The 466,561-nt window shown below is 39.2% G+C and overlaps 5 protein-coding genes, 2 long non-coding RNA genes, 2 other non-coding genes and 3 pseudogenes across 19 annotated transcripts; 5 read left to right on the top strand and 7 right to left on the bottom strand.

The window, feature by feature from the left end:
- Positions 1-426: 426 nt before the first annotated feature.
- On the bottom strand, positions 427-70,321 carry PGM1 (phosphoglucomutase 1). 3 transcript variants are annotated; one of them, XM_044944898.1, is made up of 12 exons: positions 38,411-38,797; positions 32,837-32,999; positions 32,345-32,491; positions 30,755-30,880; positions 27,688-27,878; positions 26,081-26,235; positions 22,619-22,734; positions 10,820-10,955; positions 7,826-8,009; positions 4,819-4,953; positions 2,224-2,331; positions 427-590 (listed from the first exon to the last, which is right to left on the bottom strand). In XM_044944898.1, exons 1-11 carry the CDS (start codon positions 38,708-38,710, stop codon positions 2,242-2,244), a joined length of 1,743 nt encoding a protein of 580 aa, XP_044800833.1. In that variant the 5' UTR covers positions 38,711-38,797; the 3' UTR covers positions 427-590; positions 2,224-2,241. The 3 variants fall into 3 exon arrangements, with proteins under 3 accessions (XP_044800833.1, XP_025144341.2, XP_044800832.1); XM_025288556.2 differs by lacking the exons at positions 427-590; positions 38,411-38,797 and adding an exon at positions 69,872-70,321 and having other exon boundaries at positions 1,665-2,331; XM_044944897.1 differs by lacking the exon at positions 427-590 and having other exon boundaries at positions 1,665-2,331; positions 38,411-38,796.
- LOC112585907 lies at positions 47,040-47,146 on the top strand. Its single transcript, XR_003110474.1, has one exon. It is a non-coding gene; the product is annotated as a U6 spliceosomal RNA (small nuclear RNA).
- On the top strand, positions 56,212-56,868 carry LOC123334100 (annotated as a pseudogene).
- A 12,285-nt stretch (positions 70,322-82,606) lies between the features above and the next one.
- On the bottom strand, positions 82,607-88,851 carry LOC102415853 (annotated as a pseudogene).
- Positions 88,806-145,201, bottom strand: EFCAB7 (EF-hand calcium binding domain 7). 2 transcript variants are annotated; one of them, XM_006048964.4, is made up of 14 exons: positions 144,960-145,201; positions 142,794-142,981; positions 128,313-128,524; positions 127,609-127,695; positions 126,867-127,062; positions 126,282-126,403; positions 118,465-118,606; positions 114,226-114,335; positions 107,985-108,142; positions 107,017-107,150; positions 103,205-103,353; positions 93,157-93,366; positions 90,155-90,262; positions 88,806-89,073 (listed from the first exon to the last, which is right to left on the bottom strand). In XM_006048964.4, exons 2-14 carry the CDS (start codon positions 142,978-142,980, stop codon positions 88,999-89,001), a joined length of 1,890 nt encoding a protein of 629 aa, XP_006049026.3. In that variant the 5' UTR covers position 142,981; positions 144,960-145,201; the 3' UTR covers positions 88,806-88,998. The 2 variants fall into 2 exon arrangements, with proteins under 2 accessions (XP_006049026.3, XP_006049027.3); XM_006048965.4 differs by lacking the exons at positions 114,226-114,335; positions 118,465-118,606.
- Positions 145,202-145,325: 124 nt separating this feature from the next.
- On the top strand, positions 145,326-236,933 carry LOC102416174 (integrin subunit beta 3 binding protein). 4 transcript variants are annotated; one of them, XM_044944901.2, is made up of 9 exons: positions 145,326-145,468; positions 166,072-166,114; positions 184,542-184,677; positions 196,463-196,529; positions 212,652-212,715; positions 213,126-213,219; positions 213,557-213,616; positions 225,059-225,098; positions 225,815-226,595. In XM_044944901.2, exons 1-9 carry the CDS (start codon positions 145,464-145,466, stop codon positions 225,840-225,842), a joined length of 537 nt encoding a protein of 178 aa, XP_044800836.2. In that variant the 5' UTR covers positions 145,326-145,463; the 3' UTR covers positions 225,843-226,595. The 4 variants fall into 4 exon arrangements, with proteins under 4 accessions (XP_044800836.2, XP_025144347.3, XP_025144349.1 ...); XM_025288562.3 differs by having other exon boundaries at positions 145,334-145,468; positions 212,652-212,730; XM_025288564.2 differs by lacking the exons at positions 225,059-225,098; positions 225,815-226,595 and adding an exon at positions 236,743-236,933 and having other exon boundaries at positions 145,334-145,468; positions 212,652-212,730.
- ALG6 (ALG6 alpha-1,3-glucosyltransferase) lies at positions 209,678-283,181 on the bottom strand. 4 transcript variants are annotated; one of them, XM_025288559.3, is made up of 16 exons: positions 283,040-283,178; positions 280,211-280,479; positions 270,391-270,426; positions 266,048-266,132; positions 258,328-258,417; positions 257,105-257,193; positions 255,054-255,136; positions 254,348-254,412; positions 250,304-250,489; positions 249,448-249,583; positions 247,570-247,655; positions 245,315-245,399; positions 241,873-241,943; positions 235,657-235,725; positions 235,338-235,536; positions 228,891-229,708 (listed from the first exon to the last, which is right to left on the bottom strand). In XM_025288559.3, the coding sequence occupies exons 4-16, from the start codon at positions 266,113-266,115 to the stop codon at positions 229,511-229,513; spliced, it is 1,425 nt and encodes a 474-aa protein (XP_025144344.1). In that variant the 5' UTR covers positions 266,116-266,132; positions 270,391-270,426; positions 280,211-280,479; positions 283,040-283,178; the 3' UTR covers positions 228,891-229,510. The 4 variants fall into 4 exon arrangements, with proteins under 4 accessions (XP_044800834.1, XP_025144344.1, XP_025144343.1 ...); XM_044944899.2 differs by lacking the exons at positions 228,891-229,708; positions 270,391-270,426 and adding an exon at positions 209,678-209,713 and having other exon boundaries at positions 283,040-283,181; XM_025288558.3 differs by lacking the exon at positions 270,391-270,426.
- Positions 246,655-262,815, top strand: LOC123334101. Of its 2 annotated transcripts, XR_006551872.1 has the most exons (4): positions 246,655-246,703; positions 250,191-250,244; positions 261,559-261,635; positions 262,673-262,796. It is a non-coding gene; the product is annotated as an uncharacterized LOC123334101 (long non-coding RNA). The 2 variants fall into 2 exon arrangements; XR_006551873.2 differs by lacking the exons at positions 246,655-246,703; positions 250,191-250,244 and adding an exon at positions 256,052-256,188 and having other exon boundaries at positions 262,439-262,815.
- A 34,948-nt stretch (positions 283,182-318,129) lies between the features above and the next one.
- Positions 318,130-321,270, bottom strand: FOXD3 (forkhead box D3). The gene has a single exon (XM_025288565.3). The coding sequence runs from the start codon at positions 320,192-320,194 to the stop codon at positions 318,749-318,751; it is 1,446 nt and encodes a 481-aa protein (XP_025144350.1). The 5' UTR covers positions 320,195-321,270; the 3' UTR covers positions 318,130-318,748.
- A 2,911-nt stretch (positions 321,271-324,181) lies between these two features.
- Positions 324,182-325,216, top strand: LOC123334262. Its single transcript, XR_006552092.2, has 2 exons — positions 324,182-324,520; positions 324,978-325,216. It is a non-coding gene; the product is annotated as an uncharacterized LOC123334262 (long non-coding RNA).
- Positions 325,217-394,425: 69,209 nt separating this feature from the next.
- On the bottom strand, positions 394,426-395,296 carry LOC102389060 (annotated as a pseudogene).
- Positions 395,297-453,090: 57,794 nt separating this feature from the next.
- On the bottom strand, positions 453,091-453,197 carry LOC112585910. Its single transcript, XR_003110477.3, has one exon. It is a non-coding gene; the product is annotated as a U6 spliceosomal RNA (small nuclear RNA).
- Positions 453,198-466,561: the final 13,364 nt, after the last annotated feature.

Genomic DNA, 466,561 nt, shown 5'->3' on the forward strand with positions numbered 1-466,561 from the left:
ACCTGGGGCAGATTACTTAAGCTTCCGTTGAGCTACAGTTGCCTCAGCTCTAAAGGGGGCACAAGCATGTCTCACTTGGAGGGTTACTAGAAAGCATCTAGCCCAGTGTCTAGGCACTTGGAAACTTTGGTTCCAAACCAGCACTTGGAAACTTTGGTTCTAACAGCCTGTGTTGCCTACACAATCCCTAAGGCACTTATCCTACACAGCCTTCTCTGTGTGGGACTTCATTCCCCCAGCCTGTCTCCAAGGCAGCTGGAGGGCAGTAACTATGTGTCACACATCCTTTCCTTGGGAAGGAAAGGATCTCACACTCAGTGGGGCAGTGTGTGTTTCCTGGCTGACTGATACACTCACGTATCAAGATCGGGGGGCAGGGGTGCTAGGCAACACCACCAAAACGAACAGTCTCTGGCACCCAAGGCACACAGTGAAACCTTTTAATAAGTAAAACATGGGGGCATTTGCATGCTTTTCTTCCACCTGTTAGAAGTAGTTCAGAAGTAGCCAGTCAGTACCAGAGGCTTCCCTGCCTGGGACCATGCCATGCTTCTCCAGTGGTGTGAGCTTGGACAACAGCTGAACCTCACCTGTAAAGTGGGAAAATTCAAAGCACTTACATCGTAGGGTTATTGGCAGCACTTAGAGAGTATATGGAAAGCACTGAGTACAGTGCCTGGAGTAGGATTAATTGATGTTCAATAAGTACTCCTCTCCATCTCATCGTTATCAAAGCTCAGTTCTGTTTGCTGGGCTGGACACCCTTGTTAAATGGTAACACTGGAAATCTCACCCCAGGTAAAGGCCCTGCCGCCTGGGATGGGGATTCCACTCTGGGTGGGGGAGAGGTGCAGAGCTGGGCTGTCTCTCTTGCTCTCCATACAGCAAGGTGGCTTTGCGAGAAGTGCCTTCCAGACCACAAAATGCATTTCAAATATTTCGATTATAGTTTATGTTTTCCCTATACTTTAAAGTCTAGAAAGAATATTGTAGGCACAATGCTAGTTCCCACTTGTTAGACAACCTACTGTGAATGAGACACGCTGCCCCAGCTTTTCACAGATCCACTGTTTATGTTCTCAGTGGCCTGCAAAGTTAGAATTAGGTTTCAAGCCCATTTTAAAGATAAGGAGAATGATACTCAAAGGTCATTCAAGGTTTCAAGTGAGATTCAAACTCAGGTCTGTTGGCTCCCAAAACTATGCTTTTAACTACTGAGTTGCACTCAGGGGCTGAATGTAGATGTTCTAAGAGGAATAAGATGCCAATGAGCTCAAGATTTCCAGCCAAATGCTGGTAATCCTGCTCTGAGATTCCGAGAGTTCTGCCTGTCCCCTCAACAGGCAGCGTGGCATCTCTGCACCCAGGGCACAAGGCAGTCTTTGCTATTTAAGATCTCCTGAACCCTCTCTTCCTTCCCCTTGTTCCAAGTTAACCATGTTGAGCTTAATTTATCCACCACGGAAGGATTCAGGGTTTGGTTGACCCTGCTAAGATTTGAAATTACAGTTCTTGAGTCTAATTTTAGACCTAGCGCAGAGAACATTTTTTTCCTAGCTAGGACATCCAAACAAAATACAATACCACCCTCCCCCTCTTAAAAAAAAATCTGGTTTCTTTCTGAAATCAAAAGAGCATTTTGTAAGAAAAAAGAGACACCAAGACATGGTACCTTATTTTGCTTTAATATCCCAAAATACTTGTGTGAATGGGACTATGCTGCAAAATGAGAGAAATCTGTAGACAAGTACGTCTCACTCTGAAGAAAGAACTGATTGGAGAGAAGGCACCAGAAACTGCGTTTTGCTAGATGACATGTAAACATTAAATAAGGGAAAGGCTCACCAAGGAGAAAGGAATTCTCACTGTCATATCATGGGCAGATCCTAAGGATGGACATTGGCCTCATAAACTGATGCTCAACCTCCATCTTCCAGTGTAGTGTGAACAGGACCCGGTGCTAAGGAGACAAACACCCACACAGCAGCAGCGCACAAGGGCACGAAAAAGGACTGATAGTAGCATAAGCGCCTGGGTTCTTTCCTTTCTCTTCCCCACATGGCTTCTGCAGGCATATCAATTGGCAGAGCCTTGGAATAGTACCATTTGTCAACAACTGGTTAGTGGAAAAACCAAATCCTAAAAAGCCTGGGTGAATACACTTTGTTTCTGTCTGTGCTCTTCAATCAGATGACTCGGAGGGCCTGGGGTGGAGGGACGTACCACGTCTGGCCTGTCTTCTTAGGTGATGACAGTGGGTGCGGTGCGTCCCGTCTTTTCCTGGAGCTGGGACACCTTCAGGGCAATGGAAATCAGGGGGGCCAACATGACCTGGGGGAGACACAAAGAGAACAGTCTTTGCCACCACTTTCTCTAGAGACAGATCCAGAGCTCCAGCCCTGACTTGGCCTCTGAGCTCCAAACCCTTATCTGTGTACTCTGATATCCCCAAGGCTCCTCAAACTCTCTAAGTCTAAAAATAACCTAGTTCCAGCACTCCCTGTTTCAACAATGTGACACCACAGTCTATCATATTTAGCAAATAAACTTTTAAGAGTTGATCTTGACACCTCTTTCTCTCATATTCCCATTGTTCAACCCCCAGCATCCTAAGTGACCAACCTTCTAGGTCACCCAGTTCTCCCAATCCCAGTGCCAGAGCTCTCGCTAAACCAAGCCCTCCCTTTTACCTGGAACAACGGTGCTTCCACATCAGCTTCTGCATCCTCCAATTTGTTTCCCACACTCTACCCAAAAATATCGTTTCAAAACACAACAACATCACCACCCCCTACCTACTTCTCACTTGAAAAAAAAAAGTGAAAGTTAGTCGCTTGGTCATGTCCAACTCTTTGCGACCCTGAGGACTGTAGCCCGCCAGGCTTCTCTGTCCATGGAATTCTCCAGGCAAGAGTACTGGAGTGGGTTGCCATTTCCTTCTCCAACTTCTCACTTAAGTAAAAAAAAAAATGAATTCTGCTGTTGCTTAGATAAATAAATATTTTTAATATGAGAAAAGAAAACTATGTATCTAGTTGAACTGCCCATTTTATAGATGAGGAAACTGATACCCAAAGAAGTGAAGTGAGTTGACCTGGTGATTCAAGGGCAGAGCCAAGAGTAGTTCATGTTCTATTGCCCACTTTTGCTTTCCCTCACCTAAATCTCCACCAACTCATTATACCTGCAAGAAAGTTGGAGAACCACTGCACAGGCTAACACACCACTTGCCACTCCCCTGGGGGCTCTAACAGCCCCAGTGAAGTGCTGAGGCTGAGTACCAGCAGCTCCAGAGCAGGAGAAGGCAAGTCCCCACCTGGAAAGAAGGTACCCCTGGGCATGTGGGCACCCTACATCCTTCAATGCCCTCCCATCTCCTAAGGACTACAGTTTAGATGAAACATCTTTCATTCATTCTTTGTATCTGCCATGTGTCAGGTATTAAGACAGAGAAGCACAACTTCCTTTCTTGCTCTTGCTGTATTATTCTGTGGGTCTACAAGATAGATACCATTGTTTTTGATTTTAGTTTTAGGGATGTCTCAATACCACAGGGATGTGGCAATAACCGAAACTGGTGCCTGGCCACTGGAAAATCTGAGAAAGTGAAGGATCCTTCCATTTCTCTCTTTTTGTAGTAAAAACAACTGTAAGAGCCACTTTTTCTCAAAAGCTAATCCCATATGTCAGCCACAATATTCTGAACTTTGCATTCATTGTCTCCTTAAATTCCTGTAACATTGAGGTAAGTTGCATTCTGCCATTTTACAGACAAAGAAACCAAAGCTCAGAACATTAAAAAGACTTACCCAAGGACACACAGGTATTAAGGGGCAGGAACTGAATTTAAAACAAGATCTAATTACAAAATGGATGCTCAAAAGCACTATGCCAGGGGTTTTCAAATGAGTTTCACAGGATTCTAATCAGGTGTTAGACGGAAAAAGCTTTGTGGGAAAACAGGCGTGGCAAACACTATTTAAACAGGCATCTGTACTACAAGTCCACTCAGAGCTTTAAGGCACAGTGTGTGTTGTGAGCTGCCAAGGGGCTAACCCACCTCTATACTTCCTAAACTGGTTTTGGCTTTGGAACTCTGGTTGGGGAGCAGCTCCTAAGACAAGGAACAAGGATGATGACTGTCCTCCAAGTCATTATCCCTGGCTCCCAGGGTCCCTCCTCACTCTGACATACTCCTGGAGACACTCTGGGTGGGGCTGGGAACCCAAAACACAAGTTGCAAGTCCACTCTCCCATAAAGACCTTTCTTTCTGGGTCATAAAACAGTCTCTCCCTCCCTAATCCCTACTCCAGCCTTCCCTACCCCCTAACCCAGCCCTCCCTACCCTGTACCAATTCTGGAATCAATGTGTGTTCTTCCAGGGAAGGTGACGAGACCTAGCAAAGTGGTAAATAATCACTGACAGATCAGAGCACCAGACTGGGGCTGATTGAAAGATTAGTTCACTTGAATCTGCCACTTACCAGGCGTGTGAACCAATTAACTATTGCTTAACCTTTCTGAGCCTCTGTTGCCTTATCTGTAGTAGGGATATTAATAGATAAGAGATTTGAGAATGAAATGAATATACCAATTTGGATAATGGCTTTTGAACAAAGCTTGACAAATATAAAATGCTCAGATAATTGTTAGCTATTTTTGTTTTCTGACCTATTGAAGGAGACATGAAGCAGAGCCCCCCGGCCCCGCCCCGTTGGATCATTTGAAAGATGAGCTGTGAAGATGCAGGTGAAATGGAACCATTATCCCCCCCTCCAACGGAAAGAACCAGCCAGGGCTCAGGGCTCGGGCATTACCTGGGGGTCCTGGTAAATCTTGGCGAGATCCTTCTCATAGCTGTCGATGTACAGTCGGATAGTGGCGCCTGCGCTCCCAGTGCCGCTCAGTCGAAAGATGATGCGAGAACCATCTGCAAAAAGGAGCCGCAAGCCCTGGGAAAGATAACAGCGTTAGAAGGGAGAGTGAAGGCTGGAAGATTTTGAGGGCTCCACTTGGAGATCTAACATCATCCAAACTTGATCAACCGTAGGATCTTGAGAAACAGCCTCAGTTGAGCCCCATGAGCCTGCCTTTGGTCAGCCTGTCACTGCATCCAGCCAATGGGGGCTGGCTTATGGAGGAGAAGCATCTCCAGGGTCAGGTGGGAGACCAGATCCTGGGGAGGCTGGCGGACACAATACCAGCCTTCTCATCCCACTGCCCTGTGATTTATGGGCTAGCCATTCCAGTTTGAAGCTTAATAAATAAGTAAATAAATAAATAAGCTGTGGTAGATGGAGAGGGTGGGACGAATTGAAAGAGTAGCATGGAAACATATACATTACCATATGTAAAATTAGATAGCCAGTGGGAATTTGCTGTATGGTGCAGGGAGCTCAAACCTGCTGCTCTGTGACAAACTAAAGGAGTGGTATGGAGTGGGAGATGAGAGGGAGGCTTAAGAGGGAGTGGACATGTGTATACCTATGGATGATTCATATTAATGTATGGCAGAAACCAACACAACATTGTAAAGCAATTATCTTCCAACTGAAAAATAAATAAATTTATAAAAAGAAAAAAGAAAACAAACAAGCTGCTAGATACAGAGAGTCAATGTCCAGATCAGGAGGGAAACATGATCAGAATGGGCTGAAACCAGAGCAGATGAAGTTTCAAGTGGACCAGAGGATGGGCTCTTTGCAAAATCCTCATAGAGAGCCTCAAAAAGAGGTCAGGGAGCCAGGTGCCCCAAATAGTAGAGGCCAGCTATTCCAACCTATTGAGCAGGATCCAGTGGTCAGTCTCCACCAACACCTGGTGATTCAAAGCAGGGTTCACGTGGGTGCAATGCCAAGCCCAGTCTCTCTCTCCCCAGACCTCTCTCTTCCCTCTCTGGCCACATCTCTTGTCCTCAACAATCTTGATTCAGGGGAAAAAGGATGGGGACTCTTGAGGTAAGAAGGCTGGGTGAGACAGTTACTTGAAGACCCTTCAGTCTCGCTAAGTATGTCAGTTCTTCCACAGAAAGAAGTTTGTATGAAGCTGATGATCAACCAAAAGGAAAGATACTACCTCTCATCTCCTATTTGTCACCCAATCCCATCCAGTGTTTCATTGTGCCACTCAGCAGTGGAGATGGCAGGTGAAAACCCCAGAGGACATTCCCAGTTAGTCAATGTGGGAAGGACACAGTTAATATCCATTTACCATTTCTTGCTTTCTAGGCATATACCAGAGTTGGTCTCCTTCCCCACAGCCTCAACCTGAAGCTTCTATGTTCTTTCCACTTGATTGTAGATGCTGTATCTACTTCAGAAGATTTTCCCTCCTCCCTGGTTTTTCTGCTTATAGATCGTGGAGCTGCTGACTTCCTTAGAGCGCAGAGAGCAGGGACTGTGCCCACGCGATGGCCCTCCCACGCACACCTCACTCCTGGCAGATGTGGGATGCAGTGCAGAGTTGGGGGTTACTTCTCCTAAAGGTCTGTTCTCTCTTTGAAGGCTTCACCACAAAAACTGCTCTGCTCTGCCGTGCCCTGGGCTCCACCCTCCCCTTTCCTACACCCCCATCCCAGGCCTCTCTTTTTCTAATTAGCTCAGACATCATTTACAATCATCCAGACTGGACCCAAAGTTCTCCCAGATGGTGAAAAGGCATAAGGAAAAAGAGCCACGGGGCCAACATTTTGAGAAAGGGATACTCCAGGCACCAAGGGTCACTGTGGCCAGGCTTCATCCACCCATCCACTACCTGCTCTCCAAAGAGAGACTTCAAATAAACCCTGCAGCCCAACTCCTTCAAAGCGTGCTGGATGCCTTGAGAAGGACCAGGCCAAAAATCTGGATCAGAAAAAAAAGCTAATTGGAAAGCTATAGCAGAGTCTTATCTCCCTCTTCATCATCTCTGTTTCTATCTTTTTTTTGAATTTTTTTTTAATGTGGACCATTTTTAAAGTCTTTATTGAATTTGTTACAATATTGTTCCTGTTTTATGTTTTTTGGCCACAAGGCATGTGGGATCTTATTGAATCCGCATCCCTTGCATTGGAAGGTTAAGTCTTAACCACTGGACCACCAGGGAAGTCCCTCTGTTTCTAAATTCTGAGTCCATTCTGTGACAACAGCAACAGAACCAAAGAGAGAGGAACCTGGGCCCGGGTGTTTGTGAGAAGCCTGGAGAAGAGCTGACAAGGCCGCACCCTGGGTGCCCAGCACCCAGTGAGGGAAGCCCTAACAACTCTGTCTCCATCCGGATATTTTCGGGGTCTCCACTGTGATGCACACTGCTATGTTAGGGTCAGCTTCAAGTCATGTGCTACAGGTGATAACAGTGAATGTTTCTAAGTTCACAAATGGTTTGTCTGGGTTTTTTCTTCTTTTTTAGAAATTAGAATAGATCACAGAAATGTCTATAAAGAGATCACCCTCATGCCATGCTGGCATTCTGCTACAGTCTCTTGAGAGAGAGGGAGGAGGTTGAGATCGAAGGCAGCAGCTCTGCATCTTTTTAAGATTCTAGGGCTCTTTTCTGTGCACACATTCGACGTGACCTCTTACATAGAATTCTGGAGAATGTAAAAGTCCTTCTGGAGTCTAGAGTAAGCATCCTAGAATGAGGGCATAGGGGTGAGCGTAGAATTAGGGCAGAAACCATTTTACCTACAAGTACCCGTGCAAATCATCTGTGACTCAGCAGAAAGTCACTTGAGAAAACAGGGCAGCAAAAGACAAATGACCAAGAAAACTTTTTCTTTTTTCTCTTGAGATTTCAGAGACCAAGCTCCAAGGACTCTCTCCTACGTACACATACATCTGTTCCTACCTGATTTCTTGAAATGCTTCCATCCACCGGATCGCTGTACTCAAAGTTATCAATTTTCTCCACAGTGTAAACTTTGTCACCCACTGGAAACTGTTTCCCCACGAAGGAGCGATCAGAAATCAGGGCCTCCAACTCCTTCATCATTTTGTTTGCGCCCTCGGCTTCCACCTCCTCATAATCATACCTGGGAGAAATCACAAAGTTGAGGCTGACTTCAAATCACACCAACGGATATCAGCACTTTTTGCATCATTTGTTTGGCCCTCCCCCCAAACATCTAACTTCAGAAGAAGCTGGCAAAAATATGAGCGTGTCATTCTCTGGGGATGGAGCAGGCCAGGGATGAAAGGAAGCGTTTGGAAGGTTTCAGGAAAGGGTTAGGGGCTTCTGAATGAGCAGAAAACTCCCATTTGGGCTTTTCTACAGAATAAAGCTCTTAGCAGCTTCAAAGGCTTTTGAGAGATGCAATCTAACATTTAATCACCACCTCCGGAGGCCGTAGAAACAAAAGCAGTGTTATCTCTAAAGAAGGCTGCATGAAGGCACACATGACCCAGGCACTGCTCTTCCAAACAGCTGGAGCTTCTTTGGGATCCATGCTGGAAGGCTCCCAGTCTGGGACCTGCCTGAGGCTGCTGAGATGTTGGCTAAAGAGAGTTCCAGTCTCCACAGGAGCTTCCACGAGTAAGGCCAAGTTTTCACTGACCAAATGAAGGAGCCAAGCCCTAACTCATTCTTTTTTAAAGCCCTAACTCTTTACACCTGGAACGCCTCCCTCCTCTCAGTGAGAGTGGATTCTGATCCACAGTGTTCACCCTGACACAGCAGCCTGGTGTGGATACAAATGGGCCAAGAGAAAAATAAAAGCATATTACAAATGAAATGCTATGACCGTTATTTTTCCTCTGAGAATTGTTCTTGACTTCTTTCTTGTGAGGTTAAAGATTCTTACAGGTGTCTTTCCTTGTCCTGGTGGCACACACCCTCTTGAGAGAGTTATTTTTTAGAGGCTCAAGATAGCACAGTCTATATTTATTTGCAATAGAGAAACAAATATATATGTGCAAGATGACACCTCTGAGACATGAGAAATACCAGGGAATTAAGGCCAACTATTCTGGCTCCAGGATTCTATGAATCAAGGACAGCAGTCCCCTTAATCCTGAAGTCAGCTCTTTGCCCCAGTTAAAATGATAAACAGCACAAAATTACAACCAGGTGTTTGTGCTTTACATCTGTGACCTTTGGGTGTTTGAGGGAAATGTTCTATAAATCCTAGGCACAGAGGGGTATTATAATGGAAAGAATCTGGGCTCTGGAATCAGACAGAAGGAGCTATGAATTCAGCCTTTATTGGTTACTAACTGTCCAACTATGGGCAAGTTGCCTCATTTCTCAGAATCTCAGTTGCCTAATTGATAACTGTTTTGAGGCTGATGTGAAACAAGGCATGCAAAGAACACTTTTGTTAAATGAATGGAGGGTAGAATGGAGTCTTAACTAACCAGAGATTCAGGTTCTAAGGACTTTGTAATACTTGGTTAGCAGTTATTTAAGATTAATAAAAATACGTTGATAGTTTTTAGATGGAGGCTTCTAACTGATTCAAGAGTGACCCTCTCTTTGAACTAACTGTTCTAATCTTAGTCCATTCTATCTACTGTTCACTTGTTAACTCATTTATCTATTCAAAGCATATTTATACCATGTCACTATGAATTAGGTGTTTGGTGATACCATGGAGCACAAAAACAGACATGATCCTGCCTTCGTGATCCTCTGGGCTCTAGAGAGTTCATGCCTGCTATTCTGAATTACCAGATTTTTCTGGTTCTTAGAAAGTAGAGATTCTTGCTGTATTTGCCAGGGCTACTGTGTGGCAGATATTACTTATACCTTCCACCAAAGAATAACCTGAGGGAGGAAGATAGCAACGAACTTGTCCAAAGTTGAAAAAAGTTTTCTGATTAAGAAGACCAAGTTGCTTAAGGGTGAATTCTTTCTCGACTATCCAAAGATCATGGACCATTGAATCTGTGATAGAGTTTTTAAATTCTGTAGTCTCAACTCACCTATTTTTATAGAGACAGGAACTGAAGTTCAGAGAAATTATATCTTTACATTTATTATAGATAAGTAATTTATCTAATATCCTTGCTCTCATTTTTCTTTTCCATAATTAGAATAGTGAGATCCAGGGGAAAAAATCTGTTATTTTTATACTTACTAGGGGAAAGGCAAATTGAAATTAGTGAAAAGCACACTGGAAAAAATGTTAATGCATCTTAAAAATAGAAATATGTATGGTAAAGAAGACTTACTAACTATTCTAAGTATTTTGTCCACTGAGAAGCCCCAGTGCCTGGCAGAAAGTAGGTACACAGTATTTATTGAATCAATGAATGAGGCATTGACAACTACACAGCCTTTGGGGACCTATTTTAATGAGTCAGAAAAGTTGATTTACTAAGCATAATTGTTTCCATAATTTCAGAAAAAGTTTCCATATTTTCAGTGTCTCAGAGTTTATAAAACACTTTCAGACTCATATTTCATTTAATCCATTCAATAGCTAGACTGCTATTTCCATTTCTACGAATGAGAAAACTGAGTACAGAAAGAGGTTAAATGACTTCCCAATCTACTAGGGGGCAGAAATAAAATTCTAATCCATTTTTCTGAATCCAAATCCAATGCTATTATCATGCCCATCTGATAGGTACATTTAAAAGGCTGACAAAACATTCATTCTTTTGAATAAGTTAACTAAAAATTTTAAGCCTTGTTCTTTATAGCTAACATAAAAGTTGACTTCATCTCAACCCCAACTGAATTGTTTTAAAAATCCCCAATAGATTTAAAGATCCCCAATAGATAGAAGTGAATGAACTGAGGTTTTATTAACACTTAAGACAGGAAAGAATTTGTATGCGTGAGATTTCTCTCTGCTCACTTCCCCGCACCACCTCTGTTCCTGGCCAGGCTGTGGCTTACCTGGTGAAGAAATTCCGCCCATACTTTTGCCAGTGATCTTTAAGAATGTCCTCCACACTCTGTTTGCGGGTGGCTAGGATGGAGAGCCAAGCGAGGACAGCCCAGAGACCATCTTTCTCACGGATGTGGTCAGAACCTGGTGGGGGACAGCAAGCAGCTGTGAGAAGTGTGACTTCTCTAAAATACTTGAGAATAAACTCAATGGTAAACATGATCCAACCAAAAGTCATAAAATTTTACTGAGAAACCTGAATACACAGAAGGAACCACTTACTGAATAAAGCCACAAACTACTGAAAAAAAGTTCATGCTTTCCTAAGTAATTTAGAAGTTTAAGGCAAATGCCAATAAAAATGTCAGTGGAATAACTTGGTAGAATGTGATATATCAATTATGAAGTATGAATTTGAGGGGGAAAAAAGCAAAAGAACATGACCATTGTGAATTTTTAATAATTAAAATAATTAATTATTGTTCATGCAACAAAAGAGAGTACCCGGAAAGAGACCAAACACATATGAGACCTGAATAAATGATAAAGGTGTCACTTCAATGCTGTAAGAAAGAATGGATTACTTTTTAAGTAGTTTTTGTATAACTAGTTAAACAGTTGGGAAAAAATCAGTTTTTTCCCTATAAAATACCATGCCAAAAAGAATTCCAGATGAGTTATACATTAAACACCATGCCCGAAAGAATTCCAGATGAATTATACATTCAAATATAAAAACTGAAAACCTTTGAATACTAGGATATATACATATATCCTATACACACACACATATACAACTGTTTCTAATCTTAGAGATGGCAAACACATATAAATTCAAAATTCATAAAGTAAAAAGTCTCTCTAGTTGTCTACTTAAAAATTAGCATTTCTATCAGCAAAACTATTATGGATAAAATTAAAAGGCCACTGACCAACTAAAAAAAAAATTTAAACATTTGCAAATAAAGTAGATGTTTAAAACAATATAGAAAAAGCTCTTCTATATTAATAAGGAAAAAGCAAAGCCTCAACAGAAATATAGGCCACAAGAATATAAATAGGCAATTCATCAAAAAAATGAATACAGGTACCTGATTAATATAATATTTATATATATAATAATATAATATTATTTTTAAGAAGACAAATTTAAGTTAAAACCATGATAAGAAACTGCTACTTGTTTGACAAATGGCCACAGATTTAAAAATGAGAACACCTAATATTAGGGAAGGTATGAGGAAAATGGGATTCCAACATGCTGTTTCCACGAGGGTTACAGTCCTTTTAGAGAGCAATTTGGCAAATATGAAAGCCTTAAAAATTGACCTGCTTGTGGATCCAGGAACTCCAGTTCTAGGACATCTTTCTTTAACCAAAAAGGATTTAGTTAAACAAACCATGGCACATCTGTCTCTTGCTGAGGTCCTTGCTAAAATCTTGACTGAAAAAAACAAAATAGCGCATTTGGATGTACTTATATGCATGGAGGGGTCTTGCCAGGTGGCACAGTGGTAAAGAATCCGCCTGCCAATGCAGGAAAAACAAGAGACGTGGGTTCAATTCCTGGGTCAAGAAGATCCCCTGGAGGAGGAAATGGCAACCTGCTCCAGTATTCTTGACTGGTGAATCCTATGGACAAAGGAGCCTGGTGGGCTACAGCCATGGGGTCGTAAGAGTCTGACATGACTGAGCAACTGAGCACATACACACACACACACACACACACACTTATGCATGGAACCCTTTTCCAATAACCTGATCTGGAACAGAACTCTCATTTTTTCCCTTTAACGTCCTTATTCTAAAAAAAAAAAAAGCAAATGATATTGAGCTCCACTTTCTGATTTCTGAATAGGATTCAATACAATCCCTCTAATAATGTTTTGCATATGATCATGCCTTGAATTCTTCATGGGTCTCTCTGTCCTTCTTGACTTCTCACTGGGTCTTATTTTCCTTAGAATTGTGAGAGTAGCACAATGCTGGCAATGAGGCATGAAGTAAGTTTGTTTCCTTCCTCTCTTCATCCTTTTAGACCCAGCTCAAAGATCTTCTCCAATCTAGCTCCCAGCTTCCCTAGGCGGTTATGAGCTACTTGCTACCTACTCCAGTACTCTTGCCTGGCAAATCCCATGGACGGAGGAGCCTGGTAGGCTGCAGTCCATGGGGTCGCAAAGAGCGAGTGGGACACGACTGAGCAACTTCACTTTCACTTTTCACTTTCATGCATTGGAGAAGGAAATGGCAACCCACTCCAGTGTTCTTGCCTGGAGAATCCCAGGCACGGGGGAGCCTGGTGGGCTGCCGTCTATGGGGTCGCACAGGGTCGGACACGACTAAAGCGACTTAGCAGCAGCAGCAGCAGCTCTTCTTATATAGCAAGATTGCTTAAACCTGTGGTGCAGCACCATGCTTGCTCCTTAAGCCTCAGTAATTCATTTATGAGCATTTCACACCTCAACCATGTATTTCTCGGAGGCATCTCTTATTTACCCTTACATGGAATATATTAAATAACAGATTGTGAAGGAGCACAAGAATGAATTAATCAATTAATTAATCTACTGCAACATCTTCTCTCTTTTTTGGTTCATAAAAATACACAATTTTTTCCTCCCCAAAAGAGTCTTTCTAAGACACCACTTTTAGAGACAGTGGTTCTCAAAACCTGTATGCTGGCAAAACTACAGATATTAAGTAATACTTTTAGCACATTAAACAAGAAAGTTACAAGTGTTTACCTAATTTTATTAGCTATGGACTTTTATTTGCCTTTACTGCTCTTTCAAGCAACAGAGTTGGCTCTCTGGCTTCTACGGCTTTTGCAGATGATGATATGCTTTGGCAACGGTTTACCCTCAGCAGTAAGACCCTGGCAGCTACTTCTGTATATGAGAATTCATGACAGAAGTGTATAGCTTGGAATTATTTGTCTGTGAACCCCTAAGTTCGTTTTTCTTTATTCTGTCCTTCCTTCCTTTTTGTTTTCTTTTTTCTATTTTGGGGAGAGGGGGAGACTAGCTGAAAGCATAGTGGGCAGTATTCCTTTGTGCTTTTCCTGTTCTAAGAATTAGCTTTTTATGTAGACATGAAAATAAAATCTAAAAATCTTACCCAACTTTAACCTAGTTACTCGGAGATAACTAAATCACACACCTAATATTTTTAAACAAAATATCTGCCTTGTATAACATAAATAAATATTATCTTCCATTTACACAATCTCCAGTCTCTTTTGAAAATTCTCATTAATCTCACTAATCACCTTGGATATATAAAAATGCTGGGTAACTCTGACTAATACTTAAGAAGTCTGGGTAAATTTCATTTTCTTTAGAGTTCTAATGAATGATGACAAGTTACTAGTGAAAAAAAGGCAATGGTGTGTAGATGTGTTTCTCAAGCTACTATTGTTTTTGCAGGTGTGGCAGTTTTGGGTCAGTGAAAAATGCTTTATATTTAAGAATCAGAAAACCTGAATCTGAAACTTACTTATAAGCTGCTTGAATTTGGACAAATCACCTAACTTTTCTGAGCCTCATACAGTTCCTTCAACTGTAAAATGGGGGTAATGCCACCTTTCTCACACAATTTTAAGACTCTTCTGTGAGAGAGGATGAAAATCTTTTATAAACTGTTAAGTACCATGCAAAGTAGGCAAATTCTTTACTGTCTGTGCCACCAGGGAAGCCCGAGTACCATATACCAGTTGAAACCAATATAAGGTACCATTATGAATAAGGGAAAAATAAACTTTTAGGGAAAATTAATACTCTCCACTATCTCATTAAGCTTTCAAAAATAATGTCCCTTAACTATACATACTGGGGAAGAAAATGGAATATAACCTAATATGCTCTTTTTTTCTGTGCAATGGGATTACAGTGTTTTTCTCTTCTTCCCCAATTTTTATATTATATGAATTACTGGTATCATTTTTTAATTTAAAAAAAAGAAGACGCCAAGTCCACTTAAGTATAAGGAAGGGGAGACACTATCGGCAAGCACCGCTAGTCCTAACTGCAAGCTTTGCTTCACGTCTCTTCAAACTTGGTCCAGTTCAGGGACCAGCCCATGGGGATTCTGCCCTTTCAGCATCTTCAAACACCTGTCACTCGACTTTGGCCTAATCAGCACCTTGTGATATGTATAAACTCTGCTCAGTCAGAGCACACTCTGGGTCCTAGCCAAGAAAAATGTCAACCTTTGCTGAGGGAGCCAAGAGCCAACAGTTCAGGGCTTAGGTTTCATTTACCGATACGAACACCTCAGGAGAGCCCAGGCTCCTGCTGTTGCCAGGCCACGGTCTGTGGATGGGCCATGACAGCTGAAAAAGAGCTCCACAGAGTTCTCTGGAAACCTGAGCATCTGCCTGTCTCTTTCTCTGACCATCTCTATTTCTCCTTCCATCCCCTAAACATGCTGTTTTCTCTGCCTGGAAATTTCTGCCCCACATATAACTATTAGCCTGGCTAACATCTGTAACTACTTGCAACTTCCATCTTATCCAGGATGCCTTCCTTGTTATCCTCCGTGTTTACCTCTGTTCTATCGCACCCTGTCTGTTCTTACCCCACCCTACACTATGAGTTGAACCTGGTTCATGCTTGGTGTGCAGTCAGCTCTCAGGAAGGGTTTGCCCAAAGAACGACCAGACCCCAGCTGACTGACCGGTGGTCCAGCAGACCTGCTCTGTCCTCTTTGGCTTCTACTGCACAGATGACTTCCCTCTGAAAGGGCAGGAAAGAGCCTCAGAAAGCCTTTTCCACACCACTCCCGCCTTCAAGGGGAAGCTCCCCCTCGGCAACCTTCAAACTTTCCACTTAGCTATTTATCCTGCACTGCCTCATAACTGCCCCTAGAATTTCTGTTTCCTTTGGAGGAAATTGGTAAGTACTTGACAGGCAGAAAATGTGTCTTAACCCAAACTCCATTTTACACTCAATAAGTATGAGTCAGTGTCTACCATGTTCTAAGGTAACCCAAACTCCATTTTACACTCAACAAGTATGAGTCAGTGTCTACCATGTTCTAAGGATATGAGAAAACACTGGGATGAGTGAGACACGTTCCTTGCCCTCACAGATGGGCAAGACAGAGAGCTAGACATGCAGGTAACAGTTTAACGGAGTTAGTTATAATTAGGGCATCAGCCCAGTGCTGTTGGGAATAGTCTGTCTAGGAAATTTCCCAGAGACAGGATGTTCTAACCTTCCTGTGGGGAGATTTACCTACAGGAAAATGTACTCGAAGGTATGCAAATTAGAACAGGCAGAGAACTAGATAGAAAAAACTAATCCCCTCACCACAAAACCAGGTTAGGTGCCCTGAGTATACAGTTCCTGGCACATTCTGTACTTCAGATTCTATTGCTTTGCACACTTGAGATAACCTGGCCAGGGTCTGACTTCCTTCCTCAAATGTGGCCTCCATGGAGCCCCCCACAGGAAAGCTGTGCTTACCACTGTGTTCCCAGAACCTAATTCAGTATCTGGGACAGAGCCAAAGCTCAACACACATTTGAGGAATGAGCTGATGAAGTATTAATATGAAGGGTTTTTCATAAGAAATTAAAATTAAAGGAAATTTGCAAAGCATGAATGCTGTACTTCTTTAAGAGACCACTCCCATATAATATATATCATCTCTAGAACCTTTCCAAGATGAGACGGGAGAAAAATATTGCTAACCTCTAGACTGGGCCAGATCAGAATTTACTGGCCTATTTCCATATGATACCAAGTTACTCCTCAACCTGGTTTCCTGTCCCTCTATTCCATGCCCCCTCCCTCCTTTTCCCAAGGAAGAATTTCAAAAGCAGTGACATTCTAGTTTATTCAGTGACTTCACGTTTCTTCCCGTTTTCCCAAGAATTCAAGATTTCCCTCTACCATTGCGTATAAACACGTGCATCATCACCCACAATTCGGGAGGAAAGTAACCGCACCATGAGGTCAACCAAAAGTAGGAAGTTCACCCTGTCCCGTTCTGGTATCATAACAAAAACACCTTCCTCCCTGGCATTTGTGCCACTGACGTCTGAGGAGTGTCGTAGCCTTGGTGGCCACAATAATCACTTGACAGTCGCTGTTTTTCCACCATGAACAGACTACCATGTACTTGGTAAGAGTAATCTTACAGCTTGTGCATTTAAATGCTAGTGATGTATTTTATTCGATGAGCCAGTTCTGGTGAAGTCTGACTCTTTTGCACCTCTTTGCAAGTAAATTTCTCCTTTTCTTTTATAAAAGGTCATCTTGTCTTGCAAAGACCGTGGGTCCTCAGCTCTGTACTATGGAGTAGAGTGGTGCTGAGTCCCAGCAAGAGTCCCAGATTCTGCCAGAGGTGAGTGTTTAAGCCGAAGAGCACCGACTAGACACTCATGACTCCATCAAAACACAGGAAACTACACTGGATAATGTTTGAAGTCCTTTCCTTTCCTACACCAGGGCTCTGGTTTGTCTGAATGGGGGGTGCCAAGTGAATAGCGTGTTCTCTCATTCATTCAACAAGTGTTTGCTGAACACCTATTATATTCTGGGATTTATACCAGGCTCTGAGGATATGGTGGAGAACAAGACAAATATGACTCCTGTCCTCATGGAGCTTACAGTATAGTGGAACCAACAGACATTAATCAAATAATTATAAATACTTGTAAAATTACAGCTGTACTATGTTCAAGGAAGGAGAGGTGTGTGGTGCTGTGAGATCTAATAATAAGGGGATTTGACCCACTCTGGAAAGTTAGGGAGGCTTTCCTGAGAAACTGCCTCTACTCTAACTTAGAAAAGCACATAAATAAATGACCTGGCACTCAATTAAGCTATAGAATTCAAATACTTCAAAGCTTGTAGGATCACTAATGTCCATCCTGAGATGCTCGGTAAAGGAACTGTTGAAAACATTTGCCAACAAGGGACATAGCAGGTGGAATCTAACTCCTCTCTAAACAAGTAGATCAGAAGTTCAGTTAAGTAAGTTCAGCTGCGCTCGCTCACTCAGCAGTGGTGCTCCATGGCTATGAGCCTGGCTTTGTAAATGTTTTTCTCATAAATATTATGGAACAATTGTCTTTTTTTCAAAGAGAGAGAGAACAAGTTTGTGGATTTTTCTCAGGATGAATCCTTTCTTTTGATATAAAAGATATCAAAGGGAAGATAAAACCATGGTTGGCACTTAGTATTTGATGATGGGTTAGTAAATAAATAAACAAGAACAAGCCTTAACAAGGAATAATTAAAGTCTAATGCCTGGGTTCAAAGAAATCAGTTCCACAAATGTAATCTGGGGACTTTTCTTGGCAAATGCTACTGAGTAAAAGCTTAAAGGGGTATAATTATCTACAACATTAAATGAGCTAAACAGTATTATGAAATGTCCAAAAAGCTAACATAAATGAAAGTCATATCAAGAAATGTACAGGGTCCAGTTCTCTAGAAATAGTCATCCATCTACTCTCTACTTGTCAAGTCAACCCTGGAGGATTTGGGCTCAGTTCTAGACATGATCTTCTATGAGGGGCACTGGTGAACGGGGAAACATTTAGAAACCAGTGCTAGGTATATAAACAATATGAAGTGAGGGATGACTGGAGGACTAGGCATGGGTGATCAGGAGAAGAGAGGACCTGAGAACTGCCCTCCGGTATCTGAAGGCCTGTCACGCGAGGCAGGAGCAGCCTGTGCACCCTGTCTTCAATCCTGTTCCCAGCCAGTCAACACCTAGAAGGTTACTTGGCCCTAGGACCCTGATTCGCCTTGCCCAATGCTATCCACATGGGTCTGAGGGGCAATGTGTTACTAAACATACCACAAAAAGATATATTACAGTTAACAATGTTTACATAAAACCGTGCAAACTGGATTCCTTATGGCAGAATGTTTTGGAATCTTCAAATGATAATACCATCATGAATGTCCAAGACAGAGAGGGGTATTCCAAGTTTTCTGATCTTCATGGAACTAGTATCTTTCCACACATCCAAACACCCAGGAAGACCTTGTTCTAGACTTTTCTCTTTTCATTAGGCTCAGCACTGGAATAGGTACACGAAGTCAGGAAACCAAAGGTTTAGACACGGTACCTGCCTTCAGTGACAGCTTCACCCATAGGGAAGAACGACTGATCCCAAGCCTGCACTGGATAACACTGGGGGGATTTCATGGGCAGAGACCACCTCACAGGTCCAGTGGGTAGTCATCTGGCATCCCGTGGAGTAATATGGCACCATCCACATTTTATGAGGTAGGACAGAACTAAGCAGTAGCCTTGATATCTCTGACCAAAGACCTAGACCTTGGGAAATCATGTAGCCTCTTTTGTAGACATTGTTCAACCTCCAAACTCATTCCAAACTCATTCTTGCTGCTGCTGCAGTCGTGTCCGACTCTGTGCGACCACATAGATGGCAACCCACCAGGCTCCCCTGTCCCTGGGATTCTCCAGGCAAGAACACTGGAGTGGGTTGCCAATTCCTTCTCCAATGCATGAAAGTGAAAAGTGAAAGTGAAGTCACTCAGCCTTGTGCGACTCTCAGCTACCCCATGGACTGCAGCCTACCAGGCTCCTCCATCCTGGGATTTTCCAGGCAAGAGTACTGGAGTGGGGTGCCATTGCCTTCTCTGAAACTCATTCTTGCTGCTGCTGCTGCTAAGTCGCTTCAGTCGTGTCTGACTCTGTGCGACCCCATAGACGGCAGCCCACTAGGCTCCCCCGTCCCTGGGATTCTCCAGGCAAGAACACTGGAGTGGGTTGCCATTTCCTTCTCCAATGCATGAAAGTGAAAAGTGAAAGTGAAGTCGCTCAGTGAAGTCATGTTCGACCCTTAGTGACCCCATGGATTGCTTGCTTGGCCTTAGGACCATGGGATTTTCCAGGCAAGAGTACTGGAGTGGGATGCCAGTGCCTTCTCCAAAACTCATTCTTAATACCCTACAATTCCATAAGCCAATTCATTACCAAGAAGTAACATCACTTCCTCAAGGGTATTAAATTGCTTAGAACTTTGTCACTGGGCATCTCAAATTTCATTCTACCCACTCCTTTTATACAGTTCATGAGGTTCTCATGGCAAGTATACTGGGGTGGTTTGCCATTTCTTCCTCCAGCAGATGCTGAAGAGATCAAGAAGAGATGGAAAGAATACCTAGAAGAACTGTATAAAAAAGATTTTAATGAACCAGATTACTATGATGGTGTGGTTAGTCACCCAGAGCCAGACATTCTGAAGTGTGAAGTCAAGTGGGCCTTAAGAAGCACTGCTGTTAATAAAGCTAGTGGATGTGATGAAATGCCAACAGAACTATTCAAATCCCTAAAAGAGGATGCCATCAAGGTTTTGCATTCATTATGTCAGCAAATCAGGAAGATCCAGCAGGATACAGGACTGAAAAAGGTCAATTTTCATCCCAGTTCCCAAGAAAGGTAGTACCAAAGAGTGTGCTAACCATTGGACAATTGCACTCATCTCCCATGCCAGTAAGGTCATGCTTAAAATCTTGTATGCTAGGCTTCAGCATTATGTGAACAAAGAACTTCCAGATGTCCAAGCTGGGTTTAGAAAAGAAAGAGGAACTAGAGATCAAATTGTTAACATTTGAGGGATTATATAGAAAAAGCAAGGGAATTTCAGAAAAACATCTATCTCTGTTTCATTGACTACGCTAAAGCTTTTGACTCTGTACATCATGACAGACTGTGGAAAGCTCTTTTAGAGATGATAATATCAGACCATCTTACCTGTCTCCTGAGAAACCTGTATGTGGGTCAAGAAGCAACAGTTAGAACCCTGTATGGAACAAATGATTGGTTCAAGATCGAGAAAGGAGTACGACAGGGCTGTCTGCTGTCACCTGTTTGTTTAACCTATACACTGAGCACATCATGAGAAACGCCAGGCTGGATGAGTTCCAGGCTCGAATCAAGACAGGTGGGAGAAACATCAACAACCTCAGATATGTGGATGATACCACTCTAAAGGCAGAAAGCAAAGAGGAAACTAAAGAGCCTCTTGATGAGGGTGAAGGAGAAGAGTCAAAGAGCCAGCTTAAGACTAAATATTAAAAAATCTAAAACCATGGCATCCAGGCCCATTACTGCATGGCAAATAGAAGGGGCGAAGGTGGAAGTAGTGACAGATTTCCTCTTCTTGGGCTCCAAAATCACTGCTGACAGTGACTGCAACCATGAAATCAGAAGCTGTTTGTTTCTTGGCAGGAAAGCAATGACAAACCTAGACAGTGTGTTGAAAAGCAGAGACATTACTCTGCCAGCAAAGGTCTGTATAGTCAAGGCTATGGTCTTCCCAGTAGTCACGTATGGTTGTGAGAGCTGAATAAAGCAGAATGCCAAAGAATTGATGCCTTCAACTATGGTGCTGGAGAAGAAAGTCCCTTGGACAGCAAGGAGATCAAACCAATCTTAAGAGAGATCAACCCTGAATATTCACTGGAAGGACTGATGATGAAGCTGAAGCTCTAGTATTTTGGTCATCTGATGCAAACAGACAACTTGTTGGAAAAGTCCCTGATGTTGGGAAAGATCAAGGGCAGAAGGAGAAGAGGGTGTCAGAGAATGAGATGGCTGGATGGTATCACTGATGCAATGAACATGAACTTGGGCAAACTCTGGGAGATGGTGAGGGACAGGGAAGCCTGACATCCTACAGTCCACGGGGTCACAAAGAGTTGGACACGACCGGGCGACTGAACAACAACAACATCCACCCCACCCTAGGATTTATAGAAAAAGAAATCAGCCTTTTATTTTGTTTAACCAGCATGAATTGCAACTCAATGGCAAGGCTGATAGATTTTGATTTTTTCTTTGACAAAGGATGGAAGAATAGTACTGAGGATCAAGAAGATTGGTTCTTTTACTTCAAAATATTGGGTAGAGGCAATAGGAAGAGAGAAAATATGGCCACTGAAGTACTTTGCAACCTGGCTGCTGGAGACAACCCTGGGGAAAGGGCCACAAGCCTGAATGAATGTTTAGAAAAGAGAGAGACTGATGTAGGATGGGGTCATTGGGAAGGTCATGGAAGTGGGACTTCAAGTCCGTACTGGAAAGGCATAGAAAAGGAGGGAAAGCATGTGTTGTATGGCAGAAACCAATACAACATTGAAAGCAATTACCCTCTAATTAAAAATAAATTAAACTTTTAAAAACTTACAAAAAAGAAGGGAGAACATGGAAAGTGGGGTCTAAGGATTGTGGGACATCCCCTAAGCATACCATGTTCTACTCTTTCATTGCACCACAATTTACATATAGAGCTTCATGGTCAATTTCTTGATTACCTAGCAATGCAGTTCCACCCTAATGGTCTCCCTCTACATAACCTTAATAAATTACAACCAGTTGCTACAGAAAACATACGCCTATTAAAGAAGAAGATTTAACACTGTGGTGAAAACTTCTCTTAAATAAAAACGAAAAACTGACTCACTCCACCATATTTCTTCCTAGAAATAAAAACATTTATAAAGGTTTCCTTGACCACTGAGGGGAGAAAAATGTGTTTATCATTCTGTTTAATCCCCACAGACTCAATGGCCACGCTGCCCAAACTTCCTGCCTTGGTAGATGTGATCCTCTGAAAGTAAAATTAACCCTCCCCGGTGGAACGTGCTCGCTGCTTTTTCAAATGTGTACACTCCATCAGGGTTGTTATAAATAAGCTGTATCTTGATTTAGGACATATCAGCTACCGTTGCTATTTCAGTGCTGCTTTAGCAGTCTAAGCTTTCACTGCAAGTAGCATTTACAGGGAAAAAAACCGCTCAGGGCTGCATACTTACCAGTCCCGAAGCTCTCCTCCCCACAAAGGGACAGTTTGCTTGCGTCCATCAGATTCCCAAAAAACTTCCAGCCAGTTGGGGTCTCATACAAAGCGATCTTTGTAGCATTAGCCACCCTTCAAAGGCATGAAATCAAAGTTACATCACAGCAGGACTGCTAGGGTAGCCATGTGAGGGATGGAAAATAGCAACCGTTATTGTAATCAAGGGTTCCACTTAGCATTGCTCAGAGGTACACATAATTCTAAGACTGGTGGAAAATCGTATGAGAAAACTTTGCACAATGGGCTATTATATGTGGAGTCAGAGGAGGGGGAGCAGAGTACGAAGAAAGAATTAATTCAGGTCACTGAATTTAATATTTTAGAAGAAGTAACAGTGGCAAAATGGACAAAACTGTTTGGGGGCCTATTTAAACCCATGTGTTTTGGATACAGACAGCATTTATAACCATTCCATAATGAACAAAAGAATCATGTTTTGATGCACCTACAATTATAGAGCCAGAAGATATTGGGTCTGGGAGGTCAGTATTTCACAGAGAAAGAAACAGGACCCAGAATGTTACATGTCTCAGTCCAAGGTCACACAGCCAGGATGACCACTGCCTGCGATCCGGTCAGTGCTCCTTTCATTCCCTGGAAGGTCCCTCAAGGACAAGTCCCGGGGGGACTCCCGTCAGCTCTAGCTGCATCCACACCAATCCATGGTCCCCTGTCCCCTGCAACACATCTTTTACTTCTCCCTATATTATCCTTAGTCTATTTGAAACTTTTGATTCCTTTCCCTTTGAACAGGAAAAGTTACCTACACTTCATTCACCCTCTTAGTCAGATTTGCTTCCCAAAATGCTTATCACTAGCAAAACAGTATCATATTTCAATTCTAATATTTGAGGAAAATTAAATTATGATTTTTAAAACTGTGAAAATAAAATAAAGTTTCTTTCTGGGTAATGAAGTATTTTCCATTGTGATTCTATATGTGGATTATCACATATAATCCACATAAATTGGAATTAGACTATTTTGGATTACACAGAAGCTATTTCAGGACCTGATCAGTCTAATGGACAATAGTGTGGCCACAAACCAGCTCACAGCTTTGGAGGGAGGATGTGGAGGCAGAAGGACCAGGGTCTAATTCTAGCTCTGATGTAGCTGTGGAGTCCTGGGAATGACTGCTAACTACTCTTCTGGCTGACAGATGAATGGATAAAGAAGATGTGGTACAAATACCATATAAATGGAATATTCCTCAGCCATAAAAAAGAACAAAATAATGCCATTTGCAGTAATATGGATGGACCTAGAGATAGCCATAATGAGCGAAGTAAGTCAGCCAGAGAAATACAAATATCATATGATATCACTTACATGTGGAAACTTAAAAAAAAAATGGTACAAATGAACTTATTTACAAAATAGAAATAGAGTCACAGATGGGAAAACAAACTTATGGTTACCAAGGGGCAAAAGAGTTGGGGAGGGATAAATTGAGAGATTGGAACTGACATATACACACTGCTGCTGCTGCTAAGTCACTTCAGTCGTGTCCGACTCTGTGTGACCCCGTAGACGGAGCCCACCAGGCTCCATCCCTGGGATTCTCCAGGCAAGAACACTGGAGTGGGTTGCCATTTCCTTCTCCAATGCATGAAAGTGAAAAGTGAAAGTGAAGTCGCTCAGTCGTGTCCAACTCTTAGTGACCCCATGGACTGCAGCCTACCAGGCTCCTCCGTCCATGGGATTTTCCAGGCAAGAGTACTGGAGCGGGGTGCCATTGCCTTCTCCGATATACACACTACTATATATAAAATAGATAACTCATAAGGACTTACTCTATAGTACAGAGAATTCTCCTCAATACTCTGTGATGACCTTTACAGGAAAAGAATCTAAAAAAGACTGGCTGTATCTAATTATAGCTGATTCACTTTGCTGTAAAGCAGAAACTAACACAACATTGTAAATCAACTATACTCCAAAACAAGTAAAAAAATAAAATAAGGACTGCTATGAGGATCAATTGAGACAGTGAATGTAAAAAAGACCAGTGTCAACTACAAATTACTATATGATATTAGTCATTACTTTGTTAGCTGAAGTGAAGTCAGCACTAGTTCACACACACACACACACACACACCCCCACACACACACCAGAAAACTACTGCACTGCACATCCCAGTGTTTGGGAGCAAAGGTTCTGGGTTCAAATCCTGCTCTGTCATTTACTAGCTGGGTGACCTTGGGCAAATTAGTTAACTTCTTTTTCCTTTTGTTTTCCCATCTGTAAAGAGGAGTTAAATACAGTATTTACTTCATGGGGCCAATCTGAGAATTAAATGACTTAAAATATATGCTTAGTGTCTAGCATAAGGTAATGTTTAATGAGTAATAGTTATGATTGTAAGAACCAAGTATATACACTCTTCTTCCTCCCTAGCCTCAGCCTTTCATTCATTCACTTGTTCTTTACCCATTCATCCAGGAACTATTTATTGGACACCTAACATGATGTAGAAGGCAATGGCAACCCACTCCAGTACTCTTGCCTGGAAAATCCCATGGACAGAGGAGCCTGGTAGGCTGCAGTCCATGGGGTCGCTAAGAGTCGGACATGACTGAAGCGACTTAGCAGCAACATGATGTAGTCAATATCTCTGGTTTGTGCACATTTATGACTTCTATTTATCAGATGTTTTAAATGTGATCTCATAAGCTAACCTAAAGCCTTTTCAAATGAGATGATATACAATAAATAAACAAGCAAGTCAAAGATACCAACTGTTTACTGTCACTGTGTCCCTTGTTTCTCCAAAACTGAATGTATTTTTTAAACTATTTTAGCTTTATGTTTATTCAGATTTTGAATAAATGAACATTTACTATGCTTGTGTGTATGGGCATCTGATGGGGGCTGGATGGGGAACATTTTTTTGAAAGTTCTGTTGAAACACTGATCTTACATCAGTCTCTCACCCCCACTCTGTGCACACTGCCCAGAAAAAGTGAGTCTCTAGAATGATGTCTTGACTACAGCAGAAGTGCCATCCACTCATTTATTCATTAACATTCAATCATTCATTTTTTAAAATGAGGCGTGTGTGTGTGTGTGTGTGTGTGTGTGTGTGTACCAGGCACGCCATGATCAATCAGAGTTTGGTACAGTGACAACAACGTTCTTTTCTCTGTATTAGTTTCGAGTTCAACAGGGCAGATAGTCAAGTCCACAGAGTATCAGCACACAGTGTGAGAAGAGCCAGGATGGGAGAAACGCAGAGTGCTAAAGCAGCCCAGTGGGGCACATCCAATCCAGAAAGAAGGACACCATCCCTTCATAAAGAAAACCCTTAGGTAACACACTATGTATGCATCAGATGTCTGAGCTGAAAGGGGTGGAAGGGTGCTCCCAGCGCTGTGAGGGCCTGCTTGGGAAGCAAGGGAGGGGAGAGACCTACCGGTCCAGGGCACCACTGGTGGGCATGCTGCGTGCGAAGCCACGGACCCCGGTTTGCTGGAAGTATGGAATGCTGAAGATGTTGGCAGCAATGACAGCCACAGAGTCTGAAGGGTTCACGAAGAACCCGTGCTTGCCCAGAATCATGTTCCGATCCTTTGGGAGAAGGGGGATTCAAAGGGAGAACTTTTAATCAAAGTGCTGAAGAAACCAAACGATCTTACATGGAGGTTTTGTAAAATTTAAAGCTGATAGATTTATTCATACTGGGTTCTAGACACTGGACTTTATTCCTAATTGATCTGTACAGTACCACTGGGCCAATGGCACCTCCATGCCAAAGAGCTAAAACAGTTTTGAGTAAAAGTGCAAACTCCTTCCAGGCTGAATTCTCTGTTCTCCCTCCAGAGGCCAGCTGAATGTAACCTCTCTGACCTTCTCCAAACTCTGGAACCAAACACCTCTCTTCTCTCCCAGAAGAGAGCAGAGATCACAGTGAGAGTTAATGTGGGCTGTTTAAAGCTTGCTAGGTCTACCAGGCATTCTCCAAGGAAAAAGCAGATTTCCACAAGGAAAGGCTCCTAAATCTTGGCACCTCCATTTGGTGCAGGACCCAACAACATATGGTGTCACCTCACTGTTCTCCTGGTGCCTGATACACAGGAAGTACTCAAGTAACTGAGAGTAAAGAGGAAACCCAGGATGTACTGCAACAGAAAGACGCACTGAAAATAATGTCTGCTCGTTCATTTGTTTAGTGACTGAGTCGTGTCCGACTCTTTTGAGACCCCATGGACTGTAGCCCACCAGGCTCCTCTGTCCATGGGATTTTCGAGGCAAGAATATCGGAGTGGGTTGCCATTCCCTTCTCCAGGGAATCTTCCCTACTCAGGGATCGAACCTGCATCTCCTACACTGGCAGGTGGATTCTTTACCAACTGAGCCACCAGGGAATGTCCCAACCTCTGCTATTTCCCAAATATTAATATTCCCCAAATATTACTATTGGAAAGCCTATTTTATAGGAAACAATGAATTCTAGCTGATGTTAAAGAACAATAGCAACCACCAAAATATATTTTTAAGCAAGTAAATATGTGCAGTGTTCACTATCTCTAAGAAACTGTCCCTCCTTGTCTGTTAAATATTCACCAGTGCAAATAAAAGAGCATGTTTATTTCAAATATTAATGGTAGCTAAAGAATAAACTGTTAATTCTCTCGTTATAGTTTCATCTTTCAGCTAATGTGAATGAATAGATGGGTATATCATATGGCCAAAACCCTTTCCAGAGACTGAACAAGGATCCAGCTGCTGGCTAAGAGCAAAAATCTACCTAAGGATGGAGATAAAGAACCCAGTCAGCTCATGGAGCACCAGTCATGACATGATAACCAGGCCCCAAGCACCCTGCCCTTCTCAGCAAACACTAGACACATGGTTCCACTTCAAGTCATTCTGTCAAGAGGGTCTTCTAATAATTGAGCCCTGACTCCAGGTCCAATGAGGGAGCTTAACTGCGCTCCAGGCTGCAGGGCTTGCTTTTCCCCCATTTAGCACATTAGGGCTGGCCTGCATCAGAGTTCACTTAAATGCACTGGTACCCACCCCATCTCCATCAAAGGCAGCCCCAAAATCATGCTCTCCTGTCTTCATAGTCTCCACCAGGTCAGCTGCGTAGGTGAGGTTGGGGTCAGGGTGGTGGCCTCCAAAGTCCTCCAGGGGAACGCAGTTCACTGCCGAGTTCGCGGGGGCGCCGAGTTCTTCACAGAGGATTTTTTTCACATATGGTCCCACGACTACGCAGAGCATGATAGGAAGAACCAGAGATGAAACTGATTACAGAAGGTGAGGACTGGGGACTAGGTAGAGGCAATCTAGGGAGAATGGCACAAACGGCAGAGAGCGTGCAAACTGTATTCAAGGGCTTGTGGGCAGATGAGTCTGGAGTGGAAAGTTCTACAAGTAGGAATAATGAGGGATTAGGAAAGAGTGGGAGAAGGGAAGGAAGCGAACCTTTATGAAGATCCTGCTATACAGGTGCTTCTTAAACATTTTCTCAGTCCTTCAAAAAGGCCCATGAGGTGCTACAACTTAGTGCTTTAAGAACCTGGACTCTGGAATCAGAGTGTCTGGGTTCAGATCTCAGCTGTCAATTATTGGCTGTACCATTTTGGGGAAAGTTATTTAAGCTATTTAATCTCTCTGTTGGGCTTCCATCTATGCCCACTGCAAAATGAGGATAATAATAGTAAAGCTACCTTTACAGGGTAGATGTGAGAATTAAATGAGTTAATAGATATGAGGCACTGAGAACAAGCAACAGGCCATATTTTATAAAGGCTTGTATATTACGATTACCACCTCCAATTTATGATAAGAAAACTGAGGTTCTGAGAGGAGGCTATTTGCCCAAACTTACACAGATAGTAGGAGTGAGAGCTAGGATTCAGAGTCCTAATCTTTCCCCTCTATCAAGCTATCCAACAAGCTGATTAAAAGGATACAGACAAACAAAAACACAGTAACAACACACAACAGGGCAAACCCGTCACATACTTCACAGTGACACTTAGCGCTACGATCAAGAACGTTCATCTCTAAATGCTTTCAACCAAGGAAGGTTCTAACACCAATATATGCGGTAGAGGTCAGGACGGTATAGAGTACGTGTCTCCCATTGGGGGCGTGCTAAGGAGGCTACTGACACACCCCAGAATTTGGACAAGGCAGCCAGAGCTGTGAGGGGCATAGAAACTGAGACTCTTGAGGAACAACTGAAAGGCTTGCAGAAAGACGTCAGCCTGGAGACCAGCTTCTCCTAGGAAATACACTATCACAAGCCCCATACTTGAGCCAGCCAAGGCTTTTGTTCATTCCCCTAATGTGACATCTCCTTTTCATCTTTTATGCGTTGGCTGCAGCCACTGCCTCAGCTGGGTATAACCATCACTGGAGTTTCCACCACCTTACATCTTTCTTTCATAAAAGCTTGAGTTGGTTGCCACTTCTTCCAGAAAACCTCTCTTTATACCTTCAGTCAAACTGCGCCTTCCTCCACACCCCAAGGAGAATACTTGAAATTTTATATAACCCTCATTTTGTTGGCCTGGCAGTGGTTGGTTTCTTAATCACTTCATCTCCCCAAGCATCACAAGCTCTTTGAAGGAAGTGTCTGCTGCTGCCGCTGCTGCTAAGTTGCTTCAGTTGTGTCCAACTCTGTGCGACCCCATAGACAGAAGCCCACCAGGCTCCCCCGTCCCTGGGATTCTCCAGGCAAGAACACTGGAGTGGGTTGCCATTTCCTTCTCCAGTGCATGAAAGTGAAAAGTGAAAGTGAAGGCGCTCAGTCGTGTCCGACTCTTCGAGACCCCATAGACGGCAGTCCATCGGGCTCCTCTGTCCATGGGATTTTCCAGGCAAGAGTACTGGAGTGGGGTGCCATTGTCTACAGAATCCCTGACTACACCCACACCCACAAGCATACATGTAGTAGCTAATCAATGCATGGCTACTGAATGTTCTGAAAAGTCAGAATGGCCTTTGTCTGAATAAAGGAGGCCCATTCTGTGAGATTCCAGAGGCAAGTTAGGACCCAAGGAAGAAGTTCCAGAGATAGACCATTTCAGGCCACCAGGAGAAGTTTTCTAACAAATTTTGCAGTGTAACAGAAGGACCTGGACAGGATCATAGGAAGGGTTCAAGCACAGGCAGAAAGTCTTCCCCAACTAGGCAGGCAGATGGATTCCGGCACCAGGGGAAATCGTTGCCACTCAAAGATTCTAAAATTCTAGGGACATCCCTGGTGGTCCAGTGGTTAAGAATTCACCTTCCAATGCAGGGGACGTGGGTTTGGTCCCTGGTCGAGGAACCAGGATCCCATATGTGGCGGGGCAACTAAGCCCACATGCCATCACTACTGAGCCCGCACACCTCAACTAGAGCACCTCCCGCCATGACTAGAGAGAAACCTGTGTGCCACAAGGAAGGACCCGACGTGCTGCAACTAAGACCTGATTCAGTCAACAATAAGAAACAAATAAATATATCTTTAAGAAAAAGATCCTAAACTTCCAAATTATCACAAAACAAATAAACAAGCCAAGGGCTCAGGAATTCCCATATTCCTACATCAAGAGAACCTCACGGCTCTGATTCGGTGACGGCTGCCACCTCTACTGATCTGGCCACAAAACCCACAGAGGAAGAAGAGGGAGAGACATACATCCTGTTGCTCCTGACTTGAACCCTCGGCGTGCTCTGGTCAGCTTCTAAGAAAAGGCGCGTGTGGGAACAGGAAACTGGGGTGTGCGGCTCAGGAGCACATTTATCAGATCTAGCAAACCATGGCTCCCCTTGGGAATAGATGGGGGCGTTCAGGAAGAATCTAAGGCATCTTCTGAGGGGGAGGGAGAGTCCACAAAAATAGCTGCATGTTACTCAAAACCTGCTGCTTAATGTGGAAACACTGACCGTCACACTACCTTACCATGAGGAATTTTTGCTGCATACAGTTAAGATTTTATCTGTGAATATTACTCTGAAATGATTGGAAAGTAATGGTGTAAACGCTGCCAGAGACAGCCTTAAGAAAAGGCTTGTTAAGGCATCGTGATACACAAAGTTGAGAGCTGCTTCATAGCTTTGAGAGAAAAGAAGAGAAAGGGCTCCATACCTCCGTGCATGGCGTCTATACGGATCTTTAGTCGGTTTGGACCAGAAAGTAGTTGTTTCAGTGCGTTAAAATCAAAGATGTTTCTCAGCATCGTAGCATAAGCTTCCACCGAATCCACAATTTCCACTGTGAGAACAAGCAACATTAAAAGATGGAGGAACTAAACACTTTTTGAAATATTATCCTCTGAAATGATTATATGGCTGTAAACATACAATTGCTACCTTAAAAGGACATAAGGAGCAGCTCCAATGTGCCAGGGCTGTTACATGATCTCTTATTCAAAACTAACACAAATTTCCTGAGCGGTAAATGTTATCAGTTCTATTTTATAGACGAGCAAGTTCAACTTCTGAAAGTTTAAGTAACTAGCCCACACAGCTGGGACGCGGCACACTGAGGAATTTTGACAGAGGATTGCCTGATGGTAAACTGCTCTACTGCCATGTTGATTCATCTCCAGGAAGTGTATTTTAGTGTCAAAAAATAACAGAAAAGGTAACACCTACTTTACTTTTTCCAGGCCCATTGCCATGAAGACTTAATGGTAAAAAGCAGAGAAAAAATTTTTTTAATGAATCACTTTTTGCATGCACTGCTAAAAGAATAAAACATACATAAGAACTAAGTCTTCTTGAATTTTCAGGGGTCTGAACATTTTCAAAACATGAAATGTTTAAGAAATTCTCTACTGGTATTTTCTAAACCCTAATAATGTCTTCAAGATATACCAAAGCACCCCTTCCTCTTCCTTGGGATGCAATTGTCTGTCCTTCTGGGTAGGTTCAAACACAAAATGCATCCCACAAACTTGCAGTCCAGATGAAAGAATACATGTGAGAGCAAAGTCAAAACACAAGTCACGCTGTTAACCATCTCATCCTCGCATTAATATGAATAACTTTGTAAACATTTATTTCATACATTATCATTCAACAATAAAATGTTTACCACAGCTGCTATACAGGGAGTTTAAATTTAGCCCCCAAAATGGTCTAAGTTGATTTTACTGAAAATGAAGTCAAGGGCCAGGCTTTGGAATCTCTCACACCTGTATTTGAGCCCTGGTTTGCCACTCACTGGCTATGTGCATTCACACCTGCATTTGAACCCTGGTTTACCACTCACCGATGATGTGACCCTGAGTCTGTTCCTTAAGTTCTCTCTGTCTTTGTTTCCTCATCTGGAAAAAGCGAATAGTAACAGCGCTGCCCTCACAGGGCTAATGTAAGAATCCAATGAGATAATGCATCTCAAGAGCCTGGCACATAATAAAAGCTCAATAAAAGACAGCTATGAACATGATGTCACAGGTCTTCTCGTCAAGGCTGTACGTTTCATAGGTATGAAAACTGAAGCTGAGAGATTTAGAATTGACTCACCCAAGGTCCCTCAGCTGATCCCCAGCAGAGCCCAGACAGCCCAGGTCTCTAGACTCCCAAACCCAATTCCAGACCTGCTAATTTATGCATGCAACGCTTGGTGACCACAATCTTTCCAGAGATAAAGACCCACTTTATTAAAACCTTGAAAGGCAAATCCTTCAAGTTGGAGCTAGAAGTGGGCAAGAGAGGAGGAGAGTGAACATGCCTGTGAAGGGTTTGAACTTGTTTTCCAGGTCAAACTGCTGCTTTCCCAGAACCCCAAGGTCTACGTGCAGGTCAGGGCAAATTGCATATTCTTCGATTGTCTTGCTGATTTGGAAAATTTTATCAGTTATTGCTTCCGGGGCAGGACCTGGAAACCGAACAGCAAACAGTAGGTCATTTTGTATAGCTGACATGGAAATACAAAGAACACAAAGCTCATCGACTAATTCCTCTTCACTAGTGCATCTGCCATGCCATCATGCAAGCAGCAAAGTATCAGAATTTTCTAAAAGAAAATATGTTAATGATCATTCATGCAGAGCATCTCATATTCAGGTATGGCAAAATGAGAAGCATGTCATTTTCACCAAAAGGAAACAAAAAACTCTCTTGCTAAGGACGAGAACCAGAATCCTGACCTTCCAAGGCCTCGGTTATCGGTTTGTCCTAAAGAACATAACATTGGCTGTACTTAAAATGACAGCAAACTCACCTCCATTGGAAATATTGAACTTGATTCCAAAATCTCCATTGGGTCCTCCTGGGTTGTGGCTGGCTGTCAGAATGATCCCACCAATGGCTTTGATCTTTCTAATGATGCATGATACAGCAGGTGTGGAGAGGATTCCATTCTGTCCAATAACCAAGCGACCAATCTAGGAGAAGAAAGCCAGAATACACACTTTAACATCAATAAATCCAGAGCCACCACACAGTGACACCAGAACAGCTAGATGGACAAAGAAATATTCTACTGGACCCAAAATGATGCCCTTTAATGAACGTCTAACAGCTTGGGTTATTAGTATTATTATATTGAAGTATTTTATAGTCACTGTTGAGTAATACTATTACTGAAATAGAATCAGCATTGCTGAACAAAAGCCATTTCTTCAGATAGTTTTGGGGGACTTTATAGTGTATGATCTGGGAGTGCTATAAGGTTCTGGCAAGAAAAGAAAACAGGGCCTTTCCAAATTGGGTTCATAATTTGGATACCTTATAAATCTGTGGGAAAACCCACATTTTTATCCACTTCAATCATACTTTCAATCCAAATTGGAAAAGAGACTATAAATTTGACTAGTTAAAGGAATTCTAACCCAAAGAGGAGGCTTTTGTAAACTAAAATATCTAAAAAAGTAAAAGGGGCAAACTTTGTATGAAGAAATGTTATAAAATGTATCTCACAAATTTATTGCCATTCAAGCTTGGATTTTTCTTTAATCGGAGTATAATTGCTTCCCAGTGCTGTGTTAGTTTCTGCTGTACAATGAAGTGAATCAGCTCTATGCATACATATACCCCCTCTCTCTTGGAGCTCCCCCCACCATCCCACCCCTCTAGGTCATCACAGGGCACTGAGCTGAGCTCCCTGAGCAGCTTCCCACTAGCTATTTCACACATGGTTGTGTATACATGTCACACCTAATACAATGGGTTCCTCAAAGTAGAACACACCTATCCACACTAGGGTGTATCTGGGCTTCCTCCTGGGCCTGAGGCAGGGAATGCTGGGACTGTTACTGGGTAAACCAGCCAGGACCACCTACATGAAGGAGCTACAGGCTGGTTCTTAACTCACCTGCCCATATCTTTCACAGACGGTATCTATAAGCACAGCTCCTTACTGAAATGATTGTAATTTATATCTGTTTCAACATGATGCAAGTCGGAAAAGAAGGGAATTCCGTCAGTGCCTCTGACTAGAAATGTGACTGCTTCATGAAAAGATTTTAAAAAGGAGGAGTTTGTGCCCTTCCTCCACCCTCCCCTCTGAAGACACAGGGATGTATTTAAGTTTTCCAGTTGCTATTTCTTCTTGCCCCACCCAAGATAAATGCAGTTGAAGAAATGACTTGATGGTGGAAGATGCGTTTCTAATACTGAAGATGCCAATAAGATACCTGGATTCCCTGGGGAGGTTTTTCTGGGATTGTTAGCTTTGCCACCTTCCTGTAGGTCACTAACAGCTTGACTGGCTTATAATTAAATCTCTCCATTATCAACCACCTCCCAGGAAGCAGCCACTTCATTCCAGGCCCCTTTTGGCTCCTGTATGTCTATCCCTGAACAATTTCTGTTATTCTAATATATTTCTTATGTCCTGCCTCCCTCAGGAAGTGGTAACTCCCTGACTCAATACAGTGGAAATGGTAACATCTCACGCTTCCGGCAGTTTCTGGGTGCCGTTCTGATGAAAACTGCTCTGTGGTTGAGCGGTTCCATAATTTTGATGAGAGGAGCTTAGAGATGGCGATTTAAGCAGCCACAGTGACTGGTGGAGTAATATGAAAACTGTGTTTGTGCATCAAGCACACTGACTTCTACTTCGATCTCGTATGTGCTTAACATAGAAGCGGAAGCTGATAAATGAATATTAAGCCACGCCACACAGGTGACCCCATAATTCTACCATTCCTTATGGTGAAATCTGCAGTCAGTAATGGTCCAAGACTGAGAGAATTATACCAGGAAGTAAGAGTAGGAAAATCAGGAGAAGCAAGGGAAGCCCACGGTAGGTTCTTTCTCTTGAGCCCAAGAACAGGTATAGCTGACCTTCCAGAGCAGACTCTTTCCCATGAATTCTGCTCAAGAATATTCATCTTCAACTTGATATTTGGGAGATATTACTCTATTGTCCTCCTCCCCTTAAGGATGTCTGGAGCACTGTTAAGCTCCTGACTCAATCTCCCCTGCCTCTCTCCCACCTGCACCTCCTTTGCTCTATCTCACTGAATCTATCTGACCTACCAGGCCCACCTAGTTCAGCTTTCTAGACCATAGTTCTAACTGTGTTCCTCCCCTGTTCAAAAACCTTCCCTATACCACATGATCCAGAAGGTGCACATCTAGGTATAGACACAAAAAGAAAGCAATGACTCAAACAGGTATTTGCACCCCTATGTTCACAGAAGCATTATTCACAATAACCAGAAGTGGAAACAACCCAAACGTCCATTGAAAGATGAATGGATAAACAAAATGTGGTATATACATACAATGGAATATTACTTGGCCTTTAAAAGGAAGGAAATTCTGATACATGTTCCAACATGGGTGAACCTCGAGAAAATCACACTAAGTAATATAAGCCAGACAGAAAAGGACAAGTATTGGATGGTTCCATTTATATGAAGGACACAGAAGAGGCAAATTCATAGAAAGAAGAACCAAAGTTGGCAGGGGATGGGGGGAAGAAGAGAATGGGGACTAACTGTTTAGTGGGTACAGAGTTTTAGATGAGATGATGAGAAGGTTCTGGAAACAGTGGTGATGGTTGCAGAACATTATAAATGTAATGAATACCACTGAACTGCATACTTAAATATGGTTAAAACAGCAAATTTTGTGTTAGATATACCTTACAACGAGGTTCCCAGGTGACTCAGTGGTAAAGAATCGGCTTGCAATGCAAGAGACCCGGGTTCAATCCCTCGGTAGGGAAGATCCCCTGGAGGAAGAAATGGCAACCTACTCCAGTATGCTTGCCTGGGAAATCCCATGGCCAGAGGAGCTGGGCAGGCTACAGTCTATGGGGTCACAAAGAGTTGGATACGACTGAGTGACTAACACACAAATGCACTTTAACACAAAAAAGGGGAAAAAAAAAAAAACCTTCCCTGGGTCCCAAATGTCTACCAACTTAGAGACACCCCCTCAGCCCTCAGCCCTGCACTGAGAGTCCTTCACCAAAAAGTGTTTCCTGCCCTTACTCTTGCCCACCACTCCCTTCTGTGTAACTCAAGTCCTGCTGCTAAACTGGATACCTCCTTCTCCCTCAACATTTTATAGTTAACCATGACAGGGAGCAAACATTAAAATATTCCTTTCAATTGAAACTAGGGCTTGGTGTTTGCTTATGTTTCCCCAAAACACAAAACAAACAAACAAAAGGTTCCATTTTCTTTGCTCTGCCAGTCATACATACAGGTTCTATTCTCATTTCTAAAATTATCTCAAGGATAAATCTCTGGGGACTGAATGAGATACCAGTACCATAAATGAGACCCTACCAATGTTTTATTTTGTACATTAAAATCGCCTGTAACTGTAGACAGCTCTGTGCAAATAAAAGGAAAGGCAAAGTGTATTCTACTATCCATAAACGTACCAGATAAAAGTGTACTAAAGGGAAAAAATGAAATTATTTCCATGTAGCTCGCCAGGCTGAAAAGCTCTCTTAGAATCGGCTCATGGGTATAGTGGGTATTGACAAAACTGAGGAAAGAACCCTGACTTCTATTAATACCAAAATCTGTGGCAATAAATTATCTTTCCTTTAGATTGCCTCCCTAAATTCTGCCCACAATCAAAGGGATGTTAAAATAGAACTTAGGGTATGTTAGAAAAAGAAATCAAACTAAATAGGATTTGATAGGTTTCATCAGATGAAAGTGCTTTATCGGTCCACTAAACGTTTTACGTAATTCAGCTGCGTAGCACAAGTGCTTCAAATGCAACACTATTTTTAATAAGGAATGTCCTTGAAAAGACTTGAAAATATTGCTTGGGCTGCCACAGCTCTAACAAATAGGCAGTTACCATATTTAGTCAATTATTAGCACTTAAATGCATTATTTAGCAAACCTTCAGATCGTAAATCTGAGAAAGTCTGCAGGGTCTGCCTGAATTACACATTCCAACCACCCCTTCCACATCCTTCTGCTTTGCACAAAAATGAAATGGAGCCAAATATATCACAGCAAAGGGGACAGTGTACCAGATCCACTCAACAATCTAGATATACGCAGAGAAATAATGTTTCATTCATTCTCTCCCAAAAGATTAAAAGCATCTTAATACCATTGCCTTTGCAGCTCTCCTCAAAGATGAAATTTACAGCATGTCACACTTTATCTTAAAAATGTGTATGCATCATAATTTCATATTTGAGTGCTTTATCAGCAAATTTTACATGAGAAGCATTCAGATTCTGAAACTGGGTACAAAGGGAATCTCACATTAATAACAATAGGATGTACAAACTCTTCTAAATAGAATTTGGTAACTAACATATGCTTTTTATTTTTTTAAATTTGACTTTTGCAATTACACCTGCTTAGTGTATTGTTAAAATACACTGAAAATAAATGCCTAATGCACTTGGTTATAATGCTAAATTTTATGTTCTCAGAATCACTTCGAGAAAGGAAATAAAACAAAGTTTTAAAGTTTATAAGTACTGAAGGACTATGTGCTCCAAATTATTGCTAAGTGTAATCTAAAACACTAAAAATGTACTTTTGGTCCCACGGAGGAATTTGCAGAGCAAAAACAGCAATGTTCTGATGCCTGCCTTCCTGTAAATCAGTGAGACTGTGCAAATTGTTAGATTATCAAGATCAATGCTTCCTGGTGCAAGATTCCTTCCGATTTGGTTAATTCAGCCAACACAGTTTTTCACAATGCAGAGCTTTAGCAGAGCCTCCTTATATTATAGGCTCACAGAAGTTATTATCTCTACCCTGCTGCACAAATTCACCACACACAGGACTTCTTTGTATCCAAGGTCATTATAAGTGGGTTCCCCTCTAACAGGTCCTCTTGGAAGGCTCACACCTAACATTTTCCAGTTCTCTCCCAGCATTTCTGCACGACTACCAGGATCCACAAATAACAGCATGCCCTGGCTTTTGTTTTCCTGTTTGACAAGTGACTGAACTTCAACAAGGAAGCCATTGAAAGAAAACAAAATCTCCCTCTCTCCGTGGCTCCTAAGAGCCTCCTACGCAGGACAGAGTGCCCCTCAAAACTGGTTAGAATGTAGATAAGACAGCTTAAGGCTGGGGTGAGCTTTAAATGTCTAAAAGCAACAGGTACATTTTCAAGCAACAGGCACAGAGCATAAGAAACTGAGTTTACATTCCCAAATCCCAATGCGACAAGTGTAATTTCAGGGGTAATATCACAATATACAATCTCTGAAGTCACAATCAAACTTAATTGGATGTTAGTAGCATTGAGGTGTATACAACATACAAATCTTTGTACTTGGGTATATTTTTGCAGAATTAAGAGGTTATACGGAGAGCCAGAAACATAGCAATACTTATCGTATACCAACCCCATTGGCAGCTGCCATCTGCACTATTGTCTCTATTGCCGATTTATTAAAATACCGCCCATCTCCACCAACCACCAGTGAGGCTCCCTGGCGGTCTTTTAGGTCTATGGAAAAGAATATACTCTGGATGAAATTCTCCAGATAGCATGGTTTTTCCTCGAAATAGTAGGTTTTCTTCCGTAATCCACTAGTTCCTGGTTTCTGGTCATAGTAGGGAGCCGTAGTAAAAGTCAACAGAGGGAGAGGACCTTCTTCCATTTTTCTGTATTTCCCAGAAATCCATTCATCAAAATCACTCATCTTTCATTTCCACCACTTGGCTCAGCGAGGGTGTCCAGAAAGCAATCAAGGGTCCCCAAAATAGTCTGTCCAACCTGAAGCTGCTACAGTGTCACCCGAGTAACTAAAACAGAGATCTTGCCTGGATGATCCCTCTCAGTGAGGAAGCGGGGTTAATTCCTGTTGTCGTCGCCCCATGTGAAAAAGTGAATGACCAAACACCCACCCACACCCACACTCAAAGCAGATCTTCAGTGTTGTTTTGATGAGGACATTCTGCCCACAACCACGCCAAATACCCTTCAATTATTTTTGCCTCATTCCCCTGTTAGGGTGGAGATAGGTCCAGAGGGTGCTGTGTGCAGCAGACTTCAGTTACAAACACCAGGTGGCTTCCAGACTCCCCTCCCAGAGCCAGGCAAAGGCGGAGCAAGTGCAGTCCTGAGGAGCAGGTTCGTGAACAAGACGCCCTGGTGTGGCTCCCGCTGCCACTGACACCCTTAAACCAGAGCCTCGCTGGCAGTCATCTCTGATAAGGCCATCTGCAGCTAAAGTTGTTTCATGCCATCTCGCAAATTAAAGGTCAGTCTTAAAATGGAAATGACGGATCTCAGTTACCTCTGGTTTCCTTTCATCACCGTCATTTTGATACTCAAATATCTGATACTCAAGTGATTTTTTTTTTTTACTTTCCACATGCAATCCCAGTTAGAAGGGAGAAAAGGCATCAAACAGAATAGATTTATTCATTGGCCACCAAAGATTTAACTAAATAGTATTCAATTCGAGAAGAATAGAGACTCACAGACATGCCCTGAATGATCAACAACTGGTCATTCCTGTGAATTCATAGAAAAGTAGGGATGAACAGGGCTTCCCTGGTGGCTCACATGGTAAGGAATCCGCCTGCAATGCGGAAGACCTGGGTTCGATCCCTGGGTTGTGGAGATCCCCTGGAGGAGGGCATGGCAATCCACTCCAGTATTCTTGCCTGGAGAATCCCATGGACAGAGGAGCCTAGCAGACCATGGGGTCACAAAGAGTCGGACAGGACTGAGCAACTGAACAACACATTGTCAAGGTTTGGGTGAACCTGTTAAGGAGACTTGGAAAGTAAATGGAGACTAGTTATGCCACATGTCTGGGGAGTTTGATGTGCGCATAAAAGTCAGGTTTTCAAGGGAAAAGTAGTAATCCCTCGAAAAACAAAAATCTGGGTATTGTCCTACTAACTTGTCCAGCCAGGTCCAAAAGCAGACAGGCCCTGGGAGCAGCAGACAGCCTTCTATGAGGCAAGAATGTCTCTTTGTTCCAGGTGCTGTTCACACAGGACCAAGAACTAATAAGCCATAAGCAGAAAGCACCCCACTACCAAGGGAGCCTTGGTCTCCTTCATATGGCAAATGGAGCTGGCCCATCTGCAAGCAGGACCTCAAGACATAACATTAACACAATTCACAAGACACATCTATTAAGCTGAAAACCAGTCAGTCAAAAGACAATTATATTTTATAGCTTATTTTTGCCCCTTATTGCATTTTTAAAATTAAAACTCTTGTGAAGTAAGCTTGCTTTAGTAGTCTACACACCCAGTGTTTTTCAACTTACTACAAATGCACTTTTTAAATTCATATTTTTACAGTTCGGTGGCCAGTTTTCTCTTGTTTTTGATAGGTTCACAAATTACACCAGTATATATGTCTTGACATATTTAATAATAGAGCCATATTTCTGAAATATCAACTCAACAGTTTTTTCATTGAGAATAACACAGAGCAATCAACCAAGTAACTGGTAGTTTCCTTAACGAGGTCTTGAAACCCCAGCAAAGATTCAGGAACGCTTGGTTGTAAGGGGCTCCAACATCCCCACTAAAGCTTCTCTGCTCACACATTTCAGCATGTTCTCTGCTGGTGGTTGACCACTCTCTCTCGAAGCTCTTTCTGAATCCAGAGCTAGGGAGAGTACTGTTCTCTTATGGGCTTTTCCCATACATTTACTTATTTTATTTACAGTTTATGGTCAGTGCAAATAAATTCCATAAAACGAGAAATCATAAAGACTCAAGGCACAATTATGAAAATTCAAAATAGATGTTCAACACACACACCAAAAAAACCCCACAAGCATCAGAGTGAGTTTATTTGTAGCATAAGATCTGACGGGTGTTATTTCAAAGCATGGCAATGCTTGTTTTGTTTTTTGAAGACAGTGACCAATCAGATACTAGAACACCTCCGCTTATCGGTGTGTTTTTGTACCAACCAAAATTTGTTTCTAAAAATATTGCTTCACATCGAAACAGTTGTAAAAGCCATACTTCTCCAGAAATAAGCCTATTCTTAGGCCTTGTGCAGGTTTATCACCACCTAAAAACTGACTGATACAGAAAGTATTCCAGATGTAACTCCTCTGACTCTAAAATAGTTTAAAAGAATCACTGCAAACTTCATAATGCTGCTGCTCTTCCAGCCCTATCTCTCCAAACAGCTGATATGCCACTTCAGGGTTCATTATTTGATGGTCTCTCACTTTGAAGCCTTTTAAATATTCCTCTCCAGCAGAGCATCTTCATATTTAAAACATTATTTAACACTAATGGAAATAGACCGTAGCGTTTGAGCATTGAGAAGTCCTATGTATGAAACCTGGGGAATCGGGTCACTAGGCGAACCCAGACCCCCTCTAGGATGGAATGTCCTTATGGACACATACACTTTTCTTTACTTCACTGCATGTGAGCCAGCTTCACAGTGAGGCATGGACTGGAAAGACTCTCATCTCTCATGGCTCCTGCACGTGCCAATGAATACCTAGCAATTCAAGTGCACATCAAGCCTAAGGCTCCAAAGGAGAGAGTTTGGTACCTCAAAGCAAAGAGCAATGTTTTACCAACTACATGTGTTGGCATGGTGTTTGTCAGCATGCAAAACTAAACCAAAAAGATATAATACTTGCCCTAAAAAAGCTTCTATTCTAAAAATGGGCCTGAGTCATAATTTTATGGACACTATAGAACTCAACCCCATATAAAAATATTACCAGAAGCAGCAATGTTAGATGGACTGTGAAGTGTGGTAAAAAAGGAGAAGCATTAAAAACATTAAGCTTCCGAAGACGCTCAGACTAAGTGGGACAGCTATTAAGAAACTCATTTGTTTGAGCTCTCCAGCAAAGGTTGAACTTCATCTTCAGAAATGTTACTGTCGAGCATAGCGAACCCAATTTGGCCTAATGAATTCGCCTGCCTCGCCAGTACTCCTTCACAATGACACAAATTACATTTAAACCATATGGGGGATTTAAGGATTATTCCCTTCAGACAAGAAACTTTCATATTGGTCTTGGGTCCAATCAATTTCACAATGGCAGAGTTATGAACCCCTTTGCTCCCAGCCTCGCAAAGACTCCAGTTTCCACTCTGATCAGCAGTGATGCCTTCCTAGTAGAAAACAGCAGAAACAGAAGACTTGCCAATACTTTATTCATTCTATCCTTCTTTTTTTCCACTGACAAATGTTTACTGGATCGCTAACTGCCATGTCCCAGGGCTCATGGGAGAGTGGGACCCAAGGCCTGAAAAGATTCACCTCTTCACATCAAGAATTATTCTTTAGTAAATGCCACAGGAATGGGCACATTATTTAGAACTGGTAACCTGTCTTTCAGCAGAAGCACTAGAAAGTAAACTACTAACTGGGCTGAAAGCAGCAGGGATCATCAGACCCCCACCCCCAGGCCAAAACCCTATGCTTATGATGCTGCAGGTGCCTGCCCGAGTGTTGGGGTCAATTATCCTCCAATTAAAAAAATATATATTGGTTTCGAAAATGTATGAGAGGTATAATCCTGAGCAATTCTCTTAACTGACCCAAGTCTGTAAGTTAGGGATCACAGTGAAGGTTGTTCTGAGCGCTGAATTGGACAACATGTACGAAAACACTTATGATCTGTGATTCCAGGGACAGGAATCACAAGCTGGGAAAAGTCATTCATTTCTCCAACCAACAGTAAGTAAGCTTGCACTGAATGCCTGCCACAGAGGAGACACTGCAGGATAATGCAAAGACCACAGGTTCAGGAGCCAGACACAACCAGGGCTCAAATCTTGGACTCTAAACAGACCTGTGGACACAGTAGGGGAGGGAGAGGGCAACACTGAAACATATACATTACCATATGTAAAATAGCCAGCCAGTGGGAATTTGCTGCCTGACACAAGGAGCTCAAACCCAGTGCTCTGTGACAACCCAGAGGGGTGGGATGGACTGGGAGGTTGGAGGGAGGTTCAAGAGGGAGGGGACATATGTATACCTATGGCTGGTTCATGTTGATGTGGAGCAGAAATCAACACAACATTGTAAAGCAATTATCCTTCATTTAAAAAATATATATATTGGTTTCTAAAATATATGAGAGGTACAATATTGAGCAATTCACTTAACTGACCTGAATCTGTAAGCTAGGGATCACAATGAAGGTTGTTCTCAGTACTGAATCGGGCAACATGTATGAAAACACTTATGACCTGTGTCTGGCATCCAGTAGATTATCAGTAAATGTTAGCCCCTCACCCTTCCATCCTCAATGCCCTGAGGATGAAAACAGGATGATGATAACCTGCCTCACAACGACTGTCTATGTCCCAGCGGTGCCTGGACAGGACTGTGGCTCTCAAGAGGCTGCAGCGATGGGGTGAGGCTGGAGAAGTAGCTGGGACAAGGTTACACAGTCTCATGAACCACAGTGAGGTTTATTTTGTAGGCACCGGAAGCTATGGATATTTTTAAGCAGAAGGAATACAAACTGCTTTTTTTTTTTTCAAAGTTGACTGGCTGCCAGTAATGTATCAAATGGTTTAGAGAAGGAGAGACTGGAAAAAGATTAACCAAGGCTTGCAAAAAGGAGTCCCTCTGCAGCTGAGGTGGATCTGAGGATCCTGGCCTCTGCGACCCTGTCCAGAGCTGCTCCTCTTGCATAAGACTTCTTCAACTCTGAGTCCTTGGCCAGTTTGGGCTCTGTAGGTTACTCTCCTCCAACATGAAGACACTATCCAAACAACCTCTTTTTCCTCTGACCCCTTCTGCTCACTCTCTTCTCTAAGAACTGGCCCTGACCCCACCCCACAAAGGTGGACTCCTAGGGCCATGTTTCTACTGTGGGACTCAGGCCATGATCATCAAGGGCAGACAACTGACCAAAGCTGGATCACTCATATTTTCTCCTCTAGGAATATAGAATTAGGACTCAAAAGTGTACCAGTCAGATTTAGTTAGTCTTTGAACTGGGAAGACAGATAAACTCAGAAGCTGCGGGGCAGGGACCTCATGTCATGAGAATATCTATAGAACTGTAACTGGCAGACATGAGAATACATGGGAACACGAGAGAGCTATTATGCAGATCCGTCTCTGGATCACTGAGGCACATCTAAGAGCTGGGAATCTGATACACAGAATTGGAAAAGAATTCAGAGTAGTTTCAGGCAGAATATCAGTTAGATGGATCTTCTCAAGAGAGTAAGGACTGCAGACTCATGAGACATGAGAACTGGGGAAAGTGGTCTGTGAACACAAGCCACTTGAGACCCCGCTGTTGGCATGAGTTCTGGACTGGGGCAGTTCCACTGTTAGATTTCCAGTCAATGTCACTCCCAATTCCAGTGGAAGTGTGTGTTAGTCACTCAGTCGTGTCTGACTCTTTGCGACCCCATGGACTATATCCCGCCAGGCTCCTCTGTCCTTCAGGCAAGAATACTAGAGTGAGTAGCCATTTCCTTCTCCAAGGGATCTTCCTGACCCAGGGATCGAACCTGGGTCTTTTGCATGGCAGGCAGATTCTTTACCATCTGAACCACCAGGGAAGGCCAATTGCTTGGAATAAGAGAATGGTTTTTGAATTGGACACTTTTTAACTTAAAAAGATTTAGAATTAAGTATTGATGTGAGGCAAACTCATAGTAGAAAGATAATCAAATAAACCAAACATAGTACTACTGTTTTGTAATAAGTCTTGGAGAAAATCTATATTTTAAGTACATTAAGAGAATCTGGGATATTAGTTTACCTAACAGGTCATCAGCCCTGTGATACCAATTTACAATGTATAGTTGAGTAACGTATTTTGGCTTATGATTTTAAGATAATTTTATAAAAGTTATAAACATTACTGGAAAAGTCAAGAAAACTTTGAATATACCATATTTTTATATTTAAATCATCAGATGCAGACAGCTAACTGCAGTGTTTCAAGGAATGGATTTTAGGGCTAGATCGATGGAGCTGGAACCCAGTTCTGCCAGTCATTGGCTGTGTGACCTCAGACAAGTTACTTAACCTCTCTGGGCTTCCACTGCCCCATCTGAAAAACTGAGAACAACAGTCCCCCACCCCATGTGTTGCCACACTCACCACTGAATGAACTAATATACAGGAAATTCTAAAACCAATGCTGGTGTAGGGCACCCTGCACAAGCGTCTGCCATTATCATTATTAGATTACATGAGAACAATGGGAATATTTCCACACTTTTGCTTGTTAGACAAAGGCTTCAAAAAGTAAACAAACATATTTGATTTCTAAACTTGTAATATTCATAGGAGTTTGAGTAAATGAATTTATAACTAAGATATCATCCACACACATACAGACACAGATACTCACAAACCCCAACTTACACTGACGATTGAGTCAGCAGAGAGAGAGGAAAATGAAGCAAACTGCTAAGATAAACAGAGGAGCGTCCAAGGCTAACTGCCCGGGCTCCTCCTGCTTCAGATTCTTTTAAGGCGCATGTGCCCACCCTGCCCCTGGCTTTCAGGAGACCCTCTGGCCTTAAGATACAGTCCTCTTAGAGGCTCCCTCTAGCAGACTGGGTTTCTATTACTTGCTACACCTACTGCTCCTCACTGTGTTGAATGGGGCTCTGCAAAGCATGGCTCTACTCGCCAGGTATGAGGCAGGCTCCACCTGCTATCCCATCCTGGCAAGAAGGGGGAAAAAAAGACTGCCTTCACAGTCTCAGATCCTCAGCCAACCACAAGGAGCTCTTAAGCAAAGTACTTAACCTGTCAGTGCCCACATTTTCTCATCTTTGAAGTGGGGATTGAACATCACACCTCCTTAGACTTAACTGTGGTGATCATTTGACAACACTGCAATATTGAATCATTAGACTGTACACCTGAAACTAATACAATGTTATATGTCACTTACTCCTCAATTAGTCTTTAAAAATGCATCTTTTAAAGAGAGTTTTAAAAAAGCAAAGTAACAGTACCTACTGCACAGGTGTGTTGTATAAAGATACAATGAGTTAACAAATGAAAAAAGCTTAGCACTGGCTGGTTCTAGTGCCCTGTGAACCCTACATTAGAGTTAGCTTTTATGACTGCCTTCAGTCGATTTGAAAATATACAGCTGCATTTAATACCTATCTATGAGTATATCTGTTTTAATAGAGTTAGGAAATGTCTTTTAAAGAAAAGGAGAATCTACATTAAGCTCTAAAGGTACAATGCCAGAAGAATTATGAGGACCAGATGGTTTGCTTAGAGCTGTACAGAATCTCAGGTTCAAAAAATACTCCTGGGCTTCCTTGGTGGCTCAGTGGTAAAGAATCTGCCTGCCAAAGTGAGGGACATGAGTTTGATCCCTGATCTGGGAAGATCCCACATGCCTGGGAACAACTAAGCCCGTGCACCACAACTATTGAGGCTGTGCTCTAGAGCCTGAGAGCCCCAACTACTGAAGCCTGAGTGTACTAAAGCCCGTGCTCCAGAACAAGAGAAGCCCCCACAATGAGAAGCCCACACTGCAACTAGAGGGAAGCCCCCTGCTTGCCGTAACTAGAGAAAAGCCCATGTGCACTAACAAAGATCTAGTGCAGCCAAAAATAAACAAAATTATTTTTTAAAAACCACCCTCCTAAAGCATATTTTGATGTTAAAAACAAACAGAACTGCTGCCTGGAAGCGTGAACATCCTTTAGCATCCGTCACTCTGCTGTCCCCCTGCTGACCCACACGTGTCCAACGGTTACTATGTAAACTGACTTTCTCCAGTGATATCATCAGGCACGGTGGACCACCAGAAGATGACAGATTCAAGTTGTTGAACTTCTGGTCTAAACGGAGAGATAAATAGGTTAACAAGTCATTTCAAAAAGAAGTAAACTCTGAGAGCTTGTAAGTGTGCTCTGAGTGCTCAGAGGAAAGAGAAAATTTTTAGAAGGTGTTTTCCACTCCACAAGTGCCTTTCTTCATTTGCGTGGTTAAATCTAAAAACAGTCTCCCCACCGTGAAGATGCTCAAGGTTTAGGAATTAACTTTCATACAAAAAGTACATGTCAGTGCTCGCTTCGGCAGCACATATACTAAAATTGGAACGATACAGAGAAGATTAGCATGGCCCCTGCGCAAGGATGACACGCAAATTCATGAAGCATTCCATATTTTTTCAAAAGCAAGTAGAGCAGGCAGCAAGGAAGGTGCTGAACACCTTAATTTTATGGCAGGCTTTGGCCAGTGAACAAAACCTAACTCTGAAGCCAGACCCACTGCTTTGAAATGGGTTTTTTTTTAATCCCAATATCATGGAAAATGATTCACTTTTAACTTATTTCTGTTGTCTCTTATTTACCATTCATTTATCCTCTACAAACCCTTTATTTCTGGATTTTTGTATAACATAATGATGGACAATAAAATCTTCAAGGTGAAAAAAAACAAAACAGAACAAAACAAAAAGTACATGTCAAGAGGACTCCTGTCTAATAAGAAATCACCAATATTTAATCATTCTGACCTAATAGAACAGTCTTATGAACTCTGTGGGAGAGGGAGAGGGTGGGAAGATTTGGGAGAATGGCATTGAAACATGTAAAATATCATGTATGAAACGAGTTGCCAGTCCAGGTTCGATGCACGATACTGGATGCTTGGGGCTAGTGCACTGGGACGACCCAGAGGGATGGTATGGGGAGGGAGGAGGGAGGAGGGTTCAGGATGGGGAACACATGTATACCTGTGGCGGATTCATTTTGATATTTGGCAAAACTAATACAATTATGTAAAGTTCAAAAATAAAATTAAAAAAAAAACAATGTATATAGTTCATATAAAATTTTTATATGTATTTTTATCTTATTTGCTCTTGAAGCATCCTCAAATTTTTTTTCATTTAAATTCCTGAAGAATATTCATTTGGAGCTAATAGACTATTTTCCCATATTCTGTCTAATTACCAGGAATTATGTATCAAAATCCTTTGGTAAAAAGTGTGTGTTAGTCACTCAGTCGTGTCCAACTCTTTGTGACCCCATGGACTGTAGCCCACCAGGTTTCCCTGTCCATGGAATTTTCCGGGCAAGAATACTGGAGTGGATTGCCATTCCCTTCTCCAAAGGAACTTCCCAACCCAGGGATCAAACTCTGGTCTCCTGCATCGCAGGCAGATTTTTTACCATTTGAGCTAATGTCGCCTTGTCTAGGTGACCACGGCATGGCACCCAGTGCTCTCAGACACACTCCCGCAGCCTGCTTCCTCATGGGCAGTCCTCGTATGACCTAGGAATGTGTTTACAAGGCTCAGAAAGTGCAGGGAGATACAGTGCCCTCACTCTGGAAGTTAGGTCATCTGGGCACACCTGGAGGTCTCACGTCTTAGAAGCTACACAGTTCCTGACAGACAGAGGCCTGAAAACACACTCTCTGTTGATGCCTATGCGTCCTTGAAGGAACACAGCTTTCCAGCATTCTGTGTACTAAGAGTCACACACTGCTTGAAAACGCTTGCTTGGAAGTCATTTTTCAGTAGCAATTTCATCTGACGGTGTGACCGTAGGGAAGGCCCCCGGTCTCACAGGGAAAGGCAAACCAACATCCAAACGTCTCTTCCATCACATTTTCTCTGTAGCGGAGATCCAGAGGGCCTAGGTCTGTCTGGAAAATTCTTGGATACTGTGGGGACACACCCTGAGTGTGAACCTGGATACCAGACCTTGGTGGCAAAATTCACATTTTACTCTCAGTTGGCCCCACAACGGTGTGGCCTAACAACTGCTTGAAAATCCAGCCAATTGCTGTTTTCTTACTGTGACGGTAATAGCTTTGGTCCACCCACTGGGATTTCTGAACCAAGCGGGCGGCTCGCAACTCCTAGCCACAGGACCACTTCCAGTGGAATGTCACCTCGACTAGGTAACCACAGTATGGCACTCACCACTCTTAGTAAAAAGAGGGCTATCTAAAGAATGGCTTTATTTTCAAATCATTTATAGTTGTACGTTTCCCTCTTGTGGTAGAAAATGGAAACACAAGCAAGATCTCCTGTGTCCTTAGAGTTTTGTGGTAGTCAGTGATTGACCCTCTATCAAATAGTAAAAATGTGGTGGATTTATTGACTTTTAAGAAGAACAGAGTAACAGTGATGTTATGTTTTCTATCTCATTACTAAGCATGTTTCCAATTACATGGCTTAGCCAAACTAGGATGTGCAGCTGTAAAGAAACGGAAAGGAAGGACATCTTTTTCTATGGGATCTTTTTGAGCCGGAATGTCTGTAAAATGGGGATAGAAAAATTTCCTTTAAAGGTTCTGACATCAATGAAGAAAGGCATGTAAAGTCCTCATCACCATGCCTGGCTATAGACTAGCCACTCAGTAACTGTTACCTACACAACCAAAACAGAAATATTGGCAAGACTTATTCCATCTTTCTAACACATGCCTTGATCTCTAGAGCAGAAGGCCCAGGCAGGAGTGGATCAATGCTATGTGTCAGTCAAAGTAGACACCCACAATAGGGAAGGAAAAGGTAAAGGAAGGGGTCAGACAGTCTTGGGTCTGAATCCTGCCTTTGCCAGCTTCTGGCTGTGTATGGCCTTTCTGGTTTCAGTTTTCTTATTTGTAAAACAGGGAAAATGACACTGCTTTAAAGGCTGTGTACAGTAGGGGATCATTGCAATAGGTCTCAATGTGCTGGGCAGTATCCCAAGAGTTTTACAAGCATTAACTCAATCTTCACAACAACCCTACAAGATCAATACCATTATTCTCAGCCCCTACCTTAGGATACAGAGGTTATGTCGTCCGCCCAAGGTCAGGTAGCTGGGAAAGTGTGGAGACAGGTTTTGAACACAGGCAATCTGGCCCCAGAGCCTACACTCCTACTATAACAGGTGGCCACGTGAATGGCAAGTACTCAACAAGAAATAGCTTTTAAAACAGCGATCTAAAGAAATGTGATCATTTTTTCTACTCTACATCATTTATGGGAATTCCTGGGATGAACAGCAGCTCAAGTGGGCAGAGGTAGGCCCACTCTCACTGGGCCTTAAGATTTAAGTGAGAACAAGGCTTCAGGAAAATCAAATGTTATACCACAACACAAAAGATTTGGGAATAGAGTTCTAGATAACTCTATTACAATGAATTTCCTTGAAGAATTCAGCACAGTGAAATCTGGGTTTGAATCCCTACTCCTGGTAATTTGTAGTATCTTGGTGATCTTGAACAAATCAGCGATCCTCTATTTCTTCATCTGTGAAACAGAGATCTAAATACCAACTTCTTAAGAGTTGATAAGATTAAAGGAGATCATATAAAGGGCTTATCATAGGACTACATGCAGGTTCTCATGCAAGTAACATGCAAATAACAACACTGTGATACAGATATCTTCATCATCCCCATTTTACAGATGAGGAAACTGAGGCTTAGAGAATAAATGATATGCTCTGCTAAGTCGCTTCAGTCGTGTCCGACTCTGTGCGACCCCATAGACCGCAGCCCACCAGGCTCCGCTGTCCCTGGGATTCTCCAGGCAAGAACACTGGAGTGGGTTGTCATTTCCTTCTCCAATGCATGAAAGTGAAAAGTGAAAGTCAAGTCGCTCAGTCGTGTCCGACTCTTAGCGACCCCATGGACTGCAGCCTACCAGGCTCCTCCGTCCGTGGGATTTTCCAGGCAAGAGTACTGGAGTAGGGTGCTATTGCCTTCTCCAATGATATGCTCAGAGTCTCAAATAATATATTGGAAGGCAGGCTTTCGTGCCAGTTTTAATGCCAAAGCTCATGAATAGGCTGTATGGCTCCTTTGGATAATCAAGTGCATCTTAACTTGGAGAAAATTAAGAGGAAATAGATTCCAGGTGAACTCTCAAATCGATATTGTCCAAGTGGAAAGTATGAGTTTTGGTGCCTGTACAACCCACTGCACTTGGACTTGTCAGCCTCCAGAACTGTGAGAGGGTAAGTTTCTGTCGTTCTAAGCCACTCACTTTTTGGTACTGTGTGTTACAGCAGCCCCAGGAAACTAATACAATAAATGGTTAAAAAAAGAGAGAGAGAAAAAGCCCAACTCCAGTAACAGCTGATTCCTTCGCAGCTGGGTGGCTGGTGTGAGAGACCCATGGGTGGACCCCCCACACACACACCTCTTTCCTTTGCCCCAGAGTATTGGTTCTTATCACTAAATAACAGGGTGCATATACAAACAAGTGTCCTTCCTTGCTCAATGATGAGGAGAAAGACAGAACTTGTTCCTCTGTAACCTCAGTGCCTGGAATGAAGTATGGTGGATAGTTAACAAATGTCTGAGTGGCTAAGTTGTCAGTAGTGAGAGTTAAAGGACCTCAGTGAATAGGGTACCTGATGAACAAAGATGAGTTTTTCCAGGCAGTAGTCAAGGAAGCAGTCCTCATGCTAAGACCAACTTCAACTGTAAAATTCCTCCCACCATCATAGAGGGCTTTCCAAAGTACAACAGAGAACCTCTGCCTGAGATCTGACATTTCGGGTAGTTTCTATAGGACAAAGACTTGTGCAGTAACAAAAAGGAACAGAATTAGAAGTAACAATAGTGAAGGAGGTAGAGCTGGTTAGTCTGTGTGTTTGAGGCCAAAAGCTTGTGCTGCTTCCCAGAGAAGCACTGGGTAACTGCCGGTAGAGAAAGAGAGGTTTTCAAGGTGCTCATTCCAGAAGATGAGCTTCAGTGTGGGGTAGAAAAGTGACGAGACAAAGTTAGAGTGACAGACACTAAAGTAACAAGACAAAAAAAAGGTCATAGACGACCCCAACCCCTTCGCTGAGATCTAGGGGAAACAGCACAGCTGCGCTGTACCTCTCTCCCATCATAGTCAACAAGAGTTCAAAATGCAGTACTTGGATCCAACCTCAAAAATGATAGAATGATCTCTGTTCATTTCCAAGGCAAACCATTCAATATCACAGTAATCCAAGTTCATGCCCTGACCAGTAATGCTGAAGAAATTGAAGTTGAACGGTTCTATTAAGACCTATAAGGCCTTCTAGAACTAACACCCAAAAAAGGAGTCTTCTTCATTATAGAGGACTGAAATGCAAAAGTAGGAAGTCAAGAGCTACCTGGAGTAACAGACAAACTTGACCTTGGAGTATAAAACGAAGCAGGTCAAAGGCTAACAACTTTTGTCAATAGAATGCACGGGTCATAGCAAACACCCTCTTCCAACAACACAAGAGAAGACTCTACACATGGACATCACCACATGGTCAATTCGGAAATCAGATTGACTATATTCTTTGCAGCCAAAGATGGAGAAGCTCTACACAGTCAGCAAAAACAAGACTGGGAGCCGACTGTGGCTCAGATCATGAACTCATTACTGCCAAATTCAGACTTAAATTGAAGAAAGTAGGGAAAACCACTAGACCATTTAGGTATGACATAAATCTAATCCCTTACAATTATACAGTGGAAGTGACAAATAGATTCAAGGGATTAGATCTGATAGGGTGCCTGAAGAACTGTGGATGGAGGTTTGTGACATTGTACAGGAAGCAGTGATCAAGATCATCCCCAAGAAAAAGAAATGCAAAAAGGCAAAATGGTTGTCTAACAAGGCCTTACAAATAGCTTAGAAAAGAAGAGATGCTAAAGGCAAAGGAGAAAAGGAAAGCTATACTCATTTGAATGCAGAGTTCCAAAGAATAGCAAGGAGAGATAAGAAAGCCTTCCTCAGTGATCAGTGCAAGGAAATAGAGGAAAACAACAGAATGGGAAAGACTAGAGATCTCTTCCAGAAAATTAGAGATACCAAGGGGACATTTCATGCAAAGATGGGCTCAATAAAGAACAGAAATGATATGGACCTAACAGAAGCAGAAGATATTAAGAAGAAGTAGCAAGAATACACAGAAGAACTATACAAAAAAGATCTTCACGACCCAGATAACCACGATGGTGTGATTACTCACCTAGAGCCAGACATCCTGGAATGTGAAGTCAAGTGGGCCTTAGGAAGCCTCACTACGAACAAAGCTAGTGGAGGTGATGGAATTCCAGTTGAGCTACTTCAAATCCTAAAAGATGATGCTGTGAAAGTGCTACACTCAATATGCCAGCAAATGTGGAAAACTCAGCAGTGGCCACAGGACTGGAAAAGATCAGTTTTCATTCCAGTCCCAAAGAAAGGCAATGCGAAAGAATGCTCAAACTACCGCACAATTGCACTCATCTCACATGCTAGCCGGAGAAGGCAATGGCAACCCACTCCAGTACTCTTGCCTGGAAAATCCCATGGATGGAGGAGCCTGGTAGGCTGCACTTCATGGGGTCGCTACAAGTCAGACACGACTGAGCGACTTCACTTTCACTTTTCACTTTCATGCATTGGAGAAGGAAATGGCAACCCACTCCAGTGTTCTTGTCTGGAGAATCCCAGGGACGGGGGAGCCTGGTAGGCTGCCGTCTATGGGGTCGCACAGAGTCGGACATGACTGAAGCAACTTAGCAGCAGCAGCAGCACATGCTAGCAAAGTAATGCTCAAAATTCTCCAAGCCAGGCTTCAAGAGTACGCGAACCATGAACTTCCAGATGTTCAAGCTGGATTTAGAAAAGGCAGAGGAACTAGAGATCAAATTTCAACATCTGCTGGAGCACTGAAAAAGCAAGAGAGTTCCAGAAAAACATCTACTTCTGCTTTATTGACTATGCCAAAGCCTTTGACTGTGTGGATCACAACAAACTGGAAAATTCTGAAAGAGATGGAAATACCAGACCACCTGACCTGCCTCCTGAGAAATCTGTATGCAGGTCAAGAAGCAACAGTTAGAACTGGACATGGAACAACAGACTGGCTCCAAATCGGGAAAGGAGTACATTAAGGCTGTATATTGTCACTCTGCTTATTTAATGTATATGCAGAGTACATCATGAGAAACACTGGACTGGAGGAAGCACAAGCTGGAATCAAGATTGCCAGGAGAAATATCAATAACCTCAGATATGCAGATGACACCACCCTTATGGCAGAAAGCAAAGAACTAAAGAGCCTCTTGATGAAAGTGAAAGAGGAGAGTGAAAAAAGTTGGCTTAAAACTCAACATTCAGAAAACAAAGATCATGGCATCTGGTCCCATCACTTCGTGGCAAATGCATGGGGAAACAATGAAAACAGTGAGAGACTTTTATTTGGGGGGCTCCAAAATCACTGCAGATGGTGACTGCAGCCAAGAAATTAAAAGACGCTTGCTCCTTGGAAGAAAAGCTATGACTAACCTAGACAACATATTAAAAAGCAGAGATGTTACTTTGCCAACAAAGGTCCATCTAGTCAAAGCTATGGTTTTCCCAGTAGTCGTGTATGGATGTGAGAGTTGGACTATAAAGAAAACTGAGCGCAGAAGAATTGATGCTTTTGAACTGTGGTGTTGGAGAAGACTCTTGAGAGTACCTTGGATTGCAAGGAGATCCAACCAGTCAATCCTAAAGGAAATCAGTTCTGAATATTCATTTGAAAGACTGATGCTGAAGCTGAAACTCCAATACTTTGACCATCTGATGCAAAGGAATGACTCATTGGAAAAGACCCTGATGCTGGGAAACATTGAAGGCAGGAGGAGAAGGGGACGAGAGAGGATGAGATGGTTAGATGGCATCACCGATGCAATGGATATGAGTTTGAGTAGGCTCTGGGAGTTTGTGTTGGACAGGGAAGCCTGGCATGCTGCAGTCCATGGGGTCACAAAGATTCGGACACGACTTAGTGACTAAACTGAGGGGAAACAGTACAGCTGCAGTGTATGTTTCTCTCTTTTTGTTAAATAAACGTGTGATCTAGCTTAGTGAACTGTGCATCATTCATTCTACAATATGGATTCAGATCAACCAACCCAAGTTTTAAAACTCGCCCTGATGAAAACATCAGGTCATATACAGATGGTTACATGCCATATAATCTGCTGGTTAAAGCCAGACAGGCTTAGCAAATTGATAGAGCCTTCATGTGTTACTGGACAAATACTCTAGCCCCCTGTAAATAGCTTTCTACATTTGTTGACTTATGTCTCTAAGATTCCTGATTCCCACTGGGATCATAAGATAATCCTCAGACTTTGTCTCAGGCTGGCCTGTGTGTAACAGAAAGCCTTGACGTTAAGGACCTGTGTGGTGATAACTCATCTCAGGTTGCCCTGCCATTCTCCTCCCTCTCTGCTATGGAGTTCCATTTAAAGTTGAAGCCTATGGGCTTGCTTTCCACAATGGCCTCCTTGTTTTGCCACTGCCTCTACATGGAATGTCTCCACTTTTTCCAGGCTTCCTTTTCATCATCCTTTAGGACTTGTTTCAGACACATCTCCCCTGGAAGCTTCTGACTGCCTCTCCAATGCCCCCCTCCCTGGACTCCCAGTGACAATCTACGGAGGCACTGCTGCACTGTCCTGCGATGCCCACTGTATGACAAGCTCCACAGGGAGCCGGAGACCACTTATACATTTGTGTGTGCCCCAAACACACAGTCCAATACTGAGCAACAAGAAAATGCTCTGCATATATTGGCACATAAAATCACCCCTCAAATGTTGTTCAGGAGAAGTTGCTGGAGCAAGCAGACCCAACCAACTTATACTAGAACCACTACCCTAAAACCCTAATGAGTAGACCTGGTGTGCAAATACCAAACACTGTGATTAGTACTGAGCCGTTTGGGGACAATTTTGCTGATTTGGGGGCTTGGTGCTATATTCTTTTGAGATAACTTATGATCAGGCTGATCATATATTTCAGAAACCTAAAATTATGTAGAGCAGGTCCCTCACCCTACCCCAGGATTTGTGCATGAAACACTCTCTCTGTAAGAAAGACATTTCTGTTCTGAAATTTATAGGCTAATAGGTTTGGAGCATCTTGATAGGTTACTGGCCAACTGGAAGAAAAGAAGAGAAACTGAGAAGGTGGGAGCTGCCTGGAGGACTATAAGCAAAGTAAAGTTAAAAGTGTTGTATTTCTCATCAAAATCCCTACTACCCAGTGTAGCAACCTACTCATTATAACTACGTGTGAGGTGCTGTGCAAGGTAACTTCTTACACGTTATCTTCTTATTTTCTAAAGACATATTATTTTAATTTTACAAATGAGTAAAGAAAAAAAAGTTCAGACAGTTTGCTCAAGATTAAACAGGTAATAAATAGCATATCTAGGAATCAAACTTATGTCTGTCTGAAATCAAAAGTTACACTGAAGTTTCCCAGCTGTGGGCCCTCGGAGGAGGCCTTTCGGCCACAGCCATGGCGCCCAGCTGGAATGGCATGATCCTGAAGCCCCATTTCCACAAGGACTGGCAGCGGTGCGTGGCCACGTGGTTCAACCAGCCGGCTCGCAAGATCCTAGGCACAAGGCCCGGCAGGCCAAGGCGTGCCACATTGCCCCGCGCCCCGCATCCTATCCTCTCTGGCCGGTGGTGAGATGCCCGATGGTCAGGTACCACAGGAAGGTGCGTGCTGGCAGGGGCTTCAGCCTGGAGGAGCTTAGGGTGGCCGGCATTCACAAGAAGGTGGCCCAGACCATTGGGATCTCGGTGGACCCTAGGTGGCGGAGCAAGTGCACAGAATCCCTGCAGGCCAATGTGCAGCGGTTCAAGGAGTACCGCTCCAAGCTTATCCTGTTCCCCAGGAAGACCTCGGCCCCCAAGAAGGGAGACAGCGCTGCTGAAGAGCTCAAACTGGCCACTCAGCTGACCGGACCCATTATGCCCATACGGAATGTCTATAAGAAGGAGAAAGCCAGAGTCACCAAGGAGGAGAACTTTAAGGCATTTGCCAGTCTCCACATGGACCACGCCAACGCCCGGCTCTTTGGCATCTGGGCAAAAAGGGCCAAGGAAGCCGCAGAACAGGATGTTGAAAAGAAAAAATAAAGTGCTGTTGGCAACTTATGATAAACCTGCAATATCCATGTGACCTTCGTTGTGTAAGGAGCCAGGGCCTGGTGGGGGTCTCCTTGAGGGGGACCTGGGGTGTGTCTGACATTTGTCCCAACAGAGCTGTGAGGGAAGCAGCTTTGGTACCTGGGAGGCTTGTGCTTAGTGAGTGTTCTTGTCTAGACCCTCCAGCCCAGGAGGTGGTGTGTGTTCCTGTTACTGACTATTAAAATACTATTTTCACATCTTAAAAAAAAAAAAAAAAGTTATACTGAAACAAAATTCTAATGTAAAAGGGGTAATATGAATATACCAGTAAGATCCTCAAAATGGCATGATATATTTATTTACTTTTTGGTTATTCTTTAGCACATCTGAGTTTTGGACTTTGAAAGATGATAGATAAAATTGGATGTTGAGATTTGTTTTGGCAGGAAGTTTAAGTCAAAAGTCACCATGATTGAGATCCCTGAGTCAGACAGGCTGAAGGATGGGATAGGGAGGAAGATGGGAGGAAGGTTTGGGAGGAAGGGGACATGGGTATACCTATGGCTGATTCCTGTTGATGTATGACAGAAAACCACAAAATTCTGTAAAGCAATTATCCTTCTATTAAAAAATTTAAAAAAAAAAAAGTCACCATGGTGTGACTCTCCTAAAGCCACAGTGAAACTCTCATTTGAGTTGCACTTTCAGTTCAGTTCAGTTCAGTCGCTCAGTCATGTCCGACTCTTTGCGACCCTATGAATAGCAGCACGCTGGGCCTCCCTGTCCATCACCAATTCCTGGAGATCACGCAAACTCACGTCCATTGAGTCAGTGATGCCATCCAGCCATCTCATCCTCTGTCATCCCCTTCTCCTCCTGCCCCCAATCCCTCTCAGCATCAGAGTCTTTTCCAATGAGTCAACTCTTCACATAAGGTGGCCAAAGTATTGGAGTTTCAGCTTTAGCATCAGTCCTTCCAATGAACAATCAGGACTGATCTCCTTTAGAATGGACTGGTTGGATCTCCTTGCAGTCCAAGGGACTCTCAAGAGTCTTCTCCAACACCACAGTTCAAAAGCATCAATTCTTTGGCGCTCAGCTTTCTTCACAGTCCAACTTTCACATCCATACATGACCACTGGAAAAACCACACGGACTTTTGTTGGAAAAGTAAAGTCTCTGCTTTTGAATACGCTATCTAGGTTGGTAATAACTTTCCTTCCAAGGAGTAAGCATCTTTTAGTTTCATGGCTGCAGTCACCATCTGCAGTGATTTTGGAGCCCAAAAAAATAAAGTCTGACACTGTTTCCCCATCTATTTCCCATTAAGTGATGCATTTTACAGTTCCCCAAAATTTGGTGTGCTCATTATTTAAACTAATTATCATAAAACTCCCCAATAGAATAGATACTAGAACTGATTCCATTTTACAAGTGCAAAAACTGAGCTTTAGTTAAGCAGAATACATGATGAAAAATTTGAAAGTGTTAATCGTTCAGTCGGGTCCAACTCTTTGCGATCCCATGTTCTGCTAGGCTCTTCTGTCCATGGAATTCTCCAGGCAGGAATACTGGAATGAGTAGCGATTTTCTTCTCCAGGGGATCTTCCAACCCAGGGGTTGAAACCCTGTCTCCTGCAGCGCAGGCAGATTCTTTACCATCTGAGCACCAGGGAAGCCCAGAATACATGATATTGTACAATAAACTGTACAACTGAGATTTGAATCAAAATCTTCCATTCCAATCCATCACTGTGAACTAAAATTATTTGGTAAGGAGCCACCAAATGGCCTGTCTTCCATTTGACATTGTCAGGAGTCTACAGAAGCACTGTGGATAAGGAGCTCTGGAATCTTCTTGTCTGGAATCTTGTCAGTCATTACTGTTAGCATACTTTAAATAGGACAGCATTGGTATTAGGTATCAGGTATATACACGTTAAACCAGTGATTGTACCCTGCCTCCATCCTCACTTCACTTTCAGCTAAGTTCTCCCTGATTCCTCTTTATCATCTGTACTTGCTCAGAAATTACCTTGCCTGGGAAGAGAAGACATCCTCGGTCTTCCCTTCCCCTTCGAGGTGGGCTTGAGTGGCTCTGTGTTCCTTTGATTCCCTGAACTTCTCCCTTGGAAATTCAGCGAGAGTGTAACCCTACCAACACCTTGATTTCAGACTTCTGGTCTCCAGAACGGTGAGAAAATACATTTCTGTTTTAAGTTTTAAGCCACCCAGTTTCGAGTCATTTGTCATGGCAGCAACAGGAAGCTAATACACTAGTATTAGAACCATATTTTTATAACTGCTTATAAATTCTCCTCTACTGGCATGAATCCTGAGAACAAAGACTTTGTCTTATTCATTTTTATACCTACAACCATCTCACACTGCCTGGTACATAAAGAGTACTCCGTAATGCTTACTGAATGAGAAAATCCATGTAGTCCAGGAGGTTCACAGCAATGCCAGCATACATCTCTTGCAGCTTCTGGTCTACAGCATGACATTGGCATGGGTCAGCTAGCCATCCCTCAGATCCATCCTGAGATACCCATCTTCCAGTACCCATTGCTAGCTCACGGCTCCAATGAGGTGACGGCCTCAGATCAACGGGCTCGTGACTGACACAGCAACTGTGAAGATCAAATTCAAGGGATAATGTACGGACAGAGATGGAATGGGAGGTGCTGGCAGGCGCAGAAGACCATCCCCTCCCCCTCCCCTGGCTTCAGAGTTTGGAAGAACCATAAACATTATTAGAATCATTAGAATCTTTTATTTACTAAACACTTATGTCAGGCACTATGATAAATACTCCCCAAATTTTACTTCATCTCCTTATATGAATTTTTAAGGCAGGCATTATTTACTCTCATCATTACTTACAGGGTGACTGGCTATGCTGAACTGTGTGATGAGAGTATTTCTCATGGATTTGACCTCAGAGGGCTTGGCATCAACTGCATGGCCCAACACAGAGAGGCAGCTGGCTTCTGTGATGGGAGCCAACCTTATTCCTGATCCCCTCTGAGCTTTCTACATTTATTTCCCTTTTGCTTCATTTTTAAGTGGATTTCATTTTGCTCCACAAAATGTATTTTCCAAAGTCCTCATGGGAGCAGTGTAACATAATAGTTTTCTTACTAAAGCAAAAGGTCCTTCCCTATCCCCACCCACTTACAGCATCCCAGCTCCATTTTCTGGCCTCCTTGCAATCCGGGGATGATCTCTCAGAGCTAAGGTGGGTACAGGCTAAACATCTAGGTTTTTGTTTCTTGTGGCTTTGAGCTGATAGGATTCCTTTCCAGGCTCAGGGTCATTCTGTCTACTTGGGTTTTCACAAACCTTCCTACTGTGCACAATTTCTAAATGCACTGAAACATGTTGAGATGTTTATCGGGATGGAAGAGAACTGAATTCCCAGGCCTCTGTGGTAAACTGTAGAAGGTAAGCAGCATACCAGAATCTCCCTCATCATGACCTGTCTTCTAAATTCTTCTTTTCAATGTGCTTGAACAGTACAAAATGTAACTCATTTTCAACAGTTACGTGAGAGTATTTTCATTGAAATTAATATTTTCTCCTTCAAGACAAGCACCCTGGGAAGCAGCGCATGTATTCAATGTTGACTCTGCACTAACATTTCTGGAACTCTTTTTCAGCAACTGTCTTTACAGTCTGTGGCACTTTTCTTTGAAAGTCTTCAGTCATGACAAATTTCATCCTCTGAGAATAGATGTGAACTTTGGAAAGAGATGAAAATTGGTTGGAGCCACGTCTAATGAATAAAGTGGGTGATCAAATCTTGTTATATCGTTTTAGGTGAAAAATGAGGCATGACTATAAAATAATGTGACTGGTTTCCCTCGGTGACCCATAAACCGACTGGCTGAAAAATAACTCCCATAGAGGAGTTTCAAAATGCTTTCAGCACTAGACGCATCACTGGAATAAGTGTACGGTTCCCAGAGTGGTGATTTGGCAGGGAACAATACTAATTTGGATATATAAGTTCAAATATATCTGTTAAAAAAAAAAAGAAATCTGACTGCTTACACTTGAAAATGAAGAAGCTGTTCTCCTGGAGAAACTTCTTTTTTTTTGACAGCCTGGTTGGCTTTGGACAAAGAGTCTACTGAGAAAAGTAGGCTCATCTCCTGCAGAAAGCCTTCATTGAACACACTATCCCCTCCCACACTCATTCCCATCCCAAGCTGGGGCAGGCGTCCCTGCCCGGTGTCCACAGCAATCTCTTCAAGTATTAGCTCTTATAAAATTTAATGGTGATCGTCTGCTTTTGTGTCAGTCTCCTTCCTGCAACTGGAGGCCCCCTGAGAATGAGGACCTTTGTGTATCAATAACGCTAAGACAGTGTGCACAGAAGCACAGGACACTAACTCCTATTCTTGATGTGGACCCTTTGCCTTTGTTTCTCGCATTCCTAGGGCTTTACCTGCCAAATGTGTGGCAACCAAAACTGAATATTCAGTCTGTGTAAAATCCACCTATACAAATTTATAGAGGACTCAGGTACAGTACAGCCTTCCCTGGTGGCACAGTAGTAAAGAATCCACCTCCCAATGCAGTAGACGGAAGAGGTGCAGGTTCAATCCCTGGCTTGGAGTAGGAAATGACAACCTATTCCAGTATTCTTGCCTGGGAAACCCCAGGGACAGAGGAGCCTGGTGGGCTACGGTCCACAGGATTGCAGAGTCCAACATGACTGAGTGACCGAGCACACATCCAGAACAAGGTACAGTAGTGGTTGCTTATGATGAAGGGGTAGGGGAGCAAGAGGGATTGATTGCTAATGCACAGGGCTTCTATTAAGGTGATGGAAATATGTTAAAATTACATTGTGGTGATGGCTGTATAATGCTATAAATGCACTAAAAAAAACACTGAGTCATATACTTTAAATGGATAAATTGTGTGGTATGTGAATTATATCTCAATAAAGCTGTTTTATTTAAAAAGTCCTCCATAATGGGAATGATTGTGGCTAGGTTCCTTTCTAGGCCTGTAGTTGGAATAAGTGATAGTCAAGGTCTTTTCAAATAATCTAGTTATCAATATAAAATTAAGTTTCTGTGTTCTCTCTGTAACTCTATCACTTGAAAATGACTGAGTGGTTTTCACTAAATTTGGAAAGCATGTTTAGGATAATGAGGGCTGTGGGGTCTTCCGTGATATCAATTCTCCCTTTCATTTAGACTGACACCCCAGTATTTAGCCTAACACATAGCACTCAGCATAGCGTTGGTATAGGCATACGTCAGGGAGTGTGCAGGTTCCGTTCCAAACCACTGCAATAAAGTGAGTACTGCAGTAAAGCAAGTCACATAAATTTTTTGGTTTCTCAGTGTATAAAAATGATGTTTATATTATTCCATGGTCTATTTAGTGTTCATTAGCGTTATGTCTAAAAAAACATATATACTTTAATTTCAAAGTACTTTATTGGTTAAAAAAATGCTAATCATCATCTGAGCCTTCAACAAGTTATCATCTTTTTGCAAAGTAACTTCAAAAATCATTGATCATGTAACAAATACAATAATGATTTACAAAATCCTGAAATATTGCAAGAATTACCAAAATTTGACACAGAGACATAAAATGAGCAAATGTTATAGGAAAAAAGTCATCGCAGGATTGCCACAAATCTTCAATTTGCAAAAAATTTAGTATCTGAGAAGCACAATAAAGCAAAGTGCAACAGAATGAGGTATGCCTGTATTTCCCAGCATCCCTTGCAGCTAGAGGAGGCCTTAGCCTAAGTTTCAGCCAATGGGACAAGAATGAAATTGATTACATGCAGTATCTGAGAAAGGTGTGCCTTCCTTCCCTTTTCTCCCCTTCCTGTTAGTTAAAATGACCATAGGGTGGTGGGCAACCATGTTGGACCATGCAGATAAGGGCAACTCACTAGGGGAGGCCGATCAACAAGAGAGAAGAAAGATGCACCTTCTGACACAATGGGGCCACCACACCAGCCCGGACTCCCCACACCCAGTCTGTTACAAAGGGTTCTATTACTACAAACTTTTATTTTATTTAAGTAACTTATTTTAGAACTCTACTATAGCAGCCAAAACCTACGTTTTAACTAACATAAAATTTGGTGTTCTGTACCAAAACAGAATCTAAATATGCAGCATTAGCATAATTTTTATGGCCATGGCAAAAGTTTTACCACTGCTATCTTGGAAGACAGCCCATGGGCCAACCAAAGGTGTAGCTCTAGGCAGATGGTTAGGAGAGTTCAGAAGAGGAATGTTTGTTGGCTGCTTCTTGCCACAATGCAGAGAGAAGCTCAGACAAAGACTAGCCAGTCTGCAAGCAGAAATGGAGATTATGATTCTGCCAAGGGAAGTTTTCTTTGGTTGTGGCTTGTACACCATGTTGCCCAAGCCTAGTGATTTGTGCACTGCAGAGCTGAGATGAAGACCATTTGTGTACCCAAGCTAAAACAGCTATCCATGAAGCAGGAGATGAAGCAGAAAAGGCTGTGGCCTCAAGTCTTTCCTAGGATTCTCTGCCAGATGGTGGGAGCTAGCCTACCAGCAGATAACCCATTAAGGACATTGACTTCTTATCCAACCTAGCTTTTCCTGTCTTAAAGTGACCATCAGTGATGGAGAAATCAGGGGAGGGACAAAGCATAGAGACCAAAAGGGAAAAGCTAACATTTTCGGCTTCAAAATTCTATCTAGATGAGCACTTTCACTGTGGTTATCAGTGTTGGGAAAACAAATGACTTTTCAAAAAGATACCTGGGGCTTTAAAACAATGGGGAAGCAATATTATAATTTTGTGATAATGTCTGTTTAGGTGTGGTGCTGAGTCAATTTTCCCTGGTTTCCAGAAACCCTCTCCCAGGGAGGGGATTTATGACAGTTGAGAAGACTCTGCTTTTATGCAGACAAAGAAGTTCAGAAAAATGTCTATTTGCAAATGCCTTCAGTTCAAAATAGCTTTTATACCACAGTGACATATTTTGGACCCCTTCAGACTTTAGAAGAGCTTTTAGAAGAATGATCTGAGTGGGCTACACCTCTAAGAAAGTTAAGCAGGTAAGTTTCAATGGTCTATTCATTCTCCCTTAAATTTCCCTGAACTTGATGCAGACATACCTAGTCATTCTGCGGCCTTTGGAGCTGTGCTCAAAGTTGGAAATCACCTTTTAAAAATGGCTACTGAGTGTGCCAAGTAATTGAGGGCTTATTTTCACTTTTAGTTGGGAGAACTTTGAGAAGACTTTTCTTACCTGGTGTCCTCAAAGGGAATAGACCACTGAGGGCTAACCCTAGGGGCTTGTTTGGAAAGGGTGGAAAGGGGGTGCCTTTGCCTTGGGGATTTGTTGCTTTTATAACTTCAACTGTTGGAAATCCCCCTTCCCAGTGCTTCTCCCAATCACCACTCACATGAATCCCTGAGACACAAGGTAGAAAAGGTGAAAGAAGCCCTGAGTAAACACAGTGAGGACTGCCAATCAAATCCGGCCAATGAAGATTTAGCCATGAGTCTGAAACACTTTGAACATTATGTTTTCATATTGGGAACAATTTCTTTCTTCTTTCCTTTTTATGACTTTCTTCTTTCCTCTTTAAAACCCAAAGTGTTTCTGAAAAGAAGAAATGCAATAGGTAGGTGGTGGTACAGGAAGATTTGGTTGACTTGGCCAACCTGTTAGAAATGGTAGAGTTGGAACCTGGTCTCTGGTCTTCTGATATTTCATCCAGTTGATCTTTTCCATAAATAAATATATCCCAAAGCAAGTAGTTTCACGGATGGTTATAATATTCTGGTTAAAAGTTTGGGAAAACTGGATTGGGCAATGTTAAGTAGAATTTTCAGAGCTTTTAAAACACAAATGAGTCATGTGAGTTTGCAAGAAGACCTGAGAAGAATTTTGGGGAATACTAATTTCCACCACCCCAGGGCTGATAGACTTATCCATATGTTACAAGAATTTCCCCAGAATTAAATTTGGCTTTTTCCAAACTTAGATAATCTGAGAAAATGGCATGCAGGGAAGGTGAGATCCATTTTTCCTATAGATTCTACTACATGCCTTATTTTGGTAACTGATACATGAATTTGTTTTTGCCTGATGTTGAGTGTGATTGAGTCCACCCATGAAGTACTTTCCTCCCAGGTATGATTTGCAGGTAAGGATTTTAATTCTGAATAAATATTAGTCTCTTATTCTGAACTCTAATATGTCTAAAACATCTGTGTTGCTAAAAGGTAAGTTGAAATGGTCATTACATTGTGTGAGTCCAAGGGGCTTAATCACCACGGTAAGGAGACATTTGGGAGTCAAACCAACCAGTGTGAGGATCACAAACACTGGTGAGGAGCTCAAGATGAACTTGTGGTTAATCTGAAAGGTCTCCTGGGATAAAGCAGAAACCAAGACAAGCCCCGTCTTCATCTCTTGGGGCTTACAGTCAAAAAGGTTTGTGTTGGAAGCCAAGTGGGTTACAGACGAGCAAATCAACAACTGCTATAAGATGCACTCAGTGCTATTATGGGGGTGAGCAAAACAGGCTATGAGAGCAGAAAAGAGGTGCACCTGATTCAGGGATTAGGAGCAGGGAAGTGTCAACTAAACCCAGATCTAAGGTTGAAGAGGAGAGAAGAATGTTCCAGGCGGAACCAGACGTGAGAGAGTAAAGTGTGTTGAGGACGTAGGTTGGAGACAACCCCACCCTCCGACTCTGTTGTTTCACACTCTACAGGAAACAAACACACTAAAACACACCTCACGTTTTATACTTTACAAGATACTTCTGCATGTATTGCTTTATTTTTTCACTGCAGCAAACTTTTCAGATGTCCCTGGCCCATGCCACACAGTCAGGAAAAGAGACAAGGAACTGTCCCCTCTGTTCCTGGGATGCAAGAGATATTATAGTAGGAAACACGGATACTCCAGAACTGTCTTCCAAATGCTAGATTCCCACTGGGAATGGTTGAGGACACTGTCTATCTGGCTGAAGATTTAAGCAGGAAATGAGCATTTGGAAGGCACCCCAAATTCTCTCTTTTCTCGCTTGGGCTAAACTGCTGTCACTTGTACCCTATTGGGATCTAAGAAGGCATCCCTCTAGTTTGGTTGGGGTCATTAAGTGTAGAGGAAGGTAGGAGACAAAACTGAGATCTATGGCAGGGGCTGGGTGGGTGGGTGGAGGTTAATATCTGCACCAGGTTGGGTATGATTAACTCAGTGTCCCCATATTAGCAAAGCATTCATCACAGGAAGTGCTGCCCTCAAACTCATCTTGAGGTTTCCCTACAGGTGTCATTCAGTTTCCAGGTGAGAGAGGGCTACCAGGTACTTTTAAATATGTTGCTTCATTTAATCGTCACAAGAGCCTCTCTGGATATGTATTGTCATTTCCAGTTTTCACAAACAAGGAGGGGCAAAGGATCAGAAACTGAAAAATTTGCCCAAGGAAACTGTCCCCAACTCCTATGGTATTTATTCTGCCTAGAATTGCTCCCCTGACAAATGCACCTTAGAAACTTCAATTCATCCTTTAAGCCTCAAATCCACTACCACGCCTCAGTGAAGACTTTCTCACTGTACCTTCCACTCTCGAGTACAGCCTGCCATGCTCTTGCGCCTTCAGTACCTGGCACATTACTCCCTCACAACACCGAACACACTGTGGTAGTGTTTTAGTCTCTCGGTCGTGTCCGATTCCTGTGACCCCATGGACTGTAGCCCGCCAGGCTGCTCTGTCCATGGGATTTCGCAGGCAAGAATACTGGAGTGGGGTTCCCACATCCTTCTCCAGGGGATCTTCCTGACTCAGGGATCAAACCCTGGACTCCTGCATTGCAAGTGGATTCTTTACCTCTGAGCCACCGGGGAAGCCTAGTTTGTCTGCTTATTCCTGTCCACTTCCACTTCTAGACTATTTCCTGAGGTCAGGAATAAATTATGTCCCAAGTACTTATAGCACAAGGATTGATAAGAGAAGTGAGCACATAATAGATGTTTAATGATAATAAATGTATTGGCAATAAACTATGGCTTTAAGTTAAACGCTGGAATATACTTGAAGTATTTTCCATACACTTCACAATTCATAATTTCGGGCACTAGAACAAAGACTCATTGGAAGTTGCATTGTCCTAGTTACAAAGGAGTGTCACACGTAAACAGAAGTGTGAATAGAAGTAAATAGAAGAAGATACTTCTATTCTAGAAGTATCTATGGGGAAAGATCACTTAAGGGGGGAGAGTGGCAGAGAGAGGCTGCTGGGGAAAGTTTTCTGAAGACGCTATCTGAATTGCACCAGAGGGAAAATAGTAACATACTTAAATCCCTGGTGAGGAAAGATAGGAAGAAAAAAATCAGAGGGCAGTGAGTTGAGACCAGAAACTCAGAGAATAGGATAGGCTATAGGTAGGGTAAGCAGTCCATGTAGGAACTCTCAAAAAGTGTGAGTAGAATCAGGAGAGAGTGATCAAGACAAGGGAGTAAGAACTTTAAAAGAGTATGAAGTCAGCAATGCCAGATTAAACAGGAAGGTCACATAAGATAAGGCCTAAACAGTGTTGAATGGATTTAGTAACCAGAAAGTCTTCAGTAGGCTTGGCAAGAGCAATGTCAGTGAATTGGTGAAAGAAACAGAAGCCAGACTACAGTAAGATGGTGAGTGAATGGGAGGAGAGGAATCTGTGATGGTGAATGTAGACAACTTTTACAAAGATTGACTAAAAGGGGTGGGGGAAGCAATAGGGCAGTAGCAAAAGGGTGATGAGGTTTTTTATTCTTACTAAAATAAAAATCTTAACTTTTTAGTCTTAACTAATTCTTTCCCTTCCATCCCACACTACTCTCAAATGCACAGTTTTCAAATTGGACCCGTTAAATTCCCACTATGCTGTAAGTTTCTTAAGAAAAAGTCTGGTTGCTGAATCACCTTTTTATTCCACACATTTCTCTGTACATAATATAGATTCAGTATATTTCCTAAAGAAATGAATGAAATGCAAGTTCAACACAAGTGATGATGGAAATGAACACGAGCCGCACTAGGATACAGCTTTTGTTCATTCTTCGTTCTTCTTTCAAGGGAATTTGAGGTTGCCTGAAAACTCAGGACCATAAAGAAAATAGATCCAGACAGTCAGCTCTCTCAGATGCTGATAAATTATTTGACCCAGAGAGGCAAATGTACATTGTTCCCAGTTTAGATTTGAGAGACCACTGAAAAATAGATCCTCAGACTCCAGGGTCTCTCCATGCCCAGAAATTGTTCAAGTTCTTGGAATCAGCAGGTCTGTACTAGATTCTAAGTGCTGCCATTAGCTGCTAAACCTGCCTAAGCTTCAGTTTTCTCACTGGCATCTTCAAGATGCCCATAATAGCATCTACCTCACCGGGCTGTGTGTGTGTGTGTGTGTGTGTGTGTGTGTGTGTGTGTGTGTTAGTCGCTCAGTCCTGTCCAGCTCTTTGTGACTCCCAGGCTCCTCTGTCCATGGAATTCGCCAAGCAAGGGCATCTTCCCCACCCAGGGATGGAACCCTTGTCTCCTGCATTGGCAGGCGGATTCTTTCAGAGCCTCCAAGGAAGCCCACCTCCTAGGGCTAGAGGAGGATGGATGAGATACCGCAAGTGAAATGCTTTTCACAGGGCTTGGCAAAAAGGCCCATGGGCGGAGAAGCCTGGTGGGCTGCAGCCCATGGGGTCGCTAAGAGTCGGACACGACTGAGCGACTTCACTTTCACTTTTCACTTTCATGCATTGGAGAAGGAAATGGCAACCTACTCCAGTGTTCTTGCCTGGAGAATCCCAGGGATGGGGGAACCTGGTGGGCTGCCATCTATGGGGTCGCAGAGAGTCGGGCACGACTGAAGTGACTTAGCAGCAGCATATTAATAAGAGGAAAAAAAGTACTGCTAAAATGAATAAAAATATTACTAAAGGGAATGAGTTCCAGAAGGGGGGAGTATGGCCAAATCTTATGTTAATTATAGAAAGAAAACTTAAAAAAAAAAAACTCGTTAGAAAACTTTTTTATAAGAGTGAGGCAACAATCAGCCTCAGTTGTGGTTTATAAATCCACATTTTCGCAGAAGAACCCGGTTTACTGAAGAATCTAGTTCAAAATCTCACGTTAGTGGACCTGCCCATTCTTAGTCGGTTAACGTTCCTTGGCTTGGGGGTGGAACCAAGGTGTTGTGTTAACTTCCTGGCCTGCCACGACTGCTTACATATGAGCGAGCTTGAGTAGGTAGGTTCTGTTCTAATGAAAATTCAGTTCCAGCAATCTCGGTGGAACAGATCCAGAAGCAACACCGGGCAAAGACTAGCCGTTTCAAAAGCCTGAGCCCCAGCAACCAGGCGGCACCAGGGCAGAGGGCAGAGGCTCTGTCCCAGCAAACTAGGGGATGGGGAACGAGCCCTGGCGCACCGTACCACCAGAGGGGAGGGTGCCCAAAGCCTGGGGCTCGCAGCCAGCGGGCAGCGCCAGTCCCAGACGGGAATAGCAGGCAACCCAGCGGGATGCAAGGAGGGTTCTGAGCAAGGCGGCGGCCTTTAACCTTTCAGGGTTAAGGTGACTGCGCTCGGCTCGGTAACTGTATCTTCACAGGCAAAAAAAGTTAATGTAAATGTCAGAGGCCCGGACGACGGCAGGGGTAGGGGAAGAGCGGAGAGGAGGAGAGAGAAGGGTGGGGTAGGAGGCAGAGGGCCCGGCCTCCCAAGGTCAAGCCCTGCCCCCCGCCTCGCGCCTCCCAACCCAGCCAGGGCGGGGTGGGGGTTGGCGAGGGATGGCAGGAGCGGTCAGAAGAGCAGTTATGCTGCTCCCCTTGGCCACTCTCCCGCCCGGGGCTACCCACGCCCGGCCGCAGGCTAGGAAGAGAGAGCGCCGAGGAACTGGGGGTGGAGACTCGGCGGCCGCGCGCGCGGAAGTGGCCCCGCGGGAGCGCGCGCGGCAGGAGGAGAACTGGCAACTGGGGCGACCGTGGAGCGGGCACGTCCCTTACCCCGTTGGCGGCGGCGATGCGGACGATGAGCTGGATGGCCTCCTTCATGTAGAACCTGCCGTCCCCGCCCACGACCAGGGTGGCCTCCTGCCGCTGCGCCGGCTCCACGGTGGAGATGATACTCTGGATGAAATTCTCGGCATAGTTGGCGCTGCTCTGAAACACCTTCACCCGCTTCCGCAGCCCGCTGGTGCCCGGCTTCTGGTCTTGGTACGCCTTGGTCTTAACGGTCACGATCTTCACCATGGTGGCGACTTGCTTCCTGGGGCCCAGCGGACTCTGCCAAGCGAGGGGCGGCCGGAGCTGTGGCTGCAGCTGCTCTGGGATGAGGGCGCGGACGGGGTCGGGGCCACGCCGGTTGTGCTCGTCCCTCCTCCTTAAAGGGACAGGGGATGGGCCCTCCGCGGCCAGCCCACCTCCTTGCAGGTCCTAGAGGGAGGGGAATGGGGAGCGCCCACCCCCAGCCTCCTGAGAGATGGGTGGAGCCTCTCTGATTCACCCTCTCTTGTCGACCAATCCACAGTAAAATGAAATCCACAACTCCTCCCCTAAGTGGAAGAGCTGAGGTGGGGTAGGGACTGGGTCACAGGGCAAGGACTTAAGGCAAAGTGGGAAAAATACAGAGCAGGGACAGGCGGATTTTGAAGACTTGGGAAGGTTCCACTTAGGATTTTTCCACTTTTTGATGGTGTGAAAGCAATAAGTAGACTACTTATTGCTTCTAATGCCATACCTCTAATTTTGATCTTTTACCGGGCCAGCAATATGCAGTAGGTACTCTCTGCTCTGGTGATGTTGCGCTGTGCGAATCCAGCTGAGCGAACCCAGCTCCTGCTCCCAGTCAGCCACCTGATCAGGAGGGTGAACAAGCAATACACGTAGAACCTTTCTGTACCCATACAACCATTCTGTTTTTCATTTTCAGCACAGTATTAAATAACATGAGATATTCATGTAATGAACAGGCTTTCTGTTAGACGAATTTGTCCACCTTCAGACTAAAGTATTTTGAGCACGTTTAAGGTAAGCTAGGCTAAGCTACAGTATTTGATGGATTCGGTGTACTAAATGCATTTTTCCCCTCATGATCATATTTTCAACTTCCAGTGGGTTTATCAGGAGGTAGCCCCATTGTGAGTGGAGGAAGATCTCTACAACATTTCCTGTGGTTGAGCTGGAGTTTCATGCATAAATAACTTTCTGGAAGCACATTCTGAGCAAGGGAAGTGTCAGCCTTAACTAGATTTTGACTTCTTAATCTTTCTATTCTCTCTCTAAACATTAGGGTATTTGTGATATCCCCCTGGCAATGCAGGAGACGCAGGAGAGGAGGGTTTGATCCCTAGGTGGTGAAGATTCTCTGGAGGAGAAAATTGCAACCCGCTCCAGTATTCTTGCCTGGAGAATCCCATGGACAGAGGAACCTGGCGGGCTACAGTCCATGGGGTCACAAAGAGTTGGGCATGATTGAGTGACTGAACACCCCCCCATGTTAGAAAAAGGAGTCAACTCCAAAGGTCTAATTCAACTTACTGCCTTCCACCTATTTACTGGTTGGCCACACACTACTTCTACTGGTTAGGGTGGCTACAATAATAGGTAATATTTATTGAATATAATGTTTCTAAAGTATAGGTTTTATTATTTTCACAATTTTATACTCACAAAGCTGAGATTTAAAAAGTAAAATGACTAGTCAAGACCACAGAGATAAGTACATGCAGGAGGCCAACACAGGTGGGTGTGGCTCCCAAACCAGAGCTCTTACAGTGATTTGCTTGCATGTCACCAGGAAGAACTAGGAAATGTACAAGAAGGCTTGAGAAATGTATGTACAAACACAGAGTGATGTTGGTGTATTATTACCACCAAAATACATCAGTTATTCACATAGTAGAAAATTGGTGAAGAGATCAAGAACTGAGGTGGTCATAAAGGGTTGGAGGATACACAGTTGGTGAAAGTCTCGATTGTTAAGTAGGAATCATCAGTCTTTCTTTTAGGCTCAGCATCTCCCTTGATTTAGTGAGAGTGACTGTCTCCTCTGCTTGAGAAATGTGTCATTTACAAGATGTGTTAACTGGGGAAAGCTCAATATCTGTGGGCATCTGCTTCTTTACTATAAAATAGAGACAAACCCTATCTTAGAATTTCTACAAGAATTAATGTTGTTTTGTATGTCAGTAGTTCTCAATCATGGATCACAGTAGACTCACCTGAGACACTTTAGAAACTACCTATGTTCTGGTTCAACTCATAAATGGACCAGATTCAGTCATCATCAACTGGTGTAAGTAAATCAGGTGGCATGGTGCCTGAAACACAGAGGCCCAAACATAGAGGTCAAAAAATATTAACTTCCTTTCCACAATTCCAAAACCAAAGCTTATTGTTAACCTGTGAAATTGATTATACTCATGGCCATTTAATGGTTAATTGGTATAGCTTGATCCAGGAGGGAGGCTGAATGATGCAAATAGTTGCTGACTCTAAGCAATCAAGTGTTCATATACAGGTTGATATAGGTGTCATGTGGATATAGATATGGGTTTTAATGCAGCCACTACAGATAAATTTCAGGGATAAATAACATGTGAAAACTAAATTCTGGACAACTGATATTGATTTCTAATATTTACACAGAAGTTCACAAAGTTTACAGAGTTGTTGTTCAGTAGCTAAATCATGTCCGACTCTCTGCAACCCCGTAACTGCAGCACCCCAGGCTTCCCTGCCCTTCACAGTCTCCTGGAGTTTGCTCACACTCATGTCCATTGAGTTGGTGGTGTCATCCAACCATCTCGTCCTCTGTCTCCCCCATCCTCTCCCTCAACCTTTTCTAGCATTAGGGTGTTTTCCAATGAGCTGGCTTTTCGCATCAGGTGGCCAGATTATTGGAGCTTCAATTTCAGCATCAGTACATCATTCAGTGTAGTATCATCTTGTGAATTAAGTAGTATAATCAACCCCATTTTATAGGCTAGTGCATTGAGAATAGAATTGTTGGCTGTAATCAAGTTTACTTGATTCCACAAAATGAAAATATAACATAGAATCACTGAGTCTTAGAAATACCTATCTCTCAGAGTTGTATGGATTAACTGACATACTGAATATAGAGCTGTTTGCACAGTACTAATACCTGCTCAATAAGTGGTCACTCATTATTATAAAACAATGAACTCAACTTCACATCACATGCTCTTTCTCTATTCTTCCCTATCTTTGGAACTAGGATGGGGATTTTCATTTACAAGGAATTGTCCCATATTTCTCTCACCTCACAAGATGTAATAATTTAATAATTGGCTTTAGCTACATAACAAATCACTCTTGAATGTAGATGGTCACCATTTATTATTATTATTATTGCCTGTGGTTTTATGAGTTAACTGGCTGGTTCTGCTGACCTGGGCAAGACTCTGCTGTCCTTGACTGTGCTCCTGTGCCACAGTCTCCAATCTCTGTGCCTTCTGGTAACTTCACCTTGATGTAATCCCCTCATGTTACTTTTCTTACTGTGTAACACATCACCACAGAGGCAGTGACTTAAAACAATGCCCACTTATTATCACAGTTCTATAGGTCAGATGTCTGGGTGGGTTTTGCTGGACTGAATGTTCACAGGCCGTATAAAACAAGGCTGAAATCAGGATATTGGTAAGCCTGGGCTCTTATCTGGAGGTTCTGGGATGAATCTGCTTCCAAGTTCATTCATGTTGTTGGCAGGATCCATTTCCTTGCAGTTGTAACTCAGAGGTCCTTGTTTCTTTGCTGGCTATGAGCCAGGCTCCTCTCTCTATTCCTAGAGGCTGCCTACAGTGAGCGAGTCCTCCTCATGGCTGCATTCTCTGCCTGCTTCTTCCACCAAAAGCCAGAGAAAATACCTGTTTTGTAAAGGGCTTGTATAATTAGATCAGATATACCTGGATAATCTCCCTTTTGCCATGTAACAACAATTGTGGAAGTTATATCCCATCATATTCACATGTTCTGCACTCAGAAATTGACCTACAGACATTTCCAAGTTGTAGTATTGACAAAAGCAGTGGAATGATTCTTATTCCCTCCTGGGTGACAACTGAAGAAGGAAAGGAAGCCACTGGACCTGAACTACCCATATAAACAGAAATGAGAATTCTCGGCAGTGTGGACCAGAGGCCAAGAGTTAGACAGGATGATTGTGTGCCTCCAGAGACACTGGGTATCAGATGCCAGGTACTCTTCTTCCCCTACGTTTGGCACTATATAAGCTAACTGTACCTGGTGACAGTCCCAGATGGATTATTTCAGGCAAATGAAATAGAAATCAAGATGAATTCTAGAAAAAGAAATATTATTTCCTGAACACCTAACGTTGGACTGAGATTTGTGTCTGCTCAAAGAAATCTGATACATATACACAATGGACTATCACTCAGCCAGTAAAAGGCATGAAATAGTGCCATTTGCAGAGATATGGATGGGCCTAGAGATTGTCATACAGTGAAGTAAGAAAAAGAAAAGCAAATATCATATAATATTGCTTATGTGTGGAATCTAGAAAAATGATACAGATGAACTTATTTGCTTGCAAATCAGAAATAGAGTCACAGATGTACAGAACAAACATAATTATCAAGTCGGGGGGGGTGGGATGAGTTGAGAGATTGGGATTGACATATATGCACTATTATGTATGAAATAGATAGCTAATGAGAACCTACTGTATGGCATCGGGAACTCTATTCAATGTTCTATGGTTACCTAAATGGGAAGGAAATCTAAAAGAGTGGATATATGTTCCCTCATAGCTCAGTTGGTAAAGAATCCACCTGCAATGCAGGAGAGCCTGTTCAATTCCTGGGTTGGGAAGATCCCCTGGAGAAGGAAATGACAACCCACTCCAGTATTCTTGCCTGGAGAATCCCATGGACAGAGGAGCCTGGCAGGCTACAGTCCGTGGGGTCGCAAGAGTCGGACACGACTTAGTGACTAAAGAGAGAAAGATAATTGATTTACTCTGCTGTACAGCAGAAACTAACACAACAGTGTAAAGCAACTATACTCCAATAAAAATTAATTAGAAAATAAACTGATTAAATAAACTACAATTTATCCATTATTGTATATATAATATTATCCTACTTGAGCAATTTAATTTCTTTCTTTTAGAAACACATTCAAAGGACTAGAAGAAAATAGATCAACATATATAATTACTTTTGAGCTGTGGGATAGAATAATTCTTCTATTTTTCTCTGTGCTTTATCTGGATCTTCCATGCTTTGTATACAGAATTTATATTGTTTCTATAGTAATAAAAATACATTTTTTTCTTTTTATTACCTCTTTCAAGTGGTAATTCTCATGTTATTTCATTAATGAGTCATCCTTTAGATGGCATCCATTCATTGATTCACTCACTCCACAGATGAATCTTTGAGCTGGTACTAAGCACCAGCTCTAAGATGTGGAAGCACTGCAATTACTGAAACCTGTGCACCCTAGAGCCTGTGCTTTGCAACGAGAAGCCATCACTATGAGAAGCTTACACAAGTAGCCGCTGCTCATCACAACGAGAGAAAGCCCCCACCCAGCACAAAAGACCCAGTGCAACCAAAAATAAATAAATCTTGAAAAAAAGAAAAAAGGTGAACAGGTCAGAATAGTCCCTGGTCCCAGAGAGCTCGCAATATGTTAAAGGAGACAAATACTAAATAACAAATCAGAATTAGGATAAATGCTACAAATACCTAGAGGTGATTTAAAATGTAAACAGGAGGATCTATCATTGGAGGGAGTCAGGGAAAGTATCCTGGAGGAGGTGATGTATAAGCTGAGGACTGGAAGGATGAGCAGTAGTTGGTCAGGTGAAAAAGGAGGAAAGAACACTTCATTCCATGAAAGGGAATGTTAAGGGGGCAGGTTTGAAGTAAGAAGGAAATTCTGTCATCAGAGATTTAAACTGCAAATCAGTGTAGCTGTGTTTACACAGTAAGTGTGTAAAGTGCAATCAATGTAACTGTTTACACACTGTAAGTGTGTAAAGTGCAATTAGTGTAACTGTAACATAGAAACTGAGGGATAGAGGGCCTGATCATGTCTGGCCTTCTAGATGGTGTCAAACATTGGAATCTTTATCCTAATAACAACAAGCAACCAAAAAGGTTTGTTTTTTTTTTTTAATTGGAGGGTAATTGCTTTACAATGTTATGTTGGTTTCTGCCATATAACAATGTGAATCAGCCACAAGTATACAAATATCCCCTCCCTTAATATACATAATATAAAAATCATTACTTTAACCATTTTTAAGCACATTCAGTAGCACTGAGTACTTTAATTGCACAACCATTACCACGATCTCCAGAACCTTTTCATCATCCCAAACTGAAACATTTTACCCATTAAATAATAATATCTCATTCCTCCCTCCCAACCCTTGGGAACCATCATTCTACTTTGTGTCTATGAATTTGGTTATTCCATTCTCATATAAGGGAGATCATACCATACTTCTTCTTTTGTGTCTGGCTTATTTAACATAGCAAAATGCCTTCAAGTGTCATCCCTGTTGTAGCATGTCAAAAGTGTTTTAGGCAGAGAAATACTATGATCATAATAGCATTTTTAAGAGATCCCTCTGTCTGTTGTGTGGATGAGTAAAAGAATGTGGATGAAGTTAAACCAGATTGGCAAGTTGAAAACCGTAGTGGGTGGATTATACTAGATGGAAGTCAATGGAGATGTATAGAAGTGAATAGATTCAAGAGATTTTCAGAAAGTAGAGTCAACAGAACTTACTAATAAACCATATGAATAGGGTATACACCTAGTGAAAAGTAGTGTCTCCTGGCAATCTGGGGCTGGAACCACTATAAAAAATGTGGGGTTGGAGGGTAGTATGGCATAGTCATGAATTCTGTTTTAGATATGCAGGGTCTGAGGTGCCTGTCATGCCTCCAAGAGGAGTAATAGAGTAAGGTTTTAGACATAGAGGTCTAGAGTTTAGAAATGAGACCTGGTGAAGGGATATGAATTTATATCCCATTAGCATATAGATAACATTTGAAAACATGAGATGAATGAGGTCACCTAGGGAGAGAATATGGGGGGGGTGGGGAAGAGTCCAACACCAAGCTCTGAGATACTCCAACACTTATAGGCCAAGAACTGCAGTGTGAAAAAGTCTTTTCTTAACTTTGAAAGAGAACTTTAGGAACATCAATCCAGCAGGAAGATTCAGACGTGTTTCTTCTGTATGCCATCCATATACCTGAATTCAGACCTATTAGGTTAATTCAAAGGCAAGGAAGGTTTACTCCTTTTTTAAAAAATATAATTTTATTTATTTTTGGCTGTGTTGAGTGCTTCAGTAGTTGCAGCACATGGGCTCAATAGTTGAGGCTCCCAGGCTCTGGAGCACAGGCTCAGTCGTTGTTGTGCATGGGCTTAGTTGCTCCGCAGCAACTAAGATCAGGGATCAAACCCTTGTCTTCTGCACTGGCAGGTGGATTCTTTACCAATGAGCCACCAGGGAAGCCTGAAGATTTGCTTCTTAAGTAAGTTATTAACATGCCATTTAGAAACCTTCCTAAACCAAATTATCTTGAATTTTGTTAGGTTTGATCTAGGTCAAGGAACAAGCAGTTGGCGATTCTGTGAAAGAGTTGAATGATATCTCTGTTTACATATACATGTGCATATAAATAGGAAGTTGGTTAAATTGTTGCTAAATAAGTGTACAATACTTGGTCAAATTCCATTTCCAAATACAGCGTTCATTAAGGCAGCTTTACCTTCACCTTTCACAAATCATCGTTTGCATTCCAACTATAATGATTTAAAGAAATATGTTTGCTATAGGATAGCAATCTTTGATGACGTCAACAAATTGCAAATAGTATGCATATGGAATATATAATGAAAAAGACATGTATAGAATTTATAGTGGAAACACTGGATAGTGAAGTGGGTGATTAGTGGCACTAGCCATTTAACATGTATATGACTTATACATAAACTGATTATAAAAATAAAAAATACTGAAAAGTAATCCATTAACAACACATAGACAAGGCCTTGGAGAAGGCAATGGCATCCCACTCCAGTACTCTTGCCTGGAAAATCCCATGGATGGAGGAGCCTGGTAGGCTGCAGTCCATGGGGTCGCTAAGAGTTGAACACAACTGAGCAACTTCACTTTGACTTTTCACTTTCATGCATTGGAGAAGGAAATGGAAACCCACTCCAGTATTCTTGCCTAGAGAATCCCAGGGATGGGGGAGCCTGGTGGGCTGCCATCTATGGGGTCGCACAGAGTTGGACACGACTGAAGCGACTTAGCAGCAGCAGCAGCAGACAAGGCCTTAGAAACTAGCACCTATATGGCATACAATAAAAATATGTATCATACTGTTGTTTAAAAACAAAACACAACCCTTTGTGTACACTCAACTTCCTATCTGGTGGTGTCAAGTAATGGTGTAACACTATGTATTGAGGAATATTGGGCTGGTCTCCAGTTTAGGCCTAGAATGGTGACCCAAATCTCTCTCCTACCTAAGAGTTCTTCCTGGCCTGTAAGGCAGTCCCTCAACGATGAGAAATCTGATGAAATAGGTACGTTGTAGATAATCTTCTACAAGAATTTTCAATTATTTGTAGCTGTCAGGTAACTATTAACAATTGATGATTCCACATCCCCAAGCAAATTAATACTGAACAACACGGCAAATATCATGTTTGTTCTTTTGTTAAACCTAAATCATAGATTCGTTATGGCCGTAGAATTAGTTCATTATGTTAAATTTTGATCTACTTATAATTTGCTAAAATAACTTGTTCCTACATGTGTCAGTAATAGAAAACCATTTAAAATTTACTCTGTTTACACCTGTAAATTATTTAAGTGCTTAAAATTTATTTGAATAAAAGTTAAAGTCATCTGTAGTCAATGATTCTGAAATTGTTTTTGTTGTTGTTGTTTACTCACTATATCATGTTTGACTCCCTTGCAACCCATGTATTGTTGCCTGCCAGGCTCCTCTGTCAGTGGGATTTCCCAGGCATGAATACTAGATTAAGTTGCTATTTCCAGGGCATCTTCCCAACCCAGGGATCAAACCCGCATCTCCTTCATTTCAGGTGGATTCTTTACCTCTGAGCTGCCAGGGAAGCCTAGGCAACAGCTTAGTCTTGACACCAAATGCATGATCCATTAAAGGAAAAACAGATTAATTGAACTTCGTCAAACACTTGCTCTCCATATGACACAATATGAATGAAAAGGCAAACTATGGACTAGGAGAAAATATTTGCAAATCACATATCCAACAAAAACTGTATCCAGAGTTTATAAAGGATCCCCAAAACTCAATGGTAAGAAAACAACTCAATTTAAAATAGGTAAAGACTTAGGAGATACTTCATTAAAGAGGATTTACACAGATAGTAAAGAAGCATATGAAAAGTTGTTCAATATCATTGGCCATTAGGGAAATGCAAATTTAAACTACTGTGAAATAACACCACACATCTATTAGAATGACTGAAATAAAAAATACAAACTAAGTGGTAATGAGGTTGCAGAACAACTGGAACTCTCATACAGACCTGGTAGAAATGCAAACTAGTAGAGCCAGTCTGGAAAACACTTTGCCAGTTTCTTTAAAAAGTCAAACATACACTTAAACATATGATAAAGTAATCTAACCTCCAGGTATTTACCCTAGAGAAATGAAAACTTAATTCACGGAAGAACCTATTCCTGAATGTTTACAGCAGCTCTGTTAATATTGCCGAAAACTGGAAATAACCTAGCAGATGAATGAGGAAACTATGGTACGCCTTTATGATGAAAAACTACTCACCAATAAAAGGAACAAACTACTGATAAACCAACTTGGATAATTCTCAAAAGCATTATGCTGAATGAAAAAAATTCAGTCTCAGAAGGTTACCTAATACACAATCCCATATGACAGTCTCAAAAAGAGAAAACCATAGCGATGGAAAACAATCAGTGATTGCCAGGAACTGGGAGAAAAGAGCTGGGAGGAGAGCAGGATGTGACAATAAGGGATAGTACAAGGGAGTTTTTGGTGCTGAAACTACCCTGTGTCCTGACTGTGGTGGTGGTTAAATGAAGCTATACATGTGCTAAATTAATAGACATGTATAACCTCACTCTTCCCCCCACAAAAGGTCAAATTTATTGTACAATAATTACTTTAATACAGAATTAAAACTTTATAGAAAAAAATATTAGTGTTAAAATAGAAGTGTAAGAAGTATAATAATTTCTTCTTGATTGAGGAAAGATTTTAAGGGCTTCATGAAGAATGAAACATTTTAAAAAATGTATGTTAAAGGCCCAGTGGGTAATATTTGTTCACAATCTATCTTCTCTGATAGACTATCTAATGAGAGCAGGAACAAAGTCTAGCTTGTTCACCTCTGTATATGTAGTAAATAAAGCAATGCTCTATACATATTAGGCAATCAATAACTATATGACTATGGACTTACTGCCTATGATATTACTAGGCAGAGATACAATACAGGAAATTCTAGGAAAAGTGAAAAACATGAGAAAATGCCTGAAATTTCCTTCACCCTCCTCCCCCCACCCCCAACTTCTGAATCCCTCTTATCCTTTCAAGGTCGAAATTCATTTCCCTAAATCTTCCAGCCACACTAATCTTTCTAACTTGTCCAAACTGTTTCTATGAAACAATCTCATTTTAGTACAGTACTTCACAATAAAGTCTATGACTCATTTCCTTTAATAGTTATTAAAAGGTGCCTTTTCCCATTATTTAATTTTAAAAATATTATATTGCATGACTGAAAACAAATCAAAGCACTACTTGGCTTCAAACCACAGTTCTTTCATTCCTTCAAGCCTCCAAGAGAATCTTATTGTACTTCTCCCCTCAGATTGAGCATGTCTTCCCTTCCCTCTTCAGTTTCCATACCCTACCTCATCACTCAGTTCAGTCGCTCAGTCGTGTCCGACTCTTTGCGACCCTATGAATCGCAGCATGCCAGGCCTCCCTGTCCATCACCAACTCCCGGAGTTCACTCAGACTCACATCCATTGAGTCAGTGATGCCATCCAGCCATCTCATCCTCTGACGTCCCCTTCTCCTCCTGTCCCCAATCCCTCCCAGCATCAGAGTCTTTTCCAATGAGTCAACTCTTCGCATGAGGTGGCCAAAGTACTGGAGTTTCAGCTTTAGCATCATTCCTTCCAAAGAAATCCCAGGGCTGATCTCCTTTAGAATGGACTGGTTGGATCTCCTTGCAGTCCAAGGGACTCTCAAGAGTCTTCTCCAACACCACAGTTCAAAAGCATCAATTCTTCAGCGCTCAGCCTTCACAGTCCTTCTCCACAGTGACCTCATCACTAGTTTATGCTTAATGATCAGTGTATACTAATTTAAGATTTAATATTACTCTTAATAAGATAACACGCAATTCATTTCCTCAGCTCTTTCTTCTCCTGAAGACAGAGATCATGTCTACTACTTCTATATTGTAAATAATACGTGTGCTAGATACTTGCTAATTGTATTAATAAGTCCTTGTATACCAGTCACCAGTCTACTTGACTTCCAAAACAGTTACTGCTTTGCTAGGAAGAAAACAATTCTTTTTAAGAAGCTAAATCCAAACAATTTCTGCAACAGATGTTTATAAAAGACACAGAGATATGTACTTTTTAGTAATGCTGCCTATTTGTATCTGCAATTACCAAAAAGGTTACAATGCTGGTATTCTGTAATTGGCACTATTGTATTTATATTATATGCTGACACTAACCTCATACAGTTAATTGAAATTAAGCTGGCCTTGAATTTAAGTTAAATTGTAAAATAAAGAATAAAGTTAAGAATATGTATAAAATATTGATTGTTTACCAATTGTTTCTAAAAGAAAATTTTAAATACTATTTTTAAATTTGGGGGAATGTAACCATACTTCTAACCAATTTATAATATGTTGGTCTTCTTTTTAACATCTATGTATACCTTTAGAAATGTATTTTTTTTTCTCTCCATTTGTGAATCACACATCTTGGGACCACACGCTGCATACCAGTGTTCTAATCCATTTGAGTGAAATACTAATTTCATTATGTCTGGGGTGACTGTATAATTTGTTGTTCAAACTGGGTAACTTTGAACAATGAAAAGGAGGATATTAATAACTGTTATAATTACTCCTGCTGGGTGGTATAAACTAGGACTGTGGTAGGCGCAGTGGGAGGTAGGGTCATCTGAGTCATTTCACTCCCATCTGTAACCTCAATGCCTTCCATCCCCAATGAATAGAACTAAATTTTTAACTTGCCATCCAGGAACTTCATATCAACCCTTTGTGTTTCTCTGATGGGTGTACTCACCGATCTCCTCACATCCTTTACTTAAACTTTTCTACCCTTGCACCTTTGCTTACATTATTCCCTCTCCTTAAATGTTGGAATGCAAGGAGATCCAACCAGTCCATTCTGAAGGAGATCAGCCCTGGGATTTCTTTGGAAGGAATGATGCTAAAGCTGAAACTCCAGTACTTTGGCCACCTCGTGCGAAGAGTTGATTCATTGGAAAAGACCCTGATGCTGGGAGGGATTGGGGGCAGGAGGAAAAGGGGATGGCAGAGGATGAGATGGCTGGATGGCATCACTGACTCGATGGACCTGAGTCTCAGTGAACTCCAGGAGTTGGTGATGGACAGGGAGGCCTGGCATGCTGCGATTCATGGGGTGGCAAAGAGTCGGACACGACTGAGCGACTGATCTGATCTGATCTGATACCATTTCACCAATCTAGTCCCTGTACAAATTTTAAAGTAGAATTTCTCTCTATTTCCTGTAAAACTCCCCTACTTTAGTCTACTGGGATTACTTTCTCTTCTCTCTGAACTCCTAAGCACAGATTGATCACTTGACTTACACTTGTAAGCTTGCGTTGATAACATTTTAATTATCTGGTAACTCTCAGATGGATTTCAGATTCCCCAAAGACACCTTTCCTATCTTAAACTCCCTTTTGGTACTTCATTCTTTCTCTCACTCTTATTATCTAGATAAGAAACTCTGGAGGTGATGTCAAAATGAAGGAAGGGATTCTAGAAGCCAAAGATTACAAGAAGTAATCTCCACTGAGGTGGGTCCTGGTACCTGGGTGGACCTGAGGTGACTGGAGAGATAGACAATGTGGCAAACTGCATGGCTGCACCAATAGTTATTAAAAAGGGAGTTTGGGTGAACTGTCATATAAAAGTGGGTCATGCAGAAGAGAGTAAGTAGGCTGGGAACAAATCACGGGAAAATTTGGGAGGAACGTGGCTGTAGAATTCTAAATATTGTCTAGTCCTGGATATTTGCTATTTAAAATGTTCCACAGTCCAGAAGTACTTGTATCACTGAGAGCTTACTAGAAACACATACTCACAGGCTTTGTTCCACATCCGAGTCAGAATCTTTGTATTAATGAGACCACTACACAATTCCTTTGGGACACACTGGCTTAGGAAATCTGTTCATCTTTGATGTAGCTTTTATGGTTAAGTTGGGACCTGGCACATGGGTGGATCTCCCTGAGTTGACTGTTCAAGGATGATCCTCCAGATATCCAGTAATAAGGGTGGGTTTGTTAAATGCTGAAATCATTTTAATTCCCCATTGGTTCCTGAGTACTTCAAATGATGGTGTAGGTCTTATACAGGCTTTTACAAAGGTAGGGAGGGAGGAGATTTGAGCTCTATGTGTGTTAGAATGATATTTTTCAGATAATAAACTGTGACTTAATAAGACTTAGGTGGAGAAAAATGGAAATAATCTAATTATGGATGAATCAGAGTTTACAAGTGTGTTCATGTCATTAGGATCTGTAAGATTTTGACCTCAAGTATATTCTTACTAGTTTTAAGTGCTTCAGGACAGGAAAACAGTTTGCCATCCAGTTTTACTAAACACTTCCTTATGTACAAATATAAGATGCACTACTTGAAGAAGCTAGAATTGCATTGTGGGAAGAATTTAGGATATTTCTCTATTAGCTGTGTATAGATAATGTATTTAATCAGAGTTGGAGCTACATATAGCCACTTACCCACCTTTTTCCCTTTGTAGAATAGAAAACTTTGCTATCCAAATCTTTAAGTACATTTGGTTACATTTTTCTTTTTGCTTTCATTATTAAATTAGAAATGACACTTAACTAGTTAAAATTTACTTAACAAGAAAAAAAAAATGAAGCCACAGGTTGAAAAAGACTAATGATAAATTTCTGATGAAACATTAGTTGTATTGAACTATCGGAAAAAAGCAACATATAGAACATAACAAAAGTCAGTGTATGGTGTTAAAACACATTGTTTTCACTACAGATATAACAAACTCAGAAACATGGAAACCTTTCAACATTATTAATTTTACTCTTAAATAAATCTTTTCCCTCCTATGAGTTGATCTAACTAGTTTTCAGCAGACTTTCTTTTTTCCAGTGATCCCTATACAATTTGTCATAAGATTTTTTTAATGAAAAAAAAAAAAAGAGTAACTTTTTTTAAAGTACAAATCAACAGGGTTGAATATCACAAATATATGCAGCTTGTGAATTATTCATAAGAATTGAGAATGTCTATTCTTCTTCTTCTTCCTCAGATAACAATTAACCATAGTTAATATGTATACACTTCAATCAAAACCCTTTACCCTTTAGATTTTCAGCAACCATTCCTAGTTCCTGGCCCCTAAATTGTGTCTCTGCATGAATCTCATCTACCTTCCCTAAATCAATTCCATTATTTGCCTCTTTTTTATTCAAATCCTTATTTAGTTCTTATTTTTTCCAGAAAGTAAACTAGCCTGAGTAGCAAAAATAAGCTTTATAATCCCATGTAAAGCTAGCAGGGCTATCTCTTTATGTCCTTATACTGTAACTTCATGAAGAAGTGAAAGAGCTGAAGATTTAGTATCCAGTTTACAAACCAGAAATAATCTTTTATCCGTTCTCTAAAAAGAATGGGTGTATATGTATATGATACAATTGATTTCCCCAAAGCCATCTTAGATGTCATAAAGGATTTAACCCATTGCTGAGAAATATCAGTCAGCTCTGTCTCTGTATCTCTCTCTCTCTCCGGCATATGTGTGTACTAATGAATAAGGAAATAATATGTTCACCCTCTGGTGGTCAAAACCAGAAATACATTCCCACTTTTCTGGATTATATCCAAAATACGATCAGTGTGGTGGATTAAGTTTCTGCTTCATATTTAACCTACACCAAAAATAGATCTTAAAAAAGGTCACTGGCTTAAAAAAATAGGTCACTACAAATGTAATGGAAAAATCAATAAATTATTAAATATAGTAATTTAAGAATTACTTATGGCAGCATTTGATATTTAACACTTATTTGGTTTTAAAATATTGGAACTGTAGAATTTTGGAGTAGGAAGGAATTACAGTGAGTTAAGAGAGGATGTGGAATTTGGGAGAAGGTACAGAAGTATGGTCGGAAAGAAGCTTGAAAAGGAATGGTCAGAGGTTGGAAGAAAATCTGGAAAGCATGGTGTCAGAGAGATCAACAATGTCTTAACACTGGAAAGAAGACTTAAAAATATCCACCGGATTTAATAAGGAAGTTACTGATGTCCTTGGTGGAACAATCACTAGTAGAATTAACTGGAAAGAATGGGAGTCAAGAAAGTGAATGTAGACAATTCTTTCAAGTCATTTCCGTGTGAAGGGGAGGACAGAATAATGATAGAGATAGATGGGGAATGAGAGCTTTCTTAAAGATGAAAAGTCAAGAACATGTATAAATAATAATGGGAAAGAAAGCCAATTTTGAGGAAGTGTTTACTGTAGATAAAATTCATCATGGAGACCTTTAATGTAGATACTATGGAGATAGCCAGGGATGGGACTGAGAGCAAAGGAGAGACTTGGGGAACTTAGATGGTCTTTTTTGTAAGTTGAATCCTTGTGATTTTAAAATTAAACAACATGCAAAGTTACCTCTAAAAATAATAGTCAATGTGTACAGAACTACCTTCAAAAAAGGAAGCACCTTTTAAGAAAACATTCTTACATGTTAATCAACAATATTTTGGTTGAATAAAGAATCACTATCAACCTGTGAGTCTGGTATTTCAGGACTTGAATTAAACTTTTCTGGATATTTTAGTACCACAGTACTGAAGTAATCCTTTAAAAAAATCATTTACTTCCAAAAAGGGAAAAGTTACATTCATTAACTAGCTGATACCCTTGGATTTTCATTCACTTGGAAGAAAGATTAACTTGAAACAAAATACCTTTCAACTGAATAACTGAAGATAGAACCATGATACCTGGATTTTTTTCCCCCTCTAATAAGAGTGAAAGGCTTGGTATGTCTAAGTGGTAACAGTGGTGGAAGATAATGTTTAAGTGCTCACTATTCTTTCCTGGGCCTCCATCTTCCAATGTTACCTATCATCCTGTTATAAAAAGTCTTTTTAAAACTGGGAGTAAAGATAGCAACTTTATCACATACTTTTGGTAGCACAGCCAATTTATTTCCTGCAACTCAATACTTTGTGAAACAGAATATAGGGCCACATTTATTTGACTTATAAGGCATTTGGCAATTAATAAAATGTGTTTTGAATTGTATTCCTTATTTTTTTGGCCATGCCCTGCGGCATGCAGGATCTTAGTTCCTCCAACCAGGGATTGAACCCATGCTCCTTGCAGGGGAAGCATGGAGTCTTAAACCCTACCCTGCCAGGGAAGTCCTACATTACTTTTTAAGATATCACTCGAAGAACTCAAACTGCTAGGTAATGACAACCCATTTTACAGACATCCAATGAAGGGCCAAAAATCCAAGTGACATTTAAACTATGTGCTGGCATGTGCTGGGTAAAAATAATACACTGGTATTCATATTTCAAAAGTTGACATTTACTAGCCAAGTATTCTGTTACTGATATGGCTACACAGCTTTTAATTGCTTAATATAGTTTTTCATGCACTGTACTACTTCATTAAACGCTCTTCAGATTTAATGCCTATTATTTCAAAATAATTTCATTAAAAATAATTCACAAGTAAATCCATTAAAGAATTTACCATCAGAACAAAATATTCCCACTGTTGTGATTAGATTTTGACTTCTTTAATACCAAAGGAATTTCTCCAAATTTTGCTTTTATTATATTTTCATTGGAAAACTACAGTATATAATGGCTATTTCTGCATTCACATTTTTTCCTTTTAGTGATTTTTAGTGTGGTCACAAGTTTGACAGCCACAATACACTGATAACATAGCTGAATACAATATTTGAAATAAGTAAGTTACAAAAGTGTGGCAAGTTTTAAAATGCCAGCTCTGAGTGATGGTGCATTTCTCGTGTATTTGCATCTGTACCCCCAATCAAAACCCAGTGTGTTTATCCTCACTGAGTTAAGATGTATGCCTCACCTAGGTCAGGGTAGGAGCTACTGGGCCTTTTTGCAGACCCTGATTTTCGAGAGCAAGGGGTGAACTCAGGCATTCCATGCAGCATGTTGGCAACACAGGGTTTTGCTTTGGTTCGGGTAAAAATGTAATTACTGACAATCACTTATGTGAGCCACCTGATCTCCCAGGGCATGGGCTAGCACAAGGGGTATTTTAATATCCCTGCATGACATCAGCAGGCAGTTTCTGTACACGTTTCCTTGGACAGGGGGTTGCGGGGCGCCTAGAAATGACGTGCAGTCTTTCAACACACTGTCAGGGTCAGAGATGGAACCAAGATGAAACTCATGGTAACTTTTTTCATCAAAGATATTAACAGTCCAAGCAACAACCTGAATGCCTTTAAGTTGACCACTTCTTCAAGTAGTCTGGGGATACAAAATTCTTTTGCAGGAGGAAACCTGAAATTCCACACAGATACCGTAAAGATATTACATTTGCTTTAGGCAAATGAAATGTCCATTACCACAAACATGCATTGTGTCCACAGAGTATCACAGTCCAATCTCCTGCATGGCTAAGGTTCCAAGGTTTGTAAATTAATAGCCATGACTACACTGTGATCTGTTTGTTTCATCTTATAGATAACTTCTGGCAAGAAAAAGCAAATGATACTATTATTGTTAGTTGAAGAAATTCCATACACATTTTCTTTAGTACATCAGTAGCAGTATTTGCATGGCTTTTGACATCAAGAAAGACTGTGAGATTATGGCTCAGGCACTCTGCCCCAGCTTTCCTGAGGGTAGAGGTCTTCTCATTAGGGAAATTATTTCTGGATCTGTAATCTCCTGTAGGGTTACACTTTCTAATTTGTTCAAAGGTCAAATCACATTGACCAGTCCCATCAGTCCTATCTGCTTATGCTCTTGTACATTAAAACAGTGATCTCATTAGAAGTAAACATAACGTCCAACTGTTCTCAGACTCACTGGGACTGCCGCAACCAACAGCAGAAACTTGGTCCTGGGGCTTTAGCACTGGCAGAGCCCTGTGGGAGGGCACATGCTCAAGGCTGTGAAGAGGTGCATCAGGAGATAGAGGCTGCTGGTGAAGAAGCAAGTGGTGAAGGGGCTGCAGGTCACCAGCCAATCAGAGGCAGCAGGAAGGAAAGGGGGCCCTGGAGCTCCCCTGGTCCTCTCACAGTCACATGCCCCTAAGTATACGGTGAGGATGGGAGTCCTGGATCCACTGTGCTCCTTGGACAGGCCGGAGTACAGGGATAAAGCACAAGGCACTGGCTACAACTGGGCCATTTATATTTTATTTCAGGATTTTTTTTGATGAATACATCAAGAATGTATAGGATTTTATAGAATTCATTGAGTGTTACTTTTTAAAAGCTTACCTGTAATTTAATTTCAAATTATTAGTCACAAATGAAATATGCCAAGTATCACATTAAATTAATAAGAAGGCCACACATTAAAAATTATTTCTATTTTAATAATACAGTATATAATAAGGACATGAAATCCAAATGCATACAAATTAAATAGATTATTATGTACATCAGTTAAATTGATTACCTGTAGTGATCAACAAATAACAAACCAAACTTGAAATAATTCTTCTTAGTTTGACAGTCTCAAGCACAGTAATTTCTAAAAAATAATGTTTAAGATATAAGGGAATACACACAGTAATATATCCATTCTTGTTGTTCATTCAGTGGCATTACATGTTGACAAACCTGCACATAAAAACAGAAAGCCTTTACTTTCCTTTTATATACAATAATTTTGGGCTAATTTTTCAATAGGACATTTCTAGAACCTATATAAAAAATATCTCTGTGCAGATAAAATTCTTTAATATTTGTACTTAGCAAGGACCTGCAATCTACAATTTGATTTCCAACAGACTAATCCAGCCTAATTGTACTGTAATACAGTAACTGATGGTTGGTATTTGTGAAGGTGGGTAAAGAGGGGTGGCAGAAAGGGAAGTAAGTATTATTTCTTCTCTAAGCCTAGAGCATTTTTAAAAATCCTCACTGGAATAACAGCAAAAATAAATTCTCTTTATCCTGTTCTAGAATGTTTTAGGATTTCGTAGACAGTACAGAGAGGAAGAGGGTAAGAACAGAAAGCTTCTTCCTTTTTCCCTTCACTAGACAGTGTTCTTGCCTGGAGAATCCCAGGGACAGGGGAGCCTGGTGGGCTGCCGTCTATGGGGTCACACAGAGTCGGACACGACTGAAGCGACTTAGCAGCAGCAGCAGACTAGTTTCAGGGTTTACTGATCTCTCCCTGCCTTTGAACTCCTGGCTAAATCAGACGCCTAGAGTTCTGCTAACACAGAACTTCAGCTACTCAGCTCCTGACTTAGTTGGCTATCTAACACTCAGAGGCATTTTCTCTTTTAGGTTACCTTAGAAAATCAATAATGGAGACAAAAATATTCTGAATTATCAAAAGTCCAATTACTATTAATATTACTTTGTAGTTCTAAATAATATTCAATACTGTTTTTCACATGTATCACTTTATCTTTACATTAACTTTGTGAAGTACCTAAAACTGGTGATATCACATTAATTTTATGCTTATAGAGACCGCAGCAGAGAGGTTAAATGAATGCCCCATAATCACTGAACCCAATAGTGAGAACTGGATTAGAACCAGTTTCCTACCTTCTTGTACAGGATGGTAATAATACAAATATCACACAATTTTCCACTTTACTTCATACCTACAAATTTATTCATAGCATTAACTGCAATTTTTTCAAACTGATAAAACGAAAGCCCTTAATTAAAAGCGAAGCATTACCATTGTAGAGTTTGGTGCCACTTCTACTGCAAATACGCCGAGGCCTCTGTTGTTTACACAGTTTTCACTCAGCTCATTGTTGACGTGAATAATCACCTTATCGTCTGACTATAAAAAAAGATGTCATAAGTTGCTAGTCCTTTCTTTACTGAATATATACAAACAAAGTGATCATTACAAAACACTTTGCAAGTCTTGGGATAAGAGATTTTCACAGGGTTCTATAGAAACACAGAAACAAGACAGAATATCATGGAAGAGGTTATATTTGAGATGACAGACCATTGATAATAGACAGCCTCTAGGTTGGAGAGAAAACAGAATGAAGCTGATAAATGAGAGAAATGTACAAATTAAAGTAGTACCCTGTTAAAGAACCTGCAGTCACTCCCTGATGACTACACAGGGGCAATGCAACATTATAGACTACTTAGATTCATCTCTCAGCTCTTCTATTATTTAGCTGTGTGACCTTTTGCAAGTTATTTAACATCCCTGTGCTTCAGTTTCCTTGTGTATAAAATGTGGATAGTACTTACCTCACTGGGTTGTGAGAAGCAAATGCGTTAAAGTGCTTGGCACATGTTAAGCTCTAAAATGTTATTACCTCATTTTGGGGGAAAAATTTAATTTTCCTTGAGGAAAAAGAAGGAGATGGAGGGTTGAGAACTGAAGGTAATAGAAGTGCAGAGGAACTGAGGTAAGGTAGTGGCTCTCTTCCACTCTTTTAATCCTAATAAAACAGAGAGGGCATGTGCGCACGCGCGCGCACACACACACACACATATCCACATAATCAAAAACAAACAAAAAACACAGAGGGCAGAAACAGAAACATGCAGGATCTTAGGAATCGCTTTCCAAAGTGTTATGATCCATTTGAAGATAGCAATCTACTGGATGGGAATCTATCTTATTTCCTCAAGTCTAGACTCCTCTATCTTGTTTTCAATATAACATACATAATCTGGATCCATTCAGCCTGTATTATTTACCTTTCAAATGCTTCTCCAAATAAAGCTCTCTGCTTCTGCAAAGGAGATATTCCCATTCTTTCATTTATAGTTCACATTAAGGCTTACTCATATTTCTCCTTCAGAGAAGGCAATGGCACCCCACTCCAGTATTTTTGCCTGGAGGCTCTTGCCTGGAGAATTCCAGGGACAGAGGAGCCTGGTGGGCTGCAGTCCACGGGGGTGGCTAAGAGTCGGGCACGACTGAGCGACTTCACTTTCACTTTTCACTTTCATGCATTGGAGAAGGAAATGGCAACCCACTCCAGTGTTCTTGCCTGGAGAATCCCAGAGACGGGGGAGCCTGGTGGGCTGCCATCTGTGGTCACACAGAGTTGGACACGACTGAAGCGACTTAGCAGCAGCAGCAGCATATTTCTCCTTACACTGTTTCCTCTGCTTCTAAGGGCCGGCCCTCTGCCTATCTAAATCCTAGTTACCCTTCAAATCCTATACCACATGCTCAAATTACACATCACAATTCTGTTCCTCCCTAATCACAAATCCTTCCCCAACTTCTACAGTCCCAACTAACATCAACTACAAGAGATACAGATACAGTATAATTCCTATTGCACATACAAACAGTACTATATAACTATTCTTTGATCTCTTTTGAGAGTATTAATTTTGCCTTTACAAATAGCCCCTAAACTCCTTGAAAGCAGTCTCATGGTACACGTTCTAGTGGCCTGTCTTATGACTAGGAGAGTTAGTTACATAATATATACTCACAATACTCGGCCAAATCTTAAGCACTTAAAGAAATTTATGACAGGCATAAAAATAATGTAAATCTCATCCAGGAACAAAGACAAATAAACCAATAGTTCTAAAAGCCTAGCTGTCTTGAGTAAGATTTATGAAAATATACAGTTTTTAGAAAACTAGGTGTCTCTGACTTAAAGAATTTATGTGAGCATCCTCTTGACATGCAATATCAATAGTATTCATAGCACAGAAGATGGACAAAGCTAGAAATAACTGGCTTGATAAAAACAGATCCTAGACAGTAGAATATATTTAATTAGATAACATGATGATAATCTGTAGGATTTTTGATACTGCAAAGTCTGGGTTAAAAAGCTGGGCTAATAAAAAGGAATGAATTTGAGTCAGTTCTAGGAAGGTGGTGAACCTAGAACCTCTTATACAGAGTGAAGTTAGAAAAAGAAAAACAAGTATCGTATATTAGCACATATATATGGAATCTAGAAAAATGGTACTGAGGAACCTAGTAGAGAAAGGACTTGTGGACACAGTGGGAGAAGGTGAGGGTGGGACGAATTGAGAAAGTAGCACTGACATATACACACTATCATGTGTAAAATACTTAGTGAGAACTTGCTACATGGCACAGGGAGCCCAGCCTAGCACTCTGTGATGACTCAGAGGAGTCAGATGGGGGGAGGGGAAGGAGGCTCAGGAGGGAAGGGGGATATATATATATATATGTGTGTGTGTGTGTGTGTATATATATATATATATGTATAATTATGACTGATTTGCTTTGTTGTATGGCAGAAACCAACATAACATTGTAAAGCAATTTTCCACCAATTAAAAAATAAAAGAAAAAAAAGTTGGGCTAAATTCTTTACTTTGTTTATATTTCTTTAAAACATGATGTCTGCTGTTTAAAATAGCTATGTATGTGTGAAGACATTTAGTAACAAACTAAATAAAATACTTTGCACCCAGATTATGCTCTATCTTCACAGATCTCCAAATATTTAATTTTCATATTTTAAGAGAAAACTATCTCAAAAAGAAACACAGAAATGAGCATCTCAGAAATAAATATACTTTAAAAATATATAAAAATTATCATGCCCAGTTTGAGTTAGAAACCTGATTAGAAAAAGAAACTGATTATTATAGATATTACTAATGTAATGGGGTTATTTAATTGCTATGTAAGGATAGGGTAAGAAAGAAGATGGAATGTATTAACCATTGCAGTTATGAGAACCACCTCATAACTGATACCTTGTTTTCAATAACTGATGTTATCCAGGTGTCACGCTTGTAAGTATATATAATTATATTTTCATAGCCATCCATCACTTTGGCATTGCCTTTGTTAAGAACAGATTTACAAACGGCCTTCTCAAGTTGTCCACTGCATGCCTCCATATGGACAGCTTTAATTCTTGGCTTGCATTTGTCTGCGTAGATATCAATGACAAATGGGCATGCCTGAAATGAAAAAAAGCACACTCTGTTTTAGTCTTCTGATATAATTTAAATTATTTATTATTGTATGTTTATCTTATGATTTGGGCTTCCCTGGTGGCTCAGATGGTAAAAATCTGCCTGCGGTGCGGGAGACTGGGGTTCGATCTCTGGGTCAGGAAGATCCCTTGGAGAAGGGAATGGCAACCCACTCCAGTATTTCTGCCTGGAGAATTCCATGGACAGAGGAGTCTGGTGGGATACAGTTCATGAAGTCACAAAGAGTCAGATATGACTGAGTGACTAACACAAACAACAAAATCATATGATTTAAGAAGACATACTATACTTTCTAGCTTATTCCTCTGATACACATTTAAGAATTAAGTTTAAGTACAATGAGTTGAGTAATAAAAAAAGCATGAAATCATGGTTTTTTGGTTGCATATTAACTGATAATGTCCATAGAAAAGGAAAAAACCTCCTTTACCCAGACCCCTCAATTTGCTCTAAAGCTAACTCATGTCATGTTAGTTACTTAATTTCCTTTCTTAACTTTAAGGTTACAGAAAGAATTAATCTGTAACCTTAAAGAAATAATGGTTATAATTGAAACAGTAGGTGAATATAGAACACCAAAAATAGCGAAATGTAGAAAAATTCTCACAGTTTAAAGTTAGTGTAAAAGTAACTATGAAAATCTAAGATCCAAAGAGATTTTCTGCATTTGGAAATAGATTTTTCTAATGTCTACTCTTTAGTTTTTACCATAGCCTAAAAGATGCTGCATAAGGTAACCTTTGGCTCTCTATACAACCCAGTCTCCTGCCTTAATGCGCTCTAGTTACTCTGACCTTTCAGACCCTAGAAAAAATAAAACCCTTTCCAGTGTTGGATTTCATAGGTAGTGTTCTCTCAGCTTGGAAGAGTCACATCTTTTCAGTATGTACCTCATCCTCCTCCTTCAAGATTAAGCTTACGTGTCACTTCTGCAGAGAGAGCTGCTCTGGTCCCCCAGTCTCCTTCACTACCTGACTCTTCTCTATTTTGACCACTGGTTTGTTTCCTTCAAAACACTTTTAAATGATTTTTATTAATTCTGCATTTAATTAGCCATCCTTCTTCATGGAATATCTAAGAGGTTAGAATTTTTGACTTATTCATAACTGTAACCTAAGTGCCTCTTTATTGTAAGCTTACTGTATATAGGCATTACAATGTAATTGTTGAGGAAATGAATGAATTCATACACATTGATGATCAACTTTTTATTTGGGGGACAAAAGATAAAAGTCTGAAGTTAGTAGAACAATATAGATTTTTATCTTTTAAACAAGTTTTAAAATAGTTAATGACTCCAACCTTTGGCAAGAATAAAGTCACCTTTTATAAAAGATGACAGACTAAAAAATCTTGGACTAGAAAGTGGAAGATCTGAGTTTGTAACTGAGTTTTGCCATTTACTAGCTACATGATCTAGGGAAGTCACTTAACTTCTTTGAGGCTTGATTTCTTCACAGAGAAAGTGGGGATAAACACTGTATTTTCTGCCAAGAGTTGCTGGAGATATCTGATACGTAATATGTGTCAAAAAGGGAAAAAGAGAAAGCTAAGTTGCTTCTGTCGTTTCCGACTCTTTGCAACCCTATGGACTGTAGCCCAACAGGCTCCTCAGTCCATGGGATTCTCCAGGCAGGAATATTGGAGTAGGTTGCCATTTCCTCCTCCAGGGGTCTCCTCAACCCAGGAATTGAACCTGTGTCTCCTGCATTTCAGGCAGATTCTTTACTGCTAAGCTACTTGGGAAGCTCAATATGTATCAAAATATTTCACAATATAGAATTCTAAAAAAATTATAATGACTGTTGTTGGTTTAAAAAGCTGGCTTAAAACTCAACATTCAAAAACCTAAGATCATGGCATCTGGTCCCATCACTTCATGGCAAATAGATGGGGGAATAATGGATACAGTGAGAGACTATTTTTTGGGCTCCAAAATGACTGCAGCCATGAAATTAAAAGACACTTGCTCCTTGGAATAAAAGCTATGACCAACCTAGACAACATATTAAAAAGCAGAGACATTACTTTACCAACAAAGGTCCATCTAGTTAAAGCTGTGGTTTTTTCTAGTAGTCATGTATGGATGTGAGAGCTGGACCATAAAGAAAGCTGAAGGCCAAAGAATTGATACTTTTGAACTGTGGTGTTGGATAAGACTCTTAAGAGTCCCTTGGACTGCAAGGAGATCCAACCAGTCAATCCTAAAGGAAATCAGTCCTGAATATTCATTGGAAGGACTGATGCTGAAGCTGAAACTCCAATACTTTGGCTACCTGATGCGAAGACCTGACTCATTTGAAGGGACCCTGATGCTGGGAAAGACTGAAGGCAGGAGAAGAACAGGATGACAGAGAATGAGATGGTTGGATGGCATCACCGATTCGACGGACATGAGTCTGAGCAAGCTCCAGGAGTTGGTGATGGACAGGGAAGCCTGGTGTGCTTCAGCCCATGGGGTCGCAAAGAGTTGGACACAACTGAGTGACTGAACTGATTGATGATTGTTGCATTTTAAAGTACTGAATTTTCAGTACTGAATAGATTCTGGTATTATTTTAACCATTTTCCAAGTCTTAGTTATCTGTTTTACTTGATCAAAGAGTATCAATATTAAGTTTACCTGTTACTGAACATAAACATCTTAAAAGGTCTTTGTTAAAGATGCATTCCCTGAAATTTTTAAATAAAATCTTATCTACATAAAAAAGGTGCCCTTTGTATCTTTTTTTTTTTTTTTTCCTGTTCATGGGTTTAACCTTCTATTTACTCATCTTTTTTTTTTTTTTTTTTTACCATATTAAGTTAAATAGGAAGCATACAACAAGGAAGAAAACTGTTCATTATAAATTGTTAATTGTAAAAATATTAACAATATATAAAAAGGAAGATCAGGAAGACAGGAATAAGAAAACCTAGATTAGGACATGCTACTTAAGTTTTGCACAAAATGTGGCTCTTAGCTACATGTTAGCAAAGATAAAAGTGACACAGAAAATATTACATAGCTCTCAAAATCTAAAGAAAATGAAGTAAAAATTTTCCCAGTTCTGAATTCTAAAAAGATTTTATTCATGAAATTCTTTTTTAAAAAAAGAAGCAAAAACAAGGGAAAAAAAAAACCCAGACACATATTTATTCATCAACATTCAATAAAAAAGCAAATTATTGTTATGGTGATATAAGAGCAATGTACTTGCAGGAGGAACAATAAAGAAGTTGTGCTGTTCACATGGAATTCTGCTCAGTGTTATGTGGCAGCCTGGATGGGAGGGGAGTTTGGAGGAGAACAGATACACGTATGTGTGTGGCTGAGTCCCTTTGCTGTCCACCTGAAACCATCACAACATTGTTCATCAGCTCTACGTCAATCAAAATAAAAAGTTGGAAAAAAACAACAAAAAAGAAGTTATACTGCACTTTGAAAGAGGTTCTGCCTTTATAAATTGATAGAGGGAATGGATAATCTATAATTTTAAAACTAAATTAGGGGATTTAATTAAAAAAATAAGGTAGGAAAAGGTAAGACAAACTGAGAGTGTATAGTAACTTGCATGCGTGTGTGCTAAGTCGCTTCAGTCATGTCTGACTCTTTGCGACCCTATGTATGGACTGTTGCCCGCCAGGCTCTTCTGTCCACAGGATTCTCCAAGCAAGAATACTGGAGTGGGTTGTCATGCCCTCCTCCAGGGGAATGTGCCCGACTCAGGGATCGAACCTGTGTCTCCTGCTGCTTCTACTTTGCAGGCAGATTCTTTACTACTGAGTCACCAGAGAAGCTGGTATAGTAACCTAAAGAATGCTTAACATAAAATAAATCTTGGTTTATTAAAATGATTCAATTAATGAGATTTAACAAACAATCCTAAGCTGTTTCCTAAATCCTAACTTATAACTGATACTTTGGTTAGTCTTTGTGACATAATACCTACTAATTTAATAGGTGGGGTCAAAATATAGCTCATCTAGATATTAGATTACTTACATAATATATAATTCAGGAAACTGCCAAAGAAATAGCTATGGTTCCAGAAACCTTATGGGCAAAATCCTCTACAGACATATTCAAACCAATTAGAACACAGCTCATAAGATTATAAATGGATTCTTCCTAGATTATCATAAAGCTTTCTTTTTTTGTTTTTACAAATATGAAAATGTTAGGTCATGCTCTAGGTATATTAACTCAATAACATAGCACATATCAAAGAATCACTGCCCATCAAAGGCAATACCTTAATTGAATAGCCTCATTGTCTCAGAGTACTTCCAGATATCAGTCAAAACTAAATTAGTCAAAATACCTTTAGGTTTTGTATTAATCCTTTAAATAAAATGTTACATGTGTATATCCCCATCATTAATGGAAACATTCAACATTTTTATACCAATTAATTAATTATGAATTATTAGTCTCGCTGAATTACCATTTGCTGGTATAATATTTTCAATCTAACAACTCTATAACCCTTATTGAATAAGAATTTCCTCATTATGATTCTATAAATCAGGAAGTATCCATACTCAGAACAAAATTTTTGGACACTTCAATACCAAATCCTGACATTGTATTATTTGTTGATGGGATTATATTAAAAAAATAAAAAGGATAATATAGGCTTGACATACAATAAGTAGCCTAGTCTCCTTGTAAAAATCTACTTCCTTACAATGAAATAGTTTAGCCCAAATGATTAAATTATGGCTCTCTCTAAGGCTATCAAATTACTAGGAGAGTAAAATATATATAAAATAACATCTAGTATGCTCTTAGAATAACTGACCCTTCTTAGGACTGCTTTTGTTGCATCCTATAGATTTTGCTGCATTCTATAAAGAAAGCTGAGCACTGAAGAATTGATGTTTTTGAATTGTGGTGTTGGAGAAGACTCTTGAGAGTCCCTTGGACTGCAAGGAGATCAAACCAGTCCATCCTAAAGGAAATCAGTCCTGAATATTCATTGGAAGGACTCATGTTGAAGCTGAAACTCAATAATTCTTTGGCCACCTGAGGCAAAGAACTGACTCATTTGAAGGGACCTTGATGCTGGGAAAGATTGAAGGCAGGAGAAGGGGACGGCAGAGGATGAGATGGTTGGATGGCATCACCAACTCAATGGACATGAGTTTGAGCAAGCTCTGGGAGTTGGTGATGGACAGGGAAGCCTGATGTGCTGCAGTCCATGAGGTCACAAAGTGGGACATGATTGAGCGACTGAACTGAACAGAGTTTGTGTGGCTGTCATTTGTCTCAAGGTACTTTTAAAATTCCCTCTTTGATTTCATTATTGACCCACTTTGTAGTGTGTTGTTTAATCTCCATGTAATCATTTTTTCTCATTTCTCTTTCTGTGGTTGACTTCCAGTTCATGGTATTGTGGGTCAGAATAGATGCTTGAAATAATTTCTGTCCTCTTAAATTTGCTGAGGCTTGTTTTGTATCCCTGCATGTGGTCGAGCCTAAAGAATATTCAATGTGCATTTGAAAAGAATGTGCTTTTTTTTTTTTTTTGATGCAAGGTCATGAAAATAGCAATTAAGTCTAACTGATCGTTTATGTCATTTAGGATCTCTGTTGTCTTACTGAAGTTCTGTCTGGAATATCTGTCCATTGATGTCAGTGGGGTGTTAAAGTCTCCTACAATTATTGTATTCTCAATTCTCCCTTTATATGTCAATATTTTTTTTTTTAATGCATTTAGGTGCTTCTATACTGGGTGCACATATGTTAATGGGTATTATGTTCTCTTCTTGTATTGATCCTTTTATCATTATATAGTGTCCTTTATCTTTTTTATGGCCTTTAAAGTCTATTTTGTCTGATATCAGTACTGCCACCTACCCCTGATTTCTTGTCATTTCCATTTGCATGAAATATCTTTTTCCATCCTCTCACTTTTGATCTGTGTGTGTCCTTCACCCTTAGTGGGTTTCTTGCAGGCAGCATATTGTAGGCTCGTTTTATTATCCAACTGCCACTCTATGTCTTTTGATTGGAGCATTCAGTCCATTGACATTTAAGTTATTGATAAATATGTATTTATTTTCATTTAAATCTTGTTTTTTCCAATTGATTTTGCATTTCTTCTTTGTTCTTCTTTTTGTTTTTCCTTTTGTGGTTTTATGGTTTTCTTCTGCATTATGCTTGAGCTTTCTTGGTTTTGTTTTCTGTGAATCTACTGAATGCTTTTGATTTGTGGTTACCTTATTTTTCAAGTATGTTAACCTGTTACTATATCTGGGAGTCATATAGGCTCAAACACACTCTAAAAAATGTACATTTTCTTACTCCCTTCCCCCACATTTTATTTTGATGTCCTTTTTTACATCTTCACATTTACCTTTTTGCTGTTTATTGTGGTTATCATCACTTTCACAAATTTTTTTTTATATATACTGCCTTATTTGTGATTTTTCTCTTTTCTGTAGATTCTTATTTCTTTTCTATTTATAGAATAACTTTCAGTATTTCTTTTAGTATAGGTTTAGTATTGCTGCTGCTGCTACTGCTAAGTCGCTTCAGTCGTGTCCAACTCTGTGCGACCCCAGAGATGGCAGCCCACCAGGCTCCCCCGTCCCTGGGATTCTCCAGGCAAGAACACTGGAATGGGTTGCCATTTCCTTCTCCAATGCGTGAAAGTGAAAAGTGAAAGTGAAAAGTGAAAGTGAAGTTGCTCAGTCGTGACTGACTTGTAACGACCCCATGAACTGCAGCCTACCAGGCTCCTTTGTCCACGGGATTCTCCAGGCAAGAACACTGGAGTGGGGTGCCATTACCTTTTCCAATGCGTGAAAGTGAAAAGTGAAAGTGAGTCGCTCAGTCGTGTCCGACTCTTAGCAACCCCATGGACTGCGGCCTACCAGGCTCCTCTGTACATGGGATTTTCCAGGCAAGAGTACTGGAGTGGGTTGCCATTAAATACTAAAAAGAATTTAGTATTCTTTTAGCTTTTGCTTACTGAAAAATTTATCTCCCCTTTCTATTCTAAATAATACTCTTGCTGGGTAGATTATCCTAGATGCCAGTTTTCCCCTTTCAGGACTTGCTCCTCTCTTCTGGCCTGCAATGTGTCTGTAGAACCTCATCTAGGGAAGGTTGCCTTCAACCTCATCTCAGCCTGGGAATCAGGCAGTCAACCTGGATGTTGCTTAGGCACCGTGTTCATGGAGCCACCAGTGCAGGACCCTTGTGCAGTTTCACTGAAGCCAGGCACTGGGACCCACCATAGTCACATAGTTGTGCTCTGAACACAACTATATGTGTGCACTAGGGAATCAGGGCACACCCCAGTGCTATCTCTACATGTGTACACCCACAAAACCTGCAGCTGCTAACTCCAGACCTGCCCCAGATGTGGAAGCACCAGTAAATCCATGCAGATATTCCACAGGCACTGAGATTATAAAGGTCCTGGCAACATACATCCATCAAAGTTGCAAAGCCGCAGGACAAGGCTGATTCCAGCCCAGCTTCTGAAATCAAGCAGTCCTGGGGATCAGCTCAGATTTCAGCTCTGCCTCTACATGTGGGCAACTGCAGCGCTTACATGCTCCAAGAGCTTGTGGAGGCAGAGCTGTACCCACTGTGAGGTCACTGGAGAATAAGGCTGCTAGGATAGGGCCCCTGCCCCTCCCTTTGCTTGCATAACAACAGAACTTCTATAGTGGACTCGGGCTTTGTTCTGTGCACACTCCCAGTCGCAGCCTGGACCACACTCTAGCCCCTTCAAGCTGTTTCCATGTAGTCAACTTTAGTCCTATACCCAGGGCTGTCTGCTGAAGTCTGAGTTTCACCACCGAACCACTGTGCACACCAGCAGATGCGACCCTCAGGCTGGGGTATGCAGTGAGGTGGCCAAGACCATTAATGCTGGTCTCAATCTGTTCTGCCTGCTCCAAGCCAGCTGCTGACTCTCTGCTGAGCCTCTGAATCTCCCCTTCTGCCCAGCTGATCTCCCAGTTGGTGAAGGGGGTTCCCAGGGTGAGGGAATCTTTTCTCTTTCACAGATCCCTCCCAGGGGTACAGCTCTGTCCCATTCTGATTCTTTTCGCCCTACCCATACATGGTGATCTTTCTTGTAGTTTTGGTTGTATATGAGGTTTGCTAGTGTCCAGCAGGTAATCTGTGAGAATTACTCCACATGTAGATGTATTTTTGATACATTTGTGGGAAGAGGTGAACTCCAAGTCCATTTATTCTGCCACCTTGATCTCTCGCCCCAGAACTTGTTTCAAATATGTTCAACTGATTTGCAACAACTCACCTCAATAAACATACTTCTGTAAGTCAGCTAGGGTTGGCTCTTCACTTTTGAAAGTCAAGCAATCACAGACAGACTCAAAGTAAATATATCACTGAGTATATCAATCAACCAACAGTCTCATCTGAATAACCATGCTTCCCCAATGCCCTTTATAAATAAGATGAACATTCTGCTTTGTGCCTGACCAGCATAGCTCTCCCTTGCAGTAAGCAATCAATTCAGTTTTGTCTTTTTATTTCAGCTATTGAGTGGTGGTCTCATTATCCTTTGACATTTTCACTGTATATATATATATATATATAAATTAATTTTTTACTTTTGGAACTTCAAACAATGGAACCTATTACCTATTAAATACATTTAAAACATTTTTAAAAAAGATCTTTATCTCAGAAATCCTTCTTACTTGTGATTTCAAAAGTCAATGATATCAGCAAACGCTATTATCTGCTCTTAACTTAAATCTTACTGTAACTTAATCTTAAATGCTATATCTTCTCTTAACTTAAAATGTCACAATCATCTCTTAACTAACTCCTCTGTTAAATGGAAGCATGTGTAGCAGACACAATATTATTCACAGATTAGGTGCTGATTTTCACCATGCTTAAAGATGTAAGATTCACTAAATGTTAAAGTAGAATGTAAAAAGTTACTGTAACTATTCACCTCTTATTAATAAAAATGGCAAAAAAATATAGAGAACTTCTCAGAAAACAAATTTTTGAGGAATTTTAAATGATGTCAAAACTAGGAACTAAACCAAAATCTCAGTACACCCCAAACTTAAAATTTGTTTCTGGTAGTGTTACCCTCCTAGGTTGATGTATTTATAGAAAGGACAGATACTATTTTTAAATTATAAACAAATGTACTGTTATCTAATTTGTGTGGCCTAAAACTCTTAAATCCTTTATTTTAAACTTTATTAAAGGACACAAAAATATAAAATTTAAGAAATAGGCCTAATTTTTATTATTCCTCTGGTTTATGCAAGTCTTATTCAACTTTTATACCTTACATGTTAATAAATAATAATAATCATAGCTAATACATACATAGTGCTTTATAAGAGCCAAGCACTGCTTCAAGTGTTTTAAAAATATTAACCCAAGGAGTACCCGTGTGAAAAGATCAGAATTCCAGTTCTCATACAGACATATTCTCCTTATTATAGGAGGGCTTTTATTCTATTAGGACAAAGAGTCTCTGAAGTCTCGGAATGGAAGCAACTGTTGAAATTTTAGCAACTCAGACAGCCATCACCAATTAAGAAATGTAACTTTTCACATTACCAATCTTTTTCCTGCATATCATAGGCTCAAACTACTTTTGTTCCTGAATTATTAAGATGTTGTGAGCAATTAAATTTCATATAAGAGTTTGCATAAACTAGCAGAAACATACTGTTGCACCCAGGATTCATTTGTATATTCAAGGATTTGAGAGCCCAATTCAAAAGTCCTGTGTCAAGAAAATGTTTGTGGGGAAAAATATTATGTACATTACACCCACAGCAAACTTTAAGACTGCTTTACCTCCGTCAGTTCCAGAGCCTTATTGTAGCCCATTGAGTGCAGAGTTACCCAGAGATCACGAGGATCTCCTTCTCGGTCGTTGGCTTCCATCAGATTCAGATCCATAAAGCCCTGTCTTGTTAGTTCATTTTTCTTGGTATCAAAATTCTCTGTCAAAACAACCAAAAGTTTCTTCCTTACATATTTTGTTTAAGCTCATACATTTACTAAAATGGCTATATTATTATTCATAAATGTTTACTTTGAAGGAGGCCTTAAGAATCTGTGAGCACTATCAAAGTGAAATAAGAATGGCTCAAGGACTTTCCTGGTGGTCCAGCGGTTAACAATCCCCTGCCAGTGCAGAGGACACAGGTTCGATCTCTGGCCTGGGAAGATTCCATATGCTGTAGGGCGACTAAGTCTGTGTGACACAACTACTGAGCCTGTGCCCTAGAGCACGCACGCCACCTCTTCTGAGCCCACGCGCTGCAACTAGACAACAGACCTCACTCACTGGGACTAGAGAAAGCCTGCGCGCAGCAACAAAGACCCAGCACAGCCAAAAATAAATTAATTAATAAATAAACAAAGACCATGTTTAAAAAAAAAAGAATGGTTCGAAACACGTTTGAGAGATACTGTTCTAATTTCCCACAACTCAGCATAAGCACTATCACAGTGTATGATTTAGTTTTTCAACAAGAGCTAAAGTCATAAATAGTACAAATATATTTCAAAATTAGAGGAAGTCTTAATTTTTCTGGGTAAATTCCAAGCTGCCAGTTATCAGAGTACATACTACCATGTATTTCAATATTAGGGTATATACTGGTGAAGCCAGTACTGTATTTCAAAAATTAAAATACTTACTTGCCACTTAAATCCAAATGAATTTGATGTAATATCCCCCAAACTACTGGTATTTCAAAAGGGAAAAGTGAATGGTGCCAGATTCTAGGAGACTATTATATGCTTAACTGCTTTAATTTTAACAGAATTGTCCCCTGGTCCTTAAAAACTGTTAGATAATAGGGAACACTTTGAGTCCATGAATGTCCCACACAAATCTAAGTATGCCCATTTTAACACTGTTTATAAGCAAAAATTCATGTAGAAATATCCATATATAATTCTTGAATGTGACTATGAAATAGATAAAAAACAGCTACTCATTTTGGATTATATTCTGTTAACTGCCCTACAACAAAGAAAGATTTTATTTTCCAACTCCCATCTATAATATGCCCAAGGAAAATGGGTACTCTTATTTGAGACATCTCTTTATTACATGTTACTGTGAGAAAAGAGGCAGAGACATAGCTGTTTAAAACTGGTTGACTCATTTAATAGTTTAAAATGCTTAGAGTTTGGAAAGTGATTCATAACTTTTGTAAACACAAAAAAGGAAATGTAGATTAAATTAGATCATAGAGAGATACAGTAACCACTAAAATGGAAGCTGGAGCTACTAAGTAGAAGAGCAAGATGAAAACATTAATATTTGATATATAATACAAAGAAATAATAACTTTTAAGAATAATGTATCTAGATACAATGCTATACAGACTATCAATAACTAATCTACTTTTAAAACTTAAAATAATCAATTCTCCATTAATTTCTTAAAGTTTGTTAATACCCAACTTCAAGACTTCCTTTAAAGCTACAGTAATCAGGAAAAGTGTGGTATTGGTGAAAGATGAGACAAATAGTTCAGTGAAATAGAACAGAGAACTCAGAAATACCCATACAAATATGACAAAGAGAAAGAGAATCAAAATATTATATCAATAAAGTTACAAGATGATTGCATCTTCCTACAACTAATACTCTATTATGTGTTTTCAATCTTGTTAATCAAAATTTAAAATTATAAATCAATATGTATTTCTTGTTATTGATTACACTACATAAAACTTCAGTTAAAAACACTGTTAATCAGCTATACCCTAATACAAATTAAAAAGTTAATAAAAGATTTAAAAAAAAACTTTATATTAATAATACTTCTACTTTACTCGCTCTTTAGAAAAATAGATTGATCAGATTCCTCCCTAGCTCACTGACTGCCAAGACCATTTCAAGAACCAGAGGATTAGGACACATCACTACTCCAGTGACAGCAACATGTGAGTTAATCTCTCTCTTGACTACATTCCAACCTTCTCAGACTTCTTGTTCTATGATTTACAGTTGGCTATGGTTTTCTGGCTTTCTCCTTTGACCTTTTAGTCCTTAGATATAGCCAGTCTTTTTTAGATTCTTTTCCCATAAAGGTCATCACAGAGTATTGAGGAGAATTCTCTGTACTATAGAGTAAGTTCTTATGAGTTATCTATTTTATATATATAGTAGCGTGTATATTTTGGAGAAGGCAATGGCACCCCACTCCAGTACTCTTGCCTGGAAAACCCCATGGACGGAGGAGCCTGGTAGGCTGCAGTCCATGGGGTCACACAGAGTCGGACACGACTGAGTGACTTCACTTTCACTTTCACTAAATACACAAGCTCTATCCTCTTTTCAGTCTTCTCCGAAGTAACAACAGACTTTGCCTCACTCTCATTTTTCTTTGCCCATTTTAGTATTTTTGGCTTCTCCAATGGGACCCCACTCCAGTACTCTTGCCTGGAAAATCCCATGGATGGAGGAGCCTGGTAGGCTGCAGTCCATGGGGTCGCTGAGAGTCGGACATGACTGAGCGACTTCACTTTCCCTTTTCACTTTCATGCATTGGAGAAGGAAATGGAAACCCACTCCATAATGTTCTTGCCTGGAGAATCCCAGGGATGGGGGAGCCTGGTGGGCTGCCGTCTATGGGGTCACACAGAGTTGGACATGACTGAAGTGACTTAGCAGCAGCATACATCCATGGGTGGCCTTTTTTAATTCAACTCAAATACAAAAAACAAAACAATTCTTAACATACATAAACAACTTCCTGGAAACCTCTTAATTTGGAGAATCCCATGGACGGAGGAGCCTTGTAGGCTACAGTCCATGAGGTCGCGAAGAGTCGGACACGACTGAGCGACTCACTTTCATTTTTCACTTTCATGCATTGGAGAAGGAAATGGCAACCCACTCCAGTGTTCTTGCCTGGAGAATCCCAGGGACGGGGGAGCCTGGTGGGCTGCCGTCTATGGGGTCACACAGAGTCGGACACAACTGAAGTGACTTAGCAAGCAGCAGCAGCAGCAGCAGTCTGTTAGCTATTTGCTGCCCTCTCCTGGGCACAGTTTGGGTCTCTTCACCACTTCAGTCTTTACTATCAGAGCTAAGACAAAGTTTTTTATATTCTAAGCTCCAAAGAACACAGTAATTATGAGTAATTTACATTTTCTTTTAACTTGAGTACTATACCAACTACCAATTTAAGAAAAATAAATGTTTAATTTGTTATGATCTACAAACAATGCTACTATTTTTAAACTGTCCTAACTGCTATAACAGAGAAAGCAATGGCATCCCACTCCACTACTCTTGCCTGGAAAATCCCAGAGGAGCCATCAACAGCGGAGCCTGGTAGGCTGCAGTCCATGGGGTCGCTAAGAGTCGGAGAGGACTGAGCGACTTCCCTTTCACTTTTCACTTTCATGCAGTGGAGAAGGAAATGGCAACCCACTCCAGTGTTCTTGCCTGGAGAATCCCAAGGACGTGGGAGTCTGGTGGGCTGCCGTCTATGGGGTCGCACAGAGTCGGACATGACTGACGCGACTTAGCAGCAGCAGCTGCTATAATATTCAATGGAGAAATTTGATATTTCATTTCTTAAGGATGAAAGGGTATATATATGAATATAACACACCCATTAAGAAAAAATGCTTACCTCTGCAGACAGCCCAAGCATCTTCATCACATTTCTCACCGCTTGTTCTCAATTCAAAAAAATTATATTCTTCAAGACTAAGAAGACCATTTCCATCTAAATCAATTACTTCAAATATATCTGATAAAGTTGACCTAAATTAAAAAAAAAAAGCAAATTATTTGTCTCTAAGGCAACTAGACTGAAGAAGGTTTCGATGAGGATAACTTTCAAAAGGAAGTTATATCAAGGCATTAAACAATATTTGTGATGAATTCATCTATGAAACAGAAACAGACTCACAGACACGGAGAATAAACTTGCGGCTGCCAAAGGGGAGGGAGAGCTGGGGGGGGCTAGACTGGGAGTTTGGAATTGATAAACAACAAGGTCCTATTGTATAGCACAGGGAACTATACTCAATATCTTGTAATAAACCATACTGGAAAAGAATAAAATAAAAACAGTATTTGTGAATGATAGAGTTAATGTATCCAAATATACATTCTACTTTGTCTAGCATTACATGACATAATCAAGCTTCTAAAGCAACTGCAGTATCTCAACATGTAGCAGGAACTCAAACAGAAGTTCCCCTTTTCTTTTCACCTATCTCCATCTTTCTTCCTCTCTACTGGTAGCTAGATCTCACTTGCATATTTAGAATATGGGAGAACTACCCTATTTGGATTTCATATTAGACAGTTATCTCAGACAATAGTACAATTAGCAGGACCTATCTGTAGTGGAGGAGAAATCAGTAAATTTGTAACTAAAGTTGACTTGCCAACTATACAGAATCCAGAAATAAATGGTAATCCCAGACCTATGAATAGAAGGTCACAGTCAGATGCCTAGTGGATGAGTTGAGCTACTGATTAGAAACTGGGGCTGGGGTTTGCAGCTAGCTAAAGGAAAGGATGGAAAGCAGGCTACTGATCCACATCCAGCCTAGTGTTATACATCTAACTTTAATAAACAAAACTTACCTAAATTCCTTTGTAAGAAATAATTCCCCTATTTCATCTCTGTATACAAGTTGGGCTTCTTCTTTTACTGGTTTTATTTCTTTTCTTAGCCTGCAGCCAGTTGTGGCAGGAACTAACCAGTAAATTCCAGGTCCTAGTTCACCAGTCCACCCAAACGTCTTTTCTCAAAAGAATTTTTAAAACAAACAAACACCATGAGTCTTAATGACTTTTAATCATTCTTACGAAAGAGAAGCATTAGAAACAGTTTTTTTTTAACCAATATTCACCAATTCTGTTATGGTTCTATCATTGTTTTACAGGTTTCAAACTCTTTTTGTTGAATGCTAAATCTAGTAATATTAGATGTAGTTCTTTATATGTTTATAAAATAACTAAAATTCTAATAGGTTAGAAGTTATATAACTTCTAAATCTTCCCAATATTCTTCAAACATGCCAGTGATGCACTTAAGGGGAATAGTTTTAATTTTTTTGGCTGTTTTTAAAATGGGATGTTGGATAATCTTGCTACCCATACTCTTTCATACTGAATGATTATAGCATGAAAGATTAATGTGTATTTGGAAAAGATCTGCTATATTTTATGCAAATTTCTGGTATATTTTATGTAAAGTTACATAGTTTATATAAAATAAATGAATATTAATTTAATATACTCACTTGAAGGTAGTGGACTTTGAAGCACATTGTGATTCTATAAAATTTTCTAGAATTTAAAGTATTTTCAACATTTAATAGCATTAAGGGAATTCACTAAGTCCTAACTAAAGTTTCTAAAATATAATACTATGTACTTTATCCCTTAGTATTAACAACTAGTTATGAAATATTTGTTATATTGAAAATGATCTTAAAATACTATTTTGAGTTTTGACTGTGATGCAAATATTTCAACAGGAAACAAAGAGAAAAAACTTTAAGTAATTTTTCTGGGTTATAGTTGCCTAATATGATTCATATTCCATTCAATATCACGATAATCCAAGTCTATGCTCCGACCTGTAATACTGAAGAAGTTGAACAGTTCTATGAAGACCTACAAGACCTTCTAGAAGTAAAACCCCAAAAAGATATCCTTTTCATTATAGGGGACTGGAATACAAAAGTAGGAACTCAAGAGATACCTGGAGTAACAGGCAAATTTTGCCTTGAGGTACAAAATGAAGCAGGTCAAAGGCCAACAGAGTTTTCCCAAGAGAACGCACTGGTCATAGAGAACACCTTCTTCCAACAACACAAGAGAAGACTCTACACATGGACATCACCACATGGTCAATATCAAAATCAGATTGATTATATTCTTTGCAGCCAAAGATGGAGAAGCTCTATACAGTCAACAAAAACAAGACTGGGAGCTGACTATGGCTCAGATCATGAACTCCTTATTGCCAAATTCAGACTGAAATTGAAGAAAGTAGGGAAAACCACTAGACCATTCTGGCATGACCTAAATCAAATCTCTTACGATTATACAGTGGAAGTGACAAACAGATTCAAGGGATTAGATCTGATAGACAGAGTGCCTGAAGAACTATGGACGGAGGTTCATGACATTGTACAGGAGGCAGTGATCAAGATCATCCCCAAGAAAAAGAAATCCAAAAAGGTAAAATCATTGTCTGATGAGGCCTTACAAATAGCTGAGAAAAGAAGAGAAGCTGAAGGCAAAGAAGAAAAGAAAAGATATACCCATTTGAAAGCAGAGTTCCAAAGAATAATAAGGAGATAAGAAAGCCTTCCTCACTGATCAATGCAAATACAGGAAAACAATAGAACGGGAAAGACTAAAGATCTCTTCAAGAAAATTAGAGATACCAAGGGAACATTTGGTGTTGGAGAAGCCTCTTGAGAGTCCCTTGGACAGCAAGAAGATGCAACCAGACCATCCTAAAGGAAATCATTGAATATTCAGGAAGTCCTGAATATTCATTGGAAGGACTGATGCCAAAGCTAAAACTCTAATAACTTTGGCCACCTGATGCAAAGAACTGACTCATTTGAAAAGACCCTGATGCTGGGAAAGACTGAAGGCAGGAGGAGAAGGGGACGACAGAGAATGAGATGGTTGGATGGCATCATCAACTCAATGGAAATGAGTCTGAGTAAACTCCGGGAGTTGGTGATGGACAGCGAGGCCTGGCGCGCTGCAGACCATGGGGTTGCAAAGAGTTGGACATGACTGAGCACGACTGAGTGACTGAACTGAACTGAAGGGAACATTTCATGCAAAGATAGGCACAATTAAGGACAGAAATGGTATGGACTGAACAGAAGCAGAAGATACTAACAAGAGGTGGCAAGGATACACAGAAGAACTATACAAAAAAGATCTTCATGACCCAGATAACCACGATGCTGTGATCACTCACCTAGAGCCAGACATCCTGGAATGCGAAGTCAAGTGGGCCTTAGGAAGCATCACTACGAACAAAGCTAGTCGAGGTGATGGAATTCCAGTTGAGCTACTTCAAATCCTAAAAGACGATGCTGTAAAAGTGTTGCACTCAATATGCCAGCAAATGTGGAAAACTCAGCAGGGGCCAGAGGACTGGAAAAGGTAAGTTTTCCTTCCAATCCCAAAGAAAAGCAATGTCAAAGAATGTTCAAACTACTATGCAATTGCACTCATCTCACACGCTAGCAAAATAATGCTCAAAATTCTCCAACAGTACGTGAACTGTGAACTTCCAGATGTTCAGGCTGGATTTAGAAAAGGCAGAGGAACTAGAGATCAAATTGCCAACATCCGTTGGATCATCGAAAAGTAAGCGAGTTCCAAAAAAGCATCTACTTCTGCTTTATTGACTACACCAAAGCCTTTGACTGTGTGGATCACAACAAACTGTGGAAAATTCTTTAAGAGACAGAAATACCAGACCATCTGACGTACCTCCTGAGAAATCTGTACGCAGGCCAAAAAGCAACAGTTAGAACTGACATGGAACAACAGACTGGTTCCAAATCGGGAAAGGAGTAGGTCAAGGTTGTATATTGTCACCCTGCTTATTTAACTTACATGCAGAGTACATTATTTGAAATGCAAGGATGGATAAAGTACAAGCTGGAATCAAGACTGCCAGGAGAAATAGCAATAACCTCAGATATGCAGATGACACACCCTTATGGCAGAAAGTGAAGAAGAACTAAAGAGCCTCTTGATGAAAGTGAAAGAGGAGAGTGAAAAGTTGCCTTGAAACTCAATAATCAGAAAACTTAAGATCATGGTATCCGGTCCCATCACTTCATGGCAAATAGATGGGGAAATAATGAGAGACTTTATTTGGGGGGGCTCCAAAATCACTGCAGATGATGACTGCAGCCATGAAATTAAGACACTTGCTCCTTGGAAGAAAAGCTATGACCAACTAGACAGCATATTAAAAAGCAGAGACACTACTTTGTCAACAAAAGTCCGTCTGGTCAAAGCTATGGTTTTTCCAGTAGTCATGTGTGGATGTGAGAGTTGGACTAATAAGAAAGCTGAGTGCTGAAGAATAGATGCTTTTGACTTCAAGGAGATCAAACCAGTCAATCCTGAAGGAAATCAGTCCCGAATATTTATTGGAAGACTGATGCTATAGCTGAAGCTCCAATACTTTGGCCACCTGATGCGAAGAACTAACTTTTGGAAAAGACCTTGATGCTGGGAATGATTGAAGGTGGGAGGAGAAGGGGACAACAGAGGATGAGATGGTTGGACGGCATCACCAACTCGATGGACATGAGTTTGAGCAAGCTCCGGGAGTTGGTGATGGACTGGGAAGCCTGGCGTGCTACAGTCCATACGGTGGCAAAGAGTTGGACACGACTGAGTGACTGAACTGAACTGAATATGATTCAAATATAAATATATGATTTGTAATTCAGATTTCATTGACAGAAAATAAAAGTTTAATACAGTTTAAAAGTATTCACTATTTGTATGAATTAGCCATATTTGTAAAAATCCAATGTGAACAAAAACAGTGGAATTTTACTATTATTTATGTAATATGTACTCTAAAACAAGATGGTAGAATCCCAGATAAACCTACCTTATACAAATTCTTTTCCATCATAGGATATTTATAATTAGTGCCAAGACATTTGTATAGGAAAACATTTTATTTTCCTGTTGTATGAAAGAAAGCAAAATGACATCCCTACGTACCTTCTATGGAGAAGGCAATGGCACCCCACTCCAGCACTCTTGCCTGGAAAATCCCATGGACGGAGGAGCCTGGTGGGCTGCCGTCTATGGGGTCGCACAGAGTCGGACACAACTGAAGCAACTTAGCAGCATGTACCTTCTAGGTGCTTTCTGGAGCCCAATGGCTTCCTATAAAACCTAGTTGTCTCTGTCAAATATATTAAACCTAAGAACTGAAGCATTTTCTAGTCGTGTATAAAGTAAAAGTGAGTCAGTCAGTTGTGTCTGACTCTTTGCGACCCCATGGACAATACAGTCCATGGAATTCTTCAGGCCAGAATACTGGAGTGGGTAGCCAGGGGATCTTCCCAACACAGGGATGAACCCAAATCTCCCACATTGCAGGCAGATTCTTGACTAGCTGAGCCACAGAGGAAGCCCATATCTAAGCAAATAGGTATTTCTGCTTCAGCACAGAATTTATTGTTGGTTAGTGGCTAAGTCATATCCAACTCTTTTGTGACCCCATGGATTGTAGCCCACCAGACTCCTCTGTTCATGGGATTTTCCAGGCAAGAATACTGTAGTGGCTTGCCATTTCCTTTTCCAGAGGATCTTTCTGATCCAGGGATCAAATCTGTGTCTCCTGCACTGCAGGCAGATTCTTCACCACTAAGCCACTTGGGAAGCCCTCAAATGCAAAACAAAGTTGCTCATCCAAATTCTTGATTCAGCCCTATTTCTGCCCTCACAAGTCAGAGGAATGATAATCATCCTAAAGTGACCATGTCCTATGCTGGATTATAAGAAACAACCCAATATAAGTGAGGGCTATTTTGAAAATTAAACATTCACCAAACTCATCTTTTGGAAATCATAATCTTTTAGATTGGCCAGATGTAAACTGATATCCATGTGTGAAAAACAATTCTTGCTGTTTCCTAATTATACGTTCTCTGATGAACCTCCTTGTCTCCACGTATAAACTTGAATTGCCATAGTTGGCAAATGGAAAGTCTTTCATGGGCACAAAACTCTTCTTAAAGAAAATAACTGTGAAACTAAAAGTACAAATCCTTTGTAAATATGACATATTACAGATAAACAGAGGAGTAAACAGTAAAGAGGTAAATAGAAACTCATTCAAATTTTACTATAGGCTTGCTATGTACTAAGATTTTTATATATGCAATATCATAAGAAAGTAATTTTAAACAAAACAAAGTAGGAAAGCCATTGTTTTAGACAATGTTTTTTATCTTGAACTTAACTATGTAGTGAGTTTTGAAGACGAGTTTAGTCAAAACATTAACTTTTGTCATTTTGTTTGTTTCTTGCCTATAACTATTCTTGTCTGTTAGGAAGCCAAGAATAAAGACTTTTATATAACATTCCATCAGGGAAATGTTTGTCTGTCGCTGGGCCTATATAAAGATTAAATATGATATTGCAGTAAGCTCTTGAATAGTGTTATTCATGCTACTGTGTAGCAGATGTATTTTGTATTCCTCATAAAATAAATAGCCACATTTATGTATCTGCCTCACATATTTGGCCTCTGAGTAAATATATAATTAGAAAAGATCAGAACAACCCCATGGGCAACATACAAAATCATTTGAAAGCATTTCTTCAGATCAATCTATTTTTAGACCCTCTAATATGAGGAAAGCCTGAGGATATGAAGTTTTTCTTTTTTGCAGTAGTACTAAAAGTAAGACAAACATCTACAGGAACTTTTTCAAAGTTGAACTGCTTGAATTTAGGGGAAAAAATTCCCTGGCAACAATCATTTTTATTGAGTATAAGAAAAAAAATGTTCACATGTGGGGGGCATCAGGGTATTAGAAAAGATGAAAGTGAATTATAATGTCACACACAACGTATAAATTATAAAGTCAAGGCTGCCAATAAATCCTCAATTTTTAAATCTCAGCAAATTAAAATCCTTCACAATTAATAAAAACATATGAATAATGATAAGAATTGTATTTACCTTAATTGAAAGGGAAGAAGAAAAGGTTAAAGATATATAGAAAAACTATTATTTTCCCCAAACTTAAGATCATATTATACTTTTAACTATACATTAGAAAATAAACATGTATACTTCTCTATTTCGTAGTTCGGTAAAATACAGAAGTTGTAGATTTGCTTGACTTTCATTTTCCTTAAGAATATACAAGGCAGTATCAACTGACAACCAAGGGGATGGTTTTCCTATAAACAAAAAACCCCAAACATCTTAAAATAAGCAATCACTACTTAGATCTTTCCTATTTTAAAAAGAAGTTAATGGTTTCTTTCCCCTTTGAATTATTTTTTTTAAATTCACATCCATTTTTATATGTAAACATCAAAAGACATTTTCAATAAGACATATAACTATACAAAGTGATCTTGTTAGAAACATTCTCTATATATACACCACTAAAAATCATAAATTTTTAAAACTCATTGGAGAGCTAAGGTTGCAACGCAACCAAGTAGACCGAAATCCAAGGAAAAACAACCCTTTCAGGAAGTGACAAGATGCAAGTACTGGCTCACCTGTAAAGGAGCAATAGGAGGAAAAGATGTTAGACATCATCTATATGATTTTAACTCTAAAATTCATATCCCCTGATAGACTTTTCCTGGGAACATTAGACTCATACATCCAACTGCCTATTTGACACTTCTACTTGGATTTCTATGTCTAAAACTGTCCAAACACCTGAAGAAAAAACTGTCCATCTATAGTCTTCTCTATCTCAGGTAAGAGACAGAGAAGAGTATCTCAAACCAGTTGCTCAACCCCCCAAATCCTGGAATCATCTTTAACTTCTTCCGTCCCTCATGTGTCATAAACAAGCTTCAGGAAATGCTATGGTTTGACCTTCAAGATACATCCAGAATCTTCTACTTCTTATCTCCTTTGCACCTCCATTCAAAGCAAAAGCATTCTTTGCTTTCTCCTGAGTACCCTTCAATCTATTTTCAATATACAACCTGACTGCTCTTGCTAAAATGTCAGAAAATGTTCCATCTCTACTCAAAATCCTCTAATAGAGTTGAAAGTTGGAAGAAAGCTGCTCCCACCCTAACAATAGGAAAAAAATGCACAAACTACAAAACATAGCATTTCTTAAACCCATCAGATATGAGGTCACAGGATAACCATGCAGTCTGAAATCCAAGGAAAGAGAGACCCTTCTAAAGAGGGATGAGATGCAAGCATGACTGATCTGTGGGGGCACAGAGGAGAACAAGATGTCAGGCATGGAAGTGGAAGAGAGAGTGCAGAAGAAACAAAGGTTCAACATTTTCTAAAAACAATAACCAACGTAAATGCAAGAAACTCAGGGCTTTCTAATAGGATAAATACCAAAAAAATAAACACAAACAAACAATAACTTAAAAAATAAACCTCTCCAAAATTCAAAAACAGCATCAACAAGAAAAACAAAAAACATCAAGACACATATTCAAATTATTGAAAATCAAAGATGAAGAGAAAATCTTGATGGCAGCCTCCTAAGGGTTTTTCATTTCTATTTCTTTCAGAGTAAAAGTCCAAGTTATGGACTTTTACAACATTATGGCAAAAAAGAAAACTCTACTTGGTTTTGTCCTTATTTCTCCCTTGTCTTCATCTCTTACCACTCTCTCCTTCCCTACTTCATTATAGCCACTCTAGCCACCTTGTTCTAACACCAGGTGCACTCTACACCTCAGAGCCTCTGAACAGAGGATTCCCTCTACCTGCCCCTTGCTCCACTCTTCATCCATCCCTTCCGCCACCCCTACATCCACTAAACTTGCTCCCTTGCTTCCTGTGGAACACAGCAAAAAATGGCTGCTCCTGTCTGCATCCACAGCCCTTTGCAATGTGATTTTGCAGCTCTTTCATCAAGAGATCAAATCTATTTCTCCACCTTATAAATCTGTACTTGCCTTGTGATTTGCTGTGAACAACAGAGAGTAACAGAAGTAATGTGCCGGTTCTGAGCCCAGGCCTATGCTGCTTCTGCTTCCTCCCTCAGATTCCTGTTATACCATAAGAACAAGTCCAGGCTAACTTACTAGAGGATAAGAGACTGCTGCTACTGCTGCTAAGTCACGTCAGTCGTGTCTGACTCTGTGCGACCCCATAGATGGCAGCCCACCAGGCTCCCCCTTCCCTGGGATTCTCCAGGCAAGAACACTGGAGTGGGTTGCCATTGCCTTCTCCAATGCATGAAAGTGAAAAGTGAAAGTGAAGTCGCTCAGTCGTGTCTGACTTTTAGCGACTCCATGGACTGCAGCCCATCAGGCTCCTCCGTCCACGGGATTTTCCAGGCAAGAGTACTGGAGTGGGTCGCCAGTACCCTCTCTGAGAGGATAAGAGACTACACAAGGCAAAACCAAGTTGTCTCAGCTGAGGCCCACACAAAGAAAAGAGCCCAATCAAGATCAATTAAAGCCAGCCACCAGCTATCCTGCAGCTGATCACAGCGGTATGGGTGAGCTCCACAGAAAAAAGCCAAGCCCAGTTCAGACCAAAAAACTGTTCAATAGACCTGCTCATGAGCAAACAAATGTTTAATTATTTTAAGCCACTGAGTTTTGGGGGTAGTTTATTACATAGCTGCTGCTAAGTCGCTTCAGTCGTATCCGACTCTGTGCGACCCCATAGACGGCAGCCCACCAGGCTCCCTCGTCCCTGGGATTCTCCAGGCAAGAACACTGGAGTGGGTTGCCATTTCCTTCTCCAATGCAGGAAAGTGAAAAGTGAAAGCGAAGTCGCTCAGTTGTGTCTGACTCTTTGCGACCCCATGGACTGCAGCCTACCAGGCTCCTCCGTCCATGGGATTTTCCAGGCAAGAGTACTGGAGTGGGGTGCCAGTGCCTTCTCTGTATTACATAGCAGTTGATAATTAATATACCTCTTTCAAAGTTTGCTCAAATGTCAACTTCTAACGAAGCATACACTAACTACTCTTTCAATGGCAACCCATATTCCCTCAGCATTCACAATGCCCCTTATCCTCTCTGTTTTTCCCACAGCATTTATCACCTTCTAACACACTATGTGACTTACTATTTATTATATTTATTATTTATTGTCTATTTCCTCTATTAGAATGTAAGTTCATGAGGTCACACTGTCGTGTATCTTAAGCACCTAAAGTGATACTTGGTTTATGAGGTCCTCAAAAAATAATTGACAAATAAATGAATGAAAAATATTTATAACAATACAGAGAATTAACAACTACATTAACTTTGTAGATTTGATACATTTATCTGAAAAATTATTATTGTAATTATCATCTAAAAGTATCAACTACCAAATGTTCTCAGTGTCCTATAAGATACACAGTGAAAACTTTCAGTATCTTTACTATAGGAGGGAAAAATAATGTTAAGTGGGGAAGAATCCTCTAGTAAGTAGATGTTTATATGTAAACATAATAAGAGGAAAATAAAGATTGATATTTAGAATAGTGAACATTAAAAGGATACCTAGGGAAAGTGCACATACAAGCCATTTTTCACTAAAATTTATGTAATAACGACTGTAGACATTGCTGCTGCTGCTAAGTCGCGTCAGTCAAGTCCGACTCTGTGCAAACCCACAGACGGCAGCCCACCAGGCTCCTCTGTCCCTGGGATTCTCCAGGCAAGAACACTGGAGTGGGTTGCCATTTCCTTCTCCAGAGCATGAAAGTGAAAAGTGAAAGTGAAGTCGCTCAGTCGTGTCCGCCTATTCGCGACCCCATGGACTGTAGCCTCCCAGGCCCCTCTGTCCATGGGATTTCCCAGGCAAGAGTACTGGAGTGGGGTGCCATTGCCTTCTCCGACTGTAGACACTAGGAAATTATTAATTTTTATCTATCATTGGTGTACAGAAAAGTATTACCATGGATACAAAAATTATTAAATAAGGACTAAGTCATATGACATAGGACTTTGACGGTATTCAAAAATACTTGCAGCTCTTATTTGTCCCAAATTATGCTCCTACTGAAGTTCTCTAATGTATATTCATTTAAAAAATTGATAAATGGAAAAAGCTAAGGATTAATTAGTGGATAAAAAGTTAATTCTATGTCAAGAGGAAACCAGGTAACATTTTGTTCTTTGCATAATATGACAACACAGTCAACGTATAAACGACTTTCTTTCTTCAAATGTATGTAACCACATGTCTCTTACTTTGCATAATGTGACGACATAGTGTATAAACAACTTTCTTTAAAAGTACATAACCACGTTTCTTAGGCAAATCCATTTTCTTCACTAACTAGAACCATCAAATACGTAAGTATTTTTAAAGCTGGCAATAAAGTGATGTTTTTGTTAAATATAGAAAATTTAAACTTGCCTTCAGCTTGACTCAGGCTTAATGGCTTAATTGTTATATAAACCAGGGATCTCTGAGCGATTTGCATCTTATACTGATGACTAATGATTTCACCATCTTCTTCTAAGAAAAAGCAACCTTTTGATTGTACACTTTGCCACTCCTGGAATAAAGGAAAAATTTTTTTCAAAGAATATTCCTTACAAGTTTTCAGCATGAAGAGCAATGAAGAAAAACCTAGGGAAGATATAAAAAGAAATGTCAACTAGAGCCAATGCCATCCAGGAATTTGCGACATCTTTAAGAGGCAGTATTTAGATAACAAAAAATTAGGAAAAGATATAATACAGAGGAGAAATATGAAAAATACAGTTCATGAGAGTTGGAGAAGTACTGAAACAAAGTAATAAACATGCTGCTGCAATCAATCAGGGTGAGGTTAGTGCTTAGAGCATACTAAGAATGAAGAACTAAGGATTGTTAAAACTGATATGTTGAGAGAAAAAGCAATAGGATTTTATATTTAGAAGATAAAGTATGTGACAACCAAAATACTTGTTTCAAGTCTAGGTAACTAAAACACTAAACTCACTTCACAGCTACAGCAAAATGCTGATAAATACTAGTTTTGAGAAAGACCTCTCTAAATTAGCTCTAGAAGGATGGGATGCTTGGAAGGTGGGAGGGAGATTCAAGAGGGAGGGGCTGTATGTATACCTATGGTTGACTCATGCTGATGTATGGCAGAAACCAACACAATATTGCAAAGAATTATCCTCCAACTAAAAAAATAAAAATTTTAAAAAAGAAAATATATTTAGGGTAGTAAATTCAAAGTTTTTATAACACAGTGAAGTTCAAAGCGGGCTTCAGTCAAAAGTACAACTATTAATGATGAGTAAGAGTATGTATAGACTTTCAACTAAACTCCTTGTATTTACATTTACCCAACTGGAATGATAAAGGATATTAATTTAGAATTACAGAATATTAAAGGTAGAAATCTAAAAAGCAACTCAGTAGAGACTTCTCTTTTAACTGATTAATGTCTGAAAAATAAAGTGATATGCTTAACTCACAATTCTCATTGATTGTAAAACTATATCTGAATCTAGGTGGCCTTGCTTTCTCTCTGAACTACCAGCTATATTCAAAATTCTTTTTTCCTGCACTTACTATCTGCCATGATTTTTAATCTAATATTTAATATTTTAATGATTTAAAACCTCATATTTATGAAATTATTGTTAAGTATGATAATGCATTATTCAGAATTATACATATATTGATGTATAAATATAATTATTTGTTTTTTTTACTAAAAAAACAGATTTTAGTAGCTAAAAAATTTTTAATTGTGTTAGAATTATGGGTATAGCTGCCTCCTGCTACTGCTGCTGCTGCTAAGTCGCGTCAGTCATGTCTGACTCTGTGCGACCCCATAGATGGCAGCCCACCAGGCTCCGCCGTCCCTGGGATTCTCTAGGCAAGAACACTGGAGTGGGCTGCCATTTCCTTCTCCAATGCGTGAAAGTGAAAAGGGAAAGTGAAGTTGCTCAGTCGTGTCCAACTCTTAGCGACCCCATGGACTGCAGCCTACCAGGCTCCTCCGTCCATGGGATTTTCCAGGCAAGAGTACTGAGTGGGTTACCATTGCTTTCTCCGATAGCTGCCTCCTATCCCTAGGTTAAAAAAATGTTTAAATGAAACTAAAAAGCAATGCACCTTGCCTGGTACACTGGTCCCATCGTTTCATGGCAAATAGATGGGGAAACAATGGAAACAGTGACAGACTATTTTCTTGGACTCCAAAATCACTGAGGACAGTGACTACAGCCATGATATTAAAAGATGCTTACTCCTTGGAACAAAAGGTATGACAAACCTATACAGTGTGTTAAAAAGCAGAGACATTACTTTGCTGACAAAGCTCTGTATAGCCAGAGCTATGGTTTTTCCAGTAGCCATGTACGGATGTGAGAGTTGGGCCATAAAGAAGGCTGAGTGTGAAGAATTGATACTTTCATTCAAAGTGTCATGCTAGAGAAGTCCCTTGGACAGCAAGGAGATCAAACCAGCAAATCCTAAAGGATATCAACCCTGAAAATTTATTGGAAGGACTGATGCCGAATCTGAAGCTCCAATACTGTGGCCACCTGATACAAAGAGGCAACTCACTGGAAAAGACCCTGATGCTGGGAAAGATTGAGGGCAGAAGAAGGGGATGACAGAGGACAAGTTGGCTGGATGACAAATGTGGCATTTGGGAAACTCAAAGACAAAGAATTTCTCCATGTGCTTATGATATTTCTGGCTGACAGGAGATGTTTTTATAAAATTATAAAATTTGACTGGGGAATGAGTTAAAATTTTTATTAGAAGTCTTTCCAAAATTCTAATTTTAGAAAAGCTATAAGTAGAAGAGTATTTATAAGTTTCTTTGAAAGACATCAAATATAATACATGGTTAAGAAGGCTAGAAAATGCTAAGACAATAGCTATTATAAAATAGAAGAAAGCAAAATGCCATACTATATAAATCAACCAAACTTCAATATGATAATCATATTATTTTGAATAGTAAATAACACCATTAGGAGAATTTGTATCTCTCTTGTTTCAAGGGAAGAATTCAAATTCTTTAAATCTATCAGAGTTATTAAACACGCAATGCTTATTCAACCCCAAATTTCCTTTAAAACAAATAGACTTTCAATCACACAAAGCTTTTTCTCTAGGACCTATACTAAAATGTTATAAATTAAAAGGAAAAAAGTACTGACAAAATATCTGGCTCTTTCAAATAAATTAATTTGAAAGGATTATAGATTAAGTTGACAGTTTGAGTGTTATGAGAAAAATGAAGGAAGGTTCAGTTTAAAAAATAAAATCTTAGCATGCTAGAGTAAGAAATTCCATGTATAATTTTTGACAATATAAAGCAGAAATAAAACAGTAGCTTGTAATTCTTACACAGGGCATAAGGTGGTGCTATATTCTACCAATTCAAGTAAATTCATATAAAAGGAAAAAAATTCATTTGTCATACACAAATATTATTCCATTCACAATGTACAAGGAAATGCTTAAAAGCATAAATTAAAAATAGTAAAGTTGAAAATTCTAGCTATCAAAAACTTAAATTTATCAGTAAAATTATATTTTTCCTGGAACACTGTAGAGAATTTAATTTGTTTTGACATATAATTCTGCATTATTAAAGGTTTAGGTGAGGCAGAATTTAAGCAGTCAGTCTGCCATGTCTGCATGCACGCTAAGTCGCTTTAGTCATGTCCGATTTTTTGCAACCCCATGGACTGTAGCCTGCCATGCTCCTCTGTCCATGGATTTTCCAGGCAAGAACACTGGAGTGGGTTGCCAAGCTCTCCTCCAGGGGATCTTCCTGAATAGGCATCAAACCCACATCTCATATGTCTCCTGCATTGGCAGGCAGGTTCTTCACTACTAGCGCCCCCTGGGAAGCCCTTCATCTGCTATGGACTTGGTCAAAGAGGAACTTGCATGTCATCATCACCATCACCAACATCACTGTTGTTTCTTATAAAGATTACCTTCTATTACACTATTAGAAGGCTATTTGCTGTCTGTTAAGAAAAGTAAGTAAACAGACTGCTGTTGAACTTTTTTTGTTATTAAAGAATCATAAACTGTACATACTTAAAAACAAGAGGTTAAACAGATGATTTATAAGGGAAAAATTTGATATGGATTGCCAACCTAATCAACAAGTTGAATTGATCAACATTTTGAAAATATGAGACTTTTATAAGAAAATTATTATCTGGAGCTTTCATAAAAATTAAGTTAGACAACCATTTCAAGAATAAAATATTTATATTTTTATTGTTTTACATATATATACATATATAACTTACATGTTATACATATATTATACCCTCTCTCTCTCTATATATATATATATATATATGCAAAATGAGCTTTCCTGGTGGCTCAGATGGTAAAGAATCTGCCTGTAGTGCAGGAGACCTGGGTTGACCCCTGGGTTGGGAAGATGCCCTGGAGAAGGGCATGACAACCCACTCCAGTAGTCTTTCCTGGAGAATCCCATGGACAGAGAAGCCTGGTGGACTACAATCCATGGGGTCGCAAAGAGTCAGACACAACTTAGCGACCAAGCACACGGCACATATATGTAAAATAGATGTAGGCATTTCTAACTAGGGGTCTGGATATAATACTGAATCTCCGGAATTTATAATTCATGACTTCCTCTAATTTTAGCCATGACTGTCAACTGAAGCTATTCTCTCAAAGAAAAATTTCTGACATTCCCTGTACATGATAAAATCTAAAGTAAATATTTAGATAGAATTGAGGGCTGAGAAAAGAACAGTGATACAGTACCTATGTATAGCATACAGAAAGTAATACATGTATAGTTCCTGTAAAGGTTATATTTTCCTCTTCCTTGAAGGGTATAATTCAAGTCTTTTACCATTTGTGTGGATTTATGGTTTACAATCTGGCTTATAAGTACCCCATTACAATAATTTTCTAATTTCTGAAAAGACCCTTCTTATCTGTCCCAATTCCATACTTCTCCACTGCACATAAAATTGAGGTACTAAACTTGTTTAAAATAGATTTAAAGTACTTGAAGAAAATTTAGTAATTCTCTTAGTAATTTTTTTCTACCAATCTCAATTAAAACAAATTATACAATAACTATATTCCTAACCAAGTACTTTTTAGAGTTGTTGTGAAACTTAAGAAACATGTAAAATTTAAGAAAAATTTAAAAGTAACCTCAAAGTAAAATGCAAACAAAGAACTAAATTTTGCTGAATAACAAAAGGATCACAGATTTTTTAAAAAATCATTTCTGCTCATGTAAGAAGTATTAGAGAATACAAAACAGTAGGCAATATCAAGATCAGGAAAAGGACAAGAAAATGTCAGGTAAGAAATATGAAAGCTATGAAGTATTTCCAAAAGACATTAGATTTTATATGAAAGTCACAGAATTTACAAGTTGACAGTATGCCTTCTTCATTCAATCATTAAATTCTCCTACTACCTCTCACCTAATTCCTAGTACCTAAATACCTTTCCTTGTTGTTGATGTCATTAGATGCAAAGATTTAGTCTTCTGTTACACAATCACTATGGCCTACAGATTAATTTTGGCCTTGTCTATTACAGGAGTCCCCAGCCCCCAGGCTGCACAGCAAGAGGTGAGTAGCAGGAGAGGGAGCAAAGTTTCATCTGTATTTACAGTGCTTCCCATCGCCTGCATTCCTGCCTGAGCTCTGCCTCCTGTCAGATCAGCAGCAGCATGAGATTCTCATAGGAGAGCAAATCCTAACCCAAAGGTCAAGGTGGAATATCCTGAGATAGCCAAAGAGTAGAAATAAAGTGCACAATAAATGTAATGCACTTGAATCATCCCCAAACCATTCCCCACCTGGCCCGGTCCATGGAAAAACTGTTTTCCACGAAATGGGTCCCTGATGCCAAAAAGGTTGGGGACCATCGGTCTATTAGATCTGTCCCTTCCTTACTATGTTCAGGTACTACTCTTGGCCTAGCTGTCCTCTATCACCCTCTCAACAGTCTCCCTAATTTGAAGTCTCCATACATAATACAATAGTAGAATAACTTTTCTTAAATTATCTTTCATCATGTCATTCCCATATTAAGACCTGCAGTAATTTCTTTGTTCCATAATAATACTGGGCTTCCCTGATAGCTCAGTTGGTAAAGAATCCACCTGCAATGCAGGAGACCCCTGTTCGATTCCTGGGTTAGGAAGATCCACTGGGGAAGGGATAGGCTACCCACTCCAGTATTTTTGGGCTCAGCTGGTAAAGAATCCATCTGTAATGTTATTCCAGTATTCTGGCCTGGAGAATTCCATGGACTGTATAGTCCATGGGGTTGCAAAGAGTCGGACGCAACTGAGCAACTTCACTTTGGACTGCCCTGGTGGCTCAGACCGTAAAGCATCTGCCTGCAATGCGGGAGACCTGGGTTTGATCCCTGGATCGGGAAGATCCCCTGGAGAAGGCAATGGCAACCCACTCCAGTACTCTTGCCTGGAAAATCTCATGGATGGAGGAGCTTGATAAGCTACAGTCCATGGGGTTGCAAAGAGTTGGACATGACTGAGCGACTTCACTTTCTTATAATAATAACGACAATATTATTTATTAAAGTAAAACTATTAATATATCCTTGGCACTGTCATAAATGGTTTATATATGTTAGGTGTTTAAATCTTTAAAAAACACACTAAATATAACTACTTCCAACTTATAGATAAGGAAACTAAAATTCAGAAGGGCTGCTGACCACCTTATCAAAGGTCACACAGTTATTAAGTGACAAAGCTAAAATTTAAACACAGGTCTGTCCATTCTAAGGTTTTAACCAGCACCTTAGGACAATGCTTGGCACAAAATAGTCATTCAATAAATATTTGTTGTCCTGGGAATTCCCTAGCAGTCCAGTGGTTAAGACTCCATGTTTTCACAGCTGAGGACTTGCGTTCAATTCCTGATCAGGGAACTAAGATCTCACAAGCTGTGTGGCAAGGCATAAATAAATATTTGTTGAATAAATGAATTAATAAATGAAATATTATGCTATACTAACTTGGTATATTATTAATAATGAGACAGAAATCTTCATTTTTTTATTCAGTGCCCACTACACTAAAAATAGTTTGCATTGCTACCTTTTTAATGAATATTTGTTGAGCAGAACTAAATTAAAGGAATGGTATTGGTATGGGCCCAATAAATAACAGCATGAAGCACAGAAATAGTTGGCCCTAATATAACCCACATTAATATTTAAATACTTTACCCTCAGAGCCACATGGATAGAATAAATTTTTATTTATACTGGCTAAAATTATATTTATGTATATAATTATACCAGGTAAACAACAAATATTTAACTAAGTTGATTTCATTAGCATTTAATTTAGTTGCAAAATACAGAAAGCTTCCATTGGTGGAAAATAATATTGTTGGAACACTAAATATTGTGTGTGAACATGTTGGACATGCACATCAAATTGCTTAGGGTGTACAGATTCCTAAACAGTCTGAACAAAATTCCTTTGAGATAATGTTTTAAAATTTTAATATAGAACAAATGTCACTGTCTAGCAATTTAAAGATATAAGGGACTTCAGAGTTCAATAACAAATACAGAGTTGTTATTTGAAACAAAAATGTAGCTCTTGAGAACAATCAGTTCAGTTTTCTAACAGCAGTTATAGTATGTGGTCATAACCATTTTCCCCCCTTTTACAGAGGTCCCTAGATACACATTTTTAATGTATCCTAGCAGTTTCCAGTTAATGTTTTATATTTCTGTAGCTATTATTTTCTGTTGAAAGAAAACTAGTAAAGGTTGAGTCTAGAAAGGGAAAACAAAGGAAGAAGATCAATATTAACACTCTACAAATATTGACTTAGCAAAGTGACTTTGCTGTCTTTCTCTCAAAGGAACTTGATATTGAATGAATGATTTATTTATAAGAAGCACCTATTAAAAGTATTTGTTAAAACCAAAAAACTGCTTGGCAAAGTACATGCATAATCTCCTCATCAAGTTCAAAAATTGAAGAATCATTATTTTTAAACTGAAGTCCTTTTAATATTCCTATTCATCATTAAACTTATTAGGACTGGCTTATAGGTAGAAATGCTGCGATCCCCAAAAATCCTCAAAGAATTACTTCATAAACTTTACCTATTCTCTGTAAACATTAAATAGTCATTAATAAATTTAATGTCAAATTTGTTTTCAGAAAAAGTTGTATCCATTCATTTAAAATACTATACCTTTATTGAGTGTGGCTCAATTAACTTTGAGTTTTGATTGCTATCAGCACCCATGGTAACTGTGAAGGAAACAGATGTTTTGAACTGTCTAGCTGTTGCCAGTGAAGAATTCCTGGTGTCACCTGTAAGAAATAATAGTTATTTAGTCTTACATTATGAAAAGCTGTTAATAAGAAGTCTGTTTCTAAACACAGTGTAGTATGAAAGGACTATATATTAATTTCATTCTCTTTGTTCTTCCTATTGAAATAAACTCAAAATACTTTATATTTATAAGGCTTTAATGGCTCTTTATGATTTTAATTTATGATCTACTAATAAGATTTATTTAATTTAGAATTTATGACCTACTAAGATTCTTTATTTAAATATGTCATTTTTTGGCCTGAAAATTTAGTTTTAATAAAACATAATAAGCATAGCCTAGTTCCATAATAAAATTTTACTTTACTAGATTTTTATAGTTAAGTGAGTCCAGAAACAGTAGCTATCAAAAGTTGGGTTTTCATTTATCACTGATAAGCTAAGACAGAAGGAAAAATTTATCTGACTACAATCCTTAATTCTTAACAGAAAAGTAAATACCTTTATTTGAGAATGATTCCTGATCAGCTTTTCTTATGATTTTAGGTGATGCTTTTGGTACTGGTGATGGGGCCCTTTCAGGGGACCCTTCCATGTGGCTTCCAAACTGTTGACGCCTCAGTTTACTGTCAACCTCCAATTTTTCTAGAGTCGTTTTGAGACACTGTTCATTGGTTGCCATATATAATTTACAAAACTACAGGAAACAAAAAAGTATTCCAGTGGATAAAACATTCAATCATACATTTGGGAGGAGAAAATGTACATTAGTAGGCAAGACTGATAGATGGAATATATTTCCTATTGAACTAGGTTACTCATTTTATTTTCTTGAATCAGATTGACCACCCTCAAGTGCCCTAGTGAAATGCAGCCATAATTCAATGAGGAGGCCATACCCTGAATGAAAATAAAATGTTACACAAAGAGAGGTGATTTTTTTTTTTACAAGACATGTGTAGACTTGTATTTGTTCTAAATAATTTTTATGATTCTTCCACTCTCAAAAAGGCATATTTCAGAGAAGAGTGTGTGTGTTCATGTGTGTATGCACATGCATGTACTTTAAGTTGATAATATTATTTTTAATGTAGTCATCAGATTACAATTGGACTGGAGAGACTAAATTTCAAGTAAAATTAGTACATATATATATATCATTGTCAATATTTAAATGATATGCCTCTTTAAAAATACCTCTTCTATCCAGTAAGCAAATTTACATCAGAATGAGCTTATGTACCTTGATATAGTCAAATTTGCCATCTGCATTTACATCAGCCAAATTTACTATGGCATTTACTTCTTCTCGAGTCATCTTTTCACCTTTCTGGAAGAAAAAAGTATTTAAAGCAACATGACGATTACTTTGTCATGTATGGGGAGAATGGAAATTTTAATCTTTTCTGTAGGTAAGTTTGAATATATGTTTCATTAAAAATCTCAGAATGAGTATAATGTCAAGCAAGAATGAACCTGTTACATAAAATAAAATTTCACAATTTTATTAAATTTTATAAAGTGTATAAAAACTGAATTTCAGTTTACTAAATTTCAAATATATATATCATAGATTCAATAATAACTACTATTAAATTTAGAGTAAGAATACTTTCTCATGTTGTACCAAGAAACAGAATGGTTTCTGAATCTCATTTATACTTTAGTTCTCTTTTACTTATCACATATGAACTTATCACTGATTTACAAATTGTTCTGGCAGGAAAGAATTGCAAAGGAGCACAACATAGGCTCAATTTTATACTTTCTCTTTTTAGAGCATACTTCATACAGAAGGATCCTTAAGTACTTTACAAACAATATATAAGTGATTCATTTCACCTGCCAGTGAAACAGTTCTTTCTTATGTGGACTTTGGTAGCCAAAGCTAGATTCCAAGTTGTTTTGCAAAATAGGCATATTATAAAACTGTTTGACAGATCTTACCTTTGTTAGAAGTTTATAAAGATCAGTGTGTACAATACAGCCATTATCATTTACATCTAATTGCTTAAATGATTTTAGCAATTCTGCTTTTGAGGTTGGTTTTTCCTTTCTTAAAATTATACAAAAATCATCAAAATTCAGTTTGGCAGTTTGAGGAGTCCAATACTTATTAATGGTCTTTTGGGATGGATTTCTTCCTGCATGCTGAAGAGCTGCCCAATAAAACAAGTATTATTTGTTACAGTAACATCTGGAATTAGTATTTTAAGTGTATTTTTTCTTTAAATCATTATACACTATAATGTTATATAAAAGTACACACATACCAATATATTAACTTTGGTGTTGATAGTCTAGTGAAATCAATACATGCCTTCCAAATATGAAAATATACATATATGTTATTATACAAGCTACAAATTCTCAATGTATTAATGCCAGAATTAAATAGGTTCTTCCCATTCTGACATTATTCCCAACTTACATAGTTTGATTAATTGATAATATCTGATTTACCGCATAAGAATACCTGGAGAAAAAAAACAGATTAAAAACAATCATTCACTTAATTGTTTTGAGGACATAAGAATAAAGAAAATGAATAATTTATTATTTTTATGGTTCAACAAATATCTTAATTATGAGGAAATCATTAGTTTGAGAATATTACTGTCAATGTCATGATGTCTAAAATGTTCATCGTTGTTGTTTGGTCACTAAGTCTCATCCAACTCCTCGCGATGCTATGGACAGCAGCACACCAGGCCTCCCTGTCCTTCACTATCTCCTGGAGCTTGCCCAAGTTCATGTCCATTGAACTTGTGATGCTATCCAAACATCTCATCTTCTGTCACTCTCTTCTCTTTTTGCCTTCAATCTTTCCCAGCATAAGGGTCTCTTCCAATGAGTCAGCTCTTCGCATCAGGTGGCCAAACTACTGGAGCTTCATCTTCAGCATCTGTCCTTCCAATGCATATTCACAGTTGATTTCCTTTAGGATTGACTGGTTTGAATTCCTTGCTGTCCAAGGGACTCTCAAGAGTCTTCTCCAGCACCACAGTTCAAATCAAAGTATCAATTCTTAAGCACTCAGCTTTCTTTAAGGTCCAACTCTCACATCTGTACATGACTACTGGAAAGACTACAGCTTTGACTATATGGACATTTGTCGGCAAAGTGATGTCTTTGCTTTTTAATATGCTATCTAGGTTTGCCATAGCTTTCCTTTCAAGAAGCAAGTGTCTTCTAATTTCATGGCTGCAGTCACCACCTACAGTTATTTTGGAGCCCAAGAAGAGAAAAATCTGTCACTACTTCCACTGTTTCCCCTTCTACTCATTATGAAATGATGGAACCAGATGTCATGATCTTTGTTTTTTGAATGTTGAGTTTTAAGCCAGCTTTTTCACGCTCTTCTTTCACCCTCATCAAGAGGCTCTTTATTTCCTCTTTACTTTCTGCCATTATGGTGGTATCATCTGCATATCTCAGGTTATTGATATTTCTCCTGGCAATCTTGATTCCAGTTTGAACTTCCTCTAGCCTGGCAATTCACATGATGTGTTCTGCATAAAAGTTAAACAAGAGAGTGACAATATACAGCCTTGTACTTCTTTCTGAATTTTAAACCAGTCAGTTATTCCATATAAGGTTCTAACTGTTGTTTCTTGACTTGCATACAGATTTTTCAGGAGGCAGGTAAGGTGGTCTGGTATTACCATCTCTTTAAGAATTTTTCAAAATTTGTTGGGATCCACACAAAGGTTTTCGTGTAGTCAAAGAAACAGCAGTAGGTGTTTTTCTGGAATTCCCTTGCTTTCTCTATAATCCAATAGATGTTGGCAATTTGATCTCTGGTTCCTCTGCCTTTTCTAAACCTAGCCTGTACATCTTGAAGTTTTCAATTCAAGTACTGCTGAAGTAGCTTGAAGGATTTTGAAAATAACCTTACCAGCATGGGAAGTGAATGCGATTGATAGTCTGAACATTCTTTAGCACTGCCCTTCTTTGGAATTGGGATGAAAACTGACCTTTTCCAGTCTTCTGGCCACTGCTGAGTTTTCCAAATTTGCTGACATATTGAGTGTGGCACTTTAACAGCATCATCTTTAAGGATTTGAAACAGCTCAGCTGGAATTGCATCAACTCTATTAGCTTTGTTGGTAGTAATCTTCCTAAGGCACACTTAAGACTCCAGGATGTCTGGCTCTAGGTGACTGACCAAACCATCATGGTTATGGTGGGTCATTAAGACCTTTTTTGTACAGTTCTGTGTATTCTTGCCATCTCTTCTTAATCTGTTCTGCCTCTGTTAGGTCCTTTACGTTTCTGTCCTTTATCATGCCCCTCCTTGCACGAAATGTTCCTTTGAGATTTCCAATTTTCTTGAAGAGATGACTAGTTTTTCCCGTTCTATTATTTTCCTCTATTTCTTTGCACTGTTCATTTAAGAAGCCCTTCTTCTCTCTCCTTGCTATTCTCTGGAGTTCTGCAATCAGCTGGGTATACCCTCCCCTTTCTCCTTTGCATATCACTTCTCTTCTTTTCCCAGCCATTTCCTCAGACAAACAGTTTGCCTTCTTACATTTCTTTGGGATGGTTTTGGTCACTGTCTCCTGTACAATGTTACAAACCTCCATCCATAGTTCTTTAAGCACTCCGTCTACCAGATCTAACCCCTTGAATCTATTCACCACCTCTACTGTATAATAATAAGGGATTTGATTTAGGTCATACCTGAAGGACCCAGTGGTTTTCCTCACTGTCTTTAGTTTAAGCCTGAATTTTGCTATAGGGAGCTGATGATTTGAGACACAGTCAGCTCCAGGTCTTGTTTTTGTTAACTGTATAGTTTCCCGTCTTTGGCTGCAAACAATGTAACCAATCTGATTTTGGTATTGACCATTTGGTGATGTCCATGCAGGTCAGGAAGCAACAGTTAGAACTGGACATGGAACAACAGACTGGTTCCAAATAGGAAAAGGAGTACGTCAAGGCTGTATATTATCACCCTGCTTATTTAACTTATATGCAGAGTACATCATGAGAAACGCTGGCCTGGAAGAAGCACAAGCTGGAATCCAGATTGCTGGGAGAAATATCAATAACCTCAGATATGCAGATGACACCACCCTTATGGCAGAAAGTGAAGAGGAACTCAAAAGCCTCTTGATGAAAGTGAAAGAGGAGAGTGAAAAAGTTGGCTTCAAGCTCAGCATTCAGAAAACGAAGATTATGGCATCTGGTCCCATCACTTCATGGGAAATAGAAGGGGAAACAGTGGAAACAGTGTCAGACTTTATTTCTGGGGGCTCCAAAATCACTGCAGATGGTGACTGCAGCCATGAAATTAAAAGATGCTTACTCCTTGGAAGGAAAGTTATGACCAACCTAGATAGCATATTCAAAAGCAGAGACATTACTTTGCCAACAAAGGTCCGTCTAGTCAAGGCTATGGTTTTTCCTGTGGTCATGTATGGATGTGAGAGTTGGACTGTGAAGAAAGCTGAGCGCCGAAGAATTGATGCTTTTGAACTGTGATGTTGGAGAAGACTCTTGAGAGTCCCTTGAACAGCAAGGAGATCAGCCCTGGGTGTTCTTTGGAAGGAATGATGCTAAAGCTGAAACTCCAGTACTTTGGCCACCTCATGTGAAGAGTTGACTCACTGGAAAAGACTCTGATGCTGGGAGGGATTGGGGGCAGGAGGAAAAGGGGACGGCAGAGGATGAGATGGCTGGATGGTATTACCGACTCAATGGACGTGAGTTTGAGTGAACTCCAGGAGATGGTGATGGACAGGGAGGCCTGATGTGCTGCAATTCATGGGGTGGCAAAGAGTCGGACACTACTGAGCGACTGAACTGAACTGATGTGTAGAGTTGTCTCTTGTGTTGTTGGAAAAGGGTGTTTTTTCTGTCCAGCTCTGTGAAAATGGATGTATAACTCTTTCCCACAAGTGGCAGCTCAAATGCTTATTGCTATCTTCAATAATAAAATACTTTTTAAATGTACTAAGTTGTTTAAAAGAACAACTTTCTCAGAATAAAATTATGCCAAAATATGCAGTAGTTATACATTTCCATATCTAAGAAATAGGTAAAATTTAGTAAATACTAATCTAACTTTAGTCTTTAGTTTTAGAATTGGAGCTCACTGTTAAGTCCAATAACAATGAAAAGGAGAAGGGAGTGGCAGAGGATGACGGTTGGATAGCATCACCGACTCAATGGACATGAATGTGAGCAAACTCCAGGAGACAGCAGAGGACAGAGGAGCCTGGCATGCTGCAGTCCACAAGGTCCTCAAGAGTTGTACACAACTTAGCTACTGAACAACAACAATGACAACAAACAGTGAAAAAACTGTGTAACTGTAGATGGTTAAAGGTTTACACCAAAATACTGACCTTTTGCCAGGGTTTATTTTAAGCTTTGACGTGAATTTATAATACCTATATTACTGGTAAGTTGGGGGGACAAAAAGAAACTTTGGGGAAAGAAAAAGAAACTGCTTTATCCTATTTTGAAATGGAATGTCAAAGCATATGGTATGTACATAAGAGATGGACGGATACCAATGAAAAGCACAATAGTTAAGAAAGAGACATCACTGGTTCACAAAACCAGTTTGTTAAAATCTAGATTATCTGAAAGCTATCATTGCAATTTTACAAAGACTATTCTACAATAAAACCAAAAGCTGAAAAGGTAAGCATTGCATTATTATCCTCCCAGGTAGTTCTGTACGACTGATAGCACCTGAGTAATACATACTCATTGATTTATTAATACAAACTAAATGCCACAGTAGCAGAAGGCATGTTAAACCTTTAAACTGAGTAAATTCATGATCTCAACCAACTTTCAAAAGCACAGACAAAACTCAAATTATAATTAGAATAAAATATAAACTGCAATGATTTGAAATTTTATATTTCCTCAAATAGAAATCTTATTGCTTACAAATCTAAGACCTTGTTGCAAAAATATGTCAGATTTTTATTTAAGGAAACTGCTTCTGAAGTTGATAAAATAACTCAGTTTCTCTACTCCTAAAGTTATTTGCCTTGATGGAACTGACATGAATATAATATTATCTGGTATTTCTGTTTACCACCCTCTCAAGACTAAAGACCACCAAGTCATTTGACACACCTAGTAAGGACCAATTTCACTGGTTTGTGGGATATCTGCAACCAGAAGAGTTTAAAATATAATGGAAAACTCAACCATACAAAATCATGGGATGCATAAAAAGCAGTTATCAGATAAAACTAAAAGCTGGTTCTTTGAGAAGATAAACAAAATTGACAAATCTTTAGCCAGACTTATCAAGAAAAAAGAGAGAAGAATCCAATCAACAAAATTAGAAATGAAAAAGAAGAGGTTACAACAGACAATGCAGAAGTACAAAGGATTATAAGAGACTATTATGAACAACTCTATGGCAATAAAATGGATAACCTGGAAGAAATGGACAGATTCTTAGAAAAGTTTAATCTTCCAAGACTGAACCAGGAAGAAATAGAAGTTATGAACAACCCAAATGCACTGAAATGAAAGCTGTGATAAAAAATCTCCCCAAAAATAAAAGCCCAGGACCAGGTGGCTTCACAGGAGAATTCTATCAAACATTTAGAGAAGAGCTAATGCCTATCCTTCTAAAACTCTTTCAAAAAATTGCAGAGGAAGGAACACTTTCAAACTCATTCTACGAGGCCACCTTCACCCTGATACCAAAACCAGACAAAGACAACACACAAAAAGAAAACTACAGGCCAATATCACTGACGAACATAGATGCAAAAATCCTCAACAAAATTTTAGCACACAGAATTCAGCAACACATCAAAAAGCTCATACACCATGATCAGTTCAGTTTAGTTCAGTCGCTCAGTCGTGTCCGACTCTTTGCGACCCCATGAATCGCAGCACGCCAGGCCTCCCTGTCCATCACCAGCTCCCAGAGTTCACTCAGACTCACGTCCATCGAGTCAGTGATGCCATCCAGCCATCTCATCCTCTGTCGTCCCCTTCTCCTCCTGCCCCCAATCCCTTCCAGCATCAGAGTCTTTTCCAATGAGTCAACTCTTTACATGAGGTGGCCAAAGTACTGGAGTTTCAGCTTTAGCATCATTTCTTCCAAAGAAATCCCAGGGCAGATCTCCTTTAGAATGGACTGGTTAGATCTCCTTGCACTCCAAGGGACTCTCAAGAGTCTTCTCCAACATCACAGTTCAAAAGCATCAATTCTTCGGCGCTCAGCTTTCTTCACAGTCCAACTCTCACATCCATACATGACACTGGAAAAACCATAGCCTTGACTAAACGGACCTTTGTTGGTAAAGTAATGTCTCTGCTTTCAATATCAAGTTGGGTTTATTCCAGGGATGCAAGGATTCTTCAATATACACAAACCAATCAATGTGATACACCATATTAACAAATTGAAAGATAAAAAACATATGTAATCTCAATAGATGCAAAAAGCCTTTGACAAAATTCAGCACCCATTTATGATTAAAACTCTTCAAAAAAGGGGCATAGAAGGAACCTACCTCAACACAGTAAAGGCCATATATGATAAGCTACAGCAAACATTATTTTCAATGGTGAAAAACTGAAAGCATTCCCCCTAAGATCAGAAACAAGACAAGGGTGTCCACTTTCACCACTATTATTCAACCTAGTTCTAGAAGTCCTAGCTACCTCAATCAGAGAAGAAAAAGAAATAAAAGGAATCCAGATTGGAAAAGAAGTAGTAAAGCTCTCACTGTTTGCAGATGACATGATACTGTACATAGAAAACCCTAAAGATAGTATCAGAAAATTACTAGAGCTAATCAGTGAATTTAGCAAAGTTGCAAGATACAAAATCAATTCACATATATCACTTGCATTTCTATATACTAACAATGAAAAATCAGAAAGAGAAATAAGGAATCAATCCCATCCACCATTGCAACAAAAAGAATAAAATATCTAGGAATAAACTTACCTAAGGAGACAACAGAACTGTACACAGAAAATTATAAGACACTAATGAAAGAAAACAAAGACGATATAAACAGATGTAGGGATAGTCCATGTTTCTGGGTAGAAGAATCAATACTGTGAAAATGACTTTACTACCAAATACAATCTACAGATTCAGTGTGATCCCTATCAAATTACCAATGGCATTTTTCACAGAACTAGAACAAAAAATTTCACAATTCATATGGAAACAAAAAAGACCCCGAATAGCCAAAGCAGTCTTGAGAAAGAAGAATGGAGCTGGAGGAATCAAGCTTCCTGACTTCAGATTACACTACAAAGCTACAGTCATCAAGACAGTATGGTACTTGCAGAAAAGCAGAAATATAGATCAAGGGAACAAGATAGAAAGCCCAGAAATAAACCCATGCACCTATGGGTACCTTATTTTTGACAAAGGAGGCAAGAATATACAATGGGGCAAAGGCAGTCTCTTCAATATATAGTGCTGGGAAAACTGGACAGCTACATGTAAAAGAATGAAATTAGAACATTTCCTAACACCATACACAAAGATAAACTCAAGTGGATTAAAGACCTAAATGTAAGACAAGAAACTATAAAACTCTTAGAGGAAAACATAGGCAGAACACTCGATGACATAAATCAAAGCAAGATCCTCTATGACACACCTTCTGGAGTAACGGAAATAAAAGCAAAAGTAAACAAGTGGGACCTGATTAAACTTAAAAGCTTTTGCACAGCAAAGAAAACTATAAGCAAGGTGAAAAGACAACCCTCAGAATGGGAGAAAATAATTGCAAATGAAACAACTGACAAAGGATTAATTTCCAAAATATACAAATAGCTCATACAACTTAACACCAGAAAAACAAACAACCTAATCAAAAAGTGGGAAAAAGACCTAAACAGACATTTCTCGAAAGACGACATAGAGATGGCTAACAAACACATGAAAAGATGCTCAACATCTCCCATTATTAGAGAAATGCAAATCAAAACTACAATGAGGTATCACCTCACACCAGTCAGAATGGCCCCCATCAAAAAGTTGACAAACAATAAATGCTGGGGAGGGTGTGGAGAAAAGACCTGTTGCACTGTTGGTGGGAATGTAAATTGATACAGCCACTATGGAAGACGGTATGGAGATTCCTTAAAAAGCTAGGAATAAAACCACGACATCACCCAGCAATCCCACTCCTAGGCATATACCCTGAGGAAACCAAAATTGAAAAAGACACATGTATCCCATTGTTCATTGCAGCACTATTTACAATAGGTAGAACATGGAAGCAACCTAGATGTCCATCGACAGAGGAATGGATAAAGAAATTGTGGTACATATACACAATGGAATATTACTCAGTCATAAAAAGGAACACATCTGAGTCAGTTCTAATGAGATGGACAAACCTAGAACCTATTATACAGAGTGAAGTAAGTCAGAAAGAAAGATAAATATTGTATTCTAATGCATATATATGGAATCTAGAAAAATGGTACTGAAGAATTTATTTACAGGGCAGCAATGACTTTTCACTTTCATGCATTGGAGAAGGAAATGGCAACCCACTCCGGTGTTCTTGCCTGGAGAATCCCAGGGATGGTGGAGCCTGGTGGGCTGCTGTCTATGGGGTCGCACAGAGTTGGACACGACTGAAGTGACTTAGCAGCAGCAGCAGCAGCAATGAAGAAACAGACATAGAGAATAGACTTATGGACATGGGGAGAGGGGAGGAGAGGGTGAGATGTATGGAGAGAGTAACATGGAAACTTACATTACCATATGTAAAATAGATAGCCAAAGGGAATTTGCTGTATGGCATAGGAAACTCAAACAGGGGCTCTGTATCAACCTAGAGGGGTGGGATGGGGAGGGAGATGGGAGGGAGGTTCAAAAGGGAGGGGATATATGTAAACCTATGGCTGATTCATGTTGAGGTTCGACAGAAAACAACAAAATTCTGTAAAGCAATTACCCTTCAATTAAAATATCAATAAATTAAAAAAAACAGTTATTAGAGGGAAATTCATATGAAGGCAGCAATATGACCTTCCTCACAAAACAAGAAGAATCTCAAATAAATAACCTAGCCTAACACTTAAAAGAATTAGAAAAAGAAAAACAAACAATACCTGAAGTCAGCAAAAAGAAGAAAGTAATAGACATCAGAAAGGAAATAAAATAGAGATTTAAAAAAAAATAGAAAAAGTAAAAGAAAACAAAACAAAATCGGGTTCTTTGAATGGATAAACAAGATTGACAAAACTCTGGCCACGCTCACCAAGAAGAAGAGAGAACACTAATAAATAAAATAAGAAATGAAAAAAAGAGATATAACTGATAACTCACCATAAGGGAATAATCATATGAAAACAAATTTGATAACCAAAAAGATATGGGCAAGTTTCTTGTCCTAGAAACCTGTATGTTTACTGAAAACAAACAGCCACCAAAATTGAACCACAAGGAAATAGATTTTTTTAAAAAAGAAGAAATATATAATTTGAACAATTTGAAAAGATGGATCACTAGAATTGAAATATTTTGTAATTTAAAGGGGGCTATCCTTGTGGCTCAGCTGGTACAGAATCTGCCTGCAAGGTGGGAGACCTGGGTTCGATCCCTGGGTTGGAAAGATCCCCTGGAGAAGGAAAAGGCTACTCACTCCACTATTCTGGCCTGGAGAATTCCATGGACTGTATAGTCTGTGTGGTCGCAAACAGTCAGACAGGACTCACCAACTTTCACTTTCACTTTGTAATTTAAAAAGTCCCCACAAACAAAAGTCTATAGGACCAGATGGCTTTACAGGTGAATTCTACCAAACATACAAACAAGAACTTATACTGACCCTTCTCAAACTCTTCAAAAAAGTTAAAGAGGAGGAACACTCCCAAGGACATTTGATGAAGCCACCATCACTCTGCTACCAAAACCAGACAAAGACACCATCAAAAAAGAAAACTAGGCCAATATCTCTGATGAGTACAGATTCAAAAATTCTCAACAGAATGTTAGTACACCAAATCCAACAACATATAAGAAAGATCATACACCATGACCTACTGGGATTCATTCCAAGTTTACAAGGATGGTTCAACACATGCAAATCAGTCAATTTTGTTTCTGATACATCATATAAACAAAAGTCAAAAACCACAAGATCATCTCAGTAGAGGCAGAAAAAGCATTTGAAAAAATTCAACATTCATTCATGATAAAAACTCTTACCAAAGTGGGTATAGAGGGGACATATCTCAAAATAGTACATGCTATTTATGACAAGCCCACAGTTCATATAATACTCAATGGTGAAAAGTTGAAAGCCTTTCTGCTAAAATCTGGAACACGACAAGGCTGTCCACTCTCACCATTTCTCTTCAACATAGTATTTGAAGTCCTAGCCAGAGCAATCAAACAAGAAAAAGAAACAAAAGGTAGCCAAGTTGTAAGAGAAGAGGTAAAATTGTCATTACATGCCAATGATATGATACTATATACAGACACTCCTAAAGACACCATACAAAAACTACAAGAAATGATAAATGAATTCAGCAAGGTAGCAGGATACAAGATTAACATACAGAAACTGGTTGCTTTCTGTACATCAATGATGAAGTATCAGAAAGGGAATGAAAAAAACAATACCTTTTAAAATCACAACCCCCAAAATAAAATACTTAGGAATAAACCTCACCAAGGAAGTGAAAAACATGTATGCTAAAAACTATAAAACATTAATAAAGGAAACTGAAGATGATTTAAAGAAATGGAAAGATATCCCATGCTCTTAGACTGTAAGAATACTGTTAAAATAGCCATACTACCCAAAGCAATCTACAGATTCAATGCAATCCCTATCAAATAACTCATGACAATTTTCACAGAATTAGAACAAATAATCCTAAAATTCATATGGAACCATAAAAGACCCAGAATTGCCAAAGCAATCCTGAAGAAAAAGAACAAAGCAGGAAGCACAACCATCCCAGAGTTGAGGAAATACTACAAAACTATAGTAGTCAAAACAATGTGGTATTGGTACAAATACAGACTATGGGCCAATGGAACTGAACAGACAACCCAGAAGTAAACCCACACACCTACTGTCAGTGAACCTTCAACAAAGGAAGCGAGACTATACAGTGTGAAAAATACCGTCTCTTCAGCAAGTGGTTTTGAGAAAACTGGATAGCTGCATGTAAATCAATGAAGTTAGAACATACCCTCACATTATACCCCAAAATAAACTCAAAATGGCTTACGGACTCAAACATAAGACATGACCCTCCTACAAGAGAACATAGACAAAATATTCTCTGACATAAATCATACCAATGTTTTCTTAGGTCAGTCTCCCAAGGCAATAGAAATAAAAACAAAAATAAACAAATGGGACTTAAAGTTACAATCTTTTGCACAGCAAAGGAAACCACAAACGAAATGAAAAAATAACCAACAGAATGGGAGAAAGTATTGGCAAACAACATGACTGATAAGGGCTTAATTTCCAAATTATACAAATAGCTCATAGAACTCAACAACAACAAAAAAACAAACAACCCAATTGAAAAATGGGTAGAAGATCTAAAGAGACATTTCTCCAAAGAAGACATACAGATGGCCAATAGGCACAAGAAAAGAGCCTCAACATTGCCAATTATTAGTGATCTGCAAATCAAAACTACAATGAGGTACCACCTCATACTGGTCAGAATGGCCATCATTAGAAAATTTACAAACAACAAATGCTGAGATGGTGTGGAGAATAAGGAACCTTCCTACACTGTTGGTGGGAATGTAACATTGGTACAGCCACCATGGAGGTTCCTCAGAAAATTAAAACAGAATAACCATATGACCCAGCAAGCCCACTTCTGGGTGTATAGCCAGACAAAACTATAATTCAAAATGATACATGCATCCCTATGTTTACAACACCACTATTCACAATAGCGAAGATACAGAAACAACCTAAATGTCCATCGACATATGAATGGATAAAAAAGATGTGATACATAAATACAATGGAATACTACTCAGCCATAAAAAAGAACAAAATAATGCCATTCGCAGCAACATGAATGCAATTAGAGATTATCATACTAAGAGAAGTCAGAAAAATAAAGGCAAATACCATATAATATTACTTATATGTAGAATCTAAAATACAATTGAACCTATCTATAAAACAGAAATAGAATCATAGACATAGAGAATAGACTGGTGGTTGCCAAGGTGAAGAAGGGTGGGAGGGGTTGGATTTGGAGTCTGAGACTAGTAAATGCAAACTGGTATATATACAATGATAAACAACAAAGGCCTACTGTATAGCATAGGGAACTAAATTCAGTATCCTGTTATAAATCATAATGGAAAAGAATATGAAAAAAGAATGTATAGATAGATAGATACAGATATGCTAATGCTAAGTCATTTCAGTCGTGTCTGACTCTGTGTGACCCCATAGAACTGGCAGCCCACCAGGCTCCCCTGTCCCTGGGATTATCCCGGCAAGAACACTGGAGTGGGTTGCCATTTCCTTCTCCAATGCATGAAAGTGAAAAGTGAAAGTGAAGTAGCTCAGTCATGTCCAACCCTCAGTGACCCCATGGACTGCAGCCTTCCAGGCTCCTCTGCCCATAGGATTTTCTAGGCAAGAGTACTGGAGTAGGGTGCCATTGCCTTCTTCAAGATACAGATATAGATATCTGTATAATTGAGTCATTTTGTTGTACAGCAGTAATTAACATTGTAATTCAACCATACTTCAATTAAAAAATTAACAATAAAATATAATGAAAAGAAAACAGAAGACCAACTCTCTGAAACCCTCATCCCTAAAAAACAGAACAAAACCTCAAATTCTTTTCTTTTAAAATTTTACTTATTTTTTAATACTGACCTTTTACAATCATTCAATACACACCCACGTGGATATATGTGTACAAATATATAAATACATACATATCCTTAACATTTTCTCCAGTGTAGGTCAAATTTAGACTAATGATTCAATTGTCAAAAGCATTTTAATCTATTATCATAAATCTTAAAATACCAATATAAGAATTTAAAAAACATTTTAAAGCAAATAATTGGTGTAAGCTTTAAAAAAAAAAAGAAAACTAAGATTATGGCATACAGTCCCATCACTTCATGGTAAATAGATGAGGAAACAATGGAAACAGTGACAGACTTTATTTTTTGGGCTCCAAAATTACTGCAAATGGTGACTGCAGCCAAGAAATTAAAAGATGGTTGCTCCTTGGAAAAAAAGCTTTGACAAACCTAGACAACATATTAAAAAGCAGAGACATTACTTTGTCAACAAAGGTCTGTCTAGTCAAAGCTATGGTTTTTCCAGCAGTCATGTATGGATGTGAGAGTTGGACTATAAAGAAAGCTGAGTGCCAAAGAGCTGATGGTTTTGAACTGTGGTGTTGGAGAAGACTCTTGAGAGTCCATTGGACTGCAAGAAGATCATACCAGTCAATCCTAAAGGAAATCAGTCCTGAATATTCATTGGAAGGACTGATGTTGAGGCTGAAACTCCAATACTTTGGCCACCTGATGCAAAGAACTGACTCACTGGAAAATACAGAGGATGGGATGGTTGGATGACATCACTGACTTGATGGACATGGGTTTGAGGAAGCTCCGGGAGTTGGTGATGGACAGGGAAGCCTGGCGTGCTGCAGTCCATGGGGCTACAAAGAGTTGGACATGACTGAGCGACTGAACTGAGCTGAACCGAATCCATACAAACACTGAAAGTTTTATTTTGAAGCTCCTGGATTATGTGAGGGCTTCCCTGGTAGCTCAGATGGTAAAGCGTCTGCCTGCAATGCAGGAGACCCGGGTTTGATCCCTGGGTCAGGAAGATCCCCTGGAAAAGGAAATGGCAACCCACTCCAGTATTTTTGCTGGGAAAATTACATGTATGGAGGAGCCTGGTAGGCTACATCTAACCATTAAACCTCGATTATGTAGCTATATAAAATGACATAATATGGGCTTCCTTGGTGGCTCAGTGGTAAAGAATTTGCCTGCCAATACAGGAGACATGGGTTCAATTCCTGGTCCAGGAAGAGCCCATATGCTACCTGGCAACTAAATCCATGTGCCACAACTATTGAGCCTGTGCTGCAGAGCCCAGGAACCACAACACTGAAGTCCTGCACCCTACAGCCCATGCTCTGCAACAAGAGAAGCCACTGCAGTGAGAAGCCCATGCACTCCAACTAGAGAGTATCTCCATCTCATCACTAGAGAAAGCCTGTGCAGAGCAAGGAAGACCCAGTGCAGCCAAAAATAAATAAATAAATAAAATTAGAATGGCACAATAGCATAATGTACTTCTACCACTCAAGCTTAACTAAGTAACTGGAATGATTCAACAATGTAATTTTAATTGGAGTCTTTCTGATCTATTAACTTTCAGCAAATAAGGAAAACTACTTAGTCAAAAAAATTACCTAAGTAAAGTTGATCTTTAGAAATAATGTTATCTAAACTGCTTTTGAAAACAGTTAAGTAGGCAGCTCTACAATTCATATAAAATATCTCCTCTTCAGTTAGCAGAAATTTCTTTGATCGAGGACTCTCTGAATGCGTTGGTTTCTGACCCGAGAAAGCTGCATCACTTCCTGGACTGATGGCCATTCTATTAAAAAATAATTTAAAATTTTGTTTTAGTCACTGTTAGTCCTAAAATGAAAACGTCACTTTGGCTTTCAAATGGTGGTGGTGGGTGGCGGAGGAGAATAAAGACATGAAGGTTTTTATATGTGGAAAAATGATGTACATTATAATACGCATATGGTTATATTATCATATGTTAAACTACAGTAAGTTTTTGGCAGTTGATTTCTAAATATATTATATATATATACATATATATATATATATATATACACACACACTATATATATACATGAGAACCCAAAGAACAAAGCTAAAACAAAGATGTAACATAAATACAAAAGAAGACTCATAGGGCAAAGGAAAAGCACGCATTTATTCTCTCAAAATTAGAGGACAGTCAGTTGAGACTCTTCCTAGGATTGTCATGAGGATTAATTAAACTAACACATTTGAAGCATACAGAACAGTGCCAGGCATATAATAAATGCTAAATAAACTACAGAGTGAAACTCCAGCATAATGATAATTTGAATATAATGTGATTGGCAGTTGGCATTCATCTCCATAGCAGCATCAACCACATCATTTCACTAACATCTCAATACTGCAGCCCCACATTTAAAATGACTGAATTTTTAAAATCCCATGTATAGCATTATCTTGCGGTTTTACTGCATTCTATTACCACCAATAATAATGTTAATAATAACAATAATTTGGGGGTTTATACAGCACCTCGGCTCATAAGAGTTTAAAGAACTGTCATACATCTTGATACATACCTACTACAGTGGTCAGGTACTTTCTGAACCTTTTACAGATACGAAAATTGAGAGACAGAGATCTCACCCAGCTAAGAGTAAGCAGCAAAAGCATGTAAATTTCGGTAACAGTTTCTTCTTTTTTAATGTGATAAAAGGTTTCTTGTGCAACAGTTACTATAAGGCACTAAATCGTGCTGGTGGTCTAACAGCTTCCAACATTATTTTACCCAGCTTTGACTTCTAAAAATACATTTCAACCTAATAAATTGAATATTTCTAGTTCAACAATAAGACGACACAGGTAGGGTCCCCTTCAGGACTCATTGGATTCTTACTCAGGAGGCCTAAATTACTAACACCTTCTTGAATTATATAGGTCTTTTACACTTGGGAAAGAAAGATAATAATCGCTTATCATGGATGAAGTACCCTATTTATAATACACAGACCGCTTGCCTGACACTTTCATCTTACACCAGATTTAGAAGGACCCCACAGGGATGTGGTGTCACAGTCTGGTTACTGCAAATTGGTATAACTATAATTAAGCATCACAGTTTTTAAACACATATGCGTGCACGCGTATCTTCACAAATGTGAAAGAAATCTGTTCCAATAAGGAAAGGAGAATGAACGTTCATTTTGAAGCCAGAAACTTAGAAATTTAAGGTTTTGTGTGTGTTTCAGATTGTCCTCAACTGTTCTTTCCAAATAAACTGACGCCCTCAAATGGAAATCCCACAGCAAAAATGTTGCAGAATTCTTCACCCCCCGCCCCCCGCTCTGTAACATGAGATTAAACTGAAGCATAATTAAATATATAATTCAGCCCCTCAGGCTTGGAAACCTCCTGCATTTAAAACTCCAGCCTGAGACCAAGACAGGGGCCTAGAGAGTACATTGCAGCAAATGCTCCATAAATAACCAGCCACACAATAGCAAGAAAAATAAACTGTTAACAAGCGCCTAAGGCTTCTAGAGGGCCAAGTGAAAGCAGAGAGTCATCTAGTCACCGTCCCTACACTGTAAAATACGTTCAGGGCTGATCTCGGGCAACATCTCTCTATTTTTTGTATTACTCTGGGAATAAAATCGCATTTATATGTACATTTTAAGTACAGACATGGAGCAAGGCTACGTATGACAAAGTAGTAAAAGATGCGGGTGAAGAAAAGGAAGCCGAACAGTGAGGGACGGAGCGGGCAAAGAGAGAGACAGCGAGTTGCTTGCTACCTAACTGCAGGTCACAAACGGGGGAGCGTAGTCAATTCTCCTCAAAGCCTCCGCAATCCTCTCACTGCAGCAGTACAGTCCTCGGCCTTCTTTTAATTACCATGGAAACTGCCCCTCTCCGCCACCGGAAACAAGATGCGGAGCACCTCCCTAAATGGTCCGGCTAGAAATCTGCGGATACTTATTCCAGAGTGAACAGAGATGACTCTCTGTTTTTTTCAGGGGGCCTTCTTGTCAGAATCCTGAGAGAGGGCCCTGCGTTGCCCTGGCAGGGGCTGAGTGCTGTCTATGTGTTGACTCTCCTCCCCTCTTACTGGCGTACACTGGGATCCCTTGTCGCTGGCGGAATGTTTCTGGTGGGCTTCTTTGAGTGTAGCACAGCGTCGAGTGACTGTTAGCCCGCGTTTTTCAGGCTTCAGTGTCTCTCTTAGAAGGTTCTCTGTTTACGGAAGGAGTTGCTTAGGGATTTTATCTGGCGACGGAGGTGCATTCCTGAAAGTTGAAATGCCGTAAGTATCTCTTCTTTCGGGTGTTGCTGTGTTTGTGTACCTCTGTGAGCAAGACGAGTAGATATTTTGTGGCCCAGTAACCTTTTAGTTGTCCTTTTCAGAGAGTAAATTTGTCTCTTTCTCCGACAGTTCCTGGTGCTTGGTGCCCCAACCCAACTCTGCTTCTCTTCCTTCCAGTTTTATTTATCTAGTAGTATTTCTTCACTTTAATTCTGATTCTCCAAGGCTTTTGATAGATTTTATAGGCTGTGGGCTATATTTAGTGATGTATTGCTTGAAATAATTTCAAATATGTTTAACATACCGAGAATACGACAGAGTACATTGCCAAACGCCGTATAATTTGATAAAGCCCCTTAATTTCTAGATTAGTGTGGTTAAGTTCCTATAAACTTGTAGCAGAGCTCATGAACCGGGTCCCAAGAGAACTAAATTTCATCTTTCAAAAGAGGACGCGTAGCCAGTTCTGAAAAGAGCTGACCAACGTTGAGTGAATCATTTGACTTCAGGCTTTAGTTTTCTTGCTTATGATCATTCCCCTGTAGACTTTTGTTGTTGTTGTTCAAAGCTCTTTTTCTTTGGGGTATGAGTGGACATAATATATCAGTTCAGTTCAGTTCAGTTGCTCAGTCGTGTCCGACTCTTTGCGACCCAGTGGACTGCAGCACGCCAGGCTTACCTGTCCATCACCAACTCCCGGAGTTTACGCACACTTATGTTCATTCAGTCGGTGATGCCATCCAACCGTCTCATCCTCTGTCGTCCGCTTCTCCCACCTTCAATCTTTCCCAGCATCAGGGTCTCTTCAGATGAGTCCGTTCTTCCTATCAGGTGGCCAAAGTATTGGAGTTTCAGCCTCAGCATCACTCCTTCCAATAAACATTCGGGACTGATCTCCTTGAGGATGGACTGGTTGGATCTCCTTGCAGTTCAAGGGGCTCTCAAGAGTCTTGTCCAACACCACAGCTCAAAAGCATCAATTCTTTTGCCCTCAGCTTTCTTTATAGTCCAACTGTCACATCCATACCTGACTACTGGAAAAACCATAGCTTTGACTAGATGGACCTTTGTTGGCAAAGTAATGTCTCTGCTTTATATGCTGTCTAGGTTGGTCATAACTTTTCTTCAAGGAGTAAGTGTCTTTTAATTTCTTGGCTGCAGTCACCATCTGCAGTGATTTTGGAGCCCAAAAAATAAAGTGTCACTGTTTCTGCTATATCCCTATCTGTTTGCCATGAAGTGATGCCATGATCTTAAGTTTTCTGAATGTTGAGCTTTAAGCCAACTTTTTCACTCTTTCACTTTCATCAAGAAGCTCTTTTGTTCTTCACTTTCTGCCATAAGGGTGGTGTCATCTGCATATCTGAGGTTATTGATATTTCTCCCAGCAATCTTGATTCCAGCTTGTGCTTCTTCCAGCCCAGCATTTCTCATAATGTACTCTGAATATAAGTTAAATAAGCAGGGTGACAATATACATCCTTGACGTACTCCTTTCCTGATTTGGAACCAGTCTGTTGTTCCATGTCCAGTTCTAACTTGCGTCCTGTCCTGCATACAGATTTCTCAAGAGGCAGGTCAGGTGGTCTGATATTCCCATCTCTTTCAGAATTTTCCACGGTTTATTGTGATCCACACAGTCAAAGGCTTGGGCATAGTCAGTAAAGCAGAAGTAGATGTTTTTCTGGAACTCTCGTGCTTTTTCCATGATCCAGCAGATGTTGGCAATTTGATCTCTGGTTCCTCTGCCTTTTCTAAAACCGGTTTGAATGTCTGGAAGTTCACGATTCATGTATTATTGAAGCCTGGCTTGGAGAATTTTGAGCATTACTTTACTAGCATGTGAGATGAGTGCAATTGTGCGGTAGTTTGAACATTCTTTGGGATTGGAATGAACACTGACCTTTTCTAGTCCTGTGGCCACTGCTGAGTTTTCCACATTTGCTGGCATATTGAGTGCAGCACTTTCACAGCATCATCTTTTAGGATTTGAAATAGCTCAACTGGAATTCCATCACCTCCACTAGCTTTGTTCGTAGCGATGCTTCCTCAGGCCCACTTGACTTCACATTCCAGGATGTCTGGCTCTAGGTGAGTGATCACACCATCCTGATCATCTGGATTGTGAAAATCTTTTCTGTACAGTTCTTCTCTGTATTCTTGCCACCTGTTCTTAATATCTTCTGCTTCTGTTTGGTCCATACCATTTCTGTCCTTTATTGTGCCCCTCTTTGCATGAAATGTTCTCTTGGTATCTCTAATTTTCCTGAAGAGATCTCTAGTCTTTCCCATTCTGTTGTTTTCCTCTATTTCTTTGAGGAGTGCTTTCTTATCTCTCCTTGCTATTCTTTGGAACTCTGCATTCAAATGGGTATAGCTTTCCTTTTCTCCTTTGTTTTTCGCTTCTCTTCTTTTCACAGCTTTTTGTAAGGCCTCCTCAGAGAGCCATTTTGCTTTTTTGCATTTCCTTTTCTCAGGGATGATCTTGATCCCTGTCTCCTGTACAATGTCACAAACCTCCGTCCATAGTTCTTCAGGCACTATGTCCATCAGATCTAGTCCCTTAAATCTATTTCTCATTTTTGTTGTATAATTGTAAGGGATTTGATTTAGGTCATACATGAATGGTCTAGTGGTTTTCCCTACTTTCTTCAATTTCAGTCTGAATTTGGCAATAAGGAGTTCATGATCTGAGCCACAGTCAGCTCCCGGTCTTGTTTTTGCTGACTGTATAGAGCTTCTCCATCTTTGGTTGCAAAGAATATAATCAGTCTGATTTCGGTGTTGGCCATCTGGTGATGTCCATGTGTAGAGTCTTCTCTTGTGTTGTTGGAAGAGGGTGTTTTCTATGATCAGTGCGGAGATAATATGTAATACATGAAGTTCTCTGGCTGCCTCTTGTCCCCAGGCTGATTTAGGTACCCTCCTCCTGTGCACTTCTAGAGTAACTTTTCTCCATTATTTTCAGTTCAGTTCAGTCGCACAGTCGTGTCCAACTCTTTGTAACCCAATGGACTATAGCACGCCAAGCTTCCCTGTCCATCACCAACTCCCAGAGCTTGCTCGGATTCATGTCCATCGAGTTGGTGATGCCATCCAACCATCTCATCCTCCGTCCTCCTCTTCTCCTGTCTTCAATCTTTCCCAGCATCAGGGTCTTTTCCAGTGAGTCTGTTCTTCGGGTCAGGTGGCCAAAGACTTGGAGCTTCAGCTTCAGCATCAGTCCTTCCAATCAATATTCAGGACTGATTTCCTTTAGAATGGACTGGTTTGATCTGGCAGTCCAAGGGACTCTCAAAAGTCTTCTCCAACACCAGAGTTCAAAAGCATCAGCTCTTCAGCACTCAGCTTTCTTTATAGTCCAACTCTCACATCCGTATATGACTACTGGAAAAAGTGTAGTTTTGACTAGATGGACTTTTGAAGGTAAAGAAATGTCTCTGCTTTTTAATATGCTCTCTAGGTTTGTCAGGGCTTCCCTCATAGCTCAGTAGGTAAAGAATGCGCCTGGGATGCAGAAAACCCCTTTTCAATTCCTGGGTCGGGAAGATCTGCTGGAGAAGCGATAAGCCTCTCACTCTAGTATTCTTGGGCTTCCCTGGTGGCTCAGCTGGTAAAGAATCCACCTGCAATGCCCAAGACCTGGGTTCGATCCCTGGGTTGGGAAGATCCCCTGGAAAAGGGAAAGGCTACCCGCTTCAGTATTTTGGCCTGGAGAATTCCATGGACTATGCAATCCATGGAGTCACAAAAAGGCGGACACGACTGAGCAACTTTCACTTCGCTTCACTTCCCGTCACATTTGTCATAGCTTTTCTTCCAAGGAGCAAGCATCTTTTAATGTCATGTCTGCAGTCACCATCTGCAGTGATTTTGGAGCCCAAGAAAATACAGTCTGTCACTGTTTCAATTGTTTCCCCATATATTTGCCAAATGCAAAGTAACACAAGGTGGGAGGAGGAACATCTGAAGCAAATAGAATTGATGTGAAAGTGGGAAGATTTACAGAAATAATAACCTACATTTATTGAATATGTAATTATGATTTGGATATGGTAATTAACCGTTTACCTACATTTTTTGATTGAATCCTAAAAAAGACCTTGGGAGGTAGATGCTGCTGTTATCTCTACTTTCTAGATAAGAGAGCTTAGCACCTAATACAGAGAAGGCAATGGCACCCCACTCCAGTACTTTTGCCTGGAAAATCCCATTGACAGAGGAGCCTGGTAGGCTGCAGTCCATGGGGTCACTAAGAGTCAGACACAACTGAGCGATTTCACTTTCACTTTTCACTTTCATGCACTAGAAAAGGAAATGGCAACCCACTCCATTGTTCTTGCCTGGAGAATTCCAGGGATGGCAGAGCCTGCTGGACTGCCGTCTATGGGGTTGCACAGAGTCCGACACGACTGAAATGACTTAGCAGCAGCAGCACCTAATAAGGTATCCTACACACAGGTACCAATAAATACATTTCACTTATACCTTTAGAAGTTATGGATTATTAAAGAGGTTTTCCTTTCCCCAGAATGAAGCAAAAAGACTTGCCTCTGTACTCTTGCACTAGAAAAAGAACCCAGTTAGCACTTATACAAAACTATGAGGATAACATTGCAAATTCCCTGTCAAATAGGAAATCAGTGGAATCTGGTTTGTGTTTGCATGATAAGTAGTGATACTTCCTGAGGTATGCTCCTGTTCTGCTGAAGATAGTGCTGCTGAGTCGCTTCAGTCGTGTCCGACTCTGTGCGACCCCATAGACGGAAGCCTACCAGGCTCCCCCGTCCTTGGGATTCTCCAGGCAAGAACACTGGAGTGGGTGGTTATTTCCTTCTCCAATGCATGAAAGTGAAAAGTGAAAGTGAAGTCACTCAATCATGTCCGACTCTTAGCGACCCCATGGACTGCAGCCTACCGGCTCCTCCGTCCATGGGATTTTCCAGGCAAGAGTACTGGAGTGGGGTGCCATTGTCTTCTCCATAGATAGTAGGGAACCCCTAAAAACTGTTAAATGTGGACCTTTTGGACACCTGTTTTCTTAACATATTAACTGGTACATGTTATCTTAGGAGAGTCTGCAATAATTATATTCTGACAATAAATACATAACCTTAAAGTTGTGTAGCAGCTTTATATGTATATATATAAAGTTGATATATAGCAACTTCACTGAGTTAATTTTGGCAAAGTGATTCAAGATGAAATTAATGGTTATGTAATGCAAAAGTACTTCAGTAGAGGATCTCCATAATTGTTAGGAAACTTTTAGTTTTCAACATGGTTAAACTGCAGGGTCACAAATAATGGTGCAAAAAGTTATCTTGGCAAGTTATATGTGAAAGTGATATGGCTTTTAAGTGATGTTGAGATGATAACTTTTTTATATGAACTTGGCATTTTTGGCATGGGATTGTGTGACCTATCTCCTAATTTATTTGAACCTTGACATGGAAAAAATATAACAAGTAATTTTGGAATATGCTGCTGCTGCTAAGTCACTTCAGTTGTGTCCGACTCTGTGCGACCCCATAGATGGCAGCTTACCAGGCTCCCCCATCCCTGGGATTCTCCAGGCAAGAATTCTGGAGTGGGTTGCCATTTCCTTCTCCGATGCATGAAAGTGAAAAATAAAGTGAAGTCGCTCGGTCATGTCCGACTCCCAGCGACCCCATGGACTGCAGCCCACCAGGCCCTTCCGTCCATGGGATTTTCCAGGCAAGAGTACTGGAGTGGGGTGCCATTGCCTTCTCCGTTGGAATATGCATGGCCTAAATTAATGTAAAGTAAGTAAAATAGTAACGTCCCATAACAATAGAGTGGATGGATGAATCTTAAAAACATACTGGATGAAAGAGCCAATTTGTGGCTCTTTTTAAAGAGCTCTTTTTATGCCATTAAAAATGGCATAGTACCTTTATAAAGCATGAAAGTGAAAGTCGCTGAGTTGTATCCAACTCTTTGTGACCCCATGGACTGTACAGTCTGTGGAATTCTCCAGGCCAGAATACTAGAGTGCGTAGCCTGTCACTTCTCCAGGGAATCTTCCCAACCCAGGCATAGAACCCAGGTCTTGGGCTTTGCAGGTGGATTCTTTACCAGCTGAGCCACAAGGGAAGCCCTTATAAAGCTTAAAAACAAGCAAAAAACTATAGTTGAGGATTCTGTATGTTTATGATAAGTTTATTTAGGGAAGAAAAACAGAGGAATGATAAATACAAAATTTAGTGTAATGGTAGCCTTTCTGGGGAAAGCAGACGGATTAGAGAAAGCACATATAGGTGTACCCATCCATATTGGCAATGGTCTAGTTCTTAAGTTGTGTGGTGAGTTTATGGGTGTTTATTTTCACATTATGCTTCATAAACTAATCATTCTATATGTATTCTTTAGTGTCAAATACTACTCAAAATGTTTTTTAAAGATTTAGAAATTAATTATCTTGAATTACAGTCTCAATAACTATAGTTTTCTCTGCCTTCTCTTTGGTCATATAAGGCAGATGCTGTCTTGGAATTGGGAAAACAAATGCATTGGATAAATGCTGTTCCTGATTCCATTAGGCTAATCATCATCCCTTTCAACTTTGCTTCTCTCCTGTGTACATTATAAAATTAGTGGCATCATTATTTCTCCATCTAGGTTGCAACCTTAATTTTTTTTTTATTCTTGGATTTGAAGACTTTGAAGTAAGACAGACCAGGGTTTGAATCTTGGTTCTGCTACTTTACCAATTGTGACACTTAGATTGTTACTCATTGATCTCATGGATTAGTATAGTTATTCAATAAATATTAATTGAATGATTAAGTTGCTGCTTTAAAGAGATGTCATCTTTTGTAGACAAATTTCAAGCCATGTTTACATTTGCATAATTCAGTTCAGTTGCTCAGTTGTGTCCGACTTTTTGCGACCCCATGAACCGCAGTATGCCAGGCCTCCCTGTCCATCACCAACTCCCAGAATCCACCCAAACCCATGTCCATTGTGTCGGTGATGCCATCCAACCATCTCACCCTCTGTCGTCCGCTTCTCCTCCTGCCCTCAATCTTTCCCAGCATCAGGGTCTTGTCAAATAGTCACCTCTCCGCACCAGGTGGCCAGAGTATTGGGGTTTCAGCTTCAACATCAGTCCCTCCAATGAACACCCAGGACTGATCTCCTTTAGGATGGACTGGTTGGATCTCCTTGCAGTCCAAGGGGCTTTCAAGAGTCTTCTCCAACACCACAGTTCAAAAGCATCAATTCTTCAGCACTCAGCTTTCTTCACAGTCCAACTCTCACATCCATACATGACCACTGGAAAAACCATAGCCTTGATTGGATGGACCTTTGTTGGCAATGTAATGTCTCTGCTTTTTTATATGCTCTCTAGGTTGCTCATAACTTTCCTTCCAAGGAGCAAGTGTCTTTTAATTTCACGACTGCAATCACCATCCACAATGATTTTGGAGCCCAGAAAAATAAAGTCAGCCACTGCTTCCTCTGTTTCCCCATCTATTTGCCATGAAGTGATGGGACCAGATGCCATGATCTTAGTTTTCTGAATGTTAAGCTTTAAGCCAACTTTTTCACTTTCCTCTTTCACTTTCATCAAGAGGCTTTTTAGTTCCTCTTCACTTTCTGCCATAAGGGTGGTGTCATCTGCATATCTGAGGTTATTGATATTTCTCCCGTCAATCTTGATTCCAGCTTGTGCTTCATCCAGCCCAGGGTTTCTCATGATGTACTCTGCATATAAGTTAGATAAGCAGGGTGACAAGATAGAGCCTTGACGTACTCCTTTTCCTATTTGGAACCAGTCTGTTGTTCCATGTCCAGTTCTGACTGTTGCTTCCTGACCTGCATACGGGTTTCTCAAGAGGCAGGTCAGGTGGTCTGATATTCCCATCTCTTTCAGAATTTTCCATAATTTGCATAATACTAAAAGTCAGATTATTATTTGCATAATACTAAAAGTCATTTCATCTTTGGGACAGATGAAAATGGGAAATATTTCCTTCTGTTCCAAAGGAAAGATCTTTGGAGTACACGTTAGATACGTTAAGATTGAAAGAGCAATGGTCCCTGAGTGGCTCACAGTCTGGCAGTCAGAAGCGCTTTACAAGGAGAGGCACACTCTGATAATGAACATGCCCAGGGGACTCCCTTGGACTTGAGGCATCCAATTCTAATTTCCCCTTACAGGAGAACTGGAGAAGGAGACAGCGACCTACTCCAGTATTCTTGCCTGGAGAATTTCATGGACAAAGGACCCTGGCGGGCTACATGGGATCACAAAGAGTCAGACATGACTGAGTGACTAACACACTTTAAAGTCAAACATAGTTTTGTAATAGTTCTTTCTATAAATAATCAAATCTCCTTTTAAGTGCTTCCCCTGCCCCATTATATCTTTTCCTTTTTAAAGATTCCTAGTATTACTTGCTTAGTCTTTCTAATTAGTGTGGATTATTATACTAATTCAGACAAGGACATTCCATCTGTTCCTGTGAGAGTTAATTTTATTCTGTTCCAAGCTGTAGACTGAGTTAAGGGTATAGTTGGAATACTTTTAGTATTGGAGGAAACTATTTTAAACAATATTTCTGTGGGGTCCATTCTGATGACATATTCATGAAAATTGATGAGTTTCTCTGAGAGAACGTTAAAATATGCTTTATATTCCTTGATAAAGAAGATTGATTCCAGGAAGCCCCACATGTACCCAAATCTGTGTATGCTCAAATCCCTTATATTAAATGGCTTAGTAAAATGAAAACAGTTGGCCCTCTGTATCCAAGGGTTTTCTATGCACAGATTCAACCAACCATGGGTGAAAATCTTGACCACAGATGTGAAACCCATTAATATGGAGGGTTGACTGTATATTTATTAAGAAAAATCTATATAAGTAGACTAGCACAGTTCAAACCCATGTTATTCAAGGGTCAACTGTATGTATTTTTTGCTTATAACTTCTTGAATAGAGACAAGTGTTTAAAGCAAGAATTATAATACTTATTGTGAGTTTTATAACGTTTATATGTTTAACAGTATAACACAAAGGACAGAGTGAGTGGACAGTAACACTGTAAGAGTCTTACATTTTTGTAAAGTTGTATTAACTCTAAATGAACTGTGATGTGTTTAAAAGGTATATTATAGTTCCCAAAGTAACTAATAAAAATTACAAAGAAAGATAATAAATAACCAAAAAGTACAAAAAAAAACAGTAGAAGAATTGAAGTGGTATGCTAAAAATATCTAATCAAAAGAAGGCAGCAAAGGAGGATCAGAGGGAAAAAACAAGAGACAGAAAACAGGTAGCAAAATGTAGACCCAACTGTAAAATAATTCCATTAAGTCTAAGTACAGTAAAGACACCAATGAAAAGATTGAGAATATCAGACTAGATTTAAAGAGATATATACATCCCAAGTCATTTAATCCTAGTAACACAGATACCACCCCCATCAGAAACCAGAGTACAAAAAAAGAATTGTAAGAAAATTGCTGGCTGATGTATTCTTTTTCATGAATGTAGAATCAACTCAAAATTTAAGACTTGAAGGTAATACCTAGGATCATAAAACTCTTGAAGAAAACATAGGCCATAAACTCCATAACATTGGTGTTGGCAATGATCTTTTGGATCTGACACTGAAAGCAAAGGCATTAACAGCAAAAATAAGTGGGACAACATCATAATAAAAAGTTTCTGCACAGAAAAAGCTTCTTCATCAACAAAATGAAAAGGCAGTCTTCAGAATGGGGGAAAGTATTTGCATATTATGTATCTGATAAGGGATTAAAATCCAAAATATACAAAGAACTCCTATAACTCAATAGCAAAAAAAGAAAATGAAAACCAATCAGATTAAAAAATGGGCAGAGGATCTGAGGAAACATGTTTTCTGGAGAGGACATACAGATAGCCAGCAGGTACATGAAAAGGTGTTCAGCATCACTAATCAAAATGCAAAGCAAAACCACAATAAGATATAACCTCATACCTAATAGAATGGCTCTTATCAGAAAAATAAGAGATAACAAGTGCTGGTGAGAATGTGGAGAAAGGGGAACCTGGGCACTGCTAGTGGGAATCTAAATTGATGCAGCCACTTGGAAAGCAATAAGGAGTTTCCTCAAAATATAGAACTCTTATGTGATCCAGCAACTCCATTTCTGAGTGTTTATCTGAAGGAAATCAAAACACTAACCCAGAAAGATACATGTACCCCCATGTTCATTACAGCATTATTTACAATAGCCAAGTATCCATCAGTGGTTGAATGGATAAAGAAAATCTGGTGTGTGTATTATATGTGTGTGTGTGTATATATATATTATTCAACAATAACAAAAAAGAAAATCCTGCCACTTGCAATATGGATGGCATCTTGAGGCCTTATGCTAAACAAAATACAAAAAGAAAGGTTAATACCATATAATCTCAGTTATATTCAGAATCTTTAAAAAGAACAAACTCATGGAAAAAGAGGTAAGATTTGTGTTTACTAGAGATGGGGGATGGGGAGGGAAGAATTGAAGGAAGGTGGTCAAAAGGTACAGACTTCTAATTATGAAATACATTAAGTACTGGGGATGTAATGTACAGTGTGGTTACTGTAGTTAATAATACTATATTGTATGTTTGAAAGTTGCTAAGAGAGAGTCAAGTGGGCCTTAGAAAGTGAAGTCGATTGGGCCTTAGGAAACATCACTACAAAGCTAGTGGAGATAATGGAATTTCAGTTGAGCTGTTTCAACTAAAAGATGATGCTGTTAAAGTACTGCACTCAATATGCCAGCAAGTTTGGAAAACTCAGCAGTGGTCACAGGACTGGAAAAGATCAGTTTTCATTCCAATCCCAAAGAAAGTCAATATCAAAGAAAGTTCAAACTACCACACAGTTGCAGTTATCTCACATGCTAGCAAAGTAATGCTCAAAATTCTCCAAGCCAGGCTTCAACAGTATGTGAACCGAGAACTTCCAGATGTTCAAGCTGAATTTAGAAAAGGCAGAGAAGCCAGAGATAAAATTGCTAGCATCCATTGGATCATCAAAAAAGCAGCAGAGCTCCAGAAAAACATCTACTTCTGCTTTATTGACTATGCCAAAGCCTTTGACTGTGTGGATCACAGCAGACTGTGGGAAATTCTTCAAGAGTTGGGAATACCAGACCACCTTACCTCCCTCCTGAGAAATCTGTATGCAGGTCAAGAAGCAACAGTTAGAAACAGATATGGAACAACAGACTGGTTCCAAATTGGGAAAGGAGTATGTCAAGGCTGCATATTGTCACCCTGCTTATTTAACTTATATGCAGAGTACCTCATGCAGAATGCCAGGCTGGATGAAGCACAAGGTGGAATCAAGATTGCTGGGGGAAATATCAATAACCTCAGATATGCAGATGACACCATCCTTACGGCAGAAAGTGAAGAACTAAAGAGCCTCTTGAAAGTGAAAGAGGAGAGTGAAAAAGTTGGCTTAAAGCTCAACATTCAGAAAACAAAGATCATGGCATCCGGTCCCATCACTTCATGGCAAATAGATGGGGAAATGGTGGAAACAGTGACAGACTTTATTTTGGGGGGCTCCAAAATCACTGCCAATGGTGACTGCAGCCAAGAAATTAAAAGACACTCCTTGGAAGAAAAGTTAGGAGCAACCTAGACAGCATATTAAAAAGCAGAGACATTACTTTACCAACAAAGGTCTGTCTAGTCAAGGCTATGGTTTCTCCAGTGGTCACGTATGGATGTGAGAGTTGAACTATAAAGAAAGCTGAGCACAGAAGAATTGATGCTTTTGAACTGTGGTGTTGGAGAAGACACTTGAGAGTCCCTTTGACTGCAAGGAGATCCAACCAGTCCATCCTAAAGGAGATCAGTCCTGGGTGTTCATTGGAGGGACTGATGTTGAAGCTGAAACTCCAATACTTTGGCCACCGGATGCGGAGAGCTGACTCATTTGAAAAGACCCTGATGCTGGGAAAGATTGAAGGCAGGAGGAGAAGGGGATGACACAGGGTGAGATGGTTGGATGGTATTACCGACTTGATGGACCTGAGTTTGAGTAAACTCCGTGAGTTGGTGACGGATAGGGAGGCCTGGCATGGGGTCGCAAAGAGTTGGACCCGACTGAGTGACTGAACTGAACTGAACTGAAGCTCCCGGGGTTGGTGATGGACGGGGAAGCCTGGCGATCTGCAGTCCATGGAGTCGCCAAGTTGGACACACCTGAGTGAGTTAACTGAATTGAAGAGAGTAGCCCTCAAAGTTTTCATCACAAGAAAAAAAATTATAAATGTGTGTGGTGATGGATTTTAACTAGACTTACTATGATGATCATTTCACAATATATACATACATTGGATCATTTTGTTGTGTATCTGAAATTAATGTATTTCAATTGTTGAAATATTGTTCAATTATTGAAATTAATTGTATTTCAATCAAAGAAATTTCCTGACTTTGATGAGTGTATTGTAATTATGTAAGAGAATACTCTTGTTCTTAGAAAAACACACAGAAATATTTTTGGATAAAGGTATGCTGCTAAGTTACTTCAGTCATGTCCGACTCTGTGCGACCCCATAGACGGCCTCCTACCAGGCTCCTCTGTCCCTGGGATTCTCCAGGCAAGAACACTGGAGTGGGTTGCCATTTTCTTCTCCAGTGCGTGAAAGTGAAGTTGCTCAGTTGTGTCCGACCCTCAGCGACCCCATGGACTGCAGCCTTCAGGCTCCTCCATGGAATTTTCCAGGCAAGAGTACTGGAGTAGGGTGCTGTTGCCTTCTCCGGGATAAAGGTATACACGGTCTCTAACATTTTCAGTAGATCATAAAAAAAAAAATTGTAAATGTGTATATTTGTGTTTGTTTATATAGAGAATGGTAAAGCCACTGGGACAAAATGTAATAAGTATTAAAGTCTGGGTCAAGGATAACAAAAACTGTTATTCCTAATTTTTTTTTTTTGAGTGCTTATGTCTATAGCATTAGATTATATGGACTGATTGGATTAGATGATTCCCTTCTTTCTAGTCTGCCTGCAATGCGGGAGACCCAGGTTCAATCCCTGGGTTGGAAAGATCCCCTGGAGAAGGAAATGGCAGCCCACTCCAATATTCTGCCTGGAAAATCCCATGGACGGAGGAGCCTGGCAGGCTACAGTCCATTGGGTCACAAAGAGTCAGACGTGACTAACAACTTTTACTTTCATAGTTGTTTTACAATATTGTGTTGGTTCCTGTTGTACAACAAAGTAAATCAGCTCTGTGTATACATATTCGCCTCCCTCTTGGGCCTCCCACCCACCCGCACTCCGTCCCACCCATTTGGCATCACTGTAGAGCATCAAGCTGAGCTCCCTGTGCTGTACTGCAGGTTTCTGGTACAGATGAACCTAGGATGTTTTTAACTTTAAAATATATAAAAATTAAGTTACCCCTCAAACTACTCATCAAATTGTTTTTTAACTTGCTCTGTAACAAGAGAAGCCACTGCAGTGAGAAGCCCTCTTGACACAACTAGAGAAAGTCCGTGAGCATCAGTGAAGACCCAGTGTAGCCATAAACAAATAAATAGAAATAAACATTTAAAAATGCTAATGGATGGGTTAAACAGTAAATTAGACACAATTAAAGAAAGAATTGTAAACTAGAAGATTGACCTGAAGAAACTGCCCCAAAAGTAGCATAGAGATTAATGATAAGAAATAGATGTTTAGAGATATGAAAAGTGGAGTAGAAAATCTAAGATTTCTTCTAGAGGGAGTCCCAGAAAGGTAGAATCAAGGAAAACCAGTATTTGGAGAGATTATGGCTTAGATTTTTCCAGAACTGATAAGATACAAATCCACATTAGAGACTGCTTTAGATACAAACCGACAGGGTTGTGTGCTTAGTCGCTCAGTCATATATGACTCTTTTTGACCCTTTGGACTATAGCCCTCCAGGCTCCTCTGTCCATGGGATTTTTCAGGAAAGAATACTGGAGCAGGTTGCCATTTTTCTTCTCCAGGAGATTTTCCCAACGCAGGGATCAAACTCGCGTCTCCTGTGTCTCCTCCATTGCGGGTAGATTCTTTACCCTGGGAGCTATTCGGGGAAGCCCAATTCTCTATCAGTCTTTTGATAAAGAAGCTTTTGACACCGTAAGCATGTTTCCCAATAACTGGTCATGGTTTGGGCCAGTTTTATCATGAAGAATAGCAAGATTAATCATTAGTTACTTTCACATGGTAACCATATTTCTATGTGCATTGAAGTGATAGTCCCACTTACCCATACTGTGATAGTGAATTATTATATGACCTCTGTAAATGTTGAACACAAAAGAGCATAAATTTGAATGAAAGGGAGAATGCAAAAGAGATGGGCGATTCTTATTCCTTTGCTCATTCCTATACGTAGAATGAAAAACACATCATTTTAGATTTCTTAATTTATATCTTAAGAGTCACATGGGATGTGAATTTGGCCATTGCCTTTAATCAAAGGATTTCTAAGGGTCTCATAAGCATATTGCATAATCTTCTAAACACTCTTCATGTAGTTGTATCTGGCAGTAATATCTCCATTATAGAGAGGAGTAAAGGGAAGCACTGTATACCAAATGATATTTTTATATCCATCAGAAATGTCTTACTGGTTTACAGGCCAGTATTACTATCAACTTTATGAAGCTTAGTGAGATTATGTGATTTGCCCAACCTTAGAGAAAGAATTTGGCATAACATCAAGGCTGCCTGAGTCTTATCTGCCTTACTAATTTTATCTCCTCCCCACACATACACACACTTAGCCTCAGCTCTGCTACTCAAATCATATTTAATCCAATGTTTTAAAAGTCCTGTAAGGGATGATGGATTACTGTTAGTCACAATTGTGGTTACTTATGCGGGAAAAAAAAGGCTGAACAGGATGGGGCAAAAGAAAGGTTTGGGGGGGTAGATGAAACACATCTCCCATCCAAGTTCTAACCAGCTCGGACCCTGATTAGCCTTTGAGGTCAGATGAGATTGGGTGCATTCAGGGTGGTATGGCCATAGACAGATGGCAAACTTAAATATTTGTTCAGTGATGGTTACAAGTGTGGTTGCCTTATAATAATCCATTAAGCAATATATTTGCTTAATGTTAAAAAAGAAAAAGTCCTGTAAGGGAACCTTAAGTCCTGTAGCTTCATGAATCTTTGAAGTATCATTCCTGGTTCTTAATTAAAAGTCAAATGATAGTTTATTTTTTTCTAGAACAACTTCTAAAAAAATATTGTAACTGCTATTAGTAATGTTGTATACTAAAACTCATGCATTTGTTCTGTTCTGATGAATTGTTCTTGTTATTCATTTGTGAAGTCATGTCTGATTCTTTGTGCCCTCATGAACTGTAGCCTACCAGGCTCCTCTGTTCATGAGATTTTCCAGGCAAGAATACTGGAGTGAATTACTATTTCCTTCTCTACGGGGTCTTCCTGAATCAGGGATCCAATCCATGTCTCCTGCATTGAAAGGCAGATTCTTTACTACTGAACTAGCAGAGAAACCCTCTGATGAGTTAGAGAATCCTGGTCAGGATATTACCATGTGGTAAGCTAAATAACGGAGAAGGCAGTGGCACCCCACTCCAGTACTTTTGCCTGGAAAATCCCATGGACGGAGGAACCTGGTGGGCTGCAGTCCATGGGGTCGCTAAGAGTCAGACACGACTGAGCGACTTCACTTTCACTTTTTACTTTCATGTATTGGAGAAGGAAATGGCAACCCACTCCAGTGTTCTTGCCTGGAGAATCCCAGGGACAGGGCAGCCTGGTGGGCTGCCATCTATGGGGTCGCACAGAGTTGGACACGACTGAAGCGACTTAGCAGCAGCAGCAGCAAGCTAAATAAAATAGTGGAAGATGGTTTTAAAGAGTAATATAGCTAATTATATATACAGTTACTCTCTTTGCCTGTTGATATAAAACCATATATCTTTATCTTAAATTCTCACCAGCAGTAATGCTGGTAGCAAACAGAATTTTGATCCCAGTGAATCTAAACCTAGTACACCTGAAGCTGGACTTACATTCAAATTGTGGGCATAGGTGTAGCTTTGGGTTAAGGTGGAAATGAAAAAAAAAACCTGTAGAATTTAAAGAGTTACCCATAAGAAGGGTGTAATTAGGAAATAATAGGTGGGATATAATTAGTATATAGTAAGGCTTCCCTGAGGCTTCCCTGGTGGCTCAGACAGTAAAGCGTCTGCCTGCAATGTGGGAGACCCGGGTTTGATTCCTGGGTCGGGAAGATGCCCTGGAGAAGGAAATGGCAATCCACTCCAGCACTCTTGCCTGGAAAATCCCATGGACGGAGGAGCCTGGTAGGATACAGTCCATGGGGTCGCAAAGAGTCGGACACAACTGAGCGACTTCACCTTCAACTTCACCTTCCCTGGAGACTCAGCGGTAAAGAATCTGCCTGCCAATGCAGGAGACACGTATTCAGTCCCTGGGTTGAGAATATACTCAAGAAGGAAATGTCAACCCACTCCAGTATTCTTGCCTGGGAAGTCCTATGGACAGAGGAGCCTGGGAGGCTACAGTTCATGGGCTCACAAAAGAGTCAGACATGACTTAGTTAAAGTGTAGTTCTGTAAAGTACGGGTAACCCTTGAGTAATTTGGGGATTAAGAACACCAGTTACAGTCCACTTACAGCTTTATAATCAGCATTGCATATCCCTTGTTCCACATCCACAGATTCAACCAGCTATGGTTTGTGTAGTACTCCAGTATGTATTTGTTGGAAAAATAAAACTCAAGTATAGGTGGATCCTCGAAGTTCAAACTCATGTTGTTCAAGGATCAGCTGTATATTCACATAGTTGTATAGCTGTCACCATCATTAATTTCCAAAACTTTTTTTTATCTTGCAGAACTGAAATTTTCTGTCTGTTGAACAGTAACTCCCTCTTCACCTCTCCTCCCAGCCCCTGGTGACTACCTTTCTATTTTGTATCTTTATGAATTTGACTGCTTTAAGCACCTCACTTGGATGGAATTATATAGTATTTGTCCCTTTTTGATTGGCTTATTTCACTAGCATAATGTCTTCAAGGTTCATCCGTGTTGTAGCATGTGGAATTTCTTTCCCTTTAAGACTGAATAATATTCCCTTGTGTGTGGTGTGTGTATGATTGTGTGTGTGTGTGTGTGTATGTGTGTGTATATTTATATATATATGCCAAGTTTGTTTTACGTATTCCTCTGTCCACAGACACTTGCACTGCTTTCAGCTTTTGGCTGTTGTCAGTAATGCTGTTATGAACATGAATGTACAGATGTGTCCCTACTTTTAGTTCTTTTGGGTATATGTTCAGAATTGGGATTGCTGGATTACGTGTTAATTCTATGTTTAATTTTTTGAGGAACTGCCAAACTATTTCCATAGCAGCTGTACCATTTTACAGTCCTATCAGCATAAGAGTTCCAGTTCTGCATCCTGGCAAACCCCTGTTTACTGAGGGGTTTTTGGGGGGTGGGGTGGGGTTGATGGTAGTCATCCTAATGATTTGTGGTGTTATCTTGTGGTTCTGATTTGCATTTCCCTAATATTATTGATGTTGATCATCCTTTCTTGTGTTTTCCAGCCACTTGTATATCTTTTTTGGAGAAATGTCTATTTGAGTTCTTTGCCTGTTTTGACATGCCCCTTTTTTAAAACCAGTGAAAGTGAAAGTCGCTCTATCGTGTCTGACTTTTTGCGACTATACAGTCCATGGAATTCTCTAGGCCAGAATACTGGAGTGGGTAGCCTTTCCCTTCTCCAGGGGATCTTCCCAACCCAGGAATCAATCTGGGGTCTCCTGCATTGCAGGCAGATTCTTTACCAACTGAGCTATTAGGGAAGCCCTGATAAAACCAGGTTCAATTCCTGGATCGGGAAGATCTGCTGGAGGAGTGGTAGGCTACCCACTCCAGTATTCTTTGGCTTCCCTTGTGGCTCAGCTGGTAAAGAATCTGCCTGCAATGTGGGAGACCTGAGTTCAATCCCTGGATTGGGAAGATCCCCTGGAGAAGGGAAAGGCTACCCACTCCAGTATTCTGGCCTGGAGAATTCCGTGGCCTGTATAGTCCATGGGGTCACAAAGAGTTGGACACGACTGAGCGACTTAAATTTTTTTAAAACCAAGGTAGTAACCACAAGAGATACTTATTTATCACTTTATAGAATTAGATAGATCACTTTTAATTGCTAATTAATACTGGTAGCAGATGAGTAAATACTTTTGGAAAATATTTGTATATATAAACATATAATCAAGTTTGCCTGTCCTTTGTGCATTCCATCCATCTCTTTCTCTGTTTCTGTTAACACAGTCCTAATCCATTTAACATCATCTCATGTTTGTGCTACTGTTGGTTGTTTTTTCAAAAAGGTAAAAGCATTTAGTGGGTGCTTAATTTGATAATTTATATCTTGACACTGGGCCCAGTTCTAACAGAATGGTAAAAATATATGTTCATAAATTCCTCTAGTAGTTTGCTCTTCTTTACCTCTTCTTTAGCACCTTCCCCTCAATTCAACAAGGATTTATTGGGATGTGAAATCTGAGTTTCCCTGAGATTGTGTGATAGTGGATAAATCACACCAAGTCTTCCCTAGATGAACCAAGTAATCTCTTAGGTCCCTCCTAGTCTTGTCTGGTAAATGTCTTTTTTTGTAAATATTACCAGCTTTTGGTCATTAGATGCCTGAATTATCTGAAAACCACGTTACCCATAATAAACCATGTTTTTAGATTCTCACTGAAGAGAGGGGAAGATAACAGTCTAACTCATATTACTTTCTTATTTACTATCATATATCTCCTTGGGCTTCTTAGATCAATCTCAGACCTAACTAGAAACCTTTTAAATACAAGCATTTAGTTTTCTAAGAATTAGCCATCACTCATAAAGCAATATAGTATTTTGAGCAGTTAATGTCAGGGTGGGGTTTGTTTACTTCTGAAAAGTCGTATTGCATCCTAATAGCATGTAAAAATAAAGGCTAAAACTGTACAGTGTACTTTGAGTTTTTGATTTCTACTTTTGAAGTTTATGGGCTTCCCTTGTGGCTCAGCTGGTAAAGAATCTGCCTGCAATGCCAGGGACCTGGGTTCGATCCCTGGATTGGGAAGATCCCCTAGAAAAGGGAAAGGCTACCCACTCCAGTATTCTAGCCTGGAGAATTCCATGGACTGTATAGTCCATGGGATCGCAAAGAGTTGGACACAACTGAGCAACTTTCATTTTCACTTTCACTTTGAAGTTTTATAAATACAAAAACGCCTCACACACCTGAATAGGGTAATATATAGTCCAAAACTAAATATGTGTACTTTTTTGAATTAGATGCCATTTTTATTTGTTCATACCTCTGTTCTCTTGCTTTATTGAGAATTCACATTAAATTGATTTCAGGTGGACTTCTAAAATATATGAGTAATTCTTCAAACCAATTTAGTTAATCTTAAGAAATAATGTTATATGTTAGGCTAATGTAAATATAATAGCAAAATTAAATGAGCTATTCTAGATAAACTTTTGTATTTAACATTTATTGCTGAGTAATTTTTATAAATTGTCTATTTCTTCTATTTTTGCTCCTGTCACTTGTTCAAAATTCAGTAGTCAGTTATTTACGAATAGTCATTTTTTAGGATCTATGAATTTTGTTTTGTTTTCTGTAATATAAGCTATAATAAACTTTTTTCTTTATGCTCAAATTCTATAATATTTTAAGTAATTTAATTTCTTTTTCTCAGAGATTAAGAAGATACTTTAATGCTGCATTTGTCACTGGGAAAACTAGTTTTAATTTATATTGACCTTTTTCTCCTTTGAGCATTTAGTCTGCTTTCAATAAAATGTTGATGACTGCTCTTTAGAAGACAGCTGTACGAAATAAAGTATTATAAATATTCAGCTTTCCTTTCTAAGCTTTGTCACCAACAGCTGGGCATCCAGTTTAGCAGAACAGATTTTGCACAGAGAGAGCCTGGCATGTTCCTGAATCAGTATAGTGAAGGAGACAAAAAAGTAGTTTCTTATGGATTGGGGACTTATAAAGACATAGAGCATCTGTTCCTCAGTTAAGTCATAGTCTGGTTGCACTGAATCATGTTTAAAGCTAGAATAATGTGTAAAACTTTTTCACCTTGCTCGTACCTTTATTTTAATATCTAGTGTATTATTTTTGCAAATAAAATGCTTTCAACATCTCCATTGAAGGTATGTAAATGATTTTGCTCTTATCTATAATTTTTCGTTAGTGATATTTTAAAACACAAAGATACTAATTTTTTACTAAGATTATTTTATTATATAACTTTAATGTTTGAATTGTATGATAGTGCATATATATACAACTCATATATGAAAATCCATTTAAATATTTAATTATGATTTCATCTTGATATATGCTATTAAACAGTTTCCTCATTGTGAAAATTGCTTTCTTCATAGGTATTCTACTTTAGTTGGTGAAAGTAACTTAAAATGGAATCTTTGTTTATACAGATTACTCTTAAATACTTGGCTACTTGAAGCATATTAAGTCTAAGATGTCTTTAAATATTTTGTTTGCAGTGTTAAAAGATCACTGAAATTGGATGGTATGTTAAAAGCAAATGTAAGTATTTACTTGTGAGTTTGTAGTTGCATAATAACATAATAAGATTGTATTTTTATTTTTTTAACAGCTAATTTTCTCTTATACTAAATGTAAGAAGTATCAGAAACTCCTGTGACATAATTGTTATTGGCACACCATTTTCTACATATAAAGTTTGTAATATATGGAAATTCCTTGCAGGCTTGATATTTTTATTTAAGCGACAAATTATTTAGAAGCCTTAATGAAATAATTTAGTAGAAAAAAATGCTTTGCAACTTAAATGCAGACAAATAAAGATGGAACAGTGACAGTGCTTTAATCTACATTCTGTAATCTGCTAAATTGAAATAAAACATTAACAACATTTTTATATCAAAAAGATACCTACCCCCTCACCTTGCTGACATGATTAAACATAAAATACTAGCACTGTAAAAACTTTCACCATGGTTATCACAATAAGAATAAAATTGTACTGTTGCTGTTACTTTTTATAAATCTTGTCGTAGCACATTCCCAATACCAGCATATCATGACATATGCTAGTTTACTATCTGTTTATTATCTTTTCATACCAACAGTGGATCTAGATACAAACACTAATACTAGGATACTTATAGCCTTAGTAATTTTAAATGCAAATAAATTGGTGAGAAAGTAAATTAAAATAAATAGCTAGTCAATAAATGGGCTCCTTTATGAGATCCCATATGAGAATGCCATTTCAAGAAATGGGTTTTGTATGGAATTTCTCTTCAGAATACTCACTGGCATTCAACAATTTACCATTTTTAAAACTTCCTAGATGCTTTTCTAAAAAATTTAAATAAAGGTGGCAAAATACTGCATTGCCACTAAAAAAATCATTAGCGGTGTAATTAGCAATTTAAAACACCATTATCCAACTTGTTCTGTACAGAATGCAGCTGTGACTGTAATTTTGCATCTGTTTCTTTGGTCAGAATGGTGTTTTGGTAGATGAGTAGTCCAGCTTGAAATGAAATACAGTTCTTCTCTGCCCCAAGACTGTTCTTTGGGAGGTGGTAACACCATTTGAATGAAAGAGAATGGCCATTTAGGAATTCATCCTTTTCATAAAGCACAGTTGTCATGGATAGCTTTCTATCTAGTTTCTCTCCAGATTAGGATGTATCAAGGTAGCCAGTGAAACAGTGAATATCCTGTATTAGAAAAATACATTGTTATGTTTGGCCCAGTTCTGTACCTTTAAACCAGTTGATAGTACCACATGGCCACCGACTGCTAAATGCAGGTTCCTTAAATCCTAGGCAGGGCCTTCAACATTTCTATTTTCTAACCTATTTCTAATATTTATTATTATTTCTGATATTTTCAGCTTTTGTACTTTTGCCTCATCATTTATTTGCAGCTCTGTCTTAGATCTCACAACTTTTGCTCTGGCGCTACATCTAGGCTTCTCTCCTTAGCTATATTTATGCATCTGTCTATTCCAGTAATAATTTAGCCCTGAAGCAGCCTGGTTCCCAAGAATCTACCTATATGCCAGTGATTCCACTGAGGCTGCCTTAGCCCATGCAAAGGAAAATCAGACATTTAAAACACCACCTATAAGTCGTCTACTACTATGACGACGACGACGACGACGTCGCTTCAGTCGTGTCTGACTCTGTGCAACCCCATAGATGGCAGCCCACCAGGCTCCCCGTCCCTGGCATTCTCCAGGCAAGAACACTGGACTGGGTTGCCATTTCCTTCTTCAGTGAATGAAGGTGAAAAGTGAAAGGGAAGTCGCTCAGTCATGCCTGACTCTTAGCGACCCCATGGACTGCAGCCCACCAGGCTCCTCCGTCCATGGGATTTTCCAGGCAAGAGTACTGGAGTGAGGTGCCATTGCCTTCTCCGACCTATAAGCACCTAATTGCTTTGAAGCTACAGAGGAACTTGTAGTAACTCTGTGGTCATTTTGCCTTACCAGCATGATGCTGAAAGAAGACAACTGTGGTGTTGAAGGAAAGGAGATGGCTCTTAAATGCTAGTTGGTTGAAGTGTAGTCTGTTCATCTTAAACATCTAGTGTTTCCTCTCCCAGAGATGTTTGGAACTAGCAAATCCCAGTGTTCCCAATGTGGCTATGGACCTTCATGAAGATAATGCTCCATGATGTTAGGGCAAGTCTGCAAAAGTAATTTTCCTTATGATTCCCCTAATAGGAGAAATAGAGGTATGGCTCATCCCCTGTGATCCTCCATTTCATATATAGTGTGTATACTATAAGTACCACTATTTGCTAGTCCTCCCAAATTGTTGAGGATAGTGAGGAGTGATAAAGATTTTGATTTCTCATTACCTACAGTATTGGGGTTGCTCAAGTTACTACCCTTCAAACACTGTTTTTAGATGAATTTTCAAAGACGAAGTTGAATTATTTATTACAAGTAATTTGACAGTTATTCATTACAAATAACTACCAGTGGCAGTTCAGATGAATTTGTAGGAACAGCTGTAACCTGGTCATATACCTAGCTAGCTTGACCTAATCTCTTTCAGGCTACTTCAGAGAAGGAACTGGAGAACAGACGCTGCAGATGGGAAGGCAAGAAGCATACTTCCTACCAAGGCCAACTTAATAGGCATTCTGCCAGAGGAATGGCAGTGCAGATTTAGGGGAAGTTTGCTGATTGGGACATGCATACCCAGTCGAAATTACTGCATTACCATTAGTAGGATACTGCTAAGTCTGATTATTCCCATTATCTCATCTTTCTGAGACAAAGCTTTTCCTGACTCCTGAAATTAGAAAGAACATTGGATTTCAGGGCTTTAGAAAATATGACAGCTCACATTCTGTAGGCTCACTTATTGGTCTGGCTCATGTCTGCTCCTTTCTCCTCTCCTTCCCTCCTCTTCCCCTGCTTTTTTCCTTACCTTTTTATTATGGAAATTTTTGAACATACACTAAAGTAGAGACAATAATACAATGAGGTACCATGTAACCATCACCCATCTTCCAAAAGTATTAACATTTTGCTAATTTTGCTTCATCTATCTCTATATATGTATGTATATATTTATATATGTGCGTATGTATCTGTATATTTTTCCCTGGAATTTTACAAATTTCACACGTTATTTCATTAGAATATTCTTCAGTATGAATTTTTAACAGATAATGACTTTTTTCATAACTGTAGTGCCACTATCATAACTTATAAAATAAGAAGTAACTCCTTAATAATATCTTTTACCCAGTCCATATTCGCATTTCTATGGTTGTTTCAAAATGTCCTTTTTTTATTAAAATCAGGATCCAAACAAGATTTCCACATTGTAATGGTTTTTATGTATCATAAGTCTTTTTTTTGCACCAAGTCTTTTAAAATCTCACTCTTTTTCTTATAATTTATCTTTTGGAAAAAAACTGAAATATTTTTTCCATAAGTGTGTCTCACATTCTAGATTTTATTGTTTTCTTGTGTTCTTTAGAAAAGTGATTTCTCTATTCACATCTCTCTATTTCACAATTCACATTTCTTCACATTTCATATAAAATGTCATTAAAGCTAGAGACTGGATTAGATTCTGGTTCATATTTTTGCTAAGAATGCCTCATAGGTAGTCTATGTATTTCGTGTTGCATCACCTCCACAAGTACAAAGTGGTCTTGGTTTGAAGTGTTACCAGCCTGATTCACCCATAGTAAAATTCTCAGTCAATCTTTCTCCTAATGTTTTTTTTAATTCATTAATGATTATTTTATAGTTCCTTTTTTCACTACAGTTACCAAATACTGATCCCTTTTTTGCCTTTTGATTTTGGAGAATTTTGATTATAGAGAATGCAGTGCCTACTATCAGATCAGATCAGATCAAATCAGTCGCTCAGTCGTGTCCAACTCTTTGCAACCCCATGAATTGCAGCACGCCAGGCCTCCCTGTCTATCACCAACTCCCAGAGTTCACTCAGACTCACGTCCATCGAGTCAGTGATGCCATCCAGCCATCTCATCCTCTGTCGTCCCCTTCTCCTCTTGCCCCCAATCCCTCCCAGCATCAGAGTCTTTTCCAATGAATCAACTCTTTGCATGAGGTGGCCAAAGTACTGGAGTTTCAGCTTTAGCATCATTCCTTCCAAAGAAATCCCAGGGCTGATCTCCTTCCGAATGGACTGGTTGGATCTCCTTGCAGTCCAAGGGACTCTCAAGAGTCTTCTCCAACACCACAGTTCAAAAGCATCAGTTCTTTGGCGCTCAGCCTTCTTCACAGTCCAACTCTCACATCCATACATGACCGCAGGAAAAACCATAGCCTTGACTAGATGAACCTGCTTAAGTAATTATCAACACAAGGCTAATATTGTTTCATATATGCTCCCATGCATACTTCAGTATCCCCTGTACTAGATTATTTGAAGCAAATCTCAAACATCATCCATATCATCCATAAATACTCCAGTAATCATTTTAAAAAGATAGACTTTAAAAAACATATAATAGTATTATACCCCACTCCCAACCTCTGCTATGATCTCTGCAAAAAAATCTCTCTGAAAATTAATTCCTTAAGTGGACATCTTTGCTCAGATTCTCCCAATTATCTCATATACCTTTTGACAGTTCATTTCTTTTTAAATTTTAGCATTGTTTATTGACATTCATATAATATAAAATTCATAATTTAAAAAGTATACACCAGTGATTTATTATATACTCATTACATTGTGCAGTCATCTCTACTATCTGATTTCAGAACATTTCCACCACCCCAAAAACAAATCCATACCTATTAGCAGTTAGTTTCAATTCCCTCCTCCTCTCATTCCCTGGCAACTACTAATTTATTTGCTGTTTCTGTGGATTTGCCTATTCTGGCCATATTATATAAATGGAATCATACAATATGTGGCCTTTGGTGACTGACTTCTTTCATTTAGCATAACATTTTCAAGTTTTATCCAAGGTTTATCACATGAACGGTACTTTATTCCTTTTTATGGCTCAATCTTACTCTTTTGTATGGGTATATCACCTTTTGTTTATCTGTTCCTCAGCTGAAGAATGGACTTCCATTCTTCAGTGCTGCTAGTGGTGAAGAAACCCCCTGCCAATGCAGGAGACACAGGTTCTATCTCTGGGTCAGGAAGATCCCCTGGAGGAGAGCATGGCAACCCACTTCAGTATTCCGCCTGGAGAATCTCATAGAGGAGCCTGGCAGGCTTTGGTCCATAGGGTTGCGAAGAGTCAGACATGACTGAAGTGACGTAGCACACACATACAGCTGAAGGACCTTTGAGTTGTTCCCACTTTTTTACTATTACAAATAATGTATATAACATTCTTGTACAGCATTTTGTATGAGTATGTTTTCAGTTTTCTTATATACCTGGGGTGGAATTGTTGAGTCATATGGTGATTCTGACTTTTTACAAAATTGCTAAAGTCTTTTCTACAGCATTTTACATCCCCACTAACAGTATGTAAGGGTTCCAGTTTATCCACATCCTCCTCAACATTTGTTATTATCTGACTTTTTGATTCTAGCCATCCTACTGGGTGTGAAGTCATATCCTGCTGTGGTTTTAATTTGCATTTCCCTGGTAATGTTGAACATCTTTTCATGTGCTAATTGGCCATCTGTATATTTTCTTTGGAGAAATATCTTCAAATCTTTGCCCATTTTTTAATTGGGTTGTCTTTTTACTGTTGAGTTGTAAGAATTCTTTATATATTCTCAACTGTTACCTTATCAGATATATGATTTGCACGTACTTTCATCAGTTCTGTGGATTGTCTTTCTTGATAGACTCCTTTGATACACAAAGTTTAAAATTTTGATGAAGTCCAACTTATTTTTTTCTTTGATGGTTTGTGTAACCTATGGTAGTGCAAACTTCCACTATGTTTCTTTCTAGAGTTTTATCGTGTTTAGCACATATGTTAAAAATCTAATAGATAATAGAGTTCATTTTTGACATGGTATGATATTAGGGGCATGTAGTTTATTTGTCGTAGCAATGTTTGTTAAAAAGCTATTACTTCCCCCATTGAATGGCCTTAGAACTCTTATTGAAGATTAGTTGACTGTAAATATATGAATTTATTTCTGGACTCTCGTCTATTCCATTTGTCTACAGATCTGACCTTATGCCACCACCATGCTGTGTTTCAAAATAAAAAGTTTTTTAATTACTATAAATTTGAAATTAGGAAATATGAGTCTTCTAACTTTGTTCTCTCTGTTGCAGAGATTGGGCTGTAGTTTTCTTTTAAGGTATTCATCTGGTTTAGCTATCAGAGTAATGCTGGTCTCATAGAATGAGTTAGAAAGTGTTCCCTGCTTTTTTATAGAATTTGAGAAGAATTGGTGTCACTTCTTTAAATGCTGGTAGAATTCACCAGTGAAGCTCTCTGGCTTTACGGTTTTCTTTTTCACAAGTTTTCTGAATTAATCGAATCTCTTTACTTGCTTTTAATGTGTTCCAGTTTTCCATTTCTCCATGATTCAATCCTGGTGGGCTGTGTATTTTGGGGAATTTGTCCACTTCATCTAGATTAGCTAATCTGTTGGCATACAATTGTTCATAGTATCCCCTTATAATCCCTTTTATTTCTCCAAGGTTGGATGTAATATCTGCCCCCTCATTCCTGATTTTAGTAATTTGAGTCTTATTTCTTTCTTGGTCAGTCTAGATAAAGGTTTGTTGGTTTTGTTTTTTTTTTCCCCCAAAGAACTAACTTGTGAATTCATTGATCTTCTCTTTTTTCTTATTTTCCATTTCATTTGCTTTCTCCTTAATATTAATATTTTTTTTTCTTCTAGTGTCTTTGGGTTTAGTTTATTCCTTTTCTAATTTCTTAAGTTGGAAGCTTAGGTTATTGATTTGAGAACTTTCTTCTTTTTTTAATGTAAGTGTTTAAATTTTTCTCTGAGTACTACTTTCCATCCCATAAGTTTTTATATATGTTATGGTTCATTTTCATTCTCCTCAATATGTTTTCTAATTTCCTTTTTGATTGGTTGTCTAGGAGTATGTTATTTAATTTCTATAAATTTATTTTCCAAATGTCTTTATGTTTTTAATTTGTAATTTTATTCTGTTGTGATTAGAAACTGTTCTTTATGTGAGTCTAATTTTTTTCACATTTACTGAGTGGTTTGTTTTTTTTTTTTTTTTTTTTTTGCTGCTTAACATATCTTCTGTCCTGCCTAATATTACATGTGCACTTGAGAAGAATGTGTATTCTGCTCTTGTTGGATGGAGGGCTCAATAGATATGTGTTAGGTCTAACTGGTGTATAGTATTGTTCAACTCTTCTGTTTCCATGCTGATTTTTTGTCTAGTTGGTCTATCTATTATTGAAAATGGGGCATTGAAGTTTCCAGCTATTATTTTTCTTTTTCTTTTTCTTCCTTCAGTTCTGTCAGTTTTTGCTCCTTGTATTTTGGGGCTGTCTTGTTAGATGTGTGTGTGTTTATAATTTTTTTATCCTCTTTTCTTTCAGTATCAGTACATCTTTATTCATTGAGTTTTCTTGGCGAGAAGAGGAAAGGGAAAAAGGATCAGCATATAGCAGAAACATATAGTAAACATATTGCAGAAAGGAAAGAAAGTATCCAGTACAACCAAGAACACACACTGCTGATAGAGTCACCAAAGGTCAAGGGAGCTCAGTTTTCTCTAGTTCAGGAATGAGAAGAAGGAATCAGGGAAAGAACAGAGGATCAGGCTGTCCTTCCTTCCCTATAAATTCAAGATATGGCACAAAGCTTTGGTGTCTAGTAGTAAAACATGGAGTTGTTAATTTGTCCATCTCTTATTAAACATAAATTTCAACGGAAGTTTTTTGTATCTGCATAAAAGCTCCTGAGTGACTTAAATATACATTCATCTTCCTCTCTTGGTTTCCCACCCCTTCTTTCTACATGAAAGCCTCCCATTTCTCCTCTCTTAATAGGAAATTAAGTAAATTTGGTTCATTCATATGCCAATGTAAGTTTTGGCATGAATCATATCAAGGAGTAGTCTTGACTCACAAGGTTTGGCACAAGGAATGACATTCCTAACGTCCTCAGGTTATTTTACACAAATCATTCAAAAGTTACAGAGACACTCAAGAATTACATGAGTATGTCTGTGTAAGGTAGGCGTCAAGCTTTTAGGAAAAATCTGGTTTAAAACAGGAAATAGGGAAAGGAGAAAAAAAGGATGACCCAAGGCTTTCACTTTTTTCCTCTTTGTTGTTATTGTTTAGTTGCTAAGTCGTGTCTGACTCTTTGTGACCCCTTGGACTATAGCCCGCCGGACTTCTCTGACCATGAAATTTCCCAGGGAAAAATACTGGAGTGAGTTGCCATTTCTGTCTCCATTTCTTCAACTTTAGTGAGATATAATTAATCAAAATGTAAGATATTTGAAGTGTACAATGTGATGATTTGATTTATAGATTGTGAACATGTATATTCATTGTGTGTACATATATGTGTGTGTGTCTTTTTTATACACACAGATTGTAAAAGGATTGTTCCCATCAATTAATCCATCTATAACTTCAACTTTTTCTTTTTCTTTTTTGGTAAGAACATTTAAGTTCTACCCTTCTAGCAGATTTCAGTTACTATATAATAGTGTTATTAGTTATAGTCACCATGCTATCCATTAGATCCTCAGACCTTATTTATCTTACAATGAAAGTTTGTACCCTCTGTTCCTCCATCTCCCAGTGACTAAAAACCACTTTCCTACTGTCTGTTTCTGTGAATTAGACCTTTTTTTTCCCTCACATATAAGTGAGACCGTGAAGTGGTTTGTCTTTCTCTCTCGTTGCATTTCACTTAGCATAATGTTCTCCAGGTTCATTCATGTTGTCACTAATATCAGAATTTCCCACTTTAAGAAAAGCAGCCTTAAGATGATGTTTCAGATCCCTTTGGCTGCTGAACAATCCTCTGAAAGATACTTCATGTTTTTTCTTTTGATACAAAAGAAATTTGTATACAATTAAAACCCAAAAGCACATTTGGAACGATCAGTACATTACATTTACATAGTCTGAGTCACATAACAGTCACCAAATCATTAGCTGTCAAGCTTTACAAATCTCAGACAGATATTTAAATGGAAAATTGGCAAATGAAAAAATATTCAGTGTTATTCATCATTGAAAATACAAATTAAAACCACAAAGTGATAACCATTCCCTCTGACTAGAATAGCTAAGTTCAGTTCAGTCGCTCAGTCGTGCGTGACTCTTTGCGACGCCATGGACAGGAGCACGCCAGGCTTCAATGTCCATCACCAACTCCCAGAGCTTGCTCACACTCATGTCCATCGAGTTGGTGATGCTATCCAACTATCTCATCCTCTGTCGTCCCCTTCTCCTCCTCCCTTCAATCTTTCCCAACATCAGGGTCTTTTCAGATGAGTCACTTCTTCGCATCAGGTGGCCAAAAGTTTCGGCTTCAGGTTCAGTTCTTCCAATGAATATTCAGGACTGATTTCCTTTAGGATTGACTGATTTGATCTCCTTGTAGTTCGAGGGACTCTTAAGAGTTTTCTCCAACACCACATTTCAAAAGCATCAATTCTTTGGTGCTCAGCTTTCTATATGGTCCAACTTTCACATCCATACATGGAAAAACCAATGGCTTTGTCTAGACAGAACTTTGTTGGCAAAGTAATGGCTCTGCTTTCTAATATGCTGTCTAGGTTGTCATAGCTTTTCTTCCAAGAAGCAAATGTCTTTTAATTTCATGGGTGCAGTCACCATCTGCAGTGATTTTGGAGCCCAAGAAAATAAAGTCTCTCACTGTTTCCCCATCTATTTGTCATAAAGTGATGAGACCAGATGCCATGATCTTAGTTTTTTGAATGTTGAGTTTTAAGCCAGCTTTTGGAGTGTCAGATCACTTCAGTATTTTTGCCATGAGAATCTCATGAACAGTATGAAAAGAATAGCTAAATAACAATATCAAAACAGAATGACTTTAAAAACCAACACAGGAACACCTAAAACAATCTAAAGGTTGGTGAGGATGGGCGGGATTCAGAGCTCTCATTTATTGATAGCAATTTAAAATGATATAAACACTGTGGGAAAGGAGTACAACGAGGCTGTATATTGTCACCCTGCTTATTTAACTTATATGCAGAGCGCATCTTGTGAAATGCAGGGCTGGATAAAGCACAAGCTGGAATCAAGATTGCAGGGAGAAATATCAATAACCTCAGATATGCAGATGACACCACCCTTATGGCAGAAAGCAAAGAGGAACTAAAGAGTTTCTTAATGGAAGACGAGAGTGGAAAAGCTGGCTTAAAATTCAACATTCAGAAAACTAAGATCATGGCATCTGGTCCAATCACTTCATGGCAAATAGATGGGGAAACAATGGAAACAGTGAGAGTCTTTATTTTCTTGGGCTCCAAAATCACTGCAGTTGGTGACTATAGCCATGAAATTAAAAGACACTTGCTCCTTGGAAGAAAAGCCATGACAAACCTAGACAGCATATTAGAAAGCAGAGCCATTACGTTGCTAACAAAGGTCCGTCTAGTCAAAGCTATGGTTTTCCCAGTAGTCGTGTATGTGAGAGTTGGACTATAAAGAAAGCTGAACACCGAAAAATTGATGCTTTGAACTGTGATGTTGTGAGAAGACTCTTGAGAGTCCCTTGGACTTCAAGGCGATCCAACCAGTCCATCCTAAAGGAAATCAGTCCTGAATATTCATTGGAAGGACTGATGCTAAAGCCGAAACTCCAATACTTTGGCCACCTGAAGTGAAGAACTGACTCATTTGAAAAGACCCTGATGCTGGGAAAGATTGAAGGCAGGAGAAGGGGATGACAGAGGATGAGATGGTTAGATGGCATCACCAACTAGATGGACATGAGTGTGAGCCAGCTCTGGGAGTTGTTGATGGACAGGGAAGCCTGGCGAGCTGCAGTCCACAGTGTCACAAAGAGTCGGACACAATTGAGTGACTGAACTAAACTGAAACACTTTGGAGAACTATTGAGCCTTTATTTTATGTATACAAAATAAATCTACAGCCATCCTATAGCCTGGCAATTTTACTCCTGGACTTTCCAAATAAATAAAATCATATAGCCACAAAAAGACATACAAGAATGTTCTTGGCATCTTAATTCATAATAGCCTCTAACTGAAAACAGTTAATATTTAGGACTCTTTTAGGAACCTTAGGCCTAAATTGTGAAAAATCCCTGAGACAGCTGGTATTTTAAATTTTCTAATGTAATTCCATAAGTACTAGTGATGCATAGTATCTTAGGTGCATCATTCCAATAACTGGGTTAGCCAGTATAAGGTTATAAAGAATTGTCTCTATTAGCTACCCTAGTTTTTCTTTTGCTTCTGGTTGTTCAAATACCTACAGTACCTGTATTTTAAACATTTCAGTGATAGCATAGGCTAATATTTCACAATAATAGTAGCAGACCCATTATATCCCATATTTCATCCTGAAAGAACCCTAAGTTGGTACTTTTAAGACTGTTTATAATAGGTAAAAATCAATAACTCTTTTTGGTAGAATATGCTTTAAACAAGGTGACGAAGCAGGCTACAATTTGTGAAAGAACTTGAGAAAGAATGTCACATATATTTGAAATTATGGAGAGAACATTCATTTCTTTTGTTCTGGGCAGAAAAATCAATGCTCAAATTTTAGTTTTGCTAATATACAAGGTTTGACCTCCTTACAAAAAGTACAGTAACATTTGGACTAAGTAGGCCACGTCCTTCAATGTTTGCAGTTTGGCAAAATGGAAATTCTTAAATGGATTCTAGGATCATCTTCAGAGTTTAAGAAGAAGGCTGAGTGCCAAAGAATTGATGCTTTTGAACTGTGGTGTTGGAGAAGACTCTTGAGAGTCCCTTGGACTGCAAGGAGATCCAACCAGTCCATTCTGAAGGAGATCAGCCCTGGGATTTCTTTGGAAGGAGTGATGCTAAAGCTGAAACTCCAGTACTTTGGCCACCTCATGCGAAGAGTTGACTCATTAGAAAAGACTCTGATGCTGGGAGGGATTGGGGGCAAGAGGAGAAGGGGACGACAGAGGATGAGATGGCTGGATGGCATCACTGACTCGATGGACGTGAGTCTGGGTGAACTCCGGGAGTTGGTGATGGACAGGGAGGCCTGGCATGCTGCGATTCATGGGGTTGCAAAGAGTCAGACACGACTGAGCGACTGATCTGATCTGATCTGATCAGAGTTTAAAAATTAGGTTAAACTTTGAGAGAAATAGAACTTAAAGAAGTATGATTCTGGAGTTCCCCTGTGGCTCAGTGGTAAAGAATCCACTTGCCAGTGCAGGAGACACAGGCTTGACCCCTGGTCTAGGAAGGTCTCACATGCTGTGGAGCAAGTAAACCCGTGCACCACAACTATTGAGCATGTGCACTAGAGCCTGGGAACCACAACTACTGAAGCCTGTGTGCCTAGAGCTGGTGCTCCACAGCAAGAGAAGCCACTGCAATGAGAAGGCTTCACTGCAATGAAGAGTAGCTCCCACTTGCTACAACTAGAGGAAAGTCCACTCAGCAACAAAGACCCAGCACAGCCAATAAATAAAAATAAAGAAATAAAATTATAAAAAAGATGATACATTTTTGTCTCTAAGTAGACAGATACATATAAATATGCAGAATATTTAGTGGGATAGTAGAGAAAGGTAGATTTTCTTTTTTCCAAGTATATTACCATTATATGGGCTTCCCAGATAGCGCTAGTGGTAAAGAACCTGCCTGCCAATGCAGGAAGTACAAAAGACTCGGATTCAATCCCTGGGTTGGGACGATCTGGATTAGGAAACAGCAACCTGCTCCAGTATTCTTGCCTGGAAAATTCCATGGGCAGAAATCTGGCGGGCTACAGCCCAGGGGGCCGCAAAGAGTTGGACATGACTAAGCACACACACACACTCACACACACACATATTACAATTGTGGACAGACATTTTCCCTTGTAATCAACATATCATACACAAAGCAAAGGAGAAGCCTTAGTATTTTTAAGGTGAGGGCAAAATTTTTATATATACACACGCATGTGCACGCACATGTAGACACACAAAGACCTATTTTGCGAAAGCTAGAAAATTATTTTCAAGGAGAAATATATGATCTACAGTTGCAATGCTTAGATATTTGGCAATTGGAAAAATAATTTTTGGTGAAAATAGGAAAACAGATTGACATCAATGTACATTAGCGTAGTGACTTTCATTTCTTGTACATACACTGTGAAATAGTTCTGGGCAATAAATTCTTAGAAAAGTGGGGTTGGATTGGATAAATGTCATAGTTTATGACTGAATACATATAAACAGGTGAAAACTCAAGGTAGAGAGGTAATAATAGCCACCTGATAAAGAGACTTAAAACCCTTTCACCTTATGAAAAAGATTGCTTTAGAGCTATAACTTGATATTATAGTTTGATTTTTTTTTTAAAGTATTGGTTACATTTGTGGCTACTGTGGATACAGAAAATAAAGAATGAAATGCCTTTTGTTCCCCCAATACAAAGAAGTATCTATCATTTAAAATCTTAACTGTAAAAAAATAATTGATGCTACAGATTCTGGAACTAATACCAAAATTATTGGAAAAGGTAACATAGCTACTATTTCTGCCATGGTGTCTTAAAAATAAAGAAGAGTTGACAGTAGAGAGTTATATAACTATTTCAAGTCAGCAACCAAGCTAAAGTGTAATTCTACAATGTTTGCAACATATCATGACCCTTCAGACATTTCCTTTATCCCCCAAATCCACCCTTTGCTGTCCATTTCATCTCTACATTTCAGGTTTTTCATACCTTTTGTTTTCACTCATCTAAGCCTCACGCTTCCTTCTCACAGGAATCCTGTGAGATTACTACAGACTATTTTGATTTTCCCTCTTCATATTTCTATAGCACACATACTACCTTTAGACCTGTTCTCTGCTGTTTATGAGGCCAGAACAATTTGTTTCATTCCTGTATGTACATTAGTTAGCCAGATGCTGGGTGGTAGGTAAGTATTATAGAAAACAAGTTTAAAGGGAATTCAGAACAGGAAACAATAGTGTGATGATGAGTATTTGGAGAAAGTGGATTATGAATGAGGTCCCAAACAGTGAAAGATAAGCTGAGGCCCAAATGAAAAAGATGGCTTAAAACTCAACATTCAGAAAACTAAGATCATGGCATCTGGTCCAATCACTTCATGGCAAGTAGATGGGGAAACAATGGAAACAGTGAGAGACTTGATTTTGGGAGCTCCAAAATGACTGCAGATGATGACTGCAGCCATGAAATAAAAAGATGCTTGCTCCTTAGAAGGAAAGCCATGATCACCCTAGACAACATATTAAAAAGCAGAGACATTACTTTGCCAACAAAGATCCATCTGGTCAAAGCCATGGTTTTTCCAGTAGTCATGTATGGATTTGGGAGTTGGGACCATAAAGAAAGCTGAGCACCAAAGAATTGATGCTTTTGAACTGTGGTGTTGCAGAAGACTCTTGAGAGTCCCTTGGACTGCAGGGAGATCCAACCAGTCCATCCTAATGGAAATCAGTCCTGAATATTCATTGGAAGGACTGATACTGAAGCTGAAACTCCAATACTTTGTCCACCTGACAAAGAACTGACTCTTTAGAAAAGACCCGGATTCTGGGAAAGATTGAAGGCAGGAGAAGGAGATGACAGGATGAGATGGTTCAATGGCATCACTAACTCGGACATGAGTTTGTGTAAGCTCCAGGAGTTAGTGATGGACAGGAAAGCCTGGCATGCTGCAGTCCGTGGGCTTTTGAAAAGTTGGATACAACTGAGTGACTGAACTGAACTGAACTGAAATGTGAATAGCCTAAGTGACTGGGACTATGTCATTTAATAATGGATGAATGAACAAATGAATATATTTTGAGTGGAATCATGAGGCTAAGTTTATTGGACTGTTCCTTTTGAATCATCTGTTCATCATACATTTTTCAGTTCTAGACTACAAAGATGAAATAATTTATTTTCAGAAACGTAAATTTTAGTGGAGTATACAGAAATGTAAAGAATTATTAGAATTCACTAACTCCAGTAAGAGGTATACTCGAGGTCTATGTAAACACAGAGCAGGAAGCTGTAGAGAGGATTTATTTAGAATAGGTAAAATTCTCAAAGGCCTTATATGCAATACTCAATTGTCTGAACATTATTTTGGTCATCATTAGGACATGTGTCAGAGCAACTTTGTGAAGTTGAAGGACACCACTAACTCTTCCTAGGATTTCCCTGTGGGTCTTACTGAGAGAACTGCTGAGCATTTCTCTTGCCTAGCCCTGTAATTATCGTTCAAGTTCAGCTCAGTTCAGTCGCTCAGTCGTGTCTGACTCTGCAACGCCATGAACCACAGCACGCCAGGCCTCCTTGTCCGTCACCAACTCCCAGAGTCCACCCAAGTCATGTCCATTGTGTCGGTGATGCCATCCAACCATCTCATCCTCTGCCATCCCCTTCTCCTCCTGCCCTCAATCTTTCCGAGCATCAAGGTCTTGTCACATGAGTCAGCCCTTCTCCCCATTAGGTGGCCAAAGTATTGGAGTTTCACCTTCAACATCAGTCCCTCCAATGAGCACTCAGGACTAATCTCCTTTAGGATGGACTGGTTGGATCTCCTTGCAGTCCAAGGGACTCTCAAGAGTCTTCTCCAACACCACAGGTCAAAAGCATCAATTCTTCAGTGCTCAGCATTCTTCACAGTCCAACTCTCACATGCATAAATGACCACTGGAGAAACCATAGCCTTGACTAGACGGACCTTTGCTTTTGAATATGCTGTCTAGGTTGGTCGTAACTTTCCTTCCAAAGAGCAAGTGTCTTTTAATTTCATGGCTGCAATCACCATCTACAGTGATTTTGGAGCCCCCCAAAATAAAGTCTGACACCGTTTCCACTGTTTCCCCATCTATTTGCCATGAAGTGATGGGACCGGATGCCATGATCTTCGTTTTCTGAATGTTGAGCTTTAAGCCAACTTTTTCACTCTCTTTCACTTTCATCAAGAGGCTCTTTTGTTCTTCTTCACTTTCTGCCATAAGGGTGGTATCATCTGCATATCTGAGGTTATTGATACTTCTCTTGGCAATCTTGATTCCAGCTTGTGCTTCTTCCAGCCCAGTGTTTCTCATGATGTACTCTGCATATAAGTTAAATAAGCAGGGTGGCAATAGACAGCCTTGACATACTCCTTTTCCTATTTGGAACCAGTCTGTTGTTCCACGTCCAGTTCTAACTGTTGCTTCCTGACCTGTATACAGGTTTCTCAAGAGGCAGATTAGGTGGTCTGATATTCCCATCTCTTTCAGAATTTTCTACAGTTTATTGTGATCCACACAGTCAAAGGCTTTGGCATAGTCAATAAAGCAGAAATAGATGTTTTTCTGGAACTCTCTTCCTTTTTCAATGATCCAGAAGATGTTGGCTATTTGATGTCTTGTTCCTCTGCCTTTTCTAAAACCAGCTTGAACATCTGGAAGTTCATGGTTGACATATTGCTGAAGCCTGACTTGGAGAATTTTGAGCATTACTTTACTAGTGTGTGAGATAAGTGCAATTGTGCGGTAGTTTAAGCATTCTTTGGCATTACTTTTCTTTGGGATTGGAATGAAAACTGACCTTTTCCAGTCCTGTGGCTACTGCTGAGTTTTCCACATTTGCTGGCATATTGAGTGCATCACTTTCACAGCATCATGTTTTAGAATTTGAAATAGCTCAACTGGAATTCCATCACCTCCACTAGCTTTGTGTGTAGTGATTCTTCCCAAGGCACACCTGACTTCACATTCCAGGATGTCCTGCTCTAGGTGTGTGTGAGTGATCACACCTTCGTGATTATCTGGGTCATGAAGATCTTTTTTGTACAGTTCTTCTGTGTATTCTTGCCACCTCTTCTTCATATCTTCTGCTTCTGTTAGGTCCATACCATTTCTGTCCTTTATTTTGCCCATGTTTGCATGAAATGTTCCCTTGGTATCTCTAATTTTCTTGAAGAGGTCTCTAGTCTTTCCCATTCTGTTGTTTTCCTCTATTTGTTTGCATTGATTGCTGAGGACAGATCTTTCTTATCTGTCCAAAAAAGAACATCTTTTTTGGGTGTTAGTTCTAGCAGGTCTTGTAGGTCTTCATAGAACCGTTTAACTTCAGCTTCTTCAGCATTACTGGTCAGGGCATAGACTTGGATTACCATGATATTGAATGGTTTTCCTTGGAAACAAACAGAGATCATTCTGTTGTTAAAACTGCATCCAAGTACTGCATTTCAGACTCTTGTTGACTGTGATGGCTGCTCCGTTTTTTCTAAGGGATTCCTGCCCACAGTAGTAGATATAATGGTCATCTGAGTTAAATTCACCCATTCCAGTCCTTCTTAGTTTGCTGATTCCTAGAATGTCAATGTTCACTCTTGCCATCTGTTTGACCACTTCCAATTTGCCTTGATGCATGGACCTAGCATTCCAGGTTCCTAAGCAATATTGCTCTTTACAGCATCAGACCTTGCTTCTATCACCAGTCCCATCCACAACTGGGTTGTTTTGCTTTCGCTCCATCCCTTCATTCTTTCTGGAGTATTTCTCCACTGATCTCCAGTAGCATATTGGGCACCTACTGACCTGGAGAGTTCCTCTTTCAGTGTCCTATCTTTTTGCCTTTTCATACTGTTCATGGGGTTCTCGAGGCACGAATACTGAAGTGGTTTGCCATTCCCTTCTCCAGTGGACCACATTCTGTTAGACCTCTCCACCATGACCCGCCTGTCTTGGATGGCCCCTTAGGGCATGGCTTAGTTTCATTGAGTTAGACAAGGCTGTGGTCCATGTGATCAGATTGGCTAGTTTTCTGTGATTGTGGTTTCAGTCTGTTGCCCTCTGATGCCCTCTCTCAGCACCTACTGTCTTACTTGGGTTTCTCTTACCTTGGATGTGGGGTATCTCTTCACGGCTGCTCCAGCAAAGCTCAGCCGCCGCTCCTTACCTTGGATGTGGGGTAACTCCTCTCAGCCGCTGCCCCTGACCTTGGACGTGGGGCAGCTCCTCTCAGCCGCGCTCATGTGCCGTCGCAGCCGCCGTGCTTGTGCTGACAGCAAATGTCTGATGTAACTGGGAGAGTTGGTTGTCTCTACTTGCTTGGAAATACCATCTCAGAAGGTAGCAACCCTTCAGTGTTAAAACTTCATAAACATCAGATTGAGATACCCTAATTAGTATGGAGACCTGAAAAATGTGCATACCTTGAAATAACAGTGTTCACTTCGAAGATAGTAATGGTGTATATTTAAATCCAAAAAGAAAGAGCAAAGAAAAGAATATTTGTTTGAATTTTGTGAATTTTTCAAATGTATTTCCAAAGGTCTATAACTAAACATAATATATTTGTCCCAAATTAATATTTATTTCTAGTCATTTGGTTCTCCTAAAATCACAAGGAAGAAAAGTGCTGCAGACTATTCTCCAACAACTGGAACCTGTCAAATGAGCCCAATTGCTTCTCCCACAAGCTCAAAAGAACAAGAAAACAGAAATGGACCATCAAATGGTTAGTTGAACATTCTTTTCTGTTTATTGTGAGATTTTTTTCTAGGTGTTGGTTAAATCGGAATTTTGATTTAATAATATGTGAATCCTGCAGCAGCTGATTTTTGTCTTTTTTAAAGAATTCAACATAGAAAAGACTAGAATATAGGTAATACGTTGGACATAAATGTAAACTCTAGGCAGTTACATTAAAATGCTGCTGCAGACTTTGTTACCTTACTTTCCCATCCATTAAATAGAAATTATGGCGTGACTGCCTTCAGCCACTATCAATTATAATAGTTTAGCCCCTTAACAAGTTAACAAGCTATCCATCAGGTGCATAAATTAAAGGGCACTTAATTCAGGTAATGCACTACACTTTAATACTTCTAAATGTTATTTTTATTCATATTGTCCATTGAGTTTTATCCACATTTCCTGTGTCTTTATAGCTTGTTTTATTTATTGTATTTCATTCTCTTCTGTTACTACTTTAAGTGCACTTGCAAAAGGTTTGTATAATTACTGTTAGAGAATAATCTAATTTTAATATGAAATTCTTTATTTTAAATTATTGTTAGTTTAATTTTGACCACATATATTTCTTATCCTCTGGTAGTTTATTGCTAAAATATTCATTTAAAAGATGCAGGAATCTAGATTTCATAGGCTTAATTTTTAATATTGTAAAAAAGTCGTGAATCAGTGACCTGTCAAGTTTCTATAATATGAAATATTAAGTAGGCTTAAATTGAAAAGAATATATTTTAGATATACTGTGATTAGCCTGATTCATATTTATTGTAAAACATTTGAGTGCTAAGTATATACTAGAAGCTACAGAGAAACAAAGAAGTCTCCTCATTTTACCTAATTTGTTGTAATGAAACCTATAATGAGATCTTAACTTTTGAATGACTTTAATCAGGTGCTTCTTAATCTTAAAGCTATCACTGTTAAGTTTGCTTTCACAAAAATACATGAAGATGTATATGTCTTCTTCAAGCTCTATAGTTCTGGGTTGTTGTTTTTTCTTTAATTCACTTGATACACCTTTTGTTTAAAATTAAAAATTAGTGCTTTAGATATGGAACATCTCTATACTGAAATGTGAATAGATTTTAAGTGGATACGTACTTAATTTCCATATTGAAATTAAATATGGACTTAAGGGAACATTTCCTTTGCCCATAAAAAGATTGGTCACATGATCTCAGTTGACATTTAAGTGGATAATTATCACTGGTTATAGTACTTGGTAAGCTCTTTTTTGAAAAGTCATATAGCAAGAGTTCCTAGGGTGCTGGTAATATTCTATTTCTATATGATGGCTATGCTGGCTCACTCTATAATTATTCATTAAACTGTACATATGTGTTTTATGTATTCTTTGATATATAGTTCTCACACAAGTCTCAAAATAGAATTCTGCCTAGGATCTTGTAGCAGATTATGTCATTTGTAATCATTATATTGATTTTCCTAATATGTCATCTTATTGTATTTTAAAAATAGTAAAGCTTGAGTCTTACAACTTAAGTTCTAAATGAAATTATAACTTCTGTTAACAGCTTTGCTTTTTAAGTATTGTACAAAACACAAGGTTCAATTTAAATAAGCACTTCTGCTTAAAGCACATTTTCAAAGACATTTTAGGTGCTCATCTGTCTCATTTATTCTCCTGCCCTTCCCATGTTTACAGTACTTCAGCCACCCTTACTTTCTGGCTATTTGTCAATCATGCTGAGCCTGTTGCCTCCACAAGAACTGCACTTGCACTTCTTTCAACCTGGAATATTCTTCTTCCAGGTATTTATATGTGCTTTCTATGTTCAGTTGAATTACATACTATGTGAACAGGTGGCAATATTAAATTTAAATTTATTTACAATTATAAAAGGAAAAAAATCTAGATCTAAGTCTTCCCTCTACTTAAATTCTACATAGCCCTCAAATGGAGTGACTGCTTCCAGTTTATACAGTGAAGATATACCTACACACACACTCTCCCTCTCTCTCATTTGTCATTGTGTATATTGATTACATTTATGTATGGTTGTGTGTGTGTCGTTATACTGCCCTGCCCCTTAGTAGGAGTCATCCCCGTTCCTGCTGCTGCTGCTAAGTCGCTTCAGTCATGTCCGACTCTGTGTGACTCCATAGATGGCAGTCCACCAGGCTCCCCCATCACTGGGATATTCCAGGCAAGAACACTGGAGTGGGTTGCCATTTCCTTCTCCAATGCACGAAAGTGAAAAGTGAAAGTGAAGTCGCTCAGTCATGTCCAACTCTTAGCAACCCCATGGACTGCAGCCTACCAGGCTCCTCCAGCCATGGGATTTTCTAGGCAAGAGTGCTAGAGTGGGCTGCCATTGCCTTCTCCTATCCCTGTCCCTACCACTTGGCAAATTTTTCCAAAGTAGTATCCTTTTTAGAGGAGAGAAAAGATGGTAAAATTTTGTGTTCCTTTACTCCTAAGAATGCTTCTGTTTTTTAATAGTTGGGGTGGAAGGATAAACACCAAATTTGACAGTCAAAGAGAGTACTTGTAAAATAGACAATAGATGTGTAGAAATCACCCCAGATTGTAGCAGTGTTAACAGCATAGACAGATAAACAGATGGAGTATATGATAAAACAGTAAAGAAAAGTAATGGATAGAATAAACTCCAACATATGTCAAATAGGAGTTCCACAATAAAGAAGAAAAAAAGGAACAGAGGCAGTAGTCTAAGATATATGGACTATCAGGTTTTCGTAGTTGAGGAAAGATGGAAATTTCCAGATTAGAATAACATGCTTTGTCTGAGCAAGATGAATTAAAACAAACTCACACCTAATCATATCATGATAAAACTGCAGAACATCAAAAACAAAGAGAAAATTTTAGCGACAGGCCGATATTAGACTTCTCATCAGCATCTATAGTCTGCGGAAGGAAATGGAATAATACCAACTGAAAATCACATCTGAAGTTTTCATTCAGGAAGTAAGAATGAAGTAAAAGTATTTTCATTCAGTCTGAGAGAATTAACCATTCACAAATACTCCTTGAAAGATTATTAAAGAATATTCTTCTGTGAGTACATGCTCATAGTTCAGTTCAGTTCAGTCGCTCAGTCATGTCCGACCTTTTGCGACCCCGTGAATCGCAGCACGCCAGGCCTCCCTGTCCATCACCAACTCCCGGAGTTCACTCAGACTCACGTCCATCGAGTCAGTGATGCCATCCAGCCAACTCATCCTCTGTCGTCCCCTTCTCCTCCTGCCCCCAATCCCTCCCAGCATCATAACTGAGCCTCAAATAAAGGAATGGAATGCAAAGAGCAGTGGTAAAATAATAAATTAGCAAGCATGTTGGTAAATCTATAAACCTAGTTATAAAAATGTGATTACCAATTCTGCTGACTATAAAGCAAAAGAGTGGGTTAAAAACAAGTACTAATAGACCATAAGAGCTTGGAAGATATATGTGGAAGCAGGAAGGAATTACAAGTTTAAGGTCCTTGTAATCTTCAGGAAGCAGATGGAATATCTGTCAGTTGAACTTTTAATTGTGTTTTTGTTTACTTGCCTTTAAAATGGGGAAAATAACATCTACCTCAGGATTGTTCTAAGAATTACAAGAATTAACATACAAAAAGTACTTAGAACAGTGACTGGCATATAGTAAGTGTTTAATACATATTTTCAGTTCAGTTCAGTCACTCTGTCGTGTCCAACTCTTTGTGACCCATGGATTGCAGCATGCCAGGCTTCCCTGGCATGCTCTCCCAAAGCTTACTCAAACTCATGTCCATTGAGTTGGTGATGCTATCCAACCATCTCATCCTCTGTTGTCCCCTTCTCCAACCCACTTCATTCTTTCCCAGCATCAGGGTCTTTTCCAGGGTTAGTTCTTTGCATCAGGTGGCCAAATATTGGAGTTTCAGCTTCACCATCAGTCCTTCCAATCAATATTCAGGACTGATCTCCTTTAGGATGGACTGGTTGGACCTCATTTCATCCAAGGGACTCTCAAGAATCTTCTCCACCACCACAGGTCAAAAGCATTAATTCTTTGGTACTCAGCTTTCTTTATACTCCAACTTTCACATGCATACCTGACTACTGGAAAAACCATAGCTTTGACTAGATGGACCTTTGTTGGCAAAGTAATGTCTCTGCTTTTTAATATGCTATCTAGGTTGATCATAGCTTTTCTTCCAAGGAGCAAGCATCTTTTAATTTCATGGCTACAGTCACCATCTACAGTGATTTTGGAGCCCCCCAAAATAAAGTCTTTCACTGTTTCCATTGTTTCCCCATCTATTTGCCATAAAATGATGGGACCGGATGCCATGATCTTAGTTTTCTGAATGTTGAGTTTTAAGCCAGCTTTTTCACTCCTCTTTGACTTTCATCAAGAGGCTCATTAGTTCCTCTTTGCTTTCTGCCATAAGGGTGGTGTCATCTGCATATCTGAGGTTATTGATATTTCTCCTGGCAATCTTGATTCCAGCTTGTGCTTTATCAAGCCTGGCATTTCACATGATGTACTCTGTATATAAGTTAAATAAACAGGGTGACCATATACGGCCTTGATATGCTTCTCTCCTGATTTGGAACCAGTCCATTTTTCCATGTCTGGTTCTAACTGTTGCTTCTTGACCTGCATACAGTTTTCTTAGGAGGCAGGAAAGGTGGTCTGGTATTCCCATCTCCTGAAGAATTTTCCAGTTTATTGTGATCCACACAGTCAAAGGCTTTGGTGTAGTCAATAAAGCAGAAGTAGATGTTTTTCTGCAACTCTTTTGCTTTTTCAATGATCCAACAGATCTTGGCAATTTGATCTCTTGTTCCTCTGCCTTTTCTAAATCCATCTTGAACATCTGGAAGCTCTTGGTTCACATATTGTTGAAGTGTGGCTTGTAGAATTTTGAACATTACTTTGCTAGAGTGTAAGATGAGTGCAGTTGTGCAGTAGTTTGAACATTCTTTGGCATTGCCTTTCTTTGGGATTGGAATGAAAACTGATCTTTTCCAGTCCTGTGGCCACTGCTGAGGTTTCCAAATTTGCTGGCATACTGAGTGCAACACTTTTACAGCATCATCTTTTAGGATTTGAAATAGGTCAACTGGAATTCCATTACCTCCACTAGCTTTGTTAGTAGTGATGCTTCCTAAGGCCCATTTGACTTCATATCCCAGGATGTCTGGCTCCCAGTGAATGATCATGCCATCATGATTATCTGGATCATGAAGATTTTTTTTGTATAGTTCTTCTGTGTATTCTATCCACCTCTTCTTAATATCTTCTGCTTCTGTTAGGTCCATACCATTTTCATTTTTTATTGTGCCCATGTTTGCATGAAATGTTCCCTTGGTATCTCTAATTTTCTTGAAGAGATCTCTAGTCTTTCCCATTCTCTTGTTTTCCTCTATTTCTTTGCATTGATCACTGAGGAAGGCTTTCTTATCTTTCCTTGCTATTCTTGGGAAATCAGCATTCAAATGGGTATATCTTTCCTTTTCTCCTTTGCCCTTAGCTTCTCTTCTTTTCTCAGCTATTTCTAAGGCCTCATCAGACAACCATTTCACCTTTTTACATTTCTTTTTCTTGGGGATGGTCTTAATCCCTCCCTCCTGTACAGTGTCACGAACCTCTGTCCATAATTCTTCAGGCACTCTGTCTATCATATCTAATCCCTTGAATCTGTTTATCACTTACACTGTATAATCGTAAGGGATTTGATTTAGGTCATACCTGAATCGTCTAGTGGTTTTTCTTACTCTCTTCAATTTAAGTCTGAATTTTTCAATAAGGAAATACATATTTTAGCTATTTTTATGAATATTATTATCAAAGACATCATATGATTTATTATAAAGGGGTAGAAAGAACAGTAAATATAGCTTCTTAAAAAACTAAGAGTTGGTATAAGAATATTAATATTAATATAGACCAAAATAGTTATGACAAAAGGGCTTTATTGCAAATAATAGAACTTCTTCCCATAATGAAAGAATGAAAGATTCAGTACCAGGAAAGGAATCCTGAACCTATGTGCATGAAAAATAAAAACTCACGCAAGACGTGACAAAATAGGACAGTATTATAAGGAGAAACTCACAAGTCCTTAATCATAGTAGGCTATTTTTTCAGAAACTGATAAAATAGATTTAAAAAGTTAGGAATGATAGAGATAGTTTATGTGTTTGTTTTTATTGTCATTCAAACCATACATTTTCTTTCAGTTTTATTGAACTAATAATTGACATATTGTTTAAGATGTTCAACATAATGATTTGACTTATATACATCATGAAATGATTATCCCAGTAAGTTTAGTGAACATCCATCACCCATTTCACTTTTCTGCTGTTGTTCTTTAGTCTCTCAGTTGTGTCCTACTGTTTGCTACCCCATGGACTGCAGCATGCAGGCTTCCCTGTCCTTCACCATCTCCCAGAGCTTACTCATTTCACATAGATATAAATAAAAGGAAAAAATTTTTCCCTGTGATGGGAGTGTTAGCTTTCTCTCTTAACAACTTTCATATATAACATACCACAGTATTAATTATAGTCATCATGTTGTATGTTACATACCTAGTACTTATTTGTCTTATGACTAAGGTTTGTACCTTTTGACTACCTTCATCTCATTCCTCCTTCCCACTACTATGTGCCTCTAGTTGTATTCCATAGTGGCTGCACTAATTTATATTCCCACTAGTAGTGCATAACGATTCTCTTTTCTCCATATCTTTGTCAACACTTGTTGATTCTTCTCTTTTTGATAATAGCCATTCTGACCACATATGAGGTTTGGTTTGTATTTCCCCGATTATTAGTCATTTGAGCATCTTTTCATGTGCCTGCTGGCTATCTGTATATCTTCGTTGGAAAAATATCTGTTGAGACCCTCTGCCCATCTTATAATCAGGTTGTTTGGTTTTTTGATGTTAAATTATTTACGTTCTTTGTATATTTGGGATATTAACTCCTTACTAGACATATCATTTTGAAATATCATTTCCATTCAGTAGACAGTAGTTTCCTTTACTATGCAAAACTTTTTTAGTTTGATATATTTCCATTTATTTATTTTTGCTTTTGTTTCCCTTGCCTGAGAAGATAATATAAAAAAAATATATTACTAAGTCCAATGTCAAAGATCTTACTGCCTATGCTTTCTTCTAGAAGTTGTATGGTTTCAGGTCTTACATTGGAATCAGAGTGTGAACTCTAGTTTTGTTCTTTCTCAAGACTGTTTGGCTATTTGAGTATCTTGTTTGTTATAAAGTATAAAATATTTAGAATTGAGTGATAATAAAAACATGTCAGCACTTAGAGGAAAAAATTTATACCTAAACATGGCATGATAATGAAAGCAGTCATAGTGGGTTCACATTTATCAGTGCATATATTTTAAAAAGATGACTGAAAACTAAAAAGCTGAACATTCAACTAGAAAGATAGAAAAAGAACAATAGAACAAACCATAAAAAGTAGAAGAAAATAGGAAAAATATAAACAGAAAAATATTACATAGAAATTGTTCAATTAAAAGAATAATAGGCTCTCATTCACCTCTTAGCCTACAGACTCCAACTTGATCTGCAATAACTCTTTTAGAAAAAAAAATTGAGTATGTGACACCTCAGACAAGTAATTTTAAACCTCTCTGGGTCAAGGTTTTCCTCAATTCTTAATTTCTGGTTTGGGACCAAAAGATCCCTGAGATGTGCCAAGTGTAAAGTATATTTATCAAGAAGCAGCATGATACTGGCCTAAACCTGCTTGAACTTTAAATTAATTTATTAGTAAATAATCAGCATCTTGGCTAATAGAATAATCTTTTTAGCTAAATGGCTGGATTCAGATCCTGACTATACCACTTACTAGCATTAGAGCTTCAGATAAATTTTATGACCATTCTGTGCATTTGTTGTCTCATCTGCAAAATGGGAATAAGAATGACTATCTCAGAGGTGTGCAGATTAACTAGTTAATATAATATAACATTTAAAACAGTGCCTGGCCCTAAAGGCACTTTTTTAACTGTTAGCCATCATCATCACCATTGTTGATTATACTTCTAAACATTATTATCATTATTATCTATCGAAAGATATCCTCATTAGTTCAAGAAAGGGCTTCTGGGAGCCTTACCAGAAAGTCCAAATACAATTTTTAAAGCAGTCCCGATTCAGTGATATTACATTTATCACCAGTGTTTTGTGAAACTACATTTAAAGGGAATCAAGTACACAATTATTGGAGAAGGAAATGGCAACCCACTCCAATGTTCTTGCCTGGTGAATCCCAGGGACAGGGGAGCCTGGTGGGCTGCCGTCTGTGGGGTCGCACAGAGTCAGATACAACTGAAGCGACTTAGCAGCAGCAGCAGCAAGTACACAATTATTAATCATATATAGCGTAGCAAGGAAGAGTACGTAGAATCCACAGTACTTTAGTGTATGTTAATTGCTAATAAAATGGAATGAAATAAGGAAAAGTGATTATTAAATAAGTGGAAAACTCTTGGTGTGATAGGGTCCACTCAGTACTCTTTGATAACTGATCCAAATGTTATTCTTTGAGACATTAAAATTCCTCCTATTTAACAATTGAAACGTCTATTATTTAAAAGCATAAATCCTGGGTGCTTCTCTGATGGCTCAATGGTAAGTAATCTGCCTACCAATGCAGGATACCCGGGTTTAATCCCTGATCTGGGAAAATCTCACATGCCTCAGAACAACTAAACCTGCACCACAACTTTTTTTTTTTTTAATTTATTTATTAATTGGAAGATAATTGCTTTGCAGAATCTTATTGGTTTCTGCCAAACATCAACATGAATCAGCCACAGATAGATATATGTCCCTTCCCTCTTGAACCTCCCTCTCATCTCCCTCCCCATCCTACCCCTCTAAGTTGTTACAGAGCCCTGGCTTGAGTTCGAGTCATAACAGCAAATTCCCATTGGCTATCTATTTTACATATAGTACTGTAAGTTTCCATGTAACTGTCTCCATACATCCCATCCTCTCCACCCTCACCCCTGTCCCGTGTCCATAAGGCTGTTCTCTATGTCTGTGTTTCCACTGTTGCCCTGCAAATAATTTCATCAACTTTTGCACCTGTACTCTGGAGTTCAGGAACTGCAACTACTAAGCCCTCGACCCGTAACTACTGAAGCCTGTGTGCCCTAGAGCCCATGCTTCGCAGCAGGGGAAGCCACCACAATGAGAAGCCCTCGCACAACTAGAGTAGCCCCAGTAACTGCAACTAAAGAAAAGCCTGCAGAGCAACAAAGACCCAGCACAGCCAAACGTAAATAAATAAAATTATATATATATAAAAGAAAAACAAAACATAAGTCCTTCCATGAGAAGATTGAAATTAATGCTATTAGTTATGTTTTATAGTTAGTGATATCTGACTAATCCCCTTATAATAATCATAATGTTTAGAAAGGCCTAAAACACCTGGTGAAAATTCAAATAAAGCAGTCTTTTGCTGTTTCTCACCTAGCACTACTGACTGCTTGTTCTAAAAATGTGAAAAATAATTACAGGTTAAAAGAACAAAGTAATATGGTGGAGCTTTATTGAATGGAAATAGCTTAATTCAAAATTCAGGAAGTTAGTATTAATCTTTAGGCAAAGATTAATACTGTTTTAAGAAATAAAAGTATGTAGTGTAGTTTTCATTTGTGGTTTTTCTATTAAAAATACTTTTTTTGAGAGACAGATTTTAATGAACTTACTTACTTCCCCAAAGTTCTCCAAAATCATAAGTAAAATATTGTTACTCTTTTCCCCATTCATCTTTTATTAAATAAACTCTTAACCATATTGACTTATTCTATTTGGAATTTAAGGATACCAATAAATCAAATAATGAAAAGTTAATAACAAGAGAGGTAACTAGGACTTCAGCAAAATTTCTAGACCACAAGTTTTTCTGTTTTGGGCATTAAAGACTATTATGAGATAAAAATTTAGTTATGACATAGTTTTTTTGAGAGAAGGCATAAGTTCCAAAGTAACAACGAGAGAAATTATTGTTAGTTTCTAAACCACCTCGGTCAATGAAATTGTAAATTTCCTCAAGAAATAGAAGCAAATGAGAGTAATGGAGTACAAATTAAATGAAGAAAAAAATGTAAACCAGCAATGGATAGTCTGTTCCAGACAATATATTTTTTAATGTGTTAATAAATCACACTTAAATTTTAAAGAAGTTGCCTTCATGTTATCTGCGTATTTGATTTCATCTGGAAGTATTGGATCCTCCTGCAGTATTATCTAGAACTATGCCATCCAGTACATGTACATGTTGAACATGTGGAGTGGGACTGATCTGATTGAAATGTGCTATAAGAATACACACCAGGTATTAAAATCTTAGTTTGCAAAAAATGATATATATATTAATAATTTATATAGATTGTGTGTTAATATAAGAATATTTGGGTATATTGGGTTAAATCAAATATTCAAATTTGACTCTTTTTCCTTTTATAAAAATTTTGTTAGTAGATTTTAAATTAATGAGTGACTCTTATTATATTTCTTTTGGAGAGTGTGAGCTTGTTTTTCATGGTGCATTGTACCAAACAATTTTTTAGAAAAGTAGTAACTGCCAGTTGTTGAGCAAGTGGAGCTATATTAAAATGTGTAGTGAGAGAAGGTGCCAATGTTTGTATTATAAAAAGTGAATTTTCTTCACTGATTTTCATTAGTAGTAATGAGTTTGGATTATTCATTCATTTGCTTCTTTATTCATTCAGTAAAAGGCCAGTACATGTAAAACAGAATCTCTAACTATGCTAATGTGTCCTCAAGTATGAGGACTAAGTCAATATGCACTTTTAAATTGAAGTTTAAAAGTTGATTTACAATATTGTGATTTACAGCATAGTGATTCAGTATTTTTGCAGATTATATTCCATTGCAATTTATTAGAAAATAATAGGTATCATTCCCTATGCTATACAGTGTATCTCACTGTCTTATATATAATTATCTGTGTCTGTACATCCTAAACCACTAATTTGTCCCTCCCCTTTTCGCTTTCCCCTTTGGTAACCACAAGTTTGTTTTATCTGTGAGTCTGTTTCAGTTTTGTATATACATTCATTTATTATCTTTTAAATTCCACTTATAAATGACACCATGCAGTATTTGAAATATCTTCAAAGGCATTAAAGGTATTTCCAAGAGTTTACTAAATCATTTAGCATTTAAGCAGTCAGGTACTTTTGTCCCTAAAATTATATTTGATTTACTGTGCTATCATGAGGAGCTCACTATTGTCTAGATATTAGTATCAACAATTCCTTGTTGTTAACTGTGAGACAAAAAAATAGAAGTTAAATAATATAAACTGGAAACTTTAATAATTTTTATTAAAATATTTGATGAAAGCATCCTTTATAAAGTAAAGTTTATATTATCCAGTTGGGTTTATCTAGTTTTTCTTTTTAATATACCAAGCCCCAATAGAAATTTTATTCAAAAGATTGTTTCTTCTGTATAATATAATCCATGAATAAAAAATTAGAATGGAAAAAAAATAAAAATAAAAAATTAGAATGGGAAATAAAAAAAGAAACAAAGTACCTATTGCAAAGTTCTTCACAATATTGCAAAAATTTTCCCATACCAAATTTCAGGATACTTTTTCATTAACTACTGTTCTTTCATTTGTCTACCCTTTTATTTTTTATTTAAAATTTGGTGATCTAAATTCTATTTAAAGTTTGACAATTTTGCTTTAACTTTATGTTCCTTTTATTGCACACATAGGAAAGAGGAAAAACTTGAATCACCTCAGTATAAACAAAAGAATGGAATCTACTATGCAAGACAATGAGTAAGTTTGTTTTTGCTGAAATAATATACATGTGTCTTAAAAAGATCATATTTGTTAAAGTGATGTTTATAGAAATGTTTATAGTTTATAGAAATGAATAAAAAGTTTGTAGAACTATTTTTTCTTAAAGAAGTAACATACTTTATTTATGATTGTTTTAACAGTGTTCATATGATGGTGATATGCATGCATGCTAAGTCGCTTCAGTCATGTCCCAACTCTGTGCAACTCTATGGATAGCAGCCCACCAGGCTTTTCTGTCCGCAGGATTCTCTAAGCAAGAATACTAGAGTGGGTTGCCATTTCCGTCTCCATTGATGGTGATATATGATACCTTAATTTTAATACCCATTTATTCCAGTTCTCCCAGTCTATGCTTAAGAAACTAGCTTAGAGTAAAACTGAGGAAAACACCCTCTTTGGATGGAGAAGTAATATATTAATTTACAACATGAGACCATAAGCCCCCAATGGATAGATGCCTCATTTTCCTCATCTTTACCCATCCATCACATTGTATGGCACAAAGAAGATACAGCTGGAAAAGTAATGGATGGATGGAGAAGTAATATTTTAGAACATAATGCCTAAAAAATAACTGGTTCAGGAGCTAGGAACATAGTGAAGCCAGCAGAATGAGGAATCTAGAGGAACCTAGAAGGCTTATTGGCCATCAGTCAACAATTTTCATATTGGCCTGTCAATAGTGCCTTGAATGAAATAGTTTTGTGTAGAAAGCTACTGCCTGTGGATTCTGGAAAGAATATTTATATCTGTTCACTAAGACTTGAAAAATTGAAATAAGCAGAACAGGGAGTTGAATTTTCATAGTAGTTCATGTGTTCAGCTCATTTACTTTTCTAGCTGTATCTTCTTTGTGCCATACAATGTGATAGATGGGTAAAGATGAGGAAAATGAAGTATCTACCCATTGGGGGCTTATGGACTCATGTTGTAAATTAATACACCTTCCCTGACTTAGAAGTGGGTTATAGGTTATGGTTTAAAATCTTATTTATTTATTTAAATTGAAGTACAATTGATTTACAGTCTTGTATTAGTTTCAGATGTACAGCACAGTGATTTAGTTTTTTATATGTGTGTGTGTGTTCTTTTCAGATTCTTTTCCATTATAGGTTATTACAAGATATTGAATATAGTTCCCTATGCTATACAGTAGGCCCTTGTTGTTTATCTGTTTTATATATAGTAGTGTATATCTGTTAATCCCAAACTGCTTATTTATCCCTGCCTTCCTCCCCCACTTTTCCCTTGATAACCATAGGTTTATTTTCTATGTGAATGTGTTTCTGTTTTGTAAATAAGTTTGTGTCATTTTTTTTAAATTCCACATATAAGTGATATCATATGACATTTGTATTTCTCTGACTTGACTTCAGTTAGTATCTCTAGGTCCATCCAATTTAAAGGGCATTATTTCATTCTTTTTATGGCTGACTGATACTCCATTGGGTTATGCCACATGTTGTTTATCCATTCATCTGTCAGTGGACACTTAGATTGCTTCCATGTCTTGGCTATTGTAAATAACGCTGCTATGAACATTGGGGTGCATGCATCTTTTTGAAATAGAGTCCTTTCCAGATATATGCCCAGGAGTGGGATTGCTGAATGATACAGTAACTATTTTTAGTTTTTTAAGGTGCCTTCCTACTGTTTTGCATAGTGGCTACACCAGTTTACCTTCCCACCAACAGTGTAGGAGGATTTCCTTTTCTCCACACCCCCTCCAGCATTTGTTATATGTGGACTTTTTGATGATGATCATTCTGAGCAATGTAAGGTGATATGCACTGTAGTTTTGATTTTGCAGTTCTCTAATTAGCAATGTTAAATGTCTTTTCACGTGCCTGTTGGCCATCTGTATGTCTTCTTTGGAGAAATGTCTATGTAGGTCTTCTGCCCAGTTTTTGATTGAGTTGTTTGTTTTTTTGTTAGCAACTTGTATGAATTGTTTCTGTAATTTGGAAATTAAGCTCATTGGTTCCCTCATTTGCAAATGTTTTCTCCCAGTCTGTAGGTTGTCTTCTCATTTCATTTATGGTTTCCTTTCCAGTGGAAAAATGTGTAATTTTAATTATAGCACATTTGTTTATTTTTGCTTTTATTTCCATTACTCTAGGAGACAGATCCAAAAAAAATATTGCTGTGATTTATGTCGAAGAGTGTTCTTCTGCGTATGTTTTCCTCTAAGAGTTTTATAGTATTGAGTCTTATATTTAGGCCTTTAATACATTTTATTTTTGTATATGGTGTTAGATAATGTTCTAGTTTCTTTTTTTTACATGTAGCCGTTCAATTTTCCCAGCATCACTCATTAAAGAGACTGTCTTTTCTCCATTGTATATTCTTGCCCTCTTTATTGTAAATTAATTGACCATAACTGCATGGGTTTATTTCTTGGCTTCCTATCTTTTTCCATTGATCTATGTGTCTGTTTTTGTTCCAGTACTTTACTGTTTTGATGAGTGTAGCTTTGTAGTATAGTCAGAAGTCAGGGAGCCTAATTCCTCCAGCTCTGTTCTTTCTTAAAATTGCTTTGGCTATTGGGGGTCTTTTGTGTTTCCATACAAATTTTTAAAATTATTTGTTATAGTTCTGGAAAAAATGCTATCGGTAATATGATACAGATTGCATTTAAGCTGTAGATTGCCTTGGTTAAGTATAGTCATTTTGACAACATCAGTTCTTCCAGTCCAGAAACATAGTATGTCTTTCTGTCTGTTTATGTTGTCTTCAATTTCTTTGAATTCAGCATCTTATAATTTTTGAAGTAAATCTTTAGGTAGGTTTATTCCTAGGTATTTTATTCTTCTTGAGATGATGGTAGATGGGATTATTTCTTTAATTTCTCTGTCTTTTGTTCTTAGTACATAGAAATGCAACTGATTTCTATATTTTAATTTTGTATCCTACAGCTTTACCAACTCCTTGATGAGCTCTAGTAGTTTTCTTGTGGTGTCTTTAGGATTTTTTGTATACAGTATCATGTCATCTGCAAACATTGACAGTTTTATTTCTTCACTTCCAGTTTGGATTCCTTTTATTTCTTTTTCTTCTCCAATTGCTGGACTAGAACTTCCAAAACTATGTTGAATAAAAGTGGCAAGGGTGTGTGGTTACTGATCTTAGAGGAAATGCTTTTAGCTTTTCACTATTGAGTATGATATTAGCTGTGGATTTGTCATATATAGTCTTTATTATGTTGAGATATGTTCCCCTGTGCCAACTTTCTAGAGAGTTTTTATCGTAAATGGATGTTGAATTTCATCAAAACCTTTTTCTGCATCTATTGAAATAAATGAAATTTATTATTCAGTTTGTTAATGTGTGGTGTATCACATTGATTTGCTGGTATTGAAAAATCTTTGCATCTCTGGGATAAATCCCATTTGATTATGAGGTATGACCCTTTTAATGTATTGTTGGATTCAGTTTGCTCGTATTTTGTTGAGGATTTTTTCACATATGGTATTTCAACAGTGGTATTGGCCTGTCATTTTCTTTTTGTGTGATATCTCTGTCTAGTTTTGGTATCAAGGTCTTGTTGGCTTCACAGAATGAGTTTGGGAGTGTTCCTTCCTCTGCAGGTTTTTTAAAATAGTTTCAGAAGAACAGGTTTTAAATGTTTGATAGAATTCACTTGTGAAACCGTCTAGTCCTAGACTTTTGGTTTTGGGCAGTTTTTAAATTACTAATTCAATTTCTGTACTTATGATTGGTCTGTTCATATTTTCTATCTTTTTCTGGTTCAGTCTTGGGTCTGAATAATTTTTAAACCATTTGAATGAATCTTAGAATGCATTTTCCATACAAATTGTGTTGTAATTTGTGGTTAAGACCTCATTTCAGGCTACATGTATATTTTTTTCATAATGTAGGTAATGTATAGTATTAATCAGTGGTAGTCTGGGTAAAAAAAAAAATATGAAGAATGCCACATAGAGTATAATAGGGACAAAAATAAGAGTTTATCAAAGAGGTCTCCTAGTTTGACATCTGTATATATCACCTGTACCCCTTTATCTTTTTATAGCTGCTTTCCCTAGTCATACTCCCCCCGGTCCAAATATTTTTATGTGCTCTATCCCACAAATAGTTTTGTTATAAATTACTACTCCTCCTTCCTTTAACCAAACTTCTAGCTTCCTTGGTGAAACAAATTTCAGCTAGATATTAAGATAAAAACATTATTTTTTAACTCACTTAATATATTTTAAAATAGACAATAGATGTATATAATAGAAACTCAAATTGTCCAAAAGGATATATAGAAATCAAGTGGCAAGCAATGATTTTTGAATCACGTATATTCTTAGATTTCCTTTATTATTTTATAAAACCATTCAAAAGACTTATATCTTTTAAATCTGACTTATATCTTTTAAATCTGAAATTAAACTATTTCATGCTTTTAGATAAGTTTTAAGTGATTATAACATTTTATGATTTGTTTTGGCAGTTGTATTAGATTACAGTTTTCCAGAGAAAGAGAAAGAATAGCAGATGTGCATACATATAGTAATGTAATAATGAGAATGAAATATAGTGTGATATAATAATTATTGATTAATAATGAATTGTATATAATTACATATATAGATAGACTTACTGTGAAGAATTGACTCATGCAAATCTGGAGGCTAAGTCCTACAATGTACCGTCAGCAAGCTGGAGACCCAGCAAAGCCAGTGGTGTGATTCCAGTCCAAGTCTAAAGGCCTAACCATCAGGAGATCCAGTGGTGTGAATCTCAGTTCAGGGACACAGAGCAATGTCCCAGCATGAGCAGACAGGCAGCAAACTCAACCTCCCATCCTCTACTTTTTCTTCTGTTCAGACCCTCAGTGGATTGGATGATACCCATTCACATTTGGGAGGACAATTTACTGAGCCAGTAAACAAAGACACAGGAGCCTGGTGGGCTGCATGCCATGGGATCGCAAAGAGTCGGGCACGACTGAGTGACTAACACTTACTAAACTAAGACAGTTACATAGCAGTGATTTTCTAACTCCATCATCCTATTAATTGGCCTTTTTTTAATTCATGAATTCTCTTTGTATATGTATTTCATTATATGCAATTTTATCACATCTACCACCACAGTCAAGACATAGAATAGTCCTCTTTGCTATATAAAGTGTATTTTCAATCACTGGCTTATTCTCTTTTAGGCAGAAGAGTAACTTATTTCTATACTTATCCAAATAAAGCCTTTTTAATAGTAATGTTATGCTAGAATCAGGTTCTGTTTTTTTTGTTTTTTATCTATACAATTTAATTGTGACAATTAACCACATTTCAGAACTCTGATTTTCTCTTTACTGTATTTTAAGTGTTTGATCATATGTAAGAATACTGACTTATGTATCACTTTCTGCTTAAATGAAGGTCTCTGGGTAACTTAGTAGAAAACATTTATTGAAAACATAGGATGAAGGTATAATTATGCTTCCATTCTGTAGGTAATCAAAGACTAAGAGGGAGACAAGTATTTACTTTTATTTTCAACTGTTTAAAATTCTTGACAGAAAAAAAATGGAAACTTTCTTCCAAACATCAGTATTAAGATAAGCATGCTCACTTTCACCACTAGTATTCAATATTTTACTGGAAATTCTAGCCATAGCAATTAGATAAGAAAAAAGAGTAAAAGGCATCCAATTGAAAAAGAAGAAATAAAACCATCTCTATTTGCAGATAACTTGATCTTCTTGATCCTACATAGAGAGACTCCTGAAGAATGCAGAAGAAGCTGTTAGTACTAATAAACAAAGTCAGCAAAATTACAAGGTATAAGATCAGTACACAAAAATCCATTGTGTTTCTATACACCTGCTGTAAATAGTTTGAAAGAATTGAAGGAGGCAATTCTGTTTATAGTAGGATTTAGAAGAATAAATCCTTCCTGGTTTCCTTGATGGCTCAGAGGGTAAAGCATCTGCCTGCAATGCTGGAGACCCGGGTTCAATCCCTGGGTCAGGAAGATCCCCTGGAAAAGAAAATGGTAACCCACTCCAGTACTCTTGCCTGGAAAATCCCGTGGACGGAGAAGCCTGTTAGGCTACAGTCCATGGGGTCACAAAGAGTTGGACACGACTGAGTGACTTCACTTCACTTCACTTAGAAGAATAAAATATCTAGGAATAAATTTAACCACAGAGGTGAAAGAGTTTGTACACTGGAAATTGCAAAGTATTGCTGAGAGAAATTGAAGAAGACCTAAATAAATGGAAAAACAATCTGCTTTCATGGGCAGAAGATTTAATATTGTTAAGGTATCTGTACCTCTACCCAAAGTGATCTACACACTTAATGTAATGCCTATCAAAATTCCACACCGTGTAAAAAACTATTCAGGCATAAAAATGATTGAGGTTCTGATACATGCTGTATAGCATGATGAACCTTGAAAACATGGTAAGTGAAATAAGCCAAATACAAAAGGACGAATGTTATACAATTTCAGTTATGTGCAATATCTAGAGTAGGCAACTTTAAAGAGACAGAAAGTATATCAGAGATTACCAGAGGCTAAGGGCTATTGTTTAATGTTATGGAGTTTCTGTTTGTGGTAATGGTGCTGGTTTAGTTACTAAGTCATGTCTGACTCTTGCGACCTCATGGACTATAGCCTGCCAGGCTCCTCTGTCCCTGGGATTCTCCAGTCAAGAATACTGGAGTGGGTTGCCATTTCCTTCTCCAGCAGATCTTCCTGACCCAGGAATCGAACCCAGGTCTCCTGCATTGCAGGCAGATTCTTTACCAACTGAGCTACAAGGGAAGCCTGAAATAGTTCATTGTATTTGTTTTAGTCTGTGGTAATAGAATGATTTTGAAAATAGATAGTGTTGATGGTTGTAAAGCTTTGTGAATGTAATTAATACCACTGAAGTGTACACTTTAAAACGGTAAAATGACAACTTTTATATTTTTTATATACACACACGCACACTACAATAAGAAAAAATTTTGAATTGAAAAACAACTACAGGGACAACATGAATATGCATTGTTTAACAAGATGGTAACTCAGTCCTTAAAGTGAGCTCAGTCCTTACAAAAACATTAAAATCACAGCTCAGTTCAGTTCAGTTCAGTCGCTCAGTTGTGTCCAACTCTTTGCAACCCCATGAATCGCAGCACGCCAGGCCTCCCTGTCCATCACCAACTCCCGGAGTTCACTCAGACTCACGTCCATCAAGTCAGTGATGCCATCCAGCCATCTCATCCTCTGTCGTCCCTTTCTCCTCCTGCCCCCAATCCCTCCCAGCATCAGAGTCTTTTCCAATGAGTCAACTCTTCACATGAGGTGGCCAAAGTACTGGAGTTTCAGCTTTAGCATCATTCCTTCCAAAGAAATCCCAGGGCTGATCTCCTTCCGAATGGACTGGTTGGATCTCCTTGCAGTCCAAGGGACTCTCAAGAGTCTTCTCCAACACCACAGTTCAAAAGCATCGATTCTTCGGCACTCAGCCTTCTTCACAGTCCAACTCTCACATCCATACATGACCATAGGAAAAACCATAGCCTTGACTAGACGAACCTTTGTTGGCAAAGTAATGTCTCTGCTTTTGAATATGCTATCTAGGTTGGTCATAACTTTTCTTCAAAGGAGTAAGCGTCTTTTAATTTCATGGCTGCAGTCACCATCTGCAGTGATTTTGGAGCCCAGAAAAATAAAGTCTGACACTGTTTCCACTGTTTCCCCATCTATTTCCCATGAAGTGATGGGACCGGATGCCATGATCTTCGTTTTCTGAGTGTTGAGCTTTAAGCCAACTTTTTCACTCTTCACTTTCACCTTCATCAAGAGGCTTTTTAGTTCCTCTTCACTTTCTGCCATAAGGGTGGTATCATCTGCATATCCATGCTATGCATGAAATCCCCAGAACTGATTCATCGTACATATGAAGGATTGTACCCTTTGACCAGCATCTCCCTGTTTCCCCCACCCAGCTTTCTCAGTGAGATAACAAACTAATGAACTTTGAAGTCTGTACAGGAGACAGGGATCAACACGATCCCCATGGGAAAGAAATGCAAAAAAGCAAAATGGCTGTCTGAGGAGGCCTTACAAATAGCTGTGAAAAGAAGAGAAGCTAAAAGCATAGGAGAAAAGGAAAGATATAAGCATCTGAATGCAAAGTTTCAAAGAATAGCAAGGAGACATAAGAAAGCCTTCCTCAGCGATCATTGCAAAGAAATAAAGGAAAACAATAGAATGGGAAAGACTAGAGATCTCTTCAAGAAAATTAGAGATACCAAGGGAACATTTCATGCAAAGATGAGCTCTATAAAGGATAGAAATGGTATGGACCTAACAGAAGCAGAAGATATTAAGAAAAGGTGGCAAGAATACACAGAAGAACTGTACAAAAAAGATCTTCATGACCCAGATAATCATGATGGTGTGATCACTCACCTAGAGCCAGACATCCTGGAATGTGAAGTCAAGTGGGCCTTAGAAAGCATCACTACGAACAAAGCTAGTGGAGGTGATGGAATTCCAGTTGAGCTATTTCAAATCCTGAAACGTGGTGCTGTGAAAGTGCTGCATTCAATATGTCAGCAAATGTGGAAAACTCAGCAGTGGCCACAGGACTGGAAAAGGTCAGTTTTCATTCCAATCCCAAAGAAAGGCAATGCCAAAGAATGCTCAAACTACCACACAATTGCACTCATCTCACATGCTAGTAAAGTAATGCTAAAAATTCTCCAAGCCAGGCTTCAGCAATACATGAACTAACTGGACATGGAACAACAGACTGGTTCCAAATAGGAAAAGGAGTACGTCAAGGCTGTATATTGTCACCCTGCTTATTTAACTTATATGCAGAGTACATCATGAGAAACGCTGGGCTGGAAGAAGCACAAGCTGGAATCAAGATTGCTGGGAGAAAATCAATAACCTCAGATATGCAGATAATACCACCCTTATGGCAGAAAGTGAAGAGGAACTAAAAAGCCTCTTGTTGAAAGTGAAAGAGGAGAGTGAAGAAGTTGGCTTAAAGCTCAACATTCAGAAAACTAAGATCATGGCATCTGGTCCCATCACTTCATGGGAAATAGATGGGGAAGCAGTGGAAACAGGGTCAGACTTTATTTGGGGGGGGCTCCAAAATCACTGCGGATGGTGATTGCAGCCATGAAATTAAAAGACGCTTACTCCTTGGAAGGAAAGTTAGGACCAACCTAGATAGCATATTGAAAAGCAGAGACATTACTTTGCCAACAAAAGTCTGTCTAATCAAAGCTATGGTTTCTCCAATAGTCATGTATGGATGTGAGAGTTGGACTGTGAAGAAAGCTGAGCGCCAGATAATTGATGCTTTCGAGCTGTGGTGTTGGAGAAGACTCTTGAGAGTCCCTTGGACTGCAAGGAGATCCAACCAGTCCATTCTAAAGCAGATTAGTCCTGGGTGTTCACTGGAAGGACTGATGCTAAAGCTGAAACTCCAATACTTTGGCCACCTCATGCGAAGAGTTGGCTCATTGGAAAAGACCCTGATGCTGGGAGGGATTGGGGGCAGGAGGAAAAGGGGACGACAGAGGATGAGATGGCTGGATGGCATCACCAACTCAATGGACATGAGTTTGGGTAAACTCTGGGAGTTGGTGGACAGGGAGGCCTGGCGTGCTGCGAATCATGGGGTTGCAAAGAGTCAGACACAACTGAGCGACTGAACTGAACTGAAAAAGAACAATAAAATGAAAGATGAGCATATTTCACTTGGATCTAGGAATGAATGTTCACTGGATTAGGTCTTTTATATTTTATTCATTGTTCCATCAAGTAATATCTACCATACTATAGACACCATGCTAGGTAGGTTGGTTTATAACATAAACAAGGTAGACACTGTCCTTGCCTTCATGGAACTTATGATCTAATGAGGAAGAAAAGTGCCAAACAGTTGGAAGTTACAGAAAAGGGTAAATTAGTATCTTTACAGGGCATTATGGCTTTTAGAGGTTTCACATCTTATTCCACTACATCCACATTGCCTGCACAGTCAGTATAGTAGGCACCATAGGTTGCATGCCAGGGAATCTTGAAGAAATTGATGACCTCCCTTCCACATTTGTGATGGCATAGCAGCAGCTGAGTTAATGCTTGCTAATCACCTGTATCATCAATTTTCAGTTAGATTCGCCAATTTAAGGATAACTTCTCCTTGTTCTTTTAGTTCTTTGCTCAGAATATATCTGAGGAGCTTTATGGAGAAAAGGAAAATAACAAAGTTAAATTTGAAGTTAAGAATGGAAAATAATTGAAAGTAGTCAAGATGGGAAAAAAGCAGAATTGAAGCAGAATGATACTTTTAAAAGCTATCACTTGCTTGAGACTGAGGAAATCACGATGGAAGAAATTTAATGCATAATTAATGGATACATCCCTCTATGTATTTTATATGAGCAAAGCCTCTAATTTCAGTTGTTCTTCAGAATAATAACACTTTCTCTTTGGGGAAAATGAGAAAACTGAATTTTACAGTGAGACTTTTTTAGGCAAATTGGAAAATACATCAAAACCCCTGAATTTGGGGCATGTGGCTTTCTCAAGAGAAAAATGGACATTCATAGTGAACATACCATAAGAATCTGCTCTGAGGAAAGGCAGTCTGGCAAAAAATGTCAAAACACTTGAACAGCTTTCTCTTCTGCCAGACCAACTGGATCATAGTTTATTTTTAAAAACAGAGTACTAGACACTTTAAAAAACTAGTTACTAAAAAAAGATGTTGCTGAATTTTTACACTGCTGAAACAAAAAAACGATTCATTCAAGAAAGACCAAGATTTCATATTTCTCAAGTTGTACAACAGTGGAATTTGGGCATAATATAGGATTTGATCAAATTTTGTAAGGATGTCATGAAACAGGCAGCAGTCACTGGATATCTGGATGCAGTACCCATCAACATCTGCATAGTTTGCAGTGGTCGTTATAAGATGAAGGATTTGACCCAGTTTAGTTCAGCCAGAGGCAAATCTATTTAAGAAAGGAATAGTGTTTTATAAAATATGATGGCACTCACTGATGATACTTTCACTTACCAACTTGAATAAAAGGGGCAACAATAACTTGGAAACTTTGTAACAGAAATGTATTCTGTAGGCAGGTATAAAAGATTGTTGGTTTTCAGAAACAACTAAATTAGTGAAGGCACATAGAGATAATATTAAAGCAAACAATAATGCTGTCTTAGGACAGCAAAGTATAGTTGAAACTATCCTTTGAAAATACAGAAAATGCTATCACTGGCAATAAAAATTCAGCTTCCAGCACATGAGATTAAATATTGCCATTTTGTCTAGGATGAAGACAGTGGCAACCATTCTGCCAAAAGCTGCTCAGCAAGTTGTTTATCTCCAAAGATTATGATGTCTTGTCTACCATCTTGTCAGAAGATGTAGAAATGGAGAACACTTCCTGAATTTCTCAAAATGTAGCAGTTGGATGACAGTTTAAAAGCCATTCCATGAATTTGCTTACCATTGAGATGAGGAAAAGAATTTCACCTAGCAAGAAGTATAATGAGGAGGAGAGGAAAGGAAGTTAAAAATGGTGAGAGTGATGGAATGTCCACCACTCTAATTGGTCCTGCAGTGCAGGCAAGTTTAGGCGTGTGAAGGATATCTTGATAATTGGGGAACTGATCCTCAGTCCAAAAACTCCGAGGCTGTTGAACAGGTTGGTTAGCTGCTGGATAACTTAGGAGAAAGATTTACTAATAGATTCATTGGGTACACTTACGTACCACAGTTCTTGGGGGTGCCATTCACTTCTCGCTCTTTCTGAACAGAGCTTTTTGGAGTCATTCACGATGGCAACACTGCAGGACTTAGCCCTTCCCACACAACTCCCTGGGGGTAGACAGGGAACAACAGCATCAGTTCCTTAAAAAATGGTAAGACCATGTGAAGAGGCTCTGCCACTCCAATCCTCCCAGGAAAGGGATGCCGGCAAAAGAGCCCCCAGGACTCCTTCTCATAGCAAAGGAGCTTAATTGCCTCAGCTTTGTATTTCTGAGGTACTTAGTGGGCTTAGGAATAATGTAGGGGAAGCTGGAGGTTCCCAGCCTTGAGTGGGAGTCACTGAAGTCCTTCTGCTCCTTCAGGCTTTTGGAGCTTAATTGGAGGAGCCAGAATTCCTTTATGATAGTCTCCTCATATGGAGGTAATCTGTCTCATATGGAGGTAGTGTCTCTCATATGGAGGTGGTCTGTCTCTTATGGAGGTAGTCTGTCTCATATGGAGGTTCCAGTGGTAAGCAGCTGGGACCTCAGACAGACAGACAACTTCTAATTTAAAATGTGTAATAATGAAGGAAAATGTTAAGGAAAAAAATATCACTTGGAATTCCACCATGTTCACATAATTTTTAGCTTTTGCATATCGCTTTCTTTCCATTCTTTGCTCACATACTTATATACATATTTTACTTAGTTGAAACATACTGTTCATATTCATTGTGTATGAACATTTAATGTCACATTTGTCTTATTTTTATAGCACACACAAATGTTAATGGATAACACTGATGTGATTTTGAAAAGCATTTAAATCGAATTTCTACTTTCTCTCATAAAATTGGTAGGACAGATTTGTGCTCTCTGAAACAGTAGTCACTAGCCAGACACACATGGCTAATGAGCTTTTAAAATGTGACTATTCTGAAATGAGATATGCTATGAATATAAAGGTACACTGAATTTTGAAAAAAAGTTTAAAATATCTCATGGATAATTTTTATATTGATTACTTGTTGAAATGGTAATACTTTGCAGGGGGCGGGGGTGGGTGGGCCGGGGGCGGAGCGCTGCCCCTCGCGGGGCGGCGGGAAAGGGGCAGAGAGGACAGCTCTGAGGGATGGTGGCAGAACCTGCGGGCTAGTTGGGAAGCTCACCCTCTGGGAGGAAGGGAAGCGGAGACCTCCTCTGCCGAGGAGCGAGGAGACGCCTGGAGGCCGAGGGTCAGGCCGCCGCTACCTCCTCCAGCAGCGGACACCGCAGAGATCGCGCAGCCGGCGAGCACACCGGCCACCGACAGCGACCCTTCACCCTTCGCGCAGGTGGCAGTATAGAAGCCAAGACAGGAGCTTCCAGAAGTACTTTCAGAAAAATAACAGTGGACCTCAGTACGCAAACACAGGGATCTGAAAAATCACAGTTGAAGGATTTATTTAGCCCCTGCCAATGAGATGTAAGACAAAGTTAGATGCTGTTCTTGAAGAGAATAATATCAAATCGGACATTTACCAGTAGAAAGCAAACTGGGACCTCTGACTTGAAAAGTATAAATTGAAGACTGAAAGATTGTTTGCTGGAAAGATCCCATGGGTGTGGAGTGGCTTGACAAGAGCTCTCAGACAGTTAGGAACACATAAATTTGCACTGTGTGGGACTTAGATTCATTATCTGACTCTGTAAACTGGGAAGTAACTAATCATTGATCAATTTGGCTAAGAAGAATGAGATCTAATCTTCTAAGAAAGGAAAGGTGCAAAGATGAGATATTACACCTTTCTGGAATTATAGCATTCTCAATATAGAGACATCAGGTGCTTTAAAGATGTGCCCAGGAAGAGCACTGCTTTGAAAATACTGTATTTTATTTTTGAGGTATAACATGGGACTTCCCAGGTGGTGTTAGTGGTAAAGAATCCACCTGCCAATGCAGGAGACATAAGGGATGCGGGTTTGAACCCAGGGTCAGGAAGATTCCCTGGAGTAGGGAAGATTCCCTAGAGTAGGAAATGGCAGCCTACTCCAGTATTCTTGCCTGGAACATTCTATGGGGAGAGGAGCCTGGCAGTCTACAGTCCGTGGGGCTCTAAAGAGTCACACAACTGAGCCACTGAGTACATGCATAAAATAGTGTGTACAATGCATTAATCTAAAGTGTATTGCTCTATGAACTTTTATATGTGTATATGCTCATGGGACTACCACCCAGGTCAAGAATACAACTTTTCCAGTACCCCAAAAGATTTCCTCCTCCTTCCCCTTCTGGTCAGTTTTTATCCTATTTCTAATCTGAAGATAACTACATTATGATTTTGTTTCCACACTGTAGTATTTTTTAAACTCCATCCATTCCTTTGTTGGTTGTTAAGCTCCATGTAAATAGAGTCATATAGAAGGGACTTGTGTGTGTGTGTCTTCTTTCACATAACATAATGTCTTTGTGGGGGCTTCCCCATTAGCTCAGTGGTAAAGAATCCGCCTGCAATGCAGGAGATTCGGGAGATGCAGATTTGACCCCTGGGTTGGGAAGATCCCCTGGATGAGGGCATGGCAACCCACTCCAGTATTCTTTCCTGGAGAATCCCATGGACAGAGGAGCCTGGCGGGCTACAGTCCAGAGGGTCGCAAAGAGTCGGACATGACTGAGCGACTGAGCACACACGCACAATGTCTTTGTGATTTATCTGTGTTGCTGTGTTAGTAGTTCATTCTAATCGGTTGAGTAGTAATTTATGTTGTATGGATATACCACAATTTGTTTATCCGTTCTCCTGTTGGATCTTTGGATTGTTTCTACTGTGTGACTAATTTGAATAAAGCAGCTGTGAATATTCTGGAAAAAAAAAAGGAAAGGTTATACTTTGGATATATTGAGTTAAATAAAATATATTATTAAAATTAAGTTCACCTAATTCTTTTTACTTTCAATGTGGCTATTCAAAAAATTTTAATTATATATATGGCTTGCATTATATTTCTGTTAAACTGCACCAGTATAGATTATCGTATACAAACTGTGAGATCTTAAAATACGAAAAGAAACTAAAGTTGCAGCCATAAGGAAATAGTTAAATTATCTTTGGTATATTTACTAGGTCCAATATTGTGCAGCTTTTAAAAGTATAGACACATGAATGTGGCCAAACATATCTTTCGTTGTCTTCAAATTTAAAAGAGTACCTTGGTGTATTTGTCATTGGAATATATTAAGCTAAAAAACGTATTTTTTAATTTAAAAAAAATTACTGGGTAACACTGATTCATAGGCTTCAGTTCAGTTCAGTCGCTCAGTCGTGTCCGACTCTTTGCGACCCCATGAATCACGGTGCACCAGGCCTCCCTGTCCATCACCAACTCCCGGAGTTCACTCAGACTCACGTCCATTGAGTCGGTGATGCCATCCAGCAATCTCATCCTCTGTCGTCCCCTTCTCCTCCTGCCCCCAATCCCTCCCAGCATCAGAGTCTTTTCTAATGAGTCAACTCTTTGCATGAGGTGGCCAAAGTACTGGAGTTTCAGCTTTAGCATCATTCCTTCCAAAGAACACCCAGGACTGATCTGCTTTAGAATGGACTGGTTGGATTTCCTTGCAGTCCAAGGGACTCTCAAGAGTCTTCTCCAAACCACAGTTCAAAAGCATCAATTCTTCAGCTCTCAGCTTTCTTCACAGTCCAACTCTCACATCCATACATGACTACTGGAAAAACCATAGCCAGACGGACCTTTGTTGGCAAAGTAATATCTCTGCTTTTGAATATGCTATCTAGGTTGGTCATAACTTTCCTTCCAAGGAGTAAGCGTCTTTTAATTTCATGGCTGCAGTCACCATCTGCAGTGATTTTGGAGCCCCCAAAAATAAAGTATGACACTGTTTCCACTGTTTGCCCATCTATCTGCCATGAAGTGATGGGACCAGATGCCATGATCTTCGTTTTCTGAATGTTGAGCTTTAAGCCAACTTTTTCACTCTCTTCTTTCACTTTTGACAAGAGGCTTTTTAGTCCTCTTCACTTTCTGCCTAGTAAATAGGGTGATGGTGGTGTATTTGTTCTTTCAATATGGTATGAAGGAGAAAGGACAAGCCAACTATATATCTCTTCTTTCCCATTGCTCAGTGATGAGAAAGTGAAATGCCAAAGGATAGGATGTTTGGTAAAATATATTGTTTGTAAAGGAGTGAAAGCTGAAAGAGGAGCATTTACATCTTTTACCACTTTGAAAAATGCAAAGAAAATGGTAAAAACTGAATATAAGATTCTTTTAAAAAAAATTAAAGCTTTGAAAATGACTTGCCGTGTTCAACTGCTTGATCTTACTGAATATTTTTGTGTTTTTTTTCATTCACAGATTCATGGTGTTGCTATCTAAAGTTGAAAAATCATCAGAAGAATTCATGGAAATAATGCAAAATTTAAGTAGTATACAGGTTTGCTTTTTTTGGCATATAATTTTTCATACTTCTGTTACCCCATTAGGAAAAGAATAGGAGAATCCAATCCTGGAAAGAGTTTACAGAAGATATATTCATTTTACTTTTCATAAGAATTTCTTACATGAACATTAATTAACCATAATATTTTAGTAATACCTGACTTCACATTGAAAAGTATATTTATCATTATGTTTTGTCTTTGTAGTTAATAGATTGGTTTTATTCAGATATTTTAAGGCTTTAGTTAACCTACCAGAAAAAGTTAAATTTCATTATCACAGAGTTTAAGTTTTTCAGAGAAAGGAAGCAGTGTACTGTATTTTCACTAGAGTTGTCAGTAGTCTTATATTTATAGAGAACTTAACTCATTTAAAATGCCTTTCTTTTAGGCTTTGAAGGGCAGTAAAGAGCTTGAAAATCTCATTGGTATCCCCCATGCATCATGTGTCTTTAAAAGAGAAATGCAGAAAACAAAAAAACTAAGTAAGAGAAATTTTTGAGTTTGTGTTTTTTTTTTGTCCCCCCACCCCTAATTTATGAGTTGTTAATGAGTTTCTCTCTATTGCTTGTTTGTAAACTTAGAACAGGAAACCACATATCTTTTGCTAGGATGTGTTGTTTCAGAGATTCCTCCTGAATGTGAGGGAAAGAGTGTTCCTTGGTAACTCGTATTAGGCTTAATTTATGTAGTTCTCATTCTTTACATGAGATATAAGGTATTGCATTTTGTACTTGATACTTATAAAAATATGTATTTTTTTAAGTTGTTTCTTCCAAATTGAGAAATTATTAATATCCCATATTAATTTTTTTCCTTTAGTGACTAACGTAATAAAGCAAAAACTATTTAAAAAGAAGAATTCAGGACTTCCCAACAAAGGTAAAGAGTTCTGTCTTAGTTTATTGTATAAAGAGATCCTTTCATCTCATTTTACCATTTCAGCCAATTGTCATGAGCCCTTTTCTAGTGTATTCTTTTAAAAGGCCACCAATCTCATTTTTTTTTTTTTTTTAAACTTTACATAACTGTATTAGTTTTGCCACCAATCTCATTTGAAAAACATTATCCTGCATTTAGCAGAAGACCATGTCCAGTAAGATCAATTTTCCTGATGATTGAACTTTTGAAATACAGTTTTTAGGTTAAGTTATCGTTATTTCTTCTATTAAAAGTTCTTTTTGAAAATACAGATAGATGGGGCAATAATGCATTATATATGGCAGATTTTAATGGTGATATAGAAAGATACACAAAACATAAAAAGTTACTTTGTAGGCAGTGTTGTGAGATTTTTAATAACATGTGCTCTACTGTGAACTCTTACACCTCTGAGCATTTCACACTATGGGAAACTAAATTAGGAGACTTTAAGTTCCCAGAACACATGCACATTCACACCTAAGTAAGCAAAATAATCACAGACTATAAAATACTAAAGCCACTAGACCAACTTGAGGGATCATTTTAATATTACTGACAGGAATGCCATTTGGCAATCTCTGCAAACGGAGGTAGGCCTTGAAGTGGGTAGCCATGTGTTAGTCTACCATTTTTGAGTACCAGTGACTTGCCTCTGTTGAGGACTAATAATTACTATGTTCTCAACACTAGGATCAGCAGATCTATACAACAACCCTGCAAGATAGCTGTCATTGTCATTATGTTGAGTAGTTTGCCAAAAGACACTGCTGCCTATGTCAGAGCAGGGATTCCAACTGAAAACCAGTCTCATGTCAAAAAGTTTGGTCTTTATATTTTTCTGTGTTGTGTCTTCCTAAAACAATGAAAGCATCCAGCCATCCCAGCTCTCAGGTTCAAACATAAGACATAACTCAACCAATTTAGTCTGTGTTTAGGATCTTTAACAAAGTTAGCGATGAGTTTGTAGGAGGAAAAGCTGAGATTCCCTGCTGGTCAGTTCCAGAGGCCAACTGGGTCATGGCAAGGTAGCAGTCATGGAAAAACTCCTCCAAAACTCATGTGGGAAGATATCTGAGCAGGCTTCCTGAGCCCTTTGCTTGGACACCTACCTCCCATTAGGATCCATAGAATTTAAGTACATAAGCAGCTCTTCCCTAGAAAAGGGTTGAGATCATTTCTCTCCAGTACAGTGTATCTTGATTATAATGTGTAACTAGCTTTCAATCGGAGAAGGCAATGGCACCCCACTCCAGTACTCTTGCCTGGAAAATCCCGTGGATGGAGGAGCCTGGTAGGCTGCAGTCCATGGGGTCGCTGAGAGTCGGACATGACTGAGCGACTTCACTTTCACTTTTCACTTTCATGCACTGGAGAAGGAAATGGCAACCCACTCCAGTGTTCTTGCCTGGAGAATCCCAGGGACTGGGGAGCCTGGTGGGCTGCCAGATGTCTATGGGGTCGCACAGAGTCGGACACAACTGAAGCGACTTAGCAGCAGCAGCTTTCAATGATTTTAATCTCTACTGACTTGACAAGTTTTAGAGGATAAGAATATTTATTATTTCTCAACTAGAGAAAATCTTTCTTTTATGTATACAATAGCAATGATGTAATTTTTTTTAATCTGTTAATTTCCTAGAGCTAATTAGAATTAGGCTTTACATTAGGCTTTTGCCAACAGTTTTGAAGAATGAGGAAGGGAAAATTATAGAACAGATAGATGAACTGTCACTGCTAATAGTTAATGGGAAAAAATTTCCCCAAAGTATTATTTCCTTCCGTAAACATGTATTAAGACATTAAAGTTATGTTCACGTGTTAAAACAGTCACCCCCTTTCAGTTATCCAATACATAGGGATTCTTTGTATGTTTCTGCATGAATCAGCCTTAAATCTATTTTCTAGTATTTTAGACATTAAAACTGACTTGCCCATTACCAGGTTTTCCCTGAGAGCTGAGTGTTTCTTCATGCATAGAGGAGATTGTGTCACTAAATCATGTTTTAAAGGTTCTGATAAGCATTGTTTATTTGTTGTGGTTTAAATATAAACAGCTAACTGAGCTAAGATACATTAAATATATAATATCTACATAATATAAACTATATGATAATATGTATTATACATATGAGAATATAGAAGTCATTTTCCATTTTGTTTCTTGGCAAGAGCTACATTGACTGTTTATACTTACTGAGGTATTCAAATCTTCATTAGTTTTTAATCTTATTTTTTATATTAATATTGCCTGGAAAATAGATTGAAGCTTTTTTTTCTAATTTGAATTTGAGCTAAAATTCAAAAGCATTTTACAGAATGCTTTTCCCTATTTTTTCCTCCAGTTCCTAATATATATATATATTTTTAATTTTGGTGGGGTTTTTTTGTTTTTTTTTTGGTTAAAGATGATGCACACCAACACATACACATTATATGTAAATTTCTTTGCCAAGTTAACTTTCACCCCTTCTATTCATACATTCATTTTAACAGGACTTTGTTAGTTTTTTGACAGTCCAAACTAATATGCTTTACATATTCCTTATTTGGGGATCTAGCCATCAGCTTTTTACAGAAATTTCTACTTTACTTTTCTTTTACTATGCTGTTATCCAGAATTATTTAAATTTTAAAATATTCTGAGAATCTCCATAATATTATAAATTATATAGTTAGAAATGACATAATATAAAAATCAGCTAATACGTTTTTATATGTTTTAGATTTGTTGTATTAGGTAATTAGTGAAAATGAGAGTAAACACATTATTTATTTCACTATCAGAAGAATGTCCTTCAGATTTTTTTTCCTTCAGATTCTTGTCAAATTTTCCTAGAATAGTTAAAATAGACAATACCAGGAGAATTCCAGCATTTATTTTGTCATTGTGCCTTTGAATTAATCCTTTAGTTTTATTTTTTCATTTTACTGCTAATTTGTTTAGCAGCAGTTGTAGTTTTTATTACAGTCAGAGAAGTATAATTGTAAAGATAAGACTCTAGTGTTTTAAATAGACATCTGAGACACATTCTAAGGCTTTGTATAACCTATTCCATGGAAATTTAAAATATCCACATTAACATTAAAAGTACAATGAGATTTTCATAATTTTCAGAACTGGACCTTGCAAATTAGGGAATGACTTGATAAAGCATGTGAATAAAGAAGACCTCCTTTACAGAATACAGATTTCTTAAACAAAAGAAGGCTTCTTTCTTTTTTCAGTTACTTAGGAAGTAAGCTTGTCTTCACTTTCCTTAATAATATTGGCTTTATGACTGTTAGAAAAATAATGAAATGAAAGGTTTTTTTCTGTTATATTTGGATGTGAATTTTCAAAATTATTTTTAATTTGTTATGCTGAAGATTTAAAACATATGACCATTCATTGGGTTGATACAGAAGGACTGTCACATTATCATCACATGAGAAGGCATGAAATTTATTTACTTTACATAGTCAACCTCTGCATAAAACAACTTGATACAAATATTCCTGAGACAATAGGTGGCATTATGTGGTACTGAGTATTTTCATTTTTTCTGGAGATATTAGAAAATACCATCATTGTTTGTCCATGACTAGTACTTCCAGTAAACAAAATGTTTTTTAAAAGAATGTAAGCAAATTGTAGAGCATTTGCCAAGATATGAAATCTAGACACTTAGCTTCAGTCCAAAACATATTTTATCTGTTTTGAGAATAATTGTGTAGGTTGAAATATGCATATTTTAAAAGAAATGTAACCATCTGAACTTTACATTGTTCAAAAAAGTTGATTGTTTCAGCTGTCTGTAATACTAAATATTTCAAAATTTCTAGCTCTGGCCTTAAAAAGAAAAAAATGCCAACTATAAATGTTCTGATTTTCTTTAACTAGATTACTGTCTTCTTGCATTGTAAAATTAATTTTGGTTATAGGATTTTTGAGGTTTTCAAATTCTTGGTCCAAAGGACAAATTTTAAACTCCTTCTGTTTTAAGACTATATAAATAGTTTGATATTGCCTTTTCATTCTAACCACCCACTGAAGTATTTTTTAACTTAAAAATATGTTGTTCTTTCCCCTACTCAGTCTTGAAAAAGTATTCGTCATATCAGCTAAATACTTTTACTCCTAGAAAACTGCTTCCCTTTTATTTTTTTCTGTTATAGCTTAACATGAAGCAGTATCTTTTTTCAGACAAATACTCCAGTATTAAAAACACAGGTTTGAAGTTTAGACATGAATTTCAGAAGAAACAACAAAAATTCTACTATGCTTTTAACATTCTTAGTTTATTTAGAGCTAAAAAATAGAGATGTTAATTTTGGTAACACAAATACACATTAATGTACAACTGTAGTCCTCAGCTCTTTATACGAATTCAGTTGTCACTTATCCTGTATGTGGGTCATACCTTTTCCTCTTATTAATGTTAATGCTTGTGCTTTACACTGTTCATCACTGTTTGGGGCTATATTTCAACTGCTTACTTGAGATGTGTCTAGGATTTAAGGAAACACAAACTGGTTTATTACTTTTCAAAGCCTTTTAAATAATTTCTCCTATGATTTAATTTTTTTATACATTACTAAAAGTATGGTGCTTTTATCTTTTAAATAATCAGTTAAACTTTTTACACCGTAGATTTTAACTCACTTAATAGCAATTATGTGTTTAAGAGGTGTAAATAACTTGCTATCAGACATTACAAATATCCAGGTGCTCTGTATGTGCTGATGACAACAAAATTGAAACGGAAGACTGTAATAATTCTGACTGGTTTTCTCTGCAGAAGATATTGATTATTTGTGTGTGGTGAGAGATTTGGAAAATTCAATTAAAGGAGTTGTGCAAAGGTTTCATAAATTTTCCTTCTACAGCGTGTACACAGACATTGTTGCGTATTAAATCAATGCAGCACTTCACAATATATTTTCTTTGAAACATAAAAATAAATAACATTTAAACAGTTCTGCTTACTACAGAAACAAATTTTATTTTCTGTGAAGCATTTAGTCATGTGCTATCACTGACTCATACACATTTGCCAGCTGTAACAAATTTTATAGACATTTTCTCCAGAGACATATCTCACATACTATGAATTTTTAAATGAGCAAATGGTGAAGAAGGGATGTCAGCAATATAAAAATTGATCAGTTAAAAGATAAAAGCATAAGTAAAGAGATTTGTATGGTAGTCTTAATAGGTTTTATTAAATAAAAATACTATAAAAAGACAGTAATGAACAGACTGAAGACTAACTGTTCTTGAGGTGGAGAAAAATTATTCTGGCACATTTAGTAGAAATTGGTTTTATGTCACCTGACAGATGAACATTTTTTTTCCACTTTAACTCTTAGAGTAGTTAGAAAAGCTCCTCAAAGTGTTAGATAAAATCTCTAAGTGGTTTATGTATTTTAAACACCTCTACATAATCATAAAGCAGATATTTATAGTGTTATATAATTAATTATATAGTTAAAAGCAGGACTTTGGCAATCAGTAGACGATTTTTTTCCTCTACCTCAGACTTCACATAGGAAGAAAGGAGTCTTCTTCCTTCACACTCTTTATATCATATGGTTTAGTCCTCTGGAATCTCTCCTTCAGGACTCCAGGCTTCTCTATGACCTCCCTTTCTACCTGGACTACACTTTCTTCCTTCTCTGTCTAGCAAACTCCTGCTCATTCCTTAAGGTCAGCCTTCAACATCACATTCTTTGAAACTCTCCCCAGATAACCTAGGTAAAAAAGAAATTGCTTCATCTTCTAGGCTTCTACAGCACTTGTCTGAATGTTTATAAATGTACCATGTTGTAGTGTATTATAATTGTCTGGTTCCACGGCTCTCTCTGGACTTCTCTCCTTGGCAAACAGTCTTATCTCTATACTGTAATATTGAACCTGGATGGAAGCTCCATAATACATGTTCAGTGAATGAACAAAAATGAATGGCCACTCTAAGAAATTTTTTTAAGGAATTATCTAGATATTTTCAAATAGGTATAAATGGCTATTTCCTTACATACCTCATTCATTTAATATTTATTGAATGCCTACTAGGAGCCAGGCACTGTTCTAGCATTGTGGATACACTAATTAAGGAGACAGACATAGTCCTGCTCTCAGGATTATAGAATCTAGCATAAAAGATGAATGATTATAATAAAACATAACCACACATTATAATGAGTTTCTTGGTAGTTTTCATCCTAAATTCTTAAATGTGCATTCTGAAACAGAATCAGGCAAATCTGTAGGATGTTGAAGCAAGAATTTATAGCCCCAAAGCTTTTATTTATAATGTAAAATAAAACTTTATGTTTAGGCTCTTTATTTTAATTTCATTTTGATTAAGCATTTATTCTGCATCATATACTATGACAACTTACTTTACACTGTTTTCTGGAAAAAAATCTTTTTTCTTTCATATAGAATTATATGATTTTGACAGCTGTGAATTCCTTAAAACCATTTAAACTTAGGTAGTTTCACCTTTATAATTAAGGTTACCCTTGTTATATTTCACTGTTTTTTCTTTCAGTTCAAAACATTTTAATTGTATTATCAAATTTGGTATTGTCTGTAAAGAAAATAGGAACATGAGCTTTGATGCATTAATTATATTTAATCTATTCTTATAAATAATAGGAAGATAATCTGACAAGATCTATGAGTTAGAGGCCAATTGAAAGACAACACTATTGAGCTTGCCAGGCTAGCTTTCAAAGAGGGCATATTTTTAGTATAAAGAAGGCCCTTAATTGAGTAAAAACAGCTAACTTAACAGTGACAGGTAGGTTATAGTTTCTGTAGGGCACATCAGACTGAACAAGATACAAACAAGTCAGTGGATTTGGAAATGTGCTGAATTGATTAAGTGAATAATTGCATATTAATTCATTAATTAGTGTGCTAATTAATTGCCCACTACACGGTAGGAATCAGTGAATGTCAGGTTTCATAATTGGTCAAAGGTTTTAGATTCTATTATGTATACAATATATATACAAATACACACAATCATTCACTGTAAGGTTAAGTGTTTTATAAAATTTCTGACCCATATACTATGGGTTCTGACCCATATACTATGGAAATCCATCAAACTATTGGATGGTGATCATAAATACACAGTTGATACATAAATATTCACAGTTATACATTTGGCAGATGAATATACACATTTAATATAGGACAGTCTCATTAATGAATGATTTGGGGGAATCTTAAGAATACTGAGAATAGCTTTGTGTTCATGGATTCTAGTAAAGATCATCATATGTTAGGGGTGTTTTTCTGAGTCTTTGAGTAGTACTTTCAAAAGACTTAAAAGAATTAAGGTTAACCTACAGAGAAATAACAGTTGAATGTATTTGACTACCTTGTAAACATTTCCCTGGATTTTTTAAAAATTCTTATTTATTTCTGCTGCACTGGGTCCTCGTTGCTGCGTCCAGGCTTTCTCTACTTGCAGCGAGTGGGGCCTGCTCTCTAGTTGTGCTGTGTGGGCTTCTCACTGTGGTGGCTTCTCCTTTTGGAACACGGGCTCTAGGTACATAGGCTCAGTAGTTGTGATGCATGGGCTTAGTTGCCCCACAGCATGTGGGATCTTTCTGGACCAGGGAATGAGCCCGTGTCCCCTGCATCGGCTTGTGGATTCTTAACCATGGCCCACCAGGAGAGTCCTCCCTAGGTTCTTTTGATATTGTTTTCTCTCACCTTGGACTCTTTCTTCATGACCTCATCCATTCCTTGACTTTTGTTCTCACCTTTGTGTATATGGTTTCCAAATCTATTTTTCACCTTCCTCCTGAGCTATAAACAATCTCAGCTGCTATACATTATTCCCCAAATATACTGACTTCACCCTCCCCCCTCCCATATTGTCCCTCATTGTACCTTTTTAGGGATTACATTCATCCAGTGATAGAGCTGAAAACTACAATTCTGTCTCTCTTTTTGTCCCCACATCCAAACTGATACCAAGTTGTATCACTTCCCAGAACATTACTTCTCCTTTCCATGTACACTGCGCTGGTTTATTCCTTCATTAGTTCTCATCCAGATTATTTGCATCCTCATTGTAACCTGCCTTTGTGCTCTTTGTTCTTGTTTCCCTACAGCCTGTCCTGCTACTGAATGAATTATGATTTCAAAAGTATCACTCCACCATATATGTCGTAAAATCCATATACCATTGTTTAGAATTCTCCCTGATCTGACCACAACTTACCTTTCTAATTTGTGTGTCTCAGTTACTCCAGATTATTTGCCATTCATTCCTGAACACATTCCTTAGAACATCCCTTTCTCGTTTCCTTACTTTTGTTCTTGTCTCCTCCACTTGACATACCTTTTCCCCCCATCATCAAAATTTTACTAATCTTTCAGAACCTGCTTATGAGTTTCCTTACACTAGGCTTCCTTAGATCCTTCTCTTCCATGTTCTTCTTTTATGGATTTGTCACAGCTGCCCAACTGGTATAACTAAGAGAGGATATTAAACTTCCTGACCTTGTCCTATGCCCTAGAAACCTCTGATAGTTGTGATACCCCTAACGCCACTGTGTGACCAAATTCCCGGTCTACACATCAGCTTCTGCCCTATTACACTTCAGTAATTATTCCTCCTGACCGATTTTGTTTAGTGAGCATAAGCACCCCATATTAATTCACTCTCAAAGCCTTTAAAAAGTGAAGCCTTTATAAAACAATGTTAGAATAAGGGAGACAGCAACCCATAGGCCATAGACAGTATGAAGACCAGCAAAGTGTTAGTTGCTCAGTCATGTCTGATTGTTTGTAACCCAATGAACTGTAGCCCTCCAGGCCCCTCTGTCCATGGTATTCTCTAGACAAGAATACTGGAGTGGGTAGCCATTCCCTTCTCCGGGGGATCTTCCTGATCTAGGGATCGAACCCAGTCTCCTGCATTTGCAGGCAGATTCTTTACCATCTGAGCCACCAGGGAAGCCTCTGAGAAAGCATGATTTTGGCTAATGTTAACTAGGAATACTACAGGGGATGCTGAGATAAATCTTCTAGAAACAGTGTAAATCACTTGGTTAGCAAAAGTGTGAGGCTTAGTATAAACAAAGCCCTTTGCATACTGCCCATCTAGTATTCAAACTGAGGATGTAAGGTTTATATACATGAAATGATAATCAAATAAGGCAAGCAAGTGATAACAAGTTCAGACTCGTCTTTCCAGGATTCTGGCCTGTAGCAAGTATAAAAAAGGATTATGAATTCATTGAGGATCAAAGAATCAACTTGACTAGTAGAGGACTTAATAACCCCCAATATGGCAGGCCCTCTGGTAGAAGCTCGGAGTACTAATGTGGACTAAGGCAGAAGTGGAACCTTCTCTCTCCCATAGATGGAAGAAATGCTGCTGGATAGAAATGCTCAGTCATGTCTGACTCTTTGTGACGCCATGGACTGTAGCCCACCAAGGTCCCTCTGTTCATGGGATTTTCCAGGCAAGAATAGTGGACTGGGTTGCCATTTCCTTCTCCGGGGGATCTTCCAGACCCAGGGATCAAACCTGCCTCTCCTGCATTGCAGACAAATTCTTTACTGCTGAACCATCAGGGAAGCCCTCCCTCTCTTCCATATTGAATGCAAATCTTAAAATCTATGTGCTCTCCTGACCTGAGGAGAAAGCTGGATCTTTAAATAGATCCATGTCCATGGGCCTCTATAACTGCAGATGTGCCTTATATGCTTGGTTGCAGAAAAGAGAATGAATGGGCTGCTCTCCTTACAACATGAAATTAAGAAGAGCAAAGGGCCACTGGATTTGAGAGTAGACGGTGAAAGGGAAACTAAATAGTGGGGCACAGGAGTGCTGTGTAAGAATACTGACTGAATATGACTTGTAAAATGTGGTCTGCTATTCTGGATGTCAGTCAGTCAAATTTGTCACTTTTCTGTGGGCTACTGGAAGCAGAAGAGTTGACAGAAGTTTCTTCCTCTTCAGACTGAGAAGTGTAAAAATTCTTCCCTACTCTAAGTAACAAATGAAGAGTAAGCAGTATGGAAATACACAAAATGGGCCACCTCAGGATGGAGTGATTAGGTCATTATTTAAGGGTTCATGATTTTAAAATCAGTTCTAGTTATTCCACTCTGCATAATCTCTAACAGAGGGCCCTCCAAGCCCTCGTAATGGAAGCTTTGTGTTTTAGTAGGAAGCTGGAATTTGAAAAATGGGTAATTTTGATGGGCTGTGTAAACATTCTAGGCAGAGAGAACACTGAACAGAAAAGGCAGAGAAGCAGAGCGACTAAACAGTAGATTCCAGACACATCACTGACAGTTATGATCACCAGGCTAATAAGTCCAGACTTTATTCTTTAGGCAGAAATGAACCCATGAAGATTATTAAAGAAGTAACAATCTAAAATATGTTTTAGAAAGAATAAAATATAATTGCTATGTGAAAGATGAATTCTGTCAAAATACTGCTCATGAACTGCATCACGGTATCTAAATTTCTTTCCATTTGTGTTCTGAGATCTTCATCTCTATAACCAGTATGGCCGTGTAGAGATAACAGACATACTGCTGCTCCCTGCTCCTGTGCTATGATATGTATCACATTGATCAAAGTGTTGATTTTTGCTGGACCCTGAATTTGGCCTTAGAATCTTTCTCAACACAGCTGTCTTGGCATCCATGATCAACTGATGACGCTTCTTTGCAAGGCCTGACATTGTAACAGAGAATGGGATTTGGATTAGATGTCCAGCACTAGTTCTACCACCTACTTAGCTGTGTGGCCTTAAACAAGGCACTCGGTTTCCCAAAACCTTAGTTGTAAAATGGGACTGGTGATATTTACCTTGTGGATTATATACAAGAATTAGCTTGAGGAATTCCCTGGAAGTCCAGTGGTTAGGACTCAGTGCTTTCACTGCCAGGGCCTAGGTTCAGTCCCTTGTCAGGGAACTAAGATCCTGCAAGCCATGCAGTGTGGCCAAAAATTTAAAAATTAAATAAAATAATTAGCTTAATTACTACCTTTCCCATTCACTGTTGTTTAGTCACTAAGTTGTGTCTGACCCCATGGGCTTTCCACCAGACTCCTCTGTCCATGGGATTTTCCAGGCAAGAATATTGGAGTGGGTTGCTATTTCCTTCTCCAGATCTTCCCAGCGTAGGGGTTGAACCTGCAACTTCTGCATTGCAGGTGGATTCTTTACTACTGAGCCATCGGGGCGGCCCACCTTTCCCATAGTAATTATTTAATAAATGGCAGTCTTCCTTTCTTCCAGAGTATTAGCTTTAGTTCTGGTAACCGTATCAAAAACCTATAATAATATTAGGGGAGCACTGGCATGCTTAAAGTCTTCTGTAGGTATTCTGACCAGACTCAAATAAGTTGGCAAACTATCTTCTTGTAGGACAGGAAGAATATATGTGGACCATCATGCTGCCACTGCTGTAAGTCACTTCAGTCGTGTCCGACTCTGTGCGACCCCATAAACGGAAGCCCACCAGGCTCCCCGTCCCTGGGATTCTCCAGGCAAGAACACTGGAGTGGGTTAGGGGCTCACCATATATGACTTATTTATAGCTGCCAGTATAAACAAGGAAGGGATATTTCAGGAAGTAAGGGGTCCACATGCCCTGTGGGGATACATGCCATCTGTTGCCATTGGGTGTTTTTTCCAAAGGCTTCATCTCACAAGGATCCTAAAACCAGACAGACAAGAACTTCTATCACCACTAGGAGTCCCCAGAGTGACATACCCTGAATAGGAATGCCAGTAAAGATGGTCTCTTTTTTGGGGGGGCAGCTGTTGGAGGAAACACCTGCTGAAAGGCCCTGAAGGCTTATAGACAAAGGCATGTAAGATTTGGTGTTTTCATTAGGTCATGTTGGAGTTCTAGAACTCTCTCAGAAGTATCTCAAATCCATCTTCATAAAATGAAGTGTGCCACATCAGAGTAGGCATAGTGACAATTATTTGTGAAGGTGAATCTTGCTTTGAAGATTCAAAAATAAGCAAATAAGATATTACCAATACCTAACTAAATTAGGTACCAAATTACATAGTAAATGGGTGTTTAACTCATTTCTCAGGTCATGTATGAGATGCATGTTAATTTGGAAACTAATTCTTGATGATTTAATAATCACCTTTTATATCCCACAGGCGTTTAGAAGAAACACACTCACTATGAACGCCAACTTCTGTATCTGCCTGATCATATTTAAAGGAACAGAAGAAATGTTTGTAATTAATCTGTGCAGTGAATACCAGATCATAGCATAGGCAGGTGTGTGTCTAGATAAAATTTCTTGAAGCTAATTTAAACTTTCTACACACACCAGTAGATAATCTCAACATAAATAATACATTTCTTCTTGACCCTTTAAAGTAAGCCAACATATAGAAGAAGATCCTGACTTATATTATGTATCTGGTACACTTCTGTATACGTTTATCATTTGTGGATAGACTTATAGCTTGTATGAAAATGGCACCTTTGGTAGAGCTCTATATCTTAAAACTCAGATTAAACCCAATAGTAATTGGAAGTAGGTCCTGATTTTCCAATTTAAAGCCCTAGATCTGTACTAATTAGATTCTTTTAAAAGCTTTTAAAATTGTAAGTTTACTTTAGCTTCTACTTCATAGATGTTTTTGTTCTAGCTATGCCTATGCTTGTAGAGAAAAAATATTTTCAAAGTTTTAAAATTCTTACATCTTTTATAAAATGCTGGAATGCATTTTTCAGTGCAGATATTTAAATGTGAGGTTGTTTTTAAACTGAACTACACAGAATCTCCTGAATATAAAGAAAAGACCTCATCTCATGGGACAACATGTGATTCCCTCCACATTTTGAAGCATCAAATTTTTAATTTTCTACAGTGTTGTTTTGTATTATCTATTTGTGCTGTCACAAAATAAAGGGGAAGAGTGAATCACAGTGTTATAACTTGATAGCATTTTTTTTTTTTCATACTTATGCACCTTTCTTTGACCATTTCCATAGGGGGAAAAATGCTGTTCCTTTGGTATTCACCCTAAGCCTTGGCAAAATTTGTATATTACCATGTCATTTAATTCACTGTATCATGAAAATAAAAATACTATGTGAAAAATGTGAAACAAAATTTAACAAATTGAAGTTGAAACTATCCATTTAGAGAATTTCAGATTTGCCTCTTAAAATGAAAATGAATTATTTTTTAAAACTATTAATTGAAATAACTAAATAGTAACTCAATTTATAAAACTAATTGCCTTCACTAATAATTTTATTGGGACAATCTAAATAAGGTTTTTAACCTGCTAAATATTAAGAATACTTTGTGATATAGTCCTTATAATGAGAGTTCCTAAAATATACCAAAAAGGTTAATTTGTTTGTGTGTTCCAGCATTGAAAACTAACCTCAGAGTGTAAAGCAAAACATATAAAGACACCTACATTAGTCAGGAAATGAAGGGTTAAGAAGTAAGATTGGTTTCATATGTAATTCAAGTTATGTAGCTATGTGCTTAATGCTATTAAATCAGTTACTGTATGTTTGACCTCTTGATATACCAAGCTTTTGCCTTTCAGAACAGCTGGGTCGGCTAAGAATCATTTCCCAGTTCTTTTCATTGTAGATCAGATGACTCTCGCTTTATCACCCTTGGAGGCCACATGAAGGACAAAGCAGAAAGATCCACACACAAAACTAATGTTTATATGGAGGCAGTGTGGGGGGAGGAAGGCAAAAGGTGGGGGATACACTTGGCCCTGATCTTCCAATGAATATAACAGAAGGACCAATTGAGACTTGAAAGTGTTGTGTTACACCAACCATTATTTAGTTACATCCTATCCATCTCTTACTCTCTTTGTATTGAACAGAGAGGCTCCTTTGGCTGCCTTGACTTTTGTAGATGTTTCACTCACTTAGTTGTGGTTTATCATTTGGACAGAATGCTACATTGGGGATTTTTCTCCCCTCCCTAAGGCTTCAAGGCAAAATGACTTCTGTTGCCTCATATCTGATACATGAACATACACTGTATTCTCTTCATTTTAAGAATCAAACCTAAGTTTATGGCAACAGAGAAAACTCCATTTTTCAGAAACAGCTTTTCCCTATAAAAGAACTTGAAAATAACTTTCCTAAGATCATTTTTTGACAGGTATATTAATGAATAAAGGGAGGCATCTTTAATAATTTTTATATAAGTAAATGTCTTTATAAAAAAATATCCCTATTGTTTCTATTGTTTTTTTTGGTACTTAATTGCTCAAAGTGGACTCTTCTTAAATTGGTTTCTAATAGATATGAGATACTTATAATTGCTTCAAGTCTCCAGTAAAGCTACAGTGTAACTCTATATAACTAGTCTAGAAATGTATTTTTATTTAGAATTTACCTGTAAGATACCTTGAATATAAGTGTATTCTATTTTACTGTTTATATATACTTTCATTTTCAAATAATATTTGTTTCAACTATTTAGAAGTTAGAACTTTCTCATCGATTTAAATCAACATCCTGTATTAAATGCAAGTATTCTATTACAAAAAATAAGACTACACCAGCCAGCCAAGATGCTGACATTTGGGCATGGTGATTATAGATGGTGACCATGGACAGCGATGTTCCTGCTGATTCGGCAGCGATTCAAGGCTGCTTTTTCTGTGCCGACCTACCCTTTGAGTCTTTATGCACATTTGCTTTGAGAAAGAAATACTTCTTGATTTTTTGCTTTGTCTAAACCTACTTCCTTTACCGGACTTAAAAACCTATACCTTGTTGCATCAGCTGTCCATGTCTAGAACCAAATTCTCTTATGTGTGTATATGTGTTTGACTTGCATTGTTTTAAAATATACCACTTAGTTAATATGCTTTAATGGCTATCTTATTAAAGAAATATATTCATTAAAAACATAAGTTGTTAGGGAAGTGATTATTTTTTCTTAGGGACTAAAGAAAACGTATCTTTACATGAGAAACTACATGGTTATAAATTATTTTTTCCAATTGAATACTATAGTAAAGATGTGCTTTTTCTAATATAGAGTCATACAGTATTAATAGGACTAAGTTAATATGAAGTATGATATGGATCAATGCTTATGGCATTGGTAACCTTGAACCATGTCATAACAAAGAACAGGATGAACCCCTCCCTGGATAAGGCCATTTAAACAGAATGAACCTGAAAGTTTAGAGCCAATGATCATGAAAGACTTCATTCAAACCACTTAAATTCAGGAAAATTCTTTGTTTAATGGCATTCAAATAAATCATAGTTCTTAGAAATAAATAAAAACACAGTTTAGTCTTTCTGCCTTTCTAAAAAAATTCAAGTTTACACATGGTAATAAGGCGTGTTCAAGCTTTAAACAGTTTAAATTGCCTTCTCACAGTAATTTAAAAGATTATCACAAATTTAATCCCTGAGATATAATTTATAAAACATTCTAAAATATAAGAAAAACTAAATCTGAATACCAAAATTAGTGATTTCCTTCAAAAATAAGGGACTAAATTCTCCGATTAAGCTCACTGTATCTGCAGATTTTTTTCAAGACAACAAATTATAGAGTACATTTCTTAAGTAAACACTGATTAAGGACACGTTTCTCTTATTTTCCCACGTGAATAACTGAACATAATAAAACTATAATATGTCTTGATCAGTAGTTAGAAAATAAAAGCCTTCATTGCTTTGGTGCCATATAGATTTATTTTGGGTAGACAACAATAACTTTTCACCATTTCCTTTCCTATTTCCAAGATTCTCAAAATGCTTCTTTTATTTATACATAGCAAAAAGTTTACAAAACCTTGTGGCACTAACATTTTCACATTTCTTTGGAGATATAGCTAGTTGATTTTCTTCTGACTTCTTCCATTTTTGGAATCCCACATGATTATAATATTAAAGTATACCAAGAAGAATAGGAAATGTAAGCAGGATACAAAACACACCAATACAGCAAATAAGTCTGGTAGTTTCTGAGGAGGATCCAGTGTGACAGTCATCATTGTCAGAAGGATCATAGTGATTACTGACGTAAGAAACTATAAGAAGGGGGGAGAAAAGTGTTACTGCATAGTATAAAAGGTAACAGTTGAATGTACTGGTAACACTGGTTTATAGTTGTAAATGAGCAGAACTGAAGGGGACAGCTAGGGGTTCAATCTCCTCTACTAATGGATCTCAACCTAGTTTGTATGTAAGAGTCATTTGGGGTTTAAAAAAAAAATCAACTCTCAGACCACATCCCAGACCAATTAAATTAGAATCTCTGGGGAAGGCTCTCCAAGTGATCCCCATGTGTAGCCAAAGCCTGAGAACCCCTTTAGATTTCGTATCACCCAAGCACTAAAACAAAGGTACCTGGAATAGATAATATTGCTAGTCAGGGTTAAATTCATGGCATGCTCCAAGGGTCTATGGGATATACAATTCTAAGTTAATCCAAGAATTCATCTATGAAGTTTTCCACAGCAAATGAAATATTACATTTCATATTCACTGAATACTTTCAATGAGCTAGTTCTATAGTAGAGCATCGTGGGACACATGAAAGAAAATGTCCTCTGGCCTCAAAGAGCTTCCAATTTAGGGGACTACATGAACTTGTTAAATAAAATCACAAAGTCACATCTTATTAAATGCCAAAATGTGTAGTAGACATAACTGCATTTATTGTAATTGTGCACCAGTCAGTTTCCTTTTTCAGACCATACCACAGAACTTTCTGCAATGTTCTAAATGTGTATTCCCAAAAAGTAGCTGCTAACCATATATGGCTACTGAGCATTTGAAATGTACCTGCTGTGACTGAGGAGCTGAATTTTTAATTTAACCACATGTGTCTAGTGTCTACTGTATTGAACAATATAGCTATAGACTTTGAGACAAGGACACAGAAGCTGCTTAAGTAAATGTAGAAAACAAGAAGTGAGAAACAGAAGTCAGTGACTTTCATGATGAAAGGGGGACATAATGGAACCCTGAAAGATTCTTTAATGGCTAGATTATGACAGAACTGATGGGACCTGAAAAAACTGTAATGCAGTGATCATTCTAGACAGAAGCCCAAAAGACTAAAAGAGTAACCTATCACTTGCTGTGTCTACTCTCCCATTCATTAGTGAACCCACACCAATTAGGCTTTCACTCCATTCTCCAATGAAACTGCCTTGGTAAAGATCTATAATGACCTCCACTAAACTAATCCCAGTAGTCAGTTCTTACTACCTTAATGGATCTCTCAGCAGCATTCAAAATAACACATCACTGGTATCTTGAAACCCTTCCTTGGCTTCCATGACATCATTCTCTCCTGGTTTCCTCCCACATCACTAGTTAATCTTTCTCAGAACTTTGCTGGTTCCTTCTCAATCTATAATCACACCTTTGGTGAGCTCACTCATCCAGGGACATGACTTTAATTACTATCTATATACTGAAGACTCAAATTACTGTGTCCAACTTGGACCTCTCCCCTAAACTCTAGGCTCATATATTCAAGTTTTCCTTAAAATCTCTACTTGGGTATCTAAGAAGTACCTAAAACTATACATAAACTATCCTCAGTAAGATTAACATTTGACTTCTCATTAGGAAATATGGAGGCCACAAGACAATGGGATGGATGATGTTCGAAGAGCAAAAATACCCTTCAAAAATGAAGGCGAAATAAACAAAGTCAATAGATTTGAAAATACTGACATAATACAAGGTCTGTTCTTCAAATACATTAGAATTGGAATAGAAAAATGGGAAGTAGTCAAGGAAATCCCCAAATATTTGTAAACTGAACAACAGATGCCTAAATAATTCATAAACCAAAGAAAAAAATGGATTATAAAAAATGGACTATATTTTTAACTAAATTAAAAAACATTTCAAAGTTTATGGAATACTGCTTAAAAATGGGGGTTTTATATGGGTTTGAATAACTATATAAAAATGGAAGAAGGGTCTCAAATCAACAACCTCTAACTTGAACTTTAAGAAACTAAAGAGTACACCAAACCCAAACATGGAAAAGGGTATAACAAAATTAGAACCAAAATCAATGACATAGAAAACAAACAATAGAGAAGATCAATAACCAAAAGTAGGTTGTGTAAAAATATTTATAAATGAAACCACCAAACATTAGCTAGACTGACCATGGGCAAAAGAGAAGGTACAAATTCCCCAAGTTGGGAATGAAAAAGTAACATCACTCCTTACCATATATAAAAATAAAAAAGGATGGTATGGGAATATAATAAATAAATAACTGTTTGCCAACAAATTAGATAACAGACAAAGTGGACAAATTCTTAGACACACTACTGAAATTATGTCAAGAAATACAGAAAATCTCAATAGACCTATTAACAAGAGATTGAATTAATCATATTTTTTTAATTGAAGTATAGTTGATGTACAATATTATGTTAGTTTCAGGTGTACAGCAAAGTGATTCCGTTATATATATATTTTCAGATTCTTTTCCATTATAGGTTATTAAAAGATACTGAAAGTTGTTCCCTGTGCTATACAGTGAAAAACCCTTGTTGCTTACCTATTTTATGTAGTTTGTTAATCCCATACTCCTATTTTATCCCTCCCTCCTGAATCAGTCATCTTTAAGATCCCATGAAGAAAAGATCCAGGAACGGATGGCTTCACTGGTGAATTAAACCCAAAGTTTCTAGAAGAATTAATACCAGTCTTTCACAGCTCTTCCACAAAGTAGAAAAAGAACCCTTCCTAACTCATTCCATGAGGCAACATTAAGCTTGATTCCAAAATGATACAGATACCACAAAAAAGAAAACTACAGACCAATATCCCTTATGAATATAAAGTGCAAAAGTCTTCTACAAAATACTGACAAACCCAAGAAAGTGACATATAAGAGATTATACACCATGATCAAGTAGAATTTATCCCAAGAATGCAAGGATAGTTCAATATATAAAAATCAGTCAATGTAATATACCATATTGATAAATGAGAAAAAAACACATTATAATATCATTAGACACAGGAAAAGCATTAGACAAAATCCAACACCTTTTAGTGATTAAAAAAAAATTCAAACTAGGAATAGAAGAGAACTTTCTAACCAAATAAAGGCCATATATAAAAACCCCACAACTACCATCATAGTTAACGTTAAAGGACTGGATGATTTCCCCCTAAAATCTGGAAGAAAACAAGATGTCCACACTTGTCACATGTGTTCAGCAAACTGTACTGGAGCTGACCAGCCAGGTAATTAGGCAAGGAAAAGAAAGAAAAGGCATCTAGATTTAAAGAGAAGACATAAAACTATCATAATTTACAGATGACATGATCTTGTATATAGAAAATCATAAGGAATTCACTAAAAACTTAATACTAGTTCAATATTTTAAAAATCAATCGTATTTTTATGCAGTACCAATGAACATTATGAAAACGAAATTAAGAAAACAATACCACTTACAAAAGCATCATAAAGAATAAAATACTTACAAATGAATTTAACAAAAAAAAAAAGTGCAAAACCTGCACACTGAAAACTTCAGGCACTATTGAAGGACGTTAAAGAATAAATAAACGGAAATACATCCTATGTTCACAGGTTTGGAAGACTAAATCGTGCTAAGATGGTAATGCTCCACAAATTTAAATACGCACTTAAAGTAATCCCTATAAAAATCTCAGCTGGGGTTTTAGAGAAATTAATGAGCTGATCCTAAAAAGAATACGGAAATACAACGGATGTAGAACAGCTAAAATGATCCTGAAAATGAACAAAATTGGAGGACTCACATTTTCAGTTTTTGAAAACTAACTACAAAACCACAGTAATCAAAACAGTGTGGAAACAGCACAAAGATAATACAGATCAGTGAAACAGAATTGAGAGTCCAGAAATAAACCATTACGTTTAAGATCTGTTGATTTTCTACAAGGGTGCCAATACAATTAGTGCTGGAACAACTGAATAAAGTTGGACTTAGACCTCACACCATACACAAAAATTAATTCAAAATGAATCAATGTCCTAAAGATAACTAAAATTATAAAACACTTCAAGAAAACATCAATCTTCATGACCTTTGGTTATACACAGTTTCTGAAGTATGACATCAAAAGCACAAACAACAAAAGAAACTGCTATTAGACTTAATAAAAATGAAAACTCTTATGCTACAAACAATACCATCAAGAAAATCAAAAAGCAACCCACAGACTGGGAGAAAATATTTGCAATTTAGTAAGAGACCTGCATTAAGAATGTATAGAGAACTCAAAAATACAGAAACAACTGAATTAAAACTGGGCAGTGTATGGGAATTCCCTGGTGGAATTCCATGCTTTCACTGCCAACAGCCTGGGTTCAATCCCTCGTCAGGAAGCAAAGATCCCACAAGCCACTCAATGCAGCCAAAAAAAAAAAAAAAAAAAGGGAAAGGATTTGAATAGGCATTTCTCCAAAGAAATTATTTTTTAAAATACTCAACATTATTAGTCACTAGGGAAATGGAAAAAGTACAATGAGATACCACTTCACATCCATTTGGTGTGGCTATAATAAAAGATAATAACGAGTGCTGTCAAGGATGTGAAGAAACTGGAACACTCATAAACTGCTGGTGGGAATGCAGAATCATGCAGCCCTCTGGAAGATAGCTTGGCAGTCTCTCAAAATGTTAACACAGAATTACCACTCCTAGGTATATACTTTTGGAAATGGAAACACATGTGTACCAGTAAACTTAGACACAAATCTTCACAGCAGCATTATTCATAATAGCCAAAAAGTGGAAGCAACCTAATGTGCATCTACTGAAGACTAGATAGATAAAATGTGGTATATCCATATAATGAAATTGGCAGTAAAAAGGAAGGAAGTATTGATACATGCTGCTGCTGCTGCTAAGTCGCTTCAGTTATGTCTGACTCTGTGTGACCCCATAGACAGCTACAACACAGTTAAAAATCAAAAACACACTAAGTGAAAGAAACCAGTCACCAAAGACCACATTTTGTATGATTCCATGTTACAGAATGTATGTCCCCACAAAATTCATATGTTGAAGCCCTAAGCCCCAATGTGACTGCATTTGGAGATGAGCCGAAATTAAGATTAAATAAATCATATGGGTGGGGCCTTAATCTTATAGGACTGATGGCATTATAAGAAGAGGAAAAGACACCAAAGAATTCTCTGTCTACACAGATACACACACCAAGAGGCCACATGCGGAGACAGCAAGGTCACCTACAAACCGGGAAAAGAGAAACCAAAAGAAACCAATGCTGATGTCACACTAATTTTGGCCTTCCAGCCTTGTGAAAAAATAAGTTTCTGTTGTTTAAGCTACCTGGTGTGGTGTTCTATTATAGGCGCCCTAAGGGACTAATACATTCCATTTATATGAAATGTCCAGATAGGCAAATCTATAGAGACTGAAAGTAGATCAGTGGATGTCCAAGGCTGGATCTGGGGTGAGGGTGGAATGGAGAATGACTGCTACAGGGCACAGGGTTTCTTTTTGGGGTGATGGAAATCTAAACTTAGGTAGTGTGATGATTGTAAAACTCTGTGTATATATTTAAAACACAAGTTGCATGATTTAAGTGGGTACATTTTATGAGTGAATTTATGGGAATTATATCTCAAAAATGCTAGAAAGAAAAACAACTTACCAAGTGTTGTATAATTCTGGGAAGAAATGTAAAACATGTAAAATATTTCCTAACAGAAGTGGAAAAACATTTCAGTTGCAATTCTTCTTCAGAAGTCTTCTCCAATATTGAAAAGGAAGTTGCACAAGCTATAAAAAATGCCATCACTGTTACAGCTGAAGGCATCAGGAGTCCATCTTTTAACAGAAGAGGTAGCATACTATACAGGAAGAGCAGAAGAGAATTGTCAATTCAAACCACACTCACTTTGTAAAAAAGTTTTAAATGAGTTTATAAGTACTATACTGAACATATTATACTGGAAATTGGTTTGACTCACCTAAATGTTGACACAAGTAAAAACCAAGTAGACATAAAAGGAATTTCGCTTAAAACTAAGCAGACTGGTCTAAAATAACAGAGAAAAATATTTTAGAGAATATAATTTCAATGCTTACATGTAAAAATGTGAACACATTTTATCTGATTTTTGACATAGCTAAAACAACACAAAAATCACAAAACACAGCCAGCAAGGTCTCCATAGGGGCTACTGATTTCATTTTTTAAAATAACTATCAATCCAAACTAAGTGAATCTAGACAGAGAGATGGAATCAGCTTGTCATAATAATTGGAAAACTGCTTCTTCCAGTATCATTAATGAAACTTTTTTTTCCTGTCATACAAACAGTAGCTTAAAGAAAGGATAAACAACTGAACATTCAGAGAAACAAGCTTTTCCATATATTCCATCCAAGTTGGTAAATATGAATACCCTACTTGGTATGAAAGTTTTCAAACTTCTTTTTTATGCTCTTCCGTGTGACCTAATACTCAGCTAAGTTAAAAGCTAAGACAGGATCATCACTGGCCACTGAATAGAGGCCAACAGAAGCAAAGAAAAATGATAAAGGGTTGATGATGGTAGAATAAAAGGAAAAAATGAGTAGGACAAGGCTACATGGAAAGAGAAACAGTATAGGAAGAGGAAGATAACACCAACAGATGGACCAACTGGCTTTATTAAAGAGCTGATTAGGGTCACGGGTCCAACATTTGTGACCTCCTGAGCACCAAGCACCCCCGGTTGTTATTACCTTCTGGATTCACCTGTGGCTGTGTTCATGAAGAAGGGGGCTAGTCAGAAGACCTAAGTCCGAGCCTCATTCCTGACACTTACTTATGACCTTGAACAAATGATTAGTTTAACCTTTTTCTTATGTATATATGGAAACAACAATAATAACTTGGATTGCCGAGTAGTTGAAAGAACTCTTCCAAGTATTACCTAGTGTTTATTTTTCAGTAAAAAAAAATAACTTTACTAGTGATGGTAGTTGTTGAATTATATTTTGTTGTTGTTGTTATTTTTATTAGGGGTCTCCTTATTTTAAAAGGTTTTTGTATTCTCATTTCTTAAAAAGGATGACTTCTCATGGCAACTAGCATATGAGACGTGACGCCTGGGATTATAACTGACTGAAAATTACTGCACTAAAAGAAAATACTACAGGACTTTCATTGCTTGATGCTTTTAAAATCAGTATGTATTTCTGTTAATTACAAGCATTTAGTAGGTGCTCAATAAACATTATTTTCTCTTTCTGGGTCAGAATCCTTTGCTATTTAATCACTTGATATTCATTTATTGAAAATGTATTATGTAAAGTGTTAGTCACTCAGTCGTGTCTAACTCTTTGTGGCCTCGTGGACTGTGGCCTGCCAGGCTCCTCTGTCCATGGAATTCTCCAAGCAAGAATACTGGAGTGGGTAGTCATTCCCTTCTACAGGGGATTTTCCCAACCCAGGATTGAACCCAGGTCTCCTGCATTGCAGGCAGATTCTTTACCATCTAAGCCACGGAGAGAAGGGGACAACAGAGAATGAGACAGTTGGATGGCACAACCAAATCAATGGACATAAGTCTAAGCAAACTCCAGGAGATAGTGAAGGACAGGGAAGCCTGGCATGCTACAGTCCATGGGGTCACAAAGAGCTGGACACAACGTAGCAACTGAACAACAACGCTTATGTAAAAGTGTTGCTCTGAAAGGGATGCAGTGAGAAGACAACTCAGCCCTTAGCTTCAAGGCACTTAATATTTATAACTAAGCAGCAAAATCCTCAACATCCTCAACCTCTTCTTTCACTACCTTGTTCAAAACAAATTCTGGTTCTCTCCCCCCGAGGAAGAAAATGCTGCCCCTCTGCCTTCTCAGTTGTGCCTGTTTTATTGTTCTTGTTTCCCCAGTCTTCAAACAGTTTGGCCCAGAGGAGAGAAAGAACCTCCTTGATTTTCATCATGACTTCCATACCAGCTCTCCCTTCTCCCTGCCCTAACAAGCTCCAGCTTTGAATCTCTTGTCATCAGGCTTTATTCCCTATTATTCCTCATCTTTGTTATCATCCACCAGCCTCAAGAATCACTTCCCTCATTACTCAATAATTTCAACTCTTTACACACCATCTACAAAAAAAATACATGATTTTCAAGTGTCCAGCAGTCACTTAATATTTCCCTAGTCTGTTCCTACTCTGTGTCTCTTTAGAAAAATAGTTCACACTTTCTCCTCTCTCCTCATATTCCCAACATTTCCAACCTACTCTGACCTAATGACTTTGCCTTCCATTTCAATAAGAAATTTGAAGCAATGAAAAGAGAACTTTCACAGACATCACCATCACATTTGCTCTCTTCCTTAGCATCTGTACTGATAACAGCATGCTCTTTTATTAAGATGAACCATGCATGCACCTGTCCATAGCCAATCCTTCCATTTACGCTCTAGATACCACTCTGGCTCCCTCTTTGAAGGACACTGCTCCTGCAACTCTTCTCTCTCCTGTATCACTGCTGCTGCTGCTGCTGCTACGTCGCCTCAGTCATGTCTGACTCTGTGCGACCACATAGAGGGCAGCCCACTAGGCTCCTCTGTCCCTGGGATTCTCCAGGCAAGAGCACTGGAGTGGGTTGCCATTTCCTTCTCCAATGCATGAAAGTGAAAAGTGAAAGTGAAGTCGCTCAGTCGTGCCTGACTCTTTCCCTTTCAAGTGACCATCTTCTGGCATTATATCTTCTATCTTAAATAACAAACCTCTTTGTCCCCAACTTCTCTGCCAGTTTTTGCAGAATTTCTTTGCTCCCCTTTTCAGCAAAACTCATTTAAAGAACTGCCAACCTGTCCCACACCATATACAAAAATTAACTCAAAATGGATCAAAGACCTAAATGTAATTCTTAGAAGAAATATGAGGATAAATATTACCTTGGATTTGGCAATGGTCTGTAAGATACATCATCAAAGGCAAACACAATGAAGGAAAAGATAAACTGGATCTCATCAAAATTAAAAATGTTCATGAAAGAACATTATCAAGAAGGGGAAAATTCAAAGAATGGAAAAAAGTATCTGCTTATCATATATGTGATAAAGTTTTAATATTCAGAATATACAAAGAACTTCTAAAACTCAACAAGAAAAAGATAAACAACCACTTTAAAGCTGGGCAAAGGATTTAAATAACAGGCATTTCTCTGAAGAAGATACACATATTGCCTGATAAGGACATAAAAAAGATGCTCAACATCACTAGTCATTAAGAAATGCAAATCAGAAGCACAGTGATATACCATTCCATACCTACTAGGATGGCAAAAATAAAAACAGACAATAACAAATGCTGACAAGGTTGCAGAGAAATCAGAACCCTCATACATTACTGCTGCTGCTGCTGCTAAGTCGCTTCAGTCGTGTCCAACTCTGTGCGACCCCATAGACAGCAGCCAACCAGGTTCCCCCGTCCCTGGGATTCTCAAGGCAAGAACACTGGAGTGGGTTGCCATTTCCTTCTCCAATGCATGAAAGTAAAATGTGAAAGTGAAGTCGCTCAGTCATGTCCGACTTTTAGCAACCCCATGGACTGCAGCCTACCAGGCTCCTCTGTCCATGGGATTTTCCAGGCAAGAGTACTGGAGTGGGGTGCCATTGCCTTCTCCCATACATTACTGGTGTCATGTAAAATGGTATAACTTCTGTGGAAATTAATCTGGTGATTCCTCAGTAAGTTTATAGAATTACTATGAGACCCAGAAATTCCACTCCTAGGTATAAACCCAAGAGAACTGAAAATACATGTGTATAAGTGGCACTATTCCCAATAGCCAAAAGGTGAAAACAACTCAAAATGTCCATCAACTGATGCACAGACAAACAAAATGTAGCATATCCATCCATGCAATATTATTCAGGCACAAAAATGAATGAAGGCCTAATACATGGTACAACAGGGATGAACTCTGAAAATATTATGCTAAGTGAAAGAGGTTGTCTGACAAAATGCCACGTATTTTATGACTGCATTTATATGAAATACCCAAAATAGGCAAATTCACAGAGAAAGCAGATCAGTGGTTACAAGCATTAAGGGAAGGGGAGAATGGGGAATGACTGCTTAATGTGTACAAGATTTCCTTTTTGGAGATGAAAATATTCTGTGAGTAGACAGTGGTGATGGTCACACAACACTGTGGATGTACTAATGGTGTGTTTCACCGTATGTCTGTAACTGTCCTGGTAGCTCAGAGGCTGAAGCGTCTGCCTGCAGTGCAGGAGACAGGGTTCAATCCCTGGGTCAGGAAGATCCCCGGGAGAAGGGAATGGCAACCCACTGCAGTATTCTTGCCTGGAGAATTCCATGGACAGAGAAGCCTGGTGCGCTACAATCCATGGGATCACAAAGAGTTGGGCATGACTGAGTGACTAACACTTTGACTTTCTTTTCACTTTCATATATCTTTAAAAAAAGATCTATACTTGTCTTCAATTCTTCTCTTCTTGTTATGTCTTAAACCCACTCTACTCAGGCTTTTCCCTGCATCACTCTATCAACACTAGCCATTTCAAAGTCACCAGTGACTTCCACTTCAGTACAACAGTCTATTCCTAACCCTCGTTTTATTTGACCTATTCACAGCATCTGATGCAACTGATCACCTCATTCTATTGTTCCCTGAATATATCAGGCATACTCCCATCTTAGGGCTTTGGCACTGGCTGTCTAGGATGTTACTCACCCAGATATCCATTGGGCTAACCCTCATCTCATCCAGTCCACTCAAATATCTCAACAAGGTCTACTTCAACATCCTCATAAAACTGCAACCTGCACTTGCTCCTTTACCCCACCTCCAATAACTCTCAACTTCTCTTAATCTCTTTTATGTATCCTTTATGGCCTTTTTTACCTTCTAACACTTTAATTTCTTATTTTTATTTAATTATTAGTGTCTGTCCTTGAGAATCAAACCTAAGAAAGTAGCAATTCTGTTATGTTTTGTTCACAGATATATCCCAAGTGCACAGAAGAGTACCTGGTAATAGTAGGACCTCAATAAATATTTATTGAATGAAATATTCATTTAATGATAGATTAGCTGGAACCAGATCGAGAAGAACTTTTAATGTTAACTTTAAAATATTTGATCAAAATTAAAGTCACTTACTGTTATAAATAATCAAAATACAGTTGTAGAGTCTGAACTCCCAGAAATTCAGGGACCACAAGCTAACCTGAATGGTCAGATTACAGGTCATCGATCAAAGACATCTCTACAGAGTAGAAATACTGGGGGAAATTATACATGTTTGAAAGCAGCACCTCTCCATAATTTCATCCCCTGGCACTTGGGATTTGTGTAGGGTCAGCCGAGGCTTACACAACAGGGCTCAGATCTAACTCAAGTTTAGACTTTGGGGGGTGAAATTATTCTGCCCTCTCGGTCTACAATTGTACAAGACTATTTTGTTCAGAGGAAAGAGGCCTGCCCCATAGGCCGGCTTACTCTAAAGCTCTACACTGAGGTTTTAGTCCAAAGCTCCACCTAATAAAAGCAATACTTCCTTCCACTAGTCATTGGTCATTTCATACATGTATCTTTCACAGGAACCTAGCAAACAGGGTGAGGTGGGACTGAGCTAGGACAGGATTCAAGTATTCCACGGTGTTCTGGGCATTATTTTAATAGTGGGATAATATACCCGCAACTGCCACCCAATTTCTATGAAATCCAAAAAAAAATTAATGCTTCTAGATTTACAGACTACCAGTAGAGTCTAAACAAAAGTCTTGACAGAAGAACTAGAAAGGAGGCAACATATAAAAAAACCCCTAAAGAGGTTAACAGAGAGAACCAGGCTATTGAATAGTAACGGAAATGAATGAAATGAAAAAGGCAAAGAGGACAAACAGGCTTCCACCAGAGTACAGCGTCTTTAGAAGACCATTTTTATTAGCAAATTCAAAATGAAAAAACAGGAAGAAATAATAAGTATGTCAGAAATGATTCTATAAAATTTTACCAGTTTAAAGAAGTAAAATTGTAACGGGTCATCATTCTAAAAAAATGTGATTTTATGAAATAATTTTATGCAACTATGTTACATTTGTATAGTTTTGATTTGCACTTAGGTGGTTATATGCAAGTATTAGATTCATGTATATATCATAAGCACATAATAATAAATAAAACACATACTTGAAACCGTTTTACTTACAATGATACCAAAAGAATGGACTTTTCATGCACTTGGAAAGAAAATAAAAAGAATGATAGTGCACAGCTAACCTTTAAGGAAAAAGGACAGAAAATCAGATGCAAAAACTTACAACAGCAACTTAGTATAAGTCAGATTAAAAGCATTTCAAGTAACATTTTAAAGTTTAATATAGCTTCTAGCTAAAAGGAAAATTATATACAATTGTAAGAGGCATAATATTCTATTCAAATTTAATTATCAAAATATTTTGAAAATTAACTATTGTAATACTTAACCATCTAAAACAAGTTCACTGAGTCTTAGTTATTAATAAACAAAACTACTAAATACTTCAGACACAATAATCATACCTTCATCCTCCCTTAGAATCTCTGACAATTTAAAAAGTATGAAGTCAAGAAGGTCAAAATATGAAAGTGACAAAATAAATCTATTTGAGTGTTTTTAAAACAGGCACGTCAGTAAAATATATACAATGTTTTATAAAGTAATCATTTGCTATCTGGGGTTTTAAATTAAAACTTAACTCTATCTTCAGGAGTTTATATTCTGCATATTAGACATCTCTCTATATACACCCAATCCAGTTGCTCAAGCAAAAAACCTGGCTCACTATCTTGTACATGCTTCACATCCAATCCATCAGCAAATTCTACCTACACCATCTCCTAATACAATATTCACCCCACTTCTTTCCATTCCACCCTGATGATGGTGGCAGAGGAGTGGTCTTAGCCACCCCCATCTTCCTCTTGGACCACTACAGTGACCTCCTAAGTGGTAATGCTCTTGTCCCCTATAAATCCATTCTCCATTTAGCCACAATATCAGATCATGTAATTTCCCTGGTTAATATCTTCCAATAGCTTCCCATTACACTTAGAATTAAAATCTAAACTTCTACATAATCTGGGTCCTGCCTTCCTCTTCCAATCTATTTCTTAATGTCTCCCTCACTCATTTCACATCAGTCATTTCACACTTGTCCCTTTAACGTCTCGAACATGCCAAACATGTTCTTGCCTTAAGGAAAAAAAATTTACTTTTTATCAAGTCAGAGCCCAGATCTCTTGTAATTGGTTACTTCTGACCAGTCATAGAGTTCAAGGCTCAAATGTCACTTCCCTAGAGAAGCCTTCTTTTATTTAACCTAAAGTAGTGCAACCCTAACCAAACCCCACCAGTCCTCTTTTCACATAAGACTACTTTCTTCAGTCTTCATTACACCCAGATATTTTCCTATTAACTGATTCATTTTACTTACTGTCCTTGTGCCAACTAGCATGAGTGTCCCCATTAAGAAAGCAGGGATAATGAGCTGTCACTCATTGGCATGCCAGCACCGAGGAGAGGACCCGGCACGCTACAGGGCACTTAAAAAATGCGCCTTGAAAATAACAGGTAAAAATCACTTGGCCACTACAGATTTATTAGTATTCGTACTACCAATTACCTCAGTTATAGACCTATATTAAGAAATAATTCAATCTAGACTGAAAGGAAAACACTTTAAAATTATAATGGGAAATGTTTTTAAAGCTAGTCCAGAAGAATTTAAAACATCAACAAAAGCAACTCACTAAGTTTATTTTTTAAACACAGTGGTTGGTATTAAAACACAACAAACAAAATTAGAAAATTAAGAGAAAGAAAATGTTTTTTTTTCTGCTTTTAATCCTAAAAGTAGTCATCTCTAACATTGCTACAGTTACCGACACACTGAGATTCCATTTCAGCACCTTTGAAATATATAGTTATTTAGCATGGAATAACAATTTTACATAAGCTTGCAAATATTTCAAGTTAGGCCTACTGCAGACGCCAGAATATTACTAACCACATCCCTCCTATTCTAATCATCCAACAGAGTATTAACTATGGATGACTTACTGTGCTTAGAGTTCATCCTCCTATTCTAAACATCCAATAGAACATTAACTATAAATGACTTACTATGCTCAGAGTTCATTCACAGAAACAACGGAAATCATCAATAAGAAGGTAATTTTTTAAAAAAGAGGAACATGAAACTATGCTTTTTGGACTATGGAACTGATAGGCACTTCTGAAATTCCTGACTAATACGCTCTGCTTTGGCTTGCTTTTAGAATGCAGTGTAAATAAGTGGCAGTCCCAGAATTGAAACCCTAATTTCTAAAATGTTGTCCCTTTAGAGAATTCCCTGGCAGTTCAATGGTTAAGACTCCACACTTTCACAGCCGAGGGTATAGGTTTGCTGTCTGGTTGGGGAACTAAGATCCTGCAAGCCACGTGGCATGGCCAAAAATTAGAAAAATAAAAAATAAAACGTTGTCCCTTTAGAAGTCCACTAAGACTATTTTCATAAACTAAATTTTCTTGATATTTTAAAAAGATAGTCTTTAAATGTCATTTTATAGACCAAGGTACATGGAAGCAATTTTAAACACCACAGAAATACAACCAGGAGGAATTTATAAACCCACTCAGAGAAACCCCAAATGTAGAATATATACCCAGTCTATGTTCCAACTGACACAAGTCATCTTCCTAAAAGGGTGATCTGTCCCCTTTCCTCCAAAATCTTTTTTGCTCCTCTTGCACACAAATCAAACTCCAAATTATTCAAGCCAATATACAAGGTCTTACACAATTTGATCCTTTCTGACTCTTCTCTCTCCCTATATACTCTCCTAACCTCGACACACACACCCCTACATCAGTCACACAAATCTCACTGGCTAACAGTTGTTCCCACATGATTCCTTATCCTTTCCCACATCTGTACCTTCAAGGTCTTCCTCCTGTCTTAACCACCTAGTCCAAATCTTGCTCAGTTGTCAAAATTTGGCTCCAATCCCACTTGCTTTAAGAAACTGTCTAAAATCTGCCCTCAAAGTAATGTCTCCTTTTCCCACACTATCATAGCACTCATTGTACCTGACAGAACTTAATACCCCAGCTTTAAAGCATAACAATTTAAACATGTCCATCACCACTGTTTTCTTCTTTGCATTCCCTTACTGACCAACACAAGGAAATTAAATAGTTGTTGAATTAAACTGAAAGATTCTGATTGCTCAGCCTGCTCCAAAACAGCACCTAAGTGTGTCAAATGCTCAATAAATGTTTGCCAAATAAATGAATGTCTTATATCTCAATCCAACAAATCCTGTTCAAAGCAGGAATATAATTTTTTTTATTTATATAATAATATTATTTTATATAAAATAAAATAATATAAATATAATAAATATATAAATATATAAATATATTTTATATATAATATAAATATATAATATATATTATATATAAATATAAAATATAAATATATAAAAATATAAATAAATATATAAATAAAATAATAAAATTTTAAATATTATTTTATATAAAAATAATTTATATTTTTAAAAACTCAATTGCAGCAAGAATTAAGTATCTAAACTAATGAGCAACTTACCAGAGTAAATCTGAATCCTTTAGGAGAGGGATGAAGTGTCAATTTTATACATGCAGGAAGCAGGCTCAAAAATGTAAAACAAAAGCTAAAAAAGTAACAAAAATCAAACATTTATTTTCTCTATAGAAATATACAACTAAAGCAAAGAAACATTTTTTAAAATGTAAGGATCACATTACTTATCAACTTAAATTGATTTCTAGTTAAAGTTTATGTATTAAATAATAAATTCAAGACCAAATAACATTTAAATAAAACCCAGACACTGAAATATGTACACGCTTTAATATATATGTGATTATATAATACAGAACAAAACACTGTAGAATTAAATATTGCTTATGTTATTTTAGTATTTAGTATCTATTCTGGGAAAGATACAAAGATAGACAGCTAAAAGTCAATCAGCAAACACTCAAAACAGATATCATGGACTCAGTGAACATGACTGAGCAAACTTCAGGAGAGTGAAGGACAAGGAAGCCTGGTGTGCTGCAGTCCACGGGATCGCAGAGAGTCAGACACAACTTAGTGTCTGAACAACAACAAAACAAGAAAATAAAAGCAGGTATAAAGAAACAATTCTGTATTTGTTACGCAAACATTCATAAAATTTACTCACAAGAGAACCTCATTAGCCCTCATTTCACAAAAGTTGATTATCTGATTTTCAACCCATGGTAAATCATAAAGAACAAGCTGGAAAGGGAGTGGGAAGGTGCCAGAGCTTCTCCTTGTAATGACTGATGGGCAAGGAGGAAAAAGAACTCAGCAATAAGCACAGTTGGAGCCACTTAGGACCAAGGCAAACAGCCTTTGAAAGCCCTGAAAACAGTAGTTATAAGGCAAAATAATAACTGACTTTCCCACTTGAGGTAGCTTTGTGGCTCGTCAGCTTTACTCGTCTGCCTCCTGTTAAGGTGGGCTACAAAGGATATTCTCCAAAAGAATGGGAGGAAAGAGGCAGGGGACACACACACACACACACACACCTCCCAGTCATTCAAACACTAATGATGGTGCTGCAGGAAAGAGATCTGCAGATTAATTAAAGTCCCTTTTCAACTGATTTTAAGTTAATCAAAAGGGTGCTATCTTGGGCCTGAATCACTTGGAAGCCTTTAAAAGAAGGCTTAGCGGACTTCCCTGGTGATCCACGGGTTAAGAAACTGCCTGCCAATGAAGCAGACATGGGTTCAATCTTTGGTCCATGAAGATTCCACAAGCCGCACAGCAACAAAGCCCTTGTGTCACAACTACTGAACCTGTGCTCTAGAGCCCATGTTCCGCAATAAGAGAAGCCACCTCAGTGAGAAGCCCATGAGAAGCCCCGCTCTTCACAACTAGAGAAAGCCCACATGCAGCAACAAGGACCCGGCACAGCCGAAAGTAAGTAATAAATAAATTAAAAACTTCAATGCTTTATTAAAAAAATTACAAAGAGGGCTTAGGCCTTCCCTGAGCTCAGACTCCAAACAGCAGTGGGCGGGGGGCAGGGGAAGGGGGAAGGGGGAAGAGGAGGATTGGAGGGATTGGTACAGCTCTCCCTTCCCCAGAGACCCTCTCCTGAATGCCTGCCTTGCGGACTTCCAGTTTGCTTAGCCAGCTCCCACAACTGTATAAGCCAATTCCTCGTAATAAATTCACACACACACACACACACACACACACACACACACACAGGGACCTACTACTCATTTTACTTCTCACCCAGACTGATACACCACTGAAACTCATGCATCTTCAAGGTCATGGTAAATCATGTTTAGTATACTATGTTTAAGGAAGAGGGAAGTAGTAACAATAACTTTCACATAAAATGTTTCAAATAAAAGACTTCTGTTATACAGCAGCATAAGTTTACGTTATGTGGACTATTCACTAATGAAGTGGAGAAGGAAATGGCAACCCACTCCAGGTATTCTTGCCTAGAGAATCCCGCGGACAGAGGAGCCTGGTAGGCTGCTGTCCATGGGGTCGTACAGAGTCAGACGCGACTGAAGCGACTTAGGATGCATGCATGCATTGGAGAAGGAACTGGCAACCACTCCAGTATTGCCTGGAGAATCCCAGGGACGGAGGAGCTTGGTGGGCTGCCATCTATGGGGTCGCACAGAGTCGGACACAACTGAAGCGACTTAGCAGCAGCACTAATGAAGAGTACCTTACTCCTACGATGCCAGATAAGTGAGGTATTGCCATGACACTTTAAGAGTAGCTTATAAAACACTATATACAAATTTCATGTCTCTTACCTGATCATTATCTGGATGTGATGTGGCAAAATATCCCTGATCTTGAAAAAGACACTGAGGCTGCACCAAATATTGGCTACTTTATCCTTAAAAGAAATTTGTTAGTTTTACCTTCTAGTATGATTAAAAGAAATATTAAACTCCACAAAGTCCTAAATCTCTAAAGAGATAAACTTTTGGGTCATAGGAAGTGTTTGCTCACGATTTCATAACTAAGCTGATTAAACTCTCCAAAGAACACACACACACTCAAACAATGGGAACTTTCATTTTTTCCATGGGAGGTGACCTAAATCACTACTCAATCATAATTTAGGTGCTCCCAAAAAATACTTAATATTTTTCAAAGAGCAGCCCATTATCCCTAAATACTGTTATTCATCTTTGGAAATTTATCTAAGAAATCTTTACTTTTTGTATTCTGATTTGTAGAATACATGTTGTTTGACCCATTTACCACATGCCTACTAGCTACTAGCAACGATAAGATAATGACTACTAGCTACTAGCAATGCTAAGAGTCAACTGTTAATGAATCAACAAGCTTAAAGACATTAGCAGCTGTGCTAGAATCACTTTCAAAATCATACTTGTAACTACAGTTCTCTGATCATGAAACCCATCCTCTGCAGAGCTGCTTAACTCACAGCTATGTAGGCATAACATCAAGAAAGTAACTGACAACTGTACCATCCTACTTCCCTCTGTTGGGCCAGTGACACTGCTCTTCAGATTTTGAGGGCAACAAGTGAATGAAGGTGACCAACACCATAAAAATGCATGACATTTACCATGATAAACACCATTTCTGAAATAGAAGCAAAGGCAAATAACCAGGCAGCTTACATGGAGGATTAAACTTTTCTATAAGTGCTAAGGTTAGAGAATATATAAAGAAGTTAGGAACACAATTCTGAGTTCAAACTACAGCTCTGCCATGCACTAGCTATATGAACCTCTGACCTCGGTTTTCTGATCTGTAAGAATGGGTATATATAGCTATCTCATCGCTATGGCTAAGGATCAAATAAAATTACATGTGAAGTGTCTGGTACCTAGTAAGTGGTGGTGATGGCAATAATGATTGTTTATGATTCTCAGTATGGTCACCATCATTATCCCAAGTGACATACAAGGCATACATTTCTGTTCCTTCACAACACCAAATTCTCTTAGTCTCTTTCTCTTCCATCCTCCCACAGACTGACTGAAAGATATTCTATAGAAAGATACATATGCTTGTCTAATTCTTTTTAAAAGAAATGTTTATTCAAAAGCAAATTATCTATAAATATGTTGTCTCTAACTTTATTAAAAGACCTTTTTGTTTCAGAAAAATGGTTTAATTTAATTACTGACTCTAAATCAAATTATCCATGCAATAAAAGTTTAACAACAGTGATTAAGCTAGCATTAAATGAAATGAATGATTCTCATTAAAAATTACTATGGATGAAGGTTATATATCTCATAAGGAATTATGAGATATTTCTGAACCAAACATGATTATTAGTTTAATAATTTCCTAGGACTAAAAAGAGAATATAACCCCCCCCCAAAAAAAATCACAAAACTGTTAACTTTGTAGCTGCAACTTGTAATGCTGTCTTTCATTATGGACTCTATTTCATTAGAAAAATGTGTAACTGAATTATGGATCTCATGGAGGCATAAATACTACCTACTCATGTAATGTACGTTCTAGAACATGCCAGCTGAGCTAGAGGTTGTGCACAGATTAAACAACTGGCAAGGAATGACTGCAAGAAGACAGCAGCTGAAGTCACTATTCCTTTTGAGTCTTCTACATGAAATCCCCAGAGGTCACAGAGAAAGGCCTGTAACAGAAAGGAGTGAGATAAAAGTCTTTAAACATGCCTCAAATAACCCACGATCAACTGGAAAGAGTCTTCTTAGAACTTGCAAGGTTTGCTCCCTCTCTGTAAAGAATGGCAGCCAGCAGAGAACGAAGGAAGCCACGACAGTACAAGCCAGCTTAATTAACAACACCAACCTGGAACACAAACAGAGGGAAACAGTAAGATAAAGAGAGTCAGTAATTCTGAGAAATCAGTCTGTGGCTCACTAACTATAATAAATGCAAATGTACAGTAATGATAAATCTATGCCACCAACACAGGTTTAAGATGAATGAGAGTCTACTTAAATCACGGTTAAGAAATTTACAACTATTAATATGTGCAACTCCCCAACAAAAAGACTATCACCATCCTTATTAACATTTAACTTAGATGCCACTCCTAGGCAGCCATGAAGAAAAATGGCAAATTGGGATGTCTTTCTAGTAAGTATACAACATGCTCTAAAGGGATGAAATCCTACAGCAATGTTCTACCAAGCCAATGCACATTACCTCCAGTAAATATACATATTTTAAAATATTTATTTATTGGCCACAATGCATAGCAAGCGGGATCTTAGTTCCCCAACCAGGGATCAAACCTGCAAACTTCCCTTACAGTGGAAGTGCAGAGTTTTAACCCCTGGACCACCGGGGAAGTCCCCATAAATATTCATTGATCAAAATATTTTTCTCATTAGGAAGATTTAAAATAAAATAGTATAGAACATAACAATCTCTCTTTCCATTCACCCCACAGCCACCAACACATTAATAAGAAATCACCAAGAGGCAAAGACCACCTTCCTCCAAGGTAAGTATGCCAAATAAATTAGCTGATGTTTTGAATTCTGCTATTTAAAAGCTACTCACCCCTTTCCTTTGAGGCCTTTTTTAAAACACTTGCCAAGTAAAAAACAAAAAAATGGCAAGGAGTGGTAAAGTTCCATCTGCTTATAGTTTACAGCTAAGCAAAATGCCAGGGACCCTAGCAGGTCCCAATCATAAGATACTCCAAGAATACCCCACAAAGCAAAGCCGAGACTCACAGAATTATATATGTTCTCATGTCAAGGAAATTATCTCAATAATTAAAAGAGAGTTTGCATTTTAAAGAACATTTTACTTATGTGATTCTGTAATAATATGTATAATCAAAACAATTTCTAAATAAAAGCTGAAAGTATTGAATTGATAAGCAAATTTGAAATTATATATAGTGGTCTCAAATATATTAAATCTACTACTAAACAGAGCAACTGATTTGTTTAGGTTTAAAGAACTCTAAATAAATAACACATAGCTTTGTTTCTGCTGGGTTATTTTACCATATTACTGTAACAATGTACCAAAATCAATGCTCCAAAAGTTAAAAATACACAAAAACACTGAACTTACTAATATCACTATCCTTCCTCTATAATATGCATCAATAATATAAATTAATACATGTGCTTGATTGGAAATTAACAACACTGCTATGTGAAAACAGTATCACAACTAGATTTTCATTTGAAAATGGGGAGCTGAGCACTCATGTTTACCTCCTCTCCTTCCTGAGACCCCCTTAAAATGGGGAATTTTTAAAAGTATACATCTACAGCCATAAGGCAATGGCACCCCACTCTAGTACTCTTGCCTGGAAAATCCCAAGGACAAAGGAGCCTGGTAGGCTGCAGTCCATGGGGTCGCTAAGAGTCAGACACGACTAAGCAACTTGACTTGCACTTTTCACTTTCATGCATTGGAGAAGGAAATGGCAACCCACTCCAGTGTTCTTGCCTGGAGAATCCCAGGGACAGGGGAGCCTGGTGGGCTGCCATCTATGGGGTCGCGCAGAGTTGGACATGACTGAAGCGACTTAGCAGCAGTAGCAGCTACAGCCATAAAGAAAACAGGGGTCGGTTATAACAGATAAAGATTTTAACACATCTGTAGAAGACAGAAAGAGGACAGAGAAGTGGCAACCAACAAAATAGACTAAAAGAAGCCATAGCTTAGTGAACACACAGAGGAAGTTCAGGCTAGCAAGGAGCCTATCCGCCCTGCACACCCTCTGAGAACTCTGGAAACAAGTAGGTTGGAGTACTTGAGGATGTTAAAAAGAAAACAAGGATTAACTGAAAATTCCAAATGGAGAAGGCACATCCCACCTCATGCCTCTGCAAAGATTATCTAGGAGCCAAAGCATTTACTGCTGGGCAAGGAAAGAAGGAATATTTCTCTCCCCCAAAATGGAATAAACTATCCAAGCAACTAGTGCAGAAGTTAACACTATGTTGCAAATTCCTCTGCACTGTGACATTTAAGGATCCCACAGTGTTGGCCAGAACCCTACCACGCACCCCACAGTGGACTAAAAGTATAGAGGGCTCACATGCAGCTTTCTCTTCTGCCTTATTCTTAGAATAAACACACCAGGATCAAATAGACATTTAAGGAACACCTATGACAGAAAAGGGCTTCCCTGGTAGCTCAGTTGGTAAAGAATCCACCTGCAATGCAGGAGACCCTGGGTCGGGAAGATCTACTGGAGAAGGAATAGGCTACCCAGTCCAGTATTCTTGGGCATCCCTGGTGGCTTAGATCGTAAAGAATCCACCTGCAATGCGGGAGACCTGGGTTCGATCCCTAGGTTGGGAAGATCCCCTGAAGAAGGGAACGGCTACCCACTCCAGCATTCTCGCCTGGAGAAGTCCATGGACTGTATAGTCCACGGGGTTGCAAAGAGTCGGACACGACTGAGGGACTTGCACTACTACTACGAGAGAAAAGGGACCAAAGTGAAAAGGAGAAAAGAATGACCCAGGAGAATAGAAATAATTCACAGAACAGTGAGGGGAAGAAAGTAAATTGAAATTTAAAATATGCTTAACAAATGAAACTTAATACAAGTGTTAGACATAAAGCAAGATAATCTTCAAAAATATAAAACAAAGACAGATGCTCAAGATGGAGATGAAAGATCTAATATCTGTCTAACAAGCTTCAGAGAAAAGGGAGAGAATTATAAAAAAATATCATTCATGAGAATTTCCCAGAACTGAAGAACATGAGTCTTCAAAACGAATGATCCAGTGTCCAAAACAACTGTCAAAAATGCCTCTGCCCAAACTAATATCAAATTTCAGAGCCCAAAAATTAAAAAACAGTAATAACAGAAGCAGTAGCAACAATACAAATAATAAGAGCAGTAAATACTTACATGATATTTAGCACCTCCCAAGTAGGATTTTAAATGCTTAACAAATGTGAATTCATTTAATTCTCAAGAAGCTTAAAAAGTAGGGTTCTTATCATCTCCATTTTACAAATGAGGAAAGTAAAGTAAATAGTATTTTAAAAAAATGTGTTCCTATAAAATGACATAATCCCAAAAGTTTTAAGGGTTTGATTCAAGTCACAGAGAAGATGCCACTACAAATTTACCAGAATGGTTAAAAGGAAAATAACTGACAATTGTTGAGGATGAGCACCTATACCATTGCTCACAGGAGTGTTACTTGGTAGATTATGCTTAAAAACCATATGAGAATACTTAAACATGTGCATACCCTATAATTCAGCAATTCCACTCATAAGAAATATATTTACATGTGTACAAAGAGACCCTTACAAGAAAGTTCAAAGCAGCATAGTTTCATCATAGCCAAAACCTGGAAACACTCCAAATGTCTATCAGTAATAAAATCACGTGTACTCACGCAGTGGAATCTTACAAAGCAGTGAGAAAGAGAAGAAACCACAACTACATAGACCTGCGCGGATAACTCTCACAAAGACAATGCTGCACCAAAAACACCTAACGCAAAGGAACACCTCCTGTGCTGTCTCTCTTATGTTAAATTCAAAGAAGGGGGAGAACCAAACTATAGTGCTCCAGTCAGTATGTGGCTGTCTTTGAGAAAGGAGGAGGGAGCAGTGCCAGGGCCGTGCACAGGGTCATTTTGGATACTAGCAATGTTCTATTTCTTGACATGGGTAACAGCCGATTCATTTATGCTTTACATATTTTTCTGAATGAGTGTTAACATTTCAAAGTAAATAAAATTTTAAAAAATCTTATAAACAACTTCATGTTTCCTTTCTTTATCTTGGTGTTCCTGTTAGACTATCTGAAAGCCATGATTCTACAAAGCCAAAAAAAAAAGAGCTCAGTTAGGAAAGTGGACAGAATAAAAAACATGGTGGAAGCAACTACATATCTGAATATCTTTCACAAACCTTTTGACATATATGTATTTTAATTTTTTTACTAAAATAGACTAGAGACAAAAGGAAAAACTATTAATTAAGTAATCATGGTATGGATTTTTTTTCCTTTGGGATTGATGGAGACAGACAGCAATAATTAATGCATTAGAAGACAAACTGGAGAGCCATGTACAGATTTTATCAACTTTCCTCTACAATTTGTTTACTTGAATGTTGCTTATTTTAGGTATCAAAAATTAAACACACCAAATCCACACAGATTTAATCATTAAATTTTAGTTTCCTGAAGCTTCCAGTTACCACTATTTGTTAGAAAAACATTTTGTTTTAAAACTCAAAAACTGGAAGTCTTTTTGTCAGTGTCAGATAACGTTTACAAAAGATAGAAGATGTTTTACCTTTTTAGTATTAGGACAGCATCACTGTACTTGGCATTCTTTTTCTAACTTTCCAGAAGAGCTAATCAGTTACCAGTGCTCTATTCCCAAGCCAAATGGGTGTGAAAAAGCATTTCTATTTTTAATAAATCTGAACTTTACCCATCAAGTAAACACCTGGTGAAGAGATACTTTTATCATTTTTAAAAGGTTTATATAAGCAAGAACCCTAGTAAATAAGACATTGTAGATGACAACATTATACAAACAGAGCCTAGATTTCATGATGTGCATCTGACTTCATTTCTAAATCAGTAAAGGATACTGAAAATGTCCATAGTCGATAAGAATAAGGCCTGGGTATAGCAATATGCATAATGCAGTAGCAATCTGTAAAGAAAATTATTATGAAATAATAATCTGTTACTTGAATCAAACAAGGTAAATGCATAGTTCAACACAGTAGCAAATATTCCATTCTTACCTTCTATTTATCAAAATATTTCATTTTTATAAAACAACTCTTTAAACACTGAAGTTTTCATGGACGTGACATAGCATACTCCAGTAAAAATGAAAAAAAAATCACTAAAAGGTATTTGTTAGAGAAAGCACTTTTAGACATACAAATCAGATAAATTAATCTAATAATTAATCTATATAAAATGACCAAAGAGAATATTCATTAACTGTGAATATGAGAATATATAGCAACTTTTCAAAATGCCTTTCAGTTGTCATTCTCCCAAGCCAACCCAACATTCAAATTTACCAGTTAAGCAATAAATTTAGGATTCTGTGTAACTCAGAAGTATATAACTTCTAAAATTCAGTGCCTCTTATTACTACAGTTGGGCATTAAAATAATTACTCTAAGATAAGTTAATGTTTCTAAATGAAAATTAATTGACAGAAGATATACTGTTCCCTATTATCTATTCCCAAAAGCATAGCTTCCTTAAGCTCTACACTTAATAGCTAAGTCAATAAAACATTTCAGAGATGAAACGTCAGGTTACTTCAAAACCTACCTTTTTCTTAGTTGAGATTTCTTTTAAACAACAACAGTACAGAACCACTGCAGGTATGTATATCAACAAATCAGCAATTAACACTGAAAAAACAAACATGATTTTAAGCGAGAATCCATCAAGATTTACTATAACCTATTAGTCACCTCCCTCCAACCTTGAGTGGGAATTCTATTAACACAAGGTTGCTACCCACTCTGGACGAGTCCTTTCCACATGGAGCCCTTTCCATTCCCTTCACCTGTGCCTAATTTCAACTGCTATAGGACTAGAGAGTGTCTTAATTTCCTCTAATAAATTCACACATTAAATTAATTAAATGTATCCAATTCTCTCTTTGCCCTGACCTGGATTTAAAAATTAAGAATACTCAAAGCAAGGGAAGTAAACTTTTATTTTCCCCTCAATATCTATATGCTCCAAATTTCCTGATGCGAACAATACCTCAAATGTGGAGACGCATAGGAGAATCTTTTTAAATGTGAATATTTATAAAAATTCATAAAGTTTTGCTAATTAATGCATACAAAGACCTTGAGAGGCCGAGGTGAAGAAGAAACTGAAAAAAAGTGGGGAAAAAATAAAGCAATTCATAATTCTGAATGTTCAGTCCTTTCAGAACAAAGAAAAACTAATATATTAAGTTCTTCAACAATACAACATAGCTATCCAAAGAGCCTATTTTTTTCTTGTACCAGAAAACATATATTTAAGTTCAAGAGTAAGGTAAACAATAGTAAACTATCAGTGTTAGATACATGCAATCTATTTTCATCCCCAGATTCTACATTTAAGATGACACTGAAAAGCTGGAACATATTCAAAGGAGCGCAACCAAAGGCCTCAAAACCATGATTACATTCAAGAAACTGGTCATCTAATAAGAGCTGAAGTATCTAAGAATGTTTAACCTGGAGAGGAGATAACTTCATATGGCTGTAAGGTGTTAGGTATAAAAAGGACCAGACTTGTTCTATGTGGCCCAAGGAAACAGAACTTCATATGACTTGTGAAGGTTCAATATAAGAAGGAAATTTCTACTAATTGGAGCTCTTTGAAAATAGAACAGACTGTGTCTAAAAGTTGTGAGTTTCCTCCAGATACAGGTACTGGCTCAGAAGCTAAATATCATGAGGTGAGTATGCAGTTCAGATGGGATTAAAGCATTGGAGGCGGGGGCGGGGAGGGAGTGGTGTGGGAGAGGGAGGAGCAATGCAGGTTCTCTCTTGGACCTGATAGTCTATCATGGCGTGAATGGTAAAGAAAACAAATCTGACTAGACTTAGAGTAATTAAGGAAAAGACCCATAAAAGCCTCAGTCTTGTAAAGGTTTAAAAAAAATGTAAGCTCATTACTTGCAACTCTTAGCATACAATAAATGCTCAATAAACATTTGTTATAAAGATTAGTTTAGCAACACTACACAGCAACACAACGTATGATATACAACTGTTGTTGTTTAGTTGCAGTCATGTCCAACTCTTTTACAATCCCATGGACTGGAGCCCACCAGGCTCCTCTGTCCATGGGATTTCCCAGGCAAGAATACTGACGTGGGTTGCCACTTGCTTCTCCAAGGGATCTTCCCAACCCAAAGACTGAACCTGCATTTCCTGCACTGGCAGGTGGGCTGTTTACCACTGAGCCAGTGGGGAAGCCCATACAACTGTAATTTACTTTAAAAGTGAAAGGGATTTATCAAAGCAAAGGCCTAAACAACTAAAACTTTAATTCAGAGCTAACCAAGTTCAGGTGAGCTAGTAAGAGTACCCTCACTTCACTGGGCCTCAGTTTCTCAGCTTAAGAATAACAGTATTTTACCTCATGTGGGTGTCCATATTATTAAGTGAGATAATAACAAATGTAAAGCACCCAGAGTTATTCATTTCTACTGTTGTGTGTTTTAGTTCACATACACATTTGCTCAAACAGTATACATATATATGCATATGTATAGTTACACAACTGTAAAAGTCAGTAAGGACAATAATAGAACCAGTTCAAAAAAAAATTTAATTCAATGTTACATTCAACATCTACTGCTCTTTTACCTGTTGCACGCATGAAGAGCTTATGTGCCTGACTCTCATATCCACGTGATGTATGGAGAGCAATCCAGTCTGGATTTATAAACTTTGCCCTGCAAATCAAAGCATATATACATGCACTTTATGCCGCATCACTTTTAGCAATAAGGACACCTGAGGACAGATGAATCTATGTTGAGAAGTGGCCATTGCTTTTATAAAGCAATAGAGTTAAGGCTTAACTCTTTGTATTTAACCATGTGAAACTGACTAAAGCTAGAAAACCAAATCCACCTTGCTCATCTTCCAACAAACTCATGTAACATTTTAACTAAAAGCCTTACCTTCATGATACTTTCAGTGTGAAAACAATCTAATGTGTCACCTTTCATTTACTAAACACGTACTTTGTAAACAGCAATATACTAGGACTGAGGATCACAGCTTTATAATTTATAATCTTTTCAGTTATCATAATAGGCTACAAAAAATAGCTGTTAATCATAAATCATTGCATAAAACTGAACATAATTATTAAAGATACATTAAATTTTCAATCGTATTACATTTTCCAGAACACTGAAAAGTACAACTAGTTACCATGAAGTTTGGAGACATATTTTTAGTCCAGGAAGCTAATTTTTTAAAAATATGAAATGGTAAAATTAATAAGTTCAGAAGATACTGTGAAGAAGTTCCGCAAATTTCTACTGACACACTGCAGGTCTGAAATGGAATACCACTACAGAGTAGAACTGGGTCTCTACTAAACAGAAGTGCCTTATCGTCTATAAACCATTCCATGCCTGTAAAAGAAGGAATTCCAATCCGATCTTAAATCATAAGTGAAACACTACAGTACTTCTAGTTTCTCACTTGACTGGTTAATCACAATACCATTTAGACCTTTATTTTTCATTTACTTTGGGCCATTCCAGGAAAAAAGCTTTCCTATGCACAACTAACCGTATTAGATATATTTCTCAGTAAACCATGCATAATTGGTAACATTTCTACTTCAAAACAGAGCTAGATTTTTTGCATCTCTTTCTAGCATTTCCACCAAAAAGATTACACAAATATTAAAACTCTGATAGTTAACTTTCCCACAAACCAATTATAAAGGCATGGTGCTCTACAAACCATAATACAATAATAGCTACAAACGATCTCTCCTCTAATCAACAAACTGTTCCTTACTGCATCTGCTAAGGGCATAAATATGTAGTTAAGGAAGAAAAACTTACACATATGCACATAAAAAACTATGATAAGCTGTAAGAGGTGGATAGTCCAGTCCCCAATATTGTAAATTGTTATCACTGCTGTTAAAATACCTGGAAAAAAAGGAAAAAGAAAGCACCACTCCATCAATCAATATTCAAGAAATAGACTTGTATTCAATATATCATGTCATTTAACTTGAAAAAACATATAAGGTAAAAAAAAATCATCTACATTTTTTCTTTTCCTCTTCTCTCAAAAACTTTTGTGAACTCACAATTAAAATTGTTAATGAGTAGTGTGACTAAATTATTATCTAAACCGAAGTACTCTTAAGAGTCAAAGAGGAAGCTATTATAATTAAGCCATAACAACAGAGGTAAACCAAGATTGTCACAGGCAAATTGGAACTTGTTGTCATTCTACTATTAGTAAACTTAAACAATGACTAATACTTATACAAAAGAAAATATGCAACAAAAAAGAGAATTTGCTTCTGACAGTCTAAAAATTACAGAAACAATGTGAAATCACAATTTTAAAAAGTAAAAAATGAATGTTAAAATCATATAAAGATTTGGTTTGCAAAGAAAGAAATACTGCGTGAAACAGGTAGACTTATTAATATCACTTTGAACACAATTCAACCAACATTTAATGAGAGCCTATTACATGCAAAATTCTGTGAATTAAGAAAAAACACTGTATGTAAAGTTCATAAATTAATAGTCGGTTAAACTATTTAATTCATAATTTAATAGTTGGTTAAACTATTTAAAATAACTGGTTAGCCAATTAACCAGTTGGTTAGAACGGGAAGAAACTACATATGAATACTGTGACTCAAGAAATGAAAATTTACATAGACTACATAGACTATAATAATTTACATAGACTCCTAAACTATAATCTTTATAACTAGACAGCTTCTTCTATCCAATTAATTTTCTCAATCATTACAAGAATTTATAATAATAGACACCAAACTATATACAATATAAATAACCACTATCCCTAAGCCTGTTTCAGTCAGTTCAGTTGCTCAGTCATGTCCGACTCTGCGACCCCATGGACTGCAGCACACCAGGCCTCCCTGTCCATCGACAATTCCCAGAGTTTACTCAAACTCATGTCCATTGAGTCGGTGATGCCATCCAACCATCTCATCCTCTGTCGTCCCCTTCTCCTCCCGCCTTCAATCTTTCCCAGCATCAGGGTCTTTTCCAATGAGTCAGTTCTTCGCATCAGGTGGCCAAAGTATTGGAGTTTCAGCCTCAACATCAGTCCTTCCAATGAATATTCAGGACTGATTTCCTTTAGGATGGACTGGTTAGATCTCCTTGTAGTCCAAGGGACTCTCAAGAGTCTTCAACACCACAGTTCGAAATCATCAATTCTTTGGCACTCAACTTTCTATACAGTCCAACTGTCACATCCATACATGACTACTGGAAAAACCATAGCTTTCTAGCCAGACCTTTGTTGGTAAAGTGATGTCTCTGCTTTTTAATATTCTGTCTAGGTTGGTCGTAACTGTTCCTTCAAGGAGCAAGCATCTTTTAATTTCATGGCTGCAGTCAACATCTGCAGTGATTTTGGAGCCCAAAAAATAAAGTCTCTCACTGTTTCCACTGTTTCCCCATCTATTTGCCATGAAGTGACGGGACCGGATGCCATGATCTTAGTTTTCTGAATGTTGAATTTTAAGCCAACTTTTTCACTCTCCTCTTTCACTTTCATCAAGAGGCTTTTTAGCTCCTCTTCACTTTCTGCCATAAGGGTGGTGTCATCTGCATATCTGAAGTTATTGATATTTCTCCCAGCAATCTTGATTCCAGCTTGTGCTTCATCCAGCCCACCATTTCTCATGATGTACTCTGCATATAAGTTAAATAAGCAGGGTGACAATATACAGCCTTGATGTACTCCTTTCCCTATTTGGAACCAGTCTGTCATTCCATGTTCAGTACTAACTGTTGCTTCCTGACCTGCATATAGATTTTTCAAGAGGTAGGTCAGGTGGTCTGGTATTCCCATCTCTTGAAGAATCTTCCACAGTTTGTTGTGTTCCACATAGTCAAAGGCTTTGGCATAGTCAATAAAGCAGATGTTTTTCTGGAACTCTCTAGATTTTTCGATGATCCAACAGATGTTGGCAATTTGATCTCTGTAGGGCCACCCAAGACAGACGGGTCATGGTGGAGAGTTCTGACAAAATGTGGTCTGCTGGAGAAGGGAATGGTAAACCACTTAAGCAGTCTTGCCTTGAGAACCCCATGAACAGTATGAAAAAGCAAAAAAAAAAAATCCTGTTTCAAATGGGTCACAATTTTTTGACATCACAATCCCTTACTCTGAGACTGAAAAAAAAAAAAAAGTTTTAAGTTGGCATTTATCATGATCCAGTTAAATAACCTACTACAGTTGACCCTGAACAACATGGGGATTAGGGGCACTGACTCTCCATGCGGTTGAAAATCCAAGTATAATTTACAGTCAGCCATCTCTCTCCGAGGTTCCTCTGGATCTAGGTTCCACAACCTCGGATTCAACCAACCATGGTTTCTGTAGTACAGCATTTACTATTGAAAGAAATCCACGTATAAAGGGGCCTGCACAGTTCAAACCCATGTTGTTCAAGGATCAACTGTATTCATCTTCAAAAGGTCTACTTTCTTAGTGTCTGATACACAATATGTAGGTTTGTATGCAGGGAGTGAGGATTAATAAAATGATCAAGGCATGCTAGACAGCCATGGGCACAGTACAGCATGGTATCTTCTGGTGACAGTTATCTATCGCAGCAGCAACATCCATGTGAACAATCCTGGGTCCTGTATCTGTCTGGCTGGAACTCAAAATCAAGATACAGTGAACCCAAGACTCCATATAAGTCAGAGTCCCTTTCAACAGCTTGAAACTGGGAAGCTGGGCCAGGCCAACAGTGGAGACCAGAGGACCCACTTCTCTAAACAGGGTTACCTGAACACAGGTACCAAACTGTGTTATTTCCAAATTCACGTAATGACAGGGTGCATTAGCACAAGGTTTTATTGTATTTACCCCACAGAGTTGTTGAAGGACTGAATTAAACATGTAAAACTGTGAAGCAACTGCCTGACACAAAGTGAGTGTGCAACAGTAGTTCTAATTGGTCATTAGCTACAAAACCACTGGGATGGATACAGTTGTGGAGAAGCATCAAATAATTCAAAAATCACATTTTGAACAATATAATTTGATTTGTTTTTCAGCTTCTTCTAAGGCAAAAGCTATTTTTCATTTACTTTAACATTGAGGTCCACTGGAGATAGCAAAGGAGACATGGATGGTAAGTATGCAAAGGTATACACTAACAGTAAAACCACTGGTTGGCCTGGGAAGAAGGAATAATAGAGCCAACTGTGCTACCTATCTTTATGGAAATGCGTAAGTAAGAAGAGAGAAATTCGTGGAAGAAGATAGCTTAAAATTGTTTCAAGTAAAGCTTCAAAATCTACCGGTAGAAACAAAGCAAATAGTTAATTCTCCTGCTTTATATGTATCAGATCCACCTGAAAAGTTGGATAAATACCACTGGAATGGAATGTCCTTTCCCACTGAATTCCCATGTAATCTCAGTAGATGTTTTATCAGAAAAAAACTCTAGCTGCCACAGCAAACTACAAAATTACTCCAAGTGTGTTATCATTAACTTCAAAATGTAATTTTTTCTAATATATTGTGGCTATTTTTGCTTTGTACAAAAATATATTCTATTTTAAAACAGTTCCAAACTTAAAGAAGTTTCAAGAACAGTTCAAAGAATGTCTAAATATCAAATGTAAAAATTTATTAAAAAACACCTTAAGAAAAATTCAAAGATAAGAACAGAAAGAAGATATTTTATACATATACACACACCAAAACAAATGATTAAAATGCAGAATACTATTATACACTGCCAAATACTATGGCAGACAGACTTTAAAATCATCCCTATGAACCCATCTCCTGGTATTCCTGCCATGTGTCTGTATAATCAATTCCCTCTCCTTGAGTGTGGACAAGACATGTGACTTGCTAGTAAATAACCAAGTACAAAAAAAGTGACAGGATGATCATTCTTATGCTTATGTTTTACATATACGTAAGATTCCGTCTTGCTGGCTAAGCTACAGAGTACTCCCTTTCACTGACTTGGAAGAAGAAAACTGTCATGTTTCAGTAAGTGGGCATAATGGAGAAGTCACATAGCAAGAAACTGCAGGGAGACTCTAGAAGATAAAGGTAGCTTCCAACAAGAAACCAAAGCCCTTAGTTTTACAGATGCAAAGAAATTAATTCTGCCAATAACTTGAGGGAACTTGGAAATGGTTCTTTCCCCAGCTGAGCCTCTCTGATAAGACTGCAGTCTCAGATGACAACTGGATTGCAGCCTCCGGAGACTCTGATCATAATACTGAAATAAGCTGTGCCCAGACTTCTATAATACATGTGTGTTTTGGACTTCGCTGGAGGTACAGTGGTTAAGAATCCTCCTGCCAATGGAGGGGACACAGGTTCGATCCCTGGTCCAGGTAGATTCCACATGCTGTGGGGCAACTGAGCCTGTGAACCAGAACTACCGAAGCCTGTGCACCTGCAGCCCACGCTCCTCAACAAGAGAAGTCACTGCGGTGAGAAGCCAGCACCACAAGCAGAGAGCAGCTCCCACCTGCCACAACTAGAGAAGGCCCGGCACACCAATGAGGAACACAGGGCAACCAAAAATGAAAAACAAGTGTGTGTTTAAGTAATTACCATTTTTGTGGTCATTTGTTACACAGGAGAGAAAGTTAATGTAATTTTTTATCTTAAAATCACACAAATCATTACAAAAAAGATCAGCAATTCATCAGTAACATGGGGGAAATATATAAATATGCAAATTTGAGAAAAATATGATGATCAGTAAATACACCAGGGGCTTCCCAGGTAACACCGTGGCAAAGAATCTGCCTGTCAATGCAGAGACACAAGAGACGTGGGTTTGATCCCTGGGTTGGGAAGATCCCCTGGAGCAGGAAATGGCAACCCACTACAGTATTCTTGCCTGGAAAATTCCATGGACAGAGGAGCCTGGTGGGCTATATAGTCCATGGGGTCACAAAGAGTCGGACACGAAGGAAAATCGACATCACATGTACTCAAGGAAATGGAAATTTTAGAAGTCTGGTATTGTTATTATTAAATATTGGTAAGGGTAAGAGATATTCTGGTATTGGTATCTATTATAACTGGCTACTTTAGAGATTCCGCTTCTAGGAATCTACCTAGAAAAAAAATGTACACATGCATATAGGAGAAATGTACTTTAGTTAATCATTCCCCTACCAAAATATATTTAGGCTTCTCATAGTTATAACAATGCTGAAATAAACAGTGGTTCCCACAATTCCTCACTTATAAAACTGTGATCTTGTTTTAAAAAGCAACATACTCAGGGTAGGTGGACACTTCTCCTACCCTAGGTGATAAACCATGCCTGCACTGAGCCAGGCATTTCTATTAATGATTGCTTTAAGGGTGGAAAAGATTTTGCTCCATAACAAAAAGAGACGTAAAAAATAAGGTATTTTTATTATTCCTGCCTTGAATATGGTTGTACAAAGTCACAGTGCTGGTAGCCTTGGCAGTCATCTGATCTTGAGGCAAAAAGCCTCAGGATGAAAAGCCAACATGCCAAGAAGAAAGGAAAGGAAGAAAATGGAAAAGCCTGAGTTTTTTAACTGCTATCATTGAGCTACTTTACCAGCCCTGCAAAGACCTACTTATGGAGATAATTATTTTATTGCTTAAACTACTATTAGGTTTTCTACTGCTGCTAAGTCACTTCAGTCGTGTCCGACTCTGTGCAACCCCATAGACGGCCTCCCACCAGGCTCCCCATCCCTGGGATTCTCCAGGCAAGAACACTGGAGTGGGTTGCCATTTCCTTCTCCAATGCATGTGAGTGAAGGGTGAAAGTGAAGTCGCTCAGTCATGTCTGACTCAGCGACCTCATGGACTGCAGCCCACCAGGCTCCTCCGTTCATGGGATTTTCCAGGCAAGAGTACTGGAGTGGGGTGCCATTGCCTTCTCCAAGGTTTTCTACTACTTAATGCCAAAAGTGCTTCTGACATCACACATTAAGGAATTGTCATTATAAAAATTATAAAAATTGCCATTTAAAGAAAAAAGTTGCTTGCATCTATCACTTTCAACTATGTATAATGAAATGGAATAAATCAGTTTTTAAATCTAGAATTATAAAAGTGACATTTTAAAACTTTACCTGATAGATTCTGATTTCATATTTCAGACAACTATATCACTTTAAAGTTTTGACTATAACTAACTTTCTAGATGAACACAGAAATACTTCACACTTGGGAAACTGAAGTTAAAAAATAAGAAACCATTCTTCAGTCACATTGCTAGGTAACAAAAATGGCAAACTAATCAAATTTGACAAAATTAGACAATTCAAAATATTTGAAATGTTATTTCCAATACAGATTTATACCCACTGTTGAAAATAGTGAACCTGTCCCAAGTATATATTTTCTGTTTTGTAAACTATGCCATTGAGATATATCTTTTTCAATGACAGTCATTATGAATGATATAACAATAAACTTCAAACTACGAAAAAAAAAAGAAATCACACCATTTAAACATTAGAACTTGGTGCTTTCACTGCCATGGCCTCTGATTCAATCCCTGGTCAGGGAAATAAGATCCTACAAGCTGTGCAGTGAGGTCAAAAACAACCAAAAAACAAATATGCACACATCTATTAAAAAAAAAAAAAACAAGAATATCAAATATTTAGCTGATCTCTATTATAAATACTCCAAATTTGGAGTAGGTAGAGCCAACCTGTTAATAGAAAGTTCAGTGTGAAATTCTTATATATAACTCTCTTTCATAAAGGAGTTAAATAAAAGCAGTGACCAAAGCAATCAAGAGAATGATAAAAACAGTTTGTACAACCAGGTTTAATCAAATAATCTACCAGGCACATAATAAGTAAAAAAAGAATACTGTCATCAATTATCAGAACATGTTCAACAAAAATGGCAATGCACAGATTTTTTGAAGACATAACTACAGCTAACATTTATTAAGAGCTCATTACACTTCAGGCAACTGGTGTAAGTGCTTTAAGTGAATCATTTTATTCAGTCTTCACAATAGCCCAGTGAAATATGTATTCTATTATTTCTATTCTATGAGTGATAAAACTGTGGCAGAGACAGTTAAATAACTTGCCAAAGCTCACACTGCCAGTAAAGAATACAGGCTCCATCTGAACACTAACACACACACATACACAGGCAGTCTGACTCAAACATCTACATTCTTCATCACTAAGCTACTTCTTCTTTACATCTCATATGTTCCTAACAGAGAAATTTTGAGAAACCGCCAAAAGAAATATTCTAAGCCCATAAACTTTCACAGTTTATATTCTGAGGAGCTTTCATGGCATACAGTGTCCTATCCTTAAAGTTCTAGTTTTGTATCATATTCCAGCTGGTAGCTGAGTATATGGTAACTTTCAGGAGGATAAAATTTCAAAATGAGCTGACAATATACAGGGTAACATATGTGACTTCAATAAATAGGAAGAGAGGATGCTAAAGATGAAGAAACAGTGTATTTTCCTTCTAAGTAACTTCACATAATCTACATTAACTGACTGATAAACAATAAAATCAAGTTAAAATTATCCATACCATTGTTTGATGGGTAAATTAAAAGTAATCTCTTGCCAGTGTCTCTGAGCTTCATAATCACCAAACATAGGGGGCTTTCCAGCACCTAAAATAATAAGGAAAAAAAAGCAAAATAAATTTATACTTTATTTATCATTGTCTTACGGCGATCACATTCAAGGAATGAGGAAGGGATACTGAGGTGACAACTGGGATAATGTTAGGGGAGCACACGAAGCTGAGTGGGAACCAAGAGATGTTCACTGCAGAGCACTCACCTTATGAGCTCCACTGCCTTCCTTTGCCCTAATAAACAGAACAGAACTTCCTGTCCCACTGTCAGCTACATAAGCTTTTTAAATTAGCATTTTCTGTTTACAAGAAAGCCAATTTTTGTTTATGTTCAACTCCCCTCCCCAGTATTTAGAGTATATAAGTACCTCCCTTAACACAATCAATATAAATTTCCCAAAGTTGCTTGTAAATTGGAATTTTGTAACTCCAGTTCACTGAAAGACTCAGTATTTTTCTTAAATGGCAAAAAATTCTATAAAGCAAAGAATCTTTAAAAAAAAATATATATATATATATATACTTTAGTATACTAATGATTTTATTTCCTCATGAAAATGTTCTAAACTATAAAGATAGTATAGATGGAAGAAAAGGACACAGAAGGGACTTCAAAAGTCAGAGATGAGGTCTGGATTGTGGCCCTGCTAGCACACTGAGTGACACTGTGACCCAGAGCGAATGACCTTAGCTCTCTAAGCCTCAGCACATTAAAAACAGAATCAATACTATCACACCTAAAGGACTGCTGGAATAAAGAAGATAATGAACATAAAATGCTCTGTGTAGTACCTGGTACACATAAACATTCAATAAATATTAATACTAATTAGGTTTCTCTTATTTTTATTTTTTTTGGCCATGCAGTGCAGCATGTGGGATCTTAGTTCTCTGACCAGGGATGGAACCCACACCCTATGGGCTAGAAACACCCAGTCTTGACCACCAGACCACCAGGGAAATCCTTTACTTAGTTTTTAATTAACCAGTTGATAATACTAATCACAAGATATCCAAGTTTATTTTTACTTCATGAGAAACACTGTAAACTATGCTGTCCAATAAGTATCATAAAACAATTGTAATAACATATGTCTATATTTTACAAAGAGCTTTTACAAACTATAAATAACTTAAGGTCAAGTATAGAACCAAAAACCAAAGACATTGATTAGGTCAGGGTTTGATGTCAAATGAATTATATTAAAAACTGCCAGTTCATAGTTAACTTCTAAATTGCAAATAAGGGATAATAGATCTTTAATAACTATCAATAGACAGTGTCTACTACATGCCAAATACAACAATGAAGTAGGGATTATTATCATCCCCAGTTCATAGCTGGCAAACTGGAAACAGGGTCACCGAGGTAATGAGTAGCACAGTCTGGCCTGGAACCCAGGCAGACCGGCTCCGTAATTCATGTTCCTAGCTCCTATTGTGTATTGCCTCACAACTTGGTTAAGTTGTTGCCTCAACAACTAGGTTGTTAACCCTAAATCATTTTACATGACATAAAGGTAATTCCACTTAGTAAATAGTAAACAAACCACTCTTTAGCTAGCAGTTGATTACAAAATTTTATGAGAAAGCCCGAATAGGTACAGTACAGACACAGGTTTCTCAATCAGCAAGTAAAAAAATCACATGTAGTCATATATTCATTAATCCATTGTAAAGGTGTACCACACTGGTGAAGGACATATTATCACTCTTTACTCTAACCCAGATGTTCTCTAGCTTTGAAACACAACATTAAGTAGATTTTTTGCATTTTAACAGCCATATTATACCACTATTCCTTAAATGCTAACATCTCCACCAAGGAGATACTCCCTTTAATCATGGGGAAAGCAGATTAACATCTCCAAAGGGTATACACAGTGAGTGACTGCCACAAAGAATTGCCCACAGTACAGACACATGGATACACACACACAAACCTACCCCTGTCTCTCTCTTGCAAAGTACTATGTCTTGTTCATTTTTGCTTTCTCCGGATGTAATTGCACCTAGCAGATTCTCTGTGAATGATGATGTAGCAAGGATGTCATATTATCAATATGATATAACAAGGATTTTAAGTTAAAAAAGATTTGAAATTTTGAGTCTCTGATTTTCCACTTACTAAATGTGCAACACTAAGCAGTTTGTGACGGACCAATTAATTATGCCAAGGCTACTTTAACACAATGCCCATACATTGGTTCCTGCCTCAAAACATCTTTAAAAGTTACTATCTGACATTTTGAAATTCCAAGCCTCTGTTCATGCTGCTTACTCCCTCTCCCTATTCATATAACTCTTGTATCAACTCATATCCAATGTTTAAGAACCATCTCAACTGCCAAATTCGCCACAAAACCTCCCCATATAAATTAAAAGCACACTGATCATTAATTATTGATTTCTCAGAAGGGCAAACTATAGACATCATACTTATGTAGATATATAATATGGTTAGATAGCACCACTGACTCAATAGACATGAATTTAAGCAAACTCCAGGACAGAGTGAAGGACAGGGAGGCCTGGAGTGCTGCAGTCCATGGGGTCGCAGAGTTGGACATGACTTAGTGACTGAACAACAACAATATATTTTAAGCATTACTCATCAAACCTCTATATTATTGTTTTATTATTCAAACAAGTGGTGAAATACTTATTTTCCTCACATGGGGCCAGGGATTCTCAGTGTGATTACGGAAAAAGAATTATTAGCAACTTCAGTAGTGAAAACATTTCTAAGTACTTAAGAGCAAAATAAACTGCCAAGAACTTTAGATGTAATTAATTTGATCCTCAACCTATGATTTTATCAGCATTTTACTGATGAAGAGACTAAAACTCTAAAATTTTAAAATAACTTGTGCACCGTCACACAGTCAGTAAGACACAGTAACATTCAAACTCACAGGCGTTTAATCTCAGTGCCTGAGTCCTTGTCAGAGCAGAAATGATTTGAATATATATAGAACCATGAGTTGAATAAGAAATAGAAGACAAGAGACATTACAAAAAATTAACACCAAAGGAAATGAAAACCTGTTACCACAATATCTCAGAGCAGTATCTCCTCCTTTTGTTTAACAAACAGCATATAAAAAAAGCAGAAATCAAAATAGGTAAGTAAAGCAGGTTTTTAAAAAGGAAAAAAATTGACTTCTCATGATACTTATGTTTTCAGTATCATATATTTGGTCACATGATTATACTATTTTCTAATAGCTACCTAAATGAGAATTTTAGTTCCAATGGACACAGAATATGATTTTTCCAGAGTTCAAAGGAAACATATTGTGAGACATACAGTATATACTTTCAATTAAAACTTGCTCCATTAACTGAACAGAATGGGAAATTAACCTACAATTTTTTTAAAAAAGGAAAATAATTCCCCAATGAATTAACTGCATCCTTGCATGTGCATTTTATAGATGTACGTATGTACGCTGGTGGGTATGCTTCTCTTTTTAAGCATACAGCTACTGTCTATAGGAAGATAGGAATTGACTTTTATTGTCTGTTTTTCTTTGTTTTTTGGTCCACTGGGATAATAAAAGTCATAGAGAATCTTAAGTAATTTCCTATACCTGAAAAAATCCAACTATCTAGATTTTCTGAAATTGCTCTAGACTTGTGGTCAATGTGGAGGAATTTACTACCATTCTCTAACAAATAGAAGAATGGATAATGACTCTCTTTAGGGTTGAGAAACAAGTTTCTATCCAGAGTCTGACCTACTTCAATAAATTCAGCTGACACTGGCTATGAAATTAGTACTTAAGTTTTTAAAACTGCTAAAGTGCCCTTAAAGCAACCCAGAAGGACAACCCAACTGCACCTAAGGGAGCTTCACTTGAGAAGGGCAAAAAGGATTCCTTCTACTGTGATTAATTCTACAAATTCATTTACATGAAATTCAGAATTACATAAAGAAAACATATTAATGTACATTTACAAAGCTCCAATTTTGTCTCATTCTTAGGAAAATGAGCTTAAGCACCACTTAAATGTTCATTTTATTAATTGCTGAATTGTTCAGAATTATGTTAGAATTTAAAAAACAAGTAGTTTCTTTGATAACAATATGTACTAATTGCCTTTACATTGAAATTTTAAACATTCTAAGAGAAGAGAATATGGCTAAAATTTTCCCTAATAATTCCCCTTTTATATGTTCCCAGTGAGTAAGAAGAAACATCACAAATAACAATGGGTAAGCGGAGAGAAAGTATACAGTATGTGCATCTCCAAAGAAGAAATAATGGACGAATACTAAGCAAGCTCACCTGAGCTTCCGCACTCCAGGGTTTCCTAATTACGATCTGAAGCAAAACGAAAAGCAAACTAAAATAAGCACGTTAAAAACAAACTATAATCAAAAAAGATTTCAATTATAGAGGGGAAAAAAATCTCAACAGAATCACAGACGTTACACTCTAATTAATCCTCCCAATCTCCGATGATACAGAAGTTTGTCACATGCGAATGTTGTTAACACTTTTTATGACAGAGTTGGGAACTCTGACAGAATAACCATTTGGGCATTTCTATTTTTCTCATCTGAAAAATGATTTAAAAAAAATGTAACAACCACCTACAAAAGATGCTACAAATATTTCCATGTACAGTAACAATACTCTTCTTACAGAGTGGTCCCAAAGTACTCTTGTCCTGTTGACTTTCTCAGAAGACAGTTTAAGAGTAAGGTTTAACTTTTTTGAAGTACAGTTGATTTACAATGTTGTGCTAGTTTCAGGTGTACAACAAAGAGATTCAGTTATACATACATATATATCTACTTTTCCAGATTCTTTTTCCTTATAGATTATTCAAGATATTGAATATAGTTTCCTGTGCTATAAAGTATGGCCTTATTGATTATCTATTTTATATATAGTAGTATATATATGTTATTCCCAACCTTCTGAGTATCCCTCCCACCTTTTCCCCTTTGGTAACTGTAAGTTTGTTTTCTGTGTCTGCGAGTCTGTAAGTTTTTAAATAAGTTCATTTTGATTCCACATATATATGATATCACATGATATTTGTCTTACATATTTCCAAAGACAACTTTTAATTGGGTTTTTCCTTAGCCCTCCATAACCCATTCCAGCTACCAAGTAACTCCCTCCTTCCATTCATTAACAAAGTTCCTAAAAGTTGCTGTCTACTTATGAACTCCCACTTAGTCATTTATGGTCTGATAATTAGGACGCTCACAATGGCCTCCTAGTGATCCTCTATTTTAAATTTTCATTGTATTTGACATGTCTAGAATTTGACAGTTGCTTACTTGCTAAGTCGCTTCAGTCGTGTCCGACTCTGTGCGACCCCACAGACAGCAGCCCACCAGGCTCCCCTGTCCCTGGGATTCTCCAGGCAAGAACACTGGAGTGGGTTGCCATTTCCTTCTCCAAGAATTTGACAGTTAGCTAGTCCTTATTTTTTAAAATTCCCTGATTTCCTGGCTTCCAGGATAGTAACTTCTCTAGGCTCTAATCCTACATCGTTTCTTCTCAGTCACCTTTTATCATTTCCCTTTCTCCATGGTTAAATCTTGTTTTCTCAGCGGTTAAATCTGTTTTCCTTTTACAATACAGACACTCCCAACTCTGTGGCTTCAACCATCATCTGTATCAACCTTTTGTAAACATCAAAATAACCTGTGGATCTTTAAAAAATACCGATGAAACTAGTTTCCTGCAACATGGCAGACACAGAAAGTCAGAAAAACATCTCCAGTACAGGAAAAGTACATATTTTTTAATTATTTATTTTATATGTTATACATATACAATTTTAATGTATGGCTGAATTAGCAGCAAAATAATAAAATTCTTTAGAGTCCAGAAACAAACAAACCAAAAAAAGGATAGACCCAGAAGAGTAAGCATTTGTCCTGAGGGTATCCAAACATCTTTAAGTGGCCACTACCCAAGGTACTGACCAGCTCAATGCCATGAGTAAGGAGGTAAAGCTTTGTACTAGAACAGACAGGAATTCAGTGTCAGAATAATCTCTACTAGAATCAATCTTTGACAAGATAGTGAAGATAATATTTATCTCTAGGTTGGCTCTTAGTAGTACATGAAAAAAGAAGTCTCCCCAAAATTCCTAACCATATGCCGACACTCACCCTGTTTGGGACCTGAATTCATGTGAAGTATATGCCAAAGAAATCTTGAGATGAAAATCTGGTTTGACTTTTGCTAAAAGTGCCCAGGTACCTGGCAGGAGGCAACACAAACCCTCTGTGAAAAAATACACAGTAAACTCAGGCCTCAAAGAATTTCCACAAGATGTAAGTATTAGGTAATATGAGCTCACAATTCAAAAAAATCACTAACCTCATGAAGAAACAAAATACTATAAGCAAGAGTCATCAGAAACAAACTATGAAATCAGACGGCAGATATCAGAATTTTCTGATAGGTAATATAAAATAAGCATGGTTAGTCTATTTAAAGACAAAACAGAACACACTGAGAGTATGCTGAGGAACAAGAGATGATTAGAAAGATCAAGAAGATCCAAACAGGAAACAAGCAGAAGTTGTGGAAATTAAAAATATAATAGCTGAAATCTGAAAACTCAATAGACAAGTAAAAAAACAGATCAAACACAATTAGAAAAGTAATGAACAAGAAGACAGATCTGATGATTATAAAGAAAGCAGTGTGAAGACACTGTAAGATGCAAAATAAAAGCAATTATAAAGTAGAGGAAAGAATGAAAAGACCCAACATATATCTAATAAGACTTTGCACAGGGAGATTAGAAATGAGAAAGAAGTATTTGAAGAGATAACAAAATTATTCTCTGCTATACCACCTACACTTGGCACAAAGTGAATGTCCAACGCATATCTGTTGAATGATTAAAAGAACAAAGATATAACATATTTCTACCAGAGTTCTACAAGAAAGAAAAAGAATGAGAAGGGACAATGGCTGAGCATTTTCTCAAGAAACAGAAGGTACAACTCCCTAGAGACAGAAATCAAAAATCCTAAGAGGATAAATTTTTTAATATTCACATGTAGATATACCACAGTGCAACTGCAGCAAGAAAGAAAAGACGTATCATCTACTAAGGAAAGACAAAGTGACAGCTGATGTCTGAACGTCAGCAACAGAAACTAGAAAACAATGAAAGAAGATTTTTGAAGTATTGATATTAAGAGAAAATAACTGTCAATACAGAATCCAATACCCATAAAAACTTCACAACAAAGAGGAAAATAAAGGTATTTTCAGTCAAAAATGGAGTTTGCCAACAACAGACTCTCAAAAAAACTCTTCTGAAGATGTACTTCAGGAACAAAGAAAAGGATCTCAAAGAAAGATATACTATGTAAGATGGACAAATAAAGAAAATGAGGGTAAACCTAAGTAAATATTAATTATATAAAGCACCAGTGACTAACACCTAAAATCATGAAAGAAATAAAATCTTAGGCAATAATACCATTTTAATTTGAGGCAGGAAGTAAAGATTTATAACTATAGTTAAAATGTTTCTAAGGCCCTAGCATTGTTCGTGGAGAAGGCAATGGCACCCCACTCCAGTACTCTTGCCTGGAAAATCCCATGGACGGAGGAGTCCATGGGGTCGCTAGGAGTCGGACATGACTGAGTGACTTCACTTTGACTTTTCACTTTCATGCATTGGAGAAGGAAAGGGCAACCCACTCCAGTGTTCTTGCCTGGAGAATCCCAGGGACGGGGGAGGCTGGTAGGCTGCCGTCTCTGGGGTCACACAAAAGTCAGACACGACTGAAGCGACTTAGCAGTAGCAGCATTGTTCAAGACACCATTATAGATTTTGTTAGGCTAAATATGTATATGAAAAATACTGAGTAAGTCCTGAAAGGACAAAATAAAGTATACCCTGCAAGTCAGGAAGAGAGACAAAATGGAATTAGGGAGGGGAATTGGTTAGACAGATTTCAATCACAGGGATTCAGAGGTAGAGGGTAAAAGAATAGAAAAAGATGTATCAACCAAAAAATAAGCTAAAGAAAACTAGTAAAGCAGTATTAATTTTAGATAAAACAGACTTTAAGACAAAAAGCATTACTGTAAATAAACAAGGACATGACAGTGATGTCATAAAATTCAACTCACAAGCAAAAAAATTTTAAATCACCTAATTATACTGATTCAAAATATTCAAAAGGAATTGACAAAAACAAACTGCCACTCTGTCAATAACTGGTAGATCAATTTGGCAAGAATCAGTAAGAATATAAAAAAACTGCATCAGAACAATTGACATTGAGTAAACGGATATATGCAGATTATTGAACTGGAGAATATATACATATTAAGCACACACAGAGCATTTTAAAAAACTGATCACATACTAGCCCGAGTTTTAACACATTTCAAAGAATTAGTCCCATACATAAAGACTCTCTTTCTGTTGTTATTTTCTACTATACAATTAAATTTAAAATATCAAAGAGATCATTGTTAAAGCCTAAATATTTAAAAATTTTTAAATATACTTTCAAATTATTCATGAGTCAAAGCAAAATCACAATAGAAAGTAGAAAATATTACCTGTAGGGTGGTACTTGATAGAAAATGTGTAGCCTAAATGACTTAATTAGAAAGAAATGACTGAAACTTAATAAGTTAAAGCATGTGCTGAACAGCTAATGTAAGAATAAAGCCAAGCATACTACTGAGGGGATAAGAAAAGCTCAAATTATTTTTGAAAACACTAATAAAATCAATAAATGTCTAGTAAGGCTGATTTTTTAAAATGAATCAACATAAACCATATCTGAAATGAAAGAGGAAACCATAACTAGTTATACAGCAAAGATATAAAAGGCAAGAAAACATGATAATTTATGTCACTACATTTTATTTTTTATTTTAATTTTTATTGGAGTATAGTTGATTTACCATGTTACTACTTTCTGTTGTTACTTTCTGTTGCATAGCAGAGTGAGTCAGTTATACATATACATATATATATGTGTATATATATGTATGTATATGTATATATATATGTATATACATATATATACACCCACTCTTTTTTCCATATAGGTTATTACAGAGTATTGAATAAAGTTCCCTAAGCTATACAGTAGGTCCTCAATAGTTCTCTCTTTTATATATAGTAGAGTGTATATGTCAACCCCAGTCTCCCAATTTATCCCTCTCCGTCTAGTCAAGGCTATGGTTTTCCCAGTGGTCAGGTACAGAAGTGAGAGTTGGACCATAAAGCTGAGCGCAGAATTAATGCTTTTGAACTGTGGTGTTGGAGAAGACTCTTGAGAGTCCCTTGGACTGCAAGGAGATCCAACCAGCCCATCCTAAAGGAGATCAGTCCTGGGTGTTCATTGGAGGGACTGACGTTGAAGCTGAAACTCCAATACTTTGGCCACCTGATGTGGAGAGCTGACTCATTTGAAAAGACCCTGATGCTGGGAAAGATTGAGGGCAGGAGGAGAAGGGGATGACAGAGGATGAGATGGTTGGATGGCATCACCGACACAATGGACATGGGTTTGGGCAAACTCCAGGAATTGGTGATGGACAGGGAGGCCTGGTGTGCTGCGGTTCATGGGGTCACAAAGAGTCAGACACAACTGAGTGACTGAACTGAACTGAACGATACATTTTGGGGCTTCCCTGATAGCTCAGTTGGTAAAGAATCCGCCTGCAATGCAGGAGACCCCAGTTCAATTCCTAGTTCAGGAAGATCCCCTAGAGAAGGAACAGGCTACCCACTCCAGTATTTTTGGGCTTCCCTTGTGGCTCAGCTGGTAAAGAATCACCTGCAATGCATGAGACCAGGGTTCAATCCCTGGATTGGGAAGATCCCCTGGAAAAGGGAAAGGCCATCCACTCCAGTAGTCCATGGGATCACAAAGAATCAGACACCACTGAGCGACTTTCACAACACATTTTAAAACTCAGTTGAAATGGGCAAATTCTTAGAAAAATATAAATTATAAAATAAATCAAGAAGAAACAGAAAGCCCAAATGTTCTATAACCATTAAGGAATTTAAATCACTGAATATTTTCCCACAAAGAGAATTTTAGACCCAAATAGTTTTGTTAGCAAGTTCTAGCCAAGCATTTAAACTACAGACAATTCCATGGGACTTCCCTGGTGTTTCCACAGGACTGCGCTTCCACTGCAGCGGGGCACAGGTTCAATCCCTGGTCAGGAAACTAGGATCCTACAAGCCATATGGCGTAGCCAAAAAAATAATAAATGAATCACAAACAATTTCAATTCTGAATACTATTCCAGATTATAGGAAAAGAGGGTATGCGCCCTAATTCATTTTATGTGGCTAGCATATCCTTGATAAATTTGACAAAGGAATTTCAAAAAGTAAAACTGCAAGCCAATTTTATTTGTGAGCATGGATGATAAAATCATACATAATTAATAAGCCAATCTGCAATATACTTTTTAAAAAAGGTACTATATCACAAATAGAGTTATGCCAGCAATGCAAGGTTGGTTCAATGCTAGAAAGAACAAAAACATACTCAATGATAAATTAAAAGCACCTGTTAAATTTAAGAACAAGATAAAGATGCCTGAATCATTACTTCAACACTGTAATAAACTACTAGAATTAAGAAGACAAGAAAAAAGAAAGAAAAAGGATAGGGAGTAAAAAAGAGGAAATAATACTCTAATTCACAGATCAGGAAATAATACTCTAATTCACAGATCACTTTTTTTTACACAGAAGTTTCAAAACATGGGCTTCCCTTGTGGCTCAGCTGGTAAAGAATCCACCTGCAATGTGGGAGTCCTGGGTTCAATCCCTGGGTTGGGACGATCCCCTGGAGAAGGGAAAGGCTACCCACTCCAGTATTCTGGCTTAGAGAATTTCAGGGACTGTATAGTCCACGGGGTCACAAAGAGTCAGACATGATTGAGCAACTTTCACTTCACTTCAAAACATACTCCAGATAAATTATCATTTTTGGAAGGTTGCCAAATATTAACAAATCAACCACATTTTCATTCCCCCGGAACAGGCATTTAGATAAGCAATTTTTTTAATGATATCATCTACAATGGGGAGGGAAAAAATATATAGGATATCTAGCAATACACCTAAGAAAAGGTGGGTAAAACTTTCATGTAGAAAACTATAAAATTTTGTTGAAAAACATTAAAGATTTAAATAAATGGAGAAACATACCATCTTAATGAATTAGAAGCCTTACTATGCTAATGATTGCCAATTCACCCAAATTAATCAATGGTATAGAATATAACTCCAATTAAAATCCAAACAGAGTTTTCATACAACTTTAACAATCTGATTTTTTAAAAAGACATATATGAGGAATTCCCTGATGGTCCAGTGATTAAGACTTGGCACTTTCACTGCTGTGGCTCAGGTTCAATCCCTGGTATTAGGGAACTAAGACCCCATAGAGCAGAGTCAAAGCACTGACTAAGGAATAAAATATATTTGAGTTACAGTTGTCATTTATCAGTTGTCTCATTTTCCATTTGTAAATTAGAAATAATACCTATCTTCAGTGGTTGTGATACTAAGGAAAGTACTCAATGTCTAGCATTTGGTAAATACTTATAAAACAGTAACTCTACCTCTATTATTATGATTGTCTCATTTGTCTCTTTACATCCAACTTTCTTCCTACAATCATTTTTCATAATAATAAAATAGTAAAAAATAAGTTATTTTTATAAAACACAGCTAACTACACAGCCAAATCTCCAGCCATGCCTCCCTATCCTTTCTTTCCTTCTTTTTATGCTGTCTAATACCAAATACTTACAACCATGCTCTCATGCCACCTACCATATCTCTGCACATGTTCTACTGTCTAGAATACATTCCCCATTTTATTTGCATAGCAAATTCCAACTTATCTTTCAAACCTTGAATTCAAACGCCATCCTGTGAAAAGTCTTCTGCAATGCATCCTGATCATTTTCTATGTTAACATTGAAACTCACACTTCAACATTTAATTATCACATTGTATTGTGACTCAAAATTCTCCAAGCCAGGCTTCAACAATACATGAACTGTAAACTTCCAAATGGTCAAGCTGGTTTTAGAAAAGGCAGAGGAATCAGAGATCAAATTGCCAACATCTGATGGATCATCAAAAAAGCAAGAATATTCCAGAAAAACATCTACTTCTGCTTTATTGACTATGCCAAAGCCTTTGACTGTGTGGATGACAAGAAACTGGAAAATTCTTAAACAGATGGGAATACCAGACCATCTGGTATTCCTCTTGGTCTGCCTCTTGAGAAACCTGTATGCAGGTCAGGAAGCAACAGTTAGAACTGGACATGGAACAACAGACTGGTTCCAAATAGGAAAAGGAGTATGTAAAGGCTGTATACTGTCACCTTGCTTATTTAAGTCATATGCAGAGTACATCATGAGAAATGCTGGACTGGATGAAGCACAAGCTGGAATCAAGATTGCTGGGAGAAATATCAATAACCTCAGATATTCAGATGACACCACCCTTATGGCAGAAAGCAAAGAAGAACTAAAGAGCTTCTTGATGAAAGTGAAAGAGGAGAGAGAAAAAGTTGGCTTAAAGTTCAACATTCAGAAAACTAAGATCATGGCATCCAGTCCCATCATTTCATGGCAAATAGATGGGGAAACAGTGGAAACAGTGACAGACTTTATTTTGGGGGGCTCTAAAATCACTGCAGGTGGTAACTGCAGCCGTGAAATTAAAAGACGCTTGATCCTTGAAAAAGCAGTTATGACCAACCTAGACAGAATATTAAAAAGCAGAGACATTACTTTGCCAACAAAGGTCGGGCTAGTCAAGGCTACAGTTTTTTCAGTAGTCATGTATGGATGTGAAAGTTGGACTATAAAGAAAGCTGAGTGCCAAAGAATTGATACTTTTGAACTGTGGTGTTGGAGAAGACTCTTGAGAGTCCCTTGGACTACAAGGAGATCATACCAGTCCATCCCAAAGGAAATCAGTCCTGAATATTCATTGGAAGGACTGATGCTAAAGCTGAAACTCTAATACTTTGGCCACCTGATGCGAAGAACTGACTCATTTGAAAAGACCCTGATGCTGCAAAAGATTGAAGGCAGGAGGAGAAGGGGACGACAGAGGATGAGATGGTGTGGATGCATCACCGACTCAATGGACATGAGTTTGAGTAAACTCCGGGAGTTGGTGATGGACAGGGAGGCCTGGTGTGCTGCAGTCCACTATGGGGTCGCAAAGAGTCGGACACAACTGAGCAACTGAACTGAACTGATTGTGACTACTTATCTACTAAAATGGAGACCCCTTTAAGTATTAGATATTCACCTTAAATTTCTAGCCCTTAGCACAGTGCCTGGAATAGGAGAGGTATTAAGTAAATACTCACAAGGTTAAATTTAATCCCACCCCCAATCTCCAGGACCAGACTCCATCCCCACCCCCACTCCATTTCTTTCATATCATTCCCAATCTTATTCTCCACTGCTGTCTTCCTTTCAAGGTAGTAATATGCCTTCTCTACCCTGGGCTTTCCAGGTGGCATTAGTGGTAAAGAACCTGCCTGCCAATGCAGGAGACATAACAGACTCAGGTTTGATCCCTGGGTCGGGAAGATCCCCTGGACGAGGACATGGCAACCTTTTCCAGTATCTTTGTCTGGAGTATCCAATGGACAGAGGAGCCTGGCAGGCTACAGTCTATAGCATTGCAAAGAGTCGGACACAAGTGAAGGAACTTAGCATGCATACAAAAGCCTTCTCTACCCTAAACAAAAAAACCTTCTTTGATTCCGCTCCCCCTCTGAAGTACTAGCTCATTTCTCTCTTCAACAGCTAAGAGATAACTGTTTATCAATTTGTCATCTTCCCAGTTAGAATACATCTTTCTTTTCTCATATTACAAAGCCTGTGCTTCTATTTAGCTCTTATACAAATTCTATTTATTAGCCTTAGATGTTTAAGTGCCTTTTCTTGACTACACTAATAAAACCTGAAATTCTTCTCTGTCTCGGTCAGAAAACTATAAACTATTACCCAAAACAAAAAACCTCAAAAAGCAGACAAAAAGATTCAAAAAAATTCACATATTAAATGAAAAATGTGTTACCTGAGTAAGAATTAAGAGAAACTGTCCACCGTACTGTCAGTCCTAGTAAGACTGCAGCTGTCAGCAAGTACCATTTCTCCATATTTTTTCTTCGAATTCAGGAAGAGGAAAAAAATACTAATACAGGAATACTTTTAACATGCAGTCAATCACTTCTTTTCTTGATCAGAGAAATATTATCAATTATTTGGAATTAGGAGTTTGAGAGGATTTTAATTGATGCTTCGTTTCCAGTTAAATATTGATTTTTATCTCGAGGAAGAAGTAACCTGCAGGGAAAACAAAAAAGATATCAAGATTTAGCTGAGCATAGTGCCCAAACAACAAACATTAAACCAAAGAGAAAGATGGAGAAATGGGGAAAGCGGATAATTTTAAGTTCCTTATTCCTAGTCCTCCAGTCAGGAAATGAACCTCAAAAGGTTAGCTCTCCAGGACTTTCCAGGTGGTCCAGTGGTTAAGAGTCCTTGCTCCCAATGCAGGGAATTCGAGTTTGATCCCTGGTCCTTGGGGAACTAAGATTCCATGTGCCAATCAGTGAGGCCAAAAATAAAATAAAGGAAATTTAGAGAAACTAGGACTTGCTAGATTGGAAAATAAAACAGTTTGATACTCAAAAGATTAATCAATTAATTAATTCAGGGAATTCCTGAATTCCCTTGAGGGCTCCATGCTTTCATTGCCAAGGATACAGGTTCAATCCCTGGTCAGTGAACTAAGAACCCACAAGCTATGCAGTGCTAAATTTTAGGGGAAAATTGGCACATTTAACCTATAGGTCAAAAAAGTATTTTTCTTACTTAAAAATAGCAAAGAACAACTCTAGAATTAATAAGTCTAGCATCTCAAAAAGTTAGAATGACTCGAAGCATTTAATAAGGCTATGTGAATGTATTATTCAAATTTTATTTATACAAATTCCCTTTTACTTTCCTCCCTCTTACTGCATCCACCTTTGATCATTTCATTGATCACAAGATATTCTACCAGAGGCAAGGGAGGAGGAAAAATTAAAATAAATCAGTTTCTCACATTGATTCCAGGTTTGACACAGTTTATGGGCCATTATAAACTTTTCAAATCCTTTTCTAATCCAACTCAAAAAGCCCCTTTTAACGTGTTGCACTATATATTCCAGAATTGCAACACAACACTCTATTTTCTGCAGAGATATCAAGTTTAAAATTGATTTTACAAATGCTAAGTCCTGGATTTAAAAATCCATAACTTAACTGATATTCCACTGTGGAAATTTTAATCAGTAATACAACCAAGTTAAATGAATTATCCACAGTTCTAAATGATCATATTTAAATAACAAAAATAAGAAAAAATCAATGACCCTTAATAATCATAATGAACTTTAAAAAAAGAATAACAATGCTTAACTAATAATACGCTGATCAAGTTTTTTGTTTGTTTGCTTTCTGGCCTCACCAAAGGGCTTGTGGGATCTCAGTTCCCCAACCAGGGACTGAACCCAGGCAATGGCAATGAAAGCCCGAAATCCTAACCATTAGGCCACCAGGGACCTCCCTGATCAAGTTTGTTAAAAACACAATGGCGGAACTGCTGACAGATGAAAGGATCATATCCAAAAAGATTTAGACAACATCTATGATGGGCCAAATCTAACTCCAGAAATCATTGCAGGGATAATAAATTCAAAGTTCTGCACTTAAACGTCAAAACAAACAAACAAAAAACTGCTTGAGTACTGAAAGGGAGGCAACACATAACAGATCAGCTCTTGATGGACCCAGATGACCCTGATGACCAGTGTTAGATTAAATGTTAGGAAAACTTTTCTAACTAGAGTTGTCCAAAAATTAAATGAGCTTCTTCTTAAGAAAGGAGTTACTCTTTAAAAGGTTCACACAAGGACTTCCCTGGTGGTCCAGTGGCTAAGACTCTGCACTCCAGATGCAAGTGACCCAGATTCGATCCCTGGTCAAGGAACTAGATCCCACATGTTGCTTCCTGATTTAAGTGGTTGTTAAAAGATGTGTTTACTTAATGATAAATCAGTTAGTTACAATTTATGGTTTGTGGACAGTATTTTCTTTTTACATGTTATAATAAAAGTTACAAAGGAAATAACATTTATTTGTCAACTAGAATATAAGCTCCAAGCAAGCTGGGATCCTCCTATCTTAGCCGCTGCCCAGTTCCCTGCTCATAGAACAAGGCTGGCACAGAGCAGGTAACTCAAAAGTATCTGCTGAATGGAGATCTTCGGGTGAAGAAGGGAGGTACCCAATTGCACTGAGTCCTTTGTGGTTTAAAGATATTATCATATGAAATTCTTAACCGATCTGTTCTCCTAGAACAGTAAAAAGGGTTGTTTTTGTTTTCTGTTTTATTTTACTATTTTTCCTTTCTGTACAACAAAAAGTACAGTAGCTTCCTAACCCATTCTCGCGGGCAGCAGAGAATTCTTCTGTCCCACTTCTGTCTCAGCAGAAAAAATGTCTGTCGTCCACGTCCCAGGGCCAAACTTGTTCCTTTCGGTCCGAAAAGGTCCCTCCCCCAGGTGAACAGCACAACCAGGGAGTGTTGCTATCCCAGGCGAGGACATCTCGCCAAAGAGCCCCCTCTTGGTGTGTCTGCCCCCCTCAGGACCGCAGGAACAAGGGTGCCAAGCTTTCCAGTCCAGGATATCCCCCATGATCACCGCATCCCCCACCCGGCCCCCAATCGAGCCTGCGGGCGGGACTGAGGAGGCTTCGCTTCCCCAGAGCGGAGCAGAGCCGGGAGCCAGCCAGCCAAGCCCCAGGCCCTCCCCACTCCCTTCAAGCGCCCCAGAATTCCAGGGACCCGGCCTCTTACCCCACCGCTCTCCGAACGTAGGGAATCGCGCCGCAGCAGGTTTCAGGAAGGCGCCTGCGCGCTCGCCCCCGCGGCGAAGAGTCCTGCCGGCCTGCCTTCCGCGTCCGCGTACTCGCGCACCGTCCGCGTGCCCGGAGCGGGAGCGAGCCCGTCGAGCGTGTGGGGAGGGGCGGGGAAAAGGCGCGGAGTGGAGAAGGCGGGCTTCGGCGGCAAAGCACGAGCCGCTGGAATCCGAGAGGCCTGGTGTCCGGGTGAGGCTTGGGGCAGGTGGAAAGCCCCTTGCTCTTCTTTCCTGGGATCGTGGCCAAGGCCTGAGCGGCTGCTTAGTCCACGGATTCCTGTTAGGGGAGCGTCCTGGCGCGCTTCACACAGTGGACAGCCCATGGCTAGTCCTCACCAACGAGCAGGCGATCTTCCTCTGGACCTATGCCCTTGAGGAGCCAGAAAGCCAGTGGGCTTTACTTTCTTCAGGCTGCATGCCTGCAGAGAAGTAGGTATTAAGCTGGGAAGCCACTTCATGGAGGAAATAGTATTGAACTCCAGGCATCTTCAAGAAACTGTGGGGGATGCTAAAGAACAGCCTTGCCCTCCAGTAGGCATCACACCTTCCCCATCAAGCAGGTTGGACTGCATATTCCCAAACTTGCAAATAATAACCACATTCCTTTACTTTGGTCAGGGAATGCCCTCATATCCCCCTTCTGAATCCTGCCATTCTGTAAAGTCAGTCCCGCTGTAATCCCTGAAAGTAACCACACACCATGAACATGAAAGTGTTAGTTGCTCAGTCGGGTCCGACTCTTTGCAACCCCATCAACTATAGCCTGCCAGCCTCCTCTATACATGGAATTCTCTAAGCAAGAACACTGGAGTAGGCAGCCATTCCCTTCTCCAGGAGATCTTGTGGACCCAGAGCTTGAACCTGGGTCTCTGCACTGCAGGCAGATTCTTTACAGTGTGAGCCACTAGGGAAGCCCAGTATCCACAAATATTTGGCTTTTTGTTCTTCAGTAACTAAGGTTAAGTCATATCCAACTCTTTGCGACTCCATGGACTGCAGCACGCCAGGCTTCCCTGTCCTTCACTATCTTCTGGAGTTTGCTCAAACTCATGTCCATTGAGTCAGTGATGCCATCCAACCATCCTGTTCTTTGTTGCCCCCTTCTCCTCCTGCTCTCAATCTTTCCCAGCATCAGGGTCTTTCCCAATGAGTCAGCTCTTTGCCAGGTGGCCAAAGTATTGGAGCTTCAGCTTTGGCTTTGGCTATGGCTTTATACTGGGGCCACTCACCAATGGAGGAGATGGAGGTTCAGTCCCTGGGTTGGGAAGATCCCCTGGAGAAGGAAATGGCAACCCACTCCAATATTCTTGCCTGGGAAAATCCTATGGACAGAGGAGCCTGGCGGTCTATAATCCATGGGGCTGCAAATATTCGGACACAGCAGCAACTAAGCAACAACATGGCTTTATAACAAAGTGGCTCTGAACAACTCTCTAGATCATGCTTTCTTCACCTGTGAAATGAGTGAGTGGGCTAGATAAACTTCCAGACCTAAAATTTTATCCTACTATATTTTAAAGACCATCAGCCCTGGAAATATGAAAAAATATGGCCAAGTGTCTGCCTTCAAAAAATTGTAATTCTCATTGGAAAAGCATAAAAGGATAGAACAGATGCTAAATGTCAGATTACTAGTATATGCATTAAGTACTGTAGGAGTTCAGAGAAGAACATTCATGTAAACTAAAAATTAGCAAGAAACACTTTCCCTAGAGAAGTCAGCTGAGCTTTGAAAGAAAGCCTGGGCCAGGAGAATGGGAGTAAGACTCTTGACAAAGGAATGGTTCAAGCCAAAATTGTGGCAGTTGGGACTTCCTTGTCGACTCTGCACTTCTAATGCAGGGGCCTAGGGTTTGATCACATATTGATATTTCAGAAATATCAATATATTATAAAAGATATATCTTCAAATAATGACAATTGGTATCAGTCTCTTCTTTCTTCCTCCCAACCTGATAGCTTCTGATATAGTATTCAGAGCAAAGTTGGTGCTTAAAATGTTCATTGAATAAATTGTGGAAGGAACTTCAAAACCTCTAATTCACAGCTGAACTGCCCCACCAATGCATCTATATACCTACTCCTGCTCTTTCCCTCCACTAGGTACAAGTTGGTGATATAGTGCTGAGCATAACTGTCTTCCTCCACTAGGTACTGTCACTCTCTGAATGTCCAGTGTCTATACGTAACACTCAGTAAATGAGTTTGGGATGAGGTCATTAGGATTCACTGTCACTGGTATCTTAAAAGATGAGGAAATTTGGCAATGGACATGCCCACATGCAGAGGATAATGTGAACACATGGAGAAGATAGAAGTGTACAAGCCAAGGAGAGAAGTCTCAAAAGACACCAACGCTGCTGACACCATGATCTCAGACTTCTAGCCTCCAGAGTATGAGAATACACATGTCTGTTGTTTAGGCCACCCAGACTGTGGTTTTCTCTATGGCAGCCCTAACAAACTAGTACATACCTTATCAACAGTACTGTGAATACTCGGAGTAGGCAAATTCCCTCACACAAGTCATACTTTTATAGTAATTTTCTAGTCCCTTCCCTAGATCACTTCCACCTACTAAGAAAACAAGCCCTTTTCTATATCAGGACCAGGACTTCCCTCTTCTGTATCAGGCCCAGAACTTCCCTGATTCTAGGTGAAAATCATTCACCTGATCATAGCTGTTCAGGTGGCACTAGTGAAGAACCCACCTGCAATGCAGGAGACACAGGAGATTTGGGTTCGATCCCTGGGACAGGAAGATCCCCTGGAGGAGGGTGCATCAACTCACTTCAGTATTCTTGCCTGGGGAATCCCATAAACAGAGGAACCTGGCAGCTGCAGTCCATGTGGTTGCAAAGAGTTGGACACCACTGAAGCAACTTAGCACTCACGCACGTTGTTGGAAATAGATTTTTTTTTTTCTATCTGTATATCTTCCTCAATTGACCCTTAAATGTCATTTTCCATTCATCTGAAATCTCCAACATTCATCATACCTTTGTCTCCTCCAGGGATAAGTTCACCTGAGTAGCATAGAGTTAGAGTGACTCTCCAAATTTCCATCTAGCTATTGGCAAAATAGTCTCCTCCTTCATATGCTAAAAGTTGTTCATACCCAATTCACTTCATCATCACAATAACCCTGAAAGAATATTAGAAAGGTATTATTATCCCCTTTGGACACACAAGAAAACTTGACAGCAACATTTCACAAAGTATGTCATTCAGTGGGATAACTACTGTCCAAAAAAAAAAAAAAATGTGAAAAAAGTATGAGAGAACTTCCCTAGGGGTTCAGTGGTTAAGCCTTCATCCTTCCACTGCAGGGGGCGTGGGTTCCATCCCTGGTCAGGAAACTAAGATCCCACATGCAGTGCAACATGCCCAAGAGGTAATAATAATAATTTTTAATAGCATGAGGATGATCTCTTGATACAGAGATAAGTTTGAAAACAATGGGTTACACAAATCTAAAAAGAATTCTTTACTTCAGGTTTTCTCAGAGGCTTTTGTGTGTTATTACATATCAGTGTAAAGGAAATCAGTCCTGAATACTACTCATTGGAAGGGCTGAAGCTGAAGCTCCAATACTTTGGCCACCTGATATGAAGAATTGACTCATTGGAAAAGATCCTGATGCTGGGAAAGACTGAAGGCAGGAGGAGAAGGGGATGACAGAGGATGAGGCGGTTGGATGGCATCACCAATTCAATGGACATGAGTTTGAACAAGCTTTGGGAGTTGGTGATGGACCCGGAAGCCTGGCATGCTACAGTCCATGGGGTCACAAAGAGTCGGAAACGACTGAGCAACTGAACTGACTGATACGTCAATGTTACTATACATCATGACCCTCCAAAAGAATATAGAATTTCAGCTTTTCTGGTGGTCCAGTGGTTGAGAATCTGCCTTGCAATGTAAGGGACACTGTTTCTGTCCCTGATCCAGGAAGATACCACATGCTGCAGGGCAACTAAGCCCATGCACCACAACTACTGAGCCCTGGCTCTAGAGCCCCTGATCTGCAATAAGAGAAGCCACTGCAATGAGAAGCCCTCACACAGCAATTAGAAAGTAGCCTCTGATTGCACAACTAAAGAAAGCCCGGGTGCAGCAACGAAGACCCAATGTAGCCAAAAATAAATAAATAAAAATTAAAAAATAAAAAGTTATCACTAAACTTAAAAAATATAGAGTTTTCAGACATTAACCATGAAATTATATCACCACACTCCATCCCAAATCTAACATTACATCCTACAGAGTGGTTCATGAATCACACTTGGAAATTCTGGTTAGTGACTTTTGCCTAATACATGTCTTCCGGGTCCATCACCAACTCCCAGAGCTTGTTCGAACTCATGTCCATTGAGTTGGTGGTGCCATCCAACCGTCTTATCCTCTGTCATCCCCTTCTCCTGCCTTCAATACAAGAAATAGATGTCAGGACTATACAAACATGAATTTTAGTTACTTTCATTCATTTTCATTTTTTGCACCCCTTAAAAAAAAGACAAAATATTGACATGATGATTGTCCTTAGTATGACTATGAACTTTGAAAATTAAGTTAATTATAAAACAAAATTAAATGGGAAAAAATGAATCCCTTAAAACCAGAAATAGAATGAAACAAAAGAACTTAGATGGGTATCCAACTGGTGGCTCAACTACACAGAGATTAACTGTTCCAAATGACTTTTTTTGGCCATGCCCCATGGCTTGCCAAATCTTAGTTACCTGACCACGGATTGAACCTGATGCCCAGCAGTGGAAGCTCTGAGTCCTAACCACTGGACCACCAGAGAATTCCCTCAAATCACTTTAAAACCCAATAATTTAATGATGTATCCCAAGTGCAATATGCCCTAAGAAAAAAAGATCTGTTAAAAAAATATAAAATGATTGCTGTGTTGTTGGCATTAGGATTAGTATTATTATTTTAAAAAATGCATGTGTGCTAAGTCACTTCAGCTGTGTCAGACTATTTTTGACGCTAAGGACTGTAGCCTCCCAGGCTCCTCTGTCCACAGGATTCTTCAGGCAGGAGTATTGGAATGGACTGCCATGCCCTCCTCCAGGGGATCTTCTGGACCCATGAATCTAATTTGGCGTCTTCTATGTCTCCTGCATTGGCAGGCAGGTTTTTTGGTTTTTTTTTTTTAACCACTGCTGTATGTGTAAAGTGGGATAAAGAAAATAAAGATTTATGTGATACTCAGATTCTATCATCCCAGTATTTTGATACTAGGATTCTTGGTGTGGGGAAAAGGAGTAAAAGGCATAAGATAGAAATATCCATATGAATTTATGATTTATTTTACTTAATTATTGAAAGGAAAAATGGGAGGGAGAAAGAAGGGGAGGAAGGGAAAAAGTGAGTCAGAGAAAGGGAGCAAGGAAATATTTCCTAGCTCTTAAGAAAGGCAATACCAAAGAATGCTTAAACTACCACACAATGGTACTCATCTCACACGCTAGTAAAGTAATGCTCAAAATTCTCCAAGCCAGGCTTCAGCAATACATGAACCGTGAACTTCCAGATGTTGAAGCTGGTTTTAGAAAAGACAGAGGAACCAGAGATCAAATTGCCAACATCCTCTGGATCATGGAAAAAGCAAGAGAGTTCCAGAAGAACATATTTATGCTTTATTGACTATGCCAAAGCCTTTGACTGTGTGGATCACAATAAACTGTGGAAAATTCTGAAAGAGATGGGAATACCAGACCACCTGACCTGCCTCTTGAGAAACCTGTATGCAGGCCAGGAAGCAACAGTTAGAACTGGACATGGAACAACAGACTGGTTCCAAATAGGAAAAGGAGTATATCAAGGCTGTATATTGTCACCCTGCTTATTTAACTTATATGCAGAGTACATCATGAAAAACACTGGGCTGGAAGAAGCACAAGGTGGAATCAAGACTGCCGGGAGAAATATCAATAACCTCAGATATGAAGATGACACCACCCTTATGGCAGAAAGTGAAGAGGAGCTAAAAAGCCTCTTGTTGAAAGTGAAAGAGGAGAGTGAAGAAGTTGGCTTAAAGCTCAACATTCAGAAAACGAAGATCATGGCATCAGGTCCCATCACTTCATGGCAAATAGATGGGGAAACAGTGGAAACAGTGTCAGACTTTATTTTTTCTGGGCTCCAAAATCACTGCAGATGGTGACTGCAGCCATGAAATTAAAAGACGCTTACTCCTTGGAAGGAAAGTTATGACCAACCTAGATAGCATATTCAAAAGCAGAGACATCACTTTGCCAACAAAGGTCCGTCTAGTCAAGGCTATGGTTTTTCCTGTGGTCATGTATGGATGTGAGAGTTGGACTGTGAAGAAAGCTGAGTGCTGAAGAATTGATGCTTTTGAACTGTGGTGTTGGAGAAGACTCTTGAGAGTCCCTTGGACTGCAAGGAGATCCAACCAGTCCATCCTAAAGGAGATCAGTCCTGGGTGTTCATTGGAAAGAATGATGCTGAGGCTGAAACTCCAATACTTTGGCCACCTCATGCGAAGAGTTGACTCATTGGAAAAGATTCTGATGCTGGGAGGGATTGAGGGCAGGAGGAGAAGGGGATGACAGAGGATGAGATGGCTGGATGGCATCATCGACTCGATGGACATGAATTTGGGTAAACTCCGCCGGGAGTTGGTGATGGACAGGGAGGCCTGGCATGCTGTGATTCATGGGGTCACAAAGAGTCAGACACAACTGAGCAACTGAACTGAACAAGCAACAAGATGGGTAGCTAATTTCAGGTTTGGAAAAGAAATATATAAATCTGGAACATTTTGTTCTACCAGATATCAAGGAAACTATCAAACACTACTAGAGTCAATGTCAGAAAGACTCCAAAGCCACCTTGAAGAGACTCCTATGGGCCACGGATGGGACACACGGAGCATTAGTAAGCATAATAACTACAAAGAATAGAAACACGTCAAACGTGAATTGTTTGTCTCATTGTCCTTGAACTTGTAAAGATACTTTAAAAAAAGAAAAAGTCACCAATGGAGGAAGCTAGCAAATCACTCATTATTTTGAAAACTGGTAAATAAAAAAAATTAAGTAGTTATTCTCCGTTTGTTATATAAATTATTCCAGTGAGAACCCAAGAGGGAAAGATTCTCTTTATAGAGTATTTAACTTACCTTTCTTGTCCCTCTTCTCCTCCTTCCTCTCCTTTCCCTTCCGTCTCTCTCTTTACACACACATCAAATAGCCTTACAGATGAAATGAACTGCTTTGGGAACTTCAGAAACTAACCCCTTATGTGAATGGGACCAAAGTGGAATCACCCTAAATTGCATTATCTATTGTGAATTAGAATTATTTAAATTTCTTTATTGCTTAAATGAATCTAGTCAAGTTTATTTATAATTACTTATGGATATATTCATTTATTCAACAAATAGTTATTCAATAAATAACCTGCCCTTAAGGTGTTTATGCTGCTGCTAAGTTGCTTCAGTTGTGTCCGACTCTGTGCGACCCCACAGACGGAAGGCCACCAGGCTCCCCCATCCCTGGGATTCTCCAGGCAAGAACACTGGAGTGGGTTGCCATTTCCTTCTCCAATGCATGAAAGTGAAAAGTGAAAGGGAAGTCGCTCAGTCATGTCCTACTCTTAGCGACCCCATGGACTGCAGCCCACCAGGCTCCTCCATCCATGGGATTTTCCAGGCAAGAGTACTGGAGTGGGGTGCCATTGCCTTCTAGACCCATATTATATATAGCCCAGAAGAATAGAAATCATTATTTTTACCCTCAATTTCAGATGCCACTTGGAATTATTCTCATATAAATACAGATTTTTCAACAGTATATATGTACATAATCACACATATAATGTCATCGATTTGGACCATAAAAGAAATAGTACATGTTCCTGCCACTTAGTTCAAATAGTGTTATTGTAACAGAGTCTAGGAACAATCCTAAGAACATCATTTTTATATCTTTATTTATATCCAAATATAAAAAAGACAGAAGGAATGTAAATATATAACAGTCCACAGATATAATTTGGTGTGGGAGTCTGAGCTTCATAAATGCAGAAGATTTTTAAAAATTCTGTTTTTAAAAGTTATTAAAATATAGGATGGTGCTTATATCATTACAGATATAAAGAGATCTTTAATGTGGCAATGTAATGTATTCATTGGTTCATGGACCCAAAACCTCCAAGGAGTGTCACAAATCTACATCTCTCTCAGCCCAGGACTTTGAATTTAAACTTAAATATGTGATATATGATATAACTTAGACCAATATATTTTGGAGAATTATAAACATCTATAGTTTCCAATAATGAGTAACACCATGGGTCAATGTTAAAGTAGATTTGTAAAGCCAATGGGATAACACAAATGCTACTTTATTACTTTATCGCCAGTGTCTTTCACAACTGAGTGGATTGTCACACTCTATTATGTGGTACACAGATCCATGGGCTAGAGCTATCATGGCACTTGTCTAAAGCAGTCTTTGAAAATGAAAATTTGGGCTAAGTATAAAGGAGGCAACCTGCCAGTAAGAACTATTCAAACCAAAAAGTGTTCCCGAGGGAAATGATAAGCCCTCCATTTTAAAATCATATAAATCAAGATGGCAGTAGGTTCTAACTTGTAAATTTTACAGTAAATACATCAAGATTTAAAGTCTGATTTTTAAGTAAATTTTTATTTGTAGTAAAAAATGAAAGTCCCTACCAGAGAAAAAGGATAATTCAAAAAATAAAGCCTTTGCTTCCTACTTGGTTTTCTGCTTTTGCTCACCAATTTTTAAAAAAGATTGCCAAACTAAAAAAGAGTGCTGAGAAGAGGGGTGGGACACAAAATATGTAGGGTGTGATTTTTTATCACCCTTTTATTTTACAGTGGGTTTGGGGTTCGGTTTTAATGAGAAGGGAGATGGCAGATATTGTCAATAGTAGCACTCTGCCTCTAGGAACATGGATTTAAAAATCTAAATGAGATACCACATGTGCCCAATAATAGTAGCTACCACATATCACCTGAATGATTCTCATAAAATGAAGGTAAGAACCTAGGTGCTTTGATCGTGTGAAGGAAAATAATCCTTCCTGGATATGCACTGAAGATAGGTTTGGAAAAAACTATCTATAAAAATTTATTTTCTATAATTGATGGAGTTAGTTTTCTGGAATAAGAGCTGAACTGAACAGAACTAAACTATTATTGAATCTACAGTAGTTCATAACCTCTAGGTGCCCTTCCTCCTCCATGATTTCTTTCAGGATCTGGAGAAGAGGGCTAGCAAAAGGAAAACATCCTCTGCCTTCCACTGACACCTATATCTGCCACCCAAGAATATATGACAAGGAAAAATTAAAAACAAACAAACAAAAACAACGAACAAGTTTTTCCCCAAACCCTATCCAAAGCTATAGTGGAGTATCATTGCGTTTACTTTTCAAATACTGGAACTCCTGTTCTTTATAGTAGTTCTTGGAAAGGAGTGGAACTATGGTATTACCCTAGGTACACATTTGAGTGGATTATGAGGGTGGGGCCAGAGAGTACTAAATCCTATTTAAATAAATGTGCGGGTCTGAAAAAGAAAAGTGTGAACAGTTATTCTTCAGAATAGACCCCAGTGAACTGCAATTACGATTTATCAGATAACCCTGCATTTTCCTCTCCACAGAATTCTACAGAACATTGTGGTTTAAAGGAAATGCACCACGGCTGGTATCTAGTTACATTAAGCCCCAATTTGACTACTTGGTTTGTTCTCTGCTGGAAGCTGTATACTTCTCTTCCCAAACGAATGTTCCCTAGAGGCATCAGAGAAGTGGCAAGTTTTTCTCTGGAGACTCCTTTTCTAGTTTTTGCCTCTTACTTTCTGTAAAACACTTAGTTCCTTTAAGCCATTTCACAGTGTGAAATTTAATTACATTCTGGGTTGCTTTTTTTCTGGTCCCTCCTTGGTGTTACTGATTTGATCAAATCCACCAAATAGACATTTTATTGAGTCTTAAAACCTAAGATACCCAGATCAAATTTTGGAAAACCTTGTGGTCTTAATAAAGTTCTCTACTTTCTCAGCACGCTTATTTTACATTGAATTAATAAAGTTTTGGTAGTTGTTTCAATAGATTAAATGTCGCACTTTCAATAGAAAGAGAAGGCTCTACCTAACTGACCTATTTTTCATCTGTGATTTAGAAAAAGGCGAGATTAGCATGGATATTGCATTTTCAAGGACCTCACCACTATTAAATAGACTGTTAAGTGCATTTTATGGCTGAAGAGTCTGTTCCCAGTTCAGTCTACAAGACGTGCTAAGTTCATCTCTACCTGCTACATTGAACATTCACTGACTAAAATACTTTCTGTGGATGTAATACCTATGCTCTGTATCTTTTAAGTACATAACTCTAAATATTTAAAGACTAGTAAAACATAACTCAATAAAAGTCCCAAGAATATGTGTTGTCCCTCAAGAAAAATAGTGTTCTTATTTATCCAATGATATACATCCTGTGCTCTATTAGCAGCTGCATATCATAAGGTAACCAGATGTTGAGAAATAACACAGGCACTCATAAAATGAGATTCCAAGTCTTATTTAAACCAAAAAAGCAACAGTAACTGGTTAAAACTCCATCCTCACATCAACTCAACTTGTTCTCAGGGTTTCAGGGCTCTGAAAGGAGTAGTTTATAGGCTTCTAATGAACAGAAATATTTAACCATTCATTATTACTGCAACATGGGCCAACTTGAGCCAACTTGAGCATTTTTCTCTTGTCCTTTAAGGAAGTTCTGCCTGTCTGCTTACCTTTTCATTTAGGTGATCTTTGAACACAAAAGAAAATGCCAGTGAATGAACATGAGATAAATTTTAATATGAAAAGTAAAGATACTTACATAAATTAAGAAATTATCTCCCTATGTCTCCCTCTCTTTCATCAGAGTATATAAGCATTGTACTCTTGCCAGGAAAATCCCATGGGCAGAGGAGCCTGGTAGGCTGCAGTCCATGGGATCGCTAAGAGTCGGACACTACTGAGCGACTTCACTTTCACTTTTCACTTTCACGCATTGGAGAAGGAAATGGCAACCCACTCCAGTGTTCTTGCCTGGAGAATCCCAGGGACAGGGGAGCTTGGTGGGCTTCCGTCTATGGGGTCGCACAGAGTCGGACACAACTGAAGCAACTTAACAGCAACAGCAGCAAACCCCGAAAGAAGAAAGTCTCTGTTAATGGAGAATTCTGTTCTAAAGGCTACTTATACATGCTTTTGCTTCCTTGGCACACCAGAATTTGTTTTAAATTGATCAGTAGTCTCCATCTAATCCAGATATCCATACATGATGGTAATTACAGGGATTCTTCCATTCAGAATTTTATGTACCCAAAAGATCCCGTTTTAGGGAAAAAGTGACTATCTGTTCCAAGGGTTCCCAATACCGCAGACATGCATCTTTAGCATTTAAGCCTTTTAAATTCCCCAATTTTAACTTTCTGTGACAAAAATCTGTTAACCACTCTATATGTAGAAAAAATTTCTTCTGGTTCTTCTTCCTTCTGCCACAAATGATTTAGCCTTTCCCACTCCGCCCAGCTGGAATGACTACAATTGTTCTTCTATATTCTTATTCCACTTTGCTAATATCTCCCTTACAGCATCTAATTCATTTCTCTTTGTGTTGTAGTTAGTTATATATATGTTTGCCTGCAAAAAGATGTTAAGCTTCTTAAGAGAATAAATTCTATTATCAATTTTCAGCACAATATTTTGAATTGGTGGGTTCACAATAAACATTTGCTGAATTAATTAAAAAATTCATTAACCAACCAATTAATCAACAAGTTTACATTAATCAAAAGATGAAGACCTATTAGCGAACTTCTAATTTCCCAGTGGGACCAACAAGAATAACTTGAATATACTTTACACTTGTTTTTAAAAATATCCCAAAATGGAAAAGAAAAATATCCCAAAACAAAAAATCATCTAGACCCATTTTATATGACAATTGTAACCAAATTTTTTATGACTTGGTAAATGATTTATTCTACAGCTACACTAGACTATATTTCCTTAAAAAAAAAAAGAATGAAGCACTGACAGTAGATAACCTGGATAATTCAAATTCCCTTTTTTTTGTTTGTTTTAGACAATAGTCTTTATCTTTTACACAAAGCAGTACAAAATGGGGCAGTTCCCCAAAGAGTGACTTGGAGCTGGAAAATCCATTACTGTTAGTCGCTCAGTCATGTTCGACCCTTTGCAACCCCAGGGACTATAGCCTGCCAGGCTCCTCTGTCCATAGGATTTCCCAGGCAAGAATACTGGAGTGAGTTGCCATTTCCTTCTCCATCAAATTCCCATTTTACTTTTCTCAGAATTGCTTGGATTCTTTTTCTAGTCTTTTCCTTTGCCTGCCTGAGCTATAACCTTTAAAGTTCTTAAGAGCAATAGGGCTATGTTGTCAGGTTCTCTAGATCAAAGATCATTAATAAGCTTTATTTGCAAAAGGAACTCCTATTGGGGAATTAAGAGAACAAAACTGGGAGGCAGAAGACCTGGTGCAGGATTCTGTTATTATGTCATCTTAATCCAAAACACTTTCCCTTTCTGACTTCAGTTTCCTTATTTATGCAACCAGATGGTTTTTATACTAATCTCCAAATTTCCACCAAACTCTTAAAATCCTATGAATTCATTACAAATAGCATTGGTACTTATTTTTTTATTGAAGTATAGTTGATTTACAATATTGTGTTAGTTTCAGGTTTACAGCAGTGATTTGGTTACACAAATACATACACATACACACATATACACACACTTTTTTTTCAATTCTTTTCCATTATAGGTTATCACAAAATGTTGAATACAGTTCCCTGTGCTATACAGTGGATCCTTGTTGTTTATCTATTTCATATATGACACTGTGTATCTGTTAACCCTAGACTCCTAATTCATCCCTCCCTCCCCTACTTTCCCCTTGGTAACTCTGTGAGTCTCTGTTTTATAAATAAGTTCATTTCGACTATTTTTTAGACTCCACATATAAGTGATATCATATGATACTTGTCTTTCTCCCTCTGAGTTACTTCACTTACTATGATAATTTCTAGGTCCATCCATATTGCTGCAAATGGTGTTACTTCATTATTTTTATGGCTGAGTAACATTCCATTGTATTTATATACCACATCTTCTTTATCCATTCACATGTTAATGGACACTTAGGTTGCTTCCCTGTCTTGGTTATTGTAAGTGCTGCTATGAAACTTGGGGTGCATATATGCTTTTGAATTAGAGTTTTTTCCAAATATATGGTCAGAAGTAAGATTACTAGATCATATGGTAACTCTATTTTTAGGTTTTTAAGAAATGTCAATACAGTTTTCCATAATGGCTGCACCAATTTACATTTCCACCTCACTTAGGAGGAGTCCCTTTCTCCACATCTTCTACAGTATTTATTATTTGTAGACTTTTTGATGGTGACCATTCTGAGTGGTATGAGTTGATACCTCATTGTAGTTTTTGATTTCCATTTCTCTAATGATTAGCAATGTTGAATATCTTTTCATGTGTTTATTGGCTGTCTGTATGTCTTCTTTGGAAAAGAGTCTGTTTTTGTTTTTTTCTTTTTTTGGTCACACCATGCAGCTTCATTCATTCATTCATTTCAGTCGCTCAGTCGTGTCCAACTCTTTGCGACCCCATGAACTGCAGCACGCCAGGCCTCCCTGTCAATCACCAACTCCCAGAGTTTACCCAAACTCATGTCCATCGAGTCAGTGATGCCATCCAGCCATCTCATCCTCTGTCGTCCCTTTCTCCTCCTGCCCTCAATCCCTCCCAGCATCAGAATCTTTTCCAATGAGTCAACTCTTCGCATGAGGTGGCCAAAGTATTGGAGTTTCAGCCTCAGCATCATTCCTTCCAATGAACACCCAGGACTGATCTCCTTTAGGATGGACTGGTTGGATCTCCTTGCAGTCCAAGGGACTCTCAAGAGTCTTCTCCAACACCACAGTTCGAAAGCATCAATTCTTCGGTGCTCAGCTTTCTTCACAGTCCAACTCTCACACCCATACATGACCACTGGAAAAACCATAGCCTTGACTAGACGGACCTTTGCTGGCAAAGTAATGTCTCTGCTTTTAAATGTGCTATCTAGGTTGGTCATAACTTCCCTTCCAAGGAGTAAGCGTCTTTTAATTTCATGGCTGCAGTCACCATCTGCAGTGATTTTGGAGCCCAGAAAATAAAGTCTGACACTGTTTCCACTGTTTCCCCATCTATTTGCCATGAAGTGATGGGACCTGATGCCATGATCTTCGTTTTCTGAATGTTGAGCTTTAAGTCAACTTTTTCACTCTCCTCTTTCACTTTCATCAAGAGGCTTTTTAGTTCCTCTTCACTTTCTGCCATAAGGGTGGTGTCATCTGCATATCTGAGGTTACTGATATTTCTCCCAGCAATCTTGATTCCAGCTTGTGCTTCTTCCAGCCCAGCGTTTCTCATGATGTCCTCTGCATAGAAGTTAAATAAGCAGGGTGACAATAGACAGCCTTGATGTACTCCTTTTCCTATTTGGAACCAGTCTGTTGTTCCATGTCCAGTTCTAACTGTTGCTTCCTGACCTGCATACAGGTTTCTCAAGAGGCAGGTCAGGTGGTCTGGTATTCCCATCTCTTTCAGAATTTTCCACAGTTTATTGTGATGCACACAGTCAAAGGCTCTGGCATAGTCAATAAAGCAGAAATTGATGTTTTTCTGGAACTCTCTTGCTTTTTCGATGATCCAGAGGATGTTGGCAATTTGATCTCTGGTTCCTCTGTCTTTTCTAAAACCAGCTTGAACATCTGGAGGTTCACGGTTCATGTATTGCTGAAGCCTGACTTGGAAAATTTTGAGCATTACTAGCGTGTGAGATGAGTGCAACTGTGCAGTAGTTTGTGCATTCTTTGGCATTGCCTTGCAGGATCTTAATTCTCCCATCAGAGATCAAACCCAGGCCCCTAGCAGTGGAAGCACGGAGTCCTAACACTGAACCACCAGGGAATACTCCCATTTTTTGACTGGGAGTATTTTTTGATATTAAGGTTTTTTGATATGAAGTTACATAAGCTCTTTGTATATTTTGGAAATTAATCCCTTGTCAGTCACATCATTTGCAATTATTTTCTCCCAATCTGTAGGTCATCTTTCATTTTGTTAATGGTTTCCTTTGCTGTACAAAACTTTGTATATTTGATCAGGCCCCACTTGTTTAGATATGTATTTCTTTAACTAGTTTCTTATTGGAAAAAGTAATATGTGTATATGATAGATTAAAGTGAACGTGAAGTCGCTCAGTCGTGTCCGACTCTTTGCGACCCCATGGACACCAGGCTCCTCTGTCCATGGGATTTTCTAGGCAAGGGTACTGGAGTGGGTTGCCATTTCCTTCTCCAGGGAGTCTTGATAGATTAAAACTGGCCACAAATTCTTTGACATTCCTCCCTGTAAGAGATAGAGTCTATTTCCTCAGTCCTTGAATCTGGGCTGAGCCATGTAACTTTCTTTGACAGAAATATGGCAGAAATGTTGTGTGAGTTCCTCTGAGTCTAGGCCTCAAAAGGCCTTGAAACTTCAGCTCTTGTTCTCCTTGAATGCAGGCATCGTGTCAATAGGCTGAGGCTGACCTGCTGGAGACAGATGGCATATATGACAGCCAGCATCCATGGCCAGACACCTAAGTGAGTCCGTGACAGATTGTCCAGCTCTTGTCCAGTCACCAGACAACTAACTGCAGCCCATGACCAAGAGAAGACCAGGAGAACTATCCGGTGAGCCCAGCCCTAACTGCTGATCCTTATACTTGTAACCAAAGAAAATAGTTGGTTAGCCACTAAGTTTTGAGGTGATTTATTACATATACCAATAGATAACTGGTAAAAAAAATTCAGAACAAGCAAAAGTATGTCTTTCTTCCTCCTAAACACGAGTCCCATCCGCAAAGACAATAGTCCCCACAGTGGGAGTATATTCCACACACTGCTCTGAATCTTGCTTGATTACTTTAATATAATATGGAATTTATATCAGCCATACATAAATGGCCTTAGAGCATTCCATTACATGGATAATATAGCATAATTTATTTAATCAGTCTCTATCAGATAGACTTTTAGGCTGTTCCACTTGTTTTGTTATTTACAAACATTGATATAATAATCATCTTTGCACATAGATAGTTATGCATGCATATATACATATATACATATATATATATATATATATATATATATGAAATAGGGATGGGAATTAAGGATGGTGCTCTCTCACTCAAATATGTGGAGTATCCACCCCAGCAAACAAACTTCTATCCAACAGCTAGGACTAGTAAGGCTGTCTTATTGTCCAGTCAGTGCCAATGAGGGTGATCCCTACAAAATGCAACTTTGTATAGGCAGAATGGGGTAAGAAAACTTGGGTGTTTCTTCACCCTTACAACCTCATTTATTTCCAGAGACCTTATCTCCAAACACAGTCATTTGGAGGTTAGAATTTCAACACATGACTGTTGAATGGGACACAGTGTAGTCCATAGCATGGCCTCATTAAAAGCTAAGAAAAAAAAAAAGTGTCATCTCAGAAAATGTCTTCACCTGCTTTCCCAACTCTTAGTGAAGTCTTAATTATGAAAATAATTAGCTATAAATAAACTCTTAAGTTTTCTTTTAATAGGGCAAAATAACTTGCAAATCACCTAACAATCCTTGAGTGCCTACTGTGTGCCAGGCACTGTTACAAAGACTTTACATGTATTAACTAAATTCATCTTCACACCATCTTATTAGGTAGATACTATTTCAGTTCCCATTTTGCAGATCAAGAAATGGAACCTGACCAATATTACACAGCTGGTAAGGGGTAAGGCTAGGATTCAAACGCAGATAATCTGGCTCTGAGCCTGTGTTCTTAATTATAACTCCACATAGCTTATACTTATTATAGTCATTTCCAATTTATTTATGTTGTAAATAAACATGGTTATACAAAATAATTGGAAAGTAATATGTATGAATTATACTTGTATAGCTTACTCATGTACAGTGCTTAGAAATATCATTCTAAATTAAAAGGAACAATAAAAGTAATAGAAAATTATAGCCAACTCAAGGCAGTAATGCACAAATAAAACATCTCTCCTAAAATTTTGGGGAGTTCCAGCTATCTACTTATGTCATATATAATGGGAACACTGAAATATTGCCAAGTCTTGTCTTTATTAGTAGAATACTAAATTAGAATCCTCAATATACCCTCAGTTCACTTCAGTTTAGTTCAGTCACTCAGTCATGTCCGACTCTTTGGGACCCCATGAATCGCAGCACACCAGGCCTCCCTGTCCATCACCAACTCCTGGAGTTCACTCAAACTCATGTCCATCAAGGTGGTGATGCCATCCAGCTATCTCATCCTCTGTCATCCCCTTCTCCTCCTGCCCTCAATCCCTCTCACCATTAGGGTCTTTTCCAGTGAGTCAACTGTTCGCATGAAGTGGCCAAAGTACTGGAGTTTCAGCCTCAGCATCAGTCCTTCCAATGAACACGCAGCACTGATCTCCTTTAGGATGGACTGGTTGGATCTCCTTGCAGTCCAAGGGACTCTCAAGAGTCTTCCCCAACGCCACAGTTCAAAAGCATCAATTCTTTGGCGCTCAGCTTTCTTCACAGTCCAACTCTCACATCCATACATGACCCCTGGAAAAACCATAGCCTTGACTAGACGGACCTTTGTTGGCAACGTAATGTCTCTGCTTTTCAATATACTATCTAGGTTCCAAGGAGTAAGCGTCTTTTATTTTCACAGCTGCAATCACCATCTGCAGTGATTTTGGAGCCCCCAAAAATAAAGTCTGACACTGTTTCCACTGTTTCCCCATCTATTTGCCATGAAGTGATGGGACCAGATGCCATGATCTTCGTTTTCTGAATGTTGAGCTTTAAGCCAACTTTTTCACTCTCCACTTTCACTTTCATCAAGAGACTTTTTAGTTCCTCTTCACTTTCTGCCATAAGGGTGGTGTCATCTTCATATCTGAGGTGATTGATATTTATCCCGGCAATCTTGATTCCAGCTTGTGTTTCTTCCAGCCCAGTGTTTCTCATGATGTCCTCTGCATAGAAGTTAAATAAGCAGGGTGACAATAGACAGCCTTGACATACTCCTTTTCCTATTTGGAACCAGTCTGTTGTTCCATGTCCAGTTCTAACTGTTGCTTCCTGACCTGCATACAGGTTTCTCAAGAGGCAGGTCAGGTGGTCTGGTATTCCCATCTCTTTCAGAATTTTCCACAATTTATTGTGATCCACACAGTCAAAGGCTTTGGCATAGTCAATAAAGCAGAAATAGATGTTTTTCTGGAACTCTCTTGCTTTTTCGATGATCCAGTGGATGTTGGCAATTTGATCTCTGGTTCCTCTGCCTTTTCTAAAACCAGCTTCAACATCTGGAAGTTCATGATTCATATATTGCTGAAGCCTGGCTTGGAGAATTTTGAGCATTACTTTACTAGCGTGTGAGATGAGTGCAATTGTGTGGTAGTTTGTGCATTCTTTGGCATTGCCTTTCTTTGGGATTGGAATGAAAACTGACCTTTTCCAGTCCTGTGGCCATTGCTGAGTTTTCCAAATTTGCTGACATATTGAGTGCAGCACTTTCACAGCATCATCTTTTAGAAATTGAAATAGCTCAACTGGAATTCCATCACCTCCACTAGCTTTGTTTGTAGTGACGCTTTCTAAGGCCCACTTGACTTCACTTTCCAGGATGTTTGGCTCTAGGTGAGTGATCACACCACCATGATTATCTGGGTCATGAAGATCTTTTTTGTACAGTTCTCCTGTGTATTCTTGCCACTTCTTCTTAATATCTTCTGCTTCTGTTAAGTCCATACCATTTCTGTCCTTTATCGAGCCTATCTTTCCATGAAATGTTCCTTTGGTATCTCTAATTTTCTTGAAGAGATCTCATCTTTCCCATTCTGTTGTTTTCCTCTATTTCTTTGCATTGATCGCTGAGGAAGGCTTTCTTATCTCTCCTTGCTATTCTTTGGAACTCTGCATTCAGATGCTTATATCTTTCCTTTTCTCCTTTGCTTTTCGCTTCTCTCCTTTTCACAGCTATTTGTAAGCCCTCCTCAGACAGTCATTTTGCTTTTTTGCATTTCTTTTCCATGGGGATGGTCTTGATCCTGTCTCCTTACAATGTCACAAACCTCCGTCCATAGTTCATCAGGCACTCTGTCTATCAGATTTAGTCCCTTAAATCTATTTCTCACTTCCACTGTATAATCATAAGGGATTTGATTTAGGTCATATCTGAATGGTCTAGTGGTTTTCCCCACTTTCTTTAAGTCTGAATCTGGCAATAAGGAGTTCACGATCTGAGCCACAGTCAGCTCCCGGTCTTGTATTTGCTGACTGTATAGAGCTCCATCTTTGGCTGCAGAGAATATAATCAATCTGATTTCGGTGTTGACCATCTGGTGATGTCCATGTGTAGAGTCTTCTTTTGTGTTGTTGGAAGAGAGTGTTTGTTATGACCAGTGCATCATATATATATATATATATATATATATATATATATATATATATACACACACACACACACACATACATATACGCTAACAACATATACCCTAACAACACTTAAATTTTTTTGGTAAATATCAAGTATAATTTGGAGAAGGCAATGGCACCCCACTCCAGTACTCTTCCCTGGAAAATCCCATGGACGGAGGAGCCTGGTAGGCTGCAGTCCATGGGGTCACTGAGGGTCAGACACGACTGAGTGACTTCACTTTCACTTTTCACTTTCACGCATCGGAGAAGGAAATGGCAACCCACTCCAGTGTTCTTGCCTGGAGAATCCCAGGGACGGGGGAGCCTGATGGGCTGTCATCTATGGGGTCACACAGAATCGGACATGACTGAAATGACTTAGCAGTAGCATCAAGTATAATTGGAAGCAGAAGACCACCCCCAACTAGCATGACCAACTTTTCCCAGTCTGTTTGGGCCTGTCCTTGAGTTCTCTTCTCCTGCATTGAAGGCAGATTCTTGACTGCTTGGCAAACTCAGAAGCCCCTTGAGTTTTCTTCTAGTCCAGAAAATTTGTATCTCCTCTAGAACCAGAAACAACTGTACTCATCAAAACATGTTTTTGTTTTTCCATGTCTCTGGGTTTTGGTGCTCAAAAGCTAAATACTTAACATTTTCTTTCTTATGGTTTCCTTTTTCTAAGGCAGTGGATAATGTCCTAGTCTGAACTGAAGAGATGGATGGGATTAAAAAAAAAGATTACATCGTTAGAGTCCAAAAAATATTAGCAGGAAGCAAAATTCTCTGCTATCAAATTCCGAAGTTCATCCACAGGGACATTTATCCCAGCTCTGGGAATCAGCCTGGCTTGGGGAAGGTCCCATTTACCTTCATTAGCTTCTCTCTGGTTTCTGCTCCTCTCTCCTCTCCAAGGCTAAGAAAGTTTATACAATTTGGCCAGCTGCGAGTCTTTATCTGTTGTTTCGAAATCAATTGTTAATGATGCAATCTTCAGTGTTTGACAAACAGCTCAGTTTCTTTCTAAAAACCTTTATTCCTTTTTGCTATCAACTTCAAAATGTCTGGTTTAAAACTCAAAACTAAGCAGACACTTTTTCCCTCTGAATTTCTGCTATAACAAATAATAATAGCTAACATAGGCTAGGCTAGTCTAGATTAAATCGCTTCAGTTATGTTCAACTCTTTGTGACCCTATGGACCATAGCCCGCCAGGCTCCTCTGTCCATGGGGTTCTCCAGGCAAGAATACTGGAGTGGGTTGCCAGGCCCTCCTCCAGGGGATCTTCCCAACTCAGGGATCGAACCTGCATCTCTTGTCTCCTGCATTGGCAGGTGGGTTCTTTACCACTAGCACCACCTGGGAAGCCCAATAGCTAATATGCAATATATTTAATAATAATGGTATTACCCCCATGGTGTTTAGGTGTTACCAAAATGAAAGAGAATTAAACACAGACATTGTCTAACATGAGATGGTACTCTGCAAGTGTTTGCTGGCCAAGCACTGTTGTAAGCACTTGATGTGTATTCTCACAGCAAGTTCAAGAGGTAGGTACTATTATTAATCTCTTGTTACAAATGAAGACAGTAAATAACAGTAAGGTTACACAGTCACATGACTAGTAAGTGGCAGAACTGGATTTCAAGAAGTCAGGCTTCAGACCCATTCTCTAAGCTACGCTACTTCTGCCTCTGAGAGGAAATTGAGGAATTATACGAAATTTCAAGGAACAAATCAAAGGTTAGCATTTCAGAATATTACAGCAACACACTACTTTGAAATGCCTAAGAAAAGTAAGATGGAATGATGGATGGATCAAGGATGAATGACTGGATCAATTACATGATAGAGCAAGTGTACTAAAATGTTACTGGTAAGATGATGAGTATACAGGTGTCTATTGCAAAAGTCTTTCAACTTTTCTGTATGTTTGAAATTTTCCATGACAAAATATTGAACATTCCCCCCCAAATATAACTGCAGCATATTTGTATCCTAAGAACAGCAACTCAGGTGTTTCTGTCTTTTTTTTTTTAATTTCTACTCTATCTAGCACCCCATTACATATGACAGCATATATTTTATTGCTAAATTACATAGAATTAGCAGAGTGGTTCTGAAATAAGAGTGAGCACAACAGACTAGCATGAAGACCTCATGAAAGAAGTCTAAAATTGTCCCTGGGACATTCCTGGTGGTCTAGTGATTAAGAATCTGCCTTGCAGTGCAGGGAATGCGGGTTCGATCCCTGATTGTGGAACTAAGATTCCACCTGCCACAGAGAAACCAAACCTGTGCACCTCAAATACATAGAGTACATAAGCTTCAATGAAAGATCTGCATGACATAATGACGATCCTGAGTGCTGCAACTAAGACCTGACACAGCCAAATAAATAAATAAAAATTTTAAAAACTGCCCCTAAGGAATGTCACTGTGAATCCCATTTCTATCGATTGTGACAAGTAGAGAAGAAAGACTAAATTACTATGTTTAGCACAGAGAATTAACCAGGAGAAAGCCCCTGTGATGACAATCAGTAAATCAACATCTTTTAAGGAGGGAAGTTAGAAGCTGAATGCAAATTATTTGCAAATATTCAGGTTGTATCTTTGGGTTATTACTATTAATAATAAGAAAAGCTAACATTTGTTGCATGCTTACTGTATGAAGAAGTGAAGTGAAGTCGCTCAGTCGAGTCCGACTCTTTGCAACCCCATGGACTGTAGCCCGCCAGACTCCTCTGTCCATGGGATTCTCTAGGCAAGAATACTGGAGTGGGTTACCATTTCCTTCTCCAGGGAATCTTCCCGACCCAGGGATCAAACCTGGGTCTCCTGCATTGGAGGCAGATGCTTTAACCTCTGAGCGACCAGGGAAGCCTGTATACCAAGGACTATTCTAACCACTTTACATGTATTAATTTATTTAATCCTCTCATCAACTTTATGAGGGTAGATACTATTATTGTCCCCGATTCACAAATAAGGTAACTAAGACAGAGAGTTTAACCTGCACAAGGTAACACAGCTGAAAAGTAATGCAGCTGGAATTTGAAATCTGGCAATCTCCTTTCCACACCTGTGCTCTTAACCACTCACTCCCTTATACTGTTAGGGTTTTAAGTAGCTAATTCATAACTCTTCTCTTCCCTATCCACCTAGATTTAGAAATAGTTAAGAAGTAGACACAGGTATCAGAGTTAAGTATTAGCTTTATTTCTAATGAAAGCTACATTAAATGATGTGCAACTAGGGTCTTCCCTGTTGGTCCAGTGATTAGGAATCTGCCATGCAATGCAGGGGACACCAGTTCAGTCCTTGGTCCAGGAAGATCCCACATGCTGTGGGGCAACTAAGCCTGTGCACCCCAACTACTGAGCCTATGCACTGCAACAGCTGAAGCCCACGTGCCTAGAACCTGTGCTCTGCAACAAGCAAAGCCACTGCAATGAGAAACCCATGTACCTCAATGAAGAGTAGCTCCCACTCTCTGCAACTAGAGAAAGCCCTCACACAGCAACAAAGACCCACCACAGCCAAGAAATAAATAAATAATCTTTTTTTAAAAAATTATACTCAACCAGGTGAACTTGCTTATAGTTTAGGAACTAGTCAGACTTACCTACCCTATCATATGCATCACTAAACAGATGCAGACCTCAACCACAAGTACAGCGCATGTTCTGCTAAGGTCTTGGCATGGAAGACACTGAAAGCCAGAAGGCAATGGCACCCCACTCCAGTACTCTTGCCTGGAAAATCCCAAGGACAAAGGAGCCTGGTAGACTGCAGTCCATGGGGTCGCTAAGAGTCGGACACGACTGAGCGACTTCACTTTCACTTTTCACTTTCATGCATTGGAGAAGGAAATGGCAACCCACTCCAGTGTTCTTGCCTGGAGAATCCCAGGGATGGGGGAGCCTGGTGGGCTGCCGTCTATGGGGTTGCACAGAGTCGGACACGACTGAAGTGACTTAGCAGTAGCAGTGAGCAGTCAAGTCCAAAATGTGCAGGAATGGCTGGTCCACAAATGCCTGGTCCTTTTTTCTAAACTCACCATTTAGATGTCATCCTCCTCCCTCATGAGAGGAATAACAGAGAAAGGCTCACATGTCCTCTAGCAAAATTCCTTCACATGGAAACACACTGAGTTAGGAAATAAGTATTTTTCTCACCTAGCACTTCTCAGTTATTAAATTCAGCAATATACAAAGGGGAAACACACACACACACACAAGTAATGCGGAGGCATCCCAGAAAGTGTACGTGATATTTGAATTTGGAATGTCTTAAGAGAGCCAATGGCACCCCACTCCAGCACTCTTGCCTGGAAAATCCCATGGACGGAGGAGCCTGGTAGGCTGCAGTCCATGGGGTCGCTAAGACTCGGACACGACTGAGCGACTTCACTTTTACTTTTTACTTTCATGCATTGGAGAAGGAAATGGCAACCCACTCCAGTGTTCTTGCCTGGAGAATCCCAGGGACAGGAGAGCTTGGTGGGCTGCTGTGTCTGGGGTCGCACAGAGTCGGACACGACTGAAGCGATTTAGCAGCAGCAGCAGCAGCAAGAGAGTCTAGAAGGATAGAAACCTAAGAGGAAAAACTCGTCCCAAAGCACTCTCTAATTGAGATAATCTGCTTGAAGCATGAAACACATTTCCTGGCAGGTACTATGTAGTCAATTTATCTTCTTAGCTCCTATCCTTATTATTATTATTATTGTGCTTACCATTCTGTGTTCAATCACAATTCATTTTCTGTGTGAAAACACAGAATAAAACCTTTTAAATGGATTTCTGGCCAAGTCTTGTCCAGAGGACAGAAACATTTTATAGCACTGTGTATTTTGCAAAGCACTTTAACATATATTATCTCATTTGATTCCAAGAACAGCTCTGGTAAGGCAGATAGTATAGTGGAAATTGCATTTTGTGCAGAAACTAGATTTTAAAGTAACATGTAAGGTAAAAACAAAATCAAATATAATAAAAATAAGTCACAAAAATCCCTTAAATTCGCCCTTACAATATACAAGCATATCATCACTTTCTGGATCTAATTATCAGCATTTCCACTGTTGGAACAGGTTGATACCTCTTTGGTTGAACTCTAGATGAAAGAGTTGTTTTGCATTTAGGGTCCATGCTGTACAAAAATATAAGGACAATATATTTAACCATCAAGATATACAATTTTCTGAAGCAAGATGCTTACATTGTAAAATGCATAAGTGAATAGAGACTAACCAGAACTAGCAACTTCACGCCATCCTTGCTGCATTTCCCTCTGTTCCATGCCCACTAAATAGAATTCATGACAACTTCACATTTATTTTATTTTATTTTCAACTTCACATTTAAATGGTTTTCCATTCTCTCTTTTGTCTTTTTTCTATCTCTCTCATACTTTTAAAAATGTTTCATTTATTTACTTATTTATTTTCGGCTGTGGCGGGTCTTCACCGCTGTGTGGGCTTTCTCTAGTTGCACTGAGCATGAACTACTCAGTGTAGTTGAGTGTACCAGCTTCTCATTGTGGTGACTTCTTTTGTTGCAGAACCTGGGCTTTAGGGAGCACGGGCTTTAGTAGTTTCGGCTTGTGGGTTTCAGCAGTTGCAGCTCCCAGGCTCTAGGGCACAAGCTCAATAGTTGGGGCACATGTCTGCTGCATAGTCTGCTGCATGTAGACTCTTCCCAGACCAGGGATCGAACCCATGTCTCCTGCACTGGCAGGTGGATTCTTTACCACTGAGCCACCAGGGAAGACACTTTCATAAAAAGTAATGTTGGGTTTAATTCAAGCTAAATAGACACAGACCGTCCCCAGTAGAGTATCATAATTTGAGGTTAACAGCTTCAAATAACTTAGCCCGCTTCAAGTAACTTAGCCAAAATCATCAGGCTGCAAAACTGTATCAGCTGACTTCTGTCCCAGCTTTCTTTAACTGTACAACATCACATACTCCCATTAACCAGATAATATAACTGAGGTAGTCTTTATAAGCTCAAAATTAGGCATTTCCCCGATCAGATACAATGCCGACAGTGAGTAACTTCTTTTAGTATAATTGTAGTGTAGATCTAGAAAAATGTTAAAATTAGTCCACCTAGACCCAGAGACCAGCAAAGACATAAGGCACATGTCCTTGTTCTTGTGAAAGTGCTATCATGTCTTTAACGACTATTGTCAAGACCTCTCATCCACAAGACTGAAAAATACTCTGAAAGTGAAAAAGTGATTTACCAAGTGGCACTACAGAGTAAATTGTTTCACATTTGTTAGGTTGTGAGAACACAAAAATGATACCTAGTTCAAACAGATGGAAGGGACAGCGGCATCATCAATATCATTTTAAAATACGAAATGTGACAACCTTGGTTATATAATATCAGAGGGAAACAAAAGGTAGCTTCATGAAAATATGACTGCTATTAAATCAGCAAAAACTGTAAAGTAATAATAGCCACCATTATTGAGCACTCCAAATGCATTATCATAGTAAATCTTCATATTGTGGTTCCATTCCCATTTCATAGATAAAAAAATTGAGATTCAGAGAACCCAAATGCCTTTGATCAAAATCACATTTTGGAAATGACAGGCCCAGAATTTGATCGACCGTAGGAAACAGATCCAAAATCCATGCTCTTTCTAGACACTCATTCTGCATCTCAAACCCTCCCCAGAAAGGGAATCAATTTTGAAAATACAGTACAGCTATCTCTTACACAGTAAGTTTTTAGCTCTTATAATTTAATAAAGTTTTTTTCTCACACTTCATCTCATTTATAAAAGGATATTTAAAGCAACAGATAAATGAATGTAACCCATTAAGACGTCCCTGGTGGTCCAATGGTTAAGACTCCACATTCCACACAAGGGGCATTTCCTTAGTCAGGGAATCAAGATCCCGCATATAGTGAGGAGTGGAAAAAAATATTTTTTTAAGTAACCCACTACATATGTGTGTACGTATACACACATATGTAGTGGGTTACTTTATTTTGTATATATATATGTATATATATATATACATTTTATATATATATATATTTATATATATATATATATTCTGTACTAGAATGATGGCTCCCAACATACCTCAGTCGGTAAAGCATCTGCCTGCAATGCAGGAGACTTGGATTCAATTCCTGGGTTGGGAAGTTCCCCTGGAGAAGGAAATGGCAACCCACTCCAGTATTCTTGCCCGGAGAATCCCATGGATAGAGGACCCTGGCAGGCTACAGTTCATGGGATCGCAAGAGTCAGACATGACTTAGCACTATCTGTCTTTCTTTTCCCAAAGTAAAGAGCAGATTTGTTCAGTTTCCTGTGGGGCTTCCTCACTTTATTCATGTGACCCCCATGGGTGGTGGTGGTAGAGGCGGGTGATCCAGTCTCCTCCCCTGAACTATCATATATACTACCAATATCAGAGTGAAGGAGTCATCAAACTACTGGAGATTTGAACAGCAGATATCTTGATATAACAGATACCTTAAATCAAGACAAAAGTGAAATTAAGGTTTAAAAAAAAATCTCTAAATTTTTAAACAGTTACTCAAAAAGATCTGTTGCCTGAATCGTTAAAATGATAGTTATAATACTAAATTTCTCTCTTCTCTTTCAGCTACATTTTCAATAGTGGTCTTTACAGAGAAAGACAATTACTGAATGATAGCACTTATATGTGGAATCTAAAAAATACAACAAACTAGTGAATATAACAAAACAGAAACAGACTCACAGATATAGAGAAAAAAATAGTGGTTACCAGTGGGGAGAGAGAAGGGAGGAGGCAATATAGGATTAGAGGATTAAGTACAAACTATTATGTATAAAATACACTACAAAGATATATTGTATAACACAGGGAACATAGCCAATATTCTATAATAAAAAAAATTGTGGTCTTTATGTGGGCAAATATAGAGTCCATCAGATACTTCTAAGTTCAATGTCAGGCCTAGGACTAAGAATTACTCTTGTCTTTTAATCCAATCTATTAACTCTTGTACTCTATTCCCTCCAGCAGCAAGAGCAACTTTATCATAAAGTCATAATTCCTGATGTATGTGGAAAGGTGATGCTGTTGAAGTACCATCAATAAAGCAGATGTTTCACAGTGGTTGTGATTAATTTGTGCTGATCTTGATACCACCTTGTTCTTGTAACCAACATTTACATTTGCAAGATGGTAGAATTTGAGAGATGGCTTACTGGTATAATCTGTAACAATAGCAAAGAAAGAAGCTAACTGAGCTATATAAAGGCTAAATCAGTAAATCAAGTATACATCAGTAACTAAAAAAAAAACAACCCTAAATCAATAGGGACTACACAAACTAGATATAAGTTTGCAACAACAACAAAAAAATCCATTAAGTGTATAACACTAAAGAACATAGTATCTTGATCTCAATTGGAAGGCAATGGCCAAATAACCTAAGATTTTCTTTCTTCTTCTCTATATTAAATAGTAGAATCTGTATGAATTCTACATGTAGGGACGCCATCTAAGTTCCTAGTTTCGTATGGTGAATGGGTTGGATAACTGACAGTTAAGAGATTAACATTTATGCCAATGTTCACAGCAATGAAAGAGAAATTAAATAATTTAACTTTTTAAAACTAGGTTTTTTTTCTGGTTTAAAAACAAACAAACAAACAAAAAACCCCACGAGATCCTAACAACCATCCAACAAAACTTTTACCACCAGTATAGTCTGAACTCAACCCTGGGGGAGGTGGTAAACAACGTGAGCTCTCAAAATAGATCTCAGAACAGACCCCATACAGGCCTGGAACATGTATACTCGATACAGAACACCTTCTCAAAGCTTTAGCTGTTGCTCAGTTTTCTCCACAAACACAGAGGTCAAACCACGGTGAATTCTTTGGGCTTCAAGATAGAGAAACCCAACACATGACAATATAACATCTTCAGTATTGACAACTAAGCAAATGAGTCTCAAATTCTCTAAGGAAATAAAAGGTCTACAAAAGAAAGGCACTCTAAAAAATAAAGCTGTCTGTATGTGCAATGGATATTTCGTGAGGTAGTGAATCCTCTTCTACTGAAAGAACTGAAGCAGAGGGACTGAAAATCCCAAGGTACTCTAATGGAGCTTTCTTCCTTAGGAGGGAGGTGGAACTGTCTGTAGGTATATTTTAGGCTAGGCCAAGAAGTTTTCAACTAATTTCACAATGGCAGAAAAAATATTGCATAAAATCCAATTATTTTATGAACATTGACATGTTATACTTTTTAGATCTCTAATAAGCACTCTTTAAAATTCCTTTAACATGGTGTTTATAAAAGCATTTATTATAGAAAAAAAGGGGGGGGAGGGAGACTGAAGGAAAGGAATGGGAAGAAAACCGCCCCCAATCTCGAAAAAACCTTATTCGTTCAATTAACAGCCTTCAAGATTCCTCATCCCCATTCCCATGGTCCTAGTTTGTCTTTTATTAGACAAATACTTTTGATCGTTCCCTTTGTGCTCAGCAATATTAGATAGTAACGACATCACAGGGCAACGTAGGCAACGATTCATTAGTTGGCACGGTGAACTCCAAGAAGGCGCAACTGACCTGAGCTGGGAGGCTCAAGAAGGCTTCCCGGAGGAGGCGGTGCCTCCCAGGTGGCGCTTGAAAGCAAACAGAAAAGTTAAGGTTTGGGGTTGCTAGCCCGCTGCGTTCCTCTGCATGCGCCCCTTGCAGATAAGTGTAACTGGCAAAAATGTGTTCTTGGTCTTTTGGAGAAAACAGTCTCGCTCACCATCTGCAGAGAAGACAGAGTGGAGGGCGGAAGAGAACTCCCCTCTTCGATAAGGCGTGCACTTCAGCTCCTGTTGCAGGATCTCGCGAAGGAGGATCTCGAGAAGGAGCATCCCAAACTCCCATTCCGCTGAAGCGGGAGCAGAGGGGCACGGATGGCGGAGAAGAGACCTCTTGCCACGCGTTGGCGGCCGGACAAACAGGCCCAGGTCGAGGGGCACTCCAGTCCTAAGATCCTGGCCTTGTTGCCCGACTTCTCACAATCCTCCTTACGACTCCTAGGATTGCGCCCTAACTTGTACCTAGTACCTATTACCCCGGGTTCCCTGGAGATCCTGGGCTGGGGCGTTGCGGCCGCCCGGGTGCACACCGCAGAGATTTGTCCTCGTCACGAGCTTCCCAGGCGCGGGCCAGTGGGGCGCCGCAGGAGCGGGTGTCTTTTTAAGGATGGGTTTCCTCCCTAATCAATTCAAATTCTCCTCTCCCCCCAACCCCCGCCCTCGCCCCCTCCAGTGCAGGGGAGCTGGAGTCCCTCAGGCCAAGCCCTAGTGGCTGGCGCCAAGGTGGACCCGGCGTGGGAGGGGCTGGGGACACCCGTGGGGACCAACTCGTGGGGACCTGAGCGATATGGCTGGACCTCTGACCTCTGAGCTTCGGGCCTGGAGTTTCCGCCTTCGTCCTTCCCTTCCCAAATCACGAGGCCGGGAGATCGAGGCGTAGGTCACCGCAGAACCGCCTGGCTCTGGGCGAGAGGCGCAGCGCGGCGCGGATGGGTCTGGGCGTAGCGGACCTCCGAGGCCGCGCGGGGCGGCACCGGGTCTAGGTCTTGGCCATTGCAGAACTGAGTTCAGCTCGGCCCAGTGTTTCTCTGCGTTTGTCTTTTTTTCTTTCTCTCTGCCCCCCTCCCCGCACCCCCAGTCTTCCCAAACTTCTTTGTGCCACTGTTCGCTTTTTTCCTTTCCTCAAGTGGGGCGTCTTTCCAGGATAGAGAACAATTTTTCCTCTGCTGAGCATTTCTAAGGCTTATCCTTGGGCTGCCCAGTGACCTTGGGAAAGTCACAGAACTTTCAGGGCCTGTGTAGAAAGAAGAGAGGGTGTTCTTTAGGGCTGTTTTTCTGAAGATGCCTCTGAAATTTAGACCCAGAGGACTCAGACAAGGGAATGAACACCTCCCCATCTCAACTGACAGGACCGAGCTGTGTGCTTTAAGCACAAAATCATCTGAAGAAGGAGGAAGGGAGGTGACTAATTTCCTTCTTATTTTGAAAAATTCGGATATATAAGACACCCTCTCGAGAAATAAAAATAAGATAATGCTTTCTACAACTCCTCCGATGATTTTGCAACATTTTTTTTTTTTACAAATTTTGTTCTGCGTACCCGCCCTTCTTGGCTGGTGTTGCCCGCGGGGAGCAAAGAATGGCTAGTACATTCCTAAGAGGGCAAGGGGAGGGGGTGGTGATGATTAAGAGAGAGAAGTTGGCTCTGGGTGTATCTCTGCCAACTGTCGGAGGCAGGCAAAGGGAGGGTGGTCTTTCACGTGGGTCTGAGATCTGGTTACCTTTAATTCTCCCTGAGGCTGCGCGTTGCGTTAATGGGCGTCTGTCAGCGGAGGGCTCAGGTTTCCCCACTTGCCTCGGACAGTGAAGCAAAGGGGCAAAGAGCAAAGTAGACGACTCAACAGAAAGAAATAGGCCAGGCCTCTAGAGCTGGGACTGCGGACTGAGAGCAGGTGGGCATCTGGGCCTTGTCCTCAAGCCCAGGGCGGGGTCGAAGGACTCTAGACCAGGACGAGACCCCTCCTTTGAAAAGCCCATTCTGACTAGCCTCTCTTTTGCTCCATCCTTTCAGACAGCGGGGGTGGGGGGCGGGGGGAGGGCTGAACTGCTCATCTTTTACACCTAAAATCTAGTGGTTCAAAACCCAGCCCAACACTGCAAGTGTTTGTAACAGAGTTGTTTGTCTTTCTGTCGGTTGGTGATTTAGTAGCTAAGTGGTGTCGGAACACTTCCTATGCTCATGGGATTTCCCAGGTAATAATACTGGAGTGGGTAGCCATTTCCTTCTCCAGCGGATCTTCCTGACCCAGGGATGGAACCCAGGTCTCCTATATTGCAGGCGAATTCTTTATTGACTTTATGCAGCCACCAGGGAAGTCCGTTTGTCTTTCTAGAAGCCACTAACAAACCACCTTACATACCCTTAGGTCTTTACAGTTTACAAAACACCACCCCTCCGCCTCCCACTGACACCAACTCACCTAATCCTGCAAGCCCAAGCTACAAGTATCATTCTCTCTCTCGTTGTAGAGACAAGGGAATGGACAGACTCAAAGAAACCAAGCAGTTTGTCCAAGGTCACAGTCAGTAAATACCTATGTCCCGATTGGGATGGTCTCTTCCCTCTGGAAGACCTCTCTCTTTCCACTGCTTCCTATCATTCCCTCCCATGAAATAGACACACACACACACACACTCTACCTGGGCACTCTGAGATCTTCCAACCTCCCATCCACCTCTCAGAGAGGAGTTTATTCACTAATGATGCTGCAACTTGCCACCATCACGGACACGAGTGCAGTCTGATAGACATGGCTCTGGAACTGGCTTTCTTTCAGATCATAGTCTCTTCAGGACAGTTCTTCAAGGAACCTGCGTTAAAACATGCATGCGCGCGTGCGCACACACACCAGCCTTTCATGGTCCTTTCACTGCCAAGACTCTTTCTATAAACCGTATAAAATAAATAACCTCAAATATAACTCTTAATTGCTTCCAAGTCTATGTTTCCTCATCAGTAAACTTTATTGCTTCCCAATCTTTAGGGCAAATTCCCCTCGGGACTCTGTCCCTTCCAAGAGAATGATCGAGAAAAACAGCTTTTCTGAGATTCGACCTGGGTGTCCCAGGCCGGGAGGATGAAAAGCGTAAGAGGGTCAGGGTGCTCGGAGCCTGGAAGGGAAGGTCTCTCAGGTTTGGGTCTGGGACCCTCGGAGACAAAACTGGGAAGTTTTGCATCTGCTCATCGCCCCCTACAGGCCACGTCCGCCATCGCAGCAAGAGCCCTGAAAAGAGCGTGCATATATTGTAGCCTTGCTTCGCTTTTCCCTGGACCTCCGAATTCACCCTCCATTCCCGGAGCAGTGACTAAGTACCGGGACCCCCTCAGGGACTCCATCCAGGGGATGTTCTAAGGGCCACAGCCCTCGGAACTGGATGGACTTTTTAGAAATAAGTGCCAGAGGAAGTGGAAACCAGTTTAAATTGGTGTGTAGCCGAAAGCTAAAATCCGCCCCCCGCCCCCAAAAAATCCGCTTCCTCTTTTTATTACAAATAAATCTGCCTAAGTGAAATAAAAAGCTGGTATCAGTCGTGTTGCCTTTAAATCTCAGTGTAAGGGGATTTTCAGTGCCTTTCGACGCCGGTGGTCGCGTTCGCTCATATAAAATGTGGGTTTCAGGCCCTCCCTTGAAGCCCAAGTGCTTGTGTTCATTATATATGATATTTGCATTTTCTTCTGCTGCTCTAAGGCTTCGTGGTCTAACAAGCTTAAACCAAAAAGAGCTTTTCGGGGGGAATGGCCAGGCCTATATCCCTGGCATCTGCCTGGACTTTAAGAGTCGCTAGTCGGTTTGAGGTCTGGGGCTAAGAGTCTCCTACCCACCCAGAAATAAAGAAAAGGGTCATCTTTAGGCTCTAGTTCAAGGCTAGAAAGTGTCTGGAAGGAAAGTTGCCCGCGGATCTCTCCTCTACACTCCATCGCCGAATATATCAGGGGGGAAAAATGCTCCGCGGATCTCAAGCGGCGGCTTGTGGCCGAGTGTCACGCCGCGGGCGCAGGCTCGGCCGGTATTGCTGCTATGCGCGGAAATATGAGCGAGTAATTTTATAAGTAACAAAGGATCAGGGATGGAATGAGGCCCCTGTTATCCAATGTCATTTAGAAGCCTTGGATCAGCAGCTTCTTGAGGCTAAAAGTGAATTCAAGAAGCCCGGCCTTTCCCTTTTCCCAGGGGTGTAAGCTAAATTTAGAAATAACCTCTATGTGTTTGCACAAATCATGTACCATTTGCTGTTTGTGTAAAAACCGATTAGCCAGACACAACTGTGAAACAACTTGTTACTTTTATAGCTGCAACACACAAACAAATTTAGATCCGTTTAGTTTTCCTTGTAAAAAGAGATTAGAAGGGACCCGCCCATAGACTGTGTGGTCCATAATCTCTTCTTCGTGAAGGTTACTGTAGCTCCTCTCGGTGGCGGTTGATTATCAAGTTCTTGTTTATCAAGTTAAACGATCTCACCCCCGGCAGCTTGTTTTATTTTAGGACTCTGATCCAGAAGGAATGTTTACTCAGGACACAATAATGTTTACTGTTTACCAGGAAGACAAATTCGGTATTTGCGAGGAAGTGTCATTTAAAGTGACGCCCTAGCCCACGCCGACAGCAGAGAAATAAGGCTCGGATCAGCAGCCGGGAGGCATCTCCGCGACGAGGGAGGCGAGGTGGACGTCAGCGCCGGGGACTGACGGTGTTTTGCAAACAGCACCCGCATAGGGCCGAGCTGACAGTACTGCTACCCGCTCCAGTTTTAAAAAGCAATTTCGCATACGTAATTGCAACAGCTAAATTAATTACGAAATAATTAGAATTGATGTCATTTGAGGATGTGTTGGTGGTGATGGGAACTGAATTTCCGCATCTGGATGTTTCATTTCTACGTTAATACTTAGGGTTGCAACAGCTGAAATGCACATTAAAAATAATCCACAAGGACATTTCTCCATTCCTGCTTTGTGATCTCCCATTTCATACTAAACTAGCCTAAGGTATTTTTTTTAAGTTTAAGAAACGGGGTGAGGTGCATCTGTTTTAAAAGGATATTAAAGGTTTATTTCTTGGCCTTTGGAAAAGCTGCGGGTTGGTAAGAAAGGAAACATTTACAGGAACCCTTCAGATATCGAAATTATGTTGTGGATTTATTATTGCCATAGAAAAGAGGCATCTTATTTGAAAATATTATGAAAAAACAAAACAACTATGTATCATCTATGAAGTTCATATAGGTAATACAATTTCACTACAAAATTTAAAATGCTATTACATATGTTTAAAAAGTTAACTGGGTTTATTACCACTTCCACTTAGGGTATGAAAATAGTTTGAAAAAAATCAAGGCTTTAAATGCTAAGATGGGGGAAATGTTTGGAATTAACATTCTTTTGAAAGGTTAATTGAAATGATTAAGAACTCTCATTTGGAAAGTTTCCATTGTGAAAGATGAAGTCTAATGTTTAAAAATAATTAAAATTGTGCTGAAGTTTAGAATTAGGTTGGTTTTTTAAATGGCAGCTTACTTTATCTTCAGAAATATCTAGTCATTTAGATGTAATGTATTGATAGGAAGAAAATCACCACCTACACACCCATGTTATGTGAAAACTAAAAGAAAATATTAGTACAATTTAAATTAGGCATATTTTTCCAATTAAATTTTTCTTACACTCAAATTATGAATTAGCAAAGTTTGAAAAGGTCATTCCTTGAAACTCATCTGGGAAGAATAAAATGCAAATATTATTTTAAAATCTTGTCATTTACCTCAGACACCTAAATGAAACATTAAGCTGAGCCTTTAAAAATTTTATTTACAAAGTTGTGTACAACACGATGGAATAACATTTAGAATACCATATATATTCATTATATATAAACAGACTTTTATATAGAATGACTTTCGTCTTCTGAAAACTTTATATTTAAAATCTCCCAACGTCTCTATACATTTTTTCTCACATAAAACTGCGGAGAGTGAACCTTCAGAAAAAATGAAAGTTCAGAGCTCTAAATCTACTGAATTTTTTTTCTTAAAAAAATAAAAACCCCAAAAGGAAAGTCAATAATTTTTATACAAATATGTACAAAGAATTTCCCTCTCATCCCCCAGGTACTGAGAGCAGGCGCCGTCCGGGTACAGTTTTGGCAAAATCGGTTTTCGGTTTTACCTGTACGGAAAGATATTCCCCGCGGGCGCGCAGTGAGAGTTTGCTCCGCCAGCCTAGGTGTGCAGGACTGGGTGGAGGCCGCCGAAGGTCGGTGTTGAGGGGTCGGGGGGGAGGAAATGGAAGAGAGGCAGAGTCCAGGATTGGGCAGGGGGGCCAGGAGCGGGGCGGGGCGCGCAGCTTGCAAATTGCAGCCGACAATCCAGGCCGCTGCCAGGCCCCGCATCCCGGCCACCGGCGCGTCCCTATTGAGCGGGCCACTTGGCTTGAGCAGCGGCGGCGGCAGCAGCGGCAGCCGAGGCTGCAGGCTGCAGAAACTGTCCAGAGAGCGGTACGCTCAGAATCGGCGCGATGGTCGCCGTCGTCCGACTCAGTGAAAGAGGCTGGTGCGTGGCCATGAGCGCTGCCGACTGCACGGTCCCGGGCGGCCGCAGGAAGGACTGCGCGGCGCCACCGCCTCCGCTACCCGCGGTGCCCCCAGTTACCCCGGCGCCCCCAGCGCCCGCGGCCGAGCCCCCGGGCGCCGCGGGGCCCCCTCCGATGATATTCTCGATGCTGAACGACGGTCGCGCGCTCGGCTCGGACTTAATGAGCGACGCCGTGGTGCCCGCGGCGCCCGCCGTGCCTGCGGCGGCCGCGGCGGCTCCTAAGCTGTTGAGCTGCAACTGCAGGCCCGGGCCGAGTTGCGAGCCGAAGGCGGCCGCTTTGCGGCCCAGCTCACCCGAGGGCAGCAGCGGCACGGCGGGCGGCAGCACGGGGGCCACAGGCGGCAGCGCGTACGGGTACTGGAGCGCCGCGGCCGCCGCCGCAGCTGCCGCGGCCGCCGGGTGCGAGTAAGCGCCGGCCGCGGCCGCAGGGTGCAGGCCGTAGGGGCGGCCGTAGGGCCCCGCGGCACCGGCCGCCGCCGCCAGGCTGTAGGCGCCGAAGCTCTGCATCATGAGCGCCGTCTGCTCACGCAGGTGCTCCTGCTGGTGGCGCTTGAAGCGTTTCCGGCGCCGCAGGAAGCTGCCGTTGTCGAACATGTCCTCGGACTGAGGGTCCAGGGTCCAGTAGTTGCCCTTGCCCGGGTTGCCCGGTTCACGGGGGATCTTGACGAAGCAGTCGTTGAGCGAGAGGTTGTGGCGGATGCTGTTCTGCCAGGCGGGGAACTTCTCCCGATAGTAGGGGAAGCGGTTGCTGATGAACTCGCAGATGCCGCTCAGAGTTAGCTTCTTCTGCGGGCTCTGCAGGATAGCCATGGTGATGAGCGCGATGTACGAATAGGGCGGCTTCACCAGGCTGTTCTTGGGCTTGCTCGGGGCCAGGCCGCCCGCCGCACCGCCGCCGGAGCCCGGCCCGCCACCGCTCCCGCCGCCCTCCTCGCCGCCAGCGCCGCTCTTGCAGCCGTCGGCCTCGGATGCTCCCGCCTCACCCCCTGGCCCGGCCCCGGCTCCAGCCACTTCTTTGGGCAGTGCCAGGGGCTGCTGGTGCGGCGGCTGAGGCTGCCCGTGGTGGGGTGCCACCGGCGTCACCTCGTCCGCCTCGTCCAGGCGCAGCTCGGGCGGCCCCGCGGGACTGTCGCAGCCCCCATCGCTGTCTTTCTCTTCCAACGCGTCGTCGCCCTCGCCCACCACATCGATGTCCACGTCCTCGGCCGTCAGCACCGTCTGGCCGGACATGTCGCTGGCGCTGCCGCCACCGGAGAGGGTCATCCCTCCTCGGGGTTGGTGGCGGCGGCGGGGAAGGAGCGGCGCGCGATGGGCGTCTTCAGGGGCTGCCGCCAACCTCAGGAAAGGGGTTTGGGGAGCCCCCGAAAGACAGGGGATTAGGAGAGGGGAGGGGGGCGTAGGTGGTCCGGGGCCCTCCCGGTTTGGCTCACAGTCTGCGGCCGGGCATCGCACGACTCGGGCTGTGCCGTCCGCCCCCCGTGGCAGCGCTCCGCAAACTCCAGCTGTCCCTGGCGCTCGGTACTAGGCGCTCCCTGCTGCTCCCGGCAGCGGCCCCGGACCCGGCCCGGGCCCGGCAGCTTCTCCACGCCGCGCCCCCTCACTTCGCCTGCCTTCCTCTGCCTCCGGCCCGGGCGTGGGGAGCAGGAGCGGTGCAGGCGGGCGCGGGACGCGGGGCGCCGAGCAGCTCAGGAGGGCGCGGGCAGGGGCAACCGGGGGAGGGGGTGTCAGGGACGCCGAAGCCCCCGCAGTCGAAAGTCCCGTTTTAAGGACTGGCCTGATAGATTACTTTCTACTTAAAGATCCAACGGGAGGCGGGGCCACGTGACCGTGCGTGACGTCAGGGCCGCCGCGGAGCCGGCCAAACTCAAGTTGGTCGAGAGAATTGTCAACAAAGGGACAAGGGACGCGCAACTCCGCGCCGCACCGTGCGCCAGCATCCCGCGGGGCCCAAGGGCGCCTGGGACCGCCCTGGGACCCCACCCTGGGCTGGAGCCCGGCGAGGGGGTCGAGGGAGCCTGTGGGTGTGAGTGCGGGTGGGTGCGTGTGAGCTAGGGAGGGTGTGGGCCCGGGAGCCCCCGCCGGATCCGCGGCTCTGATTCCCTGACATACCCGCCCCCTCTCCCTTCCCCGCCCCCCCTCTTGCCACCCGCCCTTTGCCAAAGCTCCCTAGGCATAGAATGTAGGACAAGATTCACATCCTTTTTTTTTTTTTTTAAGAAAAACTTGGTAGTCTCGGTTTTGTTTTTTTGATTCTTTTTAGCTCTAAAGATTAAGGGCAGCGCCCCGGCTCTGTCTTGCTAATTAGACTTAAGAGCCCCTCCTGCCTCAGTGCTTAGTCGGCGGAGACACCTGCTGAGGGGAGGCGCTCCTCCTCCCGCTAAAGTCAAACCACAGGGTCCTGTCTTCGGTTTCCTGGCTCGATGTGGGCGTGTTTATATGTATGTATGTGTAATAATATATTCCCCCCCCCACCCCCGCTCGGCCACAGCAGCATCAGTTGGGATATCCGAAGGTCAGAAAATGGCTATTGATTAATCTATCAGAATAGTTGCAGAGAGAAATAAAAAGGACGTAAAATAACGGAGAACCTATAAATAAAGCCGCAACTAGCTGCTCGGAGTTGTTAAACGACTTAGCATGTGAAAAAGTCGGAAATGAGGCGCTGGGGAAGGAGCCGGCATTGGCAGCGGCCTGGGTAAGTCGAGTGGGGACGGGAAGAGGCTTCGGGCCTTTAGATTAGACGCCGCGCCCTGTTTGGGATGGCTGACCTCAGGGGGAGCGGGCGGTGTGATTTCTCAGGCTTCTGGGCCCAGCCTCCTGGGAGCGAGCTTGTTGGCGGCCTAGACTCTCCTTGCGGCTAACTAACATGGATTCTTTCCCCTTAGGGTATAGACAAACCCTCCAAGATTTTAGTTCCTCAGAGACCGGCAGCAGAGGAGGTGGAGGAGGAGGCGAGGATATGGCCAATGCACACCGAGTTGCTTTGGCAAGGAAAGTCAGTGATGGTAGGAAAGACTATCGGCATTTAACTGGGATGGAGGGTTGGGGGCGCAAACCGACCCCGGATGCGTGACATTGCTGGGGCGCGTGGACCGCGCACTTCGGAATAGTGCTCCTGACCCGGTGAGGCCGCGATGCGTTGCTTTTTTTCCTCCTGCTTTTTTAGGCAGCCTCCTTGCGAGCCGCGAGTGCCTGCCGGGTGTTAAGGGCTCCTGGAACCCAAACTCAGTCTGGCCACTGAGGCCTGAGAAGGGAGTGCAGGCCTTAGCAGAGGAAGGAGCACAAGGGGATATAGTCTGAGAAGAAATAGTGAAATTCAGTATTTACAGATGATACTAAGAAACTGATGTATTTCCTGGAGGACAGTAGTACTTACGATTCCCTGTGTCTCTCTCACCTACCACCTCTCTCATTGCTTAGCCTAGACACACACGTAAACTTGCTTCACTTACAGGCAGTGCGACACACAGATTGACTTCAATTTTCATTAGATAATTTCCCAGATAAAACACTAGCACATTGGATCCCCCCACTTCGCAGGATGTTTCTGGTTGAAACCAGGGCGGTTCCTCCACCTTGAGACGCCCAGGAAACTCCACGATTTTTCTGTATCTAAATGATATCCCGGTTGCACTTGACCCTAAAATGCATCTGAGTTCATTCCCGCAGCTGCACCGCTTTGTCGCCCGCAGGCTCCGAACCATTTACGATACCTTCTAGACAGCTTCCTGCAAAACCGACTGCAGCGGCGAACTGGCTGCCCGCTGTCCCTCGGCAGCGGAGGTCCCGGTGAAACTGTCTCAAAACCCAATAATTACAAAAAGAACGTCCGAGGGGCACGGAAAAGAAACTGAATCCACAAATTCCCTTTGCTCAGCTTCGGTTGTCCAGCCCCAGAGGCAGGCGCGGGCCGGCAGGAGCCCCACCGCAGCCTAGGAGGCTGGGCCCGCGTGGACGCGTTGCACGTGTATGTGTACGCGCGGAAGGTTAGCGGCTTCCGGGGATGCCCTCCGCAGTCTTCTTGAAGCATCCTCCAAATGAGCCTAATTTCAATTCCTCGGCCCGCCAGGGCTGGCTCTCAGCACTCCCTCGGCGCCGCTGTTTACTGCCTCTGAGCCTCCCTCGGCCAAGACCTGGCCCGATCCGTCCATTCCCCCGTGTCTCTTTGGGACCTCCCTGGGGAAAGGGGTGGGGGTGAACAACTCCCAGCCGCCAGTTCCATTTGTTGCGCTTTTTTCTTTCGACACAATAAAAGTCAAATTAATTGATTCATACCATTAATTACGGCACGTAGCGTGAAAAGCAACGCTTCCCCTCGGTTAGAGATCTATTGTGCTAATCTCTTGTTCAATCAGTGTTACCATCTGATGCCGGGTCTGGCCCTTACAGAAACTTTTCGACTCGATTAGCTAAATGATGAGACGTGCGGGACCTACTGGCTGAGCCCCCGACGTCCTGCGCCGGTGCCGGCCGAAGGGCTTAATATCGATTTCCGGCGGAGACGGCGGATTTTTCCCAACAGCTCTAGGCTGGGCAGCCCGTCGCCCTTTTCCTTCTTCTGGGCGGACAGTAGCGCCGCGCAACCTGCCGTGGCGGGAAGGAGGCTAAGCGGCAGCCCAGGTGGGAGGCAGGAAGGTTCCCGCTGCCATCACTGCGGGACACCGCCAGGGCGGAAGGGCGCGAGCCCGACATGGTGCAGGGTCCTGTCCTAGGCCAACTAGATTCCGGGTTTAGTAAATCCTGTTTGCCGCATGATCCCAGTTAGCGGCTAAAAGTCCACGGGTCGTCAGTTACCGCCAACTTTTGGAACAGAGATGGGAGAAGCGAGACAGATACACAGCGACAGTGACACACTTGGGGGGGGGGGGAGAAAGATGTGATAGAGGGAACGGAAATATTGGGGGTGGGGGTGGGAAGGAGAGAGAAATGTGGATAAAACATCTTCTGAATCTCGGTTACTGGGGAGATAGTAAGAGGGAGAATGAAAAACACAGGCACAAACAATTAATATGAATGAGAGTGATTATTTGGGTCACAACAATCGAACTTCCCAGGAGGGATTTAAAGAAGATGGCAGCCAGCTGTCTCACCTGTTCAAATGTTTGGAACGTTTCAGCCAAAAGTGAATGTAATGAGGCTCCCTCCGTTTCTCCTGGGGTGGGCAGAATCCGTGGTACCCAGCTGCAGAAACCACCAGGACAGGGTCCGTTGGGGGCGGGGATTGGTAGTGGTGGTGGAGGGGACCGTGGTTCTAGCAACAGGAAACAAGAAAAGTGGAGTTCGGATCGATAGGAAGGAAATTGAGACGTCTCGGGGGAGGGGAGATTTAGTGTGTGTGTCCTGGGGGGTGAGATGGGGATAGGGGAGACAAGAAGAGGATGAAACAATTTATGACGGAGAAGGGGAAATTAATTACAACTCAATTTGGGTTCTTAAGTGGTCAACACAGGAGGAGGGGCACGGTCAGCGTGTTCGGAAAACTGGAATGGCCCACCTACCCCTCGTCAGGCGCGGGAGAAACCAGGTGCCCTCTTCCTCGCCCTTTAAGTCAGAAACTATGCCCGTGGTTGAATAAATCGTTGGCCGGAGGTGAGATAGAATCGTTACGGCCAGGCGCGGGTGCACTTTTCTTATTATACGGGGAGAAAGGACCATGTCGCGCAGTGAGGGGCACGACCCCCACAGACAGCAGCCACCCTTCCTCTAATGCAGGGGAAACTAAACGTGGGCGGAGTCCATCCGGAATATACCCCTCTCCCCACCCCCCAAAAAACAAAGTTGGCTCTTTATTGACAGTCTTCACCGATATGTTAAACTATTATCAGCCTCTGCCTGGATGACGGCCACCGAGGGAGGTGGGAAGGGCTGAAAGGACATCCCGGGCCCCCACCCCTCCTGAGTTATTTCTGTTTCCAAGAGGGTGGGATTTTCAACTCATTTCCCACCACCCTTGTATACCCAGATCTCTTTGGTGGGCGGGGTGGGGGGGGGGGTAATTTAATGTTCACGTTTGGATTTGCATCTCAAAACTTCATTTATTTTTAAGGTGTCCGCCACTCAGGGCCCATGCGAAGAAGTGCCTTCTAATGGCGAGAGACCAAAGGAAGAGGAAGAGAGACAGAGAGAGAGAGGGAGAGAGACAGAGAGAGAGAGGGAGAGAGGATGGCTTCGAATTTATTTATATTGGAAATGTATAAACATCCATTCTGTAAAAGGCAACACGTTTAATTAACGATGAGAGAGCAGTTAGGGGCAGAAAGCTAGTAAAATTGTGTGATAAATTTATGGCATTGTTAGCGTGCTTTTAATTATGGCTATTATGTTAATTATTTCACATTAGCATGGAGTTATCAGCAGCATGTCAGATTTAATCAAAACGAGCCTTTCTCTCGAAAATTGTTCTTTTCATCCGCGAGGAGAAAGGTCCTGGGCAGGATCGGGGCTTAAAAATGACTTGGCATTGAAAGCTCGAGTCTTCCCGACATGGTTTGGTGCGATGCGGCGGGGCCCGGCTGTCCGCGGGTCGCTCCAGGCTACCGGCAGCTCTCGGAGGAGCCGAGGGCTGGGTTTTTAGGAATTCACCATTTTCACCCCCTTCGGAGCCGACACTTCATCATATGGGATCATTCTGTCAAACAATATGATGCTGCTCATTTTTATCTGTCCCGCTTTACAAAACCCCCATTCAGCCCGCCGAGGAGCAACAAAAGCCTCGGAGCTGTTCGGCGGCTGCTGCCGGCCACGGCCTCCCCCGCGCGCAAAAGAGGCGGCGAGAGGGGCCGAGGAGCGCGGGCGGCGGGCGCGCGCCCCTCGCTGCCCGAGGGAACGCGGCCTGGCGGGGCCCGCGCGCCCAGGTTGCGGGTCCTCGGGTGTGGCCCCCTCGGGACACGCCTCTCCCAGGCCTGCACCCGCCCTCTGCCTCCCCGCGAGCTCAGGGCAGAGGCGCCTTTCCCTCCCCGAGAGCGACGTCGCCCACCCAGGCCACATCGATTTCTTAATCACTGCGGATCGATTTATTGGGAGCAAATAAATAGCCCGTTTTGGAAACGTTTCAATTGTGGGCTTCATGGTTGGGGCGCTGACGCGGGAGGGTGCGCAGGGCCGGGGCGCGCAGGGGCGCGCGCCGGGAGGGGCTTGTGGATGAGTGTGGGGCGCTAAGGCCGAGCACCAGTCGCTGCGGGAGCCTCGAGTGTGCACGCGCGGCCACTGCCGCACGACCCCCGCTCTCGGATCCCCGGCGACGCCGCGGCCTTCTCGAGGGTTCGGCTTCCCCCGCTTGCCCTCAGCTCCCTCTGGCGGCGGGGCGAGCAGGAGTTCAGCTCTCAGCCCTTCTGCCTTGTCACGTCCAGGCAAGTTCTCCCAGTGTTCTGAGTCTTTCAAAAGATGCCTCTCGGGCCACCGAGCGACGCTGACTCCAGTCCCTGGGACCCGCACCTGGCTGCTCGCGCCCATCCGGCTGGCCTTCCGTCCCAGGCCCGCGGACGCTGCTGCCTCCTCGTCCCCGCGCCCGGAGCGGCCTTCCTGCACAAGACCACTCAGGCCCCCGCCCTTCCCGGGACCGGGCTGTGGACCGGCCAGCTGTTGCCTTATTTTTAGCGCTATTCCATTCGCGCGGTTATATTTAACTCGATCCACTCCTCAGAGGAGGTCGCTGGGACATCGAATTCTCTACATCGCAGCTTGGGCCCGCCCGCCTAGCTTCAGGGGCAAGTTGGAAAACCCCAGCTTAAGAATCTTTGACATCTCCGGAGCTTGGCTAGGAGAGGGAAGGTTGAGAGGACTGGTCCGAGAAGCAGTGGCCACCGTGCCTGCACACACAGAGTAGACGGTCAGTCCTGAGTGGGGGAGGGGAGTGTAGAGGAGGATTCAGTCCCTAGGGGAGAATTCACTGCGGGAAGTATTGGGTCCATTTCCTACTTATGCATGACCCAGAGCACCCAGATGACCTGGAAGACCTTTTACAACTCCGCCCTTCAGAAAGGTAATGATTTTTGTATTCATGCAGAAATCCCCTTTCCTCCCTACTCCTGAACACAGGGCAACAGGATACTTAAGTTTGAAGCGGCTTCTCAGTTTCAGCCTAGTCTTTCTCGTCAAAAATCTCCAGAAGACCATGCCACTGGCTCAGTCACATCCCAAGGAAAGGACCTATTTGGATAACATATAGACACACTGCCATAATACATACTTTTTCTCTCAGACTGAATTTACACACACACACAAAAGCAAAAGTCACATATTAAAAGTACACAGACAGATGTGACAAGACCTGGGATACACTTGTAAAATTTTAATTCTTCTCCTAACGCTTTTAAAGAAAGGACTTTCTTAGCCTTGGGTCCAAAGCAGTTATTTCTGTCTGCCTCTTTTTCTAGGTCTCCCTACAATGTATAGGAGAAGGATGAAAGTCATACAGCTGAATTCAGGGAGGGAAAAAAAGTGAAGTCGCTCAGTCGTGTCTGACTCTTTGTGACCCCATGGACTATAGCCTGCCAGGCTCCTCAACCCATGGGATTTTCCAGGCAAGAATACTGGAGTGGATTGCTATTTCTTTCTCCAGGGGATCTTCCTGATCCAGGGATCAAACCCAAGTCTCCTGCACTGCGGAGAGACTCTTTACCATCTGAGCCACCAGGGGAACCCTGGAATTCAGGACTAGAGGATGTTCTAACCAAGCATTCTCTGGGTGACTAGGGGAGGAGTGGGGAACCGGCTGGCAACATTCAATAAATATTGGTTCAGTAACTGAATCAGTAAGACACAGCATCACTGATGTGTAACTTATTGAAGAATGTAGTTAAAATGGGATATAATTAATTGTATAAATATTTATCATAAAACATTAGAGGATCTCAGAGTAGACATACCTAACTCTGCCTGGAAAAGAGGTATGTGGAGGAAGGTTTCCCAAAGGAAATAAAGCCTGAGCTCTCTTGAATGATGAGTAACTGCTGTTAAGTCGATGCAGGGAGGAACCTTGTTCTAGGCAGAGAAGACAGACTTATGCAAGACAAGAGGAGGAGCTTATAGTTTAATTGGACTGAAACAAGAGAGAGCAGGTAGTTGGAGCTGATACAGTGGAAGCAGACAAGAGTGAAACCATAAAGATTCCTGAATATTGTGTTAAAGAGCCTAAATTGATAAAGAGCCACTGAAGGCTTTTAACTTTATTCTTGGCAGTTCAGTTCAGTAGCTCAGTCCTCCGACTCTTTACAACCCCATGGACTGCAGCATGCCAGGCTTCCCTGTCCATCACCAACTTCCTGAAGCTGCTCAAACTCATGTCCATCCAGTCGGTGATGCCATCCAACCATCTCATCCTCTGTCGGTCCCCTTCTCCTCCTGCCTTCAATCTTTCCCAGCATCAGTGTCTTTTCCAGTGAGTCAGTTCTTCGCATCAGGTGACCAAAGTATTGAAGCTTCAGCTTCAGCATCAGTCCTTCCAGTGAGAGTAAAATTTTGCAACAATGTTTTAGGGCCATGTGAAAAATAAGCTAAAGGAGTAAGACTGGAGGTAGTAGAGTCTATTTCCATTGTCTCAGTAAGAGGTGATAAAGATGTGACTTCAGTGCAGTGGGACTGGAGAAGAGGGGGTGAATTGAAGAAAGATTTTGAAGGTAAAATTGATAAAACTAGGTGTCTGATAAGAGAGGAGGAGTTCACAGTAACTCTCACATAGAAAACTTGGGTGTCTGGAGGAAGAATACAGATGGAGGAACACTCTAGTCTCTTGCTCCTCATCCACATGACTACCCAAGTTACCTCCTTAAATATCAGTCAGAGTATGCCAATCACATCCCAGATCAAAACCCTCATTGTTTATAGAGGAAAATCCAAACTCTTTAGGAAAGCATTTCAGGTATGTTGTAATCTGGCTCCAACTTATCTTCTAGTTTCATTTGTACTCCATGCAATAGGCCCATGAGAATATACTCCCTTCCAGGACATACCATGAACTCCATTATATACCAGTTGTGTGACCTTGAGCATATCCCTTACACTTCTTTGTGCCTTATTTCCTGTAAATAAGGAAATAATTTATCTGTAAAATGGGGATAATAGTACCTTCTTTTTGGGATTATTGTAAGGATTAAGAATACCCAGAACACTTAGAACCAGGTTTGACACATAGTTTTAAGAATCACTGGAAAAAAAATTTTTTTTCAATGAATTGTGTTTTTGCGATACCTTTTTCTGTTTTCTGGTTGAGACTCATAGTATAGTCCCATCTTTCTTAGAGTTTTCAGTCTAGTTGTAAAAAGTGAGAGAGGAGACATTGTAAACCCTTGAAGGTAGAGATTGAGAGGCTTAGATTATTATTTCGTTTAATCCTAAAAGTGATTATTGTAGAATTTTGAGCAGGGAAGTGGTGTGACTGGATGTGTGGTTTAGCAGTATCACTCTATTATTGAGATAGAGAATAGACTGAACACAGAAGTTGATGAGTTCTGTTGTTGCAGATACTAAATTTGAGGTGCTGGTGGAATTTCAGAGTTGAAATAATTAGTAGGAGATAAGGCTCTAGAGCACTGATGTCTAATGGAAATAATATGTGAGCTACAAATGTGAATTGTGTATGTACTTTTATCTGTTAGGCATGTCTAATAGTCACTTTTTAAAAAGTAAACAAAAATAAAAAAATAAACAGAAACAGGTAAGTCAATTTCAATGATAAATTTCATTTACCCCAAGGTATCTGAAAATATTGTTATTTAAGCATACAATATATATAAAAATATAAAAATTACTGAGATATTTTCTATTCATTTTTTTCCTGATGAAGTCTTTGAAGTACAGTGGGTATTTTATCCTTATAGCCATCTTACTATGAACTAGTCACATTTCAGGTGCTCCATGGCAATAAGTAGCTAATGGCTGTCATATTGGATAGTGCAGGTCTAGATCTTAAGAGAAGTTGGGACTACAAATACTTAGGAATCATCAGTATTTAAACGTGATAGTTCAGGTAATGAGAGTTTGTAAGCTTAGAAAATGGGAGTGGGTGCAATGAGAAAAAGACCAAGGGAATATTAGAGCGGGAAGAAGGAAGAAGAACCCATAAAAGAAAGAGAGAAAAGAAATAGAGCATAATTGGAAGCAAGTACCACCGTGGGAAGCAAGGAAGAGGGACTTTTTTGTTTAATTGAAGGATAATTGCTTTACAATATTGTATTGGTTTCGTTGATAAAACAACTCGAATCAGCCATAAATAAATAAATAAATAAATATATATATATATATATCCTCTTCCTGTTGAGCCTCTCTCCGCGCATCCCACCCCTCTAGGTTGTCAGTGTTAATATACAATATTTGTTTGTCTCTTTCTGATAACAGGCTCTAGGCTCATCCACCTCAGTTCAACTGACTCAGATTTCTTTTTATGGCTAATGTACGATTGTATTTAATATATATATACTATAACGTCATTTAAACTAAACTCATTTAATTTTGTGGATCTTGGATGTTAAGCTTTTAATTTTAATTTTTTGTTTCAGCCCCTCTTGAAGATGGCAAACAATGGGCTGAAACAAAAAATTAAGGTTGAGAGCTTGATGTTTAAAATTTACAAAACTTAATGAGTTTGGAGGAAATTCAAGTGGACTCTCAGGTGATGTTTTATAAGTTTGTAGCATTTATACTTCTACAAGTATCAGAGCTTCGAATTGCACAAAGACTTCAGGAGGATATCTTGTATCTTTATAGACTTGGCCACCTCTTTTTAAAATAGTCCTTTGCCTGGCTGGGCTGTTTATCTGCTTGAGCACCGAAGTTTCTTTTTTCTAGATTTGGTAAAGGAATTATGAACAATAGCATTAATTCTCCTGTAATAAATTGAAAGGAATTGGACCCTAATATTACTCTTGCCTGGAAAATCCCAGGGACGGAGGAGCCTGGTAGGCTGCAGTCCTTGGGGTCGCAAAGAGTCGGACACGACTGAAGCGACTTAGCAGCAGCAGCAGCATAATGTCTTTATCAATTCATCTGTCAATGGATGTCTAGGTTGCTTCCATGTCCTAACTATTGTAAATAGTGCTGCAATGAACACTGGGGTACATGTGTCTTTTTAAAAATATTTATTTATTTTTGGCTGGCGCTGAGTCTTCATTTCTGTGAGAGGGCTTTCTCTAGTTATGGAGAATAGAGGCTACTCTGTAGTTGCAATATGTGGACTTCTCTCACTGCAGTGGTTTCTCTTGTTGCAGAGCACGAGCTCTACGGTGCATGGGCTTCAGTAGTTGTGGCGCATGGGCTTAGTTGCCGCCCACACGTGGGATCTTCCTGGACCAGGAATGGAATCAAGGCAGATTCTTAACCTCTGGACCACCAGGGAAGCCTCATGTGTCTTTTTGAATTATGATTTTCTCAGGTTATATGTGCAGTAGTGGGATTGCTGGGTCATATGGTAGTTCTATTTTTAGTTTTTTAGAGAACTTAGTGATCTCTATAGTGTCTGTTCTCCACAGTGTATCAATTTACATTCCCACTAACAGTACAAGAGTGTTCCTTTTCTCTGCATCCTCTCCAGCATTTATTTTTTGTCGATTTTTGATGATGGCCATTCTGACTGGTGTGAGGTGATGCTTCATTGTAGTTTTGATTTACATTTCTCTAATAATGAGTGATGTTGAGCATCTTTTCATATATTTGTTGGCCATCTGCATGTCTTCTTTGGAGAAATGTCTGTTAAGGTAGGAAGAGGGACTTTTGAGAAGATAACAGGTGTCAACAAGGTCAGGTGTTTCTGAGATGTATTTTTATTATGTGTAATTGTTATATTGTTATAAGGGTTTGGCCATCTCTGAAAGGAATTATTGAAATTCTGGCAAAGCAGTTATTAAAGTAGATACCATTTCTTTATTCTGTGCATAGATGGCAAACTTGTTGGATTTCATTAAAATATGCATGTTGCCTCTATGAACTTGAGCCACAGTCACGATGACCAAAATGTTCATTACTCCTTGTCTGGAAGAGTTTCGGTTTAAGCCTATTTTTCACATATAATTATATCTAGAGCCTATTTTATTCTCAGAAGTGTCCCAGTCTATTTGTGCACTCCAAGAGCAGAGTCTGCGTTTCCCCCAGACCTGTGGACGTCTGGTAATCAAATCCTGCTGACCTTCAAAGTCAGATTCCCTGGGGATTCCTAGTCCCTTTGCCGGATCCCCAGCTGGGGAAGACTGATGTGATTCTCAGAGCCTTCACAACAGTGCAAGAATTTCTTTGGTATTGTTCTCCAGTTTGTGGGTCACCCACCTGGTGGGTATGGGATTTGATTTTTTATCATGATTGTGCCCCTTCTACCGTCTTCTTGTAGCTTCTCCCTTGTCCTTGGATGTGGGGTATCTGTTTTTGGTGGGTCCCAGTGTCCTCCTTTTGATGGTTCAACAGTTAGTTGCAATTTTGGTGCTCACACAAGGAGAAGATGAGCGCATATCTTTCTACTCTGTCATCTTGAACCAATCAGAAGTGTCCAAGTTTGTATAATAAATTATTTGGGTCACTCCATACATTGTAGATGTAGCTTTCAATACTAAGAACCTATTCAATCTGCTTTTCTACTGATGGATAGAGAAGTGCTTAACACAAACATAGGTGCCACTACATTGGAAGGACTGATATTGAAGCTGAAACTCCAATATTTTGGCCACCTGATGCAAAGAGCTGACTCATTTGAAAAGACCCTGATCCTGGGAAAAATTGAAGGCAGGAGGAGAAGGAGACAACAGAGGATGAGATGGTTAGATGGCATCACCAACTCAATGGACATGAATTTGGGTAAACTCTGGGAGTTGGTGATGGATACGGAGGCCTGATGTACTGTGGTTCATGGGGTTGCAAAGAGTCGGACATGACTGAGCAAATGAACTGAACTATAGTTTTAATTGCCTCCCAGTTAGATTAGGGCTTCTCTTTGCACTCTGCTGAGGTTTTCTGAAGGGAAATTAAAGCAGCATAACCTGCCAGGTAAGTAAGACTGTGACTGAATCTTCTTTGTAACTCAAAATACATCTGTCCATTTCCATTCCATCCACATCTCCAGGATGATGTAAGTGATTTTATTAAGTACATAGTATGTTCTGGGTGCTCTCTTGTGTACTCTACAAGTATTTAATCTTTATAACAATCTCTTGAGGAAGGGACTGTAATTATTCCCATTTTACAAATGAGGAAGTTCACTCAGTCAGAATTTGAAGGCAGTTTGGCTCTTAACCACTACACTGCACTACCCTTTAATAGCATCTTTCTTTTCATCTGCTTATTTTTTCCCTTCCTCATTCCCAATGGCTTTCTCACTGCCACCCACAACTGAATTAAACCTTTCAGTGTGGGCATATTGATTAAATGCCTCTATAATTTTAATATTAATTATGTTAATTTTGGAAGATGATGCACAAAGAACAGAGCGCTTTACTGTCTAATTATTACTGTAGAGTTTGATATTTTGCTCTTTTCTGGGATGAAGATATGTGTCAACCATTTTGTTCTATTTTCTTTTAAGAGGGACTCTAATACTTTTGTTTAGTTAGTTTGTTTTTGTCTTTACCATTTGGCATGTGGGATGTTAGTTCCCCAATCAGACACCAAACCAGCCCCCTGCATTGGGAGCTGAAGTCTTAACCCCTGGACCACCAGGGTTGTCCCCCTAATACTTTTTCAATAACTGGTTTGAGAGTCTTTCTGAACAGGCTGTCTTTAGGGAAAAAATATTATAGAGCTTTTAAGTAACAGCAACTTAAATTGTTATTTATCTCTGCATTATCCCCAAATTTAGAAATTTAAAATATTAAATACTTATTTTCTCATAGTTTCTATGGATCAGGCATCCTCAGGGCGTAGCTTGGTTATTCTTACCCTGTATCTCCCTTGAGTCTGCAAATAAGCTGTTGATGGGGGCTGAATTCGTGAGAATACTTGACTGGAATGTACTCACATGACTGAAGAAGGCCTCAGTTCCTTGCCATGGAGACCTCTCCATAGGACTGCTTAAGTGTCCTTATTTCATGGTAGCTGGGTCCCCTAAGATAAAAAGAAAGGCAGAAGCCACAGTGTCTTTTATGATCTAGTCTCATCACATGCTGTCACTTCTGCAAATCTATTGGCCACGCAGAACAATGCTGATACAATGTAGGAATGCACTGTGTAAGGATGTGAATACCAGAATATGGCGATCTTTGAGGGCCATCTCGGAGGCTGGTTACCACAATCCACTCTCTGCTCCCTGGTTCCTGTTGTTCCTATGTGTACAGTGTACTTTTTTCTTTCCAAAGTCCCTGAAAGTTTCATTCCATTACAGCATCTCCTCAGAGTTCAGAATCTTCTCATGTAAGTCAAGTATAGACAAAACTTCTCAGATGAAGTTCCATAAAACGTAGAGCTCCTTGAGTACAGTTTCTCTTGCTCTGAAAACTTGTGAACTAAAGAGCCAAATTATTTTCCTTCTTGTACACTCAACATATAATGGTAGGTTAGTCATAAGATGGAGAAGGCAATGGCACCCCACTCCAGTACTTTTGCCTAGAAAATCCCATGGACGGAGGAGCCTGGTAGGCTGCAGACCATGGGGTCGCTAGAGTCGGACACGACTGAGCGACTTCATTTTCACTTTTCACTTTCATGCATTGGAGAAGGAAATGGAAACCAACTCCAGTGTTCTTGCCTGGAGAATCCCAGGGACGCGGGAGCCTGGTAGGCTGCCGTCTATGGGGTCGCACAGAGTCGGACACGACTAAAGCGATGCAGCAGCAGGCATAAGATAACTGCTATACAGACTCTTATTCAAAAAGGCGGAATAGGGAGTCACACAAGAGTCACTGGTCTTGAGCAATTCTTATGTTCAGTTATGCACAGGTTGACATTTCCTTGGTTAGAGCTCAGTGTTTGAAAATAATTCTTAGCGGCTGTTGGCTCTATCTTCTGGGTTCTTATTTCCATTCTCCAAGTTACCCTTCCTTTCTCATGAAGGATAGCAACAAGTTTGCAGCTGAAGTAATTTTCTTAACCTGTTTGCTGCTTGTAGAATATTGGGGGATCAAAAGACCTCTTTTCATTTTGTACTGTTTATATCCCTCTTAGACCAATCTAGTGATGTTTCTGACAATCTAATTCTCTTCTGCTAATATAATTCTCCAGGTATCTCCTGTCATCCTCCTGGCCATGTATATTGAAAGAGATGAACCCCATTCTAGGGGGGTGAAACTTGATTGACTTCATTCAGCTAGGATGGTTTTATCCACCTTACCAAAGACTAATGAAGACGTGGTAAAGTAATATCATTCTGTTTAGTGAGAAAGAGGGGGAAAATTGTTCAGGGGCTTCTAGGAAAGGTTTTCTTTGCTGACAAAAAGATCTCCAGGTAGGGAAATGTTCCTCTTTTTCTACTTAACATTATGTCTGTCTGCTACTTGCAGTTGTCATCTTTGGCCCTTGAGTTTGACCAGAGAAAACGATGGGGAGCACTTGTATTTTCATTCTGTAATTGAGAAGCGGAATTAATTAAGGCCAGAAAAACAAATTTTCTGTATTTTTAAGCCAGTTGCTAGTTGTTTTCAAGGATTTAAAGTGAAACCCAATTAGCATGGCTGTGTGTTTTTTTGTTTGTTTGTTTGGTTTTGTTTTTTGGGCTAATCGCTCAGGTGAAGGCTGGAGAGCAGTAATGGATAATGGTGGGATGAATTAGGAGATTGAGACTGACACAAATACATTATTTGTTACTATGTATAAAATAGAAAACTAATGAGAACCTACTATATGCCTCAAGGAACTCTATTCAATGTTCTGAGGTGAGCCAAGTGGGAAGGAAATCCAAAAAAGCGTGGATATATGTATACATATAGCTGATACACTTTACTATACTGTAGGAACTAATAAAACATTATAAAGCAACTATACTCCAATTAAAAATATCATTAAAGAAAGAAAAAAGTAGTGGATACGGGGATTCAAGCAAGTTTTGGTGACTTTTGTTAGGGTTAGGGTTTGCTGAGTACAGTGGATATACATTACAAAGTCATGATTATTATAATTATGGCTCCCTCTCTCTCCCCTTTACCAAACTTTTCCTGGCCCCAACCCTCTCTCCTATTCCTTTCTTTTCCCCTCACTTTCTATTCTCCCTGCCCCTTTCTCCTTCCTCTTCTTCCTTCTGCATAGGTTGCTTCCTGATTCTCAGTCTTATTTAAACTACCATTTATATGTATGAATTGTCTTAATCCTTATAATAGCCCTATGTAGCAGGTACTGATTAATAATCCCATTTTTTAATGGAGTGATTAGATTAAGGAACTAGTTCAAGGCCACACAACTGGTGTCAGCTCAAGCCTATGTGATTCCAACCTCTGTGTTTTAACCAGTGGTAGTGGTGATGATTTAGTCACTAAGTCATGTCCAACTTTTGGGAGTTCATACACTGTAGCTCACCAGGCTCCTCTGTCCATGGGATTTCCCAGGCAAGAATACTGGAGTGGGTTGCCATTTCCTTCTGCAGGGATTTTCCTGACCCAGGTCCAGGGAACAAACCTGGGTCTCTCGCATTGCAGGCGCTCCCCTGCATTACAGGTGGATTCTTCACCAGCTGAGCCACCAGAGGTTTTAACCAGTATGCAGGAGTGAAAGGAACACTTCTAAAGAAAGACCATTCACAAACTCTCAGTATTAAGCTAGTTGAGTCCTGGTGGATATCAGTTCAGTTCAGTTCACTCTATCAGTCATGTCTGGCTGCGACCCCACGGACTGCAGCATGCCAGGCTTCCCTGTCCATCACCAACTCCCGAGGCTTACTCAAACTATGTCCATCGAGTTAGCGATGCCATCCAACCATCTTATCCTCTGTTGTCCCCTTCTCCTCCCACCTTCAGTCTTTCCCAGCATCAGGGTCTTTTCCAAAGAGCCAGTTCTTCATATCGGGTGGTCAAAGTATTGGAGTTTCAGCCTCAACATCAGTCATTCCAGTGGATATTCAGGACTAATTTCCTTTAGGATGGACTGGTTGGATCTCCTTACAGTCCAAGGGACTCTCAAGAGTCTTCTCCAACACCAAAGTTCAAAAGCATTAATTCTTTGGGGCTCAGCTTTCTATATTGTCCAACTCTCACATCCATACATGACTACTGGAAAAACCATAGCTTTGACTAGACAGACTTTTGTTGGCAAAGTAATGTCTCTGCTTTTTAATATGCTGTCTAGGTTGGTCATAGCTTTTCTTCCAAGGGGTAAGTATCTTTTAATTTCATGGCTGCAGTCACTATCTGCAGTGATTCTGGAGCCCAGGAAAATAAATTCTGTCACAGTTTACATAGTTTCTGTATCTATTTGCCATGAAGTGATGGGAGCAGATGCCATTATCTTCATTTGCTGAATGTTGAGTTTTAAGCCAGCTTTTACACTCTCCTCTTTCACCTTCATCAAGAGGCTCTTTAGTTCTTATTCGCTTTCTGCCATAAGTGTGGTATCATCTGTATATCTGACGTTATTGTTATTTATCTTGGCAATCGTGACTCCAGCTTTGGCTTCATTCAGCCTGGCATTTCACATGATGTACTCTGCATATAAGTTAAATAAGCAGGATGACAATATACAGCCTTGTCATCTTACTCCTTTCCCAATTTAGAAACGGTCTGTTGTTCCATGTCAGGTTCTAACTGTTGCTTCTTGACCTGCATACAGAATTCTTAGGAGGCAGGTAAGGTGGTCTGATATTCCCATCTCTTAAAGAATTTTCCACAGTTTATTGTGATCCACACAGTCAAAGGCTTTGGCATAGTCAATAAAGCAGAAATAGATGTTTTCCTAGAACTCTCTTGCTTTTTCTATGATCCAGCGGATGTTGGAAGTTTAATCTCTGGTTCCTCTGCCTTTTCTAAAACCCGCTTGAACATCTAGTTCATGGCTCATGTACTGTTGAAGCCTGGCTTGGAGAATTTTGAGCATTTCTTTGCTAGCGTGTGAGTTGAATGGAATTGCATGGTAGTTTGAGCATTCTTTGACATTGCCTTTCTTTGGGATTGGAATGAAAACTGACCTTTTCCAGTCCTGTGGCCACTGCTGAGTTTTCCACATTTGCTGGCATGTTGAGTGCAGCACTTTCACAGCATCATCTTTCAGGATTTGAAATAGCTCAACTGGAATTCCATCATCTCCACTAGTTTTGTTCGTAGTGATGCTTCCTAAGGCCCACTTGACTTCACATTCCAGGATGTCTGGCTCTGGGTGAGTGATCACACCATCATGATTATCTAGGTCATTAAGATCTTTTTTGTATAGTTCTGTGTATTCTTGCACACCTCCTCTCAATATCTTCTGCTTCTATTAGTTCCATACCATTTCTGTCCTTTATTGTGCCCATCTTTGCATGAAATGTTCCTTTGGTATCACTAATTTTCTTGAAGAGATCTCTAGTCTTTTCCATTCTATTGTTTTCCTCTATTTCTTTGCATTGATAACTGAGGAAGTCTTGTGCTTATAATCTCTGTGCTTGTAATCTCTGTGCTATTCTTTAGAACTCTGCATTCAAATGGGTATATCTTTCCTTTTCTCCTTTGCCTTTCACTTCTCTTCTTTTCTTAACTATTTGTAAGGCCTCCTCAAATAACCATTTTGCCTTTTTGCATTTCTTTTCTTAGGGATGGTCTTGATCACTGCCTCTTATACAATGTCATGAACCTCTGTCCATAGTTCTTCAGGCACTCTGTCTATCAGATCTAATTCCTTGAACCTATTTGTCACTTCCACTGTATAATCATAAGGGATTTGATATAGGTCATACCTGTATGGTCTAGTGGTTTTCCCTACTTTCTTCAATTTCAGTCTGAATTTGGTGGCAAGGAGTTCATGATCTGAGGCACATTCACTCCTGGTCTTGCTTTTGTTGACTGTATAGAGCTTCTCCATCTTTAGCTGCAAAGAATATAATCAGTCTGATTTTGATATCAACCATCTGGTGATGTCCATGTGTAGAGTCTTCTCTTGTGTTGTTGGAAGAGGGTGTTTGCTATGACCAGTGTGTTCTCTTGGCCAAACTCTGTTAACCTTTGCCCTGCTTCTTTCTGTACTCCAAGGCCAAATTTGCCTGTTACTCCAGGTATGTCTTGACTTCCTACTTTTGCATTCCAGTCCCCTATAATGAAAAGGACATCTCTTTTGGGTGTTAGTTCTAGAAGGTCTTGTAGGTCTTGTAGTTGAACAGACCTGTTCAACTTCAGATTTCCCAAACTGGGGATCTGGCAAAGGGACTGAGAACCTCCAGGGAATTTGACTTTGGAGGCTAGCGGGATTTGATTACAGAACTTTTGACTATAAGATTTTGATTTTAGGATTTTGATTACACAGGACTGGGGAAACAGACTCTTGGAGCGCACCAACAAAACCTTGTGCACACCAGGACCCAGGAGAAGGGAGCAGTGACCCCACAAGAGACGGACCCAGACTTGCCTGTGCGTGTCCAGGAGTCTCCAGTGGAGGTGTGGGTCGGCAGTGGCCTGCTACAGGGTCAGGGCACTGAGTGGGGCAGTGTGCAGGAGACCTTTTGAAGGAGGTTGCCATTGTCTTCATCACCTCCACCTCAATCTGGTCAAACAACAGGGAGGGAACACAGCCCTGCCCATCAACTGAAAATTGGATTAAAGATTTACTGAGCATGGCCCCGCCCATCAGAGAAGACCCAGTTTTGCCCTCAGTCAGTCTCTTCCATCAGGAAGCTTCCACAAGCTTCTTATCCTTATCCCTCAGAGGGCAGACAAAATGAAAAACACAATCAGAGAAAACTAATCAAACTGATTACATGGACCACAGCCTTGTCTAACTCAATGAAACTCTAAGCCATGCTGTGTAGGCATGGACCCAAGATGGACTGGTCATGGTAGAGAGTTCTGAAAAAACATGGTCCACTGGAAGAGGCACTAGCAAACCACTTTAGTATTCTTGCCTTGAGAACCCCATGAACAGTATGAAAAAGCATAAAAATATGACACTGAAAGATGAACCCCCCAGGTCGGTAGGTGCCCAATATGCTGCTGGAGATAAGTGGAGAAATAACTCCAGAAAGAAGAGACGGAGCCAAAGCGAAAACAAAGCCCAGTTGTGGATGTGACTGGTGATGCAAGTAAAGTTGGATGTCGTAAAGAACAATATTGCATAGGAACCTGGAATGTTAGGCCCATGAATCAAGGTAAATTGAAAGTGGTCAAACAGGAGGTGGCAAGAGTGAACATCAACATTTTAGGAATCAGTGAACTAAAATGGACTGGAATGGGGGAATTTAACTCAGATGACCATTATATCTACTACTGTGGGCAGGAATCCCTTGGAAGAAATGGAATACTAGCCCTCATAGTCAACAAAAGAGTCTGAAATACAGTACTTGGGTGCAGTCTCAAAAACAACAGAATGATCTCTGTTCATTTCCAAGGCAAACCATTCAATATCACAGTAATCCAAGTCTATGCCCCAACCTGGTGGATATAGATAAACAGAAAACTGATCTAGGCCTCTAATTCTTGTGGAAGCCAATATTGTAACTATAAAATAATCAAAATTTCAGTGTTTATTTTCCTTTAAAACAAAGGAGGTTAAACCCTAAAGTTTAAAGCAAGATCAAGATCTAATTTCTCTAAGCAGTCCTAGCCTATGAAATGAGCTGGTTCCAGGGAGACCTGATTAGTTTGCCACTTTTAAGTAGCTAGACAGGAGGAAGAAGTCAGCCCAGTCCCTGTCTCCCATCACTACCTATCATGAGCTGCTAAAAGGGTGGCATTGAAAAATATCTGATATTGATCTTTTTTCCCAGAGTGTTGGCCAAAAGAATATTCTATGAGGCCTGATCATTCTATGAGAATCAGTCATTCTATAAGGAAAGGATTTCTTGTATATTAGTTTAGATATCTTCACTTTTAGAGTCTTGATTTTACACTTGTTTAAAGGGAGTCATATGTAGTTTTGTATGTATCTTTCAGGAATAAGAAATTAGTCTCAAAAAAGTCCTGAAATTTGTCTCTGGCAGTCATATCAATCTGTAACTCCTTGGGACCTCTTAGGAATTCGAAAATTATTGAACACAGTGCCGTAAAGAGGAAAGAGATTTCTTTGTGCTCTGATTTGGGTGTTGTTGAGAGAAAGTGATCTTTGATTTGGAGATGGGCAGTCCTCTTGTCCTTCTGGAGACCTGCGGAGATAGCCCTGGTGCCCCCAAGGCGTTTACCGTTTTTTTGAATATTCACTCCTACTTATTTAAAAGATTTAGAGAAAAACAGCTATGCTTACTCTTCTATTATGTTAATCTCATTTACATACTAACTGGAATTGTTTATGTAGGGGATTTTGACTGTGGTATTGTTTGCCTAAGGAAGAAAACTTGGTAGCAATCTTGTCATGCAATATTTACAGTCTGCATGCTGTATATATTTAGGGAATCTTGCTAAAATATTACATGACAGGAAATTTCAACAAGCATGTTTAAATGAATTCTAAGAAACCAGACAGAAAGGAAATATGCCTCTGTGGTTCTGAAACATTTATCTCCCTGGGTGGAAAAGGGTAGGGGTAAGCCTTTGAATGATAGATTGGCTGAGAGAAAAATGTACATTAATCTGTGGTTTAATGTGTTCCCTAAATGTCTTAATTGCTTTTAAAGCCATGTAAATAAATAACATTCAAAGGATGTGAATTAATATCCTAAGAAATGACTTTCCTGATATAGGGGCTCCTATTTCAAATAATATTTACAAGGCACTACAAATAATTTTTCAGTTCAGAAGAAGCCTGAGGCTGGGAAACCTGAATTTAGCAACTGTTAAGGTAGGAACATTTGTTTGTTTTGTTTTACAATGAGGTTAATCCTTGCCCTAGGTATTTACTTGTTAGTTTATAAAGGAAGGAAGGATCACTCTCCCTGAGAGGAGACAAAGGATCTTGGATTGCTAAATCTTTATGGTGATTAAGGTACTTTAAAGCTAGAAATTGAATCTGAAAATAAACTTAAAATGCCTTTAGTTTTATTTCTGAACAGTACATTTTATGTCTAAGAGAAAGAGAGGTTAAAAAAAGGTTTGTTTTAAATCAGCATCAATTTTAATGCTTCTCACTCAAATGATTAATAAAACAAAAATCTATAAGCAGATTACCATTTTGGAAAGTTTTAATATGAACTTTATTTGATTTATAAAACTGAGCTTTTCCTCTCACTTTTGTACCTACAACTGACCCGCTCCCTTACTCCTCCCCAGCATATGAAGATTTCATAGTATTTTTATCTTTAATTCATGAAAAAAGTTATTGTTGTTCAGTTGCTCAGTCATGTCCTACTCTTTGTGATCCCATGGACTGCAGCGTGCCAGGCTTCACTGTATTTCCCTATTTCCCGAAGTTTGCTTAAACTCATGTCCATTGAGTTGATGATGCCATCCAACCATCTCATCCTCTGTCATCCTCCTCTCCTCCCGCCTTCAATCTTTCCCAGCATCAGGATCTTTTCCAATGAGCAGGCTCTGGCTCTTTGTATCACGTGGCCAGAATACTGGAGCTTCAGCTTTAGCATTAGTCGTTCCAATGAATATTCAGGGTTTATTTCCTAAAATGGTAAAAAATACATGACCTCATATATAAATACATATAACTAGGTTGATATACATACATAAAACACACATTTCATAAAATAAATTTCACACTGTGTGTATTGTATTGTGATTTTTTTTTCCTAATCTGGGGAAAAGATGCTTGTTATGACCAACAAAATCGATCTCGTGGCCCATGAATGAGTTGCAACCAAGAGTTTGATTAAACACTGTCTAGCAAGGAGAGATAAGAAAACCTTCCTCAGTGATCAATGCAAAGAAATAGAGGAAAAAAACAGAATGGGAAAGATGAGAGATCTCTTGAAGAAAATTAGAGATACCAGGGGAACATTTCATGCAAAGGTGGGCTCGATAAAGGACAGAAATGGTATGGACCTAACAGAAGCAGAAGATATTAAGAAGAGGTGGCAAGAATATACAGAAGAACTGTACAAAAAAGATCTTCACAACCCAGATAATCAATCACGATGGTGTGATCACTCATGTAGAGCCAGACATCCTGGAATGTGGAGTCAAGTGGGCCTTAGAAAGCATCACTACAGACAAAGCTAGTGGAAGCGATGGAATTCCAGTTGAGCTATTTCAAATCCTGAAAGATGATGCTGTGAAAGTGCTGCACTCAATATGCTAGCAAATGTGGAAAACTCAGCAGTGGCCACAGGACTGGAAAAGGTCAGTTTTCATTCCAATCTCAAAGAAAGGCAATGCCAAAGAAGGCTCAAACTACCGCACAATTGTACTCATCTCACACGCTAGTAAAGTAATGCTCAAAATTCTCCAAGCCAAGCTTCAGCAATACGTGAACTGTGAACTTCTAAATGTTCAAGCTGGATTTAGAAAAGGCAGAGGAACAAGAGATCAAATTGCCAACATCTGCTGGATCATGGAAAAAGCAAGAAAGTTCCAGAAAAACATGTATTTCTGCTTTATTGACTATGCCAAAGCCTTTGACTATGTGGATCACAATAAACTGTGGAAAAATTCTGAAAGAGATGGGAATACCAGACCACCTGACCTGCCTCTTGAGAAACCTATATGCAGGTCAGAAAGCAACAATTAGAACTGGACATGAAACAACAGACTGGTTCCAAATAGGAAAAGGAATACGTCAAGGCTGTATATTGTCACCCTGCTTATTTAACTTCTATGCAGAGGACATCATGAGAAACGCTGGGTTGGAAGAAGCACAAGCTGGAATCAAGGTTGCTGGGAGAAATATCAGTAACCTCAGATATGCAGATGACACCACCCTTACAGCAGACAGTGAAGAGGAACTAAAAAGCCTCTTGATGAAAGTGAAAGAGGAGAGTGAAAAAGTTGGCTTAAAGCTCAACATTCAGAAAACTAAGATCATGGCATCTGGTCCCATCACTTCATGGCAAATAGATGGGGAAACAGTGGAAACAGTGTCAGATTTTATTTTGGGGGGCTCCAAAATCACTGCAGATGGTGATTGCAGCCATTAAATTAAAAGACGCTTACTCCTTGGAAAGAAAGTTATGACCAACCTAGATAGCATATTCAGAAGCAGAGACATTACTTTGCCAGCAAAGGTCCGTCTAGTCAAGGCTATGGTTTTTCCAGGGGTCATGTATGGATGTGAGAGTTGGACTGTGAAGAAAGCTGAGCACTGAAGAATTGATGCTTTTGAGCTGTGGTGTTGGAGAAGACTCTTGAGAGTCCCTTGGACTGCAAGGAGGTCCAACCAGTCCATCCTAAAGGAGATCAGTCCTGGGTGTTCATTGGAAGGACTGATGCTGAAGCTGAAACTCCAATATTTTGGCCACCTCATGCGAAGAGTTGATTCATTGGAAAAGACTCTGATGCTGGGAGGGATTGGGAGCTGGAGGAAAAGGGGACAACAGAGGATGAGATGGTTGGATGGCATCACTGACTTGATGTACATGAGTTTGAGTGAACTCTGGGAGTTGGTGATGGACAGGGAGGCCTGGCGTGCTACAATTCATGGGATCACAAAGAGCTGGACACGACTGAGCAACTGAACTGAACTGAACTGAGACTCTAGAGAAGTAATAGAATTGAAGAGCACATTCTTCTTTCAGGAATTATGAAACCAAGTGAAACCAGCCTCCTTCTTTTACATTGTCTTCCATATTTTCCTTCATGTTATACTTTTCTTTCTTGTTTGCTTTGTTCAGACCTGGAATTTTAAAGATTGAAAAATGGAAAGATAATATTTATTATTGCTAGCTTCAAGAGCAGAGGAAGTTGTAGCTAGGAATTATCTCATAGAATAAATTGTTAAGGAATGAAATAGCTGTAACTTGCGTTATGACTAATGGATCCTTGTTGGTTACACTTTAAACCTATCGTTCAATTCAGTTCAGTTCAGTTGCTCAGTTGAGTATGACTCTTTGTGACCCCACAGACTGCAGCACGCCAGGCTTCCCTGTCCAAGACCATCTCCTGGAGCTTGCTCAGACTCATGTCCATCGAGTAAGTGATGCCATCCAACCATCTCATCCTCTGTTGTCCCCTTCTCCTCCTTCCTTCAAGCTTCCCCAGCATCAGGGTCTTTTCAAATGAGTTAGTTCTTCCCATCAGATGGCCAAAGTACTGGAGCTTCAGCTTTAACATCAGTCCTTCCCATGAATATTCAGGACTAATTTCCTTTAGGATGGACTGGTTTGATCGCCTCGCAGTCCAAAGGACTCTCAAGAATCTTCAATACCACAGTTCAAAGGCATCAATTCTTTGGCGCTCAGCTTTCTTTATAATCCAACTCTCACATCTATAAATGACTACTAGAAAAACCATAGCTTTGACTAGATGGACCTTTGTTGGCAAAGTAATGTCTCTGCTTTTTAATATGCTGTCTAGGTTGGTCATAGCTTTTCTTCCAAGGGGTAAATGTCTTTTAATTTCATGGCTGCAGTCACCATCTGCAGTGATTTTCGAGCCCAAGAAAGTAAAGTCTGTCACAGTTTTCATTGTTTCCGCCTCTATTTGCCATGAAGTGATGGGACCAGATGTCGTGATCTTAGCTTTTTGAATGTTGAGTTTTAAGCCAGCTTTTACACTCTCCTCTTTCACTTTCATCAAGAGGCTCTTTAGGTCCTCTTTGCTTTCTGTCATAAGGATGGTGTCATATGCATATCTGAGTTTATTGATATTTCTCTCAGCAATCTTAATTCCAGCTTTGGCTTCATCCAGCCTGGCATTTCACATGATGTATTCTGCATATAAGTTAAATAATCAGGGTGACAATATACAGCCTTGTCATCTTACTCCTTTCCCAATTTAGGACTAGTCCGTTGTTCCACGTCCAGTTCAAACTGTTGCTTCCTGACCTGCATACAGATTTCTCAGGAGGCAGGTAAGGTGGTCTGATATTCCCAGTCTCTTAAAGAATTTTCCACAGTTTGTTGTGATCCACACAGTCAAAGGCTTTGGTGTAGTCAATAAAGAAAGAAAATAAAGTTGCTCAGTCGTGTCCAATTCTTTGTGACCCCATGGACTATACCCTACCAGGCTCCTCCATCCATGGGATTTTCCAAGCAAGAATACTGGAGTGGATTGCCATTTCCTTCTCCAGGAGATCTTCCCAACCCAGGGATTGAACCCAGGCCTCCCACATTGTAGGCAGATACTACATCAGAGAGGCACCAGAGAAGTCTTTCTAGTCAATAAAGCAGAAGTAAATGTTTTTCTGGAACTCTCTTGCTTTTCCTATGATCCAGTGATGTTGGCAATTTAATCTCTGGTTCCTCTGCCTTTTCTAAATCCAGCTTGAACTTCTGGAAGTCCTTGGTTCATGTACTGTTGAAGTCTAGCTTGGAGAATTTTGAGCATTACTTTACTAGCCTGTGAGATGAGTACAATTGCATGGTAGTTTGAGCACTCTTTGGCATTGCCTTTCTTTAGATTTGGAATGAAAACTGACCTTTTCCAGTCCTGTGGCCACTGCTGAGTTTTCCACATTTGCTAGCATGTTGAGTGCAACACTTTCACAGCCTTATCTTTTAGGATTTAAAGCTTAGCTGGAATTCCATCACCTCCACTAACTTTGTTCGTAGTGATGCTTCCTAAGGCCCATTTGACTTTGCATTCCAGGACGTCTGGCTGTAGGTGAGTGATCACACCATTGTGGCTATCGGGTCATTAAAATCTTTTCCATATAGTTCTTCTGTGTATTCTTGCCGCCTCTTCTTAATATCTCTGCTTCTGTAAACCTGTTGTAGAGTTAGGCTTTAATTATAGATATATTCACTTCATGTTTACATGGATCTACAGCCTTGCTTTTTAAGCACAGTGTATGCCACCTAGTCTGAAGAAGTGACTCACTAGAAAATACCCTGATGCTAGGAAAGATTGAAGGCCTGAGGAGAAGGGGACGACAGAGGATGAGATAGTTGGATGGTATCATCAACTCAAAGGACATGAGTTTGAGCAAGCTCCAGGAGATAGCGAAGGACAAGGAAAGTCTGGCGCTCTGCATTCCACGGGGTTGCAAAAAGTCAGACATGACTGAGTGACTGAACAACAACCACAGTACTAGATATAGTTGGTTTCTGCTCTTGAGCATAGGATCTGATAGAGCAGATAGATGATGTAGACAAGTTCAGAAACAAATAAAAAAGTATGCATTGTGATGAAGAAGGAAATAGAGTACTGTGATAGGGAAACCTATGGTGACTTTTTTTTTTTTTAATTTTATTTTATTTTTTAAACTTTACATAATTGTATTAGTTTTGCCAAATATCAAAATGCATCCGCCACAGGTATACATGTGTTCCCCATCCTGCTCCCTCCTCCCTCCTCCCTCCCCATACTATCCCTCTGGGTCGTCCCAGTGCACTAGCCCCAAGCATCCAGTATTGTGCATCGAACCTGGACTGGCAACTCGTTTCATACATGATATTTTACATGTTTCAATGCCATTCTCCCAAATCTTCCCACCCACTCCCTCTCCCACAGAGTCCATAAGACTGTTCCATACATCAGTGTCTCTTTTGCTGTCTCGTACACAGGGTTATTGTTACCATCTTTCTAAATTCCATATATATGCGTTAGTATACTGTATTGGTGTTTTTCTTTCTGGCTTACTTCACTCTGTATAATAGGCTCCAGTTTCATCCACCTCATTAGAACTGATTCAAATGTATTCTTTTTAATGGCTGAGTAATACTCCATTGTGTATATGTACCATAGCTTTCTTATCCATTCATCTGCTGATGGACATCTGGGTTGCTTCCATGTCCTGGCTATTATAAACAGTGCTGAGATGAACATTGGGGTACACGTGTCTCTTTCCCTTCTGGTTTCCTCAGTGTGTATGCCCAGCAGTGGGATTGCTGGATCATAAGGCAGTTCTATTTCCAGTTTTTTAAGGAATCTCCACACTGTTCTCCATAGTGGCTGTTGGTGACATTTTAAAATGGAGTTGCCTGGTGGGTCTTTTAAGCTGAGATCTAAAGGATAAGGAACCAGTCTACATAAGAGTTTTGGAGTAGCTGTTGTGTGGTGAGGAGGCAAGGAGGCGGGTGGAAAGGAGTGTTCCAGGTGGCAGAATGACCAAAAATGGCACAAGTCGTGAGGCAAAAAAGAGCTTGGCTTGTTGGACAGGAACTTTTTGTGGCAGAGGGACAGGAAATGCAGCTTGATATCGAACAGTGTCTTATAGGCCATGGAGAGGAGTTTGGACACATATAAAAAGAGATCAGTCCTGATAACAGTAACGTAATGAAATATCTAATTAATTAGCATGTCTTACTATTATCCAGCCTTCTAATACCCTTTTCAAGAATGCATGTATTTTCTTTGGTAATTTTCCATTTGGAAATGCCCAGCATTTTATTTTTTCTGTTATCTATCCCTATAATCGACCTGATTGGCTTTTAGAAAGAATGTGTTGAAGTCTTACAAAGAGATTCAGATATGGATCCTAAGCTAATGAAGTTGCAGAGTATTAGCCGAGTTAAGATACATAAAATATTATAAAGTAGAATGTATTAAGTGGGCTAAAAGATATAAATAAAGTACTCCTGGGAGTTCAGAAGAGAGATTTATTGTAGCACTGGGGGATTGAGGGGGAGGGGAGGGGAGGATTAAGAAAGACTTCCTGAAGGAGGTAGCATTTGCTCCTGGTTTTGAAAGGATAAATGGGATTTAAACATTAGGAAGTTGAGTAAAGGACAAAAAGTCCTGTTAAAAGTTCCAAGTATAAATGAGTGCCTGTGTGTTTAGCGTGGTCCTTACTGCATTGCGGATCCTCAATTTGATATGATTGTCACCAGACCCCTGGGAGACATCCAGGACTAAAATAGTTTGAGAGTGTTATGCAGTAGGATTGAAGTTCATAACCCTCTGCAGGAAATTATCTGTAGATTCAGCCAGGGCTGTTTGTCTTGACTTTCTCAGCTGCTTAAATTTATTAACAAATTATATGGAGGCCTAAAGAATTAGAGAGGCAGTTTTAAAAGCACTGAATGGGGAAATGAAGAGTCCAGTCTTCTTATTTTCTTGTCTTGATGTGTGATCTGTTTCCTCTGCTGGTAAAATGGAAAGTGATGTTTCTATCCCTTCTACCCTCTTCCTTTGAAGGCAGAGATGACTACAAGTGGTTTGAAAAAGTTCAGAAGAAAGATACTGCATAAATCAAATCAATAAAAACAACAATTAAGAAAGCACTATGATGCAAAATGTTGTTTAAACTCTTTTAGGCAGAAGGCTTTGTATAGAATCATGGGATAATTTGAAATTCTCTGTTCCCTTTTTTAAACAAAATATCTCAGTTAGGAAGTTAAAAGAAGACTGGAGATATTTAAATTTGTGGCTAAGTGTGGTCAATTCTGAAGGGATTTTATAAGGCTGTTTGTCCTGACTAACTGGGTGGGGAGGATGGGGGTGGTGTCCTTTGTTAAAATCTGAAAGTGGAAAGCTAAATTCAACACGAGTTTAAAAAGCAGCATTCACAATAATTTCAGGATGCAATTATATCAATTATAGTCAAAGCATAAAAAATATTTGGAGTAAGGCTCTAGAGGCTGTACAGAAGAATTTCTTAGAAAATAGGGGTTTCTTGAAAACTAAGATGCAACATTGTTTTATTTTATTTTGAAAGCCATCGCTGTGTATCTTGAAAAAAAAAACTACAGTTGAAGAATGGTAAAGTTATTGTGATGAAGCATTTATAATATTCACCAACCTCCCAATTCTCTTAACCTTAATATATTAATTCTGACTGTAAATACTAAGAAGACAAAAGAAAATTAAGACCTTTAGTTAATTAATGAAGCTATTTCCTAAAGAATTTAAAAAACTCTCGATACGTATTAACCTTTCAAAATCGTAGCAATACCATCAACTATATATTTGTTTTGTATGTTATTTAGTGATTTCTGATATCTTCTTCAAAGAAAATATTTAGAATGAAACCTTAACTTTTACTTATTATTTTATAGGTAGACCCTAATCCCAAACCAGGGTTTCTAGAGGTTATGTTCTAATGTGTAAAATATTTAGAAAGGTTAAAAAAAAAAAGTATATTGAAAATAACTATTTTGTCTTTTAAACCAAAGTTTTGATATTAAACTGGGTTGAATGTGGACTGACCTTATGGGAATGAGAAAATAAGCTTTCTTGGAGATGGCATAGCAAGAAAAAAGTTGACTTTGTGCATAATTATACTTAAGTACTTACGTCCAGCTTTAAGATACTACATTAATGATACCAATTATACGAATGTTTCACACTTTTAAATATATTTTTCTATGTTATAACAAACAGCTTCCCTGTAGCTCAGACAGTAAAGAATTTGCCTGCAATGCAGGAAACTCAGGTTCTATCCTTGGGTTGGGAAGATCTCCTGGGGAAGGGAATGGCTACCCACGCCAGTATTCTGGCCTGGAGCATTCCATGGACAGAGGAGCCTGGCAGGCTGTAGTCTATGGGGTCGCAAATAGTTGGAAATGACAGAGCGACTTTCACTTCACTTCATGTCATGGTACAATAAAACTTGGATTATTCTATATATGTGTGTATGTATGGGGGCTTCCCAGGTGGCGCTAGTAGTCAAGAACTTGCCTGCCAATGCAGGAGACATAAAAGAGGAGGGTTCCATCCCTGGGTTGGGAAGATCCCCTGGAGGAGGCATGGCAACCCACTCCTATATTCTTGCCTGGAGAATCCCATGAACAGAGAAGCCTGGCGGGTTGTAGTCGATAGGGTTGCGAAGAGTCAGACCTGACTGAAGCAACTGAGCATACATACATGTGTATATGTGAGCCTCTGAATATACATATTTTAATTCTTGCTTATTGTCTTGGACCAGATAGATCCTTAAAATGGGTCCAGTAGCTGATAGTTAAGAGTTATTGGTAATGGTGCTTGATGTAAATAATAAATATTGTAATTTAAATGCTTTTGTTTCTTTCTCCTCTAAGTTTTCTTTGTGATACCATATATCATTTTCGAATTCTCTTCTGTATAGTACTCCAAAATAATTATGAGGTGCATGTCTGCTCAGTCACTTCGGTAATGTCCAACTCTGCGATCCTATGGACTGTAGCTTGCCAGGCTCCTCTGTCCATGGGATTCTTCAGGCAAAGATACTGGAGTGAGTTGTCATGCCCTCCTCCAGGGGATCTTCCTGACCCAGGGATCGAATCCGAGTTTCTTATGTCTCCTTCGTTGGCAGGCAGGTTCTTTACCACTAGCACCCCCCTGGGAAGCCATTTATGGGGTAATGTGATAAAATTAATAAGCTATGTTATAGATAACCATGAGAAGAAAATCAGTCCCATTCACTTTACACTCACGTCTAATTCTTGACCCCTATTTAGTACTGGCTTGTTTATCCACTTTTCTACAACTTACTCTTGGAGGCTATTGTCTAAAATAAGAGCTAGCTTCAAATAATGATAATTTCTTATCCTTAAAGATGATTGAAAGAATGTGCTTTAGTCTGCAAAGGCCTTTTCAAACAGAATTCTAAAATGTTTTGAGTATTTGAAAATAAACATATGATCTGCCAAGATGAACTCTCAGAGAGACAACCCGCCTCTGGAAAGAGAACAGCTTTATGTAGCACTGCTTTTCTCTATCTCAGAAATATTTTCCATGTGAATATAATGCATCTTACTGGGATTTAACTCCACACCCCCAGTCCCCACCCCCAAGTTTTGTGAGCCATTACACACTCTTGGCTACTGAACTCAGGAGATATTTGAACTCTGGTCACCTGCTCTGATTCTCGGAGCTCTTTATACTGCTCTCCTGAGTTGAGTGTGTTTTGCAGTGGGTGTACTCTACTGTGGTCTCCCTCTGCTGTTTATCCTGTATTCTGGCCAATCCATCACAGCAGACAAAAGATATACATGAATAGTATTTTGTTAATAAGTCACAAAGGGAGGGTATCATATTGGGTATTAAAATGAATTTTTAAGGTAGCTTGAGGTTGTCTTCTCTTGGCAAAACTCTATTAGCCTTTGCCCTGCTTCATTCTGTACTTCAAGGCCAAATTTGCCTGTTACTCCAGGTGTTTCTTGACTTTCTACTTTTGCATTCTAGTCCCCTATAATGAAAAGGACATCTTTTTTGGGCGTTAGTTCTAAAAGGTCTTGAGATCTTCATAGAACCATTCAACTTCAGCTTCTTCAGTGTTACTGGTTGGGGCATAGGCTTGGATTACTGTGATATTGAATGGTTTACAAACAGAGATCATTGTGTTGTTTTTGAGACTGCATCTAAGTACTGCATTTCGGACTCTTTTGTTGACTATGATGGCTACTCCATTTCTTCTAAGGGATTCCTGCCCACAGTAGTAGATATAATGGTCATCTGATTTAAATTCACCCATTCTAATCCATTTTATTTTGCTGATTCCTAGAATGTCGATGTTCACTCCTGCCATCTCCGGTTTGACCACTTCTAATTTGCCTTGATTCATGGACCTAACATTCCAGGTTCTTATGCAATACTGTTCTTTACAGCATCGGACTTTACTTCCATCACCAGTCCCATCCACAACTGGGTGTTGTTTTTGCTTTGGCTCCATCCCTTCGTTCTTTCTGAAGTTATCCACTGATCTCCACTGATCCACTGATCTCCAGTAGCATATTGGGCACCTACCGACTTGGGGAGTTCATCTTTCAGTGTCCTATCTTTTTGTCTTTTCATACTGTTCATGGGGTTCTCAAGGCAAGAATACTGAAGTGGTTTGCCATTCCCTTCTCCCATGGACCACATTCTATCAGACCTCTCCACCATGACCCATCTGTCTTGCGTGGCCCCACATGGCATGGCCTAGTTTCATTGAGTTAGAGAAGACTGTGGTCCATGTGATCAGATTGGTTAGTTGTCTGTAATTGTGGTTTCAGTCTGTCTGCCCTCTGATGCCCTCTCTCAGTGCCTACTGTCTTACTTGGGTTTGTCTTATCTTGGATGTGGGGTATCTCCTCACGGCCACCAATCCTGACCTTGGAAGTGGGGTATCTCCTCTCTGCCACTCACCACTCCTGTGCTACTCGCCACTCAGCAGCGATGCCCTCTCTCAGCACCTACCATCTTGGACGTGGGGTATCTCACGCACTGGTCATAGCAAACACCCTCTTCCAACAACACAAGAGAAGACTCTACACATGGACTTCACCAGACGGCCAACACCAAAATCAGATAGATTATATTCTTTGCAGCCAAAGATGGAGAAGCTCTATACAGTCAGCAAAAACAAGACCAGGAGCTGACTGTGGCTCAGATCATGAACTCCTTATTACCAAATTCAGACTTAAATTGAAGAAAGTAGGGAAAACCACTAGACCATTCAGGTATGACCTAAATCAAATCCCTTATGATTATACAGTAGAAGTGAGAAATAGATTTAAGGCAGTAGATCTGATAGAGTGCCTGATGAACTATGGATGGAGGTTCGTGACATTGTATAGGAGACAGGGATCAAGACCATCCCCAAGAAAAAGAAATGCAAAAAAGCAAATGGCTGTCTGAGGAGCCCTTACAAATAGCTGTGAAAAGAAGAGAAGCCAAAAGCAAAGGAGAAAAGGAAAGATATACCCATTTGAATGCAGAGTTCCAAAGAATAGAAAGGAGAGAAAAGAAAGCCTTCCTCAGCAATCAATGCAAAGAAATAGAGGAAAGCAATAGAATGGGAACAACTAGAGATCTCTTCAAGAAAATTAGAGACACCAAAGGAACATTTCATGCGAAGATTGACTCAATAAAGGACAGAAATGGTGTGGACCTGACAGAAGCAGAAGATATTAAGAAGAGGTGGCAAGAATACATAGAAGAACTGTACAAAAAAGATCTTCACGACCCAGATAATCAGGATGGTGCCTGACATCCTTAAATGTGAAGTCAAGTGGGCCTTAGGAAGCATCACTATGAACAAAGCTAGTGGAGGTGATGGAATTCCAGTTGAGCTATTTCAAATCCTGAAAGATGATGCTGTGAAAGTGCTGCACTCAATTTGCCAGCACGTGTGGAAAACTCAGCAGTGGCCACAGAACTGGAAAAGGTCAGTTTTCATTCCAATCTCACAGAAAGGCAATGCCAAAGAATGCTCAAACTTCTGTACAATTGCACTCATCTCACACACTAGTAAAGGAATGCTCAAAATTCTCCAAGCCAGGCTTCAGCAATACGTAAATTGTGAACTTCTAGATGTTCAAGCTGGATTTAGAAAAGGCAGAGGAACCAGAGATCAAATTGCCAACATCCTCTGGATCATGGAAAAAGCAAGAGAGTTCCAGAAAAACATCTATTTCTGTTTTATTGACTATGCCAAAGCCTTTGACTATGTGGATCACAATAAACTATGGAAAATTCTTAAAGAGAATGCATGTCAAGAAGCAACAGTTAGAACTGGACATGGAACAACAGACTGGTTCCAAATAGGAAAAGGAGTACGTCAAGGCTGTCTATTGTCACCCTGCGTATTAACTTATATGCAGAGTACATCATGAGAAATGCTGGGCTCTAGGAAGCACAAGCTGGAAATCAAGATTGCCAGGAGAAATATCAATAACCACAGATATGCAGATAACCCTACCCTTATGGCAGAAAGCGAAGAAGCTCTAAAGGGTCTCTTGATGAAAGTGAAAGAGGAGAGTGAAAAGTTGGCTTAAAGCTCAACATTCAGAAAACTAAAATCATGGCATCTGGTCCCATCACTTCATGACAAATAGATGGGTAAGCAGTGGAAACAGTGGCTGACTTTATTTTTGGGGCTCCAAAATCACTGCAGATTATGATTGCAGCTATGAAATTAAAAGACACTTGTTTCTTGGTAGGAAAGTTATGACCAATCTATAGAACATATTCAAAAGCAGAGACATTACTGTGCCAACAAAGGTCTGTCTAGTCAAGGCTATGATTCTTCCAGTGGTCATGTACAGATGTGAGAGTTGGACTATAAAGAAAGCTGAGTTTCATAGAACTGATGCTTTTGAACTGTGGTGTTGGAGAAGACTCTTGAGAATCCCTTGGACTGCAAGGAGATCCAACTAGTCCATCCTAAAGGAGATCAGTCCTGGGTGTTCATTGGAAGGACTGATGCTGAAGCTGAAACTCCAATACTTTGGCCATCTGATGCAAAGATCTGACTCATTTGAAAAGACCCTGATGCTGGGAAGGACTGAGGGCAGGAGGAGAAGGGGATGACAGAGGATGAGATGGTTGGATGGCATCACCAACTCAATGGACATGAGTTTGAGTGAACTCCGGGAGTTGGTGATGGACAGGGAGGCCTGGCGTGGTGCAATTCATGGGGTCGCAAAGAGTCAGACACGACTGAGTGACTGAAATGAACTGAACTGAACTGAGGTTGTATTCAAGTGAAGGGTGACTGTAAGAGAGTAATGAATAGCCAGAGATCTTAAGGATTGGTGGAGCCTCTTGAGATTGTCAGAAAGTGAAAGTAGAAGTCACTCAGTCGTGCCCAACTCTTTGGGACCCCGTGGACTATACTGTCCATGGAATTCTCCAAGCCAGAATACTGGACTGGGTAGCCTTTCCCTTCTCCAGGGGATCTTCCCAACCCAGGTCTCCCTCATTGCAGGTACATTATTTACCAGCTGAGCCACAAGGAAAGTCCAAGAATACTGGAGTGGGTAGCCTAGCCCTTCTTCCTGCCCCAGGAATCGAACTGGGGTCTCCTGCATTGCAGGTGGATTCTTTACCAACTGAGCTGGATTCTTTACCAACTTGAAGTTGTCAAGAGCATTATAAAATCGCTGAAGTCTTGCAGGATTGATAGCTGTAGGAGAGGTAGCAGAAGACACCTGTTATCTAAGGGATAGAGAGACTTCAGGGGATTTGGAGAGAACAATTGCTGACCTAAAAATCATCTCCACAGGGGCTATGCTAAAACAACTACATATAGACCGATTTCATTTGCACACCTATCTCAGGAATGCAAGCCACCAGAACTACCGGGACTAAACAAGATATTCATGCAATTAAGCTTTACTCTGACATTAAAAATCAAATAATACTGTGTGTTGTAGAATGGGGAAGGTACCCAGATTTGCTGTTTTTGCCAACATTGAAGACAACAATATATAATTTATTCTTTCGTTTGCTTTGGTGATTTAGAATAGTAGTCTCCTAAGTGGAGGAAAGTGTAAAACAGGGAGATGAGGGATTCTGATAGATTAGAGTCGGAATTGTACGATATAGAGGGTTTCCAGAGACTTTGGTTTTTCTGTTTGCTTCCAGTCTACTGTGAGGTGATTGCAGCTGGCATTTGTTGGGTTAAGTGAAATTTATAGATTATATTACATAGTTAAATTATTTTAAATAACCTGACAAATTGTGCAGTGCATATAATTTAAACATGAAAAGATTCCTGCAAAGAAACTTTGAAGATATTATTAATGATAAAATGGTAGTACTTTCTCCTCCTCCTAGTAGAGGTCTTTCATGATCTAAATAGAGCTCTAGCACATTACAAAATGAAAGCAATGCATTGATAATCTAATTAGAGCTGACAAGAAATTGGCCAAAGAAATTAGCCAAAGAACTTTTTATCAAGAAGAGTTTTTGAAATATGGATTTATTTTCACTATTGTTAATGATAAACTTCATCCTAAATGTGTATTATGCTTTGAGAGTAATAATTTAAAAAATCTTTAAAAAGTACTTGTTATAGGGCAGTCCTCTCCTCCAGTTCTAATGGTAAAGCATCTGCCTACAAAGCAGGAGACCCGGGGTCGATCCCTGGGTCGGGAAGATCCCCTGGAGAAGGAAATGGCAATCCACTCCAGTACTCTTGCCTGGATAATCCCATGGACGGAGGATCCTGGTAGGCTACAGTTCATGGGATCGCAAAGAGTCGGACACGACTGAGCAACTTCACTCACTTTGTTTTAAGGCAGGTGGTCTTCCTAGGTGGCTCAGTGGTAAAAAACAATCTGCAGTCAATGCAGGAGACACAGGAGACACTGGTTTGATCCCTGGGTTGGAAAGATCCCCTGGAAGAGGAATTGGCAACCCACTCTGGTATTCTTGCCTGGAAAATTCCATGGACAGAGGAGCCTGTTGGGCTATAGTCCATGGGGTCACAACGAATCAGACACAACATAGTGACTGAACAATAACAATTCTAATGGAGCTTACTTTCTATCAAGACAATAAAAATATCACTGTTGGTACATTACCTTAGAAAGAAATAAGTGTTAAAGGGAAGAGGAACAGGGTAAAGGAATTAGGAGTGCTAGGAGTGGGGCATAGGTGTAACTTTACTTTTTATTTATTTATTTATTTATTTTTTTATAGGTGTAACTTTAAACAGAGTTGTCTGAGTAGGCCTTAAAGGAACATTTGCATGGACTCTGGAAGGAGATGTATATTTGGTATACTATCCTGTGGTCCAGTGGTAAAGAATCCGCTTGCCAATGCAGGAGATGCAAGAGACATGGGTTCTATCCTTGGGCCCAGAAGATCCCCTGGAGTAGGAAATAGTAACCCTCTCCAGTACTCTTGCCAGGAAAATTCCATGGACAGAGGAGCCTGGCAGGCAGGCTATAGTCCATGGGGTTGCAAAGAGTCAGACAGGACTGAATGACTAGGCATACACACACACACACACACACACACACACACACATGATATCTGCATGCCATGAATTCTTTAAATTGGGATATATTTATAGTTGTTGAAGATAATATGAAAATGCCAGGCCCATAGTATGTACTAGCTTCAATAGCAATATGGAAAAAAGAAAGACTAACATTTATTAAATGGCTACTTGGACTACGTACTGATTACATTATTTTATATAATCCTGTAAGGCAAATATCATCAGCCTCATTTTATAATCAAGGCTTAGGGGTGCAAAGTACCTTGCATATGATCACAGCTAAGTAGGTGATGGAGCTGGTGCTAGACATTAATTCCTAATCTTGTTCTCTGTTATAGTACTAGGTTCAACATTTGCTAGAATTGTGTTCAGAAAGATTCTGGACCAAATCCAAGATCCTACAAAAAGAAATACTTTGATCAATGTCATAACAGAGGAATAGAGAGTAGCAACGTATATTTACATATATATGTAAATATATATATATCTCTACACTGCCATGCTAGTTCTTGAGATAGACATCTCAAAAACAAATGAGAGTCAATTTGGATACTTTGTGATGTAGTTTGCAAGCAATGTTTTGAAAGGATCCCTCTTATATGAATCATGTACTTTTTCTAAAACATGACACTTCCCTAATAATCTTTTGTACTCTACCTTTGTCTAATGAATAAACTGTCATTGATGTGACCCTAATCTACCTTCCCATAATTTTATTTTTCTGACTTATTTGTTGGTGTGTTTTTTTTCTATCTAGCATGCTTATACAATCCATTAAAATTACCCATATTTCAAATTATGGCTTTCTAGTAAAATAGAATGTTTCTATTATTAGGAATACCTACTCAGAGACAAGTGTGTCATTGATAATGTAGAAGGAATGAATATACTATCTTACGGGGCATACAATTTTTTAATCTTTAATTAAACATTTAATAGAAATGGTATAATGTAATGGTTATTGTTAGAGACCATGAAGTCAACCATGTACTACCTAAGTGTATGTTCTGGGGTATATTACTTATAAACTCAGTGAAATTTCAGTTTCTTCATCTCAATAGCATCAGATTCTTCAGTATTAGAATTTGCTCTTTAGTGCCTGGTATGTATGTATGTATTAATATTTATATTAAATATTCCATATGTACTTGAAAAGAAAGAGTTTTCAGAGTTCTATCATTAACCCAAGTATATAAATTGTGTTCTTTAAAACATCTGTATCTATACATATCTGTATCATTGCTGGGAGAAGTAAGTTAGAATTTAATAACGTAACAGTAGAGTTGGAGAAGTAGGTGTTGGAGAAGACTATTGAGAGTCCCTTGGACTGCAAGGAGATCCAACCAGTCCATTCTAAAGGAGATCGGTCCTGGGTGTTCTTTGGAAGGAATGATGCTAAAGCTGAAACTCCAGTACTTTGGCCACCTCATGCGAAGAGTTGACTCATTGGAAAAGACTTTGATGCTGGGAGGGATTGGGGGCAGGAGGAGAAGGGGATGACAGAGGATGAGATGGCTGTATGGTATCACCGACTCAATGGATGTGGGTTTGAGTGAACTCTGGGAGTTGGTAATGGACAGGGAGGCCTGGCGTGCTGCGATTCATGGGGTTGCAGAGTCAGACACGACTGAGCGACTGAAGTGAACTGAACTGAGAGTTGGAAGTACTTTTCTGCATGTTTGCTTTCTATATTTTAAGGCCATGTTTTTAGGTGTGGCTAAATTGAGAACTGTTGGAGCTTCTTGGTGAATTTATCTTTTCATTATGTAGTGATTCTCTTTTGTACCTATGCATATTTGCTTTAAAGTTTATCTTAACTAATATTTATAGTCTACATCAACTTTCTTTTGGTAAGAATTTGAATAGGAATAACTTTCCCACTCCTTTACTTTCAACCTTTCTATGATATTATATTGTTTTATGTTTTAGGTGTTTCTTTTACAAATACACATGCAAAGTTTTATTTTCTTAACTCAATACGAATTTCTGTTTTTTACTGGCAAATTTAGTTGATTTATATTAATTGCAATTTTGGATATTTATTGTTATCATCTCCTTTCATGCTTTATAGTTATCTTAGCTTTTCTTTGTTCCTTCTCCTTGCTTTGCTCTTTTTCTACATTCTATTGCTTTGCTTACATTTTTTGTGTTCTTTTTCTTTCCTTTCTGCTGTTTTGAAAGTTATGCGTTCAGTTCTCCTTTACTGGTTAGCTATATATTTTATTGAAATTTTTATTGTGAAATATTTTAGACACACAAAAGAATATATATAATGTACATATAAGTTATAAAAATAATGAAATTAACACCCATATAACCATCACACAGATTAAAAAAGAAAGACTGTCAACAACTCAATTGAAGCCTTCAGTGAACCATTTCCTACTGTCTTTGCCAGAGATAATTACAATCCTGAATTTTTAAAACCATATTTACCTTGCTCTTTTAAAAATACTTTATGTATATCACACATACATATACACATTTTACATGTTTGTGAACTTAAGCAGAGTCATACTGTGTATATTCTTTTGCACCTTGCTTTTTCACCTCTACATTATGCATTACATTTTTGAGGTTTATCTGGGTTGATATGGTTGGTTTAGTTGCTAAGTAGTGTCCGACTTTTGTGACCCTATGGACTGTAGTCTGCCAGACTCCTCTGTTCATGGGATTTCCCAGAAAAGAATACTGGAGTGGGTTGCCACTTCCTTCTCCAGGGGATTTTCCTGACCCAGGGATTGAACCCACATCTTGTTCATTGGCAAGCAGATTCTTTACTACTACTGAGCCACCAGGGAAGCCCCTGGGTTGATATGCACCCTTCTAATCAATTAATTTTATACTCTTAAATTTTCCTGATCAATATGGCTAGAAATATATCAGTTTTACTGATTTTTCTCATCATTTGATTTCACTGATTTTTTTTATTGGTTTTTGTTTAGATCTTTATGACTTCCTTTCTGTTTCTTATTTTCAGTTTAATTTTTTTTTTGGCTGAAGTCATTGGTTTGAAATCTCTTTTTTTTTCTAATATAGACGTTTTAGTGCTGTAAACTTTCCTTTGAGTATGGCTTTATCTACATCCCACAGATTTTGATATGCTGTATTTTCAGTTTTATATAGTTGAAAAAAGTTTGTATTTTTTTTATATCTTCTTTGACTTATGGGTTATTTATTCCTAGAAGTTTAGTTCCCCAACAGTCAGAGATTTTCTGCATGTCCTTGTTATTGATTTCTAGTTTAATTCCATTGTGCTTACTCTGTATGACTTGAATATTTTTAAATATAAGAAGACTTATTTTATTGCTCAGAATATGGTCTCTATCATAGTAAATGTTCTATGGTACACTTGAAAACAGTGTGTATTCTGCTGTTTTTGGGTGGAGTGTTCTATTAATATAAATATTAATTACATTTGGTTTGTTGACAGTTTTTCAAGTCTTCTATATAGTTGCTCATTTTCTTTCTAGTTATTTGACCAGTTTGGGTAGAAGGAAATTGAAATCTCTGATTAAGATTGTAGACTTATTTACTTCTTACAGCTCAATCAGGTTTTTCTTCATATATTTTGATGCTTAATTATTAGGTTTATAAACTTAAGATTTTTACCCTCTTAATGAGTCACTTCTTTTATCTTTATGAAATAACTTTTTGTATTCCTGGTGATAGTCTTTGTTCTGAAATTTACTTTGATAGCACTTCCAGCTTTTCATTAGTATTAGCATAGAATAACCTTTGCCATTCTTATACTTTTAACCTATTTGTATCTTTATATTCAAAGTGGGTTTTTTTGTAGGCAGCATATAATTGGGTTTGTTTTTTTACCCAATTTGGTAACCCATGCCTTTTAATTGGAAGTTGTTATACCATTTATATTTAATGTGATTATTTGTGATGATTAGGTTTAAATCTGCCATCTTATTTTTTGTTTGTTCTTCCTTTCTTCTCCTTTTCCTCTTTTACTGCTTTTTACTGAATTGGTATTTTCTTATAATCTTATTTTATCTTCTTTATTGCTTTATTAATTCTACCTTTCTTTGTTATGTTAGTGTTTGATTTAGAATGCATTGTGTTCATCTTTAATTTATAACAGTTCACATTCAAGTTATAGTCATATTAATATAACTACCTTATATTAATATCCTAGTATATTTCCATTGCTCCCCTCCCAGCCTTTGTGCTGATGTCATGTATTTTGCATGCTATATACCTTCCCACCATATTGTTATTACTTTTATTTATATTTTAATGAGATTTAAATAAGAAAAAACATTTTCTCACACAGTTATCATTTCTGGTGCTCTTCTTCATTTTTTTTTTTTTTTTTGAGTAGGTCCATATTTCTATCTGGTATCATTTTCTTTTTCCATGAAGGGCATTTCTTAAGCATTTCTAGTGGTGCAGCTCTGCTGCTGATGAATACATTCAGATCTTCTATGTTTGAAGTAGTTCTTATTTCACCTTCATTTTTTTTAAAAAACAACTTTTAAAAAAAGAATTATTTTTCTGTGCCAGGTCTTAATTGCAGCATGTGGGATCTTCAATCTTCGTTGCAGCCTGCAGGATCTTTTTAGTTGCAGTGTGGGAGCTCTTAGTTGCAGCATGTAGGATCTAGTTCCCTGACCAGGGATTGAAACTAGACCTCCTTGAATTGGAAATGCAGAGTCTAAGCCACTGGACCAATAGGAAAATCCCCAAAAACAGCTTTCTTGAGGACTAATTCACATGATTCACTCATTTAAAGTGTACAATTCAACAGTTTTTAGTATCTTCACAATTATTTGCAACTATTACCAGAGTCAATTTTAGAATATTTTCATCACCTGAAGAGAAACCTGGTATTCTTTTTTTGGCTATACCATGCTATGCTATGGCATGCTATTCTATGCCATGCTGCTTTTTCCTGACCAGGTATTGAACCGAAACCATGGCAGTGAAAGCTTGGAATCTTAACCACTAGGCCACCAGAGAATACCTGAAACCTGATGTTCTTTAGCTATCACTTTTCACCCCCTTGTCTCCCCCCTCCCCAAGGCCTAAGTAAACACTACATTGCTTTCTGTCTCTATATGTTTCCCTATTCGAGACTTTAATATGACTGAGATCATGTAATAGGTAGTCTTTTGTTACCGGCTTTTTTCACTTAGCATAATGTTTCCAAGGTTCATCTATATTCCAGCATGTATCAGTTTATTATTTCTTTTTGTGGTAGAATAGTATTCCATTGTATGGATATAATATATTTTGTTTATTCATTCATCCATTGGTGGCCGTTTAGATTGTTTCCACCTTTTGGCTATTGTGAATATTCACCTTCATTTCTGAAAGATATTTTCCCTCTTCATAGAATAGTAGTTTGATAGTTTTTTATTTCAATACTTTATAGCTGTTGTTCTGACGACTTCTTGATTACATTTGCTGTGATGAGAAATCTGCAGTTATTTTTATCTTCATCCTCTAAGTAAGGTGGGCTTCCTTGGTGGCTCAGAGGTTAAAGTGTCTGCCTCCAATGCAGGAGACCTGGGTTTGATCCCTGGGTTGGGAAGATCCCCTGGAGAAGAAAATGGTAACCCACTCCAGTATTCTTGCCTGGAAAATCCCATGGACGGAGAAGCCTGGTAGGCTACAGTCCACGGGGTCGCAAACAGTCAGACACGACTGAGCGACTTCACCTTCACCTTCTAAGTAAGGTGACTTTTTTTCTCTAGCTGCTTTGAATATTCTTCTCTTTATCACTGATTTTGAGTAATTTATTATAATGTGCCTTGGTATAGTTCATTTTTATGTGCTTAGGGTTTGCTGAAGTTCTTGGATCTGTGGGTTTATGGTTTTCATCAAATTTCAAAAGTTTTAGCCATTATTTCTTCAAATATTTTTTCTATTTTTTTGGAATTCCAGGTACAGATATACTAGATCCTTTGAGGTTATTGCACAACTTACTGATATTATTTCCTTCCTTTTTTCCTTCCTTCCTTTCTTCCCTCTCTCTCACCCTCTCTCTTTCACATGTTTTTTTCTATGTTTATTTTTTGGATAATTTCTATTGCTATGTCTTCCAGTTCACTGGCGTTTTCTTCAACAATGCCAAATCTGATGTTAGTCTCATCTAAAACATTTTTCATTTCAAATATTACAGTTTTTTAATCTCTAGAAGTTTGATTTTTTTTATTAGTACCCTTAATGTCTCTATTTAACATATTAAACATTTTCTCTAGCCTTTTGAATATATGAAATGCAGGTATAGTAACTCTTTTAATGTTCTTATCTAGTAATTCTAACATATGTGTTAGTTCTGAGTTGATTTTGGTTGATTGATTTTTTTCTCATTCCGGCACACATGTAAAATTTAAACATGTATATTTGACTTAATAATCTCAATATTTGTCAATACCTTTAACTTTCTTTCAAATAATGAAGAGACCATAGAACAATTTAATTTTAGTCATTCTCTTGCATGACACATGATATTGTCATATATTTTTGTTCCACTTTGATTGTAAATTGAAAGTATTATTTTTGTTTTATATCATCGGTTCTTCTTTACTGTTATCCATACATTTACCAACTTCTTTGTCCCTCACTGTTCCTTTAAATTTCTCTTAAAGTTTTGGATTTGATTTTTCTTCTTTCAGTAATATATATTAAATGAGGATTTATTTAAAAATTTTTGACAAAGTCTCTGTCTAATGATAATATCTCTACTATGTTCTCACTTAAATATAATAATTTAGTTGATTATATTGATAGAATTATGCATTCATAAATATTTTTCCTTGATGTTTTGAATATATTTTTAATTTCTTCTCACTTCTGTTTATGCTGTTGAGAAGTCTGTTTTCAGCTTAATTATTGTCCCTCAATGAATAATTAATGTTTCTTTTTGGCTATTTCTGTTTATTTTCAGTGTTCTGTGGTTTCTTATACTCTGGTAACTGTGTCTTTAATTTCATTTATCCTTTTTGAGATTCATTGTGTCTTGAGTGCATCAATTCCGAAAATTCTTGGCTACTGTGTTTTTTTGTTCTATTTTTTTGACCATGCCTCATGGCATGTTGGGAGAAGGCAATGGCACCCCACTCCAGTACTGTTGCCCGGAAAATCCCATGGATGGAGGAGCCTGGTAGGCTGCAGTCCATGGGGTCCCTAAGAGTCAGACACGACTGAGCGACTTAGCAACAGCAGCATGGCATGTTGGATCTTGGTTCCCCATCCAAGGATCAAATCCATGTGCCCTGCAGGATTCCCTGCAGAGGAAACAGGATTAACCATTGGATTGCCAGGGAAGCCCCTTGGTTACTATATTTTTTAAGTTATTAAAAAATTGAGATATAATTCACCTACCAAAAAATTCACCCATTTAAAGTGTGCATATAATTCATTGATTTGTAGTATGTTCACGAAGTTGTGCAACCATCAACACTTTCAAAGCTCAGAACATTTTTATTGCCTGAAAATGAAACCCCGTATCCATTAGCAATTACTCTCCATTCCTTTCTCTCCCCAGCCCTTGGCATCCACGAGTTTACTTTCTGTCTCTGTGGATTTACCTACGTGCCTATTCTAGATATTCCTTATAATTGGAGTCATATAGTATGTGGCATTTTGGGTTGACTTCTTTCACTTCGTGTAATGTTTTAAATGTTCATTCATGTTGTAACATGTATCAGAACTTCATTCCTTTTTGTGGACAAATAATATTCCCATCTATGAATATAATACATTTTCTTCACTCATCAGCTGAAGGCATTTGGGTTGTTTCTACTTTCTGGCTATAATGAATAAAACTGCTACGGACATTCATGTACAAGTTTTTGTGTGGACATATGGTAACTATTCTTAACATTTTGCATAACTGCTAAACTGTTTTCCAAAGTGGCCGCACTATTTCAGTAGCCATAATCTTGGCACCCCACTCCAGTACTCTTGCCTGGAAAATCCCATGGAAGGAGGAGCCTGGTAGGCTGCAGTCCATGCGGTTGCTAAGAGTCAGACACGACTGAGCGACTTCGCTTTCACTTTTCACTTTCACGCATTGGAGAAGGAAATGGCAACCCACTCCAGTGTTCTTGCCTGGAGAATCCCAGGGACGGGGGAGCCTGGTGGGCTGCCGTCTATGGGGTCACACAGAGTCGGACACGGCTGAAGCGACTTAGCAGCAGTAGCAGCAATCTTTTGAATATTGCCTTTCTCCTATTCTACCCTGTCCCTTTTTGTGGAACTCTTATCAGAGATATGTTGGAGCTTTTTATTTTATCCTGCATGTCTCTTTAGTTCTTTTTACATTTTCCCAGTTTTTAGCTCTTGTGCTTCATTCCTCAGATCTATCTTCCAGTTCATTAATTCTTTTATTCAATTGGTTTAATCTTTCATTCAACTCATGCCTTGAGTTTTCACTTTAAAGAGTTTAATTTTTCATTTCTAAAAGTGTTACCATTTTTTTAAAATATAGTTTTATTTTCATCTATAATCAACATATTATTTTTTATAGTACCTCCTTTTTATGGCTTTATTTCTTTATCCATATTCTCTTTCAGAATGTTGTTTTATTTTGAGTTCTTAAATGTGGACTCTTGCTCACTGTGGATTGTTTCCTCATGTATTTTGTTGTGAGATTATTTTTATTGAGGCTTTTTTGCTTTTGCTTCCACCAGTTGCTTCAGAGAGATCACCAATCTTAGTTCAGTTCAGTTGCTCAGTCGTGTTGGACTCTGTAACCCCATGGACTGCTGCCAGGCCTCCCTGTCCATCGCCAACTCCCAGACTTTACTCAAACTCATGTCCATTGAGTCAGTGATGCCATCCAACCATCTCATCCTCTGTCATCCCCTTCTCCCACTTTCTAACTTTCCCAGCATTAGGCTCTTTTCAAATGAGCCAGATCTTCGCATCAGGTGACCGAAGTATTGGAATTTCATCTTCAGCATCAGTCCTTCCAATAAATATTCGGGACTGATTTCCCTTAGGATAGGCTGGTTTGATCTCCTTGCAGTCCAAGGAACTCTCAAGAGTCTTCCCCAACACCACAGTTCAAAAGCATCAATTCTTCAGCCCTCAGCTTTCTTTATAGTCCAACTCCAACTCTCACATCCATACATGACTACTGGAAAAACCATAGCTTTGACTAGATGGGCTTTTGTCGGAAAAGTAATAACTTTGCTTTTTAATATGCTGTCTAGGTTGGTCATAACTTTTCTTCCAAGGAGTAAGCGTCTTTTAATTTCATGGCTGCAATCACCATCTGCAGTGATTTTGGAGCACAGAAAAATAAACTCAGCCACTGTTTCCACTGTTTCCCCATCTATTTGCCATGAAGTGATGGAACCTGATGCCATGATCTTAGTTTTCTGAATGTTGAGCTTTAAGCCAACTTTTTCACTCTCCTCTTTCACTTTCATCAAGAGGCTTTTGAGTTCCTCTTCCCTTTCTGCCATAAGGGTGGTGTCATCTGCATATCTGAGCTTATTGATATTTCCCCCGGCAGTCTTGATTCCAGCTTGTGCTTCATCCAGCCTAGTGTTTCTCATGATGTACTCTGCGTATAAGTTAAATAAGCAGGGTGACAATATACAGCCTTGATGTACTCGTTTCCCTATTTGGAACCAGTCTGTTGTTTCATGTCCAGTTCTAACTTTTGCTTCCTGACCTGCATATAGGTTTCTCAAGAGGCAGGTCAGGTGGTCTGGTATTCCCATCTCTTGAAGAATTTTTCCACAGTTTATTGTGATCCACACAGTCAAAGGCTTTGGCTTAGTCAATAAAGCAGAAATAGATATTTTTCTGGAACTCTCTTGCTTTTTCGATGATCCAGCGGGTGTTGGCAGTTTAATCTCTGGTTCCTCTGCCTTTTCTAAAACCAGCTTGAACATCTGGAAATTCACAGTTCATGTACAGTCGAAGCCTGGCTTGGAGAATTTTGAGCATTACTTTACTAGCATGTGAGATGAGTGCAATTGTGTGGTAGTTTGAGGAGTCTTTGACATTGCCTTTCTTAGGGATTGGAATGAAAACTGACCTTTTCCAGTCCTGTGTCCACTGCTGAGTTTTCCAAATTTGCTGGCTCATCCATCATTGTGTTAATGTCTCAGTTTGAAACTTCCTAAATCATGCACATTATATTCATTTTATCCCCAAATTTATATGAGGCACAAACCGGAAAATTTGGATTTAAGGGAAGGGATTTTCGTCAAACTTAAAGCTCAAAAGAGATGGACAAGTATCTTTGTTACCTTGTCCTGGCTAATATTTCTTTTCTATTAATAGTTCATCTCTTCCCAGAAAAAGCAGCCACTTGGTAGTCTTGGCTTTATCTAAAGATTCTCAATTCCTCATGCACAAGCACATTCTCATTTCTTTTTTCCTGCATGAATATTAAAACCTAAGCTTTTAGGTTACTGAGACTAATTCTCCTCCAAGTAAATTAAAACTTCACTCTATTGTATGAACCTCTTCATTTTGGGCACCTAGGATAGATGGGGTTTTCTCTTCCTTCCTTCCCTCTTTATCATTCATGCTTTAAAAATAATGTTTATTTTATTTCTTTTAGCATTTCTGTGTCTTTGTCCTGGGCAGTTACTTTTGGGTATCTTGGATCATTGTATTATCAGAAGTCTCAATTTCCTTACCATTAATGCGGGGAAAGTTATGTACTTAATAGTGTTTTTAGGATTAAATGAGATAATGTATATAAAGCACTTAGCTTAGTGCCTGATATGTAAGTGCTCAATAAATGTTAGTTACTCTGCTGCTGCTAAGTCGCTTCAGTCGTGTCCGACTCTGTGCAACCCTATAGATGGCAGCCCACCAGGCTCCCCCGTCCCTGGGATTCTCCAGGCAAGAACACTGGAGTGGGTTGTCATTTCCTTCTCCAATGCATGAAAGTGAAAAGTGAAAGCGAAGTCGCTCAGTTGTGTCCGACTCTAGCGACCCCATGGACTGCAGCCTACCAGGCTCCTCCTTCCATGGGATTTTCCAGGCAAGAGTACTGGAGTGGGGTGCCTACTAACTAATGCTGACCAATATTTTGGTCATCTGATGTGAACAGAAGGCTCATTGGAAAAGTCCCTGATGATGGGAAAGATTGAAGGCGGGAGGAGAAGAGGGCATCAGAGGATGAGATGGATGACTGGATCCAGTCATCAGAGGATGACTGGATGGTATCACGGATGCAAACTCTGGGAGATGGTGAGGGACAAGGAGGCCTGGTGTGCTGCAGTCCATGGGGTGGCAGAGTCAGACATGACTGTACGACTATACAACAACAATACTGATTGAGAAATTCTAGATAAGAATGCAAATCTGCATAAGAAAAATTAATAAAATGAATTTTAAAATTAATATTTTGGCCCCCTCTTAGAATATTATGGATCATTTAAATTAGTTCTTTTATTTGATAAAAAAGGAATATACAAAACTTATTGCTTAAATATATATTATTTTGTATGATATATCCTTGAGTGTCTCACCTCATATTTATCTTACTCAGCATGTGGGTGATCATGGAACAGTATTTATAGATATTTGATGCCTGATTCAATTGACATATATATATATTTTCATTTTACAGTTGCATTTCATTTCCTCAGAAGGTGGTTTATATTATAAACATGTTTATAGTTTCCATATTAAAAATGCTTACATTAAGCTGACATAAAATTAGATTATTTTAAATTCATTTTATTGAGAAAAATTAATCTGTCTTGTTCTAAAATATTTATTTCCCATAAAATGTACACTTTTGAGGAATGTTGCATGGGTTATTAATAGGCTATTTGGTTTGATTATTTCCACTTAGAAATATAATTCTTTGGAAAGAAAGGCATATCTGATTAAAATCCTGTGTGGAAGTGACCTTTTTCTTGTTCTTAAAAGAGGAATGATGGAAGAAAAAAATAATATTTTTAATCTGAGTCTTCACGAGATCTAAAATGGATGTTATTCTTTGTGTTTCCTTTCTGTAACAGATATTGTGTTTGTCATTCTGTGTGTGTGTGGTCTCACTTTTGTTAATGTGTCTTCACTTCTCAGTGAAATGAAAGCTGACCTAGAACCCTGGTCACTCCTGTATCAAAGTTGCAACAACTGTGGTCACTGAGCAATTACTACGGCCATCCAACTGGTCCTGAAGGGATAGTTGTGTTAGATCAAGATCTAAAATAATCTGTGGAAGGGAATGAACTGAGGATTCAGACTGCAGTGTAACTTGATCTTGTGTCTGTATTTAACCAAAAGAACCACATTTGTAAACAACTTACTCTGCAGAAGGATAAAAATCCTATAAAACATTTAAATGCTGTTTATTTTACTCAGATGCTTTTTCTTGATAATTTTATTTATTTTAATGCTGAAACATTGGTAGAGCTCTAAAAAAGATGGTATGGTATCTATGTTCAAGTAAAGCACTTTTTTTATTTTTTTTAGAACCATTAGGCTTTTTTGAACTGATATACAAATAAAAATGTTATTCTTTTTTCTTTTTTTTAAACAGGAGATCCTAAAATACTTAGGAGGTACTTAACTGATACAGATTATTAAAATATGGAAGAAAATTGGAAAAAGTCACAAAGTATGTAGCAGTAGAACATGTGATTTCTTTTTTTTTTTTTTTTCTCCAGAGGGGTAATAGGTTTGTACTAATCTGTTTACCTTCTCTCTCTTGCTCATATCTATTTCTTCAGTTGTGAGATTTGGGGATGGAGTAAGCACACAGCTCAAAGCCAATGAATATCCTACTTTTTTCCAAGCTGTTCTTTGTTGCGTTATCTTCATTCTTTCACTCATTCAGCATCTACAGAGCACCTGCTGTGTACCAGGCACTGGGCTAGGCGGTAGAGGGTCTTTATTGAATAAGACCATCAGGGCTCCCTTGCTGAGTGTCTAGTCCTGGACAATTTTTTTTTGCTCTCTTTCTTTCATCCTTACATTTTTCGGTCTCTCTTTTTCTCTACCCCTACGTTTTCTACTTTTATTCTTTCCCTCATTTTCTTACTTCTCTTCCATTCTTTCTTTGGAAATTGTAAAAGGGCTTCCCCTTCGACTTCAGATTTGACTAGGATGAATACGTGAGACTTCTTTCTTTCTCTACACTTTTTCTTGTGGGAATCCAGGAACATTCATAACTTCTGGCCTGACTTAGCTGTGTCTGTACCTCCTTTGAGGAAAATTGGTTACCAGCTGATGAGCAGATCATTTCCTCTACTGCCATGGAATCATACTCCTTTGCTTTTCATCAAGCTGCCAAACCTCATGAAGAGTAAATCCGTTGGGGAAAGACATCTTCCTGTCTTTCTACAAGCCATCATTTTTTGGTTAAAACAATTTTTAAAAAATTGGTTTTTATACCCATGCACCTAAATTTATCTCCAGTTTGGTTCCATTGGTCACAGAATAGTTTTACCTTACTGGCTGAGTATTTTCATTTCTGCTGAGCTTCCCACAGTGAATATCGTAGAGCATTTTCCAGCAGTATTTTTGTGGAGGGGGAGGGATGGATAAAGGCCTAATATGAATTCTGATGCAGCCATTTTCCTATTGTTTTCTGATACAATGTAGTAGGAAATCAATGCAGTTAGAGTCATTATTGACAGTAGATAAGGGTAAGCAAGCTGGTCATCTGAAACACAAATGAATCGGAATTATAGGATTTATTTTAGCCTCGTAAGACTTTTTTTTTTTTTCAATCCATTTCTGTTGAAGAGCAGAGATGTCAAGTGACTTATTAAAGATCACACAACAAGTTAATAGCAGAGCTGTACCTGGAACCCAGGTCTCAATTTCCAGTTTTTTTTTACCCGACAGGATATAGAAATAGGATCTAGGGAAAATTATCTTTTGAGGGAGGGGGAGAATTCTTGTTTGTTTGGAGAAGGATTTGTCAAATCCACAGGTTTCAGACTTTTGTACTCTTCAGCTGACAATCCAAGTCTCTAGTTTCATATGATCTTTGTAACCAGCTAAGGTGTTGAAGAGAATTGGTAAAAAAATTAAGTGCTTCCCACAGAATATCTAGTCCATGTCTGTTAGCTCCTATATCTAAAGGGGTTCATTTTTGTCTTGGTCCTTGATGTTGGTTATCGTGTACGAGAAATATGATTTTCGCCCAACCTCAAGAGCTGCAGTTATAGGTAAAGTTGGCGAAGTGAATTTACTTTTGGTGAGTTGTTTTGATGGAGGAATTAAAGCTTGAATAAGGAGTCAGAACCCCAAGTTCATTCACTTACTTAATTCATTATTTCCAGTGGGTTAGTAGAGTTTAATCTCAGTGCTAAGGAAGTCATTTGAACTCTGGCTTTCCACCCTCTAAACAACTAAGATCATTTCTTCCCTTCTTCTCTTTTGCTAAGAGAACGCATTGGTCTTAGCAAACACCCTCTTCCAACAATATAAAAGACAGCTCTACATATGGACATCAACAGATGGTCAATGCTGAAATCAGATTGATTATATTCTTTGCAGCCAAAGATGGAGAAGCACTATACAGTCAGCAAAAACAAGACTGGGAGCTGACTGTGGCTCAGATCACGAACTCCTTATTGCAAAATTCAGACTTAAATTGAAGAAAGTAGGGAAAATCACTAGGCCATTCAGTATGACCTAAATCAATCCCTTATGATTATACAGTGGAAGTGACAAATAGATTCAAGGAATTAGATCTGATAGAGTACCTGAAGAACTATGGATGGAGATTTGTAACATTGTATAGGAGGCTGCGATCAAAACAATCCCCCCAAAAAAAGAAATGCAAAAAAGCAAAATGGTTGTCTGAGGAGGCCTTACAAATAGTTGAGAAAAGAAGAAAAGTGAAAGGTTAAGGAGAAAAGGAAAGATATACCCATCTGAATGCAGAGTTCCAAAGAATAGCATGGAGAGATAAGAAAGACTTCCTAAGTGAACAATGCAAAGAAATAGAGGAAAACAACAGAAGGGGAAAGACTGGAGATCTCGTCAAGAAAGTTAGAGATACCAAGAGAACTTTACATGCAAAGATGAGCACAATAAAGGACAGAAATGGTATGGACCTAACAGAAGCAGAAGATATTAAGAACAGGTGGTAAGAATATACATAAGAACTATACATAAAAGATGCTCATGACCCAGATAACCACAATGGTGTGATCACTTTTCTAGAGCCAGATATCCTGGAATGCGCAGTCAAGTGGGCCTTAGGAAGCATCGCTATGAACAAAGCTAGTGGAGGTGATGGAATTCCAGCTGAGCTATTTCAAATCCTGAAAGATGATGCTGTGAAAGTGCTGCACTCAATATGCCAGCAAATGTGGAAAACTCAGCAGTGTCCACAGGACTAGAAAAGGTCAGTTTTCATTCCAATCCCAAAGAAAGGCAATGCCAAAGAATGTTGAAACTACCTTGCAATTGCACTCATCTCACATGCTAGCAAAGAAATGCTCAAAATTCTCGAAGCCAGGCTTCAACAGTATGTGAACTGTGAACTTCCAGATGTTCAAATTGAATTTAGAAAAGGCAGAAGAACCAGAGATCAAATTGCCAGCATCCATTGACTCATAGAAAAAGCAAGAGAGTTCCAGAAAAACATCTGCTTCATTGACTATACTAAAGCCTTTGACTGTGTAGATCACAGTAAACTGTGGAAAATTCTTCAAGAGATGGGAATACCAGACCACCTTACCTGTCTCCTGAGAAACCTGTACGCAGGTCAAGAAGTAGCAATTAGAACCAGACATGAAACAATGGACTGGTTCTAAATTGGGAAAGGGGTACGTCAAGGCTGTATATTGTCACCCTGCTTATTTAACTTATATGCAGAGTACATCATGCGAAATGCCATGCTAGATGAAGCACAAGCTGGAATCAAGATTGTTTGGAAAAGTATCAATAACCTCAGATATACAGATGGCACCATCCTTATGGCAGAAAGCAAAGAGGAACTAAAGAGCCTGAAAGTGAAAGAGGAGAGTGAAAAAGCTGGCTTAAAGCTCAACATTCAAAAAACTAAGATCATGGCATCTGGTCTCATCACTTCATGGCAAATTGATGGGTAAACAATGGAAATAGTGACAGACTTTATTTTTTGGGCTCCAAAATCACTGCAGATGGTGACTGCAGCCATGACATTGAAAGATGTTTGTTCCTTGGACAAAAAGCTATGACCAACCTAGACAGCATATTAAAAAGCAGAGACATTACTTTGCCAACAAAGGTCCATATAGTGAAAGCTATGGTTTTTCTAGTGGTCATATATGGATGTGAGAGGTTGATGCTTTTGAACTGTGGTGTTGGAGAAGACTCTTGGACTGCAAGAGAGTCCCTTGGACTGCAAGGAGATCAAGCCAGTCCATCCTAAAGGCAATCAGGCCTGAATATCCATTGGAAGAACTGAGGCTGAAGCTAAAGCTCCAATACTTTGGCCTTCTGATGAGATCTGATTCATTGGAAGAGACCCCAATCCTGGGAAAGATAGAAGGCCAGAGGAGAATAGGACTACAAAGGATGAGATGGTTGGATGACATGACTGACTCAATGGACATGAGTTTGAGCAAACTCTGGGAGATGGTGAAGGACAGGGAAGCCTAGCATGCTGCATTCCATGGGGTCGCAGAGTTAGACAGACTGAGCAGCTGAACAACAATAGCAAAAGAAGTAAGAATCATTTCTTCCCTCTTCCATTGATGTGAATATTACTTTTTAAAACTATTTATTTATTTATGGCTGCACCAGATCTTTGTTGCTGCTCGTGGGCTTTCTCCAGTTCTATAACTAGAGAACCTGCAGGATTCTCATCGCGATGGCTTCTCTTTTTGCAGAGCACGGGCTCTAGGGCACTTGGGCTCAGTAGCTGTGGTACATGGGCTTACTTGTCCGGCAGCATGTGGAATCTTCCTGTACCAGAGATTAAATCCATGTCCCCTGCATTGGCAGGCAGATTCATAACCACTTGACCACCTGAGAAGTCCTCAATATTCATTTTTATTGCTGTTTTAGCGAGGATCCAGGATGGTCCCCAGTGGTCCCTTAACTCCTGGCAGTCATGGCTTTTGTATATCCCCTCCCACGCTGCATTAGAGTTTGTCTATGTGACCATTAGCATATGGCAGACATAATGTTATATCACTTCTGAGGCAATCTTAGACATTGTGGCTTCTGCCTTGTACTCTTTGTATCCCTCACTCTAGGAAGCCAGCTGCTAGGTTATGAGGATGTTAGGACAGTCCTATAATATTAATAGTTCCATGTGGCAAGGAACTGAGGCTTTCTACCAACAACCAGTGAAGAACGGGTTGAGGTCTTCTGCCAGTCCCCATGTGAGTGAGCCATCTTAGAAGGATGCTCCAGGTCTGGTCAACCGTTCAGGAGACTGTAGCACTAGCTGATTGGTTGACCGCAGGCTCATGAGAGACCCTGAGCCAGAACCACCCACCTGATCCACACTGATTTCTGGTCCCAGAAACCACGTGGGAAAATATATGCTTGTTGTTTTAAGCTGCTAAATTTGGGGGGTAATTTGTTACACAGCAATAAGTAGCTAATACAATTTACAGAACAAAAGTTGAACATTTACAATTTAAAGTCAATTATAATAACAATAGATGTAGATGTTTTTATTATGTTTTTATTTGACACTTAGGAGCAAAAGCTAAATCAATAAGTGACCTATATTCAGCAATTTTAGTTTATTAAATAGGTAACTGAAGAATGGAAAAATTAAATGATTTAATAATCGGAGGGAGTGGTGGTAGCTAAGAATTGAAACACACTTTTTTCTCTTTCCACTTCTCTTTAAAATACAGCTCTATCAAAATACAAGTAAAGACTAAACTCAAAATGACACCAACAAATTCAAAAGAGAGAGATATGTTTGAGGAAATTTTTATTTAAGGAAAAGTTTACTGAGAGCTATTGTGTTTTCTTATTTTTGTTTATTTTTACTTGAAATGTAGGTGATTTACAATGTTTCAAGTGTATAAGTGATTCAGTTATATATACATACATAAGTGTATATTAATATATATTTTTCAGATTCTTTTCCATTATAGGTGATTACAAAATATTAAATATAGTTCCTTGTGCTATACAGTGGGTCCTTTTTGTTTATTTTATATATAATACTGTGTATCTGTCAACCCCAAATTCTTAAATTATTCCATCCTACCTTCCCCTTTGGTAACTCTAAGTTTGTTTTTTATGTCTGAGTCTATTTCTGTTTTGCAAATAAGTTCATTTGTATCGTTTTTAAGATTCGATCTATATGTAATATCATATTTGACTTTGTCTGACTTACTTCACTTAGTATGATAATCTCTAGGTTTAGTATCACTAAACCTAGTATCACTTAGTATGATAATCATCCATGTTGTTGCAAATGGCATTATTTTATTCTTTTTATGGCTGAGTAATATTCCATTGTGTGTGTGTATGTATATATATTCCACATCTTCTTTATCCATTCATCTGTCAATGGACATTTAGATTGGAATGCTATTGTTTTAATATGAAATCATCTCAAGGGGTCTGAGTCATTTTATTTTTACACATAGGTGGTTATGCTTCCTTCAGTTAATCAACTTGGAGAGGGTTTCAGTGGATCCTTTAACTCAGGCCTAGATATGAATATTTTTGCTCAGTTCAGCAAAAGTTTATCACCAGTGCTGGCCAGGGAATACAAAAATAAACAAGACATCTCTGCCTATAAATGGTTTATAGGTTAGTGATGGGGCAGGTGATTTTAGTAGTGAGGGAAGAGTTCTGCTACAGGTATTCACAGGAAATAGGCAGAGTATGGAGGAGGAGCACCTAACTCAGTGTGCAAGGTCAAATGACTTCCTCAAAGTTGCATAGCTACTTTGTAGCACTTTGAATCCATTTTTCCAGTTTTCTGGACACTTGGAAGGGGTAAGAAGATTGTATGCTGCCTGCCTATTGATTTTCATGCATTGGTGAGGTCTCTGTTTTTCTACAGAGACCCTTTTTTCAACCTTTTCAACCTTTATTTTTTAAAAACTTTTAATTTTTATATTGTATAGCCAGTTAACAAACAATGTTGTGATAGTTTCTGGTGAACAGTGAAGGGACTCAGCCATTCATATACATGTATGCATTCTCCCCAAACTCCCCTCCCATCCAGGCTGCCACATAACACTGAGCAGAGCTCCCTGTGCTATACAGTAGGTCCTGGTTGGTTTTCCATTTTAAATATAGCAGTGTGTACATGTCCATCCCAAATGCCCTGACTATCCCTTCCCCATCCTTCCTCCTGGCAACCATAAGTTCATTCTCTAAGTCTATGAGTCTGTTTCTGTTTTGTAAATAAGTTCAGTTGTATCATTTCTTTTTAGATTCCACATATATGGGGTGTGAAATGGTATTTCTCCTCTGTATGACTTACTTCACTCATTCTGACGCTCTCTAGGTCCACCCATGTTGCTGCAAATGGCATTATCTCATTCTTTTTAATGACTAAATAATAATCCATTGTATGTATGTACCACATCTTCTTTATCCATTCTTCTATCGATGGGTACTTAAGTTGCTTCCATGTCTTGGCTATTGTAAACAGTGCTGCCATGAACTTTGGGATGCATGTATCCTTCAGATCATATTTTTCTCTGGATATATGCCCAGGAGTGGGATTGCAGGGTTATATAGTAGCTCTATTTTTAGTTTTTAAAGGAATCTCCATAGTGGCTGTACCAACTTACATTCTCATCAACAGTGTAGGAAGGTACCCTTCTCTCCACACTTTCTCTAGCACTTATTGTTTGTAGATTTTTTGATGATAGCCATTCTGGCTGATATAAGGTGCTATCTCATTGTAGTTTTGATTTGCATTTCTCTAATAATTAATGATGTTGAACATCTTTTCATGTGCCTATCGGCCATCTGTATGTCTTATTTGGGGACATGTCTCTTTAGGTCTTCTGCCCATTTTTGAGTGAGTTCTACAACTTTTTTCACTGAGATATTATTCAAACCTCTTTTTAAAAAGAACTTAAAAAAAAGAGAGACTTCCTTTTTCTTTCAAACAGGATAAATGGAATGAAACAGAGACGCTAAGAAAAAGAAACCTTGAAGTGCAAAACAAAACCCAGGAAGTATGGAAGTATCGAAAACATGAATTAGCATGAATTAGGAGAAGGCAATGGCACCCCACTCGAGTACTCTTGCCTGGAAAATCCCATGGATGGAGGAGCCTGGTAGGCTGCAGTCCATGGAGTCGCTAGGAGTAGGATACGACTGAGCGACTTCGCTTTCACTTTTCACTTTCAAGCATTGGAGAAGGAAATGGCAACCCACTCCAGTGTTCTTGCCTGGAAAATCCCAGGGACAGGGGAGCCTGGTCGGCTACCGTCTATGGGGTGGCACAGAGTTGGACACGACTGAAGCGACTTAGCAGCAGCAGCAGCAGCAGCAGAAGACTGAACCACATGATGCCAAGCTGTAATAATAAAATATTTAGGATGTGGGATTCTGAAACAATTCATTAAACAAATCTCAGTGATCCGTCACAATTGTTTTAGCTACTGGTCCGAAAGAAATTTGTGGCCTGGAAGGAAAGATTTGCACCTGTGGATCAATTTGGTAGAATCTGGAACTTAATTCTGTCAGTTTGAACAAGCAAGTTTCAGACATTCTAAATCCAAGGCAACTTCCAACAGTCTTTCATGAATGAGGCAGTAAGAATGAAAAGACCTTTTATAACTTCATTTTGAACTCTGCCTGCAAACCAGAGGTCAGCAGGCCCTTCAATCCCAGGGCCTGGGAGGTGCTGGTGGTGCTGGTGGTTGGTGCTGTGGAACTTGATGGGGGAGGGTAGAGGGAGATAGAAGACAAAAGGAAGAGGATGCAAAAGACATGAAGAACTGGACTGGAAGAAGTGAAGAAGGAGATAAACAAAAGAGAAGGAAAGGAAGAATTAATAACCATAGTTTGTTGAGCACTGCTAGCCACTGTGCTAAATGCTTTTCCAATCCTTAAAACAGCCCTATGAAGTTAGTACTGGTATTACCTCTGTTTTACTGACTAGGATACTGAGCCTCAAGTGAGGTCATTTGCCAAAAGTCATATTGTTAGTAAGTAGCAGAGCTGTGATTTGAATTCAGTTCTGTCTGACTCCCAAATCCAGCATTTCTAACCATGAGGCCATGAAGGAAATATATTGATCTACTGCAGTGTAAAAGAGGACCACTAAAGACTAGCACCTGGGCTGTTTTCTGGCTGGCCCTTGGGTTTTCTTTTTTTAAGTTTGTAGACAAGTCTTTAACGGAATGAAGATCCCTTAATTGGATTTGCCTGTTATCTAATATTGCCCACCACATTACATGCCGTGCTTCAGTTCCTTCCTTCCATGAATCAGTGGGAACCTTCCCATTTAGTCTAATGAACCCTAATTTCAGACAAAGGTAACTGTCCCCTTTTGTTTCATCCTGTGCTTTTATTTTTCAAATACCAGAGCCGACCTCTGAACTCAATCTGCACTTGCCTATTGATGCATAAATATCTATAATATCACAGTAAATTAAATTCTATTTTAAAGGGTTTCTATTTAACAATCTGTCAGAACTTTCACAGCATTTGATTTCTGGTCTCCTCTGTCCAGTGACAGGTTTATCTCAATATGGTTTGATTAATGAAACCTTTTATTTGGTGTAAGCTTACTTATTATTACTATAATCTCTTAATGCTTGCTTGGGCAACACTGGAATCTGGTGACAGGGACTCTCAAAACTTCTGGCTTCTTTAGTTCCCTCCAAACACTGGGTGAGATTGACGGGTGGGAGATCCATGCCCTCTTAATGGGAAGCTTGGTAATGTTAGTGTCAGCTGAATGATATAGCACTCTGTCTTAGAGGCTTGGCCAAACTCCCTTTTAACCTCTGGGGTTTAAGAAATGCTTTTGACTTCATGCCAGCAATCCGCCTTCCTCTCCACTGCTACCTTGTCCTTGCATGCCAGTCACTGGGGGGCGTGGCTAACATCTCCCTCGGGAGCTGAGAAATTGCAGTGTGCACTGTCACTGAGGAGTGGGATGAAGTCTAAAATAAAAGAATGTATTGAAAAAGAGTGTCTTAATGAAGCCAAGGGGCCAGGCACTAATAGCTCTTAAGGAAGAGAAATGACTTTATGGTGGATATTCCACAAGCAACCTTTTTGAAAAGAAGAGTAGAATTGAATTCTGTTTTGTTCCTAACAAGTATTTACCTCCGTGAGGGGTTGCCGTTGCTGCTGGATTATCTTCCTGGTGTCCTACATGCTTCCAAAACACTGGAAAAAGAATGTCTTGGATTTCACATAGACTCAACGTTGTCACTCTGTTTTACTTTGCTATTAAATATTTACTAACGTTAAAAGTGAGACATTGAAAACAAAATCAGAAACTTGTGCTGCAGAAATTGTTTTCTCTGCGATTTTCCTAGCTAGTATTTTCTGCGCTGGTAAAGTGATAGACTTCTGCCATGTATTATACTGTTCTTTATTTGTACACCTGTCCACCTCTAATGCTCAAAACATCTCATACTTTTTTTTCTTTCTTCCTTTTTTCAGTTTGTGGTCGTTGTGGTTTTAAGTGCAATAAAATCCACCTGGAGAGTTTTGCTATTGTTTCTCAACAACCTGAAGTAGGAAGGAGAACAAGGTAATGTTAATAAATATGATTCAAGAGCCTAATAAATAATCAAATCAGATAAAAGAAACAAGTCTGTTATGTAAAAAGAGCATTATAATAGTTAATATTCTTTGTTAAGACTTGAATATTCAAAGGGCAAGTAACCTCTGAAAATAAAAATATTTTGTTTATCTAAGGACCATACTAGCTTGGTTGTTAATTTGATTACTTGAGATAGCGATTTGTTATTAAATTTATATGCTTACATAGACTTAAAAATGAAAGTTTTCTTTCTGGAGTTTTAAAAGAGAAATGCTATAGGAAGTATTTCTTTTTAAGGGGGAAACATTAGATTTTTATTGTCACTTTAGCTTTAATTGGATTAATTGAAATCATACTGAAAAATAAAGTATGGTTTAACTGTACTTTTGGAATTAGAGACATGGTTTAAGAATATCCATTCAATAAAATAAAGAAGTAGAAAACCTAGTATAATTTAAAGTGATACTGCAAATCAAATAATTTTTAATAACATAATTAATAGTAAGAATTGTGTGTTCTGCTTGAAAAATATAGAATATTTTTGTTCATGAAAAGTGTTCTTTTGCAAGAAATTATAGAAATATCTTAATGAGATATTGAGTAGAGGATTATTACAATTCTCCAACATGTTTCTTGTTTTTAGTTTATTTCACATCATGCTTTTTAACCTTCGACAACAAATATTGTTGTACCATGAAGACAGCAAATCCAAACAATTACATATGTAGTCCAAAGGCATACACAAGAAAATCAATATTTGACATCTTTGCAACTCCCTCTTTGCAGTAGCGTTCAATAGCTCTTATTCATTATACACTTATATCTCTTTCAGATTCGCCTTTGTCACTAGAAACCCATTTTTTTCCTCTCCTTTGACTTCCACATAACTTCTTTGCCCTGTACTTTTACAGATGCCTTCTGGCTATAAATACTAATGAAATCTCTTTGCTTAATTCAATTTTGCTGGTACACTTACAGTTATGACCTAACTTTCCCACGAGAGAGACTGATTGAACATTCCACTACCTTATGGATGGGAGCAAACATTCTTACAGAACTGGACTGACAATTTCCATAATTATAGAATTCACAGCCTAATGACCTTAAAAAACAATAAAAAGATCTCTTGTTAATTCCATTTCTGTTACTGACATTCAAGATATTTCATTTTTCACGGGACAACAAATTTACTTTTTTATTTTCCAAAGAGCAGTCTATCCTTTCCCCCCAGATTAAATTTTCTGAATATTGAAGTATTCCATTGAATATTTAGCATTTCTTTGTCTTTTAAAAGTTAGAATATTTATGATCCTTAGAATGTGTTTGACTGATTTATAGCAATCAATTATAAGAGTACGTTTTCAAATAGCCCTTTTAAAAATGAAGAATAGAATAATTAAAAAGATCACAAGTCCTCCCTTGCATATAATTATTTCATTATTTCATTACAGTGCAGAAATTATTTTTGCTAACTGTGAGCAATTTTAATTGAGCAAGATCTGTGTTAATATACGATAGCAGGCAGTTCTTCCTAAGAAATAAGATTACTAATTGCTTAAATTTTTATTCAGCACAGTGAGTCTTATGAGTCACATTGCAATATAAACCTAATCACTAGGTAGAGTGGCTACAATACATTTTCTGTGGCGTGATATCCTAAAAGCATAACTTGCCTGCTAATTTATTCCTTCAACAGGTTTATTGCTGTATTAAGCATTTGTTTTGTAGAAAATTCTTATTCTATCTAGTTATGACAGAACTATGATAATGAAACATTAAAATTCAGACTTGAAGTATATGAAAGTCAGCATAAATAAGCAAAATTAAAACATAACATCTTGAATTCTTCCTAAAAACCAGAATGCTCAGCACCCCAGCCTGTATCATGGAGGCTTTTGGCTTATAAACAAAGACGGCTCCTCAGGAATAGAAATCTTGAGTGTGCAAGATAGCATGCTGCTAAGTGACGTTAAATTAAATGTTAATAAAAACCGTTTTCTTTCAAAAATTTAACATTCATCATAAATGCTATGGTATCCTTGGCATATCTAAGATATTTTCTTCTCAATAAATATTTTATGTATATTTATTGTTATGGGAGAATATATAAATTATAATAAAATTCATCAGAACCACTGTCTTAACAACATAGGCTGTTTTGATAAAATCTGCATAAACATTTAAAAAACTATATGTTTTAATGTATAGTTTAGTATTGAATATACTGTTACTGATTTAACTTAGATCTTAAGTGAAAAGTACTATAATTGAGTGTATTCTTAAATATAATTTTTGAAAGTGAAAGCAAAAATACTTGAAAAACTCTGTGATATTTATTAGTAATTCATTTATTCATTCAGTAAATATTTATTAATAGTTTATAATGAACTTATCAACAATTCTAACTTACTAATACTATTTTCTCATACTCTTTCAAGACATTTTGCCTTCTTTGCTTGGATTCCAGTATGTTCACTTGCTGCTAAAAGGGGAAGTTGACCAGATTGGTATTTAGTTGACCAATGCAGAAGTTACAGAGTTGTTTACAATTCTAATTTCCAGATTTCAATATCTAATGTGTCAGTGATAACTAAAACCTTTTGGAGATCTCTAAGTAATTAGTTACTATTGTGCATAGAACAGATTTTGTATTCGGATCTTTTTCACTGGAGATTAAGATTTGTGTGTGATATGGAAAGTAAAATAAACTGTTGACTGTAAAAGGCTTTCTTATGGTGAAGGAATTTTATGGTAATACAGTACATGGTCAGTGTGATCTAGAAGAATGACTGAAGCATATGGAACTGATATAATATTGTATGTTAAATATACATCAGTTAAAAATAAAACTAAACTAGCCCAGGGTCCTGGGTTCTGCTACTGCTATTAACTAGCTTTAAGACTACAGGCAAGTCTTGCAACTTCTCTTGACTCTTGACCTTCATTTCCAGATCTGGAAAATGTGGATAATAATCCTTACTCTGCCTCCTGGTGTGGATGCTTTCATGATAAATAGTAGCTTCTGTGTTGATAAAATGTGAGCTGCAAATTAGACAGTTCTTAACCTGGGGGTGTTCCAAGAATCCTCTTGAAACTATGCAAATTTGTGTGTATATCTTCCTAGGTATGAGGTCTGTAGCTTTTATCGGATTCTCAAATGGGCAAGTGACCTAAAGAAGGTGAAGAAACACTGAATTTGAGAATCTTTAACATTCTTTCTTCTCTTAAATTCAAATTCCATTCTCTCTCTCTGAATAATATATATGAAAGCACTTCGAAAGACTGCTAAACAAATGCAAAGTATCATTCTCCATCTCTCTTTATGGATCTAGTCTATGTAAAAGTCATAGGCATACTTGAAAAAGTGATATTATATTATGTTGCATGGATTATTGAATAAACATATTGCCCGAAGGAATCTTTCAAATAAAAGGTTCAGTATTAGACCCCTAGGAGAATTGAAGTGTCACAGACTCAGAGAAAATAGAAGGCAATCTAGGTGAGGGTGGAAAAACATTTTAATATATGTTCAGTGTAGCTTAGTGGTCAAGATTTACAAGAGCAATTAAACTAGGGTGAGGCTTTTTGATTTTGTTTTAATCTAGATTATGATAGCTGTGTCTCAGTTTCCTCCTCTCTAAAATGATTTTAGTGATTCATACCTCACAGGATTTGGGGAAGATTAAGTTAGCTAGTTAGATTAGTTTTGTTAGCATAGGTTAAAGTGTTTTTAGTTAACAGTACAGCAATATACCAAAGTAATAGTGTGAATTCTCCATTCAAAGGAGGAAAATACCACTGTTAAGGATTTCTTAATAGTTTCTTCTTTGTTTTGTGACTTTATTTTGTCCTGTTACATATTTAATAATAGATGTGAAATCAGAAATAAAATGTAGCAATTAAGATACATTGTAATTTCTTCTGAGTTTTTCTATCCCCTTTTTGATACTTTAAAAAGGAGTGATCATTTATCTCTTTAAAGATACATCTAAAATATGTTAACTTTATGGCTTATCAGTAATTTTTAAGTTTTCTACACTTAATGAGCAAAAATATAGCTATACAAAACATTAAGAATATCTTTAAAGAATTGCTTTAAAACAAGATACCATTGTGCTGTATTAAAAGACTGTGCTAATAGTCTATTAAAGAGTACTTAGGAAAAAATTAGAGAAAGGGAACTTTTTTTCCTTTCTTATCTCTAAAATGAGGGGAGTTGAAATTGCTTTCTTTCTTTTTTGTTTGTGTTTTTTAAAATTGGAATATAGTTGATTTACAATGTTGTACCAGTTTCAGCTGAACAGCAAAGTGAATCCATTATGCATGTATGTTTATCCACTTTTTGTTCTTTTGATTCTTTCCTCATGAAGGTCATTACAGTGTATTGAGTAGAGTTCCCTTTGCTATACTTATTAGTTATCTAATAAGTATATTCATTATCAACTTTATATATAGTAGTGTGTAAATAAGGATTTCTTGATTACGGAGGGGAGGCAGGTTGGAGAGGGCACACTGAGTTGGAGTATCCTTAGCCATAGTGAAAAAAGCTGACCACTTAGGAAGGTTTTTCACCTAAGAAATAGTTGATGTGGGTCTCAGTTTACCCCTTTCTTTCTAGATTTGCATCAAAATGGAGTGAAGAGAGCATTTGGTAATAGAATTTGTTTGCTTTCTTACTGAGTGTGAGTTCCTAGACAGAAGGCAGAGATGGGACCTTACACATTTTTATATTCACAGCTCTATTCAGGTACTCAGTGAAGTCTATTCACTGAATGTTCTTGTGCTGGTTCCTTTCTCTAAGTGATTGTTTCCTCTATTATATTTCTAACAATGATAATAATAATAAAGCTAGCTACCATTTATGGAGTACTCTGTACAAAGTACATTACATGTTATTGTTCTAGCCTCACAACAACCTGGAGAAATATTATCCTTATTTTAAAGGTGAAGATTCTGAAGTCCACAGAAGTGACTTACTTAAGACCATAACCACCTGACAAATTTATTGGAAAGATATTTTTGTTTCATTAGCTGCTCTAGCTTCAAAGATTTTGCCTTCTTAACAGCTTCCTCATTGAACTGAGAGAGTGCTTTGATAGAAGATTTAAGGTACCTGGCACTCCCAAAATACAGATTTGGTGATGACCGGAAATGTTGTTGTTAGGTCATGTTTGATTGGGCTAGATGCTCCCATTTTGTTACTAAGTAGCTGCTGCTGAGAGCTGAGAGGAAATGAAGAAGAGGAACCAGGAAAGTTTGATGAATAAGCCCCTTTATAAATATTCTTCCTGAAGCTCCTCCTACCACCTCAGTGTTACAATAGATGAACATAGGAACACCAAGTAGTTCAGATGTAAAGTTGAGATTCAAAATTGGACTATTATCAGCCTTAACTGATGAATACAAAACCAGTAATCCCTGAGGGACCAGACCATGAGTTTGCTCTGAATTTCTTGGTTTCTGTGGAGCTGTGATTCATTTTCTCTATAATATACAAAGTTGAAATATCTTTAGCATAACAAAAACAGATTCATAATTATAGAATAGCAGCATTTCCCACCAGTCATTGGAGAAGTGGTAAACTCAGAAGAAAACTGCTGGTCATCATGGAGAGTTATATTTTATTTCTGACAACTATATTTCTCCTCAGTTTTGAAAATACCTTTTTATAGAGCAGTTCGTGTGCAACTTTTCCTGCTTAAAAAAATTAATAGGCAACCTGGAAGAGGAATTTGATCATTTATTGCACATCTACAAATTCAATAATAATGATGAAAGATTTGTTGATTATCTTGTTCATCTGAGAGAGACATGAGATACACCATAAGAGAGGGTGGGGAATCTGGGCTCAGTGCCCAGAATTTTTCTTTGCTATTTGGATCACTGTGTTTGCTAGAATATTTAATTAATCCCACTTTTGGAGTAATGCTTATTGCTGATGGCCATCACTGAACTGAAATATTAAACCATATGTAATATATCTTCAATAAAATTTAGATTTAGAAGTCCCTAAATGATGTATGTGTTTGACAGTCCTTAATGAAAACCGACTAAAGGAATTTCAGACAATGAATAGGCTTAATGGTAACAATTATTTTCATTCATATGGAAGGAAGTGCTAAATTATAAAATTAAACGTAAGCAATTAGCACAACATTTGGGGTAGGATTGTACCAATTCTTGGATTTATAGTTTGTTTTATAGTTATTTTTATTGTTGTTAAATATTTGTATCTTCTGCTATGTCTCTAGTGAAGGTCTTCCCTGAAATTCTTTAAGACTAGTTCTTTTTGGAGTATAGTTTAGCCATGGTTTGACCATCAACTCTCTGATAATTCTCTTTTGAGTAATTCAGTACATAGCATGATTTTCTCTTATTATTGAACCAATGCCTCAGCAAAGGGTTAGAGGAATTCTGCTGTTTGTAGCGAAAATCTTGTGCCAAGAACATTAACCTTGAAGTTCTATACTTTTTGCAGGTCAGGCAATTACCACAGTTATCCTATTTACTTATTTAAGATGTGGCAAGAAGAGCTCCCCAAAATGGACTGATAAATGTGGGTGGAGGGAAAAAATCAATTTCTCTTCTGAAAGAATAGATCCAGAATTGTAATGATGGAAAGAATTCTAAGATTCAGTTAAAATGTCTTTTGAACAGGTCAGAACAAATAGTCTGACATATTGGAGCGTGCCTGTGCAGTCAAGAGGGACAGAGTATTTGAAATGAGACAGTACTTAAGAGTTTGATCAAATCCAGTGGTCTTCAAACTTTGTAAAGCCTCGAGTTCCATTATTTCAACAAAATCTCATATACTTAATATGTAAAACAGGTTTAAGGGGAGCTACTCTCCTTGAAGCCGAAGAGGTCGCACCTGTTCACATGCTTCCCCTTCTTCCTTCCTTCTAAGCACAGTTTGAAAATCATCTGATCCAACTCTTTCATTTGAAAAATGTGAGCATTCATTTCCAAGAGGAGTGGACCAACTTATCCAAGGTTATATAACTAAAAGGGGTCAGGGCTGGTTCTCAGACTGTGTTCTGCTCTGTTACACACTTTCTCTCAGACACTCTTTCTGCTTCTTGTGTGGAACCCTGGGACGAGAGCCACCCTGTCTACTAGACTACTAGGGAAAAGTCACACGGTCAGGGCTTTTGAAGGCGGGTGGAAATACGGATCCCAAGAGCTCAACCGTTTGTAAGACAGGTATTTATCAATTGTCTATTATGTGCAAGGCATGGCTTGAGGCTTCAAGGGAAGTGCAGAATTCCAGAATAAAGAAATCATATCTTTACTATTCTTCGCCTTCTATTTTCTCTTTAAAAATGTGAACAAAATGATTATTCAGAGAATGCATATTGTTCATTCATCATAGTGTTTTTGGGTATAGACTCTGGAGTCAGCCTGCCTAGTTTTGAAGTCTGGCCCTGATGCTTACCTTGAGCAAATTATTTAATTTCTCAGTGCCTCAGTTTCTCTGTAAAGTGTGTGTGTGTGTGCGCGCGCGCACGCGTGCTCAGTCATGTCCAACTCTTTGCAATCCTATGGACTATAGCCCACCAGGCTCTTCTGTCCATTGCATTATGCAGGCAAGAATACTGGAGTAGGTTGCCATTTCCTTCTCCAGGGGATCTTTCAGACCCAGGGATTGAACTCGCATCTCCTGCATTGGCAGGTAGATTCTTCATCACTGGGCCACCTGGAAAGTCCAGGTGTAAAGTATATAAAGCCCATCTATAAAATAGGGATAAGAAATTACTTGCATCATAAAATTGTTGTGAGGATGAAATATATATTTCTATGTAACTTAGAATAGTACCTTGCACACAATAAATACCAGGCAAATGTTAGCTATGATTGTAATTATGATGATTATATCTTATGTCACTCACAATGATAATTCAAAATCATTATTTTGGTTGTACTTCTGGTGTATATTTTAAAACTAATCATATAGAAATTATATTATTAATACTTAAGTTGCCAAAGCATTGTCAATTCAATTTGGTAATATTCATTTCTTATTCTATAAAGTGATATGGCTAACTGCTATACACTTACATAAGTTTGGGATGCAATAACAAGGTAGATTGAGTGGCTAATAAGCAACAGAAATTTCTCAGTTTTGGAGGCTTGACGTCTGAGATCAGGATGCCAACATGGTTAGAATCTGGTAAGGGCCCTCCTCTGGGTTGCAGACTGGTGCTTTCACTGTATCCTCACATGGAGGGAAGAGCAGAGAGAAGGAATAAGCTCTCATGTGTTTTCTTATAAGGGCACTAGTCCTATTCATGAGTGCTCCACCCTCAAGACCTGTTACCTCTCAAAGGCCTCATCTCCCAACCCCATTACACTAGGTGTTAGGATTTGAACATACAAATTTGGAGGGAACACAAATATTCAGTCCATAACAACACTGTAAATTTAGCAATAGTTCTTCCAGTATATATAATATATACAGTATGATATATTTCACTTACTCATTACTTCTAAGATGCTTTATGCATCTTAAATGGGAATCTTGATGAATAGAAATATAGGCATTGGCCCGTGATAACCTTATATAGTTACTTAGTTTTCTTTCAATACATGTGCTATCTCTTCAAACAAATAGGAAGACTGTGGGCATGCACAATGTCATATACATCTCTTTGTGTTTCTAGAGTTTAGCCTTGTACCTTGCACATAGAAGGCCATCAAAAGGTGTTTCCTGTGTCATGAGTTCTACTTTTAATGGCAACATCTCTTCTCAATTTCAGTTTTTCTTTTCTGATTTTAAACTGTCAACCTAATTATAATATTTTCTGTACTAATTTTACTTTGTTCCATTGGATCTAAGGTTCATAAATTTGTTGAACCATGACTAAAAGCAAAAAGCTAGCACATGTAGGTAAGAGCCATATGCATTGCTTTAATGAATAGTCATCACGACATATGGAGGAGGACTGCCCGATTAATTATTGGGTTTGATGGAGTTTCTTCCTGCCTGAACGAGTCAGTCCAGGGGCCAATTTATAGTGGCAAAATCCTGTAATGGGCTGGTCTGACCGATAAACAAAGTAAATAAATGAACCAAGTTGATTCAGTAGCCCAGATAATTTGCTAGAATAGCATGACAGTATTATACTGCTTCTTAACGAGAAGACTTGTCAATTTTTTAGAAGTATGTGGAGTCTCATGGTGAAATTCCATTTACAAATCTTTTTAGTAACTTAATAAATTTCTTCAGCACATAAAGCAAACATTTTTGTTCCTGTAGAGTCAGTGCTGCAAACTGCAAGTTATGCTAATAGTCACATAAACAGGTGTTTTTTAGACTTTTTAAAGCAATAAAAATCATGTGTATTTAGGTAAACAAATTAAAATCCCACAGGATACAAAGTGAAAAGTAAATGTCTTCTTCCTTCTTCTTTCTAACTCCCTAGTACTTCTTCCCCAGCAATAAATAGTATTACTCATTTTTTGGATATTCTTCCATATATATTTTTACATATCTACATGTGTTGTTTACTTGCTCAGTCGTGTCTGACTCTCTTTGTGACCCCATGGATTGCAGCCTGTCAGGCTCCTCTGTCCATGGGATTCTCCAGGCAAGAATATTGGAGTGGGTTGCCATCTCCTTCTTCAGGGGATCTTTCCAACCAAGGATCAAACCTGCACCTTCTGCTTGACAGACAGATTCTTCACCACTGAGCCACCTGGGAAGCCCCATGTATCTACATAAGCAGGACCAAATTTATCTACTTTTTTGCAATTTGTTCCCTTTACAGCATATCATAGACTTATTTCCATATCAGAACATATATATCTACCTTATTAAAACACAACTGTAATATTTCCCTATGAATATAATAATCTAACAACTTTCATATTAATGGACAGTGTTTTGCTGTGTTACAACTGTTGCTTCAATGATCACCCTTTAAATTAAATCCTTGCACACTGATGTGATTTATGTACAAGATAAACTTCTAGGAATGGAGTTGGGCAAAAAGAACGTGCATTTGCCAAATTGCCCTCTCAATAATATATGAAAATGTCTGCTTTTTTATTTGCTGTTTTGCTATTAGTTTGTTACAAAGATTTTATCTTCTAATAGATATTTGTTTTTTTTGCTCTTCCTTTTTCTCAGCTCTACCCAGATGTCCTTTAGAGAACCATTTCTTTCCATTGTAGTTGGTAGGGCTTCACCTGGAATAGATCTTGTGACTCAGTCCTGGCTAGAGTATTTAAATCCTTCTAATAACATTGTTTATTTTAGTGTTTTATTTTCTCCCAGTTTTATGAGAAATTGTATATATTTAAACTGTACAACATAAAATGATTTGATATACATATACATTCTGAAATTCTTCCCGCAATTGAGGTAAACAACACATTCATCACCTCACATAGTTGCCATTCCTAATAACATTGTTTTTCCAGTATATATAACATGTACAGTATGATATATTTCACTTACTCATTACTCCTAAGATGCTTTGACATTGTTCCAAAGTCCCAAACTCAGATGGAAGTCACCAGGAAGATGTGATTTTTTTTTTCGCTGGACCACAACCTGGGAGAATTGTAGGCATGGTGTTGCTGAATGGCACATTGCCTCCTTGTGGCACATAATGTGGAGGAGAGTAAGGCTGAGAGTGGGAGGCAAATGATGGGTGCCTCTGGATCAAGTTTTGATGAAAGCCGGAAAAGTTTTTTCAGTTGTGTGGGCTAATTTTACTTTTTGCTCAAACTGGTTTGAGTTGAGTTTTTGGTTGCTGACAACATAAAAGAGTCCTATTGGATGTTTATACCTGTTTTTCCTAGGCTTAATACAGTAAAAAATTTCAGTAATATTAATAATTCTCTTTTATTGAGTACTGGTGATGTGTCAGGTATGGTAGGGCTTCCCAGGGCTGCTAGCGCAAAGATTCCTCCTGCCAATGCAGAAGACATAAGAGATGCGGTTCGTTCCCTGGGTTGGGAAGATTACCTGGAGGAGGGCATGGTAACCTACTCCAGTATTCTTGCCTGGAGAATCCTATATACAGAGGAGCGTGGCGGGCTACAGTCCATAGGGTTGCAAAGAGTCAAACATGACTGAAGCGACTGAGCACGCACACTCGTGGATATGGAACTAGATGCCTAACATGCATTATCTCAATGCTTTCAGCTATTCTAGAAAAACATTATTACCTTTTTACTTTACCAGGGAGGAAATGCTTATTTCATGTGCACCTTGAGTCTCCAAGGTGGCAGAGAATGCAGTGTTTCCAAAACACAGGTATTAAAGTAACTTCCCAAACCCTGTCCTCGAGAATTTTGCCAAATACATTGAGAAATCCTGATTCTGTAACAACAGCCTTGTTTGGTGAGATAATCCAAATGATGGAGAAACTGAGGTTGAGGGAGATTAAATGACTCACCTGAAGTCTCATGGATGTTTATTACAGAAAAGATAGTCTCTTTGCATCATTGGGTCCAATTGCTTGTTCACAAAATCTTGATTTCTCTGCACAGGCATCCCTCCACTTTCTCCCCCAAATTCCCTTGTTCTACAAAGAAGACCACAGGGATTCTGCACACCCACAAAGGCATATGATTGTTTGCCCTATATCTAGACTTGTGTTTTTAGTGACTGTTGTCAGGAAATGTGTTCTCTTTGGCACCTGTTCCTCCATCTCAGCCTGTCTTTTGTATGAATCTGTAGAATCTGAACTGCCTATAGCCTGGGGCCAAGTTTGTGTCTGTGCTGTGCTGCAATGAATGCTGTGACCCTGGACTCATTACACTTCCCACTCTGGGCCTCAGTTTCCCGCACTTAAAAAATGAAGGAGGGGTGGAAGCTAGCTGTAGTCTCAGAGCCCTCCCTTCCAGCTCTGCCATTCTAGTCTGTGTCTCCCTGGATTCTGATCCAGTTAGGTGCACTTTGTTTGGATTCTCTGCTGTGCCAAGCTGATTGTTTGGTTTTTGACCTCTCTACCCTGTTCTTCTATCTAGATCCAGTGATATTTTTTTCTTTTGTCGTACATGTTAGTGCTTTTAGTTTTATTAGTTTTAAAGCTGCAGAAGCAGCATTGCTCCTTGGTAATAAAAGAAGAAGTATGTAGCACATCCCTGTTCCCAATTATCATTCCTTTCCTATTAACAACTGGCTAATGAGATCTCCATATTTGTCTATTAGTATTTTTCTTTTTCTGTCTTTTCTGTTTTTCCCTTGGAGTCTTCTGTTTCTTATCAATTGAGTCCTCTGACCACGTGTTTTGCCTTATTCAGTGATATTTGTAACCTCAAGTTGCTGCCTCTTTACTTGTTTGTTGCCCAGTGCTTTATTTGACCCTCATTGCTCTAGGCTTGGAGAAGGCAATGGCACCTCACTCCAGTACTCTTGCCTGGAAAATCCCATGGATGGAGAAGCCTGGCGGGCTGCAGTCCATGGGGTCGCGAAGAGTCGGACACGACCGAGCGGCTTCACTTTCACTTTTCACTTTCATGCATTGGAGAAGGAAATGGCAACCCACTCCAGTGTTCTTGCCTGGAGAATCCCAGGGACGCGGGAGCCTGGTGAGCTGCTGTCTATGGGGTTGCACAGAGTTGGACACGACTGAAGCGACTTAGCAGCAGCAGCAGCAGCAGCTCCGGGCTAGTCATTTTTCTCCAGGCTTCTTAGCTTTAATTTGAGTGCTAGCTTCCATAAGTGTTCCTGCCCTGCTCCTGCTGCTATTCCCTGGCTTTTCAGAGCACCCCAGTGCAGAGAGCAAAAGTGTGGTCTCTAGAGTCAGGCTCCTGGTTTCAAGTTATAGCTCGAGCACTTACTGGCTGTGTGACCTTGGCCAAAGTACTTCACTTTTCCAGACCTCAGTTTCCTTCTCTGTAAAAAGAGATACTATTAAAAAGGATCTCATGGTTCTTGTTAGTGTTAAGGGGGTTTTGCATGTAATCTTTCCCCAATCTCCTCACAACTTCCAACTCTAGTTCAGGTCCCAGCACTTGCAGTTTCTTAAAACTGTTGATTCTTTTTCCAAAGCACTTCACCTTTGCAAATTCAGTAATCTACTTTGGCAGATATAAAAACAGTAATGAAGTCCAAAGAGGTTGAAATAACTTGCTTAAAATTACATAAATAGTAAGCAACAAAGTTAGGATTCAAAATCAGATTTTTTTTCTCAGCTCCAATTGTCTGTGCTTCTCCCTACTCTCAGCAGTGTTAGTCCATATCTGATTTACAGGGGGTCTTTGGTACTCTCCTGATACTTGTGGAGCTTTCCTTTATCTTGGAATCTGGTTTGTTCATTATTCCTTAGGCATGTCTTAGTGGTTTTCTGCTTCCAGACCCATTGCTTTCTGCTAGGTAATCAAGTAAGAAAGTCCTCCCACCCTCCCCAAAGAGGATTGGGTCTAATATTAAATCCAAAGTTTACTCTGATTTCAGAATCTTTGTTTTTCAAGGCAGAGTGGTTAGTTGAAAGAGTATTGACTTAGAAGTTAAAGTCGCGTTGGGTTCCAACACAGATTCTTTCCTTTAGTAGTCGTATGGTTTTGACCAACTCAATTAATTTCCCTGAGACTTAGTTTCTTTATTTGTCAAATGGGCATGATAATATTAACAGGACTTGTCTTACAGGATAATTGTGATGCTGGAGATCAACTATGATATGTGATTGGGTATTGTTTGTGTTACTTCAGCCTGTGAAAGGCCATGCTGTTACAGGCCCTGAAGATACCTGATATTATTCGGGGGGCTAATCTTTGAGTATACTGTCTTGCTGTTGTATTTGGAAGGGATGGGGGAAGTGAGAAGCCTGGTGAGAAGGACACACATTTTGGATTTAGGTAGGCCTGGATTTGGATCTGGGTTGTGGTAATTACCAGTTGTACAAACAAGCAGGTTGTTTAATCACTTTGAACTTCAACCTCTTCACTTGAAAAAACGAGTAATCATATCAATCTTATAGAGGCTTTTGAGACTTACCTGAAGTAGTATATGTAAGGCATGGCAGCGATTTTAAAAATATTTGTTCTCTGTAAGACATTGCTACAGAATGTCCCAAAGCTTATGATATGTGTCACTGTATTCGTATTTGTGCTCTTAGCATTTAGCATTACCTTCACATAGTGGGAACTAAAGCAATGTTTTCTGGACTGAATGGGCCCTTTAGTTGCCTAATACAAACACATTGCAACCAACATTGTTTTGTCTTGTTTTGAAAGAAACTGCTGTTTATTTCCTATCCACCTTATTTCTTTTCTGCATAAGAGCCTGGAGAAGGGCAGCTTAGGACCACTCAGTGGTTGTTCCTACCCATTCAGTCACCTGAGCAGTGGGAGCTGCAGACCAGTCCACAGTGGTGGCTGAGGTCTCCCATCTTCTGCAGGACCTGCTGGACAGGCACACTGGTGCCTGCACCTTCAGACCCGTCTGCAACCTCAGGTGAAGTAGCCATGAACTTGGGAGCTGGAGCGGTCCATTCACCCTGACATTCCTCCCTGTGGCCTTCTCAGCACATCCTGCTCATTCTTTTCCATCTCTCCAGCCCCTCTGTAGAAGCAGAGATGAGGTGTGACCTCCCATAGGTGTGTACCCAGGATGGTACCAGGTGCATGCAGAACTTACTGGGCAGCATCCATCTCCTCAGACCCACTGAGTGAGCTTCCTTCTTGTTGCAAGGATGTCAGTGTCCACAAGGCACAGAGGAGAATCTGTGTACAGGGCACAGTAGTCGGTGGGTTAACACACAACACCTCCATGAGAGGCTGGTTGTCAGCCCTGGGATCGGTGACCACCAGAAGAAGCAGCCCCTGGAAGCTGCCAGGGTTTGGTCAGTGAAGGTTCTGGGAGTGAAGCGGGCAGCAGGAGGAGTGGCTGCCGTGGCAGCAGCAAACTTCAGCACAGCCCTCTGGCCTGTGTTCCTGAAGGATGTGACACTGGTCAGCTGGTTTTTAAATGGTAACAATGGCACAAGCCATCTGCAGAAGCTTCTCCCAGGCCCCCGTCAGATCTAGAATGTAGACGTCATCCCTTTTCCTTTAGTAGATGCACTGTTCCATTTGAAGTCACAGTTGGTGCCACCTAAGTGGGTTCCTGCTGCTTGGAATTTGAGGACATCCTCCCCCTTCATCTGTAGGACATCAAGGGCTCTGGACATTGTGAATGTTTCCCTTTAAGTTATTATGGAAACCCAGGACAGCACCATCTGGACCCCTCTCTGGGTAGTGCAGAGTGGCACACCCAAAGTTCCACTGCTAGTATACCTACTGTTCTGTGGCTGGAAGCCCTGCAAAATAAAATGTTAAGGGAATTTTATGCTGAGTAAAACCCCCAGGCTTAGGTACCAGTGTGCCTAAGACCTCAAATTTCTTTCTGGCTCTCAGTATGAAAGTCATGATTATTTCCCTTGCGTCATCCTCCGCATGTGGCTTTTCATCTTACATTCTGGCTTTGCTCCAGGAGACGACATGCTGCCTTATGCCAGGGACCTAGTGAAAGGTCACACCCAGAATGGCCAGGCTGAGAGGAGCTCACTAAACAGTGTGGGTCCCTGACTGCATTCTTTGGTGCTCCACCTCAGTGGGGTAAAAGCAAGAGTGAAAAATTCCAAAGGGGCCTAAAATTTAGAGTTTGGTCTAATAGTATAACTAGAAGGGTTTTTTTTTTTTTTTTTTTTTTTTTTTGGCTCTGAATTGCTGTAACCAGGAGTGAGTAAGTTTCTGTCATTTCCCCACCAAATGAAAAATGGAATTTATGATGAATGGTTGTTAAATAGAGTGATCTGGACTTATTCTTTCCAGCCTAGTGAGACCCATCCCAACCTTTTACAGACAGTTTCTTAATAGACAGTATGAGAAACCTCAGTGTCCTCTGGAGGTTTTTATAAATGGATGCCAGCCCAGCTTTTATTAAACTGGGTTTATATATGCTATCCTTGCCCATCTTGACATACCTCTTCCAGACTCCGCTTGAGCAAGGACAAAATGAGTTGCGGGTTCTCCTGCTGCTGATGCTGAGCTTGAGTGTTTTGTTGTTGTCGCTTCAACTTCATCATTTTTCATATTGTCCCTGAATTTGTTGAAGTTTCTCCCTTTCTCCGTTTTTTTTTTCCATCTACATAGATTATGTCTAATGTGGTTGATGTTCACCTCAATCCAACTCAAAGTACTAAAGCAAACATCTATTGAGCACCTGATCAATACAAGGCATGGTGGTGCTGTTTTCTAAAGCTTCAACATGGAGTCTTGAGAGCTGAAGCATTCAACACTGTAGCCATTACCCACACGTGGCTATCGAAATTTAATTAATTAAAATTTAATGAAATTGAAATTGAACTAGCCATATTTCAAGTGCTCCACAGCCATATACGGGTAGTGGCTACTGTATTAGACAACTCAGATATAAAGCATTTCCATTCCTGTGGAAAGTTCTACTGGACAGTGCTGTTACAAAGATTACAACCATAGCCTCTGGAGTAAATTCATTTTTATAAGTCTCAGTTTCTTCATCTGTAAAATGGAACTAATAATAGCAGCTACCTAACAGGGTATTTGTGAGGCTTGAAATAAGACGAGGTATTTAGAGACTTAGCACATTGCCTGGCTGATAGAAGGCCTCTATGGCGGACCTGGGGGAAAGGGAGGTTGCAGAATACACGATGTTCAAGTAGTGGCTGAATCCAGTGGCTGAAATAGGATAGAAAATAATTTCCCTTTTAGTTAAAAATCTGGAGGTAGACAATCCAGGATCGGTATGGCATGTTCCAATGGGCAGGATGAGGTGTGCATCTGCTGTCTGTTCAGGTTCCCAGAAGCTTCCTCCTGACATTTTCACTTGTGTTCTATTGGCCCGAATTTATCATCTGGCCACATCTAGCTGTAAAGGAAACTGAGAAATAATTTTTTTATCTGGGCAACTCTGTTTCCAGCTAAAATTTTTATTGATGATAGAAGAAGGGGAAAATGGATATCAGAAGAAACTAGCAGTTTCTAGTCTCTAGACTGAAGCCAGAGTACAGAAGTGTTTAATGCAGTCTAAGGAGTTTGTGCTTTATTGCTTGGGCTCTGTGGAGCTGTTGATATTCTCAGTGTAGGGGGTCAATAGAATTAGAGGCTGTTCATGGTAATGGACTCTGATGTGGTTCCTCATACCAGCAATATTCTCCCCAGCAATATTCAGAAACTTTCAAGAACAGTTACTTTCAATTAAAAAATTTCCCTCTTCATCTTCTAACATTCTTTCCTACTCTGCCTCCTTTTTAAGTAAGGGGAAAGGTAGCCTAAAGGGAGGAAATGTGAGCATGCAACCCTTCCACCCGGTAGTCTCCTTTAGACTTCCTCCAGGTTATCACTTCTTCCAGGCCCTCTCAAAAAGGGCTGAGAACCACAATGAAAGCCCATGCAAAGCAAGGAAGACCCAGGGCAGCCAAAAATAAATCAATAAATAACAGCAACAAAAAAAGGCTGAGAGTGGAAACTAGTTCTTCTTCCTAGAGGGTGGGGAGTACTGAATAGAGGGAGGTGGTGTCTTTTTGTTATCAAGACAGTGTATGCTCTCTCTGAGCACTTGTGTTTACCTCGGACACTGCACTATTGATCGTGTGCCCTGCTGCATTCTAAGCAGCTTGAGGACAGCATTCAGGTCTCACCTGAGTCCATATCCTCTGCAATTAACACAGTACCTAGGGCAAGGCATATATAAGGTTATGGAATGTCTGGATAAATGCTGAGCCCATGAATGCTGTCTAGATTGCATTAGCCTTAAAGCAGTTGTACTCTAGCTGAAATCCTCATACAATCGATTATTGTTGAGTTTCTGGTGAAAGCATTTCAGGAAAAGGCTAAGAGAAAGATTTGGGTAAGGTAAAGACAATTGTGTCCTCCTGGAATGTGATTCTTTTCAGAGAACATTGGACAGTGTAACAGTCAGATAGGCCAAGTAGTTTGTATTAAACCCTGAAAGAAGTCCTTCTTTTCTTACTTTGCCTTTGTCATTTTAGGCACTGGTTTACCAACAGTTCAGTTGCTCAGTTGTGTCCAACTCTTTGCGACCCCATAGACTGCAGCATGCCAGGTCTTACTAAGACAATAAAAAATATACTGAATTTGTGTGCTTATAAGATGTATCCTTAGGTAAGCCACTCCAATGAGATTTTTAAATCAATGAATATTTACTGTCTGTGTGAAGCACTATGGTAGGTGCCATAAGGACTAGAAATAGATAAATAAAAGAACCAGTCCTTGCTTTCAAAGAATTTACAATCAACAAACACTGCTAGGTTGTAGGAATCTAAATATGGTTGACTAAGCCCCACAAGGAGCTTACAATATGGTGTGAAAAGCAGGCAGATAAACAGATGACTACATGTACTATGATTTAGTGTTTGAACCTTTCTCAGGGCCAAAGGTACATATTTTGGTTAAAAATTTAAAGAAACTGTCCATTTGAGATATTGTAATATCTGTAGACACCTTCTAGTTACTGGTATGTAAACTGTTTTTGGAGAATTTTATATTTTAGGAGTGGCAGGGATATGATATGCAACTGGAGGTGGGGGGCAAAAAAAAGAGGGTTGATCATTTCAAAGTGACATTAAATTATCTTTTGACACCAGCTGTATCTTTTTTATAAAAGAAAATGGAAACAACTGTGTCCTTGACCTTCAAAAAGAAATTGACTTACCTAGCTTAACTATTCAAACAAACAACTGTGTACTCTCTTCAATTCCTATGATGATTTTGATTTACTGTAAATGACTGAATTTAATGAACTAAATTATGCTATTTAAATGCATTTTGTGAATGGTATTGTAGTTTGTTACAAAGCATTATGTCTATGCTAAATTGTGCTGTAAATGATATGGTATGGAACATATGTGCTGTATTCATAATTTAACTGTGGCTATGGAGTGCCTTCTTGGATAGGACATACTGAAAAAGGAGCCTTTATTTACCTGGTGAAATGAAGGTGATATCTCAGCAAATCACTAGGTCTTACTGACCTTGGCAGAATTACAGTGCTAATATTTTCACATGGATGAACTGTTCTTGAACAATTTCTCTAATGTATATGGCAGAAATAGGCTTTCCATTAAAACTAGGTATATATGGTGTATCTTCTCTTTCCATTTTTTTCCCCTTCAACAAATATTTACTGCAGTCATAGCAAGGATAATTCCACCTCCATTAAGGTTCATGTTTTCTCCTGGCCTCTCAAATGGTAGAGATAATAGAAATCAAAGGTTTGTCCTGCAGTTATGCTGGGCATGTTCTCTGAAAAGAGTTGGCATTAGATAATACCCTGCTCTTCTTCTTTCAGAGTAATTTGAAAGGTTTTCTTTTTTATAAGAGTAAATGCTGAGGCCAAAATAGCATCTTTATTACTGATACAGGCTATGTTGGCTTAGTTTGGGGGCTGAATGGACTTTCTAACAAAGTCCTGACATTAGATATACTTACCCAGTTGGTCCTGGGCTTTCTTACATGGAAAGACAGCTTAGGTAAGATTTTTAACATGTTAACACAGAAGAACTGTACAAAAAAGATCTTCATGACTCAGATAATCATGATGGTGTGATCACTCACCTAGAGCCAGTCATCCTGGAATATGAAGTCAAGTGGGCCTTAGGAAGCATCACTACGAACAAAGCTAGTGGAGGTGATGGAATACTAGTTGAGCTATTTCAAATCCTGAAAGATGATGCTGTGAAAGTGCTGCACTCAATATGCCAGCAAATGTGGAAAACTCAGCAGTGGCCATGGGACTGGAAAAGGTCAGTTTTCATTCCAATCTCAAGGAAAGGCGATGCCAAAGAATGCTCAAACTACTGCACAATTGTACTCATCTCACACGCTAGTAAAGTAATGCTCAAAATTCTCCAAGCCAGGCTTCAGCAATATGTGAACCATGAACTTCCAGATGTTCAAGCTGGTTTTAGAAAAGGCAGAGGAACCAGAGATCAAATTGCCAACATCCAGTGGATCATGGGAAAAGCAAGAGAGTTCCAGAAAAACATCTATTTCTGCTTTATTGACTATGCCAAAGCCTTTGACTGTGTGGATCACAACAAACTGTGGAAAATTTTGAAAGAGATGGGAATACCAGACCACCTGACCTTCCTCTTGAGAAATCTGTATGCAGGTCAGGAAGCAACAGTTAGAACTGAACATGGAACAACAGAGTGGTTCCAAATAGGAAAAGGAGTACGTCAAGGCTGTATATTGTCACCCTGCTTATTTAACTTATATTCAGAGGACATCATGAGAAACGCGGGGCTGGATGAAGCACAAGCTGGAATCAAGATTGCCAGGAGAAATATCAGTAACCTCAGATATGCAGATGACACCACCCTTATGGCAGAAAGGGAAGAAGAACTAAAGAGCCTCTTGATGAAAGTGAAAGAGGAGAGTGAAAAAATTGGCTTAAAGCTCAACATTCAGAAAATGAAGATCATGGCATCCAGTCCTATCACTTCATGGAAGATGGATGGGGAAACAATGTCAGACTTTATTTTTCTGGGCTCCAAAATCACTGCAGATGGTGACTGCAGCCATGAAATTAAAAGATGCTTACTCCTTGGAAGGAAAGTTATGACCAACCTAGACAGCATATTAAAAAGCAGAGACATCACTTTGTCAACAAGGGTCCGTCTAGTCAAGGCTATGGTTTTTCCTGTGGTCATGTATGGACGTGAGAGATAGACTGTAAAGAAAGCTGAGCACTGAAGAATTGATGCTTTTGAACTGTGGTGTTGGAGAAGACTCTTGAGAGTCCCTTGGACTGCAAGGAGATCCAACCAGTCCATCCTAAAGGAGATCAGTCCTGGGTGTTCATTGGAAAGACTGATTTTGAAGCCTTAACTCCAATACTTTGGCCACCTGATGCAAAGAGCTGACTCATTTGAAAAGACCCTGATGCTGGAAAAGTTTGAGGACAGGAGAAGAAGGGGATGACAGAGGATGAGATGGATGGATGGCATCACTGACTCAATGAACATGGATTTGGGTGGACTCCGGGAGTTGGTGATGGACAGGGAGGCCTGGTGTGCTGTGGTTCATGGGGTCACAAAGAGTCGGACAGGACTGAGCGACTAAAGTGAACTGAACTGAAAACAAAGAATTTGTGCTTTCTGCAGATAGGCTCATCTCAAGAGAAAGAGGAGTTGAGGTAATGTAAACACTTTACAGAGTTTATCAGTTTGGTTCAAATGGGTAAAGGGAAAGAGAGAGGCCTTAGCTATCTTCACAGGAAGGAAACATTAGGCAAAAGAAAAAAAAAATCATTCCCCAATAATCAGTAGACTTTTCAATTAAAGGAATTAGTTTGAAAGTTTATTGCTAGGGAGAAATCCATAGCATCTGTGGCACAAATGATGATGACTTTTATGATGATAACTCCATTTTTTCCCCCACTGAAGGATATCTTCATGATAGCAATACTTCTATCATTTTCTAGATGAAGAGACAACAGCTTGGGGCCAGGAAAACTTGTTTAAAAAATTCAAGTGGTCATTTTCAGTATTTAAATGCTGGCCTTTATACACTGTTGACATAGCATAAGACTGAAAGTAAAGAGACTGGCTCTCAGAGAAGTTGCATGATCATTAGCTGTGTCTTAGCTCAAGCTGCAATAACAAAATGCCATAGACTGGGTGGCTTAAACAGCAGACGTTTATTTTCTCACAGTTTGGAAGGCTAGAAGTCCAAGACCGGAGTTTCAGCAAGATTGGTGTCTGGAGAGGACTCTCCTCCTGGCTTGAGCGTGGTGCCCTTCTCGCCATGTGCTTACGTGACCTCCTCTTTGTGTGCACTCAGACTGAACAAGCTCTCCAGTGTCTCTTCTTATAAGGAATTAATCCTATCATGTCTGAAACCCTCCCTTATGATCTCTGTGCTTAGTCAGTCCTGTCTGACTCTTTGCGACCCCATGGACTGTAGCCCTCCAGGCTTCTCTGTCCATGGGGATTCCCCAGGCAAGAATACTGGAGTGGGTTGCCATGCCCTCCTCCAGGGAGAGCAACCCAGGGATCAAACCCAGGTCTCCTGCATTGTGGGTGGATTCTTTACTGTCTGTGCCACCAGGGAAGCCCATGAATACTGGAGTGGATGGCCTATCCCTTCCCCAGGGGATCTTCCCAACCCAGGTATTGAACCTGGATCTCCTGCATCACCTGCATTGTAGGCAGATTCTTTCCCACTGAGCCACTGTGGAAGCCCTCATTATGAGTTCAGTTCAGTTCAGTTCAGTCACTCAGTCATGTCTGACTCTTTGCGACCGCACGAAGCACAGCATGCCAGGCCTCCCTGTCCATCACCACCTCCCAGAGTTTACCCAAACCCATGTCCATTCAGTCGGTGATGCCATCCAACCATCTCATGCTCTGTCGTCCCCTTCTCCTCCTGCCCTCAATCTTTCCCAGCATCAGGGTCTTTTCCAATGAGTCAGCTCTTTGCATCAGGTGGCCAAAGTATTGGAGTTAAGGCTTCAACATCAGTCCTTTCAATAAACACCAGGATTGATCTCCTTTAGGATGGACTGGTTGGACCTCCTTGCAGTCCAAGGGACTCTCAAGAGTCTTCTCCAACACCACAGCTCAAAAGCATCAATTCTTCAGCGCTCAGCTTTCTTTATAGTCCAACTCTCACATCCATACATGACCCCTGGAAAAACCATAGCCTTGACTAGACGGACCTTTGTTGACAAAGTGATGTCTCTGCTTTTTAATATGCTGTCTAGGTTGGTCATAACTTTCCTTCCAAGGAGTAAGCATCTTTTAATTTCATGGCTGCAGTCACCATCTGCAGTGATTTTGGAGCCCAGAAAAATAAAGTCAGCCACTGTTTCCACTGTTTCCCCATCCATCTTCCATGAAGTGATAGGACTGGATGCCATGATCTTAGTTTTCTGAATGTTGAGCTTTAAGCCAATTTTTTCACTCTCCTCTTTCACTTTCATCAAGAGGCTCTTTAGTTCTTCTTCACTTTCTGCCATAAGGGTGGTGTCATCTGCATATCTGAAAAAGTGAAAGTGAAAGTGAAGACACTCAGTTGTGTCCGACTCTTTGCGACCCCTTGGACTGTAGCCTATCAGGCTCCTCCGTCCATGGGATTTTCCAGGCAAGAGTGCTGGAGTGGATTGCCATTTCCTTCTCCAGGGGATCTTCTTGACCCAGGAATCAAACCCGGGTCTCCCGCATTGCAGGCAGACGCTTTTACCGTCTGAGCTACCAGGGAAGCTGGGTGTCATCTGCATATCTGAGGTTATTGATATTTCTCCCGGCAATCTTGATTCTAGCTTGTGCTTCTTCCAGCCCAGCGTTTCTCATGATATACTCTGCATATGAGTTAAATAAGCAGGGTGACAATATACAGCCTTGATGTACTCCTTTTCCTATTTGAAACCAGTCTGTTGTTCCATGTCCAGTTCTAACTGTTGCTTCCTGACCTGCATACAGATTTCTCAAGAGGCAGATCAAGTGGTCTGGTATTCCCATCTCTTTCAGAATGTTCCATAGTTTACTGTGATCCACACAGTCAAAGGCTTTGGCCTCATTTACCTTTAATTACTCCTTTTAGCCCTACCTTTAATTACTCCTTTTGGCCCTATCGCTAAATACAGTCCCAACCCAGGGATCGAACCTGAGTATCCTGCATTAAGACAGATTTTTTTTTTTTTTAATTGTCTGAGCCACCAAGGAGCCCTCTGGATACAGTCACACTGGCGTTAGGGTCCAACATATGAATTGGTAGAGGGCACAATTCAGTTCACAGCAAGCTCATTGTGTGCACAGTAAAAAATGTTGATTTTTCCATAGTGACTTCAAACATTCATCAAGTAGAATTCACAACTAACCAATCCTCTGGCAACAAATAATAGTTCAGTTTTATTTTGATTTTGTTTTTGAAGTACAATTTTTTTGGATCAAATGCATAAAAGGTTAAGAGAAGAATGGGCCTATTTCTAATTTGACTGCAAAAGAATGTAATATTGGAATTAGACAGAGAACATTAAGATGGTGGGATAGTTTTTTTCGGTTAATGAGAATGAGTTTTGCAACTTAAGAGTGAGGTATATGCAAATGACTTGATAGTTTTGATGGCTTGCTGTAAGAAAAAAATTCATTTTAGAAATTTTTCTGTGCTATATTTGGCATTTTTGTCACAATGATTCATTTAATATTTCCCTTAGTAGTATTCTTTCTGTATTTATTTTAGAAGTAGTAGTAAATGATACAACTAATATTCTAAAATATTGTAATGGAGATGAACTTGGAGTTCATCTATTTGCTCTTTCTTAATATTATAATACAAAGAGTTGCTTTGGGAGCAGGGGCGATATAATTCTTATCAGAAATATAAAACTGCTTGGTAGCCTTTTTTAAAAAAAAAAATTAATTAATTTTGTTTTTTGGCCATGCCGCACAGCTTGTAGAATCTTAGTTCCCTGACTAGGGATTGAATCCGGGCCCCAACAGGGAAAGCACTGGTCCTAATCACTAGATTACAGGGAATTCTTTGTAATAGTCTTTCAGTAGAATGTTTGAGTGGGTGTGTGAAGGCTACTGATGACTAGAAAAGGTCCTGGGACCTTTCTTTGTGATTGGCTACCATGAATGGGTATAGGTGGAGCAAGCACTCGGTAACGACTGTAGGATTTCCCACATAAGCAACATGAAATTATAATGTTAGAGATTTTACATTCTTCTGAATGTAAGAAACAGAATTTTCACTGGTTATTCTAGCAAGGTGCTGGGCTTATATACAACTAGAGTCAGAGACTTGGAGAAGCAAAATCTATAGAGTAGAGTGAACTCTTAGGACATGTCTTTAGGGTTCCCAGACCACACTTGCAGATGACAAAACAAAAACCATGGTCACCCAACAAATGAGCAATTAAGCCAGGTACCCTGGATATTCTTCTAGTATGTTATTTCTTATATGCAATATCGGGGCAGGTATTAATTACAGTTATCTTATAGAGGAATTAAGGCCAAGGAAGTTCCTTGTGTGACCACCAAAGTATTTTTATTGTTGTTCAGTCACTCAGGTGTATCTGACTCTGCGACCCTGTGGCCTGCAGCACCCAGGCTTCTCTGTCATTAACTGTCTCCTGGAGTTTGCTCAAACTCATGTTCATTGAGTCAGTGATGCCATCCAACCATCTCATTCTCTGTTGTCCCCTTCTCCTGCCTTCAATCTTTCCCAGCACAGGGTCTTTTCTAATGAGTTAGCTCTTCCCATCAGGTGGCCAGAGTATTGGAGCTTTAACTTCAGCAACAGTCCTTCCAGTGAATACTCAGGTTTGATTTCCTTTAGATTGGCTGGTTTGATCTCCTTGTTGTTCAAGGGACTGTCAAGAGTCTTCCAACACCACAGTTCAAAAGCATCAGTTCTTTGATGCTCAGCCGTCTTTATGGTCCAACTCTCACATCCATACATGGCTACTGGAAAAACCATAGCTTTGACTATACAGACCTTTGTCAGCAAAATACTGTCTCTCTTATTAATATGCTGTCTAGGTTTGTCATAGCTTTTCTTCCAAGGTATTAAGATCATAGAATTAGATCATCTGAATGTTTAGAAATACGTAAAGATTAGATCTTTAAATGTTGTCTAATTAAATCTCCTATGCAACACTTGAATCCAATCTGCAAGTGAAAGTGAAGGTGTTAGTTTGATCCTGTCTGACTCTTTGCGAGCCCATGAACAGCAGCCTGCCAGGCTCCTCTGTCCTTGGAATTCTCCAGGCAAGAATACTGGACTGAGTAGCCATTCCCTTCTCCAGGGGATCTTCCCGACCTAGTCTGCACACTTAGAGTGATGGGAAACTTGATCTTTGTTTAGTTCAGATTGTTATAAAGTTTAGTCTTATGTTGGGTCTAATTTGTGTTCCTGCCACTTCAAGTCTGTTTTCTGGTGCTTCAAAAACCAGTAGTTAGCCATGGGACTGTGTTATCCTATATCATACATACTACCCTCTTGTCTTTCTTTACTTTCAACATTCTGTGTTTTAGTAGGACCTACTGAAATGTTCACTGGGTCAATCAAATCTGTAAGTATGCGTTTTTGATAAAAATTTCAAGTTCATTGTATAAAATAGGCTTGAAAAGTTCCAAAGAGTTTAAGGAAAAGGAAACTAGAATCTATTATAATTCCTTTAGGCAAATTGTTTGATTTTCTTGAGGTCTTTGCAAATGCTGGTTCTCATGTGGGTCTCAGTATGACTAATCTAATCTATTTGGCCAGCTTGATTCAACCCATTTTATAAAACTCATGCATTTTTTATCTGTATTTTTGTGATACATTGTCCCATTTGTGATACATTTCCCAAAGTCCATGGATAATGCTCAGTAAATTATGTAAGGTATTCCCTTCCATTCAGATCTGCAAATAATACTAATTAGTTTTGTATACCTTGTATTAAGTAAATTTGATATATAAAAATCAGATTTAGATTAAAAATTCAGAAAATGATTAATTCACTCAAAGAATTCTTTTAAATAATAAATAGTTCCTCAAATGCTCTTTAAGTTTAATTAGATCGGATAAGAGTTGTGTTTATACCTAAGATCTCTGGAATACTTTGCATACATAAAGCAAGACAGAGACATTTGAAAACTGACTGAGGGAGAAAAGAATTACAGAAACAAATGAACAAATAGAATAGAGAGGTGAAATTCAGTACAAAAGTCTGTCTGAATAATCCTACATTTGGTGGCTTACAGACATGCTGCACGATGCTGGACAGCTAGTGGAGCTTGTGGCTCAGCCTAACAAGTTCAACTATTATTTTAAACAGTCAAGTGTTAATGGACTGATAGAAGAAATAGGTCAGGTGTATGCCAGATTTTGCTAGAATTATCCAGAACAGAACCTGAATTAAAAACTTGAAGAAAATTCTATTTTTGTTTTTAATCTATTCCAGTGTTAGGAATTTTTTTCCCTAAGCCTCTAGTGTGATTCTCATGGAAGAAAAAGTTACAACTGGTTATTATCACTTCTTTCTAAGGACCCACCGTTTAGGTAGGCTCCATGAATTATGGATTATAATACTCTCTGGATTATGATGTCCTGAGCTCACCACTAATTTTTGTAATTTTGTGAGGACCTGATGAGTGGGAAGATTCTCTTACTGATCTTCAGTTCAGTTCAGTTCAGTCGCTCAGTCGTGTCCAACTCTTTGTGACCCCATGAATCACAGCACACCAGGCCTCCCTGTCCATCACCAACTCCCGGAGTTCACTCAAACTCACATCCATCGAGTCTGTGATGCCATCCAGCCATCTCATCCTCTGTTGTCCCCTTTTCCTCCTGCCCCCAATCCCTCCCAGCATCAGAGTCTATTCCAATGAGTCAACTCTTCGCATGAGGTGGCCAAAGTACTGGAGTTTCAGCTTTAGCATCATTCCTTACTGATCTTTTCCCCTCTTTTATTGAAGTGAGTATAAGCCAATTGAGGGATAGAGGTAATGCTTTCTAGGACTTGTTTGGTTCAGATTCTTGCCTCTTCTCTTGCTGAGGCTCAATTTGATATTTTATGTATTGTTTTGGGAGTTATAAGACTAGGTAAGCTTAAAATGATAATAAGAATAAGAAACATCTCTTTACAGATTCAAAAAGCAAAGAATAGAATTCAACATAAACCTTCTGAAATATCTCTCATACTTAGTTTAAGTATGAGTATAAATTGACTGTTTATATTAGGTTAAAAATTATTCTTAGAAAATGTTGTGTGCCAGTGTCTTAGGAACCAAGTACAAGACTAACTATAGATCAGGTTTGGACCAATAAATTTTTTTTTTTTTGCTAAAGACATTAAAAGGTATCTAAAATGCATTTTAAAGTCAGTTTGCTTTAGGCTACTTGATCTATGATATGCCTTGGTATAGCTTCATGTTTCTTGAGTATATAATTTTCATCAATGTTGGACATTTTTTGGCCATTATTCAATTACTTTTTTTTTCCAGATAGTTTTTCTCTTCTCTTCGTTTCTCTTTTCTTCTTTTGGGAGTCCTATTACTCTATTACTCATGTATTAAGATGATTGAAGGTGTCCCACAGTTCACTGATGTTCTGTTCATTTTCCTTTTCCAGACTATAATGTCAAACTACTGTTAATTCTATCCAGCATATTTTTCGTCTTCGACATTGTACTTTTCACTTTTAGAAGTTTGATTTAAGTCATTTTTATATCTTTGATGTCTCTCCTTACTTGTGCTTATGCTTTTCTCTATCTTCTAGACCAAATGGAATATATTTATAATAGCTGTTTTAATGTTCTTTCCCCCTGATTTCTAATCTTTAATTTCTGGGTCTGTTTCTACTGATTGATTTTCTCTTCATTATGGGGTCATGTTTTCCTGCTTTTTGCAGGACTTCGTGAATTTTGGTACTAGACATCGTGAATTTTACGTTGCTTAGAGCTGGATTCTTTTGAATTTCTATAAATATTTTCTAGCTATGTTTCAGGACACTCAAATAACTTGGAAATAGGTTGATCCTTTTGAGATTTGCTTAGAGTTTTGTTAGGAAGGACTAGAGCAACTTTTAGTCTAGGGCTAATCTACCTGCTGCTGAAACATTATCCTTCTGAGTTTTTACCTGTTGCTTTATATAAGGTTGTTGTTGTTTTTTTTTTTAATCCTGGCTGTGGGAATGTGAACTATTCCCAGCCCTGTGTGAACTCTGAAAATTGTTCCACCTGCTTCTTTCCAGTGGTTCATTTTCCACCTTGGGCAGTTTCCTCATATGTGTATGCCAATCAGCACTCAGCATGACACAGCAGATCTTCAGAGCTCTCTTGTCCGGTGCTCTGGTGCTGTCTCCTCCATGGTGCTCTGTCCTGCGAATATAGCCACCTGGCTTGCCCACATTTCAATTCTGTCTCTCAACTCAGAAAGACTACCTCATTTATTTTTGCCTTCTCTCGGAGCTCATTGTCTGCACTGCTTGTTTTCCCAAGTCTTGAAACTAGAATTTCATGTATTTCTCTGTGGTTTTAGTTACTCCATCATAGTCAGAAATGACATCCAGAAAATCAGTATACTTTAGGACTCTTAAGTGAGAAGAATGTTTTCCAAACTTTTTATTTATATACCCTAAAAACGTCCGATGCACAGTATTCAAAGGCATTTATACGGACAATTGAAATCTTTCTTTGGGGAAATTAAAACAACAAAACTTGATTGCATATCATGATTTCATATTTTGCAGATGTTAATATTTAATCATATGCAGAGCCATTTAGCTTAAGTGCATTAATGTAACTCATTTAAAAGAGGCCAGTAATTGTCCTATTAACTCCCAGCCTGAATGTTATCTGCTCTGCCCTGCTAGTAAGGCCAGAGGGGGACTCTTCTATTGGCACCCACAGAGATTGCTCTGATCTGTTGAAAATCCTGTTAAAATCTAATTACTTAGGAGAATCAGCCAGGGAATATCTAATGAGCTCAAGGAAACCCACTAGAAGAAATTCTGTTACTAACGAATGAAATGTCTTCGGTCTTTCAATTATATTGGTACCATATGAACATAATTGCTGCCTTATAAAATGTGACTCTTGTTTGTTGTTTTTTAATTGTGTGTCATGAATTTTTTTGATCATGTGAAAATAGCTTAATTTCCTGTGGAGGACAAATGACAGTTAAGAGCTTAAATAGGCATACTTTATGTCTTCACGAATATTTGATAACTTTTTATCAATGCTTTAAAATGTACATTTAAATTAATGAAACTACTATACAGGTGTACAAATTTTGTTTCTTAGAAGAACTTGAATTTTTAATCTAGAATGAAAAACATGTTCATCAGGAAGCTTTGAAAAGATTTATTCTTCGCAGTCATCTTTAAAATATTGCCAAAAGAAGTTGACTTACTAAAATTGAAAATGTATTTGTCTCATTATTTTGTCAGTGTATCTTTGAGATTTAGTATACTTTATATTTGTTTCTCTCTTTAATAATTAGCAATATCTTTTTTTCCACAGCCAACTTAACTTTGTATTTCACTTTCCACTTACCTATATTTAGAACTTTTTTTCTTAAAATTGGATGATTAGTTAAGACTTGGTCTTTAGAGTCAGATAGACATGAGGTATTCAAATCCTAATTCTTCTATTGAGAATGAATTTCTTAACCTTCTCAGTCTATTTCATTTCTATACAGTGGGGACACTAATTAAAATGTTAAAGTTGTGAAGATTTTGTGAAGGAAAGCATGTAAAGTGCTTAGCATGGCTATCAGTCATGTTGTAACTGCTCAAGAGATGGTAGTTATTATTTTTGAAGACTAATTAAAATTTGGTATATGAAAGAATTGTGATATCTAAGATTCATTAAAAACTAATGTAGGGTGAATTTCTATTATCCTAATGTATTTCTATCACCATGTTCATATTAAATTTGTTGAAAAAATTAAAAAGGGTCTATTTTTAGGAGCGTGTCGGTGAACTTCATTCCAAAGTTTATCAAGTTTTTAGCCAATGTGTCATTTTATAACGTGGATTGATTTCAGCAGATGACACCAGAAACAAAATGTGGTTTGATGATACATTACTTAGAAAAATACCTGTCTTAGTGATAAATTATTATTGGAATATTATATGATTTTAATGATTGAGGAGAAAAAAAGACTATTACATATTATTTCAACAATTAACAATGTAACTATTATTTAAAATTATTATCTGGCCTATAGAATTCTGGCAGTTAAAATACTTAAATTGACAGTGCTTTTACTTTCAATCATTTGATAACAAGTTGAAATTAGATTTTCTCTTTTGCCTAAAACATGGATTAAAACATTTTTTAATCAAACTATTTAGTCATTGATACACAAATAGCCTTATAAAATGATTCTTGTGTATTATAACTGGATGAGGATATAGAATTATAATAATGTTTTCACTTAGAATATGATTTTATACTTAAAATCCCTTTCTTATATAATTTGTTAATTCTTACAGCAGTTTTAAAAAATATATATTTATTGATTTATTTGGCTGCACTGAGTCTTAGTTGTGGCATGCACAATCTTTAGTTGCAGCATGTGAACTCTTACTTCTGGCATATGGGATCTAGTTCCCTGACCAGGGATCAAACCCAGGCCCCTGCATTGGGAGCATGGAGCCTTAGCCACTGGACCACCAGGGAAGCCCCCATTATAGGAGTTTTATGAAGTAGCCTTCAGTACTGTATTGTAAGCAATAAGAGGAAACAGAATTGTTGTATACATGTAGCTTTGATTATATTTCTAGCATAGAAAATGTACTTCAAAGTATAATATATCATACACATTAGAATGCTTCAATAAAATAATACTTAAATATTTAAAATAATTTGCTAGCATTTTACTAATTTAATACTTTACATAGATTTGATCTTCTTGACAAGATCTGACTGAGAGGTAATGAATGGTGTTTTTTTGGTGGGAGAAGTTAGAATGAAATGTATGGTAACACACTGTTAAAAAGCTTAAATGTAATAAATAAGCATGTTGAGCTTATTTTATATGGCAGGAATTATTATGCTATAATCAAAGACCAAACAACAGCTAATTTGTTCATTTAACAAATATTTGTTGAGGGCTTATTATTTACCATAATGGGAATATAATGTTGAACAAGACAGGCAGGAAAGAAGAATTAGCAGACTCATTATTAAAGCTAATATTTTGCCACAATGTCAGTTCATGAAACTGTTCACTCAACTAAAGCCCCTGACAGAAAGTGCTTTGGTTGTTGATTTTAGCGTATGAAGCTACCTGCTAAGCCTGGCTTTGCTGGGGAATTTGTATGCATGATTTGATTAAAGTTAGCACATTTTCATTAACCAGTTTCTATTGATAACAGAAACAAATACTTCATTTTGACAACTAGAAGTAAAAATAACAAAGAGGTAGTCTTACATATTTTGGTTTTTCCAAAGTTAAACTCTGTTTGGAGAACTTCAAATGTCAAAATCTCTGTAAAGCGTGTGACATTGCTCTCCCTACCCCCATCTCTACCCTGTCCTCTCCCCTACAGACACCCACACTTCCACAGCTTTGCCTGGCATGTGGTAGCATACAGTAAGTGCTCTTGAATTGAATTATATAATTAACAATTCTTTTATTCCATTAGATTATATTTCTAATTCCTTGGTTGATTTCCTTGTGATAATCTGGCATAAAGCCAAGTCACAGGACTGCCTTAATTCTCCTAAATAAAAATGAAAGCTGTGTTTTCTAAAAACTTAATTAAAATATACTGAAGGTTGTGAGATATTAGTTTAAGCTGTATGACATTTTGATATTTGATCATTTTATTGACATACAAAAATGATTTTTTTCCTAAGCTGTTTTAACTTGACCAAAGTTGTAATTAGCAAAATAATCACAACTACAAATACATTAGTCATATCACTGCTTTTAGTTTTCTTTATACCTTTCTATTTCACCTTGATTGCTGATTTTGGCCTTGCTTTTTTCACTGAATGGTATTTTATTACCAAAAAATTAATTACATAATATACCTGTCACTCCAAATAATAAATTAAATATTTTTTAATGTTACTGTGCCTAGAATCCAATAGGCTAAGCCTAGAAAGCAGTATTATTTGACTTCTTTAAGGACTTTTAGGTAGGGGATGGGGGTAGTGTTTAATTTCTAAATTTTGCTATAGTTTTTAAAAATATCAGGTTTTTTTCAATTTTAGAAAGTACATATAAAACTAATTTTTATTGTTTCTAATAAATTGGAAAATTTTATTAGTCTATGATTTGAAAATTATAGACTCTGTTTACTCTGAAAACTAAAATTTTAAGCCCTGGTCCATTGATTTCTTATATATTCTCATAAAACTGTGAATAAACTTGTAATTTTCACAAAATATAGTTTTGATAAAATTATATTCTCCAGAAATTATTATTCTATATTGAAGAAACTGGACTATTCCTAAGGTATCTTTTTTTGGAAAAGCCACAGATGATCCTTCTTTTCTTTTTAAATAGAAAGCAACCCCACTGTAAAGGGGTTACTCATACAGAGCTAAAGCTCTTCTAAGGTAAAGTCTGTACTGCTATGTTTCATATCTCTTAAGGAAAGGCAATATAATTTAATTTGTTCAACACAAGGCATCTGGAAAGATAACTGGAGTAGAGAGATGTAACCTGGCTCTTAATGCAAATACCAGGGAGCCCTTATAGCTACTTAATCCAGGAACCCTGAGCAAGTAACTCAAAAGAGCAGTCCTCAAATTAGCTGCTGTGACAAGGTTTCCCCTGGTTGGCAGTTAAAAAAAAGGGGACAACATAAATTTTTCTGAAACTAAATTTATTGAATTGAAAGAACATTCAGTCAGTTCAGTCGCTCAGTCGTGTCTGACTCTGCGACCCCCCGGACTGCAGCACGCCAGGCTTCCCTGTCCATCACCAACTCCCGGAGCTTGCTCAAACTCATGTCCATCGAGTTGGTGATGCCATCCAATCATCTCATTCCTACATTGACCCATCATCATCAGCCAAAGTCCATGGTTTACATTAGGGTTCACTCTTGGTGTACATTCTATGGGTTTGGACAAATATACTGACGTATCCACCATTATAGTATCATGCACAGTAGTTTTGGCTGTCCTAAAAATCCTCTGCTTTGCCTATTCATCCTCTCTCTGCCTACCTAGCAACCACTAATCTTTTTACCGTACCCATAGTTTTGCCTTTCCCATAATTTGCATATAGATGGAATCATATGGTAGGTAGTTTTTGCAGATTGGCTTCCTTACTTGATAATATGCATTTCCGTTTCCTCCATGTAATACAGCCTGGTTTCTATGAAATTATAGTAAATGATTTGTTCAGTGTTCCTATTTGCCAAAAAAACAAAACAAAACAAACCAATAAGACTTCCTATGTGACTCTCCTAAATATTTTTAAAAATGTCCTTGGAATCTGAAAATCTTTGAAATATCTATTTTATATACTTGGTTTCTTGCCTGTTAAATGGGAGTAATGATTCTTGTTTTATTGGATTAGTGTGAAGACTAAATGGGATGCATAGGTGGAAGTGCTTGGGGTAGCACTTAATGCTCTATGGATGCTTCTGATTTTAGTTCAATCTGAAACTCTGATGTAAAGCCCATGATTGTATCCAGTTTTTCTTTGATGGTAGTAAAGATAGTAAGCTCAGATTGGAACATTTCTTCGCACATAGTATATGTGCGAGGACATACTATAGTAGGGACATACTATAATGATTTTAAAGCCTCTCCAACATATATGCCAAGGAAACATGAAGGTTAGGACATCTTACAGTGTTCTCATAGCAGTTGTTTTTTTCCATGTCCTTCTTTATTTTGTAGACTTTCCCTCCTAAATGAAAGTGTGAAAGTCTTTGGACTTTGCCTGTTGAATCTTTAATTCCAGAGCTGGAACCTCTTTTCTGTGAGACCTTAGCTACGCTGGGTGCTGTTGGCACTAGGGATAATCCTTTAGGGGGAAAGTATGTCAGACTAAGAGATTAGGGACCTTAGAATGACGTTGGGTTATTTCCTAATAATAAATATACTGTCTGAAGAATGTGTATGTGTGTGCTCAGTTGCTCAGTTGTATCCCACTCTTTGTGAGTCCATGGACTATAACCCAGTCCTCCAGGCTCCTCTGTCCATGGGATCTTCCAGGCAAGAATACTGGAGTGATTTGCCATTTCCTCCTCCAGGAGATCTTCCCAACCCAGGGATCAAACCTGCATCTCCAAGGCTTCCTACATTGGGAGGTGGATTCTTTACTGCTGAGCCACCTGGGAAGCCTTCTTTGAAGAATGGTCTACCTTATTAGAGAATCATGCCTTCCTTGACAGATGTATGTCAAGGAAGAGATGTATGTGGAAAGGTAAGGAAGAAAGGAGACACTTGCCTAGCCAGCCAGAACTAATAAAGCTAGCCTGGCAATCAATGGCATGACAGATGTTGCAACCAGATCACTCTCACACTCAACAGAGATGTATGGTTTTCTAACTGGTATGTAAAAGGACAGCCAGAAAGACCTTTGTACAGCCTGGCCTTTGTTACCAGCTGTCTGGCGGTTGGTGGGACTTGTCTCTGTTCATTGTACCCTCCCCCTTTTGTCCCAAGGGATACATTTACTCTGTAAACCTCATTCTTATGTGGTTGATCAGTCTGTCCACTAGAGTAGTTCTAAAGTTTCCTTGGCTTGATTTTAATTCCTGAACTTTTTGTTATTGAGAGTGAGCCCTATCTAAGCTGTGATGTTGGCGAAGTTCATTGTCTACATCTCTAGGATTTTTTTCTGTGCCCATTATTCTCCCTGGCTCCTGAGGTCTTCTCCCTTTCAAGAGACGGTATTTATATAGTTCCTGCCTTAAGGGATATCAGAGAGACAGTGTGAGAAAATAGCAAGCTATAATATTTCTGGTGAATGCTGCTTCTTTAGAACATTAACAAACTAATCTGTGTTCTTATCCACCCTTTTCTTCCAGTTTAAATGTAAGAGATGCTCATCCTTAAATCTAAGGCTAATTTCTCTGTTTGTGCTCTGGATCTCATATCCTCCTCCGAGCTTAGGTTCTTCACTTTATTACTGATACCCCCTCTATCCTGTACCTTGTTTCTCTTCCTGTCTTAGAATATCTGAGTTCTAACTTTGGTTTTGCCTCCTGTTTACTGTGTGAACTTGGGAAGTACTTTCACCTCTCTAGGCCATAATTTTCTCTAATTTTCTCATCTGTAGAATGAAAGAGTAAGGACTAAATGATCTCTGAACTCCTATTTGTCTCTAACCTTCTGATCTGAAGGTATAGACTTACATGGCTGGGGTTTATCCTTGTATTCTAACATATTGACCTACCTGACTTGGTGATAAATTATGATTGGAATATTATGTATTCATGATTGAGGAGGAAAAGGCCATGGCATATTATTTCAACAATTAACAATGTAACTAGTATTTAAAATCATTGTCTGAGTTAGGGGAAAAATTTCCTGGCCTATAGAATATAAGAAACATTTGAATTGATAATAACTCTGAGGTATTCACACTTTTATATTTTTCTAGTTATTTTTCTTAGAAAGTAAAATGATTTTTTTTTAAAAACTGACACCTTTTTTTTTTTTTTTGGCTGAACTGCATGTCTTGTGGGATCTTAGTTCTCTCCATGTTGGAGCAAAAATGGCTGCAGGCAACCACAGGCTCAAATCCTTCTAACTTATCAACCTCTGTGGAAGAGCCTATCTTCCCAATCAGCTCCAGCAGAAAAGCCCCATCTGTGGATTGAGTGAGGCTAGTGGAATGGATCACACTAGTTGGCTAGACCTTCTTCAGCATCATCTCTACCCAAACTACATGAATGGGTTACCCCAGACAAGAGGGGTTCTGCAAACTGAAAAATTAGAGGAAAGATTGCTGCATAGGGAAGAGCCAAGGTGTGTACACACTACCTCCCTCTTAGGAACAATGCTCATTTTCATTTTGTTAAAATATTTCTTCAGTGCTCATGTCTCGACAGTCTGTAAACTGTAAACTGCCTCTTCTTTCTTCTTCTTGCTCATTTCCTTCCTTGTCATTTGCACTGATACTTGAATTTATTTATCTCACCAAACAAATGAGTACAGATGGGGACAATATATTTGAGTAGATGTATGCCAATGTCATTCTGAAAAATGTTCCCAGAAGTACTGTCACAAAGACAAGTATCTTCAGGATGTTGTCTATGGGAAGAGAATAATGTAAGGGCAATGCTTATCCCATAAAAATGAATTTTTAGTGGTAGAATTTTAGGCCCCTGATTGGAGAAGATGCTTTGTGTTGAGTTGCTGCTTTGAAACCTTCAAATCAGACCACATAGGTGACCGTGCTGATGAAAGGGCAGTGACAGAGGTTTCAGTGTCTGAATTGGCTGCACTGATGGACCACATTGCTTGTATGGAGGAAGTTGACTTAGGGAGACTGATGGGATTTATGAGTACGGGACTGGGTTTCTAATGCCCACACAGAGATAAGAAATTTGGCTAAGAAGTCTAGCAAAGGTAGTGAACCTAGAACTGATGCTCCTGGATAGAGCATAGAACTTAGTTTTTACACTCAAATGCTAGAAAAACTCACTGTCCCAGATATGTGGAAAGAATATTGGCATCTGTCTGGGAAATTAAAATCCCAAACTTGTGCTATAAGTACGTGTGATGCCAAAATTTATTCTACCTGTGCAATGTAGGATACATTACCCAAGAAGTAGTCCAGGGCCATTGATACCATTGAGAGAAACACGTTTGCAGAAAGGAGCTTAAGAATACTGTATACCTTTCTTACTTTCACAACAAGGGTACCTATGGTGGCTATAGAATAAAAAAATTCCTCTGAAATGGAATAGAAAAAAAAATACAAACCGTATAAAAAAAAAGCTTCCATAATGGAGAGTTAGCAGGTGCAACCAACAGAATTAGCACCCAGAGATCCAGAAATAATGGATTTGAAAGAGATTATTAAATAAATGCTTATATATTGATTTTTTAAAAAAGGAGAAGTCACTCTGAAGTAAGAGTGTTGTATTAAAAATGAGCAGGTAACAAAATATGTATAAGACTGGAGTAAAACTATAAGATATTATAGTATCTATCATATCAAAACTATCATGATATGTATAAAACTATAAAACTTTGATGAAAGTAAAACTGTTAGTAATAAGTGAACTCAGGAAAGTTGTAGGATACAAAATCAGAAGACTAAAATCAGTTGCCTTTCTATACACTGATAATGAACGATTAAAAGGGAATTAAGAAGACAATTCCATTTATACAAACATGGAGGAAAATTAAATGCCAAGGTTTATTATCAAGTGAAAGAAAACAGTCTGAATAATCATATTTACTGTATGATTCCAACTATATGACATTCTGATTAAGGAAAACTATGAAGACAGTAAAAGCAAGTTGTCAGAGGTCGGGGATTAGGGAGGTATGAACAGGCAGAGCAAAGAAGATTTTAAGAATAGTGAAACTCTTCTGTATAATACTATGAGAATGGATATATGTTATTATACAATAGTCAGTCAGTTCAGTTGCTCAGTCGTGTCCGACTCTTTGCGACCCTATGAATTGCAGCACGCCAGGCCTCCCTGTCCATCACCAACTCGTGAAGTTCACCCAAACTCATGTCCATCGAGTCAGTGATGCCATCCAGCCATCTCATCCTCTGTCGTCCCCTTCTCCTCCTGCCCCCAATCCCTCTCAGCATCAGAGTCTTTTCCAATGAGTCAACTCTTTGCATGAGGTGGCCAAAGCACTTGAGTTTCAGCTTTAGCATCATTCTTTCCAAAGAACACCCAGGACTGATCTCCTTCAGAATGGACTGGTTGGATCTCCTTGCACTCCAAGGGACTCTCAAGAGTCTTCTCCAACACCACACTTCAAAAGCATCAGTTCTTCAGCACTCAGCTTTCTTCACAGTCCAACTCTCACATCCATACATGACCACTGGGAAAACTATAGCCTTGACTAGACGAACCTTTGTTGGCAAAGTAATGTCTCTGCTTTTGAATATGCTATCTAGGTTGGTCATAACTTTCCTTCCAAGGAGTAAGCGTCTTTTAATTTCATGGCTGCAGTCACCATCTGCAGTGATTTTGGAGCCCAGAAAAATAAAGTCTGACACTGTTTCCACTGTTTCCCCATCTATTTGCCATGAAGTGATGGGACCGGATGCCATGATCTTCGTTTTCTGAATGTTGAGCTTTAAGTCAACTTTTTCACTCTCCTCTTTCACCTTCATCAAGAGGCTCTTTAGTTCTTTTTCACTTTCTGCCATAAAGGTGGTGTCATCTGCATATCTGAGGTTATTGATATTTCTCCCAGCAATCTTGATTCCAGCTTGTGCTTCTTGCAGCCCAGCCATTTCTCATGATGTACTCTGCATAGAAGTTAAATAAGCAGGGTGACAATATACAGCCTTGACGTACTCCTTTTCCTATTTGGAACCAGTCTGTTGTTCCATGTCCAGTTCTAACTGTTGCTTCCTGACCTGCATACAAATTTCTCAAGAGGCAGGTCAGGTGGTCTGGTATTGCCATCTCTTTCAGAATTTTCCACAGTTTATTGTGATCCACACAGTCAAAGGCTTTGGCATAGTCAATAAAGTAGAAATAGATGTTTTTCTGGAACTGTCTTCCTTTTTCCATGATCCAGCAGATGTTGGCAATTTGATCTCTGGTTCCTCTGCCTTTTCTAAATCCAGCTTGAACAACTGGAGGTTCGTGGTTCACATATTGCTGAAGCCTGGATTGGAGAATTCTGAGCATGACTTTACTAGCGTGTGAGATGAGTGCAATGTGCAGTAGTTTGAGCATTCTTTGGCATTGCCTTTCTTTGGGATTGGAATGAAAACTGACCTTTTCCAGTCCTGTGGCCACTGCTGAGTTTTCCACATTTGCTGGCATATTGAGTGCAGCACTTTCACAACATCATCTTTCAGGATTTGAAATAGCTCAACTGGAATTCCATCACCTCTACTAGCTTTGTTTGTAGTGATGCTTCCTAAGGCCCACCTGACTTCACATTCCAGGATGTCTGGCTCTAGGTGAGTGATCACACCATCATGATTATCTGGGTCGTGAAGATCTTTTTTGTACAGTTCTTCTGTGTATTCTTGCCACCTCTTCTTAATATCTTCTGCTTCTGTTAGGTCCATACCATTTCTGTCCTTAATTCTGCCCATCTTTGCATGAAATGTTCCCTTGGTATCTCTAATTTTCGTGAAGAGATCTCTCACCTTTCCCATTCTGTTGTTTTCCTCTATTTCTTTGCATTGATCGCTGAGGAAGGCTTTCTTATCTCTCCTTGCTATACTTTGGAACTCTGCATTCAGATACTTATATCTTTCCTTTACTCCTCTGCTTTTTGCTTGTCTTCTTTTCAGAGCTATTTGTAAGGCCTCCTCAGACAGCCATTTTGCTTTTTTGCATTTCTTTTCCATGGGGATGGTCTTGATCCCTGTCTCCTGTACAGTGTCACGAACCTCTGTCCATAGTTCATCAGGCACTCTGTCTATCAGATCTAGCCCCTTAAATCTATTTCTCACTTCCACTGTATAATCATAAGGGATTTGAGTTAGGTCATACCTGAATGGTCTAGTGGTTTTCCCTACTTTCCTCAATTTCAGTCTGAATTTGCCAATAAGGAGTTCATGATCTGAGCCACAGTCAGCAGTCTTGTTTTTGCTGACTCTATGCAACTTCTAAGCAGAAGATATTAAGAAGAGATGGCAAGAATACACAGAAGAACTGTACAAAAAAGATCTTCACGACCCAGATAATCACGCTTACTCCTTGGAAGGAAAGTTATGACCAACCTAGATAGTATGTTCAAAAGCAGAGACATTACTTTGCCAACAAAAGTTCGACTAGTCAAGGCTATGGTTTTTCCTGTGGTCATGTATGGATGTGAGAGTTGGACTGTGAAGAAGGCTGAGCGCCGAAGAATTGATGCTTTTGAAATGTGGTGTTGGAGAAAACTCTTGAGAGTCCCTTGGAGTGCAAGGAGATCCAACCAGTCCATTCTGAAGGAAATCAGCCCTGGGATTTCTTTGGAAGGAATGATGCTAAAGCTGAAACTCCAGTACTCTGGCTACCTCCTATGAAGAATTGGCTCTTTGGAAAAGACTCTGATGCTGAGAGGGATTGGGGGCAGGAGGAGAAGGGGACGACAGAGGATGAGATGGTTGGATGGCATCATTGACTTGATGGACGTGAGTCTGAGTGAACTCCAGGAGTTGGTGATGGACAGGGAGGACTGGCGTGCTGCAATTCATGGGGTTGCAGAGTCAGACACGACTGAGCAACTGATCTGATCTGATCTGATACAGCTTCTCCATCTTTGGCTGCAAAGAATATAATCAATCTGATTTTGGTGTTGACCAACTGGTGATGTCCATGTGTAGAGTCTTCTCTTGTGTTGTTGGAAGAGGGTATTTGCTATGACCAGTGCATTCTCTTGGCAAAACTCTATTAGCCTTTGCTCTGCTTCATTCCGTACTCCAGGGCCAAATTTGCCTGTTACCCCAGGTGTTTCTTGACTTCCTACTTTTGCATTCCAGTCCCTTATAATGAAAAGGACATCTTTTTTGGGTGTTAGTCTAAAAGGTCTTGTAGGTCTTCATAGAACCATTCAACTTCAGCTTCTTCAGCATTACTGGCTGGGGCATAGACTTGGATTACTGTAATGTTGAATGGTTTGCCTTGGAAACGAACAGAGATCATTCTGTTGTTTTTGAGAATGCACTCAAGTACTGTATTTCAGATTCTTTTGTTGACTATGAAGGCTACTATTCCATTTCTTCCAAGGGATTCCTGCCCACAGTAGTAGATATAATGGTCATCTGAGTTAAATTCACCCATTCCAGTCCATTTTAGTTCGCTGATTCCTAGAATGTCAACGTTCAGTCTTGCCGTCTCCTGTTTGACTACTTCCAATTTACCTTGATTCATGGACCTAACATTCCAGGTTCCTATGCAATATTGCTCTTTACAGCATTGGACATTACTTCTATCACCAGTCACATCCACAACTGGGTATTGTTTTTGCTTTGGTACCATCCCTTCATTCTTTCTGGAGTTATTTCTCCACTGATCTCCAGTAGCATATTGGGCATCTACCAACCTGGGGAGTTCCTCTTGCAGTATCCTATCATTTTGCCTTTTCATACTGTTCATGGGGTTCTCAAGGCAAGAATACTGAAGTGGTTTGCCATTCCCTTCTCCAGTGGACCACATTCGGTCAGACCTCTCCACCATGACCCGCCTATCTTGGGTGGCTCCACACGGCATGTCTTAGTTTCAGTGAGTTAGACAAGGCTGTGGTCCGTGTGATTAGATTGACTAGTTTTCTGTGATTGTGGTTTGTGTGTCTGTCCTCTGATGCCTCTCCCAACACCTACCGTCTTACTTGGCTTTCTCTTACCTTGAACGTGTGGTATCTCTTCACAGCTGTTTTACTATTATACAATAGTAAAAATCCATAAAATGTACAACACCAAGTATTGAACCCTAGTGTAAGCTCTGGGCTCTGGATGATAATGATGGGTCAGTGTAGTTTCATTGATTGTAGCAAAGGTATTCCAAGAAAGAATATTACAGAACTTTCAGAAATAAAGAACTGCATGTAAGTATAGTAATCACAACCATATTTACCGACATTGTTTTCTGGGCATAGGGAAAGCTGTATTTCTTAGACCCCTTTTAAATGGGCAGTGTCATATAACTAGTTCTAGCTAGTTGGCTCTGAGAGGAGTTCACTTCTAGGTTCGAAGCATCTAATTGCAGATATAAGAAATGTCAGTGCTCGTTTCTTTCTTATTAACCAAGGAAGTCATTTATTTGAGGTGGTGAGGCTTCCACCATCTGAGGGGTTGCATCCTGCCTGTCTTGTTTCCCCTTCCCATATTCTTGTCTTTTAGTTGCCCTGTAGCTTGGGATGGCCACGGGATTGACTCATTTAACCAATGAGACATAGGGGAATGCCTGATGAAAGACTTTCAGTCAGTTCAGTTCAGTCGCTCAGTTGTGTCTAATTCTTTGCAACCCCATGGACTGCAGCATGCCAGGCCTCCCTATCCATCACCATCTCCCAGATCTCGCTCAAACCCATGTCCATTGAGTCAGTGATGCCTTCCAACCATCTCATCCTCTGTCGTCCCCTTCTCCTCCTGCCTTCAATCTTTCCCAGCATTAGGGTCTTTTCAAATGAGTCAGTTCTTCACATAAGGTGGCCAAAGTATTGGAGCTTCAGCTTCAGCATCAGTCCTTCCAATGACTATTCAGGACTGATTTCCTTTAGGACTGAGTGATTTGATCTCCTTGCAGTCCAAAGACTTTGGGGAAAGTTTTTCTTCTTGGGTGAAGGAACTTGATGAGGAGAAAGCCTTTTATCCTCTTCTTTTCTGCTTGGAACAGTGATGTGATGATGTCGTGTTTGGAATGGGAACATTTCTATCTTGTGACCAAGCATTTGGACCAAGGAGAGTAAGGAGCAGAAATATAGAAGCTGTGTCCTTGGTATCACCATTGAGTTACTGCTTTTTCAACCTTAGAACATCTAAATTCTAGATTTCTAGTTGTGTAATAATTAAAGGTGTTTTTGCTTAAGTCACTATTAATGGGCTATTCTGATACATTTTGCATTGTTTTCAAGCTGACATATAATAATTCTAAATATTGACCCACATTAGGCCAAAGGAAGTTCAATGTATTCTAAAGGCCCAAAACCATACAGAACAGACTTTCTAGTTATAGTGTAATATTATAATATAACATCAATTTAATATATAATAAAAATGAGCATCAAAAGTTTAAAAAATTCTTACATTGTGGAGTCTTAAAAACATACTTGTAAATTCATAGATCTAAGAAGAAATTATGATAGAAACTATGAAATATTTAAGTAACAGTAGAAGAATAACACCATATCAAAACATATAGCAGCAGACGTATACTTAGAAGAATACGTGTAGCTTAAATGCATATATTAGCAAATAAGAGATATTAAAAATTAATGTACTAGAAATAGTAAAATAGTGCTTGCTGGGGCCAAGGGCAGGGGAAAATGAAGAGCGCTCCTGTTTAATAGGCACAGAGTTTTTGTCTGGGAAGGTGCAAAAAGTCCTGGAGGTAGTTGGTGGTTGGTGACGGTGATACAGCAATGTAAATGTGCTGAATGCCACTGAACAGTACACTGAAAAGTGATTAAAATGGTAGATTTTTGTGTTAGGTATATTTTACCACAATAAAACATTTTCTTAAAAGATTAATAAACTAAAGAGTGAGTTCAAGAAATTGGAATCAGAATAAACCCCATAAGAGCAGAAGGAAAAATGATAAGAAAAGAACTTAAATAATAAAAATTGAAATAAATCCACAAACTAGAAGACACTTCCCAGAAAGGGCCAACGAAAGATTTATTAAAAGAAAAAAGATAACAGGAATGATGACGAGAATGGCTCATTGCATTAATCACTTCAGGGATGTCTAGTAAAGAGGACTGTCAGATGTCCCCTTGAATGAGCAACAAGCATAGAATGACAAGGGCAGTCTCAGCTGTACAGTAAAGTCGGAAGCTTCATTCTCCAGTTTTTGAAATGAGTAAGTTGGGAAGAATTACGAACATTGAACACAGATTATTCCTTTGCAACTTGATTGTGAAGGAAAGGAGACGATGAGAGAGAACAAGTATGAAAGAATACTAGCTTGAAGGGGAAAGAAGAACTCTAGCCACTCATTAGTTGAGAGATTTCCCCCCAGTTGTGTTCAGCAACCTTTGTGAAAGAAGGAATTAGTGTAGAATAGTGTTTGGGTGTGCCTGCTCTGCTCATATTCCCTGCTTAGGTGCAAGATTTGGCAGCTGTATTTTTAAAATATGACTCTACCTTTTGTGAACACAGTTGATTAGCAGGGGTGGGGTGATCACTGATACTCCCTTTCTCTATAGAGTTCATCCCAAGAGACAGAGATGATAGCCTACCAGTGGTAAGTGTAGACCTTTAAGACATAGATTTAAGGCTGGCAGCATGCAGGGGTTGGTACACCCAAAGGAAGCTTGTTGGGAGAAGATGGGGTGGGGGTGTGGAGATGGAGGCAAGAGAAGAGAGGAGAAGACAAGGGAAGGGATGGGGAAGATAGAAATAAGCAGAGAAGAGAAAGATTATATGAGCTGTAAAAGAAGTTTTGACTTATTTTTTTCAAGCTTTCTTTCTAGCTCTTGTTTCAGTGAAGTCTGGCTCTATGAATATCTGGGTCAGAAAATTTGCCCCCTTTAAACCCTATAATAAAGTATTCATTAATTGAACTAGATTTAGTAACAATCTATACCTTGCAACAAAACAGCTTGAAAAATATGGTTGTGTTATCTTAGGTGGTGGGAATAGCATGAATAAAGCCATAAAGGGGGAGGAATTAAAATCCAGTTGAACCAAGTAGAAACCATAATGGGAGTAGTATCTAAGGGCAAAGAAAGTTAAAAAGTAGTAGGAGTAAGCCACCACAAGTTCACGGCAGAAGGAAAGTGAGTTATGAATTTACTAAGCAACTAACCAATCCACCTATCAATCATTCTTAGTGTAACTTTCAGCAGGATGGTTCTGGCTAAATCTTGCTATGCCATCTACCTTCTTGCTACTGAACAAAACTTGGGTCTACTTGCCCATGTGCAGTCAATCTGCTGGTACCAGTTTGTGATGTAGGAAAATGCAGCATTTATTGCAATGCAAAGCAAGAAGAATGCATAACTAATGCTCAAAAGGCTCAAACTCTGAATCCCTGATGGCTTTCAGGAAAAGGTTTTTAAAGACAGGATGAGGAAGGTGGTTGCATGGTGAATGATCAGGTCATGAACATTCTTCTGATTTGTTGGTGGTGAGGTGATCAGGGGTCAACATCATTGGTCTGCTTGTTCCAACTGGTTTCAGTTCTATGTGCTTGTGGTCAGCATATAGTTAACCTCTTCCATCTGGTCAGAGTTATAGTACCTGCAAAACAGTTCAAAGGATGAGGCTCAGAATCTTATCTATGACCCTTGAGGAGGAACTAAAGTCCTTAACTTTGTTTCATGACTAAACTATCATTATTTTGCCTTGCTTGACTCTTTTCTTTTGCTTTTGCATTTTCTTGCTTTTCCGAATAAAGTTACTCTTTTGAATTTGGCAAAAGTCTAGGAGACTAAAAGTTTTTGTTTTTGTGTTTTTGTTTTGTTTTTACAAACAAGAGGTAGGTGGAGAATATGGGAGGGAGTCTGTCCTGGGAAGTCTCCTGGGAAAGTCCTGCTCGGTTACATTCTTACTAAATCAGTCTTTCCTTTTTTGTTTAAAAATAGTTGAATAAATTTTTTTGACAAAGGACTTGATGGAAGACAAAGTAAATGTCAGCCCCAATTAACAACAAGCTTAGAAGAGGGGGACAGAGTAAGCTAAAGGTTTCAGCAGTAGGAAATATTTTGAATTTCCTTGCTTATAGTAGCATATTATGTTTTGCAAAGATGCTCACAGTAATACATCCCTCATTCCACATGTTCTTCTTACCATGAGATGATGACATTTTTTTCCATTGAGAGGTGGGATCTGTGCATTGAAACTTCAGAAAAATTTGTATAACTGCCTTGACCAATAAAATGCAAGACAAGTGATTTACTTTTGATACTGGTCATAAAAGACAGTTTTCACTGAGCTCTCTCTCTTGAGATGCTTGCTTTTGGAGCCTTGCAACCATGTTGTCAGGAAGCCCAGGCCGGAAGGAGACTTGTTCCAGACTTGTATGGGTGTTCTGGCTGACAGCCTCTGGTGGACCCCTAGCCAATAGCCAGCATTAGCTGATAGCCTTTAGATGGTTCCAAATTTCCAATCTTCTAGCTGAAGCTGCAGAAATCATAGAGCAGTTGCTGTCGAAATTCCTGACCCATAGAAATCGTGAGATTACATGATTATTGTTGTTTTAAGTTATCTAGCTTTGGGGTAACTTTTTATGCAACAGCAGATAACTAATCCATTACTTATATCATAAACCCAAATCATAAGGCTGGTGCTGACCAAGACAATGCCAAGCTTTCTTGAACGAAATAAAGATTTTTAAAAATTATTATGGAATGACTCTTTAAATTTTAGGGAAATTCCTGTCTTTGGGGATTGAAAACAGTTTGTTATTCGGACCTAGAAAATCAGTTGCTATTATAGCCCTTTATTACAGAATCCAGAATCTAGTTAGCAATCATTGCTTAATGAATTATTGGACTTTTAAATTTCTTTATCCCAAGATTCTCACTTAGTACTTTGCACATAGTAGGTATATAATAAACACTGAATTAAATTGAAATTTTCAGTATGAAGCACATCATTTTACAGAGCACAGGCAGTGAAAATGCCATAATTGCTGTGAAAAAGAAAGGTTTGTAAACAAAGCCATGAATTTTGAGCAGATTCAGTGGCAACACCAAAAGAGTTGCCTGCAGTGGCTTTGAAGTCACTTCTTTCATAATTTCTTTTAGATAGCCTCCAGAAGCTCTCCCAAATAAATACATTCTAATTAAAAACAGTGTGCTTGCCGTGCAAATGCAGCTTCAAAACAGTTTTCCTAGAGTTACCTTCTCTTCCAACCTGATTGCCAACTCTAAGCCCCTCCCACTATAGATATTCTGAAACTACTGTAGATAGACTTTATTATTATTATTATTATTATTATTGTTTTTAGTTGCAGCATTTGAATTCTTTCTTAGTTGCAACAAGTGGATTTAGTTCCCTGACCAGGGATCAAACCTGGGCCCACTGCACTGAGAGTGCGGAGTCTTAGCCACTAAGACCACCAGGGAAGTCCCATAGTTAGACTTTATGGCTCTGCACTATGAAGTTAAGTTTCTCTCCCACTTTAGTGTATATGGGGGCTTCCCAGGTAGCTCAACTGGGAAAGAATCTGCCTGTAATTCAGGAGACCCCAGTCCAATTCCTGGGTTGGGAAGATCTGCTGAAGAAGGGATAAGCTACCCACTCCAGTATACTTGGGCTTCCTTGGTGGCTCAGCTGGTAAAGAATCTGCCTGAAATGTGGGAGACCTGGGTTTGATCCCTAGGTTGGGAAGGTCCCCTGGAGAAGGGAATGGCTACCCACTCCAGTATTCTGGCCTGGAGAATTCCATGGATTGTATAGTCCATGGGGTCGCAAACAGTTGGACATGACTGAATGACTTTCACTTTAGAGTATATGAGCTCAGATCAGTGTTAAAGAGAAAAAAAAAACAATTATATGAGAGCCCTGATTATAGATAGTTTAGCTTTTTTATGGGGGAGGAATAAGATAGACAAAGACAATGAATTGAATTAAAAAAAATTTTGTTAAAGTATATCAAATAAAAATTTCCTTTTAATTCATTTTTGAGTGTATGTCTTTCGCTCAGTCATGCCCTACTGTTTGCAACCCCATGGATTGTAACCTGCCAGGCTCCTCTATCCATGGGATTTCCCAGACAACAATACTGGAGTGGGTTGCCATTTCCTTCTCCAGGGGATCTTCCCAACCCAGGAATTGAACCCGCATCTCCTGCATTGCAGGCAGACTCTTTACTAGCTGAGCCACTAGGGAAGTCCTTTAAGTGTACAATCAGTGGCATTAATTGCATTCACAGTGTTATGTAACCAATCATCACTATCTATTTCCAAAGTTTTTATTGTCACCCTGCTTATTTAACTTCTATGCAGAGTACATCATGAGAAATGATGTGCTGGAAGAAGCACAAGCTGGAATCAAGATTGCTGGGAGAAATATCAATAACCTCAGATATGCAGATGACACCACCCTTATGGCAGAAAGTGAAGAGGAACTCAAAAGCCTCTTGATGAAAGTGAAAGTGGAGAGTGAAAAAGTTGGCTTAAAGCTCAACATTCAGAAAACAAAGATCATGGCATCTGGTCCCACCACTTCATAGGAAATAGATGGGGAAACAGTGGAAACAGTGTCAGACTTTATTTTTCTGGGCTCCAAAATCACTATAGATGGTGACTGCAGCCACGAAATTAAAAGATGCTTACTCCTTGGAAGAAAGTTATGACCAACCTAGATAGCATATTCAAAAGCAGAGACATTACTTTGCCAACAAAGGTCCGTCTAGTCAAGGCTATGGTTTTTCCTGTGGTCATGTATGGATGTGAGAGTTGGACTGTGAAGAAGGCTGAGCACTGAAGAATTGATGCTTTTGAACTGTGGTGTTGGAGAAAACTCTTGAGAGTCCCTTGGACTGCAAGGAGATCCAACCAGTTCATTCTGAAGGAGATCAGCCCTGGGATTTCTTTGGAAGGAATGATGCTAAAGCTGAAACTTCAATACTTTGGCCACCTCATGCGGAGAGTTGACTCATTGGAAAAGACTCTGATGCTGGGAGGGATTGGGGGCAGGAGGAGAAGGGGACAACAGAGGATGAGATGGCTGGATGGCATCAACAACTTGATGGACGTGAGTCTGAGTGAACTCCGGGAGTTGGTGATGGACAGGGAGGCCTGGCGTGCTGCGATTCATGGGGTCGTGAAGAGTCGGACAAGACTGAGCGACTGATCTGATTTGATCTGATATGAATAACTCTCCATTCCTCTCTCTACTCAGTCTTTAGTAATCTCTAGTCTACTATGTCTCAATGAACTTGTCTGTTCTAGATATTTCATGTAGGTGTAATCATACACTATTTGCTCTCTTATGTCTAGCTTATTTCACTTAACACAGTGTTTTAAAGTCTTATTCATGTAGTAATATATACCAGAACTTCATTCCTTTTTCTGGCTGTGTAATATTCCACTGTATATATGTCCTGCATTTTATTTATCCATTCATCTGTTGATGGACACTTAGATTGTTTTCATCTTTTGGTTATTGTGAATAATGTTTCAGTGAGCATTGATATACAAATATTTGAGTCCTGTTTTAAATTATTTAGAGTATATACCTACAAATGGAGTTGTTGAATCAGATGGTAGTTTCATGTTTATGTTTTGAGGAACTGTTTTCTGCAGTTACTACACCATTCTATTTTCCCACCAGCAATGTACCAGGATGCTAATTTCTTTACATTCTCTGTAACATTTTATTTTCCTTTGTTTTCAGATCACATCAGATCAGTCGCTTAGTCATGTCCGACTCTTTGTGACCCCATGAATCGCAGCACGCCAGGCCTCCCTGTCCATCACCAACTCCCGGAGTTCACTCAGACTCATGTCCATCGAGTCAGTGATGCCATCCAGCCATCTTATCCTCTGTCGTCCCCTTCTCCTACTGCCCCCAATCCCTCCCAGCATCAGAGTCTTTTCCAATGAGTCAACTCTCCGCATGAGGTGGCCAAAGTACTGGAGTTTCAGCTTTAGCATCATTCCTTCCAAAGAAATCCCAGGGCTGATCTCCTTCAGAATGAACTGGTTGGATCTCCTTGCAGTCCAAGAGACTCTCAAGAGTCTTCTCCAACACCACACTTCAAAAGCATCAATTCTTCAGCGCTCAGCCTTCTTCACAGTCCAACTCTCACATCCATACATGACCACAGGAAAAGCCATAGCCTTGACTAGACGAACCTTTGTTGGCAAAGTAATGTCTCTGCTTTTGAATATGCTATCTAGGTTGGTCATAACTTTCTTCCAAGGAGTACGCATCTTTTAATTTCATGGCTGCAGTCACCATCTGTAGTGATTTTGGAGCCCAGAAAAATAAAGTCTGACACTGTTTCCACTGTTTCCCCATCTATTTCCCATGAAGTGGTGGGACTGGATGCCATGATCTTCGTTTTCTGAATGCTGAGCTTTAAGCCAACTTTTTCACTCTCCTCTTTCACTTTCATCAAGAGGCTTTTGAGTTCCTCTTCACTTTCTGCCATAAGGGTGGTGTCATCTGCATATCTGAGGTTATTGAGATTTCTCCCGGCAATCTTGATTCCAGCTTGTGCTTCTTCCAGCCCAGCGTTTCTCATGATGTACTCTGCATAGAAGTTAAATAAACAGGGTGACAATAGACAGCCTTGACGTACTCCTTTTCCTATTTGGAACCAGTCTGTTGTTCCATGTCCAGTTCTAACTGTTGCTTCCTGACCTGCATACAAATTTCTCAAGAGGCAGATCAGCTGGTCTGGTATTCCCATCTCTTTCAGAATTTTCCACAGTTTATTGTGATCCACACAGTCAAAGGCTTTGGCATAGTCAATAAAGCAGAAATAGATGTTTTTCTGGAACTCTCTTGCTTTTTCCATGATCCAGCGGATGTTGGCAATTTGATCTCTGGTTCCTCTGCCTTTTCTAAAACCAGCTTGAACATCAGGAAGTTCACGATTCACATATTGCTGAAGCCTGGCTTGGAGAATTTTGAGCATTCCTTTACTAGCGTGTGAGATGAGTGCAATTGTGCGGTAGTTTGAGCATTCTTTGGCATTGCCTTTTTTGGGATTGGAATGAAAACCGACCTTTTCCAGTCCTGTGGCCACTGCTGAGTTTTCCAAATTTGCTGGCATATTGAGTGCAGCACTTTCACAGCGTCATCTTCCTTTGTTTTAGGTTATAGTTATTCTAGTGGTTGTGAAGTGGTATCTCATTGTAGTTTACATTTTTTTCTGATGATTAATGATGTTGAGCATCTTTTTAAACATTATGATAAGGATGCTTGAGTATTCACTCTTAACAAAGTTTTAAATGTACAATATTGTTAATTATAAATGCAATGTTGTACAGCAGATCTCTAAAACTTTTTCATCCTGAATGACTGACACTCTGTACCCATTGAATAGCAGTTTATTTCCCCCACTCTGCAGACCTTGGAAACCACAATTCTACTTTCTGTTCTTATAAGTTTAACTACTTTGATTTATTTTTTAAATTCAGATATAATTGACGTGTAACATTATAGTAGTCTCAGGTGTATAATATAACAGTTCAGTATTGTATCTATTGCAAAATGATCACCATAATAAGTCTAGTTAACATCCATCACCATATATAGTTACAAATTTTTTTATTTTATTCTTAAATTTTATTGGAGTATGGTTGATTTACAATGTTGTGTTAGTTTCAGGTGTACAGCAAAGTGAATAGTTATACATATACATCTATCCACTCCTTTAGATTCTTTTTCCCATATAGGCATTGAGTAGAGTTCCCTGTGCTATACAAGGTCCTTATTAGTTATTTATTAAGGACAAAGGTCCTTATTAGTTATTTATTTTATTTTATTTATTATTTATTTATTTATTTATTTTATATTTATATTTTATATTTATTTTATATATATATTTTATATATATAATATAATATATATATTATATATATCATATATATATAATATATATATATAAATATATATATATATTTATTTTATATATATAAAAACATAAAGGGTGCTGCAGTCGTGTCCAACTCTGTGCGACCCTATAGACGGCAGCCCACCAGGCTCCTCCGTCCCTGGGATTCTCCAGGCAAGAACACTGGAGTGGGTTGCCATTTCCTTCTCCAATGCATGAAAGTGAAAAGTGAAAGGGAAGTCGCTCAGTCGTGTCCGACTCTTAGCGACCCCATGGACAGCAGCCCACCAGGCTCCTCCGTCCATGGGATTTTCCAGGCAAGAGTACCAGAGTGGGGTGCCATAGTAGTGTGTATATGTGAATCCCAATCTCCCAATTTATCCCCACCCTCCCCTGGTAACCATAAGTTTGCTTCCTAAATCTGTAACTCTATTTATTTTATAGATAAGTTCATTTGCACCCTTTTTTAAGATTCTACATATAAGTAAATATTCCACCAGTATTATATGATATTTGTTTTCATTTGACTTACTTCACTCAATATGACAATCTCTAGGTCCATCCATGTTGCTAAAATTTTTTTTTTCTTGTGATAAAAACTTTTGTGTTTGACTACTTTAGATCCTTCATATAAGTAGAATCATGTCATATTGGCCTTTGATGTTGAACATCTTTTCATACACTTGTTGGCCACTTTTTTATCTTCTTTGAAGAAATGTCTATTTAAGTCCTTTGCTCCCTTTTTTAAATTGGATTTTTTGTGGTTGAGTTGTAGTTCTTTATGTTTTCTGAATGTTAAACCTCTTTCTGATATATGATTTGCAAATATTTTCCCCCAGTCCGTGGGTTTTGTTTTTATTTCCTTGATAATGTCTTTTGATGAACAAGTGTTTTACATTTTGGCAAAGTTGAATTTTTTTTTCACCTGTTACTTAATGTTTTTTGGTGTCATATCTAAGTATCCATTGCCAATCCCAAATCAGAAAGGTTTATTACTCTGTTTTCTTCCAAGAATTTTATGGTTTTAGCTCTTAGATATATTTTGAGTTAACTTTTGTATATGGTATGAGGTGAAAGTCTAACTTTATTCTTTTGCATGTAGAAATTTAGTTGTCTCAACACCATTTATTGAAGAAACTGTTGTTTCTCCAGTGAATGGACTTGGCACTGTTGTACCAAGAGATCAGTTGGACATAGATGTATTGGTTTAAGTCTGAACTGTTCATTCTATTCCACTGATGTATATGTTTATTTTTATGCCAGTACCACACTCTTTTGATTACTATAGCTTTGTAGTAAGTTTTGAAATCAAGAAGCATGAGTTCCTTGACTTTGTTTTTCTTTTACAAGGTTAATTTGACTCTTCAGGATCCCTTTTGATTTTTTGTGCATTTGAAGGTTAGCTTGTCTGTAAAAAGGCTGTTAGAATTTTTATTAGGATGGTGTTGAATGTGTAAATTCCTTTGAGTAGTGATGATGTGTTTACAATTTCAAGTTCTTCCTATGAATGAACTTGAGAAGTCCTTCTATAATCTTCATTCTGAAGATTTATGTAAATCTTCTTTAGTTTCTTTCACCACTATTTTGTAGTTTTTGGTATACAAGTCTTTCCCCCCTTGGTTAAATTTATTTCTAGGTATTTTTATTAGATGCTATGAAATTGCTTTTATAATCTCTTTTTTGAGTTGTGTATTACTCGTGTATAGAAACAAAAATAACTTTTGCATGTTGATCTTGTATTCCACAAATTTGCTGAATTTATTTATTAGCTCTAGAATTTTTCTTGTGGATTTTTTGGGGTATTTTCTCTATATAGGATCATGTTATCTTTGAATAGAGTTAGTATTACTTTTTCCTTTCCAATTTGGATGTCTCTTATTGCCTTTCTTGTCTTTTGTTCTGCCTAGAACTTCCAGTTCATTGATGAACAGCTATGGTGAAACCAGGCATCTTTTTTTTTGTTCCTAACTTTAACTTTCAGTCTTTCACAGTTGAGTATCATGTTATTTGTGGGTTTTTCTTAAATGCCCTTTATCATGTTGAGGAAGTTCTCTTTTTTCCTTCTATTCTCTTCTATTTGGGAAGACTTCACAGTAATTAGTGTTAATTCTTCGTTAAATGTTTGATAGTTTTCCCCAGTGAAGCCATCTGATACTAGATTATTTTCTTATTGGAAGATTTTTTTTTTTAATCTTAAAACAATATTTATTTTCTTGCAGTATTTGTGGGTCAGGAATCTGATGTGGCTTAGTTGGGTCTTTTGGCTCTGGGATTCTCACTATCTCATGACTCAGTTGGGAAGCTTCTCAAGGCTCTGGTGGTTGCTGGTATAGCTCATTTTCTTGCAGGTTGTTGGACTGAGGCTTTATTTCCTTCATAAGGAAGATTTTTGATTACTGATTTAGTGTCTTTATTTGTTATAGGTCTGTTGCGATTTTCTATTTCTTCTTGTTTCAGTTTAGGTAATTTGTATATTTCTAGGAATTTGTCCACTTCATTTAGGTCATCTAATTTGTTGTTTTATAGTATCCCCTTATAATCATTTTTATTTCTATAAGCTCAGTAGGAATGTCTCCACTTTTATTTCCGATTTTAGGTTTTAAACTTGTGTCTTTTCTCTTTTTTTTCTTGGGTTATCTGTAACCTTCCTTCACCTTTATTGAGGTATAATTGAAAAGTAAATTATAGGGTATGTATACAATATGAAGATTTGTGACAATTTGATATATGTATACATTGTGAAAGAGTCCCATAATCAAGTTAATCAACATTTATTACAGCACATATTTACCTTTTTTGTGAGAACACAAATTCTACTCTCTTCAGTTCAGTTCAGTTCAGTTGCTCAGTCGTGTCCGACTCCTTGTGACCTCATGAATTGCAGCACGCCAGGCCTCCCTGTCCATCACCAACTCCCAGAGTTCACTCAAACTCACATTCATCGAGTCGGTGATGCCATCCAGCCATCTCATCCTCTGTTGTCCCCCTCTCTTCCTGCTCCCAATCCCTCCCAGCATCAGAGTCTTTTCCAGTGAGTCAACTCTTCTCATGAGGTGGTCAAAGTATTGGAATTTCAGCTTCAGCATCATTCCTTCCAAAGAAATCCCAGGGCTGATCTCCTTTAGGATGGACTGGTTGGACCTCCTTGCAGTCCAAGGGACTTTCAAGAGTCTTCGCCAACACCACAGGTCAAAAGCATCAATTCTTCAGTGCTCAGCTTTCTTCACAGTCCAACTCTCACATCCATACATGACCACTGGAAAAACCATAGCCTTGACTAGACAGACCTTTGCTGGCAAAGTAATGTCACTGCTTTTGCATACGCTATCTAGGTTGGTCATAACTTTTTTTCCAAGGAGTGTCTTTTAATTTCGTGGCTGCAGTCACCATCTGCAGTGATTTTGGAGCCCAGAAAAATAAAGTCTGACACTGTTTCCACTGTTTCCCTATCTATTTCCCATGAAGTGATGGGACCAGATGCCATGATCTTCATTTTCTGAATGCTGAGCTTTAAGCCAACTTTTTCACTCTCCTCTTTCACTTTCATCAAGAGGCTTTTTAGTTCCTCTTCACTTTCTGCCATAAGGGTGGTGTCATCTGCATATCTGAGGTTATTGATATTTCTTCTGGCAATCTTGATTCCAGCCTTGTGCTTCTTCCAGCCCAGCGTTTCTCATGATGTACTCTGCATAGAAGTTAAATAAGCAGGGTAACAATATACAGCCTTTACATACTCCTTTTCCTATTTGGAACCAGTCTGTTTTTCCATGTCCAATTCTAACTGTTGCTTCCTGACCTGCATACAGGTTTCTCAAGAGGCAGGTCAGGTGGTCTGGTATTGCCATCTCTTTCAGAATCCTCCACAGTTTATTGTGATCCACACAGTCAAAGGCTTTGGCATAGTCAATAAAGCAGAAATGGATGTTTTTCTGGAACTCTCTTGCTTTTTCGATGAAAACCAGCTTTCAAAACCAACTTGAACACCTGGAAGTTCATGGTTTACGTATTGCTGAAGCCTGGCTTGGAGAATTTTGAGCATTACTTTACTAGCGTGTGAGATGAGTGCAACTCTGCGATAGTTTGAGCATTCTATGGCATTGCCTTTCTTTGGGATCGGAATGCAATCTGACCTTTTCCAGTCCTGTGGCCACTGCGGAGTTTTCCACATGTGCTGGCATATTGAGTGCAGCACTTTCACGGCATCATCTTTCAGGATTTGAAAGAGCTCAACTGGAATTCCATCACCTCCACTAGCTTTGTTCGTAGTGATCCTTCCTGGTGAAGGCCCACTTGACTTCACTTTCCAGGATGTCTGGCTCTAGGTGAGTGATCACACCATTGTGATTATCTGGGTCGTGAAGATCTTTTTTGTGTAGTTCTTCTGTGTATTCTTGCCACCTCTTCTTAATATCTTCTGCTTCTGTTAGGTCCATACCATTTCTGTCCTTTATCGAGCCCATCTTTGCATGAAATGTTCCCTTGGTATCTCTAATTTTCTTGAAGAGATCTCTAGTCTTTCCCATTCTGTTGTTCTCCTCTATCTCTTTGCATTGATCGCTGAGGAAGGCTTTCTTATCTCTCCTTGCTATTCTCTGGAACTCTGCATTCAGATGCTTATATCTTTCCTTTTCTCCTCTGCTTTTTGCTTCTCTTCTTTTCAGAGCTATTTGTAAGGCCTCCTCAGACAGCTATTTTGCTTTTTTGCATTTCTTTCCATGGAGGTGGTCTTGATCCCTGTCTCCTGTACAATGTCACAAACCTCCATCCATAGTTCATCAGGCACTCTGTCTATCAGATCTAGTCCCTTAAATCTATTTCTCACTTCCACTGTATAATCATAAGGGATTTGATTTAGGTCATACCTGAATGGTCTAGTGGTTTTCCCTACTTTCTTCAACTTCAGTCTGAATTTGGCAATAAGGAGTTCATGATCTGAGCCACAGTCAGCTCCTGGTCTTGTTTTTGCTGACTGTATAGAGCTTCTCCATCTTTGGCTGCAAAGAATATAATCAGTCTGATTTCGGTGTTGGCCATCTGGTGATGTCCATGTGTAGAGTCTTCTCTTGTGTTGTTCGAAGAAGTTGTTTGCTATGACCAGTGCATTTTCTTGGCAAAACTCTATTAGCCTTTGCCCTGCTTTATCCCATATTCCAAGGCCAAATTTGCATGTTACCCCAGGTGTTTCTTGACTTCCTACTTTTGCATTCCAGTCCCCTATAATGAAAAGGACATCTTTTTTGGGTGTTAGTTCTAAAAGGTCTTGTAGGTCTTCTTAGAACCATTCAACTTCAGCTTCTTCAGTGTTACTGGTTGGGGCATAGACTTGCATCACTGTGATATTGAATGGTTTGCCTTGGAAACGAACAGAGATCATTCTGTCATTTTTGAGATTGCATCCAAGTACTGCATTTTGGACTCTTTTGTTGACCATGATGGCTACTCCATTTCTTCTAAGAGATTCCCGCCCACAGTAGTAGATATAATGATCAATACTCTCTTAGCAAATTTAAATTATACAATATGGTATTATTAATTATAATCATCATACATTAGATCATCAGACTTTATTCGTCATATGACTGAAAGTTTGTATTCTTTTATCAACTTCTTTCCATTCCCCCACCTTCTCCCCTCTTCAAAACCACCAAACTACTTTGATATTATGAGTTCAACTTTTTTTATTCCACTTATAAATGGTACCATGCACTATTTGTCTTTCTCTGTTCAGCCCATTTCACTTAGCAAAATATACTCCAGTTTCATCTATTTTGTATTAAATAACAGGATTTCCTCTTTTTTAAGGCTGAATAATATTTCATTGTATATATAAGTTCAGTTCAGTTTAATTGCTCAGTACTGTCCGACTCTTTGCGACCATAAACTGCAGCACACCAGGCCTCCCTGTTCATCACCAACTCCTGGAGTCCACCCAAACCCATGTCCATTGAGTTGGTGATGCCATCCAACCATCTCGTCCATCCATATATATAATTTTAAATAATGCTGCAATGATATAGATATCTTTCAAGATAATGATTTTGTTTCCTTATACCCAGAAATGGGATTGGTGAATCATATAATTATTTTTATTTTTAATTTCTTGAAGGAAAATTCATATTATTTTCCTAGATGATCCTGCTATTAATGCAGGAAATCACTTGTCTAATAGTTACCATTCATTGAATTATTAGCATTTATGCTTAGAAATTAATAACATCTCAGTTAATTCTCACAAGCACCTAGAAGGGGTTATCACTATCCTTACAGAATAAATGAGGAAACCAAGACTCAGGGGGATTCCATACATTTCTTAAGGTCACATAGCTAGTGAGTTATAGAGCCAGAATTTGAATGCACCATACACCTATTCCTTATATTTAAGGTTTCTTCAAGGGCAAAGACATACTATAGTTTTGGTGTAATGAAGTTTCCTGGTTGAATTTTGTACAGAGTCTGGCAGGTATAATGAATAGGCATTTCTCTTACAGTGAGTGTTTTCACAATACAAGTAGGATATATTGAGGTAGAGTAATTAGAGACATGATTTGTATTACATGCAGCTGTTGGCTATACATCAGTTGCAGGAGAAAGGTTGTTATTCATGTAGCTTTGGGAACACATGCATGTTTGTTTTTAGTGGCTGGCTGTTCATTTGGCAGCTTATTCTTGCTTATTCTTGTGGTTCTTTTCTGGCAGCTATGAACTGTGCTATTTATTTTGAATCTGTGTTTTTGAAAATACCATCTGATTAAAATTTTCCGCCTTACTTCTCATTTTATAATAATGGATCTAACATCTCATTTATTTTGATCTAGTCTTATATGCTGTTTAGGATTTGCCTAGTGATGATTTGATCAACTAATATAATCTTTCCTTTCAAAACCAAAATATATGTATGCACTGTAAATTCCTTTATTCCCCCTTGTTGCTAGGAACCTGAAACTCTGCAAACCCCCTTCCTTTTTACCCATTGAAATTGTTGTTTTTATAATCACTTCTTAAATATTAATAACATTCATCTGAATGTATATATTGTACAATCACAGAAAAGAAGCTGTACTTCCAAAAAAATACATATCAGACACAGAAGGAGAAAGACCTCGTTTTTGTGAAGACCATGGACGGTTCTTTTCAGAAATCTTTCTGAAAGTCACTAGGTTCAGATATCTGGTGAAAACCTTATTCTAATTCTTGTTTGTTAGGAAAAGAAAGTTTACCATGGCTTTGGAGTCTACTCAAAGAGTTAAATCTTCAGGTCTTTTTTTTTTTAATTTACAATATTGTATTGGTTCTGCCCTATATCGAAATGAATCCACCACAGGCGTCCTTCCCCATCCTGAATCCTCTTCCCTCCTCCCTCCCCATACCATCCCTCTGGGTCTTCTTATCAGAGTCGAGGAAATATACCAGCTAAAACATTTTAAAAAGAGGAATTTTTATGCTTTCCTTCTAAGAAGTTAATCAATGAACCTAGCTGAGTGAGAACCTCTCAATTTGAATGTGTAATTAATTGTGTATACTTCTCTTCAAGCAATGAATAAAATTGTGAAAGCCAGAATTATAAACATGAGGGCACTTGTAGTCATGCCCAGTCCCCTTGGCTTGTCTTATATCCCACAGATGTATCCCAGCAAACAGACCTACTTCCACATGGAAAACGTTGAGTACAGTGCCTAATATCAACAAGACTATCTGAAGGACTTTGCTTTGGCCTTCAATGAAGAGTGTAATTATGAATAGAGAAGGGGAAGGGATGGTGGATAATTGCCTGTGGATTGTGATGGGAAGGGCAAGAAGAGGACCTCTGTTTTTCTAGGGTAGGCAAATGTGAAATGTAATGACTGCCCTCAACATGCTGACACACCACCATCACAACTGGAAGCATGCTGTAGAATAAAGAAAAAGCAGCTATAGACATCACCCTTCCCTATGCTCTCTCCTGTTCATCAGTGAATGTCTCCTAGGTAATTTTATTCGGAAAGAATGTTCATCAAACTTGCAATACTTATTTTTGATGCCAAACATTCAGTGACATCCCTACCCAACCAGTTTTGCCCTGATCCTGTAGCCTGAGAGTAATTTCAAACACCTCATTGCATGTCCCTCCTCTACAGTTAGACGTTTTGTTGAATCTCTTGTTCAGGTTTCAAGTTCATTTTATCCAGCCTTCAGCACTTCTTTCCACACCTCATAGTTCCCAGCATTCCTGTATTTCAAAGTGCTAGAAAGTGTGTGAATGGCCGTAACTGATAATCATAAATAGATATAGGAAAGGAATGAAGAGAAAAAAGCAAGATAGTAGGTGTTCAAAAAATACTGGCTTGAGTCTTCTCATCCAATGGCCCTTTATACTTTACATGATCTCTTTTGATTAATACACTAACCCTGTGAGGAAGCCAGAACAGATGGCATTATCTGTATTTTAAGGATGAGGAAACAGAATCTGAAAGATATTATATGACTTCCCAAGGTCATTCAGCAAGGAAGTGTTTGGGTTTAGGACTTTAGTGAATTCTTCTAATAAAGTCCGTGCTAAGTCGCTTCAGTCATGTCCGACTGTTCACAACCTTATGGACTGTAGCCCTCCAGGCTCCTCTGTACATGGTATTCTCTAGGCAAGAATACTGGAGTGCGTTGCCATGTCTTCCTTCAGGGGATCTTCCTAATGTAGGGATTGAACCTGCACCTCTTATGTCTCCTGCGTTGGCAGGCAGGTTCTTTACCATTAGTGCCACCTGGGAAGCCCCCTAATAAAGTAGACATCGAAGATATGAAATAAGAAAGTGCAGTAAGCCAGTAAACCTTTGCTATAGGTTGTCATCATTCCTTGTGCTTATCTGTGTTTTATCTCTTAATTAATTCATTCAAGAAGTATTGATGTGGAGAAGGAAATGTGAACCCACTCCAGTATTCTTGCCTGGGGAATTCTTTGGACAGAGGAGCCTGTTGGGCTACAGTCCATGGGGTGGCAAAAGAGTCAGATGTGACTTAGTGACTAAACAACAACAAGTCTTATACAAGCATTTCATGAAAAACATAACTAAATCCCTATGTCACTACTAACAATAAATTCTCAGTCAGTTCAGTTAGTTTAGTTGCTCAGTCATGTCTGACTCTGCCATCCCATGGACTGCAGCACACCAGGCTTCCCCGTGCATCACCAACTCCTGAAGTTTGCTCAAACTCCTGTCCATCGAGTCCGTGATGCCATCCAGCCATCTTATCCTCTGTCATCCCCTTCTCCTCCTGCCTTCAATCTTTCTCAGCATCAGGGTCTTTTCTAAAGAATCAGTTCTTTGCATCAGGTGGCCAAAGTGTTGGAGTTTCAGCTTCAGCATCAGCCCTACCAATGAATATTCAGGACTGATTTCCTGTACGATTGACTAGTTGGATATCCTTGCAGTCCAAGGGACTCTCAAGAGCCTTCTTCAACACCACAGTCCAAAAGCTTTCTTTATAGTTCAACTCTTAAATCCATACATGACTACTGGAAAAACCAAAGCTTTGACCTTTGTTGGCAAAGTAGTGAAAGAACAACAAACAATAAATTCTAACTGTACCTAATATTTAAAAGCTATATCATAAAAATTCTTGAAGAAAAAAGAAAAAGAAGTATTGATGGAGTGCCTATTATATGCTAAGCTCTACTCTGGGTGCCGAGAATACATCAATGAATAAAAGAGGCAAAAATTCCTGCCCTCTTAGAGTTTATGTCTTTGTTTATTGAGATATAAATGCCTGGTGACTTACTTATCATTACTAAAATAAGTTGATTAATGAACATACTAATTTAGTCAATATTTATTAACTGAGCAACTACAGTGTGCCAGGTACTGTGGTAGGTGCTAGAAAAAATATAGTGGAGAGCAAAAACAGGCACAAATCTGGCTCTTATAGTACTATGATTCATTGGAGGAGATAGCCAATAATCAAATCACGAGTGCTAAGTGCTAAGGAGATGTTCATGGTGGTTTAAGAACACATAAAGGGGGATTTGACCAAGTAAGGGAGGGCAGGGAAGGTTTTCCTAGGAAGTGATGATTGTGCTAAGATGAATAGTAGTTTAACTAGGGGAAACAGTGAGAAAATAGCATGTTAAAAGCTCTGTGGTGACTAGAGGGACCTGTGGTAAAATTAACCTGAGGTAACTGTGGTGAAGTGCTTCCCTTGTGGCTCAGCTGGTAAAGAATTCGCAGAGGAAGATGGCGGAGTAGAAGGACATGTGCTCATCTTCTCCTGCGAGAACTCCAAAATTACAACTCACTGCTGAACAACCATTAACAGGAGAATGTTAGATCCCAACAAAAAAAGATACCCCGTGCCAAGGGCAAAGGAGAAGCCCCAGCAAGATGGTAAGAGGGGCGAAATCACATTTAGAATCAAACCCCATACCCGCCAGAGATGCTCGGAAGGCCCAAACAAACCTTGTGCACACCAGGACTCAGAGAACCCATGAGACTGAGCCAGAACTGTGCCTGAGTCTCTCCTGTGGAGGTACATGTCAGCAGTGGCCTGCTGCAGGGGCAAGGGCTCTGGGTGCAGCAGGCCTGGGTATGGCATAAGCCCTCTTGGAGGAGGTCGCCATTAACCCCACCACAGAGCCGCCAGAACTTACAAGGACTAGGGAAACAGACTTTCGGAGGGAACAAAGCCTTGTGCACACCAGGACCCAGGAGAGAGGAGCAGTGATCCTACAAGAGACTGACCCAGACTTGTCTGCAAGTGTCCAGGAGTCTGAGGCAGAGCCATGGGTTGGCAGTGGCCTGCTGCAGGGTCGGGGGCACTCAGTGCAGCAGTGCCTGCATGGGACCTTTTGAAGGAGGTCACCATTATCTTCATTACCTCCACCATAGTTGGCCTCAGGTCAAACAACAGGGAGGGAACACAGCTGTGCCCAGAAAACTGGATTAAAGATTTACTGAGCATGGCCCCACCCATCAGAAAAAGACCCAATTTCCCCCTCAGTCAGTCTCCCATCAGGAAACCTCCATAAGCTTCTTATTCTTATCCATCAGAGGGCCAACAGAATGAAAACCACAATCACAGAAAACCAATCAAACTGATCCCATGGACCACAGACTTGTCTAACTCAATGAAACTATGAGCCATGCTGTGTAGGGCCACCCAAGATGGATGGGTCATGGTGGAGAGTTATGACAAAATGTAGTCCGCTGGAGAAGGAAATGGCAAACCACTTCAGTATTCTTGCCTTGAGAACCCCATGAACAGTATGAAAAGACAAAAAGATATGACACTGAAGATGATCTCTCCACGTTGGTAGGTGCCCAATATGCTATTGGAGATCAGTGGAGAAACAATTCCAGAAAAAAATGAAGAGACAGAGCCAAAGCAAAAATAATGCCCAGTTGTGGATGTGACTGGTGATGGAAGTAAAGTCCAATGCTATAAAGAACAATATTGCATAGGAACCTGGAATGTTAGGTCCATGAATCAAGGTAAATTGGAAGTGGTCAAACAGGAGATGGCAAGAGTGAACATTGACATTTTAGGAATCAGTGAACTAAAATGGACTAGAATGGGTGAATTTAACTCAGATGACCATTTTATCTACTACTGTGGGCAAAAATCTCTTAGAAGAAATGGAGTAGCCATCATAGTCAATGAAAGAGCCTGAAATGCAGTACTGGATGCAATCGCAAAAATGACAGAATGATCTCTGTTCGTTTCCAAGGCAAACCATTGAATATTACAGTAATTCAAGTCTATGCCCTGACCAGTAATGCTGAAGAAGCTGAAGTTGAATGATTCTGTGAAGACCTATAAGACCTTCTAGAACTAACACCCAAAAAAGATATCCTTTTCATTATAGGGGACTGGAATGCAAGGAAGTCAAGAGATACCTGGAGTAACCGGCAAATTTGGCCTTAGAGTACAAAACGAAGCAGGTCAAAGGCTAATAAGAGTTTTGCCAAGAGAATGCACTGATCATAGCAAAGACCCTCTTCCAAAAACACAAGAGAAGACTCTACACATGGACATCATCAGATGGTCAATACTGAAATCAGATTGATTATGTTCTTTGCAGTCAAAAATGGAGAAGCTCTATAGGGTCAGTAGAAACAAGACTGGGAGCTGACTGTGGCTCAGATCATGAACTCCTTATTGCCAAATTCAGACTGAAATTGAAGAAAGTAGGGAAAAACACTGGACCACAGTCAGGTATGACCTAAATCAAATCCCTTACGATTATATAGTGGAAGTGACAAATAGATTCAAGGGATTATTAGATCTGATAGAGTGCCTAAAGAATGATGTATGGAGGTTTGTCACATTGTACAGGAGGTAGTGATCAAGACCATCTCCAAGAAAAAGAAATGAAAAAAGGCAAAATGGTTGCCTGAGGAGGTCTTACAAATAGTTAAGAAAAGACAAGACATGAAAGGCAAAGGAGAAAAGGAAAGATATGCCCATTTGAATGTAGAGCTCCAAAGAATAGCAAGGAGAGAGATAAGAAAACCTTCCTCAGTGATCAATGCAAAGAAATAGAGGAAAACAATAGAATGGGAAAGACTAGAGATCTCTTCAAGAAAATGAGAGATAACAAAGGAATAATTCATGCAAAGATGGGCAGAATTAAGGACAGAAGTGGTATGGACCTAACAGAAGCTGAAGATATTAAGAGGTGGTAAGATACACAGAAAAGCTATACGAAAAAGATCTTCATGACCCAGATAATCACGATGATGTGATCACCCACCTAGAGCCAGACATCCTGGAATGCAAAGTCAAATCGGCCTTAGGAAGCATCACTATGAACAAAGCTAGTGGAGGTGATGGAATTCCAGTTGAGCTATTTCAAATCCTGAAAGATGAGGCTGTGAAAGTGCTGCACTCAGCATGTCAGCAAATGTGGAAAACTCAGCAGTGGCTACAGGACTGAAAAAAATCAGTTTTCATTCCAATCCCAAAGAAAAGCAATCCAAAGAATGCTCAAACTATTGCACAATTGCACTCATCTCACAAGAGTTCCAGAAAAACATCTACTTCTGCTTTATTGACTATGCCAAAGCCTTTGACTGTGTAGCTCACACAAACTATGGCAAATTCTTCAAGAGATGGAAATACCAGATCACCTTACCTGCCTCCTGAGAAATCTGTACGCAGGACAAGAAGCAACAGTTAGAACTGAACATGGAAGAGCAGACTGGTTCCAAATTGGGAAAGGAGTACATCAAGACTGTATATTGTCACCCTGCTTATTTAACTTATATGCAGAGTACATCATGTGAAATGCTGGACTGGATGAAGCTCCTGCTGGACTCAAGATTGCCGGGAGAAATATCAATAATCTCAGATATGCAGATGACACCACCCTTAAGACAGAAAGTGAAGAAGAACTAAAGAGCCTCTTGATGAAAGTGAAAGAGGAGAGTGAAAAAGTTGGCTTAAAACTCAACATTGAGAAAACTTGGAGCATGACATCCAGTCCCATCATTTCATGGCAAAAAGATAGGGAAATAATGAAAACAATGAGAGAGTTTATTTTTGGGGGCTCCAAAATCACTGCAGATGGTGACTGCATCCATGAAATTAAAAGATGCTTGCTCCTTGGAAGAAAAGCTATGACCAATCTAGACAGCATATTAAAAAGCAGATATATTAGTTTGTCAACAAAATCCATCTAGTTCAAGCTATGGTTTTTCCAGTAGTCATGAACAGATGTGAGATTTGGACTATAAAAAAGCTGAGCACCAAAAGAATTGATGCTTTTGAACTGTGGTTTTGGAGGAGACTCTTGAGAGTTCTTTGGACTGCAAGGAGATCCAACCAGTGAATCCTAAAGGAAATCAATCCTGAATATCCTTTGGAAGGACTGATGCTGAAGCTGAAACTCCAATCCTTTAGCCACCTGATACAAAGAACTGAGTCCTTGGAAAAGACCTGATGCTGGGAGGGATTGGGGGCAGGAGGAGAAGGGGATGACAGAGGATGAGATGGCTGGATGGCATCACTGACTCGATGGACGTGAGTTTGAGTGAACTCCAGGAGTTGGTGATGGACAGGGAGGCCTGGTGTGCTGCAGTCCCTGGGATCGCAAAGAGTTGGACAACGACTGCGTGACTGAACTGAACTGAACTGAACTGTGGTAATGCATGTAGAAAGATACCATAGGAGTTTATATGCCTGAAGCACAAAGGAGGAAAAGAATTGATGAGGCTTGAGAAGTAGGTAGGAACAGGCCATGTAAGCTCTTATAGGTCATATTGAAGAGTTTGGTATTTATCTATTGAACAGCTAGAAGTAATTGATTTATTTTAAGCATAAGGAATGACAGGAAAAGGTTTGGGTTTTGAAAAAAATCTCAGTTACTATACAGGCCAAGAGTGGAACATGGGTGATCTAGTTACTAGGTTATGATAGTAGTCTATGCAGAGATGATGAAATGATAGCTTCTTGGACAAGGGTGGTGGCAGTGAAGATGGAGACAAGTGGATTATTCAAAGTAAAAATGACAGGTTCCAGTATTGGTTTGCAGCCAAAGATGGAGCAGCTCTATACAGTCAGCAAAAACAAGACCGGCTCAAATCATAAACTCCTTATTGCCAAATTCAGACTGAAATTGAAGAAAGTGGAGAAAACCACTAGACCATTCAGGTATGGCATAAATAAAATCCCTTATGATTATACAGTGGAAGTGAGAAATAGATTCAAGGGACTAGATCTGATAGACAGAGTGCCCGATGAACTGTGGATGGAGGTTCATGACACTGTACAGGAGACAAGAATCAAGACTATCCCCAAGAAAAAGAAATGCAAAAAAGCAAAATGGCTGTCTGAGGAGGCCTTACAAATAGCTGTGAAAAGAAGGGAAGCAAAAATCAAAGGGGAAAAGGAAAGATATACCCATTTGAGTGAAGAGTTCCAAAGAATAGCAAGGAGAGATAAGAAAACCTTCCTCAGCAATCAATGCAAAGAAATAGAGGAAAACAACAGAATGAGAAAGACTAGAGACTCTTCAAGAAAATTAGAGATACCAAGGGAACATTTTATGCAATCATGGGCTCAATAAAGGACAGAAATGGTAGGGACCTAACAGAATCAGAAGATATTAAGAAGAGATGGCATGAATATGCAGAAGAACTATACAAAAAAGATCTTCATGACCAAGATAATCATGATGGTGTAATCACTCCTCTAGAGCCAGACATCCTGGAATGTGAAGTCAAGTGGGCCTTAGAAAGCATCACTACGAACAAAGCTGGTGGAGGTGATGGAATTCCAGTTGAGCTATTTCAAATCCTGAAAGATGATGCTGTGAAAGTGCTGCACCCAGCATGTCAGCAAATGTGGAAAACTCAGCAGTGGCCACAGGACTGAAAAAAATCAGTTTTCATTCCAAACTCAAAGAAGAGCAATCCAAAGAATGCTCAAACTAATGCACAATTGTACTCATCTCACACACTAGCAAAATAATGCTTAAAATTCTCCAAGCCAGGCTTCAACAGTACCTGAACCGTGAATTTCCAGATGTTCAATGTGGATTTAGAAAAGGCAGAGGAACCAGAGATCAAATTGCCAACATCCGCTGGATCATGGAAAAAGCACAAGAATTCCAGGAAAACATCTACTTCTGCTTTATTGACTATGCCAAAGCCTTTGACTGTGTGGATCACAATAAACTGTGGAAAATTCTGAAAGAGATGGGAATACCAGACCACCTGACCTGCCTCCCGAGAAACCTATATGCAGGTCAGGAAGCAACAGTTAGAACTGGACATGGAACAACAGACTGGTTCCAAATAGGAAAAGGAGTATGTCAAGGCTGTATATTGTCACTCTGCTTATTTAACTTATATGCAGAGTACATCATGAGAAACGCTGGGCTGGAAGAAGCACAAGCTGGAATCAAGATTGCCGGGAGAAATATCAATAACCTCAGATATGCAGATGACACCACCCTTATGGCAGAAAGTGAAGAAGAACTAAAGAGCCTCTTGATGAAAGTGAAAGAGGAGAGTGAAAAAGTTGGCTTAAAGCTCAACATTCAGAAAACTAAGATCATGGCATCTGGTCCCATCACTTCATGGGAAATAGATGGGAAAACAATGGAAACAGTGGCTGACTTTATTTTTCTGGGCTCCAAAATCACTGAAGATTTTGATTACAGCCATGAAATTAAAAGACGCTTACTCCTTGGAAGAAAAGTTATGATCAACCTAGACAGCATATTAAAAAGCAGGGACATCACTTTGTTCACAAAGGTCCGTCTCGTCAAGGCTATGGTTTTTCCAGTAGTCATGTATGGATGTGAGAGTTGGACTATAAAGAAAGCTGAGCACTGAAGAATTGATGCTTTTGAACTGTGGTATTGGAGAAGACTCTTGAGAGTCCCTTGGACTGCAAGGAGATCCAGCCAGTCCATCCTAAAGGAGATCAGTCCTGGGTGTTTATTGGAAGGACTGATGTTGAAGCCTTAACTCCAATATTTTGGCCACCTGATGCGAAGAGCTGGCTCATTTGAAAAGACCCTGATGCTGGGAAAGATTGAGAGCAGGAGGAGAAGGGGATGACAGAGGATGAGATGGTTGGACGGCATCACCGACTTGATGGACATGGGTTTGGGTGGACTCTGGGAGTTGGTGATGGACAGGGAGGCCTGGCGTGCTGTGATTCATGGGGTCGCAAAGAGTCGGACACTACTGAGCGACTGAACTGAACTGAAGTATTGGTTCAAATGGGGGTAGTGATGGAGAGGGTGTGTTAAAGATGACTTCCTAAAGCTGAAGCTGAGTCTTGTTCAGTGAAGTATCTCTAGTTCCTAGCACAATATTTGGCACATAGTGTTCTGTCTGCTAGCAGAAGTGGAACTAGCATAAACTCACATGACTCCCAATGTGATTTATTGCTCTTCCCCTCCTGTTGGAGTTTCGCACTTGTGGTTTTAGTACACTTAGGTGAAGTAAAGTAGTCATCACTGGGGTTGGTAAATGGCAAGAAGTAAGGTCAAAGTTGGGAATGGCAGGGGAAGGAGAGAAGAAATGGAATTATGAAAGATACTTTATCTTGGGTATTGTTGTTTTTTAGGAAAAGAGGCCATTTCTGTAATTTCCAGGGGATAACATATACAGTTAATTCTAAAATATATATATTCTAAATATATAATTCTAAAATATATATATTATATATGTGTATATATATTATTAAGCACAGAACCTGGTGTCTATATTTTCAAATGCTTTCATTTGAATTTCTAATTTGAGCTTCACAGTAACCTTAAGACATGAATAAGGCAATAATTATTGCCCTCATTTTCCAATAGAAGAAATTGTGTTTCAGAGAGATTTCATGTGCCAGAACTATTGAGTGGAACTTGAATCCATACCTTTGAATTACAAGTTCAACATACTTTTCACTGGACTATACCAGGTATAGACTTACTGTTTTTGATGCTGTTAAACTTGGAAGTAAATTTATTGCAGGAGTTTTGAAGATAACTTGTTGAAATTCTAATGAGTCTGTAGAGACCTGATCATGATCAGAAATGTGAAATCATGTGCTATATTCATATTTGCCTTAAAGTTGATTTGGATTTTCAGAAATATCAGTTGATTCTCCCAAGCAGAGCACTTGTATGGTATGTTGTGAGTAAACCAGGTTTGCAAATAGCCTTGTGCAGAATAGATTATTTGGCTCTCACTCAAAGGTTTTAGATTCAGAAATCCTCTTTTATGCAGGTATAACTGCTAGGCGAAAGGACCAAGGTGACAGCAGCAGGAAACAAAGGGCTCTTTGGCAAGTTTTCAGTTTCCACAGACAATGCTTTGCCTTTCCATTCCCTTTCTCCTTTCTCCCAGTGAGGTTTCTGTTGCAGACTGACCTTTCCCCTGGACAAGGCAGGCTGCTGTTCACCAGCTTCTGCTGCCTTCCAGGACTCATGGAAGTTGGAAGGATCTAGACATATTGTGATGGACTGTGCTGGTAAGTGTGTTAGCAACTCAATTTGCTACCACCGAGAGATCCACACATTTTAATTATGAGCTTAGTCTCCTAAACTTTGAAATTATAGTATCTGCGTGTATCACTGGTTTGCAGGTTTAGAGATGTATTCTCATCTCAGTTTCCAAGAATTTATGTGCACAATTCCCATTTACATTAATGGGAGTTGGATATATAAATTGATGGGCATCAAAATGAAAATATATCCTTTAGTCTCAAGGATAAACTAACTACGTGTCTCTTTCCAGCTCTTTTTACTAGGTGATCTTTGGAATTTTAGGGGAAATTTTTGACCATCTGATAGTTAGATTGTGGGATAAGTCCTAAATCTAGCACAAAATCATTCTACTTTACCAGTTTCATAAAAATGATTTTCAATATATGCATAAAATATTTTTTGGTGTTTATTTTAGGAGATTCTCCAAATACCTTATTAAAGCTAATTGTTTTATTATTTTAAATATAAAAACATTATAAAATACATTAAAGTTATTAATAATCACCATGGACTGTACTTTCATTCATTTAACTAACATTTACTGAATTGCTACTCTGTGTCAGGTTCTGTGCTAAGCTTTGGGAAAACTAAGATACAATGTCTCTTTAATGGGGAAGACATATATAAAAACAGTGACTATTGTTAATAATACTGTATTGTGTATTTGAAAGTTGCTAAGTGGAGAAGGCAATGGCACCGCACTCCAGTACTCTTGCCTAGAGAATCCCATGGACGGAGGAGCCTGGAAGGCTGCAGTCCATGGGGTAGCTAGAGTCAGACACAACTGAACAACTTCACTTTCACTTTTCACTTTCATGCATTGGAGAAGGAAATGGCAACCCACTCCAGTGTTCTTGCCTGGAGAATCCCAGGGACGGGGGGAGCCTAGTGGGCTGCCGTCTATGGGGTCACACAGAGTCGGACACGACTGAAGTGACTTAGCAGCAAGTGTAGGTCTTGGAATTTCTCATCACAAGAATAACACTTGAAGCTGTATCGTGACAGATGTTAACTAGACTCATTGTGGTAATGATTTCACAATATATACAAATATCAAAATATCATGTTACACATCTGAGACTAAGGTAATGTTATATGTCAGGTATATCTCAATAAAAATTAAAAACAATAATAAGCTTTACAATACAAAGCTAATAAAGAGAGTAAGCAAAGCGTTCTGAGGAGAATGAGGAGAGACATACTACCTGAAAAAATAGGAAAGGCTCCACACAGGATATACCATTTGAACCCAGTCTTGCAAGTTGAATAGGAATTTTCCACAATGAGAGGTTGAGACAGGTCATAGAGGATAAGAACATTCCAGGCAGAAGAAACTGAATATTCAAAGACTAAATGAAAACTGTATTATACCAGGTATAGCAATATCCAAAGGGGACCAGAAAGAGATGAATCTAAAGACAGATTGAGATTAGATTAAGAAAAGTGCCCTGAAGAACTATATTCAGTGGGGAGCAATGGTTATTTTTAAGAAGAGTTATGGAACTATCATATATTTTAAAAGTCTATTCTGAGGGCAGAGCAAAGAATGAATTGGCGTGAGAAAAGGTGATTTAACTGAAGTAATTGGGAGGCCATTAATTGAGTATCAGAATAGTTTGTTCTTTGGGATATATATGGAATATATATGTCTTTTGACTTTCTTGAGGCTGTCCTTTGAATAACAAATATTTTTTATTTTGATAAAGTTTAAAATTATCCATCTTTTCTTTTGTCACGTGGCACTTTGACATTGTATCTAAGAAACTGCCACGTAATCCAGGGACATGAAATTTCATACTTATGTTTTATTCTATGAGTTTTAGTTCTTGAAATCAGGTCCATGGTTTTTTTGAGTTCATTTTTATCTATGAAGTGAGGTAAGACTTCAAATTCCTTCTTGCGCATGTGCATATATTTTTGTCCCAGCACTATTTCTTGAAAAGACTATTCTTTCTCCATTGAATTATCTTGTCATCCTCACCGGTAATCAGTAGATGTGGACTTATTTTGATACTCTCAATTCTGTTCCACTGGCCTAAATGTTTATCCTTATACCAGTACCACACTAGCTTTATTTACTGTAGCTTTATTTTTTTTTAATTTATTTTTATTTATTGCTTATTCAAAAAATTTTTGTTTCAGATTGGATTATAGTTCATTAGCAATGTTTTATTAGTTTTGGGTGCACAGCAAAGTGATTCAGTTATACATATACATGTATGTATTCCTTTTCCAATTCTTTTCCTGTTTAGTCTATTTTTTTTAATTTAATTTTATTTTTAAACTTTACATAATTGTATTAGTTTTGCCAAATATCAAAATGAATCCGCCACAGGTATACATGTGTTCCCCATCCTGAACCCCCCTCCCTCCTCCCTCCCCATACCATCCCTCTGGGTCGTCCCAGTGCACCAGCCCCAAGCATCCAGTATCGTGCATCGAACCTGGACTGGCAACTCATTTCATACATGATATTTTACATGTTTCAATGCCATTCTCCCAAATTTTCCCACCCTCTCCCTCTCCCACAGAGTCCATAAGACTGTTCTATACATCAGTGTCTCTTTTGCTGTCTCGTACACAGGGTTATTGTTACCATCTTTCTAAATTCCATATATATGCGTTAGTATACTGTATTGGTGTTTTTCTTTCTGGCTTACTTCACTCTGTATAATAGGCTCCAGCTTCATCCACCTCATTAGAACTGATTCAAATGTATTCTTTTTAATGGCTGAGTAATACTCCATTGTGTATATGTACCACAGCTTGCTTATCCATTCATCTGCTGATGGACATCTAGGTTGCTTCCATGTCCTGGCTATTATAAACAGTGCTGCGATGAACATTGGGGTATACGTGTCTCTTTCCCTTCTGGTTTCCTCAGTGTGTATGCCCAGCAGTGGGATTGCTGGATCATAAGGCAGTTCTATTTCCAGTTTTTTAAGGAATCTCCACACTGTTCTCCATAGTGGCTGTACTAGTTTGCATTCCCACCAACAGTGTAAGAGGGTTCCCTTTTCTCCACACCCTCTCCAGCATTTATTACTTGTAGACTTTTGGATCGCAGCCATTCTGACTGGTGTGAAATGGTACCTCATAGTGGTTTTGATTTGCATTTCTCTGATAATGAGTGATGTTGAGCATCTTTTCATGTGTTTGTTAGCCATCTGTATGTCTTCTTTGGAGAAATGTCTATTTAGTTCTTTGGCCCATTTTTTGATTGGGTCATTTAAAAATATGGAACGCTTCACGAATTTGCGTGTCATCCTTGTGCAGGGGCCATGCTAATCTTCTCTGTATCATTCCAATTTTAGTATATGTGCTGCCGAAGCGAGCACCTGTTTAGTCTATTGAACAGTGTTCCTGTGCTGTACAGTAGGTCCTCTTTTAAGTATGGCAGAATGCATTTATAGTAGATTTTGAAATCAGGAAGTAGATTCCTCTTAGTCCTTTTTTGCTCAAGATTGTTTCAACTATTCTGAGTTCCTTGAAACTTTATTTCCTTATGAATTTTAGGGTTGGCTTGTTAATTACTATAAAAAGGCAATCTGGAATTTTGATAGTGTTGAGGTGAATCTGTAGATCAATTTGGAGAGTATTGACATCCTGATGATATTAAGTCCTTTGATCCGTGAACATGGGATGTCTAATTTATTTAAGTCTTCTTTAGTTTCTCTCAACCAGAACTGCAAATTATTTGTGAATGAGATTGGAAGTCATTAGAGGGTTTTGAGCAGGGAAATGATATGATCTGACTTATGTTTTAAAAGACTGAGTGGGATGAATGGAGAAAGCATTGACATATACATACTGCCGTGTATAAAATAGATAGCTGGTGAGAAGATGCTATATAACACAAGGAGCCCAGTCTGACACTCTATGATGACCTAGAAGGGTAGGATGGAAGGAGCAGAGGGGAGGCTCAAGACAGAGGGGATATATGTATAATTATGACTGATTTGCAGTGTTGTACAGCAGAAACCAACACAGCATTGTAAAGCAGTTTTTCTCCAATTAAAAAATAAATTGAAAAAGAAAAGAAATTACTTTGGCTGCCTTTTGTAGAATAAACTGTAGGAGATGAGAGTAAAGGACAAGAGACCATTTAGAAGGCTACAACAAGAGGCTGTTAGGAAAATGGTGGCTTGGACTAGTGTAAATAGTAAGGAGTGTAAGATCTAGTGTCTATTTTAAGGCTAGACTGACAGGATTTATTTAAGAATTGGAAATAGGAGAAGAAGAAAGATGTCAAAAAGTGTTTAACTGGAAGGATGGAGTTTCCACTAAGATAAGGAAGACTGTAAGAGGAACATGTTCATGGTAATTGGGGCAGGGATCTATCAGGAGTTCAATTAAATGTGAATGTTAAGTGTTAGGTATGAAATGCCTATTAAACATTCAAGCTGAGATGTCAAATTGGCATTTGGTATACGAACATAGGAATTCAAGAATCCAAATAGTGTATACAGATGATGTTTAAAGTCGAGAATATAAGATATCATCTAGAGAAGGTGTCTAGATGGAGAAGAGATCTCAGGGCTGAACCTTGGGGACACCAGTGTTAGGGGTTAGGGAGATAGGATGAATTCACCAAAAGAGACTAAAAGGAGCAGTGAAGTAGGAGAAAAATCAAGAGATCATGATATCTTAAGAGTTACGTTTTTAAAAAGTGTTTCAAGAAGACAGACTGATCAAGTGTGTCAAATGCTGCTGATAGGTTGAATAAGATGAGCATTAATCATTGTATTTGTCTATATGAAGGTCATTGGTGACCTTGACAATATCTGTTTTGGTGAAGAGACGGGGACTTAGCTCATTTGTAGTAAACTTGAGAAAGAATGGAAACTGCATATAGACAACTCTTTAAGGAAATTTCCAAAGAGGGTAGAGAAATTTCCCTTTCATGTTACCTTGAAAAGGACATGCTATCAACCAGGCATTTTATTTTTTATTTTTTTTAATTTTTTTTAATTTTATTTTATTTTTAAACTTTACATAACTGTATTAGTTTTGCCAAATATCAAAATGAATCCGCCTCAGGTATACATGTGTTCCCCATCTTGAACCCTCCTCCCTCCTCCCTCCCCATTCCATCACTCTGGGTCGTCCCAGTGCACCAGCCCCAAGCATCCAGTATCGTGCATCGAACCTGGACTGGCAACTCATTTCATACATGATATTTTACATGTTTCAATGCTATTCTCCCAAATCTTCCCACCCTCTCCCTCTCCCACAGAGTCCATAAGACTGTTCTATACATCAGTGTCTCTTTTGCTGTCTCGTACACAGGGTTATTGTTACCATCTTTCTAAATTCCATATATATGTGTTAGTATACTGTATTGGTGTTTTTCTTTCTGGCTTACTTCACTCTGTATAATAGGCTCCAGTTTCATCCGCTGTGGTACATATACACAATAGAGTATTATTCAACCAGGCATTTTAAAAGAACTTCTACTCTAAAAAAATTTCAAACCTAGAGAAAAGTTGAAAGAATCTTAACAATGAATAACCATATATCCTTCACCTAGATTCACTAATTTTGAATATCTTTCCACATTTGCTTTCTCTCTTCAAGTGGTTTGCTAAACCATATGAAAGTGACTTGCAGACATCATGACACTTTATCCATAAATACTTCAGCTTCATGTCTCAAGAAAATTAGTAATAATTCCATTGTCTGATATCCAGTCATATTTATGTTCTCCCAAATATCTCAAAAGATCTTTTATATATATATACATGTATTTTTTTTAATCCAGAAGCCAATCAAGTTTCAAATGTTGCATATTGCTATGTCTCTTTAGAATCTATCTATAGAAAAGTCCTCCTGTTCTTCTAAAAATGATTTTTATTTTTTGAAAGTCTAGGCCAGTTGTCCTATGGAATGCTGCTACTGTATGGTGTGCTCACTTATGTCCGACCCTTTGCAACCCCATGGACTGTAGCCTACCAGGTTCCTCTGTCCATTGGATTTTTCAGGCAAAAATACGGAGTGGGTTGCCATTTTCTCCTCCAGGGGATCTTCCCAACCCAGGGATCAAACCCACATCTCCTTCATCTCCTGCGTTGGCAGGCAAATACTTTACCACTGTGCCACCTGGAATAGCCTACATCTAATTATTCAATGACTGATTTTATTTTCCTGGGCTCCAAAATCACTGTGGATAGTCATGCAGCCATGAAATTAACAGACAGTTGCTCCTTGAAAGGAAACCTGTCACAAACCCAGACAGTGTATTAAAAAGCAGAGACATCACTTTGCCAATAAGTCATATAGTCAAAACTGTGGTTTTTCCAGTAGTCATGTACAGATATGAGAGTGGGACCATGAAGAAGACTGAGTGCCAAAGAATTGATGCTTTCAAATTGTGGTGCTGGAGAGGACTCTTGAGAGTCCCTTGGACTGCAAGGAGATCCAACCAGTCAATCCTAAAGGAAATCAGTCCTGAATATTCATTGAAAGGACTGATGCTGAAGCTGAAGCTCCAATACTTTGGCCATCTGATGCGAAGAGCTGACTCATTGAAATAGACACTGATTCTTGGATAGACAGGCAGGAGGAGAAGTGGGTGGCAGAGGATGAGACAGTTAGATAGCATCACTGACTCAATGGACATGAGTTTGAGCAAACTCCAGGAGATAGTAGAGGATAGAGTAGCTTAGTGTGCTGCAGTTCATGGGGTCCCAAAGAGTCAGACACCAGTTATTGACTGAACAACAAAATTGTTCTTGGTAGCTTGTTTCTTTTTTACATATATCCTATTAACTGGAGATTAAGTTTAAAGGCTTAATTAGATTTAGGTTAAATGTTTTTGGCAAAAATGCCTTAAGTTATATTGCATGCTTCATATGATATTTCATCAGGGGGCACATAATGTTAGGTTGTCCATTGTAATGATGCTAAATTTGATCCCTTAGTTAAAATGGTGATTGCCGGATTTCTTGATTATAAAGTAACATTTTCATTTTGTACTTTGTATAAAAAGTCTGTGGATAATGTTCTAGTACTATGCAAATATCTCAAGGGAAGCCTTTTAAAAAATGAAAGTAATATAGCATGTTTATTCACTGATGGAAATGACAGAACATTAAAAAAAATTGATGATACAAGAGAAGGAAGAGATGATTACTTGAGTATTGTTCTTGGATACATGAGAGAGATAATAGGATGCAGTGCACAGCTGGAGAACTAGACTTTGGAGCGATGCATAAACATTCTCCAAGGTATTTGGTGGGAAGTAGATGATATGGGTACAGATGAAGGGAGGATGGTATGCATGATGGTGGGAGCTTTTGGAATTTCTTTCCTAATTGGTTGTATTTATCACTAATTATATAGGGATTTTTTTCAGATGTAAACTCAATCAACTTTGGGGTTCCAGCCTTGCCCTTCTGTCTTCCTAGGGCGACACTAAGTCCTTTAGGGTCTGAATTTTCCATGGTCTAAGGAAAAGGGAGAATCTTTCATCATTAGTCATTTGCTTCAATATCTGTGGTCGTATCAAAATTCTCAGCTTATACAGTCCGTGCCTATGGTACCTCCATGTCCTTCAGACCAACTGACCTTCTGGCAGCCATTTATGAGGTCAAGGAAAGTGGGGAACTATCACAGATTCTTTCTTCCTACACTTAGTTGCGTTTCTGCTGAACTCTTGCCACATATTTCTGGTACAGGAGTTTTGCTTATAAAACTTATGGTGTTTCCTTATGGTCTTTCTGTACTTTGCCCAGGAAGCAAAGTACAGATCTTTGTTCTTAGAATCTTCCAAGCTTGTATGACATGTCTATTGTGATTCCACACAGGGCAGACTTCCTTCTCAAAGACTCATATCAGTGCTAACTTCCTTGCTCTTATTTTCAACCACAGATCTTTCTTCAGCCTAACTTTCATAGATCCTCTCTCATTTTGCCTTCTTTACCATTCTGTTGTTTTGATTAGGACTTCATGCTCTGAGAACTTCATGATCCTAATTTTTCAAAGAAATTTTTTTTCTCTCAAAAAACAACTATACCAACAAAACAAAACATTTGTAGACTTTCAAGATTTCTATATCTGTCAGGGGATTAAGAGTTTTTTTTTTTTTCAAAGAGAACTTGACTCTGTTTGCTGGGTTTTGCCTTCCCTTGAGTACATAAGTGTTAGCGTCAAGGTTTCGTTTGAATGGTAGAGAATAAAGGAATTTCTGAGAACAAAAAAAAATCATTGAGTAATATTTAAAATGTTATTCCACACATGCATTATTCAGACATGTATTTCCCCACAGTTATACTCTGTTGTGGTGTATTAATCAGAATACTGAATCTTTACCTTTAAAAGACCTAACGAAGCATTGCAGAGTGTCTTAGGTGACAATGACAGAGCAGGAAGTTAAGCTCTGAAAAGAATTCAAATTGGGATTTAAGGTGGAAAGGAAGATGCTCTGCTTATATATACTTTACTGATTTTTAATCACTGTTGGTCTGTACAGTGGCAAATATGGAAGGAATGTTTTGAAATGTCATAAATTCACCAAGGAATGGACAGAGTTCTTTTGAGACCACATTTTATTCTGGTCCTTCTAAAACAGAGAAAGCCAAAGTCATAACACTCTTCTGATTTTCTGAGGAAAACGACCAAACTCACCATTTGATTCTGTTAATCCTTTTATTATGTACCTAAGTGATGTGACTCAATGTCATATTAATTTCAAAATATGGACCGTCCTATTTATGTGATTTTTTTTTTTGCAGGCAAGAAGAAATAAATTCTGGGTTTAAGGTCAGTTTAGTGATATTTTATTAAAAAAGAATAATGTCAGTGATTTGGGAGCTTGTTTTAGAGAGGGCACCGAAAAGTGACAATTCAGTTTTAAATTTAGAGTGAAATTTCGGTATCATGTCTCTTCATACATAAATATTAGCTCTATCAGCATATTTATACATGCATATGATGTTACTGGTTATATTATACTTATGTGGTAGTATGTATTTGTCATAAGACATATTTATGTAGATGCCCTAAAGTTATGGAATCTTGGAGGACACTGGGAGCATAAATCAGTCCAGTGCTTCAAGATATGTTGCTGAATAGTGGAGGAGGTAGTCTCTCATAGAGAGTTCACTTGAATGTTCTGTCCTAGAGGCAGCGTTTGTTTCTTAGGTACCTGATTGATTTTAGGGTTGCTTCTTTTACTGCAGAAGCACTTGTAATACTACCTGGTTGAAAACGGTCAAAGCAACTTTTCTCAGGGTGTGTAAAACTGCTTATGTAAGGTCTTTTATAAGGTATGTATACTGAAAGACACATTTGAGAGTGTCTATTATTTGTTCTTATATATGTATGCGCTTAAGATGAATGTCTCCAAAAATAGTTTGCATGTGCTGATGGTAAATACAACTTTTTGCTGGATGAAACACAGTTGTGGGTCGCAGCCTATACTTGAAACACCACCTCTCTTTTCTGTATCCATGTAAATCCTTTCCATCCCTGTAGGCACAGCTTCATCTTCTCAATGAAGTCTTCCCTGATTCTGTTAGTCCTCAGAGATTTCTCTTTCTTTGATCTCCAAGAGTGTTCTATCTGACTTACCTCTTTGGTTTTTCTCATTTAGGCTTTGTAACTAGTCCTGTTTGTATGGCTTTTTTTTTTTTTTTTTTTTAACTCTTTTTGCTTTTATATCATGTCTTTTCCACTGGATTGCAGACTTCTTGAGATCATAGACCATGTACAATAAGTATTCACATCTTCTTATACTGCTTAGCACATGGCAAATACTCAAACCGTATTTGTTGAGAGAATACATGAAGCAAATGTCAGTTTTGAGCACCACTACAGGACCATGTACAAAAGTGGCCTATGAACTAAGATTAGCATAAGGTACCTTTTCAGAGGATCATGGACGCTCAGGATGAGAAGACACTTGAAGAGACTTTATCTTCAAGTTTATCCAGCACCCTGATGTGCAAATCTCCTCTTCAGGGCAGAGTTGTCTCCTTCAGATGGAACATCTCCCATGATTCAGAATGAATGCTTTAAGGAACATGGAATTTTCAGGTACCATAGTAAATTATTAAACATGGCAAATTTTCAGCCAAATTGTCTGGGTTCAAGTCCACTGCTCCTTATTAACTCTGTGGTTTTGGACGTGTTCTTTAGTTTTAGGTTCTTCACCTAAAAAACTGGATGATCATACAAACTCAGTCTTTATTTGTAATTCTAAAACATATAATCTCTGAAAACCAAAAGATTTTGCTACTTATTTGCCCAGAAAAATCTGCCCTGATCAAAACTAGAGAAGAATCTGACTTAAATGGCTATAAGGTTACTTATAGGTTTTTGTCACCTTGTTAATTGGTGAATATTCATGTTTCAGTCATGAATAATCAGTCCTGAATATTCACTGAAGGACTGATGCTGAAGCTGAAGCTCCAATACTTTGGCCACCTGATGTGAAGAACTGACTTATTGGAATAGACGCTGATGCTGGGAAAGATTGAAGGCAGGGGGAGAAGGGGACGACAGAGGATGAGATGGTTGGATGGCATCACTGACTCAAAGGACTTGAGTTTGAGCAAGCTGCAGGAGTTAGTGAAGGACAGCAAAGCCTGGTGTGCTTCAGTCCATGGGGTTGCAAAGAGTCAGATATGACTGAGTGACTGAACTGAACTTATTCATATTTCTCTGCAAAAATAATTATGTTTTTGGCTATGAGGTACTGCCCCAAATCCTGCTCCATATAGTTTATGTTCTCTATTACAATTTTCCAAAAAGTTCTGAATGCTGAAATGTATTTAGCCTTCAAGCAGGCCAGGTAAGGAGTTGTGGACCTGTATTACTTAGTCGTAAGATTGGAGGAGGAAATGGTAACCCACTCCAGTATTCTTGCCTGGAGAATCCCAGGGATGGGGGAGCCTAGTGGGCTGCCATCTACGGGGTCGCACAGAGTCGGACACGACTGAAGTGACTTAACAGCAAGATTGTGATGAGGATTAAATGATATAACAGATGGGAATCATTTAGCACAGTGTTTTGCATACAATAAGCCCTTAATAAAAGTAATAATAATACATGTCAGATAATGTTATTGGTATTTACATTTTATACTATAATCACACCAGACATTTTGGGAAAATTGTTTCTTTCTGTTGCCATTTTGTGTTTGTTATCTATCAGAGTACGTCTACTTTTTTCTTACTGCCTAGTGAACAAATGATTTCCCCAGGAGGGTAGACTTTGAAACATCTTTAAAAATGAAATTATATTCATGACTGAGTTTTTATTATTAACTCCTCATTTCAGAAGATTCCTTGGGAATGTGTTCATTCTTAATCATTTGTCTGTGGACTCACTCAACAAAAACATATTGTGCAGTTTGTTAGGTCCTGGTGATGTGACAATAAACAAATAGACCTTGTCCCTACCTTCCTACAGCTTACAGTCTTGTGGAAGCTAATTAATGTCATTTTTTGTCATTTGTTCTTTTGTCTGGTCAATAAATTATTGAGTACTTATTTTATACCAGACAGTGTTCTAGGCACAGGGCATACAGGCAGTTACCAAAGCAGACAAGGTCCCAGCCACCATAAAGTTTATTTTTTACTGGGGAGAGATAGGTAGTAAACAAATTGTTGTTGTTGTTGTTTAGTTGCTAAGTCGTGTCCAACTCTTTGTGAGCCCATAGACTGTACCCCATCAGGCTCCTCTGTCCATGGGATTTCCGAGGCAGGAATACTGGAGTAGGTTGCCGTTTCCTTCTCCAGGGGATCTTCCTGACCCAGGGATCAAACCCGCATCTCCTGCATTGGCAGACTCTTTACCACTGAGCCACCTGGGAACCCCTAGTAAACAAATAGACAAACAAATAAACACAATATTCTCAGATGATGATAAATTCAATGAAGGAAATAGGATAGACTGATATGAGACTGACTTGGTGTATTTGAGGGTGGAGCTACTTTAGATGGGTTAGTCAGAGAAGGCTTGGTGAGGAAATGTTTGAACCAAGACCGTGTATTACATATAGATTTGATCGACTATCAGAAATAATGGAGGCTTAAAACATGATGGTTAATTTTTTTCTCACCAAATTTTTGGTAGTTCTGCCTCACCAAAAGTTATCTTGGGCTTCTGTATCCTCTATCCTGTTGTTCTACCATCCCTTGAGTGTCATACAAATGGTTCCAAAATTGCCAGCCACTAGGTCCATCTATGAACTTCCAGATGTTCAAGCTGGTTTTAGAAAAGGCAGAGGAACCAGAGATCAAATTACTGACATCTGCTGGATCATCAAAAAAGCCAGAGAGTTTCAGAAAAACATCTCTTTCTGCTTTATTGACTATGCCAAAGCCTTTGACTGTGTGGATCACAATAAACTGTGGAAAATTCTGAAGGAGATGGGAATACCAGACCACCTGACTTGCCCTTGAGAAACCTATATGCAGGTCAGGAAGCAACAGTTAGAACTGGACATGGAACAACAGACTGGTTCCAAATAGGAAAAGGACTATGTCAAGGCTGTGTATTGTCACCCTGCTTATTTAACTTATATGCAGAGTACATCATGAGAAACGCTGGGCTGGAAGAAGCACAGGCTGGAATCAAGATTGCCAGGAGAAATATCAATAACCTCAGATATGCAGATGACATTACCCTTAGGGCAGAAAGTGAAGAAGAACTAAAGAGCCTCTTGATGAAAGTGAAAGAGGAGAGTGAAAAAGTTGGCTTAAAGCTCAACATTCAGAAAACTAAGATCATGGCATCCGGTCCCATCACTTTATGACAAATAGATGGGGAAACAGTGGAAACAGTGTCAGACTTTATTTTTGGGGCCTCCAAAATCATTGCAGATGGTGATTGCAACCATGAAATTAAAAGACGCTTACTCCTTGGAAGGAAAGTTATGACCAGCCTGCTGCTGCTGCTGCTGCTGCTAAGTTGCTCCAGTTGTGTCTGACTCTGTGCGACCCCATAGATGGCAGCCCACCAGGCTCCCTGGTCCCTGGGATTCTCCAGGCAAGAACACTGGAGTGGGTTGCCATTTCCTTCTTCAATGCATGAAAGTGAAAAGTGAAAGTGAAGTCGCTCAGTTGTGTCCGACTCTTAGCGACCCCATGGACTGCAGCCCACCAGGCTCCTCTGTCCATGGGATTTTCCAGGCAAGAGTACTGGAGTGGGGTGCCATTGCCTTCTCATGACCAATCTAGACAGCATATTAAAAAGCAGAGATGTTACTTTGTCAACAAAGGTCCATCTAGTCAAGGCTATGGTTTTTCCAGTAGCCCTGTATGGATGTGAGAGTTGAACTATAAAGAAAGCTGAATGCCAAAGAACTGATGCTTTTGAACTGTGGTGTTCGAGAAGACTCTTGAGAGTCCCTTGGACTGCAAGAAGATCCAACAAGTTCATCCTAAAGAAGATGAGTCCTGGGTGTTCTTTGGAAGGACTGATGTTGAAGCTGAAACTCCAATACTTTGGCCACCTTTTGCAAAGAGCTGACTCATTTGAGAAGACCCTGATGCTGGGAAAGATTGAGGGCAGGAGGAGAAGGGGACGACAGAGGATGAGATGGTTGGATGGCATCACCGACTCAATGGACATGGGTTTGGGTAAACTCTGGGAGGTGGTGATGGGCAGGGAGGCCTGGCGTGCTGTGGTTCATGGGGTCACAAAGAGTCAGACATGACTGAGTGACTGAACTGAACTGAGGTCCATCCTCTCACCATTGGGAAGGGAAAAGAGAGAAGAAAGAGGACATCCCTTAATCAAAATGTATCCCTTATAAGGAAGTCACCCCCAAATTGAATACATCACTTTTGTTATACCCCATTCAGCTGGTAAAGAATCCACCTGCAATTCAGAGACCTCACTTCAACTCCTGTGTCAGGAAGATCCACTGGAGAGGGAATAAGATGTTACCCACTCCAATATTCTTGGGCTTACCTGGTGGCTTAGCTGGTAAAGAATCCATCTGCAATATGGGAGACTTAGGTTCAATCCCGGTTGGGAAGGGAACGGCTACCAATTCCAACATTCTGGCCTGGAGAACTCATGGACTGTATAGTGGCAAAGAGTCAGACATTACTGAGGGGCTTTCACTTTCACTGGTCAGAACAGTCACAGGGTGACAGCTAATTGCCCACCATGAAATGTCGTTTTTACTTAGAGAATCATGTACTTAGCTAGACATCCTGTTACTATGGCAGAAGAGGCAAATGGGTATTGGAGGACTAGCCACATCTGCCACAGACCTGAATAATTAAATGGAGCCTGGGGAAGAACATCTAGGACAATAACATTCTGAGCAGAACGAATAGAATTTCAAAGACTCTGAGAGGAGGTAGATTTTCCATTAAGATAAATGACACTTAAGTATCAGGGCCCTCCACTTGCCTCAGTCCCTTCCAGTGTCCTGCACTTAATTTTATATAATTAATCCAAAATCGAATAAGCTTTAGGCCCTACAAAACATTGATCAGCCTCTTTCCCTGAGCAAGGAAAGTGACTGGCAAATTAGGAATTGAAAGAGACCAGTACAGAGAAGGCAATGGCACCCCACTCCAGTACTCTTGCCTGGAAAATCCCATGGACAGAGGAGCCTGGTAGGCCGCAGTCCATGGGGTCGCGAGGAGTCAGACACGACTGAGTGACTTTACTTTCACTTTTCACTTTCATGCATTGGAGAAGGAAATGGCAACCCACTCCAGTGTTCTTGCCTGGAGAATCCCAGGGATGGGGGAGCCTGGTGGGCTGCCATCTATGGGGTCGCACAGAGTCGGACACGACTGAACTGACTTAGCAGTATGTGTGGAGCAGAGTAAGAAAGAGAGACAGGAGAACTAAATGAGATGGAGGAGGTAAATGGGGACCAGTCTGTATAGGATGTTATATGGAAAGAACGTTAGATTTTATTTTAATGTAATGGGAAACCATTGCAGAATTTTAATAAAGGAGAAATGAAATTTGATTTATGTTTACCTTGAAGGAGACACATGAGAGAATGTTCACTGAAAAATTTAAAACGATCTAATATACATCAATAGAGAATGGATTAACAAATTGTGGTATATTTATAAGGGGAATATTTTAGAGTAATGAAAATGAATATGTTGTATCAGTGTTGCTGCTGCTGCTGCTAAGTCGCTTCACTCATGTCCGACTCTGTGCGACTCCATAGACGGCAGCCCACCAGGCTCCCCCGTCCCTGGGATTCTCCAGGCAAGAACACTGGAGCGGGTTGCCATTTCCTTCTCCAGTGCATGAAAGTGAAAAGGGAAAGTGAAGTCGCTCAGTCGTGTCCGACTCTTCGAGACCCTATGGACTACAGCCCATCAGGCTCCTCCGTCCATGGGATTTCCCAGGCAAGAGTACTGGAGTGGGGTGCCATTGCCTTCTCTGGGTATCAATGTTAGTGAAACTCAAAAATATGATGTTGAGCAAAAGAAAAAAGCAGATGATAGATGGTAACCAGTATAATTTCCTTTACATATGATTTTATGTATATAAAGTGTTAAAGCATTTAAATCAACATATTACTAAGGAAACAAACTGTAGAAAGGACTGGTAGTTGCCTAACCAATATCTAGTTTCTCCTTTCTTCATAGTAGCATAACTGTACTTTTATTGTGGTGAGAATGTGTCCAAGTAAAAAACTACATTTTTAAGCTTCTCTCTTGCAGCTATGTAGGTTGTTACATGATTCTGAAAAATAGGATAAAAGTGGAAATTGTTGGATAAGGCTCTTGGGAAAGATCCTTAAAAGGAAGAAAGTGTCAGCTGACACGTGCCCCTTTGTCACTGGCCTTATCCTCTTGCGCTGGAAATGGGTCACAATGATGGGAGCTGGAGCAATCATATTGCCACCATTATGGGAAAAATCAGGAGAATTCCAAAGAGTTTGACTTTGACACCAAACCAACTTCACTGTCTCAACTGCCTCCCCCAGGTTTCTCAGTTTTATGAGAAAAAACAAACAAACAAACATCCATTTCTCTTTGTACCATTGTTATTTGGATTTGCTTTTACATGCAGCTGAACTTAATCCTAATTGATATGCATGAATCTAAATATTTAATAAAAATAAAATCCCATCCATAGAAATGAGAATCACTAAACTGACTAAATTCAGAACATTTATTACCTCTGGAGTGGCAATAATGAGAATGGACTATGTACACAGGTCCTTCAGTTATATTTTATTTTTTAAAGAAAAAGAGCCAAAGCAAATATGACACAATGTTAGTATTTTTAAAAGGTGGGTGGTTGATCCATTGGTATTCATTAACCTTGGCTTTTATAATATTTATGAATTATTTCATTTTTTAAAAAAGCTATGTGGAGAAAGAATGGAGACATAGAAGTCGAGGTTCTTGTCACAATACAGGTGAGAGATGGTGATGGTTTGGATTAGACTAGAAAATGAAAATCTGTATTTGGAATATAGCTGGGGGGTAGAACCTACAGGATTTCATGTTAAACTGGATAGGAGTTGTGAAAGAATGAAGAAACTCAAGAATGACCAATGTTTCGTTCTGAGCAACTGAGTAGATAGTGGTGCCACTTCCTGAGGCAGGATGGTGGGAGGAGGAGCAGGTTCAGGAAGGGTGACAATGAAGAGCCCCATTTGGGATAGTAAGCACTGAGCTGTGTGAGTGGGGATATCAGACAGGCAACTTGATACAGGGAACTGCAATCCTAGGGCTTGTTTAAGGCATTCCAGAAGATG

The sequence above is a fragment of the Bubalus bubalis genome, chromosome 6 (genome assembly GCF_019923935.1).
Source record: "Bubalus bubalis isolate 160015118507 breed Murrah chromosome 6, NDDB_SH_1, whole genome shotgun sequence".
Lineage (NCBI taxonomy): Eukaryota > Metazoa > Chordata > Mammalia > Artiodactyla > Bovidae > Bubalus > Bubalus bubalis.

Coding starts and splice junctions, on each gene's coding strand:
- FOXD3 (XM_025288565.3), bottom strand. CDS start 320,194: ATGACCCTCTCCGGTGGCGGCAGCGCCAGCGACATGTCCGGCCAGACG.
- PGM1 (XM_044944898.1), bottom strand. CDS start 38,710: ATGAGTGATTTTGATGAATGGATTTCTGGGAAATACAGAAAAATGGAA. Junction 33,000..38,410: donor AGATGGCAGCTGCCAATGGG/GTTGGTATACGA, acceptor TTCTTCTCCTAG/ATTGGTCGCTTGGTTATTGG. Junction 8,010..10,819: donor GGGCGGAATTTCTTCACCAG/GTAAGCCACAGC, acceptor GATTTCTCCCAG/GTATGATTATGAGGAGGTGG.
- EFCAB7 (XM_006048964.4), bottom strand. CDS start 142,980: ATGGCCATCAGTCCAGGAAGTGATGCAGCTTTCTCGGGTCAGAAACCA. Junction 126,404..126,866: donor GGAATCATTCTCAAATAAAG/GTATTTACTTTT, acceptor TATTTCTTACAG/GTGACACCAGGAATTCTTCA. Junction 107,151..107,984: donor TTTCTTACAAAGGAATTTAG/GTAAGTTTTGTT, acceptor TTTTTAATTTAG/GTCAACTTTATCAGATATAT.
- LOC102416174 (XM_025288562.3), top strand. Junction 196,530..212,651: donor TCTACTATGCAAGACAATGA/GTAAGTTTGTTT, acceptor TTTCATTCACAG/ATTCATGGTGTTGCTATCTA. Junction 213,617..225,058: donor TTCAGGACTTCCCAACAAAG/GTAAAGAGTTCT, acceptor ATCTTCTTGTAG/GACAGGAAGAATATATGTGG.
- ALG6 (XM_025288558.3), bottom strand. CDS start 280,292: ATGGAGAAATGGTACTTGCTGACAGCTGCAGTCTTACTAGGACTGACA. Junction 257,194..258,327: donor AGTTTTTTATGTGCATATGT/GTAAGTTTTTCT, acceptor TTTGATTTGCAG/GGCAAAGTTTATAAATCCAG. Junction 247,656..249,447: donor TTGATCGTGGGTTATTTGAG/GCATGTTTAAAG, acceptor ATTTCTTTTAAG/GATAAAGTAGCCAATATTTG.